Source organism: Pipistrellus kuhlii, unplaced genomic scaffold (genome assembly GCF_014108245.1).
Source record: "Pipistrellus kuhlii isolate mPipKuh1 unplaced genomic scaffold, mPipKuh1.p scaffold_m20_p_4, whole genome shotgun sequence".
Lineage (NCBI taxonomy): Eukaryota > Metazoa > Chordata > Mammalia > Chiroptera > Vespertilionidae > Pipistrellus > Pipistrellus kuhlii.
In genome coordinates this window covers 83,511,007-84,083,346 of record NW_023425540.1, presented here as the reverse complement: position 1 = coordinate 84,083,346, position 572,340 = coordinate 83,511,007, and the positions used below count along the sequence as shown (strand labels likewise).

Sequence of the window (572,340 nt, the reverse complement as noted above, 5' to 3'; positions counted from 1 at the left end):
TGACAGCTAAGCCCTGAAGCATCCCAGCCTGGATCTCTGGTCCAAGATCAGCCTGAGGTCAGTCAGCCCCGCCAGGGCCCCATCCTCTGGTCCCTCTCACCTCCTGGGAGTGCCCAGGGCAGAAATCCGGCCCTGCCCGCCCTGGCCTGTGCACTGATAACCTCCCCGCAGGGGAAGCCGCTTGTTTGGAAGGAAATGGTGCAGAAGGAAGCAGTGCCCACACTGAGAATAGGCTCGGGACCTGTCTCCAGGGCTCAGATCCCAGTGGTAGAGGAATGGGGGGGGGGGGGAGGCCTTCTCGGAGCTGAGGAAGTTTGATTCAGTTTGGAAAGCCTCCACCTTGCCCCGGGAAGCTTCCAAGAACTCGGGTTTAGCGCCATGTTTGGAGCCCTGTGCTAACCTGGCCTGGTCTAATCACACAGGTCACTCATTGGCTCTCAGCCCTCAGCCCTGAGAGGGGGCTCTTGAGAAAAGCAGCTGTGGGGCAGACCCATAGCTGCCTCCTTCAATCTAGCATTTTTTTATTTTTGTCCCCCTCCCACCCGGTGTCATAGGGAAGGACAGGATGTCAGGAATTGCAATCACCTAAATGGACAGGCAACCCCCCTGGTGAGCTTTAAAGAGATGCTGCTGCCAGGACCTCACCTCCACCCAATTCAGTGGGGGCTCTGAGGCGGGGCCAGGAACTGGCCTTTTAAAAAATCTCCCCAAGGGAAAGGGAGGGAGGAAGAGACTGAACATAAACTGTGCACCTATGGATGAGGACAATGGGGGAGGGGAAGGGGGCAGAGGGTGGGGTGGGAACCTGGTGGAGGGGGGAAGAAATGAGGAACCTTTGTAATAATATGAACAATAAAGATTGATAATATATATATATATATATATATATATATATATATCCCCAAGGGATCCTGATGTCAGCCAGGCAGAGAACCTCAGCTTTAGGAATTTTCCAATTCTGTGTTTCTCAGCCCTACTCATTGTCTGAATCTCCTGGGCAGATTTTTTAAAGAAATCCACCTCTGGGCCCCACCCTGGACCCAGTAAGCCAGGATCACCGAGGAGTGGGGGTGTAGGCACTATCATTTTTAAAAGCTCCCCCAGGAGACTTCAAAAGGCAGTCCCCCGGAGAACCTCTGATAGTCCAGTCTCCCCGGTGTACAGGTAGGGAGACTGTGGCCCAGAGAAAGGTGACTGGCCCAAGGTCACACAGCCAGCTAGTGGCAAAAGCAGAGCTTAAAACCAAGATTCCAGATTCCCAGGCTGGCACTATGCACCCTGATGGGGAGGTCTCAGATGGGGACACACAAGACCCCATCTGAGATCAGCTATTGGTAAGGTGGGAGGAGGGGGATTGAAAGAATGCCCATGGTGACCCTCACCCTTGTAAGGCCCCACTCCTTCAGGTATGGGGGAGCCTGTGAGGGTATGAGCTGTCACTCCTGGGGTTCTGTCACCTTACACAGGGAAAGGGATTTCTCAGTTGTCCTTGAGTCCCTCTAAAGTAAGGTGACCAGACATCCCGCTTTTGTGGGACAGTCCCAATTTTTAACAATTTGTCCCGTGTCCCTCGGCGTTCCAAAAATCAGGACTTTTTTAAAATGCTGCGGGACGCTGGACAAATTATTAAAAATTGGGACTGTCCAGCCAAAAGCGGGATGTCTGGTCCAGGGGGCCTAGTCTAATCACACAGGCAGGTGTTTGCTCTGGCAGGTGACAAGGAGGACTCTGCACCGTTGCTGGCCTTGAACATGGACGAACCATCTAAGAAGGAATGCAATGGCCCAGGAGCAAGGAGCAGCCCCACTGACAGCCAGCAACAGCGTGGGCACCTCAAACACCAGCCAAAAGGAACTGCATTCTCAACCAAACCAAGTGAGCCCGGGAGGAGCTTCTCCCCAGAGCCCCCAGTTATAAAGCGACAACCCAATTTCAGCCCAGAGCACAGAGCCCAGCCCTGCCTTGTCCGAGAGCTACAGGTGCATGTTGCTTTGTGAGGTGAAGTTTGTGGCAGTTCGTTTTGTACCCCAGAAAACCAATACACGTGCTCCAGCTGAGGAAGGAGCTCGGGGGTCCTGACCCTCAGCCACAGAATCAGGCTTTTCCCAAAGCCCCCGGGAAGGGAGGGACATCTCACAGGGAGAGCACCCCGGAGGCTCCGGAGGGAGGGGAAGGGCTATTGGTGAAGAGGGGGCGCCTTCCTGGACATCCTCTCTGCATGGCATCCTAGGCCCCAGGGCTCAGCTAGCAGGATCCCCCAGAGTTCAGGTGAGGTCGGAGGCCTGTTACCAAAGAGGCCAAGCAGACAGCCCAGCCAGGGCCATGGTCAGCGAACAGTGGCTCGAGAGCCACATGCGGCTCTTTGGCCCCTGGAGTGTGGCTCTTCCACAAAATACCACGGCCTGGGTGAGTCTATTTTGAAGAAGTGGCATTAGGAGAAGTTTAAGTTTAAAAAATTTGGCTTTCAAGAGTAATTTCAATCGTTGTACTGTTGATATTTGGCTCTGTTGACTAATGAGTTTGCCGACCACTGAGCCAGAGGATGGCTGCAAACAGGGGAGAAGGCCGCATGGCCAGCATCCCCTCTCAGCGCTTCTCAGAACTCTCATGGGCAGGGGCACAGAGGCCGTGGTCTGCAGGCAGAAGGAGATGCAAGGGCAGGGTTTGGGACACTTGACACAGACCAATACCCTTCCATAGCCCCCAACCAACACCTGTGTGAGATTTGGGGTTACTACGGTAGGATGGAAGCCCCCTGAAGGGGGCCTGCCTCCTCTTGCATTTGGGAGGTGGGATCTGGTCAGAGGGGGGCATCTCCGACCTTCTTGGTCTCCTCACAGCGGTGGCTGGACCCCTCCAGGGTGTGAGCAAGCAGAAGCCTGGCTGACCTTGAACGTGGGCAGGGCTGAGTCCCCTGCACAGAGTCTTCTCCTTTCTCTCCTCCTTTCTTTCTTTCTTTCTTTCTTTCTTTCTTTCTTTCTTTCTTTCTTTCTTTCTTTCTTTCTTTCTTTCTTTCTTTCTTTCTTTCTTCCCTCCCTCCCTCCCTCCCTCCCTCCCTCCCTCCCTCTTCTTTCTTTCTTTCTTTCTTTCTTTCTTTCTTTCTTTCTTTCTTTCTTTCTTTCTTTCTTTCTTCCCCCTAGGGTTTCTGGAAAGAATGCTTGTGCTTCATTACATTATCTAAAATAGCTTAATAAATAAATGGGGATGATATGCCACCACCGACTCCTGTGGGTGGCATATTGTCCCCACTTATTTATTTTTAAATATGTCTTTATTGATTTCAAAGAGAGGGAGAGAGTGAAACATTGATGAGGGTCGATCGGCTGCTTCTTGCATGCCCCCTACAGGGATTAAGCCAGCAACCTAGGCGTGTGCCCTGACCTGGAATCTAACTGGTGACCTCCTGTACACGGCACAACGCTCAACCAAATGAGGCACACCGGCCATGCTTATTGTCCCATTGAATACACTGCGCTCCCAAGCACACCCACCTGCTCCTTATCACGTCATCCTGTTCCATTCCCACCTGAGAGCACCTGACTCATTTGTTCATCTGCAGGGCCAGCCCCTCCCCCAGCCTTCAGAACCTAAGCTCCAGGAGGTCAGGAGCCATGGCAACCTGATGCCTAAAGCATAAGGTGACTAGATGTCCCAATTTTTAACAATTTGTCCCAATTTTCGGGACTTTTTTAAAACTTCCTGGGACGTGGGACAAATTGTTAAAAATCGGTTCTGTCCCGCCAAAAGCGGGACGTCTGGTCACCTTACTAAAGCAGCAACTGGGCAAACCCATGGGAATGAATGACAGTCACAGGAAGAGCATCCTGGAGACTCCAGAGGGAGGGGAAGGGGCTCCTGGTGAAGAAGGGGTGCTTTCCTGGAAGCCCTCTCTGCATGGCATCCTAGGCCCCAGGGCTCAGCTAAGAGGATCCCCCGTGTTCAGCAAGGCCATGCCCGTTCCCTGCCCTGGGAAGCTATGGAGGGCCCCCCAAAGCTCCCAGGGAAGGAGAGGGAGGCCGGTGACCCTGACAGCATCCTGGGACAACTTTCTCCTGCTCTGCAATTCGCAGAGCTCAGTGCTCGCCAACCCAGTTGCATAAAGGTCCGGTTTGTTTGCCTGTTCATCGGGAACCCGTATTTCTATATCATACAATAGAAGCCACCCTGTGCCTGCACGTCGCAGCAATGGCGTCCTGCTGCAGAGATTTCCAAACCCCAACTCCCGTCTGCTCAGCTCTCCTGGGCTGGTGGTGGCTGGCACACAGTCTGTGGGCTGCACCTTGAGTGATACACCTGATGGGAGGGCAGGTACTAGCTGCTAGCAGGCCCCAGGTACTCGCTCAGAGGCTGGATGTCCGAGGGATGGGGTAAGATCCTGAAGTATCCCAGTAGATAGGACAGGCAAGAGCCAGGAGAGGGAAGAGAGAGAACACAGTAAGAGCCAGGCCAGTGGGGCGGGGGTGGGGGGACTCCCCTAGCCCAGAATCCATCTCCTGGAGCCTCCCACAGTTCAGAGGAACTTTCTTCAGGGGAGGGAGCAGTCTTGCCCTACTCTGTGCTTGTCACCACCCACGCCACTCTGGCTTGGAGTTTCTTCTCTCAAGATGTTTGTCTTATCTCCTGGCTCAGATGCCAGCCCGAGAGGAATTTTTGTTCTAACGATATGAAAGCGGAGCCGCAGGACCCCGAGGCTCCGGGCCCAGCCCGGGGATGGTTCTCTGGGTGGCAGCCCTGCTGATACTGTCCCTGCCCAGTGTTCGCGGAGATGGCAGCTCAGATGGCATGGCTCTGCCCCGCCCTGAGCTCTCAAGGAGCCTGAGATGCAGAAGAGAGGCGAGAGCGAAACTCTCCCACTCCTTCCAAGGGTGCTGACCCCGCACCCTGCGGGCTGGCTGCCACAGTTTCTGGGCAGGGAGCTCAGGAATGCCTCTCCCTCCGTGTCTTGCACACAGTAGGCACCTGGAGTGTTTGCTGAGGCCAGGCTGTCTGCAGCTGGGCCTGGCTGGAACCCTGCCTGCCATCACTCCCCCCCACCCCTTGCCTTTCCTCCCCTTTTCCTCCCAGCCCTCAGCCCGCGGTGGCCACATTGTTCCAATTCCTGCAGGTTTGGAATGTCCCTGTTTCCCGTCAATGTCAACCTGACCAGGGAACCTCCAGCTCCCAGAGGCCTACTGGGGTCCACCAGGGGGCAGGGGGCTGAGTGATGGGAGCAGGCCACCTATGGAGCCCCCAACCCCCTTCACGATCCGCTATGTTGGGGGCCCCAACCCAGGTACAGGGCATACTGAGCACTGGAATTGAGTAACCAGGTAGGTGTCATACAGGGAGTTCTATGGGCCCTTGCCCCTCTGCCCAGGCTCCCAGCCCTCTCTTCCTGCCCTTCTCTTTAATAGGCTCTTAGGAACAGTGGGTCCTCCTCCCAGGAGCCACCCCTCCTTCTGGGCCTTTGATCATAGGTCTCTCCATTGCCATGACCTCTCCCACCTCCCATCCCTGCCTGCCCAAACCTTCCTTGTCCACATGTCTCAGCTCTGTAGTTGGACAGGCTGGATTTAAATCTAACTGCCACCACGTCTAGCTTTGTTTCCTTGGACAAGTCACCCAGCCTCTCTGTGCCTCTGTTTTCTCATCTGTAAAATGGTGTGTTGGGGGCGGGGTGCCCTATTTTGGTGAATAAAATAGGCAAATAGGGAGAAGTGGCATCATGGGCACAGCGCGAACATGGGCCCATGCCAGTTCTCTCACGGACCAATCCTGGGGCGCCCAGCTGTGCTGGGGTACCTCCCCATGAATGGAAACTTGGGAGACGAAATGCAGACATTAGGCTGGGACGACAAGGCAGTGGCTTCTAAGACGTGCCCTCCCCATGGCTTAACCATGGATGTGGGCTGAGTCGTTAACCAGCTGGGACTCAGGATCCGTAATTACTCTAGTGCCACTCATCACACCAAACTCTCCATGGGGACAGGCGCTGCGTTCAGCTACAGAGTCCCTGCAGCAAACAGGTCTTATTTCAATGCCAGACTCAGAGAACGGGGGTCCCGGGCACATGGGGCAGCCATCCTGGTTTTATCCCTGGGGGGGTGGGTATAACCTGATTTGAAACAGGGTCTTTGCAGTTGTAATTAAGCTGAGGCCTCACTGGATTAAGGTGACCCCCAATCCAATGACTGGTGGCCTTGTAAGAAAAATTTGGACACACACATAGCGGGGAAGGCCATGTGATGACAAAAGCAGAGATGGAAGTGAGGCAGCGGCAAGCCAAGGGACACCAAGAATCGCGGGCCGCCTCTGAAACCGAGGAGCACGCTCTCCCTCAGAGCCTCCGGAAGGAACCAGCCCTGCCCACACCTTGATTCCGGGCTCGTAGCCTCCAGAGCTGTGGAGAATCAATCGCTGTGGTTTTAAGCCACTAGATTGTGGCAACTTGTTATAGCAGCCCTAAGAGACTCATACGTGCTATTGTTTTAAAATTAGTAATGCACCACAAAGAGAAACTCAAGGAAAGGAGAAAGTGCTAATGATATAATTCTAACTTGGGCTTAGTAGGTAAGTGAAGTTCTCCATCTCTTCCTCCCTGCGATGTTTGTAGTTGAAAGACGGCTAGGACACATTGAGAAATTCTGTATAAGGAGCTGGGGACCTTCTGGGAAGGAAGGGATTGAGATGCTGTCCAATGGAAATAAAGTGGGAGTCACATAGAATTTAATGTTTTCTAGTAGCTACATTTATAAAATGGAGAAACAGCCTGGCTGGCATGGCTCAGTGGTTGAGTGTCGACCTATGAACCAGGAGGGCATGGCTCAATTCCTGGTCAGGGCACATGCCCGGGTTTCAGGCTCGCTCCCCAGTGTAGGGCTGCTGGGGGGCCATGCAGGAGGCAGCTGATCAACTGATGATTCTCTCTCATCATTGATGTTTCTACCTCTCTCTCCCTCTCCCTTCCTCTCTGAAATCAATAAAAATGTTTTTTTTTAAATAAACAAATAAATACATAAATAATAGAGAAATAGGTGAAATTGAGTTTTAATAATGTATTTTCTTTAACCTAATATATCCCAAATATTATTTTAGCGTGCAATCAAGATACAAATATCAATAAGATGTTTTACATCCCTTTTTTGTATGAATTCTTCAAAACGGCGAGTGCATGTTATACTTTGAGCAAATCTCAGTTTGCACTAGCCACATTTCGGGTGCTCAGTGCCAACATGTGGCTGTGGCCCCCAATCAGACAGTGCAGCTATCACCTTGGACAGGTAAGTCTTTCTAAGGTTCAAAGCTATCCTAGACCTGCTGGGACGTAGAGGATGGGTTAGCCAAGGCTAGGAATCAGAGAAGGAGCATGAGTCTTAAAAACACATGCACACACAAACCTCACTGAGCTCTCCTCCGAGCTTTGAGCCTCCATTTCCTCATCTGTGAGATGGGGCTTGTGGTACCGCTCACAGGATGTTTTTGTGAGGATTAGCATTAGTTGTGACTTGGGTAAGGGAGCCCTGAAGAGCAGAACGAAATGTACTTTGTTTGTAGTGGGATTTGCCTGAGCATAGAGAACAGCCAGAACCAGAGAAGGGTTAGAGCAAGCTGGCCCTATGATAATTCCCCAGCTGCGAGTGGTCCTTAGCAACAGAGGCTTTCTGCTGGTGACAGTGGTGACCACGTGTGGTAATGCTGATGTCGAGGACCTTCAAGAGGCACAGTGGGTCTGAGAGTCCTGCCTCACCTCTCAGAAAGCTTGCAGTGTGGAACTCCTCCATGCACACATGCAATCTGATTCCTCATTGTAAACGCAGTATGAATGGGACCTTTCCCTTTCCATGCCTCTCTACATGGTCACACCCCAGCTGCCAGTGGAGCAGGCTGGTCAGTCTGACCACTTACGAGAAAGCCTTTCTACGAGATCATAAACCAGCCCTCTGTGTCGTAAGGGGTTGGAGTAGGCAGGACTCAGGTTCCTTCCTCTAAAACCCATCCCACCTCAAAGCCTGTTTCATCCAAACCTGTACAACAGGTTCCACCCAGACCTGGCACCTTCAGCTCTGGGTGGGAGGTGGGGCAGGTAGAGAGGGTGAGGATGGGCAGGGACTGACGAGTCTTTAAAGCTTCAAGGCCCCATCATGCAGCTCTGTGAACCTTGGCTGGATGCTCTGGGAAGAAAAGCCTCATGTATGATCTTGATGTTGGCAGACACTAACATGGAGTAAGCTGAATATGGATTTACCATGGCCATTCAGGACCTAGGATAAAACCTGGGCCTTCGGACTCTGGTCCAAGGCTGTTTTTAGTGTGCTGCCCAGGTATTGAGTGCCCAGGGTCTAGACTCTAGAGTAGGGGTGTCGAACTCAATCAGAGAAGGGGCCAAAATCTAAAATCCAGCCTAAATCGCGGGCCGAATGGTTTACTGAACAGTTATAAACTGTCATTTTGATGGAAACGCAGCGGAGTGCAGTGATGACAGCGCGGTGCGGGCCACATTGCAAGGCCTGGCGGGACGGATTTGGCCCGCGGGCCTTGTGTTTGACACATGTGCTCTAGAGCAACGTTTCTCTATGTATAATCCCAGGACCACAAGTGAGGGGACCCCCTGAGGGCAGGAGGGAGCATGCTCCTTCCAACATAGTTTCTGGACCTCAGTGAAGACGTACTGAATCAGAATATGTGGGACGAGGGCCAGGGAATCTGTATTTTAACGACTTCCCCCAAGAGGTTTTTAGAGACAATGACATTTCACCTACGAAAATGCATAGATTTTGTGTAATCTGCAGTTGCCTTTCTGGGATTCAGTTTTCATGTATGTAAAGTAAAGGTGTCAAGTCAATTTCTCTTTTTTAAAAATATATTTTTATTGATTTCTTACCATCTCACACCTGTCAGAATGGCCAACATCAACAAATCAACAAACGACAAGTGTTGGCGAGGTTGCGGAGAAAAAGGAACCCTCGTGCACTGCTGGTGGGAATGCAGACTGGTGCAACCACTGTGGAGAACAGTGTGGAGTTTCCTCAAAAAACTGAAAATGGAACACCCATTTGACCCAGTAATCCCACTTCTAGGAATATATCCCAAGAAACTAGAAACACCAATCAGAAAGGATATATGCACCCCTATGTTCATTCATAGCAGCACAATCTACAATAGCCAGAATTTGGAAACAGCCTAGGTGCCCGTCAGCAGATGATTGGATCAGAAAATTATGGTACATCTACACAATGGAATACTATGCTGCCATAAAAAGAAGGAATTCTTATCATTTGCAGCAACCTGGATGGAATTGAAGAACATCATGCTGAATGAAATAAGCCAATCAATGAAAGAGAAACACCACATGACCTCACTCATTTGTGGATAATAAAGAGCATTATAAACTGATGAACCAAAAGATAGATATAGAGACAGTATATCAACAAGTAGACTGTCAAATTACAGCGGGGAGGAGAGGAAGATCTGGAGGAGATAATAGAGCAACCGAAGGACTTTTATACATGCATATAAGTACAACCAATGGACACAAAACTCTGGGGAGGGAGGGGATGTGTGGGAGGGAGGGGGGGGCCAAAAAAAATCAATAAAATATATTAAAAAATTGGCTCTCAAAAGAAAAATAAATAAATAAATAAATATATATATATATACATATATATATATATATTTTTTTTTTATTGATTTCAGAGAGGAAGGGAGAGAGAGAGATATATAGAAACATCAATGATGAGAGAGAATCACTGATCGGCTGCCTCCTGCACACCCCACACTGGGATTGAACCCGCAACCCAGGCATGTGCCCTGACCTGGAATCAAACCATGACCTTCTTGTTCTTAGATTGACATTATACCACTGAGCCATGCTGACCGGGCTCAAAGTCAATTTTTAAAGGACTTTCTAACACTGCTTTCTATGGCTACAACCATCCAGTGGGAGACAAACTCAGGGTCTCCGTCCCCAGGGCAGGCAGCCACCAGGAGTACAGGACCAGGGAGTGTGGCCAGGAGGACAGATGGACCTGCCAGCAGATCCGCCCCTGGGAATGTGGGCCCACAGCACCAATACCTCTAATTTTCCAACAGGGAGCAGGAGTCAGACTTTCCTATGCATCAACCCATTTAAACATGGCATCTAATCTCTACATGTTCTCGAGTTGTGTGGAAAACTGGAGAAGCCAGCATGTGCCCTCTCATTTTTGTGAAGCCTTTGGCCCAAAGTGGACAATGTAACTATTTCCAAGCCATAGGTAGCCTTCCTTGTCTTTACTCAGCAAAAAGCTCCCTTTCTTTATTTGAGCAGTTGAACCAATGAACTTGGGCAAGTGACTTAGCCACTTTATGCCTTTGTTTCCTCATCTGTAAAGTAGATAAAAATCATTTCTACCTCAGAGGGCAGCTGTGAAGATTCACAATTAATTTTGTAAAGTGTGCATGGAGTAAGTGCCTGCTAAATATTCACTCTTTTTATTATTGTTACTAGAGGCCCGGTGCATGAAATTCATGCACTCATGGGGGAGGGGGGTCCTCCAGCCCGGCCTGAGCCCTCTCACAGTCTGGGAGCCTTGTGATTGATCACCCCACAGCAGAGGGAGGCCATGCCCACCTTCACCACCTGAGTGGCCTGGGCCACTCTCTGCAGGGTGATAGTGGGGTGATGGCAGGGCCTCCCGACCAATAGCATCGCACTGGCATTGGCAGTGGCAGTCAGTGCTGGGTTGCTGCAGCACCTGTGACTGAGGAGGGACCGAAAAGTCAGCAGTTCAGCCCACTTGCTAGTTCCTGCCCACCTAAGCCTGTTGGGCATGCAGCCTGGTGTTTGGTTGCCCATTTGATCATTTTGGATGTTACAGACCCTGGCTCTTTATATATTAAGATTATTGTTCCTAGCCAAAGCAGCTTGGTTGGGGGGGGGGCGTTCTTTGTGTCACAGGATGTGCCCAATTTAGCCCACGCTGGGTCCCTGTGTTCTCCCCTCCCTCTTGGAGGCTCAGCCAGAGACACTGCTTCCTGATCAGTGGGTGGGAGCTCTGCAAGGCACACGCAGTCCTTATAACATGGAGATCACATCCTTTCAGTATGGTCAGGACAACTTTCCCAAACTGTGTCCAAAAGCTGAGTTTGCAAAGTGATTGTTAGAGACTAATGTTGGGAGGCAGAATGGCTCAGGGTTCTAGCTGGACAACAGATGAGAAGGGTCCCTGGTTTCCCAAGGGAATGAGAAGAAAGGGCTGTGAGTGAGCTGGAGGCATGGCAGGGTCTGGGGAACTAGAGAGAGGGGGTGGGGAGGAGCCAGCCTGGTCAGGAGCCCACATGCTACTGCGTGAACGTGGGGAAGTCATCCCTGCACTTTCCCCCAGACATCATTCAGTAAGCCCTGGAGCTCTGGTTCAGTCCACATTCCTTAGCACCAAGTCCTCCCAGGATGGCCCCTCCTATTTCCTTGTCCCCAGCTTTGAACTTGATGCTGCTGGAGCCCCCTTCCCAGGACACACTCTCTCTCCCAGCTTGCACTGCTGTTCCCTCTGCTCAGAAAGCTCTTCCTTCCCCTCTTACCTGACTAGGACTCATTCTCTTTCCAGTGCCTCCTCCTGACCCTCCCCAATGAGGTCAGCACGCTTCTGTGAGGAAAAGGCAATTTCAGTTCACTAGGCCTTTTCCCTCATCTAGGGCGTCAGCCACACATGGGGGCAAAGAGAAGGCTGAGGCTCCCCTCCCCCCACAGGGTTCTGTCAGGGTGGACCTAGAGAACCCTGAGGGAATACTTCTCACCCTCATATCCCCTTATTTTCTCCCCTTCCCATGCCCCCAATCTTGATTTTCAGCAAAGATCATCTGAGGACCTCTGCTCTGGGCCAGGCCTATGCAGGGTACAGGGGAAGAGTCTCTCCCTCCCTTTGAGGAATGTTATGAACTGAATTGTGTCTCCTTAGAACCGTATGTTGAAGTCCTAACCTCCAGTTCTTCAGAATGTGACTGTATTTGGGACAGGGTCTTTAAGGAGACAACTAAGTTAAAATGAGATCATTATGGTGGATCCTAATCCAATGGGACTGGTGCTTAGGACACAGTCACACACACAGGGGTAACCGTGTGAAGGAAGACACAGGAAGAAGACAATCATCTGCAAGCCGAGGAGAGAGGCCTCAGAAGGAGCCAATACACCCTCACCAGTTTGGCTCAGTGGATAGAGTGTCGGCCTGCAGACTGAAGAGTCTCAGGTTCCATTCCGGTCAAGGGCATGTACCTTGGTTGTAGGCACATCCCCAGTTGGAGGTGTGCAGGAGACAGCTAATCAGTGTTTCTAACTCTCTAACCCTTTCCCTTCCTCTCTGTAAAAAAATCAATAAAAATATATATTTAGCCAAAACCGGTTTGGCTCAATGGATAGAGCGTCGGCTTGGGGACTGAAAGGTCCCGGGTTCGATTCCGGTCAAGGGCATGTACCTTGGTTGCTGGCACATCTCCAGTAGGGGGTGTGCAAGAGGCAGCTGATCGATGACTCTCTCTCAACGATGTTTCTAACTCTCTATCTCTCTCCCTTCCTCTCTGTACAAAATCAATAAAATACATTAAAAAAAAAAAAATATATATATATATATATATATATATATATATATATATATATATATATATATTTAAAAGAAGAAGAAGGAGGAGGAGGAGCCAACACTGCCAGCACCTTGATTTTGGACTTCTAGCCTAAAGAAGTGTGGGAAAATCAATTTCTGTTAAGTTACCTGTCAGTGGCACTTTATTATGGCAGCCTGAGCAGACTAATACAAGGGCCTCACAGTTCTTGGGTTTCTGCCTTTGTAAAATGGACATAATACTGGTCCCTACCGCCTAAAGTGGTTGGGAGAATCGAATAAGTTTAATGCAAGTAAAACAGAAACCAACAAATGCTACCACGGTTTATTATTATTACCATCATCATTGTCATTGAACTGGGACAAATAAGACTCAACAATGAAAAATAAGAGGAACCTGGCCGGCGTGGCTCAGTGGTTGAGGGTCAATCCATGAACCAGGGGTTCACGGTTCAATTCCCGGTCAGGGCATATGCCCAGGTTGCGGGCTTGATCCACAATGTGGGGAGTGCAGAAGGCAGCCAATCAATGCTTCTCTCTCATCATTGGTGTTTTTATCTCTCTCTCTCTCTCTTTCTCTCTCTCTCTCTCTCCCCCCCTTCCTTCCTCTCTCATATATATATATATATATATATATATATATATATATATATATATACACACACACACACACACACACACACACACACACACACACAGGAGCTATGAGGAGCTGACATTGAGCAAACAAATGATCCTTGAATTTAAGAACTGGAAAGACCATTTGGGGTTCCCTCTCCTATTTGACGAATGAGGAAGCTGAGGCCAGAGAGAGGAGGAGACTTGCCTGAGGTCTCATGGTAACGGAGCAGACAAGGTTGGAACACAGACTTGGAGCCTCGGCCACGGCATCCTAGTTGTGGGTTTAAATTATTAAGCAGAATTCATGCTGGGTCTTGGTTGACCGGCTTACATCAGGCAAGCCCACACGGGTTACGGGGGATTGCTTCTTGGATGAGACACAGGCTGTGAGGAGGAAGCCGTCTGGGTGGAAGAAACAGCTGCTCTTACTTCACATCTGCTAAACTACTTGCTCTAAGGGATTCTCCGGACATCCAGGCAGACAAGAACTTCCCTTGTGGCAGCTTTGCCCAGGGTCCGGGCTGAGCAGAGAGCAATGGGGGACCTGCCTCTAGACACTGTCTGGGAGCAGGAGAGAATGGAGAACTCATGAAGCCACCCATAGACACTAAGAGACAAGGACGTAGAAGGCATGCAGTGCCGGGTCCGCCCTCTGGCCAGTGCCCCCTCCCCCCAGCCCCACCCCCTTCTCACTTCCCTGCCAGCCAACAGTGTATCATGCTGGAATCCTATTTAGAAGCGCTGAGTCCTGCTGCCTGGGAGTGAGTCCTGCTTTCTAGGCCACCTCCAGGCAGACGGTCAGCTGCCTTCCAGCCACACAATTAACTGCAAAGCCAGAGGTCTCTGCATGGCGAGAAAACCCAGACTGGAGAAACCCATGAATCCCCAATTCCAGCCATCATGTGCCATCCCTGCTTTCAGATCATCCATCCTCAGCTTGAATCACTCTCAGGACGGGGAACTCACTACTCAACAAAGCATGAGATCCCACCGTGGCAAAGTTCTCATTCCGTGCCACCCAACAGAACTATAATGCGGATGAAACCATGTTCTTTAAAATGAAAGAGGCAAAATTAATTTTAATATTTTCTTTAACCCAGCCCATCTAAAATGTGATCATTTCAGCATGTCATCAACATTAAACATTTTAGTGAGATGTTTTATGTTCCATTTTTTGTGCTACATCTTGGAAGTCTGCCTTCTCATTTGGGCCATTTCTCAATCACAGGGGGCCCCCCTGGCAGCAGCTGTAGTAGCTCTCAGTTGGGGGGTTCTGTTTCTTATGTTGAATGAAATCTAATGTCCTGCCATGTTTATGTATTATTGGTCTCTGTTTTGGCGCTGTGCTTACCGGCTGATCAGCTATTTGGTACTTATTATAACTACAAATAAACAACTGCTATGCTCTTAACTCTGGGTCACTGAGCTGGATGGTGATGTGGATTCCATTGAAGACCTCCACAGCTCGTTAGTGCCAGTTTTCAAATGCAGACCTGGAACATTATAAAGGTCACACAGCTAGCAAATGGGAAAGCCCATTACTGATTGAGAAATGGGAAAGCCTGGACCTGGCCAGCTCTGGAATCCACTAACAGTCAGGCTGCTCAAAATAGCCACTAACCATTGTCTGACACTCCAGCCCTTGAGACGTGGCTGGGCTAAACGGAGATGCGCCTTCCATCTAAGATCCACACCAGATTTCCAAGAGCGAGGACCTGAACCAAGAAATAATTTTCTGGTTGATTGCATGTGGAAATGACATTATTTTAGCTAAATCAAACGTTAAAATTCATCTCGCTGGTTTCTTTTTTGCTTTTTCTCTAAGCAGCTATTAGAAGCGTTTAAATTGTGTGCATGGCAGGCATTGTATTTTCCAGGACAGTTGCTGCTCTGATCTATTTCCTTCTGGGCTAAATATTCTCCATTCCTTCAACAGTTCCTACATGACCTCACTTCTAATTCTCCCCTCAAGCGCTCCTTTTGATGGGTGCTCTGGGAGTGAACAATGGTCTGGCTGACTCTTCCCTCATTTGCTTGTTCATGTCCTTTGCCCAATTAGGGTTTAAGTGGTTTTCCTTTTGTCCTATTGATGGCCCGACCTCTTTGTAATCAGAGGTGTTTACATCTGTCAGTTACAATAATCGGCCTTCCAACTTTTCCATGGTGTCTTTGGCCATCCACGTTTCTGTTGTGTGCGGCCAGTCTGAGAATAGATTCCTTTGTGGCTTCTGGATTTTGACCAGGAAGATTACATTTTGCCCACTCCCAAACTTATGGAAAAGTATTATCCTGCATTTCCTTCCAACCACATTCGCTTTTTAATCTTCTTTTTCTTTCATCCAACTGGAATCTATTTCTGTTTGTGACAGGAGGAAGGGATCTGACTTAATTTTCCCCTACTTGTGTAGCCGATTGTCCCACTTAGTAAATAATTCATTCTTTCCCCACTAATTTGAAATGCAATTTAAAAAATCGTCTTTAGGCTCAGCTTTCCTTCTGTTGGTAGGCAAGTCAGCTCCCACCAGCTCTCTCTCAGTTTACATCGGACCAGCTCAACAAGCTCGGCAGACCGAGGTCTTCTCTTCAGCAGTCCAAGCAAAGGTTCCAGAACTTAGTGAACCAACATGGCCACGGGAACTGGCCAGGCTTGACCTCCCAGAGGGGAGAGGTCACTTGAAAACGGAAAAGGGAAAGGGTGGTTCCTCAAAGGGCAATTGAGATGCTGGAGACAGAAGGAAGAACAGATGCTGGTCGGACAAAGAGGTGCCTACCCTAAACCTCCTGGCCTATCACTGGGTACCCCAGCTGCACAGGCATTTTAGGGGTGGGAAGTCCTCAGGTTTCCTCTGCTTTAGCCTGGCTTCCCCCTCAAAGATCCTCCAGGTCGTGTCTACCCCAGGAATTCAGATCTCACTCCAGATGCCCTTTCCCCGAGGATCCCCTCTGGCCTGGAAAATCGGCCCAGCAAGCTTGGGGAGAACTGTTCTGCCCACTCCTGTCCCAGGACCCTTGGCCAGGTTTTCTCTTCCTGCCAACGGGGCAGAGCGCAGGGAGGGCAGGAGGAAGGAAGGATGCCAGCAGGGTGTGGTCACTGTTTATAAACAGAAAGTGGCTCCTTCCTGTCCACCCCAGAGAACGGTGCTGCCCCGCGGGCTTAGGAAGTCAGACTCCTACAAGGAAAGTCCCCAGGATGCCTCTCCTGCCCTCTCTCCAAGGACCAAGGGGCTACCCCGGGGCCACCAGGGAACGACCTATGGTTCCAGAGCTCAGGTTCTTCTGCAGAGAGGTTGTGCAACAGAGGCCAGGGTGTCGACCTTGGGAGCAGACACCTGTTTCATTACAGAGGATGCCCAGCCGAGTTCTTCAGGCCACAGGGCAGGCACTGCCTGCTCCTCCCTCTCACTCTAAGTCTGTAGGGGACCAGGGCATGATGTGAGGAGGAGTCAACAGGTGAGACTAGAACCCAAATTCTTTTGTCAGTTCCCACCTCCACTGGCCCTCCCAAAACCCCCTTTATAATACATTGACCAGAACAATAGTAAATGAAAACACCGTAAAAATAAGAATAAAAGTCTTTTTTTTTTTAAACTTTGCTCCATTGGATGACATGGAATAGATCAACTAAACGGAAGCAGGCTGCCTGCCATGATGTGAGGCTGCCTGGGTTCAAAGCTCAGCTCTGCCGCTTGCTGGCTACAACCTGTAAAATGAGGTGAGGACAGCCCCGCCTCATCAGGTCTTTGTGAGGATTCGGGAAATGAATAACGCAATGATGACAGAGAACAGCAATTAGGTGTTCAAGAGAAATGAATTGCAGCCATATTGTAAGTGGACTTAGATTAGCTGCAAGTGTACATTTTGAAACCTATTGGTCAACCACTAAAAAAATTTTAGAAGTATAATTGATAGGCTCAGAGAGAATAAAAAACTGAATCACGTAAAATGATTAAAAACAGAGAAGGCAGAAAGAGAGGAGAGAATCTTTTTTTAAAAAGAACAAGTGTACTGACTACAGAACAGTTACAAACATAGTAGACATTGATTCAATTATATAATTATATTAAATGTGAATGGTGTTAATCCACTAATTAGAAAACAGAGACTGCCAAGAGTGGACAAAAAACAACAAAAAAAACAAACAAAAACAAAAACAAGCCTACAAGAAACCTACTTTAAATGTTCATGTGAAAGGGAGCGCTAGCAAAAGGCTGAGGAGCCAAACTGCCCAGGAATAATCTGGTCACTCTTTTAACCTCATTGAGCCTCAGTGTTCTCTTCTGTAAAATGGGGGTATAGTAGTTCTGAACATACACAGGAATCATGAGGATTAAGTGAGCAGATTCATATAAAGAACAGTGACCAACACATAGTAAATACCCTAAGACAGTGGTCGGCAAACTGTTGACTAATGAGAGGCTTAATCACAAGGAACAACAACAGCCTATAATTATTGGAATCGACAGTCTAAGTCAGTGGCTGGCAAGCTCATTAGTGAACAGAGCAGCAAACCGCAACTCACGAGCCACATGTGGCCTGCGAACCGCAGTTTGCCGACCACTTCCCTAAGAGTATGCTGTTTTGTTATTATTAACTATTATTATTATTCAAGTGTAGCTTCAGCACAAATTGTGCAGCTCTCACTTCCAACCAGCGTTTTACTTTGAAGCTTCCCCCAAATAGAAACTTGAGAGCCACCCCTTTTCCCTTGAGTTTTAAGGCCAGGATCAGCTATATCATCTACGTAATTATCAAGGTTCCCATGCAAAATGAAAACCCAGGGCCCCTTGTTCAACATTACTAAGAATTTCAAGATGGCGCTGGCAGACCATGAAATCACACGCAAGGCCCTTCTGAGCTGGGGTCCCTTTGTGACTGCACAGGCCACATGCCCACAAAAGCCAGCTCTGCTTCAGATCTACAGACCACAAGGGCAGAGTCAGAATCCAGGATGCCAGCCCTCGCTGCCCTCCCCTCCCCTGCCCAGCCTGCTCTCCGCCATCCTGGTCAGAACACCCTGACCTGGGTGTGAACACACCTCACTTCCCCGGACCCATGGAACCCCGGCACAGATGCGCTCCTCGCCAAAGAAATGCTTTGCTGCCCGTTTCCTTTTGAAATCCTGGACCCAGAATTTCCAGGGGGCTTCCTTTTCGGGGTCCCCTGGAGCTGGGGGCGGGGTTTGGAAAGGGGAAGGGTAGAGCTAAGACTTTCTGGGTGCCTCAGTCAAGAGCGGGCTCAGAGCTGCTGGTTTCAGGGGAGCCTGCTCCAGGGCGCCCCGGGCAGGAGCGAGTCCCAGCCTGTCCGCGCTCCCCACCCTTGCGTCACCCTGTTGGCCTCCCAGAGTCTGGAGAGACTTCAGAGCTCTGTACTTCTTCGGCCTGGCAACGCTAGGGGCTCCTGCTCACCCGGAAGCCCTTGCCCTGTGGGGCACTCTCAGAGCTGCCGGGGGACACAGATGCAGGCAGGGAAGGGGGAAGGGGGAAGGGGGCAGTCAACTGGCAGAGGCTCTGGCGTGAGTGGCAGCCCTGCGGTGCCCAGCCACACAGGCGATTCCTAGTGAGTGTGGGCAGCAGGCAAACAAGCCTTTAGTGTCAGCGCAGCCCACCCGGCCCTGAAACACGTCCCTTCTGTCTCCTGCGGGGTGGGGCCTGATAGTAACCCCTGGGGTCAATGATGCAGGGCCACCCGCCCCCAACTCCGGCTACCGCCCACCCATCCCTATTTTGCATCTTCATCTCTCCCTCCCTCCCCTGAGGGGAGGGGCACCCCACAGGCCTGGGTGTGGGCCAGCTGGGTTTTGATCTTAAAGATACTGGCCATCCCGGCTTGGGCGGGGCGTGGGGAAAGCCTCTGGCTCCTCCTACCCGGTCTCTCCATTCTCCGCCTCCTCAGAAACGAACCCAGAGGCATCCGGCCAAGTTCGAAATCCTGAAGTGCAAGCTGCAGCCTCTGTGGGTGCGGGCAGCTGGGTGGGAAGCCAGCGGGGAGGAGAGCTGGGGTGGGGCTGCACCCCATTCCCCCCTCCCCTCACCTCTACACTCTTGCATCAGAGAGCCCCTCCACACCCCATCCCCCAAGACTGGCGGGAAGGTGGGGCTGTTTGAAATCAGGACACAGCGGGGTGGAAGGAGGGCTAGAGCTGTTCCAATTCATTGCTCAACACTTGGCAGGAGTTGAGGGGGAGAGGAGGGAGAGGAAGGGGGAGCAGGGCAGGAGATCAAGGTACTGTCTCTGCCCAGAGAGCTGGTAGATTGCATGAGCTGACTTGTGTAATCTCAGGATAGGGCCTAGCATTATAGGAATGCCGAAAGTGACTTTCCTAATTACTATTGTTATTATTCCTGTTGCTGCCTAGCACTCTCTCTGAGTCCTCGGTTCCCCACAGGTGTAAACAGTTCCTCTGCTCCATCTGGGCCGAGAGGGGAGGGGGGGTTGCCTTCCAGAGAAGGGGCTGGGCTTAGCGACCTCAGGATGGTCTCCAGGACTCTCTGGGCTCACAGCACAGGCTGGGTCCCCATCTCCAACTCACTTCTCAGTCAGATCCCAGCTTGGGTTTATTAATATCCTGTTCACTTTCTCAGGTAGGGTCCGGGGACATGTCCATCATCTTGGATTCTGCTGGCCTTGTGTAGTCAGGGTGATAAATACACTCAGAATAGAATTGAAGTTGGTCACTGGAACTAATCCTGTTTATTCTATAGTCATCCATTTGTTCGACAAATATTTCTTAAACCCCATTATGTGCCAGCCCCTGTGTTGGTGGTAGGGTTGCAAGGAAAAAGAAAAAGGTGGGCCCGCCTCCTGGCACTCAGAGGAGTGGGGTGGGGGGTGTGGGGGAGAGGTGGCTGGGTACAATAATCTATCAGCCGCACTGCAGGGAGGGAGAGAGACACCTGAGGAGCTCCTTAAACAGTGCCCAGCCCCCTGTGAGGGAGTTTCTGCTTACAGGGCTGGGAAAGAGCCCAGGAATCTACAATTTAAAAAAGGGTTTCACATAATTCCTTTTGTTGTTGTTGTTGTTGTTGTTGTTGTTGTTGTTGAGAGAGAGAGAGAGAGAGAGAGAGAGAGAAAGAGAGAGAAACATTGATGTGAGAGAGAAACATTGATTGGTTGCCTCCTGCAAGCACCTGACTGGGGATCAAACCCACAACCTGGGTATGTGCCCTGACTGGGAATTGAACCTGAGACCTTTTGGGTAACAGGATGATGCTCCAACCAACTGAGCCACACCAGCCAGAGCTCATCTTTCTTATTATAAAGAGAGTTTGGGAACATATCCCCAAGGAACAGGAATGTATAAAAAGAGCTACTTACTGGGAAGGAAAGGAAGCCGAGAGGACCAGCCAGAGAGATCCGTGAGGCTCTCCTGGGAAACAGAGCTGGGAGATAAAGCACAAGGCTGTTCACTGGGTGAAGAGGGAGGGGCTCGTGCTCCTGGAGCGGGATCAGCACATGCAAAGGCCCTGGGGTGGGAAGGTGGAAGCCCAGTGTGGCTGGAGCTCAGGAGGGAGGGAGAGCGAAAGAGGTGGGTCAGAGTGAAAGCTGGGGCTAAGGGACCCTAAGAGCACTGGGGAGCCCTGGAAGGGTTTATATGTGAGAGGGGTTGACATGATTGGTGCTTTGAAAAGATTTTTCATTCGAAGAAACACACACCGAGCCTACCAGGCCCTGGGCCAGATTTTGGCAGAATCGGGCTTCTTTCCCAATGCCTCTTTCTGTGGGGCCTTGGCAGAGGCAGAGCAGGAGTCCAGGTAGCCTGGAGGCCCACCTTGGCAGACAGGAGGCTCTGGACTTGGTTTCTACTCCCACTGGCTGTGCCCACCTCCACATCCCCTCAGGCTCATCTGCAGGTGGGCAGCTCCAGAGAGAATCTTGTTTGCTAGTCCCATTGCCAAAATCCACCCCTGTTTCCCTTGCCCCTCAGACAGTGGTGCCAGGAGACCCCTCCTCACCCCCACCCCCACACACATTCCACCCACCTTCTCTGCCCTCTGGAGTCACCTGCCAAGAGGCTAACAGGCAGGGCAAGGGGAATGCAGAGAAGCAGACATTCAGCCCCTCGGGGGCTCTCCTCATCTCTCTACTGACGGAGCCCACGCTCCCACCACCACCAGCCACCGCACAGCAGTCTGGCTGACAGATGGTGGGCAGCCCCTCCGCAGTCCCGCAGAGGCTGGTGGGTGGGATGTGTCAGTGGGGGAAAGTGGGCATTACTGCCAAGAATGGGTTGGCACAGAGCTAGCCAGGTGCCCCACAGCACTCAGGAGCTTGGGGAGCAGGGCGGGGTGGGGCTCATGGGGGTGGGGCTACAGATTGCACCTCATTTGCATACAACCATGGGGGCGGGCAAGAGGGGCCTGGCCACCGCATAATTATTGATCTATGATCTCCCCACCTCCACAGTAGCCAGGACCACAGCCCCCATAACCCAGGGGAGCCTTCAGCACCCCCCTCTTTAGCCCCTCACCCCCAACATTTTAGCTCTTCTTTGAATAAATGTAAAGCTCCCCACCCAGTTCCTGGAGTCCAAGGATGTGAGCTGAAGAAAACTACTCCTGGAACCATTTCTGGAAAAACCAAGTCCACTGGGTTTATGGAAAATGAAGATGAGGAGGGAGTGGAGGAGAGGGCCATATTCCACCAGCGTTTTCTGCATCCTTCTATTTCTTCTTTTTAAAAAATATATTTTTATTGATTTCAGAGAGGATGGGAGAGGGAGAGAGAGATAGAAACATCAATGATGAGAATCATTGACTGCTGCCTCTTGCATGCCCCCCACCGGGGAACAAGCCTGCAGCCCAATCATGTGCCTTTGGTTAGAATCGAACCTGGGAGCCTTCAGTCTGCAGGCAGACTGAGCCACTGAGCCAAACCAGCTAGGGCTGCATCCTTCTATTTCAAGGTGGTTTGCTCCCTTCATTTCCCTCCTGGGGACCTCAGACTTTCTCCCCACCCCTTGTTCCGGGGGCAGCAGTAAGGACCTCCATCACCAAGTTCACTCTGCCTTTTTGCTAATTCTGTGTGGATCAGCGAGTCCTGGGTTGGCAAGGACCTTGTGATTGTGTGGCCTGTACTCACAGGTCTCTGAGCCCAAGGGTCCCCTACACTTGTGTGTGTTTCAATATGTTACATAAATTTTCAAGATACTTTCTAACATTGTGATCAGTATGTTCTCTAGTATCGAGTGGGAATGTGTCAGAGCCACACCGATGTTGACTTGGGCAGGAGGACAGGCTGGATGGAGGAAGGAGGGAATGGGTTGGGCGGCACCAGCCACAGCTGATTCTCTTTCTCCTTTTTTAACAATGGAAGTGAATTCACATGTGAACATTTCAAATTAACCGTTGAAACGGTACAAGTCAGTGGTGTTGAGTATATTCGTCATGTTGTGTGACCATCACCTTCCCTCAGTTCCAAAACCTTTTCCTCACACCTGCGAAGCAGTCACGCCCCATCCCTCATTGCCCTAGACTAGGGGTGTCGAACTCAATCAGAGAAGGGGCCAAAATCTAAAATCCAGCCTAAATCGCGGGCCGAATGGTTTACTGAACAGTCATAAACTGTCATTGTGATGGAAACGCAGCGGAGTGCAGTGATGACAGCGCCGTGCGGGCCACATTGCAAGGCCTGGCGGGACGGATTTGGCCCGCAGGCCTTGTGTTTGACACATGTGCCCTAGACCCTTAAAAGTGAGGGGAACCTGAGAAGGATCAGGTCCGTATAGCCCTTCCCTGCTAGGAAGAGAGGGTCCAGGGGCCTGCTTCTCAGCTCCCCATCAGGAGGACCCCTTATCCAGACAGGAGGCCACACATCCTTGGGAAAGCCATTCCTCTGACTCACATCCTCAGCTGGTGGGTCTCCCTTATCTTCTGAGACCACCAACAGCCCGGGGCTGCCCTGTGGGCAGCTGTGGGTGCCTCCTCCCAGGACACACACACACACACACAGACACACACACTGTCTCACACACACACACACACACACACACACACACACACACACACACACACACACACTCTCTGCTGGGCCCAAGCCCACAGGCATGTAGCAGGGGAGGGGCCAGGCCGGCAGCCCCCGGGAGGCCCCCGCTCAGGGTACCCTGAGCTCCGCTGCCCATGGGTGCCCACACCCGTGCCTGCCCCCAGAGGCCCGTCAGGAATCCCAAGCAGCATAGTTGGGTGGGGAGGAGGGAAGGACCGGCTGCTTTGGAGACACAGAGAATTCCAGCTGGGAGCCCTTCTGCGGTCACGTGGGACCCGAGAAGGTGCAGCGAGAGGCTTAGCGCCCAGCCCCCCAGCCTGAAATACAGACCAAGAATGTTCTGTGTGCTTTTAGGGGAGGAAGAGAAGGACTCCACATAGTTCTGGAGGAATTTTAATTGTGTGCTTTGAACCTGCTTCCCATTCCTGCCCCTCCCCCTCAGCCTGCGTGAGGGGACACTTGTCAGGAGCACCCCAGGAACCACAGGAGGGAACAGCCGGGACTTTGTGTGATGGTGACGCACTGACATTTCTGGGCAAGGCGAAAAATGCAGCCGCCTCCCTCCAAGCGCCTTGCGGTCTGACGCTGGCTGGTGTGGGTGGGTGTGGGGGGGTGGCAGCACCAGTGGGGAGCCACCTGGGGGCCAGTGCCAGCTCATCATAGCGGTGCCACCGTGGGCAAGTGGCCGAGCCTGTCGGTGCCATAGTTTCCTCGTCTGCCAAGTGGGGACAGGCACAGCAGCTACTTCAGAGGATCCCAGATAGAGGGTGGGGCACTGACTTCTTACAGCGCTCAAGATGTTCAGTCCAGTGATCATGGTTATTAAAGCTGTTTGTCAGCCGAGAAGGGAGAGACTGTTCCCCCAGGTCAGCTGCTGGAGAGTCAGGATGTGATCTCCTCTGTTTCTGGAGACCACCCTGCGGGGCTGGCCTTGGCCAGTGGCCTCGCCAGACTCCCCTTTGGACGCTAGATCCACCTTACGCAATAGTTTGTCCTGTATTGGGGAGGTTGCAGCCAGCGTTCAGACCTTGAGGTCACACAGCGGGGCTTCAGTCCTGCCTCAGCCATTCGCTGACTGTGTGACGACAGGCAAGTTACTTAACCTCTCTGGGCCCTGTTGCCACTTCATAAAATGGCATAATAAACAGAAGCTATGGACCAGGGCTGAAGGATCATAAAAGGCGATAGTACTTTTTGAAAACTGCCCGGCACACAGCAACTATTCAATAAATGTGAAGTGTTGTTTTAAAAATACTGCTTTTATGTGAAGGGCCATGCTAGCCTTAACAATCGCCCTTTAGAAGTGGATGAGAAAACTGAGGCTCAGAATGAGTCAGTGGCCCTCCTGAGAGCAACACAGCTGGTAGGAGTAGAAATTTAGAACCCAGGTGGAATCTGAAAGCTCTGCTTTTAGCCGTGACCTTCTATCGTCACCCTCTTATTTTTTTTTTAAATCTTTATTGAATAAGGTACACATATTTGTCCTCAACCCCCCCATTTCAATCCCCCATCTCTCCTCCACTCATGCTCCCACCCCCCTATTGTCCTTGACCACTGGTTAGGCTCATATGTGTGCACATAAGTCCTTTGGTTGATCTCTCCCTTTTATCCCCACCCTCCCTCTGAGGTCCAACAGTCTGACCCATGGCTCCTTATCTCTGAGTCTGTTCTTGTTCATCAGTCTATGTTTTGTCACTCTCTTAAAACACTGATTAAGAGGCCCTCTTCTCCACGTGCAAGAGTCCTGTTTTCAGAATTTGTCAAGAAAAATCTGTAAGAAGGCCAGTATCAACTCATAATGTACTGGTTGGACACATCTATAAACATTTTAAAAAAGCATGTTTTTATAGATAGATTTTAAAGAGCGAATGAGTGGGAGAGAGAGAAATGTTGATGAGAGAGAAACATGGATTGGCTGTCTCCTGCACACTCCCTACTGGGGATTCAAGCCCAAAACCTGGGCATATGCCTGGACCCGGGAATCCAACCGAGACCTTTTGGTTCATGGGTCGATGTTTAACCACTGAGCCACACCCGCCAGGCATATGAACATTTAAATAATAGTTTAAATATTGGTTGGGTTGTATTCTGCATTTTACTACTTGTGTCTTGTTGCTCACATGGGCTCAAGGACCCACTCCTGACAGTGCTGGGCTTCCCTAGGGACTCTCATGAAGGGAGAGACTGAAACTCACTGAAGTGCAGAAACCTTCCCGATTCAGGTCTGTGTGACCTCAAAGCTGATCTTCTTTTCTGAAAGATCACTGACCTCCATCTGCCTCACTGAATGTTAGTTGTATCCAGTGTTCAGATCCTTTCTCTCTTTGTGGCACCTGTAAATGCCCTCGGGGCTACAGACATCTTCATTCCCAACCGTACCTGTTGAGAGATGATGGGACTTGCCTAGGGTGGTAATGGAGAAGGTGAGCAGCAGTCAAGTTCAGAAGAGATTATAAAGGGAGAGCCACCAGGACTTGCTGAGGGGTTCAATGTGAGGGGTGAGAGGAGAGAGATCAGAGATGACTGCCAGGCTGGATGGAGTCAGGGAAGGACAAGTGAACCTGATGATGTTGCTGGCAGGGCATATAGGAGTCCGAGATTAGGAAGCAGAGATCTGGGGTTCAGTAGAGGATGCCTCAACTATTGTCCCATGCAACAACATGGACGAATCTCAGAACAATTACGGTAACTGCAAAAAGTGCAACAAAAACAGAAGATGGTATATGATTCCATGCATATAATCCCAGAAACCACAAAGAAGCCTATAGCAACATAAAGCAAATCAGTGATAGCTCAGGGGGAGGAATGACAAAGGGGCACAAAGACACGTTTGGGGGTGATGGATTCATGGTTTCTTGGGTGGACACACTATTCTCCTTTTACATATGTGTGGTTTGCAATATGTCGTTAACTCTTCAACAAGGCTGGAAGACTGCAGTGGGGAGCCTCTGGGGATTTCGGGGCTGAGGGATGGGGAGTGGGTTCAATGAGCAGACATGGGGCTGAGGCCTGAGTGCCAACAGGCCCCAGAGATGCTGCTCAGGAAGAACAAAAGAGAGATGGGTCCCCATGGGACAGGCTACGATCAGCTTCAGGGAACTGCAGACCCAGGTGCCTCTTCTAACCCAGGTGATGAGTCAAAGAAGGCTCTGCAAGTTCTCTTTGTCAAGAGATGAGTGCATACATTTGAAGCCCATTTTAAAAAATCTCATCTGACTCCTCAGTGAAACAGAATTGTTTTCCCCTGGGATGTCAGACAACCGCGGCTGGGAGTTCCATGGAGGCAGAACTTGGCCTCGTTCCCTGCTGGGGCTGCAATCAGTGCACAGCACAGGTGTTGGCATGTGCAGGTGCTTGGTGATTATCTCCAATGAAGATGTGAATGAATGAATGAATGAATGAATGAATGAATGAATGAAAACAACTTCATGTAGGGTAAGGCAGGTTCCAAAAACAGTCCTCCCGTGTATCCTAATTCATAGCCACCTTCATTCTCAGACCAGGTGATACAACTCCCAGGCCTTCAAGGTCATCCTCAGCAAAGGTAGACTCCACCTGACTCCTCAGCTCCTCTCCATGGGAGAAACCCTTCTGCAGGGTTTATCCCAGCAGACCTGGGAGTTCTGAGGAGGATGGAGTACTGGCTCTACCTCTAACTTGCCTTGTGACTGTGAGCAAGTCATGATGCCACTCTGCATGGGGCTTTCTCTTTAGAAAAGTGAGGGGTTGAGAGTATCGCCTCCTGAGGCCCTCACTAGCTCCATCGATTCATCCACCCATGCATGCCCTTAAGAAACAGCCTGTGATTCTCAAAGTTAAAACCAGAAAAGGTCTCACCTTTGTTAACCAGAAAATGAAATATCACCGGGACGTTTGCATTCCTAGAGCATTGCTGCTGCAATTTTACTGTACTTTTTCTAGACTGGGTTTTGCTGAATCAGTGAAGTGAAATTGGGGAAGAGGATACAATAGTGTTCAAATTAATAAGCATCCTGGCTTCTAATAGTTCCAGCCTTATGTCTTAGCCCCCATGCTCCCTCTTCTTCATAGGTACAGTATATATATATTTTAATTGATATCAGAGAGAGGAAGGGAGAGGGAGAGATTGAAACATCAATGATGAGAATCATTGATTGGTTGCCTCCTGCATGCCCCCTACTGGGAATCGTGATGGTAACCCGGCCCATGCCCCTTATTTTAAGTTGACTGCAGAGAGTCACTTTTGGTGCCTGGCACAATAATAAATTCTGAGCAATTCACATGGGCAGAAGCATGGTATCACAGGAAATCAATGGAACAGGGTCCCGGCTGCCTGAGGCCTACTCCAAATCTGCCTTCTATGTAGCTGTGTGACCCCACTTGAAGTCCCTTCTCCTCTCTATTCCCTAGGCCTCAATTTTCTAGGCTAAATCAAAGGGATTTACAGGGAGCCTCAACAAGGCAGAGGGACAAAATTATCTGCCTTTCGGGTCAGCAGGTAACATATGGGAGTGTGTGGCAATAGGAAGAGGTGGGGACTGTAGCAAAATGAATGTGGCAAGCTCAGTATATCAGCTACACAGGGGATTGTGGGTGCAGGGTAACCAGGTAATCCCATGTTTAAGAGAGTCCAAAACGTATGCAACATAAAATTTAATAATAAATATTGGCAATGCATTCAATATATTTTAAAAGACTTCTTACAAATTGAGACTCGGGTCCATGCCCATCAGCCTTGTCAGTCCCTGCATCTTTAACTCCATCTCCTTTCTATGATTTCTCACTTTGTTTCCAAAGCCTGCCAGCTTTCTAACCAAATTTGGTCTTCTGGAAACTGCTAAAATTCTGGGTTAGGTCAAGGAGGTAAAAAAGGCTAGAAGCATGAGCACATGTGTGTATACACACACACACACACACACACACACACACACACACACACACCCTGCTTAGAGAGGGCTGTGTTCCCTGAAGCCAGCTGGACAGCATCCTTCCTGAACCAACAGGGAAAGCAAGGCAGCTGGGAGGTCCTCCAAGTTCTCCCAATTTGTTCTAAGACCTGGCAGGGAGCCAATGAGTAGCGTTGTCTCTGGGATTTCCTGCCTGGGCTGCTGAGGGGGAGACACTGTGGGTGGCTGTGGTCAGCGTGCCAGCTCCTGGGAGCCATGGTGGGAGCCCACATCATTGGTCCCTAACTTGTAAACAGCAGCTGGGTTGGGAGGCTTACCTTCCCACATCCGAAGGCAACCACACCCCTTTTCTCCTAAAACTCAGAAAAAACTCACTGGTCCCAGATAGATATACGTGCATCATATATATTTGTTTAGCCATTTACTCTTCGCTTAGTAAAGTCTTTATGGGACACCCACTGTGTCCCAGGACTGAGGGTACAGAGGTGACTAAAATCTCAGGGCATGCCCACTTTCTCCACTTCATCTTCTGTCCCATCACTCAGCCTAAACCACTTCTTATAGCTCATACAAAGCCTCCTGGGAACCAAACTCAATGGCCTTTCTTCTTTTCTTATTAAAACAACTTGAACAATGAGCACACCTAACATCGCCAATCATAGGGAAATGCAAGTCAAAACTGCAATGGGGTACCACCTGATTAAAATGGCTACTATAAAAAACAAAACAAATAAAAAAACACACACATAGAGAGAGAAAATAACAAGTGTTGACCAGGATGTGGAGAAATTGGAACCCTTGTTAGTGGGAATAGCATGATGGCTCCTCAAAAAATTTAAAATAGAATTACCATGTGATCCAGCTAATCCCCTTCTAGACATATACTCTCAAAGAACTGAAAGCAGAGTTTCAAAGAGATATTTGTACGTCCACGTTCATAGTGGCATTATTCACAAGAGCTAAAATGACGTGGAGCAGCCAGAGTGTCCATTGACAGATGAATGGATAAGCAAAATGTGGTCTATCCGTACAGTGAAATATTATTCAGCCTTTAAAATGAAGGAGATTCTAACATATGCTACAATGTGGATGAACCTTGAGGACATTGTGCTAAGTGAAATAAGCCAGTCACAAAATGACAAACACCGTGTGATTCTGTGAATATGAGGTACTTAGCATAGTCAAACTCTTTAAAGACAGAAAATAGATGGTGGTTGTCAGGGGCTGCGGGAGGAGAGATTGGGGAACTATTGGTTTAAGGGTATAGACTTTCAGCTCCACAAGCTAAAGAGTCATGAAGATGGATAGTGGTGATGGCTGCACCACGCTATGGATGCATTTAATACCAATGAACTGCATACTTAAAAATGGTTAGGATGGTAATGTTTATGTGATGTGGATTTTACCACAATAAGAAAAATTTAAAAATATTCTTAACAATGAGCACATCCAGCACCCAGACCTTGATCTCTAAATATTGTGCTCCAATAAAAGAAACCAGGGCCCTTTGGAGAAATGGATGACTCTAGGCTGGAGCAGGAAAAAAAAAAAATTCCAGATGAGCCTGGAGCATCTTATAGTACCAGAAAGTAAGGAAGTGCTCAGCAGCACACCCACAAGGATGGGTGTGTGTCAAAGAGACACAGGAACCAGCTGTAAGATTCCCGATGGCCAGCGCTGGAACAATTTGAACTACGGAATAAGTAGTATATGCAGGGTGGGGCAAAAGTAGGTTTACCATTGTTTGTATGGAAAATAATACAACAATTAATAAATAACAATACAGGAACAAACTCTGTGTTCCATGCACTCACAACCATAAACCTACTTTTGCCCCACCCTTTCTGAATCAGTTTTGGATTATAACCCAAAGTGTAAACTAAATGTCCATGAGTGCATATAGATACACATAAATGACAGAATAAGTAAAGGTTTAGGGACATACTTTTATTAGAGAAGAATCACAAATAATATATGTAAATACTCCCCCTCCACGAGGTGAAGCTTAATCCGCTCTGCCCTTGAGTGTGGGCTGAGCGTAGCGACTCACTTCCAAAGGATGGAGAATGGGGAGGAAGGGCAGTACCTTCAGGTGGAGACACCTGGCAGACACCTTGACTCGGTGATCCGGGTAACATCACCAGGACACCAAGGGGAGATTGTGAATGCCCTGACATGAGGGATGACAAGGACACCACATCAGTGGTCTTCCAAAAAAACCTTATAAGCCCAGACTAATCATGAGAAAAACATCAGACAAACCCAAAACCAGGGGCATCTGGCAAATATCTACAAATACAAGTACTCTTCGAAACCGTCAAGGTCATGAAAACAAGAACAAATGGAGAACCAGTCACTGACAGAGGAGACGAATAACTCAGGGCACCGTGGCACCCTGCATCGGATCTTAGGACAGACAAATAAAGCCTGGGGTTTGAAATGCACTCATGTTCATTTCTCAGCTCGGACCAAGGCACATGGCAAACGGGGAAGATGGGTGAAGGGTAAGTGGGAAACGTGTCATCTTTGCAACTTCGCCATAAATAAATCAAAAGCTAATGACAAATAAAATGTCTATTTAGAAAAGCATTTCCTCCTGGTTCACGAAGGAACACATGTTTACCGTAGATAACTCACAGTATCAACAACGAGAGCCGAGTGGTAGCTCACAGGGACACTGTTGACATTCCGGGGCAGCCTTTCTTCCTGCGCACGTTCAGCCTCACAGGCCATTCCTTCAGTGTCCGAGCATGTGGCGTGCGTCATCTCTGCAGCCACTTAAAGCTCCGTGGCTTAGTTGTGCTAATACTTTGCTTAGCTGCTCCCTGCTGTTGAAGAACTTTCAAAGGTTGCCTGTAATAAATCTTTAACACATGCATCGGGGGCTGCATTTGGGACAGTTTTCTAATGACCAGTCTGGAGACATTCATAAGCTGAAGAATGTAGATACTTTTAAGCTCTTGATGCATATTGCCAATTTTCTTTTTAAAAAATGTATGCACCCATGGGTATCTGGGTCATTGGTCTTTTTAGAATGCCCGCTTCCAAAAGGCTTCCTTCCTTCCTTCCTCCCTTTCTTTCTTTCTTTCTTTCTTTCTTTCTTTCTTTCTTTCTTTCTTTCTTTCTTTCTTCTTTTAAATATATTTTATTGATTTTTTTACAGAGAGGAAGGGAGAGGGGCAGAGAGCTAGAAACATTGATGAGAGAGAAGCATCTATCAGCTGTCTCTTGCACACTTCCTATTGGGGATGTGCCTGCAACCAAGGTACATGCCCTTGACCAGAATCAAACCTGAGACCCTTCAGTCCACAAGCCAACACTCTATCCACTGAGCCAGACCAGTTTTCTTTCTTTCTTTCTTTCTTTCTTTCTTTCTTTCTTTCTTTCTTTCTTTCTTTCTTTCTTTCTTTCTTTCTTTCTCTCTCTCTCTCTCTCTCTCTCTCTCTCTCTCTCTCTCTCTCTCTCTCTCTCTCTCTCTCTCTCTCTCCCCTCACCTGAGGATATTTTCCCATTGATTTTTAGACAGTGGAAGTGAGAAGTGGAGAGGGAGAAACATCTATGTGAGAGATATACATTGATTGGTTGCCTTCCCACAGTGCCTGGGATTGAATCTGCAACCGAGGTACATGCCCTTGACCGGAATTGAACCCAGGACTCTTCAGTCCATAGAGTGATGCTCTTTCCACTGAGCCAAATAGGCTAGGGCCCAAAAGGCTTTCGTTCTTCATCTGCACATCCCCATTTTTGCAACTCTTCCTCCGATCCCCTTGCCATTGCTTCTTCTGGGCTGTTTGCATCTCACTGCTCTGGCTGTTCCCTCCTTGGACCCACCCACCCCAGCATCACATTCCACTGGGAACCTCTCTTTCATTCTTGAGGATCTCCCCACATCAGCCCCTCTGTTCCCGAGGCTTTAGCTCTCTCCCACATCCCCAGGCAGAGCGTCTCGCCTGAGTTCTAAGACCACATTTCCATTTGCCTTTCAGCCACTTACACCAGCACGTTCCTCTGGGCAGTGATTCAAACTCCTCGTGGGAAAGAGAAGTTAATCAGCTTCTCTATGTTTCTGCCACTCACTCACTCCCCTCCTTTGGGGTGCAGCACCCCAAGCACCGCTGCCTGCTGCCCGAGCCTGGCATCTTTGCCCTATCAGGGCTCCCACTTGCCCCTGACAACTCATCCCTCAAAGGGTTCTGGCTCCCACCTCATGAATATTTCTAAGCACCTGTCCTAATCCAGCCTCCCTGCAACTTTGCTTGAAATTCTAACAGCTTGGTCTCCCCACCTCCCTTCAACTTCCTCCTCCTCCTCCTCCTCCTCCTCCTCCTCCTCCTCCTCCTCCTCCTCCTCCTCATGAAGAGATTATTTCTAAAACACCAATCGGGTCATTTCACATCCCCATTTTAGGGATCCCTGCTCATTTGTAGCAAAGAGAGTCTCCACTGAACACTAAGTGGCCTTTAACTCCTTTAAGACTTGCTGGCTGCTGAAACCGGTTTGGCTCAATGGATGGAGTGTTGGCCTGTTGACTGAAGGGTCCCAGGTTTGATTCTGGGTATGTGCCTTGGTTGTGGGCACATCTCAGCAGGGATTGTGCAGGAGGCAGCTGATCGATGATTCTCTCTCATCGATGTTTCTAACTATCTTTATCTCTTCCTCTCTGTAAAAAATCAATTTTATATATATATATATATATATATATATATATATATATATATATATATATATTTAAGACTTGCTGGCTGACCTCCCTTTTGAATAAAAGCAAAGATCTCAGACAGTGTTACCTTAGACGGACAATATTCCCTAACCAGTCACCGTTAACAATACTTTGTTTTGTTCGAGATTGGGCCAGGCAGGTTTCCTGTCACAGTCACCCTAAAATTTTCTTTAAAATAAATGGATTTTCTCAAGCACACCAATTAAAAGAGTGAGTAATAGTAAAGGCAGTTCTTGGTTATGGCAAAAATTGAGGAGGTGTTATTTGCTGCTCAGTGTGTGGCCCCTGGGCTGTCAGCATCGTCTGAGGCTCGATTCAGTCTCAGACTCCATCACAGACCACACAACTCAGAATCTGCATGTTAGCAAGGTCTGCAGGTGAGTGTCACATGCACGTTAACACTGGAAAGCACTGATGTCAATAACAAAGTCTGGCAAACACTGACCTCAGGAAAAAGTAAAAGCAATTTGTCACTCATGATCTGGCCTCATGACCCTTCCAGAGGGTTCACGGGCCTCTCCGAAAGCTCCTCCAGCCAGCTCCCGCCTTTATCCAGGCTACTCCTCGCTCCAGAAATCCCACCCTCTTCTGCCTCAACCTCCTCATCACTCAAGACTCAGCTGCAACAGGACTTTTCTTCTCTTGCTTAATTGAGGCGAATTTCACATACGATAAAATAAACAACTTAAAGAGAACAATTCGATGGCATTTCAGCACGTTCACAATGTTGTGCCACCGCCTCTCTTCCTTCAACTTTTTTCTCCTCCTTTTCACCACTCCTTAACTACCCACGAGGCAGTTACTACTTCCCATGCCTCTCTCTCTCTCTCTCTCTCTCTCTCTCTCCCACAAACACACACACCATTTGTATGGATTTGCCTATTGAGGGCGTTTCATACACTGTAACTGGGACCATACAATGTGTGACCTTTGCTTCTTCCACTTAGCACCATGTCTTCAAGGTTCATCTGTGTTGTGCATGGGTCAGAGCTTCATTCTTTTTTTTTTTTCTTTGTGTGTATGTGTGTGTGTGGGGGGTTTCTTTTTGTGGGGGGAGAAAGGTGACATTGGTTAATAAGTTGGGTTTTATTCCTTTATTAAGGCGAATGGTATTTGTCATTCATTCCTTTATTAAGGCGAATGGTATTCCATTGTGTGGCTAGACCACATCTTGTTTTCCCACTTACCCATTCATGCATGGACATTTGGGCTGTTTCCACCTCCTGACTATTATGACTAGTGCTGCTATGAATATTCATGCGCTCATTTTTGTTTGTTTTCAATGCTGTTGCGTATATACCCAGGAGTAGAATTTCTGGGTCGTTTGGTAGTTCTACATTTAACCTTTTGAAGTGATCTTCTTCAAAGAGCTTTCTTTGAACCCTTACCTGCCTCTGCCTTCTCCCATATCAACATCTAAAACTTCCCACCTAGCAAAGCTGAGTTTCAGCCCTGGGACATCTGACCCAAACCCTATTTTTTGGCACCGCCTGGCACAGCTGAGTCACCTCCTCCGGGGACTGACCTCTCTAGCTGGATGAGGATGCTGAGGTTGGACGCTTGTTCAAGGCCCACAGCTCCTGATGGGTGGGCTGCGGACTCTCTGCTCCTATCCATTCTCTGGGCACAACAGCCTGTCTATACTGTGCTCCTAAGTGGACAATCAGGTTTTATGAAACACAGCCTCCTCCGTTGCTGGGGATGCTGGCAGCCTCACATTGCTCTGTCTGAGGGTCACAGCCTGTCTTCTCTCTGGACCCCCTGCCCCGAAGCCTGTTCTACGGCAAGGAACGAGCGCCAGGATCTTTGGTTTAGGGCACGTTTATTTGGGATACATATATTTTTTTTTCTATGATAGGAGGAAAGGGAGAAAACAACACTTTTGTTTATTTCATTTGTCTGCCTTTTCAAAGTTTATGTTGCATAAGGAACCGATGCGGAGCAGGCACCGCTGGCAGCGTCAGCTCACGAGTAGCCCACGAGGCGCGGGGTGCTGGGGAAGGTCCTGCGCATGCACATGCATTTGTCCTTGTCGATGCAGAGGGTGTTGGCCTTGATGGCCAGCTCGTGCTCCAGCCGGCACTTGGTCATGACCAGCAGCTGCAGCGTGTCCTGCGTCTCCCGCAGCCTCAGCCTGAGGGTCTGCAGCGTGTCATCGATGGTGAACACCTCGTTCACAAGCCTGGGGCGAGAGCAGAGAAGGCACAGTTCACTCAGTTGTTCAACACAGGTGCGCCTACTATGTGCCAGGAACCGCGCCAGGTGCTGGGAGACTGCGGTAAGCCAGACTGGGGAGGCTCAGCCCGCAGGGAAGACAGGGGTGGAAGAGGAAGGGAAATAAAGGCAGGACAGAGCTCCCAGGGGTGATAAGCCGAGAGGGAGAAACCGTCAGGAGGTTTAGGAAAACAATCTGGCTGCTGCTCAGGAAGTTAAATGTAGACTTGTCATGACCCAGTAATTCTGCTCCTGAGAGTCTCCCCATGAGAACTGAAAACAGACACTCAAATACTTGTACATGAATGCTCATAGCAGCACCAATCACGGGAGTCAAAAGGTGGAAACAACCCAGATATCCATCAACAGCTGAGTGGATAAGCCAAGGTGGTCTGTCCATACAGTATTATTCGGCCATAAAAAAAGGAATGAAGCAGGATACATGGGATGGCACAGAGGGACCTTAAGACATTGTGCCCAGTGAAAGAAACCAGTCATAAGAGGTTATATGTTGTACTAGTGGCCTGGTGCATGAAATTCATGCACAGCGCACGGTTGGGGGGTGGGGCTCAGCCCAGCCTTCACCCTCTCCAATCAGGAACCCCTTGGGAGATGTCTAACTGATGGTTTAGGCCCAATCTCTGTGGGCCTAAATCTGGGACCACTGGCTTCTAAATGCTCACCTGCCTGCCTGATCATCTCTAACTGCCTCTGCCTGATTGCCCCTAACCCCTCTGCCTGCCTGCCTGATTGCCCCTAACCTCTCTGCCTGCCTGATTGCTCCTAACTGCCCTCCCCTGCCGGCCTGATCTCAGCCCCACTACCCTCCCTTACCAGCCTGATCTCACCCCCAACTGCCTCAGTCCCCACCACTGTGGCTTTGTCCTGAAGGAAGACAGACTTCCAGAAGATGGCTGGTCGACCCAATCTAATTAGCATGTTACCCTTTTATTAGTATAGATGACTCCATTTGTCCAGTATAGGCAAATCCATAGAGACAGAAGGGAAATTAGTGGTGACCAAGGGTGGGAGGGAAGTGCATTGGGAGTGACTGCAAAAGGCCCACCTGAGGGAGAAGGGCTATGCAACTGTGATGCAGCCAAGAGGACGCGCTGGGGGGCCTTGAGCGGGTACCAGGGCCCGAGCTGCATTGTGATCGGAATGAGAGGGGTGGTGGGAGCAGCCGGACACCTTCTCTCCTTGGGGATCTCTAGACCAGCGCTGTCCAGCAGCACTTTCTGTGGTGACAGAAATGTCCTGTTCTGTGCTACCCGATACAGCAGCCACTGACCACTGACCACTTGAAATGTGGTTTGTGTGAATGAGGAACTGGATTTTAACTTTTACTTCATTTTAATTCATTCAAATTTAAATGTGCATTAATTCTGGGGACTGCACTCCGATGAAGTCTGAGTGATTAGAGGGTCTGAGGAAGAGGAGGGGCCACCTGGAGGAAGATGAGGAAGAAGGCCTGGCAGTGGTGAGAGGGAATGCAGGTAAGGAAGACAATGCACAAGTCGGGCACTTCAGCTGCTGGGGAAGGCAGACAGCTCGAGTCCTATCATCTGTTCAGCTTCCAACACACTGTGCACACACATTCATACACACATCACATACACATGCACACTGCATGCATACACACACACACACACATACACATACACATACATATACATATACATATACATATACATAGACATAGACATAGACATAGACATAGACATAGTATGCATATAAATACACACACACACACGCTGCCTGGGGCTCCCATTCGTGCTCCCTCTCTACCCCTGTGGGTGGTCCAGGTGGTGAGTGAGGGGCAGGAAGCTTGTCCAAGAGCAGTAGGTCCTCCGGGACATCTGGTCACCCCCTAAAGGCTGCTCTGTGTGAGCCCCTGGGTGGACAAGTGGGTTATCAGAGCCCCAGGAAGGGCAGGAGCCCAACCTGAGGGACTAAGAGGCTTGAACCACATGGAGGAAAAAAGATCAGGAGAGCCTCCCCCAGCCCTCTCCTGGGACCCAGACCCCTTGCAGCCCAGCAGGGTGGTGGGACCCTGGCCACACTGCTCCCACTTCCAGGCGTGGGAACTTTCCAGGCCAGCAGCAGGCTGAGCAGCAGCAGCTGGTCAGGCCGTCAAGTTCAAAGCCGCCCACCCCCACAGCACACATGCCCAGCTTTTGTTTCCTGAGTATCTCAGGCAGTCACTGGGGCCGAGCAAGCATCACCACAGGGGACCGCCTGCGTCTTCTCTCACTATGTCGCCCCCTCTCTTTCGTTCAGCTCTCTTCTCCACACCCAGCCCCGGAGTTGTGGGGGAATTTGTTACGCAGCAACAGAGACTGCGACAGTGCCCACAGCATGGGGGGCCTGGGCAGCCAGGAGGCCTGCGCCAGCTCCACAGCCTGTCATGGGGAAACAAGCCCCTGTGATGGTCCTCCCTCACCTGGCCGGCTTCACCTCCAAGCTCCTCCTCCAGCTCACAAACCCTGCTTCTGGGTTTTCACTGCCAGAAGCGCTTTTCACCCCTGCTCTGAGGAGGCCCTTTCCCAACAGAGGCTGCCCTTCCACCCCTAAGCAGGAAGCTGTTCCAGTGGCTCACAGGTGAGGACTGAACACAGACAGCAAGGGAGGAGTGAGGGAGAGGGAGTGAGGTGCCAGCTGGGAGCCTCGTGTGGGAGCCTGGGCGCAGAAGCCGTGGGCCAAAGGCCACATCTCTGATGGAGGGTAGCTCTCCTTAGCTTTCAGGGAAAGTGGGGGCTTCCCTGAGCACAGTGGGGATATGAAGCCATGCTTGGTTTTTCCCGTCCTTGGTTTAGGCCGGGGGGTGGGGATTGGGGGAGGTGGGGAAGAGTGGGGGAGAGACCTTTTTTCTGCTAAGGGCCGTTTGAATATTTATAACATCATTCCCGGGCCATACAAGATTATCAACTTAAAAACTAGCCTGCTATATGTGGTCAGACATTTAATGACCTCCCCGCTAATTCCTTGACAGGGCCAGGCCAAACTGTTTCGCAGGCCTTCAGCGGCCCTCGGGCCGGACGTTTCCCCACCTGGGTTCCCTGGCTTAGGCAGCTGGGAAGGCTTCAGTGCAGTGCAGAGCATCTGGCCTTCCCCATGATGGGTTTTTAAAGGGACCCCCCAGAATTTCACACACCACCCCCTGCCCAGGGCCCTGTTGACTTGTGAGACTAGATGCCCTGGTTGTTGGAAGATCCTTCTCAGACCCAGGTTTCCTGAGAGCTCCCCACCCCTTCCAGCCTCCCCGCTCACTTGAACTGTGGGATGTCCCTGCACATCTCCACGTTGGGGCGCCGGGACCTGCACTCCAGCCGCGTCTGTGCCACCTTCAGTGGGCACTCCTTGGCCATGATGGACCTCTCCAGCAGCGCGATGGTGTTCTCTGCCTGAAAGATCTCCTGCAGCGTCTGTGGGGAACATGTAATGTCACGGAGGGAGTGTGGGGCCGACCAGCTCAGCATCCACTCAGGTGTTTCAGTGGCCCCTTCCCCCAACTGGAGGGCCGGGGACTTCACTCCTCCTAGCACAGTCTTGGGAAATACCTTCAGCATCTCTCTCTACCCAGGCCACCGTGAATGCTGGGGAAGGGCAGGGGCCAAGGTCAGGTCTGTTTTCTATCTCCAATATCCACTGAAGTGGTCCAGCCAGTGTGGCTCAGTGTTTGAACATCGACCTAGGAACCGGGAGGTCACAGTATAATTCCTAGTCAGGGCACATGTCCACATTGTAGGCTTGATCCCCACTGTGGGGTGTGCAGGAGGCAGCCGATTAATGATTCTCTCTCATCATTGATGTTTCTCTCTCTCTCTCCCCTTCTCCCTTCCTCTCTGAAGTCAATAAAAATGTATTTTAAGAAATATATTTCCTCTGGAGCCAGCCCATTAATGTTCAGTGGGAGGGAGGCAAAGTAATTGGAGAAAGGGAGGTTTTTAAGATTAACACGTATAACCCCCAAATAGTAGCTAATTTCTAAATCTACTTTAATCTGAATTAATCTTGATTGTTCTATATCTTTTTACAGTCCAGAGTTTACTTTCCTAATAACTAGGTCAGTAAATAAACTAGGGGAAAAAAAGAAAAGAAAAAGCAAAGAAAAAGCAAAGGGAGAAGGATTCAAAGTTTTCTATTTATCTGAAATGTTTCCCCCACTGTAATACCACTAATGTGCACTACAATTGACCAAAGTATAGATGCCAGGAAGGCAGAGGAGGGTGTCAGCTGGGGATAAAAGTGGTATGTGTCTTGCTCTTAGGTGGAGGTTTCACAGGTGTAAACATGGGGTGAGGTGGAAGCAGCATTGAAGGTCATCAAGCTTTTATTATAAGACTGTGATACCTCAATAGCAAATAAAACTAAAATCAGAAAAAGGTCAACCACAGGAAAAGAGTGGCAACATGCTAATATTCATGTGGGGTATGTGGGGATCTTTTATATATCTCTGTATTCTGTGTGTTTAAAATTTTCCATAATAAAAGATAAAAGCAGGAGAGGGTGAATAAAGAAGGAAGCACAGCCCATTCCCCGGGGGAACCTGACCTTGCACTTGGCCAATGGTAAGCACATCCAGAACTGAGAGTACTAAACAGACGTCACCTTGCTGTGACCGAAACATCCCTTCTCCTCCCACCAGCAGCAGCCCCGGATCTGTGAGCAGTTCTCATTTTCATGCCCCTTTGCTAGGATAACTCTTAAAAAAATAAAAAAAATAAAATTATATATATATATATATATATATATATATATATATATATATATATTATTTTATAGAGAGGAAGAGAGAGGATTAGAGTGTTAGAAACATTGATAAGCGAGAAACATCGATCAGCTGCCTCCTGCACACTATCTACTGGGGATGTGCCCGCAACCAAGGTGCATGCCCTTGACCGGAATCGAATCTGGGACCCTTCAGTCTGCAGGCTCTATCCACTGAGCCAAACCAGTTAGGGCTAGGAGAACTCCTTTAGTGGGTGCCAACACCTCCCTCTAAGACTTGGCCAGCCCTAATAGCGAGGTTACATGTGCTCTGTTCCTGGCAAGCCTAGAAGTGGTTCCTGCCACCGTGCCCACAACATCCTTCCCTCAGCTGTTTGCTTGCCTCTCACGCTCACTGGCATGTAAGCGGCTAGAAGGCAGGGGCTTTGTGTCAGCCATGCTGTGTCCTGCTCACCGGGAGCAGTGCTTGGTGCAGAGTGAGGGCTGCTCAGTAAAACACAGATGCCCAGTTAAATGTGGATTTCAGATTGACAATAAAGCATTTTTTAGTATATGTCTCAACTACTGCATGACCTGGAATTCAAGTTTAACTGAGCATCCTGCATTTTTACTTGCTAAATCTGGCAACTCTATTCGTAGTAGGAACTCAATGATACTGAATGAACGAATGAATGAATGAATGACTGTGGGATCTGGAAGTCTTGATTTTTAGCTAGCTGCCCAACGGTCCCTCTGCACGCTAAGGTTTAGGAACTGTGTGGCCTAAAGTTTACATAGTCCTGTCTCTCTCAGACTTCGACATCAGGGAAAACTGCTTCCATATGAGTGCTCCTGACAGGTTGGCCCAAGTACCAGACCCAATCTCCACCTTCAAGGACTTTATAGTCATGTTTTTCCCCCTTTTTCATGAGTTATGAAATATTCACAAATCGTAGTAGCTAGTAGGATGACTACTTTAGCTGGGTTGGGCTCATATTTGATGGGCACCAAGAAATTGTTTAAAAGAATTTTTTCCAAAGAATTCAAGTCCAGGCTTTCCTATTAGCTTAGGACAAAAGCCTAGAAAGAGAGCATTTCGCTGCTTCAGGAATAAAACGATGCGCCTTTCCTGTTGGGGTGAGACACGGGCTGCAGAGCCATGGGAGGCAGGGCGCCTGCTGTGCCTCCTTCAGAGACCACAGTGGAGGAGGGCTGGCCCCTCCCCGGCCTCAGTGAGCTGCACAGACCAGCACGATGCTACTTCTTGCCGGTTAAACATTACCCCGCAGAAATGCTCTGGCCCAGCACACGAGCTGGCGTGGGAACACTCCAGTGGGAACATGCGGCTCTTTGATCCCTTGAGTGTGGCTCTTCCACAAAATACCACGGCCTGGGGGAGTCTATTTTGAAGAAGTGGCATTAGAAGAAGTTTAAGCTTAAAAAAAATTGGTTCTCAAAAGAAATTTCAATCATTGTACTGTTGGTATTTGGCTCTGTTGACCAATGAGTTTGCCGACCACTGTGCTAACCCAACCAGCTCAGTAAGGCCTGCATGGTGGTCTTGTGAACTCAAAGACCTAAAGTAGCAGCAAAGGATGGTCTGAAATTAAACCTTTAACTGAAAGCAATTATGGTGGGTAGTCACAGCCCAGGCCGGTATCTTCCCTGACAAAGGTCAATCTTTACCTTAATTGAGCCTATTGTCTTTTTGCTTCTACGATAACATATGGTTGGAATGTCAAAGTACTTTTCCTTTTTCCTCTCAAAGCACAGGCACTGCTCTGCGGAGGCCACAAATCCCCTCACTGTTATTGAGTTAATTGTTGGCTGTTAACTATCCTGCTCCCACCTATGTAAAAGAAGCATGTGTCTATCATTTTACTTTTTACCCAATCCCAGAGGTTTCCCCACTTTGCTTACTCCCGCCCTCCCCCCCCCCCCCCCCCATCTATCACCAATGGAGTTCATGTAACCCACCTACATCTCCTCTTTTTTTTTTTTTTAAGGACCAATTTTTTTGGGGGGGAAAAAAGCAAATATGAAAAGATCCTTGGTACATCTCCTCTTTTGATTGTAATGTATAGAACAAGGTAAAAAAACAAACAAACAAACAAAAATACCATCTTTCTCTGGAGCATTATACCAATACATTGATATTCTGCTTCCTGGCAATTGTCAACAGTTTGGTTCACATGAACTCACAATTCTTTACAGGTTTGAATGTTTTTTGTTTTTTTATGTTAACACTTTTATAGATGGAAAATGCTTCTTGGGACCACATTGCCAGTGTGGAAAACAGTCCCTCACTCTACTATTTAGATGACCCTAGTTGGGGTTGGGGAGGGCTATTGCTGAGGAGGGCATTACTGGGAGTTTAGCTGCTGGTCATACTGCCAGCCCTGCCCCAGCCCCAGCCCCAACCCATGGAAGGCAGCTGCCAGTAAGGATAGCGTCTAGGGGCACCTTCGGATTTTAACAGTGAAGCTGCCCTTATCTTGATTTTTTCTGTTTGCTCTTCCACCCCCTGGTTCCCAGCTCAAGGCTTGGCCAGCCTCACCGGGGTCTGCAACTTTACAAAGCCCTGTCTCTGGAGTGCTGGGCAGCGTGGGGTGGGGGTGGGGGTGGGGGGTGAAGGGGGAGAGAGTTGACAGTAATTTATGTGCTCAGTCATTTCTTCATCCACTCACTCATTCATTAATTTATGGATTTATTGATTCTCTCATTGACTCAACAAATGCTCACTGAGCATCTACTCTGTGAGCAGTGGACACAGCAGGGAACAGAACAGACAAAAAACCCTGTCCACGTGGAGTTTCCATTCTAGTGTAAATGCATGCATTTGCACCTTTATGCAACAACGTCTATTACTCACCACCAAGCCCTTACTATGATGTTGTCAGTGCTTTCTTTAGCATTACAGACACCTTTAGTGTGCAGGACATGGCTGGGGGATGTGGCCACATACAAGGCATCAACACATGTTCATTTTCACCTCGCCAGGAGCTCCCACTCGAGGACAGCAGAGTAACAGGGACCCAGCAGCACATGAATGGGAGCTCCCAGATGGAACTCCAGCGTGGTGCCAGTATTGGGCACAGCTCTCCAACACATGCTTGTGTCTCTTGATTGACAAAAGGAAGCTATGGATTCAAGTGGCTTCTTGCCTGGCTGGTGTGGCTCAGTGGTTGAGTGTCGACCCATGAGCCAGGAGGTCATAGCTGATTCCCAATAAAGGCACATGCCCGGATTCAGGGCTTGGCCTCCAGTAGGGGGAATGTAGATGTTCAATGACCACTTGCTCCCTAGCGGTTTGGTTAAAACAAGAGTACAGCCCTAACACCTCCACACTGCATGACCAAGTATCTGAAACTCTCTGAGCCTTTCCGGCAAAACAATAAATAGGAATCATAGTCATTATTCCCACTCCATAAAGTGGAAATGAGGCCATCAGTGCCCGGCCTGAGAGAAGGAGCCCTAGGACACCTTAGTGAGTGTCTAACCCCCTTCGCTGCTGGGACACAGCCGGGGAGAGGCAGGCACCCCTGTGGTCACACACAGGGCAGCATGTGGAGTCTGCTCTCCAAAAACCAAGTGTGTACTAGTATGTGCTGTGTGTGCACGCTTTCCCCACAAACCCACCCTGGAAAGGGCCACAAGGAAGTCATATGCCCCTTCTCCTGCCTTCCCTTGACCAGTTAAGAGTAATCCTTCCATCCTTCCTCCCTCTCTCTTCCATCCTTCCCTCTCTCTTCCTCTCTCTTCCAGATCTTGAGTTCTGAATGGCTGTCCTGAGCCCTAGCGGCCTCCCTCTCCTTGGTCTACTTTCTGTTCTCACAAAGCCAAAGAGCTAGAGGAAAGGCTGCTCGGGGCAGGGCCCAGCCTGCCAGGGCTCAGCAGCTGGGCAGGGCCGCTGGGAGATTGGCCCAGGGGGTCACCCCATGGGAGGAGCCTCTGCAGCCTCGGCGAGCAGGAACTCCGTTTGGAGCGGAGTTTCCCACCTCACTTCGCTCCCCAGGCCTCCACCCCTGCTCTGCCTGCTGCAGGCTGCCTGCCAGCCCAGGCTGCCAAACGGAGGGCAGGGAGGTGGGGGGAGGTCCCTAAGCCTCCTGCCTGCCTTGCAGAGGGGAGTGAGGAGGAGCTGGTCACGTCTGCTGACTGAACCCCTCTATAGTCACACAGCTCCAGGTTCAAATTCCAGCTCCTGCTCTTCCCTGCTGAGTGACCTCTTAGCTTCTCGGTGCCTCATGCAGCCATGAACTCAGCATCTCCTGAGCCCCCTAAAGCAGCAGCCCCTTCTGTTGAGAATAAGAGGGGGACACTCATTCTCTTATCTGTGAAACCCACATCATCATCATCACAGCTCACCCACGGGTTGCTGTGAGGATTAAATGAGATGTGTGTCAAGTGCTTGGTCTCGTGTCTGGCTTGTGCCACGAGACTGTCCTGCATCCTAAGCCACCCCCCGCCCTGTAATGTTTAGTTTGTTAGATTTTTCCTTTGGGACCATGGTCTTTTTTTTTTTTTTTTTTTTTTTTTTTTTTTTTTTTTTCTATATTTATGGAAGAGAATAGGAAACTCAGAGTCATTTGACAGACTTTATCTCTATAGGCAAATTTAATCCCCTCAGCCCTCCAGGCCAGGGCTTGGGCTTAAAATCCATCAACTTACTTGAATGTAGGGATGTATGGGAGAAGGGCAATTCTCCTTATGGTGGGCCCCCCCCCCCCCCCTCCCCCCCCAAAACCGAAGTTCTTTTTGTTAACCAGGCAGAATTCCCGCGGAAGGGGCCTCCACGCAGGGTGCTTGGAGGTAAAGCCCTGGGCAGGAAGTCAGGAGACCAGGGTTCCCATCCAAGCGCTAACACAAACCAGCTGAGGAACTCACAGGCCCACTCAGAGTCCTGGGCTGCACGAGCCCCTATTTCCTTGTCCAGAAAATGGAAGCTCAGGGCCTGTGCTTCCTCTTTGGTGGGCGTTGCAAGTGCTCCTGGGTGTGATTAAAGGCCCTATACCTGCTCCAGTCCATCATCAATCTCCCCTGCGCCCCCGAGCCTCATCCTGAGACCAGCCTGAGACCTGTCAGCTGCAGGTATGACTGTGGTGTGTGTGTGTGTGTGTGTGTGTGTGTGTGTGTGAGAGAGAGAGAGAGAGAGAGAGAGAGAGAGAGAGAGAGAACCTCCTTCAGATGGCCGCAGTCCCAATACACAACCTTGCAGAGCATCGTGAAGATGTGCTACACAATGTACACAATTTTCTGAAAAGGTCTGGGTGGTAGATGTTTTAGCCCAGTGGTCAGCAAACTCATTAGTCAATAAAGCAAAATATCAATAGTACGAAGATTGAAATTTCTTTTGAGAGCCAAATTTTTAAAGTAGGTACAATGTTATTAACTTAATCAGGGTACTCCTAAGCTGGCTTTTGCTAAAAACTCAAGGGGCCAAAGAGCCGCATGTGGCTCATGAGCCGCAGTTTGCCAACCACTGTTTTAGGCCATTGGGTCTCATACTACTCAACGTGGCCATTGTAGCACAAATGCAGCCACAGGCAATACAGAAATTAAGGGGGAGGGGAGGGCCTGTGTTCCAATAAACTTTATTTATAAAAACAGGTAGGGGGCCATTTAGCCCTGGGGCCAGTAATTTGAGACCCCTGAGGAAGCCAGATTCTCTTTATGCAGCCCATCTCAAGGCTGCACCTTGCCACTCACAGTGTGGCCCAGGGACCAACATCATGGGGTTCTGAGCCCTTGCTGGAAATGCAGACTCTCAGGCCCTATCCCAGTTGGGATCTACCAACGAAATCTGCATCTTAAAAGGTTTAAAATGCGTATCACTTGCACATTAAAGTTTTTTATTTTATTTTATTGATTTTGTACAGAGAGGAAGGGAGAGAGATAGAGAGTTAGAAACATCGATGAGGGAGAGTCATCGATCAGCTGCCTCCTGCACACCCCCTACTGGGGATGTGCCCGCAACCAAGGTACATGCCCTTGATCAGAATCGAACCCGGGACCCTTCAGTCCCCAAGCCAACGCTCTATCCACTGAGCCAAACCGGTTTCGGCAACATTAAAGTTTTAAGGCAGAGAAGGACCTGGTTGGATGTGCACTTGGAGGCTGATCCTTCCGGCTGCCATTCAGAGACTGAACAGAGTGGACAGTCAGGGAGCAGGAGGCCAGATAGCTGAGAGGCGGAAGGACGTACTCCTAGCAGAGGAGCGAGGTCACAGTGTGCACAGCAGGCAAAGCGGAGCGCATGTCACCCAGGGAGTGTCCCTTTCAGGAGGGGTCAGACCTCACAGACTTCAGCCGGCCCAGCCCCTGAATCAGGAGGACCCACCTAGAAGACAGGCTTGGAAGCTCCAGACCTCTTCGCACCTCAGTTTCCCCATCTGTGTAAGGGAGGTAATAACAGTCTCCACCTCCCTCAGAGGGTGACCGTGAGGATGACTTAGGTTCTCGCGCTACAGCCAGCAGGCATGGATCTGGGTTTCTCAGCCTCAGCACTTGCTCTCCATTCATCCATCCATCCCCCTATCCTCATGTCCATCTATCTATTTTTTGCCTTTTCTCCTTTCTTTCTAAAAAAAAAAAAAAAAAAAAATATATATATATATATATATATATATATATATATATATATATATATATATATTATATATATAATTGATTTTTTTACAAAAAAGAAGAGAGAAGGATAATTAGAAACATCAATGAGATAGAGAAACATCAATCAGCTGCCTTTTGCACTGCCTACTGGGGATGTGCCCGCAACCGAGGTATGTACATGCCCTTGACTGGAATCGAACCTGGGATCTTTCAGTCCACAGGCCGACACTCTATCCACTGAGCCAAATTGGTTTCAGCTCTCCTTTCTTTCCTTTTTAAAATCAAATCTTAATGCCAGAAGACCAGGGCTTCTCAGTGTGGGGACTACTGACATCTTGGACTGATAACTCTGTGGTGGGGCCGCCCTGCACACTGTAGGATGTTTAGCAGCCTCCCCGACTCTGTACAATAGATGCTAGTAATATCCTAGCAATAGTGTCTTTAGACATTGTCACATGTCCTTCTGGGGTGCAAAACTGTCCCATTCCAGAACCAGCCATCTGGATGTTGCCTATATATTGTCACTAGACCGTGCTGGCAGGAGTGGAAGAGAGGTTCGCATTAGCTGACAGCATGAACTCTGAAGCGAGACACCTAGATTCCAATCCTGGCTTCGCCACTGACTGGCTGGGCCCGGGTGAGAGTACGCTTGAGGCAAATCGCTTGTCCTTGGCTTCCTCGTCAGTGAAATGGGGCTAATCATGGCCCCTTCTTCAACAGGTTGTAGGAGGCAAAGAGGAGTTAACCAAAGAAAAGCATTTGGAACTCTGGCTGCACATAATAAGGTTAATATGTATTCTGTGGTTATGGGTGATTTTTCACTTTTTTTTCTCTTTCCATTCATAGAGGATGGCAAACTGGACCGTGACCATCCTCCCTCGGCCTTTGCTGGGGACCAGCTAAGGGCAAACCCCAGTCCCCAGTGTCGGGAAAGGCTGAGGTCTGCTCTGGAAATGGTCTCTGGCCACGTCTGGCAATTGCCAGGTCTGCCTAGGATGAAACCAAGCTCGGCTCAGCAGAAAAGTGCACGGATATTCCTGGCTGGGATGGAAATCCACCCCAAAATGCCTTTGAAAGGGGAGATGTGTTTGGCTGGGTGGTTTGCCATGTAAAACTATCTGCCTGCGCCTCATCTTGTGACAGCAGTGAGAATCCAAGGCCAGGAAATTATTTTTGATGTGGAGGGGAAAAATGGATTTAGCAGTCCCAGCCGGCTTTTCGGTTTCTGGATGCTTTGTGCAACCTTGCAGATTTATTATTTTCCAAATTGCACGGAGCCAAAGAGTTTCCAAGGAGATGCCTGGCTCAGCGCAGCCTCCCCGGCTCAGGAAGTGAGAAGGCAGCTTGGAATCCTTTTTCTGGTCAAATGGTGGGAGGTTTTGAGTGCCACCAAGCCTGGGGGCAAGAGAGCAATGAGGAGAGGGGTGCTCTGGAGAGACCTCACCTGGGAGGTTCCAGAGCAAGGTGTCCCAAACTTGGCACTCTCTTTTTAATATATATATATATATATATATAAAAATTTTATTTTATTTTATTTTATTTTTTTCAGAGAAGGGAGAGGGAGAAAGAGCTAGGAACATCAATGATGAGAAAATCATTGATCAGCTGTCTCCAGCACACCCTCCACTGGAAATCAAACCTTGACCTCCTAGTTCATAAGTCAATGTTCAACCACTGAGCCAAGCTGGCTGAGGCCACTCTTGACCTTTTGGGCCACACCTTCTTTGGGGGTTGTCCTGTGCCTTGTGTTCAGCTGCCTCTGCCCTCTCTCTGTAGCACATTGCCCCCCCCCCCCCAAAAAAAAAAATAAGTAAAAAAAACAACAACCCACCACTGCTGAGATGTGACAACCAAACTGTCTCAGACACTGGTGAACGCCACTGAGGAGTAAATTCACCCGGGGGGAAAGCGACTTTGGAGGACAGATGTGTAAGCCCTGCTCGCAGCTGTTTCTGTCCAGAGGTGGCCAGCTGCCTGTCAGTAAAATTCTCAGCTGCTTAGAGGCCGTCTGCGATCAGGGGTCCTGAAAGGCCTGGAGGGGGTTGGAAACGGGTGGGGCTCCGTGCTGGATAAGAGGTAACACCTGTAATCCACTATTGGGCCTTGGAGGGTCTCCTTAACGCATCACAATTTTTAATTGTGCACCTACTTATGTTTTAAAACCAGTCTTCGTCACTGGAACATAAGCCCCTTGAGGGCACAGACTCTTGTCCTATTTGTGACGTATCCCCAGCAACTAACGCAGAGTGGTACACAGGATGTACTAGTGAATATCTGCTTCAGGGAGGGAGGAAAGGAGGGAGGGAGGAAAGAAGGGAAAGAGGGAGGGAATTAACCAGCGTCTGTTGCATGCCCACAGCTGGGAGACACACCTGGAGGGCTGCTTACAACACAGATGGCTGGGCCCCAGAGTTTCTGATTCAGCAGGTCTGGGGCGGGGCCCAAGTTCCCAGGTGACGCTGCCACTGCTGGTCCCAGGACCACACAGCTTGAGAACCACAGGTCTGAATCCTGGACCTCTGGCTCTCACTCTCGGCTTGGGAGAGTTCAAAGGCTGGATGCCCGGACCACACCCCAACCAATGGAATCAGAATCCCTAGAGACAGGACCTGCATCTGGGTGACTCCGGTGTGTAGCCAAGCTCTGCCCTCTGCCTTATGCTCTAGAGACGAAGACCTTTTACCTTCTCATGCAACCCTCACAGCCCGTAGGAGCACTCCATTCTTAGAAATTAGGAAACTGAGATCCAGCTCTTCCCCAAGATCCTTTAGCTGTACCAGAATTCAACCCTGGACCTTCGATTCTAGGCCATGTCCTTTCAGTCACTTTGCTTGTCCCTCCCCTTCAGCAGCTCAAAAATCAGTCCTGGCTTCTCCCCATCTCTAGAGCTAATATTCATCGAACACTTACAAAGTGACGATGGCTGCTGTCCTTACTCTGACAATAAATATCTGCCTATCGTTATTATTCCCATTTGAAAGAGGGGGAAACTGAGGCACAGAGGTGGGGCAACCCGGCCTTGGTCACTTAGCCAGGAAGCACTAGAGCCGGAATTGAACCCAGCTGACTGCACTGCACCATGGGGCTCGTGCATGGGGGAGGAAGAATGCAGAGATGGAAGGGGAATCTGGACCAGCATTAGGCAAGCACATGCGGAAGCCAGGAGTGTGGGCAAAGGTGGGCTGCAGGTCCTGTGCAGGCAGCAACTATGGCCCCAAAGGAGGACAAGTCACAACTTAAAAGAAGCCAGGAGAGCGCTGGGACATACCTATACCCAGGAGATGCCCATGTAACCCTCTGCTTCGTCCATGCTGCAACTTATGTTCTTGTCTCAGCAATAACCAATTCCAATGATTACCCGGCCCAAGGTGTCCAATCAAAGCATATGATGGGCTAACACTAACTGTAGGGCGCAGTGGGAAGAGGGAAGTAATGGCTCCCTTGAGTAGCAGTGGTGTATGCACCCCAAATGAGCTAAACACAGCCTCATTTGTATGCCCCCCCACCCCACCTGTGCCATGTTGACCCTTGCTCCTCCCCATCCTGCCTGGTCCCTTCAACTTCCTGTATTTGTTGGACCTTGGCTCTGGACCTTAGCTCTGTTTCCCTGAGTCCAGCAGCTCCCCTCCCATTGGGCACAGTATCATTGTGAGCAAACATTGCTGATTCACCCTCTCCCCCCGCCCCAGCTCTCATGGACCCCCTCATGCTGAGTCTCCCCACACACATACCACCTGGGTACAGTGATGAGTCCTTAGCCCATGTGACACTGCAGAGCCTTTGATTCCTCTTGGCCCTCAGGTGAGCACCAAGCCTAAGAGACCTACCACATGGGGCCCCTCGGCTCTTCCTGAGAGTTAGCTTGCCAACCCACATACAACCTATACACTTAGCTAATATTTTTCTTCACATCATCTCCTGTTTCAGCCTTTGACAAATGTATTAGAAATGGAATGTTTATATGCAAGTGGAAAGCTAGCATCCCTTGCCATTAACAGAGTCCCTGTCACAACAGAGAAAATGGAAAAAAGAAGTAATTTTTAACGAGGTCCTGTTGTCTCTCAAAGTTTCAGAGCCTGCCTGAGGGGGGATGCCTTGCTGTTAGAAAGGGAGATCACCCGTGAGAGACAGAGATAACTGACAGATTGGATCAATCCCTCTTGCTCCTGGACATTCTCAGAAGGAAAGCTTCTGAAGAGAATGTTCTCACTGAGACACAAGGGTGTTTAAGGCCGGCCCCGGCCTTCCTCACCAGACTGCCCACGGGCCCCTGGGGCTCCGCTCCCCCTGGGCTGAGCCGGTTTTCGAAGCAGAGCCAGTCAGTAGCTTGGCTGCGGCACCGGCACTGGAAAGGATCAGGCTGCTTGCAAAGCACAAAAGCATTTCCCTCTCCACAATGGGTTCCAGACCTCCCTGGACAGAAAGAGGGGCTGGCGCAGGCACTGGGGCCCTCTCATCGCTGGCCCTCACCCCTCAGATACCACGCCCTCCTGCCCTGGCATTGCCTCCCGGGGCAGGGGTGGCTCTGCTGGTGTTAATGACCATTAGAAGTCAAAACACTAAAGAAACTTTGGCGTGAAGAGCTGAAGCCTTGCAAGGTGAAAACTCACAGCCCCTCGCTGTTCTGTTAGACTCTTTTCATGGCCGCTATCATACACCTGCTTTCCTGCATCTCCTCTGATGCCCAGAGCAGACAGTGCCAAAGAGACTCAGTGGCCACTCAACTCCTGCCTTCAGAACAGGAGGCCCTGGCTGATGTGGCTCCGTGGGTTGGAGCATCATCCTATAGGACATATACACTAAAATCAATTTTTTAAAAAGTTTACTACTAGAGCTACCACCTGCTTTCCACCAATTAGCTAACAAATCATCTAGAGATTCTGGAAATCTGTACACAAATGTTCACAGCAGCCCCAAACTCGCAAAAACTCTACTGTTCATCAGCAGGTGAATGGATAAACAAATGATGGCATATGGGCACCATACATACTATGGTATATCCATACAATACAATACCATACAATACTCCTCAGTAATTAGAAGGAATAAACTAGGAATTTCAATTACGATGACTGAAAGATGTCAAATCCTAACAACATAGACTGATGAACAAGAACAGACCCAGAGATAAGGAGCCATGGGTCAGACTGTTGGACCTCAAAAGGAGGGTGGGGATAAAAGGGAGAGATCAACCAAAGGACTTACATGCACACATATGAGCCTAACCAGTGGTCAAGAATAATAAGGAGGTGGGAGTATGGGGGTGGGTGGGAGATTGGAATGGGGGGTTGAGGACAAATATGTGATACCTTAATCAATAAAGAAATTAATTTAAAAAATAAAATAAAAGGTTAAAATGTAAATAGACTGAACAGCGGAACAATCGAACTGAACAACTGGTTGCTATGATGGGTATCAGCCGTGGAGGGATGGTGAAGCAGTTAAGTGGGGGTGCCAGACAAGGCAGGTGCCAGTTGCTCTCATTGGGGTGAGCCTCTGGTGGTTACTGGAAATTCTTTGCTCCTGCATGCTGTAGGCCCACCCAGTGCTCACAACTGCTGCTGGTACTGGCCCTGCTTGCACCTGCTGCCAGCATTCGGCGCTGGCCCTGGTCACTCAGTGCCTTCATCGGGGACCGAGCGGTGGCTGCTGGCCCCAATTGCCCCTCAGGGCTTCTCCACCTCCCCGTTCCTGAGATGCCATCAGGGCAGCAGCTGCCACTCACACCCACTGCTGGCGCCAGCTCCAATCACTGCGAGTTGTCAGCAGCTGCAAGAGGGGTCGGTGCCATCAGTGCGTGGGAGCAGTGGGGTGGGAGTGGGGCTGCTGGTAGACAGAGGACTGGGGGCTGTGGTTGGAGGGGGTGGGCAGGGTCGTGGAGATGAGCTGAGACCTGCTCCTGTGCCCATTGCAGCATCTCAGAGCCCACACAACATGCACGAATTCATGCACTGGGCCCCTAGTTAAAAAATAAAAGAGTGCACAGAATATTTCTCCTTTTGTAGAAAATTCTAGAAAATGCAAACCTATAGTGACAGATTAGGGCTGTGTGGGAATGGCAGAGGATAGGCAGGACAGGAGGGAGAGATGACAAAGGGGCACAAGGAAACCTTTCATCTGTTCATTACCTTGATTGATGCAATGACCTCATGACTAAAATGTCAAAACTCCTCAAGTTGTACACTTGAAATACATGCATCTAATTATGGGTCAAGGAAAAATAAAGCTGTTAAGAGAAAAAGCAAAGAGCCAAATAACATGTGGACTATCTGTGTTGACCCTCTAATTTAAACCACTCCACCATTTCCTTGGGATTCACTGTGCATTTCGGGAGGCACTGCGGTTGCAAAGGTGGGCGGTGCTTACGTTCTCATGACAGCAGTGGCACAAGCGACCTGGTCGGGATGAAGTTGGAGACCCACAGACACGGGCAGGCATGGCCCAGGGAGAGCCTGCTGCCCTCACCCTGCGGCTCAACTCTCGAGGTTTTATGAAGAACCTAAAGATTTGAATTTTCTTCCTCTGTGAACCTCGTTGGCCTGCTCAAGGACCGAATGCCCTGGGAACTAGCTGCCAGCTAATCATTGACAAAATCAAAAGCAAACAGAGCAGTTAGGAGACCAGAGCAATAATCCAGGCAAGAGGTGGTGGAGACCCAGCCAGCAGGGAGCAGGGGAGGGAGTGAGGAGTGATGACATTCAAGCGTGGAACCAATCGCATTTGCTGATGGAGTGGATGTGGGGTGGGAGGTGGAGAGGCATCTAAGTGGACTGCAAGGTTCGGGATGGAGCACCTGGAAGTTAAAGCCCCTGGAAGCCCCTAGAAGCATCTGGAAGTCGGAGCCACCAACTGAGATGAGAGGGCTCTAAGTGGAGTGGGTGGGAGGGTGAAAGTCTAAAGGTGGGAGCTGGCTCCTCCTGTTGGCTGCCGCTGAGAGAGCCTGCAAAAGGGGGTAGGGGGAACCTGTCCAGAGGAGGCAGAGAAATCCAGTTTATCTGATACACTGATAACCTAATCCAGGCGGTGCTCCTGGCTTGTCCTGATCCCCCGGCTAATAACGTCATTTGCTCCAACCACATTAACCACCAAGGTGGGAAAATGCAACGTGACTCAAGGGCACACATTGCAGAGGGTGTCAGGCACCACAGGGGGGCCTTTGCATCCTCACAAATTGGGCACCCTCTGGGCTGGCCCCGTGCAGGAGGAGTGACGGGACTTGACTCGGAAACTCGGAAGCAAAAATGCAATTAGAGAAAATCTGATGAGAATTAAGTGACCCAGGATTGCTTTTAAGGAGGATTTGGTTCTCTGAGGATTCTGAGCCTGGAAGGGAAGAAGAAAGAGGGAGGAGGAGGGAGAGGGAGAGAAGGGAAGAAGACAGCTGCTTACCCAGATGTTTGTCAAAGACAAAGCACTCTACAACCCATACTCCCGCTATTTCCTACCACCCAGTTCAAATGCAAGTTCTCAGGCCTGACCCCAGACTCGCTCAATCAGAGCCTGCATTGTGATTCGGTCCCCAGGTGACACTGGGGATTGCCATGCATGCAGTATTGTTTGAGACATGCAGGCCTACACTGCTATTTTCTAAATGTCAGGCATCCACCAACCATCTTTACCATGTTTGCCATATCCCCTCACACCGCTTGTAACATGATTAACAATCTTTAAGTCAATTCATTTTGCAAAAAGACTTAAATGTGTTTATTTAAAAATAACACTGAGGCTGGCCAAGGTGGCTCAGTGGTTGAGCATTGATTTATGAACCAAGAAGTCATGGGTTTGATTCCTGGTCAGGGCACATGCCCTGGCTCAATCCCTAGTAGGGGGCATGCAGGAGGCAGCCAATCAATGATTCTCTCTCATCATAGATGTTTATATCTTTCCCTCTCCCTTTCTCAATCAATAAAAATATATTTTAAAAAATAACACTTTATATCACTATCCCCAGCAGAAAATTGGCATCATCTGTCATAAGTGGAAATCACCATAAAAATGCACGAAACAAGATGCAAGTAAAGCAATTCTGTTTCAGCTCTGGCTGGCTACTGCTGCCTGCCCAGCCCTTAACCTGAGGTCCTCACTCTGTGTAAAAGGTAAATCAGCCCGTGTTAAAAGGATGAGGGAGGCATTGTAGCATCCAACCAAGACCATCCTCTTGATGAGGCAAGATAGTGAGAAGCTAGGACAATCTCTGGGCAGGTGGAATGGGGAAACTAAGACAAGAAAATGGAACAAGGCCAAACAATTTGAACTTTTTACAGCCAGTTGGTGAATTGAAAGTCCTTATCTTCCCCAACCAAGGACATTTGAGAGCCAATGGTTACTACCTCCTGCCCTAACCAGAGAATACACAGCTTAAATCACTCTGGCCTGGGAAAACAGAGAACAAAGCCCCTTTTAATGTCATTTGTACCAGCTTATCCCAAGGACAGATGAAGTTGAGGAATAAATAACAAAAAATTTATTAAAGCCAGACAGATCCAAGATAAAACAATAAAACAGACAAAAGAATAATCCCAAATTCCCCTACACACTCATTTTGCTGTGTCAACCTATTAAACTGCACCTGGAAAGCTGATGAATATTCTACTGAAACCCTCCCCTAAGGTTCTCACCTGCAGGAGAAAAGGGGATATAAAGCCCTCAGGACCAAGACTCAGTGCAGGCTTGCTCTAGCACACCCAGGCCCCTTCTCAGACGTGAACTTTTTATCTCTTCCTGAACTCTAAGGGTCCCCACAAGACTTGCAACTAGGGGAGTGGTGGGCAGCAGCAGTTGACCAAGGCTCACCTCCTGATCCTGCCTTCAAGGACCCCCATTCCTCTGACTTCCCCGTGAGAAAAAGCAGCCCCACCTTGCTCACTTCTATTACCGTGACCTTCACTGTCTTGGCTCACTTCTTTCCTACAACATTTCTAGGGAGTCAACTGTGGGGAGACCCACAGACACAGGCAGGCATGGCCCAGAGAGAGCCTGCTACCCTCACTCTGTGGCTAAACTCTTTAGATTTTTTGAAGAACCTAAAGATTTGAATTCTCTTCCTCTGTGAACCTAGTTGGTCTGCTCAAGGACTGAATGCCCTGGGAACTAGCTGCCAGCTAATCATTGACAACATCAAAAGCAAACAGAGCAGTTAGACCAGAGCAATAATCCAGGCAAGAGGTGGTGGAGACCCAGCCAGCGGGGAGCAGGGAAGAGAGTGAAGAGTGATGACATTCGAGCGTAGAACCGATCGCATTTGCCTAGACCAGTGGTCGACAAACAGCGGCTCGCGAGACACATGCGATTCTTTGGCCCCTTGAGTGTGGCTCTTGCACAAAATACCACGTGTGGGCGCGCACATACAGTGCAATTGAAACTTCATGGCCCACGTGCAGAAGCCGGTTTTCGGCCTGGGTGAGTCTATTTTGAAGAAGTTGCATTAGAACACTCAAGGGGCCAAAGAGCTGCATGTTGCTTGCGAGCCGCGAATTGCTGACCACTGGCCTAGGCTCGCCCTACTGTTTCTTCCACCCTAACTTCTTCCTTTGTTTCACTGTCACAAGCATTAATAAATAGACTCTCAAACCCACCTGGACTCAGGTTGTGAAATCTTTCCAACACCAAGTCAAGAACCCACACACTATAGCTGGCCTGAGGCAGCACCCTCTGGGCCTGTCCCTGTCCGGTAACATTGAGGTCATCACAATGATTGTAAAAGGACTGAAGAAGGAATAGCTTTCTCACAGTGTGATTCAATGATATCAACACTATGTCCATGCCACACACCTGCTGTCATTCCCCCTGTCAGGCGAGCTCCTATGCCTTTAGAATAAGCGCGGTCTATTGCAGTGTCCCTGCCCATACCTCCTCCCTGTAGGTCCTTGCATCTTTTCCCCTCGTCTAGAATCCTCCCCGTAAAAGGCACATTCAACCAGGTAAGTGGAAGCAAGTGGGGACTTACATTAATCTGGAGACGTCCCTGGACCCTGGCTCTCAGGACAGATCAGTCCTCAAGGGCAGTCTCCTGCTTGCTGGTCATCAACTGCTTCAGCCCAGAGAAGCCGCCAGCCCCTTTCCTAGCCATGGGCAACATGACCAAGACATACCCCCAGATACAAGGACAAAGTACAAGGATGAGGGGCCAGGACAAGTTGTAAGGTTTGGGGTGTGGCCTGGAGGATGGAACCCCAGGATCATGGTGAACAGCTAAGGCTGAGTATGCATCCTCAAATCACTGAGGGAAGGGTGGAGGGAGGTATGTGGTTCAATGTCCATGAGAAGCCGTGTAGACCGGCCTTTCAAGTGTGTTCCCATGACCACTTGGGCAGTGATTTAATTGCTTTCCAGCACAGGTGAGGATGAGGGTCTAGAATTTCCAGAAATGCCTCTTGCCAAGGCGATCAGACCAAGCTCAACAATAACAGTTAAAGTTTTCAGGGGAGCATTTCAAATCCTCCAGCTGAAACAAACCGTGAAAAGGTGAAATGGTTGCTATATATTTATCTTCATTACACCAACTCCTTCTTTTACCGTCTTAACAAAGCCAAAGTCAAGTTCTCGGTCAGGCAGTGTTGTCAGTAGTGTCGTGTTGGGATTTGATAGACCTCAAATGGGTGCTGGCTTGTTTACCAAGCAGCTGGTGGTTATATAATGCCTATTAATAAAACTCCATGCGGTTGCAAAAACTCTGATCAGCAGTGATGAGGCTGTTAGTAATCATTCAAAACTTCCCCAGAGAAATTTGGAAAGGGAAAAGGTTTTGCTCCCCACCTCCACCCAGAAGGTTCTTTTACTTTCCATGGGTAATAGTACTTATACTTGTTACCTTTTTATTGAGTGTTTACCATGTGCCAAATTCTGTTCTACAAACTCCACAGAGATCCACTCATTAATCCTCACAATAATGTCAAGTAGGAATTCTTCTTGTTATTTTTAAACCTCACCTGAGGATATGTTTTTTTATTGATTTTTAAGAGAGAAAGAAAGAAAGAAAGAAAGAGAGATGAGAAATATCCATCAGTTACTTCCTACACACACCCTGACCAGGGATGGGTATTGAACCTGCAACCCAGGTGCATGGCCTTGACCTGGAATCTAACCCACAACCCTTCTGTATGCAGGTCGATGCTCTAATCATTTAGTCACACTGGCTAGGGCGACAATAGCAAATTTTTATGTATATTTTACCACAATATAAAAATGATTTTTCCCTACAAAAAAGAGAAAGACAGAAATACTTAAAATTAAAAGCATTCACTCATTCATGCATCATTCTCTTAAAAACATCAGTTCAAAAATTATCATTGTAATTCCTTTCATTCGCCGCACAAAGATTTAAGGAGTGTCTACTGTGTGCCAGACAGTATGCTAAGCAGTGGGGGACCAGGAGCTGTCTAAATTTATATGGGGCAGGAGGGATAAATTCCACACAGAGACGACTTCCCCAGAGGTGTGGAAGAGCATGACACATTGGAGTAAGGGAGTAGCGAAAGGGGCATGTGAGTATGAGAGTGGCAGGAAATAGTGACAGAACTTGACAGTGCTGCCCACTCCTCAAATTCCAAAAGCACCTCACCCCTCAACACAGGGTCCTGATGCTGTTGAAGCCCTTGAAGGTCAAAGGTCAAAGGTCACATTTTTCAAAGAAGCTGATGTGAGGGGAGTAGATCTGCTCAGACCTGGTTCCTGAGACTCTGATATCCACACCCATCCTCATCCTCTTGGCCATCAGCAGACTTTGGGTGCTGTGGGGACAGCCCAGCTTCAACATCCACGGAGCAAGGGAGATTTACCCCTAGATGCTCAAATCCTCTGAGGAAGCTCACTGCCCCTGCCCCGCTCTGGGCTGGGCACACTCACAGACTGAGAGCATTCAGTGGCAGGGGTGGGTGGACAGCATGGCCAGATGCTGCTGGGACCACGGGAGGAAGGTGAGGGTGTGGCAGAGTGGATAATGGTCCTTAGGCGCCTCTCGCTTACTGACCTTAGCGAGCTGCATCTGCAGCTTATTCTTCACGTCGGTCACCTCGGAGATGCGGGCATTGAAAGCCAGGTTGGTGTTGGTGAACTGTTTCCACATCTGATCCGACAGGTTCTCAAAGAGGTTCTTGGCCTCCTCCTGCAGCCGGATGGAGTTGGCCCGCATGTTCTGCGAGTGCCTGATGTTGTCATTACTGAACTTGGCCCAGGTCTCAGGCACGGAGATCCTGCAAGAGGCACAAGGGAATTCAACACAGGTGAGGACCAGGGCTGTGTGGCAGGCCTTGGGGACCTCCGAATCCAGGGTTGCTGAGCCTCGGCTCTCCTGACCTGTGGTCGGGGTCAGGCTCTGTGGTGGGAGACTGTCCCATGTACTGTAAGATGTTTAGCTGCAGCCCTGGCCTCTGCCTACCAGGTGCCAGTAAAGCCCAGCAATCCCCCTCCAGTGTGACAAACAAAAAGGTCTCTAGACATTGCACAATGGTCCCCAGTTGGGAACCCCTGGGCTGATCCAACCCCCTCATTTCACAGGTGAGGCCACTGTGTGTAGAGAAGGCAGCTGTTTTCCAGGGTGAGTAATGGGAGAGGAGAGAGTTTCAAAGAGTCTCTTCTCCATAACACCCCTCCTCTCCAAAAAAACAACAAAAAACAACACAGAGATGGGGCACCATGCTGGCTGTGGGGTCCTTCCCTGCAGGGATATGCATGTGGCCTTGCTACTTGCACTGACTTACTTGCTCAACGAACGCTGACTACATGGCAAGCCTTGTTCTAGATGCTCGGGAGAACAGCAACAACCCTGACCTCAGGGCGATCGATACGTTCCGGTGAAGGGAGACAGACAATAAATAAAGATGCTTACACAGGGTGTTCGGGCTACGAAGGAATTCAGGAGCAAGGTGATGAAAGAGAGACAAAGGGAGCGGGGCCACCAGGTGTCAGGATCATACAAAGACAGAAATGGGATTTACACTCCGAGGGAGCTGAGGTGCTCATGGATTAGCTCTTGCACAAAGTTGTTACCACTCAGCTCTGAAGGGCAAGAGGAGAGGGACAGGCAGGAGAGGAGGAGGCTTGGAGAGAGGGAGGGGGAGCTCCAGGAGCAAGGGAGGATAAGTCCCCTCATCCTTCTCCTCCTTCCTCCCTCCGTCTCCTGCTGCTGTCCCTCCTCTTGGCTGAACTCAACAGGAAACCAGATGGCAAAGAGCCAGTCTGCAAAGCGCAGCCACCTCTACAGCTAAGGAATGATGGTAGGTAGGGGCGGAATGGAGACCCAGGCAGCCTTGGATAGGACGGGCAGGGAAGGCTTTTCAGAGGCAGCGACTCATCAGGGATTCAGTTTAGGCAACAGAAAGCCTATAGATACAGAAACCCCACAAGCAGCCACCGACGAGCGAGAGGGTTGTCCTCTGGGGGGCCTGTGAGCTGGCTTCAGTTCCTGCGTAAACCAGACGGGATATCTTTTCAAGGCCATTTCTAGCCAGGAGGTCTGTCCAGTTCTTAAATAAAGTCCCTTTCTATTCTCGGGCAGTAGGAAAAAGAGACTGAATTTTTCTGAAATAGAAGTCTCGTTCCAGACGTTTTCAAGTGCACTTGGATTGCATGGAGGGTAGGCTTCATAGGTGGTTGTTTTGTCCTGGAGGTCGCAGGTGTCAACGTCCAGCAATAGACAGGGGTCTCAGCTCCTGGGGATGGGAGAGGCACCGTGCCTGCAGAGCTGTCATCCAACGAAGATCTGAGGCTCAGAGAAGGGAAGAGTCCTTTCCAAGGTCACACAGCTCCTCGCCATCAGATGAGGGAGGAGGAGGCACAAGGACAGCAGAGGAGAGCAGCAGCTTCATCCGCTGCTGAACGGGGCACCGTCAATGTCAGCAGCGGCCACCTCGGAGCCCTCGCCCTCCTCAGGAGCAGGCAGCTGGGCTCCAGAGAAAATGACCTGCTAAGCACATTCTCCCTGGGGAGCTTTGCCAGGGGCAGCCCGTCTCCTGGCAGGTGGTATGCCCCGGTGGGAGGCGGGCCATGCTCTCTGTGGCCTGTGTCCTCTGAAGACCAAAGACACAGGCGGCAGGCTTTGCTGGGGAGGCAGAAAGGCGTCTGGGTAGCATACTGTGTGAGTTTCAGCCAGGAGCTTCCCCTCTCTGAGCCTTAGCTTCCTCATTGTCAATGACGATAATAATGGTGCCTAACCCCGTGGTTGTTGAGTGACTAAATGTGAAGCCCCCATCACAGCACCCGACAATAATAAACACTCTATAAGATATTTATTATTCATGAGACACTGTGTGTAAAGCTCCATCATTACCACCACCACCACCACCACCACCACCACCACTACCATCAGTTAACCTGTGGCAAAGAGAACGGAGGTGAACAGAGACAGCTGCAATTCAGTCTCCAAACAACCTTTAAGCTGCCCAGACACAGCCCTGCTTTCACCAAAGAACTTCTATGCATATGTGCATTGCCCATGGACACAGACAATAGGGGGTGAAAGACTGGGGTGGGGCGGGAACCAGGTGGAGGGGGTTACGGAGTGGGTGGGGGCAATGGGGACATCTGTAATACTCTCAACAACAAAGACTTTTTAAAAAAAAGAAACCCAAATGACAGTCCTGAGCTAGCACACCTGAGGAGCCATTAGTCACCACAAACAGCAGTGGAGGTGCTGGCTGAGGGACTTTGAATAGATGCCTGGAAGTCGAGTCTCCACCAGCCCAGCCCGCCTGGCTGCCCGGGATTCAGGGAGGCATCCATGTGGGAAGGCAGTCCTCCCACTCCCTGCCCTGATGGGCAGTTGTGGATGAGGGCACCAAGCCCCCTAAACCCTGCTCACCCTGCCACTGTGCCTTAGGGGAGCCACCTTGTCAGGAAAAGAGAGGCCCCCAGGAGCTGCCATCGCTGGAAACGCCAAAGGGTCCTCTCAACACGTATATTTTAAGATCCAGAAGGTGGTCCAGGAGACTGCCAACAAATGCCTTTGCTTCCTTCTTTCCTCCTCTCTCCCTTCCTTTCGTCCTTCTTTCCCTCTCTTCCCCCTTTCATTCATTCTTTCGTTCAACCAATATTTATTGCACACCTTCTATATGACAAGCACAAATCTACAGGCAAGAGATTTTTTTAAAGGGCCCAAGATGGATACCACCCCTGCCTGTACCCAGAGCCTCTCTCTCTCTCTGTAAGTGTGACTCTCTCTCCTGAGTGGGAAAGCATGCGTAAGTTCTACATGAAGTTCCCGGATGCTGTGACACGCCCACAACCGTGCCCAGCATGCAGAAGGCACCTACCTCATAGCTGCTGGGCTGAGACAGTGAGGTCATACAGCAAGCACTTCATAAATGTTGGCTGTTGGCATACACGAGGCTCTATGCTGAGCACTTCACATGCCCACCGTTTTATACTCATAGCAACTCTGGGCAGTGGCACTGTGATTAGCCCAGGGCTACAGATGAGGAAACAGGCCCAGAGGATTAGGTAATTCACCCCACATGCCAGTGTTAAGGCTGGGTTTGAGGCCGGGCAGCTGGGATCCACTCGTGACCACTACCATCACTGGTGGACATCAATTGGCTCCCAGCTGGGCTTAAATTCCTCTCCCTCTGGTTACAGCCATGCTGTTGTGGGGTTTGGTGGCATTGCCAATCAAGGTGCCCCAGCATGTCCTGGCCCCGCAGCAGTGGCCGGGTGACCCTCACTCAGCCGATCGCTTGCTCTGTCTTGCTGGAATTTGAATCTTGGGCAAAGAGGGGCAAGAATGTCAGGACGGTGGTGCTCTGATTAGCTCTCACTCCCTGGCTCGTTCAAGCTGCCAGAGCCTTCCTGTCCAGCCTTCCCCTTGAGTCTGTGGCTCTCCACAGCCTTCCAGTAAATTTCATCTTGTTTCAAGTTTTTTAGCCAGAATTGGATGCAATGGGTTGCAACCAAGAGTCTTCATTGAACTACACTGCCTCTCACTTGACTGATGCACGATCAATGCCCCTTTAAGGCTGCTTGGCGGGAGCAGACTCAGAGGCCTCCTCTCCCATTGGACAGGGCCAGATGGGGACCCAGAGCCCAGGACTTACGTGCCATCGACCTTCTCCACACCATGGAAGAAGCTGATGCAGTCGGATGTGTTCCTCAGGTTAAAACACTTTTCGTCAATAAACTGGGCTGAGTTTTTGTCCTCAAGGTCCCTCTCCAGAGCATGCTGAGCATCTCGGTTATCCCTGGGGTGGAGGGGAGGAAGGGAGGAAGGGGAGGTCAGGATTTATACTTGGACAGTGCCCTTATCCAGAGTCCCTCCCCCAGAGGTCTCACTGCTGAGCCACTGCTGAAAGTCAAGTCTCTGGACTCCCAGCAGCTTCTCAGGCCTCTTCCCACTTCGATGCCCCCACCACATACCTAAGACTTCCCTAAAGCCACTCAGCCTCCTCCCAATCCAAGCAAACCTGTTGCCATTAGAACAGGGATGAGCAAACATTTACTGTAAAGGATCAAATACTATTTATACTTTGTCAGTAGTTATATAGTCTCTGTAGCAACAACTCAGCTATGCAGAAGGCCATCATAAATAATATGTAAGTTATGGGTATGGCTGCTTTAAAACTTTATTTACAAAAACAAGTGGTAGGCCAGATTTGTCCCTCCAGCTATAGTTTGCTAACCTGATGGAGAAGCTACGAATTCACACTTTGGGCAAAGCCCGGTATCGCTTTAAACCATGTGTCTCAGCCTATGCCCGGCACAGAGGGAGAAGACAGGAATAAGACCCAGGCGCTTACCTCCACATTGCTCACAGATTTGTGTAAATAAATACAGTAAAACTACATATGGCACAGAGTGGCAAGGGCAGCAGTTCAGGTTTGTAAAGGATAGACAGTGACACTCAGGAGGAAGCCATCAGCTCAGGGTGCGGGGTAACCAGAGCAGGCTTCCCAGGGATGTGTCTGGGCTGGGATTTCATAATAACAGGAGCAGACATTATGGGCAAAGTTGGGTGGGGGTGAGAATGCCAAGCTGAGGACACCTTGTGTGCAAAAACAGAGGAGCTAAAGACCTGTAGGTGTTTATAAACCTAGAAGCAGCTCAGGAAGGTTGTCAGAACCAGGGGCCGGGCAGAGTCCAGGACTGGGTGGAGCCAGGGACTGGATGGTCAGGGACTGGCCACTCAGGGACTGGATGGTGAGGGACTGGGCTCTCAGAGACTGGGCACTCAGGGACTGGATGGTGAGGGACTGGGCACTCAGGGACTGGATGGTCAGGGACTGGATGGTGAGGGACTGGGCACTCAGGAACTGGATGGTGAGGGACTGGGCACTCAGGGACTGGATGGTCAGGGACTGGCCACTCAGGGACTGGGCACTCAGGAACTGGGCACTCAGGGACTGGATGGTCAGGGACTTGGCACTCAGGGACTGGATGGTCAGGGACTGGGCATTCAGGGACTGGGCTCTCAGAGACTGGACACTCAGGGACTGGGCACTCAGAGACTGGGCAGAGTCAGGGACTGGGCAGAGGTAAGAGAGGACAATAGGGAGGGCCCAGGACTTGAACCTCCAGGGCTGGTATCTTGGCTAAGAAGTTTAGACAAAGGCCACTATTTGCCAAACTCTGAACATAGAAGAACCACGTTCATGATTCTTGTCATATTCCCAACGTGTATATACTATTACTTACTTGCTACTTGTCTTTTTATTAAATAAATTTTAGAATATAAATAAATGTATTGTAAAAGGAAAACCTCCACCATGGTCTTTAAAGGAAAACCAATCAATCTTTCCATAGGTCACCTCAAACATAAACACTGACAGAATCCCAGGAGAATCCACATCTGTAGAAGGCTCCAGGCCTGGACCATTTGGTTTCTCCATTGATTGAAATGAGTGGATCGGTCAGTTAAAGGCACCTAAGCATCAACCGGGACTTTCGCCTTGAAGAACTGGGCGATAATAAGGGACCAACTCTGACTAGCAAGTTGAGATCCAGACACCAACTAAAGTGATGGGTGCACATCTTACATTGGTCTCTCCCCTTCTGCATCCTCCCATTCTCTCTTTCTCTCTCTCTTCCTCTGTCTCTCTATCTCCATATCTCTTTCTGACATCTTTTTCTCTTTCCCTCATTTTTCTTGCTTTCTCTATGTCTTTGGACCCCTTCCCCTCTCGTCCCCCTCCCCTTTCCTTTTCTCTTCCCTTCCCTCTCCCCCTCTCCCTTCCCTCTCTCTCTCCCCAGTCTGTCTGGTTTTTTTTTTTTTTTTTTTTTTTTGTCACTTTCTTTTTCTGCTACCGACACAGAGCTGGTGAGGGTTTCAAACAGGCCAGGAGCCAAAAAAAATGCGGGGGCCCTATCAGGATACTCGGGGGAAATGTTGGGCAGAAGGAACCATCCTGGAGCCTTCGGAATGGGCAGCACAGTGGAGAAAAAGAGCCCCATCTTATCTAATGAACTGGCATGTGAAGAAAGACCAGAATGTAGAAAGAACCTGCCAGAGTATTGGAGAGGCACCTGGGACCTCAGAATCCTTGGCCAGCTAGTCCAGACTCCTGGCCCACACTGGTGATGCCCAGGGAAGGATGGACAGTCCCTGTCTCCCTTCGTGGGCCCGTGACAAAGAGCCCAGCCCTTGTTGAGGCTCATCCAGCTATTAGTCCACCAGGAAAATCCGGAACTTGGCTCCGGCCCATCAGGAAGAGCCTTCTGCTTTGTTAGAGAGCTGGTGAACCGAGGACACAATCCTGCCCCGGTGGGGGCCTCGGCCTCACCCACTAAACTACAAGTCAGCAGGCAGCCCAGGCCTGCCCGTGCCAGATTGGCCACCCGAGGGTGTCAGCAGCAGGGCCTCCACAGGCGGCCAGCACACGCAGTGTTGAAGCTCTGACCAGTTCTGGGTGAATCAGGCTGCCCGGCAACATAGGTTGCCTTCCTGCAAGATGCCAGGCAGCCTCTGGTGAACGGCTGCTCCTTGAGGTCCAGTAGCCTCTATCCAGGTGGCCCGGCCTCTGGTGCTGCCAAGGGAATGTCCCATACACCTGTTCATTCCTTCTCACTTCCTCTGCCTCAGCTGCTTCATCTGTGTCCCTCCCAGCATCCTCCACTCTCTTCCTCTTTCTCTATGTCCCTCTCCATCTCAATTCTCTGTCTCTGATGCCCCTCCTGATTTCTCTTTTTGTCTGGCACATCTGTGTCTCTCTGTCCCATTGTCTCCCACACACACATACACATCGCTGTCCTTTGCTTCATGTCATTCTTGTTCTGTCTCTCTCCCTCAGACATCGGTGCCGGGAGCCAATTCCAGCGTGTCATAATTGCAAGAGTTTCATCAAAAGGTTGATGGAACGTGGGGACTCAACAAGTGCTGAGTCACATGTTATCACCTGTTGGAATGGCTAAGACATTTCCCCAAACCTGAAAAGGATGCATTAAATTGATTGTTTGCTATGGATAACTCAGGGCATCTTAATCTACATGTTATTGCCTCCTGTTGGCCAAACACCTGAACAGCCGTAGGCTATTCCCCATTCCGACAATAGACTCTGTAGTTGAAACCCTATTCTTTGAAGTGTATATCTCCACCTTGTCTTAGGACAATTTGTGTTAATAAAAAGCAAGGGTCCTGAGACAAAGAGAACTTGGTTTCTTTAGCCAGGCTCCTCTGCCTCCTCCAATATGCCTTTCAAAATTATCTTTTGTCACTTAACCTTTATTTAATATATGCACAGTCTCTTCTACAGATTGCTGAACCCTTCTAGATGCCGGATCAAGACCATCGGCGTTAAATATTGCCCAATGTCCGGCATTACGTTGGGCCCCTCTGTGTCTCCCAGTGGGTGGGACTGTCTTGGTCTGTTTCAGTCTCTCTGGTTCTCCCAATTCTCCCACCTCACTCTTCATTGCCTGGGGTTGGAAAGCAGCCCCCTACCCTAGTCTTGAAATCTCTCTTTCAGGGTCCAGCTCCCCTATTTTAAGTCTGGGCTTTTATTCACTCTGCTGGTTCCCTGCCCCAAACTTCAGCCCTCCTGTCACCCCAACACCGAGTTCTGTCACAGCCTTATATCAACACCAAACAGAAATCATCTCTCTTGCCAGAAATACATAATTGTAAAAATAAGAGCAACACAAATATAATAGAGATGTTTGCCTGCCCTAATGTTCCTGTTTAAATCCAAGGATTAAAGGTGTTTTAAAAAGTGGATTCATTTATACACAACATTAGGCACCCAGTGGTCCAAGTGGCGGCAGAATCATCAGAAATCAGGACGAGGCGTCAAAGACAGAACTTAACCCCGCCTCAGCCATTCAACGGGCCCTTCACTTACTGCTGAGTCTGCACCTCATTTCCAACCACCCTCCTCTGGCAGCTCCCTGAATCTGCCCCTGACCAATGCCCTCAAGTTCTGGGGGTAGCTTTTCAACACTGCCTGGGGTGCTTTTTGTCCTGGGTGATTCTCTCTAATCCCTGCCACCCAGTTCTCACTGCGGTGGGGATGAGGGGCTGCTGTAGGGAAGGTGTGTGTGTGTGTTGGAGGTTTACTGCTGTTCCTAGGGTGTTTGGTGCAAGCCAGGGCACCAAACCCCTGGAGCCTATCTGCAAGCTGCCTGGCCCCTTAGCAACTCGTCAGGCTGCCCCTGTGCCCTTCACAGCAGGAAGGGGTGCCCTGGAAAGGCTGCCATCCTGCCTCCTGCCACCTGGGTCTGAGGAAATGGAGAGAAGAAGTAAGCAGAGCAGCGTGCCCTGCGTGAGTTAACAGCAAGTGCCCTCGTTAAGGGCAGGGCGTGAAGGCTGCCTCTGGAAGAGCTGGGTGCCAAGAGCTTAGCTGTGGGTCCCAAGCCCCATAACACTCGAGCCTCCCTTTAATTATGGGGGAGCCTCTGGCTTGCCCGGAGATCAGTTACACAATCTTCCAAGAACGAAAAGCCGATTCCTTCTGAAGACACATGGCTCAGGGGTCCACCAGCTCCCCTCTGGAGATGCCCGGCCCCTCGCCTTGATGCCGACTGCCACCCACTCTGCCATCGCCCCAGGTTTAGGGCTCACAGGGATAGCCGCAGGTGAGAGGGGACCACCGTGAGAGCAGTTTCTTGTGCTGCAGAACTCATTGCCAACAGGAACCACCAGTGATGTGCTGACTCAGGGAAATCAATGTGCACATCTCAGTATTAGTAGCATGGAGTCTGCTACTGGGGCAGCATTTGTACATAGACATTGACAAATAATCCAAATCAGGATTTTTTTTTTTTTCTTTCCTAGGGAGCTGGTTGTTAAACACCCATACATCACTGACCAAAAGAACCACCGAAAGCTGGGGTCCATCTGGCTTGCCCCCCATGACCTAGGGAACCCAAACAAGCTGAAGAGGGAGAGAAATCAGCCCTTACCGCTGCTGGATTTCAATTCTTTGAGCAAGTTTTCTCATCTGTTCTTGGCAGCATTTCAGCAAATCCACCTCCTGGAATGCAAAGGTCAGAAACAGCGGTGCCCCTTAGAAATGCACAGCTACCTGGCCCCCAGGCCAGGGACCACCCCTCCCCTCTCATAGCCCACTCTCTGCCTCACAAGCTGAGACACAAGGGTGGGGCCCATGTCCTGCCTCACCCCACGTGATCCCTGGGCCAGACAGATAAGGGTCGATTGGGGAGCTTCAACATTCCTCATCCACTTTCTTCTCCTTTTATATACTTCCGGGCTAATAGGACATCTAGTACCTACTTGGTGCCAACTATTCCATCATAGATTGTTTGATCGTTAAATTAAATAAGGTATACCAAGTGGTACAATGCATAATAACATATAGTAGGTGCTCAATAAATGCTAGCTTTTTAAATTGTTTTACTGGTGTAACGATGATGATGCCCATTTTAGAGAAGAAAAGACTGAGGGTCCAATGATCTTTCTCCCTGTCTCTAACCTGCAACCTCGGCCCCCACCCTGGCTTTCTGAGCCCTGGCTTTGCCTGAGCTGACAGGTGGCTTCTGCTTAGAAAGCTCTCTGATCAGCTGGCCCTTCCTCCTCCCTCAGGGGGGACTGGGCTCACCAGGAGGCACCTTACCTGGATAAGGTTTTTCTCCACATTGTCATGGACCAAATCGATCCCGATCCTTTTCTCTCGATGGTACAGACACTCCAGTGCCACCTGTAGGAAGCAGTGGGAAATCATGTGTTCTCCCTGTCGTATTGGGATCCAGAGGAACTATGTTGACCATGATCTGATTTATTCCCGGGGAAACCCGGATGCTTCATGCAGCCTCACCATCGTGCGTCTGAGTGGGTTTCTGCCTCCTCGCCACAGTGGCGAGCTATCACGGCTGCAGGGGGTGCAATATTGGTGTGTATCTCACAGGATTGCTGTGCAGGTGAATGTGACTCTGAACATTAGCTGACCCTTGAACAATATGGGTTTCAACTACATGGGTCCACGTATATGAGGAGTTTTTCCCCAATAAATACTGTAGATGTGTTTTCTGGCCCTCATGATTTTCTTACTAACCTCTCTTTTCTCTAGCTTACTTTATTGTAACAATACAGTATATTATACATATAACATATAATTTATGTGTTCATTGACTCTTTATGTTATCAGTAAGGCCTCCAGTCAACAGTGCAACATCAGTAGTAAAGTTTTTGGGGAAAATTATACATGGATTTTTGGCTGCCTGGGCACCAGTGCTCCTCACCCCATCAGTGTCCGGGCCCAGCTGGATGTGGAGATCTCTACAAGGTGGGGAGCTTTGCAAGGTGACCAGGGCCGAGACCCAGGCAAGCCTGCCACACAGTGATGGACCTACAACTGTCGTGGGGACGTGAGCAGAGCGGAATGTAAGGCAGGACAAGTGGCAGCTCAGGGAGCCCCTGCAATGACACCGGGAAAGAACAGAGAGGGGCCACTGGCTGTGATGTCACAAAGGGCAGTGGGGAGCTCGACATCCTGGTGTGGGGGTGCCAAAGCACCCGGGTTCTCAGGAAGGTGAGGGATTCATGGATTCCACGAGGATTTCCTGAGCGCACGCGCACACACACACACACACACACACACACCCGTGTCCCCTTCAGGTATGGTACCAGGGACAGCTCAGTAAGCCGAACAAGCAGCCCCAGCTTAATGGAGTTCTCACAGAAGGAAGAGAACACATACACGTAAACACATAAATGCAATCATGTCTGACAGTAATGAGAGCTGTGATGAAAATAGGGTGATGTGTGGGTGGGGAGTCAGGGGATCAGGGTGATCAGGGAGGACTTCTCGGAGGTGACAAACCATGACCTGAATCATGAGAAGCAGCAGCAATGAATGGGGCCAATGTGCCAGGAAAAGGGAGCAGCAGGTGCAAAGGCCTGGGTCAGAGGAGAAAGAGGAGGAGGAGGAAGAGGAGGAGGAGGAAGAGGAGGAGGAGGAGGAGGAGGAAGAGGAGGAAAATGAGGAGGAGGAGGAGGAGGAGGAGGAGGAGGAGGAGGAGACAGAAAGCCACTGTGGCTGGAGTGGAGACAGTAAGGCTGGAAGGATGAGCAGAAGCTGGGGCATGCAACGCTAGAGGCTGTGACTAGGAATGTCGATGTTAATTCGGAAGCAGGGGGAAGCATTGAGGTGGCTTTAGCACGGGAGTGGGGAAATCCAGTTCAATATTGAAAATCACCCCTCCGGCTGCTGTCCTGGAAAGGGGTTAGAGGGGAGCAGGAGTGGGGAGGCAGTCATCACTGTCCAGTGAGAGAAGCCCGGACTGACTGAGGTGGTAACCATGGAGACGGAGAGAAGTGGACAGAACTGAGATGACTCTGGTGCCTGTGCCGCCGCGTGGCTGCCTGAGGCGACATATGTGATGGGCAGAGCTGGGCTTTGCACACGGGCCGGGGGTAGGAGACAGTGGGAGAGGAGAACACAGATGTGGGACGCTGCCCTGGGTCTCTGAGCAGCATCCCTGCCCACTCTCCTCCCGGGGGAGAAACTTAGGGGACTGGGGAGATAGTAGGACCCCGCCCCCACCCCACCAGAGTGGACAGACCCTGTGCCATGTCTCCCGAGGGGTCTGGAGACAAGACCTCTCCTACAGAAGTCCCCGCACCTGACGTGGTTTCCAGGTAGAAGGCTCCGAGTCCCCACACACCCCAGGAGCCCCAGAACACCATCTGGGTGGCCGAGATGAGCTCCCCAGCCTGAGGCAGACCCTGCCAGTTCCTTACCCAATGTCCACTGCAGGACCCTGAGAAAAACACTCACTCACCCGGACTCCTGTGAGCCAGGGAGCCCAGGTGAGTTCCAGCAAATGGGCTAAAAATGGAATCCCATGAGAGGCCTTCAGGAAAACGGATCTTCCCTATAAAAAAGGGACAGGCCCACTGGGCGCACTGCCCTACCCACAGCTCCCTGCCTGGAATGAGAATATCACAGAGCTCCTGGCAGGCGGGAGCTTGCAAGATGAGATAGGAAACCTCCTTGTCAGTGGTAGGACGGCAGCACATGTTAAGGGGGGCCGAGCATAGAGAGCAGAGCCTGGCTGCCTACTGGCACCAAGTGGATGCCTGCCGTGCTTCCCTCCAGAATTCTCACTATGACAGGCAAAGAAGCTCCTATTTGGTTGCGTCACTGTGGCCCCCTATTTGTTTACGTGCAGCCCAAAGCCATCCTCACCAATCCAGAATATGACGGGAGACTGGGAGGCCAAGGAAGTGTCGCAAGTGTCCACATTGAGATATTTATTCATTTGTTCAACAGATACTTATTGAGTACCTACTACGTGCCAAACACTGAGCTAGGCTGGGAAGACATTCCAGCCACTGGTCTAGTCAGGCATAGACACAGGAGTATGTCTGGAACACGCTGGTGACAAAGCAGACACAATTCCCTGCCCTCGTGGCACCTATGTTCTAGGGTGGAAAGAAATACAGTAAATAAATAAAGAGTGAATGTTCTGGAGTTTGTAAGAAGGTGTTAAGAGCTTTGGAGGAAAACAAATCGGTTATTTTAAGTGTGTCCATCCATCACACACATGCAGGCCCCCACATGCTTGTAGTATTTTGAGGAAACTCTTTAATGTTGATATAACCCCAAGGAGAAGAAGGCATTCTATCCAGTGCGAGGAACCCTGATTTGACTGGGATTGTCCTAAATTAACTATGATTACATATTTTAAAAATATTTTTATTGACTTCAGAGAGAAAGGGAGAGGGGGAGAGAGAAACATCAATGGTGGGAGAGAATCACTGATTGGCTGCCTCTTGCATGCCCCACACTGGGGATCAAGCCCTGACTGGGAATTGAACCATGGACTCCTCGTTCACAGGTCAACGCTCAACCACTGAGCCACACCTGCCGGGCTAAGATTATATATATTTTTATGTTTTACACAGATTACAGGTGATGCTGCAGCACAAACCAACCTGCAAGGTGCCTGTCACGTGATAGCGCAAGGGACGTGATGGGGCCGCATCGCAGTGGCCACGGCCCCTCTCCCCGCCCGCCCCACACTCACCTGCAATGGGCAGTTCACCTCGTCCGCTGCACACTCCAGCCGCTTCCTGAATGCGTCCAGGCCTCGGTTCTCGTTCAGAAGCCTCTCCAGCTCGTAGGTCAGCTCAGACTTCCAGAAACCGATGTCCGACAGCCTCTGGCCCAGGTTCCGGCAGGTCCCCTCCTGCATCTGCCTCGTCAGCTGGTCCTTGTCATGCACGAGCCGCCTGGAGTCGCCGATCAGCCGGCCGGCCCACAGCCGAGAGGCCTCCGCCCCGCGCATCTGCATCTCCTGGGACCTGTCCCAGTCGTGGGGGCTATAGCGACAGAAGAGCCCTGCGCGGAGGGAGGGCAGGATGGTGGGCGGCTTCTGGATGCCCTGGCATGTGGCCCCCTCCTCCGGGCAGATCTGGGTGGTGGAGATCTTGTGGAAGAGGCTGGGTCTCCATGTGTTGAGGTAGCGGTACCCCGGCAGGTAGTAGGGCTGGCAACATTCCTGCATCACCGGGAGCTGCACACCCAGACGCTCATTGAAGCTGCAGGTTTTCCTGGGGCCACAGTAACTGGCATTCTGGGTGGTTCCAAGATACTCCATAATTTCCCATCAGCCCACAAAGGCAAAAGTGTGCCCAGGATAGCCAAGGCCACAGCAAGGAGAACCAGTATCCCTTAGGGACCTGCAGGGCCTCTATGACTCGGCACTGTTGTCATAAAGCCCCAGGGGACAGGGCTTTCCTGGGGCCCTCGCTCCCTGTCAGGCCTGCGGAGCCACATTGTCCCGATCCAAACACACAAAATCAACAAAGTCGGGTGTGGGTTTCTCAATCCACAATTGGAGGTTCAAGAAGTGACATTTGTCTACTTTTCCGTAACAATCGAATTTACCTCTCTAGACCTGACTCTGCCTGTGGGAGGACATTTGATGTAGTCCATACTGGTGAACACAGTAGGCCAGTTAAGGATCAAAGTTACTCGTTTTCCTTCTGTCTTTGTCCCCGAGATGGAACCCATGCAGTACGTCCGCAGCAGAGACTATTCCTCGGCAGCCAGAGGAAGGGGCTCCTGGCACACAAAACAATTGCAAACCTCCAAGTACATCTCCCATGCAGTCAGCTAAGCCTTAGCTGCTCAGGGAAGCAGCTAGGCTCCAAAGGCACATCCAAAGGCAGTGTGGGCTCCACTTAGATGGCATTCTGGAGAAGGCAGGTCCATGTGGACAACAGACTGATCAGTGGTTACCAGGGGCTGGGGCTGGAAGGACAAGATATTTGGGGATGGTGATAGTACTGCTCTACATATTAATGGTGGTGGGGGTTACACAACCAAATGTATTTGTCAAAACCAGTTGAAAAGGTGAATCTTATGGCACCTAAGTTATACTTCAATAAACCTGATCTTGAGGGGAGTGGCTCTGAGCACCACAACTCCACAGAGACCATGTCTAATTGCTTCACCAGTAAGTCCCAGCAAACCATTGAATGGATGGACGGGCACCCAGGATGAGAGTTTTATCATTCAAGGTAAAATCAGTAATACAAGCATTAGCTAAGGGTAGAAAGTAAAATTTAGACTTTCTCATCGCTCCTAGCTAATTTTAGACTTCTCAGCTATAACTTCCATTCTCAGATTTTTTTTAATCTTTCCAGAAATACTTGATGCATATACAAGCACATATAAATCTATATCTTTTTATGTAAATGATAAATATGCATGCCATTTCCCACACAACCATAACTCTTGGACAGCACTTCGATCTTTTCCTGTTAGGAGCTGTGCGGCCCTGCATTCTATGAGTTACTGTTTGAAATATGGTAGCAATCATACTTGGGTAAAAACTGCTGTTTGAATTTTAAACCCTGCTAAGGCAATTTTCCTGTGCCTGGGACCATAACCTTTGGAGATTAACCACTGAGTTCTGCTTCTGCAAGATAGGGCCACATTCCAATGTCCAGCAGGATGTGACTGAAATGACCCTATGGCTGACCCCAGTTTTTAGAATATAGTCTTTAGGATTCAGAATTTAGAACAAAGGAAAATTCCTGTAGTTTGAACTGTTACAGAGTTCTCGAGCGGTCGGATAGTGCAAGGGAAGAATTTGAAGAGACTTGCTTTGTTCATGGCGCAATGGGCTTAGGGAGGATGAGTTCAAGTTCTGGGCAAGGTTACAGGCAGAACTTTCTTTTTCATTAAAGAGCCAGCCCTATGTACCTACACTTAGTGGTTATCTCAATGCTGGCCTCGAAAACAATGTTGTTCTATCCAATTAAAAAAATGCACCTGGCATGGTATTGAGACTGTGGGTATATCTGGTCTCTGGCCTGCAAGGTCAGACAGCTAAGTTTATCTTCATCATTCTTCAAATGGGCTAAAGCAAACTAGAAAGCAGCATTTTATCTAAGAAGAACAGCAGAAAATTCCAAACAACAGTTTGTTGTAGAATGGGGGTTTTCCTTCTCAGAACCTTTAAAAATAACTACCTGCCCCTAAAGCCTCGCAGTCGTGTAGGGTCCGCCTGCGTGTGGTACTCTTGCGGCTTGCCCTGGCCAGTTCAATAAATCCTTGTTTGCTTTTTTAATAAATTTTCAGCCTCCGGTGGTCTTATTTTGAACCCAGGGTTCGACCCCACAACACTGTTGTGTATTTGACCATTCTCTTTCCTGTTTCTTGCTGTTAAAGAAAAAGGGACTTCCATTTAAGCAGGTTAGTGGGGGTCCAGTTTACACCCAATGCACCGCTCCCTCTGTGCACGCTTGTCTCATGAGTTTGACAAGGCACACAAGCGCCCCACCACCAGGATGAGCACATTTCCATCGCCCAGGAAGAGGTCTGTGCTGTCCCTGTGCCCTTAGTCCCAGCAACCACGCCGCCCTCTGTTGCCTCTGCCCCCACAGAATGCCATATAAATGGGACCATGCAGCACTCAGTCCTTTGGGCAGGCCTCTCTTCCGAACCAGGATGCTAAATGCAATTTGTAACCTCCCGCATACATTTCTGGGCAAGTCTGAGCATAACTTCTGGAAGAAGTTACCAGATGGAAGCACATGTATATTTTTTACTTGGATATATACACTGAGTGGCCAGATCATTATGATCTCTGAACACATAATAATCTGGCCACTCAGTGTGTGTCTGTGTGTGTGTGTGTGTGTGTGTGTGTGTGTGTGTGTGTGTATTTTAGAGGCTCGGTGCATGAATTCGTGCATGGGTGGTTCCAGCCAGCCTGGCCAGAGGGAGGGGACATGGGCGGTTGGCCAGCCTGCCTGCTGGTCTAACTCCTGGTCTAGGGGACAATTTGCATATTAGCCTTTTGTTATATAGGATATACACTGAGTGGCCAGATTATTATGCGTTCAGAGATCATAGTAATCTGGCCGCTCAGTGTATATGCATGAAGGTTTCCCTTTCCTGGTGGCCCCTAGAAATATACTATATTACTAGATATATTTTTACTAGTATGTGCATGTATATCCTCCTGAAGGTTTTCCTGTCCTGTTGGCATTGGGGGGAGGGTGTGGAGGGGGGGAGCAGCCAGGGTTTTCCTTGAACCCTGGAAAGGGCTTCCAGTTCAGACACTGAGGGGCATTAGTCAGGGGTGGCTGCTCCTGCCTGTTTGCCTTGGCCACAAGCCCAGTGCGTAGGTGTGGGCGGCTCAGGCGTGAACACCAAGGCCCCCTGCCTGGCACCAGTTACAGGACTGCTGTGGAAGGGGAGTGGGGTCTTAGAAAAATCCAACATACCCACATTAGGACATGTACATCTTTGGGGGACATTTATCCTTTCTATCACCATAAGTCCCTTGCTGACCTCTAGTGTGGACAGCTCCAAGCAGGCCCGAAGGATCTGTGGCCTCACTCCCCTGAGCTCCAGGTGGCCTGCCTGCCTGATCTGGGAAATGTGGGAGGACAAACCCCGTTGAAAGTCAGCCCCCCACGGAGTTAAACTGCCACCAGAGAAGCCAGCCCATCTGCCTCTCAGCGCTTTGGGCTGGGGCTTGATTTTCCTAAGCGAGGCAGGACTCCTTGAAGAAAAGAGCGGATCTCCAAGTCCTGGCATTTGACTATTGTAGACATAAGCAATGTCCAAACTTGTAGAGAATTTTCATAAGATTTTATTTGTGCCAAATTGAGGAACATTGCTGGGAAGCAAGATCTCAGCTGTTCTGAAGAATAACAGCGTTGCTGTTTCCTTTGTGCATTTGGACTTAAGGAAGGAAGATGACCGGAGGGTGGGGGGAAGTAAGGCAGGGATCAGATCACGGAATAGTTAATGAGATTTTGTGCTCCCCTGAGGGTGGTGGTTCTGCAGAGGGGCCTGAAAAAGAGGATTGCTCTGGCTTCTCAAAGGTGTGTTAACCTAGATGCATAAGAATTATGGAAAGGGCTTGCTGAGGGCAAAAAATAAACCTTTTACTAAAAAGTTATAGGTCTGGGAGGTGACGACCTACCAGGACCTGCTCAGTTAGAAATTTATGATCAGATCACCCTATGAGGTCACTTTCAGTTAGATTTATTACTGTGCCTCTTTTTCAGCCATACTGTCTATACATTTTTAACATACATATTGTACACAAATATATATCTATTTATATATTGCACATGAATATATCTATATATCTTTATATATCTATATATATCTATATCTATCTATATCTATCTATATCTATCTATATCTATCTATATCTATCTATATCTATATCTATATCTATATCTATATCATCTATATCTATATCTATATCTATATCTATATCTATATCTATATCTATATCTATGACTTATGCATTTTTTTTCCTGCTGTAAAGAGAGAGAAGAATATGTCATGTTAGAAGTGGAAAGTTGGCAAGAGGTTTGACGCAAACAAATCTGTTTTCTCTGACTTGTTAAGTACTTGCTCTTCCACTTCCGCCTGTTTACAAAAACATCAGCCGCAGCAGTCAGTGGCCATGGGCAGAGGGCCTCGCTGGCTGGAAGGATGCGCACAGGGAAATCTGGTCCACGCTGTTCAGGTTGAGGTGGCCTTTCCTTCCAGTGGAATCCCAGCTCACCTCCTTTCCGCCTGTGTGCCGTGGACGGGAGCTGTGAGAACCAAGTAGGGCACAGCAAGGTACTTAGCACATAGAGGTGTTAGACAATTGTTGTTGGTGTTGTTATCATGACACCACAAGTTGCCACGTCTCTTTATTTTTATCTTTGAAAATGCTGGGAGTTGGGCATTATTCACTTCCTCATTTTACAGTGGGCAAAGTGAGGCTCAGAGAGGTGAATTTGTTTGCCCAGGGCCACACAGCCAGTCTCTGGAAATGGCTCGGGTAACACCCTCTCTGTTTCCCATGGGGAAAAGTTGAACCAGATAAAAATCCTGGATGTGCTTTCAGTGGGGCTGGCGGGGAGCTCAGAGAGCATCTCAGTGAAGTCAGGTCTCTATATCCCCAAGTTGCAAACAATTAAAAAAAACTCAGTGGCTTTCAAACACGTTCTCTGATGTGAAAGGTTGTCTTCCAATAAACTCCCACAGAAGCAGGGCATGTGGCACAAAGAGCTCTGAGGGGCTCTGGCTGGAGGGATGGGAGATGGGGGGCCTTACCCATGAGTCCTCATGGATAAGGAACTCCATGGAACTCAGCAGAAGCCCCTGATTTAGTCCACTCCCTGCCCCATTTCTGAAATGAAGCTCACCTACCCAGGAAGGGGGAAAGCCAGACTCCATTTCCAAATTTTTTAACGTCAGACTAATTGTTAGAGAAAGGATTTGATTGCTACAGTAACCAGAAAGCCTTCTGTTGAATTTGCAATCATGCTGTGGATGAGTGTGGCTGTTTTCGTTCCCCATGGCTCCTGTCACAAATCCTCAAAGAGTTTGTGGCTTAAAACAACACAAACGCATTCTAAAAAGAGCCTTGTGGGGCTCAAATCAAGATGTAGGCTGGCTGCTTCCTTCTGGAGGCTCCAAGGGTGAATCCACTTCCTTGCCTTTCCGGCTTCCAGAGGCTGCCTACATAATTTGGCTCAAGTCCCCTTCCTCCATCTTCAAACCCAGCAGTACAGCAACTTCTCTCTCCTCTGACCTCCTGCCTCCTTCTTATAAGACCCTTCTGATCACATCAGGTCCACCCAGATATTCCTGGATAATCTTCCCATCTGAAGATCTTTAACTTATTCACATCTGTCAAGTCCCCTTTGCCTGGTAAGGCGACATACCCACATTGGGACATTAGGACATGGACATCTTTGGGGAACATTTATCCTTTCCACCACCATACGCAATATGAAGCATGCTGGGTGATAAGTAGTCAGGCAGAAGTACTGTGAAGAGACTCAGGGGGTGGAGGGGCAAATTGAAGCATTTCCTAAACCACTGCCGTTCCCAAGGTCTCATTTATTTACGATGCATTTGTTTTAAGTCTTAAAAACTCTGGCTCATCCAAACTTAAGTTCCCATCTAGTCCTCCAGATCTGTGCTTCTCATATGTTAATATGAGCTTCTAGCCAAAACTGGTTTGGCTCAGTGGATAGAGCATCAGCCTGTGGACTGAAAGGTCCCGAGTTCAATTCCGGTCAAGGGCATGTACCTTGGTTGTGGGCACATCCCCAGTAGGGGGTGTGCAGGAGGCAGCTGATTGATGTTTCTAACTATCTATCCTCTCCCTTCCTCTCTGTAAAAAATCAATAAAATATATTTTTTAAAAATTAAAAAAAATATGAGCTTCTAATATGACCTTAGATCATGGACGGGGGGGGGGGGGGGGGGGGGAGGGAGGGGAGAGATACTAAAATGCAAATTCTGATTGAGTAGAGCTGGGCCTGACCAGAGATGTTGCATTTCTTACAAGCTCCCAGCTGAGACTGGTACTTGCCATCCTGGAATAGTGAGATCCTGACATAAGTTCTACCAGAGAAGGAACCTTGTTTGATTTCGCTCATCATTTACCCACAGCACAGAGTAGAGTATCTGGAACATAGAGGTGCACAGTTTTGGTTTGCTGAATGAATTAAAAAACGGAGAATGGATGGATTAGTCAGTGAGTATATAAGTGGGTGGATGAATGAATGAATAGATGAATGAATGAACGAATGAATAAAGCGATAGAACTTCAAATGCCATTAAATGAGAAAAACAAAGTGAAAGTAGTTGACCACAGTTCAACCAGAAAAGAACAGTAAAGCCTGACAACTCAGTCCAGAAGACTCAAGGAAATCAACATCTAAATATTTAGAAAATGAAAATACTAAAAGCAAGGCCCTTTGAGTATGTAATCTTTGTATTTGTCAAGTGTATCAAAACTAAAAAACTAACCAGGAGCACAATTATTCTGGACATATTATTGGATGTGTGTGTGTATGATAAAATCATCTACTCTGGGTGTCATCAGGTACATCACTGCTTAGAGTTCCCACTAGACAGTCATTTTTCAATCTCTTTTAACCCGGCTCATAGAAAACTCATTCTCTTTCTGAAACCTCCATGGGAGGTGGAGTAGGGGAGGCTGGGGTAATGAGAAATGGGAGAGCTGACTGGCACCCAGCCCCCCCTCCACCCCTCCAGTGGAGCTCCCAATCCTTCACAGCTCCGCCTCCCAACTTTTGGAGATTCCAGGCCCAGGACTGCACTGACTCTGTTTTATTGCAATCTCTGTCTGGAATCTGCTGTTTTGGCAGCCTGACTTCTGTGGTCTGTGACAGGAAGGCTCCCTGTCTGTGAATTTAATGCAAAAACCAATCTCTCTGCAGAAGAAGGGCGATGGCTGGAGTGCTGGCTGATAGAGCTTCCTGCAACCACCCAATCAACTCATCAAGGCTGCAAGCATTTCTTGGTGGCCCCCGGGGGAGGCAGGAATCTTTCACCTTCACCCACCTAGCAGACAGCATTTGTAACTAGAGGTGGCTCCAAGCGGTGCTTAGAAAACCAGCAAAATAAGGACACACACAGGAGAGACAGAGAAAAGCTGCTTCAGATTCAGCATCCGTGTCAATTTGTATCATTGAAAAACAAAATTGTTCTTTACAATAAAGCATTTATCTTTCACTTTGAATTTCCAAAAGTATCTTTTTGGTGCTTAGAGGACTGGCCCTGGCTGGCATCTAGCGACCCAGTAATGACTCTGGAAATGTCCCTGCGGACACACATGTGCACATGTGCTAACATACGTGTGTGTGTGTGTTTATTACCATATTGGTGGGAGCCATGGCCTCAGGCTGTGGAGGATGGTCATCCCTGAGAGATGGGAAATAAATTTGGTGAGTCCTAGGATTGCCCTAGCTCTCCACCTGGGCAGTTCCCAGGCTTTGGCATAGGGAGGAATCAGGAGGGGTCAGTCACTTCTTGAGTTAAGGAGACAGAGCCAGGAGGGCGGGACACCAATGCAGCTGGAGTCTGAAGGACAGAGCAGGGGAGAGGAGAGAGCTACCCAGAGAGAGCTCTGGAGGTTTGCAGAGGGGTCCCTTGGTTCCCAGCTGAGCAGGATCAGTGCCTGCATGTGAGGAAACCACCCAAAAGGATTAAAGGGAACAAGCCCCAGAGCTCCCATCCTGCCAACCACAGTAGAGAATTTCATCATTTGTGCAGCACCGAGTCTACAAATACCCGGAAGGGTTTTGCCTCAGGATTAGGCCAACAGAAGCCCCAGACCTAATACCAATCTTGTCCTACCTGACAAAGCTGAAAAGTAAGATCCCCAAAGATAAAAGCGTTTCTAGTCAATTAGCTCTGTCCCAGAAAACAATAATAAAGTATATTTGTAAAAATACAAAAAAAATGTAGTACTCAATTGGTAAAATCCACAATGTCTGGCATTCAATAATAAATGATCAGTCATGCAAAGGAGAAAAGAAAAAAAAAGAGAAAAAAAGACCTGCAATGCAGGGAGGAAGGAACCAATGAATTGAAACCAAACCAGGAATAACAGTGACAATAAAATTAGACAAAGTTGCATAACTGCATTCTACAAGTTCAAGAAGCTAAAGGAGAAATTGGACACTTTAAATGGAGACATGGAAGATATTAAAAAAATAATACACAATACCTGCAATGGATTTGCAAAGATGGAAACTATACAAGATGGGATTAGAGGCATGTTTTAGTCAGCCTAGTGTCTGACTAACAAAATACTTGTGTCTAATAAACAACAGAAATTTATTTCTCACAGTTTTGGAAACTGGAAGCCCAAGATCAAGTTCCCAGCATGGTTGGATCCTGATGAGGTCTGGCCTGCTGGCTTATAGATGAGCACCTTCTCTTTGTGTCCTCACCTGGCCTTTCTGAGTGTGGAGAGAGAGCAAGCTCTCTGCTATCCTTTCTTACAAAGCACTAATCCCATCATGAAACGCACCCTCGTGAAATCATCTAATCCTAACACCTCCAAAGGCCCCACTTCCTAATACCCCCACCGTGGGAGTTGGGGTTTCAACATAGGAATTTGGGATTGAGGGGACACAAACACTTGGTCTAAAACATGGCACACTAGACATTGCAAAAGAAAAAAGGCTGAACAAAATAATTATGAAATATTGCTGAAATAAATTTAAAAGTGTTAGTGGCAATGTAGGCTCTCGGTTCTTGAGTTCGGCAAAGAAAAACATCAGAGCCAAGAGGAAGTTAATCTATTTAGCTTTCAAAGAAAAAGTGCACTTGAAGAGACGATTTGAGTGGGCTTCTTGAGAGTTACCTGGGCCCTTTAGAAAGAAAGTCACAGAGGCAGAAGAAGTGAGCCAGCTGGGCTGGGTAGACTCAGGAAACAAGTCACAGAGGCAAACATAGGGCCCTTAGAGACAGATTCAGGGGGTTGACCTTTGGCGGGACAGTCCAGATTTTTAACAATTTGTCCTGCATCCCGCGGCGTTTTAAAAGAGTCCCGATTTTTGGAAAGATTCTGGTCACCTTAGGTTAGCCCCATACTAGCTATTGCTGCCTCCTGCTCCCCTGGTTGCAAGTATCTGGAAACCCTTAGAACTTAGGAGAAAAAAAGCAAAACTGTGTAGCTGAAGAAAGAAGAGGGAAGGCACAGGTGCACTCCAGAAAGAGCTCCTTTGTCTTAAGGATTTTTATGTTTTCTAAAGGTGGGAATTTAAGGGGGGTCTCAGGGGAGGATCTCAGAATACTCACCAGTGTGCCAGGAATGTCCTTTAATATGCCAATGCATCCAAATGAGTGTACAGAGTCAGGGTTGTGGTCTCTACTGATTGGTCAACACTAGGGTAGAGGGTCATTGGACGTTGCATCTGGTCCTGGTGCCAGCTGTGGTTTTGCTGATTTTCTAAGCTGGAGCTGAAACATAACTAAACCCTAGTTATCTCTACTTTGATCAAAACTCTGTCTCTGTGGTCAACAGACCTGAGGCTTTGTTCCTAAGATTATTTGACGTTGAATGGAACCTCTTTGTCCTAAGGGCTTAAGGAAGTAGCAGTGCAAGAGAGAAGGAGGCTGGTGAGGTGGGGTACTGGAAGAGGCCAATGTGAATCAGCTACCTGTCTCAGTTTCCCCATTTCTCTTGCCAAAGAATTTTCCTGGCTTCTTACTATTTTGCCTCAAAAGGACCTAAATAGAGAGATATGTCATATGTGTTGACTGGAAACCTCAATATTTTTTTAAGATGTCACTTTTTTCCAAATCAAAGGTTAGATTCAGGGCAAACTTAATCAAAATCCCAGCAGGCACTTTTTTTTTTTTTTTTGTAGAAATTAATAAACCAACTCTAATATTTACATAAAAATCCAAAGGGCCCGGAATAGCCAAAAACAACTTTGAAAAGGAAAATAAAGTTGTAGGATTTAGACTTTCTGATTTCAAGACTTATTCTAAAGCTACAGCATAGTATTGGCCTAAAGATAAACAATGATCAATGGAACAGAATAAAAACCCAGAAATAGAATATATCCATATAGTCGAGATCAATAGAGTTTCAGCAAAGGTACAAAGTTAATGCTATGGAGAAAAGATAGTCTTTTCAACAAAAGGTGCTGGGACAATTGGGTATCCATATGTAAAAAACGAATTTCAACCCAGACCTTGCACCGTATAAAAAAATTACATACAAAAATTAACTCCAAATGGGTCATAGACCTAAATGTAAGTCTAAAATTATAAATATTCTAGAAGGAAACGTAGGAGGAAATCTTTGTTAGGCAAAGATTTCTTTGTGTTCAGCAAAGATTTAGATATGATGTCAAACACACAACACATTTTTAAAAATTGGTATGCTGGACCTCATCAAAGAATAGCTCTTAAAAATACATTTTTAAGAGAAGGAAAAGATAAGCCACAGACTAGAAGAACATATTTGCCAAACATACAACTGATTGAGGACTTGTATCCAGAAAATATGTAATATTTTCAGAACTCAATAATAAAAAAAAAAGTTTTTTGATTGGCTTTAGATTTGAGGAGTCCTTCAGCAAAGAAGACATGCTGATGGTGAATGAACACATGGAAAGCTGGCGAATGGGGATCTGGGACTTAAACGCAGACACCTAGCATTCAACACAATTATTCACTTGAGCAGTGGCCAGTAAACTCATCAGTCAATGGAGCCAAATATCAACAATACAACAATTGAAATTTCTTTTGAAAGTCAAATTTTTTAAATTTAAACTTCTTCTAACGCCACTTCTTCAAAATAGACTCGCCCAGGCCGTGGTATTTTGTGGAAGAGCCACACTCGAGGGGCCAAAGAGCTGCATGTGGCTCGTGAGCTGCAGTTTGCTGACCACTGCACTAGAGAAATGCAAATTAAAACCACGGTTTAATATCACTACGCACATATTAAAGGGTCAAAAAGCCAAAATACTGGCCATTCCCTCTGTGGGTGGGAGTGTACAACCACTTTGGCAAAAAGTTTGATAGTTTCGTACCATTGCACCATTCCACTCTTAACGTGTTTACTCCAGAGAAAAGAAAGTATATGTCATTGCCAAGACTTTCACAACAATGTTCCTAGCAGCTTTATTAGTAACCTGCCCAAACTGGAAGCAATCCAAATATCCATCCACAGGTGAATGTATAAACAAGTTATGGTGTAATCTGATAATGAAATACTACATAGCAACCAGGAGAAATGAACTTCACACACAACAACAACAACATAGATGAACCTAAAATAAATATGCTAAGTGAAAGAAGCCAGATCAGAAAGAGCATATATAGTCTAGAAAACCCAGGCTAATCTATAGACACAATAAACAGATGAGTGATTGCCTGAAAATGGGGTGAGGAGAGGTTTGCAAAAGGTCATGAGGAAACGTTGGAAAATGACACATGTGTTCACTCTCTTAATTGTGATGGTTTTAATAAAGTTCAGAACTGAACTAATCACTGCAAGCACAAGCAGGCTCAAATGTGCCCTTTTAAAAACCATGTCCCTCATGTTAACTTATTTAATCCTCCCACCAATAACCCTTTGAGGTAGTTAATATTACTATTGCCATTTTACAGAGGAGGAAACTGAGGCACGAAGAAAAAATGAAAATCTGGTGAATAGGGATCTAGGACTTGAGCCCAGACAGCTGGCATTCAAGAACCCATGTTCTTAACCAACAGATGTTGGTTTCTCCATATATCTATCTATATAAAAGCCTAGCAACCATAGCAACCGAACCGATTACCGAACAGGCTGTGTGAGGCAACCAGGCCAACAGGGGGGGGTCAGTGAGGAGTGACCAAATGAGCGAACAGCAGGCTGCATGGGGCAACCAGGCCCACACAGGGTCAGTTGGGGGCAACCAGGCTGGCAGGGGGAGCAGTAAGGGCAATCAGGCCAGCTTGTGGGGGGAGAGAGTTAGGGGCGACCAGGCCAGCAAGGGGGGGGGGCAGTTAGGGGCGACTAGGCCTGCAGGTGGGGCAGTTAGGGGCAATCAGGCAGGCAGGCAGGCAGGTAAGCAGTTAAGAGCCAGTGGTCCTGGATTGTGAGAAAGATGTCCAACTGCCAGTTTAGGCCTAATCCCCAGGATAGGGCCTAAACTGGCAGTAGTACATTCCCTGAGGGGTCCTAGATTGGAGAGGGTTCAGGCTGGTCTGAGGGGACCCCCCACCCTCATGCACAAATTTCATGCACTGGGCCTCTAGTATATACTCTATATAAAAGGCTAATATGTAAAGTATCCCCTTGGGAATTCTACAGGGAGACTGGGAGTTCAATCACTTGCTATGATGTGTGCTGACCACCAGGGGGTGATGCAGAACAAAGGAAGGTTCCAGCTGGGCTGGCGGCTGGCAGCCAGGGAAGATCAATGCCCCATGCGGCCCTGAAAGCCTGCCAGGCCTAAGGACCCTACCCGTGGCACTGGGCCTCTAGTATAATAATAAAATGGAACTTCATTTCTCATCTCAGTTATCTATTAAGTACATGCGGTGTATAGCCCTTTGTTAGTTATTTTTGCTGGATAAGGGAAGAGGTAGAAAATTGTCTAATTTTTTGTGGTTGATTTCAGAAGGGAAGGGAGAGGGGGAGCTAGAAACATCAATGATGAGAATCATTGATTGGCTAGCTGCCTTCTGCACACCCCACACTGGGGATCAAGTCTGCAACACAGGCATGTGGTCTTGACTGGAATCAAACCTGGGACCTATCAGCTCACAGGCCAACGCTCTATCTACTGAACCAAACCAGCTAGGGCTCTAACATCTTTTTCTTCCCATTTCCTGACTACTTTCTTCATAGATAGGGGAACGGCGCCATCTAGTGGTGAAATGCAAAAGCTACAGATTTCTCCTGTGCACTTAGTTTTCACCACCTGTGTTAAAATGCTCCTGTCCTGCTGAACCAGCATCTAGTTTAACTATTGGTAGTTTGCCCCATGTGCTAGTCTTGTTTCCTCCACTAACCTGCCACGTGATCTGGGGCAACTTTCTCTGTGTAGGCTCAGTCCCCCAACTGTAAATAAGAGTGCAGGAAATCATTTCTGCAACAGTCACCCTACAAACTGCACCGGCAGACTTTGTTTTATTGCTCTTCACTTTATTGTGCTTGACAGGTGTTATGTTTTTTCTCCGATTGAAGACAAACAAGATTACAAGTCATTGTATTGCAATACTTGCTTTATTATGGTGTTCTGGAACTGAACCTGCAGTATCTCAGAGTTAGGCCTGTATTAGACCTTTGTTCTCTGGATGTTCTGTGCTTGGTGTTTTGTATGAGGTAAATTATTTTATCTCCACAGCAACTTCACAAGGCAAATGTTTTCATTATCCCATTTTTAAAGCAAAAAGAGTCTGGGGACATGAAGGGTCTTGCCAAGTGTTTTCAGCTTATAAGGGTTGGTTGGAGTCAAAATTTAAATACGAGTCATCTGATTTCAGAGCTCCATAAACTCCTATATAATCTACCCTCACCCATCTCACCCATCCCCACCATGTAAGTCTGCAAGTCTTTCGTTTTATACAGCTCCTCAGATCTCCTTTCTATCTGCTAGATCACGTGTCAAACACAAGGCCCGCGGGCCAAATCCGTCCCGCCAGGCCTTGCAATGTGGCCCGCACCGCGCTGTCATCACTGCACTCCGCTGCGTTTCCATCACAATGACAGTTTATGACTGTTCAGTAAACCATTCGGCCCGCGATTTAGGCTGGATTTTAGATTTTGGCCCCTTCTCTGATTGAGTTCGACACCCCTATGCTAGATGGGATGCTGCCTGATTAGCAAATCATTGAATAAAGCTGTGATCGAAGAGAAAGAAGACACCTACTAAGAAGGGCTCCGGGTGGCTAACTGGGTGTAAGGTTTCAGCTGAGAGGTTTGTGACACAGAAGCAAGACACGGAATCCAGGCCATTAAAAGGGGGGAAGGTTTTAATCTGTGCTCTCGGGGAAGCTCGCTGGTCCGAGGGTGGGCCAGGGAAGTTTGCGCCAAAAAGCGGCATAGGTACTTCTTTTATACAGCTGTTTAGTGAGGCGAGGGTGGAGGGTATGAGGGGTGTGGAATTCCTGCCTCGGGCCAGGGGTCTAGGAAGGCCCTAGGAAGCTGCCAGCTAGCCAGCTATCTTTGTTACCATCCACCTTGCAGATGCTTGCATCGGCTCTGGTCCCCCCTTCCCTCCCCTCGCCCCCTGCCTCGACCTAAAACTGGGCTCAAGTTTTAAGAAACAGCCATTTCTGCACAGGGGTCTCACACAAACTGCACTTCTGGGAGAAGCCTTGCATTGGTAGGCAAGCCAGGGGACTCTGCACTGGCTTGCCTACCTGCACTGTTTCTGCCATCAGAGTCAGCCCATATAAAGAAGCAATAGAACTGAGACTTTCCTCATCCCATTAGAGCTGAGAGTTCCAACCAATCAGAGTGGCTCTATTCTGACCAATCAAACTTTGAGGCTTTGGATCCCTCATTTGCAGAGGACTGACCAATCAGGGAGTAGGGATGGAGACTTCTGTCTATATAAGCCAGCTTCCCTCTGATTTTGGAATCCCAAAAATCACTTTTCTTTTTCACTATAGGCTGAGGTTTGCATTTCCCCAGTGGAGTTGAAACACTGGAGCTGTCTCTCACTGCAGCATAGCAGACTGGCACAGGCCAGAGCTGACTGCACTACACAGAACAGACCCCTGAGGAGCAGAGCAGAGCTCCCTAGGCAGGGAGGGACTTGTGTGCTGCTTTCAAAGCCTTGCTTTGTGTTAGAATTTACCTGTTTTGCATTGAATAAAGTTTGCTTCTTCACCACACCCCCAAACTGGGGATTCCCGTTGGTGTGAAGTTGGTGCCAAAGACCATTGGTTGACAAAGCCAATAAGATTTTTAAAGTTGACTCAGCTGACGTTTGTGGTTTTTTTTATACCAACAATGGGACCAAGTGGCATATGCCCCTCCTGCTGTGATACTTATTATACTAGTAGAGCATGTTAGTCTTCTGCCAAAAACTTTCAACCTGAATCTGATCACGAGGGGTGGGGGAATCAAATAACGATTATGGGATATTCTATAAAACAATTGGCCTGAACTGTTCAAATTTATTAACCTCACAAAGACAAAACATGTGGCCAGGGGAGGGGAGGGAATGGCAGGAAAGAGGGCTGTACTGGATTAAAGGAGACTAAAGACACATTGGCTAGTAATTTTTCACCAATGGCAAATTTCTTGGTTATCAAGGTGGTATGGAGGTCATGTAAGATCATGCCTTTGTTCCTGGGAGATACATGCTTAAGTATTTCATATTTGCAGCAGTTCCAATGCGCAGAGTAATAAATCAGCCCTAAGCTTCCCCGCACAAGGTTCGCGCGTGCGCACTGCTCTTTCCGATGCAGCGGGAGGCTGAGAGCCACGAGCCGGAAGTACGCAAAAGGGGTTCCGGCGTCGCGCAGGTTCCGGCGACTAAGGCGGCGAAATGGAGGAGACGCCGCACAGTGAGTGCGCGGGAGGGGCGCGGGTGGCGGGGCTGAAAGACAGGGGCCGCTCTAACTGTGATTCTGTCTCCGCGCAGACTGTCCCGGCACCGGCAGCGCCCAGGCCGGCCGAGGGGCGGCATGCCAAGGGTGCCCCAACCAGCGGCTGTGCGCGTCAGGCGCCGGCGAGACTCCGGACCCTGGTAAGGAAGGGGCAAGCTCTGCATGGAACGTAAAAGGCGTGAGCCGGAAGAGGCGGGCTTATGGCGAAACGGGGCGGGGTGTGTGGGCGTGGCCTAAGGGATGCATTGCAGATACGGGGCTGGAGGAGGCGGGACTTGGTGAAGTCTGGGGGTGGGGGGAAAGGGAAGGCCACGAGGGGCGGGACTTGAGGAATGAATGACAGAGGCGGGACCCGAGGGGCAGGGCCTTTAAAAGGCCAGGAGCGAGGAAAGGGGCCGGCTGCAGTGGAGCCTAAGGTTCCTTGACTTGCCTGAAGTCAGAAGGAGTCTTAAGGGCAGGACCTGGGGGAAGTTGGCTGGGTTGAGGGGTGTGGCCAGAAGTTTGAGTGACAGTGACTGGCCTGGAGGAGGCCACCTGCAATGGAATATAGGCTATAATCTCTGAAGTCAGGGAGTTTGGGTTTAAATCCTGGCACCCTCAGCTACTTTCTTTGGACAGAATTTCTTTTTTTGAGGAGCGATTCTTCCATTCATTCAACAGAAATATGTATTAATTGCCTCCTAGGCACAGTGCTCTGTGATGGGTGGCTGGTATAGCAGATTTTAGGTTTTAGTAGGGGAGACCCACAGTAACCAAGCAAGCAAGCAGTAAGTCATCACAGCGATAAGCACTAAGAGGGTCACATTGGAGAATGGGGAGGACTCTGGAACTTAAAAGGCAGGAAGCTGGGAGAAGAATTTTGAAGGAGCTCAGAGAGAGACTTGGGTTGATTTTTAGTTCCCTCAAAAACAGTATTGACCTTGAGTCTTAATCTTTCTGGGCCTCTATTTCCTCATCAGTAATGGGGGAGAAAATTAGTTACCTCACAGTGTTGTTTGAAGGGTTTGAAAGAAGGTGAAATCGTGAAAGCACAGCACATGTCTAATACGTGATAGTCGTCAGTGACAAGTAGTTACCAAGTGCCTGCTGTTTGTCAGTTTTCTCAACCCCGGCACTTACTGACTCTGGGAGCTGACAGTTCTGTGTGGTGAGGGCTGTCCTCAGCATTGTCGGGCATTTAGCAGTATTCCTGGCCTACTACATGCCAGGAGCACCCCTTCCTTGTGACAACTAAAAATGTCAGCATTGCCAGATGTCCCCTGGCAGATTTTGCCCCCAGTTTGAGAATCATTACTACACTCATGCACCAAATAATAATATTTGGATCAACCATAGACTGCATATGTGACAGTGGTCCCATGAGATTATAAGGGAGCTGAAAAATTCCTATCACCAGTTAGTCACTATCTTAACTTTATAGTGCAAAGTGTTCCTCAGATGTTTGTGGTGATGCTAGTGTGAATAAACCTGTCATATAAAAGTACAGCACATATAATTACATATGGCACATAATATGTGATAATAAACTATTACATTAATTAGCTTATATATTTACTACTTATATTATACTTATTTCTACTTAATAAGAGTTTGCTGTAAAATAGTATGCTGTGTTACACTGGCAGCTGCCTCCTACATCTCATGTTTATCCTTTGAATATATCATCTTCTCTTGTGCTTGATTTAATCTCGTGCTGTTTCATACAGTAACATGCTCTTTAGTCTTGTAACCTAGGAGCAGTGGGCCATATCGTATAGCCTAAGTTTATAATAGGCTCTGCCATCTAGGTTTGTGTGAGTGCACTCTACGATGATGGCGGGACAAAATCGCCTAATGACACGTTTCTCAGAACGTTTCCCTGTTGTTAAGTGGTGTATGACTGTATATTCATAGCTCTGGTATGAAGCCAGGAATAAAGTGGTGAACACTCCAGGACAGAGTCTCACCCTCGTGGAGCTTATATTCTAGTAAGCTATGATAACTAAGTAAATCAATAAGTAAGAAAATGTCAGATGTGATAATAGCCCTATTTTCTTTGTACCATATATTACTACCGTTGACTGGGTGGTATTTCACACTCATTCCCTCCTAGCCCATTGGAAGAGTGACATTTGGGATTTAGTTGGAGGATGTCATCACCTGAATTGCTCTCTTTGCAGCTATAGAGGAAATCAAAGAGAAAATGAAGACCGTGAAACACAAAATCTTGGTGTTGTCTGGGAAAGGCGGCGTTGGGAAAAGCACGTTCAGCGCCCACCTTGCTCACGCCCTAGCGGAGGATGAAAACACGCAGGTAGGGGAAAACTGGGGAGAGGCCCTGTCTGAGGGTTCATGATGGCTTGTGGAGAACTGGTTCCTTAGACCACATGTGTCAAACACAAGGCCCGCGGGCCAAATCCGTCCCGCCAGGCCTTGCAATGTGGCCCGCACCGCGCTGTCATCACTGCACTCCGCTGCGTTTCCATCACAATGACAGTTTATGACTGTTCAGTAAACCATTCGGCCCGCGATTTAGGCTGGATTTTAGATTTTGGCCCCTTCTCTGATTGAGTTCGACACCCCTACCTTAGACTAAGCCAAATTGGCTTCTTTGATACCTGCAGGGAAGATGAGGAACCACATAGCAGTCAAGCAATGAAAGCTTTGATTGGATGCTCTCCTTGTGAAAGGTTAACGGGTGTACATTTCTCTTGGCATGCTGGCTATTAATTATATCAAATTCAGAATTCTTTCTCATGATTAACCCCTTTCTGCCTTTTTCTAGGCCAGCGGTCTACAAACTATAGCTCATGGCCAAAACAAGCTGATCTCTTGTCTTTTTATGGCCTGTGAGTTAAGAATGATTTTTACATTTATAAATAGTTGCTTTTATTTTATTCTTTATTATTGTTATTGTTTTGTTATTTGGGGTTTATTTTGGATTGTTTTTATTATTACCTTTTAATCCTCACCTGAGGATATGTTGCTGTTGTTTTTCTTGATTTTTAGTGAGAGAGAGAGAGAGAGAGAGAGAGAGGGAGAGAGAAGGAGAGAGAGAAATATCAGTGTGTGAGAAAAACATCAATAGTTGCCTCCCCCACGTACGCCCCAACCAGAGATTAAACCCACAACCTAGGTATGTGCCCTGATTGGGAACTGAATCCACAACCTTTTGGTGTACCAGACAATGCTCCAATCAACCGAGCCACCTGGCCAGAGCTGTTTGTTTTTAAATGGTTGCTTTTAAATCTCTCTAAAAGCCTAAGAGATCATTACGACTGGTTGACCAAATGACTGGTTGCTATGATGTGCACTGACAACCAGGGGGAGCTGCCCCTTGGTGGTCAGTGTGCTCCCACAGCCAACCTCTCATGGTCCCTCCCCCTGGCCAGCTGCCCCGATGGCCCTGATCACCAGCCAGGCCAAGGAACCGCACCCATGCACGAATTCGTATACCAGGCCTCTAGTTGTTACATAAGTGCCTACATAATATCCTTAATTTTGCCCACAAAACTTAAAATGTTTTCTGTTTGGCCCTTGAAAATAAAACATTTGCCATGCTCTATATGTTTCACAAAACAAAAACTTCATCAAACCTCAAAAAAAAAAAAAATTGCCAACTCCTGTACTTGCCTCAAACATGTACCCTCTGCTGCTCTCTGGATTTCAGCCTTTATAAAAAGTACAGTGGGGCAAGGAATAAAAAAATACTTTTTACCAAAAGGTCAAATGGAAATTTGCAGTACCTGTGATTTTTAAAATACGTTAGGTTATTCATTGCTACTCATGGTCATTTTGCATTGACCTTAGAAAATGTCCCAATATTCACTTTATCATTTTATATCTAATAAAACCATAACAATTGTGTTTTTTTAGTTTAGTTTTGTTTTCTTTTAACACAGGTCACATTCTAAAATGGCCTGTTGTTTCCAAAATGAAATTTTGCCCAAAATCCCAGTGAAAGAGGCCTGCTAGAGTAGCATGGGTGACTCTAAAACCCAGCCTCCGCCGTGTTGACCCCGGAAATGAGAGACCTCGTGAGAGCTTGTGAATGGGCACTGTGTGCGCTCTGGGTTAGAGAACTTGCTGGTCACTATTTCAGTTGCGAATTAAAGGCTGCTTTCTCCATCAGAGCACTTTCCGGGCCTGCAAAAGAGCTCTGTAACGTAGAAACCATCTTACTTTGTTTGAAAGCTATTCCCCGCCATTTCAGTTCTTTCCATGGTCTTTGTGTGTACCTTCTTTCATGCATTGTTTTACTTCTGAACATTCCTTTTTTAACATTCTGAATATTGAAAGTTATTTTTATATACGAGGGTTAACACTTTCACTTCAATTTTCTTTTCTTGTTGACAAATGGCCCTTTACTTTCGTTTGACTTCTTTAGAAAGTAAGATAGTTCTAGAGGGACTGTAGAGGTATATTTATTGTTGACATTTCAAAACTGCCACATGTTGCTTATTATATTTTAAAACTCTAAAAGCTGGATAAATTTCACTACTTTCTATTTGTATGAAATAAACCATTCTACCTCAGAGAGCAATAGCACCCTAAGACCTTACTATAATAAAGGCTTTATTTCCTATACACACACACATACACATACACACACACACACACCAAAAAAAAAACCACAAAAAACCACCAATAAAGCCAGCTACAGTGGGCAAGGGGATCAAGCCACCATTCTGATATACCCTCAACGTACAAACACATACACACATGCAGTGGCCCCCAAGACACCTCACCAGTATCTAAGAACTCCAGAAATACATTTTTTTTAAGTCATTGGATTACAAAATTAGAGTTTGCTTCAGGAGTTGGCAAACATTTCATGTCAAGAGTAAGATGGCAAATATTTTAGGCTTTGCCAGCCATACAGTTTCTGTAGCCAACTATTCAATCTGCCCTTAAACATTAAAGCAGCCATCAACAACCTGTATACCACAAGCATGACTGTGTTCTAATAAAACTTTATTGTTACTGAAATTTGAATTTCACATAATTTTTACAACATGACAAAAGTATTCTTTTGATTTTGACTTTTCCAAACCTCTAAAAATGTGATAATCATTTTTAGCTTGCGGGCTGTATGAAAACAGGTGGCAGGCTGGATTTGGCCCCCAGGGTGCCGTTTGCTGGGCCCTGGCTTGTTTTTTACACCAGCAGCACCTGTGCTGGCTGGGGAAGAATTTCTTTGGAGGACTGGAACCTTGGGCAGGGCACAGCCTTCCTGGGGCAGTGAAGTGGCTGGACTACACGATCTGTGAAGCTCCGTGTTCCTGTCACTCATTAGGGCTCTGAATTCTGTCTTATCCCTCATTTCTGTTCCGATCATTTTGTATCCCAAGGAGCTGCTGTCACTGGCCTATGTACGTGGCTGACATGGGCTTCTCTAGAATCTGGTGTCTGCCATCAAGATGTTCTCTAGGGATTTGGGAAAAAGGATTGATGACTGGCTTGAGGAAGGTGGTTTCAGGACTATGATGGCGACTGCTGGATTGGGGAGGGGAAACCAAGGCACAGAGGTGGGGCCAGGGTAGACATGGAGAGGCAGGCAGTCTGGGGGACTGCTCCGGGGAAGGGGGCCAGGCTGAGGCTGAGCCAGACCTGTGCTTTAGGAACACCACGTGACAGCCAGCGAGTGTGTGATTGAGTACCATGAATGGGCAAAGCCATGTCTCCAAGAGGCCCCAAGGGTCCTAACTAGGGCAGAATTGGAGCAGACGGCAGGGAACAAATGAGGGCAAAGTTGGGGAGACAGAGCAGAACCTCCCAACTTTTGGAGGAGAGAGGAGTCAGAACTCTACTTGTAGTTGAGCATTTGGGGTGCATCTAGCGTGGTGGCCAAGAGCACAGGCCCTGGCGTCACCCAGCCCCACCCACACCACTACTGTGACCGAGGTAGGTAAAATGGACTCAGGCTGAGTGAGATGATACATGTAAACGTAAAGTGCTTAACAGGGTACCTGACATATAGTAAGTGCTCAGTGAGCATCCTTGATAGCAGTCATCATTATTACTTTATTCCACTAACTGAAATAGGGGTGGTGATGAAATTTTTCCTTCAGTGATAATGATTTATAGCTTACCCAAACAGTGCTGAGCAGATTCAAAACATATTTGTCAAGTCGTTCTTCTATCAGTCACCAATCTCTTGCAAATTTGTATGGTCCAGTTGGCTAGCCAAGAAGTCTGTTTTCTCACGGTCCAGGTTACCCAGAGTAATCGTGGCTTTTTGAAGCTGCCAGGCACATTCTTCTCAGCTCTCTGGAGGTGGGCTTTCGCCGGGCCAGTTACAAGTAACCACTTGTGACTCAACAGCTGTTTACATAGAATTGCACTTTCATATAATTATGTTCAGAAATCCCCACTGCACACATGCCTAGACTTTGCAGTATCCTGAAGGAAAGCACACCATCCGGTATGGAAATAGGGCTAGATAAGTGAATTTCTTTATGCAGCTGTGCTTTTTAAAAAACATTAGTTCTTGGGAAAGTGTATCACTTTGCAAAAGGTGCCCTGTGTGGGCATAGAGTAGATGCTCAGTGTGTCTCGTAGATCACACTCCAGCCACACACATTCCCCCCTGCCCTGAATTCAGCAGGATGGTGGGAAGCACCCTGAGCAAGGCTGTTCGTGTCTGCACTCTAGGCAGGCAGGTATCTGACAACTCCTTTGTAAAAGGCCTTGCATCAGGAGGCAGCAGAACTGGGAAGCTCCTGGCCAATCACAGACTGGGAAATGTGTAAGTTGTGGTGAAGGGAAGCGGGGGAGCCCAGCCTCTGACATCAAAAGCTCTCACGCCATCATTCCACCACAAGTCACCAACTTCCCTGAATCACCATTTCATCATCTTGCTTTGTGCTCTAAAAGAAAACCTTGACCATTAAAAGGTCCACGCTAGGTGCTTTAGGCCTGTTGAGTTTCTAGGCCCATCTGTGGGGTTTGTAGATTCTAAAGCTAGAAGGGCCCTAACAATCTCCCAAAACACTTGTTTCACAGATCAAGGTGTGTCATTCTTTTGCACTCCTTGCTTAGTCCAGCAGAGGGCGCCTGAGGCAAACGGCTGATCTAATGTAAGAAAAGCTTTCCTGCCGGGACCCGTTTGGCTCAGTGGATAGAGCGTCAGCCTGGGGACTGAAAGGTCCTGGGTTCGATTCCAGTCAAGGGCATGTACCTTGGTTGCGGGCGCATCCCCAGTAGGGGGTGTGCAAGAGGCAGCTGATCGATGATTCTCTCTCATCGATGTTCCTAACTCTCTATCCCTCTCTCTTCCTCTCTGTGAAAAATCAATAAAATATATTAAAAAAAAAAAAAAAAGCTTTCCTGCCCAGGGTCTGAGAGCAGGTGAGGAAGTAGGTTGTTGTTTGTTGAGAGCCTTGAAGAGGGAAGCAAGAAGCGAATCTAGGGCAAGTTAAAAGTTACCCTGAGATGCTGCACTTTGTATGCAACCCATTAGAGCTTTCAAGATGAATATTAGCTGGCGGGTTCAGACCTCTTATGCCTCAGGGAAAGCAGGGCGTTTGATGTGGAAGCAGTCATCCTGGCTGTGCTTACACTAGCAAAGAGGTGTCCTAGATTTCCTTCTTAATTTCAGTTTCTTTTCTGGAAGCTGAGGCTAGCACTAGCCTCGGAATCATAGGGAATCGGGGTTTGATCAGAGCTCAGCTCCTTGCCAGGCCCCCTGAGGTAGTGGAGAGAGCCTTGACCTTATTTAGGTCCCAGCTCTGTCCTGGCTCATTGAACAGGTCATGGGGCCCCCTGAACCTTAGTTTCCTCTTCTGTAAAGCAGAGTTAATGATCCCACCCCCAGGCACATGGTCCGGGCCAAGTAAACAGTGCCAAACCTGAATTTCCCCGTGACCTGACACCGGGTCCACAGGAGCACCTGGAGCCGGGCCAGTCTGGGCGGGAGGGAGGGAGTCCGTGCTGAGCACTTTGCCCAGTTCTCTTTGGGAGTCTTGAACTGTGTCTCCGTGGCTGGAAGGTAAGTGCTGTAACTCTTCCTTGTGAGATTCTCCTTGGTCCATGTTTGACTCAGTTTCTTTCCTCTCCTCCCCTCCCTCCTTTTCCTCTAACCCTGTCCCCTCCCAGCTGTGTGTGTCTGGAGGATTGTATTTTCAGTTATGTCACAGCTCTGGTCTCTCCTTGTCCCCAGGTTGCTCTTCTAGACATTGATATATGTGGGCCGTCCATTCCCAAGATTATGGGATTGGAAGGAGAGCAGGTAAGAGCTATGTTATAAAATGTAGCGGAGTGGTCTCTTACACAAACTCCTGTGCTGAGCGACTCAGCCTGAACGAAGGACTAGCACAGCCCACACAGGTTTCCGTGGACGTGGTAAAACCAGATAAACATTTGCTGATCCATCTTTCTACTTCAACAATAACTGTGAATTGAGCCGGGTGTGTGTGGGGGGGATTATTTATAAAGTTCATCTAAACCATTAAAGAAGTGTTGGTTTCCATGCCATCTCAGAGGGGAAGGGAAACAGCAAGTAAAATGTAGAAGTAAGACACAGAGATGTAGCTCACTGGGAAAGCCAGACCAGCGTTGGCTGGGGGCTTGTACCCTGGAAGTGAGGGAATGTTTCTGCCCTGTGGTTACCTCTGGGGAACTGAGACTGTGAAGTGGGAGAGTGATGTGGGGTGGGGGCGGGGCCGCAGTGGTCTGAGCAGGTGCTAGTCTCTCCCTTCGGAGCTGCAAGAAGCAATCCCAGGAGGGTTCCCTCCCCCGGGGCAGTGCTTTGATTCTGGGAGTGTCAAAAATGGTGCATTCGTACTTAAGTGCAGCACTGTTCTGTGTGCTGGGACCCAGGGTGAGCAAGGCAGATACAGACCGTGCCCTCGTGGGAAGGGACAGACAGACAGGCGATAGGTAATAGAAAACTAAAGCCGGGTGAGGAGGCAGGCAGCATGGAGCAGGGCAGGCGCGGGAGCTGCTCTTTAGGGAGGTTCTCTGTTTTTTTAATTGGATAAGTAGGAATGAATTTTTCTATTTATATATGAATAGTATACTACTATACTATTATATGTATCTGTCATATATATATATATATATATATATATATATATTACTTTTAGAGAGAGGGGGTGGAAGAGGGAAAGAGAGAGAGAGAGACAGACAGACAGACAGACATTGATGTGAGAGTGAAACATCAGTTGGCTGCCTCCTGCACACCCTCTTTCGGGGATCAAGCCTTCAACCCCTGTGTGTACCCTGACCAGGCATTGAACCAGCAGCTTTTCAGTGCACAGGATCACACTCCAACCGACAGAGCCACACCAGCCAGGGCACAAATGGTTTTGTTGTGTTGTTTTTAATGAGACTTCCAAGCTGGACACAAAGGACCACATGTTACATGATTGCACTTCTTTGACTGTCTGAAACAGGCAATGTGCAGAGACAGAGCAGATCTGTGGTCACCTAGTTCTGGAGGGGAGTGTCAGGACTGGGGGCGACAGGGGAGACGTGCAGGGTATCTTCTAAGGTTGATTGTGGTGGTGGATGTACGATCATGTGACTATCCTGAAAGCCAGTGAACTGTGCCCTTTCAGTAGGTGCATTGTATGCTATAGAGCTGTTTCAGAAAGGAAGTCTTCATTAAGAAAAGCAGACTTTCCGTTTTGGCTCCTGCGCTGCTCTAACGTCTAACATTGACATGTAATTGGGAGTTGCTTAAGTTCTAGCTTCTTAGCAGATGGTGCGAAGTTGAGCCCTGGCTATTGGTGAACTCCCATGATGGAGAGTCCATCTTGAAGTCCCCCGGGAGCGTCTCCCTGACACCCTCCTCCCAGTGCTTGCTCCCCGGGGACAGCAGGCCCCAGCGGATGCTCAGGCCATGCACAGGGCGGTGCTGTGTCACCTGGCTCACTCAGTACTTTCTTCACTTCCGGTCTTTGAGGGGCAACCCCACTGCTCTACAGTCACTGCATTTTCTCAGTAACCCACAAGCAATTTCTGTCAGTCTTTAAAAATACCTCAGACCCCAAATTGTGTTTGGCTTGGATAACCGATTCCCTGACCAGATGGCTACGCAGTTTCAAAACAGCCCAAGTTATTGGGGAAAAAGATATTGAATTATCGCTTTCATTAACCACCCTCCTCCCCTCTTGCCCCCCCCCCCCAAGTGTTCACTTGCTATTGAGCATTAAGTAGTGGCATTTTAGATTAATTCTATTTTGTAAAACTGTCTTCTTGCTGCGTAAAATGTGTCTGCATGACGTGTGACCAGGGTGCGGGATTTACAAGTGACTCATGCCCGTGTTCACACAGGTGCACCAGAGTGGCTCGGGCTGGTCTCCAGTGGTGAGTGCTCACGTTTTTGCCTTCTTTTCGACGGAGTGGGGATGGACCAGGTATACATAGTGGGTATGTGGTGGCTGGCGACACTGATCTCAGCCCGCCTGCGAATCAGTCAGCAAGCATTTCCCTGGGCACGTTTCTAGCGCAGGGCCTCCATTTAAGACCAGGGCTTGGCAGACCGCTTCTGTTGAGTCAGACAGTGAACATTTTCTATTTGAGGGCCACACACTCTCCATGATTGTAGCTCAGACGCAGTGATATGTAAATGAGTGACCATGGCTGTTTTCCAGTGAAAGTTCATGTACAAAAGCAGATGGTGGCCAGGTTTGGCCCAAGGGCCACAGCCTTAGCCAGTTGAGGACATGATGCTCATTATTTCAGCCAAGTCGCCTGTCATTGTGGCTGAGGGCCAGTGATACCTCTTTCAATCCCACCCATACGGTAACCTTCTCCCCCTCAAAACGATTTGAGGATTCAAAGAGTGAATGTACTCATAGATCACAGTAATATTACCCCCAAACGGTTTTTTTCAGCCAGACGAGACTTAGGGAAGTGTCTCGTGCTGTGGCTTTAAGGAAAATGTTTCTTGCCTCATCTTCTCCAGTTCCTGGAAGACAACCTGGGGGTGATGTCAGTGGGTTTCTTACTCAGCAGCCCCGACGACGCTGTCATCTGGCGAGGACCCAAGAAGAACGGTTAGTGCTCCGTTCCTGTCCGTCGCTCTCTCTGGCAGGACTGCTGGGGCTCCCTGCCCCCTGCAGGGGCCGCCGAGGCAGGGTGTCTAAGTGTTCAGTTGCCCCTGCCGTCACTGGTTGAAGAAATACCAGTTTTTGTTTTACAGTTTTTAATACCTATTGTGGGGGATTTTCCTCCTGGAAACCTATGTAACCCTGAATTTATCCATATTCATGTGGTGGTGTAGTGGCTTGTGTCAGAGAGAGAAGTGTCTGAACTGAAATCAGTACCAGCCTGAGTGGGCACTGAGGCTTAGGCAGAGTCCTCAGGCCCGGCCCTGGGCCATTTGGGGACGGGTGGGCAGTGCTCTGCCCCACGGATGCCAGGGGCAGCCTGGCCTCTGTGCTGGATGCCAGCGGCACCCCCTCCCTCGACGTGGCAGCCACCAATGTCTCCAGGCATTTCCACATGCCATGACTGAGGGTCTGCACGGGAGGGTCACAAACTGTTTCTGGGGAGCCCAGCCCAGCCTGGGGAAAGGGGGGCCTGGCCTCAGTGTGGTCCCTCCTTGCAGGCATGATCAAGCAGTTCCTCCGCGATGTGGACTGGGGAGAGGTCGACTACCTCATCGTGGACACCCCACCCGGGACGTCGGACGAGCACCTCTCGGTGGTCCAGTACCTGGCCGCCGCGCGCATCGATGGGGCCGTGATCATCACCACCCCCCAGGTGAGCGGTGCGGAGGAGCTGGGGGAGAGCTGCGCCGCCAGAGCTTTCTTCCTCGTAGGCCCTGAGACTTGCTCTACCAAGGGCCCTTCGGGACGAGCAGCCCTGCTTTGTCTCTGCAGAAACCCTGTTTATCTTTGGCCCAGGCATTTGCATCTGACAAATAAGCATTTTTTTTTTTTTTTTTTTTGTCCAGTAGAGGTTTAAAAATGCCTTTTTAATTTCCTCTCACAAAGCCAGCGAGAGCGATGGTGCTGTTACAATTCAGATTGTCCGCCATGGTCACCTCGCCCTTACCACTCATGCATCAAGTCCGCAGTCTGCAGGGCCCCCTCACTCACATTGCAGGACAGTTTGGAGCTCTCCCCAGTTTTCTGCAGCACCAGCCCTGGGTGTAGGCGGGGATTTTCTGGGGAAGCTGCTGTGGGCCTTGCCAGCTCCTCATGTACCAGTCACAGAGGCTGTGTCACGGGGCTGTGAGGAACCCACACTGGGTTAGTCCAGCAGGCAGCCGGCCCCATCCTTCTCCACGCCTTCGCTGAGCAGTCACTTCATGCAGGCCCTGGGCCAGGCACCCGGACAGTGAAACATACCGGCCCTTCCTCACGGCCCATGTGGTCACCGAGGAACATGGACGCTGTGCATATGGGCACACGCAGGCTGCTGTCAGTGGTGTGACAGGATTCATGTCTTCGGATCCCTCTGGTTCCCTGTGCAGGGAGATGTCGGGGCATGTGGAGGAGCAAGACACCGCTTGGATGGCTAGCGGCCACCTGGGCACTGGCCCGGGTGGAGGTGGAGAGAAGATGGATTGCTCCCAGTGTAATTACTAGAAGGAAACAGTCTGGATGGAATGCACCACCGGGATGTTGATGGTGGGGAAGGTTTTCCGTGTGTGGAGGCAAAGGGCCTATGAGAAGTCCCTGTACTTTCCGCTCAGGTTTGCTGTGAACATAAAGCTGCTCTAAAAGGAACTTATACTAGCAGAAGCCTAGTTGGCCCAAAGATGGCTTCTCCATGCCACATCTGTGTGAATGGAAACACGGAGTCCCTGAGGGTTCAAGAACAGGAGACACACCAACAGGTGCTGGCCCTTCCCCAGGAAGCCATGGGGAGCGGGCATGCATCACACCCGTGCCCTTTGTATAGAGCCTCTCTGGAGAATGTCACTTCGGGCTGTGGACACAATCTTTCTCAAAGCCCTTCACACCGGGACCGGCAGGCTTTGAATTACAGGACATCCCGGAGAGAACCAGAGGCACAATGAGATGCACAAAGTCAGAGCCAGTTTACGTTCTAGCTACATGCCTGCACCCCAGCCTCACAAAGGCCTAGAGCCAAATGTGTGCCTCTGGAGAATAGATGACTAGAGCTGTGATCCTTTGGGAGCCGTGACTGTTAGTCACACGTGCTAAGGAGTAGCCACACTTGACGACAGCGAGTGAAGACATGTGTCTGCAATAACATTAACCGGGGAACGGGGAGGATACTAAACAATGATCATACTCAGTATCCACATTGTGAAATATACATGCAGAGTTCAGAAATGAACTTTAAGGGATCCAAAGATCTTATTTTATTTCTGTCCGCAAAGTTCTTTGTGTTCATAATAATCTAGATCAGAGGTTAGCAAATGTTTTCTGCGAAGGCCCAGATAGTACATATGTTAGCCTTTAGGGATCATGTGGTCCTTGTCATAGCCACTCAGCTGTACCACGTAGGGTGGAAGCTACTGGAGACGGTATGTAAAGAATGGGCATGGCTGGGCTTCAGAAGAACTTGGCAAAAACAGGCAGCCAGCCAGATTTCGCCACAGGCCTAGTTCCCCATCCCCTGAACTAAAAAATAGCGCACACTTCGGCTCAGCATAGTATGTTGAAAAGAAAGTAAACATTGGGACATGCTAGTTGGGGAGGTGGAGCAGGGTGTAGGGGGATACGTGGTGATGGAAGGACACCTGACTGTGGTGGTGCTCACACAGTACAGTGTAGAGATGATGTGTTGTGGAATTGCACACCTGAACTTGTATAATTTTGTCACTTCAATAAATCCAATAAAAAGGGGGGAAAAAGAGATATGCTAAAAGGTCACTTTTCCGCAGATTCATTATATATTTGATGTTTGGCTGTTCGGGTTCATCCTTTCTGGGTTTTGTGGGAATGAAGAGAGCCTGAACAGGGCTTAGCATATGGTTGGCACTAAGTAAATACTCTTCGGATAAACGGCTCACATCCCTAAGCTTTCTGAGGGTGATCCACTGCATTGCAGCCGGCCCTCGACCTCACACATTCTCTTTCTTGTACCTGGACTTTGAAACAACTGGTCTTTTGAACCGTGGCAGGAGGTGTCCCTGCAGGATGTCCGGAAAGAAATCAGCTTCTGCCACAAGGTGAAGCTGCCCATCATCGGGGTGGTGGAGAACATGAGCGGCTTCGTCTGCCCCAAGTGCAAGGTGAGTGCTGACCAGCCCTGTGCGCGGGTCTCTGAAGCTGGGTGCTTTCCCCGTTGTCTCCAGAAGTGGGATCACAATGACCGTTCTGCACTGCTGGTTGAATGAAAAGTCTTTGGTAGTTAGTGTTTCATGTTAGAATGGATGTTTTTGAAAAGTTTCTTTAAAATGTGTTCCTGTGTTGTGATCCTGAAACAAAATTATGATTCTTCCCCATTTACTTGGCTCACAGAAGGAGTCTCAGATATTCCCGCCCACTACGGGGGGCGCAGAGGCCATGTGCCAGGACCTGAAGATCCCGCTCCTCGGCAAAGTGCCGCTGGACCCGCACATAGGTGGGTGAGTCTCCGCACCCAGTTCCATCGCTGAGTGGGGCCTTCATACACCGGGGCCCAGCCCCCGGACCACCTCCAGGAGCTCCGCCTGCAGCAAAGAGGGGCAGTGAACCAGGCGGGCGGGGGGCCAGGGGAGCAGGCAGACCTCAGGGAGGAGGGCTGGTTGAGGTGGGGCTGGAGGAGCGGAGGAGAGATTGGTCAGGGCGATGCCAGTGCAGGGAGGGCACTAGGAAATGAACAAAGGGACCCTTACGGGACAGTTCTGGAACCTGTGCTTCCCAGACCTGGTTCTGCTGTGGGAACTCCCAGCAGGCTTCCCGAACTGCTTCCATGTGTTCCCCCGGGAGCTCCACGTCTGTGGCTCCTCCCCTCGCTCGGGTTTCCCTGTCCTGTGGGGGAGTCGAGGAAATGACAGTTCCAGATTGGCCTCACTGGGTTCCACTGAGATTGGGGAGCAGCTGTGGGTGGGGAATTACTGAGCCTGCTTCTCCAGTGGTACTTAGCATCTGGGGGCAGGGCCAAAAACACCAACCACGGGGGTCTAGGCAGGAATGGGGGTGGGCAGACAGATGGAGGAGGCAAGAAGGCCTTGCAGGATATAGAAGCCACTGGGCAGGCCCTCTGTGTTTGCTCACCAGACACTGGGATGACATGAGGTCCTAGAGACAACCTGCGTGTCCGCAGGAGGACATCGGGTGGACAGCCTTATGAAAGATCAGCAGACAGGTGGAATGACCTTCAGGATACGAGTATCCATGGAAAAAGCAGTGGGCAGAACATGTGTGTCATAAGCTGCCATTCTTTTTTCTAAGTATATGGGTGTGTGTGCACATATGTGCCACATTTAGATGCACATACAGTTTCCAGAAAGACATCTGAAACACTGATAGCCTCCCCTTTTATGGTACATTTTGTATCCCATACTTTTTCTCCATGTGTATTCATGATCTTTTTACTGAGAAGAACTAAGTAATCTTTGAAAACTCAGTTCCTGGGCCCACCCAGGAGCTGCTGAATCTGTCCTGTGTGGGGCCCTGGAACCTGCATTGCCACACCACCCAGAGGAATTGTAGGCACTCATGGAACACCCTTGGTCCCTGTGGAAGGAGGGAGGCCCCCGCCATCTTTCTTGGCGTTGTTCATTACTAATGCAGCAGGTTCAGGAGCTTCCTACTGTCACAGGCACAGAACGAGCCCCAAAGCCATGTTACCACTTTGTTTACTTCAAGGATTTAATTCCCTTTCATTTGTTTCTTTCAGGGAAGAGTTGTGATGAAGGACGGTCTTTTTTGATTGACGCGCCAAATTCACCAGCTACGTTAGCCTACAGAAGTATAATTCAAAGTAAGTATTTATGTGAGCTTTGTGAATCCAGGTGGCTGTGGGGCCAGGAGGTGACATAAATGAGCAAACTGGGGTGGGTGTGAGGAGAACCCATGTAGGATCAGAAGTGATCACTGCCATGCAGCCTCGGCTGGGCATTCAGGCCAGGGGGTCTGGGATGACCCGGAGAGCGCCTCCCTCAACCCAGGGACCCGGAGTCTATGAGAAACCTTTCAGTACGTCAGTGTCTGGGCTGAGTCATAGTTTAAGAGACACAGTGAGGGGGATTTTATGGCAAAGGAAATGCATCTCAGTAAAGCTGTCAAAAGAAAATTAAGAAGAAAAGACACAAAGCCTAGTGAGCCACACCAAACTCACGTGCAGCTCCAGTTCCCAGCCGGGAGCCAAGGCGACAGCTGTCAAAGGCCCCCAGGCATGGTCTGTGCGGGAGCTTTCTGCCCGGTGCAGTGGTGTTGGGGGAAGTAACATCACTCCCGGGCTCTGAAGGAGGATGGACTTCCGAGGATGGGCCTCCCGTGTGGTTCTCACCACGCATGGGGAGTGTGTGGTGTTCAGGTCACGGAAGATTCGGGGCATCAACAGAAATGGGGCTTTTTAGGGAGTTCGGCATCTGGGAATTCCACCCCAACCTAGAAGCGCCCAGGCTGGCACAGGCAGGGCTGCCCGGGGCACTGAGGAGCTGCCAGTGTTTCTCTGCCTGCCGCCTTGTTTTCCAGGAATCCAGGAGTATTGTAGTCTCCAGCAGCCAAAAGAAGAAAGGACCTCGTTAGCTCCTGAAACACAGGGGGACATGGACGCGAGCAGCACGGCCAGTGTGTCCTGACCTCTCGGGCACAAGTGGGCTCAGGGAAAGAGGGACCAGACTCTGGTGTGAAGTCACTTTTGCGGACACTTTAATCACCTGATACTTGTACAGTTTTCTTTAGATCACATGGAAAAGGCGTTCTTTACAAATGTGCCGTTTAAAAAATAAAAGCGTCTCCTCAAACGTCCCTGCTTCATTGAAAACCCATGGCTTGTTGGTCGGGAATGCCTGCTTGAGCTTGCTTGACTGCAGAACCGCTCATTTCACTATTGCTGCCTCTGGAGATAAGCCTGAAAGGGAAGCAGAGGGGTGATGTATGGCTTCGGTGCAGAGCCCGCGGTCACGGTGTGAGTAGTAGTCCAGTTACTCTCCAGATTGGGGAAAAGGAACATCGATGAAGCTTCAAGCCAGGGCTTGTTCTGAGGTTAGCATCGATGCAGCTGCCTGTGGTCAGAACACCCCTGAGATCACCCACTAAACCAAACTGGGGTCTGTGTCTACCCTGTTTAGTCAGTCACCTGACATTACCCCCAGTAACTTCTGGTGCTATACAAGACATTTCACAGGAAAGACAGCTGTGAACTCGAGAATCATGGACAAGAGAGGCTCCCTTTGAAATGCACAGGAATGGAGACAGCCGAGGGATGAGTAAATTCCTGTTTTCCATCTTATCTGAGTGTAAGTGGTACCAGGGCAAATTCCCTTGTTCTTTCCCCTGCTCCCCTTCATGCATGCATATGGTTGGATTTGTACATGTCCAATGTGAGGAGAGCGGGACTCCAGTAAAGGGTGATGAAGTCACAAAGCCCAGGGATGTCCAGGGCACAGGCTGGCTCCCTTACCTGGCTGTGCCCCTGGCCGCTCAGGGCACTGGGATAGGCAGCCCAGGCCACGGGCACAGCCGAGCTTAGGGGAGCTGCACTTCCCACAAGCCTCCAGCCCCGGTCCAGACCCCTGCCTTGATCCCGCCTCTCACCTAACACTTGTGGATCTCCAGCCCCTCGAGGCCAGGCTTCTCAAAGTCACGTGGGCAGGCCTGCAAGGGAAAGGCAGCATGGCGTTCGGTCCCACCTGTGCTGGCCCGATTCCCACTTGAGCCCAGGGCAAACCCCCATGTGCCAAGAGCATACAGTAGCACTGTGAACATTTAACACGGTTCACACCACTTCAGGATGAGCCTGGTCACGTTTATTTCACTGCACTTATATGTGAGGTTAGAAAAATGTGTGTGCTTCTAAATTGTATCGTTTTTAAAATCATTGAAGACTAATGATGATAGTCACAGAAGGATAAATACTGTTTAAGGTCCCTGGAGTCGTCATATTCATAGGAACAGAAAGTAGAATAGTGATTTCCAGGGGCTGGGAGTCCGGCAACAGGGAGTTTCTGTTTAATGGGCAGAGTTTCAGTTTGGGAAGATGGAAGGTTCTGGATGGAGATGGATGGTGGTTGGGGATGGATGGTCACACAACAATGTAAATGTTCTAGATGACACTAAACTGTACACTTGAAAAGAGTTAAAATGGCCCTGACCAGCATTTCTCAGTGAGTGTCAGCCTGCTCACTGAAGGGTCACGGATTCGATTCCCGGTCAAGGGCACATACCTGGGTTGCTGTTCGGGAGTCGGTGGGAGGCAACCAGTCGATGTGTGTCTGTCTCTCTCCCCTTATCCCCCCTTCTTTTCCTCCCTCCCACTCTCTGAAAAAGCAATGAAAAAATACCCTCAGGTGAAGATTAAAAACAAATAACTGGTTAAAATGGTAAATTTTTATGTTGTGTATTTTCACCGCAATGTTAAAAACTAACACTGGCAGCAGGCCCCCCGCTTCTGAGCTTCAGTCACTCACCGTCTGGAACACTGTCTGGGACAGAAAGCTGGCTGCGGCTTTGCTGATGTCACTCTCGCCTCCCATCTTACAAAGGATGTAGCCATACAGGTTAGCGGCCTGGAGGGAGATCCCCGCTATCACGAGGGCCTGCGCTCAGACAAAGAAAGGTCAGGCTCCTGAGCTTACATGGAAATGTTCCTCCCACACCCTGCAGCGGTAGCTCTGGCTGCACCTAACGTTGCCACTGACCTTTTACCAGCACCTTCCTAGGCTCTTGGACACCTTTTAGTCAACGGCCTGAGAAGTCGGTGCCATTATCATCCCAGAGACACAAAAGTTGCCCAAATTCCAGGAGCTGATGTAAGGCCAGACCAGGACCCAAACTCCAGAGTCCACACCTCGAATCATGGTGTTGCTTGTATATGTATGGATATTTTGTTTTCTCAGCAAATGAAATGGGTCATGGCAACAAAATACAGTAACTCTGAAATAACACTTCAGAACTCGGAGGCTAGCTTATTCCCACATGGGGAGGGTTCCCTGTCCATGGTAGGATGTCATAGGTGTTTTCGGTAACTCCTCTATTAGCAGCATTATTCGTGCACCAAAGATGGAGGCAACCAAAATAGCCATCAATGGATGGAGGGATAAATAAAATGTGGCCTATCCATACAATGGAATACTATTCAGCTCCAGCATGGATAAACCTTGAAAATGCTACGTTACGTGAAAGAAGTCAGTCACAAAAGACCACATATTGCATGATTCCACTTACAGGAAATGTCCAGAATAGACAAACCTATAGAAACAAAGATGAGGGGGTGTCGGGCTGTGTGAACAGGGGCATTGGGAGGGAGTGACAGCTGAAGGCTGCAGGGTGTCTGCGGGTGATGAAAAACCCTGAAAGTGATTGTGGTGATGGTTGCACACCTGAATACATGGAAGCCATTGAATTATACACATTATATAGGTGGGCTGTATGGTGTGTGAATTATCTCAATACAGTGCTTTCAATCAATCTATCAATAAATAATCCACTCCTGGAACCCCTGGTTCTGTGCAGATGTCAAAGCAACATCAGGGTCAGGAGTTGCCTTACCAGCCACTTTAGCTTCAAGGAAAACAAGGTGCTGAAGAAGAACACAATCCAAATAATCGGGCAAATAATGAGGCCAAGCCAGAAGATCCGGGCTTCTGCTTCGGTGGCGGTGATATTATTAGGAGAGACCTGTGTGGGAAAGGGAGTCATGCCATCATTTTCACTGATTTTACATGTGCTTCTGCTACGCGCTGGGTAGGGCAGGGTTAGAGCTGCCCAGAGCCCGAAAGGAACCCACGGACACATCCCACAGCCGCTCTCCCCGTGCTGGTTCGCCTCGTCATGGAGAATACCTTTCTGGCTTCAAAGATCCAGTGGCTTTTCCCATCTTCATCGACCTGGTTCCACCAGCGGAGGCCCACCATGAGCCTCCCAGTTACGTTCTGAGGAAAAGGGACAAAATGATGATCAGCGCACCTTGGGCAAAGGGCAGGTCGTCACCTGTTTGTTGGCGAATAAAACAAAAGGTAAACTTGTACTGGGAGCAGAGAGGAGGGGAACTGGACTGTGGTGGTTTCTCAGTGTTCGAGGCTTCTAATTTTTAATTAAGCTTACCTTAAAAAGTGACAGGATCCCCAAATATATATACCCACAGTAGGTAGAACATTCAAATCTCTGTATATTATATGTAAACTTTATTAAAAATCAAAGCCATATGGAGTTGTCATCTCACATGGCACCTATTTGCAACAGTTGATATCCTGAAGCCCTTTACCCAACACTAAACAATGTGTTTTTCCCTCTGATTTTAAGTGAGGCTGGCTCCGTATTCTAAGAATGTATCAGCAGTTCCAGCCAGAGCATCTCTTCGCTCAAACGGGCCACCTGCATCAGGACAGTCACCATCCGGGCGCAGCCCACGTGTCCCGGGAGCAGCGGGAGCAGCGGCATCAGAGGGAGGCTCACCTTCACAGACCAGAAGTCGAAGGAGAGGAGGAGGAGCACAGTGACGAAGCAGCCCACAAAGCTCCTGCTGAACCAGTCGCAGCCCACGTAAGTGACGATGGCGCTCACTCGGAAAAACAGGTGGAAGAAGGTGGCCAGGGGGTGCCTAGGAAAGAACACGGGGGGCCCCTCACTCCATCGTGTCTGCCTTCCCACGCTCTCCCTGGCACGTTTCACACCAAATTCAGCCAGGCTGCAGCTCCAGGGGCGGCCAGCGCTATATTAGAAGGCCCGTACCAGTCAGCATTGTACGATTTTCCCCCTCTTGAAGAATCCTGTACTTTCCCCTCATTTGATAACAAACATAACTTGCCCTCTTTGAAACTGGGTCACCTTTGAAGTGAAATGTGACCATGGTCACTCACTGCCTCCCCACCTAGCAGCAGCAGGGACTAGTTCCCTAAAGCAAAGGTTGGGCTATTACCCAGGCGGGGAGCAGTGGGCCCACGTGCAGCTCATGGGTGCTGTCTCAAGTCATCGGGGAATACATGTTCCTGGACAGAGGGAAATGAGAATGACGTGCCAACGACAGGTCTAACCCGTGATGGCTCATGGTGAGTGGGACTTAAATGATGAAATGGTCTAGGGTGGGGGGCGGGTTTTGTTCACTGAGCCCCTGGGCACAAAAGAAGACACAGAGCCAAGGAGAATGTGCTCATCCTACATCCAATGCTTTAAAAATTAATCTGGAATATGAGAGATCTGAGGGTAATCAATAATGAGGGACACCCATTTGTCGGAGCAGATAACCAACACCTGTTGGGGTCAGGCAGGCGACAGCCGTGGTGACACGGGCCAGGTAGAAGAGAAGACATTCATGGCTTCCTATTTCTCTCTTTAGGAATCCACTTTTGATAGAGCTCAGGTAGAGAAAAACACTCAATCCAGATCAAGAAAGCAACAGGGCAGGGCCAGTGATGATGGCAATGGAAGCACCACCCATTGCTGGGGAGGTGGGGGGCAGGCCTCCCTCCAGGGCAGGGGAGTGTACTGGGCACATCTGTCCTTGTACTGCCAGATTCAACATTTCACAAGAAGCTAGAAATCCAGACTCGGATGGCAAATAGGATTTTAAGGGATGGTTACTTCTGTTAATAAAAGAATGCAGGCTGTGTACCACCACGGCCCACCAGCTGCCAGCCCACAACATCTGGGATGACAAAGAGGCAGCCAACACACCTGCACAGGACTTCCCAAAAAGAAGCAGGGTCAGAGTAAGTCAACTAGGGGTTCCTATAGAACGGTGTGGTTTCAGACTCCCAAGGGAACGTGGACTAAGATTCAGAAGCAGAATGTATGACTTCTGCATGCACTCCTGATGTTCCAAAGAAAGTTCCAGAGGAGCTGGGGGCCATGCCCAAACCCCAGCTATGCGCCAGAATGTTTCTCATCGGTGCCTTCCAGACGCTGAGCTCTCCTGGCAGTCTGGGGAAAGGCCGGCCTGGATAGAGTACCTGGCACTGAAGAATTAGATGTGATGCCCTGGCCAGGGTGGCTCAGTTGGTTGAAGTGTCATCCCATACACCAAAAGGTCGTAGGTTTGATTCCCAGTCAGTGCACATACCTAGGTTGCAGGTTTGATCCCTGGATGGGGCACATATGGGAGGCAACCTTTAATGTTTCTCTCAAAAAAAAAAAAAAAAAAAAAAATCCCCAGGTGAGAATTGAAAAAAAAAAAAAAAAAAAAAAAAAAAAAAAGAATTAGACATGATCACACAGAACTTCCAAATCTGGACTGTTCCAGAAGACAAGACTTTTGGGAATCTCTTAAACCCTTTTTTTGCCTTAAATTTTATTGAGGATTTTCAATAACTGTGTCTATACAATTTCCCCCTCACACTGAAGATAATGAATCATCTCACCATCTTGGAAAGTTCTTCGAAGGCAGAAACCATGTTTTGGATACTTCTTTTATATCCCCAACAGTACATGACTTTTAAAATTCTCAGCAAACATTTGTTGTGTTGAAACTTGTAATCAAGTCCTGTTAAGACCCACTGAGCCTCTTCCTCTGCCCTCTGTCCTCTTTGCAGGACAAATATAGACTTAAAAGATGGAAGAGAGACCCAACTGTGCAGTAAAACCTGGAAGTTGGTATATTTGAATAAATCCCCTGCCCACCACTTCTTTTTCTTTCTTTTTAGGCTGTGGTTTCCTGAGATAAAACACAAAAAAAATCCCAATTGTTGGAAAGTTCTGCTTAGTGGGGAGGTATTATTATTGTCATTCAATCAAACTATTATTATTCGCACAATGCCCAAAGAAAGTAGAAAATGATGCCTGTTGCACTTTCAAATATTGCTTTAATCCTGTCTTATGCAGGTTGCTCTCTGCACAGCCCTCCAAAGCCTCATGCAGTCTCTCTCTAGAATTTGCCCAGCCTTTGCTCCCAGCTAGCACTAATGTGGCCGCAGACCAGTTTTCTAGTTTTGAGAGTTTTGAAGGCTATGGCTTAAGCCTGTCCATTGTTTCATGCCATGGGGTCCTCCATTCTGCCAGCATTTTCTCCTGCCGCCTCCGAAGCTGCAGAGCAAGCACACACACTGACAGCACATCCACCTCTCACTGACACTGGCTTCCAATTCCACCCTCCCAGGCACCCACCTGGTCATCCCTTGAGAGATGCCCAACTGCCAGGGCTCCAGTCCTGGCTCCTACCTCAGAGTCACTCCATGGTCCTCCCTAAGCTACGTAACCCCTCAGCCTCAGTCTCTGCTTCTGTACAATGGGAGTGCGAGCAGCAGACACTTCCTAGGATCCTGAACAGATCAAGTGAGGCTGTTGAAGAAGTGCTAGAAACACAGGCCGTGCTTCATAACTGCAAGCAGCTGCCATTATCTCAGCCCCCGGAGTCACTCGAAACTGTTCCACCTCGAGGAGACGCACTGGAAAATTCCCCCTTTGACCACAACTTTCCCCCCTCCTTCCCCAGGGCACTTTTCATCTCAGGATTCCCCCAAGACTCCAGATCCCATATTCCCCTGCCCCGCTGCTTTTGCTGAAGAACGACCTTCACTCCTCAACTTTAATATGGAGAGTTTTCCACTGGGCTCCCAACGCCCCCTCTACCTGGCTTATAAAAGCCTGTTCCCTCAGTAGAGAAGGTGGAAGAATGACAGGTGGTGAAAGGGGAAATGAGACCTTCATCAAAGTGCTAAGGAGGGAAGAGGCTCAATGGGCTTTTGTTTACATTTAAATCTGTCTGTGGAGTTCTTGGTCCCAGGACACCTATTAGCTTCCTCCTTAGAAGGAAACACTGAGATTTCTCTACCTGGAAAGTGCATGAAAGTCTCCTGAGGAGCCTGCAAAGGTGCACAGCGTCTGTCCACCCCTGCGGGTGCAGGCTGAGCGCAGGGCCTGGACTGACTTCACAAAGCTTGGAAAGATCTGCTCTACCCGGGTTCGCAAACGCAGGCCCAGCGCCACATAGGGCTCATCTCCTATCTCTGTAACTAAACTTTCACTGGAGCGCAGTCATGCTCACTCATCCGCTGGCCTGCAAAGCTAAAATATTTACCCAGAAAGCGTGCCAACCCCTGGTCCAGACCAGCAGGAACAATTTGGTGATGAAATCGGGCTCCACTAAAAACAAACCAGAAAGGAAACAAACTGCTACTCATGGCCACTTTTCCCCTAAAAAAAAAAAACAATCTGCTTTCCATAGTGGCGGCGTGGGAGCTGCCTGACCAGCAGAACCAGCGATTATGCTGGGAGTCAGAGGAGCCACTTCCAGACGGTGGAGGGGCGGTGATGGGGAAGGTGTACAAAGAGCCTTCTGGGTGCTGAGATGGTCCACATCTCGATCATGTGTGTACACACACACAAATTCATCACACTGTATGCTTAAGATTCGTGTACTTGACTCTATGAACACTACACCTCATAAAAAAACATTTCTGATTGAAGCCACTGACCAAGGAAAAACATGTGCAAGTCACACTAAAAATTCTGTGATACAATCCAGCAAATGCACTCCTCAGGATTTACCCAGAAAGTGAAAATTATGTCCGCATACAGATATTTATTAGCACCTTTATTTATATTGTCCAAAACAAGAAGCAGCTAAGATGTCCTTTAATAGGTGAATGGGTAAACTGTGGCACATCTACACAAAGGAATGATTACTCAGCGCTCAAGAGAAATGAGCCATCAGGCCATGAGAAGTCATGGAGGAACCTAAGTGCCTATGAGTAAGCGAAGGAAGCCAGTCTGGAAAGACTACACACTGTTTGGTTCTGGCCACATGACCTTCTGGAAAAGACTGAACTATGGAGACTGTAAAAAGGTCAGTGGTCGCCAGGGGTTGGGGGAGGGAGGTTGACTAGGTGGGACACGAAGGATTTGGGGGGCAATGAAACTAGACTGTATGATACTGTAATGGTGGACGCATGTCATTATACATTCGTACACGCAGAGCGTGAACCCTGATGTAAACTATGGACGTTAGTTAGTTTATATATAGGTTCATCAATTGTAACAAATTATGACACTAATGCAAGATGTTCATAATAAGGGGAAATTTGGGGTGGGGAGGGGCTTGTGGGAACTGTATTTTTGCTCAATTTTTCTATAAACCTAAAACCACTCTAAAAAAATGGAAGTGGGTCAGGGAGGGGTGTTATGTCTAGGCAGTACGTGGTGTAAATCGGGGAAGATGATGTCCCATAGCCACATACCCCTTTCCCACAAACTTCTAAGTCACGACTAATTTGGGGACCAGGGGGGGGGGGCGGGGGGGAGAGCGGGGGAGGGGGGTCTGGCTGGTTAGATTAGCAGGGATCTAACAGTATCTTTAAAAGTTGCCTTTTATTTAAAAACTGGACTCAATTTGAAAACTGGACTCTGGTTTTCAAGACTGTCTCTGGCTTGCATTCCTCACCCAACATCCTATTTTAAATTCTTCATCATCTTCATCATCTTCATCATCAAAAGCTTTCTGCTTTTCCCTGCGGCAAAGGTCTGGGGTTTACTTTGCCACCACAAAAAGAGCATCTGCGATGACATCTAGCATCTGCTTCAGAGAAATTCGGGGCGGGAGTGGGAGGGTGAGGATGAAACAGGATGGCCGTGTGCTGATCACGACTGAACCCCGGCAACTGGCACACCACGTCATTGTTCTCTGTACTTTTATGTAAATTTGAATTAAAAAGTAGAAAAATAAATCATCAAGGCAGCCTCAACTTGCATTGAGGCCAAACGCCTTTCAGAATAAACCAAGCCCATGGGTTGATATTCTGGGGCTATGTGTGATTAAAGTAAATAAATAAATAAAAATTTTAATAAAGAAGAAGAAAAAGAAAATTTTTTAAAATCCAGACCTAAAATTCTCCAATTGAGTAATTGGCCACTACAGTTGGATGCATGAAGAAAATTCCAAAAAGAGGTCCTGTCTTCTGCACTTACCAGTCCCTCTGCAAAGAAAGGGCCACTGCTATATGGAGTACAAATGCCTACTTTCCCCCACAGCCCAGTCCCCACCTGGACAATGGGTACAGTGAAGGCCAGGGAGGCTAAATCCACATTTGAGCCCCATCCTTGCTGTGTTCCACCCTGGACAAGCTACTAAACTCAGAGCCTCAGTTTACTCACCCGTCAAATGGGAGACCAGGCTTCCAGAAGATAAAATACCCAGGATGCCAGACCACAGGGTGGTTGTGGCTAATAGTAATCTCCCTATTTGACTCATTAACAGTCAAGATTTTTGAGAGCAGAAGAAAATACGAAGAAGCCTTGACCAGTGATGTCAGACATGCTTTTCCCCATTGTTAAAAGTGAGGAGGTGCTACTACTTATTTCTTCAGCCCTGACACCCACTTGGAGTCAGGTGGCTCTTCTGCTAGCAGCAGTATGCCACCATGAAATGTGGGCAGAAGGGGACCCCAGTGTGAGAGGAAGAAAGCTAGGATGACATCTGCCTCCTTCAGCCATTCTCCATCTGCCAGCTTCTCATGTGCCCTGGAGCTTGTTAGGAATGCAGGACTGGTGACCCCACCCCAGACCTCCCGAGCCTAAATCTTCATTTTAACAAGACTCTAGGCGATTCCTATGCTCATTACAATAGATGAGCCTTCCTTGGTTCCCTTTTCAAGATAAACCAGTTCCAGGAACAAAGCAGAGAGGGACAGAAGGATCCCATGCCTGAAAAGGCAGCGACCCCTGCAAGCCTTCAGAAACCCCATGCTCCAAGGATGAAGCACCTGGGTGGAATCTGACTTTTCTTCTCTAGAATGCTCCACAGCAATGCTAGCACCATCATCCTTCAGACCCCGACTTCCCACTTCAAACAGCACATCCTCCTCCTCCCCAACATCTGAGCCAGAGACCGCCAAGTTTTCAGACTGTTGGGATGCCCGAGTCAATGCTGATTGCTAAGTCCTCACAGCTTTGATTCAGAGGTCAGCACAATAGAGGTTTGAGTGTGGAAATGAGTAAAAGAACAGACTTCTCTCTGGTCACTACCGTATTTCTTCTTTTTACAGAGACATTCCAACCTTAGAGGCTGAATATGCTCATGCTACAAAATGAAAGTGAACCTCAGGGACAGTCTGTGGACCCCTGGATGTGGCCCAGGCTGGGCCTTGTGTGGAACCCTCTCCCCTCTACCCGAAGCATCCGGTGATCCCCACCCAGGCCACACCCTCCTGCTGCTGCTGGACTCAGGGATCATATTCCTTAGCTAAAGACCCAGAGTTTTTGAGTACATGATCTGAGTAGCACTATTTACAGTCACCAAAAGGTAGAAACAGCCCAAATGTCATCCACAGGTGAGTGGATGAACAAAATATAGCACATCCATACCATGGAATAATATCCTATACTAGTGGCCCGGTGCACGAAATTCATGCACATTAAAAGGGAATTAGAGGAAATATTTTAATATTGCTATTTGCCCTTTATAGTAGAAGTGTCAGAGATGAAAGAAAATTAGTAAAATGTATATAAAATCTCCCTCCTGTCAGAGTCTGGGGCACGCAGGGGCCCACCACACGCATGCACTTTAAAAAAATGCAGGAGACTAAGACCCAGCCGGCCCCACCCACATTGGGTGAGCCTCAGACTCAGCCAGCCCCAACCCCATCAAGCTCCTCTGGGCAGGGGCACAGCCTCAGGTCCCCCAGCCTGGTGCTGGGTGGGGAGGCACAGTCTCAGGTCCTTCGTCCAGCCCTGCTGGGCGGGGGATGCAGACTGAGGTCCCCTGGCTATGAGAAAGAAAAAGCAATGAGTGCATGCTACAACATGAAGGAAGCTTGAAAACATTCTGCTAAGTGAACAAAGCCAGACACAAAGGTCACATCCTATAGTATTCCATTCATATGAAATATCCAGAATAGATAAATCCATAAAGACAGGAGGTGATTAGCGATTGCCAGGGCTGGGGGATGGGAAAGGAAGAGTGGAAACTGACTGCCTAATGGCCATGGGGTTTCCCTTTTTGGAAGACAAAATGTTCTGGAACTGACTGATGGTAATGGTTGCACAACATTGTGGATGTATTAAGTGCCACTGGAACTGTTCACTTTAAAAGGGTTAAAATGGTCAGTTTTACATTGTGTGTATTTTACCACATTTTAAGAGAGAAAAGAAAGGGGGGAGAACAAGAGACATGACCTTCACTGGCTCCCCTTTAGAAAGAAGGCAGCAGAGTAGGGGTGAGGTTGGGGGGCGAGGATGTCACTGAGGACCTGTGTGACTTGGGCAAGTGACTTAACCTCTGTTTGTTGAAAGATGAGACAGAGGCAAAAAACCAGGACTACAGGCTTTATTAGAGGAGAAGGAGCCCTGCTAGGCTGCCCCGCAAGGAGGAGTAGCAGCACATGCAGAGGGGGACACACCTTTTGAGGGGAGAAATGGGAAGATTGGGCTTATGGTGCTCAGCACATGCTGATTGGTAGTTTCATGTAAGGCACATGATTAGGCACTTAGGGACTCAGGGTATTTGGCAGGTGCTGATTGGTGGTTCAATGTACAGTCCATATAAGGTGCCTGGTTAGGTGCTCAGGAATGTCCAGGCCGCAGGTGCAGGTGTTGACATACTCCGCCCACCAGTTGGGGAAAGGGAGGATCTATCATGTGTGTGTCCCAGTTTCCTCATCTGCAAATGGGATAAGAGTCAGAGGTACTGCAATGCACAACCCGGGGGAGGGGGTGTGTGATGTGGTGTGGTGTGTGTGTGCGCCATTTGATCATGTTCCTTGGAGTCATGCAGTATATGCCTGCGCTGCCATATACACTGGTGACAGTACCGATGGTGTGGGCTTGCTGGGAAGATTTCATGAGAATGGGAGTGCATGCAAAAGGTCTTAGAAGACTGCCTGGTGGGCAGCATGGGTTCCGTTAGTGCCAGCTAATTAATGGGAGTGACCATCCCACTACCCTCCTTTTGTGTAAGGCAGTGCTCCACATGGGAATCACCTGGTTTAAGCACGTTAAACTTGCCGAATTTGACATGCTTGAGTCTTGTTGAAATGAAGCTTCTGATTCAGGAGCTTGGTGGGTGGGGAGGGGGCTAAGCGTCTGCATTTTAATGAGTCCTCAGGAGGTGCCAGTGCTGCTGGTCCAGAGACCACCCTCAGGGGAGAGAGAGAAGCTGTAGCAGGCTGTGTGAATTTCCCAGGCAGCAGTAACAAAGCACCACAAACTAGGTGACAGAACTTTTCCTCACCGTCTGGAGGCCAATAGTCCAAAATGACGTGTCAGTAGGGTTGGTTCCTTCTATGGGCTGTGAGGGACCCTCTGTCCCAAGCCTCCCTCCTGCCTTCCGGTGACAGCTGGCACCCTTTCAGTCCACAGCTTGTAGCCACATCATTCTGATCTCTACCCCCATAGTCAAATGGCCTTCTCCACCCGCCATGGCTGTCTTCACATGGCTGTCTTTTCATAAGAATGCCAGCCATATTGGATTAGGGGCCCACCCTACTGCAGCATGACCTCATCTTAACTAATTACATCGGCCAAGACCCTGTTCCAAGTAAGGTCCCATTTCAAGATACTGGAGGCTAGAACTTCAACATACCTTTTGAGGGAACGTGACCTTGAGGAAGGGACATCTTTTCTAGTCCGCAGGAAGTACAGACTAGTGGCTGCCCTGATAGCAGAATCAGCACCACAATCTGTCAACCTATAACACCTACCTTGGAACAAAGGCACCCAAAGAAAAGAACTGAACCAAGAGGGGGACAGAGAGCAGCTCTGCAGAGGACCGGGTGCTGGGAGAGGTGCTGTGAACTGCCGAGGGTTGGCACAGAGGCACTTACGCAGGTGATGTGCTGCTGGCATCAGACAGCTGCCCATCCTGGAGGGAACCGACTCCCTGAGGAAGGGTCATCTTTTCTGGGTCACAGGAAAGTATGGGCTCACAGCTGCTTAAATGGCAGAATCAGCACCAGAACCAAAGTCTTCACTCAGTCTCAGCCCAGAGTTTTCCGCAGATCAGCTTGGTGACGAGAGTGACTCCCCAGCATACAACGGGATGATACTCAGCCCTGCTTGATGCACTTCCTAGCCCTACAGCCTGAGAGCTGACACAGGAGATGAACCCCGGCTGGGGCTTCTACACTCCATTCTCCAAAGGACCCAGGGTTCCTTGGAGAAAAGGCGATTCCAGGGGCAGGTGGAGAAATGCATACGAGAAGGCTGGGACCTCGACACAGCCCAGGTAGCAAGGAAGCTGTCAAAGACACAAGAGTCGGGTCAGAAAGACTCAGAAGCCAACAGGAAGGGGCTCCCACTGGCCAGAGGTGCGACAATTTAAGCAGCAATAAGACTGTCTTATCCATGAGTCATGTGATTCTTTTTTAAATATCTTGAATTCAGAGAGGAAGGGAGAGGGAGAGAAAGAGAAACATCAATGGTGAAAGAGAATCATTGATTGGCTGCTTCCGGCACACCCCACACTGGGGGTCGAGCCAGCAACCATGGCCTGTGCCCTGACCAGGAATCAAACTGTGACCTCCTGGTTCATAAGTCACTCAACTACTGAGCCAGGCTGGCCAGCCAGTCATGTGATTCTTAAACTGAACCCTCAGTGGTCAGCTGTAGGGGATGTTGGGGACTGATCTCGTTACTTGAACAAAAAGGAAGAATAAGAATCGCGTTTCTGCCGAAACCAGTTTGGCTCAGTGGTAGAGCGTCGGTCTGCTGACTGAAAGGTCCCAGGTTCGATTCCGGTCAATGGCATATACATTGGTTGCGGGCACATCCCCGGTAGGGGGTGTGCAAGAGGCAGCTGGTCGATGTTTCTCTCTCATCGACGTTTCTAGCTCTTCATATCTCTCTCCTCCTCTCTGAAAAAAATCAATAAAATATGAAATAACTTACTTCCTTTAAAAAAAAAAGAATCAAGTATCTATTATGCTATTTTTCTATAAAGTATTTCTTGTAATGACTATATATTTGAAGAAGGAGGGTTTCTCTTTCTAGATTTCTTCGGCTCACTGATGAAGACCGAATGATAGAATTAGAATGCCCTCATCATGCACCCCCCAATGTTAAAGAGTAGCAGCTGAGGACGCCCAGGCATTAGGAGCTCCCTGATGAAAGAATACATTAGAGCCACCCCACCCAGCTGCTCCCAGACCCTGACCTTTAGGCTCAGTGTGAGGTAAGAAATACTTATTACCTTTTTAGGTTTGGGGGTAATTTGTTATGCAGCAGTAGCTAACTACTACAGGCTCTAGTGCTGAAAACTTTGAACTCTGTAAAACTCATGTTCTATTTTGTCAGGTGATTCCCAAGGGCGGGAAGGACAAGGCGATTGGGTTCCTCTAAGAATCAGGGTCATAAAATGAAGGCTTACTTAAAGACAGCTGATTGTCGGAGGAGAGCATGAGGCCAGCTGCGGTTACACTCACTGCTTTTAGACAGGAGACTTGGAGTTACTAACTGAGGGAGAGAAAGAGAGCAGAGCAGCCAAGGACTGACTTTCCAGAAAGCAGGACAGGAAGTCAGCCGACAGAAAGGTATATAGAGCAAGTGACACCCTGGAGAGGCTAGAGGTAAGCAACCTGGATTCCTGCTTGTTTTCACCCTTGTTGTGAGTAGGGTGCTGTTGGTTTGTTTGCACTGGAAGTAAAAAGTAGAATTCACACATTTATGTGCTTTTGTTTCTGAAGAGCTGCTAGATTCTTCTAGAAAGTGGATTTAAAGGCATAGAATATTAGCTCTCACGTGGGCTTGGGTCTATTACTTGGCTCTTGGGAGTTTCCGTTTTCTCATTTGCAAAGTGGAGAGAATCCTGCCTTAAATTGCATTTCTTTTTCTTTTCTTTTCTTTTCTTTTTTTTTTTTTAATATTTTAATATTCTGGGAATCAGGATACATCCACTAATGTTTGCAAATATTAATAAGGTATTTATTTTCTACATCCCAAAACTATAAAGGAACCAGTGTATTTTAAAACAATAGCACCTTAGGAGCAAAGAGCCCACTTATAAATTATTTAATGGGAGAACTGAGTGAACTCATTAATTCATTCAGCAAATACTGATCACTACCACAGCTTGGCCGTGGGGTCCCATTAAAATTCTGTCTTCATTCTTCATAACAGTCTGTGACATTTAAAAAAAAAATATATATATATATATTTTTATTGATTTTCTACAGAGAGGAAGGGAGAGAGATAGAGAGCTAGAAACGTCGATGAGAGAGAAACATCAACCAGCTGCCTCTTGCACACCCCCTACCGGGGATGTGCCCGCAACCAAGGTACATGCCCTTGACCGGAATCGAACCCGGGACCTTTCAGTCTACAGACCGACACTCTACCACTGAGCCAAACCGGTTTCGGTAGTCTGTGACATTTTAAGAAATAATTGTGCTTTCTGATAACAAAAGGATGTTTCAAATCCAGCCAACTAGTTTCTGCCCCAAAACTTGGAACTGATTCCTCTTTTTTTTTTTTTAATATATTTTATTGATTTTTTACAGAGAGGAAGAGAGAGGGATAGAGAGTTAGAAACATCGATGAGAGAGAATCATTGATCAGCTGCCTCTTGCACACCCCCTACTGTTATGTGCCCGCAACCAAGGTACATGCCCTTGACTGGAATCAAACCTGGGACCCTTGAGTCTACAGACCAACACTATCCACTGAGCCAAATCAGTTTCGGCCGGAACTGACTCCTCTTTAAGGAGTCGTGGATTCCTCAGGTGGTAAAGAGAACTAAAGACCAAAATCCAGCTCAGTTGGTTAGGTGACATCCCATGCATCAAAAGGTTGCTGTTTGATTCCTGGTCAGGGTATATGCCCAGGTTCCAGTAGGAGTGTGCAAGAGGCAGCTGAACAATGTTTCACTCTCACATCAGTGTTGAGAGAGAGAGAGAGATAGCAAAACCTGGGGGCTAAGATGCAGATAAGAAGTAGTGGAGGGGGGAAATGCCATTCCTGGGCTACATTTAGAGTGACAGAGTGGCAGATCTGGAAAACAAATGTTTTTTTAAGAACAGAACATCATTTGTACAGCGTTTCTGCCCCAAATCTTGACTTGGATCCAACCATGAGAAACATCAGACAGATCCAACTTCAGATACAATAGCTGGCAGCCACTCTTCAGAACTGTTCATGTCGTGAAAGATAAAGAAGAAAGGCTGATAGCTGTTCCAGAACAACTAATTGCAATGGGCAAGAACTGGGGAAGAAAGACATTGGACTATGAATTCTAGATTAGAATATTTCTCAGTTTCCATCATACTTTGCTTCTGTAAGAGAGTGCCTTGTCCTTGTAATACACAGTGAACTATTTAGGGGTCAGAAGCATGGTATGTGCAACTTACTTTTAAATGCTTCAAAAACACACACACACATACACCAAAGTGTTAACACTCATCAATTCTTTGTACTATTCTTCCTATTTTCTGGTAATAGCAATTTCGAAATTATTTCAAAGAAAAGAGGGTGTTGTTGTTTTTAAGTCTTTACAAAGACATTGATTCAAAATATTATTTTCCAACTTTGCATATTTTGTTGCTGTATTTTACAGTTCTTTCATCTGTGGGTCCATTAGCCACCAACACTCTCAAAACACAGAAAGCAGAACACTTTATAATTGCCGTGCATGCATACTTATTGTTTGCAGATGAATCTGGTAGTCAAAACAATGACTAAACTGCAATTGAAACTGCAGTTGACATTGTCTAAGGATATAGGATTTGTAATCAGCACATACATGTCTTCAGTTGATTTTCAAAATCGTTTTAGAAGTATGCAATTTTAATAAATGGAGCGTAAAGCAGCAGCACCACATTAAAAAACCCTAATATTTAGCCAGGCACCATGCTAGGTCCAAGTGCAGTAACATAATGGACCCCGTCCTGCCCTCACGGACATCTCTGGGGACGAAGGGGCAGAGAAGCAAACAGGCAATTTCAACTCAGTGTGAAAGGTGTCACTAATGGGGTAAGAAGAGTCACCATCAGAATGTTCAACAACTCACACAGCTTGGCCACTGTCCAATCAGAAAGGTGGTGCAGCATCCCACCAGCTGTCCATACTGTTCCTGGCACCAACCCTTCAGTATGGGTTTCAGGCAGGGCATCTACACAGTTCTTGGTCATTTAATGACATTTTAAGAAAACCCAAGATGTGGTCACAACAGTCAGTCATCAGGCCTGGGGTCAGACCCGGGGCTGCAGGGGCTGGGAGAAGGGGCCCATGGCTCGGGATAGGGGGTGCTTCTTAGCAGTGATGAGATCTAAAGGATATGGGATTCCTTTGGGAGGGAATGATTAAAATGTTCTGCAATTGGACAGTGACAATGGTTGCATAACCTTTTGAATGAACTAAAAACCACTGAGTTGTACACTTCAAAGGGGTGACATTTATGGTGTGAGGATTATATGTTAAAAACAAAGTTTTAAAGACATTTTAAGATCTAAAGGACAAATTTAGTCAGCAGAGAGCAAAGGGTATACAAAGACTGGGGGATGAGCAGGAACATGGGGGCTCAGGGTAGGTAAGTATCCTCCATGAGTGGCCAGGCACAGCCTGACCCCCAAGGTTGGGCCCTCACAGGCTGGCAGGGGGGGCAGTGAGGGTTGTGTAGGCTGGCAAAGGGGGCAGTTTGGGATGACCAGGCCAGCAGGGAGAGGGCAGTTGGGGATGACTGGCTGGCAGTGGGGGGCAGTGAGGGGCAATCAGGCTGGCACGCAGAGGCAGTGAGGGGCGATAAGGTTGTCAGGGAGGGGCCAGTTAGGGGCAACCAGGCAGGCAGGCAAGTGAGTGATTAGGAGCCAGTGGTCCAGGATTGTGAGACGGATGTCTGACTGCTGGTTTAGGTCCAATCTCTGGGATGTCCGGCAGTCGGACATCCCTCAAGAGGTTCCGGATTGGAGAGGGTGCAGGCTGGGCTGAGGGCACCCTATGCATGAATTTCATGCAGTGGGCCTCTAGTATACTATGTGATTCCAAATATATAGCATGCTGCAAAAGGCAAAAGGAAGGAGACAGTGGATCAGTAGTTGCTGGGGGTAGGAGGGGATAGTGAACAGGTGGAGTACAGAGGATTTGGGGGTAGGGGAATACAATGGAAATAGTTTATATGATACTGTAATGGTAGGTGCATATCATTACATTTGTCCAAACTCATAGAATGTACACCACCAAGGATGTACCCTAATGTAAACTATGAGCTTTGGGTAATTATGATGTGTCACTGTAGAATCATCAATTATAGTAAATGTTTCATCTGGTGCAGATGCTGATAATGGGGGAGGCTATGTGTGGGAAGAGGCAGGAAGGTATATGGGAAAATCTCTGTTCTTTCACCTTAATTTTCTGTGAACCCAAAACTACTTAGAAAAGAAAATTTAGAAAGTAAAATTAATACAACAAAAAATTTATTGAGGTGAAATTCACATCACATAAATTAACCATTTTAAGAGAACAACTCAGTGGCATTTAGAATTTCACAATGTTGTTCTAAAACATTTCCAGCAGTCCAGAGTAGAACCCCACTCAGCTGCACTTTCTCCTCATTCTTCTCTCTGCAACCCCTGAAAACCACCAGTCCGCCTTTTGTCTCTGTGCTGAGTCAGATTTCAAATGTGACCCATTCCAATTTTTAGATTTAAATTCACATTCAAATACTTCCCTAGACTAAGAGTATCTCTGAGGCTTAGAGGCAGTCAGCTGACAGTCCTTTCGCATTTTCTATTCCAAAGTATTTAAAATTCAGGGGACAGATACATCTGTATTGAGATGCGGGGAAAACGTGAGGCTCTATTAACCTATTTGTGGCTATTTCTGAGTCATTCTGGAAGCCTCCTTGCTCCTGTGATGAGTGAGGAATGAGTCACTGGCCATGGAACACTCCAGGCTGGGCCCCGGTGAGCATTTCCTTGGGGCTGGCAAAGGGCTTTTCCCCTTGGGTTCCAACCCGCATTCATTGAGTTGGTCTTTACTAAGGAAATGTCATTGGCATCAGCACTGGCCAGAATAGATGGCTAAACCTACCCCCACCCCAAAGTGAAACACACGCGCGCCAGTGTGAGCATCCCATACTAGTATTTACCCGGAAACAGGCAGCCTGGAAACGTGTTCCAGACCCTGAGTGCACAGCAGAATCTCACAACAGGAGCCTTTCACACTCAACGCCTGCTGAGTGAGTAAGCATGTTCCCATAGAGAAGTTCCGGCCCTTCCTTTATCTGAGTTCCCTGGGAATGCCAACCTGAGACCTGCATCTGGGACCCTGCCTTCCACCACCTCTCTCCAACCTCAGAAGCCCCAGACCGGCACCTGGAAGGATCTGGACAAAGGTCAGCACGAACCGAGTTCCCTTATGCATCCCTGGAACACAACCAGCCCCACCCACCAGCATCTTCCGCCCTTCAAGGGCCTTCTAACAGACCTCACTGCTTCCTTTCTTGCCCGACAGGCCACATGGCAGTCACAGGCAGCTTTCTCAAGTGTCAACCAGATCTGACTACCCCCTGCTCATCTACAAAGATTGTCCATCAAAAGCAGGCAAAATTCCAAGCCCCTCCAGGGACATCCTCAAAGCCCTCCACATCCTTTCCCCTAACAAACCTCCAACTATGCCCCTTTCTCCCACTCTCCCCCTGGCTGATTCCCACACTCCCTGGAATATGCCTCACCTCAGGGCCTTTGCACTTGCTGTTTCCTCTACCAGAACTCTCTTCCTGGGGCTCTTTTCCATGCCTGGCTCCTCCTTCACAATTAGGTCTCAGTCCAAAGGCACCTCCTCAGGCCTCCTCGGAGCCCTCCGTGACCTCAAGAAGCCCCCCTGGCCCAGGACCCCCTTTTCTCGCATTTCTCTTCATGGCACCTACCACTCTTTGATGTTCCTTTGTTTAGATCTTTACTTCCATGTTCACTGTCTTATCCCTAATTAAAATCTCATCTCCAGAAGGCCAGGGGCCTCCATGTCCCTTAGAACTGTGTTTGACACACAAAGGTCCTTGACCATTTTTGTTGATTCAGTGAGTAAATGGGTGGGAAAAAGAACAAACCAGTGGCTCTCAAAAGGCAGCTAAGTTGGGGCCTCCCCAGCAATGTTTGGAAACGCTCGTGGTTGTCACAGCTGGGAGGCTGCCCCTAACATTTAGGTGGAGGCCAGGGATGCTGCTAAGCATCTTACAGTGCACAGGACGGCCCTTTCAACAAAGGGTGGTCAGTCCCAAACGCCAGTAGCGTCAACACTGGAATGAATGAATGAATGAATGAATGAGTTAAATCTTCCAGGGGCATGCAGTCAAGCTGTCCAATATCAAACATTAAAAAACTTGACCAATGTCCCCTCTGATCACCAACTTCCTTTAATTGTGTAGGTCACAGTTCACCAGAAATCTCTCTTCAGTGATTTGATTGCTGGGACAGCATTCAATTTCATGTTAACAAAAAAAAAAAAAACCAAAAAACAAAAAAAAACATATAAATAAGAGGAAGCTAAGCAGCTGTAAATATAAGGAGTTAATTTCAAAATGTGTAATTCTGTGTCCTAATCAAAGAGAACTGAAATTTGTCTAGTTCCCTGATTTTATGGGTTCTTTTCCTTGGTAACCATAGACCTTCCTTAAAATTAAATAATCAGCTTTTGGTGAGACCTGCTTATGTCTCATATTTCTATATTTTTATAAAATACATTTTTAGAGTGGGAGAGGGGCAAGATGACTTGTTCCCCAAAGTCAGTGGGAACAGAGGTTATCCAGGGAGCAAGGGGTCCTCACGTATTGAGGCAAACAGACTTCCTGGAATAACAACAAAGAACAACCAAAATCTTCTCTTCGGTGTGTGGGAGCATGATGTCTGTGTGTGTGTGCCTGTGTGTATTCCTGTGTGTGTGTCTGCGTGTGTCTGTGTGCCTATGCTGATTTCTGAGAATGATGGGCAGCCATGAATGTAACATCTGTCCCCTCTCCTTCCTTGTCCCCCACCCCAGCAGCTTCCCTGGGTCAGTGTCAAACACAGAGGTGTCAGGAATGCAAGGAGTTCCTTTAAATGCAAATTTTACTTATCCAAACCCACACCCTAGAAAGAGATAATAACCTAAGTCAGGGTTCTCAACCAGGGTCCACTTTACCCCTAGGAATATATCTCACCTCACAACTCTGGGAAGGGGGGAAACGGTGCTGCTGGCACTTAGTGGATAGGGACCAGGGGCCCTGTGAAGCCCTGCAGTGCACAGGATGGCCCTACACAGAGGACTACCCAGCCCCAAAGAGAAACAGAGCCAAGGCGTAGAACCCTGTTCTAAAAGGGGAGGGGGTGAGTCATAAGTCTGAAGCCCTGGAATACTGTTACCACTGCAATGCTCACCCCTATGTCATTCCTAAGCACAGTGTAATATAAGGTCGGACTCCAGAGCAAGCATGTCAAACTTGTGGCCCACAACAAATATTTTTGCGGCCCAGCCAATGTAACGGTATGCAAGAAATGTTTTAATAAAAATTCGTAACTTAATTTTTACAATATCCTGTTATACATAATTACTAATACTGAACCTTCGATAATGACTGATTACTATAATTATGTTGCATTCATTTATCTTAAACACCTTATGTGCAGGCACACCATTTCTCTCCACTAATACTAGCAGTGAATATTTTAGCAGCCAATTGCCACATCATTTGTCTTGGACTGACTTGTTTGGTGTACGCAACAGGAAATATTTCGCTTTCGGAGAACAAGAAAAATAGGTTTATTTGCATTATGCTCATTAATTTGAGCAGTTATTCAGTGTCTGATAAGTTAATGTTCAAGAAAAAAATTAATTTTTATTAAAATGTTCTATTATTTTATGTTAAAGGTTGCTCATTTACTTTAATCCTTTGTATTCAGCATATCTCTATCAAAATAAACCTACATTTCTATGAAAATTGAAGCTTTTGATTTTTTTTTTTTTTAGCCCACATAAACTCAAACCTTGTTTATTTGGCCCCTGTTCACTTTGAGTTTGACATGCTTGCTCTAGAGCACATGTGTCAAACACAAGGCCCGCGGGCCAAATCCGTCCCGCCAGGCCTTGCAATGTGGCCCGCACCGCGCTGTCATCACTGCACTCCGCTGCGTTTCCATCACAATGACAGTTTATGACTGTTCAGTAAACCATTTGGCCCGCGATTTAGGCTGGATTTTAGATTTTGGCCCCTTCTCTGATTGAGTTCAACACCCCTACTCTAGAGCCTAACGCCCCACACTCCCACAGCTGTATGACGTTCAGCAAGTCACTCAACTCTTTCCTTCAATTTCTTTCATCCTGAAACCAATAACAACCATAGTATCTACCTCACAGGTTTGTAATACAGATTAAATAAATTATAATAAGCAAAACACCTAGAATAGCGCCTGCATATAAGTGCTAGGCAAGTGCTTGCTATTACTATTTTCATTCAAAAATCACTTCCCCTAAAACACAGCCAACAATTTCATCAGCAGCTCATTTTGAGGAACAGCTTTTGTATCCAACGTGAGAAAATAAATTGACATGCAAGACTGCTTGAAAGACAAAATGTTATTCTACTTGAGACGCTGGTTAGGGATTTGCAAAGGTAGTTTTGATTTCCTGTAAGTCTTGCCTAGGGACCTGGTCCCCACTAACATGTCACTCCCATGGCATTCTTTTCATTGGATGGCCCCTGGGCTGAATGAGGACCAACCACGAAACCCTGACCAAACCAACCCTAACAAAGTTAGGTCCAAGGAGCCTGTCTGAGGCAAGAGACCATCCTGCTTTGGGTGGGAATCCACTGAAATCCATGACCTTTGGGTCTAAATGAAATTGTGAAGCTAGTGCCTTCAAAGGATAAACAAACTTGCCACAGGAGGGACAGTCTCCCGCTCCAAGGACAACCCCAGGGCGACGTCCTGCTCCAGCTGAGGACGTGCCTCTGCCCCAAGGTCACAGAAGTCCCATTGGGGTCAGATAACGTATAAAGCCCACATGAGGTGTCAGGGCTCCCACTGGTCTTGTTACATACTTTGGTCACTTGATCTAGTCCTCTTTACACAACCCTATTTTACAAATAAGAAAATGGGGATCCGGAAGGTGCCCTGACTTGTTCAAGGTCACTGTAAACAAAGGGTAAGCACCAGGCTTGCCTGGGAGTGACCTGCATGGAACAGCCCCTGGGTTGGAGGAGCTGGGCTGGCAGGGAGCCGTGGTTCTCGGTGAACAGAATCATACAAAGGTTTTCAGGAAACAGAGGTTGAAGCTTCTAGGCTTCCAGGTGGCCCACAGCATCCTGGCCTTGGCCTCTGGCAGCCCAACCTGGCCCAGGTAGGTAACAGACACCAGGAATGTGTGTGGGGTGGTGGCTGGATCTCCCAAGGAGATGAAGATGCCGTGTCATGACCTTGTATCCTTTAGTTCCAGCTAAGATTCCAATCATGTCACTGCCCTGCACGAATTCCAGCTCTAGAACTACACTGTGCAATATGGTAGCCATATGTGGCTGTTTAATGTCAGATGCTAAAGCAAACAGCAGTTCGCATATGAATGCTAAAAGACCATTGGAAGGACTTGGTTACACCAGCCACAGATCAAGTGTCAGCAGCCACGTGTGTCTGATGGCTGCATATCTGACAGCACAGAGAGAGTAGATTCCCATTCTAATAGACATCACACATCCATAAATATAGGCCCTTCAGGGTGTGGCTCCCAATCTCTGCTCAGACTGCTCCCCAGTAAACCACTCTCAGCTCCCTAAACTCATCTTAACTCTAGGCCTGTGCATGTGACACCCCATCCTTTTCCCCTGCTTTAGCTAACTCCCCCCCCCCCCCCCCCCCCCGCCCTGCCCCATCCCCATTCCTCAGCTCAGCTGTCACTTCTTCCCCTGCCCAGGACAAGTGCCCAAGCATGAAACATTGTCGTAGCAGCCATGGGCATACCTACACCCTATACCCCCACACCACTGGTTTTCAACGAGGGCAAGTTTGCCTCCGGGGGGGACATTTGGCAGTGCCTGGAGACATTATTGATGGGTGCTTCTGGCATCTGGTGAGTAGAAGCATGAGATGCTACTAAACATCCTACAATGCCCAGGACAGCTTCTACAGCAAGAAGTGCCTGACCCAGAATGTTGGCAGTATTGAGGTTGACCATCTCTGCTCTCGACTGGGCATTCCATAAAGGCACACAGTCCCAGCCACCAGCCCAGAGTCTGGCCTACAGGAGGTGCTCAATAAAGTCTGAGCTTAGATGCTGTATAAGATTCTTGCCCCAGGAACCCAGTTCTTTCACAATGTCTTTCCTTAAAAACAATCTCTGGACATTATGGTCCAAAGATGCCCCCCAAAACATGCAGGTCCTACTCCCCGAAACCTGTGAGGGTTACCTCATATGGCGGAAGGGACTTTGCAGATGTGATTATTAGTAAGTTGGCTGAGATAGGAAAGTTATTCCAGATCGTTCAGCTGGCCCTTCAATGCACTACAAGTAACTCTATAAGAGAAGGCAAAGGGAGATTTGACACGGAGGAAGAAGGTAATGTGAAAATGGGGCAGCGTATTTGAAGTTGCTACACTGCTGGCCTTGAGGATGGGAGAAGGGACCCCAAGCTGGCAGCCCACCAGATCTGGGGAAGACAAAGAACAGGTTTTCCCCTGGGGCCTCTGGAGGGTGTGTGCCCTGCTGACACACTTTGGTTTTAGCCCCGAGAAGCTGATTTGGACTTCTGGCCTATAGAATTGTCAGCAAATACATTTCTGTTGGTTTAAGCCAACAAGTTTATGGTGATTTGTTACCCGGCCCTGGGAAACCAAGACTGTCCTATTCCGCTCTGAGCTTTGTCAGAGTTGGATCAGAGAATGTAAAAGGAATGGCATGCAGGTGCCAGGTCCCCTCGCTGGCTCTGATGGCTGGAAGGAGAGAGGAGGCGCAGGTGAGTGAGTGTGGCTGAGCTTTTGGTGTTTCTAATGTGGCAGCTGCTGAGTCATCAGCAATCACGTCTGTGGCTCATTTTTCACACCTTAGTCTTGCCATCTTCTGTGATGCTGAGCCTCAGGCAGGAAGTGATTTGACTCAGGACACTCTGGCTGGCTGGCTGGCTGGAACTACAGCAGGGATTAGAATACAAATCCAAGTTGTCCACCTCTCCCGCCCCCTCCCAACCCCCTTCTCCTCTCCCATCGCCCTCCAGACAGAGATGATTTTCTCTGACCTTCCAACACGGCCTTAGGGTCTTTGTACCTGCTGTTCCTTCCGGGTAGAACTCTTCTCATTCAGATCTCAGCTCAGATGTCACCTCTCCAGAGATGCCCTCCCTGACGGTGCTAAGGCAAGTGGTCTTGCCCAGTTACTTTCTCTTTCTTCAATCACACTGTTGACTTCCTCCCAAATATCTTCGTCTGCTATTCAATGTTAGGTTTTCCCCCTCTGCTCCCCTCCCAACCCCAGACTCCAGGCTCCAAGCCCTTGTCCACCTCTCCAGCCTCCTGCCTTATATCTGTCCAGGGTGTGTCTCTAGCCCGGCATACACTAGGTGCTCAATGCATTCTGAATGAATGAATGAATGAATGAGTGAGTGAATGAATGAATGAACGAACGTGGAATGAATTTGCAGCTTTGACAGGGATGCTTGTCCAAAGCCAGTCCAAACATACCTGATCTTGGCTTTCCGAAAGGCCAACTCCTCTTCGTTGCCAAAGTCCAAGGACACATCCTCAGTGTCGTCCACCAGGGCCTGGGATGAGGGAGGAAGTGAGGGAGGAGGGGGAGGGGGGGACACCAAAGGCGAGTGACAGACCCGCCCGAGGTGCAGAGCCCACCCTCATCCTTCCTGCAGACCTGGCCCCTCTTTTTCGGTTGCGACTCAAGGCCGTCTCCACCCCCATGCCCATCTGGGGTCCAACCCGGCTCAGGCCCCCGCCTCGCGCATCCTTCCTCCTCCTCCTAGTTTCCCTCGGCGCTCCCGCAGGCTCCTCCCATCCTCACCAGCATCCTTCCACGCCCAGCATCCCCGCGGCCCTACCTGCTTCATCCTCCCTGGAGCCCACCTGGAGCCCAGTCCCCAGGCTCCTGCTCCGCCTCTCGCCGCGGAAAAGCTGCGGTGCCCCTCCAGCCACTGGCAGCAGACCCGGTGGGGTCACAGCTGCGGCCGCCGGGCCGCCTGCGCGCAGATCTCCGTGGGGGCGGGGCGCGCGGCCCAGAGCGCAGTCGCAGGCTGGGAGGTGGGCGCCCCGCGCGGGATGGGCGGAGCCTGGAGGGCCCCTGGCCCGGGTACTCACTGGGGAGAGGAGAGATGGGGCGCATACACAGCGGTGGCAGGGAGGGAACGATTTGGACCCAGAGGGGGACTTGGGGACCTTGAACAGTGATCCTGGGAGGAACACAGGGACTGCATTAGTGAATGAGGTGGATGTTCCATAAGTTTCCAATGAGCGAGTGAATGAGTGCATGAATGAATGAATGAATGAATGTCAGTATTGGGCAGGCCCACTCAGTGTTTCCCAAAAGTCTCTGATCCCAAGATTTCCCAGGCTCCTTAGTAAAAGCAGATTCCCAGGCCTGGCCCTCGAGATTCAGAAGCCTGGAGTGAAGTCCTGGAATCTGCCTTTTACAGCAGACTCTGCTGCAGCCACAGCTGGGGAATCACTGCTGACCACAGTGATAGCTGCATGCATCCGTGCAGACACACACTGAGCACCCAGTCACTTATTGGCAGTAATAGCAGTGTTTCTGGGTGTAAGGCCTTCCCAGGCATCTCCCAGGAGAGAAGGCTTGCCACCTGAAAGTCTTTCCTGGCCCGGCTGAGAGTCCAGATGCCAACACCCTAGTCCTGCCCTTTGCCCTCTTGCCACAGGCAATAGGCCCCTTTCCCCCATCCCTGGTGACCCAGAGAGGGGGTGCCGGTCCAGGCATCTGACACATTCAACCTCTACTGTCCCCCTAGTGATCAGCCGGGGATGTGACTGGGAGGGAGGAGGAAGCAGAGCTGCCCAAGTTCTGATCTCTGATCAGGTTCCCCTTCATTCCCTCAACAGACCCACAAAAGGCCCGCAGGTATGGGGGGGGGGGCGCATGTGGGGTTAGAATGTCACCTTTAAGGGGCAGGGGGTCTGGGTGCGGCCTGGGTGCTGCAGCTCTAACGAGCTCTCAGGTGGTGCTGATGCCGCTGGCATCTGGACCACCCTTCGCCCTGTAAGGATTAAACTGCCAAAGCCTGGTTTCCTAGAAAGGCTGCTGGCTGACTAGCCCAAAGCTGGTATGAAGGAGTGTCATACTGAGAAGCTGGGCCCCCGCTGCCTGGGAGGAGCTGCGGGGGCAGGTGGAGGTGAGAAGCCGTTGCTGAACATTTAGGGGCTTTTTCTCCCCTCCTGAGAACCACCAGTTGTTGGTATCTGTTAAGTTGGGGCTCAGAGAGTCCCCAACGGGGTGAAGAGGCAGGAAAACCCCTTGGGAAGCCCCCTTTGGGGACCAACTGTCATTGTCAGCCATCGGGTTACTGTGCCTCGAGAAACACCCACAGCTGCCAGCACGTGGAGGTCACCCCACGGGCAATGGATCATGCCGTTCTCTCCAACCCCCAACCTGTCCACCCGGGGCACAGGCTGAGGATGCCGATGGCGGGGCCAGACCTGGGAGGCCCAGCAACCCCTCCCAGGAGAAAGCACCCTCCCTGCCCACACACCAGGATGGCCCTGGGAGTCTCTGCGGGGTTCGGGGTGTGGGCTGAGAGCCCGAGGTTCTCCAGGGAATTCACCGTTGACTCTGAAACCAGCTGCAGGGGATTCACCTGAGGCTGCTGGTTAGGAGGCAGATTCCAGGGCCCTGCTCCAGGCTTCAGAATCACTGGGACCAGGCCTGGGAATCTGCTTTTCATAGGGCCCCGGGGAATTCTTGGGATCAGAGGCTTTTTGAAATACCAAGGACTCCTCACACGGGTAACACTGAACGTGGCCGCTGGGATCCGGACACAAGCCACCCTCTGCTCATCTTGGCCCAGGAGGGGGTTGGGGAGCAGAGCTGTGAGGGGCAGCTCATCTCTGATCCCTGGCCCTGGAGCCAGAACCACTCAGGGGGAGGGGCTCCAGGCTTAGGCAGCCACTGGCCTCTGGAAGGCCCTTGAAGGTCAACATCTGGAGTTGGGCAGGCCTGGCTGGCAAAGTGGCTTCGCCATTCCCTGGTTGGGTGGCCTTGAGGAGGAGATTTCACCTCTCTGACCCCATCTCCACATCTGTAAAACGGGGCCTTATCTCCCCCCACCCAGCAGGGGTTTTGCCTCGACTAAAATACATGTAAAATGCCTCCTCCGAGTAGGGGCTCAGAGAACAGTGGCCTCGGTGACAGAGACTCGTGGTCATCAGCAGAGAGGCCTGGGGTCCTAGGAACCCCCATGGGCCTTGCAGAACAAGGGGGTGAGCCTCATGCCAGAGTCATGCCCACTGAAGGGCAGCTGTCTTCATAGAGGAATGGGCGCTGCACATCCAGCTTAGTTGGCTGTTTCCTGAGCACCGACCGTGGGCCCCATACTGCTTGTACCTGGGGCAAACACATTTGGGACTGGGGGCCGTGACTAGCCCTTCCCCCCAGGTGCGTCATCAGACGCCCTGGACCAGGAAGCAGGAGATTGAGTGTGAACTGATGTGGCTGAGTCCTGCAGCCCGGACCACGGCTGGGGAGGAAAGAGGTGTGGGCACGGCTGGCCCATGCCTGGGTCCAGGCCACACGAATGTTCTGCTCTTTATCCCGTTGGGGAAGGGGCACTTGGCACAGAGTTCAATAGTGAGAGCAGGACGTGTGTGTGATCAGACCTGGTGCTGGAAAAGGCCCTGAGCTACACCCATTCTCTTCTCAGGCAGGCTGGGTGTGGGACCCCCAGACCTGTCATTCCCAGACCAGCAGCCTCTCCACAGCCTCAGCCTTGCACTCTCTAAGTTCCTGCTGGTCCCTCAGATCTGCCCACCTGGCACCTGGCAATGGCCCTGCCAAACCCCCAATAGGGTTGCCGGATCGGGTAAGTAAAAAAAGGGGAGCCCAGAGAAATGGAACTTCAGATAAACAACAATAATTTTTAGTGTAGGTTTGTCCCATGAAATATTTGGGACACCCTTATTACTAAAAAATCATCAATTGTTTATCTCAAATTCACATTTACCTCTTTCAGAATTATCGCACAGGCCTGCCTACCACAGCAGAGTGCATAGCAGAGCCCGCCCCGCAAAGCCTTATGGGCCCGAGGGGAGTTAGGAGTCCACCTGGTGGGTGGGGCCAGGTCCAAGCACCTGACTGAGGACAGAGACTCAGGTTCCGCCCGCCCTCCCACACTGCACCAGGAAGGGCCCTGGCATGATGTGTGGGCCCAGTGGGAAGATACGGGCCTGTGTTGGGGACTTGTGGTCTCTGACAACCACCATCATCCATTCCGCAAACTTTTTGCAGGTAAGGCCCAGTCCTTCCCTTCCCCTGTGCGCTCGACCCAGCCCCAACCTGGATATGCCATTTCTTTGGTAAGTCGTCTGCCATCTCCTGCCAGCTGCCCCTGGGGGTGATGTGGGGTTCCCTGCAGGCTGAGAATGTGGGGTCCCCCACCCCAGGGTTGCAACAGTACGCAGCCTGTGGGAAGATGCAAGGACCCAGGTCCTCCCCTAAACATGTTGCAAGAAAATGGTTGGGGAGAGGAACCTTCTGGTTTAAAGAGATTTATCACACGCCGCATGTGGGCCTGGTTACGGTGTGCTTTGAACAAACGGGAAAGTAAAAATATGAGGGAATCGGGAATAGCCCCGATGAGGTGTTGGATAGCCCTGAGGATTATTATTCATTTTTAAGACATGATAATGACATTGTGGCTTTTAGAAATGGACATATACAGCAGGTTCTCAAAAGGCATTGTTTCATGCAGCATCGTTTTGTTATAATGTTGATGAGGGAGAAAAAATGGATTCCCAGCCCAGGCCACCGTCTGTGTGGAGTTGGCGTGTTCTCTGCATGCCTGTGGGTTTTCTCTGGGGACGCTGGTTTCCCCCACAGCCCGAAGATGTGCACCTGAGGTGAATGGCATGTCCACATTGTCCCCGTCTGAGCCCCTGTGGGTGTGTGAGTATCTGGCCCTTCAGTGGACATTGATTTTTAGAGAGAGTGAAAGGGAGGGAGAAGGAGAGAGAGAGAAACATCAACATGAGAGAGACACGTTGATTGGTTGCCTCCCAAATGCTTCCCAACCAGGACCCAGGATCAAACCTGCAACCGAGATACATGCCCTTGAATGGAAATTGAACCCAAGACCCTTTGGTCCATAGGCTGAGGCTCTAACCATTGAGAAAACTGGCCAGGGCCATTTTGGGTCTTTATTTAGAAGATTGACTTTTGTGACTAGAAATTTACCACAGGAACGTAACTCTTTTTTCTATCAACCTAGGGGAACTTTGCTTTCATGAGATGTTGTTTCACTTAAAGTCACAGTTGTCAGAAACCTATCAAAAGCATTAAGTGAGGACTTAATGTCATTTCGCATATAAAAAAATTTACCCCTTTAAAGTGTCACATAGAGTGGCTTTTAGTACATTCCCAAAGTTGGGCCATCATCACCACTATCTAATTCCAGAAATGCTTCTTCACCCTAAAAAAAGAAACTGTACTAATTAGCAATTAGTACAGGCTCTGGCAACCGCTAGTCTGCTTTCTGTCTCTATGGGTTTGCCTGTTTGGGACGTTTTATGTAAGTGGATTCAGATCATGTGTGGCTTTTTGCATCTGGCTACGTTTACTGGGCACAGCATGTGCAAGGTGCATCCATGTGGTAGCATGCATTGGTGTTTCATTCCTTCTTATTGCAGAGCGAAGTTCACCATACAGGTATAGCACATCTTGTTTAGCTCTTGGTTCGTTCATTTGGATTGTTTATACCTTTTGGCTACTATGAATCACGCTGCTGTGAACATTCCTGTGTAGGGTTTTGTGTTGGGTACCTGCCAGGAGTTGAATAGCTTATGGCTTTGTTTTTTTAAGAATCCATTTTTAGAGCCACATGCCTAAAAATTCAGGTGACATGATGTTAGAGTTTGCTTCGAAATCCTACAGGAGAGGGAAGTAGGGAATGTATTAATGTCAAGAAAGAGACTGCACAGGCTGAGAATGTTGAATTGGGATGAGTATGTGCGGCTTTATTATACTGGTTACCACTGTTCAAATTTGAGTACAATTTTTTTTTTTTTTTTTAAATGTTGAAGTTCACAGCGGTGTTGTTTTCCTTTTGATTCCCACCCGGCACTCCCTAGTAATGGAAATGTAATTTGAACCACATGTGTCATTTTAAATTGCCTAGGAACCACCGCTAGAAAAGTAAAAAGGAACAGGAGCAACTGATTATAATCATAATTTTCTTTAACACCCAGTACATCCAAAACATGATCGTTTTCACGTGTGAGCAGTTTACAAATTACGAAAAGGGCATTTTACATGACATTTTTCTACGAGGCCTTCCAGCCAGTGTGATTACACAGATAGCTCGCCGCATGTCCAGTTCCCACGGGGACGTGTGGCTCCCGGCTGCACAGCTCAGCGTTGTTTGAGGCATTGAGGGCTCGTTTCTAAAACCTCATGTGACTCCTTTTTTCACTTGGTTGCTTTAACTCACCTACAACTAGAACACCGGCCCTCTGCGGGCAGCACCTCACTGCGTGCTGCACTCCTGTGCCTGGACCAGTGTATCCGGCACAGAATCGGTGGGTGAGTGGGTGAGGGCCCCAGCCGGCCGGGGTGGACAGGGCAGCGACTTCCCACCTCACAGATGGGGACGTGGAGGCCCAGGCCCAGCTGAGGTCCATCGGGGTAGAATCCAGGGCTCACTCCATGTACCATCTGCTCCCAACAAGGTGAGCCGGGCCCTGAGGACAGTCCATGGGGGACTCCACCGTGCAGTGAGGACTTTCAGGTCAGGGAGACAGAGGCCTGGACACCCACCTGGGGCTCTGGTCTGGATCCAGGCCTTTCTAAGACACACTCGCAGCACAGACCCAGATTGGGATGGGCCAGGCAGGGGGGTGGCCAGGCAGCCCAGGCCCGGCCGGGGGCATGGAAGCCCTGGCCTCTCCTGGCTGCGGACCAGGACCAGGTGGGCCAGCCAGCAGCCAGGGAGCCACCACTTACGGGAAATGCTCGACTGAGGAGAAAGGGTGGCTGGCTGTTTTGCCTCATACTGGCCCCTGTCCAGACGGGCGAGGAAGCCTGTCCAACCACATCAACCTACGCTAGTTCCTCCTGGAGCAGCAGCTGCTGGCCAAGAGGCAGGGCCACCATGCATTCCTTCCTCCCCATTTATGAGAGGAGAGGGGAGGAAAAAGGAGGGGAGGAGAAGGAAGAGGAGGGGAGGGGAGGGAGAGGGAGGACTCCATTGGTAAAGGATGTTAATGCATCCTGAGAGACAGCCACGTGCCCTGGCTGAGAGCACCAATTCGGCAGGCAGCTTGCCTGGATCTGAACTCAGTTCCACCACCTGAGCTGGAGGCCTGGGCAAGTCAGCGAGCCCTCAGCCTCAGTTCTGTGTATGAGGCTGGGATGATTATGGTGGCTCCTTCTAAGGACCCGGTGGGGTCGGGGAGGAGGGGAGGGGAGGGGGGGGGCCGAAGGAAGCCCAAGACTTAGTAGTTGCCCACATGCTCAGTGCCCTGCTTGCACGTAGTGTTTGCTAAAGAAATATGATCACCTTCATGATCACCCCAGGAGTAAGCAAGCTCCAGGAGATGGTATCTATTTTACAGACAAATGCCTGAGGCTCAGGGAGCGTGTGTGTGTGTGTGTGTGTGTGTGTGTGTGTGTGTGTAAAGCAGGCACACTCGGCCAGCAGGTGGAAGACCCCTGAGTCTGTCTCGGGCCTTGGGCCTCTGGCTCAGAGCTCTTCTCGCCACACAAGGCAGGTATGCGCTCCCTGCCAAGCTCTTGACCCGAGGTCTGACCTCTAGACATGTTCGAGTTGGAGCTGAGCAATAGCTTAAAAGAACGAACAAATGGAGTTCATTGCCAATATTTAAAAACCAGATGTCGCTATTTTAAAAAATTTCACATTTGGGGTTTCTCTTAAGCAACTGGAAGTTCAGATCCAGGCAAGCTGTCTGCAGCCCCCACGGCAGGAGCTGAGCGGTGGCCGGCCCCTTCCGTCCACTCTCCCCGGCACCCAGCTCACTCACTTACGTTCTCCGCCTGCCCTTCGTAAGGTGCCATCGCTCCTAGGACCTGAGGTCTTACGCTAAGGTGACCAGACGTCCCGCTTTTGGCGGGACAGTCCCGATTTTTAACAATTTGTCCCGCATCCCGCGGCGTTTAAAAAGAAAAAAAAAAAAAAAAAAAGTCCCGGTTCTTTCCAAAAATCGGGTCTTTTTTTTAAAATGCCGTGGGACGCGGGACAAATTGTTAAAAATCGGAACTGTCCCGCCAAAAGCGGGATGACTGGTCACCTTATCTTAGGCGGAATTTCCCAGAAGCAGTTGGCACCTGTGGCAATGACTCAGGTGAGCGGGAGGCAGCACCCAGGAGGGTGGGGAGGTGTGCCAGGACGCAGCCACGGGCTGTTAGGTAAAGCCCCACAGCAGGTGCGTTAGCTGCCTAGGAACGCCGAAACACAAATGGAAGGCATTCAACATCAGAAACGGTGTGTCTCCTAGTCCTGGGGCCCGGAAGTCCAGGTCAGGGTGCTGGCAGCGCCGTGCCTTCTCCGACGGTATCAGGGAAGGAGCTGCTCCGCCTCTCCCCAGCCGCTGGTGGTGCCTGTTTCTGTGGCAGCATCACCCCCCTTCCCACGGCGTCTCCCTGTGTGTCTGTGCCTGCACTGCCCCTCCCATGAGGACGCCAGCCATGCCCACCCTCCTCCCCAGCCATGCCCATCCTCCTCCCCAGCCATGCCCACCCTCCTCCAGTGTTACCTCAGCGTAACCAGTTACACTGGCCACGACTTGTTTCCAGACAGTTGCGTTCTGAGATGTGAGGGGTTAGGGCTTTGACCTGCGAATTGGGGTCGGGGAGGACACGGTGCAGCCCCAAGCAGAAGGTCACCCTGGCTCCCTCAGAGTCGCTACTCGGGGGAGAGAGTGGGGGTATCATACGTCCTCACCATGGGCCCCTGTCCAGGGCTGTCCCCGCCAGGGACGGGAATTCCCAGTGCTTCCGGCTCCGGGGAACAGGCCGGGTGTGAGGTTTTCCTCACCATGGAGGCGCAGGTGGTGCGATGGAGGGAGTAGAGGGCTCCGGGCATGACGGTGGGAAAGGGGCCTGTGGGATGTTACCCACCATCCACTGGGTGCACCGAAGGCAGAGCCTTCACCCCACACTGCCACCCACTTGCTTGGTGAGGATTGACCCTAAATGAGTCCCTGGCCTCTTGGTCCCTTCCTTTCTCTCTGTACAGACTGGGACTGGAGCTGCCAGGCACCGGGGTGACCATACCCACTCACCCCAATCCACGTGTACCCTGACCCGCTGGCACTCGAGGACTGTGGGTGGGCAGGTGGAGGTGTGCAGAGACCTCACCCCCATGGACCTCACTTACAGAGGGCTGAGGAGCCCTGGGAGACACGGGGGCCCTGGCTCTGAAACCCCGCCCTGTGGGTGCTCAGGGATGTTCAAATGCAACTCGTGAAATGCAGCATCTGTACACGGGAAAGGGCGCCAGGACTGAGGGTGACAGGGAGGAAACGGGATCCTCTGGTGGGGAGTCTGTCTCAGCTGGCGCCTGGGGTCGGGAGGAGGAGGCTCCAGTCACCTGGCACTTAGTGCTGGCTGCAGGATCTGGGGGCCCAGGCAGCGTGGCGGTGGGGCACCTCCTGGGACAGGAGCATACCGTGGAGAGGGCAGGCTGCTCTCTGGGAGAGCACACAGACGTGCCCCCAGAGGGAGCGGGCAGCCTGGTGGCGATGGTAGTCTTGTCCCGCGAGAGCACCAGGCCTTGAGCTGGAAGTCCCAGCTTGCTAAGCAGCACGGCCAGGTGCCCTGTCCAGCTCCCTGATGGGGGCAGGTGAAATGGTCCTGGCTCCTCCCTCTGCAGAGCTGGGGGGCCAAGGGGAGAGGTGGCAGCAGTTCGGAACCCCTGACTCCAAACTCACCAGCAGCGGAGCGTGGCTGAGGCCAGCAGCACTGGCAAAATGAACCGCAGCTGGAAGCACTGGGCCCTGTGCTGTAGGACCATCCCCATGACCATGCACCGCAGCAAGTAGGAGCTGACCGACTCCTGGAGCCTGACAGCCCGCTCAGGCGCCGGCTCTGCCACACTGAGCGTTGAAAAGCCTGGTTGGCGGCTATAGCGTGCAGGCTTTGTTTTCCAGGCCTTCACAGAACAGCAGTGTGTCTCCTGCTCACTTAACAACCCCGGTTAGGGTTCAAGCGGGCAGGGCAGTTCTCCACGGGGAAGAGCTCAGGCTCTTTATTTCAGGGGGTCTGCTGTACCCCAAGGCCCTGTTGTCTTCCATCCCCAGAAAGTGGTGGAGGAAAGGAATTCAGAGGAGGTAGGCCCAGCTCTCTTAAGGGACCCAGAAAAGCCAGAGGTGCCACTGAAGAGAATGTGGGCACATGACCACACCTAAGTGCAAGGGAGGCTGGGAAATGTAGTCTCGTTGTGTGCCAGGCTATAATCCCATTTTTATAAAGGATGAAGATGATGGTTTCTACAATATTAGCATCTTCCACAGATGGCAGCTCAAGCGGTACTTCCTGGGGCAGCTGCAGCTGGGTCCCACCCGGACCTCTCAGCACTCCCGGTTCCCATGCCCGCAGCCACGCTCCATTCTCTGCTGGGGGCTTTCTCTGTCCTCCGGAACTCACTAGCCCAGCAGGGGATGGTAAAGCCCCAGGAGCTCCTCCCATGATGACTTGCAGCAGTTGGTGTCTGACTGCTTAGCACCCTGGTCACCCAGGGGGTGGGTAGCTCCAAGGCTCCTGCTCTATGAAAACTTCCAGAGGTCCCCGGCGGGACTGAGCCCCAGTTGCCCACAGTGGTCATCTGCTCAATAACACACCCCAAAGTCGCTCCCCCTGCCCTGTCTCCCAACAGAAATTATGTAACTAGACAACCAAGAGGTCCGTCCTGGTCACCTGTCACTACCTGAGCCAATTAAGCAGAGACAGGGTTGAATCATACATGAATGTTTATTCCCATACTGCCTTCAGGATGGGAGAGCAGCAGGTCACCCACAAAATCTGCTCTGTGCCCCACCCTTGTCATAAGCCAGCTGCTTATATTGGGGAGAAGGACAAAGATTTCGTGGGGAAGTAGGCCAAAGGGCATGCCAAATGGGCAGTTTACAGGCAATGCAGGCTGGAGATTTGCAAAGGCTTATGGGTATGCAAAGGGTGAGGGTCTTCAATGGGCTGCCAGCTCTGGCTTCTGCAACAAGCCTGCTAATGTTCCATGAGAATAGGCAGCTCCCGGATGGGGAGGAGTGTCCTCATTTCCAGGGGAGCTCCCAGGTCCCGTGTGCAACGCCCAGCCAGGTTAGAAAATGCCTTCTTCAATCAGAACAAAACAGCCGCAGTTCACAGAGCACGATTCTGATTTCTTATAATGATAGCTGGTCCCCAACATCCTACTTCTGCCCTGATCACCTTCTGCCGTCTCCGCACATCCTTGGAGTTGGCTTCTGGAAAGATTCACATCGAGTCTCGTCTTCAGGGTCCTTCCCTGCCCACCCTGTCTGTAGGGGGTTGATTGTACCCCCAGAGAAGCTGTGCCCACATCTTACCCCTGGAACCTGAGAATGGGGCCTCATTGGGAATAAAGTTTTTTTGCAGATGTCATTTAGGACCTAGCAACTGGTGTCCTCATAAGGAGAGGACACAGGCAGAGGGAGGGAGGCCATGCCAGGACCCGGGAGAACGCCGTGTGCAGACAGAGGCTGAGGTTGGAATGATGCCTCTGCAAGCCAGGGAATGTCAAGGACGGATGGTGGCCCCCAAAGTCAGGACAGACATGGGACAGATTCTGTCTCAGAGCCCCCCGAGAAACCAGCCCACCTGACCCCTTGGCTTTGGAAACCTGACCTCCAGAACCGCTGGAGAATGAATTCCTGTTGCGTTGGCAGCCCCGGGAAACAAATGCACATCTAAGCAGTTCCGCACATTGATGGAGCATCTTCCCCTGAAAGTATTGGGGTGGCATCTGCTGTGTCCCCCACCAGAACGAAAGAGGTCCTCCCTGTCTCCTTCCCTCCACCCCTATCTCCAGCCCAGGACTGTGCCGGATCCATGATAGGCTCTCTCTATGTAACTGATCCATGAACCCAAATGAACCCCGGTCCAGTGGTCCTTGCTCACTCCTGCTCAGCTCCCACCTCATCTAGAAGACAAAATGCCGCCCTAGCCAGTTTGCTCAGTGGATAGTGTATCAGTCAGCCTGCGGACCAAAGGGTCTCAAGTCCGATTCTGGTCCAGGGCACGTATCTCAGTTGCAAGCTCCTCCCCGGCCCCGGCCCCAGCCAGGTTGCATGCAGGAGGCAACCAATTGATGTGTTTCTGTCACATGGATGTTTCTCTGTCTTTCCCTCTCTCTCCCACTCTAAGAGATCAATGGAAAAATATCCTCGATGAGGATGAACAGAAACAGAAGGCAAAAAACCATCCCCAGCTGGTCTTGCACGGCTGGGCTCTCCAGACCTGGGAGCTCACCTGGAGCTCTCGACCGACTGGGCTGCATGTTAGAATCCCCTGCAGATTTTTTCACAAAACCCGGGTCCCAGCCCTGAGGCTCTGAGGGAAGTGGGCCGAGGTGGGACCCCAGCAGCATTTTCATTGGTTCTTCCAGGTGATGCCAATGTGCAGCCAGGCTTGAGAAGCACTAGTTTGATGGGAGGGGGGAGTAAGGGAACAAGACAGGGTCCGCGTTCCAGGGTGACCCACAATCCCAGTTTAACCAGTCTGGGTGGGATCCTAGATTTGTGGTCCTAAAACCAGGGCTGTCCCAGCAAACCAGGAGTCCGTCACCCTGTGCGTTCCCCGAGCCACCTGCGTGATATTCCACTCTGCCAGCCACACCCTTGGTCCTGGCCACTTTTAGAGGAAGGGGTGCCACTGCCTTCAGGAGAGACCCAGGGGTGCCTGCTGCAGGCCTGGTGTGTCAGAAAAGGGACAGGGCCACAGCTGGACCATGTGGAGGTGGGGTAGGGCCCTGGCATCTGGCCAGGCATTTCCCCTGCCAACCTCCCAGCAGGCATGATTTTAACAGAAGGGTTTTCCCAAGTGGCTTGTGGGCGCTGCAGACTCATTGTGAGAGTCTTACGGGGTCAGATTGGGTTTGTTTCCTTCTCAGAATCCTCTCCCTGGCCGGGCACTATGTAGTGTACATAGTGTAAGCGGGCTGAGTGTCAACACGCGAGTAGCTGACAGTCGTGTTGGCTGGAAACAACCAGGCCTTCCCACACCTCCTGCTCCTCACACCCAGCACCTGCTCTGGTTGTGTGCCACGTGGATACACTTTTGTGACACAAGAAAAGCAGGGAGAGGGTTCCCTAAGGCCCTTCGCCTCCCTCCAGCCAACTCCCCAGCTGGGGTTTGGGGGCCACTACTCACACCACCTGGGCTGAGGGTTCATCCAGCCGCACAAATAAAAGTTAAATGGTCTCTGTTCTTCTACTGTGAGATGTTGCAAAAACGTCTAGCTCAATAGTAGGCAAACTCCTTAGTCAACAGAGCCAAACATCAACAGTACAACGATTGAAATTTCTTTTGAGAGCCAAATTTTTTATTGTAAAATATATTTTATTGATTTTTTTTTACAGAGAAGAAGAAAGAGGGATAGAGAGTTAGAAACCTCGATGAGAGGGAATCATCAATCAGCTGCCTCTTACATACTCCCTACCGGGGATGTGCCCGCAACCAAGGCACATGCCCTTGACCAGAATCAAACCCGGGACCTTTTAGTCCATAGGCCGACGCTCTATCCACTGAGCCAAACTTGTTTTGGCGGAGAGAGCCAGATTTTTAAAACAACTTCTTCTAACGCCACTTCTTCAAAATAGACTCACCCAGGCCGTGGTATTTTGTGGAAGAGCCACACTCAAGGGGCCAAAGAGCCGCAGTTTGCTGACCATGGGTCTAGCTAACCCCAGTATCTTTTTACATTAAAATAGAATCTTTAGTTGGCTCATGCCCCCATCAGTGAAAAAAACCCTTTCCCAGCCTCCCCTGCAGTTAGAGAGGTCCTGTGATCCGCTTAGCAGCCGTTGGCTGTGCTGCTTTGGGGTTATGCCTTTCCCGCTGGTGGAACGCAGTTGTGATGACAGGAGCTGGAGCAGCCGTTTTGGACCACGAGGTGGAAGCTGTGAGAGAAGAGAGGGAAACCACTCCAGAGAGCGGGCCTGGGTTTCTGCGTTGGGGAGCTGCTTTCCTTGTTCCAAATGGCCTGTGTGCAGGCCGTTAGCGAGAGAGAAATACACTCCTTCGCTGGCCTTTGTTACAGTGTCCATCCCTGTATCTTTCCTCACACACTGCCTCACGTAGAAGCGGCTAGGTGGGTATGCATCCACTGCTAGCTTACGCTGGGATAGTTTGAGTTAAAAAGGTTGGCTCCTACTCTCCGGTAGGATAATCCTTACCTGTTCCTCCTTTTGGAGGGCAGATTGGAACACAATGATTGGAGAACACATGATTCGTGATTAATGTCTCTGCGTAATCAGGACTGGCAACACCCTAATCACATTAAAAAAAAAGGTTGGCTCCATGACCCAAGTCTGGGGGCACCTCTTAAAGAGACAGGCAGTCACCCAGGCTCCAGGGGAGCAGAACACGGCCATGCTGAGAGGGTCTCAGGGCTGCCAGGTGGAGAGAGGGGTCTTCAGGATTAAGATGCCAGCAGCAAAAAAAAACAACACATGGTTTCCATGAGTCCCCATCAAAAGCCCCAAACTCAGCTGCCTTACAGCCTCTCCCCCGGCCAGAGGCTGAGAACATGATGACTACGGTCCCATTGCTAAGGGGCAGAGTTGGAACTTGTAAGGTGACCAGATGTCCCGCTTTTGGCGAGACAGTCCCGATTTGTTAAAAATCAGGACTGTCCTGCCAAAATCGGGACGTCTGGTCACCTTAGGCTTGAGTCCAGGCATGTGTGATTCAAAGCCTGCACTTGCCTCTGAATCACACTGCCTCAAAGTCGGGGGCTCAGACTGAGGAGTGGGGGCCTCCAGGACCAGCTGCAGGCCCCAGCGAGGGTCCTTGCTCTGTCCTCATCTCTGGTATCATGGGAATAGGCGGGCAGGAAAGGTCTATGGCAGGGTTGGCGCAGGGAGCCCAGGGCCCTGGGATGACTGAGAGGACGGTCATTCCTGACTGGCGTGAGGTCAGCTCCTGTGGGTGACTCAGGGCTCTGCACGTTCAAGCTGGAGCCCACTCTTAGCTTTCCCAGCCCAGGTTTCCGTGCCGGCCTTGGGACACAGGCTGGGTAACCCTGCAGCAGGGTTCTGTTCTGTGTGTTGTGGAATGTTCGTCAGCATCCCTGGCCTCTCCGCACTAGATACCAGGAGCACCCACACCCGGCTGTGACAAGGAAAACTGTCTGCAGAGATGGCCAATGTCCCCCAAGGACACAGCATACCAAAGTGGAGAACGCTGCCCTCATCACCTTCTCTGTGTACTTTCTAGAAAGGGAAACTGAGGCCTACAGGACAGAGCTTACCCAGGGTTCCACACCCCTCAGCACCTACAAGTCTAGCACAGGCCCAGCGTCTCACTGCAGATACCAGCCACTCCTCGCTCATGGCTCTCAGCCCATGCGGCAGGGGGTGGGGGGGGGTGGGGTGTGTGTGTGTGTGTGTGTGTGTGTGTGTGTGAGGATGGGGGTAGAGGTTGAGGTGAGAGGTGAGGCAAGGGGAGGAAGGTGACAGTGAGGCTCCACAAGCACCCCTGGGGTGTAGGATAAATATGCCAGCTCCCTTGCTCTAAGTTGGAACCTAGTCTGTTACTCATCTCCTGTTTGGCTTCCTTCTGCCTTTGCTTCCTGTAGTTTCTTCCCAAAGAGACTGTTTCCACCCACATCCTAATCTCAGGTTCCCTTTCTAGAGAGCCCATGGATTGGGCCCGATTTGCTGCTTTCCCAGCATTCAGGGTTCTCAACCCCGTTTGCACTCCCCAGTGTTCCCAGGCTAAGAAGCCAACAGACTGCCCGTTCTTGCCCGATGGCTGGAGTCCCCTGGCCAGCGCAGGTGTGGCCATGAGGGTGTGTCCGGCTGGTGCTCACTCTGATGTCGGGTATCCTTTTTAGAACCACTTTACTGAGATGGAATTCCTACACCACACAATGCAGCCACTTACAGTGGACAATCCATGGTTTTCAGTACATACACAGAGTGGTCCCACCAGCACCACCATCAATTTTAGGGCGTTCCATTAGCCCAGGATACCCTGCACCCCTTCTTTGTTAATCCTAAAACTCCTCACTTCCCCCTCCCCTGGCCTCAGGCACCCACTGTTCCACTCTTTCTCCATGGATGTGCCACTCTGGACACTTCATATAAAAGTAATTACACAACACGTGGGCCTTTGTGTCTGGCTTCTCTCAGCGAGCATGTGTTCAAGGTTCATCCATGGGTTAGCCTGTCGGTACTTGTTCCTTTTTATCGCCAAACGACACTCCATTGCATGGATGGACCACACTTGCCTTATCCATTCATCCAATGACGGACATTTGTGCTGTGTCCACTTTTTGGCTCTTATGAATACGCTGCTATGAAAATACACTTTTCTTCAGTAAATACTTAGCAATGTAATCGCTGGATCAGGTGGTAACGCTGTGTGTCTTTTTCTTTTCTGCTTCAAATTTGCTTATTTATTTTTATTGACTTTATCGGGGTGACATTGGGTAATAAAATTATGTAGGTTTCAGGTGTACAATTCTATAATACATCATCTGTATATTGCACTGTGTGCTCCCCACCCTAGTCAAGTCTCCTTCCACCACTTTTTATTCCAACAGGGAGGAACTGCCAGACTGTTCTCCAGAGCCTTAGTAAATTAAAAAAAAAAAAAAAAAAAAAATTAATGGAAGCATAACATTGCATCCAAAAAAGTGCAAACTACAACTCCATGCGTTTTCACACACAGAGCGGTCCCATGTACCCACCCCCAGATCAAGACCCAGGCGGCTCCCAGCCTCCTGGGCCTCCTCAGGCCCCTCCCTCCAGGGGCACCTGCCTGCCTTCTAATGGCCCAGGCTTTGTTTTTCTTTTTGGATTTAAAATGTTCTTCACTCGATGAGGAGTGGCAGATCATTGTTCATAAACAACTTCCACCTCCTCTCCCACGGACCCCTTCTTCTTGTTTCCAAGCCCCAGGAAGGAGGTGGGAAAGCCAGGGAGGCTGAGTGGCTCAGGCTGGGAACATGCCAAGAGAGAAGCCACACCCCCACGTCTGGAGCATACAACCACCCGCTGGGAATTTTGGGGGATTTCCTCAGGTTGCAGAATCAGGAAACATTTCAAGTCCTTGGTCTTAGCTTGGCCTCAAGCTCCCACACTCAGCCTGAAACTGAAAGCAGGGGCTTGGACTGGACTGCTACGTCTCTTGGCTGGGATTTGGGCCTGGGCCGGACCCAAGAGCTTCCAAGGCGCAGCATGCCAGGCCAGAGAGGCACAGATGGTGCACCCTCATCCTTACATCGGAAGCCACCTGGAGAGCCCGGATGTCAGTGTGGCTGAGACACGGCTGAGTGGGAGTGGGAATCGGTCCCCGGGAGCACGCTCTTCAGAGGGAGGCCTTTCCAGGGCTGAGCCGAGGGAAAGCCATGGCAGGATGCTGTCAGACTGCAAGGAGGAGCCCCCAGAGGAAGCAGAGAGTGCCCTTTGCACCCCTCCCCACCTGCTCTCTGCACAGGGGGCTGGCCCGCATGGACCAATCAAAAGACTGGCTCCCAAGACCTCGGCTTCCATTGGCCAATGGGGATCCAGACAGGAGATGGGAAGGTGGATGAGACTGAGCTGGAGGTAGTTATTGATCTGGCTCCCTCCATTCATAATCAACAAATGAGGGACTAGTTAGTAAAGTGCTGAGGCCAGGTTTAATTCCGTGATGTTATTGCCCTCAGCCAGAGGGCCCAGGTGAACTGGACTCAACTTCCCTGCGATGCAAGGCTGGGTTCTGCTGAGGGAAAGGCACTGAGGGGTTGGGAGGGGGTTCGTCCATGTGACTGGGTCACTTGGATTTGCTAAATGACGCTTGTCTGGAGGAGAAACACTTCTGCTATCGTAATGACTGGAGGCGGTGTGCACGTTGAAGCTGGTGCCAAGATTAGACCCTTCTCCTCCTCCAGGGATGGAAAGGGAGTAATTCTCTCCTTGAATGTGTGCATTTCAAATAGACAACTCAAGTGCAGGAGGAGACCGTTTTGGGGCTGGAAATCTTTGCATCTCAAAAGGCAGAGAGAGGAGTTAGAAACTTTTCTCCAGCCTCAGTTGGAGCTCGGTGCCGCCCACAGCCCAGCTCTGAGCGATGAGCTCCAAGGCACTCACATCAGGCATCCCCTGTGGGAAATGCAGAATCTCAGGCCAGGCCCATGGAACTAGAACCTGCTTTCAGCAAGGTTCCTGCAAGATTTTTGTGGGGATACGATCCCCTTTCAACTCTCAATCAGTGGGTCTCACCTTGGCTGCTCCTTGGAGTCACCAGGTGCCTGGATCCCACTCCTGAGAGTGTGCTTAGTGGGTGGAGGTGTGTCCTGGGCATCAGACCTTTTAAAAACTCCCCAGGTGGGTGTCATATGCTTGCGGGTGAGAACCATTGCTCTGAGTCTGTTTCTCAGTCTTGGCACCATGACCATTGTTCAGAGTCATTTCATCCTTCCCCAGGGGCTGTCCTGTGCCTCGGAGGATGTTTAGCATCCATGGCCTCCACTCACTAGATACCAGGAGTGCCCCATTCTCCAGTTTTATTAACCAAAAAAGATCTCCAGACATTGCCAGTATCCTCGGGGGACCAAAGTCATCCCTGATGGAAAACCACTCTTCTGAATTCTCTCATAAACCTCCTACCAAAGCACAACCCAGTGGCTTTCCTGCTCGTTCCCTCTTTTTCTTCTCTTAGCTCTTCTTCATTTTTCTGGGGTTGACATTTTTCTAATGGGCCCTGCACTTGGATCCTCTGTAGCCGTGGTTCTCAACGTGAGTTCTGGGACCCACAGCATCAGTATCACCTAGAAATGTGTTTAGAATGCAGGTTCTCAGGCCCCATGCAAACCCACTGATCTGGAAAGTTTGGGGTTGGAGACCAGCAATCTGGGTTTCAAAAAACCCTCTGAGGAATCCGGTGGCATGCTAGAATCCAGCAACCCTGGGAGGGAATATTCTTGTCTCTCTTTCCATCTCGTGGAGGTGGGAACTAATGTATAAAAAAAAAAATAGCGTGAATTGCTCACGGTCCCACAAACTTTATTCTAGTTCTATCTTTAGCTCCAGTGCTGCCAAAGCAAATTCTGTAATAACAACAGTAATGTATTCTCTGTGGAGGTCAGAAGTTCAAAACCAAGGCCATGCCTCCTGTGATGGTTGTAGAAGAAAGTGTTTCCCTGCCCCCTTCAGTCCCAATGGCTGCTGAAATCCTTGGAATTCCTTGGCTTGTGGCACCGTAGCTCCAGTCTCTACTTCCATCTTTATATGGCCTTCTTCTCATGTTTCTGTGTTTCAGATCTTCCTGTTCTTTCTCTCATGGGGTACTAGCCCTTAGATTTAGGGCCCACTCCAAGTCTAGGCTGAGCTCAAGATTCTTCATTACATCTACAAAAATCCTATTTTCAAATAAAGTCAAATTTATAAGTACCAGAAGTTAGGATTTGAACATATCATGGGGGCATCTCTATTTTCCATCATTCAGCTTTCCATATAGAGCAAGAGCGAGACTGGGGCAGAAGCCTGAGCAGGTACATAAGACAGGTGGGCCTCTTTACTCATTTTTTCCTCTGTGTGAACATACTTTATCAGCATAACTTATATAGGAATGGACAGCAGAAAGAAAGAAAGAAAGAAAGAAAGAAAGAAAGAAAGAAAGAAAGAAAGAAAGAAAGAAAGAAAGAAAGAAAAGAAAGAGGAAGAAAAAAATAGAAAGGGGGCAAAAGAGAATGGAAGAGGAGATAAAAGCAGGCAAGAGAAATCAACACATTTTTGGAAGGTAAAAAGCTCATAGATGGTGATTGACTAGCAGGGGCCATCTGAGAACTGACCAGAAGGGATGCCACTGTTGGTGTTACCCTACCACCCAGTAAGCAGAAGAAATGAACAAAGATGCAGAAAACAGGAAGGAATGGGTAAAATGATGAGAGGAATGATTCAGGACGCCTGCCATCTGACTAAAAGGGGTTTCAGAAATTAAGAACTGAAAAAACAGAAGGGAGGAAATTACCAAAGAGATAATACAAGAAAATTTCCTGGAACCGAAGGAAACAGAGTAGTGGATGAACAGTGGTTCTTAAAACAGTGAATGTGGTGAGAAAGCACCCTGGTGATAGTGGGTTTGGCAGTCTTTCAGGTGGAGGATCAAAAGTAATTCTTCCACCCTGGCCGGGTGGCTCAGTCAGTTGGAGTGTCCATCCATTCACCAAAAAAGTTTCCGGTTTGATTCCCAGGCAGGGCACATACTCAAGTTGTGGGTTCGATCCCTAGTCAGGTATGTATAAGAGGCAACCAATCAAAGTTTCTCTCTCACATTGATGTTTCTCTCTCTCTCAAAATTAATAAAAATATATCATCAGATGAAGATTTTTTTTTTAAAGTAATTCTTATCAAAATTTTATAGGATGCAGTGAAAGCAGAGCTAACGGGGAGATTTATAGTTATAAACATTTATATTTTAAAAATCTCAAATCAATTGCCTAACTTTACAACTTAAGGATCTAGGAAAACTAAACCCAAAGCTAGACAAAGAAAGGAAATACTAAAATTATTTTTAATAGTAAATATTATAATAAATATTCTACATAATAAAGATGTAATATGCAAATTGATCCTCATACCCTCACACAAGATGGCCACCCCCATGTGGTCAAAGATGGCCACCACAGGATGCTCATCAGGGGAGGGCAGGTGGGGGCAATCAGGCTGGCGGGGAAGCAGTTAGGCGTCGATTAGCCTGGTAGGGAAGTAGTTAGGAGGTGATCAAGGTGGCAGGCAGGTGAGTGGTTGGGAGCTAGCAGTCCTGGATTGTGAGAGGAATGTCTGACTGCTGGTTTAGGCCCAATCCCAAACTGGCAGTCAGACATTCCCTGAGGGGTCCCAGATTGGAGAGTGTGCAGGCTGGGCTGAGGGACCTCTAATATTTTAGAGGTCCGTGCACCAGGCCTCTAGTATTTTAATAAATCATGAAAGTTGGAGCAGAGAGAGACAAAATAGGGAATAGAAATAAAATAGAAAAAAATCAATGAAACCAAATGTGTGTTTTTTTAAAATCAGCAAAATCAACAAACCATTAACTAGATGAACTAAGAAAAAAGGAGACTCAAATTACTAAGCTAGAAATTAAAATGGTGGCATTACTACCAATTCTACAGAAATAAAAGGTATAAGAGAGTACTATGAACAATTGTATGCCAATAAATTGGACAACCTACATAAAAAGGACAAATTTCTAGAAACACAAAATTACCAAGACTAAATAATAAATATAACTAACTAAAGGCCAGATGCATGAAGATTTGTGCAAGAATAGGCCTTCCTGCCCTGACTGGTTTGGCTCAGTGGATACAGCTTCGGCCTGTGGACTGAGAGGTCCCAGGTTTGATTCCGGTCAAGGGCACATCCCCAGTAGGAGGTGTGCAGGAGACAGCTGATTGATGTTTTTTTCTCATCAATGTTTCTAACTCTCTATCCTTCTCCCTTCCTCTCTGTAAAAAAAAATAAAAAAAAATAAATAAATAAAAATAGGCCTTTCTTCCCCTGGCTGCTGGCATTGGCTCCCTCTGGCACCTGGGACCCAGGCCTTCACTTCAGCCAGAGCTGCCTTCCACCTTTGCTCCAGCCTTGCTCCTCCCATAGCTCCTCCTCATAGCAGGTGTCCCGCCCTGTCCTGGCTGCTCTGCACCTGTGTGTGTGTGCACTGCCCAGAGGCCTGGAGAAGCTAGGGTGGGGAAGAATGCCTGTGTCATTGCCATGGTGACAACGCAAGTGTCCTGGCCCAGCCACTACCATCTTTGTTGCATCGACTTGCATATTCTCTCCTTATTGGCTATGGGTGCCACTATCTTTGTTGTGGAGTGACAGTCAATTTGCATATTACCCTTTTATTAGGATATGGAGATTAAATCATTAAACAAAAATTTTCCAACGAGGAAAAGTTCTGGACCTATATAATTAATTAATCTCTATAACTAATATAACATTTAAAGAACTACCACCCATCCTCCTCAATGTTTCTGAAAAAAATGGAAGAGGAGGAAATACTCCCAAACTCATTTCTTGAAGCCAGCATTACCCTGATACCAAAGCCAAAGAAACTTAAAAGTACAGACTCATATCCTTTATGAACATTGATGCAAAAATCCTCAACAAAACACTAGCAAAACAAATTCAGCGGCACATTATAAAGATTATATATCATTCCAAGGATTTATTCCTGGAATGTAAGGATGGTTCAGCATATAAAAATTGATCAATGTAATCACCATATTAGCAGAATGAAGGGGGGAAAAATCACATGATCATCTCATTTGATACAGAAAAGGCATTTGTCAAAGTTTAACAACCTTTATGATAAAGACACTTAACAAACTAGGAATAGAAGAAAATTTCTTCAAATTAATAACAATTATATATTAAAAACCCACAATGAACATCATATTCAGTGATAAAAGACTGAAGGATTTTCTTTTAAGATCAGAACAAGTCAAGAATGCTCTCTTCTACCACTTCTATTCAACATAGTGCTGGAAGTTCTGGCCCGGTCAGTCAGGCCAGGAAAAGAATAAAAGGCATCCAAACTGAAAAGGAAGAAGTAAACTTACTTCTGTTTACAGATGATATGGTCTTATATGTGAAAACCTCTAAAGATTCCACATAAAAATTGTTATTATTAATAAATGAATTCAGCAAAGTAGCAGGGTATAAAGTCAATACACATTAATCAGTTGCATTTTGATGCATTAATAATGAATGATTCTAAGAGGAAATTAAGAAAATAATTTCATTTATAATAGCATCAATAGGAATACAATACTTAGGAATTAATTTAACCAAGGGTTGAAGACTTTTATGCTGAAAGCTGCAAAATGTGGCTGAAAGAAATTAAAGAGAAAATAAATATTTGTGGGCTGGAAACTTAATATTATTAAGATGTCAGCATTCTCCAAAGCAATCTACAGATTCAATACAATCCTTATCAAAATTCCAATGACTTGTTTAGCAGAAATAGAAAAATTCATCCTAAAATTCATGTGGCATATCAAAGGACTTGAAGGAGCCAAATCAGTATTTAAAAGGAACAAATCACACTTACTGATTTTAAAACTTACTACAAAGCTACAGTAATCAAAAGCATGGTACTGGTATAAAGACAGACATATAGACCAAGGGAATAGAATAGACCACCCAAAAATAAATAAATAAATATATATATATATATATATATATATATATATATATATATATATATATAATGATTTTTGACAAGGGTGTCAAAACACTTGCTATTTAATGGGCAAAGGACAGTTCTGTGGGGGGGGGGGGGCGTTTAAACAAATTGTGCTGGGAAAACTAAGATATCCACATGCAAAAGAATGAAGTTGTAGTCTTACCTAATGCCATCTACAAAAGTTAACTCAAAATGGATAAAAGACCTGAATACAAGACCTGAATCTATAAACTATTAAAAGAAAACATAGGGCAAAAGCCTTACAGCACTGGATTTGGCGATGATTTCTTGAATATGACACCAAAGGCCCAGGCAACAAAAGAAAAAATAGGTACATTGTACTTCACACACAAAAATTGTGCATCAAAGATGCTGCCAGCAGTTTTAAAAGGCAACCCACAGAAGGGGAGAAAATATTTTCAAGTCATGTGTCTGATAACAGATTAATATTCAAATTCTATAGAAAACTCAACAACAAAATAACCTGATCCAAAAGAGCAAAGAGAAACAGCCATTTCTCCAGAGAGGGTGTGCCAATGGCCAATAAACACATGAACGGCACCCTACGTAACTCACCAGTGAGGAAATGCAAACTGAGATTGCAATGAGGTATCGCCTCATACCGTTAGGGTGGCTACTATAAAAAAAAAAAGAAAACAAGTGAAGCTGAGGACGTGGAGAAACTGGACCCCTTGTGCAGTGTTGGTGAGAATGTAAAATGGTACAGCCGCTGTGGAAAACAGTATGGCGGTTCCATAAGAAATGAATAACAGAATTACCCTATGATTCAGCAGTTTCACTTCTGTGCATATACCCAAAAGCACTGAAAGCAGGACCTCAAAGAGATATTTGTATACCCATGTTTATGGCAGCATTATTTTTTAAATGTTTTTATTGACTTGAGAGAGAGAAAGAGAGAGAGAGAGAGAGAGAGAGAGAGAGAGAGAGAGAGAGAGAGAGAGAGAGAGAAATGTACAAGAGAGAGAAGCATCAATGGGCTGCCTCCCACATGCACCATGACCTGGGATCGAACCTACATCCCGGGCGTATGCCCTGAGTAGGAATCGAACCAGTGACCTCTCAGTACATGGGACAGTGCTCAACCAACTGAGCCACAAAGCCATGGCAGCATTATTCACAAGAGCTAAAATGTGGAAGCAACCCGTGTCTGTCAATGAGTGAGTAAATGAGTAAAATAGTGTATTCATATAATGGATATTATTCAGCCTTTTTAAAAAAGGGGGAGAGGAATTCTGACATATCCTGCCACCTGGATGAACCTTAAGGACATTATACTCAGTGAAATAAACTAGTCACAAAAGGACAGACACTGTATGATTCCACTTTTATGAGTACTTGGAATAGTCAAGTTCATAGAGCTAGAAAGTGGGGTAGTGGTTGCCAGGGGCTGAGGGGAAGTGGTGAGCGGGACATTACTGCTTCATGGGTAATAGAGTTTCAGTTTTACAAGATGAAAAGAGATCTGGAGATGGATGGTAGTGATAGTAGCATGTATTATGAATGTATTTAGTATCACTTACAATGGTTATGATTCATTTTATATTAGGTGTATTTTACCACAATGAATGAAAAACTAGAAGGGGAAAAGTAGCTACCTTTTTAACTTTCCACAAGTCACCTTTTAGTAGGTAGGAACTCGCACACCATCAGGAGTAAAGAGGCAGTGTAAGTGAGTATAAGCAGATGTGTGTAAGGCAATGGAGAGTGGTGGTGATTGTGTCCAACTAAGGAGAGCATTGTCTCTCTGTTAGCTTGCTGGGGCTGCTCCAAGAAAGTACCAGAAACCGTGTGGCTTAAACAACAGAAATGGATTTTGTTTTCACAGTTCTGGGGCTACAAGTCCAAGGTCAAGGTGTCAGCAGGGTCGGTGGCTCCTGAGTCCCTTTTCCTTGGCCTGTGGACGGCCGTCTTCTCCCAGTGTCTTCACAGATTGTGTCCTAATCTCCTCTTCTCATAAGGATGCCTGTCGCATGGGATTAGGGTCCACACCAATGACCTCCTTTTAACTTAATTACCTCCTTAAAGACCCCCATTTAAAAATACAGGCCTATTCCGGGGTACTGGGGGCTAGCACTTCAATATATGAATTTGGGGAGTGGGCCCAATTCAGTCCATAACAGCCCCTCCCCTCCCCCAGAACATGGCCCTTCCCATGAAAACATTTCGCTTGGCATGTGAAGCACATGCAACCCCTGCATGTCCGCAGGCTCTGAGTTTGTTGATTAAAGGACAGTGAGCAACAAACCAGGCTGCTTCCTCGATGACAGGAGGAGCTGGACTCTGCTGGAAGTTGGGTGGATCTCTGTCCCAGGCTCAGGACAAATTTGGAGAAGCAGATTGATGAATTTACTTGGAAAGGAGAACTTAACCCTGTGGTTCCTCCCTCCTGGGAGGAAGTTCCACGGAAAGAACAAACAACCAGAACTCGTTTTGAAACACTTTCCCCCAAAAAATGTTGGATACTTAGAATTTCCCAGCTTCCCCTGTCCGGATGATGGTCAGAGGAGCCTGGGCCCAGCCTGGCAAGGGCCGGGAGAATTTCTAGGCTGAGTGAGTCTGAAGCACAGCTCACACCCACTTGCCTTTCTGGGGTTTTCCTCGGTGTCTCTGTAGATGGTCCTTGGCCTTGTGCACATTTATGGTCACTCACTCTCAGGTGGCACCTTTCAGTAATTACATGCCCGCTGAGGGAGAGGGGAAGAGACAAGGCATGAGTGTGTGGAGGGTGAATCTGGGATAGTTCTAACGATGGCTTTTCCACTTTTTTGCTGTAAGATCATGAACAAGGGGCCCTTCCCCTCTGAACCTCGGTTTTTCTGTCTGTGAAGTGAGGACTCCCCACCCACCCCCGCCCCTGTGTAGTGTAAATAACCTAGATGAGTGCTTTCAAAAGTCATGAAAGCCCGGGAAGCCCAGCATTGTCATCGGTGCTGGTGAAACCTGAAATCTGAGAATGACTCAGAATTCACACATGGGACAAACGACAGTGCGTGTAAAGTACAATGCGAGAAACAGACAGAATCCCTAAAAGGTGTGGGGAAGGAGAGCAAACAGCCAGAAATTGGGTTTGCAACATACATTGCTCCATCCCTTTGCTCCTCGAGTGCCTCTTCTATAAAATGAAGGTCTGAGGATCTATGTGGCAGCATTACTTTGAGATAATAATAATCCTATAGGATAAAAGTCTAATATACTAAGTGTCCTGTCATCTGGTTGTCCATTCAACCAATGAAAGCATAATATGCTAATGATGTGCTAAGGCCGTTCAACCATTTGCTATGATATGCACTGACCACCAGGGGACAGAGCTCCAAACAGTAAGTTAGCTTGCTGCTGGGGTCCGGCTGACTAGGACTCAGCGAGATGGGCCAGACATGCTCTAGAGCCCTCCTTTGATCCCTCCCATCTGGCCAACCTCCCACATCCCTCCCGGGCCCTGATCGTGCACCAGTGAGGTCCCTTGGCCTGACCTGCACCCTTTCACAATACAGGACCCCTTGGGGGATGCCAGAGAGCTGGTTTTGGCCCAGTCCCACAAGCCAGGCTGAGGGACCCCACTGCTGCACGAATTTGTGCACGGAGTCTCTAGTAATAAATAATAATCTGTATTGGACTCTTACTATGTGCTGGGCTCAGGTGTTTCATTTGCCACGTTTCATTTTAGCCCATGCAGCCCTAAGAGATAGTGACTTATTTCTACTACTATTTCACAGACAAAGCTCAGAGAAGTCAATTAACTTGCCCAAGGTCACAAAGCCTCAAGAGGTTTACCAGCATCCCCAGTGTGTGCTGTTTGATCTGTGAAAAACGTTTGTAAGATGTCAAGCTTCTTGAATTTGTGTATAAATATTTGTGTGTACATGTTTTCATTCCTCTAGGGTATATACCTAAGAGTGGAAATGCTGGGTCACATGGTAACTCTCCATGTAACTTTTTGAGGAATTGTCAAAATGTTTTCCAAAGTGGCTGCACCATATTCCATTCCCACTGGCCATGTATAAGGGTTCCAGTTTTTCCACACCTTCTATTCTTTCTCCTCTTGATTTTAGACATTCTAGTGCAAGCATGTCAAATTCAAAGGCTAACACAGGCCAAACAAGAACATTTTTCTTGTTCTTCGAAAGCACAATATTTCCTGTTGTGCACACCAAACAAGTCAGTCCAAGACTAATCAGCTGCTAAAATATTCACTGTTAGTATTAGTGGAGAGAAATAGTGCGCCTGCGCATAAGGCATATAAGGGAAATGAATGCAACACGGTTATAGTAATCAGTCACTAGCGAACGTTGTAGTGCATTATTGGTAATTATGTATAACAGGGTATTGTAAAAATTAAGTTACAAAATTTTTATTAAAATGTGTCTTACATACCGTTATATTGGCTGGGCCACAAAAATATTCTTGTGGGCCAAGAGTTTGACATGCTTGCTCTAGTGTGAAGTGGTTTGGGTTTGCTTTTCCCTGATGACTAGCATCCTGAGCATCTGTTCACAGGAGAGTGTGCTCTGTTAGAGATGTCTGCTGGACATCCAGATGGAGATGGTGCAGAGACTGTTGGACATGCATGTATGGAGCTCATGGTGGAGGTCTCAGATGGCAATGTAATATAGGAGTCCAGAGCATGTGCATGGTGTTTCAATCCATGGGACTGAATGTGATCACCCAGGGAGTGAATGCAGCTAGAGCAGAAAAGAGGTCTGAGCACAGAGCCTTGGGGTGCTCTGACTGTGATAGGTGGAGGGGATGAAGAGGAGATATGGGAGAAGAACAACCCCAAGTGGGGAAAGTGTTTTGACTGGTGGCTCAGTTAGTTGAAGCATCATTCCATGTAACAAAAGGTTGTAGATTTGATCCCAGGTCAGGGCATGTACAGAGGCAACTGGTCTATCTTTCTCTCTCACATCCATGCTTCTTTCTCTCTCTCCCTCTCTCTAAAAGAGCAATAAAACCATATCCTTGGGTGAGGATTTAAAAAAGAGAGAGACAGAGAAAGAATGATGGACTGTGCCAAATGCTGCTGGCCATTAAAGTCAGATGTGATCATGGTTCTTAAGAGCTCGGAGGCAACAGTGACCTTGACAAGAGCAATTTCCGTGGGTGGAAGGATGTGTGAAAGAGAATGGGAAAAGAGGAATGTGAGATGGAGGTGTTTAGATAATGCTTTCCAGGAGTCTGGCTTTAAGGGAAGTGAGACAGATGTGACCTCACACCTGTTAGACTGGCTATCATAAAACACAAGAGATAACAAGTTTTGGTGAGACTGTGCAGAAAAGGGGGCCCTTGTGGACTATTGGTAGGAATATAAATGTTGCAGCCACTATAGAAAACAGGATGGAGGTTCCTCAAAACAAAATTAAAAATAGAACTACCTCATGATCCAGCAATCTCACTTCTGGTATATATCTAAAGGAAATGAAAACAGGATCTCAGCGATAGCCTCACCCCCGTGTTTATTGCAGCATTATTCACAATAGCCAAGCGCCTGCAAACAGATAGTGTGTGGATAAAGAAATTGGTAAATAAGTACAATGGAGTGTTTTTCAGTCATGAAAAAGAATGAAATCTCGCCATTTGCAAGAACGTGGATGAAACTAGAGGGCATTATGCAGTGAAATAAGACAGACAGAGAAAGACAAATACTGTATGACCTCACATGTGGAGTCGAAACAGAGTTACAGAGACAGTAGATGGGTGGTTACCAGAAACTGGGGGTGTGGGAAATAGGGAGATGTTGGTCAAAGGGTAGACACTTCCAGTTATAAGACAAATCAGTTCTGGGGATCGGATGCACAGCATTGTGAATATCAATAACAATACTGTGCTGTATAGGTCTTAGATATTCTCTCCATAAAAGCAAATGGTAATTATGTCACTTGATGGAAGTGCTAGTTAGCACTACAGTGGAAATTATATTACAATATAAAGGCATCAAATCAACCCATTGTACACCTTAAATTTACACAACAAGGGCAGTTGTGGGAGGACCAGGCCAGCAGGGGAGGGCAGTTATGGGGGACCAGGCCTGCAGGGGATGGCAGTTGGGAGCCCTGAATTGTGAGAGGGATGTCCTGGATTGTGAGAGGGATGTCTGACTGCCCACTGGAATTGGGCCTAAACAAGCAGTCGGACATCCCTCAAGGAGTCCCAGATTGGAGAGGCTGCAGGCTGGGCTGAGAAACACCCCCCATGCACGAATCTCATACACCAGGCCTTTAGTCATTTTTATAATGCCCTTCTATATGTGCTACCACAGACGTGAAATTCCTGAATTTAACTTTGTTGAATATTATTACAGAGTATACTTATTATGATATAGTACAGCACATCTTTCTATTAGAAAAAAAATGTAAGGTCCTTTATTAGTCTCCTTAAGTTAAAGGTGTGTGACATCATAAAGGGTGTCAAATGGCTGGATGGATTTGTAGTGCACACATATGCTATGAAGTAAGTTCTTTACAAATCTGATGGTTATGTTACACAGCCCAGAGATGGCTGCTGGTATGACCCCAGTCCCCTTTCCCTACCAGGCGGCCTACGGGGGGGGGGGGGGGGGGGGGGGGGCACTGTGTCAGGTGAGGATAAAAGTCCTCCAAACCCCCAGACCTCTACTAAGCCTTGTCTCTCCTTTGCGCTCTCAGGGGTTGGAGACGCTGGCATCTTATCAATCACAGCTTCTGGGACAACATGGTTCTTCCCCAACCAAACAAGTCCACATCTTCTGGTGGTGCCCAGGCCTTGGCTTTTCTGTGGGTCTGCTGCCCAGCGTCTCCCTGGGACAGGCGTCTTCAAACTACGGCCCGCGGGCCACATGCGGCCGTCAGAGGAGTCTGATCCGGCCCGCCAGGTTTTTTGGGCAGTGAGCGCAGCCGAGGTGTTACAGTAGGAATTAGTAGTTCATATAGTCCGGCCCTCCAGCTCTCTGAGGGACCGTGATCTGGCCCCCACTTTAAAAAGTTTGAGGACCCCCTGGGAGATGTTCCAGCAAAGCCTGCAGAGTGTATTTAAAAAAAAAAAAATTCTTACTGATTTCAGAGGGAAGGAAGAGGGAGAGATAGAAACATCAATGATGAGAGAGTACCATTTATTGGCTGCCTCCTGCATGCCCCCACTGGGGACTGAGCCCGGAACCCAGGCATGTGCCCTGACCGGGAATCAAACGATAGATTGACATTCAACCGCTGAGCCACACCGGCAAGGACAGAACTATCTTTAAAAGCCCTCTTCTTTTCCCTTCTGACTCTGTAGGCAATGTTTTGGTCAGCTACTGCACATGTTTGTGTTTCAAAAACATGATAAAATTTATAACATTAAGAGCCAGAAATATGCACATTTTCTTTTAGGAGTTTTGGGGGTATATGTCTCTATAATCAGAATCTTGGGTAATTGCTATTTAACATGTTCCTTTGTATTAGGGGTCGGATGGCGAGGGGCACTTCATCCATATCATTGTCAATCATTATTGCATTCTCCTCTTCGTTTTCCTCACTTTCCTGGGATTCCATCTCTTAGAGTCCCAGTCAGGCTTTGTCACAAGCACTCGGTCTTATTCTGCAGCAGCTTACCCTCTCTTAGCTTTGCAAAACGGCACACTAAGGTTTTCTACTTACTTCCTGCTCTCCCACCTTGTCTGCCTGCCCTAAAGCTGGTAGAGCAGTGGACACACAGTTCCTTCTCTAATCTCAGCTGATCTTCCAGCTTTCTAAGTGGAGCTTTAGCCTCTAGCTGGGCACTGTTGACCAGCCTACCTGCCCACCGTGTTTCCCTTCTCCACTGCAAGGTGCTGGATGCAATTCTTCAAGCAGTTGCTTTAAAGCAGCCAGCATTTCCGGGGTATCTCCAGGCCACTCTTCCCCACATAGAAGTCATGGCCAGCTCGGGATTTCCCCCGGGGATGCCTCTTTCCCAAGGCCTATTTATTTATTTATTTATTTATTTTATTATTATTTATTTATTTATTTATTTATTTTTTTTTTGCAAATGCTGGGTTGCAGTCTCTTCAGGAGCTTCCTGGATATAATCTGAAACTGGCCCCCATACATGGAAGACAAGAAGAGACCAGAGAAAAAGGCAGACCTCTCCAGCTTGGTAGGTAGCAGGTTTACTAAGTAAGCTTGTCCTGGGCGGGCAGCCAGATGTATAGTTTTCTGCATTCACTTACTAACCTTAGAAGTTTATCTAGAAGCCCTAACTGGGTTCAGTCACATTCCCAGGGCACCTTAACTGGGTTACATTCCTAGTCCAGGTCATTTCATCACCACATTTCCATCTCTAGGCTGTGTCCTTGGAGCAGTTCTTCAACTTTCTGGACTCTCTTACTTTCTTGCTTCTGCGGAGGAGTGTCTTCTAGCTCTTTATGTTCCAAATCTTTTTTTTTTTTTTTTTTTTTTTTTTTTCCAAATCTTTGACTTGATTCTTGTGATCTTCCATTCTGTTTTTAGGACTCTGTATAATATTTTTTATTTCAGACAATGTATTCTTTATTTCTTGTTGATCCCTTATTATTTCTTATTGACCCCTTATTATTTCTTGTTGATTCCTTATTAATTCTGGTTGATCCCATTTCATATCCTCATAGGTCTTATCGACCTTTTCTAGGAAATTCTTGAAAAACCTTATAAGCGTAGATTTGAACTCTATATCCAGTTGCTTTTTGTCCTCCATTTCTTTTGTTTGTGATCTTTTTCCTTGTCTCTGCATTTTCACAGCTTCCCTGAGTTGGTAGCCTTAAAAGTCTCTGTGTTCTGTTTGGATGTAGTTTCAAGGTGGAGCCTACAGCCTTGGCTTCCGTCAGACCCGCCCTATGAGGCTACATAGTCTCAGTATTCTTTAGGGTCCTTCAGTACTCATTGTAAGCACCTCTGAGGGAAAGGTGCCCTTGATTTTCACCTGCTACCAAACAGTCTGTCTCTCCCTCAATGAGCCCAGAACTGGGGTTCAGTTCATTTGGAAGTGGAGTTGGAGGTGGCGTTCAGAGCAGTCTGGAGCTTGTCTCCTTCCCTCCAGGGCAGTCCCGCGGCACAGCCAACCATCCCTTCTCTGCACGTAATGTGCGCGCATCCGGGACCTTTCGCCACTCCCCCTGGGGTTCCGCCTTACAGCCCAGCTCCCTCTGTATGAGCCTGGGTCCCCGGGGTCTGGCCTAGAACTGGGGCTCAGCACAGACCAGAGCTTTTGTCTCCTTCCCCCTAAGGCAATCTGGCAGCAGAGTCAACAGTCCATCCTCTGCGCACAATGTGCGTGACTCCGGGAGCTCTGCCTTTCGCCCCTCCCCTGGGATTCCACCTCACCGCCCAGGCTCCCTCTGTTTGAGCCTGGGTCCCCAGGGTCTGGCCTAGAACTGGGGTTCAGTGCTGTCGGGTTTGGAGTTCAGCACAGTTCAGAGCTTTTATCTCCTTCCCGCTAGGGAACGCCAGCCAGGCACTAAGCCGCCCCCCTCCTCTCCGGCTCCGTCCTCTCCTCGAGCGCCGCTTGTCTCCGTACCTTGGGCTTTTACAGCTCCTCTGATTTTCTTTCTGGTTTTCTCCTTGCTTCTCATTATAGAATTTCCAGTCAGTCAACTTTCCTGTAGTTCTGGGTAATGTCCATTTTATATTTTAGTTGTATTTTATTGAAATTGTTGTGTGCGGCTGCAGTTAGGTATTTACCTGTGCAGCCATCTTGGATTCTCCTCTGGAAAAGAGATTTAAAGACCTTGTGTCCACCTCACGGGGGACTTAATAAAATTACTTCCTCTGTGGAGAGTTAAAAATAGGGAAACTGCCTCCTAAGTGTTTTTTGTGCGTTGCATGCTGACCAATTCCTGTTTGCCTGTCCCAGAACTGGGCTTTGGAAGTGGAGCAGGATTGTGGGAGGATGTTTTGTGTGCCCCTTACCTGTCCTCTAAACTATAAAGAATTAACAGAGGTCAAGAGGGTCATTGCACAATGATAAAAAGTTCAATTCAACAAGAAGATGTAACTATCTTAAATTTCAGTGCACCGAATAACACGGCCTCAAAAAATATAAAGTAAGCCAAAGCCGGTTTGGCTCACTGGTAGAGCATCGGTCTGCGGACTGAAAGGTCCCAGGTTCGATTCCAGTCAAGGGCATGTACATTGGTTGCAGACACATCCCCGGTAGGGGGTGTGCAAAAGGCAGCTGGTCGATGTTTCTCTCTCATGGACGTTTCTAGCTCTCTATCTCTCTCCCTTCCTTTCTGTAAAAAATCAATAAAATATATTTAAAATATATATAAAGTAAAAATTGACAGTGCTACAAGGAGAAAGTGACAACTCCACCATCATTTTGGGAAATTTTAAGATTTTCTTTTATTAATTGATAGATGGAATAGAGTCTAGAGCAGATAAATAAGGTATAAACATCATAATTAACTGACTCGATCTAAGGGGCATAGATAGAAAGTTACTTTCTAAAGTTGGATGAATACACATTCTTTTCAAGTATACATAGCACGTTTGCACAAATTGACCATAAGCTAGATAGTAAAACTGGCCTTAACAAATACCATGCAGACTTTTTTCTCAGATCACAATACTATTAAGTTAAAAATAAATAATAAAATGATAACTAGAAGAATTAAAAACAGACACTATATACATTCAAAGAACATTTATCTCTTTGGATCTTGTGGTAATGGGACTTCATAAGAAGAAACAAAATTCACTCTGACCTTTGAATTTAGCTTACTAAGTTCAACTAACCTACATTTATTATTCAACCTGAGCCCCATGAAAACTTCAGGGCAGAGTTAGCTTACTGCCCAGCACTGGGTGTCAAAAGTTCCAAATGATTGCTTCCTGGTTTTCCTTTAAAGTTGATTTTCCTCTTAAAAGGATACTTATAATTCCAGTCTTATATTTTTCCCTTCTCAGAGGAGAGGCTTCTCTCATTTAGTTTTTATAGCTGTGAAGATATCTTCGAGGTATTTTAGATTTAGCTTTAACTAACAAGATCATAAGTTCCATGAGGAATTTTTGTCCTTGTTGTTCACTGCTGTGTCCCCATGCCTAATATGTAATGTTACACTTGAGTGAGGCACTCAATAAATGTAGGAATTTGTTGGAAGCCTACGATGTGTCAATCCAGGTGTACGTGTTTTATGATGACTCAAACAGTTTAGACCTCAAAACAGCCCTGAAATGTTAGGATGATTAACACCGTTTCAGATGAGATTAAGGCATGAAAACACAGAGAAGTAGAAGGATGTGCTCAAACTCGTTCACTGTAGAATGGGGATTCAAATCCCTGTGCAGTGTTATGACACTGCAGTTGATTTATAACAGTTGTTTAGATGCTATAGGAAACAGTTATATTAGTATACACTCATGTCATAGGGCTAAAGAGTGTGTGTGCCTAAAGTCAAATCTTAAGGCTAGGAAAGAAAACAATTCCCTCTGCTATAATGATACAAACATATATTTGAGTCATTTGAGGTCTTATAGAAAGCAGATACCAAGGCAGCATTGGGGTACAAGATGTTTATAGGGGACTAGAGTCCTGGTGCACAAAATTTGTGCACTGGGTGGGGAGGGTGTCCCTCAACCTGGCCTGCACTGTCTCCAATCTGGAACCCCTTGGGAGGTGTCTGACTGCCCTAAACAGGGCCTAAACGGGCAGTTGGACATCCCTTTCACAATCCAGGACTACTGGCTCCTAACTGTTTGCCTGCCTGCCTGCCTAATTGCCTCTAACCACATCTGCCTGCCAGACTGATCATCCCATAACTGCTCCCCTGCTGGCCTGATTGATGCCTAACTACTCCCCTGCTGGCCCGATGACCCCCAATTGCCCTCCGCTGCTGGCCTGGTTGCCTACAAGTGCCCTTCCCGCCTAGCCTGATCTCACCCCCAACTGCACTTCCTTGCTGGCTTGATGGCCCCCAACTGCCATGCCCCTCTCTTCCCCCCCACCCCCACCCCGGTGGCCTGGTTGCCCCACGCAGCCTGCTGTTCAGTTGTTTGGTCATCCCTCACTAACCCCCTTGTGGCCTGGTCACCCCATGCAGCCTTCTATTTGGTCATTACGATTACTATGACAGCATCCTGGACAATTTGCATACCATATTTTCCGGCGTATAAGATGACGCCCTAATTTTACAGTTAAAACATAGGTTTAGGCCTATATTTGCTGTATAAAACTACCCCCCACTTCCGAGGCAACACCAGTTCTTTTTTTAATAGACCGCTTCTCTGACTCTGGCCAATGTGAGCAGGCTTTTTACTAGAACACAGTGTCATCTTATACGCCGGAAAATATGGTATTCCTCTATTATTAGTATGGATAATGCCTCAAAAAGATAGAGGGAAAAGAGAACAGAAATAAGCAGAGAGATATTAGCACTGGGGGGGTGGGGGGGAAGGAAAACAGGAGGACTCTGTAGGAAGAGCCTCAAACTTTGGTTCAGCTCTGAGAAGGTTCAGCCAGGTCAACAGGGAGCTTGGGTATATAGATTATCCATGGAAGAGTCACATAGTGCCCAGAAATGGTGAGTCCTGTGTCACTGCCATGCTCAGTCATTGCCCAGTCAAGCACCCATCATGAGCTCATGAACTGAGGCAGAGCCTGGAGGTATCCACAGCTAGACACACACCCTGTGGCAGGTTCTCTCTTGAAGACATCTGAATGGCACATCTCCGTGGCTGTCACAGCCTTTGCAAAGGATTTGTATCACCCCAGTTTTGTGACTAAGGCCACTTTAAGCTGGTGGTCCTGTGGGCTTTGAAGGCAGACACCCTCTGATTAAATTCTGGCAGTTAATGGCTATGTGACCTTGGTATCTCAGAGCCTCATATTCCTCTGATACACGAACTCCTTTGGTAAATGTTAACTCTCTTATAGAGAACCGCTTGATCCTCTCTGCATCTCCAGAATTGACCCACTGGGAGAAACAGATGGCATCTCCATATTGGGTCAAAGTTGATGTTAATACGTGACCCTAACACCTTTTTACTAAGTATATTAAAAGGAATAACATAGACCTTGTTTTGAATCTTCTTCAATCTTCATTGTATCTTGATGATAGTAAGAAGATCCACTTTATAGGATGGTGTAGAGATTTGTTCATTGCAGTAGATAATACATAGTACCAGAAGTAGTCATAATGTTGTGATGGGAACAGTGCTTATCATGATGGATGTGTAGAGCTGGTGGAGATGATGGTGATTGTGAAGGAGGTAGTGATAATAGTGGAGATGGTAGAAGTGGTGAAAGTAGTGGTGGGGAAGGTAGAAATGATAGAGATGGTAGGAATAATGATGATGAAGGTGTTGGAGGTGATGGTGACCATGAAAGTAATGGTGGGAATGATGGAAGTGGCAGAGGAGGAGGCGATAGTGGTGATAATAGAAGTGGTGGAGAAGATGAGGGTGGTAATGATGGAGGGGAGATGGTGGTGGTGATGATTCCATTGGTGGAGGTGGATGGTGAAGCTGACTCCACTTCCCCACTTGGCCCAGGTCTCCTGAATCCTATTCTGGCTCACATAAGCCACAGCGAGTTGTGCCCTAACCCTTGGACTATAACCCAGTCCCCACCAACTCTCCCCACTACCTCTATAGTCACAAGCCAGGAGTGAACTCCCCGTGCCTTGTGGGGAAACCCAAGAAGCAAAGGTAGCAGTCTGTATCCTGTGGTGATCAAGGTGACTCAGGCTGAGACACCGAAGCCTATTTGTGCTGGTCTGTGGGTAGACACATGGCAGCCACAGGGACCAGCCCTCCCATGCTCATGAGGCCTCCTGGGCCCAGGAAGTGTCTCCTTGGCCTCTCAGAAGGAAGCAACGAGGCCCTCTTCTCCTTTTGCAAACCCACAGTCCAACATTCTGCCTCAGGTTCCTGCTCAGATTCTGCAGCATCACCTCTTTGGGCCTCGTCTGTTCTTTGAGATAATTAATGCCTACCTTGTGGTGCAATTGATGATGAGGCCATGTACAGGAAGTGTCTAGTTCCTCACTACTCTCACTCAATAAATGATATTGTGCCTTAGCTGGTTTGGCTCAGTGGATAGAGCGTCAGCCTGAAGGGTCCTAGGTGCGATTCTAGTCAAGGGCACATGCCTGGGTTGCAGGTTCGACCCCCAGTAGGGGGTGTGTGGGAGACAGCTGAGCAATGATTCTCTCATCATTGCTGTTTCTATCTCTCTCCCCCTCTCCCTTCCTCTCTGAAATCAATAAAAAGAAGAGGGGGGGGGGGAAGAAATGTATTGCAATATTTCAATACATAAGCATTGGTCTCCAAATAGGAGGAGTGGAAGATACAGAGAAGGTTGTTGCCTCTCACTCAGCAGGTAGATGACCTCAAGAACTACCTGAGCCCTGACCTTGATCTAAGGGCCTGAGCATGAGCACTTTTACATGTGACCCAGTCATACTTCCTCCTCTCTGCAGACCCCTCAGCACCCTCCCTTTCCCCTGCTTCTAATCTCAGACCACAAATTTCTCATCCCCAAGGCCAGACCTCAGGTCTTGATTTGTGACAGAGCCATGACAACATTCACTAAATCAGTGTTGCCAGAGTGTGGCTCCTGCATCACCCTGCTGGTACCTAGAGAACTGGATAGGAAGGATTCACCAATAGGCTTTAAATAACAATGGACCACAGGGGAGGAAGGAGGGACCCCTTTCAATTCTTTGTCATCATCACCATTATTATTATATTTGCTCACATCATATGAAATGGCTATTTTTGTATATCAAAACAGACAAATATTAGCAATTTCATATGGCTCAGCCTAATAGGATATCTTAGACATACACAAATTAATAAGGAACAAGAATATGAAGAGCTTTGCAGTCACAACTCTCCTAATGAAATAAAACATTGAAGTTTTATTGAAGTCCCCTATGAATTTTTCCCTGATGCTATTCCCTTTACTCCTCCCACCTCAACAGCCCTTTGCTGTCTCCTGAAATGACAATTGGTAATTTTCATGTATATCCTCCCCTGTTACAAACCCCATCCCTAGATAATTCTTTGAAGAATACAGTTGGTTTTCTGCTCATTATGTTTTTTGAGTTCGGAATCTATAATAATAAAACATAATATGCTAATTAGACCAGACATCCTTCCGGACGAAGCCATGGCTGTGGTGAGGGCTGAGCCCTTTGCACGAATTTCATGCATCGGGCCTCTAGTGTTATTATATGCAGCTCTACTTTATGTGTTTTACCATTGTGTAGGATTCCATTTAGGAAAATATAGCAACATGTTACCTTTTCTACGATAGAAGGATAGGTAAGTTGTTTCTAGGGTCTTGAGATGATTTTTTAAAAGTCAATGAAATGACTATATTCTTTTATTTTTGTTTATATATGTTATGCTTCAACTTTCAATAATAAAATTTAATCTCTGATTCCTTAAAACTTTGCTTTACGTGTCATTTTCATGCTGCCAAAGTCAACTGCCATTTAAAATATCACAAGCTTAACTGACTCTACATGTTCTCTAAGAGGGAGCTAATCAAGTCACAACTATTGAAAGATGAAATTATAGATATGCACAGTGTGTTTGTCACTGTCCATAAGTATTATAATGCCTTCCTCTTGGAAACAGCCATTCTTAAGCCTATATGCAACATAGAGACATTTGCTTTTACCATAAAAACCATCCTACTTTATAACAAAAATCAAACAATTTTAAGAAACAGAGAATGTAATCAGAATTGGGAATGGAACTCAAACCTTCCAACATCTTGCTCTGCTCCAAAGAGCTGCCATCCACTAGACAGGTTTACCTTAGTCACTTGGGTCCTGTTGGATTGTCCAACAGAAACCACTTTAAGACACTAGCCTTCAATGCACAAAAGATTCACAGCCCCTTTTCATTTTTCATGGAAGTGCAGGCCGATAGCGCTAATGATACATAACTTATGATGATTCTGGAAGGAATTGCAGGTAGACAATCATGAATGACCAGTGCCACAGAAGGTGTGGAGAGTGTACTAGCTGGTAAGCTCAGGGGGAGAATGCCTGCAACTGAATTCAGAGCCCTTAGTAACCTGTTTTACTGATCTCTTCCTAGAAATACGACACTCTCATGGATTAAGCAGCTTATGGATTTAGGTTTATATTATGGTTGTAACCCTATTATGAAACAGAGGGAGAAAGAAAACCATTGAACCTTTAAAATGTGGGTTATATCCTAATGTGTTATTAACTTGACTAACTTCATTTTAAAAATCATTAAATTCCTTCTATTCAAGTGGGTTTATTCCATTTAATTCAATAAAGCCACACATACTCCAGAATATTTACCAAAAAAAACCCATTTATATCTATTCTTGTGTTGTTGCTTTTAAGGACTTTCCAGTCACTTAAGCAACAGGCTTTAAAAAGTGTTTTATTAAATTTAATGGGGTGACATTGCTTAATAGAATCATATAGGTTTCAAGTATACACTTCTTGAAAAATCTGAGTGCCCACAAATAATGCTGCTTCATGTGTCATGTGCATACGTGTAAGAATTTTCCTGGAATGTATACTGAAGAGTGGAAGTGCTGGATATATACAGTGGCGCCTCGCATAAAGAACGCCTCGCACAGCGAACGCTGCACACAACGAACTTCATTTCATGATTCATACAACGAACTTCGTTTCACACAACGAAGTCGCCCGAGCTTCCACGACCGCTTTGCCCGAGCTTCCACGACTGCTTCGCCCGAGCTTCCACGATCGCTGCCGATGTATTGCATCCTTCTGCGCAGGCACTGCAGGCAGTTGTTAGTCACTGCGCTTAACTTAAGCACGTATCGCGGCAATCGTTCTTCATTACGAATTAAATCACGCACGTATCACGGCAGTCGTCCTTTTAAGTTAAACTCAATATTTTTTTTATATCATGGCTTCTAAAAAAAGCAGGAAGGTGATTTCTGTTGAAATGAAACAGGAAATAATTAGAAGGAGTGAATGTGGGGTAAAACAGTGTGACCTCGTCAAAGAGTTTGGCCTCAGCAAGACCACCATTTTCACCATTTTGACAAATAAGGATGCAATCAAATCAGCCGAAGTAGCCAAAGGAGTATCAAAACTATTTCATGAAAAACATAGGTCTTCAATCCACGAGGAAATGGAGAGGCTATTAGCGATTTGGATTAAGGACAGGCAGGTGAAAGGTGATGTAACAACCCAAGATATTATCTGTCACAAAGCCAAGAGAATTTATGACGATCTAAAGAAAAACGTCCCTGGAAGTAGCAGCAATCAAGATAATGAAGAAGAATTCAAAGCCAGCAGGGGGTGGTTTTTTAGATTTAAGAAAAGGTGTGGAATCCACAGCGTTACTATGCATGGTGAGGCTGGCAGTGCTGACAAGAAAGAAGCAGAAAAGTTCTCTATTAACTTTCAAAACGTATTAAGGATGAAGGATACTGCCCACAACAAGTGTTCAATGCCGATGAAACGGGTCTTTTCTGGAAAAGAATGCCGAGCAGAACCTTCATTACAAAAGAGGAGAAGAAATTGCCAGGACACAAAGCCATGAAGGACAGACTTACCCTTATGTTTTCGTCTAATGCCAGTGGAGACCTCAAGATCAAACCTCTATTGGTTTATCACTCTGAAAATCCAAGAATTTTCAAGAAAAATAACGTTATTAAGTCCAAACTGCCCGTCCATTGGAAGTCCAATCAAAAAGCCTGGGTGACCCAAGTTATCATCAACGAATGGATTCTGGAAACCTTTGCTCCTGCCGTGAAGAAATTCTTGCTGGAAAAAGAACTGCCGCTCAAAGCCCTTCTGATACTTGACAATGCCCCTTCTCACCCAAAAGACCTAGAGGAAATATTGCAGGAAAATTATCCTTTTATCAAGGTGCAGTATTTGCCACCAAACACCACATCCATTCTTCAGCCAATGGATCAGCAAGTTATTGCGAACTTTAAAAAACTCTACACTAGAGCCCTCTTTAATAAGGTGTTTGAAGAATGCGAGTTTGGTGGAGACAATATGACTGTCCGAAAGTTTTGGAAGGAGAAATTTGATGTCCTTATGGCAATACGACTTATACAGAAGGCCTGGGAAGAAGTGTTACAAAGGACCCTCATTTCTGCTTGGAAGATGCTTGTGCCTTCGTGGACCCAGGAAGAAGCAGTAGTTGATGACACAGAAGTGGTGAAGGACATCATCACAGTGGCCCAAAGGTTGGAATTAGAGGTAGAGGAAGAGGATGTAGAGGAGCTTATTGAGGAACACGAAGAAGAGCTGACAACTGAAGAGCTCCAAGCACTTCTGGTCCAGCAACAGGACAATGCTCAAAGGGAAGCGTCATCTGATAACGAGGAGCAACAATCAAACAATCAACCAATCCCAACTGCTGACATCAAGAACATCCTGGTCAAATGGAAAGCAGTTCAGGAGTTTACCAATGCCCACTATCCGGATTCAGCTGAAGCAAACAGGATCAACGATCTTTATTCCGATACTCTTGTCCGTTATTTCCGGCAGATGTTGGAGAAAAGAGAAAAACAAACGACTTTGGACAGGTTTTTCATGAAACCATCGGCCAAAAAGCAGAAAATGGATGAAGATGTGCAAGATTCGGTAGACTCTACTTAGTCTGTCTTAAAATTAAAAAAATGTGTGTTTTTTTTTTTAAAAAAAAAATTATGTTTTTAGATGTATCTAAATAAAAATAATAACAAAAAATTTATCTTTTTTATGTCATCTTAGCATATTTTATGCTACAGAACGAATTATTTTTTTTAACATGTATTGTTATGGGAAAACGTGTTTCACATAACGAACTTTTCGCATAACAAACTTGCTCCTGGAACGAATTAAGTTCGTTGTGTGAGGCACCACTGTATGTCTCCCATCTTCATTGGTATTGCCAAATTGTTACACTAGGTCACTTCAGTGGTCGGCAAACTCATTAGTCAACAGAGCGGCAAATCGCGGCTCATGAGCTGCATGTGGCTCTCAAGCCACAGTTTGCCCACCACTGCACTAGATGATTGCACAGCACGATTCTCTATGGTCTCCAAGAGAGCAGGAGAGCCGAAACCGGTTTGGCTCAGTGGTAGAGCGTCGGTCTGCAGACTGAAAGGTCCCAGGTTTGATTCTGGTCAAGGGCATGTATGTTGGTTGCGGGCACATCCCCGGTAGGGGGTGTGCAAGAGGCGGCTGGTCGATGTTTCTCTCTCATCGACATTTCTAGCTCTCTATCTCTCTCCCTTCCTCTCTGTAAAAAATCAATAAAATATATTTTTTTTAAAAAAAGAGAGAGCAGGAGAGTTCTCATTTTTCTACATCCATACTTGTAGCTTTTATTTATTGTTTAAGTTATCTTTATTGTTCAAAGTGTTACAGATATTCCCCTTCTGTTCCCCACTGACCCTCTCCACTTAGCTCCCGCCTGTCCCCACTCCCCCAGGCCTTTACCGAAGTATTGTCTGTTTCCATGGGTTATGCATATATGCATATAAGTTCTTTGGTTAATCTCTTCCTGCTCTTCCCTCTGATATTTCTCAGTCTGTTGCATGCTTCCATGTCTCCGTATCTATTTTGTACATTAGACTGATTCCACATATCAGTGAGATCATGCAATACAGTCTTTCTCTGACTGGCTTATTTCACTTAATGTAATTTTTAGCAGTTTGCAGATGCAGACAGCTTCAGCTTGGTGCTAGTCTTTCTTTAACATCTAACACTTGCTAACCACACTTTGTCACAGAGAGAAAAGGAAAAGCTTCAAGCAGAAGATGAAAGTTTCATGTTAACATTTTACTTTCTATGTGTTTATCATAGTTGCCCACTAGTCTTGGGCAAATGATATGATGGATTTATGACATTTCCTTCTATGATAAATTAAACAAATGCACCAGATTAAATCAAAATATCTGGTAAATGATCGTACAGGTTCTCTGAGAAATTAAATTATGTGGAGGGCGGGGGGGGGGGAGGTCTGAATGACTGTCGAGGAGCGAAATGCTAATTCCTGACTAATCGCAGGAATGTCATGGAGCTCCAAAACCAGTGCTCCGGCAGCTGGATGACACGTCCCTGAAAATGGCAGAACAGAAAGAAACCTCGGGGGGTCATGTCGTCTAACGCAGTTGCTTCACGGGTGACGACATTGTGGTCCAGAGAGAGGAAATGCCTTGCCTGCAGTGACACAGTGAGTCAGTGGCGAGTGGAGGCTGGCATTCAGGTTTTCCTGAATAAACTCGTGACTGGGTAGTGGCTGGATTGACAGGAAAGAGGAAGGCACCTTTCACGGCACTAGGAGAATTATTCGCATCCCCGACTCTGTGCACCCAGTGACCCAGTGTTTGCTCTTTCATGTCCATCATTCCCACCTTGCATGCTTGGGGATGGCTTCTCTCTCTCAAGTGCCTCAGAGATATGGTACTTAAGAGTACAAGTTCCTTTTTTTTTCACTTACAGTTTACATTCAATATTACTTTGTATTAGTTTCAGGTATCAGATAGTGATTAATCATGTACTTTACAAAGTGATTCCCCCATAATTCCAGTACCCACAGGGCACCAGGCATAGTTGTTACATTATTATTCACTATATACCCTATGCTATATTTTACATCCTGGTGACTATTTTGTAACTACCAATATGTACTATGTTTTTAATAAAGAATATATTTGTATTAATTTCAGAGAGAAAGGGAGAGGGAGACAGGGATAGAAAAATCAATGATGAGAGAAAATCACTGATTGGCTGCCTCCTGCATGCCCCCCACTGGGAATTGAGACCCCAACCCAGGCATATGCCCTTGACTAGACTCAAACCGGGACTCTGCAGTCCACAGGCCGATACTCTATCCATTGAGCCACACCAGCTAGGGCAAATTTGTACTTCTTAATTCCTTCACCCTTTTCACCCAGCCTCCCAACTCTTCTCCCCTCTGGCAACCATAGTCTATTCTCTGTTTTATATTAGTTGAAACAACTTCTAAACAAAAATAGTAAAGCTATTGCTAATGTGAAAAATCAAATTATGTAAATGTGAAAGGATATAGTTACAAGGTTCTTTATTGCAGCAGAATTTGTAATGAACAAAATATCAAATGCAACCTACAAGACCAACAAGTATAGACTGGGATATTCCAAACAATGAAATACTGTCAACAATAATATTTTTCAAGTATATTGTTGACATGGTATATTACTTTTAGAAATCAAACACAAATACTGTATTTTCAATATGATCTCAGTATGATGAAAAAATATGTGTGGCAGGAGAATGTATTGAGATATAAAGTAATGGTTTTGTGTATTGTTCTTAGAAAAAAGAACACAGATTCCTTATTGCTCCCAGCAACCCCTGCCAACTCCTCCACAGCCTGGCTGAGGGTTCTATGCCAGGTATTCTATCTGTGAAAATTCTCTTTTGGCTTCTTCCCTAAATCCTACATTTTAAGCTCCTCAAGTCTCCTTTTTCTCTCGGATCTAATTGATGGGCATCACTGCCTTGTCCAAGAAACTGCACGGTCTTCTCACTGCGGGAAATAGAAATCTCAGAAAGAGGGGGCAGTGGTGAAAGTTTCCTCTTCTCCTGGAGCTGCAGTAAAGCAGACACTGCTTGGCATCGCAAGGAGGTGTTGATAAAGTGGAGGACAATGGTGCACGTAACCATCCCATTCTCCTATCATGAGAAAAGACCTGTGTCAAAATGCAAAGCTTCATTTGTGATTATAAAACTACTAGAGGCCTGGTGCACAAATTCATGCACTGGTAGTGTTCCTTGGCCTGGCCAGCTATCAGGCCGGCTGGCCAGGGAGAGAGACCATGGGAGGTTGGCTGTGGGAGTGCACTGACCACCAGGGAGCAGCTCCTGCTTTGAATATCTGCCCCCTAATGGTCAGTGCATGTCATAGCAACTGGTCGCTTAGTCATATATATATATATATATATATATATATATATATATATATATATATATATTCTTTTCTTCATTTTTGGTAGGTAGCATGTTTAGTAAACAGGAGAACTTATATACAAGGCTTTTCTTGGGTGGCTGAATGACATGTAGATTTCCACATCCTCCTGCCAGAATCTTAAAAGTTACAAAGAGGTCTTAGCTGGGCTCAGTCATGCACACCATCCAGATGGTCAACAAAGCTTTCTCAAGGTTGTGTCCTTGAAAATGGCTCTGGCTCTGGGAACACTTGGTAGGACGTATATTCCAAGGGCAGATGAGGTGGCAAAGAGTATTCAATTGCCCAAGTCCCGCTAAAAGGTCAACTAGTGGTCGGGTTCTCTTGATGACCTCCTCCAACAACAAGCTGTCAAAATCCTCCCCCCTTTACTTTCTCAGCTTGAAGTTATTCTTCCCCTAGTTTGTCTTTCTGTGCTCCCATCCATCACCTAAAATTGCTTTTGCCAATTTCACCAGTGACTTCCATGTTCACAAATTCTTGAAAGTGTTACTTGTACAAATGAGTCTTAAGATCCCAGCCTGCAAAAAAAATTATTGATTTTCCCTGTGAATTTGCTCTTTAATGCTTAAAATGTATGCAATTTCAATTATCTTTTTTTTTTTTTCAATTTCAGTTATCTTAGTTGATAATTTGTTGCCCTGGGAGTAATATTTACATTGACATCTCTGTTTGCTTAAAAGCATAAATACTTTGTTAGGTGAGAATAAGAACTTGGTAATTTCTCCTCTGCCTTTATGTGCAGAAAGCCACACACTGGCCATACTATCATGAGAGTGCATCAAAGAATGCGGAAGACATTCCTTGGGTGATAGCAGGACTAATACCAAGCACCATTGTTCTTTTGAGATAGTGGTGGCTTGAAGCAATTTCCTAATCTAATAACCCCACAGTAAATATTTACTGAACCTTACTAATTGTTACTGATCTTTATTGACCTTAATTGCTACCTGATTGCCATGTTTTATTGAGGGCAAGATGTATATCTAAAATAGAATAAAGCCAAAACTGGTGCGGCTCAGTGGATAGAGCATCAGCCTGCGGACTGAAGGGTCCCAGGTTCAATTCCGGTCAAGGTCATGTACCTTGGTTGCGGGCACATCCCCAGTGGGGAGTGTGCAAGAGGCAGCTGATCGATGGTTCTCTCATCGATGTTTCTAACTCTCTATCTTCCTTCCTCTCTGTAAAAAATCAATAATATATATATATATAAAATAAATAAAAATAAAATGGAATAAAAAGCAGACAAGGCCAGGTTTCAATGTGCCTCTCTAAGAGAGAGGTCTCCACCTGCCCCCCCATGCCTTCTAAATTCATATTTCTCATATAGTATTTTCAATTATGTATCGGCCCCTCCTTCACATCCTGAACCCCCACCCCAAAAGGTTGTGGCATTTGTGCACAAAGTTTGTATGTCATGATCTTGTTGACTGGTCATTCAAACCAAGAGTTGAGAGTTCATCCCATTTAAAAGTCTGTATTAATTTCTACTTGCAATTTAGCTATATCCTTTTACAATATGTTTTAGTGGTTGCAAAAGGGATTATATACATCTTCCATTTCTCCTACTTGATATAAAATATAGAAGCCTTGCAACTGTATAGTTCCAACCATCCTTTATGCTATAGATATCATATGTATTATATATACACTAGAGGCCCAGTGCACAAAATTCATTCACAGGCAGGAGTCCCCTCAGCCCAGCCTGCACCTCTCCAATCCAGGACCCCTTGGGGGATGTCCAACTGCCAGTCAGATATCTCTCTCATAATCCTGGACCACTGGCTCCTAATTGCTCCCCTGCCTGCCAGCCTGGTCACCTCCAACTGCCCCCCCCCCCAGCCTAGTTGCCCCTCACTATGCCCCCACCAGCCTAAGAGTCCCCAACTGCTCCCCCTGCCAACCTGGTCATCCCCAACTGCACCCCCACCAGCCCAGTCACCCCTAACTGCGTCCCCCCTTCCCCCACTGGCCTGGTTGCCTCTTGCCCCCCTGCCAACCTGGTTGCCCCCAACTGCCCCCTTCTGCTGGCTTAGTCACCTCTAACTGCCCCCCTGCCAGCTTTGTCACCCCTAACTGCCCAACCTGCTGACTTGGTCGCCCCTCACGGCATCCCTGCCAGCCTGGTCACCCTATGCAGCCTGCTGTTCAGTTATTTGTTTGTCCCTCACTAACCCCCCTGCCAGCCTGGTTGTAGGCAGCCATCTTGTGAGGGTATAAGGGTTAATTTGCATATTATCTCTTTATTATATAGTATATGTTTAAAAGTCACAAGACAATGCTATAACTTTTGCTTTATTTTTTTATATTTTAAAATAAGAGAAAAAAACCTTTTAAATATTTACCCAGAGATTACTATTTCTATTGCTCTTCAATCATCCCTGTAGATCTGAGTTTCTAACTGTTATTATTTACCTTCCACATAAAGAGCTTACTTTAGCTTTATTTAAATCCTCACCCCCAGGAGTGAGAATATTTTTCTCCATTGATTTTTAGAGAGTGTGGAAGGGAGGGGGGAGAGGGAGAGAGAAAAATACATCAATGTGAGAGAGACACATTGATTAGAAACCTGCAGCCAAGGTCCGTGCCCTTGACTGGGGAATCAAACTCTCGACCCTTCAGCCCATGGGCTAATGTTCTAGCATTGGGCCAAAATCACTAGGGCTACTTTAGAATTTTTGAAGTGCATGTTTGATGCAACACATTCTTTTAGGTTTTTGTTTTGTTTTGTTTTTTATCTGAAAATATCTCTCTTTTCTGCATTTTTAAAGAATATTTTCACTGGGTTTAGAAATCTAGATGGACAATTTCTTTTCCTCTCAGTTCTTCCACGATATAGTTCACTGTCTCTGGGATCGATGGTTTCTAATGCTCTCCTATATGTAACATGTTGTTTTGGCCTGTTTTTCAGCAGTTTAACTCCAATGTGTCAAGGTGTAGTTTTATTGCATTTATCCTGCAGGGCGTTTACTAAGCTTCACGGAATTTCTGGGCTTTATTTTATCTTCATAATTATTATTTGCCTTTATAACAGGAAATTTTATCATTAATTACTTACCTTAATAGTTTCAGAAAGAGGAACAGATCAGTTCAGTCCAACATGATTGGCCGTTGGCAAAATCTAGTAAAGCTAAAGATTTAATTTGAGTGCTTTTAATACTTAGCCATCTAACACTTCAAATATAGTCCGGAATAAAATGCATCGTCCCCCTCCCTTTCACTTTAATACCCCACCTACCTCACTTCAATATGGAAATTTCTCCATTAAATACGATTCCTAGGGGAACGAATTCTCCGGAGAGTGTAGCCATGAGGACAGTGTACAAAAAGAAAAACTGAAAATAAAACTCTGTATAACTTACCAGTCTAAGGAGACAAAAACCTTCCAATATATTAAGAAATCAATCCAGTTACAGATGCACTAATAGGTCTATGAGAAGAGGTTCTGGTATAGTAACTGAAAATGGCTGTCTATTTACCAAATACACAGGCACCTAGCCCAGCACTGGCGCCCAGAAGCCAAACGTGTTCTCTCCACTGTAGGTCTCTTTTTCCTGCTTCTTTATAGTCAAGTAATTTTGAATATATGCTGCACATCATGAATGATAGATTGTAAACACTCTGGATCATCTCTCTGTATAAAAAGCCAGCGACCGAAATGCCATAAAGACCAAAATGACTGGTCACTATGATGCTCACTGTGGCCAGCCAACAACCTGATTAGGGGGTGGGGCCAGCCAGCCAACCTCCCACAGTCCCTCCCCTTGGCTGGTCCTGCCCCTGATTGTCCCTCCTATCCCAGTAGGGGGCGGGGTTAGCAAGTAACTACCTGACGCTCCTCCCCCTGGCAGGCCCCACCCACATTGGGCTCTCACCACCCCAACTGGCCCACAGCCACTCTTCCCAGCTGGCCCCACCCCAGTGGGCTCCCACCACCCTGATAGGCCCATGGCCCCTCCCACAAGCCAGCTCCACCCCCAATTGCCCCCCCACACCAATTGGGGGTGCGGCTGGCTAGCTGACTTCCCACAGCCCCTCCCTCAGCTGCTGACCGCTGATCAATCCCCCTACCCCATTCAGGGGTGGGGCTGGTTGGCCCACCACCCACTGTCCCTCCCAATGGCCACAGCCCTGCCCCCTATAGCCCCCCCTCCCACCCCAGGTTGGGGCAGATCAGGTTGCCAACCAACCTCCCATTTTCTCCTCCTGACAGGCCTGGCCCTGATCTGCCCCAATTGGGGCCTGGCCAGCTGGACCCCACCCGTACGCGAATTTGTGCACTGGGCTTCTAGTGTTGTAATAGGAACAGTGTTATTTTTGTTTGTTTGCTTGTTATTTTAGCAGGTTCATAACTTGGCTAGCATCAAATGCGAAGTCTCCCAACCACTCTGCACCCCCATAGTAGGTTGCACTCAATTCTCAGTTCAGTTCCTTCAGCCTTAGCTGAGCTACTTGGAGGTCAACTAAATATTTGGGCAGTTTATACATAGAATTTGAAGCATCTTCTCTGTGTCTCTCTCCTTTCTCAAATTTCAACCTCCACTTTCCAGCAGGTATTATTCCCCCAAATTCTGTCCTCTGGTCATTTAGGGCAGTAACACTTTGTATGTTTCAGCAGTTTTATCTATCTGGCACAACAGTGATTGTGACCTGCCTTCATGTCACCAGACAAACAATGGGTCTGGGCTGCCTGTCATTACTCAAGCCAATTAAGCAGAGACAGGGTTGAATCGTATATGAGCATTTATTCCAATACTACTGGCTGTGTGGGAGAGCAGCAGGTCACCCACAGAAATCTGCTCTGCAGCTTACCATAAGCCAGCTTATACTGTAAAAGCACAAAGGAAAAGTAAGCAAAAGGGCAATTTGCACATATGCACAATGACTAAGGGGTCTTCAAAGGGCTTAGTGATATGCAAGGGCTGGGGTTACATGGGGAAACAGCCAAAGGGAGCGCCAGATGGGCAGTTAACAGGGAAGCAGGCTAGAGGTCTGCAAAGGCCTGCAGGTGTGCAAAAGGGCGAGGGTCTTCAAAGGGCTGGGATTCTGGCTTCTGCAGCACAGTGGTTACTCTTTCCATGATAACAGGCAGCTCCAAATGGGAAGGAAGGGCTGCATCTCCAGGTCAGCTCCAGCCAGGGTTAGAATGTGCCTTCTTTAATGTGCCTTCATAAAACAATCATGGTTAACAGAGTGTGATTCATGTTTTCTTACAATACTAGCTGGTACCCCAAATTCTATTGCTGCCCCCTTTCATTCAGACTAAACTTGTGAGCTGAGAATTCACCAGTGATAGTCTTGTCTTCCACAAGTTGACTCCCTTCTAGTATCGGCCATCTCTGGTTAGTCCCCAGTATCTCCAGGTAGTTATTTTTTATATTTTTCTTCAGAAGTTTATAGTTCTTATCTGTGGTAGAGTTGGTCAGATAGGAGTCACTCAACCATACTGGAAATGGCAATCTTTATATAGGAGTCACTCAACCATATTGGAAATGGTAATCTTTATTTGTCTCCTTTAAATGAGTGAATGCAAATGGTCTTATCTAAGAGATGGTAAAGCTGAGGCCAGGAGAGGAAACCAGGTCATGGTTTGTTTCAGAATGGGCAGTGAGAGCAGTCAGCTACAAAAATAAAGTTAAGTTGGGGATTTTTAGAGTAAAATCCTGAAAGAGACCTTTCCTGTGCAAAGCTTTTCTTTTGTGCATTGCTAAACTGGGGATAATATTAGTATACCAGATGCCCAAGGGGGGACCTTCCACCTGGCCTGCACCATCTCCAATCAGGGACCCCTTGGACATCCTTCTCTCAGTCCGGGACCACTGGCTCCTAAATGCTCACCTGCCTGCCTGCCTGACTGCCCCCAACCACTCTGCATGCTTGCCTGATCACCCCTAACCATTCTGCCTGCCTGTCTGATGCTCCTAACTATTCCCCTGGCAGCCTGATCCCCCTAACTGCTCTCCCCTGCTGGCCTGATTGCCCCTAGCCACCCTGGGAAGCTCCATGCTAACAGCCCCCACCCCATGAAGCTCCTTGGCCTCAGCAACCCCATGAAGCTCCATGCTCATAGTCCCCCCCCCCCCCCCCCCCCCCCCCCCCCCCCGCCTCATGAGGCTCCCTAACCTCTGCAGCCCTGCCCCACCACGCTGTGAGAGCCCGACCAGTCCTTTGGTCATTTGAGCCCACAGCTCCCTCCTCCCAACACTGTGTCTACAGCTCCCACTCCCTCAGCTCCCTAGCCTGATGTTTGGGCATCCATCCAGTCGTTTCAATCATGACAGCACCTGGCTTTTTATATATTAGGATAATGTTCATTACATGCTTATTAGGTCTAATGCTAAGCCCCTTAAATGCATTCACTATCTCTTTTAATCCTGAAGAAAACTAGATGAGATCGGATTACTTTTCATAGATTTTGCAGAGGAGGAAACTGAAGGATAAGTGAGGTTAAACCCAAGATGACAGAATTGTTTGCATGATTAACCAATAATAATGATGATGGCAATAAAAATTAAAATAATGGCTCATATTTATTGAACTATTATCATATTGTAGATAATGTGAGGTGTTCTATAAACATTGGAGGTAAGTACTATTATCACTTTACCTTTTCAGGCGGAAAAATAGAGGCTGGAAGAATGGAGGCTGAATAACTTGCTCAAGGGCACATGATTAGCAAACAGTGGACCTAGGATTTGAACTCAGGCTCCAAACCCAATTGCTTAAACTTTATGCCCCAATTGCCTTCCTGTAATGATAAAAGATCTTAAAAGGCCTTTCACCTTAGAGGTCCTGGAAGAGTCAGGCTCCCTTTCTCTCAGTAAATACCAGATCGAATGGAATCCACAGGCTGCGGGCTTCTCTGCACATGCACACTGGTGGTACTTGCAAATGCCAGTGAGGTCTGAATCTACCCACGAACCCTTCCAACCATTCACTAGGAACCCCAGCCTACAATGCAAATGAGGAACTCTTCCTAAGCAGGAATAAATTACAATAAGTTGCAGAGGTTCCCTCATCCTGTTTTTCACTTCATGTTTTGGATGCTGCAGGCTGGGTGAGCAGAAATCCCAGGCTCTGGCTCCGGGCAGCTGCCCTCCTCCGAGTGCTGCCATGAACCACTTCCAGACCATCCTGACTCAGGTCCGGATGCTGCTCTCCAGCCATCAGCCAAGCCAGGTGCAGGCCCTCCTGGACACCCTGCTGGAGGAGCAGCTTCTCTCCAGGGAGTACCATGGTGCCCTGCTCCAGGAGCCTGACGGTGAGGCTCTGGCCAGGAAGATCTCGTTGACCCTGCTGCAGAAAGGAGACCCAGAATTGGCCCTCTTGGGATGGGCCTGGAGTGGGCTGGAGGGCCCAGTGGTTGAGAGGGACCCCGGCTACAAGGACCATAGCGGTAAGTGACATCCCCTTTGCTCCAGGAGCAATGACTGACCCTTGGCACCTCAAGGATTTCCCTCCTTCTTTGAAAGGAAAGTCAATGTGATCATTCCTGTCCCAAGATGGGAAGGCAGACTTACACAGGAATCAGACCTTCTGGTGGAGTGGCAGGAGCCTCAAGGGCTTGGAGAACTCATTCTATGATGATGGGTGTACTGGAGGCATACAGCGCGCTTCCCACTCTGCTACGGAGGAAATCCTCCTGCCCTGACTGGTGTGGTTCGGTGGTTGGAGTGTGAGCCTTCGCACCGAAGGGTTGCAGGTTTGAACCCTGGCCTTGAAGGGGCATGTGTGGGAAGCATCCAATCCATGTGTCTCTCTACATGAATATTTCCCTCCCTTCCTTCCTCCCTCCCTCCCTTCCATCCTCTCTAATAAAAAAAAAATAAAAAAAAATCAATGGAAATATCCTCTGGTGAAGATTAGCAATAATCTTCCTGGAGGCATGCAGCCAAATGGCCACTTGATTTACTCTCTGAGCTGCCTTGATGTGTCAGGCACTGTAGCAGGCACTGGGAGCCACAGATAGACAGATCCGAGCTTGCATGCAGGGGGCTCACAGTCTAGTGGAAAAGACATATGGAGGCACAATCATGTGGTTCAATGAGGTGCCGCAGACAGGAGGGACCAAAGGGCTGGAGAGCAGAGAATGCTGTGTGTGCATATGTATACATGCACACATGTGAGTGTGCTTGTGCAATTATGTGTACACGTGTATGGGCATATATGTGCATGTACATGCATTTCTATATGTGCATGGATGTCACAGATAAAGACAGAAACCAAAGAACAGAGAGAGAAAGGAAAAGAGAGACAGAATAGAGACAGAGCCAGACAGAGATGGAGAGGAGGGAGGAAGGAAGGAAGGGAGAAAGGAAAAGGGAGAGAGAGGGTGGGGGAGAAAGAGTGAGAGAGAAAAAGAGACAGGCAATAGGAAGTAGATCAGAGGGAGAGAGTGTCTTATATTTAAAGAGCATTGACACTTGATGCGTCTTCAATCAGACAAAACAAGTCCACACCATACCGTGTCACTCACAGCCTTGGCTCCTCAAACACCTTAGGTCAGTGATTGGCAAACTCATTAGCAACAGAGCCACAGTTGCGGACCACTGCCTTAGGTCTTCTTTCCCCAGAATTACAAAGAGGTTCTCTTTGTTACAAACAACCTTCTTCCCAAAGACATGTGTTTATCCTTTCTCCTCTGTGCAAATCTGTGCCTTTCTAATTTTTTGAACTGGCGCCATAAATTCCTAGTCCTTCTTGGTCCCTTTCTGGCTTCAGAGTAACTTGGAAACTTGGGATTCACTTTGCGGGAGTATGTACTGTGCACCAGGGATAGCCTTGCCCAGTGGTCGGCAAACTGCAGCTCTCAAGCCACATTTGGCTCTTTGGCCCCTTGAGTGTGGCTCTTCCACAAAATACCACGGCCTGGGGGAGTCTATTTTGAAGAAGTAGCATTCGAAGAAGTTTAAGTTTAAAACATTTGGTTCTCAAAAGAAATTTCAGGCAAAACCGGTTTGGCTCAGTGGATAGAGCTTCAGCCTGCAGACTGAAAGGTCCCAGGTTCGATTCCGGTCAAGGGCATGTACCTTGGTTGCAGGCACATCCCCAGTAGGGGGTGTGCAAGAGGCAGCTGATCGATGACTCTCTCTCATCGATGTTTCTAGCTTTCTATCCCTCTCTCTTCCTATCTGTAAAAACTCGATAAAACATATTTAAAAAAAAAAAAGAAATTTCAATCATTGTACTGTTGATATTTGGCTCTGTTGACTACTGAGTTTGTCGACCACTGCCCTAGCCTATTCAAGCATCTCTTTAGATCACATGTGTCAAACACAAGGCCCACGGGCCAAATCCGTCACGCCAGGCCTTGAAATGTGGCACGCACAGCGCTGTCATCACTGCACTCTGCTGTGATCCATCACAGTGACAGTTTATGACTGTTCAGTAAACAATTTGGCCCGCGATTTAGGCTGGATTTTAAATTTTCTCCCCTTCTCTGATTGAGTTTGACAACCCTACTTTAGATGGTTCTCACATCCATCCTAAGCCCTTTGCTGGTCTCCAGCCTTATGTTACACTTAAAGAAGAAAGCAGACACTGCTCAGAGGTGACACAACTCTGGGTCCCCAGGTAGGAAGTGGTGGAGTCAGAGTTTAAAGACAGATAAGCTTTTTTCCTCAACCTGGCCTTGAGGGGAATAAGCCTTTTGATGGTCTTGCCTTTAGGCATCAGGGTGGTGTAATAATTTCTCCAACTCTTCTGCCAAGAGATAAGTCTACATGGGTTTGGCTCTCTGTGGTTAAATTCTCACCCAGGTGGTCTCCTGGACACATCTTTTACATCTGAATGATCTCCCTGACTTCTTACTGAGTGCCCTCATCCACTTGGTGGTCTGGGAGGGGGGTACTGGGCACTGCAGAGGCCAACCTTGGGGGAAGTCAAAGCCTTCCTCTCTTCTAGACAAGCCCCCAACCCCTGCAAACTGCATGTTCCTTCAGACACCTCCACTCAGACACGTTCGCTCCGCACCTCCCTCCTCCTCTCTCTGGTTCCTGTTATTAACTGTGTTTCCTCCCTGGGGATGTAGTATATTTATTTCTGACCCCACATGACTCTAGAAAGAGAACTGAGCTCAGGGCCCCATGGTCTTAAGGAGGCTGGGAGACAGAGAATGGCAAATCTCTTTGCTGCTTTCTGTTGTCAGCATAAGAAACATTCAAACCTGAAAAGAATTTTTATGAGTTTGAGCCAAACTGTGGACAATTGTCAGGAAGCAAAATCTCAATGTAGTGAGATAATGCTCTGGCAGAATGGTGCTTTTCACCTATTTTTAAAAATTACCATCAAAGGAAGAGATATAAGTGGGTTGCATGAAATCCATTGGCAATAGATTAGGGGGTGGGAGAAAGCAAAGGGGGAAAAGGCAGAGACCCTCTGGGATTGGTTAAAAAGTAAAATGATAGACACATGCTTCTTTTATGGAGGTGGGTACAGGATAGTTAGCAGTCAACAATTAATAGGATAACAATAACAATGAGGGGATTTGTAATCTCTGTCCTCGTACACCGATTGTGTCCTAAGGGTTCGAGAAAAAGAGAAGTTACAAGTTTACCCTGATATTGCAAAAACACAATAGGCTCAGTCCAGATCAAAGTTGATCTTTTGCAGGGAAGATACAGGACTAGGACATGCCTACCCACTATAAACTGCCTTTTATTTATTTTTTTAAAATATATATTTTATTGATATTTTACAGAGAGGAAGGGAGAGGGATAGAGAGTTAGAAACATCGATGAGAGAGAAACATCGATCAGCTGTCTCTTGCACACCCCCTACTGGGGATGTGCCTGCAACCAAGGTACATGCCCTTGACCAGAATCTAACCTGGGACCTTTCAGTCAACAGGCTGACACTCTATCCACTGAGCCAAACAGGTTTTGGCTAAACTGCCTTTTAATTAAAAAAAAAAATTATTTTAGACCATCCTTTGTGGTTACTTTAGGTCTGAGTTTGCAAGGCCACCATGCAGGCCTTCACTGAGCTGGTCAGGTTAGCGTGTGGTCCACACTGTCCCCAGGCCAGCTGTCCTCAGGGCTGGAGGCTTGGCCCAGGCCTAGTCAGGTGTGTGGCTGTGATGCACAGGAGAGGAAGGAGTCTTCAGGGGAGTGAAGAACGGGAAAGAGTGTGATTTATAAATAAATTGCACTCATTGTAGTTTCACTGAGGGTTCAGAAAAGGAAATCGTCATGTGAAGTTTTGTAACTCTCTCTACACCCCCATAATGATCTTCACCCTCCACTGCTCTAAACCCGGCACTGGCCCCGATGTTACTCAGAGGAGAAGCTAAATCGGGACAATGGCTACGAGAACTTTCCAGTTCCCGTCACCTCTCTGCTCTCATCACCTGCTTGTGCTTGCTCATACTCCAGCCATGCTGGCTCCGGCTGTTCCCGGGACAGGCCTGGCACCTCAGGGCAGTTCCCTCCACCTGTACACTCTACTCCAGATAGCCTCTTGGCCAACCACCTCACATCCTTCAGCTCTTTGCTCAGATGTCACCTTCTCAACCAGGCCTACCCTGCCATCTCACCTAGAATTGCAACTGCCCCTCTACACTCTGAGCCCCTCCCTAGACTGACAGTTCGCCTTCTATATATTTTACTTTTCTGTGCTTGTTGTTTACTGTCTGGTTCTCCTACTGGAAAATAAGTTCCACGTGGTCAGGGAATCTGTGTTTTGATCATAGATGCATCCCAACTGCCTGGTATGGGTGGGGGCAGGGTGGTGGTGGATGGAGAGATGGATGGATGGGTGAGTAGATGAGTGGGTGGATGAAGAGATGAGTGGGTGAGGGGGTAGGTGGATAGGTGATAAATAGGTAGATGGATGGGTGGATGAGTAATGGATGGGTGGATGGTGAATGGATGGGTAGATAGGTGGGTGGGTGGGTGGATGGGGAATGGATGGGTAGATAGGTGGGTGAATGGATGGATGGAGAATGGATGGGTGGATAGGTGGATGGGTGGAAAGTTCACTTATGGCCATCATTCTCACTTTACAAATGAGTAAACTGAGGCACAAAGAGCTTAAGTAATTTGCCTCAGGTCATGGCCTGCAGAGGAAAGCTATTGGATCTCTCAAGTCCAGAATTATGGCTGCACTTTCTGCTTGGCTGCCTCTCTTGAACACCCAAAGGAATAGCATTAAGTGCCCCAAACCAGTTAGCCAGCTTCAAAATGAAACTAGTCTGATGATTCAGAAGGCACCTTCTGACGCTACGGCAGTTGTGCAAAAAGCCCACTTCTGGTTGTGTGGCTTTGGGAGTCTGACTCTGCTACACAAATTAGCACGTGTGCATCCAGCCCCAGGCAGGCTCAGGGAGAGCCTGAATGCAGCAGCTTCACTGGGGAATCGGAGCACATGCGCAGGCATTCTTTGGTTGACAGTGGGTGACGACCCCTAGAGGGACAAGCCAGGGCCAGAAAAGAGAGACTTAGGAAGGCAGTGGTGGGGAAAGAATCAGGCTGGAAGCTGGACTGCTCTGGGTCTGAGGCCCAGTTCAGCTACTTACAACTGTGTGATCATTAAACCACTATGACCCTGTTTCTTCATCTCTATAACGGGAGTGATGATATTAACCTCCCAGGGCTATGGAGGGGCTTAAATGAAATGCAGCTGGGAAACTTTTCAAGGTAGCGCTTGGCTTTAGACAAATAATTCTAGGGGCGCATTCCCAGGAAGGAGAACTGGGCAAGGAAGTAATAAACCAGCAGTTTGAGGAGCTGAGAAAACAGTTGTGTCTGCAGTCTCATTGGGAGCCTCAGATAATGTCTAGACACTCATTTCATGCAAAAGCACACCGCTGAGTGCTTGGGCGCTGTGGACATCGGAGCCATGACCAGTGTGGCCCCTGCCCTCAGATTGGCACTTTGGTTAATTGGGCCGTGCCCTCAGGGCCTGAGTGCCAGTTATGACTCTCCGAATCCAAGGGGTATGACTGAGAGCACTTGCTGGGACCCCTCTGGGCCTCAGTTTCCCCATCTAAAAAGTGGAGGTAATAACAGTACCCTGAGTGGGGTTCTGAGGATTCAGTGACCTTAGCTAACATAAGGCACATGCATTTCTGGCAAGAGGAAAGTTGGTTCTATTCATCAGCCTTTGGGGGAAGTACAGACCGGAGGTAGAACAGAAAGGTAACTGTGGGTAAAGGTAAATGTCTCTGCTCTTGGGTGTGTGAACAGAGTGAGGGGCATCTGGGCACTTTTCCAATAGGCTGTAGGACACCTCTCACAACCAGGTGAGCACTAGGCAGTGGCAGCTTGTCCCAGGCTAACCCCCTGAACCTGTCTCCAAGGCCCTCCTTTTTTCTGACTTCTGAAAGCAGCCCAGCCGAGGCTCTCCTGTTGCTTCTTCTGTGCCCTTCCTTGTTTCACTTTCCTGAGTGTGTTTTTGCTGCAGCCAATAAGTTCTTGCTTGCTTTGCTCCACTTTGTCTCTTGACTGAAATCTGATTTTATATATTATTGTTTTCTTTGTCTTTCCTTTGTGTTTCGTTGCTCTCTGTTTTCATGAGAACTCTGTTCTAGGAACTGTAGAACAAAGCCCCCGGAGGATGCTGCCTGATTTATTGGAAAGGGAAGGACAGCCCAGGCTGCCCAGCCCTTCCTCCAGCTTCCTTCCCCTATTTGGCCTTTGGATGAGAGCCTCAAGGCTGGGGCTACCGAGGAGAGGAGCTGTGCCCTTCCATCTGCCTCCCTCCTCTCCCTGATCCACGTCTTGCTTCCACGGGGAGCCCCCCTTCCCTCCTGGAAGAAGACAAGTTGGCAAATGACTACTGTGACTACTGTCCTTTCACCTTCGGCAGCTTCTCAGCCAGTCAGACCCACTTCACCTTCACCCGAAGGAACCATAGAAGGAAAATCACCTGCACCAGGAAGTTGGCACTTCCCTATGGGTTTTCCCCAGGCTGACCAGCTGCCTATTACATACTCAGCTTGGCTCCATGCCTGATGCCTGGCCCAACCACAGACGGTTTCTATTCTCTGTTGTTACCTTGAACAGCACGCCTGTGTGTTTACTTACTGTTTATCCATCTCTCCAGCCACCTACTTGCCTGCCTTCTAACTTACTTGGTTTATCTATCCACCTACTATCTACTTATATCTATGTATCAATTTATCAATCTTTCTACTTATCTAGTTGCCTATATATTTATGTATCAACTTACCTGCCTTCTACCAACTAAGCCATTTGCATAATACCTACTAATAGGCTTATGTTCTCCTATACCTCCTTACTTGCCTAATTTGCATACAGTTTTATTATCTCTAGTACAAGCTTGTCAAACTCAAAGAGAACACTGGCCAAATAAACAAGGTCTGAGTTTATGTGGGTAGCAAAAAAAGAAAGCTTCAATTTTCATAGAAATGTGGGTTTATTTCAGTAGAGACATGCAGAATACAAAGGGTTGAAATAAGTGAGTAATCGTTAATATAAAATAATAGAACATTTTAATAAAAGTTAATATTTTTTCTTGAACATTAACTTACCAGACGCTGAATAACAGCACAAATTAATATGTGTAACGCAAATAAACCTATTTTTCTTGTTCTCCAAAATCAAAATATTTCCTATTGAACACAACAAACAAGTTGATCCAAGACTAATGTCATGGCAATTGGCTGCCAAAATATTCGCTGCTGTTATTAGTGGAGAGAAATGGTGCACCTGCGCATAAGACGCATAAGGGAAATGAATGCAACACCATGATAGTAACCAGTCATTAGTGAATGTTGTAGTTCGTTATTAATAATTACGTATAACGGGATATTGTAAAAAATGAGTTACAAAATTTTTATTAAAATGTTTCTTGCATACTGTTATATTGGCTGGGCCACAAAAATATTATTTGTGGACACATGTGGCCCTCAGGCCATGAGTTTGACATGCCTGATCTAGTACCTAGCCCTCTATTCACTGATTTCTTTCCTTCCTTTCTTACCTTCTTCCTTTCCTCCTCCTTAATCATTTATTTAGCACTATTACCAACAAGATGATGAGACCTTGGTTCTTGTCTTGAAGGAAAGATTTCAGTCAAGAGACAAAGTGGAGCAAAGCAAGCAAGAACTTATTGGCTGCAGCAAAAACACACTCAGGAAAGTGAAACAAGGAAGGGCACAGAAGAAGCAACAGGAGAGCCTCGGCTGGGCTGCTTTCAGAAGTCAGAAAAAAGGAGGGCCTTGGAGACAGGTTCAGGGGGTTAGCCTGGGACGAGCTGCCACTGCCTAGTGCTCACCTGGTTGCAAGTCTCCTGGGTCCCTTGGCATTAGGGAGATGCATGCCTATAGGGAAGGAGAGGTCTCTTTGTCATGCTAGATCCTGACTTAAGACAGAGACATTCAGATGCCCTGGGTAAGGCTGGCTTCAGTAGCAGTGAGAGGGCCCCTCAGCAGGAAGGAATGGAGCCCTGGGCTCAAGAGAATAGTTACCACCTCTGGGGGAGTTTTGAAGAGGAACATCAGCAGGAATATAGGATGCTGTATTCTCCCATTTAATAGGGAGAACATCAGGGCTTGGCTCAACCAGCAATCTGCCCACCCGCTCTTTGCCCTAGCCACTCAGTTCAGGAGGCTTGTCTTCTACTCTGCACCAGCCTGACCCTCTCCCCATCTCTCCACCATCAAGCAGCTGGAATTCAGACCCCATCAGCTCCTGGCCAGGCAGCACTGTGCCTCTCTCCTCCCAGGCCCTCCTTGTACTGATCTACAGGCTCTGCCATTAGCCAAACACACAGACTAGCACATGTCGCTGATCGGCTTAGAGACCTCCTGTGTTGACATAGACATGATCAGATTCTGGCCGGGAGCAGGGGGAGACGGGGGGTGGGGGTGGGTGGGGGTGGGAGGAGTATGTATGTGTGGAGAGACCAGGTGGCAGGCTGCTGCTATTGCCCATGTGAGAGATGATAGCCTCTAGGCAGGCGACTTCCAGGCCTGGCTGACTCTCACCACAAGCTCTGCCCTGCCATGAAGCTGACTCAGAACTGCGTTGGCCTTGGCCATTGGAATTGGCTGCCTCTGAGGACAGGAAGGGACTCCCATAGGTGGCCTCCAGACAGCTGATGGCCAGGGATGCCTCTCTTGGCACCAGGCCATGGGACCGTGAGACTTCTTGGGATTTCTAATATTCATCCCTTCTGTTTTGTTAGCCTATCAAAGCAGGACTCTGTTTCAGATTGACTCTTAGCATTTCTAAATTGACTCTTAGCATTTCTTTTTTGTCTGCCTACTTCCTCTCCTGGGACTTCTGAATGCAGTGACTGTTTCAAAATAACCACCAATACAAAAATAGAAATCATTATCTTCATTTCATATGGGGAAACTGAGGCCCACACGAGGGAAGTGAGAGGTCCAAGTGTTACTGGTGAGAGAATGAAACCTCGGTTCTTACCTTCTTAAAAGAAAGATTTCAGTGAAGAGACGAAGTGCAGCAAAGCAAGCAAGAGTTCATGGGCAACGGCAAAAACACACTTGGACGGTGAGGCAAGGAAGGGCATAGAAGAAGCTACAGGAGGTCCTCGGCTGGGCTGCTTTGGCTCACTGAGAAGTCAGAGAAGAGGGCCTTGGACACAGCTTCAGTGGGTTAGCGTGGGAGGAGCTACCCATTGCTCCCCTGGTTGTAAGTGCCCTGGGTCCCTTAGAGGTGAGGAGATGCTCACCTGTGGGGGAAGCAAAGAGAGAAGGGAATAGCGCAGTGTGCTCCCCAGAGGGAGAGAGCGGCCACTGAGTCTTCATCCTGAGGGTGTTTGTCTCTCTCTTGCAGGTGGGCATCTTAGGGGAGATCTGCTGATGTCTGTCTAACTGCCTATTACACAAGGTCACATAGCTGCTAGTGACAGCTCTTCACAATCCTAACCCGGTGCTCTTATTTTTTTAATGTTTTTTAATTGATTTTTTTAGAGCGAGAGGAAGGGAGAGGGATAAAGAGAAACATCGATGAAGGAGAAACAACATTGGTTGGCTGCCTCCAGCACAAGGGACTGAGCTATTTCCCCTGACCATGGGCCCCTTGGTTCTTTGGTCGATGCTCAACCACTGGGCTACACTGGCCAGGCCCAACCCAGTGCACTTTCAGTAAAAATGCATGAGACACTTAAGTGATTGTTTCCCAAACTTCTTTCATTTCAGTACCACCCTCATGATGCCTGCCTACCACCTATACTATTATTTACTTGACAGTTTCTTTCAAACCACTCACATTTTTTTTATTCAACTTTATTTCCTAAGGAAAATTTGTGTCTGTCATAAATGAAAAAGAATGCCACACAGGAGATAGGAAAACAGAACAAGGTCGTTAGATTCTAGACAAATACTGTTGTCTACCAAAGGCGTGAGGTTGGAGGCTGCTGTATGTGAAATGGGGACCTCCTACATTAGGTGCTAATGACAGAGCCCCAAACTGAGACTGTCTCCTTGATGCCCTCAGGAGCATGGGCAGGGACTTGAAAGGGCACTAACTTTCTCCTTGGGCGAGTCAATGCTATTTGCCACCACATCTGCATGTCACTCCAAACCAGCGAGCACATATAATTTATAACTTATGTTTCAGTTCAATGTCTCGGAACAAAAGGATGGGCAAACCACTCATGCTGTGCAGGAAGTTCAGGGTGATTTGGTGTAGGGGTAGTGGTTGTTGGGGGGGAGTGGAATCTAGGATATTTGGGGATCTCTAGTCTTGGCCCCATCCTGCAGAGTATGGCACATGTCGGCATCTGGCACCACTGTGGTCTCCACCATTTCAGAATGTTGGTGTGTTGAAAGGCCCCCCAGCAAACAACTTTACAACCTTCTCCAGTCACCCCATTTTAAGGAACTGAAATTCACAGAGCCCAGCTGGGGGGTGGCAGGAGTTGGGCTGTAAGGGAGTGTGGACAAATTAGGTGGTGTCTAGAACAGAGAGGTCTGAGAGCTTGAAGTCACCTTGGAGGGGGAGAGTTTTCTGCTGGTCCCTTGCTTGCTTTCTTTGCATGCTGGCTTAGTCTTGGCGGGCTCCTGTCCTGGCCTGACTTGTGTAGGGAAACAGGCGAGAGATGAGGCTGCCCGCTCCTGAGCTGAGCATCCGAAAGCACCACTGGGCAGGCTGAGGGTGCCAGGAGGGACTGCTGGACTCACTGCGTCTCCCACACCATGCGTTGCCTGGCTCCACGCCCTGCGGGGTCCTACCTGCCGGAGCCCCAAGGTAAAAAAGTGGGTGGAGGGGTTTGAGAATGCTTCTTAATTTAGGGTGGTCCCGGCTGGTCTTGCCATCCCAAATGAACAGACACACTCTGGAGTGGGGGTTTGGCGGTAAGAGAGGGGGCCCTTGTCCAGCTGTAGCTATTGGAAGAAGTGAGGTGGTTGGCCATTTCCTTCCACTTGAAGGGCACTTGGTCAGTCCAGATGCCTAAGACGTGAGAGGGTTTTATCAGCCCTTGAAGAGTTCTGAGGGCCCATTTCAGAGGGTGTGTTGTTAGCTCTCAGAATTGGTGGCCTGGCTCGGCCAATCACAAGGCCCTCCAGCTGCCAGGTAAACACTGAGGGGTGCCCTTGAAGGACTGGACTTCTGCCAGACCCCACCCCATCCTCGAGGAAGCAGGGAAACCAAAGCCAGAGTCAGCCCCTTGGTAGAGCTGTTGAGCCTCAGCCAGCTGGCCCCTGGTCAGACGCTGCCCTCTCCCCAACTTCCAAGCAGTGTTTTGGGGGAGAAGTGGGAGACAGGGGACAGATGGCGAGAGACAGGGTAGTACAGACAACTTGCACCTGCTCCGAAGTCAGAGCTCAGGTTTGAATCAGGGCTGGCTATGGTGTGACACTGAACCTGTCACCAGCCCTCTCTGAGGCCACTTTCCTGGGCTGTAAAAGGGGAGAGGGGGAAGTGTCTCCTGACAGGACAATGGCGGGGATTAAAGGGTCTAGCACAGAGCCTGGCACACGGTAGGAACTGACTGTCATCACAGGAGCCCAGTGTTATCGGTGTTGCCATTGTTGTGTGGTGGAGAGTGGTGGGACTCCTTTGCTCAGACACCATTGAAATGTGTGGCTTCCTCTGAAGCCCAGATGATGATGAGTTTGCCAGCTCTGTTGGATGCAGCCAGAGCTTGCTGGGAAAGTTTGTTTGCTTTTAAAATTTTTTATTTATTGATTTGAGATGGTGGGGAAGGGTTTGGTGTCCCACATATTTGCACATTCAGTGGTTGGTTCTTACAAGTTCCTGGAGTATCAGGTGGATGCTCTAACCAATTGAGCTATGGGCTAGTGCTGGGGAGTTTTTGATGAAGAGAGAGAGAGATCACTTTGACCCACCCCCTCAGTTCTAGGTGAGGAAATCCAAGGCTGGGAAGGGAAGTGACGTCACCCTCTCTCCCACCAAAGGTCTCAGGGTGGGCGGGGCAGAGGTCCAGGATTCTGGAGGAGGAAGGCAAGTCATACGGCAGGGGGTGTGGCATTGGAAATGCCAGGGCTGAACCTCCAGTGCAGATCCCTGAGGCGTGGTTCCTCCCCCCAGTCCCCCCTCCTTTCCCTACCCCCAAGGGCACCCAGCTTCCTGGAAGTGAACCTGAGAGCAAGCTCTGGTTCACATGCCCTGCAGGGTGGTTTGCTGCCTTCCCGGTGGTGAGCTAGACAGAAACCAAGGGGATGAGCTCCCTGCAAGCCAGGGAGTGCAGACCGCATGCCCATGGGCAGCTTGGCGCCCCTGCAGCAGGGGACGCCCTGGGAGCGCCCTGGGCTGTAGGGGTGCCACGGAGGTGCTTCTGAGAAGCCACGTGGTAGACGCCGCAGGGGGAGGCTTGGATGCCTGTTGACTCTCTAGCCCAAGCCTCGTGGAGCAGAATGAAAATGAAAGAGAAAAGGGGCCGCTGCCGGGGGTGGAGGCAAGGTGGCCAGGTGACTGGCCGTCCCAGGCTCTCAGGATCCCGGGAGCTGTCGGCGGGAGAGGCCGCCAGCAGCGCGGCACCGCGCGGGAGTCCGGGCAACAGCGGTAGGTGAGCGAGGTCGCATCTTGCAACCCCTCAAGTCGAACTGGGAATCCAGACTCAGTGGGGCAGCGATTTGCCGGGAGTCACACGGGAGCAAGGCTGGGAGCAGGGGAAGAGGATGGGCAGGACGTAGACCTGGGAAACTCTGGTTTCCAGCATCCGTTGAAGGACCGGGAGCTGGGAACCAGGGCTGGGCTGCAGCGCCCCAGAAGCTTGGGGCGGAGGGAGACTGCGGGGAGAGCCGGTTGGGAGGGGAGGGAGTGTCCGCAGAGGGACTGGGACGCGGAGCAAAAGCAGGTGGTGGGGTCCGCCCTAGGCTGATCCACTGCGCCTCCTTGAGTGCGTAGAGGCGCGCAGGTGAGCGCCGAAGACGCAAGCTCTTCCTCCGTGGGGGCCCTTGAAAAGGGGGCGTGGGGCTCAGTTTCCCTGTTGGATAATAGCCCTGCTCAGACTGTGGAGTCTGGGAAAGGCCCTCCTGGTGGGATCCCCTGCAGGGAGGGCTCTGGGCAGCCGAACTTGCGGAACTTTAGCCCCTAGATAAATCCGCTCCTCTCTGAGGACATTGGGAGGCGGGATCTTTTCTGGAATGTCTTGGAATGTTGGTATCTCTGCTTCACTTCGGGGTCCTGAGCCCCCGAAAAGGGGGCGTGCGTTCTCTAGGGCTCCAGAATGCTGGAATTGGAGCCACCATATCTAGCTTTGTCTGGGGGGCCCTTACCACCGCAGTTCTCTGAGCCCCACGGCCCCTCTCCACACCCGATACAGGGGAGGGGATACAGTCCTGAAGGCCACAGCACCCCGCTTCCAGTGGCAGCCAGGAGCTCTTTACTTGGGCAGAAAGTTTTCCATCTGTGCCCTGCTTCCTTTCCCCACCCAAGGAACTACTTCAGGTCAACCAAAAGGTTAAGAAAATCAGTACTGCTGATTTTTTTTTTTTTTTTTCCCCAGCCAAAGGCCATTTGGATATATATAATGTCACTATCACCTTAAAAATTATCCTGCTATATTTGGTCAAACATTTAAGTAACTCACCCCTAGTTCCTTGGCAGGCTGTATATAGTGTGCAGGTTCCAAGGCCCTGCCCCTAAACCCCATTGGCTAGGCCTGGGGTGGGCCTCCTAGTGGCAGGTTAACCATTTATCCCAGGCGATTCTTATGTCAGGGGTCCAATGGTCATACACACATTGAGAAGCATAGATGTGCCCCAACCCCTGTCCTCTCTCCATGTTACAGAAACTCTGGGAACTTCCCCAGGAGGTTTTGTCAAAGGCCATATAGCCGAGTGGTTGGTAGAGTCAGGATTTGAACTCAGGTCTCCAGAGCAGCAGGGAGGTATCTCAAAGACTTGGACACTTGTGTGGTGAGTGGCCCAAACACAGTTCTCCAAGAGGCTTTCATTGACACTGGTCTAACGGCTGTGTGGTACTAATTAGGTTACTTTTTAACAAACTGGTAAGGTAGCTGACATTATTTTGATAACCTTGTTTTGTTTTCAGTGGCAAGTGATACTGTGGTTTTGGGTGTGTGTGGTTTTTTTTTCTTTCATATGAAGTAGTTATAGAAAGTTTTCTTATTCTAAAGTAATAACAAACCTGACCAATGTAACCTTTTTAAATGTGCAATTTAGAGGCAGTAAGTACATTCATGATGTTGTGCAACTGTGACCACCATCCATCTCCAGAACTTTTTCATCTGCTTCAACTTAGTCTGTCTCTGTTAAACAATAACTCCTTATTCTCCTCTCCCCCCCCCTGGCAACCACCATTTAACTTTCTGTTTCTAAGAACTTGACTATTCTGGGTGCCTCGTATAAGTGGAATCATCTATTTGTCTTTCACTTAGCATAACACCTTCAATTCGCCTCCATGTTGTAACCTGGATCAGAACTTCGTTCCTTTTTATGGCTGATCGATATTGCAATGTATGGATAGACCATGTGTTGCTTATCTGTTTATCTGTCCATGGATACTTGAGTTGTTTCCACCTTTTGTCTAATGTGAATAGGGCTTTTATGAACATTCATGTGTATGCCTGTGCCCTTGCCTTCAACTCTAGAAAGTTTTCTTTCTTTTTTTAAGTACATATGTTTTTATTTATTTCAGAGAGGAAGGGAGAGGGAAATAGAAACATCTATGATGAGAGAGAGTCATCAACCATCAACTGGCTGCCTCCTGCGCGCCCCACATTGGGTATGGAGCCTGCAACCCGGGTGTGTTCCCTCACCAGGAATCGAACCATGACCTCCTGTTTCATAGGTTGATGCACAATCACTGAGCTATGCCAGCCAGGCTAGAAAGTTTTCTTTCAAAATAAATATATTTGTTTCTTTAAAAATTAACTTACAGAGCCGAAACTGGTTTGGCTCAGTGGTAGAGCGTCCGTCTGTGGACTGAGGGTTCTCAGGTTCGATTCTGATCAAGGGCATGTACATTAGTTGCGGGCACATCCCGGTAGGGGGTGTGCAAGAGGCAGCTGATCGATGACTCTCTCTCATCGATGTTTCTAGCTCTCTATCTCTCTCCTTTCCTCTCTGTAAAAATCAACTAAAAATATATATATATTTAAAAAAAATAATTAGTTCTTGCATGTGTTTTTTTAATTAACTTATAGAAAATGCTAAGATAAATTATAGAATAGGTGGAATGAAGGTATGATGAAAAATTGTAAAGGAGGCAGATGATTGGCTGAAGTTTGGGAGACTTGGGATTAGTAGAAAGACCTGGTAGCTATCATAACAATCTAGGCTGTGGGACTGATAGCACCTAGATCAAGGGCAGAGCAGCTGAGGGACTTTTGAAATGAAAACTAGAAGAATTGAAGTGTCCAGTGGTAGCAGAAACGGAGGCTCTAGAAAATGCCCTTGGAGGAAGGAGAATCATAGCCCTCCTGGTGTTCAAGGAAGGCCCTGCCAGGTGAGTCAGTGTCTTCCTGGTGAGTGGAAATAAAGCCTCTCTTAGTGCTCAGAATGTGTCAGGAAGGAGACACAAAAGGATGCTCATTCAACAATTCAGGTTCCCAGGCCCTGCCCCAGACCTACTGAATCAAAACTTAGGGGGGTGAGCCCAGGCTGCTATGTGGTTAGAAACTTTTTCAAGCAGGTTGCTTTGTTTTGCTTTGTTTTGTTTTTCTCTTTATTCTTTATAGGCAGTTTTCATTCATAGCCAAATCTGTCAACTGCTGAGCTCTGTAGACAGATCCTGGCAGGCAGGGCCAGCCTGTGATTCATCTCGGAGTCTCCAGCACCCAGCAGAGGGCTAAGCGCTGGCGTAGGTGCCATGTTAGGTAGAGCGAAGGGTCTGGACTGGAGTTGGGGGCCTGATCTGCAGCCTCGTTCTCCTCCCCTCCCCAGCATCTCGCTCAGGCTCTCATACCCCCAAAATGTGTTGACTTCTTTTTCCAGGTCACTGACTGCAGCTAGAAATGTTGGGATATGCAGAGGGAAGGCCACTGGAGAGTGGGGAGACCAGGTAGCTGGGAGGAGGATTACCTTCTGCACTAGCACTGCAGGCACCCCTCTGCCCCTGGCTGCATCTCTTATAGTATGTCTCCTCCCTTTTTGTCCCAGGCCCACCAGCCTCCCATCCCCAATAACTGTACCACTTACAGACACATGCACAAACCAAGGTGGTCTTGTTTGAGTTCTAAGATTCCCCAAGTTGTGATGAGGTGGATTCCTTCATTGGGGGTCGAGAGAGATAGGTGGCTTACCTGAGCTCTCAGTAGTGGTCTCTATGGGGCTATCTGTGAGGTTCTTTATATATAAAATTTTTTTAACTAATTTCAGAGAGAAAGGGAGAGGGAGAGAGAGAGAGAGAGAAACATCAGTGATGAGATAATCATCAATCAGCTGCCTCATGCACATCCCACACTGGGGATAAAGCCCAATTGACATTCAACCCCTGAACCATGCTAATTGGACCAATTGTGGGGTTCTTTATGATTTCCAGACTCCACTTGGGAAAAACCAGAGTGGAGTTGTCTTGGATGGGGCTCCCTGGGAAACAAACTAGGAGATGGAGATCTGCACGTGGGAGGTTTAATTTTAGAGAGATCATGGTTGGTGGGGGAGACCCGAGAGGAAAGGCAGGAAGCAGGACTGGGCAGCGGGAGGTGTTGGGTTACAATCCAGTTATAACAAAGGTCTCAGCCAATCCCAGGGGGAGTGCCGAATCTGGCACAGACTATAGGGTTATCTCACATTGAGGCAGAGACCAGATCTTTGCAGGCCACTGCCACCAATCATCACACGTGGGCTACCCCTAGAGAAGGGTGTGACTTTGGACTATTTTGAGAGAGCTTGAGCTGTGAGCTTGAACCACTTGCCCTCAGCAATCGTTACTGAGTTGTCACCACGGTATCCACCACACAAGTGTAAATTGTCAAGTCAGAGAGTATCCGGAGGCCAAGGCCTAAACCGTCCCTTGAAGTTGTGGTTTTAACTGTACCCTGCACAGCCCCCTTGTAGGAGGGGAGGTTCAGGGCCCCCCAACCCCTTGAACCAAACAGCTCCCTCATCACCTGTTCTGAGTTTCGGGCTCCTTTCAATTTCCTTTGAAAGCCACTGCTCTAAAGTGACATTCTTACTTAACAGATGAGGGCACTGGAGACCAGAGAGGGAAAGGGCTCACCTAGTGTCACCCAGCCCATTAGATGCAGAGCAGGGCCAAAATCCCAGGTCTCAGCAAGTCCCTACCTTGATGCCATCCTTAGTCTATTGTAAACTCGGCCATCTCTATGGCCATTCCTGTGTACTCCCTCCCCCGTCACTCCAACTGCTGAGAAGCCCTGTGAATAGGGCCTGGAGCCAATCATGCTTCCATTTTTGGCTTTCCTTCTCTGAGGCCCCTTTGTTCAGCGCACAGGGGCTGGGGAGCTGTGATTGAAATGCCAAGATACTTGAGGGTGCTGAAACTGGGGGAGGAAGGAGGGGAAGGGGGGTCCACTGAGATCCAATGGAACTCCATGCCTCACAGTTCCCAGACAGCTTATCTCTTAACCTCCTTTCAGTCCAAGCGGGCATCAGAGCTGGAAAGACACACCTACCATCCTAGATGCCGTAACTCCCATGCTTCCTGCTCCTCCCCTTTGTGGAATTGACTGTGTGGATGTGCAGGGCCAGTCGCCTCCAAAACCTTCTGTTGGAATAGACTTTCCTGTGCATCCCAGTTCCATTGTGGGGCAGAACAGAGTATAATCCTGCCTCTTCCTGCCCCAATCACCCACCATTCCACGCCATCATCTTTCTAGCAGGTCAGAGACAGAAGGAACCTTAGAGGGTCTCTAAAACAAGGGTTGCAGCTGAAACCAGTTTGGCTCAGTAGATAGAGCGTTGGCCTACAGACTGAAGGGACCCAGGTTCGATTTTGGTCAAGGGCATGTACCTTGGTTGTGGCACATCCCCAGTCAAGGGTATGCGGGAGGCAGCTGATAGATGTTTCTAGCTCTCTATCTCCCTCCCTTCCTCTCTGTAAAAAATCAATAAAATATATTTTTTTAAAAAACAAAAGACAAGAGTTGCAAAGCCAAATGCCTGAAGGACCATAATAGTGCAAAATGGGGTCAGGCAGATGGCAATAGGGAGTTGTGGGAACTTTGGCAACAATCGTGCACTCTATATGGAGACGTTGCAAGGGTAACTAAGATACCCATAAACATACTCAAATTGCCTTAGGCGACAAAATACCTAGGCTTATGGGCCTGACTCAGCCCTCATTTTTGAGTCATATTCCAAGTCAAGCTCCCTATGGCATAAGAGCCTGCAGTTAGAGTGGAGTGCCAGAGCTAACCAACAGCAGTTTTCCAGACCTCTCCTGTCCTGCTGTCCCCTAGTACATGCTCACACACATGCACACACTTGCATGCACACACCTCTTCTGATCTCCCCACCTGGAAAAGAAGAGACCAGAACCTCCAGCCCCATAATTCCCTCAGCATTGCCACATCACATATCAAAATTTCCCTTCTGTCTCTTGTGACTTCCTCAAGTTCCTCTAGGAAGTGAAAGTCTTGAGTGAGACCAAGTTTCTCATTTTTCTGCAGTGCCCACGCTGGGCTGGCAGACAGCAGGCCAGACTGCTGGGGATTTCGCCTCTGAAGGTGGCCCTGCCTTCCCCTGTCCTTCTCCATGTCCTGACCATTCTCATCTCCTCCCCCCCAGAATTGCAGGCTCTTGGGCCCAGATTGTCCCTAAGGGGTCTCAAGAGTGCAGGTGTTCCTTTTCCAGCATCTACAGGTGCCAGGCTCTGTTGGGGAGCCACACCCCATGAAGCTTCCATCGTATTTGACTTTGCTTTGTTTCTTGTAAACTTCAGGAGCCTTTCAACCTTGCTAACTGCCCACCTCACTTCATAGCAGTCTGTGCTCTTTGGTTCACATAAGGCAACTCTCAGTTTCCCTCTTCCCCTTCTGCCACCCATTCCAGCGCATTCAATGTGCACCCCTTTGTTTATATGTGTCCTTTCTTTTAAATTTATTAGGGTGGCATTGGTTAATAACATTATAGAATTTTCAAGTGTATAATTCTATAATGCATCATCTGCATACTGCATTGGAAACTCACTACCAAAAGTCTAGTCTCCTTCCATCACCATATATCAATATTTAACCCCCTTTACCTTCTTCATCCTCTTTGCATGTGTTCTTGTAAAATATGTGTTGTCATTCTGCATGTCTAGAACTGGGCTACCTGAGTTCATCCTGTGTTTTTTGTTTGTTTGTTTTTTAACTCTGTACTGTTTTATTACAGTCCACCCATGTTGCTCTGTGTGCATTTGGTCTGCTGCTTCTAATCACTGCACCATCCTCCATGGGTTGTGGTGGCTACTTTTTCCTGTCCCTCCCCCAGCAAGGGACGACAGGTGGCCTCCAACTGCCTGTCACCACTCATAGCACAGCGGTGAGTATCCTCAGATGTGTGTCCTTGTAGAGCTATGGGACTAGTTCTTGGAGCTGCACAGACCCAAGAACTGAATTGCTGGGTTGTGGGGTCTACACATTCTTAGATATGCTGTGTGGTCCAGGTTCTTCTCTGGGGTGGTCACACCAGCCTGTTTCCACCAACCCATTTGAAAGCACTGCCCAGCTTTCCGGTTTTTGCCAGTTGTACAGTGTCAAGTGACAACTTGCTGTTTTCACTGTGGAGCTTACATCCTAGTAGCACGTCCTGATGTATCACTATAGGCGAGTCACAGCAAACAGATGAGGTAGACACTTGATGCCAAGCCAGCACAGTAGACCTCACAACCTAGAGAAGCTAGGTAACACATGTGATCTCACACAGTTAATGTGGAACTGGGGTTTGAACCCAGAGCTCACCCTCTTAACCCCTGTACTACGGTATTAAGATCATATTTTGTCTCTCTTCTAAAATATTATCTGGGTCTGCATTACACCCTTCTAGGCAGGGACTATATTTTGAAAACTCTTTAGGGCCTCTAGAGATTCGAGCCAGTGATTTTCTTATAGGAAATGCTCAGTAAATCATTGTGTTACAGAAAGAAAAAAACATGCAAGAGGTTTCTTTGAGTTTATTTGAAGTGCAAGTATAAAGAGGAACTCATAACTCATTTGACCTGAAACCCACAAAGATGCTGATTGGATGCTGGCTGTGGTAGATAAGTATCTCTGGGAGCCTGCTTCCTATCACTGTCTCACCTCCGGAAGCAGCTTGTCATGAGGGTGCTTAGGGGGCCTTAGGGGAATAGAGAGGGGAAAGGCAATGAGAAATCTAGAATCCTAAAATGCTAAGGCATTATAGGATTCTAGATTTTAGGACTCCCACACCCAGTTGGTGAAACTTGGGTTCAGAGAGGTAAAGAAATGAACTCAAGATCAAAGATAGCCCAACTGGCATGGTTCAGTGGTTGAGCATCAAGCTATGAACCAGGAAGTCTCGATTTGATTCCAGGTGGTGTGAATGCCCAGGTTGCAGGCTTGGTCCCCATTGGGGGGCATTCAGAAGGCAGCCATTAAATGATTCTCTTTCATCATTGATGTTTCTATCTATCTATCTATCTATCTATCTATCTATCTATTTATCTCTCCCTTTCTCTTCCTCTCTGAAATCAACACACACACACACACACACACACACACACACACACACACATGTAATAATAATTATTATTTTTTTAAAGATCAAAGGTATAGCTGGAACTCAAACCCAAGTCTCTAGACACACAGTTCTGAGATTTTCTGTTCCTTCCTCCAGAGGAGAAATTCATAGTCAAGAAGTAGAGAAGTATCCCTTCTCATACTCTTTTTTTAAATTTTTTAATTAAATTATTATCTGTGTACATATACCATTGCACCCCCCCCCCATACCCCTTCTCATACTCTTGCACTGCAGTGCAGACTAGTGCTGAAGGTTTTGGGAGGGCAACAGAGAAGCCCCTTTCTCCCTCTCAATTTCTCCTCAGACCCTCAAAGATATATGCCCTCTTTCTGGGAGGATGTTATGTTGACACAAGAAGAGCTACATAAACTGAACATCAAATTGCTCGGGTCTGACTGATGACATTCTGGCCACAATTGATTTCCCAGGGAGGGGAGAGAGAAATGAATTTTTATTTCAGAAACCGTTTTTGGTGCATACACTCTTTCAAAACCTTCTTGGTGGTGGTGACAGGTGGTGGCAGCTGGGCAGTGATTACACTCTTCCTATGAGGTCTGTGAGGCCTCCTTAGGCAAAACAACAGAAATCTTGACTTGACAATGTGGAGAATCAGGCAGGAGTGGAAGAAAAAGAGTCCCTTAGTCAACCTCAGAGGTAAGAGGTAAATTATAATAAGATAGTAATAATAATAATATTGCACTCATCGTGTATATGTTGGATGCTGTTCTAAGCTTCCATTCATTAAGTGCTTTCTAAACACCAGTCACCTTCCAAGGGCAGGGAAGTCTTTCCTCACCATCATTGAGAAATGGTAGATTTCTTGGGGTCTCTCAGGCCAAGTGTTGGGAGAGATACAGCCCTGTCTCCCCGCCTCCCTGCCTCGGCCCAGGAAAAGGGCGGTAGCTCAGCCTTTCAGTTATGCTTCCTCTAGTCATGGCTGGCTGGGCCTGATGCAAACCTGTTGTTTGGGTTCCTGTAACCACTGCCTAACCCATTATAAACAGGCAATTCTAGCCAGGGCCCTCTGTTGGATTGGAAAGTCCATTCTCTGTGACTTCTGGGTCTGTGCTGAGATCTCCACCCCCAACCCCCACACCTCCCCATCTGTAGTGAGAGTTGTTGAGTGAAAGGAAAAGAGCACGTGGAAATGATGAGCTGTGTGTATTTTCTCACAATATTACCCTCCCTCTGTCCTTCCCCACTTCAACTCTGCTTTCTTCTGGGTCAGGTGGGGGTTCTCAGAAGGCTCTCAAGGCCAGCTCTTCTCTCACCTCCTCCAAGAAGCTTCTTCTTCTGATTCCTTCCAACATGTATCTGTGTCCCATGTGGGTTGAATGGTGGCACCCAAAAGGATATCAACACATCAAATCCCTAGAACCTGAGAATGTGACCTTGGTTTGGATAAGGGTCTTTGCAGATGTAATTAGGTTAAGAATCTTGAAAGGAGATCATCTTGGATTATCTGGGTGGGCCCGACATCCAATGGCAAATATCCTTGTAAGAAAAAGGCAAAAAATTTGAGACACAAAGAGGTGATGTGACCACAGAGGCAGAGATTAGAGTGGCTTGGCCAAAAGGTTACATGCCAAGGAATGCCATCAGTTCCCAGAAGCTAGAAGAGGCAAGGAAGGATTCTCCTCCAGAGCCTCCAGAGGGACCAGCGCCCTGTCTGCACCTTGATTTTGGAGTTCTGGCTTACAGAACCGTGAGATAAGAAGTCTGTATTGTTTTAAGGTGCTCATTTTGTAGTGGTTTGTTGTAGTAGTAGACTACCTGAACTTGGGACCAGGTGGGGGTATTGGAGCCACGCAGGTGAGGCTTCAAATTGGTTTTAGCTGGCCAGAGCTAGCCTACCTTCCAGGATTAGTGTTTTGCCCTGCTGGTGTTTCTCAGTTGTTAGAGCGTCAGCCTCACACCAAAGAGTCGCAGGTTAGATTCCTGGTCATGGGCATATACTTGGATTGAAGACAACCAATCAATATCTCTCTCTAACATAGATGTTTCTTTCTCTCTCTCTCTCTCTCTCTCTCTCTCTCTCTCTCTCTCTCTCTCTCCACCCTTCTCCCATCTCTAAAAAAATTAAATTAGTAGAAAAAAATAAAAACTTTATTGGGATATAATTCACCCATTTAAATCCAATGGACTTTTTAGTATATATGCACAGTTGTGCAATACTCTGCACAGTCAATTTTAGAACATTTTCATCATCCTCCCCAAAAGAAACCCTGTACCATTAACAGTTGCTCCCCATCCACCCACACACACACAACTCTACCCCAATCCTAGCCACTAATCTACTATCTGCCTCTAAAGATTTATCTCATTGGCATATTTCATATAAATGGAGTCATATGATATGCGGACCTTTCTGTTTGACTTCTTTTACTTAGCATGATTGTTTTCAAGTTTCATCCATGTTGTAACATATGTTAATATTTATTTCTTTTTATGGCTGAATAACATTCCACTGTATGGATTTACCACATCCTGTTTACCCATTCACCCATTGATGGACATTTAAGTTGCTTCTGTTATTTTGGCTGTTATGCATTGTACACAAGTTTTTGTGTGGACACGTCCAAGGTTGCCTTAAAGATTAAATGAAGTAGGACCTAAGGTACTTTCTATGGCCTTTAACAAATGATAATGAAAGATCTTACAGAAAATCTGCCCACTGCTTCAATTTACAGATTAGGAAACTGAGGTACAGAGAGGATCAGAGAATTGTTCAAGGTCACCCACAGCAGTAGAGCATTACAGCTAGATGTAGGTCCTTGAGTCAGTCTGCCCAGACCAAATCCTGGTTCCACTTGGATATGGGTTACCATATGTAAGTCACTTCATTTCTTGGAGACTTAGTTTACTAGAAGAGTCAAGGAAGGATTCTCCCCTAGAGCCACAGTATAAGATCAGGATAGTGATAAAACCCACCTCGTATGGTTACTGATGTGAGGAATAAATGTGCTAGCCTATGGGTCTTGCACATAGTAGGTGCTCTCTGTCCTAGCTGTCATCATTTATGGCAGTGCAAGATGTGGAACTCGGTCTCCTGGCTTACCAGGTGTAAGGTGTCTTGACCATACACTTTTCCAGTTTCCTCTCCTGTATCATGAGCATCTTCCTAGTGTAATTGTAAGTTTTTTGAAGGAAGGAACTATGGCTTCCTCTTCCCATGCCCTGAGTATAGAAGAGGAGCTGAATGAGCTCTTTTGCATACTTTCTTTGGCTACCCCAACCCTGGCCTTTACCAGGTAACTCAGCTGGTAACTATGTTAATTCCCTGCATCTTTTCAACATCTGGGATAAGATGACCAAGTGTGTCTCCCTTCCAGGCAGTGGACAGTGTAGCACCATGGAGTTGGGGTCTCTGGAAGGAGGGTACCTGGAGCTTCTCAACAGCAATGCCGACCCTTTGGAGCTCTACCACCTCTATGACCAGATGGACCTGGCTGGCGAGGAAGAGATCGAGCTCTGCTCAGGTGCGAGGTCCCTTCCTCCCATCCCTCCCAAGCCTCTCCCCACCCTCAGCCTGCAGTGGAGATTAACAGCAACCAGTGTAAGCGCTGGCCACGGAGCTCTGGTCAGCACCGCGGACAGCTCCTGTCCCTGGCGCGAGGCTGGCTCTAGCACTGAGAATGTTTCCTAGTCTCCCAGCCCAGCCCTGCTCGCTCCTCCCTTCCGCCTCCCCAACCAGCCCTCTTCCCAGATCTCTCTTATTTCCCTGCAGAACCTGACTCGGATACTATCAACTGCGAGCAATTCAGCAGGCTGTTGTACGACATAGAAGGTGATGAAGAGACCAGGGAAGCTTATGCCAATATCGGTGAGAAATATTCTGGCCCAGAAAACAGAGTTAAGGGGAAAGGTTTTTTCCTCTTTTGTTAGTCTCCCCCATTCACCATGAGCCACAGCCCCTCTCTCACAAATCAGAGCAAAAGGGGATGTGAGGCAAGGGCTAAAGAACAGACTCCAGGGCGGACTCCAAGAAGATGGAGAGAAGTGAGGGAGACTGGCCCCTCCACTAATGACCCACAGGCAAACAAAACCTCACTTTTACATCCTTTGCCGCCACTTCTCTACCCTTTTCTATTTCTTGTTCTTTCCTCCCATTCTCCCCAGCTCCTAAGCCCAAACTACTCTAACCCCCCAATGTGCTGCATCCTTACAACAGAGGAAGTAGGCAATATTACTATCTCTATTTTACAGATAATGAAATGGAGTTCAGAGGTGAAGCAATCTACCCAAACCTGCATTAGAGATAGTTATGGGCAGGTCTGAAATGCTAACCTACGTCTTTCTTGTTTCAGAGTCCTACTCTTAACCACGAAAAGGGAAGTATCTGGGGTGGGAAGGTTTGCTAAGGCATAAGCTCAGAGGCTGGGTTGCAGCTTTAAAAAGAGCTAGGCTTTCAGAAAGGCGGAAGTCTAGGGAGAGGTGTTTGCATTGTTGATGTTCAGGGGCTGGTTGGGGTAAGGATCCCTCCTCACTGGAGCCACGACTATCCCACAAAGAGACTTTGTTGAGGTAGAAAAAGGCAGCCTTTCTTTTGGAAGACACAGCCCCTACCGGAAAGTAACCACTTGGCTATTACAGTGCAGGCTGAGCCCTGGCCGTGTCCTCAGCTGGCTGTAGCTCAGCTGGTTGTAGTGTCGTGTCTCATACACCCAAAGATGGCAGGTTCGATTCCTGGTCAGGGCACTTGCCCAGGTTGTGGGTTGGATCCCTGGTTGGGGTGTGTAAAGGAGGCAATCAATCGGTATTTCTCACATCGATGTTTCTCTCTCTCCCTTCCTCTTCCTAAAATCAATTTTAAACAATGTAAAGTGCTGGCTGAATTTCCTGCCTCCCATTTGTCCTCTTAGCTGGGCACCTTGTATGCTGAACAACCTGCACAGCTGGTCTTAGTTGCCCTTTTTCTGGCAACCCCAGGAGCACGTCACTCAGGGGGCCTGTGCTCAACACAAATGTGGCTGGTCTTTCCCAGGGCACAGTCCAGTGTCACGCCAGGGTAGAAGACGGAGAGAGGTTTCAAATTACAGAACCGAGAGCCTGCCTGCTTCCTTTCTTCCTGGGAATTTACTCGCAGGAAGCAGAAGTGTTTTGGGCTGAGAGCACTGACACTTCCTCACAACCGGAGGCAGTAGCAAAGAACCTGGGCATCACCATGATTTGGGGGTTTCTTCCTGAGAGGCATCTACACAGGAAGTGGAACTGCCTGAGCTCCTCAAGGCTGTGGGTTTGCTCCTAGAGGGCCACACCCTGGCGTGGACACGCAATCATTTGAGACATCCTGAAATATTATGTTGGCTTCCATATGTGTAAAAAAAATGGGAATGATAATCACACTTTCCCCCATGGAATGGCTGGGGAGAATTGAATGCATACACATATGTGTGTAAAGTAGTTAGAAAAGGAATTTGCAAAGAGTACGCATTCAATAAGTATTAGGTACCACCCCACCCTAATAGTCATCATCTCTGTTACAATCATCATCATCATCATGTTTGCCCTTCCTCCATTCCTCAGCTCAGAAGCCTTTATGACTCCCTGTTATCTATAAAATTAAGTCCTAAATTTCCCAACATGAAATTTCTCCTGCAGATACCTGTCTCTCAGAGTCTCCCATACATACCCCAAATATCCAGAAAGCCCCTATTCTCCACCTCTCAGGCTCTGCCCCATCTTTCAAGGCCTGCCACCAGGATCCCTTTCTCTCGGAAGCCCTCTCTGACTGCCTCATCCCACTCTCTCCTCAGACCTCCTGCCATGATCGTTGTCTTCCTACTGGTTCCAAACCACATTCTCCTTTGTATAATTAGCCAGGCTCTCAGTCTCTAATGCAGAGCCTCTAATTCTCACCATCAGTTCCTAGGTTGTAGGCATGATTTATTCTCATGACACGGATGATGAAGTGAGGGTCCCCTGAGAGATTAAGTAACTGGCCCAAGATTGCATAGTCGGGGAGACAGAGCTGGAATTGAAACTCAAGCCCCCCTGACACCTCATCCACACTGTGCTGCACTCCTTTATAGCAGTAGATACATTTTTGTGGATACATACCCCAGCCCTTCTGTTAGATTAAGAGCCCACAAAGGCTCAGTGTTCCTTCATGAATGTGATCATTCATCCGGCAAACATTATTGGGAACTCACTGACTGCACTTCTCCTTGTCTGGGCAGCGGAACTGGACCAGTATGTGTTCCAGGACTCCCAGTTCGAGGGCCTGAGCAAAGACATTTTCAGTAAGTTGGGGGCTCTTGGCTCAGCCCACATGTCCTTCCTTGTTCCTTGGGGAGCACTCTAATGCCCGAAGACCAGTCTTTCATGGGTGGTCAGATCCCTTCCCAACAGAGGGACAGCACGGGTTCAGCTGGGGTGTCCATTGACTGTGCTTGTTGGCGTCTGGTTTTCTTCCGAAGTCGAGCACATAGGATTAGAAGATGTGATCAGCGAGAGTGTGGAGATGCTGGAGGAAGCTGGACAAAAGAGTCAGAAAAGACGTGAGTGAGCCCCACCCTGGCCCTACCCAGTCTCGCTTGACTCCTGGCCCTGCCTCCGCCCACAGCCTGTTGAGGCTTTCAGTGGCTTCCCTCATTCAGACCTGTCGAATCCTCCTGGGTGTGGGTGTTCCACCTGCCTCTCCCCTCACCACGGCCCCCTGAGGAGCCCTGGAGGAACCAGAAGCCCCGGTGCGGTGCGAGTGGCTACTCTCCTGGTGGGTCTCTGTCACTGGCTGTGTTGACTGCTATGTCTGAAGGACCTTTTGGCTCTGGCTTCCCTTTTGTCTTTAGCTGACACCCCTGTATGTGGGGGAGGTTTTGGAGTCAGCAAGGCCTGGGCTTTAATCCTGGATCTGCTACTTATGCTCCCTGTGAGCTTGGCAAGTACCTGCACCTTTTTGAACTTCCTACTCAGTCTCCCTGCCTCCTCAATCTGGCAGCCAACAGGAGCTTTCTAACTACAAACCAAATCATTCCGCTTCCCTGTTAACATTCCAATGGCTGCAAAATACATCCCACAGGGCCTGCAGGATCAGGCCATTTCCACCTCTCCAAACTCCCCATAAGCCACCCTGCCCCAGCCACACTGGCTTCTTTCCATTCCTGTAACCCACGGACCCTTCCTGGCCTCAGGGCCTTGGCACTTGCTGTTCTCTTTATCTGTAATGTCCTTCCCCTACTTCTTTCCATGGCCAGCTCCTTCAGATCTTTTAGGTCTTGGCTAACATGTCACCTCCGCCAGGAGGCTTTCCTTGACCACAATTTTCACGTGATTACCTCGTTTACTTTCACCTTGTTGTGTCTCTCCTAGCACCTTAGTACTGTCATAGTCTGAACTAATTTTATTTATTGCCTTTTGCCTAGTTCTCCCTCTTGTCTTTCTTGCTCGTCACCACATCCCCAGCATCTACCAAAGTGCCTGGCATGCAGTAGTACCTCAATAAATACCCATTGGATGAAAATTATCTGTAAAATGGGCATAACAGTGAATGACGTGCATACTATTTGCCAGACCAACTGTAAGCCCTGTACCAATTTCTTTATGTTCAAACAGGTTTTTTTTAGTTTAATTCTCTCGGTTCCCCTCTCTGAAGACAACCTATGCTGTCACTTTCCTCTTTGCCTTGTTAGACATGTTATTTATCTAGAACCCAACTCAAAGTTGTGTGGTTTTTTTCTTTTTTAATTTTCTACACAAATGGCCACATTTTTTACCTATGCTATCTGCATCTGGCTTTCTTCATTTAACAGTCTGGTGGTGGCAGGGGGAGGAAGAGCGGTCACTTCTACATTACTGATAGAGAATTGTCTTGCCTCTAGGAAACTCTTCCTTCCTCCCATCTTTCATTTCTCTCTCTCTCTCTCTCTCTCTCTCTCTCTCTCTCTCTCTCTCTCTCTCTTTCTCTCTCTCTCCATCCCTACCTTCCTCCCTCTTGTTTTCATTTTATGAATGTTTTCCCCAACATTTTTTATGAGGATTGGCCACATACAATAAAGGTGGAAGAATTGTGCTTCAAACCACAGAGCTACCAAATGTTTGGCTGTATTTGCCTGAACGCATTTCTATCCATTTGTCCATCCCTCTATCCATCCACCCATTCATTCATGTTACATTTGGGAAATTTAAAGTGAATTGCAGATGATAGCACACTTCCCTGTACATCTTTCAGCGTCCTTCCGTGTTCATTTTCAGGGCTGCACAGTATTTCATTGGTGGATGAATTGTGGTTTGTTTACCCCTTGCTAAGGGACACCATTGGTGTGCTAAGTATTTGATTCTTACTCACCAATTTTTGAGGAGTACTCACAGGTGTACTCCTGTGAGGTAGGATCCCCCTCCCACACTTCCAGTTCACAGATGAGAGCTCATAGGCTCAGAGAGGCTGTGTTGCAAAGACACACAGCTAGGAAGGGATCAAAAGCAGGTGTTTCATATTTTTTTAAATTCAAACTTGTCTTTGTGTGTCCCCTCTGTGCTTGTGCCACTTCCTGTACCTCACTGTCCTGGGAGCTTCGAGGTGGGGTTTGGTTATAAGCAAACAGATGAGGTCAGGGGGTGGGAGTTGGACCCCCAAGGCCACCTCTTTAGCCTGTGGGGGCCCAGGAGCCCCTCCTGGCTGGGAACACCCCTCCCCTGGGCCTGCTGACCCCGGTGTTCTCTCTGCAGCCTTCCCAGAGGAGCTGCCTGCAGACCTGAAGCACAGGAAGCTGGGTGAGCAGGTGGTGGGCCCGAGGGCGGGGTGGGGTGGGGTGGAGTGGGGGGTGGGGGGGGGGGGCGCGCTGGTGTTAGAGGGACTGCAAGGCGGGCCAGCCAGGGCTCCTCAACTATTGTACATACAGAAATTGGCATTTGAGAGCCAGGGATCAGAGAGGCAAAGCCACGTGTCCCAGATCACACAACCAGTGAACAAGTTTAGGATCCCAAAGCTGTGTAGTCTGAGGGCTACCAGGAAACAGCTTCTCCCACAGAGCTTCCTCCCTAACATCCCTCCCTCCTCTTTATGCTGAGTCAGAGCTGAGATCTCGCTCCCTCTCAAGCAGATCCTCACCTTGCTCCACTGCTTCTTTCAGAGTGCAGCCCGTCACCCATGCCTGCCCTCCCAACATCAAGCTTCAGTGAACCTCTTCCTCCTAGCTCACCATCTTCCCCACCAGATGCTTCCTCTCCCCCCTCCTCCCACCCAGTTGTTATTGCAAAGGTGGAAAGACCAGCCCCTGGGGAACAGACTGAGGAATAAGAGGCTTGTGGTCTGATGGAGGAAGCCTAGTCCCTGACCTCAGGGAGGTAGGGGTCCTGCCCCTGAAGACCCCAGGATAATGGGGGAGCAGTCCCTGTCTTCAGGGAGCACCCAGTCGAATGAGGGAAGCAGGTCTCTACCCTCTTAGTCTCCCCATTACACCCTTGCCCCAGTCTGATGGGGGCGCCACCACTCTTCTTTGGGAAGTGCCTGGGTCTCCTTGGGAACTCTGTGACTGGCTGTAGGAAGTAGAAGGGCCCTGGGCCAGCAGCCTACGTCAGGTGTGTCCTGCCTCAGTGGCTTAATGGGACCACCACGAGTCTCCACCTCAGGAAGCTCTTAGGGCCCAGGCACAGAGAGGGCTGGGGACAGGGGCTTGGCTGCCCGGCACAGAGTAGTTGCTGATCAAACCAGCTTTGCCCAGGGCTGAGAAGCAGATGGGAGTTTCCTCCAACTGCCAGGAGAGAGATGTACCCTTCTTCCAGAGCGCTCCCACCCCAGGAAGACCCCTCCAGGCAGCCTCTTAGGTCCCATGCAGCCTCTAACATGGCCTTCCATACAGCCGAGCCCCTGACTGCGCCCGTGATGACTGACACGTTCCTGGTGGGGCCAGTGATTGACTCCTCAGCTCTGCCCTGCCCATCACCCCCTGCTCTGTTCAACAAGGAGCCCACATCCGTCCAGACTGGGCTGGAGGAAACCGTCCTGACGCCTGGTAGGTGAGGGGCTGGGAGAAGGAGGGCTTCCCCCTCCCTGTGCCAGAGGAGTGACAAAGACAGGGCCCACCAGGGACAGAATCCTGACCCCCAACCAGTGTCACCCGCTCCCGTCCCAGCCAGTCCCATCCTGGGTTCCCATCCACTCGGTCTGTGCCAGAAAACATGTCCCTGGAGGCACAGCATGGAATCGCCACCAATTAGAGAATTTGCCCGCCAGCCAGTGCCATCCACTGTGGAGGGAGCACTTCTCTGTGTCAGCCACTCTGCCAGGCTCCAGGGACACTGCCTTGGGAAGGCAGACACCGCTGCTGCTCCCTTTAGGATGAGAGCCAGATAATAATCAGATAATCACAAAACAGGATTACAAACGCAGGTGCTTTGGAGGATCCCACCTCACTGCCTTGGTCTCTTGCAGCGCCCCCCTCCGGTTCCTTGCTGAGCTGCCTGAGTCTCCCTGCTGGGCCCATCCACATCATCCCCACCCTCCCTGCTCTGCCCCAGGGGCTCTGGCAAATCTCAGGAGCCGGAACAGAGGTGTCCAGTATACTCATCTACCAAGGTGAGTGAGGGAGGCCTGGCCCCACCCCTCTCCTGCTACCTAACTCCTCCCCCCTCCCCAGGCATTTGGCAGGTGCAACCTAGTACCCTTCTATGATCCTCTCTCCTCTCTGTCTCCACTTCCCAAGAATCAAAGTAGAGGAGCAGAGCTCCCCTAGGGGATCTGGGTGAGCGACCCACTGAGTGGCTGTGTGGCCTTCAAGTGTCACTTTTCCCCACTAAGCCTTCATTTTTTCCTTCTTTTCCCCACATTATTAGACACTGTTATATTTTTAAACTACAACAACAATACATATGCATTAAAAAGTCAAACAATAAGAGATGCTTATAAGGATCACCGAGTCTCTCCCTCACTCTTTTAGTAAAACCTTGTGAGTAGTTTGGTGTGCATCCTTGCACAGCTTTCTCTGAATTACCTTGTTTTATGATTAGTAAAATGATCCGTTCTGATGGTCACAATGATGGGCTGTGAATTGCCCAGGGGAAGGCATGTTTGGCTCTCAGAGATGGGAGAGAGAATGAGGCCAGGCTATACTTCCACTCCATTGAAGAGCATCCTTTGAAGGTGGCATTGCCAATTTATGTATAAGTCACAGGTGTCCCAGAAGCAGGGGGACATTTTGGGCATCTAGGAAAATGAACACTGACCTAAGTTCTCTATGAGTGAATGTGTTCATTTCACAGGTAGGGAAACCAAGGTTTCAGGAGCTAGATGTAACTCCAGAGCTTTTTCTTCAACTATGAAATTTTCTTCCATTATGAAATGTTGTCCATTGGAAGTTCTCTTTTCCTCTCCCCAGACTCTCCAAGCCCCACAGGCTGATTTGAGTGTCTCAACTAGGTGACTCAACTAGGTTCCTGGCTGGGCATCCAGTTGTTCTTATATTCCCTTTCCACACAATTTAGGTGAGATGCCCCAAGCACCCCCTTCTAGCAACCCAGCTGTCCCCAGCCTCCCGAAGTCCCCAGACAGACCTGGCTCCACCAGCCCCTTCGCCCCGGCTGCCGCTGACCTTCCCAGCATGCCAGAGCCAGCCCTGACCTCCCGTGCAAATGTAACAGGTAAGGGGCTCAGGGTCTGTGAGAGGCACTGGAAGCAGGATTCAGGTCCTGGGGAAAGAATTGCTGCTGCAGAAGATCAGGTCCACACTCAGCTGCCTGCAGGGACAAGCAGGTTGTGTTTATGTAAACAGGGCAGGGCAGAGGGGGGGTGTCCAGGGAGTGGAGGGCCTGGGAGGGTGGGTGAGGGGGACAGCTGGAGAATCCAGGTCCCACCTAAACCAGGCCACCAGCCTTTATCAGCTTGTCACCAGGCAGGAAAGCCCAGTGTGGCCAGAAATTCTGAATTGTCAGCAGAATCTGGGAATCTTGACATTTTACATATTGTGATTTTTAAAAACATTGGTGAAAATGTTTAAAAGTAAAGCTGGCCAAAGAAAGAGATCTTTGAGTAGGATATAATCTTAAGTCCCCACCTTGTGACACCCCCTTTCCCCCCAGCCCTTGTGGGCTCTACCTTCTGCATACTTCTGCATACTCAGAGAACTGAATGCCTCAGAGGGAGGGAAGACCCTAGGGTACTCTTCACCTTAATTCTGACACTGTCTTCTTCATCTCCAGAGGATGAGATGTCCCCCACCCAATGTCGGGAAGCCGGCAAGGCCTCCAGGAAGCCTCCAAAATATCCTGGTGAGTGGTAGCAGGGTCCCTCTGCCCTGGGTGTTGGAGGCAGGAGCCCAAGTCTAGCTTTACTTCACTCATTCACTCAACATTTGTTCAACTGCTTATTTTGGCATACTCATTCATTCATTCACTCATTTGATCCTGCCATCATATCACATTCATTCTAGCACTCAAACTCCAGTACATTTATTAAAGACCTACCTTTCAATAAGCCCACACTAGTGCTGTATCTTGTTTGCAAGGTTGAGAGAATGAATGAAAGAAGAGTGGGTGACTGAGTAAGGGGATGGAAGAAGTTACAGTCGATTTGCATCTTACTCTTTTATTAGTGTATATCATTAACATCACAAACAACCCTCATATTACCCCCATTTTACAGATGAGGAAACTGAGGCATAATGGATATATAACATGCTCAAGATACACTAATAAGTGGTGGAGCTAAGATTTGAACCAGACACATGGATTTCACAATCTTAACTATTTTTAAAAAATATATTTTACTGATTTTTTACAGAGAAGAAGAGAGAGGGATAGAGAGTTAGAAACATCTACAAGAGAGAATCATCTCGATCAGCTGCCTCTTGCACACCCCCTACTGGGGATGTGCCCGCAACCAAGGTACATGCCCTTGACCGGAATCGAACCCGGGACCTTTCAGTCCGCAGGCCAATGCTCTATCCACTGAGCCAAACCAGTTTTGGCCACAATCTTAACTATTAACACCCCACCAAAGTCCTCCCTATTGTGAGTGAGTAAAGAAGAAGGTTAGTAAGTACATGAAGAAGTGGAAAGGTAAATGAGAAGATGAGGGAATGGTGGGTGTGGGAATGAATGAGTATTTGGGTAACAATGAGGCAGTTGATAAAGAAGGTGGTTGGTAAAGATCGTGTGGTGAATGAATGAAGAAGCTCGTGATGGTGGCCTCTTGGCTGCCCTCATGGTGGCCAGTCCTGCCACTAGCATCCTCCCCTCACCCCACACATCCCTTGTCTTGGCAGAGAGGGTGGAGCAGTTTTGCCGTTCACTACGGGACAAGTACCAGGCCACGCCCGCAGGCCCGGAAGACATCCTGGTGGAGGTGGACCTGATGAGGGCCCGGCTGGGGAGGAGCAGCAGCAAGAGCCTGGAGAGGGAACTGGTCACCCTGGACTGGGCAGAGCAGCAGCCAGCCTCTGGAGGTCTGCCTGGGGTGCTGCTTGCTGCTAGCGATGGCCGGCGGCCGCGTGAGACACAGGTGATCGCTGTGCTGGGCAAGGCAGGACAGGGGAAGAGCCGCTGGGCCCGGGCAGTGAGCCGGGCCTGGGCCTGCGGCCAGCTGCCACAGTACGACTTTGTCTTCTACCTGCCCTGCCACTGTTTGGACCGATCAGGGGACACCTACCGCCTGCAGGATCTGCTCTTCTCCCTGGGCCCGCAGCCACTGCCGGGGGACAGTGAGGTCTTTGGTCATATCCTGAAGAGGCCTGACCGCCTTCTGCTCATCCTGGACGCCTTTGAGGAGCTCGAAGCCCAAGATGGCCTCTTGCCCGGTGCAAGTGGACCCATGTCAGCAGCGGCGGAGCCCAGCTCCCTCCGGGGGCTGCTGGCTGGCCTCCTCCAGCGCAAGTTGCTGCGAGGCTGTACCCTGCTGGTCACGGTCCGGTCCCGGGGCCGCCTGGCGCAGAGCCTGAGCAAGGCAGACGCCCTGTTCCAGATGGCCGGCTTCTCGGCCCAGCAGGCTGAGACCTATGTGGAATGCTACTTTGAACACGTGGGGGCTGCTCACCATCGGGAAAGAGCCCTGGCACTTCTCCGGGGCCAGCCCCTGCTTCTCAGTCACAGCCACAGCCCTACCGTGTGCCGGGCCGTGTGCCAGCTCTCGCAGGCCCTCCTGGAGCAGGAGGAGGCAGCCGAGCTGCCTTCCACACTGACAGGACTCTACGTTGGCCTCCTAGGCCCGGCGGTCCATGACAGCCCCCCCGGGGCCCTGGAGGCGGTGGCCAGGCTGGCCTGGGAGCTGGGCCGCGGACACCACAGTGCCATGCGGGAGGACCGGCTCCCAGAGAAGGTGAGGGCCTGGGCTGTGGCCAAAGGCTTGGTGCAGCCCTGCCCTGGGGCTCCAGAGACCGAGCTGGCCTTCCCCAGCTTCCTCCTGCAGTGCTTCCTGGGGGCCCTCTGGCTGGCTCTGAGCGGTGAGATCAAGGACAAGGAGCTGCCGCAGTACTTGGCATTGACCCCGAGGAAGAAGAGGCCCTATGACAACTGGCTGGAGGGCATGCCGCGCTTTCTGGCCGGGCTGATCTTCCAGCCTCACGCCTGCTGCCTGGGAGCCCTGGCCGGGCCGGCGGTGGCCAGCGTGGTGGACAGGAAGCAGAAGGTGCTCACCAAGTACCTGAAGCGGCTGCAGCCAGGGTTGCTGCAGGCGGGGCGGCTGCTGGAGCTGCTGCACTGTGCCCACGAGGCGTCGGACGCTGGCCTTTGGCGGCATGTGGTGCAGGGGCTCCCCGCCCACCTCTCCTTTGTGGGCACCCGGCTCACACCTCCGGACACCCACATCCTGGGCAGGACCTTGGAGACAGCGGGCCGTGACTTTTCCCTGGACCTCCGCAGCACGGGCATTGACCCCTCTGGACTCAGGAGTCTCGTGGGACTCAGCTGCGTCACCCGGTTCAGGTGGGGTCAGGGGATAGGAGAGGGGCTTCTTTACATGAGCACCTGCTGTGGTCTTGCTACCATGCTGAGTTCATTCTGTGGGGTCGCACGTATATGCACAGCAGCCAGGGGCGGGCGGGGGTGGGGGGCAGAAGTGATTCCCTCGTTTTTAAGATGAGGCTGAAGTTCAGAGAGGGCCAGCAGCTTGCCAAGATCATACATACACCCGAGACAGCTTCATTCTTTCAACCAGTATTTGAAGGTGCCCATATGCCAGGCACTGGGCCATGTCTAGAATCTAAGACTGATTGAGGTTCAGATTTGTTTTCTCTCCACCCCCGATCAGGCCACCATTCTGTCATGATTGGAGTAAAGCTACAGCCTTCCCTCCACCTCCCTACTTCCATTCATTCTCTCCTGTTCCACGTCACTATATTTAACCATCAGAGCAGTCTTCCCGGAACTTGAATCTGGCCATACTTACAACCCTTTAGAAGTCTCCCAATCCGAAGGGAATGAATGACACTTAAATTTCCAATTTGGCTCACTTAAATCCTTCTGTTTTAAACACTTCAGCCTAATCTCTAGAGAATCTCTCCCGCCTTTCCCATAGATACACTTTACCTAAGCTGTAAGGTCCTACGTCATTGTAGTGGTTCAATCCAAGAATTTAGCACTGAGCTTCCTAGTAGTCAAAGCAAAAAGGGAAACCAAACCACTCAGGGATTTGGGGGGGCGGGGAATCAATAAGGGCTGACATGGTCTCTGAGGCTTTCGGGAGGAGGTGAGCGTTCAGCTGAGAGAGGGAAGTCTCTGAATACGTAGGAGGTCCCTTCAGGAAGCTGCCCCTTCATTAGGGTCTAGCCCTGTCACCGTGCAGGGGTCTGAGGCCCTCCCTCCACAGGGCCGCTTTGAGTGACACGGTGGGGCTGTGGGAGTCCCTACAACAGCATGGGGAGGCCAAGCTACTCCAGGCGGTGGAAGAGAAGTTCACTATTGAGCCTTTCAAAGCCGAGTCCATGAAGGATGTGGAAGACCTGGGCAACCTTGTGCAGATCCAGAGGTGAGGGGGACGGGGGTGGGAGGTGGTCCAGGCCAGGCAAGTTGAAGGCCTAGAGGACCTAAGATCAAGTTTTCCCTTAGCACTTCCAAGGCATCCTCTCCTTTGGGACATCCCATGCCCTCGCCCTGGGCCATGGCTACCCAGAATCTCTCAATGCAGTTACCACCCAGGCAGAGCCCCCAGAACTTCCATTTTGTCCCGTTCAAAACTTGCCATCATGTACCTAAGTCTTTCCCAGCTAAAGCCAGGGATGCGCGTACTCTTCTTTGCTAAGAGATTTTAATGAGCTGCCTTCTGCAGCAAATAACAGAAGGGAAACATACAGCAACTTTTCAAGGCAGCCAGGACCAGTATGGTACCCATTTTATAGAAAGCAGAGCTCGAAAGTCCAGAGAGTAGAGGAAACTTGACCACAGGACAACTGTCTTTCAGTCATGCCATCATCATGCATTGTCTGAGCACATACTCTGTGCTGTCTGCATGGGTCTGGCTTTGCCATGAAACACACAGTAATGCCTTAATAACGTCCTGTCTCAAGGTTTTTCTTTTTAATAGGGGGCATCTGTAGCCACAAGAAAGGCAATCTTTGGGGGGGATTTTGGGCCCTGGGGCAGGTATCTTAGGACACCTAAGTAGGGGCTCAGCATCAGGCAAAGAGCCTGCTCCTGCCTAACATTGTCCCTTCTCTCCAGGACAAGAAGCTCCTCGGAAGACATAGCCAGGGAACTCCCCGCCATCCGGGACCTAAAGAAGCTCGAGTTTGCGTAAGCAAAGGGGCGATTGTCTTGGGTCCCTGTGAGGTTTCTTCTCCAGCATTCGCTGGGCTTGTGCCACCAGAAGGAAGATGGGTCCCCAGAATTATTCTTACCCTCTCACCCCACCCCTCTGGGAACTAGCTTCTAACAGCTGGGGCTTGGCCCTTCTGGGCTAGCAAGATATTGTAGTTGGCTCATTGACTGGCAAGCATGCTTATTTGAATTCATTCATTCAACAGACCTACTCAGGTGGACAACGCCATTGTCCTCAATGAGCTCACAGCCTTGTGTAAAGAGACAGTTGCCACCTGCTGAGATAAGTGGCAGGAAACTCAAGGATTGTGAGAGTGCAGAGGTGAGGGAGATCAGGGGACTTCCTGGAGGAGGTGATGAAAGCAATAAACCTTGAGCGAGGAGTGGGAATGAGCAGGTGGGGAGGCCACACAGGGCAGAGGTATTACTATCCTCTCCCCATCGTACAGGTGCAGACACGGAGGCCTGGAGAATGTAAATTGTTTGCGCAGTCACAAAAGTCAGTGCAGCCTGGCTCTTGTTCCAACAAAGAGAAAAGCTAAATTCGTGTTTGGTCCTTGTAAGGGAATCTAAAATCATCTAACGATTAGGAAGGCCTTATTAAACGCCTACAGTGTACTCAGTCCATCTGATATATAACTTCACTAATTTCAAGAGCTGCTCTGGGGAGAGAGTCATTATCTTTCCCATTTTACAGATGAGGAAACTGAGACCCACTGAGGTTAAGTAACTTGCCCAAGGTTCCCAGCTGGCCACCCACAAGCTGTCTGCTTCTCCTGGTCACTGCTGCCCCTGCTCCCAGAAAAAAAGGGGGGGGGGGGAAAGAAGGAAAAAAAAAGAGTTTCTTGTTTCAAACAGAGACAAGTTGCCAAATTTGTGCAGAGATAAAAATATTGCTGAAAAGAGGAAATGTATGAAAACAATCACCAAGGGCTCCTCTAGCTTAGAATTATTTTCAGCTTAAAAAGCCCCTGGTTCAAGATCGGAACTGTGCTCTGGGGAATAGCAACCGTGAGGTGGAACAGCCCAGAACCAGGACACAGGCCACCTGGCAGCCGGAAGCCCCGAGACAGTTCTGAGGAAAGAAGGAAGGAAGGAAAGACTATTCTGGTGCATGACTGGCAGCCACTGTTCCAGGCACACTGTAGGCCTCATCTACCCACGTAGGTCAGATTGCTCGGCTGCTGAAAACCCTCGGGCTCTGTCTTGTAGACAGCGTTCTTCTCTGATTCAGTGCTCACTTACTTCTTCACCTGACCTCCTACACTCCCTCCCTTGCTCCCTCTACTCCGGTCACATGGGCTCCTTGCTGGTTTTCAACCTTACTAAGCATGGCCGGGCCTCTGGGTCTTTGTATGTCCTGGGCAGAAAGTGTCCTTCTGCCCAGAACACTTTCCCTCACTCTCTTCTAGTTCTCACTGAGCAAGGCCTTTTCTGACCCCCATTTTTTTTTTTTTTCTTTACTGATTACTGACCCCATTTTTTAAAGTAAAATTTCACCCCACACCATGTATTTTCCCCCACATCAGATAGTATATAATATTTTTTTTTAAATACATATTTTCATTGATTTCAGAGAGGAAGGGAGAGGGAAATAGAAACATTAACGATGAATCATTGATTGGCTTCCTCCAGCACGCCCCCTACTGGGGACTTGAGCCATGACCTCCTGGTTCATAGGTCAACACTCAACCACTGAGCCACTCCTGCTAGGCATACCAATATCTTTGATTACTTGTCTTACCCTCTGGAATTTCAGCTCCACAAGGGCAAGGATATTTGCCTGTTTTGCTCACAGCTGTCTCCGTGACGGGTTCTATGGGCCTGGCACCCAGGAGGCAAATAATCAATATTTGATGAATGAATTCCTTAATCCTAGCACCGTATGAGGTTAGAGCTAACTTTTAGGAAACTGAGGTGCAGAAGTGAAAGGATTTGCCCAAAAGGCCCCAGGGAAGGGAAGTGTCATGTCCTTGATTAAAAACAGATTATGGACTCCTATCTCGTGGTCTTTCTCGAGGCTAGTGGTTCCCAAACTTTAGGGTTTCAAAGACACAATATTTCAGAGTGAATTTGAGTGAGTATGTGCAGTTACCATCTTAATTTTTATCAAGTATAAATTCATCCAAACAAGCAAAATAACCCCTGCTTGCACCATCATTTTATCAAAGAATGAACATTTTAACAGCAAAGAAGTCCATTAAGGAATATAATTTCAGAATAAAGGACTGTTCTATGTTTACCATATTTTAAAAACAAAACAGCCCTCCATTGTCTTTATTTTTCTCATTCTCTCAAAGTCTAGTCTAAATGACAGTCCAGGCTGTGTGGCCTTGTGTGAGTTAGCTAACCTCTCTGTGCCTCCAGTTCCCCACCTGTGAAATAGGGACAAGAATTGCTCTTAGCTCAGAGTTATTGTGACTAATTAAATGAGATCTAGTCCCAGTGAAAGACACGCTGTGTTCCTGGCACATAATAAGTGCTCAAGAAACTCTTCTATTTGTTATTAAAATGCAAATAAGCAAACCATCTTTTTGGGGGTTGGGGTGCTCAAGCCAGTATTTGGGAGCCAGACCAAGGCAGGAGAAGGGTGCATGTCGATGTAAGCAGGAGTGAGAACCCACCCAGATGACAGCTGGGGAGCTGCCAGCCGGCCACTGGGGGGCTTTGAAATCTTCTCAGAGCAGATTTGGGGTCCCACTTGGTGGGACTGGGGGGGGGAGGGGGAAGTTAGGGTAGAGGAGGAGGCCTCAGACGGGCCTGCCTTCTGTGCCCTGTCTGTACCCCACCCACCCTGAGGCTGAATTGAGGGACCATGACTGTCTCAGGGTCTTACCTCTGTTCTTTGCTTCCTAGGCTGGGCCCTGTCTCGGGCCCCCAGGCTTTCCCCAAACTGGTGAGGATCCTGGAGGCCTTCTCCTCCCTCCAGCACCTGGAGTGAGTACAGAGCCTTCCGTGACTCCCCAAACCCTGCCCCTGTTTGTGTAAGTTTGTGTGAGTTTGTCTCTCTGTCCTAAAGCTTCCTTTATGGGGCTGGCCCGATGACCCCACTGACCAGATGTGACTGACCAGATGACCCCACTACAGGGAAGCAACAACAGATGGGAATTCTACCCCCTTCTCCTTTTTATTTTTAAGTCTAATCCTTTTGTGACCTTTGAAACTCTTCCCCTCACATGTTGCTTCCAGCAGTCCACAGAGCAGCAGGGTCAGAGAGCAGAATCCCATGGTACAGTCGAGGCTCAAGAGGTTGCCAGGAAGTTTCCCAAACTTGTGAGGGCGCCCAGGGAGCAAAATAGGGGTTCAGGCCCTTGGAGAGCTAGAACCTTGTGGCCTGGCTGTCCAGTTGGTGCCCTTGGGTGATGAAGACTCCCTCTCAAAAGCTCAGGAGCAGATAGAGATCTGCTATGGGATGTCCAGGGCTGGGGGATGGAATGGGGCCCCAGGTGGGTCGGAGGGAGGGGAAACGTCAGGTGACTTCCAAGGTACTGGCTAATGGCCTCCCCATGTGATTTCACCTGCAGCCTGGACTCCTCGCTGAGCGAGAACAAGATCGGGGACGAGGGTGTCGCACAGCTCTCGGCCACCTTCCCTCGGCTAAAGGCTCTGGAGACTCTCAAGTAAGTGGGCTGGGCCTGCCCTTCTTGCTCCATTTTCCCTCAAGGTGGGCTGGCTTTTTCATTCTTTCCTTCACTTGTCCATTCAATCATTCATCCATCCATTCCTTCATTCGTCCTTTCACTCATTCATTCCTTTATGAAATCTTCATGCACCCAATCACTTCTTAATTTAATCAACAAATACTTAAGGAGCACTTAATGTGTGCAGGCTCCATTCTAGGCCCTAGAGATCCAGCTTTAAACAAAACAAGCAACATCCCTGACCTCAGGAATCTTCTAGAGGACAACACAATAAACAGGCAAACAGATAAAGCCATAATTATAAAGTATCTTACCTAATAATTGACAAACCTATAAATTGACCATACCTCTGCTACGCCCACCAGCCAATGAGGAGTGATATGCAAATTAACCAAACAAAGATGGTGGTTAATTTGCATACACAGGTGCCAAGCAACCTGGGGCAGGTGGGACTGCTTGCGTCATTGCCATGACGACACAGGCATTCCGCCCCCCCCTCCCCCCTCCCCCCTTGTCTCTCAGGGCCTCTGGGCAGAGTGGGAAGTCGGGGCCAGAGTGGAAAGAGGTGGCTTCCGGGATGGAATAGAAAGGTGGTGCTGACAGCCAGGGAAAGGAAGGCCATTCAGACATGAATCTTTGTGCATCGGGCTTCTAGTATAGTAATAAAAGTAAACAGTGTTTAGTGACAGAAAATTACCCAGGAGGTGAAATAGGAAAGATAGATTAGGATTTATCAGTAAAAACATTATCAAAATAGTATATATATAAAACTATTCTGGGCCCTAGTCAAAATAGTTCTGGGTTCAGTTCCAGTCAAGGGTACGTACCTTGGTTGCAGGCTCCTCCCTGGCCGGGTCCCTGGTCAAGGCTCTTGCAGGAGGAAACCAATTGATGTGTCTCTGTGTTTTTCCCTTTCTCTTCCACTCTCCCTAAGAATCAATGGAAAAAATAACCTCAGGTGATTAACAACAAAAGCTATTCTGTGCTTTGGGAAGTAGGAGATGGATATGATGCAAGAAGATCAATATGATCTTTTTCTTTTTACTGAACATATGATCAAAATTTATCCACACCCCACTTCACAGCCATGATTAGGATGGCCACAGAATTCACCAGAATTCGCTTAAGGCATTTCCTTGATTGTACGACACTGAGGCTTCTCAAGTAATTTATAGTGTTCTAGGTAACACTGTGAGTAAGCCAGATTTCCCTTTTAGTCCTTCCTTCCTCTTTTTCTCCTTCCTTCCTTCTTTCTCCTTCCCTTTCCCTCTCTTTCCTTCATTTCACTGCCCTACTTAACTGTTCATTGAGCACCTACTATGTGCTTGGCATTACTCTAAGCACAGCAGGAATGCAGGAATGCAGGAATGAACAAAGAACAGAGCAGGCCCCTTGCCTGGTGGAGCCCACAACCATCAGACAAATAACATGAACACTTACTTAGGTACAGAGCTGAAAAGTCATCCCAAGGGGTCCCAGCTGGTTTGGTTCAGTGAACAGAGTGTAGGCCTGTGGATTGAAGGGGCCCGGGTTCGATTCTGGCCAGGGCCTGGGTTGCTGTCTTGATCTCCAGTGAGGGGCCTGCAGGAGGCAGCCGATTAAATGGTTCTCTTTCATCAGTGATGTTTCTGTCTTTCTCTACCTCTTCTTTCCTTTCTGAAATCAATAAAGGTATACTTAAAAAAAAAAGCCATTCAAAGGGGATGCTATGCTATATAATAAAGATGTAATATGCCAATGGTCATTACACTGTGAAGCATAACAACCAACAGAGTAACGACCGAATCATGAATCAGCAGGAGGGTGGGGTAGCCAGCTACAAGCAGGCGGTGGAGAGCTACAGGAGGGGTCAGGGCAGCAAGCTATGGGGGGTGGAGGGGCAGCTACAGGAGGGCAGCAGTGAGCTACTGGCGAGCCACTGGTGCACAGATTCGTGCGCAGGGCTACTAGTAAAATCATAAAACAGGTATGGGCGGGAAAGCACTCTCTCTTGTGCATCCTCACCCTCCATCATCCCACTCAGCAGCAGGGCCTAACAGTGTCCTTTTATTTATTAACAGTCACCACCAGTCTCCCACTGTGCCATCCACAGTTGATTACCCACAGCTCTCCTTAAGGTCCTTGTCCTGTCTTAGCTGCTCTGGGCCACCCTGTGCAGAAGCGAGAGTTCCTCAGTCTGTCCCAGGGAAGGCAGGTAGGGGGAAGGGTGTACAAGGTTGGCCTTCTTGCTGTTTCCCTGCAGCTTGTCCCAGAACAGCATCACTGACGTGGGCGCCTGCAAGCTCGCCAAGGCCCTGCCCTCACTGGCTGCATCCCTCCTCAGGCTGAGGTGAGTGGGGTCCTGCTGAGCTGGCGGGCGGGGGGAGGGCAGAGAGCCCCCTTTGTACCAGCTGCATAGTCCCACATTGGGACCCTGGAGGCAGTCACTACAGGCTGTTCTGCTGTGCCAGAGTTGCACAACTTGGGGGTGGGGGGGTGGAACTCATCTAAAATCAATATGAACACAAACCTCTGGTTGGTCATTGCCTCTGTTTCTTCATCTGGAAAATGGGTACCATCCCAATGCCCTATGGAAAGCCCTTGGTGCAATGCTGGGCCCTGGGGCACAGTAAATATTGGTTCTCTTCTCCCAGGAGATGGAGGACTAAGCTTTTTCTAGAGTCTTTTTATTTTTATTTTTATTTCAGAGAGAGAGGGAGAGAGAGATAGAAACATCAGTGATGAGAGAGAATCCTTGATCAGCTGCCTCCTGCATGACTCCTACTAGGGATCAAGCCCGAAACCCAGGAACGTGACCTGATCAGGAATCGAACTGTGACCTCCTGGTTCATGGGTACACACTCAACCACTGAGCCACAGGGGCAAGAGGAGTGTTGATTTCTAGAAGGCTGTCCACCCTCAGCCTTGGCTGGCTCTTGTCACTCATACACCAGTCAGTGCCTATACTGCCACCTTCTGGTGGACTTTGGCACAGCACCTCTTGCTCTTGATTTCTTCCAGCCTGGACCCTGGTGAGGGAACTGAGAGCTTGCTCCAGAGCCCCAGTCATTCAGCTCAGCATTGCCAGCTCTCCTCCCTCCCCAGGCTGGGAGGAACTTCCCTCTCTTTCCCCAATCCTCATCCCATGCCAAGGGCAGCCAGAATCAAATTCCCAGGGGAGATGGCATCTGGTTGGTCGAATTATCGATGTATCCATTCTTTATCCTTCCATTCAGGACCTCTGGGTTCAGCTGTATAGATTTTGTCCTGTACAACTCCTAGCCTTTGTGACTGGCACCCTATAGAGTTGTGCAGGGCATCTAATATTCTCTAACATCAACCATGGGCCAGCCTATGCTAGAACCTAGAGATACAACTACGAGCAAAGGAGATGTGGTTCTTGCTTTCATGTTTCTTACATAAGCAAGTAAGCATATGCACAAATAAGATATTTTAAAATAAAGTAGTGATTTATGCTAGGAAGGAAACTGACTGAGGCCCAGGCATTGCAACAGGGAGTAATGAATTCACCAGAGAGGACAGGGAACCTGTGAGGAGGTGACCATTCCCCTTCCACGAGCTGCTTTAGGAGAAAAGCATTCCAAGAAGAGGGAGTGGCAGATCCAAAGGCCCTGAGGTAGGAAAGAGGTTGGGTCTTGGAGCGCCAGGAGGGCCACTATGGTTGGATACAGTGAATGAGGGACAGAGGGGTAAGGGGAGAGAGGTAAGTGGAGATCATGCAAAGAAACTCTTGTAGGTGAGGCGGGGGTTTGTAAATGAAGAAGCAGATGGGGCCTATGGAGGTGACACCTGATGCGACTGCTGCTGAAAGAAACCTCATGTCATGGAATCGAAGATGCTATTTGCCGTGGGACACCTTTCAGAGGACAAAACACTGCAGATTATGACACCCCACTGATGATTAGACCCTGATCTCAGTAATATTCAAATATGTGAACAGGTGCTTCTTGGCATGAATGAAATATGGGCCTCCTGGGTTCTAAGACCTACCCCAGACGCAGATTGCAGAGCCCCTTGCCTGGCGCCTGTCCTGGCAGCAGCCAAATCATGACATCAGGGGATGCTGGAGTTCAGCCTGAATCCACTTTGCTGCAGTGTAGACCTGCTGCTTTTACGTGCAGCCCTGCAGTGTAGCTGTCATGGCAAAGTCATGGCCTTGAGATTAGAACCACAGCAGTAGCTGGCTTGTGGAAAGGATGCTCAGGGATGAGTGTTCAGCTTAAGTCAGCATCAGTGACATCCGTCGTGCTATTTTCAACACTGCAGATGGTGACGGTGAATACACCACAGAAACCCGAGCCAGCCCAGCGCCTGGGCTTTTCTCGCCCCTGGATCCTCAGTGCTGGTCATACCTTCTATAGTGACTCATTTAACCCTCACTAACCATCCCGGGAGGTGAAATAACCACAGTTAACACTTAGTTCATTCCACATGCTGTTCTTTTTTTAAAATAATATTTCTATTTTACAAAATACAGAGAGGAAGCGAGAGGGCCAGAGAGCTAGAAACATCGATGAGAGAGAAGCATCGATCAGCTGCCTCTCGCACACCCCCTTACTGGGGATGTGCCCGCAACCAAGGTACATGCCCTTGACCAGAATCGAACCTGGGACCCTTCAGTCCCCAGGCTGATATTCTATCCAGTAAGCCAAACCGGCTAGGGCCTGTTCTGTGTTTTAGCAGCATTAACTCATTTACTCCTCCTCACAATGACTCTATCATGCCTATATTATGGAGGAGCAAACTGAGCCACAGGGGAGTTAATTTGCCAAAGGTCACATAGGCAGCAGCAGGTGGCAGAGTTGGGATTTGAACTCCTGAAGTCTCAGCACGGAAGCTACCACTTCTCAGTCCTGCTGCTTCCCGGACTCACTGTATGAGCGTGGAGAAGTGGCCTCATCTCTCTGGGCCTCAGTTTGCCCCCTGTAAAGTGGGGCAGTAATCCCAGCTGGATGTGGATCCCCCTAGGCCCTGAACTCCTGCACCCAGCCTGGTCCGTCTTCTGTTTCTGGCAGCTTGTACAATAACTGCATCTGTGACGTGGGAGCCAAGAGCCTGGCTCACGTGCTTCCGGACATGGTGTCCCTGCGGGTGCTGGAGTGAGTATGGGAACCTGGGCAGTGGGCGGCCGCTGCTGCGGGGGCCTGCGGAGACGGGGCTCCCTCTGGCATCACTGAGAGGACTGGGCTGCGGTCTGGTTGTCGAGAGTGTGGTGGTGGCCCTGGGCTCGGGTGGGATGGTCCTGAGAGCCAGGCCCCAGGACGGGTTTCTCTCCCCAGTGTCCAGTACAACAAGTTCACAGCCGTCGGGGCCCAGCAACTGGCGGCCAGCCTGAGGAAGTGCCCTGATGTGGAGACACTGGCGTAAGTCTAAGTGGCCCCGCTGGGTGGTCCCGTGAGTCCTGAGCGCAGATCCTGCTCTGCCTGCCACCAACGGGTGGCCTTGGGCAAGCAGGACCCTACTACACCCCTCTGGCCTCAGCTTCTTCATCTGCAAAAGGGCGGTGGTGATAACATTTGCCCCCAAGCAGTTTGGGGAGGCTTAAATTAGTCAAGACTGATACAGCAGCTAGAACTCTATTGGGTAAATGAAAATGCTTAATGTGTTGGGTTGAATAATACAAAATTGCCTGTATAAACCATGTTCACCTACAAAATTGGCAATTTCATATGGCTCAAACTTTTTATTATGTCACCATGATGTCTAATGTCCAATACTAGTACTTTATATATGTTCAAAGCACGTTCATGTACATAAGCACACATATCTTCTAAGAGGGATAAGGTGTATCATATACACTACATGGTTAGATTATTATGATCTCTAAATGCATAATAATCTGGCTACTCAATTTATATAGCCTGGTGCATGAATTCTTGCATGGGTAGGGTCTGGTCAGCCTGGCCAGGTGGAGGGGACATGGGCGGTTGGCTGGCCTGCCTGCTGGTCAAACTCCTGGTCGAGGGAATAATTTGCAAATTAGCCTTTTATTACATAGGATATACACTGAGTGGCCAGATTATTATGCGTTCAGAGATCATAATAATCTGGCCACTCAGTGTAGACTCATTTTACAGCTGAGAAGAATAAGGCACAGAGTTTAACCAATGATTTTGAGGTCATACAGCCAGTCAGTGTCAGAACCAGAGAGGGGCTTTGGGGTTCCTGGGCCTCTGCTGCCCCCATACCCCCAATCTGGTTTTGCCAACTGGGAAGTCCCCAAAGTGCCAGACTGATGAGAGGAGAGATTTGGGAGCAGCTGTGTTGGGGGCTCCAGGTCACACTTTCTCCTCTAACCTGGCCTCTGTGTCCCATGCCCCGTTGCAGGATGTGGACACCCACCATCCCTTTTGGTGTCCAGGAACACCTGCAGCAGCTGGACTCCCGGATCAGCCTGCGATGACCCCACTGTGCCTGGGACAAGGTAACTGGGGAGGGTTTGTGAGGGGAACACCACCGGGCCCCTGGGGTCAGCACCTGGGAAGGCAGAACCCATAAAGGGTGGACAGGACAGCAGGTGGGATGTGGGCGACCGCCCCTGGACCATACACCATCTAGGGCCTCCCCGTCTCTGCGCTGGGCTCGGTGGAGGCGTCCTAAAGGCTTTGTAGCTTGAGCCCTGAGGACCCTCCCAGTGGTCAGGCTCAGAGACTGGGGCCGTCCACACCCCACAGCGTTAGCCCTGGGAAGATGTTCCTTTGGGGACTCCCAGGCCCTGTGTGCTGCTGTGTCAGCCTGTTGGCGGCCCCACGTCTCGGGGATTGTCCTGATCGGAACTTGCTCCGTGCATTTCCTGCCTCTCTTGGCAGGTGACTGTCCTCCCACCTCCCTGCTCCTCGGACCTGTGAGGTTCCCCTCCATACCCTCCGTCTCGTCCTCCCTTCCCACCATCCCTTCCCTCCCCAATTTCAACAACACTCCCTCCGTGTGTCCTAAAGCTTCCTGACCCACCCCTTCTCCAGACCTCCCACGGACCCTTCTCCGAGGACACGGGCCACGCTGGACCTTGAACCGGTTATCTGTGGACACGGCTCTTCTCGGGTCATATCCTAAGAGCCTCAGGGTCCCAGGATCCAACCCTGCCGGCTACGGAAAGGACCCATGACCTGCCACCTGGACAGACCCAGGCCCACCTCCAGGCTTCCTTCGGGGCCCAGGTTGATGCCAGCCCTACACAGCCGCTGCAGCCCTGGCAGACAGCAGATGGGTGCCTGGTGGCAGCTGCCATCCACCCAGGAGCCCTGGCACGTTTTCTAGGGGACACTCCAGAAGTCGTAGCCAGGCCAGAGAGAGGAACTGAGGCAGCACAGCTCCGCCTCCGCACGTCCCCGCCAGGCCGGGGAGAAAGCTCTGCTCCGGGCTGCTGACCTAGCCGGACACGCTTGGCACTTGGAGGGCACCAGAGGGGAGCCGGATCCAAACTGCGACAGACTCTGAGGCAGCCGCTCTCTGTCTGTAGACTCACCGTTTGCACAACACTTGTTGGCCAAGGCCCAGGCCAGCCCAGGCCAGATGCACTGGACCTCAGCTAGAAACTATGGATGGCACACTAATGGAGGGGCAGGGGCCACTGGAGCCAGACCTGCCTTTTTGCCTTCGTTTGTGTCTCTTCACTACATTATAAACAACTCATTCAGGCTCAGTGTTTTGAGTTTATCGCATGATTCCCCTGTTGGTGTGCCTACGGATCTAATGCATCACAAACTGCCCCGGAATGTACTGGCTGAAAACAGCACACACTCATTCTGCTCCCACGCCTGTCGCTGGGCAGGGCTCATCTCTGCCCCACTCAGTGTCAGCAGGGGTCTTCTGGAGGGTCGTTCACTCGGTGCTGGCTGGTGGCTGGGGACCTGGGTTCCTCTAAGGGGGACCCTCTCCATGGGGGCTAGTTTGGGTCTCCTCATAGTGAGGTGGCTGGGTTGTAGGGTGGTCACCCGAAAAGGAAGAGGGTCAGGGGGAAAGAGAGAAAGAGAGGAGAGAGAAGTTGAATCCTTTTTATAACCCAGCCTTAGCAGTCACACTGCATCTCTTCTGTCACATTCTCTGTGCAGTCTGATAGGGCTGTCACTCTCTTCCCCTCCCACATTGTGCACAGGTGCACACACACACACACACACACACACAAGCACCCCACACACCTCCCTGAGTCTGCCTTGGCTCAAGTCCTGTCTCTTCAGAAAAGATTTTCTGTGTGGCGTCCTAAGATTCAGTGGAAAATTCATTATTAGGGGAGCAGCACCGTGAGCCTCGCAGAGGGGGTGCTTCCCTCTGCCCTTTGACCCCCCTGCATCCTGGGAGCCATTCCCAGCCCAGCTGGATTCCGCTTCGGCCAAGGCAAGCTCGGAAGGGCCTTGGCAGCTTTGCTTTTTACCCAGAGAGCTGCCAGCTCGCCTGTCGTTGTTGTCACTGGGGCATGGCCTGCTCGGTCAGAAGCCTGGTTTGGGGTGATTTGGCTCTGGCAGTAGTGGGAGCTGTCTGTTCTGCTCTAGTGCACAGCCCTGACACCCGAGCCCAAAACCATCTCTGCCCAGCAACTAGGAGTCTGGGGAGTGGGATGTGGGGGGTGTGGGAGGCAAGGGGTTGAGACCCAGCTGCCTGGTTGGCACTCCTTCAATCCTTGCAGAGAGACAGGTGCCTTCCGCCTTGGCGAAGCTGCAGAGGGCATCAGGTGTCCTGACCTGGGTTTGGGCTTTAAATAGCTCAGCACTGCCCCTCGGGTTTCCCTGAATTTATGGACTTTGTGGTGTTCACAAGACACTTCCATTGGTGCAGACACAGGGGTGAGCACCGAGCCAGTACCCCACACCCTTGGCCAGACAGGGAGGGCACTACTGTACTGCTCAGCTAACAAAATGAGGTCAGAGGCTGTAATTATTCGTAGTAATAATTTTAAATGACAGCTACCCTTTATTAAATGAGTTGATACATGTAAAGCACTTAGCACAGTGGGAGGGACATACCAAGTGCTCCATAAATATTAGAATTGATTCTCATTCTGTGTCAGGCGCCTTCCTAACCAGGAGGGACCATCACTGGGATCAGCAGCACGGATTCTAGAGGTAGACCGCTTGGACTCAATGCCCAGCTCACCACCTGTACAGATTACTACTGTGCCTCAGTTTCCCCACGTGTAAAATTCTCACAGTACTGTCTTCATTTTGTGGTTATGGGAGAGTCAGTGAGCTAGCACATTGAAAGCGAGAGCTTGGCATGCAGTGCAATCCATGTTTGTTCTCCTTGTTACGTATGGATGTGTTTCACTCCAGCCTTTGCCTGGAATGTTATTTCTAGTTGCTCACATGGCAGCTTCATCTCATCCTCAGGACTAGGTTTGAAGGACAGCTCCCTAGGAAGGTGTGCCAGATCACTCCACTAAGCAGGCACACACACACCCGTCCCCCACCTCCACCCTCCACTCACACACTCTCCAACCTCATCACCAGTTTATCTTTCCCCCACTTACTTGTTGTGCTATCTGCTCTTATCCTAGGATGTGAGCTCCAGGAGGGCAGGCAATTTGTCTGCTTTGTTCATTGCTGTGCCCTCTGCCCCCAGCAAAGTGCCAGCACATAGTAAGTGCTCGATAAACATTCGTGGCATGAACCAATAAGCCTCGCCACAACTTTGCTTTATTCATTCTACCAATATGTACCGAGTACACAGTGGTGAATAAGATGCTCCGGTAAGTCTTGCATTTTAGTAAAATTGTAAAAGTCTCTGGGCAGGGCTGCCAGGTATAGTTGGACATGGGGATAAATAGAGGTTGCAACCCAGTCTGCTTGCCAGGCAGTGAGTCCTGGCGTGGAGCTATCTCAGCCCAGAGGGACACCTTTGTTAATGCAAAACCAGCTTAGGAAGTGGGACTTTCACAGGAGACATACTTGCCTAAGGCCACACCCTTGCAAAGGGGGCAGTCAAGATGCAAGACTGCCTTCTGACTTCTCTGGAGGGTCTCTCGGTGGCCACGGGCACAGTGTGCTGGAGTGCTCCTCAAGCCCCACCTGTCGGAGGGGAGGTGGTGCTCACAGAAACCTGGGCACGTGCTGTCTGAACTCATGCTATATGTTGATGGCACAATCTCATGTTTAGTGGATTTCAAGTGCATGCATTTTTTTTAAATATTTTTATCAGTTTTAGAGAGTTAGGGAAAGGGAGAGATGGAAACATGAATGAGAATCATTGTGTGCCCTGACTGGGAATCGAACTGTGACCGCCTGGTTCATAGGTTGATGCTCAACCACTGAGCCACAATGGTCAGGCCTCAAGGGCTTGCATCTAAAACCCTCATTTCCCTCCAGGCCTCTCCCGATGTCTTCTTTCTCACGCTCACCCTGGGCGTTCCCAAGTCTTCTGTGCACGTTCCTTAGCACGCCTTTCTTAGAATCACATGAAGATAAGTGGTGCTGCAGCTGTCTTTTCTCCTGGCTTCGGGCCAGTCCCACGTGACTCTGGGGCTGAGGGGACTGGGGGACTCTGGAGACAGGCGCGCGGCAAGGCCGGACCCTTTGCCCCCCACACCTCAGTCTGCTCCCCTGTAAGAGGGAGCTATCAACTGTAACTGGTTTAACGGGGGTCACAGGTGAAGGTGCTTTGAAAAGCAGCAGGTGCTCTGCCAACTGGAGAGAATGATGTTACTTGTTTTCATGAATCTGGAGGCAAGTGGGCGCCATTTCACTCCTTTCTCTCTCCCTTTTCTTCACTGTGTGCCCAGCGAATACCACACCTCTGATGCTTGGGGATTTGGGCCCAATTTCCAGCTTGGCAACCAGGCCTGTGCCAACACACCCCAAAGGTCAGCCCTGGTATGACAGGCTGTGGAAGCAGGGAGGGGGCTGGTCTGGGCCTCCCACGCCAGCCCAGTTTGGGCAGATGCCACACCTGGCTGGATCTCCAACTTGGGAGGCCCGAACTCTCTTGCCCTTTGTCAAATATGAGGTTTTCTGCTTATGAATTCCTTTCCCAAATCTCAAAGAAAAAACAAACGAAAGGCAGGTCTGCAAGGATTGATGTTGCATACATTTTTTTAATTGAAAGAAGTCAGCCTCCTAAGTATTGCTTTTACAGGTTTATCGAAGTCCAGTATTCAAACCACTCACATTTTCTAAAAATAATTCTGGCCAGAGAAGCAACATGGCCCCACCAGGCGTGATGGATCAGTTTTGGCAACTTGATGAAGAAGCAACTTCAAATGAATAAGTCAAAGCCATGCCCTCAGCCCCGACACTGTTCCTGTCTCTTCTCCTTCGGAGTCATTCCCTGAAACAGTCGCTGCCGCTGAGATCAACCTGGGCCAAACCTAGTTGGGCTCAGGGCTCCACGGGCATCAGCCAGAGTTGCCTGTCGCTTCTGTGTGTGTGTGTCCGCGGTTTGAAGTGTCCTCTTGAAAGTTAAGTGTGGGCAGCAGGTGCAGTCGGGGATAAAGAGCAGGGAGGCATACTCTGGCTGGGTTCCTGTAAACATCCATCGCGATGTGGAAGGCCGAAAGCCAAGGCAAGGCCGTGTGTGCAGTGCTGCAGGAGGGAGAGGTCTCCGAACATGCCCGCCTTCTCCCTTTGGGGAGGGGGACAGATGCCTTCCCGGCCTCGGCACTCAGTCTCCACCTCTCCATCCCACGGTCCTGGGTCTGGACGGGAACCTCTCTGTTGGCACAGAACTTTTGAAGGGAGCAGGCCTAACAAGAGAGAAAAAAGGGTATTACCAACATGGAAGCACCAACTGCCACCCGTTCGATGGGGCTCTGGACCCATCCACCAGGCCTCAGGGGTTCCTGGCGGGCCGGGGAAGTCTGCCTTCTAGTCCTCGCTCTCAGGGAACTATCAGAAGCCCCAGAGGTCAGCCCTGGTACACCAGGCTTGTGGAAGCAGGGAGGGAACTGGGCTGGGAGTGTTTTCCGGTAACTTATTTAAAACTTTTAATGAATTTGCCTGATTTCTAAGGACCCTGGGCTGAAGAACCAGTGCAATTTTACGTGGAGGAGGAAGACTGTCCGTTACTGGGAAGGAGGGAGGGAATCCTGGTCCCTGAAAGAGGGCAGCCCAAGAGTCTGCCAGCTGACCTGAGCTCCAGGGCAGCTGAGCAAGCTCTGGGTAGTGGGCAGGGCTTGGCAGCACCTCCCACCTTGCCCATAAATGCTTCACAGCCTACAGGAAGGCTGGCCAGGGCCAAGGCACTCAGCAGCCCCACTTAGCTCTTTCCCCCAGGACACAGCATCACCCCCACTGCCAGGCCCCTCGAAGGTCCCCACTTCCCTTGCCCTTCTCTCTGTCCGGCTGGCGCCAGTGTGTCTGCAGTGTCATACTCCCGTGCCCATCCTCCACCCCAGTTCTGAGGCTCATCTCTGCCAGTTCAGACTGTTCCTTCTGCAAACATCATTCAGCATCATATAAAACTTGGTTAAATACCAACATGTCTTGTTATTCAGGGCACTGTTGACATTTGGGACAGATGATTCTCCAATGTTGGAGGGCGGTTCTGGGCATCGCAGGATGTCAGAAGCATCTCTGGCCGCTAACTGCCAGCAGCATCCCCAGGTACAGTAACAACAAAAATGTGCCCTCGCTCCATTTCCAAAGACCGCCCAAGGGGGCAGAACTGCTTCCACTGAGAACCAAGCATCTCCTGCAGGTGGAGGCCGCCAGCAAGTGCTAGGATCCCTCCCAAACAGAGGACTTGCACTTGAATCTTCACCCCTGTCTGCTCACAGGAGAGCACACCTGCGATGGAGCCTTACACAGGTGACTTCACTCCACCCTCCTAACAACCCCAGGAGTTAGATAGCTGACGATTCCACTTCACAGGTAGAGACACTGAGAGAGGGTGTAAGGATGCCCACCTCTCCAGGGCTTTGACCCACAGACCTCAAAGACTACCAAACCTGTACCACCCGGGTGCCAGGTCCTGAGCTGGGTGCCAGGGACCCCATGAGGAGTGCAGCTCCTGCCTTAGACACAATATAGTGAACCATTTCAGACCAAGGTCATATACCCGACAACAGGAGGCTGCACGGGGGATCACGGGAAAGGCTGTGCACAGAAGGCATGCCAGGTGGAGGGCGGGTGACAGAGCACAGCAGGTCTTGGAACCCCTGTAGTTTGGCCTGGGGTGGGGGAGGGGTAGAAGGCAGGCCCATGGGGAGACAAAGGCTGGAGAGGGTAGCAGGGGCCAACCTGTTCAAATTTCTTGTGTTCTCTGCCAGATTCACCCCCTAGAGGCCGGCTGGGGACACATCCTTCCACGGCTCGGAGACCTTCCCTGCTTACACTGATGACACTGGTAAGTCTTTGAGTCCTCGGGCCCCAGCCCACCTCCCCACTAGACCTGACAGGTGGGAAGGGGAACCGGGGCCACAGCCAGAGCATCAGCATCAGAGCTCTTGGCCCTGTAGAGAGGTGTTAGCAGGGCCCCCCTGCCCTCACCAGCCTGCCAGGAGTCCACCTCCTTTTGCCCTCCCTCTTCTAAGTAACCTCTGGGTTCCTATGGGGGTGCTCCTGAGAACCTAGTGCCCATGAACCTGGAGCAGGACTCTTCCTTCAGATTCCCTTACTGGGCTCACTGCGGCCACCTCCAAGGCAGGGGATCATGCTTGAGCCCATTTCAGACTTGGGATGGGGTGTTAAGAGAACACAGAACCCCATGGAACAGACTCACTCCTTTCCCGGTCCTTGTGACCACAAGCTGTCCAGTCCCAGAGCCTGTCAGGCAGGCTGGAGCACCTCTCTCCTGGGCTAATATAGGGCCTTGCAGGAGCTGGCTGGGCAGGAACTCACTAGCTCTTCCGTTTCCATGGTGTTTATCTATAGGGTCACTTTCTATTTATGGCAAGTGATGCCAATTTTCCATTTCTGATAGTAATATCAAGTTCCTCTTTACCCAGCACATTAATTTCACTTTAAAAATGTAGGGAGCCAGTTTAAAGAAAACAACTACATAAATAGTAGTTCAGGCAACGGGACAAAGTGTTGAAGGTGTCATGTGAGGTTTGGGAGATACTGATCCAAGTTAGTTCCGCTCAGTCCACAGAGAATGAAGGGGCCCAGAGAGGGTGGTGACCTGCCCTAAGTCACACAGCAAGTCAAGCACAGAGACATTGTCTCAGGCCTCTGTATCCATGGCTGGGATGTCCTGGGACCTCTCATCTGGGCCACCACTGTAGCTCTTAAAGACCAATCCCCTGCTCCTCTGACTCGCAAGTCTGGTCTTACAGCAAAACTCAGAATGAGCACAGCTGACCTTGATCAAGTGCTTTACACTCACCTTGTACTATCTGCTTTGACTCGTGTCTTAACTTATTCCTCAAAATAGCCTTAGGAGGTCCATCATTCCTGAATTTCAGATGGGGCTCAGAGAGGCTAAGGAAATTGTGCAAGGCCATACAGTAGAGCCAGGATTTGAACCTCCTTGGTATGACCTCAAAGTCTTAATTCCTCTCAGCATCTTTGGTCCATCTCTTTCCTCCAAGCCTTGTGTCAAACACAAGGCCCGCAGGCCAAATCCGTCCCGCCAGGCCTTGCAATGTGGCCCGCACCGCGCTGTCATCACTGCACTCCGCTGTGTTTCCATCACAATGACAGTTTATGACTGTTCAGTAAACCATTCGGCCCGCGATTTAGGCTGGATTTTAGATTTTGGCCCCTTCTCTGATTGAGTTCGACACCCCTACTCCAAGGCATCAGAAGCCCTAGCTGAGCCCTGGCCAGTGTTGCTCAGTGGTCAGAGTGTCAGCCCATACACTGAAGGGTCTGGTCAAGGACATGTACCTGAGTTTCAGGTTTGCTCCCTGCCCTCCCTCCACCATCAGGGTGCATGCAAAAGCAACTAATCCATGTCTCTCTTCTCCTCCATCCCTCCCTTTCTCTCTGAAAACCAATGGAAAAAATATCCTCAATTGAGGATTTAAAAAACCCAAACTGCAGCTGAAAACCATCCCAGGCTGCAGCTTAGAGCAGTGTTTCCCAACCTTCTCTCATGATGAGAATCACCTGGTGGAGTTGTTAAAACACAGATTCCCGGATCCCAACTAAGAAGTGCTAAACTAGAATTTTTGAGAACATATAGGTAAAATTGCATACCTAACTTAGTGCTCTGTATATAAAATCTGTCTTAGAGCACTAGTTAAGTATACAATTTTACCTATATGTTCCCAAAAATTCTAGTTTAGCACTTCTTAGTTGGGATCCGGGAATCTGTGTTTTAACAACTCCACCAGGTGATTCTCATCATGAGAGAAGGTTGGGAAACACTGGCTTAGAGAATCCAAGCAATGGCTAACATCATTAGAATATGAGACAATTCATTAGCCATTGGCTGTTTTTCTTTCTTTCTGTAACTATAACCTCATTCCAGGCCACTCCCGAGGAAGACAGAGGGAGTGAATGGCTGACTCGCTTTTCATTAGAATGATAGTTGGGCACTTAATCCATTTTAAGCACCAATATCCCAGCTTGAGGATAGGGCTTAGTAAGTAAGTAAATGGCCTGTGTGTCTTAAGGGTGCTGGTGGAAGATCTCTGGACATACTGAAAGGGGATTCTTTTTTGTAGTTCTCCCTACCGGGTAATTCTGGTTTCCCTTTTTAGCTGTGTGGCCTCAGGCAAATTTCTCTAAGCCTATTTCCTCTTAGTGCCTACCTCTTTGGGCTGTTTGTAGTGAGGATCACATGAATTCGGGTGGGTGGGATCCCTACCCAACACACGGGAGGCCAGATGTGTGCTGGTTCCTCTCCTTGTCTCCACCTGTTCCCAGCTAGAAACCACCAGGAGGGGCCTCCTCAACGCTGGGGCCTTCTGAAAGCAGCTCCTCTCCTCCTCCTCCAAAGACCTTGCCTGTTGGAAACCCATTACTCGTTGCTTTTTAAAATTTTTTATTGATTTCAGAGAGGAAGAGGGAGAGATAGAAACATCCATGATGAAAGAGAATCATTGATTGGCTGCCTCCTGCATATCCCCTACTGGGGATCAAGCCCACAACCCAGGCATGTGCCCTTGACCGGAATCGAACTCGGGACATTTTAATCTGCAGGCCAACACTCTATGCACTGAGCCAAACCTGCTAGAGCTATTCATTACTCTTTGTCCATGTATCAACCAACCAATCAAAGTGATGGTGTCACAAAGAGGTCATCCAAGTGTGATTTTCCCAGTGTCTCCGCTGCGGTCTCTGGGACGAGCTGTGCAGCGGGAGGGCCTCCGCCTTGTCTAATTGGGAAGTGTGTGGCCAGAAGGGGACGGGAAAGAAGCAGCTACCTGGCTGCCTGGCTCATGTCTCCGATGGAAGTCAGCTTTTCAAATGTGGACTCTGGCTCATATGTCAGCTATTGATGCTCACCAGCCATGGGGCTTGTGAAGATTCTTTGTCCACAACGTGTTTCCTTTTGGCCAGTGTCCAAGATTCCGTGAGGCCTTCTGTAGGGCGGTGTCTGCCCAACCCAAGAACCACCCGGACTGCTTTTTATTTAATATTTTCAATCAATATACCTCTTTTCTTTGGTTAATCCTCACCCGAGGATATTTTTCCATTGATTTTTAGAAAGAGTGGGAGGGAGAAGGAAAGACAGAAACATTGATGTGAAAGAGACACACTGGTTGCCTCCTGCACGGACCCTGACCAGGGCTGGGGAACCTGCAACCAAGGTAGGAATTGGCAGGAATCGAAGCCGGGCTGATGCTCCATCCGCTGAGCCAAACCAGCCAGCGCAGCGCACCTCTTTTCTTAACTACAGAAGCTTAAAAGGAATCTTTATGCCATTATCATGAATAAAAATTGGTATCATTTGTCATAAACATGAGGCGATGCTAAAAGTAAACATAATGGAAATGAAACTATGAATTCTAGCTAGATACCCCTGACCTGCAAAGGCAAGCCTGGGCCTGGCTTCTCTGGTCCCAAGGGAGAAGTAGTAGGTGCCATAGAGGTGGCAGAGCGCTGAGAGGCAGATGGCACTCTGCTTCAGTGTACTTCCTGCCTCCAGGGACGCCTGACAGGCGACCTCACTGGGGAGCACCGGAAGTGTGGCTGGGAGGCTCCCCTTAGCCACCTGATGGCTTGGCATCTGGGGTGAGTCACTGAACCTTCCTAAGCCCCAGTGTCCTTCCTGCAGAATGAGTTAATGAGCCCTGCCCTGCCTGCTTCACGAGTGATGCTCTGGGGAAGCTACGGATGTGGGAGGGGTGGTTATTTTTACCACCCCACCACCAAGTCCATGCCAGGAAGGAATTCCGGGATTCCTATCCCTTCTGGAGGTAAGGGACTGGAATTAGCTCCTGGCCACTCCAAGATGAGGGCTTGAAGGGTATCAGTTATCATCATCCTTGGGCTGCTTCAAAGGTTGCCCATACTGACGTACCCTCCTTGGTAACTGGCCCCCAAGAGTAATAGAGCCGAGAAAAGGGGAAAGCTTCCTGGGCCAAGCCCCCTCTGGGTGTGCCACACCATCAACACTGACAGCATCATTTATTAAGAACTGACTATGAGTCCTTCCTTCCCCATCTCATCTACTGTGCACAAGCCCTGCAGCAGATGCTGTCATCATCTCCAGTTCACAGGGAAGGAAACTGAGGCCCGAGGAAGTGAATCACTTGTCCAAGGTGTTGGTGGAGCTGGGATTTAAACCCCAATCCAACTGCAAAGCCTCTAAGCCACAGTTTTAGGGGGCACATGGAGATGGCCTTAAGTAACACGGGCACATGAGGTGAGTGAGCGGTTCACTTTGGTTCTAGATCGGCCCTTGATTACTCTGAGGAGAAAGTTCCACTCTGGAGCTGGAGTATCTTATCACCTGACTGTTGCAAACCTGCCTCTTTAACAAAGAGCAGGCCAGAGATCCTGCACCTTTAGCTGGCCTTACTATCTGGGACAGAAGTTAATGACTTTGGCACTTCCTGTTTTTATCCATGCCAAGAGATGCTGGTTTTCTCTTTTCAGTGATATAAACTTTCTTCTTTAAAAATTCTTATGGAAATACTTTTTAAAAACGAAGCACTAAAACTAGTAGACTTAATCACAAACTACAAATTATAAAGGGAGAAATAGTAACTTTATAGTGGAAAGAACTGGCAGACACCAGCTTGGCCAAGTGACCAAGGTTCCCCTCACCAGTGTTACATGTCTTCTCATATGCTGCAATCAGAAAAACACACTCTCACTTCTCTGTTGTATTCCTGCCAACAATTCATCATCTGAATCTAATCTCAAGAAAAGCATTGGACCCAAAATGAGACATTCTACAAAATACCAGACTGGTATTTTTCTCAGATGTCAATGTCATGAGAGAGAGCCTGAGGAGATGTCCCAGACTGAAGAAGGCACAAGAGACACAATTAATGCAAAGGGCTGATCTGGGATTGGATCCTGGGCCTCAATTGCCCCCACTCCCAATCTTTTTATTGTGAAAAAACACTATTGGGTCAATTGATGAAATTTGAATAAAGGCATAAATTAGATTGGTCCTAGGACTGTATCAATGTTAAATTAGCTGATGTTGACCATTGTACTGTGGTTCTATAAGTGTCCTTATTTTCAGAAAATTCACACTGAAAGATAACATTTGCAATCTATTTTCAGAAAAATAATTATACGCATATACAGGTACACTCACCTAGAGAGTGCATGAGCAAATGTTGCAAAACGTTAATGGGTACAATTGGTGAATTTGGGTGGAGGATATGGAAATTCTTTGTACTCTTCCTATGACTTTTATATAATTGTAAATCTAAAAAGTTTTATTTAAAAGAAAACACTCAAAAAGGAATGAGTACATAGGCAGGTCTGGCAGAGTCCAGAGAAGTGCTATAAGGATAAGGGTCAGAAGTCAGAGCCCTCCCTGGAGGCCCTGCACCCCTCACCCCCACAGCACTGGGTAGAGAGGCTCAGCTCGTACTCAGCTTTGTTCCCCTAGCCCTTATTTCCTTTCTGGACCTCTGTTTCTTCATTTCTGTGATGGGGATAATGATGCCTATCTCTTTTATTGTGATCTTGGTTCCCCAAAAGCAAACTAACCTCCCTTGGTGGGGTGGGGGAGTCAGCAGATTAACTAGGAAAATGAGTGGTCAAGAGGAGCCCTTAAATTTCTTAGTTCAACAGAGCAGACACAAGGCCTGTGAGAGTGTTCCTTGGACGAAATCTAGTTTGTGTAACACAGAGTCAAGGGAGCAGGACCTCTGACATCTCAGCTATCTTGAAACAGATACTGGGAGTTTTCTAGGTCCAAAGGTTCAGCCAAAACCAATGTATCTTGCCCTAGCCGGTTTGGCTCAGCAGACAGAACATCAGCCTGTTGACTAAGGAGTCCCAGGTTCAATTCTGGCCAAGGGTATGCACCTTGGTTGCAGGCCTCTGGCCCTGGTCAGTCAGGGGCGGGCAGGAGGCAATCAATCGATGTGCCTCTCTCACATCGGTGTTTGTCTCTCCCTCTCCCTTCCACACTCTCTAAAAATCAATGGAAAAATATCTTTGGGTGAGAATTATAAAAAACAAAACAAAACCAAGCATCCTGTGAACAGCACCCTTCCAGATAAGCATCGTGTCAGGACAGAGTTGGAGAGTCAGCAGGCCTACGGATACACGTGCCTTCCCTCATCATCATTGCCTCTCTTGTCTGGGTAACAGTCACAACTTCCCACCTAGTTTCCTGTCAGACCAGACCCCTGCCTGGAGCTCCTCCAGCTGTCTGGGGGATCTCCTAGGACATGACGCTATCATGCCCATGCCCCCCAAAATGTTTGGCTTTCTGAGCAGAGCAGTGGTATGCCAGCTGCCTGTGTCTTTTGCTGATGGCACAGGCCACAGATTGGCATGAGGAAGCAGGGCAGGTAGATCAGGAAAGAGTAGTTGCAGCACCCAGTTGGGACACTGAAGCTGAGAAACCCTGTAATAAGCTGACCGCTGGGTCTGATTACCCTCAGCTCCAAATCTGAGTTCCGCCAGGCACGTGACTGGCAGCTGCATTCTCAAGTCTATTCCCAGTGCAGAGAGGCTCCTTTCCCTCAGCCTTTCCCGTGTGCCGAGAGGGCTGCAGCACTGTGAGCTTTCATCAAGAATCAGGACAAATAAGTCCAGCTGAGCTGCCTCCACACCAGAACTGCGAGGACGCTAGGACTCTCCTCAGCTCCCAGGCCAGCCACTGTGGCCCTTTCTCCTGGGACTGACTCCCTATTCCCCCTGCTCCTGGACAATGATGAACATTCCAGGAAAACCACAGAGCTGTGGCTCTCCAGGCTCCAGATCTGGTGGCCATTGGAGGGCACAGCACAATGGGCAAGGACTCTTGAGGGTCTCAGACCTAGAAGGCGGAGTAAGAAGTCTATCCCTGTAGTCTAATCCTGGACCTGTCCATCGCTCAGCTAGCCAGTCCGCCACTGCTCATCAGGGAATCTGTATTACCAGTGGGTATAAGTGCAGGTTTATATATTCAAGGACCTGAGTATACACACTCTACATTATATGATAGTGTTTACTTTTAATATATCAAAGGAAGATTTAAGAGCTTAACATATATCTCATTTAATCTTCACAAGGAAGTCAATTTTCATTATCTCTGCTTTGCAGGAGAGGAACCTGACATGCAAGGAGGTATGTAGCATGCCCAGTCACAAAGAGGGTTTGGATTTGAGCCCAGGGCATCTGAATCTGGGGTGTTTGACATAATACAGCCGCCTCCTTAATAAGCTCTCCACAAATGTTTGAGGACCTGAATTATGCAGGTACTCACAAAGAGAAGAAAGAGGGAGCAAAAGTGGGTGAATCTTTTCATCTGGAGATCCACCCATTCCCCCCTCTGCTTGGTATGCCCCTCACCCGTAGACATTGTTTCATGAGAATGAATCCAGTGAGAATGAGTGAGAAGAGTAAGACTTGACCACTGGTGTTCCTCTGCTTACGGAAAGGAGCCTGGAGATGGGGTGCTGTCAGATCATCTTTATCTTCCCCAAAGGCTTTTCCTTCTTCTAGCCACCCCTCACCCACCCAGGTCTGGGCTTCCCCAGTCCTTGGGGCCAAGACTACCTTGGTTTGGATTTGGGAGTGGAGAAGGAGGAATAATGTGTGTGACTTCCACCATTTCTCCAGGCATAGGTATTTCCCACTGCCCCTGGCCTCCCTATTTCCCGGGCCCAGCTGTCACTTTGAAAGCTTTGCAAGGGTGTCCTTGAGACACACTTCCTGTGTTTTTGCTCAAACAGGGTTAGCTAAAAAGTATGTCAAAGCATTTGGGCTTTGGTTTTTGGTTCAGAGTATGCCAATGTTTTCATTTGCAAGGGGAAGTGTTTCTGTTGATGTGCTGAAGAGATAAAATAAGACAGTGTTCTCCAAATTACACTGTCTGAAAGTCAAGCACTTGGCTTGGAGGCAGGGATGCATCTTGGGATCCTGGAGCCTCGCAGAAGAGGCAGGGTTAACATGTGCTGAATGACTCTATCGGTGAATACACAAAGGGTGTGGAACCAGTATAGATGATCAATACTCAGTATAGGCTTTGAATGGGTTCCATAGTTCTACCTTTCAAAGGTGGTGTTGGTCTATTTGTGTTTCTCCATCTTTACTAACCTTGCCTTATCCTTGCCTTGGTCACCTCTGGCCCAAGCAACTGAACAGCTTCTAACTGGCTATCCGGTTTCCACACTTGCCCCTATAATTCATTTTGCTCACAAGAGCCTAAACACATGGTCAGCAAACTGTGGCTTGTGAGCCACATTGCGGCTCTTTGGCCCCTTGAGTGTGGCTCTTCCACAAAATAACACGGCCTGGGCGAGTGTATTTTGAAGAAGTGGCATTAGAAGTTTAAGTTTAAAAAATTTGGCTCTCAAAAGAAATTTCAATCGTTGTACTGTTGACATTTGGCTCTGTTGACTAATGAGTTTGCTGACCACTGGCCTAAGCCACCTTTGCAGAATGTGAAGTGGAATTGTGTCATCCCTACTGGTAGCTTCCCATTGCTCATGGCTGTGGCTTGCAAGTCCCACACAGTCTGGCTACCGCCCACCCCACTGACCTCTCCTGCCACAACAGCCTCCTTTTAGCTGTTGGAACAACCAACTCTCTCCGCCCAACAGCCTTGGCATTGGCAGTTTCTCTGCCCGGATAGCTCTTCTCCAGGTCTTCATGTCTGGCTCCTATCAATTTAGAGCTCAGAGGGCCTTCTGTGACCTCCATCTGAAGCAGCCCATCTCTATTCTGTGTCACTGACTCGATAGACATTTATTGGGCACCTACTAAATGCTAGGTGCTATTCTAAGTGCTGAGGAAACAGCTGTGAACACAATGCGGATGCTCAAGTACTTACCTGCCTTCATAGCGCTAAAAAAAATCTGATTATCTTGTTTGGGAACCTGCTTGTCCTTCTTACCAAGCGACATGAGGGCTGGGGCTAAGTCTGTCTTGTTCATCGTGTTCATCCACCAGGCACAGTAGATACTCAGTTTGTTCAATAAAAGAACGGATGGAAGGATGGAAGGAAGGCAGGCAGACTGGGTAGTGACAGAGAGTAGCTCAAAAAAAAGCTTTCTTCAAAAAAAATTCACTCTTAGCCCCTCAGAGAACTCCTGCTTTCCCTCCCCCCATTATTGGCAGTAGATTCTGCCCCACCCTAAGTCACCTGACTAAGGTATCTTATCTTAGGAAGACCACAGAGCAGAGGTGTTAATCCAGCCAGCTTGGAGTGAGTGGCATTAGTGTGTTTTCCAAAAGCCCTTGCCCAATGTCTCAGTATGCCTCTTCCTTTGCCACTCAGACCCTGTGCCCTGTGACACTCAGCACTGGCCAGCTGAGGGGCTCCAGCCAAGGAGTCCCCACGTGCCCTGTGAACCCTCAGCACACCCAACAGTCTGCCTGTCTCTCCCATCTAGTCCAGCTGCCTATCTTCCTTTTGTGTGTGTGTGGTTTTGTTTGTGTCTTTTCTTTTTATTTATCTGCCTCTCTTCCTTGATGTATTACTTTGGCCAAGATTTTCTCCTTTCTGGATTTTCATTTCTCTCCCACCAGCAAGCATGTGGGGCTGGACACAGATACCTGGTTGCAGCCCCGAGGCAGGACTTGAACACCTTAGTGCAATGATCCTGTGGTTTCTTCTGCATGCCCAATAGCCCCCTGAGATCTTGCAAACACACAGGCAAAGTCGCCACTCCTTCCCCATCCTGTCCCTGTCCCCAGTCTCTCCCTCCTCCCTCCCCCCCATGAAGGCAGCTTGTGAAACTGGCAGCCCTTGCAGTTTCACCCTGAAACCTGACTCCAAGTCAGCAGCAAACCCAAGGCCAAAAATATAAGGTTCTTTGCTAAAGGAGGTTTCTCCTCTTAAAACCCCAGCCAGAAGTCCTTGCTCTCAGGCTCCAAGAGGCCACAAGACAAAGGTGACCAGTGCCTGGATTCCTATCTTTTGGGACACTCCAGCTCTTTATCCTTCCAGGACTAGTGAGAATTCCTACACGCCCTCTCTCCCCCCCCCCCCCCCCCCCCCGCCAAAAAAAAAATAAAAAAATCAAGGTCATCTTCAAGCTAGACTGAGGATAGGGGGAGGAGCTGACAGCTCTGCCTCCAATGGATTTGGGTGCAAAGGTTTTTTTCCCCATAAGCTGTGGCAATTGGCAGCATGGCTAACCCAAACACTTCTTTGGCCCTGCCTCCTTTCCCTCTTCAACAGCTGTCACCTTCCTTAGGGGAAATCTTCCAACCCCCAACCAAGGGCCTAAGGAGTCCAGCCATTCCTGGCATCCCAAAAGACCTGGAGGAGACGGTGGATGGAGGAATGAATCAGGAGCCTGGGGGAGGGGTGTGTGTCCGGCTTGGGGAGGCCTCCCCCTTCCTCCCCAGGTCCCCGATCCGTCCTCATCCCGCACAGAGGGCACTTACAAGCCTCGGAGGAGGCCGGAGAGGACCTCGTCCTAGAGGTCCCGTCCCCGGCCAAACGGTGCCCTCAACCAGCAGCAGCAGCAGCGGCGGCATGTTGTGGGCGGCTGGTCCCGGCGGAAGGTTGCGGGTTGAGGTGGGGGGAGGTAAGCGGGGAGGAGCGAGGCCTACTCCAAGTAACCATCGAAGACGTCGAGTTCTGAGTCGGCATCGTAGAGGCCCAAGCCCGGGTCGGAGAGCACGCCGAGGTCCACGAGCGCCTGGTCCATGTCCTCGGGCAGGAAGACGAGGCCCACGTTGAGGACGATGTACTCCATGAGGAAGGCGTAGTACAGGATCAGCACGTTGACGAAGAAGAGGCCCACGTAGAACATAGAGGGCAGCAGCGGCGGGGGCACGTAGGGGCTCAGGGGGCCCAGCACGTCCAGGTGGGCCGCGACCCGGGCACTGGGCATGCAGGGGACGGCGAGGGCGGCAGCGGCCCGGAGATCCCGGCGAGCTCAGCCGCTGTGGCGCCCGGGCGGCCGGCGAGGGGGCAGCTCAGCCATTCAGGGACGCCCTGCGGCTCGACCGAGGCGGCGCTGGTTTCCGGCGGTGAAACGTGCCTCCGAAACGTGCGTGGAGGGATCCCCGGACCCCCAGAGGTGCCCACACAGCCCTCTCGATTCGCTCCGCGGCCAGGCGGGTCCCCCCTCCGAGTGTCCGGTGGCTATCTGGCTCCTCCGATGAGCCCTCCTCGCAACCACGGACCCTCTCAAAGCCGGCCAGGAGCCCACCGCGGCTCAGCGTCGAGGGCCAGTCCCGGAGGCAGCCTCTCCAGGTCGGCCCGGCAGTTCCTCGAGCCCCATTTGTGCCTCCTCCGGCTCGGCGCCCATGGCTGCAGCCGCCGCGTCGCCCTGCTGGTCCCGTTCCGAGCTCCGCCTCCTGAGAGAACCCGTGCTCATTGGCCGGCCGCCCCCTGTCCGCACTCATTGGCCGGCCGCCCCCCGAACGCGCTCATTGGCCCAAGCTGTCTGGGGGCGGGTACTTGTCAGCCTAGTGCCTGGGGGCGGCGCTGGCCTCTGAGTTGCTTTCCTGGTTCTGGACTCCGCCTGCACCTCAAATCCAATTCGCTTCTTTAAACGCCTCTCGGAGTAGGGGGACTGGAAAGAAACCCGACACAATTCAAACTTAGAGGCGACGAAAGCTGAAGGAAACCGCGAGCTCTCTCTGCACCCTGCTGGACTTGAATATGACGCCACGTCTTTCTGTGACTCAGTTTACCAGATGAAAAAGGAGGCGGGGTAGGGGAGGGGTGGTGGACTTTTAAATAGTGAAAATCTTGAACTTTCTCAAAGGCCCAGTTTTGTTTGTTTGTTTGTTTTTTAATGGTGGTGATAAGCAACCAATGTCCCCTTGGTTTCCAAATTCTGGCTGCAGGAAGGTCTGCCTACTGTGGAGAGTTCTGCATCGTCGTGTTCAGGGACACCTGAGTAAAGAGATGTCCAGCAGGTCGGACCTTTAGTCAGTAGGGTTGCATTATTGTTTTAAAACTTGGCTTACAAAGTACAAAGAAATAAGAAGCAACCCAAGAAGTACACAAAAACTGAACCCCCTTCTCATGGAGAACCCTTATACATCGTTCAGGAGGCTGATTTTGCCCACAGGGCCTTCCAAAGCTGTTCCATGAACTACTAAATCTCAGGCCACTGAGCTGGGTGCTTTACATGCATTACTTATTAGACAGGGCAGTGTAGTAAGTTACACTTTTTTACAGATGAGGAAACCAAGACCCAGAGAAATGGTGGGGCCCTAGAAGCTGATTAGCCTGCCTGTGTCCAGAGGCCAGAACCTGCCCCCTCCCACCCTTTTCCCCTCCATGACTGTTTCTTTAGATGTAAATCTCCTTTAGATGAATTACACAGCAAAACCATTAATCCTTCACTAGTCTCCATTTCTCCAACTGCAGAAGGTGAAACAAACTTTCATTTATTCATTCACTCTGTCAATATTTGCTGAACACCAATTAGCACCAAGCTTTGTGCTGGGCATTGGGAAGAACATTGGCTCCCGCTCCAATTCTGTCCTGAACAAAGTAGATTGTACACAATAGGCGTTGGTAAGTGTGAGGTATAGGAATATGTGAATAAATGGTGAACAGGGTCATTTTATCTCCTTGGAGCTTCTCACTTTTTATAGAAACATCTTTTTGGCTCATATAGGAAGTTGATGTCTCTATTTTCAAAAACATGTTAGTTTGGGAAATGGCATGGATTTTGGGTGAAGACCAGAGAAATCCTCTCAAAAAGTACAGGATGTTCAGTTTTGGTACATTGTTGCTTAAAGGTCTAAATATAAATTGTAGTAGCAAAAGAAAAAGGCTGTGAGGACAAACAAGACATTACCGATTTGATACAGTTTAGTTTGTTTTTTACTGGGGGATAAAAATAAGGGTGCCTGGGTTTGAATCCTAATTCTATCACTTCCTAGCTGCATTACCTTGGGCAAGTCAACCTCACTGTGATTCAATTTCCTTGACAGTAAATGGGAATAATAATAGAACCACCTCATGGGGTTGTTAGAATAATTATATGTAAGCGCATAGGCACGTGGTATAGCAATAGCTACGCTTATTCTTATCATAAAGCTACTAATTGTTAATACTGCCATTACTTATAATCACTCTGCTCCCCCAACTTCCTTCTAAGGTTCTGCGCACAAGTTTCCTATTCCCGCCCACCGGGACCGGGACGCGCCTTCTCCTCCTCTCGCTCCGCCTCTTCTCCCAGGTCACAGGCCCGCAGTTGCGTGGTGCATGCCGGGCCTTGTAGTTGGTTCGCAGAGTCCTGTCTGTTGCGGCCTCGCGGGTGTACTGCATTTCCCAGCATTCGTCGTGATGGCGGCCGTAAAACGCGACGGTCGAACGGCCGGTTCCGGCTGAATGTCAGTGCCGGGCTGTGGGCCGGGGAGGAAGGTGGTTGGCGGTCTCTTCACCACCTCCGCCGTTTGTGCTGCCGCCGCGGGCTCCCAGCCGCTGGGCCGCTGGGGCATGAGACCGTGAGGCGAGCGACGGGCCGGGGCAGCCGACATGTTTGGCCGCTCGCGGAGCTGGGTGGGCGGGGGCCATGGCAAGTCTTCCCGCAACATCCACTCCTTGGACCACCTCAAGTGAGTATGTTGGGGGCGGAGGTGGGAGGCCTGGGGCTGGAAACGGAGATGGGGGCGCGGAGCCCCGGGCTCGGGTCGCTGGGAGGTGGCAGAGCTGAGGTCGATGGAGGGTGGAGGAGAGGTGCTCGGGAAAGGCTGTATGGTGGCTAAGAGCGAGAGCTCTGGAGTCGGGGCGCCTTGGTTCGAACCCTGACCCTGTCTCTCCTTGCTGTGTGACCTTGGGCAAGTCGCTTAGCTTCTCGGAGCCTCAGTATCCCCGTCTTTTTAAAGTCAGGGGATGCGATTTCAAGTTTACGGACACCGACTTCGTTCTTGCCGGAGCAGATCTTGCGCACCTAGCTTCCCGAGGCGGCACTTCTTAGGCTGGACTGAGGACAGAGGTCTGGATCCCGGTGTCAGACAGATCTGGGTTGCAATCTTAAGTATGTGGAGTTCGGCCTTAGTTTCCTTAGTTGTAAAACGGATACTTGTGACAGCACCTGCTTCCCAAGATTGTCTTGATTGGGTAAAAGAATGCACGGAAAGCTGGGAGCACATACAGGTGCTCATTCAAGGGCAGTAATTAACTAAAAGCAGACTATTTTCTAGGCAGAGTCTAAAGAGGGATTATCAGAACTAGAGCTCTAGGGGAGGACAAGTTGCAAACGGGATCCTGGGACGCTGGAGTGCAGCAGGCAGACCTGCTTTCAAATCCTGATTTCACCACTTAATGGCAGTGTGACCTTGGCCAAATTACTTCACCTCTTTGAGCCTCGGGTTCCCCATCTGCAAATGAGTATTGTGAACATTGTGCAAGGATTTAGTAATGTCATGCATGGAAAGAGATTGACCCAGTGCGTGTCACACAGTAGGTGGCCAGCAGTGGTAGCTGTGTTTATTAGCCAGACCAGGCCTTCCCAGACCACACTACCTTAAGGGCTTCCCCCACCCCAATTCCTGTCCATCTTTATCTTGATTTCATTCAGTGCACCTCCACTAGCTGCAGTTATCCTGCTTGTTTTTACTACCTTTTTGCCTGCTACTGGCACTTCTGGGCCAACAGAGCCTGCTTGTTTTGCTCACAATTGTATCCCAGAATCTAGTGCTGTGCCTGACACACAGTAGGAGCTCAATGGATGCTTATTAAATGCGGGGGGGGGGGGGGGGGAGAGAAGAAAATGAACTGGGGAGAACATGCAGACAAGAATCTAGAATTTTTTTGGGGGGGCAGGGCTGGTGATGATGGAAAACAGAGACCTTTGAGGAGGGAATAACTTCAGGGAGGAAAATATTTGGGGGAGTTGGAGTAGGCAAACTTTAGAGGTAAGAAGCAGGCTGGTTTCCAGAGGAACTTCCCAAGATTATTGATGGAAGGAACAAGGATGGAGGGAGGAGGGGGAAACAGTAGGAAAAGACGGGAAGGGATTGTTGGGGAGGGACATTCGATGGGGGCTTCTCATTTGGCCAGGGGTCAGGGTACAGTGATTCTCAGCTATGTCCTTTCTAGCACGGAGCATGCATTTAGTCAATGTTTGTGGGTCTCAGAGGGGAGGGGAGGGGGGAGCAGGAGGGCTTATTTTGTGGTGAGGAATGGTGGTAAGAGAAAACATGGGGAGCCGAGAGGCCCAGGACAAGAAGTGGGGTATGTAGGGAAGTGGGAATCTTAAGTGGGAGGGCAGCTGCAGGGGAAAGGGAGAGGCTGAAGGATTTCAGGAATGTAGAGTGTGGGTGGATGTGGCTGAGAAGAGCAGAATGGTTGGGCCTCCTGCCAGTACCCAGTTACCTGCAGGCTTTCACCTCACTGCCTGACTCTAGGCCTTATATATTGCCGTAACATTTATTAAATGTGTTTTCTGTGTCAGGTACTTGCTAAGGCCTTCCTGTGTGTTATTTCCATTAGTCTATTTTACAGAAATGGAAACCAAGGTTGAAAGAGGTTCAGTCACTCGCCCAGGATAACAACAGCTGAAAAGTGTCAAAGCCAAGATTTGACTTTAGTGCTTGTACGCATTCCACTGTCTTTTTGAATAAAACTTCCTAAATAAGTCAGATTGGGGAGTCTTTCCACTTGGTTGAGTCTCACTGCCAGTGGGTCATCTTCACTCTCCCGCCAGCCAGGGAATGGTAAAGGTTCTCGGGTTCCTTTGAAGTATCCTGGAACTGCCCAGGTACATTGCTTAGGTTGCATGGCCATTGGGTGCTTTTTTGGAAACCTGAGCTGCCTGCCCTGGATCAGGCAGATCAGCTTAATCCATATTACAGCCTGCCGGAGTAACCTGGTGATTTGCTTACTGCTGTGGGGCTTAGAAGATCCTAGAGTGACTTGGGTAAGAGTGCCATCAACAGCTCGTACCCGCCCCAGTGCTTGTGATGATCTTCGTTTGGCTCTGATAGTAAACAACTTGGGTTTGGGATGTGGAACAGCTTACAAAGGGAAAAAGAGACCACCATAGAGCCAGTGACTGTACAGAGTGACAAGCAGTAGGACCACTGTAGGCCCAGGGTTCTGTGGAAACCTTGTGAGCTTACTGGAGGAGGCAACACCAGAGTGCAGTCCTCAAGGACAAGTAGGAATCACTGTACAGGGGAGCAGGATGCGGGAGGGGGGCCCTGGAGTGTGTGGAGCATCAGTGTGGGGCCGGTAGTTGTGGGAAACAAGTCTGGAGGTAGAAGGAGGCTTGGGTTTCACCTGACACAGGGTGACCAGCCGTCCAGGTGTGCCTGGGACTGGAGGGTTTCGCAGGACACGGAACTTTCAGTGCTAACACTGGGAAAGTCCTGGGTAGCTGGTAAGAATTGGTCACCCTCCCAGTGACAAGTGACAGTTCCTAATTCACTCTTACCCGGACAGAGGACACAGTGTGGATGGAAAGGAGAGATTAAGTTACTTAAAGTAATTTAGAATTGGTCATTTGGGGGTGGAGGGGGCAGACAAACATCTTGGAACCTTCCTTCTCCCCCCTTTTAATGGACTTTTTAAGAACAGTTTGAGATTTACAGAAGAATTGAGAGGACAGTCCAGAGGGCTGGAAACCCTTTTTGAACTACCGGTACACTATTCTTCATAACATTCCCAGCTTTCAAAGTGGAAAGGGATTTCACTCTTGGAATATACAGGGTTTTACTCTTGGAAAATTGTGTACCTGTGGTTTTTGTCTATTCAGTCAAGTTGTGATTTAGTTGAGGCAGATTGAAATAGTAAGAGTTTGCTTGCTGCACATTATGGGTGATTTATTGCCCAGACTAGTGGCGAGACTGACTAACAGATGTTCACCACTAAGAAAAACCTTTACTGATGGAGTTGTGTGGTTGCTACTCTAACATCACCTGTACTGGGAACTATGCATCTACAATGATGGAGTTTTTTTTTTCTTGTGTTGTGTGGTTGTCTTAATTCTGATCACCTTTTTGTGTGGCTCAAGATTCTTGGTTGCACATGACAGAAATCTGGATGGAATTGGCTCCTGTCACTGAGCAGTCATACCTGGCTAAGCCATGGCTGAGTCCAGGTGTTGAGATAGAGCTATCACTATCTTCCTCTTTACAGTTCTTGTCTCTGCTTTCTGCTGTATTGGTGTAATCCTCAGCAGGCTCCAGGCTTACATTGCGGTAGTTTAGCAGTCCCTGGGAAAAAGAACTTCTTAGTATTACTAGCAGAAGTCCAGAATTGAATAGTGTTAGACCAACTGGGGTCTCATGCCCATCCCTGACCTAGTGACTGTAGCAGGGGATGCTCTAATTGGTCTTTCTTTGGAGCTGGGATGCCATCAGCTCCACACAAGCTACTGGACAGAGAATGAGATAAAGGGAAAATCAGGGGTTTTACCCGAAGGAGACGGCGAATGTATACCCAGCAGGTAGAAACTCCTCTACACTTGGTATTTTCCACTTTTGCCTAAGATAGCATTGCTACTTTTAGAACTAGAGGTACAATATTGCTAGATTTATTTTCTTAGCATACACTACTTAACGTATCACACATAGTGAATCCAAGGTATCTGCAATGTCAAATCTAAGATCTTTCAGACCTTCATAGCACTCTAGACTCTGTTCCTACCAATCTAGTTTGAGAGCACAGAGGAGGGCCCTGTAACCCAGGCCAGGGAATAAGGAGCATCCTTGGTGGTCAGACACCCACTTAAATGGAGACCCTAAACAGCAGTTTGCTAGCAGGGTCGCCTAAGACCATCGAAAAACACAGGTAGTTACATTACGATTCATAAACAGTAGCAAAATTACAGTTATGAAGTAACAACAAAAATAATTTTATGGTTGGGGGTCACCGCAACATGAGGAACTGTATTAAAGGGTCGCGGCATTAAAAAGGTCGAGAACCACTGCCCTAAAGGATGAGTGGTTGTTACCAAGTTGGGGATAGGGCAAGGCAGAGTTAATGGGAGGATGCTCAGGCAGAGGAAACAGCATTTGAGAGGTTGGGAGGAGAGAATCTGGGGTCCTTCAGTAAGGGGATGTGTATGCATATGTGGTGGAGGGAGGTGGAAGGCTCTAAAGCAGAACAGTGAGGCTGGAGAAGTCAGAAGCCAGGTCCTGCTGGGCCTTGTAAGTCATGTTAAGAAATTTGGACATTAGGCGGAGAACAGTGGGAGCCATTGAAAGTTTATAACCAGAGGGTTGCTGTGGTCCCTCCAAAGTTCAGAGAATGGATTGGGGGAGGGCCAAACTGGAGGAGGTGAGCTTCTACTCCGGACTGTTGCTGTCTTCTGGTAAGTTAGGATAGCAGCCTATCGATTCTCATCTAAGAATATTTCTTTTGCCATTTCACACTGATGGTCCTTTCTCATTCACTGTTCACATACCTCATATACCCAACTCTCTGCACCTTTGTTTCCACCACTTGAGCTCCCTTCTTCTTCTTGCTTGCCCAAAGGCCAGTCCTATATAATAAAAGGGTAATATGCAAATCAACCGAACAGCAGAATGACTGGTCACTATGACACACACTACCAGGGGGCAGACGCTCAATGCATGAGCTGCCCCCTAGTGGTCAGAGCACTCCCACAGGGGGAGCACTGCTCAGCCAGAAGCCCTGAGCTGGGCTTACAGCTGGCTAACTAAAAATGTTGCAGGCCAAGCTGAGGGATGCCCCCCTCCATGAATGCATGAATGTCATGCACTGGGCTTCTAGTTCTTCCGTAAGAATTGCCCTTGTGACTTCAGCCAAGAAGTTTTATCATGTTCTCTAGCTTCACTTGTTCATGTTCTTGCTGTTACACTCAGTTAACATGTTATTGTATACAGTCTTCTCATCGCCAAAGAGTTAGACCAGCTGTCAGGTGCTCTGAGTTCTTCCAGTTTTATCCCAGCCTTGGGGTTAGATCCCCTGGAAACTGGCCAGGGTTCCTCAGGCATGTCCATTTGCCATCATAAATGTTTTTACTTGGTTATTTATTTGTTTTTCTGTCTCCCAATTTGAACATTAGGAGGACAGGGACCTGTGTGGCTTGTTTACCTGGCATTGTCAGATGCTAGGACAGGGTCCCACACATACTAAGTGGTCAACAATTATTTGTCACAGGATGAACAAAAGAGGCAAGTTCTGGCCAGGCTTTTCTTAACAACAGCTTGCTCTTGCCACATTGGTCATAGCATCTGTGCTGGAGCTGTGACTCGTTTTAGGGCTGAAAGCCCTTCCTACACACCTGCCATGATTGCTGACTCCCTGGCATTCTAGATGCAGTCTCACTGGCCCGCCCAGTTTAACACCTTTTGGGGAAATTCATCAGGAGAAGCACCGCCTGTGATAAACTTTCTCTAATCCTCTAGTCTGACTTCACTCTGTATGGACCTTTTCCTCGTCCTGCCAGCCAGAAGGCTGGATGCTGTCCTAATGGGACTTTTCAAAGCACAGAGTGGGATGCTTTGGAGAATGTCTGGTGAGTCTCTGCCTTGGTGCTGAGCAGGCCGGACCGACACAGGCTCTGTGTGCCCCTCTCTCTTCCCCTCCGACATTGTTAATTTTTTTGGGGGGGGGGGGTGGTTTTGGGAGTGATTGGGGGGATGCTTTGTGGGAGTGGATTTCTAGACCCCCTAGCTCCACCTACCCTTTCTTGCACTTTATCTTACAGATAAGTTTCAGGACCTTTCAATAGGAGCATCCTAAATGGCATATTATGATGCATATCATAAAACTTGTATGAAACTTGAACTTGGTAGGTCTGTCTCTGAAGCGAACATAATCATTATTAACAGTAATGGCTTAACTTGAAATAAGTGACTGTCTTGAGAAGGAAGGGTCTGTGGAAGTGGGATTTGTTTGCAGGGCATAGTTCTCAGTGATGAACCTCTAGTTGTTGGTTGCATGTTGGCAGTAGGCTGCAGTTTTCTAGTTTCCAGGCATTTCAGACTCCTACACTCGTCTCGCAGGTCGAGTTCGTTAATGTGCAAAAGTCTGAGATTGGGAGTCTTCATTCTGCAGACCTTCCTTTGGAGATATGGTAATGCTGGCTCTATTCCAAAGAAACGGAGTAAGTGCAGTTAGAAGGACTTGCCTTAAGCTCTAACACTTATTTTCTTGCTTTTTTTAGTTTGTTGTTTATCTATTTGATTTTCTTGTAATGCTGGGCATTCATAACTTCTTGTAAGTACTTGGCTACTAAAAGTGTTGTTTACTCCATTGTTTGTATTTTTTGTACTATAATGCTTATAAGCCTGGGGCTTGGAGCCAGTCTACTTGGGTTCTCTGTGGGGCCTCTGGGCAGGTTCTAGTCTTCTGGAGCCTCAGCTCCAGAGTGCCAACCCACAGGGTTGTTGTGAGGGTCGAACGAGTGATTACATCTGAGGCACTCAGAACAGGGCCTGGCCGTAGGAGGCTGTAACAGTTTTTATCACGATGATAAAAATATCCACACACAGAATTTGAGAGGAAATGTTACATAACAGTTGTTATCATTGTAAGAGAAAAATCTTAATTTTCTATGAGTTAAATGTCCAAGGTAATCATTCTGTCCTTGGAAACTTATCCGAGGGACACAGCTTTGCACACAAAGTTGACCATCCTAACTGTTTGATCATGTAAACACTTAGACCTAACAGAAACCTAACTGCTGTGCTTGTGCTTTCGTGGCTTACTATGTAGCCATATGGGTGTCTGCAACACTTGACAATGGCAAAAATGCTTTTATTTTAGCCAGAGGTGAGAAAAAAGATGGGCATGGAAATGGATATCCATCGTGAGCTCAACTATATAAATACCCATAAGCAAAGGAAAAGACCCAAGGAAATACATTGCCGCTTCAGCAGTGGCCATCTCTGGCAGCAGCATGCTTGAGAATTGCCATTTCTCTTTTGTTGCTGAAGTTTCTAACTTTTCTAAAATGAGTGTTCCGTTTCTAACACTCAGAATGGTATTAAACTGTTAATATCTCTGAGGAGGTTGGATTAGTTGGTCTTCCAAAGCTCTGGGATTAGATACAGCATTAAAATATTAAATCTTTATATCTATCTTTTGGTTCTTCAATCTATAATGTTCTTTATCATCCATAAATAAGTGAGGTCATGTGGTGTTTCTCTTTCATTGACTGGCTTATTTCAATCAGCATGATGTTCTCCAATTCCATCCAGGATACTGCAAATGATGAAAATTTCTTCTTTTTTCATGGCAGCATAATATTCCATTTTGTAGATAACCAAAAGATAGATACAGAGACAGTAAAGCAACAGGCAGACTGTCAAATTACAGTGGGGAGGTTAGGGAGATCTGGGGGAGATACGAGATCAACCGAAGGACTTGTATACATGCATATAAGTACAACCAATGGACACAAAACTCTGGGGAGGGAGGGCATGTATGGGAGGGGGAGGCAATGGTACATGTACAAAGATAATAATTTAATAAAAAAGAATTTTAAAAATCAATAAAATATATTAAAAAAATATTAAATCTTAACCCATTCAGCTTTCTTTTCTTTTCCAGTACATTTAAACAAACGTATAGTGAGGGTCTCTTCTACAACAGTATCTAAAACAGTATGTGCTAGAGCATCGTGGGGAGAAAAGAACAAAGTGCAGGTATAATATCATAGAGCTTAAGAGCTTGAGATCTAGTGGGTATTTTTGTTTTGCTTTGTTAATCCTCATCCGAGGACATTTTTTCATTGATTTTTAGAGAGAGTGGAAGGGAGTGGAGAGACAGAAAAACATCGATGTGAGAGAGATATATCAATTGATTGCCTCTAGCATGCACCCCAACCAGGGCCAGGGATCGAGCCTGCAACCAAGGTACATTCCCTTGATCAGAATCTAACCCTCGACCCTTCAGTTTGTGGCCAATGCTCCATCCACTGAGCCAAACCAACTATGGCTTTAGTGGGAATTTCTGTTTACAAACAATAAACATTTTTTAAATGAATGTTTCAAAGATTACTGTTTTCAATAGCATTAAAAACATCAACTGGCCGAAACCGGTTGGGCTCAGTGGTAGAGCGTCGGTCTGCAGACTGAAAGGTCCCGGGTTCGATTCCGGAAAGGGGCATGTACGTTGGTTGCAGGCACATCCCTGGTAGGGGGTGTGTAAGAGGCAGCTGGTCGATGTTTCTCTCTCATCGATGTCTCTCCCTTCCTCTCTGTAAAAAATCAATAAAATACATTTAAAAAAAAAACAAAAAAAATCTACTGCCTAGAAATAAGTCTAACAAAAGATGCATAAGACCCCTATCCAAACATTGAGAGAAATGTAAATGTCATACTGTTACACTATGGTAAAGATGTCAGTTCTCTATTTATAGATTTTGGTAGTCTTAAAGGAAATATTAACAAATATTTCTGTGGAAATTGAGAAGGTGGATTTTTAAATTTATGTGGAAATACGAAGGGCCAAGAATTAGCCAATGCCATAATGAAAAAAAAAAAAAAAAACACAGAAGGAAAGAAGTTTGGATGACTCACGTTGTCACATAACAAGATTTGTTATAAAGCTGCAGTAATTGGACAGCATGGTATTGGCACAGAAGTAAACAAAAAGATCAGTGGACCTACAGCTCCAGAAAGAGTCCCGCATCGGGGACTTATTAATGACAAAAGTGACATTGCAGTGCATTGAAGAAATGAGAACCTTTTCTGTAAATGATGATGCGTCGACTAGATATCCACGTGGATAGTGAACTTTGGCCAATGTCTCATGCCATACACAAGGATCAGTTTCAGATGTAATGTAAGTTTAAATGTGAAAGGGAAAAACTAGCTTTTTTGGGGAAGAAAACATCATTTCTTCATAACCTCTGGGGTAGGTAAGGATTTCTTGAGCTTGACTAAAAAACCTTATCCAAGGGAATGACTTTTACATTAAAATTAAGAATCTTTGCCCATCAAAAGACAACTATAAAGAAAGTGAAAAGGCAAGTTACATTTAGAGAAAATATTTATTTGCAACATGTATATCCAATATAGGATTTGTGCTCAGAATATATAAAGAATTCCGGCGGGTCAGCTGTGGAGGGTGTAGTAGGGGCGTTCTTCTTGCAGAGCCAACCGGGGCCCCTGGCAGCCGAACTTGGCGTGAGGCGTGTTCGCCGGTGAATTCCGCCGCAGCTCTTCTGGGGTGGCCGCGAGGAGGCGGGTTGCTCTGCTGTCCTCCATCACCTTCTCCTAAAGATGCATCCTGACTTATCTCCACACTTGCACACTGAAGAATGCAACGCCTTGATTAACTTACTTAAGGAATGTCACAAAAATCACAGCATTCTGAAATTTTTTGGTCATTGCAATGACCTTGATCGGGAGATGAGAAAATGCTTGAAGAATGAGTACATGGAAAAGAGGACCAAGAGCAGGGAGCTTGGCAATGCGATGCGAAAGAGACTTTCAAATCCTCCAGAGGAATCTGAAACATAAATTATATTATCACTGGATACCTTGCCTGAGAGAAGATCTGAAGACTCTTGGTTGATAAACCAAAAGAATCCTATCTCATTTGGTCTCCTGAATCTTTTGAATTGCAAGTGACCCATGAGAAATCGAGACATGGAGAAATACAGAAACACTGGATTCAGAATATTTGTTGGGCAGAGCCTTTAGTACTCTGATTCCTTTACCAACACACCTGACTTTTAATGTGTTTCTTTACTTTGCCTACAGCCATTTAACATTTGAGTAATTTATCACGCTCAATAAAATAATTGACTTTAAATATATATATATATATATATATATATATATATATATATATATATATATAAAGAATTCCATCAAATAAATAAGAAAAAAGGTATTCTACCTAATTTTAAAAATGGGCCAGAGGAAGACTTGCACAGATTCTTTGCAAAAGATATTCAAATAGCCATGAATATGTGAAAAGGCATTCAACTTTAATTATTATACAACTAAGGGCCCCGTGCACAAATTCCTGCACCTTGAAAGGAACTGTGGGCTTCGAGGCTACCCCATCCTCCATGCCCCTGCCCAACCCCTCCCACCGGTGCTGATGGTGCAGGCACCACTCACAACCGCTGATGCCAGCAACAGGTGTGAGTGGGGCTGGTGCCATTAGCAGCTTCTGGCCCACTTCCCCCTCAGGAGCAGGGGTAAGTGGAGAAGCCCTCAGGTGATCAGGGCTGGCAGCCGCCACTCGCACCTGCTAATGTCACTGAGTGATCTGGACCAGCGCAGTGCACCAGCAGCGCAGTGCACCAGCAGCACATGTGCGAGCTGCTTGACGCCATCTGCGGGTGCGAGTAGGGCCGGCAGGTCTGAGCGCCAGGTGGGACTTCGGCATGCAGGAGCAAAGAATTTTCAGTAACCACCAGATGTTCACCCCAATGACAGCGACCAGCGCCCCTCCTTGGTCTGGAGCGCTGCTCATCTGCTCCACCATCCTGCCACGGTTAACACCTGCCATATTCCACACATGCCCCCTGGTGGTCAGCACACTTCATAGTGACCAGTTGTTCAGTTGTTCCGCCGTTTGGTCTATTTGCATATTGACCTTTTATTATTTAGGATAAAACCCCAGTACAGCATCACTATATTCCAGCAGAATAGCTCCACTGAAAAAGACTAAGAACAGCAGGTGTTCTTATGGAATAGCTAGAACTCTCACACTGTGCCTCCTGGCCATTGGCTGCAGGCGAGCTCCAAAATGTCCCTCCGTTGCCAACTCGGCCTGCGCAGTGGTGGTCACAATTTTCGTGTCCCCAGTTACTATGAGTATGAGGGTCACATGAAGCCCTTCACAGGTTTGTAGGCCATGCAGCACATGTGGGAGCTTCTAGAATCTTCCTCTTTCTCCTAGGTTTGTCTGTAAGGGCCTCCTTGCAGTTACTAAAATTTTTTTCATAGATTATTTAACGAAGGCAATGATGGAAATAATAATAGTATCATGTGTAGAAACTGCCATTTTATAATGTCTTTTTACTTGTTTATTTCTTCTAACAACACCATAATAGGTAGGTACTAAAGCATTAAGGTTCAATTGCTGCTCCATTTTTATGGTTGATAAAACTGAGGTGAACAGAGATTAACTAACTTGCTTAAGATTACCCAGCTAAGCCTAGACTTTCCACATCCTGCTCTGGCTTCGCTGGATGGTTCCATAATTCGTCCCAAGAAGTCTTCTTTTCATGAATGGATCCAGCATGAACTCTCCTTCCTAGGTTCTGAAATATTCCATGTATAATATAGTAATGTTGATTATGGCCCCAATCATAATGACCACAACATAATAATAGTAGTAGCAGCCAATTCTGCATCTGTTGAATGCTTACTGTGTGCCAGATGCCAAGCTTGGCTCTTTCTGTGCGTTATCATGTCCAATACCTGGAACAGCTCAGTGAAGAGGCCTTGAGTGTTACTGGTGCCTTATGGAGCTGACTCTGATCTCCATAGTTGGGAAGTGTCATAGTCAAAGGTCAAGCCCAAGTCTGTCTGTTACACTTCCAAAGCCTGAGCTCTCCACTGCCTCTCTGTGCTGCCACTTGCTGTGTTTGGCTTTGGACCTTTAACTATGTTCAGTCTTTTTTTTTTTTTTTTTTTTTTTTTAATCAATCTTTATTGTTCATATTATTACAAAGGTTCCTCATTTCTTCCCCCGTCCACCAGGTTCCCACCCCACCCTCCGCCATTGTCCTCATCCCCCATTGTCCTCATCCATAGGTGCACAGTTTGTGTTCAGTCTCTTCCTCCCTCCCTTTACCCGATAGTAAATCCCTTTTCAGATAGTAAATCAGTTACTTAGCATTTTCTCATATCAATAATACCTCCACATGCCCAATGATACACTTCACACAAAAAACATTTCCAAATAGGTCAACCAGCCTCATCCAGGCCCCACCCAAGGCACTCACAGATCAACACCCTAGCACTATACTAACTCAACACATCCAGATCTAAGCCTTCATCACTTGATTCAGCAGACCTTCAAGTTCTCGCAAAAGTTTCCAGCCATGTCTGAGAGGCAGCTGTGGGGCAGGGACAGGCGAGGAGCAAGCTGTTCCGGGCCTGGCTGCTTCGGGCCTGGCCTCTGTTGCTCTGGTTCGTTCCACAACCAGCTGCTCCGGGTCTGGTCACTGCCACTCCCGACCTAGTTGCTCTGGACTTGGCTGCTACTACTCCGGGCCTGGCCGCACCAGACCCGGCTGCTCCGGGCCTGGCTGCTCCCAGCCTGGCAGCTGCTGCTCCGGGCCTGGCCACACCAGACCCGGCTGCTCCGGGCCTGGCCACTCCCAGCCTGGCAGCTGCTGCTCCGGGCCTGGCCGCACCCGACCCGGCTGCTCCGGGCCTGGCAGTTCCCAGCCTGGCAGCCACTGCTCCGGGCCTGGCCGCTCCCAGCCTGGCAGCCGCTGCTCCGGGCCTGGCCACACCAGACCCGGCTGCTCCGGGCCTGGTCGCTCCCAGCCTGGCAGCTGCTGCTCTGGGCCTGGCCGCACCTGACCCGGCTGCTCCGAGCCTGGCTGCTCCCGGCCTGGATGCTCCGGGCTTGGCTACTGCTGTTCTGGGTCTGGATGCTCCGGGCCCGGCCACTCCGGGTCTGGGTGTTCCTGGACTGGCCACCCTGGTCTTGGCCGCCTCCGCCTCAGGCCTGGCTGCCATTGCCCCGGGTCTGGCTGCTCCAGTGCTGGCTGTTGATGCTCTGGTTCTGGCTGCTGCTGCTCTGGGGCCTGGCCGTTGCTGCTCCGGGCCCGGCTGCCACTGCCTTGTGCCTGGCCACTCTAGGCCTGGCTGCCGCTGTTCCAACATTCTGTCCTTTTTTTTTTTAAACGCATTTATGTTGCAATGTTGGCTGGTGAGTTGAGTTCTGACTTAGTCTTCGATTTTTCAAGATCTTCTTTGTATTCTTTCTTAGGTAATTTTACTATCTTTTGCTCTCACTTGATTTCTTCACATTGAGAACTTCTTTGGTTTCTTCCTCCTTGTCCTGGGAGCTCAGCAGGTTGGCCTGTGGCACCCCTTTGTTCTCCGTGGGCTCCTGCGCTGCTTCAGCCTGTTGCCGGGGTTGGCGCCGCCCAGGAAGCAGCCCCCGGCCTTGGCTCTGTTGCCTGCACTCAGCGATTGAAGGCTCAGGGGTTTCCCCCCCCGCCCTGGGGGCCCGTCACCTGGCTCCTTGCTGGTGCCCGGCTGACCGGTGTCCGGCAGTTGCTCCTGCTCCTCGTCACGCTCCTCCAGTCTGGAGCTTTTTTTCTCCTTCCCGCTAGGGGAGTCTAGGATCAGAGTCAACAGACTGTCCTCTGCATGCAGTGTGCGCAACTCCGGGGGCTCCGCTTTTCGCAGCTCCCCCAGGACTCCACCTCATAGCCCCGTCTCCCTCTGCTTGAGCCTGAGTCCCCAGGGATTGGCCTAGAACTGGAGTTCAGGGCAGTCGGGAGTGGGGCTCAGCACCGCCGGAAAAAAAAAAAGGGCAATACAGCATCAGAGTCAACATTCTGTCCTCTGCATGCATTGTGCGCGTCGCAGTGTGCGCGACTCTGGGGGCTCCACTTTTCGCCGCTCCCCTGGGATTCCGCCTCACAGCCCCGTCTCCCCCTGCCTGAGCCTGGGTCCCCAGGGTCTGGCCTAGGACTGGGGTTCAGAGCAGTCGAAACTGGGGCCCAACACGGCCGGGGCTCCTGTTTCCTTCCCTCCAGGGCAATCCCGCATCAGAGTCAACATTCCTTCCCTTGCAAGCAATGTGCGCGACTCCGGGGCTCAGCTTTTCACTGCTCCCCTGGGATTCCGCCTCACAGCCCCGTCTCCCCCTGCCGGAGCCTGGGTCCCCAGGGTCTGGCCCATAACTGCGGCTCGGCGCTGCCGGTTCGGGGGTTCAGCCCAGGCTGGGGGTTTTATTTCCTTCCTGCTAGGGAATGCCAGGCAGCACCCAGCCCTCTCCTCCTCTCCGGCTGCAACTTTTCCGCGCGCGCGTGCGTGCGGGTGCGCAGCATGTCTCTGTACCTTAGGCTTTTTTTCAGCTCCTCTGATTTTCTCTTTCCTTCTTGTTGTAGAATTTTCAGTCAGTCTACTACCTGTAGCTCTGGGCAATGGCCACTCTACATTTTAGTTGTATTCCATTGAAATTGTTGTGTGCTGCTGCGGTTAGATGTCTACCCGAGCAGCCATCTTGGATCCTCTCTCTATGTTCAGTCTTTACATGCTCTGATGTAACATGTTCATGAAGACAGTCCCCTACCTTCCCACCATTCAGAATTTATTGATTATCTACTGTGAACCAGGCATTTTGGAGTCACCAAGATCAATAAGATGATGTTTCTGATCTTGAGGAACTCATGTCTAGAAAGGGAGGCGGATCATTGCAAATGAGGGTGATCTGTGCAGCAGCAAATACCTATGGGTACAGAGGCACTAGAGAGGAGGGACTAACTGTGCACCTATGAATGAGGACAATGGGGGATGGGGAAAGGACAGAGGGTGGGGCTGGAACCTGGTGGAGGGGAGCAATTGAGGGGTGGGGAATGGGGGGAAAGAGGAACACATTTGTAATAATCTGAACAATAAAGATTTATTTAAAAAAATGAAATTAAAAAAAAAGAGAGAGGAGGGACTAATCAAATCCCCCAGGGCAGGTGGGTAGGGAGGTTCTTTAAAAAAGGCTTTACCAAGAGGTGTCTGAGGTAGGTTTTGAAATAGTAGTAAGAGTTTATTGATTGATTAGGGCAGCAAGGGCATTCCAGGCACAGTGAATATAAGTCAGAGCTGGCTCTAAAGATTTTACTATCTGATCTTTAATGGATGTCATCTTCTATACACAAGGAAACACCAGAGTGGGAGAATCTGCCTCTCCCCTGCCACCAATAGCGCCTGTCACAGCAGGGAGTGGGTAAGCTGTGGGCTGCATGGAAAGTGCCATTGATGGCCATCGTATGAGTGATGTGATGACTCTGTAAGCTCATTCAAAATACAGATTTGGTGTTCTCCACTTGGGAGTCTGTGGGTTGTTCTGAAAGAAACAGGTGTGCCTTAGCATTTGGTTGTCCTGATGTGTAACCTGCATTGTGGGCAGGAAGCCATTGTCAGGACAGAGTAGAGAGAGACAGAATAGTTTTCTATAGGCAAAGGTGACAGATTGGGTGAATTTTATCTCCCTGTTTAATCTGTACATAGAACATATCATACTAAAAACTGGGCTAGACTCAGAGGAAGGAAGAATGAAAATTGGTGGAAGAATTAGCAGCAACTTCAGATATGCAGATGACACCATCTTATGGCAGAAAGTAGCAATGGCTTGAAATGATTTCTGATGAAAGTGAGCAGAAAGTGCCAAAGCAGGACTTGCATTTGAACATCAAGAAGACAAAACTCATGACAACAGAAGAAATACACAACTTTAACATAAAATCATGACTATGGAAGTAATACACAACTTTAACATAGTGAAGATATTGAAATTGTTAAAGATTTTGCTTACTTTGTTCAAATATCAATTAAAATGGGGACTGTAGCCAAGAATTCAAGAAAGCTGAGACTCAGAAGGGCAGCAATGGGAGGATCACTACAAAGATATGTCATTAGAGACCAAGGTTAAGATCCACACCCTCATATTCCCAATTACTAGGTACCGATGTGAAAGTTGGACAGTGAAGAAGGCTGATAGGAAAATGACTGATTGGAAATATGGTGTTGAGAGTTCTACCCTGGACCTCCAGAAAGATGAACAAGTGGATCCTGGAGCACATTAAGCCTGAAACGTTGCTAGAGGCAAAAAAAAAAAAAAAAAAAAAAAAAAAAGGCCAAAACTGGAGCTCTTCTACCGCAGAGACATCATGAGAAAGCAGGGTTCTTTGGAAAAGACAATAGTGCTGGGAAAAATAGAAGGCAGCAGGAAAAGAAAAAGACTAAAGAGACACATTGACTCCATAAAAGAAGCTGTAGGCATGAGTCTATAGTTGCCGAGCAGGGCTGATGAGGACAGGACATTGTGAACATCACTTATTCAGAGTCACCAGGACTCAGAACTGACTCAGCGTCATGTACCACACCCAGGAGTCAGTTCTGTGGATCTGGGATGGGGAACTAGAATCTGCAACTTAGGTATTCTGATGCAGGAGGCCTGTGAACCACAATTTGAAAAACTCTGCTCTTTGACTTGGAGAAGATGAGTCAAGGCGACAGGAAGATAAGAGATTCACGAGTGCCCTTGTGACTCATCCCAGGCTGAAACAGTGCTGTGGAGTTACCTTATCCCCGAGGAGAACTAGCTTCTGCTCCCATCTGTAGCCTTACCTATAGATTTGGACATGGGTGGTGAAGATTTCTGTTTTCCAAGGGCTATTTTGGTTACTGCATAGAAGTTGCATGTGATTTTAAATTAAAACCCAGACCCTTAAGTAGTAGATTGCTCCTTATTGTTCCTTCCGAAAGAATCTGTCTTTTATATCTTACATTTTTAGAGATTTTTTTGATGGGACGATTCTATTTAATCTTTTCCTGTCTTGCTCTCACTAGCCCCCACCACTAACTGAAGGGGCCATAAAAGAAACCAAGAGGTGACTCTAGGTATTCCCTTTGCCTTCCCAAGTATGTCTGAGACTCCCATAGCAGCTCAAGTTACCTCAGTCTGTGGGTCCTAAAGATGCCATCTCTTAAAAGTTGTGTCAGGTGGCAGTCCCAGGGCATCTGACCAGGCTTCTGGGTCCAACACTGCTTGGCACTGGCCTCAGTGATTCAGTTGCCCTCGCTACCAGCAGAGGGCATCGAGGATGGGCCTGGGCCTTCTGTCTCTGCCCCAGTAGCTGGCATAGGTCTGGAGCAGCGTGGGCCTTCCAGGACCATTTAGGACCATTTGGGTGGGTGAAATATAGTGCCATAGTCTCAAGCCCACTTGACTTTGTGAATTCCAACAATCTGCACTCAGCACATAATAAGATCAGTGTCCTGCAAGTAACCCACTTTATATGAGCCACCAATTCTGATGGCGATCTGAACTTTAAGGGAATTGTGAGCAATCCAAGGGTAATCTTGTGTTTGCACATGATTTTTACCCAGGCACTGGCTTTGGGATCCACCCCACCCTAAGCTATGACAACACCTCATGCAGGTCTTATGTTAAGCAGTCAGACCTGAGCCATGTGTCTCCACTTGCTCCACTAGCATCAGAATGACCTGGGGAGTGTGTGAAAAAGGCCAGGGCCTGATCTTCCCTAGGTCCCCCTGAATCTGAATCTCTGGGTGGGCTTCCATACCCCCGTTTTATCCAATTCTCCAGGAATTATCTTACACACTCAAGTTTGAGATGGCTGTCTTCAAGGACTTGACAATTCTCTTACCTCAGTTGGGGTTGGTGTGTCCTTGGTTACTTAATGCTTCAAAGAAGTATCTGCCATTTTTCCTGAATGGTAAGTTCTGTCTCATCTGAATGGCAGTTGTGCTAAGTGGATGTGAAAAGGCACAGCGATGTTGTCTCCCAAATGTCACTAAGGGTCATTGAGCCTGGCTTTCATTTCAGTTGGTAATCTTTACTATTCTTTCCTTTCAGGTATTTGTACCACGTTTTGACCAAAAACACCACAGTCACAGAACAGAACCGGAACCTGCTAGTGGAGACCATCCGTTCCATCACTGAGATCCTGATATGGGGAGATCAGAATGACAGCTCTGTGTTTGAGTAAGGGTTTCTAATGTTTTAAAAATGTTTCCGTCTTCCTTTGAATATGTTTCTGAATGCGTATCATGAGTCATTCTGATGATGTCAGAATTTGAAGCCAATTTGGTCTTGCACGGATATCTATTCCTCTATCTATATAAAATGTCCTGAAACACCACAGCTGAAAATGGGGAAGTATGGAAATGAGTCTCTAGAAAATCTGAAAATATCATGGGTAATTTTTCCAATAGTGTCTGATTATCACCCCCAAGGAAGGAGACAATGTCCTGGGTAATTAGTCTCTGAGTGAACGGGGGGGAGACACTAAAGGCAAACATTTTTTGTGTTTACTGATGGCCAGGCACAGTGCTGAGCTCTTGATGAGATAATCCCCCTATGTCTCCCAGTGACTCCAGGGTAATGGCCTTGTTCCATTTATGTGTTCGGTCATACAGCTGGTAAGCATTGAAGCAGTGCCTCCTGCCAGAGCCCATGGAGGGGTTTGTCCCTTATTCTCATACTTTCTAGATGAGCAACCTTAGGCCAGCCTCAGTTTCCTCATCTTTAAACGAGAGAGAGTTCCCTGTCTAGTGCCTGGTATAGCCTAGGCATTAAGAAATGTTAGCAGTTCATAATAAAATAAAATAAAGGTGTTCCTATTGGATGGTCATTCTCATTTGTAGAATATAATGAACAACATAAACTGATGAACAAAAATAGATAGAGACATAGAAGCATCAAATAGCCCGGCAAACCTCAGAGGGAAGGCAGGGGAAGGTTGGGTAGGGTGGCTAAGAGATCAACCAAAGGACTTGTATGTATGTATATAAGCATAACCAATGGCCACAGACTACAGAGGGGTGAAGGCATGTGCTGGGGGGCCAGAGTGGGCAGGGAGAGGTCAGTGAGGGGGGAAAGGAGACATATGTAACACTTTCAACAATAAAGAATTTAAATAAAAATAAACAAAAGCAAAGGCTATTTCCCCAATAGATTTGTCTCAGTGTCTGAGTGCAGAAGAGTTTGGATTTTGATAACTATCAATAGAATTTATTTTTATATAAAAATAATCTCAATTATAAGCATTGAGGCCATTTTTAAGACCATTAAAAAAAAAAAAAGGTATTCCATTTCTAACATGGCTTCTTAATAGATATCCTGATTTTCTGGATAGCTCTGTTTTCATTGGTAAGATTATTTAAATAAAGCTACATGTGAAAATGCAAAACCTGTGACACTGGCCATAATCCCCAAAGGATAATCGGAGTAATAAAGTGAAGTGTTGCTTATAAATGGGACTAGCTTTCTTTAAAGTTCCATGGAGAATTGGTTGGTTGGTATTTGGAAATGAGAGAGACCCTTGGATTAAAGCTTAGAAACTGTCCTCCTTAGTCCATTTGTCAGTTTAGAAAATTCCCTGAGGCCCAGGGATTCTTAGGTGGCTGCCTAACGGAGTCCCCAAGAGAATTGTTTTTAATACATTTTTTTATTTTTTATTTTGGAGTAGTTTTAGATTTACAGAAAAGTTATAAAGATAGTACAGAAAGTTCCCATCTGCCACCCCGCTATCCCCGTCCTGTATCCTCCATTGTTAACATCTTAGATTACCACCGTGCATTTATCAAACCTGAGTAGTTGACATTGGTACCTAACTATTAAATAAACTACAAACTTGATTTGGATTTTGCCAGATTTTTCCATTAATATTCTCTTTTTGCTCTAGAATCCCAGTCCAGACTCCCAACCGAGGCTCCCACAGTGCATTCAGTTGTTACATTTCCCCACTGTCCTCTGCTCTGTGACAGTTTCTTAGTCTTCCTTGGTTTTTTATGACCTTGACAGTTTTAGGTGTATCTATTCTGTCTAGGAGCATGGGAATTAAGCTCCACTTTCTGCGAGGGGTTAATATTTGAAGTTCTGCATGGAAGATTTGTTTCTTCCCATTTATGTATTTATTCAATAATTTATTTATATCATGGATATTTACTTTATATATACTTTGGATTATAATCCAATACAGTGTTATTTGTTATGTTGCTGAATTGATTCCAGCTTTGGAAGCTCCTTTAGGTTGGTTCCTGTGTCCTTTGACACGCCCTATCCTTTTGTTTTTGAGCACTTCCTTTCTTTCTGGTACTTTAAGATGCTCCGGGTTCATTTTTTCTTTTTTTCTGCCCCAGCCCTAGAATTAGTTATTTTTCCAAGGAGCCCCCTCTGTACTCCTCCAGGGTGTTTTTAAAAATCCAGGCCCTTGGACTTTATGTTAGTTTTAGGGGATAGATCTTTGGGCAAAGTCTACAGGCATTTTCATAAGTTCCCAGCTTGGTTATCATTATGCTGTAGTGGGCTTTTTGGGTGATCCTTGGTAGACCAGATAAACAAAATAGGTCAAATGTTAAGAATATTCTGGGGTCCATGTGAATGGCTCCCAGAATCAGAGATGGAAAAGATTTTAGAGGTCTTTTTTTAAAGTAATTTTTTCATTCATTTACCCTTTCATGGATTCAAACAGAAGTTATGTGGCCCACAGTCCTGCTGCTGTGGAACTGACAGTGGAGGGGAAAGAGTTACTAAAACTAAGTCAACCAGCAGACACATGTTACTGCAGCCATTTATTTGGAATACCCCAAATGAGAGTTATCTGCTCTTAGCTTGAACTCAGAGAACACATAACTAGAAACATCACTTTCTTTCTTTTTTTTTAAAATATATTTTATTGATTTTTTACAGAGAGGAAAGGAGACGGATAGAGAGCTAGAAACATCAATGAGAGAGAAACATCGATCAGCTGCCTCCTGCACCCCCCCCACCGGAAATGTGCCCGCAACCAAAGCCCATGCCCCCGATCGGAATCAAACCTGGGACCCTTCAGTCCGCAGGCCGATGCTCTATCCACTGAGCCAAACCGGTCTCGGCACTTTGTTTCTTTAAAGAAAAGCATTAGGGGGTTCTGTCTCCTTTTCAAGATTAAACAAACCAACACGTACTCCTAACTGTTAGTGTCCCAGGCTGCGTACAAACCAAGTCCTGTCCAGAACAAGAAAGACAAATGTGGACTTGGGGCCTGGCTAGGGTCCTACCACCATGGTAGCATCTTCTATTTCCTTCCCATTCTTTCCCCCCAGCATGGAAACGACAAACCTGACAATTTGGAAACCAAAACCCTTTATATCCTATTGTTGTTTAACTCTCAAAGACATGGGGAGCAAAAGAAAGAGGCTTAATAAGAAGGAAGGATATCAAATATTTCCTTACTAAATTCCAAACACAGATCACTATGTAATCATTTAGTAGGTAAAGATCTTTATCATTCTGTCAGAAATTTAGTAGTTCACTGCTTCCAGAATCAGCACTGTTCTTGCCTTCTGAGAAGATTGCTGTGAAGGTTGCATTTGCCTGGAAGCTGAGGCTGTGCAGATGGCATGGTCTGGCTGCTCTGCAAATGCCTTTGGGGGCTTGGGAGTGTACGTGTGCTAAGCATGGAACCAGAGGATGATTTGTATTTCTTTCTGTGGAAACAAACCACTGACGCTTTCCCATTCTCTCCCCAGCTTCTTCCTGGAGAAGAATATGTTTGTTTTCTTCCTGAACATCCTGCGGCAGAAATCAGGCCGCTATGTGTGCGTTCAGCTGTTGCAGACCTTGAACATCCTCTTTGAGAATATCAGTCACGAGACCTCACTTTGTAAGGACAATCCTTGACACCTGCCTCTGCACTGCTGAGTGTTGGCAGTGTGTGATTTGGCATGGTTTTTGTGTTGTTTCTCAAATGTCTATGTTTGCCATATATCTTAGTGTGCTTGGGCTGCTGTGACAAAGTACCCCAGACTGGGTGGCTTAGACAACAGAAATTTGTTTTCTGGAGGCTGGAAATCCAAGATGTGCCTTCAGTGATGTTTTCTGGTGAGGCCTGTTTTCCCATTTTGCAGATGGCTGCCTTCTAATTGTGTCCTCATATGATCTTCTGTGTGCATATACCGAAAGTTCTGGTGTCTCTTCCTTTTCTTTCCTTTTTTTTAATCCTCATCTGAGGATTTTTTTCCATTGATTTTTTAGAAAGAGTAGTAGGCAAGTGGAGGGAGGGAGGGAGAGAGGGAGGGAGAGAGACATCGAGAAACATCGATGTTTCTCACACACTGAGCTTGGGCCAGGGATTGAACCCAGGTATGGGCCCTTGATCAGGAATAGAACCTTCGATCCTTCAGTGTGTGTGGCCAACACTCTAACTCTGTACAACACCGGCCAGGGCTGTCTATTTTCTTTTAAGGATGCCAGTCTTATTGGATTAGGGCCCTATCCTATGACCTCCTTTAGCCTTAATCACCTCTTTAAGGCCCTGTATCCGATACAGTCACATTGGGGGTTAGGGCTTCAACATAGGGATTTTGAGGACACATTTCAGTCCATACCATCATGTTTATCCCTGCTTGGTGGTGCTTTGAATAGCTAAGGGAGAGTCTCTACTGCTGAGTGATTCTGGGGCATTGGCATTTCTTGTTTATAATTTATTACTAAGGAGTTGGAGTCAAACCAGCCAATAGAATAAGCATTGGAAGCAGCCAGCGAGGAAGAACTCAGCCACGGAGCATGCAGGGTGTGGGCTTTGGCACCTGCCCAACTGGCACCTGTGTGACTCAGAGCTTATTCCCTGCCCCTAAGCCCCTGGTTCTTCATCTAAACAACCTTCCCTGAGAGGCAGGAGCTGTTGCTGCCCTCATTTGATGCTCAGAGAGTTTGAGTCACTGGCCCAGGTGACAGCTCTAGGAAGGCCAAAATCGAGAAGGGGTTTAATCTAGGTAAGTTAGCTCCATGGTTCTTAATTGAGGTTGATTGTGCTACCAGCAGGCATTTGTCAATGTCCAGAAACACTCTTGGTTGTAAAGATGGTGGAGGTTGGGGGAGAGCATGCTGCTACTGGTCTCTCATGGGTGGAGACAGGAATTCAATTAAACATCTTACAATGCACAGGACAGCCCCACAGCAAAAGAATTTTATAGCCCTATTCCAAGGTGACCACACCAAGCTCAAGGCCCTGCCCGTAGTAAATAAGGAGAAGAAGACTAGTGATTGAATGTCTACAACTGAGGCAGGCTCCAGGTCCCCAAGATAGGTTTGAAAATATTTTCTGTTGGGTAGAAGGGGGTAGTGATGGTGTCGTTGGCATTACTTTGGGGAAGGAGGAAGATGTAAGGAAGAGCAATTGAATGGTGACTCTCAGAAGCGACCACTAGATGGTGCTATTGCTTCAAAATGAATGTGAGTTGGCTCTTCCCTAAGTGGTTTCTCTTGTTATCAGCTTTTGTTACACTGGATATGAATTGTGTGGTTTCTGAGAATTCCGAGAGGGCAAGGCCCAGCTCGGTGGTGCAGACCGGGACTTAGACCCATCTAGGCTCAGGCTGGTTCTGCCACATGTTCATTCCTCCAGTGTGCTCCAGGGAGTGAACTCTCCAAGCTTCAGTGGAGATAATCCTAGTACCTGGGAAATGGAGTGGTTTGAGGATTAAGTGTGATAGTTTGTTTGCAGAGCATAGTATGGGTCTGGCAGATAGATGGAAGTGTCCAGAAGAGTTGGTTTTATTATGAAATCTAGCATTTCCTCCAAATGTCTGTTCTGTGGTGACCCTTTCTAAGCCTAGGCTACTCGTTAAAGATAGGAGTTGGGACAATTAAAATTCTGGGGTTCCTGGATTAGATGACTCTTCATGTACTGTGTCTAAAAAGAGTGCCCTGCTATAAGAAACCCAGGCAGATGGCTCTAGCTTTATGGGAATTTCACCAGAGTACTTTTAAAAGCCTGCCAAAGTGGAGAAGTCACTTTCTTTGTATAGAACTTGGATTTATGGGTAAAGCAACAACCAAAATAATAATAATAATTAAAAAAATCAAATATTACATCCTAGCCTGTGTGGCTAAGTGGTTGAGCGTTGACCCATGAACCAGGAGATCACAGTTCAGTTCCTGGTCAGGTCACATGCCCAAGTTGCAGGCTCAATCCCCAGTGGGAGACATGCAGGAGGCAGCCAGCCAATCGATGATCCTCTCTCATTATTGATGTTTCTATCTCTCTCCCTCTCCCTTCCTCTCTCTGAAATCAATAAAAACATATATTTTTTTAAAAAATCAAACATTACAAAATATAGAAAGCAATAATTCTGCAGAATCTCACCCTACTGTTCAGTCAGATACCATTTTGCTGTTTTATTTTTCCCCAACCTACCAGTGTATCTTAAACCTTCTGATTGCCTATTCATGCAACCTTATATAGTTCAGTTCAAGAGCTGCATTCACTGGGCCATAACTTATTTAACTTGACCATAGGCATTTAGGTGGTTTCCATATTTTCACTATTACAAGCCGCCGTATCACAGGGGCACCTGTTGGCTGTTGATTTTGGTGACCTAAGTGACAGAAGGCCGAGAGACTGAGATTACTTATAGACTCCTGGGTTTATTATAAAAGGATACCACAGAAAGTCAGCCACACAGTGAGGGGGTAGGAGAAAAATTCCAGCCGAATAATAGAGGCCCCTCCGCTGCCCCCATGCTGGTCCCCACCACCCACAGAGTCATTTTGTGGAGGCCCTGGAAAAGTCCCTGCTGTAATGATTGGAGCATGTGGCTTTTCCACCTCGAGAGTGTAGCCCAGAGGCTCATGTTGCAAATCTGAAGCTACCAGCATTGGCGTCTGCACCTCTGGTGGCCCGGAAGCCACTAACCAGTCACAACGAAGCTCACCATGACATCTCAACTGTCCCTTCTGCCAGCTCATTTGTCCCCATCCATAGCCAGAATGACAGAATGAAAAAGTTTCCTCGCCATTGGTATCACCTGGGCTGCTTGCCAAGGTTCTAGGGGGGTAGATTGCTAACTGTTCAAAGCATGGAATACTTTGCAAAAGGAAAAAAAGGAATGAACTCTTACCACTTGGTGCAGCAACATGGCTAATTCTCAGATATGATGAAAGACGCCAGACAAGAAGCACGTCTATGAAGTTCAAGAAAAGGCAAAGCCAGTTAATGATGGAAGTCAGACTAGGGGTTGTCTTTGGAGAGGGGATGACTGGGCAAGGTCATGGGACCTTTGGGGAGCTGGACATTTGCTACACCTGTCTGGGTGGTGCTTATGGTCTATATTTGCAAAAATTCATCAAGCTAGACACCTAAGATTTGTGAAGTGTGTATATATCAGTTCACCGGTATATGTACTTACCATTCCTATATATATGCATTTCCACATATATCAAGTTGTACAGTCAAGATTTGTGGAATGTGTACCTCATTTTTAAACATAGCCAGACACACTGCCTCCTCTATTGGAGCGCCAATATCTTCCTCAGTTATTGTTTGATCAAGAAATTTTGACAACTGTTATAAGATTACAGACTTCATGGCCTGTCTGTGCAGCCAGAACACCCAATGTGCGTTGAATACAGTGGCTTCTCTGGAGAGCTGGCTTCTGAGGAGGACCCAGCTGTGGCCCCTGCCATGGCCTCTCATGGCTCTGGGCTCCTGGCTGGCTCTTTATATTGTGTTTGGTGATTCCAAATAGCCTTTTCAGTAATACTTTGGCCTAAGTTCGGTACCTCTTTGCCACCAAATAGCTTAGTGGTTTATTTTCGATTCACCTAAGAGCAACTGTGTTCAGTTCTAGGAATATGGTGGTGGAGACTATGAATCTCCAAATGAGAGTAATAAGTAATGGCAGCTAACATTATTGAGAGCTTACTTTGTGTCTCTTACTGTTCTTAGTGCTTCTTGTGTGTTATCTTTAGTTCTCAGAACAGCCTCGTGAGGAGGGTATTGTTATTTTAGTTTTCAAACAAGAAGACTGGGGAGTGTTGAGTGTAAGCGGTTTGCTCAAGGTCACCCAGCTCGGATGTGGCAGAGACAGTGTGGATCCAAGTCCACACGAGGTGGTGGGAAGCCTGTAGGGTTTCTTAGCACAGAGTCCCAGGCCTACCCCCAGACATATGAGTGGGGTCAGGAATGGGCCCAGGATCCAGCGTGACTGACTAGCTCCGGGTGATGCCATGCTGCTACTCGGAGGACCACACTCTGAGCCACTCCACTCTCATGCCTTGTGTGTCTGCCTGTAGGTGCAGGTTTTGATCGTGTTCTGCCTTTAACCATTTTGGGGAAGCCGCTGGGGTGGTGCAGAGCTCACAAGCTGACAGCCCAGAGGACAGACAGGATACAGCAGAGCCTGCTTTGAAGGGTGGCTGGTGAGGACTTAGAGGAGGGCCCAATGCCAAGGCCATGAACCATAGAGGCCCATGGGCCACAGCTGGTCTACAGACTTTGTGCTTGCAGGCCAGCACAGCTTTAAAAACTAGCCAATCTAGTGGCTAACATTGCACATTCAGGAGATGCAGCATTAACATCTGTGTTGCCCGGCTTCCTTTGCATAATTGGGAGCTCTCACCACGCTGATCCTGCGTTCCTGAAGGGGCCATGAATTGGGGGCTTCGAGGGGGTAGCTGTTCTTCAGTTGGCCCAGTGCCTCGAGGCCCTCATCATTGTTGACTCCCATTCGTGATGATATTAACACAGGCTTTGACATGGGACCTTGGTTCGAGTTCCACCTCTGCAACTTTCTGTTTCTTGGGGCAAATTAATCAGCCTCTCTGAGCTTTTTTTTACTCATCTGCAAAATGGGAAGAATGGGACCTCCTCTGCAGTATCGCTGTGACAGTTACAGTGTGAGGCATTCAGCCTGATGCTGGGCATGTAGTGGAGGGTCAGCATAAAGTGGCTTTTCTGAAAAGCTATAAAAGCTACATAGGGATAAAAAAGCCATGTGCGCTAGGCCTTTTGTGGCATTCAGGATGATGGGTGACTTTTGAGGGCAAAATGGGGAAGCTTTTTATAGAAGACAGTGCTTTTTACCCTCATCCGTAGGCTGTTGTGAAATGCCCACGCACCAACTCATTTGTCCCACTCCCAGCTCTGTGTTGAATTGTGCCGGCAGTGAAGAAAACGTTCTGCTTGGTGTGGGAGGGGAGGGTGCCCCGGGCTTTTCTCTGACATTGCTTTTGAACTTTCTGGTGACTACACTGGCTGATTTCTTTGATGGCTAAAGGTTAAGCTGCTCTCTGTTAGCTTGATAACCCCACCCACCCAGAAGGTTGACTGGTTTGTGTATATTCATATGGTCATCTGCTTTGTTACCTGATTTTTTCTACTTGTCTATCCTCTAGCACGAATTAACCTGTTTTGTTTTTTTTTGTTTTGTTTTGTTTTTCTCCCTCTAGATTATTTGCTCTCTAATAATTATGTAAATTCTATCATTGTCCATAAGTTTGACTTTTCCGATGAAGAGATTATGGCATATTATATATCATTCCTGAAAACACTTTCGTTAAAACTCAACAACCACACTGTCCATTTTTTTTACAATGAGGTAAGTGACTGCCGGGGAGGTGTGTTTGGATGCAGAGCCAGCTGGTCAGAGCAGCACCTCTGTCCAGGAGGCCTCCTGCCTGTTTACAAAGCACTTATGTGCTTGTTCTTCCTCATTCCCATAGCAACACTGCTTGGCCTTGGCATGCTTACATTTTTTAATTTAATAAGTTACCTTTTCATTTCTTATGTAAAATTCAATTATTGCACACTGAGAGCGGTATACTTGGCAGGGAGGAGTGCGTGGAAGTTGACTCGGGGGTCGTGTTATTCTGTGGGGAAAACAGGAAGTCCATTCAGACCCAGTTTTGCCACTTCCCTGCTGTGTGACCTTAGAGAAGTCTCAGTCCTCTAAGCCTCCAGTTCTTCCCTGAGAGATGGGGATGATAATATATACCTTGTAGGGTTTTTTACAGGGATTGAATTAAATGAGATGATACCTGCAAAGTACCTATTATGTACCTGGCTCCCTAAAGTTATAGCTATTCTTATAAAAGTATATAGATTTTTTTTTTTATTGATTTCAGAGAGAGAAAAAAAAACAACAACCATCAATATGAGAGAGAATCATCAACTGGCTGCCTCCTGCACACTCCCCACTGGGGATCGATCCCGCAACCCAGGCATGTACCCTGACTGGGAATCTAACCACCATCTCCTGGTTTGTTTGTTGATGCTCAACCATTGAGCCACACCAGCCTTGTGTTTTTGCTGTTCTTTAGAAGTTAACATCCCTAGTAATCCTTGGGGAGAATTACTAAAAATTTAAATAAATAAATTGCTATTGTTCTCACAATTAAAAGTAGCTTGAACAATAAAGTCAGTTTATCTCATACCAAAAGGTACAGATGCCAGCTGTCCTGGAGCTGGTTCATCCTGTGGCTAACCCCTTCATCAAGGACCAAGCTTTTCCATCTTCCTGCTCCGCTGACCATACAGTTGGCATCTTTCCTCAGGCGCGACCCTCATGACCTCAGAACGGCTGCAGCAGCTCCAAACTTCACATGCTCACATGCCACTGCCGAAAAGCCTGATGAGATCACTTTCCTTTTAGGTCTCTTTAACTCCCCCAAACCTTCCTTTCCAGAAGCTTCCCAGCAGACTTCCTCTCCTGTCTTTCTGGTCAGATTTGTGTCGCATTTATCACACAATATGTCTAGAATTTGGGAGTGGCCTGGCAGAGCATTTCTGGCTTGATTGAAGGCTGGAATTAGGGTTGGGGTTTCTGTTTCCAGGTTGGCTTGCTCATATGGCTGGCCATTTGGTGCTGGCTTCCTCTAGAATGAATGACCCAAGAGAGCAAGACAAGCTGGAGTACAGTTTATGACCCAACCTCAGAAGTCACACACCATCACTTTTGCCATATTCTTTGGGCCGTAAAGAGAGCCTGATTCAGTGTAGGAGAGGATGACATAAATATGTGAATACGGGAGATCAGGATCATTGGGCAGTTATAAAGTGGGAATTATTTTTTTTTTTAATTTTATTTTATTGATTTTTTTTACAGAGAGGAAGGGAGAGGAGAGAGATAGAGAGCTAGAAACATCGATGAAAGAGAGACATCGACCAGCTGCCTCCTGCACACCCCACACCAGGGATGTGCCCGCAACCAATGTACATGCCCCTTGATCAGAATCGAACCTGGGACCTTCCAGTCCTCAGACCGACACTCTATCCACTGAGCCAAACTGGTTTTGGCTGAAGTGGGAATTATTATCCCCATTTTCTAGATGAAGAAATAGAGGCTTAGAAATATTACATCACATAGCTAAGAAGTGGTAGAACAATTCATTAGCCTGGGTCTGGACCATTTTCCATTCCATGATCTCCCTTCTCCATTCCTTCCCACATTCCCACACTCCCATTGGGAGTGAACCACTGGCTTAACGTCCATGTTGGTAATATTTTGGGGGGCCTTTGACTGATGTCTGTGATAGGATTCAGGAAGCTGGGGTGGGGGCAGGCCTTTCTTATGGGTTTGTAACTCCTTTTTGGTACTTCTTTGTTTTAGCACACTAATGACTTTGCCCTGTACACAGAAGCCATCAAATTTTTCAATCACCCTGAAAGCATGGTTAGAATTGCTGTCAGAACCATCACGTTGAATGTCTACAAAGGTAAGTTTTCCTTATGAATTCTGCTTTGGCAGCTAGTGCTCCCTCTCGGGTTCATTTACTATAGCTGTGGTTGCTTGTCTCACAAAGGGCTTGTAGGCATTGAACATTTAGCTGGTCCCTTAAAGAAATTCTGTACCCCTATATTTTCCCTACATACTCAGTTTTGTTCCTTATTCCAGTGTCATGTAAGTTATCTTAGTGCTAACACAGAAGTCATAGTGTCCTAAGAGAGGCACACAGTGTCCTAAGAGAGTGGTCATGTGATAATTAGATAAAGCAGAGTTATTTTAAATACTACTTTAAATTTTTGTTTTGGCCTGTAAGATATACTTCTAGGGGTATGCTATCTTTAAATCATGTATAAAAGCATTTCACATCATGAACAGCAGGGGGCAGTATTGTATTCTCAGCCTGCTGCAAAGTCCTCCTTTCTTTCTAGATGAACTTAATACCCAAATCATTACCTCCAGGAGAAAGGCTTTCACAGCTCCCTTCCCAAACCGGCACAAAGGCTGCTGCACACAATTCCTCTACCTGGAATTGACCCTCTGGATAATGCCTTCTTGTTTTTTTTTTTTTCTCCCTGTAATCACCACACTGATGCTGGGACTGTTTATCAGGAACCAAAGAGCTTTGACCTTCATAAATTAGGATGTTGTTCCTTGAGATGATCCTAATTGGGAGGGGCGAGAGCTCCTCCAGGACTCACTCCAGCCTAGCTCTGGGATTGTGTTAAATTGAAGAGCCTTTCTAAGAGCTCAGTGGGGCCTATCCATCCAGAGGTCAAAATAGGAGGGTCTGGTTAGATGAATCCAGCTCTCAGACAGGTTTTACTTTTTTAATTAAAAAAAATATACTATTGATTTTTTACAGAGAAAAAGAAAGAGGGATAGAGAGTAAGAAACATCGATCAGCTGCCTCTTGCACACCCCTTACTGGGGACGTGCCCTCATCCAAGGTACATGCCCTTGCCCAGAATCGAACCTGGGACCTTGCAATCCGCAGGCGGACACTCTATCCACTGAGCCAAACTGGCTTCGGCTCTCAGGTTTTAATTGGCTTAGATATTTTTTGAAAAATTATATAGTTGTTAGTACTTTTTTTAAAATCCTCACCCAAGGATATTTTTTTCCATTGATTTTCAGATGCTGTAGAACAGAGGAGAGGATGGAGAGGGGAGGAGAGGGAGAGAGAGAAAATTAATGTGAGAGAGACAGATTGATTGGTTGCCTCCTGCATGAACCTTGATGGGGGGCCGGGAATCAAACCTGCAATCCAGATACATGCCCTGTGACCCTTTGGTGCATATTGAACCTGTGACCCTTCAGTGCATAGGCCGACACTAACCACTGAGCGACACTAGCCAGGACTATACAGTTGTCAGTAATTAAACATTAAGAAGATCTTGGATAATAATCTGGACTTTTGACTTGAAAATGTAGGTTTGGCTAATCTGGGCTCAGTACTGCAGGGTGGTGGTGAACCTGTGCTGATCAAGCTCCCCAGTTCACTGGCCAGGCCTGCTGGCTTCTGTACCCCTATATTTTCCCTACATACTGAGTCATCTGCCAGCCTGGCTTCTGAGTTTGCAACCTGCTCCAGGCTATAATTCTGCTGCCTCCTGTTACCTGTTTTCTCTTGTTCTCTTCTAACCTGTGTCTTTCAGTTTAGATGCCTCCTGTCCTAGCTCTCTCCCTCTGAGCAGCTGTCTCAGTTCCTAACCCTGCTAACCGTTGTCTGTTTTTTGCCTTTCCTTCAATGACGAGTCCCGTGTTCCTTATTCCAGTGTCATGTAAGTTATTAACCTCTGGTTTTTCGCTTTCTTAATTTATCATTACATGTATACTCAGGAAACTTGCTTAAGAATGTAGCTTTCATTGTAGTCTAGCTAAACACACTGCTGATAAGTAGGCTTTCTAATGCACTATTAAAGTTGAACTGAGTTAATTTTATTAATCATAAAAATAGCGTAAGAACTGCCTTGACAAGTATAGTTTTATGAATAAAATAACCATTTTTCAAGTATTTTCAGGGAAAACAGAAAAGATTCAGATAATAGTAACTGACCTTTTCATTATGGTTTCTTTCTTTTTTTTTCTTTTTTTTCTTTTTTTAATCTCCCCCAAGTTATTTTTGGTAGCTTGACTCTTTTTCTCTCTTCTTTTGTGAATTTTCCCAGTGGATAACCAGGCCATGCTACATTATATCAGAGATAAAACTGCTGTCCCTTACTTCTCCAATTTGGTCTGGTTCATCGGGAGCCACGTGATCGAACTTGATAACTGTGTGCAGACTGATGAGGAGTAAGTGACCTTGTGGGGTACTTGTTAGGTAGACAGAGTGATTAAGGGAGAATTTCCTTTTCACCGAGGAAAAATAAACATCAGAACAAAACTTACTTGCTTCTGTATAGGCATAATATGGACTTCCATACTCTGAAAGGTTCCACCCACCTGTCTACTTTTTATAATAGTGGAAAACTGGAGACAACTCAGATACCTTCCAGAGAGGATGAGGGTTACTAAATTCAGTACACCTGAAGATGGGTGATAGGCAGCTGGTAAAAAGATGAAAGTGATCTGTCAGCTGGTAAATGAATAAACAACATGAATTTGCATACAATGGAATAGTATTCAGCAATCAAAAGGAATGAAGCACATATACATGCTGCACCATGGATGAACCTGGAATGCATTATGCTCAGTGAAAGAAACCAGACACAAAGGACCACGTATAATTGCATTTATATGAAATGTCCAAAATAGGCAAATCCAAGGAGATAGTAGATTAGTGTTTTGTAGGAATGGAGGAAAGAGGTTTATGGGGGAATTGGGAAGTAACTGGCTATGAGTATAGGTCTTTTTTGAGGGGAGGGGATAAAAAAAATGTTCTAAAATTGATTGTGATGATGCTTGGATAACTCTTCAAATACACTAAACCCATTAAATTTTGTGATTAAAATGGGCAAATTTTATGGTATATGAATTATATCTCAATGTATCTGTTTTTGTTTGTGTGTGGTTTTTTGTTGTTGTTTGTTTGTTTGTTTTAAGATGAAGATGGTAATTTGGGCCCTAGAGTAATGAATAGAAATTCCAGACAAAGATTTCTCCAAACCGGCACTCTCGGTCTCTTGAACTAGCTATTTTCTGTTGTGGGGCTGTCCTGTGCGTTGTAAACTGTTTAGCAGCATCCATGGCCTCTACCCACTAGATGCCAGTAGCACTCCTTTTGCAGTTGTGACAACCAAACATGTCTCCAGGCATTGCCAAATGTCTCCTGATTGCTGTCAGTTGAGAACCACTGTCCCAGAGTGACAGCTTTGCACAGACTAGTGAGAAGCACACCCAGAAGGGGTCAGGGCGATAGGACTCTGGAAAGAGATCCTCCAGGGGGAGGGGACTAGAGAGAGTGCGTAGTAGTAGATCTCTTGTTGACAAAGAAGCAAAGGGGTGGGAGTGGTTGGGCAGAGGTCAATGGGGGGAAAAGGTGACATATGTAATACTTAAAACAATAATGAATTTAAATTAAAACTTAAAAAAAAGCAAGGGAAGGTGGATGGCAAATCTGATGGGGCAATTTCATATGGATATGAGCAGGTGTAGATATGAAACATAAGGAGGCAGTTAACTCCAGAGAGAAAACAGGTTATACAAGGAAGGAAATGAACCCCTCGTCCTCTGTCTCTGCAGTGAATGGCTCTGCTAATGTCAACATCAATTGCCAATGTCTATTGGGGGGAAGGAGCGGAGGGAGCACAAAGGGTTCTGTCATAACATAATGCATAACATCATGCATAGAGGCTCAGTCAGAACATAGAGGTTCTCTCAGATTTTTAGGAGGAATTCTCTACAGAAACAACTAAAAGTTAAAAGGCACTTCCTGTGGAGAGTAGGCAGGGGTGGGGGAAGTTGGACCGGGAGCTGCTACTTTTTTCTTTTTTTTTTAATCAGCTTATCAGTACTGTTTGATTTTTAAACCCATCTGCATATATTGCTTTGATAAGAGTTTTTAAAAGTAAAGGTTTAAAAAGTAAAGGGCATTAAATATCCTACAGAAGAAAAATTTCCAGTGTCTTAAGTGGGGTAAAGCTTAAATGTTCTAGGTCTCAGGTGGGCTGTGGGTCCTTAGGTATTCATTATACGATTATGCTTTACAACATGTATTTGGCATAAATACTTACTGCATATCTTCTTAAAGTATAATAAAGGATGATTATCCAAAGATATATAAAAGAAGCAAAATTGATCTTGATTTTAAAGTAGAGATGGTTAGAAGGATAGAATACAACACCTGCATTTTACGTGCGACTATGGAGAGACAGAAATGTGGAGAAACAGAATATAGGGACACAAGTCCAAAAACATCATCTGTTAGTGGTGGAGCTAGAGGGGACTTTGCTTTTGTTTTTTGCTTTTATTTTCTTTCTTCTAAAATGGCCATCTATTACTTGAGGAATAACCATAATACAAACAAAGTGTCTTACCCTATCTAGATTACTTTTTGCAACAGAGACCACTTTAGGGGTGGGAAAATGAGCCCACCAGCTATGTTAGGAGCTCTGCCATCCTTTGTGAGGTTGAGACTGGCTCACCCATGGGGCCAACCAGCATGCTATTGCTTCACTGCAAGGAGATAGAGACCTGGTGGGGCCTGCGGTGGCATGTCATGTCCTTACGCTCCTGTCCCACATCAGCTCAGGGCCAGTGGGTCCCACGCAGCTGCTGAGGCCTGCTTTTTTCTTCGAACTCCTAGAGCATTTTAATTAGCAAGGATTTATTGCTCCATTAATATTGCTTATCGTGGGAGTGAGGGGATCTTGCTATATTAGCTAGTGGCTACTCTTGTGAAATGGCTTGCCAAGAGCTTAGCTGTTTATTTGCTGTTTATTCATCTTTTTTTTGTGGTTGTGGTGGTGGTGGTGGGGGTGAGTTATGCTGGGGCCCCCAGAGGGTGAGGTACCCCAGGAGTCCGATAAAATCCCCTTTCCCCTCTGTGTACCCCATAGTAGGGCAGGATAGATGTTTCTTGAAACTGATTCAGTTATTTGCTGTATGAATGAGTGCACTCGTGACCTAAGTCTCAGGCCATTGATCTAGGCCCAAGGGCTCTGAGCTTCGAATTCCAGACTGAGGTGGTCATTTTTATTGGCAGGCACCGGAATCGAGGAAAACTGAGTGACCTGGTGGCTGAGCACCTGGACCACCTGCACTATCTTAATGACATCCTGATCATCAACTGTGAGTTCCTCAATGACGTGCTCACGGACCACCTGCTCAACAGACTCTTCCTACCCCTCTACGTGTACTCACTGGAGAACCAGGACAAGGTGAGCTCTTGCGGGCTGAAGGTCTTCAGAAGGAGGGAAGGACAGTCACCTTGAATAGGGCTGAGCTTTGCAAGGGGCCATACCTTTGAGCCTGCGAGAGATTCCTTTCAAAGCACACTGGTTTTCTTTTCATTTCCTCTTATTTCCTGGAAGTAGGGGGAGGAGGGAGGGAGAAGAAAAAAGGAGGGGGGAGGAATATGTGTGTGAAGGGGGTAGGTTGTAAAAACTGTAAAAGTGAATGAGAAAAGAATACTGACATCAGAATGAAACAGGAAACCTCTATGAATTTAGGTTTTTGGCTTCTGTGCATCCTTCTCTTGTGGTGTTCTCATCCTTGGTAACTTTTTCTGGTAGTTGCCAGGGTTCATCAACTTGGAGAAGATCCAGCCAGCCACAAAACTTGCACAGAATGGACATGAAGGGATGGAACGCACTTAGGAAGAGCTCCCAGGGCAATGGCTGTTCCCAGTTAGCAGGCTCAGAGTCCCTTGTGGGGAGAATGCCTATTAAAAGTGCACATCCTCCGGTGTCTTCCCTTTTCAGGGATGCTAGTCCAGTGAGTCTGGGATGGACCAGAAATCTCCATATTTGCCGAAGCCAGTTTGGCTCAGTAGATAGAGCATCGGCCTGCGGACTAAAAGGTCCCAGGTTTGATTCCGGTCAAGGACATATACCTTGGTTGCAGGCAGATCCCCAGTAGGGGGTGTGCAAGAGGCAGCTGATTGATGTTTCTCTCTCATCAATGTTTCTAGCTTTCTATCCCTCTCTCTTCCTCTCTGTAAAAACTCAATAAAATATATATTAAAAAAGAAAGAAAGAAAGAAAGAAAGAAAGAAAGAAAGAAAGAAAGAAAGAAAAAAGAAAAAGAAAGAAATCTCCATATTTAACCTGCCCCCTCCTGCCCCAGCAAAGTCTGAGCTGATAGTTCTCTGCTTCTCCCATGAGCAATGCTGCTTCAGGGAGTGGAGGCATTCTGCCCAGTCCCTCCCTGAGTTGAGGGGCAGAGGCCTCAGCAGGACATGGGACAGAGCCAGATGTGTCTCACAGGGGTGCAGCTTTCTTTTTGGAAGTAGAAGATTATTACTAAAAATAAGTAATTGGAAGGAAATTGCAAACCTAACCAAGTCTAGCAGAGGCAGCTCCGGGAGGCAGAGAGAAAGCATGGGAAGAGGTTTTTTTAAACCTGGGTTTAAATTCTATCTCTTCCCTTTCCTTACTCTGTGACCTGGGACAAGGCAGTCAACCTTCTTGAGCAAAATGAGGGTTCTGAAGATCCTCTCAGGGTTGGTGGAGCTCAGTGAGGCTCAGTGCAAAGGAGAGGCTTTTTAGAGGCTGTAGTATCCCAGTCTTCCTGCCCCATTTTCAAAGCTCTTCCTGAGAATAGGGCCCTGGGGAGGGAGCGGAGGGGGTTTGAGGGCTTTCCTGGCAGATGGGACTTGGGCTTTCCATGTCCCAGCTGGGAAAAATTAACATTCTTGGTAATTTAAGGAGCCAATTCTTCTTTTGGGTCCAACCTCTAATCCATGACTAATGATGAAAGACTTCTCAGGTGGAAAAATCATAGTCTTGCAAATGATACCGAATGGGATTTGGTTGTGAATTTCTTTTGCAGAGTGGACTTTTGACTAGCTAGCGCCAGGCCAGAATAACTCAGGGTCCTGGAGAAAATTAGGGGACAGGATGCCTCTTCTCCAGACAGATATATTTTGTGCCACTCACTTGTATGACATGGATTTCTCTCTCTTTTCCCTCAATATTCAAGGGTGGAGAACAACGGCCCAAAATCAGCTTGCCGGTGTCTCTCTATCTTCTGTCACAGGTATGTTTGATCATTTGCCTATTTCCCCACCACATGTAGGGGACCTTGGAATGCTGCTGCCCCTCAGAAATTTCCCAGATCACATTGCCCTATCTTCTCTTTCTGCGTCCCCCATCTTGAAATAAGATAATAAAATAAATGGGAGTTCTGTTTCTAGACACTGAGTAGAGGTGCCAGTATCTTCTTCATGGTAGTGGATGGAAATTTAACAAGAAATGAAAAACAAATCTAACCTGGCACTTAGGTAGTTGAGTTTTACTATGAGGATCGAGGTTTCCAAAACAACCAAGGAGTGTTCTAAATACCTTGGAAATGTGGACTGTCTGGGTTTTATTCATGACATTTTGAAATAAGCCCCAAACTGCAAGACTATTGTGTGCATACACACAGCGACCCTGGTTTAAAAGACTTCCACTAACAAGGCTGTTTTTAAAGGCTTTTGTCATGGTTCTAGTTCCCAGATTACCTTCTGGAAGGTATCTTGTAGCAGTTCCCAGATTTCCATCTTAAGCCAATTTGTCTGCCTCCCCCCCTAAGTGTGTTTCCTTCTTGTAATTATGTAATATTTACAAGAAGGGAAAAACTCCATGGTGACCCAGTTACATAACTTTAAAAATATTTTTATTACAAGCAGTCCAGACTTTCAGGCCATCTCATTAGACTGTCAAGTAGTCAAACGTTTGACCAGAGCTCTGTTCTCACTTCTGCAAATGGCACAGGCATTTATTTGCTTTGCTGAGAGAATGTCCTTCTAACTTGGTCCCTGGGCCATTTTGAGTTTGAGGTGGGGCTGTGTCCCATTGGCCTGAGGAGAAAGATGCAGACCGGGACTCTTCCCAACGACTCAGCCAGTTGGGCTCTGCAGTGGCCTGCTCACTGTTCACTCCTAGTGTCTTGTTCGGGGACTCTGTTTGCTTGGAGCTCTGCACTGCTGCTCACTCCTTCTGAATGCCCCTCTGTGAAACAGAGCTCAGTGCAAACCCCAGTCTCTCCTGGCAGCTTTTTCCACCACCTCATTACAAATCCGCCAGCATCTCCGCTTGGGATTCTGGGAGTCTGGCAGGACCTGAGCAGGCCAGATGCTCAGCCACAGGAATCTCACGGAACACACCCTCAGGATGCTTCAGCTGTTGGAGCCTTGCACGGGCAGGGTCTCCTCCAAGGAGTGAGGGGTCAGACCACTCCTTTACACTGAGAATCCCTTTCCTCCTTTTTCTTAGTGAAGGACCAGCAACTCAGACACCCGATTACTTGTTTCAGTAACACACAAAAAGCACAGCTTATAATCTGGTGTACCTTAACCTGAGTAACAGAGTCCTTCCTTCCCTGTGTTTTCATTTAGCCTTATTGCAATGTTGCCCAAGTGTGTGAAAACCTTGAAGCAGGTATAAACCCCATGTTCTTAAGCCTTACGTCAGATCATCCTTACCAATTATTTTACAAGCACAGACACAAAACCAAGAAAATTCACATTGACAACATTGATTTAGTATGACAGGATTCTGTCCTGCTGAAACTATACTGTCCCTGGTAGGAGAGTGTGGTGCAGGTAGTCTGGCCCGCAAACGCTTCCACACACCATGCAGTGACTGGCTCCCGCTTACATGTTTTTCTTCATCCAGAGAGCAGGAAGGAATGAGCCCTGGGTGGGTCCATAGGTGGGAATCAGGCGACTTTTGTCCAGTGGGCTCTTAGTTTGGCACTCACTGAATGTGGACTGACTAAAAGAATAACTAAATAATCATTAAGGTCACGTCCACATAAGGTGCACAGTAGGTATTTGTGGAAAGAATGAACTCAGTGATTGAGATTTGTTTTGTAGTTAAGTGTGACAATAATTTGGCCATGTGAAGGTGAGAAAATTTACCTATCTCATCATCATCATTGCTAATAGTTGAATGCCTGCCAGAGCCCCGGACATGGATAAATTCATATGTAATTTCTATGATAGTAAACATGTTTTGTATATATATGTGTGTGTGTGTGTGTTTTTAGGTAAGTAGGTAGGTCTACATTTGGTTATTCTGCCTGTACCTTTAATTTAAATTGTATTTATTTTATTTAACAGTATATTCACCCTATTCAAACAATACAAAGTGACATGTAGGGAGGGGTCTCCCTCTGAACCCTAACCCTACAGGCACCCAGTTCCACTGCCCAGAGGCAGATGGTGTTTCCGTTTCTGCCTTTAATGTGTGTGTGTGTGTGTGTGTGTGTGTGTGTGTGTGTGTTCACTTAAAAAAAATTTTTTTTTTAAGTTAAAAAGTTCAGATAGGTAAAAACCAAGTTTCTTTTCTAATTTTGTTCAGCCCCCTGATTTTTATCCCTGGAGACAACTGTAGTTACAGGGTTTTCCTCTGTCCTTCCAGAAATGTTCTCTACCAGGAGTTCTCAACTGGGAGTGATTTCAAAACCTTTCTCCCCACAGGGGATGTTTGGCAATGTCGAGATGTTTCTGGTTGTCATAACTGGGGTGGGGAGTGCTACTGGCATTTAGTGGGTAGAAACCAGAGATGCCACCAGATATCCTACAATGCGCAGGACAGCCCCACAATATAGGATTATGATCAGTAATGCCAAGGTGTGAAACCTTGTTCCATGTATATACATAAAAATAAATACATAGGTGTGTGCGCACACACCCTTTTTATATGTAAATAGTAGATAACCCTACACTGTGCTACACCGGTTTGCCTTTCCATTTTAAAGCAAAGTAGCAGGTGTGTCTGAACGAGCTTTGTGAGGCGGTTTTGAATACTCTGATTCCTAAAGCTGTTCCTCTGAATATTGGGCAACAGGGTGGGGTGGTGGGGCCACCCCTGATGGCCCCGTGCCTTCTGATTTTGCATCCTGGCACAATTCAGGCTATCTCCGGCTCGTGTGGCTTTTCTTCCCCCCAGTTTCCACACCTACCCATACTGCCATGGAATTCTGGTGTGCCGAAGCCCACCGCAGGGGTCAGCACTCATTCCAGTGGTGGATCTCTGTGCAGCCGATCCTTTGCCAAGTCCTTGATTGGAACAAGACTCACCAGCTCCTTCTTCCCGTATAACTAAAGTATTGGGCCGGTGCCTTCTAATCTTTTCATAATCGAATTTGACACTGAAATGCCTGTGGAGAGGAAAGAGTGTGCTGGTTTGGCTGCTCCTTCCCCACTGTGCTTTACTTCAGCTGGATTTGGCCTCACCCAGCCATGAGGGACAGTCTTGCTTTTAATGCATTTCCTTCCGCTGAAGAAGAGCAGCCAGCCAAATAGGCAACAGTCTGAATGAAGGGGCGGAAGGGGGTGGGGGAGAGGGCGCAACCCTAGAAGGAGAAACGTGTAACTCATTTTTCCTGAATGTCACCCATTCTTTGGATTTTGCATCACAGAGATTACTACTTAATATGGGGCTTGTGTAGCCCAGTATCATTGCAGATCAAGAAAGCAAGAGGTTGAAAGACTGCACACTTTAATACAAATCCCATTTCTTCTTTCTCACCAGGTCTTCCTCATTATACATCATGCACCCCTGGTGAACTCGTTAGCTGAAGTCATTCTGAATGGTGATCTGTCTGAGATGTACGCTAAGACTGAACAGGATGTTCAGAGAAGTTGTGTAAGTCATTAGTGTTACGACTGTTTCTAGACCCTGATAAGAAGCCATGGCTCATTTTGTTAACTTGTGTGTTTCTCTAAAACCGGAAACCAACTTTCTGCTTACAGCAACAGTGACGTCTAAACTACTATGGGATTCAGGGAACCTAATCAGAGTCTTGAAATGAATACCCAGGAAAAGCTGGGGGTCTATACCAAGAATAGACTCAGTGAATGTATGTTATTATTACTTATTTTATTTTCAAGAAAAATGATTTAAAATATAATGTTACATGCAATAAACATTAATACTTCAAGAAAAACTATTTAAATATATTGTTACATGCTGTGTGTTATTGAACATGGAATTGTCTCAGGTTGTATATTTATTTAGACACTGTTATGGGGACAAAATGAGAGAATACCTTGCCTGAGACACCAATAGCTATAGAGGCTGGTTATGGGACATCTATGTAGAGATAGGCCCCACCTGAGGGCAGTAGGGAGTGTTGGGGACTGGAGCAAATTGGAGTGTATGCGTCCTTTATGAGCAGCTGCTGTTCCACCCCAGACTGCAGTCATTCTGCAGGAATATGGATGCAATATTGCTAGGTTTTCTCATATTTCCAGAGAAGCTGGAAATCTGCATTTTGATACAAAATCTCCCAGGATTTAAATTATCACTCAACTGTGGCCTAAACAGGACATAATGTGGTTTGTGCACCTTTGTGCATTTTGTGCTCTGCCAAAGGAAAACACTGGCTGACCAGTATAATGATTTCTGAGGCTTTCCCAGCTTGGCTCCTGTGTATCTTGCCTGCCTTCACTTCTCCCCTCCTGCTCATATGTAATGAGCTCCAGGCTACCTTAGTACTGGTCCAGTTTGCTTTTCCCCAGTGTGCCCATGTTTCTGCTGTTGTACCTGTGTCCTTACCAAACCCCAAATTTGGAAGGTCCTTGCTGCTGGTTCCCCCTTAGCAAAGATCTTACCAGCTTTAAGCAGCTTATGGCAGGCATCTTGTTTGTCCGTTGTGTCTGCTGCAGTGTGGACTGAGCAGACATGTCTGAAATGAGCCCTGAGTGTAGGCACACAGGTAAAAGGCTGGCCTTGCCCTTGGGCAGTCAGTTTTATTTCCATATCTAAAGAAGTGGGTGGAGGGGGATCCTGTTGCATGAAAGGCCAGAACTGTACAGTGTACCATTTATTATGAGAGTCCCCTGTCCTTCTTGTTTTTTTGGTGTAGAATAGCTAAGCCTGGCCATTTTTCTTTAAGGGAGCATTTGAGCCTCTTAAAAGGTTCCCAGAAACTTTCTGTCCTTATTGGTGGTGGCATTAGTTCAACTGTATTGAATGGGGCCTTTTCATGGCCCCTGTGTGGCCCGTCCTCTCTTTGATTCATTCAACGAGTGTTTCTTAAGTCCTTTCTTTGCACCTGGCATCATGCTACTTCTGGGGATATAGAAAATTCTAATAGCCTCTGTCACATTGGAGCTTTACAGTACAGTAGGAGAGACAAATGTTGATCAATATACAAATAACTGTACTATCTCGAATCTTCTAAGTGCTCTAAAGAGAAGGTGTAGTGCTTGGTGAGAGGATTTAACCTAGAGATGGTGGGGGTGACAGTGTGGAGCAGAAAACACTCCCTAAATGGCCCTAATGGTCCTTGTCATGACACATGGTCTAGAAAATGTGGAGCTGACTTAGTGTTTATGACTTGGTGTTTAATGAATGCAAGTAATGGCGACAGAATCAACAGGGCTGCTGAGGACCCTGCCAGCCAGTTGGTTACTGTGGGCAAGTTGTTTCAGCCCAGATAGAAAACAGGAAGAGCAAGCCCTACTCCAAAGGGCTCCTGGTGAGGATAGGAAGAAAATACACTTAAAGTGCTATCAATTCTGCACGTTGCAACCCAGTCCTCAAAGTTGTTTGGTTTGGTCTTCATGTGGATAAAAAAAAATTTTATGAATTAAGAAGTTTCACTGAAAATTGATTTCAGGATTGTCTTGAACAGTCAGAAAATCTGGTCCCGTTGTGCATATGTTTCTGCAGGAAGCATCTCAGAGGCTGCCCCATCACATGAGGCATATGTTTGCCTTTTAGTTTCCCTAATCCCCACCCAGCCCGCACTAATTCATACTATGTTTACATGAAAAACAAGTTAGAATGTATTGGGTCCCTTTGGACTTACTTTCGTCTTGTGATTTCCAGAACCCAAGATAACTGCTAAGGCTTCATCAGAGAATGACTTCCTATGTGACACTGCTGAGGTTAGACTTGGTTTTCCAAGATAGACCCCAGAAATGGTTGGGGGTGCTAGGATTTGCAGGTGTGTGTGTGTGTGTGTGTGTGTGTGTGTGTGTGTGTGTTTAAATTGATTTTAAAGAGAGGATGGGAGAGAGAGAGAAGCATTTGATGTGAGAGAGAAACATCAATTGGTTGCCTCCAACACTCCCTGTTGTCTGGGGGATTGAATCTACAACCTGGGCATGTGCCCTGACTGGGAATTGAACCTACCACCTTTTGGTGTACTTGATGATGCTCCAAACTACTGAACCTCACTGGCTAGTACAGCAGGGTTTCTTTTTAAATTGAAATTGATTGGCATGCCCTTGTAAGAAATAATAATATTCTTTCCCTAGCTTTTCTCCATTGATAACATTTTGCAAAACTTTAAGTACCGCAAGCAGGATATTGACATTGAGATATGGGGTTTACCATTTGAGCAAAAGCTAATTGCAGAAAATTACTGGTGACTTCTCAGCTTCGGATACCCACGTTAGTCAAACCATCTAATCAAAGGGAGAATGTAGGAGATTTGTTCTTTTTCCCTATGGCCTCTGCTTGGGATGAAGGTTGTTCCACCAATGTGATAGAGGCACAGTGCTCACTGTGGTGGATTTCTGAACTGAAAATGAGATTTTTCTGAGCGTGGAATCAATTGCCATCCCAAGTGAAAGTGTCAGCTTTCTACTTCCGGTTTTTGCCTTTCCCTTGGTGTGAAATCAAAGTTTGTTGTATTCTGATGACATTTGGGAAAAGTGCAGGTAAATCTCATTTATGACTTGTTTGACAATAGTCCTGGTAAGATTTACCTTCCTTCCCTCAGAGCAAGAACAGTCTCCTATTGTTTCCTGCCTAACTCGGATGTGGTTTGGTCATACTTGTTTTAAGTTTCTTGGTCTTTTTTAACCTACTTTCTCCTTCCCGTAATTTGTAGATAAGTTACTGGTATTGCTTCATTTTTACCAGCAGACCTTTCACAAAACCAAACCAAAATTGAAGAGAGAGAAGCAGAGGGAAGAGCAGAGTTATTTGAAAAGTCTGTAATTTAGGGTTAAATTTAAAATACATCAGCATGGTTAGATAAATGTCGAATTGAAATTCATCTGTGCATTAAAATACTATGGTTCCTGCTAAGGGATAATTTCTTGCTATAATTCTAATGCAGAGCAGGTAGTATGTTTGTTTCTTGTCAGGGAAATAGAATAAGAGAACACTAATTCTGAAACTGCTAACATCTCATTATTCTTGCAATATGAACATATAGATTAGATTATGGGATATGCCTCATGACCTATAGGTATTTTTTTTTTTTTTAAGTAGGGACTTTTTTCATCCTGGGTTTCTGTGGATAGATTCCTTAGTTCTTGTATTCATTTATTCATTCATTCCTCATCAGAGACTCAATGGTGCACAAAAACAAACACACACAAAAAAATGACCCCTGCCCCCATTGGGCTTCCTATCCCCCATGGGATGACTTGGAGATGCCTGCATCACTTATGCCAACATGGGGCTTGCCAGAGAAGCTCAGTGGGCACTCACTGTAGGAATGAATGACTCAATGGGTGAACTGGTGATGGGGTCATAAGGGCCCTCGTGATGCTCTTAATGACTCTCAGAACAGAAATAGCCTCGGGGCCTACCCCTCATATGCCACCTTCTCTTTGCTCACAGGAAGGCTTTGGGGAAGGAGTGTGAGAGAGGGTTGCTGTCAGTGCTGTTCCACATTCCACCATAAGAGGCAGTCTGGTGGAGTGAGTTCTGGGCTCCTCAGATGCCAGCACCTCATTAAGCTAGTTGATCCTTAGGGCAAGTTAGTCCGCTTCTCCCAGTGTCAGTTTCCTCACCTCTGCAATTAGAATAACAAACATGGATTTTTTAGAGAGGATTAAATGCAGCATAAAATGGTTATTCCAAAACCTGGCACACATCAAGACATACATGTTAGATGGTATCATTATCATGGTTTCTTAGTTTCTAAGGCTGAAATACAACCCTGTGTCCCCTACTTGGGACCTTTCTTCTGGATATGATTAACAGAGACTACTCAGTGCACCTTTAGGGAGGTGCCTTATGACCAGACACAAAGACACGGAGGGCCAAATGTTAGCAACAATGACAACATGATGACAGCACTAATAGTAAATGTGGCCATTTAGTGGCAGTGGTCTGAGCCCTCAGTGTGCATATGATCTCTGGAAAGTACAAATACTTAACCAATTAATGTGCATTGGCTGGCTATGAATTCAGAAAGAGGAAGAATTCGGGCAAAATAGTCTTGCTTGCCGAAACTGGTTTGGCTCAATGGATAGAGCATCAGCTTGGGGACTGACGGGTCCCGGGTTCGATTCTGGTCAAGGGCATGTACCTTGATTGTGGGCATATCCCCAGTAGGGGGTGTGCAAGAGGCGGCTGATCGATGACTCTCTCTCATCAATGTTTCTAACTCTATCTCTCTCCCTTCCTCTCTGTACAAAATCAATAAAATATATTTTTTTAAAAATAGTCTTGCTTGTCCCAAAATGAATATGCTGACTGACTGTAGACATCAATTCAACCAGTTGTGTTGGTCACCAACTGACTCTCTGGGGATCCTAAGGGTTGAGCTTATACCTAGAACGTTAGCTGCCTGTTCTCTGCGTGACCCCCATCCTTCCTGGGAGCTGGGCCCTCTGCTGGCAGAACACTTTGCCAGGGCATGGCCTGCGGAGCTGGCAGCTGAGAAAGTAGCAGCCTAGCTTCTCTGGCCTGTGTTTTTGCAGAAGCAGCATCAGGGCCTTGGGGCTGTGGCTTCAGGGCTCCTTCCACACCAGGCTTGAGTCAGACAGCAGCAGAGCAGAATAGACCCCCGGAATGGAGTTCCCCCAAATCTTTCAGTGATCCTGACCATCTTTGTGAGCCCTAGTTAGTCAGTGCTGGTTCTAAAGGACAGACCTTCTTCTTCCTGAGAGTGTAATAGGCTTCAGGGAGATGGTTGATTGTGAACACTGAAGGGAACAAAAAAATAGGCTTCTATAAACCAAGGGCTTTATTTGCCACAATTGCAAACATTACCGCAAAAAGAATTAGAATTCATGTTTATTCTAGCTTTTTGCAGGGGCCGTTGTGGTCTATCCATAATCCCTCAATGGAATTACCGCTCCCAGGCACCATTGTTGCCTGCAGGGATGTTGAGTGTGGCAGCTCTGGTTCACATGTAAGATCAAAGAGAATTTCAGGTGCAGCATCTTCCACATATCAAGTAGGGCAGCATTGTAGATAAAAGACCTTCTACAAAAAGTCGCCTCTCCCTTCCTCCTGTGCAGAAAGTGTGGGGCTGGACAACTAATAAAAGTCCCATAGTATAGAGGTTCACTGAGGGACAGCTTTTATTTAACCAGGGCTACAGGTGACTGGACCTGAGGGCCCAGGGATGCTGCTTCTGGTTCATTGAGCCAGAGAAGGGCTAAGGGTTCTCGGATGGACTGGTCACATCCTGGAGAAGCCAACAGGGAAGAACAGAATGGGCGAAGTGGGGTGGGGTGGAGAAGGTTCTGTGACTCAGGTTGTAGCTGGCTTTTCTGTGTCTGCCTGGAAGCATGACACAGAATGGGCTAGGGTGGCCACAAGGCTGGAGAAGGATGTGAGGTAGTATCATGCCCCCTGCTGAATGAGTCTGCACTGAGAATAGTCTACATTCAGCCATTGATGAGTTCTTGAAGGTTTCTGCTAAAATCAGGAAAATCCAGGGTGAGGACAGAAAAAGCAGGCATCCACCACTTCTGGTGTCTCTACTCTGGGGCTTTGTCAGTTTTCATCAGCAACCTGGCTCTTTTGGGCATTTGAGGTTTTTTTTAAACTAGACTTTGAGTACCTTGAAGCCGGGTTAGCATTATTCATTTATCTAGTCAACTAATTATTGAGCATGTACCAATAATGAAAACAAAGACCTCTGACCTCCAGGAGCATCTGTTGTAGTGGAAAGAGTGAGGGGAACAGTAACACTTTAGTAATAAAATATCAGCATGCAGGAGGTACTCTAGAAAAGCGGCAGTGGTGAAGCAGCTAGAGGAGGGGCAGTGCTAGGATGCAGTTCTCCCTAGGGTGGCCAGGCCAGGCCTCACTGAGAAGGTGACATTTGAGCAAAGACTTGAAGGAAGTGAGGGACCACATCATGTAGATATCTGGAGGAAGAGCATTTCAGCCAGAAAGAACAGCAAAGACCAGGGCCTGGTGTGTTGGAGCAACAAAAAGGAGCAGAGCGTTGAGACAGAGCGAGTAGTAGGGAGGGGAATGAGGGTCCAAAGTATATGGCACCTTGTAAGTCATTGGAGGAATTGGAAGTTTTTACTGCGAGAACATCATAACTTTTGTGTCTCCAGTGTTTAGCATGGTTCCTGTAGTAGGTATCGATTGTCTTGAAATAACAATCTCATTGAGGGAATCAAGCACCTTGTCTCTAATGAGCCAAGGAAATACAGTCTTGGTCAGTACAAAGTCCTCCGCCAGGAAACTTGACTTTGCTTGGGGCGCTTTGCCTGATAGGAGGCTGAGGGACTGCACATGGGCCATTCCATTCACTTTTCTCTCTGGGTGCTCCTGTGATTTAATGCCAGTGCACTGGGAGGTGAGTGGTGTGAGTCACTCATTGCCCAACTGACAGTAGACATGGCAGGTGGGTAAAACGCATCCCCGGAGATGGTTAGTGGGGTTTCCCCTGTGAGTTCTGAGACCCTGGCTGGCCCGAGTGACTGCCCACTGCCCACTCACCTCAGTGCTCATAATCTTACTTTAGGGGCCTTCCTGGTAACCTCCAGCCAGGCATGGGGACCGGTTCTCAAAACCTTCATGAGCAAAGGTGAGAAAAAGTACGTTAATTAACTCAAAACAGTATTATTCTGGGTGACACTTAAACTCTGGATGGGCCATTCCTTAGTAAGAGCAGTGCTCATTTGTTGAGCATTTACTGTGTGCCAGGCTGGCTAGCTTGCTCCCCTTCTCTCCCTCCCACAAGGATTTTTGGAGCACCCACACATTCCCTGCCTCAGGGAATACAGGATGAACAAGGTAGATGAGGTTCCTGTTCCAACATTCTGGTTGGAGGAAGCAATAAACAAATGTGTCAACACAGATTTTAAGATTGGATCTAGGAAGAAATAAAAAACAGGTTTGGTTGGAACCACAGAAGATCGCAAATAGCCATAGTAATCTTGAGGAAGAAGAGCAGAGGCTCATCATAATCCAGAGGGAGGTGGTCTTATCTCACATTCTGCATGAGGAAGCGGACACCCCCAGAGGTTAAGTGGCCATTAGTTGCAGGGAGTACAGGTGTCCAGCCCCAAATCTTCATGCCCTTTCTATTTTGTGTCCTATGTCACCATCTACAACGATAGTCACTTCCAATTTAGCATGAGACCAAATGTTTTGGGTACCTGAGAGTCACCAATATTTCACAGTCCATTGTCTCTTTTTAGAGAACAAGACAAGGAAATACCGAATAAGTGCTTGGCATGTCATTGTTTAATGAAAGAGTACATTTTATTTTGCATGAGGGTTGAACATGCCTCTTCAGTCATAAATATCTTGCAGTTAATTAGCTCTTGATTGGATGCTTGATGTGGCATTGAGGAGAACAGAGAAGATGACCTTGAGTGGGACAGGCTAGCGGGATGAGGCTGGTCCCTTGCAGACCCAGCAGCACCTCAGAGGTTGCTTTCTAGGAAGTCACAGCACTGTCTTGATGTTACCTGATTTCTCACAAGGAGTGCTGAGCAAGTGTGCAGTGCGAGTCTCCTGAGCTCTGAGATTCTTTTGATTCCAGATAAATAGACATTTCTTTGGTTTATGCCTCTGCTGCTGCAATGCTTCCTGATAATTGGCCAATTCATGGAAAAGAATGCCATGCTCCTCTTGTTAATGGAAGTGGCCTGTTACCTCTTCATGTTTTCCCCCTTGCTGCATTTTATTTTCCCCATTAAATTTGGCAGCGTTGCCCAGACGCCTCGCTGATGTGGTTGCGATTGTGCATTCTGGACACGTGCTTGGGCTTTGGTTCAGCAGCCCCACATTACTCAGGGTTTGGCATGTAGCGCTCCCACCCATACATCACGCTGGAGTTTATTCTGTCTGATGTGTGCTTGCTGATCACCTCATTCTGGAATGAGAAGAGGCTCACTCTGCTGCAATTATCAGCCCATTTCCTTCTGAGCCAGTTGCAAAGCCGGGCTGCAGTGCCATTGGTTACGATTGGTGTAAACCTGGGTCACCGTGACCCCCATGACATTGGAAGCTCTGTGTATTTGAGACAAAAATGGGAAACAGTTATACATTGTGGTCTGTCATAATGATAGTCAGCGGATCACCTAATGAGTGGTACGTAAACCATCTCTGAGCTCTGGCTGCCTGCTCCTCTGATTTGTGTGACCCAGTGTTATGCCTTTTACACCAGTCCTTTGGGGGCTGGCCCACCTGGGAAGCTCAGCAAGCCCTTGTTGCAGGGGATGAGTGTTTGAGCAGTGCGACAGAGGGTTTGAACACAGGGTGCCTAAAGCTGCACTTTCTGGGTTCTAATCCCAACTATGCTCTCACTAGCTGGTGACCCGGGCTGACAAGTTCCACGCTGTCTGCAGCTCCTTGCCCCAGTCAATTGGAGGAGGCAGTGTATGTGCTGGGCACATTTCAGATGCTCACTAGGTATTACTGATCATTGTTATTTCAAAAAATAACAAGAAAGTGTGCTACCACTTGCCACTACACAGCAGCTCTAGATGGGAGAACGCTAATTGAGGCCCTTTTGATGCACATGGAAACTGAGGCCCATAGAGGAGAAAGTAGTGAGCAGCACAGCCAGGACTCAAATCAGGTGAGTGGGGCACAAAGCCCAGGCTCCAGCTTCCATGTCCCTGACAATCCCATGCCGTGTGTGCTGTACACCCCACCAGTCCCAGCCCCAAGGCTGGAGATTGGGAAGGTTGGCCAGTGCCCGAGAGCACTTGGGGAGTCTAGGCTGCTAACAAACCAGAAAACTGGTGAACAGTAAGTTGGTAGGGAGTCAAGTTTAAAACAGAGAGTGTGATTGTTTTTTAAAGGTTAGCCCTCCCCTCCATGTCTTCCATCCTAGTGATCTGTTTGCCAAGGGTGGAAGGTAAATGACTATTTCTAGTGTGCCCCTTCATGGCAGGCAGTATGCCAGGCATTTTTGCATTCAGGATCTCATTTCAGCCTCACGGCATCATGCGATGGAGTTGCTCTTGTCCCTGTTTTACACATGAGGAAAGTGAGGCTGATTTGATCAGGATCACTTGGCCAGTAAGCAGGTCTGAGGTCTAGTCTCAGATCTGCCCTTATGTTTGGTATTTTTTTTTTTTTTTTGTTAGTCAATATGGCTGCCTCTTTTTTTTTTTTTTTTTTTTAATTGATTATGGTCTCACATAATTGTCCTTATTCCCCCATTCCCATCCCAAACCCCTCCCTAGATATGCCCCCTCCCCCCAACTCCCGTTGTCCATGGCCACTGGCTAGGCCCATATGTATGCACACAAATCCTTTGGTTGATCTCTTCCCCTTACCCTCATCCTCCCTTACTTTCTCTCTGAGGTTTGAGAGTCTGATCGCTGCTTCTCTTTCTCTGGGTCTGTTTATGTTGTTCATTATTTCCTCTAGATGTGTGAGATCATGTGATCCAAGAAATACCCTTGTAAGAACCTAAACTGCAACAAGCCATAATGGTTATGCTGAGAGGCAAATGAATCAGTCTGTAGTGAGTTCCTTTCTGGGCCAACAGTTCTTTTGAGTTCCAATTTCAATGCCAGATAGTTTCTTATGTGTACATGTCAGCCATGATATTTCAGATCTGGTTGGTGGACAAATGATGGTAATGCAGATCCGCCTGTCTCTGGTTTGGTCCTGGGCATCCTTCAGCAACCCGCAGCTGCTGTCTGCTGGTATGCTGAGGCATCGTCAGCATCTTCCATCTCTGAATTGTGTCTCTTCTGTCTTCATGGCTGAAGCGCTTCTGTCTATTCCTCTCTGTTACAGGATTCCAGATGGTCTCGAAGTTGTTTTCTGAAAATATACAAACATATTCTCGACCAAAAGTTAATAAAGGGATATTTTCTTTAAATTTGATTTGGGATTCTTTTCCATTCCCTCCCTCCCCCCCCCCCCCAAAAAAAAAAAATGATTCCCCCCTGGCTTGTTTTGTCACCATGTGTGTATTTTCATGGGTATCTTGCTATTAGCTTTTCGAATGAAGGTTAATTTTTCTAAAGCACAAATTTTTTAGATGTAAATTATTCTCAGGATATTTTTCCTTACATGATATTCTTCCACTATCACCTCCTTTTTTACTTTAATAAGAAACTTTTGGAAATTTTATACTGTAGTCTTGATAGCTTTTACATTTTAACTTATTTGCGCTACACTATGACTGCTTTAGGTTCATAACATGTCGTACAATTTTACGGTGGGACGCTCTGCCAATAAGAATTTTTGTTAACCCTTTAGTTACAGCTTTTTGAACAGTACAATCAGGTTTTTTTAGAATATTCATTTATTTCCATTAGCCACATTACTTTCCTCTGAGAAATTGGCTACCATTCATCTTAGTTCTAATCCCTTAACAAAGCTGTTTGAACAAAAAGGCTTTCGTTGCTTTTTCAGAAGGTGAGTGAGCTAAGCCTGGGAGAGCCTGGAAGGTGAGCTCCCTTCGCATCATCATTGTGGCCACTCCTATAGATCCAGACAGGATTCTGGGACAGGATTCACCTGTCCTTTCCCTAACTGCCCCCTCTAGCTACCAATCTCTTTTCCCCTCTTTTTCTCCTCTCCATCGCACCACTGAGTAGGCACAAAGAAACACACCCAGCACTATCTGCCAGGTGCCGAGGCAGGAGCACCCCAGCATCACATCCCAGGCCATGTGCAGCACGAGTTCCTTCACGAACAGCTGGCTGGAGAGGCTGCCCAGATGGCCCAGCACCACCTCCTGACTTCCCATGTGCATGCCGCCATCTGGGGAGCTGGCCAAGCACATTGTGTCCCAGGATATGGCAGCTGTCACCAAGCACACCCGTTCCGGGTGACTGGCCTAGACAAATACAGGCTGGAACTCTGAGCTGTCCTTCCTCGCATTCTCTTCTGTTCCTGAGTGTTCTGGTGAACTGTTAATATGCAAGACTCCATCAGTCATTTCCTTCTCTGTGAAGCCCTTTTAACTGTCCCCTCTCCCCTTCCTTCCTGGGACAGTTCCCACTCCTTCCTTTGTGCCCCAATGACCTTTCCCACCTAGTTTCCACCTAGGATGCATGACGTTACATTGCCTGCTCCTGGCTGGATTGTGAGCGCTACGAAGGCGTGATCTTGGCTTCTTTGCTCTCAGCCCAGCACTTGGTATCTAGTCTGGGCTCAGGGAGTGACTAGGTCCGCCCCTGGTGCCTGCAGTGAATCCAGCCTCCCAAGTTGTTTGATTGGCTCCTAGCTTGTATTTAGGGCATTACGATAATCTGACTTTATTGAAAATCCTTTAGGTAAATGTTGTTTTAATTGAGGGATAATATAATAAAAGTGCAGTATCTTATGTGTACTGCTTGATGGCGTTGTAATATGATCACATTTGTGTGTAATTCAGGTCAAGCTAGGAAATATTCTGTCATCCATGCAGCTCCTTCTCAGTCTGTAACCAACACCTCCCCTCCCCCAGCTAATCACCAGTCTGATTTCCAAGGTGGTTTTATTGTAAAGGCATTTGAATATATTTTTTTAATTGATTTTTTTTACAGAGACGAAGGGAAAGGGATAGAGAGTTAGAAACATCGATGAGAGAGAAACATCGTTCAGCTGCCTCTTGCACATTCCCTACTGGGGTTGTGCCCGCAACCAAGAACCTGGGACCCTTCAGTCCGCAGGCCAATGGTCTATCCACTGAGCCAAACCAGTCAGGGCTATTATAAAGGCATTATTAAAAATTGTGGTGAAATATATATAACAAATACCATTTATAATGGATAAGTATTCAGTTCAGTGGCATTTAGGTACATTCCTTCAAAATATTTTTTACATTTAAATGGCACCGGTCATACTTTCTTGTGGTAAAACAACTGAATGAAACAGAAGCAACTAGAGTAGAAAGTGAAAGTTCCCCCAACATCAGTATCATCCTCAGAAGGAACTGCTATTTTCAGTTTGTATATCCTTTTAGACTTTGCTTGGTGTAATGATATCTATCCACACAGGAAAACATGAGATATATGTGCATATTTTAAATCTATAATTTTGTTTAGAATCCTTGATTCACTGATTGTACCAAGCTTGATCACGTGCAGTCAGAGCAACTCCATCACCTGCTGCCATGGGGCTGAAATGAGGTCCTGAGTGCAAAAATGCCTGGTAGGGGGCAGGCCCAGGCCTAGTGGAGGGCGTTCTGTTTGACATCTGGGCATCAGCTGCCTCTCCTCATTCACTCGGATACCTGGGCCATGCATGCTTCCATCCTTCCTACTGACTTCTTGCTCCTGACCCCTCCTGCTATCCTTGCAGGACCTGCTCTCAAATCCTGCAGTACCTGAAAGGCCTTAGTTATCTCTGACCTCTAGGAAGTCACTGCAAGTATTCAACTTTAAACAAGGACCAAAGCCTTAGGTTGGCGGATGAAGGCTGGTGGAAGGCAGGCAGGAGCAGACACTGTAGGGAGCAGTTTAGCCCTTAGGCCACCCCTGAAATCACATTGTTGGCTTTCAGCTGGCCCTGACCCCAGAAACCAGCCTAAATTCCAGCCAGAATCCAAGGCTTCCCTCCTGCACCCCCCAATTGGGCACTGGCCCAATCCGTGGTGAGCAAGCAGGGCCCAGGATCTCAATGCTCCTCCCACAGCTCAGGCTCCTGGTCCCTATGAGGTGAGCCTTAGGTGAAACCCCACCTGCGGCCTCTGGGAAATACCTTATTTCAGAACATTTTTCTCTGAGGAATGTATGGTATGCTTTCTTTCTTTCTTTCTTTCTTTCTTTCTTTCTTTTTTTTTTTTTTAAATATATTTTATTGATTTTACACAGAGAGAGGAATTGAGAGGGACAGAGAGTTAGAAACGTCGATGAGAGAGAAACATCGACCAGCTGCCTCTTGTACACCCCCCACTGGGGATGTGCCGGCAACCAAGGTACATGCCCTTGACCAGAATCGAACCCGGGACCTTTCAGTCCGCAGGCTGACGCTCTATCCACTGAGCCAAACCGGTCCCAGCATGTGCTTTCTTTATGGGAAGAAAATCTCAAGCCTTCTGATTTTTTTTACTTATAAGTGGGCTTTGCCACTTTCGGTTAGTTTCATCACACCTGCTTTTCCTCTGAGCGAAGTTCAGCTCCTGAGGATGTCGGGCAACTTTTTTCTTTCCTTCCGCCCTCTTTTTTTTGTTTTGTTTTCTCCTGCACTTTGAATACAGTATAGTACAGGCAGCCACAAATTCACTCAACAGCCCATCCCATCGAGGCCCTGCCCTGTTCCAGGCACCTGGTTTAGTGTTGAGAGCACAGTGGGAGTAGGCTGGACCAAGACCCCTACCCTGAGAGCTTTCCATCTGTAACATCGGGAATTATCCAATGCAACAAGGAGATTCCTAGGAGGCTGGCAGCCACAACATCTTGAACAGAGCAGCAGAAATTATCTCGAATCTCTGCCTGTTTCACAGCCAAGCCCTATCAGCTTCTCCATGGTAACTGGGTTTTGATGTTGTTAATACTAAGGGGGGGGGGGGGGGAGAGATCAGGTTTCTACGTTTTTTATTTTTTTAAATATATTTTTTATTGATTTCAAAGAGGAAGGGAGAGGGAAAGATAGAAACATCAATGATGAGAAAGAATCATTGATTGGCTGCCTCCTGCCCATCCTCTTCTGGGAATTGAGCCTGAGACCCTGGCATGTGCCCTTGACTGGAATTGAATCCGGGACCCTTCAGTCCATAGGACGACACTTTATCCACTGAGTCAAACTAGCTAGGGCAAAAAATTAGACTTTTTAAAATAGAAGAGGAAGAGGGAAAATAATTCCATAATTCCAATATCCAGATGATCCTTGTTGAACTTTTTAAAAAGTTAACATGCATGCGTGATTAGAAATTTCAGGAGAGAGAACCAAGATGACGGCCTTGGTAAGCACCTAAGCTGCCGGCTCGCACAACAATTTCAAAAGAACAACTAAAATTAGAATGGACATCATCCAAAATCACAGGAAAGTTGGCGGAGTAGGAAATCTAGAAAGAAGAAGAGAGGCACACAGATCGGATTGGGAGCCGCGGAGCACTGAGGTAGGGTGATGCGCATGCAGAGAGGAAGTTCGGCTGAATGCCTGGCTGGCGGGAGGGGAAAGGAAGTCCCGATTGCACTGAACCCTTTCCAACTGCACTGAACCCCAACCTTGGCCGAAACCCTGTGGACCCAGGCTCATACGGGTGGAGTCTGGACTGTAGAGAAAGGCAACCAGAGACTCAGAGACTGGGAGACTGGGGGAGCCGGGAGCCGCAGCAGGCAGGGTCTACAGTTGCACGCAAGTGAGTGTGCACAGAGAAGTCTGGCCGCTCAAGTTGCCGCGGCCTCTCCATAGCAGGAGTCAGAAGCTCCAGACTACAGAGACCAACCCAATTCCAGGTGAGCCCCTCGGGCACCCACGCCCTTGGGGAATCTGGGATGGTCAGGCGGAAACTCAGGGGAGCCTCAGAAGGCAGAGGTCAGGCGGAAACTCAGGCGAGCACACAAGGGCAGGGCTGACGGGAAGCCAAGACTGTTAGCTCAGCCCTGAGACTCTGCCCCATCCAACCTGAGCACAGAGGCTTTTGCAATTTTGCAAGTCTGATCCTATAAAACTGTCTCCAATACAGAAGGTATCTCAGAGTAGACACAGCTGATACTCACATTCAGTTGGCCTGAAGATCAATTCCTCCCAGGGATACCAACAACAATCAAGACTTAACTACAACAAGGCTGTACACGGAGTCCACAAAGGGGAGCACCAAGAGTGTCTACCTCAGGTAACTGGAAAGGCTAACCCCCTGGGCCATATAGGACACCAAACACACAAAGCCATCCTACCAACTCTGGGAAGCAGTGAAAATGCTGAGACAAGGAAATAGATCTCAAACGAAAGAGATGGAGGATATAGAATTCAAAACCACAGTTATAAGGTTTCTCAAGAATTTCCTAGAAAAGGCCGATAAATTTAATGAGACCCAACTAAAAATTAAGCATAAACTGACTGAAATGGAAAATATTATGCAGAGATCCAACAGCAGAATGGAGGAACACAAGAATCAGGTCAAAGATTTGGAAAACAAAGGGCCAAAAGACACTCTTCTGGAGAAGCAAGAAGAAAAGAGAATCCAGAAAGTTGAAGATAGTGTAAGGAGCCTCTGGGACAACTTCAAGCATACCAACATCAGAATTATGGGGGTGCCAGAAGAAGAGAGAGTGCAAAATACTGAAAACCTATTTGAAGAAATAATGTTAGAAAATTTCCCCCACATGGTGAAAGAAATAGACTTACAAGTACAGGAAACGTATAGAACCCCAAACAAGAGGAATCCAAAGAGGACAATACTAAGACACATCATAATTAAAATGCCAAGGGCAAAAGACAAAAAGAGGATCTTACAAGCAACAAGAGAAAAGCAGTTCGTTACCTATAAGGGAGCACCCATTGGATTATCCAACTATCCGGTGATTTCTCAACAGAAACTATGCAAGCCAGAAGGGAGTGGCAAGAAATATTCAAAGTGATGAATAGCGAGAACCTACAACCAAGATTACTGTATCCAGCAAAATTATCATTCAAAATTGAAAGGCAGATAAAGAGCTTCACAGATAAGAAAAAGCCAAAGGAGTTCATCAGCAAACCACTATTATATGAAATGCTGAAAGGTATTATTTAAGAAGAGGAAGAAGAAAACAAGATAAAAATTATGATCAACAAATATATATATATAAACAAGTGAATCTAAAAATCAAGTGAATTAAAAATTTGAGGAACGGAAAAAACTGGTGAATGTAATAGAATCAGGGGCAAAGAAAGGGAGTGGATGGATAATTATCAGAGGGAAAGAGGTGTGGGAGTGCAGGAAGAGACTGGATTAAAATCGTACACCTTTGGATGAGGACAATGGCAGGGGGGAGGTAAGGGCAGAGGGTGGGGCGGGAACCGGGTGAAAGGGAGCTATGGGCGGGGGGGGGGGGGGGGGGGGGGGGGGGGGGGGGGGGGGGGAAGGAACATTTGTAATAATATGAACAATAAAGATTTATTTAAAAAAAAAAAAGAAATTTCAAACCTAATGAAAGGTTCAGAAAAGAAAAATTTAAGTGCACTTGTGTGGCTGGACGCAAACAGTCCTGCCTCCTCCTTTCTTCCCTCAAAGATGAAATTTTAATATTTCTACATTCTTAATGCAGCTTTCCAAGAAAATTGTGTTTCCAACTGGAGCCTTTGAAAAGCTTTACCTGAAAGGGGTCGCAATGTGTCCCTCGTTCTTGCCTTTTCATCCTAGTGCTGTTTCTGTATCAGTTCACCACACTATGGGCAGACCGTAATTACCTAACCACTCCTTGTTGATGGACATTTAGGTTATTTCCAGCAGTTTACTAGGTAGGTTACATTTTAAAGGTTTGAAATTCCCCCAGCAAGCATGCCTTCCCTTCTTCCACTCCCCAATGCCCGGTCACCGAGAAAAGCAGATCCCTTTGGAAAGTTTTAAAATTCATTCTCATAGTTGATTTTTTTTTTTTTTTTAATGTAGACAGGGAAAAGAAGGTAACTTATTCTTATGTTGGATGCTTACTGTATTGACAGGCTCTGAAAAGAACTTTATGTCCATGATTTCATTAGTAATGTTTTAGACCAGGAACCTGAAGGTCAGGGAGGACTCATAGCCAAAGTGAAGTTCAGCTATGGTTCACACATGGATCAGTCTGCGCTTTGTGCACCACCTCACTTCCCTTAGTTCTGTCCATTGTTCTGTGCCTCTGCATCCACACAGAGCTAAGGGCCAGTTTTCTACATCCATCCTTGTGAATTTCTGCTTGGAACTTCCAACTGGGTGGTGTTTTGCCCCGTGCTTGATCTTGGTTTTCTGTTTCTGAGAGCTTTGGTTATGATGGCATGCTCTAATATTCACTGGGAGTAAGCAGTGATCAGAGGAAGCTGTACTTCATCTCAGGGCCCTAACTTACCGGGTACAGGTCCTTCATGAGAGAATGGGGGCATCTGGGGCTGCATTCGATCACTCGGCATCCCAAGTGGGCTCTGATGGATGCTGTCTGTCAAGCGGTGCACGCTCACTCGGAATGCCCTGGGCTCTTGGTGGGTGGTGTCTCTAATTCGCTCTCTGGATTTCCTAGAATCATGTCTCGATTTATCATTTTTATGGATGAATAATCCTAAGTGGGTAAATAAAAATTAATGTTTGTATTTGGATGCTAATTTAGCTTTCAATTACGTTTTGTTTTGAGTGTTATTGAAATTAATTTGTGTTCCTTGAGCACATTCTACTTATTGGCTAGATACAATGGCCCCCAGAATACAGCTGGTCATTGTTGGGGATAAATTCAGAAGATGGATAAACCATATCAAGATAATGGAAAAGTTTACTTGAAAACTTTCCTCTTTCTAAATGACAGAATGATGTCTGACCATTATCCAGATCCTGAAAAGAGAAAAACACTTCCATGAGAATCCTGCCCCAAACAAATCAGGCTGTTTTCCTTTGTCTTTGCCCTTTTCTAATCCTGGTCCATTTGCAGGTAAATACTTTTGAGGGAGTACTAAATGGAACGGAGTCTGAGCTCCAGGTGAAGCACTGCTATTTTAGGAAGAGCTTGGGGTTGGGATTGGGCAAACTTCTATCAAAATTCTGACTCTGCTGCTCAGTAGCTGTGTGACACTGGGCAAGTCACTTCACACTTCTGAGCCTCTATTTTCTCATCTATGAAGTGGGACTGATAATCCCTATATCTCCTGGTTGTTGTAAGGACTGAGATAAACCATGTTTTCCAGAATATGGGACATGAACCACTGGTGTCACAACAGGCCTTCATTTCTCTTAGAAGCCTTCTGACTTTCTAGGGAAAAGTTCTTTGGAGTAAACTTCCTTTGGGTATGGAGCTTTAATGCCTCACCAATACCTGCTCCCCTTCTAAAGAAAGCCAATGTTTGGCTCATTCAGTTACCTTGCTTTTCTTTTCTGTTATTTTTATAACTTTTATAATAGCAAGGTACACTGGTGTTTCATTTCCTTTAGTGACACACCAATTTATTTCTTTTAAAACAAAGTACAGACAGTCCTCGGGCTACGTCAGACGTACGTCATTGCGTGGTTACGTCGCCGTCTCCCATTTATTTATATATTAAAAAAAGTTTCATCATTTCGACATATGTACATATATGCTTTATGGTTTTTTTATTATTTACTAGAGGCCCGGTACACAAAATTCGTGCACGGGTTGGGGGTGTCCTCAGCCCAGCCTGCACCCTCTCCAATCTGGGACCCCTCAAGGGGTCCCCTGCCAGCCTGTTTGTCCCCAACTTCCCTCCTCTGCCGGCCTGGTCACCCCTAACTGCCCTCCCCTGCAGGGTTGATTGCCTTCAACTGCATCATGTGGTGGCCATCTTGTGTCCACTTGGGGGCAGGATCTTTAAAAACATGGGGGCCTCCATCTTGTGTATTAGAGTGATGGTCAATCTGCATATTATTCTTTTATTAGATAGGATACAGGCCTGGTGCACAGGTGGGGCCAGCTGGTTTGCCCTGAAAGGTGTCTCGGATCAGGGTGGGGGTTCCCTTGGGGCATGGGGTGGCCTGAGTAAGGGGCCTGTGGTGGTTTACAGGCTGGCCACACCCCCTGGCAACCCAAGCGGAGGCCTTGGTATCTGGAATTTATTTACCTTCTACTATTGAAACTTTGTAGCCTGGAGTTGAGCCAAGCCCCCTGCTTGCTCCATGGCTGCCACCATTTCTGTTTGGATTTGTTTACCTTCTGTAATTGAAACTTGGTAGCCTTGAGTGGAGGCCTAGGCCCGTCAGGGCTGCAGAAGCTTGGCTTCCTCTATTGCCTGGGAATCCTAAGCTTCTCTCCTACTCTTTGTGGCTGTAGCCATCTTGGTTGGGGGTAATTTGCATACTTGCTCTGATTGGCTGGTAGGCATGGCTGGTGGGCGTGGCTTGTGGGTATAGCAGAGTGATGCTTAATTTGCACATTACTTTTTTATTAGGTAGGATTTACCACAAGTAAAGGCCAGGAATTGTTACTTTCTTTAAATTTTTTTTTTTTTTTTTTTTTACTGTTTCACTTCATTACTGCTGTGTATGTGCTCCATGTGCTACAATGCAACATAATGAGAAATCGCTGTAATTCGGAATCCACCTATATGAGGGGCACTGAGCTCTTTCCCCTTAGTTTGCCAAGTAAAAAAAATAATAATAGCCAACACAACAAACAGCTGTCTAGTGTAGATGAATCAAATATTATACCTATTTGTTACTTTGCTCATATAGGTGGATTCCGAATTACAGCGATTTCTCATTATGTTGCATTGTAGGAACGGATCTCTGACATAACTTGATGGCCTACTGTACTTAAATAAGAGTTAATAACAATAACAATATGCTGTAGTTAGACAAATTGTGCAGGTGGCATGTCGGTTTGAATTCCAGTTCTTCTTCCTCCTGGCTGTGCAGCCTTGGGTGGGTCACTTAACGTCTCTGGCCCTCAATTTCCTTATCTGTAAAATGAGAATAACTAGTACTACCTCAAGGGGTTGTAACGTTTAAATGAGGTAATATTGTCAGAGCCCTTAGAACACATCTGGCACCGTAGAGTGTTCGCAGAAGTTTTTAATGCAAATGACTTACCTTTGGGCACTTTGGAGATGGTGTTGGTGAAGTGCAGTTTCCAACTTAGCCCTGTGGAATGCTAACTGGTGTTATTGTGTTGATTATTTAATAATGATGATATTAATAATAGTCATAAAAACAACTAAGAGGTAGCACTCATCTTGGAAATGAATTTCTTGGAGCAGAAACTCTCAGAAAGCTTGATAGATTCCAGTGAGATGCAAAGGTTCAAATCCGTCTTTTGTCTTGGTTCTACTTTTCTAGGCCAAGCCCAACATTCGGTGCTTTGTTAAGCCCACCGAAACACTCGAGCGGTCCCTTGAAATGAACAAGCACAAAGGCAAGCGGCGGGTACAAAAGAGACCTAACTACAAAAATGTCGGAGAGGAAGAAGACGAGGAGAAAGGGCCCACTGAGGATGCCCAAGATGACGCCGAGAAGGCTAAAGGTACAGAGGGTGGTTCAAAAGGCATCAAGACGAGTGGGGAGAATGAAGGTGAGTGTGCCCATGAACTCTGCCCTGCTGCCCGCTGCGAGCCAGGCTGTCATTTGTGTCAGGTCCCCCCGTGTGTCAGTGGGTGCTTCTCTTTATTCCTGAAACCAGTCTACCACACTCTAAACCAGTGATTTTCAACCGTTTTCATCTCATGGTACATATAAACTAATTACTAAAATTCTGCAGCACATCAATAAATATATTTTTTGCCCATCTGACCAAAAAAATAAATAAATAAAATAGGTATAATATTTGATTCATCTACACTAGACAGCTGTTAGTTGTGTTGGCTATTGTTATTTTTTTACTTGGCAAACTAAGGGGAAAGAGCTCAGTGCCCCTGATTAATCAGGTATTGCATGTTTTAAAAATTCTTGCAGCACTCCGTTTAAAAATTGCTGCTGTAAACAACCTAGCTCGTTGGAGGTAGATCTGGTATTAGGCCTGCCCTCACTGGATGGGTAACCTGGAGCAGGGTTCTTTTTTCTTTCTTTTTACATTCTATTTATTTTTAGAGAGAGAAGAAGGGAAAGGAAGAGAGAGATAGAAACAACAATGAGAGAGAAATATTGATCTGCTGTCTCCTGCATGCTTCTTACTGGGGATCAAGCCTGCAACCCAGGCACATACCCTGATCGGGAATTGAACCAGTGACCTCTTGGTGCATGGGATGGCACTCAACCAACTGAGCCACACCGGCTGGGCAGGGTTCTGTACCCTTAATCTGTGTTTCAGTTTCCCCATCCGTAAAAAGAAGGTAACAAATAGCATTTAGTTTTCTACAAGAATTAAATGCTTTAATACATGTAAAATGCACAGAACAGTGCTTGGCCCGTGTCATAAATACTTGCTGCTACTACTATTACTACTACTGTTGTTATCATCATCATTTTTATCATAATTGCTGTTCTTATTATTCATGATAACCTGGTTATTATTTTTTGACAGAAGTCATTATTTTTAACAGAAGTCATTCTTCCTTACACTGCAGGAAGAAAAGTGGGGAGCATTTAATGAACTTACATGCTTTTAATAAGATTTGTTTCTTGGAGTCAAATCATGAAATATAAATCCCTGGGATTCTTGCATTAGGTGTTTTTTTTTAAAGTTCCATATGTTTAGAGTGAGGTACACTTGTTTTAGCTGCTTATGTGTTAAGTAAGCAAAATAGTTCAGTCCTCTTTTTTGCCTTTGTCAGGAATGATTCGGTTGTTTTTCACCTCCATCTTATAGATGTTAAGACCTTTTTAATATGGAGAGCATGGTCTAATCTGTGATTAAGCAACTTTAAACTGTCCAGTTCCTTGTGTCATGGGCCGGGCACATAAACAGCCACACAGACGGGGTCCCTAGCCATAGCCCTGACATTCAGGGTGAAAAAGGTGGTGGGGTGGAAGTGGACTGGGGGCTTTGGTCACTGAACCCCCACTGCACACCCTAGGACAAGCTCTGGCTCTCCTTGGCTCTCAGCTGTGGTCTGCTGGGGGTGTGAAGATTAGTTCCTGCAAGCCATCCTCCCAGGTCCTGCCGAGCAGTGGCTGCTCTTAAGCCCACCTGCCTGGACTTTGTGAGCCTCCTAGTCCCAGGCATCTGAAGCTGGGAAGCAGAGTGGCTCAGTAAATCAGTGACTGGGAACTCATTTGTTTGGGGAAGTTTACTGCAATTATGCAGCCAAAACCCACCCCCACCCCCGCCCCCACGCCACTGGCCCCATTCTGATTTTCTTGGCAGTTCTCATTGAATGCCACGATCACATTTTGATAAGTATCTCCAAAATATTTCTCTGGTGCCACCTGGCCCTCTTTTTAAGGCTTAGAGTTCCAGTATGCTTTTATTTCCGTTCAGAGTGTGCAGTAAGCATTTTGGTTTAGAAATTCTCATTTGGCTCGGAAAACATATATCGCTTCACAAGGGAGAGGGGCAAACACAAGGGAAGCCATACTTGTTTGCTTATTTGGATAATTCGGATTTTATTTTTTTTAACTTGGGAGCAAATTGCCAGCTTAAACACTAGATTTAGCTGTCCTGTAGCCACATCAGGGGGCAAGGGATGACTTTACCCCATTTTGTACTTTGTGTTCTCGTCAATTTTGTTTTGGAAAGATGCTACCCTCTTTCATTCCAGTCCTTTTAAGGGCTGCTCTCTAACCAGGGCTGGGCTGTGACTAAACGTGGTGTGGACAGGGCAGTCTTGGCCTCAAGCACAGAACCAAGTGAGTCAGCCTCGAGGCCCCATCCTCATGCACAGGCGCTTCAGCGGCTCTGCAGACTGCAGTTCCAGCTTTCTGTTGCGCTGGGGTAAGGACTCCTGCACCCCAAGCCCGCCTGCCCTGTGCAAGGGGACATGGTGAGAATGCTCATCAGTTTCCAAAAACCTATTTTCCAGGCAGTCACTTGGCCGGGTTGTGCCAGACAGGGCCCAGGAATTTCTCCAGAGGTTTGGCTTATTCATAATGCTGACTTCAGAGCTCAGTTGAGCATGGCTCTCAATGAGCCCCTCAGCATTTTGGTACCTTCTTATTTTCTTGACCGTGGTGCATCCAGCTCACCATAAATAAATACAATTTCCACAAGCCCGTCCATCAGACACCGAACTGGGCAGCAGGAGTTGTATTCTGGAGCATTTTGAACCACATATTTGATCTCTTAGTTATTCTCATGTTTGAAGGTGTGGCTGGTGGGTGTTCTCTTCCCTAGACTGTATTTGTGTTTGGATGAAAGCACACAGCTGTTAATTCCTGTGACTTGGAAGGGCATCAAGCACTTCCTCTGGCTTGAAACTGAATTAGTTTCAAGCCAGAGGACAGTAGATGGGGAGGTGCCTGGGAGAGGGAGACCTGACTTTTGCAGACTTACAGGTTTACTGTGGGCCTTGGATGGTCTTATCAAGCTTGAGGCCTTTCTTTTCTTCTGGAAATCATGAGTACAGAAAATATGATTCATGTGACAATTTTTGTGTGGTTGTTGTTAATCCTCACCAAAGGATATTTTTTCCATTGCTCTTCAGAGAGAGAGAGAAAGAGAGAGAGAGAGAGAGAGAGAGAGAGAGAGAGAGAGAGAGAGAGAGAGAGAGAGAGAGAGAGATTGATGTAAGAGAGATACATCGACTGGTTGCCGCCCACATGCGCCCCGACCAGTGGTAGGGAGCGATCCTGGGCCAGTGCTCTAACCACCGAGCAACATGGGACGGGGGATAACTTTTTAAATGAAGATATGTTGGTATTCTTCAGTTTGCAAGATTTAGAAATTCAACTCTGGTTGGCTTAAACAAAAGGGGTGATTATGTCTGTGTAATTAGGAGGCCAGGCAGAGATGACCACTGGTAGCGCCAGGCTCACATCCTGCCAACTTACCACTAAGTGGAGAGGGAGCTGCTTCTCCCCACTGGCTGCAGCTGAATCCTGGGGGCTGGTGCCTGTAGGTGCTGATGGACCTGGCTTGTCCACCAGTGCAAAGGGATGTTCTGTGCTGATTGGTCAGGCCTGGGTCACGTGTCTCCCTACAGTGACTCTCTCAGTAAAAATGAGGAGTGTTCATCAGAAGAAGGGGGCATAGATGCTAGGCCAGCACAAACAGCAGATCCTCCTCTAGAAAGCCACGGTATTCAGTGTCCTCATCCCCCGAGGGCCACCTTCTCCCTTCCTGTTTTGAGGTGGATAGGTGGCTTTCCTCTCCAAATGATCTCTTTAGCAAACGTCTTACATTGTCTCTGGGTCTAGGGGCTTATTGACAGCCTGGCTGTAACAGATGGGCACAGGTGACTCTTCAGTAAAGAGATGCTGACAGCAGTTTCCCCCTGCCTACCCTGCCATCCCCATGTTGGTAGTGAAATCTTTACTTTAAAAGGTGGCTTAAAGCATAGGAGTAAAAAGGCAGGTGGTTGCAAGTCACAATTTTGCCATGACCTGATTTGAATATGGCATTAACATGTGTGCCTTTTTTTTTTTTCTTCTATCAATGCATCACCCAAAATTCACACCTCCTCCACATTTAAGTCCAGATAAGGATATTGTGTGAAATGAATGTGCTCCCCTGGACCCTCCACTCATATCCCCGGTTTGCAAAGAATTTGCTCTGCCTCAGTGTGATGGGTGACTCATTCTGAAACCAAGAAAATCACAGGGCCCCTAAATTTTCAGAGGTTGAACACTGAAAGGAAGACGAAGGAGCCCTTGTCCCTGTAGCTGAAGGCGTGCTCACTCGGACGTGTGCTCGTGTTTTAGCTTGCTCTGCAGTCTGAAAGGGCAGTCATCTCCTTCCACATTCACTTAGAGCAGTAACTTATGAACATGCCTGAGGCAAGAGAATGAATCATTTGAACTTCTTGCTTGAAAAATAGGATTTGATTTCTGTCTCTTTGCCTGTGGGAACGATGGGCATCAGTTTCACAGCCTGACTTTCAGAGCCTTCCCTTGTCTTGGAATTCCAGCAAGGACCTGGCATGCAGGTGACAGCACCGACTTTGAACTTGCCAGCTCAGCTGGGACTTGAAGTGTGCTGGGAACTTGCAGCCCCAACTTGCCTTTTTTTTTTTTTTTTTTTTTTTTTTTTTTAAGTCTTTCCTGACATGAAGTGGAGCCTGGCCTCATTTCTGACTCCTCTTGTAAAGCCAGAGTCAACCCCAGACTCAGCAGTTTTCTGATTGGGATGAGCCAGGGACTAGCTGTCAGGCGTTTAGAGTCTGAATCTCAGACCTGCCGTCTGTTCCTGAGCAGCTGTGTGACCCTGGGAAAGTCATCGCCCTTTCTGTGCTTGTCTGTCAATAGAGGGGGCTTCCTAATGCCCTGTCCTCAGGGATCAGAAATGAGAACATCAGTGCCTCGGCATTTAGCATGGGACACATGAGCACTGAATAGGAGGAATCCTGGTAGAGAGTAGAGTGAGGAGCTTAGAAGTGGTATTTGAGATTTAAGGGGGGATTTTATTTGTGTGCACCTGGCAAGTTTCTGGGGGGCCCTTTCCCTGTTAATCTCTATAGGGAATAGAGAGTTGGCTGGGTGGGTGTGTGTCTAGAGGGAAGAGAAGGATTGGTGGGCTGGACACTGTTGTAGAGAGCGGATGGAAGTGTGCACTTCTCCACCGGGCTTAATTAGTATAAGGAGAAGGACTGAGGTCAGTTTAGACAAATCCCCTAAAAGCAACTTCCCAGAAAAACATTCTGAATTCAAGCTTGTGCTACTCAGTAAAATATTAAAAATAATAATAAAATAAAAAAAATCAAGAAAAGGGAAGCTCTAAATACTCTGCACACACACACACCCTGTTGTTGCCAGTTCCCGTTTGCCTCTTGAAATTCTGCTGTAAAGCCAGCCAGTAGCATGCACTGCTTCCCTTATATCCTAGGTAACCAGCAAGAGCATCTTTCTCCTCCTTCCCTTAACCTTCTCTCAGAGGACTTCTTATTCTCCCCTCCCCCTCTGTTTGTTGTCTGTCCTTGCTGTGATTGCTGGAATGGAGAACTCAGAGGGCAACGGAGAAAATCCTGGAATTTGTGAAGTCAAAGACTATTGGGAGGTCATGCCTGCCATTTCCCTGAAAAGCACTTCATTTACCAAATATTAATCAGATTAGAATGTACATCATCCCAGGCAAGTTGATGAATTGTTGCTGTTATTTTAAAAAGTCAGAGTGTTGGGGAAGCTCATGGATTTGACCAGTTGTCATAACGAGAGGCAGCAGTTGACATCCTTGCGTCCTCAGGCCTCTGTACATTCACACTGCTGTGCAACCATCACCACCATCCAGCCTCAGAACTCTTCTCATCTTCCCAAACTGAAACTCTGTCCTCATTAAACAACTCCATTCTCCCTCCCCCCAGCCCTTGGCAGCCACTGTTTCACTTTCTGTCTCTCTGAATTTGACTGCCCGAGGTTCCTCATAAAGGGAATCGTATGGCGTTTCTCCTTTTGTGACTGTCTTCTTTCACTTAGCATAATGTCCTCGGGGTTCATCCAGATTGTAGCAAGTGGCACGATCTCCTTCCTATTTAAAATTGAACGATAGTCTGTTTTTTGGGATAGACCACATTTTGCTTATCCATCCAATGGACGCGGGCTTGTCTTCACTTTTTGGCTCTCGTGAATACTGCTACAGGCACGGGTGTGCAAATCCTCTTCTACTCTGGAGCCTTTGGGGGAAATGATATTGTAGAAATGTTAGTGCCGAGGAGGGCCTGGCAGAGCCTGCTGAAGCCAGAGGAGCTGGAGATTTGGGTTTCTTCTCCCAGCATCATAGCCTTCAAGCATGCTCCTCCACTCCCAGAGGCTCAAGACTCTAGTAGTGTAATGGATTGCTGGAGCCTTCAACATTTTGCGCCATGGTGCTTGGCCCAGAAACCAACACCACACAGATGCGCATTCACACAGCACAGCCAGTGGGCAGTGCGGAAGAGGAGCCCACAGCAGCTGGGAGTGGGGACAGAGGCTCATCACCTAAAAAAAAAGAAAAAGAAATTCCTCTGTGCCACAGTTTCCCCTTCATTAAAATGCAGAGATTATGTTAGAACTGCGTTGTCCCAACTGAGGGGTATGGAGATTTGTTTTAGGTGGGACAGAGTGGGCCTTAAAGACTGGAGAGAGGGTTCTTATGTGATGAGCTCCAGGAGATCCTGAGGTTTTCAGTGTCATGTCTTTCACACCTCTCTCCCATTCCTAAATCTCTCCTTTCCCATGGGCACAACCAGCCTGGGTACCTTTTTTTGTGTGTATGTTAATCCTCAGTCAACAATATTTCCCCCCCATTGATTCTTAGAGAAAGTGAAAGGGAAGGAGGAAGGGAGGAAAAGAGAGAGAAAGGGAGGGAGGAAGGGAGAGGAGACAAGTCAATTGGTTGCCTCCTGCATGCATCCTGGTCAGGTCTAGGGATCGAACTTGCAACACATGTATGTGCCCTTGACTGGGAATCGAACCCTTGACCTTTTGTTTGTTGAGCCATTGCTGTAACCACTGAGGAATACCGGCCATGGCAGCCTGGGTGCCTTTTTATTTATTCTTCATGTATATTACTTTCACAATTGCTTTTTATTTTTATTGGTTTTATGCTTACCATAGTATTGCAGATATATAAAAAGTTAAAAATAGGATAAAGAATTCCCATTTACCCTATACCCACTTTCACCTTCCAATATTATATACCCCATTTGCTTTCTTATTTGTGTTTTCTCTGTCTCTCTCTACACACATGCATACACACACACACACACACACACACACACACACACACACACATTTGCTCACAAACATTTCCATCCTGCCCCTTCCCTTCTTAATTCCTCGGCGTGCATTTGCTAATAGGGTTTGCTCTTTCATGACCACAGTACGGTTACCAGCTTCATACTAGTTTTCTACTGTCCATGTTGCAGTCTACCCACTGGCTCATTAATAATGTCCTATGTAGCCTATTTCCTTCCTCTACTACAGAATTCAGTCTAGAATCAGGTCGTGTCTTTCATCATTGTGTCTCTGTAGCCTTCTCTACTCTGGAACATTTCCACAACCTTTCTTTCTCTTTTACAACATTGACCAATTTGAGGAGTACAGAACCTCCTCCTCCTTTGTTTTCATAAAATATTGCTCATTCTGTCTTTGATGTTTCTCTGTGATTAGGTTGAGGTTATGCATTCTTGACTGGAATATGGCATAGGTGACGGCATGTCTTTCTTGTGTCAAATCTGGATATCCTCCTGTCCCTCAAGGGGGACGTTAATTTTGGTCGCCTGCTTAAGGTATTGCCCAGTTTCTCCACCATACAGTTTATTTTTTTCTCTGCAACTAGTCAGCAATCTTTGGGGATACCCTCTGATTATGCAGATATCCTGTGCCTCATTAAAATTCCCCCTTAGACTTGGCATTCATTGATGATTCTTGCCTGATTCAGCCTTTACCAGGATGGGAGCAAACAACAGTCTTTCCAACACTAACACCCTCTCCATGTTTAAAAGTCAGCCCTCAGCATTCCACTGTAAATAGGCTTCCTTCTTTCTGTCCATTTACTCATTTATTTCTCTACTCTTGGCATGGATTCATGGATTTCAGTTTTTTAATGGTTTATATTTCATTACTATATTTAAATTAATTTGATCCTGAAATTGTCCCATATTTAGCCATTAGGAATCCTTTCTTTTTTTTTTTTCTTTTTCTTTTTTCTTTTTTTTTTTAGGAATCCTTTCAAGCTGGCTGCTATGTCCTTGTGATAAGCCCCCACCATTTTTTTCAACCACTCCTTATACTTTCTGGCATAACAAGGTATTCCAGGTTGATCTGGGTCTGCGCTGCCCATCCCTGGGATTAGGCATTTCTCTGAAAAGCTGTGGTTCCTCTCAGTGGTCAGTGGTATGAGAAGCCAAGATCTGGACACTATTATAGATGTGCTCATTTCTGCCGGGTTGTCTGGCTTTTTGGCCCTTTTAAGGGACAGAGCTAGAAAATCTGTGCATGTATTAATATATGCACAAAATACGCTTATTCACTTTGTGCACATATACATATTTTAGAGATCATAAGTTCATACCAATACCTCCAGTTCTGATCAATTCCCAGAGGGCTGTTTCCTGCCTTCCTCCATTTCAGATTTGTATCTCTACCTCCACAGTGAGAATCCTGGCTCCCAACAACACTACAAGGTCACTCAATCCTCTAAACACATCTAAAATTTTTTCAGAATTAAGTATTGTGTTTATAGAGTTAAGTATTATGTTTATAAACTACTTGGATTAGTCTATCCTCCTTCATTTCCCCCTTCAGGGAGGTGTGATATTCATTTAAAATAAATGTGGGTATTTCAAATTCTTTTTCTGTTTAGGGTTTTCCCTTCACATTGATTAATTTTTTAAAATATATGGAATATTAACAAACTCAAAACTCTGTCAAAAGGTATGTTTAAAAATGTGTCTCTCCCCCCCCCCCCCCCCCCCCCCCAATTCCTTTCATCCATTCCCTCCACCTCTTATTTATAAGCTCCTTGATTGTTTTCTGGAATATTTTCCTGTGTTTCTTTTTGTAAAAAGAAGTGTGTGTATGTATGTTTCCCCTTCTTTCTTACACACAGAGTAGCACTTGGATCTCTTCGGTGAGCAGTATCTCCGGAACTCACTCTGTATCAGTTCACGGAGTTCTTCCTCATTTCTTTCTACAGCTGCCCTGTGTGCATGCACCATCGTTTATTCAGCCAGTCCTTATGCTTGGACATTTAGGTAGTTTCCAATATTTTGCAATTACAGATAATACTGCAGTGAATACCCTTGTGGGTGTGCATTTTTCTATTGCAGGAGGTGTATCTTCCAGATAAATTCCTGCAAGTGGGATTGTTGAAGGATAGAGTACTTATTTAATTTCCTTTTATTTTTTTTTAATGTTTCTTTAAAAAAGTTTTTTTATTCATAAAAACTTTTAAATGTATTTAAGTAAACAAAGTGAGTTCGAACAAAATGATTAAATAAATAGCAAATAGTTCAGGTAAAACAGAGACATGGAAAATTGTAAAGGCAAGCAGATGACTAAAGTGTGAACAGATCTGGGCCAGGTTATTGTTCAGTTCTTTCAGACCCCCCATAAAGAAACCTGGTTTGGGTGGAGGCTCTTGGTTTTATAACAGAGGCTCAGATGGAACCCCCCTGGGAATTTGTCATCAGAGGCCGAGTTTTTAGTGACTACCAGTGGAAATCTGAGTTCAAATGAGCCCACTGATCTGTTTTTCCCAGTGGCGGTAGCATGGCATGCACGCCCCAGGAGGCATGATACCAATGCAGGTGTAGGGAGAGGGGGCAGAAGGCTAAGCAGAACCATGCCACATGTCCTGGTGTGGCATAAAGAGGGGTTCACATTGACCCTGAATCACCAGGAAAAGTCAAACCCTATTTTAAAGATGGCTATAGAATTTATTTTATAGCAGTGACAATCTTCCCTCTCTTGCCTATGTAGCCTTTTGCATACAGGGAGTTGGCAGACACTAGGTAAGAATCATTCATTTTAAAAGTTGTTTGGATAAAATTGTTTAAAAGACACTGGGGAGAAGTGTCTTTTGGCATTGGAAGAAGTGTTCTACATTCATCTAGAAAATTAATCTAAGTTAATCTAATAGCTTACTCCCAGCTATGCTGGTTGGGTCAGGAGTATAGGGGAGGGATAGCAGTGCAGCTGTCAGAACCAGGGCGACCCAGCCGAGATTTGGACACCTTGTTCTATGTGGGCCTGGACCTGTACCAGGACGTGTCAGTGGAGGTGAGGAGGGGGAGCGGTCCTGGCTTTCACTCTTACTTTTAGCTATATTAAGAGGCACTGCTTTTTTGGGTTTCCGTTTCCTCAAATACAGTACCCAGGACCAAACCAGTGGTTTTCAGAATTCCACAAAGGAGCTTCAGGGGGCTCTGTGCACCGCTTGAGGGAACCTGTGGTTCAGAGACATTTGGGATGCACCACCTATTACCTGGAGCAGCTGTACTCTCATCGGTTTACCGGGTGGTGTACCACAGGAAAGTGTCCAAAATTAATATCCTACTGCTTATCTTTAACCCCTCTCTCCTCTGCTCCAGAATCCTGATAGTGTCCAGGGAGGAGATTAGAAATTGAAAAGGACCAACCATATCACAGCAGGCTTATTCTTCAGGCCCAGGCGCTAGGCTGAATTCCTGCCAGGGCGGCCAGGAGGAAGGGGAGCTTGCAGTAGGGCAGTTGGCAGGTCAAAGGTTACAGGACAGAAACCAGAGTGGGAGACCTTGGTAGTATTCAGATGTCCTTGCTGGCACACCCTATCAGTAAACAAAAACAAAAAGAATCAAACTTCAATTTTCCACCTGACAACCTTTTCACACTGATACCCCAGCATGACAAAACTTGTCTCTCAGGCAACAAAGGAGAGAATGTTTTTGTTGCTGGGAATTAGCACAATTTTAAAACATAATGAGGCCATTAAGATTGCTAATGTTGGTAAGGGTGTGAGAGTGCTCAGAAGAAAACCAATCACTATTGAAGAGGTAGAAAAATTGTTGGTTAGATAAAGGAAAAACAGCTAGCTAGTGATAGTATTTCAGAAGCAAAGCTGCATGAAAAAACAAAGACATTGCACACCATCTCCTTAAAGACACCCCTGTAGCTGGGTAAAGATCCCAGGTGCTTTAAGTGATGCATTTAAGACTAGTAAGGGACCAGAATCGGTTTGGCTCAGTGGATAGAGCGTCGACCTTTGGACTGAAGGGTTCCAAGGTTCGATTCCACTCAAGGGCATGTGCCTTGGCTGCGGGCACATCCCCAGTAGGGGGTGTGCAAGAGGCTGCTAGTTGATATTTCTCTCTCATCAACGTTTTTAGCTCTCTATCCCTCTTTCTGCCTCTCTGTAAAAATCAATAAAATATATATTTTTTAAAACTAGTAAGGGGTGTTCAATAAATTTAAGAAGAGTTATAGATTAAGCATTACAGTAGATGTGTCCTGTATATAAAAAGGTTAAAACAGGGAATCATTTGTGGGTTTGGAATGGATTAATTCAATTTACATTATTGAATTTGCATGATCGGTTTTCGAACAAATTGCTTCTCGAACAGCCTGCTGGAACAAATTAAATTCGAGAATCAAGGTTCCATTGTAAATACATAATTTTGGAATCAGCATCTCCCAAAAATATATACACTTATTTACTATAAATTATACATTTGATGTTATTATGCTAATGTTTTCTATGCTAATAAAAGGGTAATATGCTAATTAGAGCGGACGTCTTCCAGATGTCCATCTGGTCATCTATTTGGACAAAGCCACAGAGGCTGCAAGGCCGGGGCTCAGACCTTGCAGCTGTGGTGGCCAGCAGTGCCAGCAGTGGCAGCAGCAGCAGGGTGATGGGATCAGTGCCTTCCCCTGATCATCCCGGTCGCCTCCTGCAAAGGGAGGCCAGACTGTGGCTTAGGCCTGCGTGGGCCTAAGCTGTCAGTAGGACATTCTCCGAGGGTTCCCAGACTGTGAGAGGGGGCAGGTCAGACTGTGGGACACCGCCCCCCTCTCCCCCAAGTGCACCAGGCCTCTAGTGTACATTATAAAACCACAACAATTGATTTTTGATTTTTTTTTAAAGATGAGAATAATTAAGAGGTACTATCCATTGAATCATCTTGCATACCCACTGAGGTATTTGTACCCCACTGTGGAGAAGATGGGAGTAGCTGGGGAGGGGGCCAGCTGAAGGTGGTTGGTGGAGGTGAAGGTGCAAGGACAGGAAAGATTGATGGTTCCCAGTCAGCACCACCTCCTGCTCACTGCCCCATCCATGTGCTACTTGCACTACTGTTTGCTCAGTAGTTCTCTGAATCCACTAGTTTTTTCCCCCTTAAATTTAGCCTCATCCTAAGCAGTAACACCCCCAAAAGAAAAGAACAGATTTTCTGTGCAGTTAGAATTTTCTTCTAATACACATTAAAATAAATGCAAAACTGTGCAAAGAAAACATTTGCCCACATACCACGTAAAACTCATGTCAGCCCCACTTGTGTAGTGGGGGACAGCCCTGTGGGAGATTCTAGTCAGTGGCATCTGACTCCAGACCACAGTGTTGAGGTAGAGGCTAGTGAGAGCAAGGACCGGCCGCCGTCCCCTGCCAGGGTCTGGGCCCATGTGAACCTGTGAGGGGTGCACTCCTCCACGCCACAGGATAGTCACAAACAGTCATTCCTGAGAGTCCCAGAAGGGTGGTGGGGGTGTGACACCTCCCTATGAGAATACTGCACAAATTGGATACAGGATGGTGGGGCTGTGGATCACCCCAACATACGTTGCAGCTGCCAGAACCTTGCACGTTGGGATAGACCAGTCATTCATTTGTCCATTCCAGAGATCTCTATTGAGCACCTTCCATGTGCCAGGAGTAGTAGTGGAGAGCAAGGCAGCTAAGGCAGCCACTCTTAGGAAACCCACATAATAGGGGAAAGCAGGCAGGCAACAAGCAAATCAATAAATAGAAAGTATAAAATCCAGGGAGTTATAATGCAATGAGTGAAATAAAGATAAGCATGGAGGGGACAAATCTATCCAGAAGAATTTCAAATGATTTATGTAGCTATTACCCTTTTAAGAAGAAAGAACCTAACTCCCCACTTCTTAAGTGTGAGCTGTGCATCATGCTTGCTTTCAAAGATTATGGGATGAAAAGTACCTTTCCAGTGGAGAAACTTAAGCTGCACACGCTTGGCCAAGTGATGCAGATAACATCCGCAGTCATGAGTCATGTTGATACCCTGTACCTTTGATATGATGTGATGAGAAGGGCACTTCCCCTCTGTGGTCTTCCTCCCAGGAACCCCTAACCCCAGTCTAATTATCAGAAAAGCATCAGTCAAACCAAACCCAGATTGAGGGACGTTCTGCAAAGTACCTGACCAGTTCTCTTCAAACCATAAGGTCATCAGAAGCAAGGAAAGTCTGAGAAACTCATGGCCGAGAGGAGCCTAAGGAGACATGATGTAACACGGTATCCTGGATGGAATCCTAGAACAAAAAAGGGCATTGGGAGGAAACTAGGGGAATCTGAATTCTGAACGATGCAGTTTAATTAATCATTTGAAGAAGTAAAGGAAAAACGGGTGGAGATGGTCTCCGAGAGGTCTCTGAGGTGGTGACATCTGAGCCTGACATGATGGGGTTGAGTCGTGCCTGGGTAGGGAAACCTGGGTAAGAGCACGCCAGGCAGAGGAAATAGCCGGGTAAAGATCCCAGGGCAGAAACATGCTTGGGCCAGTCAAAGAAGAGTGAGAAAAGCTTAGCACAGCTGGAGTGGTGCTGGTGGGGAGGGCCAGGAGGTGAGGTCAGAGGTGGACGGGTGCCAGGCCGTGCAAGGCCTTGACGCCATGGAGGCATTTGGGTTTCGTGCTGAACGTGAAGTGAAGGCAGTGCGGAGTTTTGAACAGAAGGATGACATGAGCTCATTTCCACTTAAAATCACCTGGGTCTGTGTGAGAGAACAAGCTAGGCAAGCAAGCAGAGAAGCAGTGGCCGAGAGGGGGCTCCTGTGTGAGGCCAGGGACGGCGATGGCAGAGGTCATGTCAGAACCAGGGTGCTCCCACCTTTCTGGAAACAGAAACCAGGTTTACATTTCAGTCATCTTCCCAACCCCCATTTTGTCTCCCGAAGATACGGGAAATGAACCCAAGTCTAGGTTCCAAGAACTATTTGAAGGTCTATACCTGTATGTCAAAGAACTCTTAATAAAGCACCTTACAGCGCAACAACCATCATCTCTCATGCAGGATGTTTTCCTTCATTGGTTCATACCTCTTTCTGAAAACTAAAATGTGCCCCATGCTTAAGTCGGTTGCTACTTATTGCCCCTCTTTAATTGGGAAAAATAAAACATGGTTCCTAACCTCTCTGCGCCTAGAAATTGTAAATAGAACGGGAAAACAAAAGGCTTCAGACAGATCAAAGCTTTTTCTAACCTATAAACCGTTTCAGAGTGTTTCCAGGGAATTTGGTGAATGTCTTATTAACCACATGTTTCCTTGCTGCCTCAACTCTTTGGGGAAGGAAGTGTGGTATCAATAAAGTAAAATAAATTACTATTTTTTTTAAAAACACACCTTGAAATAAACAAAATTGTAATTTGTTTTCTAGTCACCATCAGGGCCCTGGTTCTTGGTGATGCCCTATGAAAGGAAAGAGAGGTTCTGGCCTTTGTCTTATATTCCCCCAGCATGTTGCTGGTGCTCCTGTCACTGATGTTGAATATTTTTGCTTGATGTGTCAGGAACAGTTTCTGGGGCTTTGTCTTCAACCATGAGTATGTCTATAAACGAGGTCTGGGAAGCTATCTGGGCTCATCCCAGTCTCTGTGTTTGCTTGCAGAGATAGAGATGGTGATCATGGAGCGCAGCAAGCTCCCAGAGCTGGCGGCCAGCACCTCCATGCAGGAGCAGAACACCACAGATGAGGAGAAGAGCGCCGCCACGGGCTTGGAGAGTGTGCAGTGGAACAGGTGGGAGGCCCAGCCTGGCAGGTGGGGTACACTCGTGCTGATGCTAGGGAGGGCCACCCACAAGCCAGCCTGCGGGTACTGCTCAGCCTCTGGGATAAGGATCGGTGCTTTGGCTAGGGTGCCCCCTAAGGATAACTCTGGGCCTCTTCCCACCACCCAAATGGTCTCGTCTGCTTCTCAACCAAGCCACCTTGCTTCCTGCCTTTCCCTCTACTTCAGTCCTTGGCCACCAGAGATCCAGCTCTTCTCGAGAGGCACAGGGATGAAGCTGACACTCAGCACTCCAGCACAGCGGTTACCAACCTATCGGATCTCACGGACCACCAGTGGTCCGCAGACCACCGGTTGGTGACCACTGCTCCAAAAGGTTCCTTAAACCAGCGGTCACCAACCTTTTGGGCCTCATGGACCACTGGTTGGCCACTGCTGCTCTAGCACACTCACCGCTTGGAAAGAGAATGAGCAAGACATGTCTCCATTGCCTCCCTCCCTCCCCCCCATTTCCCAAGCACTGTCATTCTGGGCCCTGTTTTAAAAGGTATGGGAGGCCCCAAACCTTGTACTGGCCATTCCTGGAAGACCCTGGGAGCAGTGTTCGGGTCTCCCTGTCTCATTCGTTCTCTGCCACGCACATGGCTATCCACAGGGCCTGCCCTCATGACTCTGCCAGTATGACTTAATGCTGCTGTCCACCTTTGACTTGGTGCCTGACTTTATTTCAGTGATGGCCCGCCAAAGCTACATGCACTTAAACCTTTGAGATGTCACATTTCCTGGAACCTTGCTATAGCACCACCCCTTTTGGAATAGACTTGGCTAGAAGACTGCTCCCAGGGTGTGCAGTGAAATGTTAGGAGGGCTCCATGTCTACTGACCCCACTGCACAGACCCCTGTAATCTCCTAATCCCTCTTTGGTGTTAATAAACGCACAGCAACATGGCTCCCATGTCAGCCTACAGGGAATTCATTTCCTGAGCCCTGAGGGTGGGGTGGTTGAAATTCACACAAACCCCCACCCAGTTTATTAATCCTCCTGGAAGCGTAGAGCTGCAGCACACTGTTTTCCCTCCGTGTCTGACTTATCTCTTTTCCTGGCAGATGTTTCAGTTACCTAACAGGATTAATTTTTATCAGATGCACAAGGGAGCCATTTTTAGTTTTGGTTAAATGGAACACACTGGAGTGCAGTGTGAGCGATTGGTTGTTGTAACTTACAAAGACCTTTTTGATTTTGCTTGGCAGCAAAATATGTAACTTCTGGGTGCCTTGCCTGGGGTGCCCCCTAAGGATAACCCTGGGCCTCTTCCCATCACCCAAATGGGATGGGAATTAAGGAAATCATTCTAAACACAGAAAGAAAGGGGAAGCAACCTTTAGATGCTTGGCACAGCATTAGTTAGACTATGACTAATTGGAAAAACCACAAATGACTAGAAGTGGGGGATGCTCAAGCAAATGAAGGTACGTCTGCTTAATAGATTATTGGCTCTTGCTTTTAAGTGAATACTGTCATTATGTGTTCAGTTTCTTAGGATCCAGTAAATGGAAACAGAACGCATAATAGTATTTTACATACTATGGCAAAACTATAGCTTTGCTAAAGGAAGAAAAATATCCAGTGTTGTCTAAAAAGAAAAGGTGAACAGACCAAAATGTTATGTTTGAATGTTGGGGTTAACACTTCTTTTTCCCTCTGAATTTTAGTGAAGAAAGGGTTTTTCTTAGAGTTGATTGAGATTGTTCCTTAACATTTGGTGACTTTAACGGGCATATTCTACCACGTGGTTTACAATGGAAGCTAATCCTGGTGCCTGAGATGGGCTGTGGTCCCAGGAATTTTTGGTTTCTAACCCTGCTCTGTCCTGAGACTGAATGCCAAGGAGAGTGGCCCAGGTGGGAGTTGTCTTATCTTCTCTTTGAAAAGGTATTGAGTTGTTAGTTGTCAGAAATGCCGCCAAGGACTTCTGTCCTCCCAGTTCCCGGCACTGAGCAGGGAGGGGGGCAGTTTGTTCTTGACATGAATTGGATCTTGACATTGGTACACTTGTTTGAAAAAAACAGCATAATACAAAGTTCTTGCATATGGGCTATATCTGTATTCAGGGTTAGATATATGCCAAGAAACTAAAAGCCATTCAAAGTATTTTCTTTAAAATAAAAAAATAAATAAAAAGTCTTAAAATGTGTAAAGAAGGAAAATAAGATTTCCGGTTTGTCAGCATTCAAAGGCAGCTGTTACTAACATTGTGATTATTTCTTGCCAGTTTTTTTTCAATGCCAATTCTGTGGGAATTCTTTCCTCCTTCCTCCCAATAACTTCTACCATGCCATATTTGTAATTTTCTTCTTTTTTTCTGCCTAATCAAACCCCAGACTCTTTTTCATTTGTTGTACTCTTAGTAAACAAAATGCTAATGGCTTCATAATACTTCATTTCATAAGAGATGATACATCTTCCCAGCCCTCCCTCTGCTCCTGGGCATTTGGTTATTCACATTATTCCCAAATGAAAATACAATCCAAACTCCAAGCAGCTGGTTTATAAGAAAGCATTTTCTACTTTATCCCACTTTTAATTTGAAAGTGCTATGCTGTGGACTTAGAAAAACCCAAATGCACACATTGCAAAGCTATTCACGCATCTGAAAGGTGATGCTCAATCTGGGACCCAGGGAAACAGCCCAAACATAAACATTCCCTTTAAAGTTCTTCCTTTCATTTCTGTGTGTCCCATGTTGGTTTGAAATGTATGACAAGTACATTTTCACTACTTTCTCTTTGGCATTTTTCAGTGTATATTTATGGCATTCAGAATTCCAAAAAAAAGTAAAACAGGTTATGTGGTGTTTCTCTGTCACAATTTCACTCCCTCAGACAACCGGTGTTGACAGTAGCTGTGTGTCCTTCCAGGGATCTAGTGTGCCTTTGGTCACTCATTGAGGCGCTCTGCTCTCCTGGCTTAAGCCTGGCATCCAGAGGGGCAGCCGCAGACGGTCACGGGATCAGAGCCTCTGGCCTCAGAGCCAGAACTGCATATTCTATTTCCCTTGTGTGGAGTCTTTCCCAGCCAGGCCCTCACCTGGAAGGGCAGCATTCAGGGTGTGCGGTTTGTGATATTCGCAGCCACTCCATAGATCTTACCCACAAAGCATCAGAGGTGGGAGACCTCATCGATTCTCACCAGCCAGGGAAAGTCAGTCCAAGAAATTGCTGGGCCAGGACCTGCTGAAGTGAGATCATGGAGAAATGCCCTTGAAATATTCAAAGTAGAAATCAAACCGCAATTCCCGTGTACCAGCACTTTCTACTGTGTACCTGAACCTGTGTTAAATGCCTTTCAGTTTCATTTCAATTGAATCCTCATAATAACCTTGTATGGATTTAATCCCTCTCTTACGGGTAGGGAAATAGAGAGGTTTTAGGTAACTTACCCAGGGTGTGCAGCTAAGAAGAGGCAGAATCAGAATTTGAGGCCAGGTGGCCTGGCTCCAAGACCCACATTCTGAAATTGTTCTCTCTTGGTGTCTTGTCTGGTATGGTTAGTCTGTCCCATTGCCCTGTTTTCTTCATTATCTTGTCACTCTTTGAAGTGATAATGTGGTTTGTCTGCTCTGTCTCTGCACACTGGCATGGGAGTGCCACAGAGCAAGGACTTTGTATCACTTATCCCCAGGGTCTGGGACAGCTGGTGAACGACTGCGGAGTAATTAAGTGGTCTGTTCCTCAGTCTCCTTCCCTTCGAGATAGCAGCTACCCTGGTCTTGTGTCTTCAGTGCCTGGTCCTGGCCTGGGCACATGGTGGGCTCCTGCATGCTGGTGGCAGAACTGTAAGAGGCAAAGACTAGCAGGTGGGAGAGGAGAAGTGTTCATCTGTGCCACGAAGCTCATGAGTGTCCCTCTTCTTTTCCAGGCCCTTCTTAGACATGGTGTACCATGCCCTGGATAGCCCAGACGATGATTACCACGCGCTTTTTGTGCTCTGCCTCCTCTACGCCATGTCTCACAACAAAGGTAAGCCCACTCACTTCTCTGCCTTTCTGCCATCCCTGCCCTCTGCTGTCTGGAGGGAAGGAGGAAAGCTCCTTTTCTTGAGGAATTCATTCATGGTTTTGATGGACTCCCTCCCTCAAAACTTCTCTTCAATCTTATTAGAATTTCTCAGGTGTTTTTCTACAAACTAAAGCCACAGGAAATGGTTACTTACTCAATATGGGGGCGGGGGGGGGGGGGGGGGGGGGGATGATTCAGGTGTATCTGTCTGACCCAGGCTTTGTATTCACACCGTGGTTTTCTTTCGACCCCTTGCTTTACAATTGCCTTAGTGTCCGACCTCTTTCCTAACATCAGAACTGAAATTAGTCAAAGTGTAATCTTGGTTTTGCTATTTATAATAGCTGATGTTCTCATTCTGGGTTCTGAGCAAAAATAGATTCTAGGTGGATTGTGTGGAAGTGTAGGTTTCCTTTCTGAAGAAAGGTGTGGTTCTCCTGCTTCCCTTGTTGAGGCTGAGTGGTCAGGATCAGACTCCCGCAGAGCTGACAGATTTGATTAGGGTTCATTCATTCACTTCCTCCCTGGGAACAGCCTGGTGAGTGCCCATCTGGCTTGACAGCAAGTTCTGAAACCTCCACATCGGAACCTTTTCCAAGAAAAAAAATCAAGGATATTCCTCTGGCTCCTGCCACGACTGGGCTTGGCATAGAGGAGACCTTGCGTTAAGGGATGTTTTAGTAGGTTTTTCTTGAGCTTATTGGGAGGTAAGTGGAGGTGGGTTTTACTAAGCCTATGGCAAGAGACATTTAAAAAGCACTCAACATAACGTGCATCAGCACATATTTCACCTCCCTATAGAATTGCTCTGTTCTTTTTAATCACATGTTTGTGCCACCATTTATTCTGCCATTCCCTAATTGAATGGCACTGAAACTATTTCCAGCCTTTTCCCTCCGTAGACAGGACTGACCAATGATGCTCCTCTCCCTCCACAGTCTTATTCACTCCCATGGCTTTGCGATCTCCATTAGCTCCTGGCGTGGTGCCTGGCACACAGAAGCCCTCAGTTACTGGAGTTACTGGAGGTAAATAGACCTCCAAGAGACTGAAATCCTGCCAGTTGCATCCTGGACACTCTACCTAGGTGTTTTAGCAGCACCTTGAAACAGTCCGTCTGTCCAGTATTCATCCTCATAAATATACCCTCACCTCATCATACATTCTGGTTTAGTTGAAATTGCCAACCAAGGTTGAGACTGCCATGACCTTTTTAGCACCTTCCCTCCTTGGATCCCAGTACTTAGCCATCAAGTTTTGTCCATGCTTTCTTCAGACTGTCTGACCAGCAGAGTTTAACTCAGTGTAACTCAGAATGTGGCTCTAAGCTAGATGCTGGAAGTGAAAGCCAAAGACAAAGAGCAAGAGAGATCTGGGCACATCATTCCAGTGGCTGTTATCACAGCCTTCCCAAGGGGTCATGCGTTTTTTTATAATCCATTTTCCATGGCACTGCAAGGTAATCCTCTATAAGACTGTTGACCATGTCCTTCCCCTTGTCAGAAACCTTTAGTGCCTTCTTCTTTCCCTTAAACTTCACCCTCCTGTACCTGACATTTATAGTATCCATACTCACCTGTCATTCCATCTTGATGTGATTCCCCTGACTTCCCTTCACAGACCCCCAGCTCTGGCCTAGAAGTTAACATTTTTATGTAGTACTGTAACTCTTTCATACAGATAAACTTACTGTTGTGCTCATTGAACTCTTGAATGTTCTTTTGGTTATAAGCAACAGAAGCCATATCTCATTAATCTAACTAAAAGGGTAAGTTTATAGGAATGCTCCAGGGACAGCTCATAAGGTCCAAGAAGTTGCTGAAAAGCTGAGGGAAGGGCAGGAACTGACCTGCTCTGAGGACTTTTCTCAAGATAGATCCTGATGTGGCCCCAGCAAATCCCAGGCTGAGAGTTTGCTTCCATTCAAGCTCCAGATTCTTGGATCCAAGAGTCTGATTGTTCCAGCAAGGTAGTATCTAACTGGCTCAGTCAGATATGGCCAGGAGGCAGGCTAACAACGCAAGAGTTATTAACCCCATGAGCTAAGCCCTGTTCTGGGACTGTTCCCTGAGAAAGGAGCTCTTTGAAAGCCTGGCAGCCACCCCAGTCAGTGCCAGCATGCCTACCTGTTTCTGGCTAGTTGGCCACCTTCTTGTATTTCTTTGTGTTTTTTTCCTACCATTTTCTCTATCCCATCACCACCACCTATTAACATTTTGCCTGTCAAACATCCTCTCAGAAGTCACCTTCTCCAGGAGGTTTTTGTATGATCCCGTCAAGTGATGTGCACTCTGGGTTAGTACCAGCTAATGTGGCAGGCACATTTTTCACATTACTGGATTCAATTTGCTAAAAGTTGGCTTAGGATTTTTGCATCAATGTGCATGAGTGATATTGGTCTGTGGTCTTCTTATAATTCTCTTGTTTACTCTCAGAGATATGCTCATTTTGTGGAATAATTTGGAAGTATTCTCTCCTTCTGAATTTTCTAGAGGAGTTTTTGTAGAAGTGGTATTATTTCTTCCTTAACTGTTCAGTAGAATTCAGCAGTGAAGCCCTCTGGGCCTGGAGTTTCCTTTGAGGGAAAGTTTTTAACTACTCAGTTTCTTTAGTAGATATAGAGCTATTGAAGCTTATCTGTTTCTTCTTGGTGAGTTTCATCTACACTGTCGAGTTTGTTGACATACACTTGTTCATTGTATTTTTTTATTATCCCATTAATGTCTGTAGGATCTGTAATGATAGCCCCTTTCTGATGCATGGTATTAATAATTTAGGTCTTGCCGAAACTGGTTTGGCTCAGTGGTAGAGCGTTGGTCTGCGGACTGAAAGGTCCCAGGTTCGATTCCGGTCAAGGGCATGTACATTGGTTGCGGGCACATCCCCGGTAAGGGGTGTGCAAGAGGCAGCTGGTCGATATTTCTCTCTCATCGACGTTTCTAGCTCTCTATCACTCTCTCCTCCTCTCTGTAAAAAATCAATAAAATATATAATAATAATAAAAAATAATAATTTAGGTCTTTATTTTTTCTTTCTGGTCATTTTGACTACAGATTTATCAGTTTTATATTAATTTTATTGAATTTTTAAAATAACTTTCTTTGGGTTTTATTGATTTTTCTGTATTTTTTTCTGTTTCGTATTGCACTAATTCCTGTTCTTATATTTGTTTTTTACCTTCAGGTACTTACTTCAGATTTAATTTGCTCTTTGTTGTTTCTTAAACTTGAAGGTTAATCATTGATTTTTAAGCTAATTTATTTTATTTTACTTTTTAAATTAACATACAGTAAAATTAACTTTCTGTGTGTAGTTTTATGAATTTTAGTACATGTATAGATTTGTGTGAGCACCACTATAATAAGTGTGTGTTATAATGTCATCAACCAAAAACTCTCTCAAGTTATTCCTATTCAGTCATACCCTCCCATACCAGTCATTGATTTTTAAACTTTTCTTTCATAAAATGAGTTTAATGCTCTAAATTTCCCTTTAAGCACTGCTTTAGCTGCATGGAATAAATTTGATATATGTGATTTTATTTTTATGTGTTTTAAAATATGTTGTAATTTTCTTTTTTCCCCCTTATCTTTGCTATTATCTATGTCATTTCTAGCTATGTTTCTATTATTGATTTTTCTCCTGGTTGGCTTTGGAGTGTGTGTGTGTGTGTGTGTGTATGTGTGTGTGTATACCATGCATAAAGTTTCATGCTTGGTGCATGAAACTTTATGCATGGATAGGGGGGTGGTTCCTCAGCCCGACTTGCCCCCTCTCAAAATCTGGGAGCCCTCACGGGCAGTAGGTGACCCAGCAATCAGGGGAAAGCGACATCTCCATCACACCTCTGCTGCTGCCACTGCCAGCAGCGCAAGCCTCAGTTGGCCCTGGTTACCTGAGCCTTGGATGGTCCTAGGCGGCTGGGCAGCCGCCATCTGAGTCTTGCCTGCACCTTGGGCGTTGGCTGCCATCCGAGGCTTGCCTGCACCTCGGTCCAGCCCTAGGCAGCTAGGCAGCCAACATACGAGGCTTGCCTGTGCCTCGGGCTGGCCCTGGGCAGCTGGGGGGCTGAGGGCGTGTCTGGCCACACCATGCGTCTGCCACTCCCCTGGCTGGGCTGAAAGGACTGTGGGACTCCAGCAGGGCTGAGGGGACTGGGCGTTGCCATCTTGTGGCTATGGGTGCTGCCATCTTTGTCATGGCATGATGGTCAATTTGCATATTCCCTCTTTATTAGATAGAATATACTAATAAAAGGGTAATGTGAAAATTGGTCAGGATGCCCTCATGGTAATGATGAAACAGCAAGGTCGGCAGGGGGGTTAGTGAGGGACAACCAAACAACTGAACAACAGGCTGTGTGGGACAACCAGGCTGGCATGGAGGGCAGTTGGGAGCGACCAGGCCGGTGAGGGGGCATTTGGGGGTGACCAGGCCAGCAGGGGGGGTGGGTAGGGGAAGGGAGTTGGGGGCAATCAGGCCAGAGGGGTGTGCAGTGAGGAGCAGCCAGGCCAGTGGTGGCGGGGCAGTTGGAGTTGACCAGGCCAGCTGGGCGGGGGGGCAGGCAGAGGCAGTTAGGGGTGATCAGGCTGGGGTGGGGGGGGCAGTTAGGAGTGGTCAGGCAGGCAGGCAGATGAGCAGTTAAAAGCCAGTGGTCACAGATTGTGGGAGTGGTCCCAGATTGGAGAGGGTGCAGGTTGGGCTTAAGGGACCACCCCCCCCATGCATGAATTTTGTGTACTGGGCCTCCAGTGTGTGTGTGTGTGTGTGTGTGTGTGTGTGTGTGTGTGTGTATGTGTGTGTGTACAGTTGTAAATATTATAGTGATTACAGTGTAGGATGCTGAAGTCTTTCTCCCTTTTGATATTTTTTGGCTTTGTTCTAGGACATGGATAAGTTTCTTGGAATCAGTTTGCTCCTTTTTAAAGCTCACTTTTAAGTTTTATTGGTGTGATTCCAAAACAGCCTTTAGCTTCTGGTTCACTTGGCCCCACTCCTGAGGCAATTTCCTTCTGAGGACTCCGCTCCTCGAGGCACCAGCCTCCGTTAGGAGGTTAATCCATGGAGACTGGTGGGCACATGGACTCTTCTCAGGCCTGGGTGAGCTCCAGGGGTCGTTCACCTGCTGCATGCCAGGAGGTCTTCTTTTTTCCTTGCATGCGTGCACATAGCAGAACTTAGCTGCCGCCTCAAAAGGAACCCTCTGCAGACCTTCAGCTCCCTCTCCTCCAGTACTTTCTCCCTTCACGTCTATCAATCTTGACTCCTTCATCTCCAAACTCTGCTGTCTCATCTCAGAAAAACCAAAGGCTTTTCTTGGGCTTTCTCTCTGTGTGCTGAGGCCTGGAAAATCTTTCTGTAAAGCACTGGGCACACTGCCTTCATTTCCTCTCCCTGAAGCTCACTCTCCTATGCTGTCTGTTGTCCTGTCCAGTGTCTCATAACCATTTTTTATATATTTGCTTAGCTTTTTAGTTGCTTGAATCAGAAGAGTAAATCCAATCCATCTTTGCTGGAAGCCATGGCATTTTAAAAAACATTTTATTGAGGTATAGTTGATATACAATAAACTGCACATATTTGAGGTGCACAGTTTGATAAATTTTGGCATATGTACACACCTATGAACCATCACTACAATTTACATAGCCATCACCCCAAATGTTTCTTCCTGTCCCTTTATCACCCTTCTCTCCTCCTCTTTCACCCTCTCCTCAGGCAACACTAAACTGCATCCTATCACTGTAGATTAGTTTGCATTTTCTAGAATTTCATATAAATAAAATCATACAATATGACTTTTTTCAATCTATTGTACATAATTGTTTTGAAATTCAACCATGTTATTGTGTGTACTGCTAGTCATTTCTTCTTGTTGTTGAATACTATTCCACTGAATGAATGTACCACAATTTGTTTATCCATTCATCTGTCAGTTTGGATTGTTTCTAGTTTTTTATTATTACAAATAAAGCTGCTATGAGCATTTACATACAAGTCTTCTATGGACACGTATTTCTCTTTGTTTGGGGTAAATACATACCAAGAAATGAGATAGGTGAATTTTTATGACAGGTGTAGGTTGATTTGTTCTTAAAAAACTGTTTTCCAAAGTGGCTATAGCATTTTCCTCTTCATGTTTTCTCTTCCATTCTGGATTGTCTGGCTTCTGAAAGTAGAAAGAGATCATGTCCCTCCCAATGGCCCCTTGCAGCATCCAACTTAGCACCTGCATTCAGCCAAAGTTGGCTGATTGAATGTCTCTCAGCCATGCAGCTGCTCCCCTGGGCTGATGCCTTCCTCACAGCCTATACTCAGGACCTCATAGGGAAGGTACTATCTGGAGGGTGAAGGTGCCCGACTCCGGAGGGTCAAGGGGCACCTGGGTGACCTCATCTAGTGGGTAGCTGGCTTTCCCTATGGGCCTTCTTTCTGGAGCCCCGCCTTGGGTGGAGAGGAGAGAAGTCATGGTTTGCACACTCGCTGCAGTACTCTTTGTTCAGTGCTGTGGCCTGGAGAGACCACCCCCAAGGTCCTATCTGGGGATCCTACCTTTTTTCTTGGGGATTTCTTCTTAAAAGAGTGGGATTATGTATTTGAGGACATTTAATTTCTTCTTTTGTTTCCTACTAACACTATTCATTTATTTATTCATTTGCTCTTCTAAAAGCTAATTGTGAAGCCCTTATTAAATGCCAGGCACTGTAATTAGTATTGAGAATACAATGGTGGAACAAACAAGTAATTTTTATGGAAATGAGTGTGACTGCTTTAAGGGAGCATGGTGAGAATGGTGGGAGGGGACGGCAGCATGACGGGTGAGTGGAAACTCATCATGGCAGACAGGTGTTTAGATTGTATTCTGATGCTGGAAGCTCTGAAGGTTGTTCAAGGAAAGCATTATGTAATCTGTGTGGCTTATATGGATTTGCTTTCTCTTGAAAGTGACCATCTGTTTTCTCTGAAATCTCCTTTGGATCCAAAAGACCATGTAATCAGGTAGATCATGATGAGTTTATTCATGTAGTTATTCAGCAAATGAATGTGGGCCCCAGCTGCATGTTAGGCAATGCGCTCAGCATGGGGCTACAAATTCCAGGCCAACTGAGACCCTTGCCCAAAAAAGTGTCGGTCTGGTACAAAAGATTTGTAAGGAGACTGTGGCACAGTGGAGGCTGATGTACCTAGTAGAGGGTATGGGCCAGGCCCATGGAAGTCAGGGAACATTTCCCAAAGATACCTGGGCCAAAGGTTCAGGGGGCTGGGTTCAGAGTGGCCAGAAAGTTGAAAGGGTAACTGGCAGAGGGCAGAGCAAAAGGGGGCATAAGAGCCTGTGATGATGCATCATCAGACAGATGCAACATGCGTATGGTGGGCAGGTTTTCTGAGAGAGGGCAGCCTGGAGCCAGACTATAGGGAATGAGGTAGAGTGGGCAGCAACTGTGAACTACCCTATAGCTGGGTGTGGGGGATGTTGAAGGATGGTTCAGCCAGGAACTGATCTGATCCTCTCTGCATCCATCAGGATGAGTTTAGGGTAGTTCAGCCAGAGGAGGGCGGGATGAAGATGTGGTTAGTGTTGAGGAGGTGAAACTTAAGGCTTTCTCATTGTTTGACAGACATCTGCTGAGTACTTGCTACATGCTAGGCACTGTTGTGAGCCCTAGAACAAGTTTGATGAGTCTTTTTTTTTTTTAATATATTTTATTTCTTTTTTACAGAGAGGAAGGGAGAGAGAGATAGAGAGTTAGAAACATCGATGAGAAAGAGTCATCGATCAGCTGCCTCTTGCACGCCTCCTACGGGGATGTGCCCGCAATCCAGGTACATGCCCCTGACCGGAATCGAACCCGGGACCCTTCAGTCCGCAGGCCGATGCTCTATCCACTGAGCCAAACCGGTTTCGGCTGATGAGTCTTTTAAAAAAAAAAAAAAAAAAAAAAAAAAAAAATATATATATATATATATATATATATATATATATATATATATTTTTTTTTTTTATTATTATTAATTTTTTACAGAGAGTGATAGTTAGAAACATCGATGAGAGAGAAACATCAATCAGCTGCCTTTTGCACACCGCCTACTGGGGATGTGCCTGCAACCAAGGTACATGCCCTTGACCGGAATCAAACCTGGGACCCTTCAGTCTGCAGGCCGACGCTCTATCCACTGAGCAAAACTGGTTTCAGCATGTTTAATGAGTCTTGTTCAAATGAACAAGAAGGTAAATTGTGATTGTGTAGTAAACTGATGGTGATGATGGTGCAAGGTGGTCAGGGAAAGCTGCTATGATGAAGGAACATCTGAACTAAGGCCCAAAGAGTGAGTAAGAGTCAGCTCTGCAGAGATCTGGGGCAAGAGTGTATTAACAGCATGTGCAAAGGCCCTGAGGTGAAAAAGAGCTGGTTTGAGGATCTGAAAGCAAGCCAAAGTGAGGCTGACCAGGGGGCCAGGACAAGATTGTGAAGGGCATAGAAGGCTGTGAAAAGGAATTTAGATTTTATTCTGAGTTCAGTGGGAAACGCCTAAAGGATTTTTAATTAGAAGAGTGGCACAATGGACATTTTTGAAAGACCCCTCTGGCTGTTGGATTAATTGGATTAATTAATTAGTTGGAGGATCTACCGTCTGGTTTGTGCTCTAGTCCTGGCCTGTGGGCACAGGGTCTGCATTTGGGGAGGGGAGGTTGCAGTGTGTTATTGGTGGTGGTGGTGGTGGTGGTTAGTTGGTTGGTTTTTGGTTATGCAGCAGGCAGTTAACTGCACTTTACTTTCAACCTCTCTTTTCCAGATCCATACTCTCCAAGCAGGTCCCCTAAGTAGATTAATTGGGATCGGGGAGTGAGTTACAAGAGGGAAGGCTGGGAGGCTTGTTAGGAAGCTGTTGTAGTGGTCCAGGCACGGTCTAATGTGGATTGAATTAGCATGTTGGCTATAGAGATGGGGAAAAGTGGAAGGTTTTATGATATATTTTGGAGTTAGAGCCAAGTGAACTGATGGATTGGATGTGGGGGTTGAATGAAAAGGACACTTGAGCAACTATGTGGGGCTGTTTACTAAGATGGGAAGACAAGGAGAGGAGCAGGACCGAGGGAGGAGGAGTTCTGCTTGATTTGTAAGGAAGGCTGCCTGGCTCAGTGGTTGAGCATCAACCCATGAACCGGGATGACAGGGTTCAATTCCAGGTCAGGGCTCATGCCTGGGTCTCAGGCTAGATCCCCAGTAGCGGGCCTGGAGGAGGCATCCTATTGATGGTTCTCTCTCATCATTGATCTTTCTCCCTCTCCCTTCCTCTGTCTGAAACAAATAAAAACATTAAAAAAAATCTTTTTTAATGCAGGCTGTTAAAAAGGTAGGGGGAAAAAAAAGTCTGGCTGATGCCAAGATCCTTGACCCACTGCTACTATGTGGCTGGTGGTGCCATTTCTAGAACCAATGAGCATGGGCCATGGAGCAGTTTGGGGAGGAAGCTGGAGGGTTCAAGTTTGATAAACAGGCCCAGGAGCCTGGGGGACCCACAGGGCAAATTGCCTAGAACAGCAGCTACCACCTGGTTTGTGCTCTCGTCCTGGCCTGTGGGCACAGGGTCTGCATTTGGGGAGGGGAGGTTGCGGTTTGTCATTGGTGGTGGTGGTGGTGGTTAGTTGGTTGGTTTTTGGTTAGGCAGCAGGCAGTTAACTGCACTTTACTTTCAACCTCTCTTTTCCAGATCCATACCCTCCGAGCAGGCCCCCTAATGAAATGGTCTCTTTCTGATAGATTTTTCATCATAAGACAATTTTAACATAAAAGCAACGTTAATAAAAACCAAATGTTAGCTCAGGCCTTCCAGTAAATCATAATAGATTAGATGCTGTACCGAAATGAATATCCCACAGTGGAAAGGGTTGACCGGTTGGAGGAAGGCGCTCGTTGTGATTCAATTGGGCCACATAATGAATTCTGGTTCATATCTGTAATAGAAAATGCAGCCTGCTCTCTTTTGTCAGGTCTGCAGAGCCCTGGCCCACGGAGGGGGGGTGAGGTTTGCAGCTTTTGTATTCTTAAAGGTTCCCCCACTTCACCCTCCACCCTTCTGCTCCTACCCCTCCATTTATTATTGTTTAACCAAGAGGAATCGGGCTTGTTTTGCTTTGCCGAGAAGTTACTGGAACATAGATGAGAGGTATGGGAAAGGTTGAAAGGTAATAGGATAAAGGGAGGCTTTCGCCATGCAGAGAGCTGGCAAAACAACATTTTGGATCTCGACTGACACATAATCAGAACTGGAAGTACATTGGAAATCAGCCCAACATCTGGTTAGCTTTTGAAATAGTTGGTCTATAGTTTTCCAAAGCTGGCAGTGCTTGCGTGACTATAGCAAAGGAGACTTTGCGTGGTCAAAAGAAAAAAAAAAATATTTTGACCATTATTTTACCTAGCATTATTGTGGTTTCTTTATCCAGGTTTGATTGTTTACTTCTTTTTCTGTAACTTTGGTCTGGGTCTTTCCCACCCTTTGCTGGGGGCTACTGTTCAGGAGGAAGAATCCAGAAATCAGAACTTAGTGGGGAAAGCTTAGTACTAACACTTGAGAGTTACACCCTTCCCTTCCTTTAGGATTCTTTGAATTAGTTAGTTGGGAACCTCACCCCGCCCCCTCCCCTAACCCTAGGGCTGTTGGGTGGAAGCAATGGAAAGGAAAGTCCTATTCTGACTCATTCTGCAGAGCAGCATCTGACCCCGGCAGGAAGAACTTGCTGGTGTGTCTTCCCGGGCCATGGAAAGTGCATCTGGGTTTCTTTAGAATTAGTCTGTCACTCGGCACTTAAAGGTTGAAGCAAATAGAACGATATATTTTCCAGTGTTTATTTTAGTCAGAGGGAAATGGCTAGCAAGGAAACTCAATAAAGTTGGCAACAAAACCTGCCTTTTAGCGACTGGACACCAATGAGTGTGTGTCCTCTCATACACACATGTACCATTTCCCCTTTCATATGCAGATCATTGTCATATGTGGCATTGGCCTTATTCACAACTGTCAGCTGTCAACTTGTTTGGATCCAAAAAAATGTCTGGAGCTTTGGAATTGCTGCGCAGGCCTCGAAATCTAGTTGCTAGCTAGGTGTGGGATAATTCAGAGTAGCCAGAGGGGTTTTAGAGGCCATGGTGGAGAGAGAGACGGGGAAAGAAATGAGGTACCTGGCCCAGGAGGAGAAAGAATGGAGAAGACAGAATTTTGCCATATGATGTATGGAATGGATCCTGCTCTGTTTCCCCATGGCTGGTGATGAAATCCAACTCACATGGAATGTGTTACAATACCAGGTTTGTTTGGAGGAAAATGCTGGAAGCATGATTACCTTGAATGGCTGAGGTAATGGAGACCCTTCAAAGTCAGGCAGAGCACATTCAGATCATGTCACCTCCTCTGTCTGCCCTCCAGGGGTCCTGGCATTGAAGCCTTGCCTGTTGTCACTCTCCCCCCAACATCTGCCTCATCACTTCCTCCCAAAGCTTCATCCCCACCCTCCCTAAGCTCTACCACAGCTCTGTAGAATCCTCTTGGCCTGGCAAGTTCTGGTTGTCCATGTGCAGCTCAAGGTGAATCCAATTTGAGCAGCTCATCCCCTCAGCTGGCCCTCACAGAGCATAGGGTGCCTTCTTCTAGCTTGGTTTTTAGCTTTTGTTAGCTGGTTTTCCTTTTTTGTCCTTTTGTTCTCTTATTCTTTCTTTCCTCTTGGAATACAAATGATACAGGAGTACATTAAGCCATGCTCAAAGTAAAAATTCCCATCAGTGCATGTTAACGACAGACTGTAGTTATTGAACCATGTCTTCATACTTTTGACTGGATGCTGACAACAGCCCTGGGACGGGGTTACTGTAATTACCCCATTGCACAGGGGGGTTGGAGAGGTTAAGTAGCAAAACAAAATTCCTTCTGCAACCTGAACACAGTGCTCTCCACCTCCACCTGGCCACAGTGTGGAGTATACCCTGGGGAGACTGAACCCCAGAGTACTGTGAGGCCTTCGAGGTGATGGCTGTTGTCAGCAGAGAGGGAAGGCCCCTTGCGTGCCGCTTGCTGTGGTTGGCTCAACATGCAGGTGAGAGTCTGCACTCCCCATCTGCATCCTTTCCATCTTTGTAATCTCACCCTGGTTCTAACTGTGTAATCTCATTCTGCCTCTAACTTGCCCTGTGACCTTGGGGATGTGACATAACATCTCTTGTCTTTAATTTCCTCACTAGAGGAAGAGGTTACACTGGAACCTGGCCCTGCGAAGTTCTGGAAGGTTTTCAAGTCCCCCAGGGCCCCCTGTCCCCTTCACAGAGCTGCCAGTTGAGGAAAGTCAGAATAACCTTGGAGTGTTTCTCTTCCTGTCGAGAGAAGATTTTGCCACAGATTTTTATCGTTTTTGATAAATTCTAAGAAATTAGGGGCAATAATAGGAAAGAGACAAAATGGAGCTCACCATAGAAATTCAAGCCCTGAGCCGAGTATTCTCTCCCTGCTTTTGCCGGCCACCACCACAGTCCCGAGGGAGCCAGCAGCAGGGCTCTGTTGAAGTGGAATGATGGATGGTTCAGCCATAAAGTTGGGCGGTGCTCTGGGCAGGCCGAAGAGCCATTTTTTTCCCAGAACCACTGACTGACAATTCCCAAAAGGGCCAGAAACGAAAAGATAGAGAGATGTTAAGATGGTGTTGACATCTCTGGGGAAAAAAAAAAAAAAAAAAAAAAATGCCAAAAAGGTTTAGACATTTGTGGCACTTAATATACCAGAATGCTTCGGAGTTAGACATTTCACATCAAAATGGAATATAGAATCCACAAATTAAATTTCCATTGCAGTCAGACTTTTTGACAGAAGCCATGGTGATGGGGCGTGAGAGAGAGAACTATCCAACTCAAGCCCTCCAGCCGTCCCTCACCCATGTCATCTCCTTGGCATGACTTAGCCTCAGGTTCAGAGCTGGAAGGAACTCAATAAAACAAGATATATTGTTATGGTTTCTTACGTCAATGCTATGGGGGGAGTTATTTAGAATCCAGACAATCAGCTCTTCAATGCTATCCTCTACTATTTTGTCAATGTTCTAAATGAAGCGTCATCTGGTACTCAAGGGACTGTATTTCAAGAGTTCCCAGAAGTGCCACCTTCCCCCCTTTTGTAGGGTAACAGGAAGAGACGTGCTTCGAGCACAAACAATCTGTTCAGCTTTCCAGGCTTGGATCAGAAGAAATGTTTGTTTAGAAATGTTAGTTGGGAAGTGTGTTTTTCCAGAGCTTTCCTAGATGCAAGTGTGTTTTTCCAGCGCTTTCTTAGATGAGAGGATAAGGACTTGGAATGCCTCTCATCCCACATTTGGCCTGTTGAAGTAGCTCTAACAGGTCTTCCTGTTGCCCCAGCTTTTGGGTCTGTTTTAGGGGAAATGTCGCTCTATTCACAATGAGACTGCGTGTTCCTCCCTCCTCCACCTCTCCCATCTTGTCTTTTCAAAGCTATTAGTTTGCACTGGAGAAAACATGTGCCACTCTGGATTTCATGGTATGTGTAGCTTTCTGTCATAAGGTCTAGCCTAGTCTCTCTGCAGTACCACCCCCTGACCCAGCATGGCACCTGCTGCTACAGCCTGTGGGTGTGTTTAGTGGTGGGCTCAGCTCTTTTGAGTTCCGTGTTAAGAGCTTGAGGTGTAATTGTTGGGTATGACTGTCCTTTCCTTTCTGTCAGGTCTCTGTTTCTCTAGGTCTGTGTCCCCCACTGTGGCTTGTGTCTCATACAGGAGTGGCACCCAGACCTGGCACAAAATGGCAGCGAAGCACACTGTGTGAAAGTTACTCCATTCCATTTCCATTCCCTCTGATTTCATCCAGAAGTGTGTCCTCTCTTCCTCTCCCACCATGATATTGTTGCCAGATCCTGTCTTTCCATACCTTTTAAGCACCCGCCAAGCTCCCTGTTTAACAGACAGAGTAGGCCTTAGGCCACAAGTAGCCAGTCAGTGGTCTTTGGCTAAAATGTAAAAACATTTTATTTTTATTTTGTTGTTGTTATAGTTACGGTCAATATTGCAGCATCCTGATTTCCTATTGACATATAGTGATCGAAAATGTATGTTTTATTTTTTTTAAAGGTAAATTTGCTTTATATTATTACTAATAATAATAATATATATTATTAATTTCAGTGAGGAAGGGAGAGGGAGAGAGAGAAACAATCAATGATGAGAGAGAATCATTGATCAGCTACCACCTGCGTGCCTCACTCTGGGGATCTGGCAGCAACCTGGGCATGTGCTCTGACCAGGAATTGAATCATGAATGAACTCCTGGCTCATAGGTTGATGCTCAACCACTGAGGGACTGGGCAGAAAATGTATCCTATATAATAAAAGGGTGATATGCAAATCGACCAAACAGCAGAACAACCAGTTGCTATGATGCTCACTGACCACAAGGGGACAGATGCTCAACGCAGGAGCTGCCCATAGCCTACAGGCCCCGATCACCTCCCAGTCCCTTCCCCTGGCCTGGCAGGCTCTGATCGCCTGGCGGGTGTTAGTGGGGGCAGGCCAGCTGCCGGCAGCTAGAGAAGATGGCCCTGATCGCAGGCCAGGCCTAGGGACCAAAACCATGCATAAATTTTGTGCACCAGGCCTCTAGTGTTTTAATATTTACCTAAGTTTCATTTACAGACAATTTGAAGGTTAGTTATAGCAGTGTTTCCCAACCTTCTCTCATGATGAGAATCACCTGGTGGAGTTGTTAAAACACAGATTCCTGAATCCCAACTAAGAAGTGCTAAACTAGAATTTTTGAGAACATATAGGTAAAATTGCATACCTAACTTAGTGCTCTGTATATAAAATCTGTCTTAGAGCACTAGTTAAGTATACAATTTTACCTATATGTTCCCAAAAATTCTAGTTTAGTACTTCTTAGTTGGGATTCAGGAATCTGTGTTTTAACAACTCCACCAGGTGATTCTCATCATGAGAGAAGGTTGGGAAACACTGAGTTATAGTATGGACAGCACACAGTCGTGGCAGAAATCATGAGGATGCCCCGTGGATGGCCAAGGATGGGGAAGCCCTGCTGTAATTGCCTTTTAGTATGCAGAGGGCTTGTGATTCCACTTACTTACAGCTTGTTCCTTTCTCCATTTCAGGCATGGATCCTGAAAAACTAGAGCGAATCCAGCTCCCAGAGCCCAGTGCTGCTGAGAAGACCGTCTACAACCACCTACTGGCCGAAAGACTCATCAGGATCATGAACAGCGCTGCCCAGCCAGGTGCCTGGAGCAAGTTGGCTGTTCACAGGGGTGGCGGAGTTAGAGGGATCAGGCCTCCACACCTGATCTTAGCAGATCCAGGCAGATCTCAGCCACTCCCTCTGGCATGCACATCCGTGACCTGGGTCTCCTCTCTTCCTCTCCCACCATGATGTTGTTGCCAGATCCTGTCTTTCTGTCTCCTTTCCTACCCTTCTTTGGCCAGTTTTGCCAATGTCTGTAGCCCTCATCTGGGGGTAGCCTAAGGCTGTGTTTGAGCTTGTGAGTGAATGGGGAAAAAGATTTGGGTCAGATGCTTTTGATAATACAAGATGTGCCCAATGTCTGGCCGTGTCAGCCTAGTTCTGGATTTTAGTCAACACTGACCTGCCACAGAAGGGCTACAAATAGCAGGCAGAAGGATCTAGCACAGTGATTCTCAATTGGAGTCAACCTTGCCTCCCAAGGGACATTTGGCAGAGTCCAGAGATAGTTTTGGTTGTCACAGCTTGAGAAGGTGGTACAATTGGCATGGAGTGAGAGAGGCCAGGGGTGCTGCTAAACATACCACAATGCACAGGGCAGCCCCACACAAAGGATTGTCTGACCCACGATGCCAACAGTGTCAGGGCTGGGAAACTCTGATTGCAAGGCAGATTCTCTGCAAAGGCAGAGAGAGGCTAGCAGGTTGGAGTGAATGCATGGGAAGGGGCTCGACTGAGATGCGGCCCGAATGAGAGAACTGAGCTAAGCCGTCAGGAGCAATCCAGGGAGTAGGCCCAGTTCAGGCTCAGGGAGGGGGTTGTGATTGCAGACAAAAACTTGAAGAACACAGGGGAGTTGTTCCAACTAGTGGCAGAAGCACAGAGGAGTGCCCGGGAGGGAGTGCAGGTCTTGAAGAGCCAAGTCTATGGCCTAAACTTTAGGCCCTAAAGAATGTCAGCAGGGGATCAGTAAACTCAACAAAGTATTTATTGAACTTTCCTGCATGCCACCACTGTGTGCGTGACGGGGGCACTGGAAGTGTCCTTTGGAGCCACCGCTCATGGTCTGGAAGTCCCAGTGGTCTGGGGCTCCTTGTGAAGATGGAATCTGGAACTCAAGGTGGGTCAGGGCTAGAACAAACACTATGGGGCTCACAGGCATGTGGGTGTTTTTAAAGCCATAGAGAGAAGAGAGGCATGTGTAGGACGGAGCCCTGGGCCACTACCGATATCTGGAGGTGACAGGGTGGGCGAGCACAGGAGCCTGAACCAGGCCCCACATGGGAAGAAGTGGAGCAGGAGGGGGTGTCTTGGGTGGCAAAAAAGATGTGTGTAGCTCAGGACCACGGGGCACTCGGCAGGGTCAGTTTCTGCTGAGAAGACTGGTCAGGAAGGCAGAGTGTGACCCTGAGGATGGTGGTCAAGAGGCAGTTGGCAGGAGCTGTGTGAACAAACGTGACTTCATGGTGGAGAAAGGTAGACTGGCCTGGATGTTGGGAGAGGAACCTCCAGGGTAGGCAGGGACAGCGGGCCTCTTGAGGGCCGGGGTGTGGAACAGCCTGCATTTCTGAAGAGAAGAGGTTGGGGCAGCTGAGAGGGACAGTCTGGAAGCTGTGTTGACGACTAAGGAGCTCACTGCTCCCTGTTTCCCTCATGAGATAAGCCCAGTGGGAGGAAGTCAGCTCACTGCGGCAGGAGCTTGCAAAGGGAGACGGGTCTCGGTGGAATATCCCATTCCATTTCCCTGAAGGCAGCAGAAGGGGTGTTTCTGACCTGCCAACTGTGCGGCTCAGTGGAGGTGCAGGCAGGAGTGACACTGGGCTCCAGAAAAACTACTGAACTCTGATGAAGATGGGTGTGGGTGCCATGTGGGCAGGGCAGTGGCACAGAAGGGCTCGTTCTGGGGCAGTGGGGCTGTGGCAAGGAGAATGACTAAGCTGAGACTACCAGCTTTTTCCCACACAGCCCTGGGCTTGGATCATGCTGAGGAAGGCCTGTTTCTGCTTGCATAGAGGCTGCTCATTTTTGAGCAAACAATGCCTTCTTCTCACCTGTTTCCCATCTGACATGAGGCATCAAAGGATGGGTGGGGAGGTATGTCATGGTATATTTGCATTGATTTTTACTAGTGACGCTCCTGGTCCCTGTTAATACAAACCAAACTCATTCTGGCTGAAACAATAAAAACAAAAACAAACTGTTGGCTTATGTAATTTCAGGTTGTTGGGCACTAGCTTCAGGCACAGCTGGATCCAGGGGCTCAAGCACTCTTTTCAAGGCAGTCTTTGGCCTCTGCAGCTTCTGTGTCGGCAAGTTAACTGCCAGCAGCTTCAGCCATCCCTTTCTCTGCTGGGGCCTTAGACATGCTCTGGAGAGACACTTGGGTAATCTGGTGGAAAGAGGGGCTTGGGACTCAATTTGCAGAACACTTAACCAAAAATTGCAAACATTGGTAAGAATGGGGAAGTGGCCACTGTGGATTAAAATGCTTGTGCCACTCAGGGCCACACCACTATTCCTGTCCTCTCTGCAGCCCAAATGGTTCCAGCAAGTTGTGGAATTGAGCCTTACTAGCTCTGACTGACTCCCTTGTCAGTTCCCTACCCAATTACTACAATATGTTCCAGGATAGAGCACCCTGACCAGCCTGGGTGACGTGCCCACCCCTAAGATGTCGGAAGGGGGACCAGCTCCACTCAAATCACATGTACAATAGTGGGGCTGGTGCTTTCCAAAGGAAAGTGGGGGTGCTCATTCCTGAAGAAGGGAAAGGAGTGCTGGGCAAGCAAAGTAAGCACAGAGGCCACTTCCTAGACCTTCAGTACTAATTAATTAGTGCCTTCTTTTCCCTGTGTCCCCTCTCCCGATGAAGAGACTAAAGGGGAGTATTAGGTCTAAGCAGTTTTACTGGGAGCATTTAATTATAATTGATTGGGAAAAGGGTTGGAAAAGGTTGTCCCCGCTGGAAGTTAGGAGCCTTGAACAGTCAGCTGATCAGCTGACCTGTTAACCTCAAAGCTGGAAGGCAAGAAGCTATGATTAAGGGCATGTAGCCCAGGGTTTGCAACGCTGACCCCGGTGTGCTCTGCAGATGGGAAGATCCGGTTGACGACACTGGAGCTGAGCTGCCTACTCCTAAAGCAGCAAGTGGTGACCAGCACGGGCTGCATCATCAAGGATGTGCACCTGGCCTGTCTGGAAGTAAGGGACCTCCACACGCCCAGTGCCCGTGAGCCACTGCCACCGGGGGGAGAGGGAGGGAACCCGGGTCTGTGTGGCCCAGCAAGAAGCTGGGCCCACTGGCACCAATGCCCTGCGGCAGCCCTGTTCCCACAGAATATCCCTATAATTTAGTAGTTCTGTTATAAATCATCTCCAGGAATAGAAATTCTTTTCGTATTACAAAAGCTTTATACATAGATGAACATATACATGTATTTATAGTTTATTGTGCTAATATCTATATTGGTTGTTTTAAATAGCTTACATGGTTTTCCCTTTATTTTCCATGTTTATTTTAGAAATTTAGAAGGTACAGTTGTTAAAAGTAACTATAGTTGACATTTTGGTGTGTGTGTCTTTCTAGATACACAGATACTCAGATTTAAAAAAAATAAAAATAGAGTCATGACCTTATTTTATAACCCATTTCCCCTTAGCTGTATATTAACAGCTTTCCATGTCACAATGAATCACCTATCCTCTGCTCATTTCTATTTTGAACTCTCTCTCTTTCTCTTTCTCCTTTCTCATTAAAAACCACTTATACTAGTAGATTAAGGATATTAGCCCCATATCTGTCTTATATCCACTCAGATTTTAGAATCAGTAATTTACCCAGTTCACTTGCCTCCATGACACCTGCCTCCACATCTTCCCTCTTTTACAGGGTGCGAGAGAAGAAAGCGTTCACCTACTGCGGCACTTTTATAAGGTAAACTGGCAGCGCACTGGGCTCGGCAGGGTGGTATGTGTTGTATAAACAGGGTTGTGGAGTCTGCCTTGTACACACAAAGGTTGCATGTCTTCAGTTGTTTTGCTACCTGTGTTTCCTGAGTCAAAATGCTCAATTTCATAATCTCCAGAGCAGTGGTCTCTCAACTTTTCTGCCCAGGCGCTCTTATCACAGCTTTTGAAGACTCACCCCTAGTGTGTGACAATTTGTTTATCAACTCCGTATGAATTTGTTTATGGATGGATTCATATGTAAATTATGAATTATATCTATACATGCACACATGACTAAATTATTCATATGAATTTACATATTCATAAATTATATTTGCTTATACATATAAAATTACTTATGAATTACATATGAACTTATGAATTATATACATGTATATTATTTATATACATTTTTGCTGAGAAACTTCATACAGGCTTCCAAACATTTGTCATTAAGTTTAGTGAGATTTTGTCAAGACAAGGACCATCATGACTTGACAGTATCTGAAAAATTTATAGATTTGCGTTGAGGTTCTAGGTGATTACTTTTTAAATATCTCATTGTGATGGTTTTGATTACTTGGCAAAGCTCATCATTTGTCAGCAAGAGTGGATTAATCTGTGTGTCAAACTGTCTAGTAGATTTCTGTTTTTTTGGCCTCCACATCAGATCTCTCCAGATCCAGTTAATGATGGTTCCCCCAGTAATTTAACCGATGAAGAGATCCTCTTAGGAGATGGTGTCAATACTGCTGTTTCGTGCCTCTGTGCTTCATTTTTTGTATTCTTTCTAAACTTCTGTGGATTATATACATACTAGAGGCCCGTTGCACAAAGATTCATGCAATAGGCCTTCCTTCCCCTGGCTGCTGACACCCAGGATCCAGGCCTTCGCTCTGACTGCTGCCTTCTGTCTTTGCTCCGGCCAGAGCCTTCAGTCTTCACTCTGCCTGGAGCGCCACTCCTGGAGCTCCCTCTGCCCCCTGCCCTCCCCCTCATAGCAGGCTCCACACCTGCATGCGTGCTTCCCAGAGGCCTGGAACGTCGGGGGTGGAGCTGCTGCCATCTTTGTTGTGTTAATTTTCATATGCACCCCTGATTGGCTGGTGGGCATTGCAGAGTGACAGTTAATTTGCATATTTCTCTTTTATTAGTGTAAATATACAAGAATCTTTCTTTGCAAGATACTCTTTTCTTTTAATTTACATGTAATCTTTTTAAAAAAATAACAACATTTATTTTGATTTCAGAGAGGGAGAGAGAGACAGAAAATCATCAATTGGCTGCCTCCTACATGTCCCCCACTGGGTATGGAGCCCACAACTTGGGCATGTGCCCTTGACTGGAATCGAACCCGGGACCCTTCAGTCCATAGGCCGACTCGCTCTATCCACCAGCCAGGGCTGCAGGACACTTTTTAAGCCACTGTCTATTATTGTCCATGTTCACTGAAATAAAGCCACTTCATGTAATCTGGAAATCCATCTCCCCAGTGTCTGATGACCCCCTGCAACTGCAACACCATGGGCATGCTCAGATGAATGTGGCTCCCTTGTGGCCCCCAAACACTGGGGAGGAAATCCCAGTCTCCCCTTAGACCAGTGGTCGGCAAACTATGGCTCGCGAGCCACATGTAGCTCTTTGGCCCCTTGAGTGTGGCTCTTCCACAAAATACTACAGTCTGGGCGAGTCTGTTTTGAAGAAGTGGCGTTAGAAGAAGTTTAAGTTTTAAAAATTTGGCTCTTAAAAGAAATTTCAATCATTGTACTGTTTTGTTTTGTTTTTTTAAATATATTTTATTGATCTTTTACAGAGAGGAAGGGAGAGAGATAGAGAGCTAGAAACATCAATGAGAGAGAAACATCGACCAGCTGCCTCTTGCACACCCCTTACCGGGGATGTGCCCGCAACCAACGTACATGCCCCTGACCGGAATTGAACCTGGGACCTTTCAGTCTGCAGACCGACGCTCTACCACTGAGCCAAACTGGTTTCGGCGCAATTGTTGTACTGTTGATATTTGGCTCTGTTGACTAATGAGTTTGCCGACCACTGCCTTAGATCATCCTAAGTGAGAATGTGTGTCCTCTAGCAAAGCTTTAAAGAAGGCAGAGACCTCATGCTTGTATCTGTCATCTTTAAGTCTCCAATGTAACTTGTATTTAGTGTATTTATCCCCTAGAAAGCTTCTGGATTGCAAAAATAGAAAAGACACGTTAGTAAGCATTTTCTCCAAAGGTTTTTTGTTTGTTTGTTTGTTTTGTTTGTGTTTTGTGTTTCTTTGTGTGTGTTTTTTTTACCATTGACAAAAGTGTTAGAGCTGAAACCGATTTGGCTCAGTGGTAGAGTGTCGGTCTGCAGACTGAAAGGTCCCAGGTTCGATCCGGTCAGGGGCATGTATGTTGGTTGCGGGCACATCCCCGGTAGAGGGTGTGCAAGAGGCAGCTGGTCGATGTTTCTCTCTCATCGACATTTCTAGCTCTCTATCTCTCTTCCTTCCTCTCTGTAAAAAATCAATAAAATATATTAATAAAAAAAAAAAGTGTTAGAGGCACCTCTCACTGACAACAGAGTGGTGTTACCAGACAGCCCCCTGAGTCAGTGGGAGAGGGCTGTTTCCAACCTCAATCCTGTCATCTGATATAAATAAATTTATACTAGAGACCGTGATGTATTGTGGTAAAGCCAATTTATTAAAGCAATTAAAGCAAGCAAATTTATTAAAGAAGCATGGCAAGCAAATCTGTCATCCAGCCTAACACACACAGATGGGCTCTCAGCTAATCTGAAGAGCGAGTTGGGTGAGGGTCCTGTAGACCCTCCTGTCTACAGGCTTCAGAATTCCTTTGCTGAATATTTTGGTACAGGTTAATTCTCAAGGTCCCTTTTTACTTTGTTGTGGCCTTCCCAGAATTCTGGAGAAGCACCTGGCAACTTGATCTCGCCGAGCTTCAAGACTGCTAGCTTTTCTGCTTAGGGAATAAAACGGCCTTTCCCCCCATTTTCTCCTCCTTCCTCCATCTCTTATTAAGGAGGTTTTTAACCATTTGCTCTCAAGGGTCCTTGGCTGGGAAAGATAATGGCTTATTTACAAGCTGGCTGCAAATTGTCAACATTGTTTGGCCTTGTTTTGACTTTCCTGTCTCAGTTTCCCTATTTTTCCTGGCCTGGAATCCTATAACAAAAGGAGAGCTTATACTGCAGATTCTCTAATAGCATTTTGTTCAGTGTCACTTTTTTATAATGTTGAGGGGAAGAAATCGATTCCTAGCCTGGGCCACCTGTGGAGTTTGCATGTTCTCCCCATGTCTGCAGAGGTTTTCTCTAGGGACTCCAGTTTCTCTCACATCTCAGAGATGTGCATGTGGGGAGAATGAGTGTCTGCATTGTCCCAGTCTGACTGCGTGTGGCTGTGTGAGTGGCCTGGGAAGAGCATTCTGTCCTGACCTGCCAGGGCAGGCAGCCACCTGTGACCCTGACCCAGAATAAGTGTGTTAGAAAAGAATGATCTGCCTGATTTTTATTCATGTTTCTTAAATGTTTAATATTAGAAGTGTTTTTAGGTTTTTATTTAGAAATGTGTGATGTTTCTGTGACCAGAGATATGCTATAGGAACTTAACTCTTGTATATATCAATTGAGCCATAGTAAAATTGGTTTCATTTTATGTCATCTCACTGAAAGTCAGTTTCCTAGAACCTTTCGACAATGGTAAGTAAGAACTTGTATTTGAATTGCAGCTCCCTTCTCCCAACCCTGCTTTCTCTGTCTTTCATCCTAACTATAATATCTGAGAAGCTTTTGGGTTTTCAGGGGCTGTTATTTCTGTGGTTATTACCTGGTATTTACACCATACAAGAATATTCAAATTTATCTGTAGATCTGATAACTGGAAAAAAATATATGAAGGACCTATTGCTTTTCCCATATTGACTGTGTGTGGGATGTGTGTGCCAGAGAGAGAAAGGCGGGAGGGAAGGAGGGAGAGGTATTCAGGACTTATGAGAGAGACAGGACAGTTCTAATAGTCGTAATACATTCAGCTGGACCTCCCAGCCCCTCCCTAGCTGTGGTCCCATCCAGTAGTGACCATAATGACTGTGGGCACTAACACTTAGCCCTGATTGAGTGGCAGGCTCAGCTTTTTATGTGTGCTTACTCATTTCATCTTCACAAAGACCCACACAGACAGGGGCTGCCATCTCAGGCTCTCAGGGAAACAGAGAGAGTCTCGATGAAGTAAAGTTGGGACTTGGCCCCTGGTTTATGTGTTGGAGTCAAGTTCACATACCAGCCTGTTTTGAGAGGGACTTCCTAGACAGTCCTCAAGGCTGCAGGAATACAGAACCTCAAAGGCATGGCTCAAAAACAAACGGAGCAGGCCTATAATTTTAGTGTTAAGCATATTTAATTATACTCTTCCTTTCAGAGGTGTGGAGCCTCATGGTTTTAACATGGCAAGTTGACCAGGGTTCCCCTTTCCTCAACCATGCTCCACAAATAGAGGATGATAAACATTTGAAACGTTAACCATTTTAATATTTTAATTATCTATGGTGTTTTTTTGGTTTGTATTTTTAACTAACTGCCTTGACAGAATAAATCTAGCTACATATGCTTAAGCAAGAGAGAAAACCGTTGAGAGGTGCAATTTGATATCTAGGCTTTCATTGGAGCATGTGTTCATGTTCACGTGTGCATTTTACTTGCTGGTGATTTACGAGAACCCTCTAATGAGAAACAGATGGTCTCAGAAGCCGTGAACTAAAGTTCATAATACTTAGTTGTTTATGGGGAGAAATATGCATAATTTTCTCTTCCCTCTTTTAGGGAGAAGAAATATTTTTGGATATGTTTGAAGACGAGTACAGGAGCATGACAGTAAGTGAGGGGCCAGAAGCACCTGTGTTCCCACAAAGCTTGCCCAGCCAAACCAAGAGAGGGATGGAAGGAAGGAGGCATGGAAGGAGAGAGGAAGGGAGAGAGAAGAGAGGAAAGGAAAGGAGAGAGGAGGGAGCACTTACTTGGGGCTTTTTGCCCAGATTGCAGAGGTTGGTAGGGAGGTAAACTGGAAATGGTGATCCCCGGCACTGAGGAAATTTCAGATGACATTCACTCTCCCTGAGCTGGGCTGTGTCCTAAGACAGGTCAGGAAGGTTCACTTTGATATGAGTAGTATTTGATTAAGGACTTACTCTGTGACAGGTGTGGAAAGCCTGTGACACATGTTAAATCTCTCATCCCCCTGCCGACCCAGCGACCCAGCGGAGTAGCTATCATTAGCCTCTTTTTACTGATAAGGAAAGGAGAGTCAGCTTAACCCTTTGCACTCCGAACCATTCTGGACATTGGCTACCAGCTACTCGACGCTACTTTGCGGCAGACACGTGCGTTGAATTAACTCAATTCCCCGTGATCACTAATAAACTGCCATGTCCCCCCTGAGAGGGGACATCCGAGTGATATGCTAGAATTCCGATGTCCCCTGAGAGGGGACAGCGGAGTACAAAGGGTTAAATGAGATGCCCACATGTGCCAGCCAGAGAGGGGCAGAGCAACTCGCCCCTCAGCCCCAGCCCTTCTCTCTACATTATGCCACCTCTTTTGCCGTGCCACCAGAATGTTCTGAAATGTTCCTTGAGTTGCAATGCCAGCCCAAAGCCTTCCTTTTTTGCATCCAGCAGGCAGAATTGTGGGAAAAGATAGGTTTAGCAGATTGCAGCTTTCTCAGGTTTGCTCCTTTCTCTCTGCATCCCCAGCACCTGCCCCTTAGTTGGCTCTCAATAAATAGATGATAAATGATTTTTTCCGTGGAAATTACTCACCGAAAAGTGAAGTGATTCGGGAAGTTTATAATAAGCCTAAGTGTTTAAAGTGTCCAAAAGAAAAAGGCAGGCAGCATGCACTAAGTGGCTCCCTGGCCCATTCACCAGGTTTCCAGACAGCTGGGCCTTCACCACAGCCTTGCCCTGCTTAGTTAGCTCTGGTTAGGAGGGACAAAAAAATGTGACTGAAGCCCACATTCTAAAAGACACAAAAATAAGCTTGTGGTGCTTTAAGGAGTAAAATGAATTCTATAGAAAATGTACCTTTGTGAAATGTCATTCCTTTATGATGCCAGGCATAAATGAAGTGTCACTGTCCAACTTGTGTATAGTAAAGGGTCAGTACTGATGCAACAGTTTCAGGAGGGGAGGTGACGTTACAGTGTCTTAGTAATCAGAGACGGTGGTGTGGAAGGAGGAGACAGCTCTGCCCCTGACCGGCCCAGTGGCTATGGACATCTGCCCTTCCTCTGAGCTCAGTATCCCCCTCTGTGATAGGGGACCACACCAGCACCCACCATCCAGTAGGAAGTGAGCCTTGTGGTGCCTGCCACTTAGCAGATGCTCAATAAGTGGCTTTGTTCTGTTACCCCAGGTAAGATGCTAAGGGGGCAAGGAAGATAGGGGGGGATGTTGGTGCAAATCATAGGAGGTCTAGAGCCAGGTAAGCCTGCGTCTGTGTCTTGGTTCCGCCACCAGCCCACTGAGTGGGCCCAGATCCATTCCTCAACTTCTCTGAATCTATTTTCTCATTCGCAGATTGGGAAACATTCCCTCTGCAGTTGTTGGGGAGGGTTAAACAGGATCCTACATGCAAAGCCTTTAGCTTGTTGCCTGCCCCGTAGTCCGCTCTCCTTAAATAGAAGCTGCAGTCACTGTAACTGTCATCATAGCTGAAGTACTGAGAGGAGGAGGTGGACAGCAGTCACGTGGGCCAGACCACCCTGAAGGGACCACAGTAACAGGACCAGCCTCCTTCCTGAGGACCCCCTCCCTTCTGGGTGGAGGGGAATGAGGATGAGAAAGCAAAGCTTTTCAGAGCAGGGAGGCCATTTCTCAAGAGCGCCAGAGCTGTCACTTCAAACAAAGGGGAAATCTGTACCTTAGAAACCAAAAAAAGGCCATCTCACACACCTGCCTGCCTCCAGGCTTTTCCTAGGTCTTAATCCAGGGTTCAGGTGCTGAACTACCTGTGTGACTTGCCCTACCCCCTTCTCCTTCCAGTGAGGTCTCTGTGATGTCTCTCTTCCAGATGAAGCCCATGAACGTGGAATATCTCATGATGGACGTCTCCATCCTGCTGCCCCCCACGGGCACGCCACTGACGGGCATTGACTTTGTGAAGCGGCTGCCATGTGGTGACGTGGAGAGGACGCGGCGGGTGAGTGGGCACTGGATCTGGCCTCTCCTGGCAGCTGTCTGCCAGAACCACTCAGGGCAGGGGAGAAAGGTCTCTGATCAGGTCATGAGTCTGCCTTCCCACACAAGTGCAGATAGTAGGGAGACAGACAACACCTGCTACACCCCGCAAGAGGAGAAACTTCCCCAAGCAGCTGCCCTCTGCTAAAGCAGGGATTGGAATCCCATTGCATTTGGCACCGGGGTGGGTTGCAGGCAGGCTGCCTTCCTGGTGCAGCCCTCTCCCCTCCCCCCGAGCTTGGGAGAGGAAGCCAGAGGCCGGGTCTGCAGAGGACGTGGGGGAGTGAGCAGAGCTAACAGTGCAGGTGGGGCTGGCGTGGAATCAGCCCAGAGAGGCTCAGGATACCCCACGATGGTGTGATGTTAAGGTATCTGAGTGATCTCGGGGTGAGGCACAACAATTGAAATGGTGGTTCTTGCCGGCCTGCGGGAGAGACCTGTGTGAAGGGTGGACTAGTTCTCAGAACCCAGCTGGAGTGTGTGCTTCCGTTATCAGCGTTTTTTTCTGAAGCAGTCTCGCGGGGCTGTTCATGGTATTTTATCTCCCTCGTAAGATTACACTTTCTTTCTTAGAAAGCACCAAAACCTTTTCCTAGAAAATCATTCTCTGGAGACGTGAATGCTAGTGGATAAATTAGTGGAATTCATTGCACTCAACTCTCGTTATCGGCCTGTATCTTTCTGTGAGTTAATCCTCTTGTAACCAGAGCAGCTGAGGTGTTTTAGGTTTTGGATTATGAGAAGCAGGCGGGACCTGCTAGATCTGCCTCAGACCAGAGGTTCTGTGGCCTTCCTCTACCCCTCTGGCAATTTTGCCACAGAGGCCTGGGGGGGGGGGGGGGGGCGGGAAGCAGAGGAAGTGGGACCCATGTGTCTTAAGTCAGTCCACGTTCTTTGCAGTCTGACCAAACCCACAGGCCTCACCACAGAACACGCCCTGTCCGAGCCAGTGACGCCTGCCTTCCCTGTGCTCCCAGCCAGCGCTGCAGGCCCTGCAGCAGGCACACGATTGTGTTTGTGGGTGGTGGTGTTTGCAATGGGCATTCTTGGCATCAGCTTTTACAAGAGACTGGTTCTGACAGGTGTGAGTCATAGCCTTCATGGTGCAGGCACGCTCACCCTTAGCCTTGGGTTGTTCTAAGACAGTGGTCTGCAAGCTCATTAGTCAACAGAGCTAAATATCAACAGTACAACGATTGAAATTTTTTTTTGAGAGCTAAAAACCGACTTCTGTGCATGGGCAACGAAGTTTCAGCCGCACTGTACGTGCACACCCACAGGTGGTATTTTGTAGAAGAACCACACTCAAGGGGCCAAAGAGCCACTGTTTGCCGACCACTGGTCTAAGGGGTGCTCCCCAGCAAGGTGACAGTGAAGCTGCCCACCCGGTTGGGCTGCATGTCTCTGAGGTTCTCTAGTCTTTTGAGCCAGAAGGTGCAGAAGGCTGCCACTCTGGGCTGCATCCTGCCTCCTTTCTGGGACATGGTCCATCAGGCATTGTTAACACTCACACGAGTTCCCATTCTTTATTATAAAGTGGATTGTTCATAGCAGTTCTTTAAATGAATTTTCTCACATCATTCTACAACTGTCCTAAGAGGTTGTCATTACTATTATTTTCATCTTACTGAGGAAGAAACTGGGGCACCAAGAGGTTAAGTTATTTGCTCAAGGTCACCCAGCTATTAAGTAGCAGAGCCAGGCCCAGCTGGTGTGGCTCAGTGGTTGAGCATTGGCCTATGAACCAGGAGGTCACAGTTCAATTCTTAGCACATGCCCCCCCAGTTGCAGACTTGACCCCTGTAGGAGAGTGCAGGAGGCAGCCAATTAATGATTCTCTCTTACCATTAATGGTTTTTTAAAAATATATTTTTATTGATTTTTTACAGAAAGAAAGAGAGAGGGATAGAGAGTTAGAAACATCGATTAGCTGCCTCTTGCACACCCCCTAATGGGGATATGTCCGCAACCAAGGTACATGCCCTTGACCGGAATCGAACCTGGGACCCTTGAGTCTGTAGGTCGACGTTCTACCCACTGAGCCAATCTGGTTTCAGCTCACTATTAATGTTTTTATTTCTCTCTCCCTCTCCCTTTCTCTATGAAATCAATAAAAATATATTTTTTTAAAAGTAGCAGAGCCAAGATTCAGCTCAGTTGGGGTGGCATCAGAGCCACTCTGACTCACTGCTCCCTTCATTGTATATATTAGTGCTACTCAGCACTGGACACCAGGGATATAAGAAACAAGGAATCAGAATCTAGAGGGTGAGGGTGGGAAGAGCAGCATCAACCCATGTGGCTGGGGCTGTTAGGAACGGAACATGGGGTCAGGCCCCTAATCTATCTGGGGAGAGGCAGGGAGCAGACACAAGAGGGATGTGGAACATTCCAGCACCAAGCAGGGACTGTGGCTGGAGCGAGAGTGAGGGAGGCTACATAGGAAGTGATGAGTCGAGGGGCTGGAGGAACAGGGTTCTCCTGAGACCCTTGGCCCTGTTAGCAGATTCCTGACACCGTGCTCTGCTGGCTTAGGGCAGACAGTCCCGATCCACAGGAGAAATGAGAGAAACTCGAGGCTGAGGCATATGGCAGAGGAAGGGTTGCCTGGGCTTTGGAGTTCCTGCTCCCTGGTAAGCCACTCTATCGATCTAGAAAGCAACATGTGCCCGCCTTGCCAGAGATGTGAGGACTCAGTGAGAGGCAGAAACACTGGAAACCAGTGACAGTTCCTGATGACAGGGGTTTGCTTCTTCTCATTGCCCTTTACTTAGCTGCAAGTTCCCGGGGCTGTGCTGCCCACCTCCCTTGCCCCAGATATGTTACATAGTCCTAACTAATACCTGAAGCATGGACAGAACCTCTGGGCACATCTGGGCTTCCCTATGGCCTTTGATCGGCTTTGTCTATCTGACAAGTTTATATTGAATAAAAGCAAATCCAGGGCCCATGGATTAGAGCCAGGGAGAAGGTTGGTATTAAAATAGGTTGGCCACCCGCAAGCACAGCCATCCAAGAAACTTCCCTTGTTTACTTCAAGAATCAATTTCTGTTTTTAGTCTAAGTATAGTTGGCATACAATATTATATTAGTTTCAGGTGTACAATATAGTGAAGAATTGGTTTCTGAATGGGAATTTCCACCACTTACCTCAGTCCAGTTCCTATTGCAAGGTAGCTAGCTATTTGGAATCCTCCAGAAGCTTAGCTCCTCAGCCTGTTTCAGACATGAGAGCGCAGCGGTGTGCTTTGAATTTGAACTTAAGGAAGTGTATGGTTTAGCAAGCAATTGAGGGCTTATGTGGTTTGTTTCAAGTTCTTTGCTTGTATCCAAAGAACATTCCATTTCATCTTTTGGATTCAAAGGCTTTTTTTTTTTTTTTTTTTTTTTTCCTACTAACTAGACTTTTCTAACTCTAGGATGCTGAGCGTTTCAGAAATCCCACCCTTTATTTTCCTTAGGGACTTGTGAGAGAAGTTCAAACAACCAGACTAGTGAATCATTGCTAACTTGTACACTGTTCCTTCATACATTCATCAAAGAACCACTAGATTCCTGTGCCAAATGCTGGGGACCAGGGAAAATGTCGCTGCTTCTGAACCTCCCATGAAATCGGGAGAGGTAAAGTTTATTAGCAAGTAAGCAAATGGCAAGTGTGTTGTCACTCTGCAGTAAAGGCTCTGAAGGAAAGGGGGCTGGCACTATGTTAGATATATAGCCATATTTCATAGGAGGAAGGCTCCTCCGACAAGGTTGAGACCTGAGCTGAAACTGAAGAGCGAGAAGGAGGCAGCCATGCAAAGACTGAAAGGAGGCACTTCCCAGATGAAGGCAACAGTGAGTGCAGAGTTTCTGATGGGGCAGAGCACAGCGTGTTCAAGGAGCAGGGTAACTGGAGCAGAGTGAGTGAAGGGGCCAGGAAGAGGGGGAGGGGCTACCAGAGGAGGGATGCAAGGACTCACAGGCCATGGAGAGGCACCTGGCAATAAAGTCATATTTTCCTCATGCATTTTGCAAATTACACTTTTTATTCTTTCATTTGACATCTTTATTAAGCATTTTCTAGATGCTAGGCACTATAAGATGTAAGACTAGGCACTACTAGATGTAAGACTAGTGAACAGATAATATAAGAAAGATCAAAACAGCAAGATTGTTGCTTGGTCATGACAGCTGAGAAGGGAAATTCATGTTGAAATGAGGGTCACAAGAACTACTGGGGTCTGATGAGAACACGAAAGCAGAACCTAAGACTTGGACTGGACTTCCCCCTGTGCCAGGGGTATTTGAGAGAAAGCTCGTCAATTAATCCCAACTCTAGCTGTGTGACCTCAATCAAGTTACTTAATTTCTCTGTGCCTGAACTTCCTTGTGTGTCCTGCCTGTCAGCCCTTGCTCAAAGTAGATGAGAGAGTGACTGTGAGGTGGCAGAGCCCAGTGCCTAGCAGGCAGTAAGCACTCAGGGAATGTTGGCTGAACACTGGTGGAGCATTCCAGCACCTTAGGTGGGAAAGGAATAGTCTTTATTGATCTAAATCTACCAAAGTTTAATGCTAAGGAAAAGAGCTTGGGAGACAATTTTTTGGTGGATATCAAACTCTGAATGTAAGACACTAGCCATTTTTATGTTAATAATCTTGGAAAACATTATGAAGTAGATTATTTGCATAAAGTTTTATTTGTCCCTGCATTCTATTTCCCTGTTCTCTTGTGAAACCACAAACAATTCTTGTTTATCACTACTGGCCTTGAGGAAATAGGATATTTTGCTTTACTTCTTGGATATTTATTATGCATTAAAGAAAATACAGTAGCACCTCATAAAGAGGGGAAAATTTCCCATGATTTCATCAGCCTACACAATCAACACTTAGACATATTTTTGGTCTCCTCCCTATCTTTGCAAACACATCTTAACATGCTTTCAGGGAGCATGTACCATGATTTATCCTCACACCCCTTTCTCTTTCCTTTGTAGAGCAAGAAATTTGTCATGTGTTAATACAATTTTAATAAGTCTACTTTCTTACTGGTGCATAAAAGTCTATCTGGTGGCTTCTGCCATAATTTACTTAGACATTTTTCTGTTGGTAGACATTTTGGTTGCTTGCAGTCTTACATTATTTTCAACTGAACTGTAATGAGCAGCTTCACAGTGTTTTCTTTCTTTTGGCTTATTTCTTTAGGATAAGTTCCCAGAAGTGGAATTTCTGGTTCAAAGGGTATGAATATTTGTGTGTGTGTGTGACTCTCTACATATTGCCAGATTGCTTTCCCAATGGGCTGTGCCCACTCTAAACTGCTTCAGCACACTTAAGAAATGACTGACTTTCACAGCCACGTCCACGGTCTTGGTGGGCTGCTAACCTGAGTGACTGTCGCCTAAACTCAGCAGCTTGCAAATGCAGCAAGGGAAGCAGGGGAAAGGCTCCAGCAGAGCCTTTGATCCAGGACCAGCCCAGGGCTCAGTGTGTCACCTGCACTTGGTCATTGCATGTTTGTAGTGGCCCCATGATCTCAGGGTGGTGGGTCCCCATTTCCAGAGCTTGAGCCTGGGCTTGAGGAATTCATGTTACTTGCCTGAGCCCAAGTTGAGTCAAGGTTTGCCTGACTGAACCCATCCTTCTGCCCTACTCATCCCGAGGACTCTCCTTGCCAGAGTTTGCTCCCCGTGCATTGAAGCCAACTGGAGGAGTTCTTTCTATCTGAGTTTAGTCAGCTGTCACCCTTCCCAATTTTAATCTGCTCTTCCAGAGTCAGTCTTCCTGGCATTCTGTGGAAGCACCTCAAAGAATAATTCTTTTTCAGTATTACTTTTAAATTTGCATGTTTATTTAGCAAAGTAAAGTACTCAGTAAAAGGCTGGATCCCAAGCTTAAATCCATTAAAGGCAAAGGCATGTGGTTGGAAGAACATAGACTTTGGGAGTCTGATTGTTAATTGAGTTACCTTGAGAAGCTGCCTAACATATCTGGGCTGTACAATGAGAAACAAGCAGGTCCTTAAAAGGCTAGAATGAGATGACACAGTATAAGGCCCTCCCCTACCTGGCAGGCAGTGGGTAGCAGATGGCATGGGTATTGTTTTAGGGGGTGGTGGGATGAATTTTATGTCTTCTCCTGGTGTCTTAACTTTAGCAAATTCTCGGGAGTTGTGTCGATGGTCAAGTGCCTGCCAGACGCAATAGCCCCCAATGGAAGCCCAGCTTTCCCCCAAGTGGAGCCCCGGGCCCCGTGGGAACCTGCCTCCTCTCACGTTCATGGGCGTGGGCTTCTCATGCACTCTTCCTGCTCTTAGCAGTTGGAGCAGAAACCAGGAAAAATATTATTGGGAGTTCTACTTTATATATTCATATTCTTCGTATTTTTATTATTTTATTATTTTGTATTCCTGGAAATATCTCCCATCTGTTGCTTGAAGAGCAAAAGCAGATGTTTTACCAAAAAGGTCCACATTAGGAGCCAAGTTTCAAACTCCTTTTACATTGGAAGGCTCTGGTTTTCAGAGTGATGGGTGTAAGCTGCACACATTTGTCTTTCCTCATCCCTGTTCAGGGTCCTCTTGATTTCTCTGCCTTCAGAGCCCCAAGAGGAATGGGTTGTTGACAGTGAAATGAAGCGTCCGCGTAACTCGGACCTGACTGCCATGGGTCTTTTTCTTCTTTCTCCCTCATCTCAAAGCCGTGACTCCCTATTTTCTCAAACTACCACATAGGTTAGGTGCCCAACCACATCTTGGGCTTTCTGCACTTAGGCTGGAGTGAGCATTGGAATGTCTTCTCCTCATGTGCTTGGTTAAGTGACACAAGTGTCATACATTCCTGCGTTCCACCCCAGATCAGCCACTCAGCAGCTGCATAAACTTAGATTTCTTTGCCCCTCCACGGTGTTTCTTCCTGCATAAAATCTTTGCATTCCAGGCGAGTACCACATTGCCTGGCACACAATAGGAGTGCTATAAATAAAAGCTGTTTTAATTTTTTTTTAAATGAAAGCATACCTCTTATTGTTGCAGATGTCTTTATGAAAACTGTACTTTAAAAACTAAGATCAGATCAGTACTAAATGCCACTACCATCACCATCTATAATAATCTATAATAAAAGCATAATATGCTAATTATACCAGACATCCTTCCGGATGACCTTCTGGATGAAGCCAGGGCTGCAAGGGAAGCCTGGGTCCTGGGTGCCTGCCAGCTGCTGGAGGGAAGCCTGGGTCCCAGGTGCCAGCGGTAAGCTGGTGCTGGCAACCAGGGGAAGGAAGGCCTACTCTTGCACAAATTTTGTGCATCGGGCCTCTAGTTATAATATAAAAACTTATCTTTTTCTACTCATGGTTGACAGTAGGTCCAGGAAGTAGGATTGTTCTTCTAGTTTTCTACATTAGGTTAAGTGATTGTCCCAAGGTCTCCTGCTGGTTCCAGGCCAAGGCAGGATTAGTGTTAGGCCTGCCATCGGGCATCTTTACTGCATGGATTATCAGGACTCCTTATTTTGGGAGACACCTTGTCACATAAAGGGCAGCCTCTTCTCTCAGTAGGCCAAGCCTGTAGTCCTCAGAACTGTAAACAAGAGGACCCAAAAGGGGGCTGGAATTCATTTTCCTGTGGCTCACCAGTGGCGACAGTGGTTTGTCCCATGCCTGCCCCCGTGCCTAGCTGGCAACTGACTAGAGTAAAGGATAGCTGTCCCTTTACAGAATACATGTTGGCTGCTTCCTGCCCCACCCCCCAGCTCTATTTAATTTTTTTTCCTTTTAAAAAAATATATATTTTATTGATTTTTTACAGAGAGGAAAGGAGAGAGATAGAGAGCTAGAAGCATCAATGAAAGAGAAACATTGACCACCTGTCTTTTGCACACCCCCCACTGGGGATGTGTCCACAACCAATGTACATGCCCTTGTCCAGAATCGAACCTGGGACCTTTCAGTCCACAGACCGACGCTCTGTCCACTGAGCCAAACCAGTTTCTGCCCAGCTCTATTTCGAGGTAGGGACTACCATCCCCGTTTCACAGATGAGGCCATTGAAACTCACAGATGTGAGAGACCTCATCCAGTTTGGTGCAGCTGGGAGTCCAACATAGATCTCATATGTCTGACTCGGGAGCTGTGGCCATCAGCTAAAGTCAGGGACAGTGGTCCGGAGGAGGCCTCTCCTGTGGGCCGCCCTTCTGCTTCCTGGTTTCGGGTTGGTGGGCAAGTCAGCCCCAATTAAGACACAGGGAGCAAGCTGGCTCGGTGAGGGCTGCTTTCTTCACAAACTTCTCTGGCTTCAGGGGCCTGGGCTTCTGCTTCCCCCCCCCCCCCCCCCCCCCCCCGGAAATGCCTAATGGCCGCACAGGTTTCTTTCATACACCTCTTCCAGGGGCCAAGAATCCCAGGGCTAATGGAGCTGCCTCTGCCCTCAGAGAGCTGGCAGGGGAGGCCTGAGGGGTGCTCAGGGCACTAACATCACTGCACATCTGCCAGGCGCCAGGTGTGCTGCCCTGTCAGGAACACACCTGGTGGAAGGCCAAGAGATCAAGGCTCCAAGGTGAAGGGGCTCATCCAGGGAGGGGGCAGGGCCTTAATGGGGTCTGGCTGGCTCTGAGCCCCATAAACATCGCCTCTCTTCTGCCGCCCCTGCCCCTACGTTCAGTCGGTGGGACCTTGAAATACTTTCACTCATGATTTGGATTTCCAAATTCCGTGCTGGTTTAGTTGAAAGAGGCCTGGTTCTAGCCCACCCTAGAAGTGTGCCTGGGCAGATCATGTCACCTCCTTGGATATCATCAAGGTCTCGTGGCATGAGGGTAAATGTCCTAGCAAATGACAGGTGCTCAGTTGAGGGAAAGTGTCCCACACCTGAACCCGTGGACATGGATAACTGAAAAGAGGCTGTGCCTTTGGCGGTGTTTTGTTTTTTTTTGTCTTGCTCTGAAAGCACCAGAGCCATGATACTGGGAGAGGGGGAGAGGCGGGCTTTGTTTTGTTTTTAATCCAGTATCACGGTGTGATTTCTCCATGTGGAGCATTTCACCAAAGTGACTGCAATCTCACCTTCCTCTGCTCTCTGCACTGTCCATGCAGGCCATCCGGGTGTTCTTCATGCTCCGTTCGCTGTCACTGCAACTGCGAGGGGAGCCGGAGACCCAGTTGCCACTGACTCGGGAGGAAGATCTGATTAAAACCGATGACGTCCTAGATCTCAGTGAGTTGGTCTCTGAGTCACAGCAGGGGGGGCACTGTGGTGCTGACTCACACGTCACTGCAAGGGTCGGTGCGTGACCTGCATGTGTACTGGGGTTGATCTGTGACCTTGAGGTAATGGAGTGTGCATGTCCCATAAAACTTTTGAAGAAGGGGACCCAGATTCTAGCCACTTTGATTCTGGGCTTGTGGGTTCTGCTCTCTGGAGGTTAGGCGGAGCTGTGCAGGTGGTTTGCCAAAGAACTGTGCCAGGGCTTTGGGATCTCTGTCCTCCATGCAATCATAGCAGCATCAATTTGATTGGTTTTGTCTATTAAGGGTTTTCTGTATGAATCCAACAATTAAAGGGTTCTGCTGCTTTAAGAAAGAAAAAAAAAGGCTTTCAAAAATGCAAATCACACCCTGATCAGGTCTCAGTTGATTGTAGCATCATCCCATACACCAAAAGGTTACGGTTCAATTTCTGGTCAAGGCGTATACCTGGTTTGCAGGTTCAATCCCCAGTTGGGGCATGCATGGGGGAGGCAACATATAAATCTTTCTTTCTCTCTCTCCTACCTCCCTCCCCCAAACATATTCTTGGGTGAAGATTAAAAAACAAAAGGAAGAAAATCACCAGTATTTAGACATGATAAAAGCTTTGGAGGCCAGAGAACTGTGCTCAACCTGGATCCTTGGGTTATTTATTTAATACATTGCAGCATGAGGGTGAGATTTAAAGGAGACAAAAGGTATAAAGCCTGGTTATTTTACCATAACCCTCCTCGTGTGTCTTGTGTCTATGTAGCTCTCTCTTTCCTCGATTTACTAGGGGGCAGACAAGATGGTTTTCTGATTCTTAAAGGCATTGTAGTATATTCGGACTCTAGTAATAATGGACAGAAAACCCAACTTGACCAAATGTGCCTAGTATATAACTATTCTCAGGAAATTGTTTTCAGTATCACTCATGAATTAAATGAGGTGAAGCATATGAAGAGCAGAGTAAGTGATTATTGTGAGTTTACCTGGCTGTCTAGCTTCTTTTTCTGTATCTTTGTTTATGTTCTTTTCTCCTTTTTCTTGGAAGAACAAAGAAGCTATGTTCTCTCTGTGCTCTGTGCCCATCTCTTTTGGCTTTTCACTTTTGAGAAATGGCCATAGTGGATTCTGTAAGCATTTAAATTGATGGAGTTTTCTAGAGAACTACAAACCAGTCTTTTTTCTGATTTGATCCAAAGAAAGAAAGGGAAACAGCTTGTTTTAAAGGGCTACTGTATTCTGTTTGAAAATGGAATTAAATTTTATGCTGGGAACTCACATTTCCTCCCTCTCCCGCCAAGAATAGCCTGCTGAAATAAAGGTTAAAAGTATTTCACTTATCAATTTTAATTGATTAGATTGCTAGTTGAGATCACTTAACTGAGCCTTTTGGGGTGATTGGCCATTAAGAAAGTAATGGCTTTCTATCTTTAACCAGTCTAGTTGCAAATTACGTCTTTTTTAAAGAGGATGCTACCCAGAAAATATTAGGAATTACGGATTTTGCAAGTACCTGGCACAGAATAAGATCTACATGTGTTGTTGACTTGTGTTTGGGGGTGTGTGTGTGATTATTTTTAAATGCTGGAGCCTCTCACTTTCCACTGGGGAAAAATTAGCAAGCTTTGCATTTCACAAAATGTCCTCTGTGTATACAAAATGAAGGAAGCATCATAACGTAGGTGAAAGCATTTGTATTTACTAAATGATTGGAAGCTGGGTACACTTCTTCTGAGCTTAGTGTTTTGTTTCCCTAACAACAACAACAACAACAACAAAAAGGAAGCTGACTCAGGGAGAAATGTTTGGGGTTGGTCAGCTTTTGTCTAAGGTGATTTGGCCTGACACACTTAAAGAAATGCTCACTCTGCACTGCAGGAAGAGGTGACAGAAGAGTGTACTTACTAAGCTTGTCACACTTTGATAAGAAACCAAGTATAAGAGTACTCTGGAGCCATCCACGTGCCTGCTGACCAGCAGCAGGCCTCTAGGCCTAGTACGGCAGGTGAGCTCTGGTGGGGTGACTTCTGACAGGGATCATCAAAGATGCATCAACCTGTTATCAGTCCTCAAGAAACTGCTTAAAACCTGTCTTGTTTTTCACTGTAGAGAGTGGTGGGGGTAGAGGTTGAAAACTGGCCACCAAGGAGGGAGGGATAGAGGAAAGGAGGGGAAAGAAAGGAGAAAGAGAGGGAAGGAAAAAAGAAAGGGGAAAGGGAAGAGAAGATAGACTAGATAAAGTAGATTAGATTTCTTTAGAGAGAACAATATGAATCTCCATAAACCCAGGCTTCAGCTTTAAGTTATTACCTGTTTGCACAATCTCATTATATTTGCCCCACATTTCTCAAATTATAATATGCCCCCAACAGTGTATAAAAGCTAATAATAGATATCATATTATTGCATCATATTATTTCATAAATACTTATAATAGATAGGGACTTTGGTTAATCTTTTCATTGAATTGGTTGCCAACATTGCAAATTGCGAGCTTCTCCAGCCCCTCTGCTCCTCTGGGTGGAGTCAGACCTGGGGCCTGTGCTCTCCTGTGTTCTGCCACCCGGGTACCATTGACATTTGTTTGCAGTTTCTGGTATAGTTGCAAGTAATCAGCTTAGTGACCTTGCTTGGGATCTTCATGCTTGTGAGGCCCAGTGGCCTTGCCTTTAAGATGATTCTAAAGACTTTGCAAAGGTTGTTGAAGATCAAATGAGAACATGCATATAAAGCACATACTGTGCTTGGCACATAGTAGATGCTCAGTTAATGAGAGCTGGCTGTCGTAGCTGCTAAGAATCGAGATGTAACTCATACTGTGGGGCACCAAGGGGTGATGTGCCTTTTCTGCTTTAACAATGTTTTAGGAACATATCCTGAAATATTCAAACCAGTACATCGCTTGTATGATGGCAGTGCTTTCCGGGCAAGAAAGGCATTCTGGCTGCTTGGGCTGAGATGAAGAGAGCTGCACCTCCTGTCTAGGCAAGGCACACTGTACGTTCACCAATAGGCCTGCTGACCAGCAGTCCTGGGAGTGCTCTGAGGACAAGCAGGCTTCAAGGAGATGCCAGCTTCCTGCCTGGCTTGGTATTGGAGCCTTTCAAAAGAGTGTTGGCTTTTCACATAACATGGGAAATCATGGTAGGGGAAGTTCCCCCATAATCCAGACATTCTAGGGAGTTACCAGGCAACCGGCATCCACAGGAACCATCTGGTTTCCTTCCCAGCCTTATCCACGTGGGCACTCACTTTTATTTTTTATTTTTAAAAATATATATTTTATTGATTTTCTACAGAGAGGAAGAGAGAGGGATAGAGAGCTAGAAATATCGATGAGAGAGAAACATCCATCAGCTGCCTACTGCACTCCCCTCACTAGGGATGTGCCCGCAACCAAGGTACATGTCCTTGACCAGAATCAAACCCGGGACTCTTCACTCTGCAGGCTGACACTCTATCCACTGAGCCAAATTGATTTCAGCTGCACTCACTTTTACATAGTTTAGCCTTGCCTTGTGCTGCATGCTCCTGATTGTATTCTGATTTTTTTTTTAATTATTTTTTAAAATATATTTTATTGATTTTTACAGAGAGGAAGGGAGAGAGAGAGAGAGCTAGAAATGTCGATGAGAGAGAAACATCGACCCACCCTCTACCGGGGATGTGCCTGCAACCAACGTACATGCCCCTGACTGGAATCGACCCGGGACCTTTCAGTCCGCAGACTGACGCTCTACCACTGAGCCAAACCGGTTTCGGCTGTATTCTGATTTTTAAAACCCACTTATGAAATCCATTCAGTGAAATTCATCCATTTGTTCAATTACATTGAGTGCCTGCTGTATGCCAGGCACAGTGCTGGGAGCTGGGCTGTGGCAGGGAGCTAAAGCCAGACTTGGTCTCTGCTCTTATGATATTATATTTCTAGTTTGACTGGGGAGAGGGGAGCTAAGAGAAGAGCAGGAGAAAAGGAGCACGACTTTTCAGGTGGTTCTGTGGAAGAAATGAACAGGGTCCTGTGCTAGGGAGTAACTAGGAGGAAAGACCTGATAGGTTGGTTAAGGAGAGGTGCTGTATAGGAGGGACCAGGAGATTTATTTATTTTTTTTTTTGACCAGGAGATTCTATCGGAAAATGCAAGATGAGGCCCACCAGTTAGAGGTGATAGAGAGGTGAGGCTGAAAGGTGGGACAAAGCTTGGTGAGTCCTAAGATCCTAAAGGAGGAAAGGAGCAGGGCAGGGAAGGCCTAAGATGAGCCAGATCTTAATTCCAGTGTAGAGGGAAGCCATTAGCCCTAGATGGTTTGGTTCAGTGGATAGTGTCAGCCCACGGATTGAAGAGTCCCAGCTTCAATTCTGGTCAAGGGCACATGCCCGGGTTGCAGGCTCAATCCCCAGTAAGGGGCGTGCAGGAAGCAGCCAATCAATGATTCTTTCGCATCATTGATGTTTCAACCTCTCTCTCCCTCTCCCTCTTTCTAAAATAATAAAATATATGTATTTTAAATCTCCAGCCCTGGTCAGGGTACATGAGGGAGGCAACCAATCGATGTCTCTCTCTCATACCAATGTTTCTCTCTCTGTCTCTCCCTAAACTCAACAGAAAAAACAAACAAAAATTATAGGGAAGCCATCAGAGGGTTCCTGCAGGGACACTTGTCCTACAAGTGCACTTCTAGTACTGTAACTGCCAGGTCAGGCGGTGCCAACGGGGGCCTGTGAACCATGCCAGGGCTAGAGAGGCCCCAGAGTTTAGGGTTATGAGCATGAACTTGGGAGCCAGACTGTGTCCAGGATGAAATCCCAGCTTTGCCCTTTGCCACTTGCCAATGTGTGACCTTTGACCAGTAATTTAATCTCTTGATGCTTCAGTTTCCTCATCTGTAAGATGGGAGTTGTTGGGAGGAATAAATGAGTTAGTATTTATGAAGTGCCTAGAACACTGCCTGGCACAATTGCAGGGGGGTCATTTCGGAGGCGGTGGCAGGTTCCCGTAGGCTGATGATAGTGGAAAGAGGGATGGGGACACAGTTTGGGGGAAGCATTTTGTGACTAATGCACCATGAGGATGCTGGAGAGTTAGCTCAACTCTGGGTTCTGAGCTGGGGAGCAATCAGACAGCAAAGGATGAGGGGATGGTGATTATGTAATCAGAGGCCCAGTTCTGGGGAAAGAGATGGTTCCAAACAGAAGATGAGAGGTGAGTTGGTGGCCAGGTAAGAGGTGCCAGAAGGCCACTCGGCCACGATGTCCAGGGAGTGAGTTAGAAACCTCTTCTCCATCCTCCACGTTATTTCAGATTTCAGAATTGCCGTGTTTAGTAACTTGGGTAATATTCCACTCATGTTACCCTGTGAAATGGTCTCATGTAACCATCCCACAGCTGTTGGCACTTCCACTTCTGCTGTGTTGTAACCAAGGGGGCTGTTCCTCAAAGGCCTTGCAGCAGCTTGTTAGAATCCTAGGTCCAGCAGTCTGTGAGAAAGCCCAGCCCTCCAGACAGATGTGCTCAGAGAAGCAGGTCTTCATGCTCTAGATCTGATTCCTCACTGGACACATTTGCCAGGGCTGTGGGCCTAAGAATATGCAGCATAGTATGGAAGGGGTTCCCAGACCTTGGGACTTCACAGCCCAGGGAAATGCCCAAACAAAAGTAAAACCCAGCAAACCTCTGGGGATGGGATTGCCAACTCTTTATTTCACCAAGTAGTCATACTTGGAAAACAGCATTCATGCACTATCATTTCATAAAAGAAAGTACAAAACATCATTTCAGAATGAGGGACAGTCTTTCCAAGAAACAGCAATGGAACTAACTATAGGCCCATGCACTGGGTTTTAATGGGTGTCTGTTAAAAATCAAGTGCAGATCAATGACAAGAGCAAAAGCCAATGTCTGTTTTTTCTGATTCATTTTCTTCTGAGGGAGGCAAGTGCTGATCACAGCATTGCACAGACCAAAGTCAGATGCCACTGTGCTGAGCTCTGTAGGAGCATGACCTGCCCAGAGGTCAGAGAGACTTCTGAGGAAGAGAGACCCATCTGAGGGCAGGGTGTGGATGTGGGTGCGAGGAGGAGACTTTGGGAAACCAAAGGCCCTGGGGCTAATGGGGAGTTGAGGAAAAAGAGAAATAGCAGTGTGGCCAGAGGGCAGGGAGGAGATAAATAAAATGGGGAGGAGATCTCCAAGTGTGCAGGCCTTGCAGATCAAGCATGTCAAACTCAAAGAATATTTTTGCAGCCCAGCCAATATAATGGTATGTAAGAAGTGTTTTAATAAAAAGTTTGTAACTTAATTTTTACAATATCCTGTTATACATTATTACTAATAACGAGCTACAACATTCGATAATGATTGATTACTATAATCTGTTGCATTCATTTCCCTTAACGTGCCTTATGCACAGGCACACCATTTCTCTCCACCAATACTAGCAGCGAATATTTTACCACCCAATTGCCATGTCAGTAGTCTTGGACTGACTTGTTTGGTGTGAGCAACAGGAAATATTTTGCTTTCGGAGAACAAGAAAAATAGGTTTATTTGCATTATGCATATTAATATATGGAGTTATTCAGTGTCTAATAAGTTAATGTTCAAGAAAAGATATTAATTTTTATTAAAATGTTCTATTATTGTATGTTAAAGCTTACTCATTTATTTCAGTTCTTTGTATTTATCGAAATAGATAGATACGTCTCTATTGAAATAAACATATGTTTCTCTGAAAATTGAAGCTTTTTTTTTTTTTTTTTTTTTTTTTGCAGTCACATAAACTCAAATCTTGTTTATTTGGCCTTTGAGTTTGACATGCTTGTTGGAGATGTATCAAAGATTTGATTTTATCCTAAATACAGTGAGAGGAGTTTTTAACCGAGTGACATAATCAGATTTGCGCCTCAGAGCCCCTTGGGCCTCAGTGTGAAGAGTAGATTTATGGACCTGGTGGGAGCAGATGGTTGCAGCAGAGAGCTCCCTTGGGATGTCAAGCATGCAAGAACCATCTTATAGAAGTGTCCCAAAGGTGGTACCCATGTGTTTCTCACATACCCATGGCGAATTGTGCTTGGGCGCTGCTGTGTTCTGCTCTATGGCCTAGCGCAGGGATTCTGTTTCAAGGGGGCCCATCCTGTTTGATCTAGTTTGTTCCCTGGAACCCAAGCCATCATGCCTTTGAAGCTAATTATTAACAACAGTAACACTATTTCAGTTGTGCTTGTCCCTTGGCAAGGCAGGCTGCTGTGGACCTTCCATCTGCTCTCCTTCTGGCTGTTTCTAGCCCGGACCTGCCTCGTGAAGGGTATGGTGGAACATTGGGTCCTAGAAAAATACAGACTTAAGAGAGGACAGAACTGGCATCTGATCCTAGCTCTGCCTCTTCCTTGCTGTGTGACCTTGGACAAATTGATTAGCCTCTCTGAGCCTAGGTTCCCTCATTGACAAAATGAGAGCAGCAACGCCCATCTTTGCAGGATTATTCTAAGGCAGATCAATAAGCTGTGTATAGTGGTTATAAACTACTGGCACTCAGGCAGATAGGACCACAGTTGTAGGCTGATGGAGCTCTTGTCATTAAATTTTATATTAGTTGCCAACATTTTAAAATCAGGATATTTTATTGTACAAACACGGGTATCTGTCACTTTGAAAATTGGATAGTCTTATCCATGGAGCCTCCACACCCACAGGCAGCAGTTGGCTGCCTCTCTTCCTGGGCATGCGCCCTTCTCACTATCTCACTCTGTCTCCAGCCATGAGCCTCCACTTAACCCCAGAACTGAGGACCCAGCTGCCTGCTTACCATGAACCCAGCACCTCACGCTTACCATGAACCCAGTGGAACTTGATCTTCTCACAAACCTGCCTCCCACAGCCTTTCCACCGCCCAGTTGCTGGAACTCCATCCTGGGGCTCATAGTTGACTCTTTTCTTTCTCTTAAACTTAACTTTCAGGATACCTATTGGCTCTCCCTTCCAAATACATCCAGGTTCTGACCATCTCTTCCAACTCCAGCCCTGAACACCTGGTTTTGCCCCCAACATCATTTACCTGGATTGTTAGAATAGCCTGTCAGCCAGTCATGGCTTCAGCCTTGTCCCCTATAGTTAATTCTCTACACTGTAGAGACACTGTATAGGGGACACTGTAATACAGTGTCCAATGTTATCCTCTTAAAATATGTCAGATCATGTCCTGCCTATACTCGAAGTAGTCTCCAGTCATTCAGACTTGTTTATTAGATGGTCAGAGATCTTTACAGCTATCTACAGGCTTAGTACTATCTGGCACCACCTGGCTTTCCTCTGCTTCCTCGCTGTTCTTCAGACACACCAGGCATGTTCCCACCTCAGTGCCTTTGCTCTGTCTGTGCCCACCTGCAAACTGCTCCTTCTGCTGGGGACTCTTACTAGGCTTATAGAAGCCCCGTGTGGCAGCCATACTTCAAATTCTCCCTCCATGTTTGAATTCTGGACCAAGTTCCTTTCTTTATTATTCCTTTGTTTGTGGATAAACATGAATGTGAATGTCATGAATGACTGCAGTATTTCCTCACTACCCTAGTTCCTGTCACCCTTCATGCTTTGTCCTGGTGCCCTTGCAGGCCAGAGCTCTTAGACCATGTGGAAGTCCCTGGCTGTCTCATCTGGCTACCTAGAGATTTGTTTCCAGCAAGAGTGTTATGAAGCTCCCCAAGCCAGTTATGTGGTTTGAGTGTAAGTCCCTGAAAATGTGAGCGCATTGATTTTCTTCTCTTGTGGTCCTGTCTGTCAGTTCTCTGTTGCCTTCTTTTGCTGATGTTCCAGTCGTTGTCACGTGCCTCATCTTGGCGAAAATTAGAAAATAGCATATAAATAATGCAGTCTGTGAAAGACATATCCAGAACTTTTTATAAGTGTGAATGCCATGGAAGATCAGAAATATGGGGGGAGAGGGCCGGGGTGCTATCCTAGATGATTAAAAGGAAAGGAGACATGACAGCTGTCTACTCGGATTGGGTCTTGGATTGAGAATTGTGTCTTTAAAGGACATTTTTCTTTTTTTGTAAAATTGAAAAGATTTACATATAGCTGTGATTAGGTAATAAAATTGAGGTTGGTATTATACTTTTTGGGTATGATACTGCTGCTGTGGTTCTGTGAGAGATGTCGTTAGGAAATGTGGGTTGAAGTGTTTAGGGGTAAAATGTCATGCTGCCTACAGCTTTGGAATGATTCACAAAATAAAAATGTGTAAGTGTGTGGGGAAAATGAGAGAGGACTCAAATCCAGCTAAATATTAATTATGAATCCAGGTGAAGGGCATATGTATTATTCTTGAAACTTTTCTGGAAGTTTGAAAGTTTTCAAAATAAAATCCAAAGGAAGTATAGCAAGAGGGAAATCAACATTCGAAAATCAACATTCTTGAAAATCCAACATTTAATGAATGAGGAATGTAATGTTTAAGAACTAGGATGTAATGTTGAGGGCCCTGGATTCAGAAAAACCTGGGTTTGAATTCCAGCTTTGTGACCTTGAGCAAACTAGCTAACCTCTGAGCTTTTTTCACATCTGTAAAGTGGGGGTGATTGTGCTTGCTTCAGGATTTTTCTGTAGATTAAAGGAGAGAATCCATCAAAAAATGCTCAGTAGCATGTGGGGCATTTGTAATAGTGTGAACAACAACAAAAAGTTGCAAAGAAAATTTTAAATTAAAAAAAAAAAAAACTCAGCAGCATCTTCCATGTGCGGAAGGAAGCTTTCCTAGTAAAAACAGTCACCAGCTTTTGTCATCTGGACTACACTCATTTCTTATTAGACTCTTTTCTCTGTAGGAGTTCTGACAAAGCCAAGCCTCCTCCTCTGTCCATGGGATTCACAGGCTTGCTAATTAGATGGTCAGTTTCTTGGAAAGATGACTTTTAGGAAAGTGGGTACTGGCTGACTGGGGAAGAACTGAAACCTCAGGGAAGGCTTGATTCAGACCCAGATGGCTCCTTGGGGGCAATTTAGTTCAAGTGTTCAGGCCTGGAGCTCCTAAGAAGTGGTTTGTGTAGTGCTGACGCTGAAGTGGACCAATGTTGTTAACATGAAACCCCAGAGGCAAGGATGGAGATGGCATTTGAAGCCCACTCTCCAGGCAAGTGTGGTTTGTGGCTCTTCGGCCTACACTTTCCCACTGTGTTTTGTCTTTAAAAGTAATGCAGTCCTTGCTGGTGTAGCTCAGTGGATAGAGCATCAGCCCGCTCACTGAAGAGCTCGTGCAGGAGGCAACCAATAGATGTGTCTCTCTCACATTGATGTTTCTCACTCTCTTCCTCCCTGCCCTCCTCCGCCTCCCATCTTCCCTTCCCCTCTCTAAAATTAATGGTAAAAGCACCCGTGGGTGAGGATTGACAATAACCACAAAGGAAGTGCAGTCTACACTGGGTCTCCTCACATGTAGACATGTGGCAGAGCACCATGGTGGGCACCCCACCTGCCTGTCACCTGGCCCGCCAACTCCTGAACCCGCTTTACTCCACATCTAGGAAGTCACTAGGCATTCCACCTCTGCAGCTCTGACCCCTCCCCACTTCAGACTCTTCATACCCAGTGTCTCCCTTGTGGGGTTCCAGCCCATGGTGTTGCCCCACTGGTCTACCTACCCTGCTGTCTGTGTCTAAAAGACACAGTTATCCCACCATCTCTTCCCTGCTGTAAACTTCCTGCCTTCTGTCTCACTGTATCTGAACCCCCTGGCTGTGATGCTGCCTACATGCCCTTGGACACAGCCTGCCTGCTGCTTCCCACCTGTAGCCCTTTTGCCCCGGCTGTGCCCTTTGCCTGGCTTACCCTCCCATACCTCATTCCCAACCTCCACCCTCTTCACTGCAGAATTTGGTACCTCCCTTCTCCTCCTCCTTCTCTTCCCAAGCACCTCACACATGCACTGAACACTTTGTTTTCTAGCCCTAGTGCAAGGCACAGGGCCTGGCACACAGTGCGCATTCGAAGAGGGCTTGTTGGATTGAACTGATGAAACTGTAGCAGTCACTTTATTCATAAACACTTAAGGCATTTTCATTAACACAAAAAATGATGTTTCTAAATGTTGAGTAATTTGGGGCAGTCAGATATGCGTTGAGAATGACATTTGCTTATCATTCCCATACATTTGAATGAGCAATTTCCTAATTCAGACCTTTCCCCACCAATGAAATATACCAAGACTCTTAAACCCGCCTTGGTGTTTTCTAAAAATATAGACTGTCTCATTTCAGTGTTGCACTATCCCAAATCATTTTACCTAAGGGCTAAAATACTTCCCGGCCCCCCCCCCCCCCCTTCCACCCACATCTCTTTGAGACTAGGACCTGAACTAGACTCATCAGAAAAAGAGCACGTCTGAATTAAACCACCAATTCTCTAAGGGAACGGAAAACGTGGAATTAACAGCATCCCCCCCCCCTGTGATTAGGCTCCTTCCCCGTGTGCTTGATGAATAATGTTGCTGGCCCCTTTTCAGAAATGAAGTAGAAATATGGAGAAATGAAATTTGTATCTTATAAAGTGACTGGAAATGTGATTATAATACAGCTGTCAGTTTTGTTCAAGTGGAAAATTTTTAAGTAAATCCAATTGCAACATTATTTGGTTCTTTTAAAGCAGGGTAATGTAGCTGTTTCCTGCGTATTGATTATTTGATTGGTACCTGTCTGTTGAACCTATTTTTTTTCTCAGTAGCGCTCATTGATGTGGTTTAATGTATATTCCTGTAATCTTTCCCTGTTTTATAAACTTACAATCATAATTGAGCTGCATTAGAGAGACATGTTCTGCTGAAATCACAAGGTCACCTAATGGCTGTGCCCTCTTGTTGGTTATGTATTGAAGCAGTCTTAGGACAGTTCTTCTGAAAAAGACAGAAGTCATTATTTTTTTTTCCTCTACAAAGCAGAATTTCTAGATTCCATTTTAAGTACCGGGGAAGTGAGGCATTTGAGTAGTAGAGACTGGATTTCGAGCTTTTTCTTTCTCGGCCTATTAAAATGATAATTTCTGCTGAAGGTAATCTACAATTTAAGTATTTTTCCCCAAATCCCAGTCCTTCCCACACATTTGGAAATGGGGCCGCAGTTTTGATTTCTCCCAAACAAGGGACCTGGTGGCTTAGATTTGCTCAAGGAGCAGTATCTTCTGAGGCACATACAGCCCTCAGGAAGTGGGTGGATTCTGGATGGGGTGGCCAGGGAGCAGATGGGGCTCCAGTAGGTGGTGGAGTCCCGCCTTGGCACTCAGGCTGTGTAGCCTTGGCATTCCGCCTACCTCACCCATCTCTGTCATACCTCAGGGGGCTGTCAGGAGGTAGAGGTGCTGCCTGGTGTGCTGAGCTCAGTGCCCAGAGTGGCTTTAGAGGGCCCAGCCAGCAAAGCCAACAGAGAAGCTCCTCACCCTTGGGTCTTCCCAGCTAATAAACAGGAATTCCGGCCTTCTAGTTGCTCAAGCCAAAGCCTTGGAGTGTATTACCATCTTTCTCCCATTCTTACCGCAAAGCTGAATGCAAATGCTACCAATTCAGGCTTTAGATAGATCCAGATCCCCCCTGCTTCCCGCCTACATCGCCTCCACCCTGGTTTTGACTCTGGAAACCACCCTCTGACTGGGAAGCCAGCTTCCTCCACAGCCCTTTCTCCACCATCAGCCATTGCAGCCTTTTAAACTGTCCATCAGAACCCTCCGGAGACCCTGGTTGCTCACGTCAGGGGCAGCTCCAAGTCTCCTGCCTGTGATCTGCAGGGCCTGTAGAATGAGTGCCTCTTCCATCTCCTCCCCTCTCTCCCCACCCATGCTACTCCAGCCATAGGAACATGGAAGATTCCCACCTGGACTGCTGGCTTCAGAGGGGCTCCCAAGGCCCCACTCCCTTGAGGTACTACTGAAGTCAGCCTCCTTAACCTCGTCTGGCTGGCGGGGGTGGGCAATGAGCTGCCACAGGAAATAGTAATTCGTGGGGGGAATGGGGTTGAGGGTTAACGTTGAGTTTCAAGACATCCCTCACTCCAACCCACTCTATGAGTCTGTCTGGGGCTCTGCCTACACAGGGTTCCTCACCCCAAAGCCAACAGTTTCCGGGCCTCCTGCACTACCCTGCCCAGCCACAGGGACAGTACAGGACTGCTCTGGCCTCAGGAGATGAGGATTGGCTTCTGGCCCTGATACCTCATCAACCACAGAACACCCCAAACAAATCTCTGGGGAGACTGAAGCAGCAACAGACAGCGTGACCTTTAGCAAAGGTCCATGACAGGAACAGGCCATCTGGCTTGTGCTGTCCCCGCCTCCAGGCCAGGATGCCAGTGCCACTTTCCCCAGCACCTGTCCTGCTAGCAAGCCCACTCTGCTGTCAGCCCACCCTCACCAGCAGCCCAGCCCAGTTCCCACTAGAAAAACAGGAATGAGGAAAGGGACCAGTACCTTTCTCCCTCCCTCTCTTAGGAGAGGAGATATATTGCATTCAGGTTAGTGTTCCATCTAGAATCCTAAGAAAGGGTCAAAGTGGAGGCCTAGGAAGCGCCTGGAATAACATGGAATGACATTGAATCTCTGAGTTAAGAGGATGTCCTGATTTAAGACTTCAGGACTCCTGTGACAAAGGTGTGGTATTCCCAGTGTCCAGCATGCTTTGGGCTCAGTAGGATGTCTGGACTGATTTTTCAAATGAATGTCAAATGTTGTTTGCTCTGCTGAGCCTTTAAAAAATGTACAGACTACTGATCTTGGGACATTTAAAAGCTTACATTGTCATTTCACTTTGACCTGCCTGGAAATAAAAGTGAAAATTGGTTTGCCATGCTGCCCTCGTGTGCTGCCACATGGCAGGGGAACTGCTCTCATGGTGCTAACTTGCCTCTGTCTCCGTAGGACAAGACAGGGCCTGGGCAATGGGTGGGTAGTGGGAAGGCTGGTGGTCTGGCTATTTATAGCCTGGGGCTCTCTGTGTCAGGAAGAAAGAGATAGTGGAAATACACAACCCAAGTTGTGCTTTGAAATCATTACAGCATCACTAGCAACTGTCTGTTCCCAGGCGCCACTCCGGAAGGTTCTGATTCACATGTTTCAGGGATGGGATCCTGGCATCTCTATTTTCAGATGCTCCCTAGAGGATTCCACTGTTGGTAATCACTGGGTTAGACAGAATGAACACTTAGTCTGTACTTGTTGCTCTCCATGCATTCCAGTCCTTCTAGGACCTCTCTTTGCCCATCTCCTAGTCAACCAAATGTTGTCAGAGAGGCCACCGTTGCTGGCATGATATGATGGCCACATCTCTCTCTAGATTCTGATGTCTGCTTCCCAGGTGGAAACCTGTGCCGTCCAAGTCACCCTTACAAATCCCTCAGAAAGGTGACCTGTAGGAGAGTGACATCTCTCAAGGTGTCTGACACAGCTGGTCTTCACAGCAGGGCTGGAACAGACCTGTCTTGTTCACCAGCAGGGGGAGGCTGCATTGTCTGAGAGCATGCATCCACCTGGGAGACTCCCACTGGGCCCTGGAGGGATGCTCAGAAGAGAGGCAGGAGGGGCTCACAGGGAGGCACAGAGTTCCACCTGCCCCTCAGGCTTAATCCTTCAGTGGGGGGGTAGCCAGAGCGGCCTATGTAGTATATACGCTGTTATGTTCTTCTCCCCTCTACCTTCCTAAATATGCACAGTTGAGTTTAAGTTAACTCTGCATGTAGCATGCTTTCATCTTATTTGAAGACAAATGACTTTACCTATTAAACCTGGGGCACCTTGTTGGACAGAAGAAGGGCCTGGGTAAGGGATTGGGCCTCCTGACCTCTTCCCCCCCGCAGCCCTGCAGCCCCATCTCCCTCTCCCCCAGCTACACGTGCTCAGGCAGCCATTGTGCTTGGCCTTGTTTATGATTGACGTGGGCTGGGCGAGGGGAACCCTTGCAGAGCTGGCAATCTCTACAGCACTGAAACCCCAGCCTATCTCTAACTCTGGTTGTCTTGAACCACACCAGTTCTGAAAGCAGTCTACTCTGCTTCAGGCTGAGTTGTAAAAATGCCTAAGAGCAGACAGGCAGACCAGGAGGCTAGGAAGTCAGTTGCCTATTATAATTAGGAGCTAAAAGTTCTCATCCCATCTCCCCCTCTTTCCTCCCCGGTCTGGTGGGGTCACCATTTTTATACCAGGTTCAATATGCAATAGACCTCTCATCTCCCTGCCAAATCCTTATGCAAAAATGTCCCATGCAAATTCCTGGTTTTCAACTTGGCACATCCAAATTATCTTTTGCATTCATCATTGCCCATACCCAGGCCTTTGAGTTGTTGTATATGCTTTGTGTTTTTGTAAATGCAATTGGGGTTTTCCAGCGCTGTGCAAAGCCAGGAAATATGCATGTCATTTAAATGACTCCAGTTAACCTTTAGCCTTTAACTGGTTGCTCATAAAGCTTGCCTCTCTCCCAGTGATGGGCTGGTTGCATTTTCTACAGCAGCAAAATTGATGAAGATCTACAGCTTTTTTTGTTCCATGCTGAGCCTCCTTTCCTCTGCTGCATCCACCCCATGAGGCCCAGAACCAGATTCTAGCAGAGCAACCTGGAGGTGGAAATGTGAGTCCCGGGTAGTATCTAGTGAAGGTTCTAGGCTAGATTTGTGCAGCCCTGTTGCCACTCCCTTGGCCCTGGCTTCAGCTGCTTCCCTTCCCATTCTGTGTCCTCTGCTGGATCACACAGTCATGATAGGAGATAGGATCTTTTGATCCATTTACTTGGGTCAGGCAGTGTTGCAAGCATTTTACTCAGGTTAACTCATTTAACCCTGACAACCTGGCCAAGTAGATGCTGTTATTATCCCCACTTTACAGATGAGAAAGCCAAAGTACAGAGGTGAAAATACCAGGATCACACTGCCAAGTAGTGCAGGAGCCAGGATTCAAATGCAAGATTCAGATGCAGAGCTTGTACACTTGACTCTGGGCTAGAACACCTCTGCCCATGTCTAACATGTCCTCCTGTCCATCCATTATTTACTGAGTGGTGGGCACTGTGCAAGGTGCCAGAAATACCCAGAGGAATAAGACAGCCTGCATTTTCAGCCAGCTGCTGGCATCCTGGCAGGAGTTACATCAACAGATGAATGTAGGTGCTTGAATGGAAACTGTTGGGAGCAGCAAGGACAATAGAGAGTTGTTGCATCTTTGCTCGTGATGGGGGATAAATAGGGATAGGCATTGCTACTGGGAGCCCCACCTATTGAGCGGAGTGTTGTTGTAAGTGGATATTTAGCAGGCAGACAAGCTGGGCAAGAGTGTTCCAGGCAGGGAGCATCCTAAGTGAAGTCACAAAGTTGTGTGTGGTGACTCTAGTCAGTACCCTGTGTCTAGAACATCACATGGTGTGTCATTTCCTATGGCTGCTATAACAAATGTCTACCCATTTTGTGACTTAAAACAACATACACTTACCATCTTATGGTTCTATAGGTCAGAAGTCTAGCTAGCATGGGTCTCAATGGGCTCAAATCAAGATGTCAGCAGGCCTGCTGTTCTTTCTGGAAGCTCTAAGGAAGAATCCGCAGGCTAGATTTATGCAGGCTTTCCAGCTTCCGGAGACTACCTGCATCCTTTGGCTCATGCCCCTCTTCCCTTTGAAAACCAGCAGTTTCTCATATCACATCACCCTGACCTCTTCTGCTTCCCTCTTCCACTTTCAAGGACCCCTTCTAATTAGATGGAGGCACCCAGATAATTCAGATAACCCATCTCCCCATTGCAAGGCATTTCATTAAATCATATCTGTGAATATCGTCTTGTAACATTTTCACAGGTTTCAGGGGTTGGTTAGAGCATGGACATATTTGAGGGCCGTTGTTCTATCTACCATGGTGGAATGTAAAATCTGGCAAAGTGGGGGGTAGAAAGATGAGCTGAGGCCCAGCATGACTTCCTGCAGTTATGGGGTCCCCAAGAACCAGTGGCAGATGCACAGGCTAGGATGTAACCCTTGAGATGCTCTTGGCTTATGTGACTGGAACCACCCCCAGCCACATCCTTGGCAGATCCTTCTGACCTTTCAGCCCCATGCAGGGCCGAGGCCTCTTTCAGCAGGCCTCCTCTTTGGTGGTACAGTTTACGGCTCTTTTCTCCATGCCTCACCCCTTCCTGCCACCGTCCCCAGGATGTCCCTGGTGTCTTCCCACTGACATTCCCCAACTTGCCTCCCCCAGTTCCGGACACCCAGCCACTTCCTGCCTTTCTTGCCAGTCTTCTCCATCCTTCCCCTGGGTTCCTGCCGTAGGCCCTTCCTGTGATTGGTGTTCTCCCCAGCAGTTTAGGCTCACTTCTCCCCAACACTCCTTTTTCCCCTAAAAGGCTCAAATGTCACCCTCCATGGCATGCCGACCACCTCCCACACACAAACATGAGGCACCCCTCCCTTGGGTCCTCAAACCACAGAGGCCCTTCTTGTTTCTTTCTTCTCCTAGTCATTAGTCTAGGACAGTGGGGCTGAGAAGGCGGGTTCTCTCCAGCCGATTTTAATCCGGAGGAATTTTAATCAAAAGCCCCAATTTGGTTGTTAGAGGGACATTTCTCCAGGAAAGGATTAGAGTTCCAGTCATTAAATGGTCTATTGTGGAATGTTAGTCCTTGACTAAAGTGGTTGGATTTAAAAATGAAACAAAATAAATGTTTTTGGTTGTGTGTGTGTGTGTGTGTGTGTGTGTGTGTGTTTAAGAAATGAGAACATTGTTGACCATGATGGTAAAACATTCTGATTCAGGCCTTAAGTATATATATGAGAATTGAGGTTCTGCAAATGCCTTCCTGGATTTTGATGGCTCTTGTTAAAAAAAAAAAATAAACCCACAGTAACCTTAGATACTGTGTGTGCATGAGGGTATGTGTGTTTATGTGTATGCACGTATGCATATGTGTGTATGTAATGGGAAAGCATAGTAATTTGCTTTATGGGAATCCAAATTCACTCATTTCCAGTCATCCTTTTGGGCCCAGGACCATGGCTCATGAGAAGTCCCACTTCCCCATCTGGGCTTCTCTTCCTCAAGACTCAGGTCCAGTCTTTCACTTCTCTTCCTGCTATGAAGAAAAGTGTTTCTCTTGAAAACAAGTGACAGCACTCCCACTCCCTAAATGATATACAGTGACACTAAAGACAGGAACTCATTTGGGTGAAAACTTGAGGGTTAAAAGTGAGAGTTGATAGAGCTTAAGCCCTGATGGGTTTACTGGTGAACTGGGAGCCAGTAGTGTGTGTAGGAAGCCAAAGGGGCTCTGTGTTTGTTCAGCAGCCATTTACTGAGGCCTCCTGTATGCTGGGGCAGGGTAGGGCACTGGAAATAAAGATAAGGGGTCTCCCACCTCTTGTATCTTTCTATTCAACCTTCTTCTCCTGAAAAGAAAGAGGCTCATTCACAGATGAGTCCAGGATAACAGGCTCGTCCCGCTTTGGATATACATTTTTAAAACTTCCATATTTGGTGAATCTATCCTGGTTTTGTTGTTTGGTGTGTGGCTGTGAGATTATATTTAGCTCTTAAAAAAATGTGGGAGGTGGAGAACTAGCACATCGAAATCTCTGCCCAGTGGGATTTCCCCATCAGGGTTCAAGCTTGCAGTTTCTCCTCCAGTTGGTCTCTGAGTTTACCCTTCTGGCTCCTACCCCTGCAAAACAGTGACCCCTGGAGAGCCTAGTCAAAGGCTCTGAGAAGTCCTGCAGACCCAAAGCCACTGAGCAGGCAGGATTAGTAGGAATTGCCCCTCATTGGCAGCTAATCCTTGTCAGGCACTGTCTGAGGATTTACATGACCCCAGGTCCATTCAGCTCCAGTGGCCATGCTCTCATCCACCGAGCTCCACCCTGTCTCATCCCATCCTAGCATGGCCCAGCCATTCCAACCCTGCAGCCTAATTCTTCTCAGCACATGTAATAATATCTTGTTTCCCCAGTACTGATTTTGATCATAGGTGGGGCCAGGAACCCAGGATAAACACACTGAGCCCCAGCCCTCTCTCATGACCTGGGGAGCCCTCTCCTCCCACCCTCCTCCTGCCTGTGGAGCTGCTCTGTCAGCCGGAAGGGCCTGGCAGGCTGTCTACAGGAGCCTGTCATGGAGTTTGTTGACTGTGGGAGAAGGCGACGGCTCTGATCTGCTGTTTCATGGGTTTAATCTGCCAGGGATGGAAGCCAGCAGTGGGCTTATTCACCTGGTCAAGGAGGAGGGAGCAGCGGTCACATCCATGTTCAGCTCCCCCTGGCTGGTTCTTCTGTGCACCAGTAGGTTCAAGGCCTAAGCCCCCAAGGGCCACCAGGGCCTGTGCAGTCTGACCCTCAGCCCCCTCTCCAGCCACATTGCCCATTCTGGGTCCCAGACACACCACCGCTTTTATTGTAGTTCTCTGGCCTGCCTTACATCCTCTCCTCTACTTCTGACCCTCACGCGGGCCAGCCCCTCTGCCTGGGACACTCTCCTGCCACCAAGGTCCTCTTTGCTTGGCTAACTCCCTTACATCCTTCAGATCTCTCCAGATGGCTCACGTTCCAGAAGAACGTTTTCTGACTGCCAGGTCTCTCTCTCTTCACAGCATTGGCTACTGTTTTTTATTTTCTATTTTTGTTGCTGTTATTTGATTCATGTGGGTAGCAAGCTCTTGGGGGCAGTAACCCCGACTCTTTTGCTCACAGTAGAATCCTGGTGCTGACAGCGTGGTAGGTACTTGGTGAAGATTTGCCAGATGTGAACGAATGGAAACAAGAAAGCGGCTTAGGAACTGAGTCCATAAATGAGGACATTGTCCTTATTTTCAGAAATCAGACTGTGATTCCAGGACCCAGGGGCTTACTTGGAAACCTCGCTGACTTAACAAACTCTGACATTCATCCTCACTTTGGGTTGGTCTCTTCTTACTGGGAAGTTGGAATGAGATCAAGACTAGATCCGAGGGTCCAGTGTTAGTCTTCTGAACTCGCCCGGCTGTGTGAGTCATCGCCATGGTGGAGGGAGGCTGTCTGAAGCTCGAAAGGTCAATCAATGCGTCAAAATATGCAATAAATCACATTGCGCCTAGAGGGCTCCTTCCAGTTCCTTGAAACGCCTGCCCCTGTGCCGCTCCCCAAAGATGCTGCCGAGGAAGCAGCAGCCCAGGCGCGGATGGTGATTACCTCGAGGAAAATTAATACCATGCCATCAATTCTGGAGGCAGAAAGGGCCCACAGCCAGATGGCTGTGCATTGGCTGGAATAACTCACAGCCTGGGCCCTGCAGATAAATCAGCAGGTCTTCCCCGAGAGCCAGCAGGTGCCTTTGTCACGGGTGGGGGAAGGGAGCCGGCACCACAGCCCCTCTTCCCCAGGGTCTGTCTCGTCTGAGGGGTTGAAAGGCACCTCTCCAGCACCTGTTCTCCGCGGGGGCCACGCGGTGAGCTGGTTTGTGGACGGGGCTGTGGTGCCCGCGTCCTTGTCCCCAGTAGCATCATGGGAAGGGGCTTTCAGCCCGGCTGTCAGAGCAAACGTGACAGACCCATTTTCACACTGCAAGCCTTAATTGGATGGTCAGAGGGCACATCTGTGGCTTATAAAAAACAAATGGCCCGACGATTGTCGAGAAGGAGAGAGAAACTGGCCTCAGATTGAGTCCCCAGGGATGGAGATGCTGGAGGCAGCAGCAGACTTGAGCCCTTCCTGCTCTGTCACTCACTCTGGGGCTGCGGTTGCTCTCTTTGTCTTTACAAGTCTCTGTTTCTCCCTCTGAAAAAATGAGAGTAATGAGGCCCAACAGAATGTAAGGCTGTAAGGGGGAGTTAGTGAGAAAGCGCATTTAAAACCAGTCATTATTGCCCTGCTGTGGTCTTAGATGGCCAGATCCAAGAACAGCCTCGTGTTTTAGTTTTAAGTGCCTTCATCAAAGTGTTACATGCTGTATTCTTCAGAGCAGGCCAGACTGTCTGCAGGAACAGGTTCACCTTAGCACCATGGAGATTTATTTCCATTCACTCTCCTTGTCCCTCATGGTCAGTGGGGTGCCCTGTTCCCATGTCACTCAGAGCCTAGGCTGACAGAGGGACCACCATCCCACAACTGTGCTGCCTGGCACACACCCCCCTCCTCAGCATGAAGGGCAGGGACGAGTGAAAGATCATGCCCCTGCTCTTAAATGCTTCTACCCAGAAGGGACACACTTTTCCCTCACTGTCCCTGTGGCCTCACTGAACTGTTGGGGTGGGAGGTGGGGGAGCGGGAGGCGAGAAGAAAGAGACATGGCTTTTGTCTCAGCCATGGTAGTGATTATGCAGCCTCCGTCCCCTGGAAATCTTAGTTCAGTAGCTAGGATTTAGAGGATCAAGTGTACCCAGACCCTTCCTGCACTAAGCCAGGAAAAAATCTGAGGAACTAAGAATGAGGAAAGAACAAAGACTAAAACTGAAGGGGAGAGGGAAGAACCCAGTGAGTTAAGGCTGATTTCAAGACAGTAGGCAAATTCTGGGGTGGGCTGGACTGAGATGAGGCTGGCCCTATTGGGGGTGGGGTGAGGGTGCTTTGCAAATTGTCGGGTTCTTAAATCATCACAGTTGCTGACTGAACGTCAGGCACCAAAAGAAGCTCCAGAATTACCCCAGCACCCCAGACCACCGCCAGAAAAGAGGGGAACTGGGAGGGTGATAGCACTGCTTGGCCATTGTGGTTGGATGTCCTTCAGGGTTTCAGAGCTGGTTTGGCCTGAGAGAGCTAGTACCATGCGTAGCACAGGTCAAGCCTGCATGGCAGAGGAGGCTGAGGAGTGTAGCAGGCATGAGCAGGAGCTCTGGGGGCTGGCTGGCTGGGTCCCAATCCCCACTCTGCCACGTGGTGGCTGTGTGCCATGAGAAGTGACCTCACCTCTCAGGTCCTGTCTCCTCAGTGAAGTAGGGGGAATAATAAATAATGGCTATTCAGCGGGATGTCACGGGATGAAATAAGATAATGTGTGTAAAGCACTGAGCCACTGCTAAAAGTGCACTGTTATTGCCATTGTTGTCATTGGGCTTGCTTTTAATGAAGATTTTTTTTTTTTTCTGGGGTGTGTATACACTAGCACCAAGCCAAGGATAAGGCTCAGGTGAGGGCTCCTAGACTCACATCCTGGCCTGCAGGTGGGGGCCGGGGTGTGTAATGGTTAGCATGGTCTGGTTAGATAGCTCCACTGATATTTCTGAGCCCTGAGCAGGTTACTAAACCTCACCTGTAAGTGAGATCATAACTGATCCCCCCTTCCGGGGCTTATGAGGATTCAGTGAGACGTTCCATGTTGTTTTCACTGTGCTTTGCTGTCCTAGGTATCTGAATAGTAACTCCAGTAACGGGATTCCCTGTTAAAGGTATAGCCAAGATGTCATTTGAGGTGATGGCAGCAGGGCAGATGGCGGCAGAAGCGGAGTCACTGTATACCACTGCTCAAAAGGGACAGGCAAGACTGCCTGAGGGCCTGGACGCGGCCCGGTTCTTCCCTTTCTGGAGTGTCATTTTTTAAATCAGAGCTACACTAGCTCTTCCATTCACTTTATCCTACCCCCACTCGGCAGAGGCAGCTCTGTGCCCAGTACCAGTACTCCCTAGTCAGGAGGCACTTGGGGACCACCTTGTTACAGAACTAAATGTACTGTCATCTATTTCACGTTTTCCTTTGAATCTACTCACAAGTTCTCCTGCTCAGAGCCAGAGGGAGGAGTGGGTTGAGCTAATTCTAACCTATACCCATGAATCTTGGGATCCATGAGCTAAGAATATATTTTTCTCAACATGTGAAGATAAATATAGAATGACCCAAATAAAAGTAACCATTCACACATGTGCCACCTACAACCATCTCCCGTCCCCTGAGGTCTGCACATAAGTGTCCTTGTTGGTCACCTCTGCGCCCCTACCTGCCCTCAGAGCAGCTGGTCCCAGGGTTTCCAGGAAAAAGCACTCCCTCTCTAGGGGTTGGGCTGTGATTTTCACTCTGCAGCAGTGGGCTGTGAGGCAGTTTGTAAAACCACACTTAATATTCGGCATTGTCATTTCTAATTTACAAAATTAACCTAAACTACTACTCGGTTTTTTATGGCCACCTACAGATGTTAAATGTGGACAGAATTTGCCTGAGTGAACATTGCTTTAAAAGGCTGGGTTTGAATAATACCGTTAGGATTCAACCCCAGGGTCTTTTGGGCCCAGGCAAGAAACTTTTATTTCTATCTTATCAGCACTTCTTCCAGGGAGGCAGGCAACCCACACAAACCAATTATGTATCAAAATCACTAGCGATAGGTATTTAAAAATGCTGATTTCTTGACCCACTGCTTGCGGGGGCGGGGGGTGCCCATATCACCAGCCAGGGAAGGTAGTGCTGCCATGTGAGGTGTCTGGGAGGGAAGGCCCTGCCAGTTTGTAGCAGGAAAGGTCCAACATGCTGACCAGAGCTCCTGCATGTGCACAGCTGTCCCGGAAGCCTCCGTCACCTCAGACACGGCATGAGCATGAGCCCCCGTGCCCTTTGGGCAGTCCAGTGGCCTCAGGGCTCAAGCTGTCCCTGCACCAAGACCCCTTCATCCCTCAGTATTGGTAACATACATAGCCCTACTCTGCATCAGGCACTCCATGGAGTATTTTATGTGTTAGTGGAAGGAATCTTCCTGCACTTATGAAGCAGGTAATGTCTTCATTTTACATTTTTAAGGACCGAGTCTCCCGGAGGTGATCAGCCCAAAAGTACATAGCTAGGATGTGGCAAAACCAGTGTCGGAGCCCCAGCTGCCTGGCCCCCAAGGCCCCTTGCTCTTCTCTCCATGTGCAGACCTCTGCCCTCAGCCTCGCCCACGTGGAGTGAGTGACATGTTTCCTGTTCAGGTGCTGTTACTGATGCTCATAGGTCATTCTCTGTGTACCACTTGCAGTTGGGATAGGTGGAGCCTTGATGAGGAATAGGATGGACCTCTGGCTGTTCTCTCACACCCAGAGAGAGCTGCTGGAGAAGGCCCACAGGTGCACCTGGCTGGGCAGCTGAGCATGCTCAGTGGGCTTGGCGTTTTTTCTGCCCTCTGACACACAATCTCAGGCTCGAGAGGGTGCCCCGAACCCAGCCATGGGCCGAGACCTGCTCTAAAGTAGCCTCATGGGCTGCAGAAGTCTGTGCTCTGCGAGCCTTCTTACTAAGGGCCTGAAAATGATGCAAAACCAGCCCCCGGCATTGGGTGGAACATGAGCCCCTACTTAGTTCTGTCTCTGCCCCTCATGCACCTGTCCTGGGTCATTCAGGTTGAGGTCCTGCCATAAAGTCAATACTTTCATGTTTTCCTTGTGCTGTTTAAAGGTGACCAGATAACATAGACGCATATTCACATTTTAAAAGCTCAGACAACTCAGTCTGAAAAAGTGAAAGTGTACCCTTTCCAGCCACCCTGTTCCCGTCCCCACGCCCTCCAGCCCCTCCAGCAGGAACACTCAGCTTGGTCTGGGTGAATCTCCTTCCAGACTCTGCTCTCAGCATATGCACACCCCTAAGTTTGTACTCGTAGGCAAGGACTTTATCCTGTTCACCATGTCACTCCGGGCACAGAGCCTGGCACTTAGTAGGAATGTGATAAATATTTATCGACTAGCATGACTATTCCTGTTGTCTTTACACAAATGGGACAATGTCTGTTTTGGCCTACAACTTGGCTTTTCCAATTAAAAGCAGGGTTTTCCTGTGTCAGGACTTGTGGGTGGAGCTTATTTGCACATCATCGCATTAAGTGGCAGTGCTCCAGGTGCCATCCTCGTGCATGACCCCCATCCAGTGGGCACTGGACAGCTTCCAAAGAACCCAGGAGAGCCGGGCCTCATGAGCAGCTCTGGTGGGAGGGAGGCCTCGCTGGGAAATCTCTGGGTCAGAGTTGGGTGTCTTGATATGCAGGACAGCTGTCGTCAAATTGCCCTTCACAAAAGCAGCTCGACCCCTCGGGCCTCCTGCTGGAAGTGTAGGGAGTTCCCATTCCCTCAACCCTTACCCACGGCCTTTTAAATTGGTGCCAGCATGTAGTCAACCTGGTTAAAGAGGCAAAGGGGACTGCAGGAATTCAGCCTCCCAGACCCCAGGTGCCTGGGTTAAGGGATCCAGTTCAGGAAACAGGTTGATGCGAACAGCGGGGCACCTTGCTAAGAAGCTTCAGGCTTGGCTTGCAGCTTGGGCCCAGCGCCCCAAGGCACCATCCAAACCAGCCAGCCCCGTGTCCTGCCTCTGTTTTTCCCAACCCTGTCTTTGCTCATCAGAAACGACTTCCTGCAGTTGGAATTCCTGGCCCCGTGCGTGTTTAGAGCACACGCAGCTGTGTTCTCTCAAACCCCCGCCATCCTTTACACTCAGGATATCTGCTTTGACATTCCCAACCCTCTGCTTGGTAGTTGCTTATTTTAAAATAGTGCCAGAAATGTGCTTGCTTAGTTATTTGGTTCTCTTCCAAATCCCCATCATGTGAAATAGTACATCCCCTGCGTGGTTCTTCAGAACCACAGGAGGGGGACCTGCCTCATAAGGCTAACACTTCCTCAGGTGACACGTAGGGGCCGGTCAGAACAGGGACCTGGGAGACCTGAACTGGAAATCTTACATGACAGATGTCCTCGGGGAGCAGAGTGGATGACGGTGGGCAGCAGAAATAGCGCCGTGGAGCCTCTACGACTCCTCAGTGGGCCATTTTATTACTATATCCTTCCAGTAACACCCCCCGCTCCCGCCATCCTGCCCCATCACCATGGAATTGCAGTCGTGTGTTTTAAGAGGCGCTCCTGGATTTTGCTTTTGAAGCTCCCAACCCCCTTTCTCAGTAAAGGCCTTAGGTAAGCAGTTTTCCCTCCCATGTTATATCCACCCCAACTCACACCATAGACTGCTTCTATTAAAAGAAGCAGGAGATTGATAACTGGTGTAGAGAAAGATATCGCTTATTCCAGAGGGTGAACGGGAAGTTGTGTGTGGCTTTCAGTAAAAGCTCCCTGGCCTTTTCAGTGTCAGCCACTCAACAAAGAGGGCCCCTCAGTGGGGTATTCACTCCAGGGTCTGAGAGCAGGGCCAAGAGAGCATAGCTCCGGAGGCTGAACTTCTGGCCCGGCCACTTGGGCTGGCAGGACTGTGTGACTAGGCAGTTCCTGAAGCCCCGAGCACCCTGTCATGAGATGCAGGCACAGCATCATAAGATGCAGGAACAGCATAAGGAGGAGTCCTGGTGCAGCGGCAAGAAGGGGTAGAGGACAGGATAACTGTGCACAGCAGACCAGCGGCCCTCAAGCCAGCTCTGCTGCTCACCAGCCGGTGGCTTTGGCCTGAGGTTTCCTTGTCTGGAAAACACGGAGCATTGTCGGGAAAGCCCTGAGCACCATGCCTGAAACATAGCAAGCCTCTAGGAGGCGTGAACCAGTTTTATGACTGAGGCTGTAAAGTGACCTGCAAGGCTTCTGATAACAGCTATCGGCTGTCTGGGGCCTGAGCTCTCCCTTCTAAAGCATCTCCTTTTCTTGGCAGGAAAGGCATGTGTTTATACCTGGTCCCGAGCAGGAGTGCTCCGACCCCCTGGGCACAATTCTGCTATGGGTTGGCTTGGTTAGGTTTCTCCACCATCCGGCCCAGCTCTAGGGACTGCTTGGGCTCAATGTGCAGGAGCCCTACATACTCCACGGGAAATGAGTTCTTAAAATCCACTTAATCCATCCCCTGGCTGGCAGACATTTCCAACATTTCCTTGAAAGTTGGCTTGCAAATACAAATTTGAACATATTTAATTCTTATCCCCAAAACTTTCGGTTCAGTTTCTTTGTCTTCCTTTCGTTCTTTTGTTCTGGGCACAGTGGTGCTCTGTAGTCAGAATTCATAAGGGTTTGATCACCAAGTCAGTTGTCTGTTCACTGTGTGATCTCGAGTTTCTAAAACTCCGTGGGCTTCAGTTTTCTCATCTTTAAAACAGGGTTGTTGTGAGAATTAAGTCACTTAGTATTAGCAGAAAGTGCCCGGTCCAGTGCCTGGCCCATAATAGAATGCTCAGTACATGTCAGTTGTCACTACCCTAATTGTCATGACCATCCCCAGTCTGGTGGGAAACAGGCCAGTAAGTAGGTACACCGCAGGGAGAAGCCATCTTCACCTGGACCATCTCTGGTTACCCATGCCAGGAACCTTCCTCTCCACCCCACCCCCTGGAGCTTTCAGGGCTGTGCCTTGAGCAAAGGTGTGCTGCAATAGGATGTGTGCCCCAGAAAGGTCACTGCCACAGTCAGCGTGATAGTGAAGGAGCAGGCTGGAGGCAGGGGACTGCTGAAAGGTGCCTCTCATTGGACCTTGAGCAAGAGGATGATGACATGAGCCAGGAGGTCTGAAGGGTGGAAGTTTGGAGGAAGGGTCCACTGTCTTCATGACCTATTGGAGGGGAAGTGGGTGAGGGTGAGTGCCTTTGAACAATAGGCAGTTTTCCTCCATCTGTGCAGCTGTCATGGCAGTTTAGTTCTATCTTGTGTTGTTTGTGTGTGTGTGTGTGTGTGTATATATATATATATATACACACACACACACACACACACACACACACATATATGTATTATTTTATTGATTTCAGAGAGGAAGGGAGAGGGAAAGAGAGAATAGAAACATCAGTGATGAAAGTGAATCATTGGTCAGCTTCCTCCTGCATGCCCCACACTGGGGATCAAGCCCACAACCCCATCATGTGCCATGACTGGGAATCAAACTGTGCCCCATGGTTCATAGGTGAACACTCAACCACTAAGCCATGCTGGCTGGGCTAATTCTATCTTATTTTGTAACAGTGGCCTTAGGAATCAGGACTGACCCCATTCTTCTAAGTGATGCCCCTGTCTCACCCTTTTTTTCTGGGTACTTGCTGGCCCAGCCTATGTCCTAATAAGCCATGTTGTAACAGGTCCTACTGCTGTGTCACCTTTGGGTGACAGAAGACGCAGGCTCAAGGGGCTCAAAGGGAAACTGAAAGGTGATATGAGTCAGGGATTCCAGAGGCTTAACCCTGAACCTCTGAACCAGTCCCAGTCTGGCCTTGCCTGAGAAGTTTCCAGCCATCTTATGTGATTACAGTAAACTGCCTGGTGGGCGGGCTATTCAGTCCCAAAGCTAGGCTTCCCCTACAGGTGCAAGGGTTGTGGGAGGAGACAGACTGTGCTCTTGTGGCTTAACGGGCCCTCGGGGCACCAGCTGCTCAGAAAGGGACAGCTGCATCTCACAGGAGGCCTCCCCTTCTGAAGTTTGAGGCATCTGTAGCACCTCCCCCCCCACAACCACCCAATCCAAGCCTTGGTTGCCACAGCTAACCACATACACCAAACTTTTTCCTTCTTGAGAACTGGCCTCATGTATCTCTTTTGCATCTGGGTTCTTTAGAAAGAATCCCTCTCTTTTTCCCTCTGGGGCCTTGCCTGCCTGCCTGGGCCCCCCACTGCCCAAATATGCCTTCTCTCATTTCCCTACCGCCTCTTCTGTGTAGTTCATAATATAACTCAAATGTGAAAAATTAGCTTTGCATGGTCGCCATAAATTTTACATGAATATTATTTAAATCAATAAAGTCTGTAGAAGGAACCATGTTATTATCCTTATTGTGAAGAAGTGGGGGCCAGTTTAAAGGGGTCGTGAGTCTTTAAGCACTCCACCTCTTGTCGGAGGTGGAAAAAGTTGTCCACCAGTGGATCAGCCAATGAAATAACAAGCAACCTTTCACTGGTCTGGGCTCCCTGGGTACCCGGATGCCTTTGAAGTCTCTGCTTTCTTCTTGGTAGGTGTGATCAAGCAGAACCAGAATGAAAGTCAGATTTTCCATGACTTGTTTCTTCTTTGAACAGTTGCTAATCTTTTTTTTTTTTTTAAGTCGGTAATCTTTTAAATGACATTTGGTTTCAAATGTGTGAGCTTGGGATCTTTGATGTAAATAGCAGGAAAAAGTGGGCGGTAATGTTATGGAACGTGGAAAGGCTGCTTTTCTAGGCCAGGCTTTAAGAGCAAAAACCAGAGAGAAGAAAGACAAGAAGGGCAATGAGCAGAAGAGAGTGGAGAATGAATAAGAAAAAGCCCCCGTGAGGGGTTGAGGCTGTGTAGGCCCTAATCCCAGGCTGGCCACCTCAGATTCTACTCCCGGGTCCTGCCTGCCTTCCTCTTTCCGGGACCTGCCATTCTCTCCATTCTCTCCACGGCCAGCTCTGTGCTGGGGGAGCGAGTGAGCTGAGTGCCAGGCAGGAGGAGCAGAGCCTGGCAGTTGGCCATGACTGGATGTTTCAGGGAGAAGGGAGCTAAAAGTTTGGCACTAAACGAGCCTTCACTTTGGAATTTAATGTTTTTTCATTAAATTATAATTTGTACAAATTCATTTTCTTTGTAAAATAACAAAACTAGGTTATTCCTGCCTCTCCCCTCTCCCCCTCCCACCCACCTTCCTGGAGATAACCACATTACAGTCACCTGTGTGTTCTTCCAGGTCTGTTTCTAAGAATGGGGACCCACAGAAATACAGGACCACGAAAATTTTTATAAACTTACGTTTTTATTATAAAAGGGTTAGCGATTCACTGTAGAAAATGTAGAAACTGGAGATAAGCATTTTTTAAAAATTTCAAAGATAAGCTCATGAGTTATTGTTGTGTTGTTTTTTTAAAATATAGAACGAGGTCATTCTGTGCATTCAGTTAGTAGTGTTCATTCTTCACACCCGCCCTAGGGGCACGTGTTCCCAGGTCATCAGCTGTTCTCTGCCGGGCTTTTCAGGAGGTGGTACCTGAGACAGTGTTTGGTGGGACACGTGTGAATATTTTGTCCATATAAATGGTTATATCCTCTGTAGACAGAGGGTGTTAATTTTGCTCTTACATAAATGACAATAGTTTCCCATTAAAATAAATTTAAAAGGCCGGGACACAACTTAAGGAAAATATCAAGTAAATCATGCAGAGGCTACAATTATGGAAAAATCCTTAGGGTAGTAAAGAAATGACTGAGGTTTAGGAAACACCATTTTAAAAGCATTTTAAAAAGCTGGCTATATGTACTGGGTGGGTGCAGAGTGGAGGGGGGAATGAGAGAAAATGAGCACATCTGTAATACTTTTAACAATAAAGATAAATTAAAAAAAAAAAAACTGGCTATATAACACCCTATTGTGATAGTCTGCCAAGATTTAGTTTCCCCGTATCTGTGAGTTTTACCTGTTTAAGTCCCCTCCTCCCATAACACACACACACACACACACACACACACACACACACACACTTGAACTGTCATGCAGTTGAATCTCTGTGAGCTGAAGCATACAGTTCTAGAAGTGGACTTGCTGGTTCAAGGGCAAGCCCAGTTGGAAAGTCTTTACCTATTGCCAAGTTGCCCTCCAGGAAGGCGATACCAGTGTGGGCAGCAGGGTGGGTAATCAGGGGCTGTTTTCCTGATTTAAATTCACAGCTGTGAGTGCATCATGACCCCTCCTTTATCTGAAAGATTTACTCCATTCCCTCACCCTTGACGGATACCATGCTCTCCCTGTGTTCTGGGGGCCTTTGTAAGTGCCTTTTAATATTTCCATTGCGTGTGTTAATCTTTAATTAGAATTTGATGTATCAGAAATATTTTTAAAAGGCTTACCTCAATTAATTTCATTCCCTGCCCTATTATTTTCCATCTTCCTTTACCTGAATCATTAATGGCAAAGAGTGCTGACTTAGAGGACTGAGTTCAGGGCTGCTCCAGTGAACTCCCAAGGATGCCGTAAGCAATCCATCAGACCTGGATGGCACGGCAGCGTCGTGTGTTTACTGGCGTTTTCTCCTCCAGCCCTCCCTGTACAGGAGAACCTCACCAGTTCCGGCCCTGTTAGACGTCTAGGCCCTAGAAACATCAGGCCCTTAGGTCTCGGAGTAAGATGAGGGGAAGGGCGTTGTGTTGTGTTGTGTTGTGTTGTGTTGTGTTTGAATTAATGGCGGGCTGCGAGTTCCTTGCACTTTAATAGGGGATCACAACCTCTTCACCAAGGCTAGGTTCACTCCTGGGCAGGCGTTGGCCTTGGCCAAGTCTGCCTCCTCGGGTGATGCTGTAGGCAGGGGTCTGCAAACTTGGCTGCAGAGTAGTCACCTGGAGAGCTCTTAAGACTCCCAGTGCCCAGGTCACAACCCATATCAGTGAAGTCAGACTGTCCAGGGTGGGAGCTGAGTGACCCTACATGCAACAAAGTTTGGGAGCCACTGCTGTAAGTTTCACTGAGACCTTTAAGGGACTAATAGAAGGGTGCTTAGTGCCTACCCCTCAAAAAAAAAAAAAAAAATGAGTTGGTTTGGGGAGGAGGAGTATCAGAAGTCAGATCCTGCTCAGTCCCTCTCTTAGGAAGGGCTGGGTGAATGCCTCTGGGGGAGGTTGCCTGTGCATGGCTTGGCCCCAGCAAGAGAAAGGCGGACCAAGAGGTGGTCAGCTCTTATTCTAAGTTGCCACCAGATAGCTCTACATCCTGGCCTGTGTAATGTCATTGCTGAGTCCCCTCTGCTTGGGAGAATCATTCGCTCCTGCGTAAGGGAAGCCAGGCCCAGCCCGGCTGTGGCTTCTTCATGAAGAGTTGTGAATCCTGGGCCTCAGTGTGACCTGTAACTTCATTTAGGCTCCAACAGGTCTCCGTAGCACATGTTCACAGACTCTCCCAGACCCCACCTGCGTAGTCTGGAGTCCTGAGATCTGCACTGCCCAGGTGCCCAGGCTGTCAGTGGCCCTCCCTGTGGGAAAGTCTGGATCTCTCTCAATCCGTGTGTCTGAGCAATAGCCTCTTCTGTTGTCCCCTTCCAAGTGCTAAGTGTGAGGGAGTAACTTTCCATTTCACTCATTCCATGGCCTTTCCTGCCCTGCCCTGACACTGTGCCCAACCCCGTGTGGAGGCCAGGACATAAGGAAAACTGGGCAGTGGACACACCACACCCTGCTTTGCCTCAGGGGTCAAGCTGGAGAGAAGCAGGCAGCCCGTGAGTACCGTATTTTTCGGACCATAAGACGCTCCGGACCATAAGACGCACCAGTTTTTAGAGAAGGGAAATGAAGAAAAAAAGATTCTGAAACAAATAGTGTCCTAAAATATTTTATGTGCATTAAAACCCAACATCACAGTCATAAACACATGTAATCAACCCTGTAAAGTAAACAGCAGCATTTAGAACCATTTTAGAGCCGGGCAAGCACACAGAGACCACACAGAGCCGGGCAAGTAAAAAAACTTTTTTTTTTAAGTATATGTGTAGGCTATATTTGGACCATAAGACGCAGGGACTTTTTCCCCCCACTTCTGGGGGGAAAAAGTGCGTCTTATGGTCCGAAAAATACGGTAATCCCCACCCAGAAGTGAGACAGGAGGGCAGCACTTGCCGGCCTTATTATTGTCCCGAGTGCTCCAGAGAGCCGTGTGGGATGTGTTCCTCAGTAGGATCTGCAGGGCCACAGCAGCATCAGGACCCAAGACTGGCTGCCCCAAAATGCCCCACAATGGCATATTGATTACTTTGAATTAAAGTTGCTTGACAAGCAGCCAGTTCCAGAAAGGCACCTTGACCCTCCCTTGTCTCCTTGGATACAGGAAATAAATCTCACTGTGAAAGTTGTCCTGTGCACTGGGAGGAGGCACTTCTCATCACCAGAGTTAGACATCTATATCATCAAGTCTTATTGCCTCTTTTCTAGTTTACTACTTTGTTTATATTCCTTATCAGTGAACACCCAAACCTTGCCTAGAGTCCTTTCTAATGAGCACTAACGTTCTTTTTTTGTCATTTTCTCACAAACGTATTGGTGCTTTTTTTGTCTGAAAAGTTTTTGCTTCTTTGTTTGTTTTTTAATCCTCATACAAGTATATTTTTCCATTGATTTTCAGAGAGAGTGAAAGACAGAAATATCGATGTGAGAGAAACATTGGTTGCCTCCTGCACGCACCCTGACCAGGGCCAGGGCCAGCAAGGAGCTTGCAACCAAGGTACATGCCCTTGACCAGAATCGAACCCTTTGATTCTCAGGCCAAGGCTCTATCCACTGAGCGAACCCAGTTAGGGCTGTCTAAAAAGTTTTCAAAGATGTCTGGTCCAGTCATTCCTTTGAGCCCTATTTCATGATCATATTGTGATTCTCCCATGCACACGTATTAAATTGGATTTTCTCCTGTTAATGTAGTCTTGTGCCCATTTGATGGTTGTATTAGTCCACCCATAAGAACTAAAACAGAGTTGGGAGAATTCTCCCTCCCGACAGCAGCTAAGGTTACACATGGGCACTAAGGCTCCCACATCAAGTGAGCCAAGACCCAGAGCACCTGTGGCCAGAGTGCCCCATTCCTTCCGGTCAGGGAGCTCTCAGCCCTGGGTCACGCTGCCTTGTGTCGCCAAGATTTCCTGAGACAGGTCATTCGCCTGCGAGCTGCTAACCAGAGATGGAGCAGGGCCGGTTCCCACAGTCTCCCACAGCGGTCAGCGTCTCTTCTTTCCTGGTTTCCTCTAGCCACGAGCCACATGTGATTATCTAAATAGCGATTAATGAAAATAACATTAAGCCTAAATTAAACTAAAGAGTCTGCCCCTCAGTCACATTGGCCTCATTTCGGATGCTCAGTTGCCATATGCAGCTAACATGAAAGAGGATGACATTTTCACTTAACTAGCCACATGTGGCTGTGGCTCCTGGACTAGACAGTGCAGACATAGAACATTTCCATTAACACAGAAAGTCCTGCTGGGAGCATTGTCTCGCAGGTGAGATGAAGTGGGGAACCAGGAAAAGCACAACTTTGGGGTCTTTCAGAATATTGCCTCCATGGTTTTTGTTTTAATCCTCACCTGAGGATATGTTTTTATTGAGAGAGAAACATCTATTGGTTGCCTCCCACATGCATCCCGACGAGTGATCAAATCCAAAGATGTAATCAAATCAGCAGCCAAATATATATATATTTATATTTGTGTGTGTACAGGATTTGTGTGTGTGTGTGTGTGTGTGTGTGTGTGTGTGTCTGTACGTATGTACGTGTGTGTACAGGATGACACTTCAGCCAACCGAGCCACTTGGCCAGGACACTGGCTCTGTGTTTTTAACGCTGCTGTCCCTCACCTGTGACCTGGTGGTAGCTGAGGAAATGATGATAAGAACACTAGTGTTTCCTGGGCATTGACTCTCTACTTGTTTATTGTTTAGTGCCTGGGAGCTAAGTGCTGTTATTACCCCTATTTAAAGATGGGAAAGTAGAGGCCTAGAGCCTGTATTGTGGGTATGCACCCAGCACGTGGCAGGAAGCAGAAACAGTGGGGCTTGTGGTTCTTGTCCAGCCAGAATTGTACCTGAGGGTTAGCACATGGTCGCCCCGAGCTGCCTCTGCCTTATGCTATTTACTAGTGAACAAACCTGACTAACTCTCGCATAAAAGAAAGCAGTGCTTGCCTTTTTCTTTTCTTTCCTTTCTTTTTGCCTAAGAAATATGAATCTGTGACACCCTAGCTTGCAAACATGTTTTGTGCTCAAGGAGGCACAGGGTTTTCAGTGCCAGCCACGCCATAGTAAGGAGATAGGTGTGCAGGGCTCCCAGCTTCTTGGAGCCTGGGCTTTCTTACTACCTGTTATTTCCTCCTGCCGTCCTGCCAACATCTCAGTCTCTGATCTTTCTCCTCTCTCCCTGTTGGTGGATTTCCTCTGCCAAGAACTCAGCAAAGCAGTGATGTTCATGAGCCCCACCAAAATGAAGTCACCCCGCTCTTGCTCTAAAAGCAGCTGTGTCTTAACACAGGCAAACATTTCCCAGCCAGCCTGGATCCTAACGTACTGTGCAGTATGACCCACAAGAATCTATCTGTAGGATTGGGGTTTGGTTTCAAGTGTATGGGAGAACTTGGACTTGCCTTAGTTTGGGTATTTCCTGCCTGGGGTCCTGGGAATTGACCTTACTGAAAAGTCACAGCAGCACAACCTCAGGCAAGTTACTGACTCTGTCAGGGTCCCTGCAGACAATAATAGTACCTTCTTTGCTGGGTTGATTTGAATGCTTAGCACAGAGCCAGGTGCTTGTTAACATACTCACTAAACTGTAACTTATCATTTGAAATGAGCATAGATATGCATTTGCAAGCAGAACTTTTGAAAGGTCTATTTGTAGGATTTGTAAATGGAACTTTCGAAACCAGTCCTTTTATTTTCAGGATTTGCAAATGAGCTTTTTAAAAGAGTTTCTTTATAAGCAGATTTAGCATTGCCTTCTGCTGGTGTTAGCAAAATTTGTACAAACAGACTTAAGTTATTTCTAATTTCTCTGCATCCTCCACACTGTAAGCTTCATGAGTGTAAGAACCTTCTTTTTCACCCCTGCATTTTTTGTTGAATTAATAAATAAAGGAATGATTGAGAAATGTTCATTTTTTTTCATATCCTTTGTAGCCCTTTTTAAAATGTATAACTTCCCAGGTTAATTATAAATTTTCAATTAAAGACCTGAATTAAATTTTAATTTAAAAAACACACAGGCAAAATCTTTAGTTGCCATGACAACCTTCCCTTGGTCACCAGTTCCTGGGCCTCTGTTTGCACTCCTTAGCGAGGCTTTAATAAATAGCTCTAACTGGCAGTTTTCCAGCCTCCGCAGCCTCACCCCCTACCTGCCCGTGCTTCCTTGTTCCACAGACTTCCGCCCCACGGAACTACTGAAGTTTCCCCGACTCACATCCCCCGTGTCTCTTCCTCTGCTGGCTGCAGCACATGCTCAGAAGGCTGGGTGAGGACCCACCACCTGGGATGTCTAAAGTAAAAGGAATGAATGAATAAAGTTCTCTTTCTCGTTTTGTTCTTCATGAACTCAATGGAGGATTTTACGTTCAAGTTCATTTTTAAAAGAAGAAAAAACTTGAAGGGAAAAATAGTTGCGATTCTTGATTTTTATCTTGTTTGAAACAGTTTAAAAATTTAAAGAAGACCTTCTGATTGGGTGTGTAGGATGTACAGAGCTAGGCTGATAAGATTTAGTTTCATATTAACCATATCACTTTAAATCACATACTTTGGAAGCGTCGTTTTAGTGCTAAGCATTTATGGACACTTCGCTTGAGCACTAGAGATTAGAAACATAAAGCAGGCAATTTGGTGTGAGAAGTATACAGCTTTTGTTTAAGCCCAAAGGTATGGCTTGTCTCCACCAGAGGTCTCCCATATTTTACTGCTAATGTTTGAAGTATACTGAATTCCCACAAGCTAATTAAAAATCAGACTGCTATGCCGGTAAGCATTCACTCTGTGAAACTAATTTCTGCCAAACAGCCGTAAATGTGTCCCCTGGTATGAAATTTAGACGTACTTTCTCGTCAGAGAAGAGGCATGTGGTTTAGTCCCAGCCTCTTCGTTTGAGAGAGAAGGAAACTGAGGCCCACCCAGAAAGGTCAGTTGCCTTGATAAAGGCCTTGCAGCCTCATAAGCGCCCACTTGGGATTCAAACCCAGGCCCCTTCTCGCTCTCAGCCCCCTCTTCTCACCGAACCCTGCTTGTTCTTGCTTAGCTGAATTCAGAGAATCTGTTATTCCTGAGTGCCAAGCATGGTTTTAGCCCTTTACAAATATCACTTAGTTTTCAGAGCAGCCTTAGAGGGAAAAGTTCTATTACAGTCACCCCATTTGCTGGATAAGGTACCTGAGAGCCAGGCTAAGTGGTGGTGTGCCGAGGGCCCACCCTGCAGAGTCTGTCCCCTCCCCCATACTCAGGAGGTATGGCTCAGAAGGGGCAGGCATGGAGGGAAGACCTATGCAATGGGCATGGAAGAGCATGTGGGCATCCCTTCAGCCTTCCCAGTAAAAATGAAGAAAACCCAAAGGGTTGGTGGAAAAATGGGAGGCTTGTGCTGGTCCAGGAAGGGTCAGTGCAGGAGTATATTGGAGAGGAGCCCGTGAGCCCTCTGGGAGACAGACAACAGCTTTATTTGGACTAAAGTGCCGCTTTCCTCCCCTGCTTGACCAATTTCTGGGCATCTTTCAGGATTCAGTTACAACTTCACCTCCTCCCTAGCCTGTTTGGCTCAGAGGATAGAGTGTTGGCCTGCAGACTGAAGGGTCCGGGGTTTGATTCCAGTCAAGGGCACATGCCCAAGTTGTGGGCTCCATCTCCAGTAGGGGGCGTGCAGGAGGCAGCCAATCAATGATTCTCTCTCATCATTGATGTTTCTGTCTCTCCCTCTCCCTTCCTCCCTGAAATCAATAAAAATGTATTTCAAACAAACAAACAAACAAACAAACAAAAAACATCACCTCCAGCCAAAACCGGTTTGGCTCGGTGGATAGAGCGTCAGCCTGTGGACTGAAAGGTCCCAGGTTCGATTCCGGTCAAAGGCATGTACCTTGGTTGCGGGCACATCCCCGGTGGGGGGTGTACAGGAGGCAGCTGGTTGATGTTTCTTTCTCATTTATGTTTCTGGCTCTCTATCCCTCTCCCTTCCTCTCTGTAAGAAATCAATAGAATATATATATATTTTAAATCACCTCCTGCAGGAAGCCTTCCCTGACCCCAGGGCTATTGGTAGCCCTTCTTCTAGCCTTCTACAGCCCCCTTGTCTTCTTCTGCAGCGGCCTTGTCACCAATTACAAATGTAATGGCCACTTGTTTGGTCTCCCCCACTAAACAGGAGCTGCTCGTGAATCTTTCCCATCTCTGTAGTCTCCTTTGCCAAGCACGTGGTTTAGTGTGGAGGAAGATGCCACAGGAATGCTTGAATAAAAAGTCTGAGACAGCAAGGAGGACAGTGGGCGTAAAGGGTTCTATCTACAAAGCTGTTTTCTTCCACTCGCTGGCCTATCTCAAGGGGAGGGATCAAATTGGATATTAGCAGAGAGAATATTTCCCATCCAAGAAGGGCCTTGAAGGCCAAGCTCAGAGCCTCTGACCAGAAGAGCTCCCTGAAGTTTAGCCAGCATCCGGGGATGCCTGTGTGGCACCCACATATGCCTTCTCTAGTGGCATTAGCAATATGAAAGCCCAGGGGTTTTAACGCTTGAGGAAAACTCTCTAGTTGATGTTCTCTCCCAGGTGGAACCCCCCTTCCACTCCTCCCCTTTCCCAAGAAGGAAGAATTTCCTAGGCCAAGATTTGCTCTCTAGAATACCCACATGCACTTTTCTGATGAAGTATCTTAAAGAGGAAATCCAAGGGAAGATTTGGCCTTGCCTTCTAGAACTTCTATTCAGAGGAAGAAAGGAGACATGTGCCTACACGACCCATGCAGAGAAAAATCACCTCATTTGCTCCTCACAGGAGGCCTGTGAAGTAAGTGCTGTGTCCATTTTTCAGATAAGGAGACTGAGGCTCAGAAAGGTCTCCCAGAGCAGGGATAGCTCTACCCTCTTCATGCCCATAGCCCAGTACCTGGCGTCTAGCCAGCAGGCAAATACTGGCTGGAAAGACACTTGGAAGAATAAAAAGAAGGAAGGGAAAGACAGGACCTTGATCTAAGCCCAGATCAGTTGACCACATCCTGTGGAGGGGCCCAGAGCAGAGAAATTATGGGGGGGGGGGGGGGGGGGGGAGTGGGGACACATGGGCTCCTCGGGACCAGGATATCTCCACCTTCTGCGGCTGAGCTGTGGGAAGGAGGGAGCTGTGCTGAAAGTCATTCCGTGTTAGACTATCTTGCATAGTGAAGAGCTTAGGTATTCAAATCTTTTCTTGGAAATCTCAAGTATTCCATTCGGCTGCCACAGAGTTAGGTAACTTTATTTACTCATGCTAAACAGGGCCATTTTCAGAGAGGAAATTATGCAATGTACTATGCAAATGTGGCATTCCGGGGAGAGTGAGTGTAGAGATAAGTGTGGTCACCAATGCATTATAAAGATCAGATCGCTGTACCTCTGGTGGCAGGCTGTGTGTGTCACTTGATAAGGGGATATGCAAGGCTCTACTTGGAATTGCTGCTCATTTGGATTCTGTTTCTGGTAATTGTGTTTTCACCGAGTTGTCTATCTGTGAACTTTGTTTAGTGTGAAGAAGGAACAAGGAATAGAGACTTTGCAAGTTGCCCATCCTTATGCAGATGTGAGCTGTCAGAGGGAGGCACCCCACACAGGTCTGGACGTGTGGCAATAAGAAAAGTCAAATTCTCATTCTTAGTTCTCCCAAGAAGAGAATTTCTTGAAATTTTCCAAGAGGGAAAAATGAAGACATGTGATGGGTTTTCTTGGTTGCTTTGTGAAAATTGGTCACACTATTTTACCAGTCAGAGTGCCTCGTGCAAGAGGAAGGAAATAGTTGTGGAAAACCCCTCCTGGGAGCAGGTGGCACTGAGCCGAAGCTCAGCACTGTCCCCAAGCCTTGGACTCCTGGCCTGAAAATCATTCCCTCACATGTATCAACCCATCCCTTCCCCCCGCCCCCTGCCCCCCACCCATCTCTCTCTGTTTCTCTTTTTGGTGCATTGCAAAGTAAATTGCAGACATCAGTACCCTTATGCCTAAATACCTCAGCATGGGAATCATGAAATAGAGCCATAAAGTCATTTGCCTTTTTATTACCCTGGCCCACAGATGAGACAACCTAAAGAAGTCAACACAACTAGAGAGCAATGAGCTACAGCTCAGCCCCAGGCGGCCAGCACTCAGGCCTGGTGGGCGACTGTTCCCTGCATGGCTCCCTGCGTTTAGAGCTGTGATTGCAGGTGGGGCGGTGGAGTTGGAAAGTGTTAGGAGAGCATCGAGCTCTGGGCAGGTGGACAGGAGGCTGAGGAGAGGAGTGGCAGCTGTTGAGGTAGCCTGGTGATCTGGTTGAAATCTTGGGACTGAGCACTAGGTCATTTTCCCTGGGTGACTGCATTTCAGCCCCTAGCCTAATATCTGTATCCCCACTTGCTACTCCCCTTGCAAATCCTAGGAACAACACTGGCACATTTTTTTAATCTTTATTCTTGGAGAGACTGGACTCTGTGCCTGGCAGTAGAAGTGTGGCAAAACCCTCCATCCAGGAAATATTTCACTTTACACCTGCCCTGGTGCTGTGCTGGGAAAGAAGGCTTTAGGGAGCTTCAAAGAAGACAAAGTAATTGATTGCTACTTGCAGCAAATAACCCATAAGCTGTTGCTGGGTTGATGGAGAAATGGTTACTTAATTTTCTTCAAAGGATTGATTTGACACTCAGGAGAAGCAGCCACCCTAATTGAGTGCATGATTCACACCCTGAGTGGGAACAAACGGATCTCTTCGTCGTTTTCACTTCTGAATGTTCTGGGCCGTACGTGGAGTCTCCCCCATTAGTCAGGCCAGGGGGAGATCTGGGAATCACTCATACAAGCCTATTCTCCTGTGCTGGATCTGTAGCATTTACCTGGTTCCCTGTCACCCGGCTCCACTGGGTTGCATTTGAATCAGCACGAGACTTCCAGGCACAGGGTAACGTTCGTAACTTTCTTACGCCCTGAAGGGCTATCATTTCATTCTTGCAGCGGCTATTGATAGAGCAGTGACGTTTGGGAGATGGATTGCACTTTCCCACTGGGCTTCTGATTGACTGCCTTGTACTGATGTGCCTGCCTCTCCCTCTCCACGCCCCACCCCCACCTCCACCCCAGAGAGCCAATGGGTGCCGACGCATCATCAGTCACTTCCCATCTTTGCATCACTGGCTAGTTAAGGCCGCTCCCCTCACCTGTGTTCTGTCATCGGGGAGCCATGCCAGGTCTGGAGTCTTGGAACTGAGCACAAGGCCACAGAGCACCTTCTCTGTCTCCCAGCTAATTTCCGGTGTTGGGCAGCTCCAAAGCACCGCCACCACCTGTGCACTGGTCTGAAAGCTCTGTGCAGGCTGCCCGGTCCATATGTGCTCTGGAGGGGACACCAAGTGCCCGGCGAAAGGGGAACCTTGCCAAGGGCAGCCCAGGAGCAGTCAGGTGGCTTCACACCACCAGCCACCATGAGATCAAGACCTCTTGTGCCTGCCTGTTGAGAGCTTGTTTCATGTGACTGTCCCCCTACCAGAACCAGCCAACCGGGGTCGAGGGTGTCCCTGTCTGAGGTAAACAAGGGCCAGCCCTCTCTCTGGCCCCATCCACAGGACTAGAACCCAGGTTACAATGGGCTTTCTCAGGATGGTGTGAAGGTTACACGTTCGCTATCAGTTGTGTGTCCCTGGGGAAGCTGCTTGCTGCAGCCTGTGTCCTCTGGAACCAGTGCATCCACCTCATAAGATCCCGGAACCTGTCTGGTGGGAGCTCAGCACCTGGCACACAGGAGCATTCAGTAAAGGTCGGCGTGGTGTTAGCAGCAGTCATAAACTGCGGGGGTCAGGGCAGGGGGCCCCTTTCCAAAACCCCAATCCTGACAGTCTTTGAATAGGTTGGTTTCAGAGAACCAAAGCCCTGGATGGCTCTGAGTCCCCGCAGCACAGGGCCACCAACTCCAGCAAAGTCAGAGATCCCATTGCCTTAGGTCACCCTGGGAGGGCCCGCAGGCCACTGCAGTCTCACTAGTGCCTGGCACACGTGCAGGTGCTGGAGTAGGAACTCAACCTGCTCTTGGTTGGAAGAAGGGGTGAGGTCCACGCGTTCCTTGCCAGTAGAGCCACGTGCCTTTTTGCTTCCTGGTCTCCTATCAGCTGTAAAGTCTCCTGTGTTCTTGGAACCCCACCCACAATGAGCCTGCTTTTCTCAAGGAATCAGTGCGCCCTGTTCCTGGACCCACCTGACCTCTGATTAACAACTCGTGCCTGAAGGACAAGGTCCACTGTGGTGGTATTCTAAGAATTTGGCCCTAAGACCCACGGTATTGGATTTCAAAGCGCTGGAACTCTCCTGGCCTTGAAACCTCACTGTCGGGATAAAGACTTCAATTCTAGTGTGCCGAGCCACCAATGCCAAGAATTAAATTATGCTATTGGCACCCATATTTTATTACGAAGGGATCATTTAAATGCAGCAAGAGTCAATCAGCCCCAGTTATTGCTCAGTAATGAGCTGCACTGTCAGAAGGAGCTGTGGGGGAAGGCTGCAGCCGGGGGGGCTGTAAGGACAGCTGGTGGAGAAGTCCTTTGCCTCACAGCCAGAGGACCAGAAGATACTATCATCCCTTCCTCCAGTGACAGTACTTCTACCCCTGCCACTGCCCAGGCCCCCTCCTGGGGTCACCGCAGTGAAGAAGACAGGTCAGGGCACTGCCTTCTGGGGGCTTGCATTAGGCAGAGAGCAGGCCTCAACCAGGAAGGAGGGAGTGAATGGGATCATGAAACTGGTTGGCACTGGGTGCAGTAGGGCTGAGATGGGTGCATGAGGTGGAGAGTAACTGTGTGGGTAGAGCAGCCACAGATGAAAGGTTGGGGGGGGTGGGGGGAACTGTATAGCTTAGCTCACTGTCCATGACCCACAGGAGTTCTGAGGAACAACCCAACACCATGATTCACTTTCTCCCTCCTTGCTTAGTCTAGAGCCTGCATTCAGAAAGCATGACTTCACCTCAGCAGAACCGTCTGACTAGAGTCCTGGCTCCTGAGAGTCAGGGCATTCCGAGCAGTCACCACTGCCCATGAAGACCACAGGGCTTTTTGTGGTCATGCCCATTGGCATTCCTCCGGGCAAAACCCCAGGCCTCTCTCAAATTCCCTCAACGGTCCTGCAGGGGTTAGGTATTAGTGTTACATGTGTGAAGACCCTGAGTCTCAGAGGGATCACGCTGTTTTTAATGGCACAGCTGAGTTTTGGACCCAGATCTCCATGGCCCCAAAGCCCCAAGAAACTTTTGCCAGGTCAAGTTGCTCTGATTCTACACTGCATAGTAACGTGGCCCTTTTGTGCTTTTTGCTTTTCTCCTCCTCTTTCCCAACATCTTAAACTTTGATTGGGAAATGGCTATCCTCTTTTTCCTTCATTCTGCTAAACCATGAAGGACCTTTTGCATATCCGAAATCGCCAGCTCTGGGCTGTTTGTCCAGGCCCATCTTCCACACTGTGGTATGCAGCCCCTGGTGGTGCTGAAAGAATTTCAGGATTTTATGCCTGGGTAAGCAGTAAACTGCATTAAATTATAGTAAATCACTGTTGAAACTCTCTATTTCTAAGTAACAAATCATCTTAAAATTGAGTGACTTAAAACAACTACAGTCATTCATTTTGCTCACAGTTCTAATAATTTACCCAGGGCTCAGTGGGATTAGGTCCTCTCTGCTCCTCATGCGTCTTCTGGAGTGGCCCAGCTGGGGCTGAGAGGATCACTCGCTGGGAGCTGCCGGTTGAGCTGGCTGTCGGGCTGGGGCCTTGGCTTTTCTTGGGGTGCTCCCTAGCTGCTTGAGCTCCTCACAGCATGGCAGATAGGTCCTAAGAGCATTTTTTATGGCCTTGCCCCAGAATACGTAGGATCACTTCCACTGTACTCTGTTGGTCTATAGGCAATGCTAGAGACCCACTCAGGTTCACAGAGAAAAGACATAGACCCCACCACTTGATGGGAAGGGGTCAAGGTCCCACTGTAAGAAGGGTTTGTAAGGTGGGAGACTTTGCTGTGGCCATCTTTGGGAAGTGTAATCCATTTCAGTGCCCCTCTTTCTGTTACATTCAGAAGAAAGTCTCAGATTGGTACTGGTTTGTCTTAGAACTTCCCTAGCTCACGGATCTCCCTTTTTATCCAAAGAATGTTCTTTAGGCTAAAAGTTAATCTCATATTTCATTCTGTTTTCATGGTCACCCTATCATAAAGACTTCTGGTTTTTCATCCAATACAGTGATATGAAGTTTCCTTTCATTTTAAGAGAAAAACTAAGTGCGAGTTCTTTGCTGGTATAGAATTACTCTCACATCACAGATGAATAAGAATGTTCCATCAGCTAGGGAGCTGTTGAATCACCTCGTTATCCCGATAGTGGGAGAGGGTGTGGCTCTGGAAAAGAGTGAGGAGGGTCTCTGTGTGCTGATGGGTCACCAAGACTCGAGGCCAAGTGGCAGAAGCATAATGCAGAGGGAGTGACATTCCACCAATATGGAAAGGCAAGGCGGAGAGAATGTAGCTACATGTACACTCGATACATAGTGGATGGAAGACTTGACATCCACTGTAAAAAAACAAAAACAAAAAAAATGCATTCTTTTTTAAATGGAAACATATGAATGTATTACCTATTCAAAGAAATTGGTAAGCTTAATATTTTCAAATAAAATAAAATGGAGGCCCAGCCGTCATGGCTCAATGGTTGAGCGTTGATCTATGAACCGGGAGGTCACAGTTCAATTCCAGGCTGGACCATATACTCAGGTTTTGGACCCAATTCCCAGTGTGGGGCATGCAGGAGGCAGGCCATCGATGATTCTCTCTCATCACTGATGTTTATCTCTCTCCCCCTCCTCTCTGAAATTAATAAAAATATTTTAAAAAATAAATAAAATGGCAAAATCTTGCCTTTTAAATAAAAGAAAAGCAGTGCTTAGAAGTAGGAGAGACATGTCACCTCTCCCTGGACTGTGACGGAAACATTGCCATCCCACCTGCTCTGTCCCCAGGGAACCCAGATGGAGCCTTGGTCTACATGGTGTTTTGTGATGTCTAGTTCCAGTGTCCACCAGCCCTGACTGAGTCCCGTGTGGCAGGGTCAAGCCTCATTCTTCGGAGCCTGCTTTCCTAGTGCAGCACCTGACACCCACGTGTTTGTTGAAATGGGTGCCAGAGTTCTTAGCTTGCATGCCTGGCCAGATTGAAAACATGCACACCTGTGTACCAAGAGGTGCTGTGGGAAAGCTGTCGGCTTGCCATCACCCTTTCGGGATGATTGTCACCACCGTGGGGATCAGGCAGAGCCGGCTGGCCGACAGCGTGGCCTGCTGCCCCCGCCCCCACTTGGCTGGGCCCCACGTGGAACTGAGCCCTTTGTGTCTGAGTCTGGAAAGAGATGAACTTTTCTCTTTATTTAATCTTAAATACACAAATAACATACCTCTTTTCCCTTCAAGACATCAGAACATTGTGTTTACCGAAATGACCTTGACCCTGCACGCTGAATCCCACCTCCCCCACTCCAATAGGTATCACTGTGTACCCGCCAGACATTTTCTTACATTTTCCTTTTACATCTGTATGCCTGAACCCCCAGAAAATATTCAATTTCTTTTTGTGTGGTTTAATTTTACACGAATTGTGTCACACTGCATGTGTCAGGCTGCAAATTGCTTTTTCCACTCAACAGTATGTTCTTGAAATACCTAGAGATCTAACTCGTTCCTTGCTGTTGCCATCTGGTTTTGCACTGAATGACTGAATGTACACTTTTTTTTAAAGCTTTCCTCTATTACTGGATATTACACACTCAAATCCTGCCATCAGCATTCTTGTTCGTGTCTCTTGGCCCACAAGTGTGTTTCTCTTGGGAACTTACCAATTGGAGGGTCATATTGTGTGAAACTTTCAGTTTTAATAAATAATGCTAATTTGCCCTTCAAAGCGATTATGTTAATTGATTCTCATACCAGCAGCGTTTGAGAATCTCAGTTTTTCTTTGTCCTCACCAGTACTTGATGTCATCAGACATTTTTGTTTTTGCCAATCTTATGGGTAGAAGATGGTATCTTGTTTGAATGTTTCCTGACTTCTCATGAGGGTGAGCACCTTTGTGTGAGTGATGGCTGTCCCTATTCTCTCATCTGTGCATTGCCTATGGGAGCCCTCATAGTACCTGCTTTATTCATGTTTTGCCTCTCAGAGGTAATTTGCATATATTTCCCATGGTCTGTTATGCATAAAATCATAAATTCATTTGCTATACATGAGTTAAATTTTCATTTTGATGGAGTTAGTTTACCAGTCTTACATTTATTTATTTGTATGTATTGATTCTTATTTCTTTATAAAGAAATTATTTCCTTCCCCTCAGGTCATATGGCTAGTCTCCTGTATTGTCTTCTGACAGTTCTCTGTAATTTCCTTTCCAATAGAGTCCTAGGGCTGTGCCCTTTTTTATTTTTTATTTTTTTATTTTTATTGATTTCGGAGAGAGATAGAAGCACCAATGATGGGAGAGAATCATTGATTAGCTGCCTCCTGCACACCCCCCACTGGGGATTGAGCTCGCAACCCAGGCCTATGTCCTTGACTGGAATTGAACCTGAGACCCTTCAGTCCATAGGCCAATGCTCTATCCACTGAGCCACATCAGCCAGGGCACCTGTTCCCTTTTGAAGTGGGGTTGGTGGGAGAAGGACCCAGAGATTCAGTATGCAGTGCTGGTGTATGGAGGACCTGCCACTTGCACTGGCCTCTCTGGCCACCGGCCACTCCTGAGAAGCAGGCCCGTGAGGCCACTGTGCATCCTGACAGAGTTGCCTATCTCCTGGTGCCTCAGCCACGGCATGGCTCCCTGGCTCAGAGCACCATTCACAGGTGCCTGCATGAAGGCTGCCGGCAAAGGGCAGATTCTGGGCAGAATTGGGTTCTATTTAGCACCTCTCTCCTGGGTCCTCCTTTGCCCAAGACATCATGGCCACCCAAAGGTGACCAGACAGCCCCAGACCCCCAGGTCAGAGCAGCGAGGGCCAGGGTGGTGAAGGTGTTCCCTAAAATGACACCGCAGAGGACCACAAGCCCATCCCCAACCAGCATCCCCTTTCTTCTGAAGATCGGACCCCTTCTCTTTAGTCCTCGGAAGCCACTGCATTTCTCTTTAACTGCCCCACAGGTTCTGAAAAGCCAGAGTTCCCTCCCACTTCGAGCGGTCCTGTCTCATGGTGACATTGCTTTTAGTTTTCTTATGAAATTTCTCACAGGGCTTTGATGCCTCAATTGCATTGCTGAAAGTTGTTCCGCTTTGGGGTTTAGTTCTTCCTTTTTTTGTTCTTTGTGGCAGAGGTGGTAGGTCTTTTTCCCCTGAAGCCCCTGAGGCTTCTGGGCTTTATGAGGGGGTTGCCTGCTGACAACCCACACTGTCATCGCGCCTCACTGATAAAAGAGGGCAGTTGTCCTGTTTAGAGGGGAGAGAAGGGAGAGAAAAAGGGGAAAAAGGAAAGGAAAAGCATGCTCTATTCATTTAGTTTTGTTTCCTATTTTTAAAAAGTAAAAGATTCCCATTGAAGAACATGACTTAAGTATTTAGTAAAGAAAATAATCTCTACTTACCACAAAGAATCTATATAATAAAAGCCTAAGTGATTCTTACAGCAGAACAAGAACAACAGATTGCTATGATGCGCATTGACCATCAGGGGGTAGACAGTCAATGCAGGAGCTACCCCCTGGTGGTCAGTGCACTCCCACAAGGGGAGCACCAATTTGTCAGAAGCTGGGCTCATGGCTGGTGAGCACAATGGCGGTGGCAGGAGTAAGGAGCAGGGAGCAGGAAAGCGGTAAGGAGCGAGGGGTCCCTGACTATGAGAGGGCACAGGCTGGGCTAAGAGATGTGCCTCCTCCAACCCCCCAATGCACGAATTTTGTGCACTGGGCCTCTAGTATGTTTATAAGAATGAAAATGATGGCTTACACTTCTGATAATATAGATGTCTTCCAATGTGGAACCAGAAATCCTGGATAAAAAAATTTTTAGAAATCTTTTAAAATACTTGGCTGGACTGTGGGAAAGGAAGGAAAATTCTTCCCCTAGATAGAAAGGAAGTGCAGCCCAGAGAGCTAAGCCTGTATGGTGCTGGTGTTTGCCATGGGAGCCTCTGGCATATGCTGGGAAGAATAGACAGAAACTCAAGGCCTGGAAAAGCCGAGAAGGTGGATTGGAAGACATTCATCCCCATGAATTCACAATCCCAGATAGATTATGCTCTCAGAGGATTAAACTGAAGTGTGCATGGGGGTGAGGGAGGTGCCTGAGAGAGAGGAGAAATTTATCTGCCATCCCTTAGACCAGTGGTCAGCAAACTGTGGCTCCTGAGCCACATTCGGCTCTTTGACCCCTTGAGTGTGGCTCTTTTACAAAATACCACAGCCTGGGTGAGTCTATTTTGAAGAAGTGGTGTTAGAAGAAGGTTAAGTTGAAAAAATTGGGCTCTCAAAAGAAATTTTAATCGTTGTACTGTTTATATTTGGCTCTGTTGACCACTGCCTTAGACCAAAATGGAAAGTAAACCTTGGTGAATACCTGAGCCCAAGTTTGTTATCACATGTGTTTGGGGCCAGAATTTATACCCCACTCCTCTGCCACCACTAAATTTAAGCTGAATATTAGGTTACAGTGCTCCTGATAGAAATTATCAAGGTAGGGGTCTACAATTGGAATGTCGTTATACACAATTGTAAATTTACTAAAATGCAAACTGAGTGCTTAAAATGAGTAAATTGTATGATATAAAATTTTACCTCAAAGCTGTGTGTGAAAACACCACCTACCAGTCTTCTAATCAGAGAGTTCTTTTAACATTTTAGTATATTTCTCTGCACTTGTATTTTTTTGTAGGGATATCTTTTTTTAATATATCAAAATCATAGTAAGAATATTTTCACCGTCTTTTTCATTTACAATTTTAATGTCTTTTCCAGTGTCACTGAAAGTATTTGTAAAGAGGGTATTTTACTTGGATTCTTAATATGTATTACAAATGTGTATCTTGAATACTTTCTTACTTTAAGATAATTTCAAGCAAAACAGTTATGTCTGAAGCAAAAATTAAAGTTCTTTCATTGATATTTCCCCTCCCCTACCAATCACACACACACACTCCTACCTCCAGTTCTCACTTCCCTCCCCTTAGGTAACCACTGCTCACAGTTTGGTTAAACATACTTTTTAAATGGGTGTATAATTTTCCATGTGATGGGAAAAAGTCATACTCAAAATGTTCCCCTATTTGGGGACATTTAGGTTGTTTCCTTGTTTGGCTGTTTCTTTTTAGACATGTAGCAGAGGATTCCAATGGGGGGAACTCGAGCAGGCCAGAGATTGAATGGTCCTGGTGATTTCATTGTCATCAGAATAGGCACTAAATTAGACATCGAATTTGGAGATAACTTTCAAGTAAGAGAAGGGACCCTACATACACTGAGGACCCCGTTCTAAGTTTTTTACCTGCTTTTTGCACCAAACATCTCATAAGAGGGGACATGGTTTTCATCGTCCGGATGTGTGTGTATTTTTTATAGTGTCACATTGAATGGAGTCTAGACTTTGCTTTTTTTCACTTAACATATATTTTGGTTCAGAGGGGCCAAGTGCCTTGCTCAGGATCACACACCATCTAGTGCGGAGGGCTTGGTGGTCCTGTAACCGAGCAGGGGACTCTTCCTTTGCTTCTTCACTTAATTTAGGCAAACACCATCGCAGTGGTCCACGAGGAAGCGCTGAAATGTTCCCGAGATTTTCGGTTTATTTCTTCAGCTGCAGTCTGCAGTCTGCACACCTAAAGTGTAGTAAACATTGCAGGAGTGCTGTGTGTATTTTATATCCGGCCTCACAGATAGTGCCCTGAGAGAGATGGACATTATTCCCATTTCCAGACAAGGATCTGAAGCTCAGACAGGTGAAGAAAGTTGCCCAGTATGACTCAGAGGAAGGACTCAGACCCAGGAGTGTGATTTCAAGCCTGGACTCTGACCACTGAACCCTGCTGTCCTGCAGAGCGTGAGTCAGCTTGAGTCTCCATCAGACTGGGAAGCCAGACTGCGCCTCATTCTGCTCTCTCTTTTCCCAGACAACAGTGACCTGATTGCGTGCACGGTGATCACCAAGGATGGCGGCATGGTCCAGCGGTTCCTGGCTGTTGATATTTACCAGATGAGTTTGGTGGAGCCCGACGTGTCCAGGCTTGGCTGGGGAGTGGTCAAGTTCGCGGGCCTCCTGCAGGTAGGATGCTGAGAACTGCAGAAGCTCTTCTCCGTTGACTGTACAAACACACACGAGTATCATCTTTACAGTTAATTTCTAATGGCACAAGGACCACATGAACAGGCTGTCATTGAAAAAAATTACAATATCTTACAGATACAGGTCAAGTCCCAAACCCAAATCTTACTCTTCCCTCCTCCCATTACCAGTAATCCTTCCAGATCTGGTCTCTGCCAAATGTATATATAAATATAACTCCATGTATTTTTAAAAATTGTGTACATATACTTGAGAGGGGGGATGTGTGTGTATTTTTTATAGTGTCACATTGAATGGAGTCTAGACTTTGCTTTTTTTTCACTTAACATATATTTTGGAGATCTAACAGTAAATTCAGACTTACTGGAATTCTTTTCATTGCCACCTGGCGATACCAAGGCATGGTTACCAGTGCCCGGTGGCCGTTCCTGGCCTTTTACCTGTACAGGGTTGCCATGAACAGAATTGATCTTCCTTCCTTGTGCACTGGGGCAGGGGTTTCCCTAGGCAGACTCCAAGAAGTTCATAGACACCGCCACATTTTTGTCTGAAATGATTGTTTACACTGGCAGTGTGTAACGGTTCCTTTCTCCCCACCCCTGTCCAGCAGAGCTAGGCCCAGATTGCCAAAAGCCAAGTTGGGGCTTGGGTTTCCTCCATGTTTGTCTCTATGATAGGTTACCAATGCCAGCTGGTTCACTGAGTGAGACGTAGAGCTGGCAGAGTCGAAAACAGCCTCCTGGCTCACATCCCCTTCAGACCCCAATCCCTGAATGCCCAGTGCCCTCTGACAGGCCTGGGGCTTGCCCTGCTCTGTGGCAGGTCGTTTTCTTGCTGGACAAGCCTGGCTGCTGGCATGGCTTCGCTCGGGCTGACCCACATCCGCCTCTCCACAAATGTGACCTGCTGGCAGCGTGCCACTCTCCAAGAGAACCACCCACGTGCCTTAAGACGCTGTTGCAACCTTTTTCCCAACCTCCCCTTTTTCAAGATCTTTCTATTTTAAAAAAATGTCTGTTGCCAAGGGTGATGTGAGAAAGAACTATATGAAGAATCTTTTATTTATAAAAAGACTTCCATGTAAGTGGTTGTCCATTAGGTGACTTAGTGCTTCTTATTTATCCAGGCTTGTGATCAATTTCCTCTAGAATTTAGTGTTAGGAAAGTGTTTTTCTCCCTCGAAGGATTAATACGTGTCCTCCATCAGACAATGAAAGCCACATAAACCTTTTCTTTTGGTCATCTTCCAACAGCCACTATTTGTCAGGCCGTTACTGCGTGCCAAACTCTCCGTCTCAAATGTGTAATATCTCATCTAATCCCACAGCAACATTTCCATGTAGGTATTATTTCCAAAGAGCCCTCACCAGCTTTAATGCTATGGACAGCAACCATCTTAATGAGCCTTTTCCAGCACTTTCCCGCCTCCTGTAGCATGTCTGGCATTCCTGTCTAGCTCTTAACTCAGGCTTTTATCTTAAATCACCTCAAACCTTTGTGGGAAGCAGATTCTTTACACAGAATCCATCCTGAGGTTTTAGATTGGGTTTATCCTTAATTACACGTGCTATGTGTGAGTTCCTCCTCCAGCTTTCAAACACAGTATTCTTCAGATGCCTGCTAAGTGACCCTCCCTTCTTTCTCCGAGTTAGTTTTTCCTTTAGGAACCAGAGATTCTCCAGAGACATACAAATGGGTGCCAATGATGCCCCCGTTTTAAGAGAAACCAGGAAGAAATTGGTGTGTAGATGAATCGACAAATCTAATGTCGTGCCAGACGGCATAGAAAATTTGGGTTGTTATCACTGGCTTCTCAGAAGTAAAAATTTTAGAGTCTGACTCAAGTCTTCTTGTGGATGGAACCACCCCACAAGCAGCATCGCTCCCGGTGAATGCTCTGTGCTTCCCACGCTGTCTTCTCTTGCTAGGCTGATCTGGTTTGTGTCCTTCCTTGACTTGTCTTAGACTTGGGATGGTCTCCTTCAGGGCAAAAGCAAAGTTGACATTGGGGGCGGGGGCCACTTGCCGATGAGTCAGGGATCCCCCAGCTTCTGAGCAGTCACCCTCCTGAACCTAAAGAACCGTTTTCTTTCACCTCCTCCTCCTGCAGGACATGCAGGTGACTGGCGTGGAAGATGACAGCCGTGCCCTAAATATCACCATCCATAAACCTGCCTCCAGCCCCCACTCCAAGCCCTTCCCCATCCTCCAGGCCACCTTTGTCTTCTCGGACCACATCCGCTGCATCATCGCCAAGCAGCGCTTGGCCAAGGGCCGCATCCAGGCGAGGCGCATGAAGATGCAGAGGATAGCTGGTGAGTGCTTGGTCCTGGGGCAAAGTCCTCTGAGCTGTCAGAGTGGTTCTCACATTGACCTTGAGAACCCCCATAACTCCTCCAGAAAAGGACACAGGGTTCAGGAATTAATTGTGTTTTGGTGAGAGCATGGAGAATCTGCTCAGAATTTCCCATTTCCTACGGACTTGATTTCTAGAGCATTTCTAGGGCTTTATGGAAGAGAAGGAGAGCTCTCCGACCAGGGCAGAGGCCATGAACAGGCGGGTGTCAGTGGGTCAACTGTTCTCACTCCTGCATGTGGATATTCTCTAGCTTGCATTAATAAAGTGCTTCAGCGTTCCTGTACCACATTTTATTCTTAAAGCAGCCCTTGAGATTAGTAGGGCCTGTTCTGCCCATTTTATGGATGAGCAAACTGAGGCTCGGTGACTTGCCCAACATCACACAGGCAACTATTTGGAAGAACCCAAGCACAGAACTTCTTACTCTATTGCCCATCCTTTCCCAGCTCTCATGAGAGTTCTCCCTGCTTAGTGAGGGGCCAGGACCCAGTTCTGAAATCAGAAGTCCTTTTACATTTCACAGGGATATGGAGAATTTGTAAGAGACCCCCTGTGAGATTCCCAGTGTTGGGAATGCCCCAGCTTAGATGTAAAAGCACTGAGACGAGGGCGGTCCAGTTGTCAGGGTGGAAGGCATGTGTTTTCCTTGGGGAAGAGGAGTGCTATCAGTTACTAAAATTATAAAGTCTTTCTCAAGACACTAGCGCCTTTCTGTTCAAGTGCTGATGTTCATTCTGTTGTGGTCTCTGGGAGGCTTTCCAGTCCACGGGGGGAGGAAGAGAGCTTTCTTTACCTAAAAATAAAGACGCAGAGGGCGGGGTTTCTGGCCCTTGTGGATTGTTATTTCCTGCACATGCCTCGTTGATTTGTGCAAGTCTGCATCCCATATAGTCCCCATCTTATTTCTCACTTAGCTGAAACTTGGCCTGCAAAATCATTACAGAAGCATTTGTAATGTGCAAAGTGACTTAAATCACTCAGTCCTTTCTTTTAAGATTTATTTCCAGAGAGTTGTTTTTTTTTTTAAATGTAAAGCAGTTTCTCACAGCTGCCATGAAGGCTTAATATTTCATTTGAAAATTGAGAATTATCCCGTAAAGTGGCTGTGAGAACTAACACCTTGAGTATTTCTTCAATTGATTTTTAAAAGCCCCTCCAAATTGCTATATCATGAGATTTGTTTATGGAAGGGAGGAAGCAACTGTGGCAGATAAACACACACTCATAAATACACACATACACATGTGTGTATCTTCTCTCACACACATTCTTCCCCGTGTGCACTCATATGTGAACTTTTAGGGCAGAATTGGCCCCATTTGCTGTAGGATCTGAAACCACCTCTGGCTAAGGTTTGGCCTGTGTGGGTGGAAACCAGGAAACCTAGGTGGGACCTGGCCCTGCGTCCATTCTTGAACCCCTCGCCAGCCGAGTTTTGAGGTTCAGGCTGGACCTGTGGTTATCACACTGGATTCCCCAGCTTGAGGCTATCAGTTGCCTGCTTGCATCGCCCAAGGGCCTGGCAGGGCCTGGCCACTCCAGCTACAACCGCCCCACCCAAAGCCTCCTCACCTAGACTTCCGTCCCGTGCACTGAGCGTGACCATGGGTTTGTTTGAACGTAGCCCTCCTGGACCTTCCGATCCAGCCAACCACTGAAGTCCTGGGATTCGGACTCGGCTCCTCTTCCTCCCAGCACCTGCCTTTCCGATTCTACGACCAGTGCCGCCGAGGCAGCAGTGACCCCACAGTGCAGCGCTCTGTGTTCGCGTCCGTGGACAAGGTACCAGGTGAGCCGGCCCCACCCCGTGCCACCACGTGTCCCCCTCCTGGGGGTCCAGGGCTTTCCCTCTATTGAGCCTTTGTACGCTGCTTCTCCCTTCTTAGAAACCCAGCTAGTTGGAAGCACCAGATAAATTTCTTAGAATTTACCAGAGTGTAGCACAATATTAAACACAAGCCACAGAAAGAAATCTTGGCTCTCTCTTCGGTGTTCCGCCCGGCTTTGGTTTTCCAGAGCTTTGTTGGGGATGTGGAAGGACTTCTCAGAATTAAGAAAGAGGTTTCTTGAAAATTCTTGGAAATACTTAGATGATTAGTAATGAGGTTGTGGCAGAGTAATTTCCTTCCATGTAGGGTGACTAGAAAGAGATAGTGTATGGATCCCTGCTACAAACCCCCTAAAGAAGTGAGACTTGAGAAGAGGACCCCGCCCGCCAGTGTCTCCTATCCGGAGCCTCTCTAACCACTTTCACCAAAGCTCATCCCCTCTCCCAAAAAGGAAGCATGAATAGAAAGTTCAAGGTCGTCTTGGTGGAGCAGGAAGAACTGCTTCTCCAGAAGGGCAGGCCCTCCCTTTTCTGTTCTGACACTTCTGACTTAACTAATTCCCTATGCACCCCCATCCCTCAGAGGAGAGCTTTGCTCTTCATTGTAAAACCTCAGAAAATGGGCCAGGTAGCTACTGCAACTTAACCTCCCCACATTTAGGTTTTGAACTTCAGTCACAAACGTTGAAAAACTTTTTCAAAAGCAGTTATTGATTTAAGAAAAAACTCAACCATTAGGACCTGTCCAAAGTCAGGGTCCTTGTTTCCCTTCTACCCCATTCTGTTTTCATTCTTTCATTCTTTAATAGTGTGCTATTTGCTTGATTCATTTTGAAAATATATATACTGTAAGCTTATGATATTTGAAAATCCAAACAGGACATGATAAAATTAAAAATAAGCCTACTTGGCCCTAGAAACTTTTAACACTTTTAACAACTTCTTTACATATCCTTTCAGAAATGTTTCTTTATATGTCATATGTATCTGTTTTCACACCGGGATTATATCGTATATGTGATTGTGCCTGGCAGTTTTACTTTTAATAAGACAGCGTTACATGTTAGCACATATAAACCGACTTCATATCCTTAACTGTTAGTATTTTTTATGCAGAGGGACCGAAAACATCTTTTATAACATTTGGTATTGGTGGCATTTGGGTCATCTCCAGTATTGAGCTCTTGCAATGAGTGTCACCTTGGATCTGCTCGGGGTATCTGTGCAATTGTGCAAACGTCACGTGTCTGTGGGATACATTCCCGCAATGGACCTGCCATCAATGGGGAGGCTTTTCACCCTGATATATATAGTTGCAGTGTGCATTCTGGGGGGGAAAAGTACACCAATTTACACTTCCACCCAACCCAGGGCTGTTTTCATTCTTAAAACCGGTCTTAGGCTACGAGGCAGTTGGTAACACTGGCTGCTTTCAGTTGTGAAACGGCAGATGATTTTGCTGCTCTGGGGTCTGAAGGATTCTTTTTACTCATTCTCCAGGTTGCTTCATGTTTCTTAGAGGTATTCGCTAATCAAATATAAATGATGACCATGATAACTAAGTATAGATTAGCCTGGTTAAAAAAAAAAATTATTTCTTCCTTCCTCTCTCGCTCTCCTTTTTACACACAACTGTCATTTTATTATAAATTTATATGCAGCACTTTGTAACTTTTTATTGAGATATAGTTGATATATAACATTTTATTAGTTAAAAAATCATTTTTTTAGGGTCATTGAAGTGTCTTTCAGCTCAGGCTCTAATGGGTTAAGGAAAATTCCCTGGGCTTATTTCTGCTCCTTCCTTTCTGAAACAGGGGAGTGTAAGTAAATAAATAGAGGCAAATGTCACATTCTTCAGCATCTGCATAATCATCTCTCTGTTTGCAGCAGGCTTTACATGACTTATTGCTTGCTTCTCCCACCCTGCCGGAGCCCAGGGTTACTGTAGGGTCATCCGGTGCTGGGGTGTGGCCAGGTCTATAATGGCCTGCCTGGCAGTGGGGTCGGCACAGTGTCCCAGGTTTGGGTATGTGAAGTTGGGCCAGGGGAATTGGCAAATCAAAGGTAGTTGCTCAAAGCAGCCATCCATCCCTTGGCTGTGAATCTCCCCTGGAAGTGCCACTCAGGTATGGGCTGGGGTAGGGACATGCTCAGACATGTGCTTTCCAGGTCGATTATTCTGGGCCTTTGGTTACAGAGGCCTCGCATCCCTCTTGCCTTGGCCTGGCCTAGAGTTGTGACCTAAATAGCAAATCGAAACCATTGAGACTCAGAGAAGGTGTGGAGCTCTCCCTGGCTCCCACCCTCCTCATCATCTGCTGTCTCAGTAGTCAGCCCAGCATCGCAGAATCATCTGAATCCTTCTCTTCCCTCTCCCACACCCACTGGCCTCCTCTGCTTACAGAATATGCCACACTTTCTCCTCCCCTCCCAGCCACCAGCATCTCTCCCTAGATCATGGTAACAGCATCCTCAGTATCTCTGGCTTTCGATCTCATCCCCTTCCCATTCAGCTGGAGGGATTTTTCTAGAACAGAAATCAATTCCAAGCCCCTGCCTGCAACCCTCCAGTGGCTTCCAGTTAGTTGCACTTAGAACAAAATCCAGTTCTCTCACTCTGATCCTATGATCACTGAGCGGTTGGCTCCAGCTGGCCCCTCACAGACGCAGCTCCTCCTCCCTGTGGTCAAATGCCATCCCCACTGCTCCTCTAAATCAGCACTTGCCAAAATTTCAGCCTCCACAGGACCCCTTATACTCTTAAAAAATATTGAGGAATCCATAGAGCTTTGGATTATATCTACTGGTATTTTAAGATTAGAAATTAAAACTGAAATTCTTTTTAAGTATTTATCTGGCTTTCTAGAAGACAGTTGGAATCTCGTGTCTGCTCCTGCTTTCTGTGCATGCATTATGTGGCCTCTGGAAAACTCCTCTGTGTACTCCTAGGAATATGAAAACAAAAGGAAAATGCTGTCTTTTATTTTTATGAAAGTAGTTCTGACCCTGGGAGGCACCCCCCGCCTCCAATGTTTCCCAGACCACACTCTGAGAACCACTACTCTATTAAGTCACTGAACTCTCTCCTGCTCAGGGCCTTTGCATTGGATAGCCTTCTCCAGATCGGTGTGGCTGCCTCCAACTAGTTACTCGGGCCTCAGTCTCCTCAGAGAGGCCTTACTGATCATACCCTCCCCTAGAAAGGTTTTTCCATCACATTAGCCTGGCCTGTTTTCTCTGTGACCCTGGGTTCCTTATCTGGCTGACGTATCTGCGTAACTGTCTATGGTCTTTCTCCCCCATGGAAAATGTCACTGCCAAGGGGACCGGATCTGTCCTGCCCCCCACTGTATCTCAGCACCTAGCACTGAGCCTGCGTTCACTAGTTGTTGAATGAAGAATGAGCACAATCTTGGCACAGTTCCCACATAATGCCTTCTTCCTGTGTCAACACCCGGAAGATGAGGAAGTTCGTTCTGGGACCCTAGACATTGGGTGGTTTACTCTGTGGCACTTTGACGAGGAAACCAAGATTTCAGAAGATTGTAAGAGGATCCCTCTGCTTAATTTCGATCAAACAAAGTGAATGAGATGTGCATCCCGAGAGGGCCGATACACTGAAGGGTAGATTTGGGTCAGTTGCACATCAACTGAATTTCACTGCCCTCACCTTTGTCAGAGGTTTGCAGAAGCCAAAGAGTGGGCTGGAGGGAGGCATCAGAAGCACAGCCCAGATTAGCCTCCGAAGCTGTGGCCCGTGAGCCCAGCACTTTGCTGGGTCCCTTGCCACAGGCTGTGCTGTTGCAGACTCCCAGGCTGGGCGGTGTCCTCACTCTGGCCACCTGCCTCAAGGTGACTGCTAGACAGGCCATTGCTGTGATGACGCATCTTCCAGTTCTATCTGCAGGCCCAAGTAATTGTCACAGAGCAGTTTGTCTCCCCTTCAGAAGCTATAAATGATGATATTTGATGAAAATATGCCTTTCATTTCCTTAGAAGAGATATTAGAGTAGAATATAAATCAGGTCTAATAGACAACTAGCCACTTTGGTATATTTTTCTTCTTCCATTTGGCTTTGAAAGAAATCACAATTTCTGTTTATTAGCTGGTTTTATGTTGATGGCTCTCGCCCCACAGAATGGTTGACTTTACAAGTACAGAGGCCTGTGTGTGTGCCTGGCCTGGGAGGTGGGGGGATAGTGGTGACCCAGGTATTGGGGTGGCAGGCAGGACTGGTTCTGGAGTCTGGCTTTGAGGTGCAGGGCTCCATGGTTAGTGCCTCAAGGACCCATCCCACTGACCCACCGTGACAGCTGATGGCCAGGAGCTGTCACTGGGGGTAGGGAGAGGAGTGAATTTCCAAATGAGCCCCCAGGGCAGTCTCTCCATGAACACCGAGCGGACCAGCAGACCCAGAGCAGAAGCCCAGTCAGAGGGCCAGGGCCCTGGCTTCCCACTCCTGGGCTCCTTCTGGCCAAGAGGCTCTTCCAGGTGTTCCCTGGTGGCAGAGTGGCAAGCAGAACATCACAGTCTCTCTCGTTCGGGTCCTTCCTGGACCCTTTCTAATTCTTATCTAAATAGAAGGGCTCTGCAGCCCAGAGGGCATTGTGGGATTTGAGAGGGACATTTAGGCAGGTTGACACCCACGGGTCCTCACTGATAAGGACTTAATGACATGACCTTGTTTATCGTGAGCCATGCCACACCAGCCTTTTAGCTCCAGTGACAGTGCTTAAAATCCCCAGCACCTCCTGTCCCCAGCCCCTCTCCATGGCCCATTGGCCCTCTTTCCACTCTCAGAACCTCTCTCCCCTCCTCCCCTCTCCGCTCTCTCTGCATAATACAGTCCAGCATTTCAGCTGCATCAGCGTTCTGTCTGCGCCTCATAGGGGCCAAGCACATCGACTTCTGTCCTCACACTTCCCTGAGACTGGTTCCTTCTCGGCATTCAGGGCTCTGCTCAGATACCTCGTCAGAGGCTTTTCCTGGGGCCCCAACCCACCCCAGGCCTCCCTATGCAGCAGCTGGTTTTTATCTTTTAAATTGAGATGAAATTCACATAACCTAACTGTTTGAAAGTATGCAATTCAGTGCCATTTAGTGCCTCACAATCTTGTGCCACCATCACCTCTGCTAGTTCCTAAACATTTTTATCGCCCCCCCCAAAAAACCCGTACCATTGAACAGTCACCCTTATTCCCTCTTTTCCCTAGCCTCTGGCACCCACTAATCTGCTTTCTGTGTCTGTGGATTTACCTATTCTGGATATTTCATATAAGTCATACAGTAGGTAGCTCTTTGTGTCTAGCTTCTTTCACTTAGTATTGTCTTTTTAAGGTTTATTTATGTTGTAGCAGGTATCATTCCTTCATTCCTTTTCATGGCTAACTATTATTCCATTGTGTGGATGTACCACTTAAGTTCATCCAGCCCTTCACCCACTGATGGGCATTGGGTTGTTTCTACCTTTTAGCAAGTGTTGTTAGTGCTGCTATGAGTGTGTGTACAGGCTTTTGTTTGAGCATCTGTTTTCATTTCTTTGGGGTATCTACCTAGGAGTGGAATTGCATGGGTCAGATGGTAATACAACTGTTTGAGGAACTATTTTCTCAAGGTCTTCCGAGCCCTTATCATGAGTGAAGCTGTCCCATTTGTCTTCCCATCTGCGTCACAGTCCTGCACTACGTCACAGTCCCTCTGCCCTTGATTGTTGATAGTGAGTGAGCAGTGCTGAGTACTAGCCATGGCGGGTGGAGATGAGGATTGGCGGAAGGAGGCTGGGCTGGATGAATTGCTCTGTGTCTCAGACTGTAAACCCCTGCAGTAGGGGTGGCACCATCTTGTTCATGCCTGGTCTGGCACCTGTACCAGGTGGTGGTGGCTCAGGGTGCCATCTGCAGAGTCAAACTTAACCACTTCTTGTCCCAGCTTCTTGTCCTACTGAGTCTCTGGGCCAATATGTAAATTGGTGAGCACAGAGGAGAGCCGTGCCTTCCACAGGTGTTACTTTCTCAAAGGTGAGCCACCCACCCTATACGTCACTGACCCAGAACACTTAATGTTTCTGTGGAAAGGCAGTGGCAGTCCCAGCACCAGCCTTGACACTTGAGTAACTAAGGAAGAATGCAAAGATTACAGTGTGCCTGGAGCCAGCCGAGCTGACCACAAAGCCTTGGACTGACATCTAAAAAAGAGCAAAGAAAATCAATGTTTAATTCATAGACCTCAGTTCTGACTTCACCCCTGGGCATAACGCACTAGGTGCTGATGCCATCTCATGGCAGCGTTTCCCAGAAACTCATTTTTTAGGCTTATTCTTTTTCTTGTTTCCAGTTATAAAATTGGTGCCAAAGCTCTCATTTCAGCTCCCCAAGGCAAAAAGATGCCCTTTCTTTAGTCACAGGGGAAGGAGAGCTTGCCTGCACCTTCCTCCAGTCTCCCCACTCCCTGGTAATCCCTCCCAGCCTCTGCTCCCTGGTTAGAAACTCCGCCCACTGGGGGTGGGGTGGGAGAAAGGTGAGTTACAGAAACTTTTTTTTTTTTTTTTAGTAAAATGTATTGAGCTGGGGAGAAGGGTATTTGACATCTGCTCCTTCTTCACATACAAAAACAGAAAATCGTAAAATTTTTCTTCTGAGTGAGGCTTTGAACTCTTCAGACCCTGATCCCTTACCAACATGCCTTTTAATTCCTGCTCACTTTTGATGCATCTGAAGTGAGTTCTTACCACCTGAGGCCTCACTGGTATGAGGCAAAACCATGTCATTGGCTCTGCCCCTAGACATATTTTGGCTAGAAAAGTCATGTATTTCTGTGTGTGTGCGGTGTAGTTGACCAGAAAAAGTAGCTGTGCCAGGTGCTTTGTATGCATTCATGCTTCTCTGAACAGTGCTGACAGCTGGTATCAGCTGCTCCACTCAACAAATAAGAAACTGAGGCTCAGACCAAGGCCACAGGGCCAAAGCGAGGCCGGCTGAGATCTGTGCCTCCACTTCCTGCCTCTAAATCCCATTTGTTCCAAGATCGGTATTGGTAATGGGTGAGCAGCTTCATGGGACGGTTCTGCCACCTGCCTCTGCATGTCAGAGGTAGAGAGAGGACACTCAGGGAAGCCCTGTCATAGAGCGTTTCCCTTTTCTGTCCTCTATATGATATACTCACACATTCCCAAGTCCTCGTTCTCCAAGCCCACCTCCATTGGATCAGGGACAAACCTCCAAGCAGTGATGCAGAAATTCTGACTCACTTTTGATGCATCTGAAGTGAGTTTTTATCACCTGAGGCCTCACTGGTATGATGCAAAACCATGTCATGGGCTCTGCCCCTCATTTCCCACAGCCACCACTTCCCAACCAGGCTAAAGGTCACGGTCACAGAAAGACCGATCCCCATGTTCCTGGCTTATCATGAACAAAAAGCAGAAATGAGACTTCAGAGTCCTGCCTGTGCAAAAGCAGCAGGATTTAAGCTTCTTCCCAAGCTTTCTGGCAATTGTCTCTAAGAGATCAGCCTTCAGGTGGTTAGGTCGGGGGTGTGGAGACCAATCCCACTCAGAAGTCAGTCCTGAGCTGATTCCGTGGGTCCCTGCTTGCCAGACCTCTTATCAGAGCACCCAGGGCAGCCTTGAAGAGAGGGCCTGAGGACATTGAGCGCACTGCCCGGCAGGAGCCTCCTCCTGAATCAGGGTCCACAAGGTTTCCTCACTTGGAACATGTCCCCAAAGACACTTTCCCAGTAGAGACGCTAGCACTTGTTGTCTGAGGAGCCATCCCTTGCGAAACAGCACACAGCAGGCAGAGCCAGACATCGTGCCCCAAACAACTTTTCCTGGGAGGTGGAGTCAGGGAGGAAAGAACAGAGTTCCTAGGAATTGAATGTTGCCTCATTCTCAGGGTCATTACCCACTTAGACCATTGAAGTGACTGCATGCCCAGGGGCCTTACAGTGCATCAGGGAACACTCCCGGATTCCTCATGGAGAGGAGCATGGACAGCTGTGCAGGAGGTTGTGGGAAGAGATCAAAACCCCAGCTTCACTCTTGCCTTTGGGCCTCGGTTATGCCTTGGGATGCTCTGTAGGCTCGGGCGGGCCCCTGCAGGGCAGCCTCCCTGGCGCACTGCACAGGCAGAGATGTGCGAGGGCGAGTGTGCACGCCTGTCCCTGCCTCCGAGAAGCAGTGTCTGTCAGCTCTCATCTCTGAATTTCGTAGTCCCACTTAGGCACATTTACTGCAGAACAATTGGTAAAGATAGAAAAGCACCAAGGAGAGCGAAAGCACTGGATCTCACACCCTGCGGTACCCATAAAGTAAATTCAGGCGTCCTTGGTCACTGTGCTGCCTGTTCATCCTTTGTGGGGCTTCCTTTCTCAGCAGCAGGGTGTTGCCCAGGTGAGAGCTGGCAGAGGGAGATGGCTTAGCACAGCCCTGTAGTGCACAGCCCAGTTCAGGTCCTGGCCCCACCTTTACTTGTCCCATGGCCTTGGGCCAGATGGTTTATCCCTCTGGGCCTGTTTATTTAGTAGGAAATAAATAAAGGGTGAGGACAGTGCATAGCAGTGCCAATGTATTTAAAACTATTGAATTATATACTAAAATATTATTAATATGGTAAATATTATGTGTATTTTACCACAATTTGAAAAAAGTGAGGATGAATATGTCACCTGCCTCATTAGGCTGCTCAAGTTAATTCACGTAAATGACTTTACACATGTGCAGCAGGCAATAAAGGTTGGCAGCCCTCCGTCTTTTTATTGTCGTTACTAGTCAGGGCTGGCCCAGGAACCCCAAATTATAGGTTCCCTTTCTACACATTAAATAAGTTTGCACAGAGTTAATAATCCAAAAGGCCTGTCTGCTGTAACTAACAGAGACCCTGGGGTTGTACAGATTCGATCATTTCGGAATGCTTTCTCCAGAAGCTGATAAAACAGGGCAGAATCTGCCTCCTGCACATGGGCCATGAGAATTGTGATGAATGATTTGCCTGAGGGTCCACAGCTCCTAGAGGCAGAGCCAGGGTCAGAGAAGAGCAGAGATCTGTCCCCTACAGCCCCAGCCCACCATACACCCAATCACCTGCAATATTGACTTCCTTCTGCACACCCGCCTGAGCTAGGTGCTTTCCACTGAACCTTACAATAGTCCTGAGAGGCCAGCGCCATTCCTTAGTCTGCAGTCCAGGAAACTTGAGCTCAGAAAGGGGGAGCCCCTGGCCCAGTGCCACACAGGTGGCCAGCCTGGGATTTGCACCAGGCCACATCTTCCGCTTGCCGTTCCACAAGCCACAGTGTCCTCAGTCCTGCAGAGAGAGCATTTGGTGGCAGGACGCCGCAAATGACTGCTATATCCCCTTCATTGTATGAACCAGGAGCACGGAAACCAGCAGAGAACATGGCTGTGTTTTGTGGATGCAAGTCTCTACATCCAAAGAAAAAGTCCATAATGTTATTTGAAGAAACATGAGCCTTTTTCCATTGATATTTATTTTTTTGTTGCTGAGTCATTTGTTTTATCAACTGTTAAGTTCTCATTAGCAAATACGTGTTAACAAATGCCAAGGATTGATGACTCATTTGTGGGATAAAACCCAGAAACAGAAAATAGGAGCCCTTAATTTTATCTGTGAGTTAGAAAAAGACCGCCTTGGTTTAATTTTTGTCTTAAAATAACTCGGACTACCTCAAGGAACCCCAGCGCCCCCCCTCCCCCGCCCCCGAAAAAAACTTGACAATCATTTTATCACTTCACAAGAACCAGTCATACTGCCTACCTTGGCATCCAAGAGAAGGAGACACAAGTGGCATGGCTAAGTGTGAGGACACTAGTGTTGTTAATCATGAGACCCGCTGAGAGTGAGGAGAAGCAAAGCAGTAAAGGAGGGACACAATAATAGTGCTGATGGTTCACAGAGAGACATAAGCCATTGAGTCCTCCAGATGGCCCTTTTCTTTATGCCCTACATGGCCTCTTTAAGCATGGCAGCTTCTAGGACCCACTGTAAGCGACTTTTTCTTTTCTCAAGAAGAGAAAAAGCTGAAACCAGTTTGGCTCAGTGGATAGAGCGTCGGCCTGCAGACTGGAAGGTCCAGGGTTTGATTCTGGTCATGGGCATGTACCTTGGTTGCAGACACATCCCCGGTGGGGGGTGTGCAAGGGGCAGCTGATCGATGATTCTCTCTTATTGATGTTTCTGACTGTCCCTCTTTCTTCCTCTCTGTGAAAAATCAATAAAATATATATTTTTTTAAAAGGTAGAGAAGAAAAGGGCTGCGGGGGGGAGAGGGAGGGGGAGAACTGACAGTTTTAAAAACAACTGTAAGAATTCCAGGTAGTTACATGACAAATAATTAGAGTCAGAAAGGTGAGGATGCATTTAGCAAGTATTTGCTGGGGTCTCTTGTGAGTCAAGTAAATGCCCTGCCAAGCATACAGAGAGCACTGGACAAGGTTATGGGCCTATAAGCTGGTCATGCAGAGCAATGAGGCAGACATGGTGGGGACAGCATGTGCAAAGGCATGAGGGATGGGTATATTTGGTGACATGGCCATGGGTTGGGAAAATGATAAGTGGCTGGAACACTAGGGTAGGGTCAGATGGCGAAGGACTTCAGGCCTGCTGAAGGATTAGAATTACCCTGGAAGGAAATCATTGAAGGGTCTAAGGCAGAGGAGTGATGAGTCAGGGCTTGGGTTGACAGGAGTCGGGAAGGGCAGAGGAGGGGATTGGAAGACCCAAGACACACTCAGCTTTCCCCTGGCGCTCACCACCTGTGCAGTAGGTGGTGCTGTGCCCATGTTACAGATGAGAAAAAGTCTTTCCACAGAGGGACCCCCTTCCTCAGCCTGATATATATCCTATACCTTTTTCTCCACATTTACATAGTGTACTTGTACTGTACTATTATATTGTTGTTGTTTTTTACGTAGAGGAATGTTGTTTTCACTGAGCAATATGTCTTGGATTTTTTTTTTTATGTTCATAAGAGCACCCTCATTCATTGTTGACTGCTGCAGGACAGTCCATCACGTGGGCAACCCACTTGTTTATTTAGCCAATCCCCCATGGATGGATGTGTAGGTTGTGGCCAACTTTTTGTCCTTAACGGGCGCCTCCGTGCACTCTTGCACAAGAATTTCCCTGAGGTAAGTAACTATGAAGTGAGTCCAGAAATATTTAGGCTGTGGAACTAACAGGATTTGGTGACCAATGAAGTATGTGGTTGAAGGGAATGGGACACCACAGGGCTAGTTCAAGGCATAATATCAAAGAGCCTTGCTCTCTGAATGCTCTTTGTGAATAGAGCTAACAAGGGCATTTTGATGACTCCCAAATTCTGCCCCAGCAGCATCCTCATTCCTTGTGGACCCTGTTCTGTCCAGGATCAGTGCCTTCAGTAGCTGCGATGATGGAAAAGCTTTGCAGGGGCTCGCAGGGGTCTGCAGGCACTGCGTGGCTTGAGTTGTCATCCCAGACAGAACGTCAGAGCTTGGCGCAGTGGGGCCACCAATGGCTTCTGCTGCTGCCGCCTGGCATCTTTGCTGAGGTTATGACTTTCTGTGATTCGTTTCTCTTCAGCCAGCATCCCACGATGAAAATACAGCTTCCTTTATTTGTGGTGGCCCATCACGGCATTTTGTATAAATGAGCTTTTCTCCAAAAACACGGTGCTATTTTTTTAACATCTGCAATTCCCCAAGGACAGAAAGTCAATATTATCCCAGTGTGACTGGAAGGGCTATTTTGTGACAGCTCTTCACACTTAAGCAGCCTGCTTCCTTCAGCACAGAGTAATCGCAGAAGCATTCTGAAGCCCATCACATTGGGGCTGGCGACTTGTTTTTCTCTGTCTGCAGAGTTCCAGTCCAACATGATTTCGGGAATAAATGCTTCAACCATGTGAATGCTGAATTTGGACTGTGATTGCAATGGCTCCTTCCAAAATACTTGCGAGTTAGTACAAATTCAGGTGCATCGTATCTGTGGCGTATTTCTAGCCTCACAGATTTTGTCAAGACCCCAGGATAAAAGTCCCATTTATTGAATGTTAACTATGTGCTAGGCACCGGCTAATTGCTTCATGTAAAATAAGGAGCTAAATATTAAAAAACTGTCATGTTACTAATCCACTTCATAGCTGGGACTAGTAAGACTCAGAAAGCAAAGTCACTTGTACACAGTCCTGGAGTTCACACACACACACACACACACACACACACACACACAAAGAGAAACTTGTTTCAGACACCTGCTTTTTTGAATGCCGCTTCTACCTGCTTCCTGAGAAAAAGGTTATCTCCTGTTCAGTGTTCTTTCCTTTCCTGTTAAGTTGACATAAGGGCTCTGTGGAGCTTCTGAGTTAAAGCCGCCCTTTGTTGTGGCTTTCTGAGCATGTTGACTTCACAGGCGTCAGATGCTGGCTCCCTCCCACGCTCTAGCCTCTTGGATTGAGCTGGTCCTCATAAGTCTTCGGGGTGGCCAGATGGCAGGAAGAGTCAGTGTGGAGTGGCCGACTGTCTGCAAACACCCCGCCACTACCCTTAGTAAACTGGAGAGTGTTCTGAAATAGTTGACATTTATAAATTTGGGGGCATTTTGGAAAAATGCACCTTTTGGGGGGGGGGGGCAAATTTCCATCCTAACACCCCAGGGAAATGTCCACCAGCTCAGAGCAGCTTTCTTGCTTAAAACAATGCCCAGGCCTGATGGAGGCCATAGCCTTCTCATAGTCCCCTCTCTCTGACCTCTTCACTCCACCCTCAGCAGAGAGCGAATGCAGAAACTACCCCACACGAACTGCTATCTCCGCTGGGTCACAGAAGGGCCCTTTGTGCTGGCTGAGACACCCACAGGAAGCTGTTGGCCTCGAGCAGCTTAAAAGCTACTAGCTCTTGGGTACCTACTGTGTGTCAGAAGTACCACCATTCTGCCACATCCCTGCCAGGGAACCATTGCCATGAGGTTAGAGGCACCTGCCCTAGAGTCGGTCCAGCTACCTATTGACAGCTGTGTGATGTCAGGAAGTTTTCTAAAGCCTCTGAGCCTCAGTTTCCTCTTCTATAAAATGGGTTGATGATAAGAGCTGTCTCACAGGCACTTAGCCCTGGACCAATGCTCTATAGGTGCCTCCTGCTGGCATGGCATTATCGTAGTCACTGCTATTGATGAAGGCGAGCCAGGGAGCTAGATTGCCTGCCCAGGGCCACTGGCTTGGGGTGGCCAACCATGTGTTCATGGCTCAGGCCCCTTGCAGAGCAGCTGGCCCAGCTCCTGCAGGCAGCTCCACAGAGCCCTCACTGGTATTCTCAAGCTCTGACAAGCAAAGGACTGCTGCCCTGCCAAAGCCGCTAGAGAAGGCGCCATCACAGGTACTGTGCATCCTTCCAGCAAGTGTGCATGGAGCCCCTTCTGTAGGCCCGTGCCAGGCCCTCGTGCAGCCAGTAGCCACGTGGGGCAGGCAGACATTGAAATGGGGTGGCCACTGTGCCAGAGATGATGTGGGGGCAATCCCTAATAGGGCTGTCACCTAGAGGATCCATGCACCTAGAACGCAGGGAGTGGGAGGTGGAGATAGGGGAGAAAGTCACCAGGTGGGAGTGAGGTAGGCCTAGGTGTAAGGGTGTGAATTTTATCCTGAGAGCTCTGGGGAGCCTTAGAGGGCTTTAAGCAGGGGAGTGCTGGACCTGATTCATGTTTGAGCTCATTGTGGCTACTGGGTGATAGGTGGATTGGAGATAGCAGTGCAGGGGCCATTGGGGTCCCTCAGAAGCCAAGAGCAATTGGGCAGGGCTACATGTTGGCTAATGTGGTCAGTGACAGGTCGGGTACAACTTGCCTGGTCATGGCAGATCCGCTCCTGTGGATGGTGCTGTTCCCATGCGTCGTGTAGCACCTCGTGGTTGGCAAAGCATTTCCCATTTGTGATCTCGACAGAGCCATGGGGAAACTGACGCTCAAGTGATGAGGTGACCCCCCAGGTCCCACCTCCAGGAAGTGGTGATGTGCTTTGCATTCTGCCCTGCTGAGCCATTCTAAGGTTGAAATGTCTAAATGGCACCCCTGAGGAGGAGTATTTTCTGGACCTTGTGCATTGCCAGCGCCAGGCCAAATGTCTCCACAAACAGCGACCTGGGGAGGAAGGCCCTCTTACTGTCCACGTAACACAGGGGTGAGGAACCTTGTTTCTGCCAAGGGCCATTTAGATATTTATAGCATCATTCGTGGGCCATACAGAATTATCAGTTACAAGATTAGCCTGCTCTTTTTGGTCAAACATTTAACTCACCCTTAATGCCTTGGCAGGGCTTGACCAAATGATTTCACAGGCCTTACACAGTCCACGGTCAGATGTTACCCACCTCTGACATAACAGGTAAGAAGGCTGAGACTCCGAGAGGTTAAGTAACTTGCCCCAGGTCACATTGTAGGTAAATGGTGTTGCTAAAACCCACTCGTAGGCTGTCTTACCCCGCAGTCTGCTTAGTTCAGGGGAGAGGGGTCCTCAGGGTCTAGGGACCTTAAGAAATTCCTGGCCCTGTCCTGGGGAAGCCTGAGTTGGAAGCTGGGACACCGTGATCTCAACTGTAGCCCTTTACAAGTGGCTCCTGAGCTCCTCTCTTCACTACTGGCCAAGGGCTTCTGAGCATGTCTGTCAGGGCTCGCTGATAAATCAGGCCAAGATGCCTGTGCTTGGCAGCAGCACTAAGTGGTTGTCTAGGCTTCCCCAAGCCAAGTGACATTTGCCCAGTTGGTGTGATGTATCAACAGCTTTTTCTTCTACTTTTTGCAGCCTGGGCTGGCTCTCAGCCAGAACGCTTTTAAAAAAAATAAGGCACTGACCTGCCGTGGAAAATGCTGGTGGGCCCACTGAGCACAGGAGCTTCTGCAGTGGGGATTTGAGGACTGCTGGTTAGGGATGAATTGAGAAACGTTCTGGAAGGTGCAGAGTATAGCTAAGCCCTTCAGTGATACAAGTTTGGGGGTTTCTTCAGCTCATTGCCTTCCTAGATCTACAAAGGTGGGCTTCAGTGGAAAGCTGTGGAGTTCATCTTCTCATTCAGTCCTTTGTTCAGCACACTGTTATTGAGCATCTGCTAGGCGCCAGGTACTGTACTTGGGTTTGGGGTGGCAGCCATGTTCAAACCAGACATGCATGGCCCTGTCACATGGAGCATGTAGTCTTTTAAGAGTGATAGGCACTATTCAAGTAGCCATAGCAGTGGATACTTAGTTGATAACGGGAGGCCTGGCCTTCTCTAGTGGGGATCAGGGAAGGCTTCCCTGAGTAGGTGGTGTGGGCTGATAGTGGAAGGATTCATTGGCACAAACTGGGTGGGGAGGTGAGAAAGTCTTAGGCAGGGGACAGCATGTGCAAGGTCCCTGAGGCAGGGAGGTACAGGGGCTCCTCCTCTCTGACAGGGACAGGATCCCTGGCTCCCCATCATTCTGTGCTTCAAGCTGTACCAACCATGTTACTTGGATTAATTACCTCACCTTTAGAACTTCTCTGGGGAGAGGCAGGTTTGTGCTTATTTTACAGTTGAGGTTTTCTGAGGTTCAGGGCGGTTTAGTGACTTGCCTGGACCTGCACATTGAGTCAGCAACACCAGCGTTCCATCCCACCTCTGCCTTACTCTAGCCCATGCTCTTGCCAGCCTTCCTCTCTATGTTGTCATTTGTACTCTTATCCCCTAACCTGTGTTATTACTGATAGGGCTCAGAGGCCTGCCAGAGGTATCAGGACCCTATAACTAACAAGCCCATGGGAGGACAACTGCTTCTAAGTTACTGACCTCAAATCCACAAACAGCTGAAAGCCCAAGACCATGCCTTGCAAGTGTCTCCTGTCCCTGGCATGCAGCACTTTCTCAGCAAACCACTTGGTCCATTGGCTCCCAGCTTCAATTCATCCATCTTAGAGTAAGCATACCCCTCAATCTTGGTCAGAACTGCACCCAAATGAGGCAGAGCGGTGCCATTCACAAGGAGCAGAGGGATCTCATTCTCCCATTGCAGGGGTGATGGGGCCTGCTCAGCTCAGCACACCCTTCAGGTCAGCTCCTGGCTTCTCCCAGTAGGCAGACTTGTCCTTCCATGGCTCCCTGGCTTTCATGGCTTTTGTGGAACAGCCACCTAGGTGATCAGGAAGCCAGTCAATCAGAACCTCTACTCTCAGCAGACAAGCCCATAGGACCTGCCCTCACAGTGCCGGGGGCAAAGGAAGCATGGAGCCCCAGGCCATGCAGGATCTTCAGTTTAGAGGCCCTAGGCTGAACCAGCCTAACCCTGTGGCCCTCGTATTTCTAGACACCCGAGAGCATTTGAAAAACCCCACTGCCCAGGCCCAGTGCAGCCCAGTTAGGAGAGGATCACTGGTGTTTTTGAAGCTCCCTGAATTATTCTGTTGTTCATCCAGTCTTGACAACACTGGTAGAGTTGGAAAGATCTCACGGAATTTCCCCTAGGTGGTTTTTCAAGAGGGTAACCATTGGGGTCAAATGCCATGGCCTGATTATCATTTCTTTAATCCCCAAATATTCACTGAGTACTTCCCATGCTCTTGTGTGGCATGCGGTCCAGCACAACTGAACAGATGTATTTGGTTGCCCTGGGCCCAGTTTCAGGAGGCACTAGTTCTTCAAAGCTTGTCATGCTTACAGGAAACCCATATGGGCACTGCTCTGCTTCATGCTCTGCCCAGAACTGGAGAATTGAAAGTTTTGGATGGGCCCTTCCCTCAAGGAGTTCACAGAGTGCTGGGTGACACCTAACCCTCTTGCTGCATAGTCTGATCTGCACTGTGATGGAGTGGAAGCCCAGGACAGGAGCACCAGCCCTCCCAAAAATGGAGGGCAAAGTAGGCACTGGAAGGAGTATTGATGGGTGGGTCAGATTAAATATGGGGCATCCCAGGCTATGGAAGCACAGTGTGCACCTGGGTCCTGCAAGCAGCTGGGCTGTGTGGGGTGGGGGTAGCAGGAGGTGAGACCATGTGGGGATGACCTCCTGTGACTTTATCAGGGGGCTTAGGGGTGCACTAAAGGCTGTCCTGTAAACTGACCACACAGCCCTCGGAGCAGAAAAACAGTCATTTCTAAGTGAAGTCAGTCAATCAGAAAAAGCTAAGAACCATATGGTTTCATTCATATGTGGGATATAAAACTGAAACTCGTGGACATAAACAGCAGTGTGGTGGTTGCCAGAGGGAAGGGGGTGGGGAGAGAAGGAGGTCCTAATATAAGGTGAGAGGAGAAGATTTGGCTTTGGGGGGTGGCCACACAATGCAATATACAGAACTTGTAACATAGAACCCCACACATGAAACCTATATGTTCATGTTGACCAATGTTAACCCAATCAATTCAATAAATAAATATAAAAAAACCAAACAGACAAACAGGAAAAGAAAATATCATTCACAAGGGCTGGGCCCAGGCTGGGCTGCCCCTGAGATCCCATGACCCACACTTAGGAGGAGGAGGCGGCTGGAAACATGTCCTCCCAGCTGGAAACCAAATCACTGGTCTGTCCACTCCAGGACCAGAGCTTATTTACTCAGGCTGTCAGTGTTGCTACCTGGGAAATATGGTCAGAATCCAGTCCCCTCCCACCCTGTGTCCCATCTCCTAGGCCAGAAATTGGCAAACTTTTCTTCAAGGGCCAAATATTTAAGACTCTGCGGGCCATGTGGTCTCCGTCACAGTCTGTCTCTACCATAGCAGCCAAGAATCTATGGACAATATATAAATGAGTGGGCATGGCTGCAGGCCAGTAACATTTTACTTCCAAAAACAGGACCATTGCTGGGTTTGGGGATTTGGCCTGCAGGATAGTGTTTATGGACTCCTGATCTTGGCCTTCAAAATCTTGGCCTCTTTGGTCTGTTCTGAGCACCGTAGCTAGAAAGATCCTTTTCAGGTGTAAATCAGATCATGTGTCCTCTGTTTAAATCTGTCACCGGCTCCCATTTCACTCCCAATGCAAGCCAGATTCCACATAGTCCGGTCCCTCTGCTCCTTCTAAAACTGACCTCACCTCTCCCCACTGTCCCTCTGATCCCCTCCAAGGCAGCCACGGGGGCCTCCGTTAGAAGCATGGCCATGCCAGGCTTGCCCTGCTTGCAGTCCTTGCACTGGGAGGCCTCTGTTTGGAACACTCTCATCCCAAGTACTTGGTGGTCTATCCTCACTGCCTTCAGAGTCTTCCCTGACCATCTTGTGTAAATCATAACCCTGCCCCACTCCTAGCACTCTAGCCCTCCCACGTCCTGCTTAATTATCTTTGTAACACTCTTCTCCCAACATGTTCTGTTTTTTCATCATCTACCCACCCCACCTCTCCTCCCTCCCCATCCCATTATTGAATTGTAAGCTCCAAGATAGAAGACACTGTGCTTTGTTTACTGCTAAGTGACCAGCTCTTGGAGCTGCACTGAAAGCATATAGGTAGGTAGTGCTTGGGAAGTATTGGATGGTTTGTGGATGGAAGAACAAGCCAACAAGTCTTCAATGTCCTCTTTATGTGCTTGGCATCATTCACTGTAGACTCGGGTGAACCAAAGCAATCAGTCCATTTGGAGCTCCCATAGTCCAGAACTGACAGCCATGATCAGGGCCCTGGAGGAATGGACTGAGAGCTGGGATAGTGTGCAACAATGGTATCTGACCTGGGCAGGAATCTGGAAGGCTTCTATGAGGAAGGGGTGTTGTTGACCTAGGAGGAGATGGAGGAGCAAAGCTGGCAGGAATCCATCCCACACAGGAGCCCACACGGACGGGAGAGCCTTGATGCCTTAACCCACGGGCTGCCCACACTCCCAAGGCATGAACACATGGCTGTCCACGTGTCACCTGCCACTGGGTTAGCTGAGCTCACTCCCAGCATCAGCACAGGAGGAGGAATTGGGCCCAGGGCATTTTTCTGGTGAATTCTATTGGAATGGAAAGTTCTTGGGCTCAGGCCTGATGTGAAGAATGGAAAGTTTTATGCCCCATACAAGAGAACCATGACAGAATCCGGAGTGGGAGATCTTTGAAGGCTCATTCGGCAGAGTCAGGGATAAATGTGTTTGGAACCTCCTGCTACAGGTTCTAATCACAACTAGTTCTAAAATGAATTATAATGATGGCTGCATAACTCAGAATAGCCTAAGGATCATTGGATTGTCCCTTTTAAATGGGTAGATTATACAGTCTGTGAATTATATCTTCATAAAGCTATTAGTTTTTAAAAAACAGTTCCAAAACTACTCAGACTGTCACAAAGTTGTCGCCTTTTTCTCAAGACCAGGTTATCTTACTTGTGTCCCATTTTGATCATAAAATAGTCTAATTTATGCAACATTTTCCTTAAAGCAGTCCAAATGTGGGGAGAGGGGAAGGGGGGGGGGCGGATTGGAACCCGCAACGCATTCCAGAATAATTTGGAAACCTTGATGCAATCCAGACTCACCTGGCACTCTTCCTCTTCCCTAAAATTTTCCTTTTTCCATTTCTTTTTGACTTTGAAGAAAAAGACTATGTTTTTACTGGTAAAATAGCCTCTTGTTCCCTTTTCTTTCCTGTAAATTATGAGATAAGTTTGCACTTCGTACCTTTCCAGAAATCTCTCTTGCTTGTGGTCTGACCTCAGAATCATGACTTCTGGGAAAGAAAGTAGGTATTAGAATCACTGCTGTGAGCATTTGTTGAAAACCTCTGAAGTGGCAAGCAGGCTGTGTGGTAGAATTGAGAAAACAGGTGAACAATATCTGCTTGTTGCCATGGAAGTCGCCTCCTGGTGCTGGTAGATGATACATAGCCACTCTGTCCAACTCACTGCAATAATTTCTTAAGAGTATGATCCCTGATGCTCTGTGTTATTTCTTGGAGGGATCAGGGCTAGTTGTGCGCCTCCTTTTGTGTGGGAGACACTCAGAAAGGGTGTCTGGAGAGAAATGCTCAGAGCTGTGCCTGGAGCTACAACTTAATAATGCCAGCTACTGCCTGGCCAGTGTTGCTCAGTGGTCGACCTGTGAACCAGGAGATCACTGTTCCATTCCAGGTCAGGGCATATGCCCAGGTTGTAGGCTCGATCCCCATTGTGGGCATGCAGCCGGCAGTCAGCAGCCAATCAATGATTCTCTCTCATCATTGATGTTTCTTTCTCCCTCTCCCTTCCTCTCTGAAACCAATAATAATAATAATGATAATAATAATAATAATGCCAGCTACTGTTTATTGAACAGTTAGTACATATCAGCCCCTATGCTAGATGTGATTGGGGTATTCTTCTCACTCCTCATGACAATGCATGAGGTAGGGATTCTTTCCTCCATATTGTACCCAGAGAAACGGGCTCAAGGCTACCCAGGCAGTCATCTTTGAGCTAGGAGTTGAACCAGTCTCTGTCTCCCAAGCCCTCATTTGACCTCTTATGCTCTACCTTTGTTTCCCTGCCCAAAGCTGGCACTTAGACCCCCAGGCCAGTGCTCCATCCTGCCAGTCCCCTCTCCGGAGGACGGCTGTGAAAGCACAGCAGTCTTGTGGGATAGAGGGCACCTCGCGTTGTGAGAACCCCCATGGCACCCGTTCCTCCAAGCGCAGATGGACCAAAATGCTCTCCCTCTGGTGACAGGTGACTGTTTGTCCTTCATGGTCCCAGAAAAGCCCCAAAGAGGCGCTCCAGCAGTTCTTTTTAGGAGGCAGGATGTGCTTCTTCCAAAGAAGTGCTCTCACGATTATTTATTAATTGTGAAAGGGAAGAAAAAAAGAATAGGGTTTCCTGGAAAGGGATAAAAGTTCAATATGATAAACTCCCCAAAAGCAATCAAAGGCCAAAGAGGGCAGAAAAATAAAGGACGGAGATAGTAAGAGAGATGATGAATCAAAGCTGCGAGTGTGTGTGCGGCGCCCCGGGAAGGGGCCATATTTCATGGCGATGGAGGTGAGGCGGCTGCCAGGCTGAGCCGCCGGAGCAGGAGCACATGTGGGGCGGCGGCGGCAGCGAGTCCGAGAGCACAGGACTTCGTCCTGCAAAGTCCCTAAGGCCCTGGGAATGGGCTGATGGCAGAAATGGATGGACCCTCTGAGCTGTTCTTTGTTCCTGCAGGCCCCTTATATTCACTGTGTGTTCATTAACCCACGAATATAGAAAATTATCGGTGAAAACTAAAGCACCAGGAAGGAGAAATCGGCACATTCCACCACCACCCCGGGGAAAAAGCATCGTTAGTATTTCAGTTTACTTTTCATCTATGTCTTCTCTGTTTTTTTCCTTTCTTTTTGCCTCCTAATTTTTAGTTATTCAAGAAATAAATGAGTTGGTTCTTCATTTTGTAAGAAATTAAAATGATACAAATGGGACTTAGATTCCCTTTGACTATTCCTCTCAATTCCCACCCATCCCCAGACATCCCTATTGGGTTTATCTCCTTCCAGACCCTTCTCTTTACAATCACATCCCCTATGTGTGCCCATATCCAAGGGACAGGAATGGGCCACAGTCCCTTCTCTGCAATTCTTAAATCCAAATAATACTGAACTCCACAAGGTTTTTCGTAACTCGCTGTTTAGCACAACCTGCCCTGAACTATCAATAGGCTATTTATAAGAGTTGCATGTGCCATTTATTGTGAATATTCATGCTATCTTCCTGCAGAATTTTAATGTTTGGTTTTACTGCCTGAGACCCAGCTGAGGGTGTGACCTAATATTTATGTATGCACCTCATGGCCTTGCAGCCCTCGGGGATTCTAAATTCCAGAATACACCTACCTTCAAGGGTTTGTAGAATAAGGGATTATAGATCTGTAATTGTCTTATAAGTTGAGCTGCCTTTTTTTTTTTCTTTAACCTAAACAGAATGATAATTCTGTATACCTTTTTGTAGCTTGATTTTTCAGACACCGCTGTGAATTGAAAATCTTTCTGTGGTAGTGCAGATTTCACTCATGTCTTTTAATGGCTGTGTGTTCCAATGTGGGGTGCATGTGTTTCTTTATTTCTGGGTTTTCATTATTCCAGACAGCATTGCAGTGGGCATCCTTGGACATCCCACTCTGCACAGGAGCAGCCCAAGATCAGTAGTTCTGGGGTGTGGGGGTTTTGTTTTTAACAACTTTACTATTATGTCAGGAGCATTTCCCTATGCTGCAAAGTTCCTCTTCCTAAGCTCCCTTTATTTATTTATTTGTTTGTTTGTTTGTTTATTTATTTATTCTTTCATTCATCCTTTTTTTTTTTTAATATATTTTATTGATTTTTTACAGAGAGGAAGGGAGAGAGATAGAGAGCTAGAAACGTCGATGAGAGAGAAACATTAACCAGCCGCCTCCTGCACATCCCCTACTGGGGATGTGCCCACAGCCAACGTACATGCCCTTAACAGGAATCAAACCCAGGACCTTTCAGTACGCAGACTGATGCTCTACCACTGAGCCAAACCGGTTTCGGCTCATTCATCCTTTTTAAAGTAATTTGAGAGAGAGAGAAAAACTTCAATGTGAGAGAGAAACATTGATTGACTGCCTTCAACACCTGACCAGAGGCTGAACTCACAATCTTTTTACTGTGCATCTTGATAGTCCAACCAACTGAGTCACCCAGCCAGTCCCTGGGAAGTCTAGCAGCAGGAGCTTAATCTAAGCTTCCTCTTTAATGGCTGCATAAGACTCCGTTGGCTGTTGGCATCTTCCGGCTACCGTAACAAAGGGCCATAACGTGGGTGGCTTAAACAACAGACATTATCCCACTGGTCTGAAGCAAGAAGTCTGAACTCAGGACTCTGCAGGGCTGGTGCCTTCTGAAGTGACGAGAGGAAGCATGCCTCTCCCCTCACTCCTCTTAGTTGGCTGACAATCGTGTTGTTCCTTGGCTACAAGCATCACCCAACCTCTGCCTATCCTCACATGGTGTCCCTGCATACACCTCTGTGTCCAAATTTCCTCTTTTTTATAAGAACACTACTCCTATTGGATTAGGACCCACCCTATTGACCTCATCTCAACTAATTACATCTGCAGGACGACCTTATTTTTCATTAAAGTCATTCGGAGCTGCTGCAGATAAGGGTTTCAACATAAGAATTGAGGCAGGGGGATAGAATTCAACGGGTAACAGTTTGAATTAGCCAAATTTATTTAACTAGTCCACTTACATTGGCTAGTTAAGTTATTTCTACTGCACCTGCGATGACTGTCCTCATACAGAAATTTTTGCCTATGCTTCCAGTTATTTCTTTAGAAACTATTCCTTAGGGTCCCTGGGAATGCCTGTGTTTAAGGCTCTCGACAGCGCTTTGCCAGGGTGCTTTCCAGAAAGCAGAATGGGGGTGCCAACTGGCTGTGCCCAGGCCCCGACTTTTCATTCAGTGAGGCTCTGGAGATGTGGGCTGCTGGGTGCTTCGGGAACAGTCCTCTTCAGCGTGTGTGCACGTGCCTGCCAGCATGGGCACGTGCATTCTTCCTGTCAAGTATTTGATTGCTTGATTTTTGATTTGATTACTTGTATTTGATTGCTTATTCCTGCCACGGGTTAACAGCAAAATAGAAACCGAAGCTCAAAATGTCTGTTTAGGGCATGTTTCCCTTGCAACCGCATATACGAATAAAGATTTCAGAAATATTGGGCTCTCTGGGCATCAGACATTAAATCAATCGGGGCAATTTCACTCACAGGGCAGCTTGCCAAATGAGAGAGAAGTAAGTTCTCCGCTTTGGTTCAGTTTGTAAAGCCCACGGTAGCCTACATCTTCCCACTCCTTCGAAAAGCAATCATATAATAAGCATCAGCCGCTTTGGGGGGGGTAGGGAGGATGTTCTCAAGAGCCACTCAGAGAGAGCCAACTTGAAGGCGTTTCAGGGTAGAACTGGAGAGCTGGGACCAGAGAGGGAAGTCTTAATTTACGGGACCTCAGAGCAGGAGGCAGCACGGCCTCCTGCAGAGAACTGGGGGTGCTGTGCACACGAGGAGCCAGAGCGCGGGGCCGGGTGCTGGCGTGCTCCAGGCCCGGCCCACACGGCGTGGGAAGACAGACGCTTCACTCAGCAGGGCAAGGGCCAGCGCTGCGCGCCGGAGAGCAGGATGCAGGGAAGGATAAATTTAGCTGGCGTTTCAGGGGAAAACATCGATCTGAACTGTAGTGCTGTCTTTTAAAGGAAAGTGAGAGCTGCAGGCCAGTCATTTGGGACAGTTTCACGTGAACAGATAAAAGCCCAGGAAAAACGAATGCTTGTCACCAGCCTATCCCGCGGGCAGCTCCCAAGGATCTGTGGGCGGGAGGGCAGCTGGCTTCTGCGTGGGGATGATGGATGGTGTGTGTCCCCCCGACCCCCCACCCCGCTTTCCTTTATTTTTCCCAAGAAAAAGATGCTGCCACGCTTTCTGGAAAGATTTCAGGTTTATATTTCCACGCTCAAGTGTTCGTCTGCACAGGGAGTGATGCCGGCCCAGGCTGAGTTCGCTTGGCCCGGCTGCTGACATCTGATGGGCTTCATGTGTCAGAGCAGGTCCAGTCCAGCCCCACCCCGTTGTCTCATACTAAGCAAAGGACATCTGGTGGGTGGAGACGGATTTCTTTTTAACCTGACACTTCTGATGGCCACATGGCATCGTGGTCACATTGTTTCTACCTGGGTGAAGCGGGGGCATTTGTGCACCCCACACAACAGAGCTCCTGTCCCAGGGTCGTTGCCCCAGCCTCCCCCGTCGGGTGGTGACAGCATCTTCCGCGCAGCCTCCCTCCACACTGCTCCCTTTTGGGAAGGGAAGTCTGTCAATATTTGGGGCACTAATCATCTGCTTTCGGGCACCAGGGGTCACTGAGAGGCTGAGGCGTTTCCAGGAATTCATGGCTCTGAAAACGTGGGGCTGACGGTAAAGGGTTCCCAGGGAGCGTAAGAGAGAAAGGAGCCCAAATCTCAGCCCACCCCCGCCCGGCAGCCCAGAGCAGTGTCCATTGTTCTTGGATTCTTGGGAAGAAACGAAACGGTCAATGTGCCCGGTGATGTGGGTCCAAGTTAATAATGAATGTGGAGGAAGGAGAAAGGATGTTCAATATTTAAACATTTCAGAGCGCTTCGTTTGCGTTGCCAGTTACTGCCCTCCGCCCGCTTCCTGGATGGGTTCTGTGAAACCAGGCATTCTTTCCCTAACTCTGCCGCTGACATCTGACGCAGGCACTTCAGACCTGGAGGGAAATAGAGCGTCTTCTAGGCAGCCTCACACCGGCAGTATTTCTTCTCGTGTCCTGTTCGTATTCTCAAAGGAGGGAAGAGACACGATAGTGTGCAAATAGGGTTTTATGAATCCTGCAGCTTGTGTGGAGTTTCTGAGCTCTGGCTTCATGTCTAGAGATGTCTTAATTTTCCCATGTTACTTTCTCTTGGAGTTATCTTATATTTTAATACAAATCTTGTACTTTGTTTCTTTTTTTAAAAATATATTTTATTGATTTTTTTTATTTTTTAACAAAGAGAGGAAGGGAGAAGGGTAGAGAGTTAGAAACATTGATGAGAAAGAAACATCAATCAGCTGCCTCCTGCACACCCCCTACTGTGGATGTGCCCACAGCCAAGGTTCATGCCCTTGACTGGAATCAAACCCTGGGACCTTTCAGGCCGATGCTCTATCCACTGAGCCAAACCGGTCAGGGCTGTCCTTCGGTTTTTACCTCTTACATCTTAACAATGAGACACTGCGGTCACATTTAGGAAACCTCTATCCACCATGCCTACTAGATGTGCTCCTTAAAAGTTGCCTATAATGCAGAATTCTGCAAATCAATTCCTTTTTCTTCTTGACACACATTATATGAAAGGAAAAGCATTCCTTTTGGGGGAGGGATAACATTTGGCCCCAAGACATAATAAAATCATGCTTAAGGATGCAGCAAACTTTAAAGTCTCTTCGTTAAAGGAAATCAATACTTTTATGATGAAATATTAATAATACAAGAAAAAAAAAGTCAAAACTACAAATGCAGAATGGCCAGGGTGATTTTAATGTCGAACGCATTAGCTTAGCATCTGCAAAGAGGCACCGAGGGAAAACGGAGGCTGCTGGAGACCGCCGAGGGCCCCTTTGAGTCCTGTGAGCCCCTTCCCCGGCTTTTCCATAGGAAGACACGCTTCCTTAAGTGTTTTGGTGAAGCTGCTGCCCTTTGGAAATGAAAAGATGAATCCGGGCTGGAGAGAGGATCACACATGTGTACAGGCGCACACACTGGGAGGGAGAGATGGAAACCAAAAAGGGAGAACCTGGGAAAGCTGCTGGTTTGAATGTACAGTTGGTTGTTCCTCCTCTCCTCCCTCCATGAATTATTTCCAGGGGAGATCTTTAAGGGGAACAAATTCCAATTAGGTTGAACTGTATGAAACCGCCACTTTCCTGGTCATGTTGGTGAATATGGGCAATTTCATACAGTTCCACCTAATACGTTCAACTCTCCAGCAAAGAAACACCAGCAAACGAACACAGTCACATGTGTCTTGAACCCAGGCATAAAAGAGATGAAAATAACAACCATTTTTCTCACCTATTTGGATAGAAAGCCTTTAAACTTCAATATTTAAAATTAGTTTAGAAAAGCTCTCTTTGTTAACTTTTCAAACCTTAAGTCATGACAGCCTGAGGAAGAATTTTGCTTTGTATTGTGTTGTTTTCTCTAAAAAGCTGAGCCTTTCCTTCTGCCAATCCCCCCATGGGCAATGATATTTATGATTATGAAAATTCCAGTTCTTACCTCATTGGGCCCAAATTCCAGGGACCATAAACGCCAGTTAAGTAATCAGAACAGCTCATGCTCACTGAACGTTTAGACTGTATCAACTCGCTTAGCCCTCATAGGCCCCTGAGCTGTGTTTTTGTCACCCCACTTTACACATGAGAGCCACAGGCTATGGGAACATGGTTCCCTGGCAGTCACATGCCCACACAGGTGGCCACACCCCAGCATCTTCACCTGGGAACTATGGGCCCACACCCAACTATTTGTTTTTCTCAAGGCTCCTCCCCTGCAGACATCAGAGCCATGTGTACAGCTGCCTGCTTGTCCCACAGGTTTGCCAAAGCAGAAGCTGACAGAGTCCTATCTGCTTGAGACCTCAGTGATGGCTTTTGAAGCTAGTTTTGGGCCCATATCCATCACGGTCTCTGTGTGGCCCTGCACACACTCTCTGATTCTGTCTCCCCCAAGTAGGACCCAGATAGAATTTCCAGTGCTTTTTGTTGACAGTGTGTGATAGAACGTCACCCGCTGTTGGTCTGGCCTAACCCCAGTCTGTTAAAACATGGTGGGAGAAGCCCCGCTGCAGAAGGTAACCCTCCACTCTGCAGAACCCAAGTCCTGGCAACCCACACGGTGGAACCAAGGACCGGGTGTACTGGTTCTGCTTTGGGGATGTATTACATATGTGTGCCTTTCAGAAGATCTAATTCCTTGGCTCCTTTGCACACAGAACACAGGAAGATGGGCATTCATGTGAGTGTGAGGTGTGCACCATGTGGCCTCCTTCCTCCGGCCTGAGGGACAGAGCAGGCTGATGAAATGAGAGACTTGCCAAAAAGAATCAGGCAATCCTTGGGCCATGAGAACCTCAGGAAGCTGTCCTTTGCAAACAGGGCTGTAGCTGCTCCACCCCAGCCCTGACCAGTGATTCCAGGCACAGAATCCCTGGGGTCATAGGATTCCTGGGTTTGGCCTCCTCCCTGCATCTGGAAGCACACCCTAATTACTGTCTAACCCACCTCCCTCATTGCTCTTTCCACCCTGTTCTCTGCCTCAATAGGGAGGCAGCCAAGACCGCCACTGACAGGCTTCCTTGTGTCTTTGCTGAGAGGCTATTGCGAGCTCTTTGCTCACTACTGTACAGACAGTAATGCCATTGGAAGAGAGCAGGACTGGGGCAGGTGGGGGCCTGGTCCGTGGGAATAAAGCCCACTTCCTGGCAACCTTCAGTTATAAAAAGCCAGAGCAAGGTTTGCCACTGTAAGAGATCTAGCCCACCCGAGTCCACATACCAGCCAGCTATGTATGGCCTGGAGGATGCTCCTGTCTGAGGCTGTGAAGGAATGCCAGCCCAGACGAGCACAGCCAGGGGCTGGCATTCACACCACCCAGGAGCCTCTCAGCAGCCAAGGGCATTGAGACCTTGAATCCCTCCCCTGAGTGAAGCCCACTCAGGCAGGCTTCACCCTGGACACAGACACTTTGAAAGATGACAATGCAACACTGGAAGACCATTTTTCCTTTTCTGCAGGTTTTCAAGTATAGTCCTTAAAATCCTAGAAGATTTATCCATGGGTAAAGAGCTATAAGCTAAAAGATTCTGCAAGTTCCCAGCAATTTAATTTTTTATTGTTTAAAATGTTACATGTCTCCTTCTCTCCCCCCCCCCCCCATTAGCCCCTTCCCACAGCCAACCCCACCCCCGAGGGCAAGCTCCCACCACCCCAGTGTCTGTGCCCATTGGCCATGCTAATATGCATGCATACAAAGTCCTTTGGTTGATCTGTAACCCCCCCACCCCCACCTTCTCCCCAAGGATAGATGGTCTGTTCAGTGCCACCTTGTCTCTGAATCCATTTTTGTTCATCAGATTATGTTGATCATTATATCCCACATATCACTGAGATCATGTGATATTTATCTTTCTCCAACTGGCTTATTTCGCTTAGCATAATGCTCTCCAGTTCCATCCATGCTGTTGCAAATGGTAAAAAAATCCTTCTTTTTTATAGCAGCGTAGTATTCCATTGTGTAGATGGAACCACAATTTTTTAATCCATTCATCTGCTGATGGGCACTTAGGCTGTTTCCAAATCTTAGCTATTGTAAATTGTGCTGCTATGAACATAGGAGTGCATATATCCTTTCTGATTGGTGTTTCTGATTTCTTGGGATATAGTCCTAGAAATGGGATTACTGCGCCAAATGGGAGTTCCATTTTTAACTTTGTGAGGAAACTCCATACTGTTCTCCACAGTGGCTGCACCAGTCTGTATTTCCACCAACAGTGAAGGAGGGTTCCTTTTTCTCCGCATCCCCTCCAGCACTTGTCATTTGTTGATTTGTTGATGATAGCCATTCTAACAGTTGTGAGATAGTACCTCATTGTTGTTTTGATCTGTATCTCTCGGATGATTAGTGACTTTGAGCACTTTTTCATGTCTCTGTCTTCTGTATGTCCTCTTTCAAAAAGTGTCTACTTAAGTCCTTTGCTCATTTTTTGATTGGATTGTTTATCTTCCTTTTGTTAAGGAAGTTCCCTGTACTCCGATATTTTTAAATATTGGACATGATATCCCTTTAAAAGCAACCAGAAACGAAAGTCTTTAAGCATTTTGAGGTGCAGGCAGTCAGTGATCTAGGGGGGCACCTGTGGTGAGGTTGCTCAGGCTTGGCGGAGGAGGCCGTAGAAATGCCATCTTCCCAGACTCCTGATTTGCAAATATGCCCCTGAGCTGGACAGGAAGTACACACAAAGAAAATCAGAAATCACTTAGGGTGACCACTGGGGGTGTGGGGATGCTCATAGATGGCTCCTAAAGCCCAGAGTTTGTCCACACAGCCCTGAAGCTCTAACTGAGGTGTGGCTCACTGAGGGGAGACAAAGGACTGCCTCCACGCAGGAAGCTGAGTCTTCTATCTTCCCTCAAGCCTCAGAGTCCGAGCAGTGAGTAAGGGGATTGTGGGTAACCTGAGGGTCCTGCTGGCCTGGCAGGGTTGCTGCCATTCGGACGGAACTTGCCCTATGTTGGTAGATGCCTTTGTCATGTGTGAATTTCAAAAGGAGTCTGGGAAAGCACACAAGCCTTCCCTGGCCCCGTGGTGCACAGTTAGATTTGACCCCTGCGTCCAGCTGGCATAGCTCAGTGGTTGAGCATTGATCTATGAACCAAGAGGTCTTGGTTCGATTCCCAGTCAGGGCACATGCCCAGTTTGCAAACTCGGTCCCTGGTGTGAGGTGTGCAGGGGGCAGCTGCTCAACGGCTCTCTCTCATCATTGATGTTTCCATCTCTGAAATCAATAATAATAATAAAAATAATAAAAATAAATAAAAAATATTTGACCCCTGCTTCCTTAGCACCCCTCCTCATACACATGATCTTGGAACAGATTCAGGAAGTTTGGCTTTTCTGGGATGACCCCCACGCAATGCCCCTTTCTCTCCCCCCCCCCCCCCCCCTTTACCGCTTCCAGCATCATTCTCATCTTCCCAGGGGTAGGGAGGAACCAGCCTTTTGAGTCAGAGGTGTGGATGCGAAGCTCTGTGTTGCCAGTAGACCAATAGGCAGTCTGTCCAGAGCCACCAGCGGCTAAAGTCCCAGACTCAGTCCCACCCCAGCCTTCTCTATTGCCCCAGGGGCCTGGCTGACTGCACTGTGGGGTGAGAGGGCAGAGCTGAGGAAGGAGCCAGCGAGGGAGAAATAAGGCCATGGCCGCACTTGCTGTCTTCGGTTCTGTGCGCGAGGTCAAGGGGCCGATTGATTTTTTACTGTTTCCCAGCATCAGGGCTGGTGAGAAAATGTGAACACTACATGGCAGAAACCTGAGCTGAGGCCGAGCGGAATGAATTTGCTAATGGAAGGCAAGCTCAGGGCACCCTTGCCCACCCCACCGTCCTCATTCAAGTGGAGACCATCCAAAATGCATAGGCTGCCTCTCGTGAATCAACTCTTGGTGGGTTTTATTTTATTCTTTTGAGTATGGATCAAGCATAAATAAATACCATTTTTTGTTAGGTCAGACAACTGTTATCCCATAATCTTAGAGCTTTACCCCAAAAGAAGTCTCTTGAAAACTGGACTTCTGGAAGCACAGCTGTTTGAGACTTAAAAGGCTCGGGGTCATGCACCTCAGACTCAGAAGACCTCATATCAGGAGTTTTGTTCTCAAGTTTGCCGCCCGTGGGCTCAAGCCTTTCGGGTACCCACTTGCCATGTCTGTTATTTTCATAGGTAGGATCTGCAGAGGTATCTGGGAATAACGGGGGAATCCACCCTTGGCAAGGCTCCTGTAGCCAGAGTGGTTCCATTTTTATCTCATGTATAATTTGGACTTTCACTGTTGAGGGGAAAAGTTTGCAGAGCCTTGTGATGTGGGGGCATCTTCCCAAAACTAGGCCCCATCTCCAGCCAGGCACTGTCTCTTCCAGGAAGCTGCCTCTGGGAACATCGTCTGGGGGTGTGTGATGGGATGGGAGTGTCTCCAGAGCCAGGTCACCTGGCCTATCCTTGAGATCTTGCTCCCAGGAAGCTCAGAGCCAAGTGCTGACATCAGCTCCCCACAGCTGGAAGTCCTTTCACTCTTGGACTCTCGTCATTTAGTTTGTGTCGTAGTGTCTTTCAGTATTTAGTATGGATGGCATTTTGGGTTTGGGTTTTTATTTATTTTTATTTATTTTTAAAATATATTTTATTGATTTTTTACAGAGAGGAAGGGAGAGAGATAGAAATGTCGATGAGAGAGAAACATCAACCAGCTGCCTCTTGCACCTCCCTACCAGGGATGTGCCTGCAACCAACGTACATGCCTTTGACCGGAATCGAACCTGGGACCTTTCAGTCCGCAGACCAAAGCTCTACCGCTGAGCCAAACCGGTTTCGGCTGGGTTTGGGTTTTTAAATATAAACCACCTCAAGTCCCTCCTGGAAGTAGGTGCTATCTATGTAGGAGCATCTGTAGGAAATGAGGCTGTGGGTGAGGTGCCTGCCATTTAGTAGAGTAAGAATCCTTGAGATGAATTCTAGGCCAACTGGGTTCCTTCCACATCAGCTCTCTAAAAAGGTCGCTCACGCACTTAGGTAGTTTTCACAACCTCCAGTTTTTAACCTGAAGTACCACTTCAGTCACACAACCAGTGTCCTTGGAGGAATTACAGTCTGCCACACAGCACAAACACTGAGCAGACCACAGATATTAGCTGGAAATTTAGAAAACCTTGGGCTCATACCCAGTTCTCTAGCCCTTGCACAAATGGGCCTTTCCGCCCTCTAGTCTCTTGTGCTCTCCCATTTCCAGGTCTTGGCCTTCGTGTGTAATCTCTGTGTGGCCTGATGTGAACCCAGATGAAACTCAGTTCCTTTCATTGGTTTCCACCAAGAAAGTCCACTTGTGCCACGCAAGGAGAGAGTTGAAGGAGCATTTCCTAAAGATCTGGGGGGTTGCAGAAAGTCTCCTCCCCCATCTCCGTTGCCCCTTCCCCTCTTCCTCCTCACTCCTCACTCTCAGATTTCCCCCAGGAAGTGCAGGGCAGCTTTCCCTACACTGGAAACTGGGGGCCAGCCAGTCCCGTGTCCTGTGGAGCACAGCTCACGTCCCTGCATTGACAGTGATTTTTCACAAATGTCAGTTGAGGTTCAACTACATAGTAAAGCAAAACCCAGAAGAAGTGTATCTCCTTTTAAGTAGAGGAAACCTGGATGAAGGCAGTCAAGGGCTCCAAATAGGCATCAGGGACCCAAGCGCCTTCCTGCTTAGTGCTCTCCCATCGCCATGCTCCCGAGTATGTCATTCATTCTCATGATCCAAGATACTGCTGGGGTTCCAGCCATGTTTCCGTAGCCATCCTGAAATCCAACATGTCTCTTTCATGTCTATCTCTTCTCCTACAATTTAGTCACGTGGCCATGCCTAGCTGCCAAGTTCTGTAACTTATATGAAGATGAGAATTGATTGTGGGAGACATCTCACCATATCAGAAACGCTCTTGATCCCACTAGTTTCCAGGTGCTAGCTATGCAGGTAATGATAACCATTGCACAAAATAGAAAAGCATCTTGGAGGTCCAGTTCCTTGTGCCCTACTTAAGGAAGGCCAACTCCTTTGTGGCTGATCAGGCCCCAAGGTGGACAGGGCAGGCTATGGGAGCACAGGGGCAAGAACTCTTAAAGCCACCACTGCAGCTGGGCTGAGCTGGCCCTGAACGAGTGAACCTCAGATGATGGGGAAGGGAACCCTGGCTGGGTGATTCAATTGGCTGGAGCATCGTCCAGTACACCAAATGGTTCCAGGTTCAATTTCCAGTTAGGGCATATACTTAATTAAGCTGTGGGTTTGATCCCCAGTTGGGGTGTGTACTGAAGGAACCACCCAATGTTTCTCTCTCACATCACTCTCTCTCTCTCTCTCTCTCATCAATAAAAACATATCCTGGGGTGAGAATTTTAAAAAAGGATGAGGTGCCTAAACAGGTTTGGCTCAGTAGATAGAGCATCGGCCTGAGTACTGAAAAGGTCCCGGGTTCGATTCCGGTCAAGGGCATGTACCCTGGTTGCAGGCACATCCCCAGTAGGGGGTATGCAGGAGGCATCTGATCGTTGTTTCATTCTTGTTGATGTTTCTAACTCTCTGTCCCTCTCTCTCCTCTCTGTAAAAAATCAATAAAATATATTTAAAAAAAAAAAAAAAAAAAAAAAAAGGATGGGGAAGGGATTTGTGAGAACTTAAAAGAGGCAATAGGGAATTCCAAACTGAAGGAACAGCCCAGCTGAGGAGAGAGAAAGTGGTTCTTGTCACGCACTGTGAGGGCCCGCCTAGGCTGCTAAGGCAGGCGGCCCCATCTCAATGTCGCCCAGTGGTTCTGAGGGGTGGGTAGGGTTTGAGGAGAGAGCGGGCACAAATGGTCTCTAGGAATTGGAACTTCTCAAGTCCTGTGGATTTGACCAAGCATCTAAGGATAAAGAGCAGAGATTAACAACTGAAATTCCAGACAAGACAGGTGTGGAGGGGAGGAACCAGCTCCCTCCCTCTTTCCCTCCAGCTGTTGTCATGGGGGAAGGGGGCCAGATCTTTCTATTTCGTATGAAGCCAGAAATTCAGATTTGTGTGTAAAATCTTCCAGCTTATAAAGGTGGTACCTGAAATAAACTGACACAAACATGATGTGAGCCAAGCATATCACACCTACAAGCCCCCGGACTCGCACAGCAGTCTGGCTCTCCGTGGGGAACGCGGTGGTGTGCTCTCCGCAGAGAAAAGGTGTGGCAGCTATGTTCAAGGCGCATATTCCAGCGTCTCCTCATAGAGTTCAACTCAGATTCAGATTTATAGGTAAAAAGAAAACTATTGGCCATCTAAGCCAAGAGATCCTCACTAATAGAGGAGAGGGGGCTTGCCCAAGGTCTCAAAGCCATTTGGGCAGCGTTAGGACTTGAACTTGGGGTTCTGACTCCCAGCCCAATGCTCCTTCTACCAGTGGACCTCAAATAGAAGGCTGACCTTTTTGTTGTATTTTTGTACTTGACAAATGTCAGAGACTTACTTGTGAGTTCATCTTCCCAGAATAACTGGCAGAACAGGGCCAGAGTGCAGCAGGAAGACCTGGCGCACCCCTGGGAAACCCGGGCTCCTGGAAAGTGTGGGGGGAGGGGTGCTCCACTGGCACAGGTCCACCTGCTTCTGGAGCATCGTGCCTGACCTATCCTGGCTGGGGAGGATTTTGGTGGGGATGGGGGGAAAGCTTTGGAGGCCAGAACAGATCCCAGGGGTGTGTTAGAGATCTGAGAGCTCGAGCCTGGCCCACTCCCAGGCAGCTATGTCCCCTCCTAAATGCGTCATCTAGATGTGTTAGCATCTACTTGGCCTTCCCCCAGCTATTGGATCCTCCGTTTGTCTCCAGTTCCGTCACACACACCAGTGCTTTGCTCATCCACGTAGTTCTGTATGGGGATCCCTTCCACAGCACAGATTCTAGGTGTGGAATCGGTCAGATGGTGTGAAAATCCACCCGGCCTTTGATACACATTTCGCAGGCTGTTCTTGTGACATACTCGGGAAGAGCCAAGATGTTTATCTTCTGGAGATCTCAGGAAGGCCTGTTTGCCTGTGCCCTTGTCCTATGACCTCTGGCTTGTCTGAGTGTGTGCAAGTTCCAGGTGATGATTTTGACTCGCGGCCAGAAAGCCCCTGGCCTCTTGCGCCAAAGCCAAGTCAGCAAGAGCTGCCTTGCCTGGATGAAGCAGGTACAGGGCAGGCCTCTGCAGTCACAGGCCTTCTCCAGGGCCCTTTTGTCCCTCTGACATGTCAAACTGATTCAGGTTGACACTAGCACTGGCCAGTGTGGCTCAGTGATTAGAACATCAGCCCATACATCAAAGGATCTCGGCACATAGTCAAGGGCACATAGCTGGGTTGCAGGTTCAGTCTCAGTCCCAGTGGGGTACGTGTGGGAAGCAACCAATTAATATGTTTCTCTCTCATCCATCTTTCTCTCTCTCTCTCTCCTCCTCCCTCTTCTCCTCCCACTCTCTCTAAAAATTAATGGAAAAATATTCTCAGGCCCAGCTGGCATGACTCAGTGGTTGAGGGTTGACCTATTAACCATGAGATCACAGTTTGATTCCTGATCAGAGCACATGCCTGGGTTGTGGGCTCAATCCCCAGGGTGGGGCACACAGAAGGCAGCCAATCAATGATTCTCTCTCATCACTGATGTTTCTATCTCTCTCTTCCTTTCTGAAATATGTGTATGCACACATACATACATACATACATACATACATACTAGAGGCCCGGTGCACAGGGGGCGGGGGAGGTGTCCCTCAGCCCAGCCTGCACTCTCTCCAATCTGGGACCCCTCAAGGGATGTCCGACTGCCAGTTTAGGCCTAATCCCCGTGTGATCAGGCCTAAACTGGCAGTTGGACGTCCCTCTCGCAATCCAGGATTGCTGACCCCTCACCACTCACCTACCTGCCTGCCTGATCACCCCTAACCACTTTGCCTGCCTGCTCACCCCCAACTGCCCCTCCTGCCTGCCGACCTGCTTGCCCCCAGCTGTCCCCCTGCTGGCCTGATCACCCTCAACTGCCCACCCCCCACCAGCCTGATCTCCCCCAACTGCCCCTCCTGCCGGCCTGCTCGCCCCCAACTGCCTTCCCCCGCCCCTGGCCTAATCACCCCACTGCCCTCGCCTCCTGGCCTGATCTCCCATAACCATTTCTGCCTTGGCCCCACCACCATGGCTTTGTCAGGAAGGACATCTAGTAGATCTCCTGTTCTAATTAGCATATTACCCTTTTATTAGTATAGAATAGAGGCTTGATGCACAGGTGTGGGCTGGTTGGTCTGCCCTGACGGGGGTCCCAGATCAGGGAAGAGCTGGTCTGAGTAAGGGGCTGATAGCTGTTTGCAGCTTGGCCATACCCCCATTGAGGTGAGGGTCCTGCTGAGGGTCCTGACTGGCCTGGGCAAGGGACTGATGACCGTTTTCAGGCTGGCCACACCCCCTTCAGGGTGGGGGTCTCCGCCGGGGGGCCATGGCCGACCTTGGCGAGGGCTGAGGGCCCTTTGGGGGTGGTTTGCAGGCTGGCCAAGCCCCCGATTTTGGCCAGAAGGATGTCCGGAAAGTCTCCAGAAAGTCTCCCAGTCTAATTAGCATATTATATATCAGTGTATATCCTATATAATAAAAGGTTAATATGCAAATTGACCCCTCGACCAGGAGCTCGATCAGCAAGCAGGCCAGCCAACCACCCATGTCCCCTCCCCCTGGCCAGGCTGGCCAGACCCCACCCATGCATGAATACACACACACACACACACACATATGCTGAGTAGCCAGATTATTATGCATTCAGAAATCATACTAATCTGGCCACTCAGTGTGTGTGTGTGTGTGTGTGTGTGTGTGTAATATATATGCATTTTAATATCTTCTGGTGAGGATAACAACAACAAAAGTGTTTAATATCTCAATTTGGGAAATAGCAGGGGGAGTCTGGCTTCCAGGAAAAAAAAAAAAAAAATCACATTACCAAGCCTTTCTGGGTTCCCAGTGCCATGGGGGAGGAAGGAAGAGATAAAAAAGGTGAGGAAAGAAGGGAAGGTGGGCTTTTAGCAGTAGCAGATGGGAGAGAGATGCACTCAGTCACCTCTGCCCAGCTAGACCCTGCAAATGGGTGGTATCAGAGGTCAGTGACTTTTTTTCTTTCTCTCAGCACATACAACAGATGTGCAGTGTTTATTGCCAGTTAATGACTTGACCCGCAATCCATTCCCAAAACGAAGGAACTTTAGTAATCTGACTGCAGCTTCAGCACCTTGCCTACTGCGCTCCCCCCAGGCTCCACCCAATATGTCTTAGGGCAATAAACCAGGGCTTTAAAGAGCTTGGGAGAGAGGGGTGAGTGTCACCTTGGTGACAGCCTCATCATTCATCCATTCGGGCCAAGGTGTTGGAGGGTGAAACTCTTAGTCCTAACTCTGTTCCCACACTCGCAGGCCCCTCTGCTCACAGGTCTGACAAATCCACGGCTCAGGAAAAGCCATCTTGACATTTTGATTTGTTGAGGGGCAACTCATTTTTGAGGCAAGGAAGCAGCTTGTGAATTTGGGGGTTTACCGCTGGGAGTGATTCAAAAGTAAGCAGCTCCAAAGCTGGTTCTGCAGGGCTGTGGCTCATTGCCACTGGGATCTTCCTGGCTGTGTTTGGATCTGTTTCTAGGTTTGTCATAGTTCACCCCCCACTACACATGCAGAATACCGCTCAGGGCCTTTCCTGAGAACTCCAGCAGGCACACCTCTGCCCATTGGTGGGGTGGGAGCATCGTCCTCTACAGAAGAGGGTGCGGTGATTTACGTCCCACGCTCCCACCAGGCCTTGCATCTGCCTGCCATTACATCACCCCAAACCAGGAGGACTGGGATATAAATAGATGTATGGCTTTTAAGGAGCTGATCCTTAGATAAAAATAACTTCACACAAACCTTAGTACAAAATAGCCCCTCCGAGGGGTCCCGTTAAGTCCTAATAGGGGATAGAGCTGCAGGTCCCCTTGCACACACACACACCCCCCACTGGCCCTGTGTCCACCCACTGGTGGGTGCAGGGAAGGCTCAGGGAAGTGCAGACTTGCCCAGGCCCCGTCACTGGTAAGGGGCAGATCAGGAATAGAACCCCTGCTCCATCCTCTATCAGACTCTGTTGAGGGCCAGAGAGTGAAATATTTCAGGCCATGTAGTTTCTATGGCAACTATTTAGCACCGCTGATATAGCTCAAAAGCAGTCACAGACAATATGTAAGCAAAGGACGATGGCTGTGCCAATAAAACTTTACTAACCAGTCACCGGGCCGTAGTTTGTTGACCCCTGCTCAGTACCCTGCTACCTTCCTGGGTTCTGAGAAAGATGAGGTCAGGGCCTGGAGAACCTTCTGGAATAAGTGTCCATAGGAGCTAGACGATGTGAGGCTCGGGCAGTGCAGGTGAGTGAGTGAGGCCTAGGGCTGGCCGGGGTGAGTGTACCCAGGGGTCAAAGGAGAGGTTTGATGTGATCGGCCAGGAGGACCAGACCCCACTCTCAGCTGGAAGGAGGGCTTGCCCCTTCCTTGCCCCTTCCCTTCAGTGCTGCTCCTGAGTCACTGAGGAAAGCAGCGGGGCCTGCACCTGTGTGTTGTTCCTGTCCAGCTCCCAGGGCCAAGCAGGGCTGCCCAGGCGCCTGGGATCACTGAAGAGGCCTTTGCTCCATGGGAGCGTTTGTGGATTTAGTGGATAAAATCGGAAGCAATGGCCCTTTAGAAAAGCAGGCTGTGAAAAGGACAAAAAGTACGCATCCCCTGGAGGAGGGGCTCCTGGCGGGCTCACACAGAAGGGCCTCCTTCGTCGTAAAGAGCACGCTGCACTCACACGCACCATGCCTGCAGGAGTTTGATGGCGCTCTCTCATTGCACCCCCCGCAGTGGGGTGATGGGAAGTTGGCGAGACACCCAGCTAGCGATTGGGAAATAACACTGGGCACATGTTCTGGGATTTCTGGGTGGTGAAGCAGGGTTTGCCTAAGACTCCAAAACATGGGGCTTATCTATTCCCCTGTTCTAGGAAGGCCCCAGGCCCTAAAAATGGGTGATCCTGTCACCGAACCCAGAGTTGCTGAGGGCTGTGTGAAACTGGACAGTTACATGCCACCTAACAATGGGTCTGTTTTGGGAAATGTGTCGTTAGGCAGTTTCATCACTGGACAAGCACCTAGAGTGCACATGCTACACAGCTGGGCTGCCAGGTACTGCCTGTGGTGCCCAGGCTGCAAGCCCAAACAGCGTGTTACTGCACAAAACAGCAGGAAATTCCATCGAGCACGAGAAGAGGATGCAGTCAGGAAGCAAGGTCAGCACAGCTACTGCAGACGTTTTACAAGTAGAAAGACTACTCTCTAAAATAAGGCTAAAAAGTATAGTAAATCCAAAATACCACATGACCTCACTCATTTATGGATATTAAAGAACATTATAAACTGATGAACCAAAAGTCAGATATAAAGATAGTAAAGCAACAAGCAGACTGTCAAATTACAGCAGGGAGGGTAGGGAGATCTGGGGGAAATAAGAGATCAACCAAAGGACTTGTATACATGCATATAAGTACAACCAATGGACACAAAACTCTGGGGAGGGAGGGTATGTATCGGGGGAGGGGGGGCAATGTTAAACTATGTACACAGATAATAATTTAATTTAAAATTTTTTTAAAAAGTATAGTAAATCCATCAACCAGTAGTATAGGTGTCTGTTATCAATATGAGTCATATATTATACCTAGTTTACACGGCTGGCAGTCCAGGAGGTTTGTTTACACTAGGGTCACCACAAATCACACATAATGAACACATTGTACTATGAAGGCTATGATATCAGTAGGTGACAGGAGTTTCTCAGCTTCTTATATTCTTCATATATATATATATATATATATATATATATATATATATATATATATATATATATTAGAGGCCCAGTGCATGAAATTCGTGCATTGGGGTGGTTGTCTCTCAGTACAGCCTGCACCCTCTAATCCAGGACTCCTGGCTCCCAACAGCTCACCTGTCTGATTACCCCTAACTATTTCTGCCTGCCAACCTGATCACCCCCTAACCATTCCCCTGCCAGCCTGATTCATTCCTAACTGGTCCCCTGCTCACACAAATGCCCCCAACTGCCCTCCCCTACAGGCCTGGTCACCCCCAACTGCCCTCTCCTGCTGACCCAGTCACCCCTAATTTCCCTCCCTTGCCAGCCTGGTCGCCCCTAACTGCCCTCCCCTGCTGGCCTGGTTGACCCCAACTGCCCTCCCCTGAAGGCGTGGTCCCCCCACAACTGCCCTCCCCTATAGGCCTGGTCACTCCAGCTGCCCTCCCCTGCTGGCCTGGTCACTCCTAACTTCCCTCCTCCGCTGGCCTGGTCACCCCTAACTGCCCTCCCCTGCTGGCCTGGTGTCCCCTAACTGTCCTCCCCTGCAGGCCTGGTCAACCCTAACTGCCCTCTCCTCCTGGCCTGGATGCCCCCAACTGCCCTCCCCTGCAGGCCCAGTCCCCCCTCCAACTGCCCTCCACTGCAGGCCCGATCACCATCAACTGCCCTCCCTTGCAGGCCTAGTCCCTCCCAAGTGCCCTCCACTGCAGGCCTGATCGCCCACAACTGCCCTCCCCTGATGGTCATCTTGTGGTGACCATCTTGTGTGTTGGAATGATGTTCAAATTGCATATTACCCTTTTATTATATAGGATGGATATATACCGTATTTTTCGGACCATAAGACGCTCCGGACCATAAGACGCACCAGTTTTTAGAGAAGGGAAATGAAGAAAAAAAGATTCTGAAACAAATAGTGTCCTAAAATATTTTATGTGCATTAAAACCCAACATCACAGTCATAAACACATGTAATCAACCCTGTAAAGTAAACAGCAGCATTTAGAACCATTTTAGAGCCGGGCAAGCACACAGAGACCACACAGAGCCGGGCAAGTAAAAAAACTTTTTTTTTAAAGTATATGTGTAGGCTATATTTGGACCATAAGACGCAGGGACTTTTTCCCCCCACTTCTGGGGGAAGAAAAATGCGTCTTATGGTCCGAAAAATACGGTATATATATTTCAGAGAGGAAGGGAAAAAGAGAAGCATCAATGATGCCTCCTGCACACCCCACACTGGGGATCAAGCCCACAACCCAGGCATGTGCCTTGACCAGGAATCAGACCATGACCTCTTGGTTCATAGGTCACCGCTCAGCCGCTGTCTAGGCGCTACTTATACTCTTATGGGACTGTCATTGTTGACCAAAACGTCCTTTTGCGGTGCATGACTGTAATTGGTGGCTTGTCACCAGGGCTTTCATAGCTCCCACATCCAATCCATTAGACCTGCTAGAGCAGAGCCACTTCTATGGCATGGGTGTGTTGGGGGCTCTCCCCTCCCATCCAGTGTGGCATCTGAGTTTGGGTCTGGTGCCCTGCCTTTGGTAGCACTGGCGCATTAGCAAAGGTCCACATCCCTGTGTGACCTCCTCCAGGATGCCGCTGAACCAGGTCAAGCTCTTCGAGTTACAGCTCACAGCCCTGCTCCAGCTGGGGAGCTGACCCGGACCTTCAAGGAGCTGGGTTTGGATTGGTTAGCGAGGCCTTCACATAAAGGCCCTGCCCCACCTTTGAGGGGGGGGCTTGCCCTAGAGCAGTGGTTGGCAAACTCATTAGTCAACAGAGCCAAATATCAACAGTACGATGGAAATTTCTTTTGAGATTTTTTTAATTTAACTTCTTCTAATGCCACTTCTTCAAAATAGACTCGCCCAGGCCGTGGTATTTTGAGGAAGAGCCACACTCAAAGGGCCAAAGAGCCTCAGTTTGCAGACTATGGCCCTAGAGCACATGTGTCAAACACAAGGCCCGCGGGCCAAATCCGTCCCGCCAGGCCTTGCAATGTGGCATCGCTGCACTCCGCTGCGTTTCCATCACAATGACAGTTTATGACTGTTCAGTAAACCATTCAGCCCGCGATTTAGGCTGGATTTTAGATTTTGGCCCCTTCTCTGATTGAGTTCGACACCCCTACCCTAGAGAGTCCCACACATAGTTGGGACCCCTCCCACTAGGTCGGCTGGTTTCCTCCTGCTTGATCACGTCACCCTCCCTTGTCTTACAGGCTTTGCCGTGGCCCAGTGCATAAACCAGCACAGCTCACCATCCCTGTCGTCGCCCTCACCATCTGCCAGCGGGAGCCCCAGCGGCAGCGGGAGCACCAGCCACTGCGACTCAGGAGGTGCCAGCTCCTCGTCCACCTCCTCTGTTGCCCAGAGCCCATCAGGTATTGGCCCAGTGACGCAGTGCGGGGGTGTTCGGGGAACCTGTGATTCCTCAACGCAAGACCATGACACCCAGCGCCTCACCACCTTGTTTGGGTCCCTATCACTTAGGGGTTCCGTGCTCTCTAACAGCGCTGCCCACGGGCTGGCTGATTGCGCTCCCTGCAGGGTAGGGTTCACCCCCTTTGCAGGCTGGTCCACTGAAAGGCTGTCCCTGACCACAGAGCTGCAGGAGAAGGACCAGAGGCAGGCCGAGCCTAAACCCATTCCTCATTGCCTCCAAAATCGTGGGGGTCACAGGAGGGGCCTTCCAGACACAGTTGTTTGAAGGCTGGCAAAAGAATCACGTCCCTCCTAATTGCTTTTCCTTTATGACATACCTGTTTCCTCTTTGAGTGTTTGGTGTAGTGCAGTCATCTGAGACCATGGGTGCACCTGCTGCCCGTTTGAGAGTCAGTCAGGATGTCCCAGTCATATCTCACCTCCTGTCACTTACACAAGTGTCACAGTCAGACCTCGTGAGCAGGGAGCCCAGAAAGGGACATGGGAGTGGGTGTGCCCCCAACCCGTGTTTTCAGTTGCCCTGAGCCCTCACACATGAGCGCCTCCCTGCACTGTGTGTGAACCCAGGCTTGTTTCTTAAACAGTATGGCCTCAAAATGCAGCCGGAGGACAGGGCCCACGCTGGGGTGGCAGCGATGGCCTTGAGAGTGTGTGTGCTCCACACCCCATTTGGGGACCCTTGGTGTCCTTGCCTGTTCCTGCAAGGTCCCATCTAGAGCCCTCACCTTCCTACTTCAGGGGCCCCTGATGTAACTCTTGCTAAACTGTAGATTAACGGGTCAGGGCAAAGCGATGTGCAGGTGTGAGCCTCTGTTGCCTCCACTCCAGGGGCAGAGGTCTCCGTGGGTGTCCATACCTCTCTCTAGGCTATTTAGCTCTTGCGGCCCCTAGCAAAGGGATAAGCCAGCATGGCCTTTGTGCCTGTGACTCAGGAACACCTGTATCCCTACCCTCCTCCCACGAGCATCCATTACCTCCATCTCCTTAATATTCATGAGGCCTATGTCCAGCTGGTGTTGCTCAGTGGTTGGGCATCAACCTATGAACCAGGAAGTCATGTTTGATTCCCCGTCAGGGCACATGCGCAGGTTGCAGGCTAGATCCCCAGTGTGGGGCGTGCAGAGGCAGCTGATCAGTGATTCTCTCTCATCATTGATGTTTCTCTCTCCCTCTCCCTTCCTCTCTGAAATCAATAAAATATATATATTTAAAAAACATTCATGAGGCCCAGGCAGCAAGGTCACCCTCAAGCCACCTCACTCAGACCCTCTTCTGCTCAGCACCTCCCCTCTCTGTGCCCCAGCTGGGGAGATGACAGCTCTTTGAGCTATTTCTGAGCCCGTTTAAGACTGGCTGCACATCCGAGCAGGGAAATTCAGACAGAGCTTCCTCCAGAAGCCAAGAGCACCCCAGCCCATCTGAAGCCTGGCCTCATGCTGGCTCTGGGGCCGAGGTGCAGGGTTGTGCATCTGTGTGCTTGTGTTGCACCCACGTGCTGCCCGCCTGTGTGTGTTTCTGTCTGTGTTGTGTGCACCCAAACACATGCATACCTAATGTTACATTTAGGATGAAAGGTCTCATCCTGGTGTAGGTAGGTCCACCTCTCTTTCATTTTTAAGGAGGCACAGCCAACAGTGAAGCTAACAAATGAGCCTTACACTTCTCTGCCTAAAACTGAAACCAGCAAGGAGACACATTATCAAAATTGGGCCATGTATGCAGATGTTTCCTTGAACAGGCCCGGGGCTTCAGCTCAGCGCCTTCCCCCTCCTCCCCTACCGAGGCTCAGGTCCACGGTGCACACATTCATTTTTTTGGTCTCCCTCAGCCCCTCCATCCCTACCCCCATTATCCCCTGCATGGTGCCAACAACATGTCTTTTTGTCTCAGAAATGCAGGGGCCGTTAGCCTGGCTGTCGGGTAGCCAGGCAGTTCCAGTCAATAACTGATTGTCAGACCCTCCTGGGTGTCTGCTCCTGTTTGGGGCATCCCCAGCAGGCCTGCGGGGCCGGTGTGTGAGTCCCTATTTGTTATGCTGCCTGACAGTGAAAGCTAAGGCCAGCCTGCCTGTCCCCATCTCTGCAGACACTGAAATAGCTCCCCTCTTGGTGAGGGGCCAGCCCACTGGGCAGCTTGTGCTTCACTCTCACTCCAGGACCCACCTGTTGGTCCCTGGAAAGAGAGCGTCAGAGCATAAGATCCACTGCCTATCACAGTTGCCAGCCACAGGTGTCAGCTCTGTCCCAGGCCATGAGCCAGGGCGGCAGGTTCGGGAGGACCACCGTTCCCTTGCCTCGCAATGCCAAACTTCCAGGCCAGCCCACCGCCTCCCAGATCCTTCCAGAGGACAGCACCTGGGTTCCCATGTCCCTACAGGGCCAGGTCTGTCCAGAGGGTCCCTGCATCTGCCTGGTACCTTACTGAGCCATGTTTTACCGAGCCGCGCTGGATGGGGAGCCAAGGACGGAAGAGGGGAGAAGGTTCTGGTGGGGCGGGTGCTCTTTGGCCAGTTTCCTCATTTGAAGTCAGCCTGGAATGGTGGCCAGTGTTGAGGCGTCTGATTTGGAAAGGCTGGGCCTGTGTTGCCTGCTCAGCAGACTCTACACCCACAGGGCCTGGCCACAGTCTAGCAGAGGCCGCATCCTTCGGGGGCCAGTGGGCAGGGGTGGGCCAGGGTTTCCCCGCAGCCCAGCCAAGAGGCCACTAGTCCTCAAAGTGGCTTTTGAGGGCACAGTGCTGAATTAGAAGCATTCCTAGCCCTGTTTTCAGAGCACCCGAGTCCAGGAAGTCCCCAGTGTGGAGAGCAGCGGCCAAGTCCCCTGCAGCCGAATCAGCAACTCCAGTGGCTCCTCTGCTCCTGGAGCCACGCCTTGCTCGGTCAGGTGTTTGGTTGGGGAAGCACATGAGAGATGCTGGCCACCAGGGAATGAGACAGGCCCAGCTCCCCGTGTCTCTGCTCCATGGTTTTGAAATCTGGAATTGTGCAAGGAGACCCATAAAGCCAGGGTGAGCCTCACACCATCTCAGCCACCGACATGGCCCAGCCTTCTCTGTGTACGCTGCTGCATGGTGTCCACAGCAGCCCCTCGTGGCAGGCCCTTGCTCAGAAGTGCTTCACAGACAACCCCGCATCGAATCCCACCTCTCATTGCACAGCTGAAAACACAGGGCTCAGAAAGGCCGTGCAGCTTGGTCTAGATGCCGCTGCAAGTGAGCTGGGGAGCCCTCGCCTTGGCAACTCCCAACTCACGCTCTACCTTCTAACACAGCCCGGCAGAGTCAGGGTTCCTTGGTCGGTCTCGGGTATACCTTTAAGGGTGTTGCAGAGACTCGGGACCTAGGTTTGGGTCCTGGTTGAGGACAGCCCATGAGGTGCACACACCTCTCCTTCCAGTGTGCACAGAGCCAAATGAAAAGTACAGCCCGTCCACAGGGAGCCAGGAAACTGCGCCCCAGTCAGCAGAGGCTGGGTTATGCGACCCTTGTTGGGAAAAGCCTGGTGGTCCCCCAAATCAGCAGCAAAGTAGACCCCAGATAGCCATATCTCTGTCAGCCCAAATGGCTTTGTCCTTAAATGAGGGCATGAAACCATCCTGATACCCGATTGTGTTTCTGCCTCTGTCCTGTGTCCAGGCCAGGGGACCTTATGTTTCCTGTCTGAGTGTGAAAGAGAACAGGTTTATCCCAAATGCAGATTTTTCTCTGCTTCCCCGGGGCCTTCAGTACCACTCCCTCTGCATCTTTTCTGCCTCTGCCATGGCTCCCCACCTCCATTGTATTAACTTTCTCTAAACAGACAGATTTGTTGAGTCCCTCCTACTGCAGGCACAGGGATACAGGATAACAAAGGGTGGCATGCACAGGCTAGCCCGGGAGCCGACAGTCCATCGGACAACCACACAGATAAGTGTCCAGTTACAAGCTACAACAAACAAAGGAAACGTGCAGGGAGCTCCGAAAGCTGAGCAGCTGTAGGAGGGCCAGAGGCTCCTGGAGGAGGCCGCACTGGAGCGGAAAGCCAAAGGGTGAGGGCTCACCGGGCCGGGGCTCCGTGTGGAAGGTGGCCTGCATCTCACACACAAAGAGCCCAGAATCTGCCAGGAGACAGGTTAATTCCTGTCCCCATCTCCCTGCCTGTAAATTCTGCCCTCCTAAACTCAGGCTGGGGGGGCCTGGTTTTGAGGAACAGTCCCCATGCCCATCATGGCTGAAGCCTATGGCCCAGCACTGGCAGAGGGCTCCTCCCAAGGGACCCAGTTGCCCAGAAGCCATTGCACACCAGAGACTGGGTGGGTGTGATTGGCTCTAGCAAATACTGACCCTCAAATCACGGCCAAGAGACACTCCAGATCGAAGGCATAATCAAAGCTGAATTCCCTAGTAACTAAAGTAGCCAACCAGAAAGAGTTGGGGCGAGGGATTTTATTTCCATCTTCAATTATGTGCCTGTTAAAGGTCTGCAGAGGGGACTTTACTGTCCGGTTTTACTATCTCACACAGGAGTTGGCCTGTTCCCACTGTTTTTAAAGTGCTTTGAGATCTTCAGGTCTTTCTGGGGAGAGCTGGCGCCCTGCACAGGGGAGCATCCAGGAACCCAGCCTCTTGTCGCCCACTCGTCCCCAAGAGCTGGCCTGATAGGCCTCCGCTCATTCCCCAGTGAGAAAATTACAGGGTTGGAGTCAGCACATTTTTTCCTTAAACATTTATGGTTTTGAGAAACTGAAATTGCAGAGAACATATGGCAGGAAAGAGAAAATAGACCCAATTTTGGAACCAAATGTAAGACCAGTAGGAATTCTGTAGAAATATTTGCTGAGCCTGGCGGTATGGCTCAGTGGTTGAATGTAGACCTATGAACCAGAAAGTCACCCTTTGATTCCTGGTTGGAGCATATGGCCGGGTTGCTGGCTTGATCCTCAGTGGGGAGTGTACAGGAGGCAGCCAATCAATGATTCTCTCATCAATGATGTTTCTATCTCTTCCTCTCTGAAATCAATAAAAATAAATTTTAAAAAAAAAATATTTGCTGAGTTACACCTGTACATACACATGATGATAGATACACTACATGTATACACATACACACAAATGCACACATAATCTTTCACATGTTTTCTGAGTGAGCTACTTTGAGGAGGAAGGAAAATCATTTGTTAAAAAAATTAAGTCAGGCCGAAACCGATTTGGCTCAGTGGATAGAGCATTGGCCTGCAGACTGAAGGGTCCCAGGTTCAACTCCGGTCAAGGGCATGTACCTTGGTTGCAGGCACATCCCCAGTGGGGGGTGTGCAGTAGGGAGCTGATCGATGTTCCTCTCTCATTGATGTTTCTAACTCTCTATCTCTCTCCCTTCCTCTCTGCAAAAAAAAAAAAAAAAAAATCAATAATATATAAATTTTTTAATTAAGTCAGAGCTAAGACCAACCTGCTCTTTTCTTTAAAAAAAAAAAAATATATATATATATATATATAATTTATTTCAGAGAGGAAGGGGAATGAGCGAGAGATAAGAACATTAATGGTGAGAGAGAATTATCTATCAACTGCCTCCTGCATACCCGCCACTGGGGATTAAGCAGGAAACCCAGGCATGTGCCCTGACCAGGAATCAAACCATGACCTCTTGATTCATAGGTCTATGCTCAACCACTGAGCCCCACAGGCTGGGTCAGCCTGCTCTTCTGATGTCCATTCCTAAGGCCCACAGAATTATGAGTTGTGGCCACTATGACGTTTCCCCAAGGTTTACAGAAAGAAAGATAATTTGGTTCCTGTCTGGAGCTTGACAGGGGCAGGGTACTGCGCTGCTGGGCCTCCCTCCCCATCCTCACCTCTCCCTAGGGTGATTGTACAAACATACGACCTTCACCCCAGGACATAGTCCCATTTGGCCCAACTTAGAGCCAGACAGCCCAAGACTGACCTGCATGTCACTGCCCTGCATGTCACTGAGCTCAGTCAGGCAGAACTTTTACAGACAGAAACCTGAATCAAAGATATTGTCTTTTCTCCCCAGTTTTCTCCACGACATTTTTTAAAAATTGGGATAAGATATAAGTAACATAAAATGTACCATTTTAACCATTTTAAGCTTATATTTTAGTGGCATTAGGTACCTTCGCCTTGTGTTCTGTGGTCTTGATTTCAAGCTTTGCCGTAATCCCAAGTTTGTCTCAAATGACGGTTCCTTCCTTCCCAATGAGATGCTCCTAACATTTTTGTTTCAGCCGGTTAGAACCAACCCTCGGGCCTCTTGGCACCAGGTCTCAGATCTTCCTGCCATGGTTCAGTCCTGGTTTCCAAAGGTTCGTCACTAGAGCGTTGCCTGGAGAGTGTCACCGAGGCCGGGGAGGATGTCTCGGAGCACCTTGCCCCGAGGCCTTTCTAGGACTCACAGAGCGGCTATCGGCTCTCGGGTGCTGACACTGAGGGCCATCGGCCTCATCAGTGGGTCAGAAATCTGCTTGTTTCACCAGCTGGTTTGGCTCCGATCCTCCAACCACACAGCCTTCCCTCCTCAGAGCCTCCCTCGGATGCAGGGGTCACCTCTTACCTGCTGGTTTGCATTGAAACTGACGGGCCCCTGGCCTCTCACCAAGACCAGATGACGCCGATGGCCCCACTCTCTCCATCCCAACAGGACAGAACCTTCGCTGTCCTTACCCCGATTGAGCCCCTACACCACCTCGTCCTGGAGGGACAGAGTGGGGCTGTCTTACCTGCATGGGGGGCTGCGCCCCACGCCCCAGCTGTCACAGCACCCCTGGGCACTGCCCCGCCCCTTGCACACTCATCGATGCTCAGTGTTCGTCTCTGCTCTGCGCCCCTCTCCGTGTCACCTTTCTGTCCTGTTGTTAAAGGCTTTCAATGATCTGTTGCTGTGTTTCCCTCTAGTCAGGAGTGGCAGGAAAGGACGCCGGCGAGTGTTCAGCCTGTCGGAGGCCGACAGTCACGGCGGCCACTGGGTTTAGTGCTTCGAACGGCAGCTGTCACGGCAACTCTGGCACAGTCCATGCAGGCAGGTCTCCTCCGCTAGCCTCCGCGGCCCACGACGCCCCTCGCCCGCCGCATTTGCAGTCAGCGGGCTCTGCTCGGCAAGCGAGCCAGCCTGGGCTCCCAGGACAAGTGGGGACCTGGAGCTCCTTCAGAGTGGGCATTTCCTCACCTTCCCTGGAGCCCCCTCCCTTTGTGGCCTCATCTCACCTGAGGATCAAATTCCCTGGCTCTTTCCCCTTCCGCACCAGACCCCGCAGCCTGGAAACAACGCCCTGCCAGGCAACACCACGCAGGCCAGGCCAGGTGTGGCACAGGCCCGGCCTTCCCAGGGCAGCCCCAGTTGAGGCCACAGGGTTGGTGGTAGATTTTGCAATAAGCAAGCAGTAAGTCAGCTTTTTTTTCCTTTTCATTTTATCCTGGTCTTGCTCAAACCTAAGTGATGGTTTCCATCACATTCCAGTCAAAGGCCGGAAGTTACAAACACACCAATGGTTGTAACTCCAACATCCCCCTCTTACAGTTCCGCTCTGGATAGTGGCGAGGGTGGTCTGGGGGCCTTCTCCCTCGGTGCTTCCTCGGGGTTTCCCACATGCGCCCTCCCTCTTGGCAGCTGCGCCTGCCAGTCAGGAGCCTCCTGCCTTCTTTTGTGTTTAAAAGCTGCTTCCCCTGAGCTTTGCCCTCTGGCTTGCTGTGCTGCTCTTTTCTCCCCCGCCTCACTCAGGGCCACCTATTCCAGACGAGCACATCAAACCCACGTTCTTACTGGGAACTGTAACACACTCGGCAAGGGTCAGCCAGGCCCCTGCCCCAACGCCGGAGACCAGCTTCTGGGGGTGCCGGCCAGGGATGTGATGGTCAGCTTGGGGCAGAGCCACGGGGAGGCCAAGCATCACTCATGGAAGCCTGGACATCCGGGATTTCCCACTCCGGCCTCCAGTCGTCTCCCCTGCCGCCGGCCAGGAAGCCAGAATGTCCTCCAGATCCCACACTTCCTGGGCCAGGTCCCAACCTGTGGCCTTAAACCTCATAAACCCCAACTCAGTAACCTCTGCAGCTCAGCACTTGACCAGAAAACATGTCCTCGCTGGGCTGTGTTCCCCTGGTGAAGCCTGCAAAGTCCCCTTCCCAGTGGATAAGTGTGAAGGTCACATTAAGAAGCAGTTCTTAGTTTAACAATAACAGTAAAGTAGGGAAAAAAAAAAAAAAACAGGCTAATTTATGTGACCCTGGAAACATGTTTTACATGGAAAATACAGTTAAACAGCCATGGCAATGAAGGTCATTGTCCTCCTCTTACTGATGAGGAACTGTAGCTCCAAAAAACTGAAAGCTTTTTTTAGGGTCCCAATATAGATTGATGGTGGCCCCTAAAATACACACCCATGTTCTAATCCCTGGAACCTGTAAATATTACCATAGAGGGCAAAAAGTGTGGTTAAGGATCCTGAGAGGAGGAGTTTATTCTGGGTTAGTCAGGTGGGCCCTGAATAATTTAATAATGTAATGAAGACATGTTTCAGATCTTACTCAAAACAAAAAACAAGCAGGCTATTTTTATGGGGGAAACCCATCTCTTTAATGAAAGTGTGAGTTCTTTTCCTAAAGAAGTGACCAGGGTTATGTACAGGATGCTGTTTGTCGGTTGGTTTGTTTTCTAACATATCTGATGGCAACTCTCGCAAATCCTTGATTTTTCTCATCACCAAAAACCCCATTAGGGATCAAGGAGAGAGCATTGCCAGCTTTTTTGAATACCTGCCTGCAAATGTGGACGGGCAGAGAGGAAACTCTGACATAGAAGTTTTGAGAAAAATGAAGGAAATGCTTTGCAGCTCTGTCTCCAGATGACACAAAAGTGCTACTTGGAGAATTAGTCGTTTCTCAGCTGTCCTATCAGCAGCTCGACTTGCATGTGTACCCACGTGCACGAGGCTCACGGACACGCACCCACTCATGTGAAACCAGGTGTGGCCACGGGGCAGGTGAGCCCCCTCTCAGCCACACGTCCTGGTGAGTGACAGGCAGGTCGTGCCGGGTCAGCCCATCACCACCTCCGTTCTTAACGGGATGAAGCGAAGTCGCAGAAATTCAGAGAAACCAGAATGTGTGTGGGGTGTTCACCATTCTGTCTCAGGTCACCCCTGCTCGAGTCACTTTTTCCACTAATGCCCACAGTGCCACCCTCCAGGAGTGAGGACAGGCCCAAAGTCCCACGCAGTGGCTTTCTCTGGCCTTATTTTGCTTTAAAAAAAAGGGGGGGGGGGGGGCCTGTAAAGAAATTTAACTGGGACCTGTAGTGCTCATCTTGCCTGAGAGTCTCGTGGGAAGAAACCCTGGCGTGTGCTGTGGAGGCTCAATCTGTTGCTTGCACTTCCTCTCCCAATGGGGCTCCTCATCCTCTCTCTCCTTTACCCATGCTGTGTGCCCTGTGGTTTTATTTTGCTCTTGGTTTTTCCATTCTGTTGCTCAGTGTTGGCAATTCTCTTTTGTTTTGGCTTAACTTATAAGAAAAAAAAAACCAAACTAGAATCGCATTGGACAAAAGAATGTCTACCACCATTCCCAGGGCCCAGACCCATGGCCCACACACTGTCACCAGCACCTCCAGCCAATGGCTCCTCAGCCCCACGGTCCATACACATAGCAATTTGCTTTCCAAGCGAGATGCTCACAGCCTTCTTACCAACGCTTTCCAATGACGGGCATGTGACATCCTAGAAGATGTTTTCCACCATGTCCTCCAGTCACAACCGGCGTGTCTGTCCAGGCAGGTCTGTCATGGAAAGCAAATGAGGCCATCTGTCTGTGACCTAAGCCAGTGTTTTGAAAAGCACCCAGAAAAGAAATTGCCGCTCTGAAAATAACTGTATGGGCAGATCCTCCCCTTCCTTCTGATTTGGTTTCTCTCTGTGGGGACCTGTATGGCCCGGGCGATCACAGTCCCTTTGTGAGTGCTAACTCAGCACTTCAAGAAGGAACAGGAGACAGCAGTCCCAGCTTTGCAAGTTAAAACATTCGATAGAATTCCCTTCTCTCTAGTCTACGGCCATACCACCCTGAACGCGCCCGATCTCGTCTGATCTCGGAAGCTAAGCAGGGTCGGGCCTGGTTAGTACTTGGATGGGAGAATTCCCTTCTCTGTCCCCCCCCCCCCCCTTTTTTTTTTTAAATATTGCAGTGAGTTTCCTTTTTTGGTAAAAGTCACCAAATTAGACTCTAGAAATAGCATGCAGTGATAAGCACCCCAAGTCCATTTCCTCCCTTCACGTATGTTTATCATCAGGCAGGTGGGCCAAGCCTGGTGCATCCATACAGCCCCCGGGCCATTCCCTGGGCATCCAGGAACTGGGCTCCCACCATCCACCCCTTGGTTTTTGCACAAGTCCCTCACTTTTCCTTTGCATCACTAGTGAGGGTAGCCCTGGGCCCTTACAGATTCCCCCGGGCCTGGGTCAGACTGGATTCACCAGCTTCTGTGCCCCCAGGAGGAGCAGCGGAGCAAGCTGTTCCCTCCACACCACCGTCTCCCGCCCAGATCCCCCTGGGCCTTTGTCCAGGACGGGGGCAGAGGGTGCCTGCAGAGCAGAAGGTCTCGGAGCTAAGTGTCCCTATGTTTCCCCCCACCCAGATGACGCCGTGACTCTGGAACAGCCGCAGCCTAACCTTCCCGACCAGTTGGTGATCGTCAACGAAATGGAAGCAGACGCCAGGCCCTGCAAGAGCCTGGCCAAGAGCGTGGATGTGGAGACGGTCAGCCTGTCCCCCAGCCTCACCCCGGCCCAGCAGCCCGCCATCTCCCTGCTCTGCGAGGACACGGCCGACGCGCTGAGCGTGGAGTCGCTGACCCTCGTCCCGCCTGTGGACCCCGACAGCCTCCATACCCTGGCAGGCATCCCCCCACCACCCACACTCGCCGCCGAGGGCACGGGGACCCCAGGTGAGGAGACTGCGCATCCGGAGCCAGCAGGCCCCGCTGAGCACTAGTCTGAGCCGCGCAGCCTCCCTGTGTGGGTGTGGCTCCGCCGATGGGGACCCAGGCCACTGACTCCAAAGACACACTGGGAGCATCGTCGCTGTGACCATCTCCACCACCCCCTGTGCTCCTTGACTCCATTTGAATTCCTCTTTCACTTTCCACTTCGAGAGCAGCTGGGACCCATGGAGACGCCCCAGCAGACCTAGAGGGCTGAGGCGGCGCCTCGGGAAGTGGCTGGTTTCCTGGTCTCCGCGCCCCCAGCCTGGGTGGCAGGACCCACCACCATCACCCCTCCCATCAGCCGGCCCTGCGCAGCTCACAGCTCTTCCGTGCATCCCAGTGTGCACAGAAGAAGCGGACGAGGTCACCATAGGTAGAAATTTGCAGAAAAGCGAACTTCGATAAACATCTCCTTTGGGTATTTATTTCCACTTTTGGCAGCAGGTGGAAAGCATTTATTTTAAAAGCACCTATTTTGTTGAAAAGTCCAAAAAAATCCTCAGTGCTAAGGTTTAATGTCATGTAAAAAGTGTAAGATTACTGTTAAGTTTTCACTTTTGTTTTCCCCTGAACTTCCCAGTGTTTTGGTTTAGAGTTCTCAGTCTGGCGTTCTTCATTTTCTTAAGTGATTCTTATTTCTTTATTACTCACTAACTCTGCAGGCCTGTGGGATGATAAGTACCTTCCTGGAAAGTTTAGAGTATTTTTTAAACAAAATAAGGGAGATACGTGTATTCTCGGGTACACAGGGAGAAGAGAGGGAGGGGTTTCCCTGCCAGCAGCCCAGGGGCCTCACGTTACCTGCAGTCAGCTCCTGGCTCGCCACCCGTTCCTGGTCTCTGGCCCAAAAGCAAGCAGGACAGTTACCCAGCATCCCCTTCAGCTGTCCCATCTGTTTGCCTAAGAAAGAACCACTGGGGACCGCGAAGCCCCCACTGGCTGTGATGAGAGCAAAGGCGTGGCAGCAGCACCTACATCGCCTGCTGGACCCTGTGTACCCTTCCTCTGCTGCCACCGCCAAAACACAGCTTGTTTGTAAATGAACGCCCGCCCTTTGGGCCAGGGGTGCGAGGGCCAGTTCTCCCCGATCCAGTAAAGCAGCCAAAGTTCCTGCTTGGCACAGCTAAGCAACCCTCCCCACTCTGCGTGCTGGGACCTTCCGCAGCTTGCCTCCCGGTGTTGGGCCCCCCCCCCCCCCGTGGCCTCCAGATACTCAGCCTGCTCACCACCCACCTGTTAGAGGATGGGGTCCTCTCCGCCTCCCTCAAATCCAGCCACCACAGCAGGGTCTGGAGGAGACAGTTCTGCTGGGGACGGGAGTGGTGCCAGTCAGAAGCCCTCCAGGCAGCTGTGCCCACCAATCTTCAACAAAGAAAGGACTCATTTAGGCTGAAGTTCGGGGCCCTGGCAAGAGGGACAAGCCACGGCCACCCGCAGAGCCAGGTGGACGGGAGGAGAAGACAGTCCGCGGGGAGCAGGGCCGGTGGTACGCCTTCTCCAGCAGCCAGCCACGGGTCCTGCGTGAGCTGCTTGTGCATAGGAACATCCCATCCCAGGCCGTGCACTTCTGGTTTTCCAATGACTCAGGCAGTAGAACTGAAACCAAGTGACTTCCCAGGTGGAGCTGGGACCACCGCCTGCTGTCCGGAATCCAGGGGTTCCTGGTGGTTTCGTGGCCTCTGGCACTGACGGAGAAGGTCTCGGCAGGGGAGGAGCAGGGGACCATCCCAGAGCCACAGTGAGAAGGTGGGACAGATGCCCCATCCCAGGGAGAGGCGGGCAGGAGGGTCCTCCCGCCCCAACAGTCCTCCGCTCTCAGCCCCCTCCGCCAGGCCTGCCCTGCCCTGTGCTCTGCAGGAGGCAGCTTCCCACCCAAGCACCTGCCCCGCGTCTGAGGGCGAATGAAGAAACGCACCCTTCGCGGACACGAGCGATCTCCAAGATCTAAGGCACGGGCTGAACGGATCCTCATCTTTTCTAGATGCAATAAATGAGAAATATTTCAGTCACGTTGACACTGGGCATAAACTGTAAGGGTTCCTAATGTTCCTCCGAACTGAAAATATGTAAATAAGTTTGTCCCAAGGAGGAGCAGGGTCAGGAAACACTCACGCTTCTGGGCTGAGGGACCCTTTCAGGGAAGTACCTGCTCACCAGGGTGACTCATGCTTCTTGGGCACCGCACAGCAGGGTGGAAATGAAAACTGGAACTTCCTTGTAAATTGTTACTTGGCAATAAACGCGAAAGAGCTACCAGAACGTGGCTGCTGCTTCGTGTCTGTGGCCGGGCGGCCACGCAGGCAAAAGGCAGGTTCTCTGCTGACTGACCCTCAGCCTGTCACAGCTGTCAGAGGGCTGAGCAGCCCCACTCTGGCCAGGTGGCCCTCCAGTTCCTAAAAGAGGGGCAGGGCCGTTCCTGCCCAGAGCTGGGGAAACGCAGGTGCATCAGGTTCCATGCAGAAAGTACCACCTCCCCCGCTCCCCGCCGGGGCAGTGAGCCTGGTCCACACTGTGACCCTCACCTGCGGGCCATCGCGCCTCAGGGGTGCACCTGTGGGAAGGTGCTGCTAACAGCCGACCTCCCCAGGCAGGTGCAGGCAGCCTCCGCGTGTGGCTTCCACGTGCTGCTGGGCGGGGGAAGCCCAGGGCCAGGCATCGGGAAGTTCGTGCGGAGGCGGGCTCCTTCCAGAGCCAGGACCTGCTCCAGCGTGAGCTCTGGAGCTTCCTGGAAATGGGTTCTCACGGCAACTCCTGACGCTGCAGCTGAAACCTTGCCCAGAAACGCCGGGCCTTCTGGGCCTTGAGGTACACCCTGAATTGAGTCCAAAGTGAACGGGGCACCACCCACCTGCCCACCTCATACCACAGGCTGAGGCAGAGGCTGCTTCAGGAGGGCAGGGGGCCCTGGGGTTCAGTCTCCCATTTGCCCCCAGCGGGGTTCCCTTCCTCTCCCAGCCCAGGGCCTTAAAGGGGCTGGAGCCCCTGGGTTGAGGCTGGATTCTGCTCTGCACCAGGGCCTGCTGGGGACCCAGTGCTGGGCCAGTCTGGCTGCAGCCTTGCCCGTCCCGGCGGCAGCCATGCCTGGCGGGGACATGGCACTCCTATGTCACGGTGGCTTTAGTGTAGAAAACTGAAGAGTACCGTGGAGAAGGTGGGAGGCAGCCCGGACCAGGGGCCTCAGCTGTGAGGAGACAGCCCCAGGGCTGAGGGGCTGCTGGGCCGCGTGTGCCCAGGCTGTTTGCAGGAAGAAGGAGGTGAGGTGGGATTGGTGTCAGAACCATGCGCTCCCCGGACCCGGGCAGCGAGACCCTGAGCTGGAGCCAGGTGGAAGTTCCTGCCCAGTGTGGACACATGTGCTCGGCAAGCACTGGCTTTTCCTCTTCTGCCTCCAGCTCTTGGGTAATGCCGGCTTTCTTCAGGGGCGTCCAGAGCGTGGAAGCAGCCCAGGGCTTCCCCAGGGACCCATCCAGTGACTGGCAAGCGTTCGGGGTTCTGTCCTGGAGGGAGGGGCCAGCACGCCTGTCCAGGCATCCTCTGGTGGCACCCGGAGGTGGGGGCCAGGGGAGGGTGGGCAGCGTCCCTCCTGCAAGTGACCCTGAGTCCTGCACAGGGAAGATGTCTTTCCCACTGGCCGTCTGCTGGGAACCCCCTTCCCTCTCCTCCCCGCACTTCAGGGCGGTGGGAAAAAACCTCCCTGTCAAGTGCTCTTCCCCAAAGGAAGGCGGATCTGAATCACTGGCTGGGAACACTCGGGCTTTCCTGCAAATGTGCTCAAGTGTCTGGTCGGGGACAGCGTGGGGCCTCCCAGCCTGCCACAGGCCACAGGCTCTGCCACCCGAGTGGCCTTCACACCCCCGGCCCTCCACCGTTCCCCCTCTGGCCACACGCCGCAGCTCAGCCTGACTTCCCTCCGGACAGTTGGATGTGCCACCTACACACCCAGGAAGGTCACTTCCTCGATGCCTGACTGCCTTACACATTCAGGGTGCAAGGGATCCTGGAAGAGCAGTGGGTCTGGGTACCCTGACCCCCAGAGAGTTGAACACCCGAGTATCACTTTCACTCCCCAAAAATGTGGCCGACAGACAGCCTGCTGTTGACTGGAAGCCTGCCTGCCGATAGCAATCAGTTGATGAACACATCGTTCGTATGTGTATGTTACATACTGTCTGCTTACAGTAAATCAGCTAGAAGGGAAGTGTGATTAAGAAAATCTTAAGAGGAAATATAGGATAGGGCAAAAGGAGGTCTACATGTTCTATAGAAAACATTAATGATGTAATTAATAATAATACAAGAAGAAATTCTGTGTTTCGCTTACTCGTCACTGTAAGCCTGCCTTGGCCCCCCACCCTGTGCATTTACGGTGTTTATTCCCTAAAATCCTTGTGTAGTTGGACGTGCAGTTTGAACCCGTGTTGTCCGAGGATCAGTTGCATCTAAAAGGGACACTTTCCCTCTGGAAACTGAAAGCTGGTGGCGCTTGCTGTGGAGAACAACAGGAAGCTGTTCTCCCTCAGTTCTGGGGACCAGAGGTCTGAATTCCAGGGGCCAGATAGACCGTTTCCTAGTTCCCTCTGGGCTCCCAGGGAGACTGACTTTCCTTGGCTTGTGGCTGCACCGCTCCGCTCTCTGCCTCTGTCTTTCGTGGCCTCCATCCCTCTGTGCCTCTGTGCCAAGCTCCCTTTCCCTTACAAGGACACCGGCCATTGCATTAGGACCCCTCTGTCTTGAGATCCTTCACTTCATCACGTCGGCAAAGACCCTGCTCCGGGCACTGAGGGTCGGATGTGGACCTGTCTTTGTGAAGGAGAGGTCACCAGTGATTCCACCCTCTCTCCTTGGCCAGAAACTAAAGACACCAAAAAGTAAATACAGTAACAGCAAATCTCATTACCTGCATGGGCTCGGGGCCAAGGCCTGCCCCCGCCCTGTCCAAAGGCAGACCAGCCGGTGTTGGCACCCACCCAGGCTTTCTCTCAGCCAGGGGCGGGGGGGGGGGGTGCGGGGGGGGGCTGGGCAGAGAGCAATAGCAGCTCACTCTGGGACTCAGTATTCCAGTCTGTGTCCTTGCACCCCATCAGCTCACCCCAGGACCACCAGTGGGAGGAGCCTGCTACAGGAGAGGCGGCTCTGCCATCAGCTTTTTCCTACTTTTTTCAATTGGGATAAAATTCACATACCAAAGTTAATTATTTTTATTTATTTATTTATTTTTAAAATATCTTTTATTGATTTTTCACAGAGAGGAAGGGAGAGAGATAGCCAGAAACATCAATGAGAGAGAAACATTGACCAGCTGCCTCCTGCACACTCCCCTCCAGTACAAGGTACAAACCCTTGACCGGAATGGAACCCGGGACCCCTGAGTCCACAGAACGCTCTATCCACTGAGCCAAACCGGTTTCAGCTGAAGTTAATTATTTTTAAAGTGTCTTCAGGTTCATTCATCGGGTTGTATCTATCTGGTTTCAGGATATCCTTGTCTCCCCAAGAGGCAATCCCGGGCCCACTGAGCAGCCTTCCCCGCTCACTCACCCCCATCTCTCTGTCTTGGGTCTGCCTGTGACATCGCCTGTAGGTGGGCTCACGCAGTATGTGGCTTGGTGACCAGCTCATTTCACGCCGCATCAAGTTTTCAGGGTGCGTCCCTGTGGTGGCCTGTGCTAGCACCTCATCCCTGGGTAAGGCCAGACCACGTTTCGTCTGCTCCTTCACGCAGGCAGGCTCCTCGCCAACCCAGCTGCTCCAGCAGGGCACCCGGCCTCCGCCCACCCCTCCCCCGCCCAGCAAATTCGCAGGAACTGCGTGGGGCTCGCCCTGTCTCCAGACTTCTCTTGAACCTGCTTATCTCCCGCACCTTATTGACGCTGAGCTTCCTGCCAACCCACCTGGGCACGACAGTCACTGTCAGAATACCTTGGGAATTGCACCCTTTGCCCACCTGAGGTAACGTCTGCCTCTGAGAAAAGGTGGCTGCAAAGCCCCTGAGAGGCCCCAAGCAGGGGAGAGAACTCGCTTCTCTCATCATTTGCACGTTATTCCACATGGAGCACCAACCGTAAAGCAGGCATGGGGGACTGTGGGGGGGAGGCAGCAGTGAGCAGTCAAACCAAGCTCTGTGCCCCCTGGAGCCAAACTCCCAGCAGGGGAGGCAGGCGACAAACAAACAAATCCAGAAACCCTGCAGTGACTAAGAAGTGCTGTGTGCACAGGAAATACACACAGAGCCCAGAGAGGAGAGGAGAAAGGGGCTGCTGTTCTAAGCAAGGAGGTCATGGGAAGTCGGAAGTCCTGCTTAGAAAGGGCATTCGAGCAAAGATGGAAGGAGGCGAGGGAGGGAGCCCCGTGGATACCTGGGGAACTGTCCCGTGCAAAGGGAACAGCAGGTACCAAGGCCCGGGCACATGGAGGGACTGAGGTCTTGAATGCCATTTAAGCATTTGCTGATCTTTCATTTTTTTGCAAAAAAAAAAAAAAAAAAACACCTCCCCCACACCCTCCCAACTCCCCCTTCTTCAACAGGCAACCTCTGGAGCCAGAATTGACGCTTGATTTTATCTTCGTGGCACTTGTTTGTTACCTGCTATTTGTGGCAAACCAGGCTGTGTTTCACTTGTGGCAACATTGTGAAATGTCCTTTGCAATTAAAATTCGCTTTTCCAAGTATTAGTCACAGTGAAATGTCACCTCACACCTATTAGAATGGTTGTCAAAAAAAAAAAAAAAAGACAACAAACAGCAAGTGCTGGTGAGGATGTGGAGAGAATGGAGCCCTTGTGCACTGTTGATGGGAAGATGAATGGTGCAGCCGCTACAGAAAACAGAATGGAGGTTCCTGGTAAAATTAAAACTAGAACTGCCAGGCGATCCACCAATTCCATTTCTGGACATTTATCCGAAGAAACCCAAGACAGCATTCACAACAATGTACCCCAAAAGTCTTCAACCGGTGATGGATAAAGACCTGGTGCATACACACAAGGGATGTTATTCAGCCCTAAAAAGAAGACCTTCCTGCCATGTGCAACAATGAACCCTTTGCACGCCGAACCATTCTGGACATTGGCTACCAGCTACTCGACGCTACTTTGCGGTGGACACGTGCGTTGAATTAACTCAATTCCCCGTGATCACTAATAAACTGCCATGTCCCCTGAGAGGGGACATCCGAGTGATATGCTAGAATTCCGATGTCCCCTGAGAGGGGACAGCGGAGTGCAAAGGGTGAAATAAACCCGGAGGGCATTGTGCTAAGTAAAATAAGCCAGACAGAAAGAGAAATACTGCTGATCCCACTTATATGTAGAACCTTTAAAAGAAATCATGAGAAGAGATCAGATTTGTGGTCACCAGAGACACATGGAGCCCTGCCTCAGCCCAGGAAGAGAGGGTGGGTGTGGGGCTCTGGAAGCACAGAGTGGACGGAGGGGGCGCCCCTGAGAGCAGCCGAGCCCGGACCCTGCTTCTCCGTGAGCAGCGAGCTGTGCAGGCCAAGCGGAGCCTGAGACGGTGCCACCCCAAGGCCCCCAGCCTGCGAAGGGCCCGCAGCAAAGCCAGAGGTGTCGCATGTCCCAGACCCACGAATCCCAGAATCCAGCCAGAGGCCTGGGGACCGTGTCCAGGTTGTGCTGCAGTAACAGCAGGGTCAGCGCTCACTCCTCAGGGCCCAGCTTTGGGTGCGGGGGCTCTGCCTGCCACAGTCACCCCGTTCCCTTCGGAGGGAGGCCCACGCATCTCAGGACAGGACGACAGAGGAGAAGAGCAGGGGATCCCGCCAGGCCTGGAGGGTCTCAGCTCCCAGGTACACCATCCCCTCTGCTCAGGCTCACCAGGCCTGGGGCACACCCACCTGCTAGGAGAGGGGAACCGGGCATCGGGGGGCCCAGCGATGTCTCCCTCACCCAAGGGGACCCAGACCTGAGCAGCCCACTGCCCAGAATAAGCACCGCCGCTGGGCAGAAGCCAGGGGCCACCAGAGCTGGGAAGACCTCTCTCCCGACAGGATGTCACCCCTGGGAAAGGGGATGGCGTGAGGAGGAATTGAAATGCTAGAGTCCTGAATCAGAGCGGTGATGTGTGAGAGACTACGTTCAGCCCTGAGTAAGGAGGATGACAGTGCCGCGGTGTGCACATCTGGCTGGTTATCATCGTCTTATCACCAACACAGCCCTGCCGCCGCCCGCCCGCTCCGGGCACTGTGTATGCATCGGCTCCTTTCGTCTGCCCGTCCTCACCCATTTCACAGAGGAGGAAGCTGAGGCCCAGAGAGGTTGGCCTAGGCCAGTGGTCGGCAAACTCATCAGTCAACAGAGCCAAATATCAACAGTATGATTGAAATTTCTTTTGAGAACCGAAAACTGACTTCTGCGCATGAACCATGAAGTTTCAATCGCACTGTACGTGCATGCCTACACGTGGTATTTTGTGGAAGAGCCACACTTAGGGGCCAAAGAGCCGCATGTGGCTTGCAAGCCACAGTTTGCCAACCACTGACCTAAGATATGTCCATGCTCAATGGAGTGGGTCTCTCCCTCCAGCCATGCTTTATCATAACCCACTGTACAGGTGGGCAAACTGAGGACCGGAAAGGGAGAGCAGCCTGCCTGAGGTCACAGGGCAGAGGAGGGACCAGGACCCGGTCCCTCTGACCTAGACCCCAGGCTCTCAGCTCCAGCTAGGGAGCCCCGTGGAGCATTGGCCAAAGCAAACTCACGGGGCCCCGTGGAACTTTCCATCTGGAGGCCGGTGTAGCCTGGCCCTCGGAGTGAGTCCACAACAGAGTTCTTGGCTCAACCTCAGGGCGGCCTGATAGGGCCTTGCCCACTTCTTTGAAGGAAACCTCCAGTCAGCCTGTTCCTAGAAGGAAGGGCCACACCCAGGACTGTCTTGCAGGCACATGTGCCAGAGGCCTCGTGTCTGCTTCCTCAGGAGGGAGGGAGTGGTCAGGCAGCCTCAGGCAGGCACCCCATCCCCTCCGCCCCTACACCGGGCACCCATCCCCTCCCCCCCACACCGGTCACCCCATACCCTCCCCCCCACACCGGGCACCCCATACCCTCCCCCACACACCGGGCACCCCATCCCCTCCCCCACATACCAGGCACCCCATCCCCTCCCCCCCACACCGGGCACCCATCCCCTCCCCCCCACACCGGGCACCCCATCCCCTCCACCCCCTCATACCGGGCACCCCATCCCCTCCCCCCCACAGCGGGCACCCCATCCCCTCCCCCCCACACCGGGCACCCCATCCCCTTCGCCCCATCCCCTCCACCCCCACACTGGGCACCCCATCCCCTCCCCCCCACACCAGGCACCCCATCCCCTCCCCCCCACACCAGGCACCCCATCCCCTTCGCCCCATCCCCTCCACCCCCACACTGGGCACCCCATCCCCTTCGCCCCATCCCCTCCATCCCCCAAACCGGGCACCTATCCCCTCTGCCTCCACACCGGGCACCCCATCCCCTCCACCCCCACGCCGGGCACCCCATTCCCTCCGCCCCTCACGCCGGGCACCCCATCCCATCCGCCCCCACACTGGGCACCCCATCCCCTCCACCCCCACACCGAGCACCCCATTCCCTCCGCCCCTCACGCTGGGCACCCCATCCCATCCGCCCCCGCACTGGTGCCCCCATCCCCTGAACCCCCATGCCATGCACCCGTCCCCTCCATCCCCACACCGGACAGGGTTCCTTCCACTCCCATCTGTGCCTCAGTTTCTCATCTGGTTGGTGGACACACTGATTCTTACCGGAGCTGTGCAAACTGAGCCACGTGTGGGACTGGCGGGGCTGTTTCCAGGAGCCCAGTTGTTATCCTAAGGGCCATGGGAAGCTCTGGTGGGGAATATTATAAAATACAATAAATAGAATTAATTTTAAAATATATATTGATAACTCAAAAAAAGAAAGGAAGGAAGAAGAGGAAGAAAGGAAGGAAGGAAGGAAGGAAGAAAGAAGGGAAGAAAGGAAGAAGAGAAAGAAGAGAAAAAAGAGAAAGAAGAAAAAGAAGAGAAAGAGAAAGAAGATAAAGAAAGAAAAGGAAGGAAGGAAGAAAAGTAAATTGCAGGGGCCAGCAATGAAGAGGGAAGCCCAGGCTGATGGGACATGACCTCAGGTGGGGCCGGGAGACTTGGCCTTGGGCCTGAACATGAGAAGGACCAGAGAACCAGTATGAAGGCAGGACCCTGAAGGGCCATCCCCTCCATGAAAGGGGGCTGCACTCTGCCTCCCAACCCAGGCCGCATCCTGGGACCAGGGCGGGTGAGGAAGTCTCTCGAGAGAACCTGAAAGTCCAGGAAAGAACTAAAGAACTGGGAGCCGGGCTGGGCAGGGTCTGGGGTCCCCGCCTCCTGGGTTGCTGCCACCTCCAGCGGAGACATCCGTGTGAAAACTGGCCTCCAGCTGGTGAGCCCTTGGAGCATCGGCCAAAGCAAACTCACGGGGCCCCATGGAACCTTCCTGGTGAGACGTCCGGCCGGCCACAGTCACAGGCACACACGCCACATTGCCCCACCAGCGATGAGCTCACAACCGACCTTGGGACCCACCCAAGAAGTCCCACCTTTGGGGAGGACGCACACCTGAGTGGCCTCTGCCAGAAACTGCTGCTCCCAGCCTGCCGTGGATGCTGGCCTGAAGTCACGGGCACGACCCCTACCAAACCCCCTCCCGCTTCCAAATCTGGGTAGCCCTGTCCATCTCAAATTTCTCCTGGGAGTGCGGTGTACTCTGAGGACTTCATGGGGGGCTGAGTTTTTCACTGGGATCCACAAGGGGAGGAACGGAGACCCCATGTGCCGGGACGGCAGTGGGGACCGTGGAAGCCAGGGAATTCTTCGAGAACCGAGGGAAGGCGCTGGCCGGCAGCAGGGCTTGGAATGTGGGTTTGGGGACCTTGTGTGGCCTCCAAGGACAGGTGGCTTCACGAGGCAGTTCTTCAGGAGCTGAGAGTGAAGGCACCTGTGCTGAGAGAGGGACACAGGTAGACACCAAGGTCCCCGCCCTCACAGTCTGGGCAGGAGGCTGATGTAGTCGCCGTTACCTTTGCACCTGGCGCAGGAGCTGCCTTGGGGTGCCCCCGGGCTGTTACGGAGCACGGAAGGGGGGTCCCCAACCCAGCAAGGGAGGCGCAGCTGGGATAGAAGGGACGGTGACATTTTGCCTAGAAATAGGCCTGATCCAAATCCTGATCCAAATCCTCCTGTGCCTCAGTGTCCCCCTCCATCTAACGGGGGTAACGGCCCTCTCCCTGGGCGCGGGGAGGGCTTCAGAACAAGCCGCACTTGGCAGGGCAGCAGCTGCAAGACAGGCCACAGAGGATGGCTGGACTTATTACTAATGAATGAAGGGCCGGACCAGCTCATGAGTCACCCAAATGAGCCACCGTGATCGATCTAGTGCAATGAATGGACGAGTGAGAGAAATGAATCAATGAATGAAACACTCGGTACCTGCCGCCCAGCGCCAGGGCGCAGGGGCCTGGCCCCCGGGGAGGGGAGGAGGGGCTGCCCCTGAGTCAGAACAAGGTCAAGGGTGAGGGAATGGCGCCCCACCATGCAAAGTGCACGCCCGTGACACCCACTTAGTCATTCTCCAATGAGAATGTGCCAAGGAGCCTCACAGAATCCCTGAGTCATGTTTCCTGCTCCCAGGCCTGCAACACACACTGTCTCTCCCCCCCTCCCTTACCCCCCAGGCCTGCAGACAATGAATCAGGGCTTTTGGGGGGAAGTAAGACTGAAACACTCAGCAAGGGGTGTCTGGGCAAGTCTGGGGCTGGGGCAGGACAAGGAGGGGCTTCTGGCACCTAGAGACCTTGGGGTTGGGGTTGAGGTGTCCTGGACTGATCTTTGGGGTGCTCAGGTATCACCTCACAATCAGCTGCACCCCCACCCCCACCCCCAATAAGTAATGGTAACGACAATGAGCATCTAGGGGGCCAAGCACGATGCCAAGGCCGTTTCCTCATTTGGTCCCCATCCCATCTGAGGGAACCCTACGCCATCGCCCTCATCCCACCTGCATTGACCCTCAGAGGCGCCAGTCTCCTGTGCGGTGCCCTCTAGCCCTCTCAGTGGCCCCATTCTGCAGGAAGCTGAGGCTCAGGGCTGAGCAGCCTGGGGAGGAGAGTGGGCTTGGGAGATCCTTGGGGAGCGCGTGGGAACTGAGGGGCAGAGGAAGGAGCCTGTGGTGAGGACTCTGGGGAGCGGGGCTGCTGGCGATTCCCACGAGGTGAGTTGATACTGGGATGTGAGCAGCTGGAGGGCCTGGGCTGAGCCTCCTGGCTCTCCTTCTGGAGTGGGGCCTGCGCCTCCATCCTGGGTCCATGGATGGCCCTCACCAGGCAGTCTACACGGCCTCCCTGAGGCATTGATTTGCATATGAAAAGGGAGTGCAGGGAGAGGCAATGCCAGCCCAGAGGAAGGGGGGGAGGGGTCACAGGGAGGGGAGATTAGATGGTGGTGCTTCAGGGTGGCAAGAGTACGGTTTGCCCAATGCAGCAATTCTGGGGCCAGGGCACCAGGTCCTCGGTGCCTGAAGCCCCTCCTGGCCCCATCCTAGATGGTTCTGAGAATTGGAGACAATCAAGCTTGATGCTTTCTCTGCAGGAGGGCAGGGAGGGAAGGAGGCAGCCACCGTGCCTCCCCCCTCCTCCCCTTTCTCTGCCTCAAACTGTGGTCACGTGAGAACCCTCCACTTCCAAGGCTGGTTCAAACAACACAACTGCCACCCCTTGCCCCAGAGTCCCTGTCTGTCTAAGGGGCACTGTGCTTAGCTCCGTGCTGTACACACAGGATCTCCAGGAAGTCTCCCCATGAAGGGAGCAGAGGCAGCTCTTCCAAGAAGCCGGAGCAAACAGGTGGGTTTGTTAACCTGTCCAGTCACACAGCTCTAGTGGAGCCAGCATCAGAACGCAGAGCCTTGTTCTTTTGGCTGTTCACACCTCAGCTGCCTCGAGAAATGTTTGCTGAAATGACAGACTTGGTTAAGTTCATTGTGGTCTGTGCACCACGGACCCTCCCCTGGCCATTGAGATGGTGATTTGGAATATCACTTGCTCTGGGGAAATGCCTGCGATACATCATTAAAGGGGAAAGCAAGTTGCAGGCGTTGGAAAACTAAATCCTGTGTTTTGTTCATTTAGAAATTGTTTGCATAGAAAATTGGCCGGCAGGCTGCTGTGTTGCAGGCCGTCAGCAGTGACACTGAAGGAGGGAGAGCGGGACCCTACAGGGAAAGAGGGCCCAGCCCATCAGGCCCCGTGCCCCCAAGCTGTCCTGCCTGAATGTGGCAGAGGCTCCCACGCCCTGGGAAAGGGGGTGTCCCCATTGAAGGGAGTCTGAAGACACCAGAGTAAGGGAGAGGGTGGCCATCCTGGTCCAAGTGGGCAGGCTCGGGGCCCTGTGGGGAGAGGGGAGGAGACACAGTGGGTGGGTGGGCTCATTCTCCTGCCTGGAATGCCTCCCCTTCCACCCTCACTGTCCAACCTGTCAGTCCTGGAGACCAGTTCAGGCACCCCCCTCCCCCCTCTCCCCAGAAGCCTTCCTGGATGTTCCCACCAGGCACAGGTCTTCCTGGGCCCTTCGCCGGATCCCCTGTGTGGGACTTAGTCCTCTAACCCCTTCCCCTTGACTCTGACTTCTCTGAGGGTCACGGTCACTAGCACTTTTATGGCACCTTCACAGCCACATGGGCCTCATTTCTGTAACCCAGAACCTCCTACAAGGGGCGCTGCTGAGTTGAGCTTAACACCCCCTGGGTGGGCTCATGGCTGCCTTACGTTCTACTTCTCTCACTGGGCCCTTTTCACACCTATCCCTAGTCTACATCCCAGCCCGTGGGTACCACTGTTCATTTTAGAAACTGTTTGCATAGAAAATTGGCGGGCAGGCTGCTGTGTCACAGGCCTGTTGCAGATGCAGAACGGAGCCTCAGAGAAGCCAAGGGGCTTGCCCCACATCACATGGCTAGCAAGTGGCAGAGCCAGGACCCAGACCCGCCCGGGCGGTGTCTGCAGGGGATCCCGAGGTGCTTCACAAACTGACAAAATCCGGCTTCTCTTTCAGCTGGCACGAAGCGGCCTGAAGCACTTGGACCTGAAGGCAGGTGTGAGCCCTGGCATTGCCGTAACTAGCACTTTTATGGCACCTTCACTTGCAGTTCTCCTTCTTACCAACCCCGAGAGGTGGGCATGTGTATCCCCATTGCAGAGATGGGAAGACCAAGCCCAGGAGGTCCAAGTCTCCAAGGCCACCCGGCTCTGATTCAGCTAAGCCCCAGCGTGTCCCCAAACTCCTGGCTTCTGAGCCCAGCTCAGCACATGGAGGTGTCGATCTCTGCCTGGACCTGCTGTGGGGTGCAGGGAGGAGGGGGCGGCGGGCATATGAGAAGTCAGCTTCCCGCTCTGAGGCTGGCTGGCCTTACAGGAAAGGAGTGGGGAAGCGAGGAAGGGAAGGAGAGGGGCCAGGTTGCAGACAGGCGCACCTCCCGCGGTGGAAAGTCTGCCCATCACTTCTGGGAACCGGAGGGCTCAGGGAGAGCATGGCGTACTTTGACCCCAGCGGAGCACCCAGCTGTCACTGCTCACTGCCCCCACTTCCTCCTGCCTTGGAGTCTCCATGTCTGGCATCCAGGAGTGCCTATCCGGCCACCTGTCCGGCCATGAGACAGGACACCCAGCTGGGGCTTCGGCCAGCTGTCCGGGGCCAGGCTGGGTGGGCAGCCCGGGCTGGGTCATCCATTGAGCTGAGCCCTGAGCTGGCCTGGCCGGGCTCAGCCGTGTGGATGAGGCAATGTGAGTCCTGTTTCCTGTTACTGTCTATGCAAATGGGGGGAAATCAGGGCCTCTCCTGGGGCAGGCTTCCTGGAATGATGGCATTGATTGTCCGGAGAAACCTGGCCCAGGGGCCCCCACGGGAGAGGGGTGGGGGAAGGCTGAGATCCCTCTCCCTCTTGGTGCAGCTCTTGGTGTGGGAGCCTGTCTGCTGGGCTATTAGTCACCTGTCCAGCCCACCTGGACTGGGCGCCCCCAAGAGCCGGGAGGCAGCTTCCACAGCTCATCATGGCGGCCCCAGCTCACAAGGTGGGAAGCAGGAAGCAGAGATGGCTCACTGGCTCTCTGTCCATGCCCAACCCTCTATTTACTAATGAGGAAACTGAGGCCACCAGGCTGTGCAAGGACTTGCCCAGGTCCTGCCTCTCTCCCACGCACACCAGCACGCCTTGGCATCAGTAGCAAACGTCTGCTTGCTGCCAGAAGCCTCCTGAGCCCCCCAATCCCTCTTCTGGCCCCTACTGCCTCACCAGCCTGAGTACCAGGCCAAACCTGGCCGGCCGCGATTCTTTTCACACACCGACTGGCCTCCCCCTGCCTCCCTGCCCCAGTCACGCTGTCCAAAGGATCATTCTCAAGCTCACGTCCGACCATGCATGTCACTCACCGCCCTGCTATCGGATGCTTGCTCAAAGCTGGGGCCCACAGATGACCCACAATCAGGCCACTTCCACTCCATGTAGCCTCATCTCTTGGCCCCCCTGCCTCACTGAAACCCGGTCCCGGGTGACCCCAGAACTCCTCCCCATTCCCTCTTATATCTCTGTGGCTTTGCTATAGCTCCTATTCATCCTTTAGGACAGCACTGTCACTTCCAGGAAGCCTTCCCAGATGCCCCCAGTAGACCAGGTACCTCCTCAGGGCTCCCCTGCTCCCTGCGTGTCCCTCCATTAACTGCATGTGCCACACTTAGCTGTCATTGCTCCTCCTCGAAAAGCTGGCACAGACAAGGCAGGGTAGACGGGGAAATACAGACAGATTTAAAGTACACTTGGGACGTTCAGCCTATGGGGTTGATGATGGATCTGACATGGGTTGAGGTGGAGAGGGGTGTCTAGGAGTGCCCACTGTGCCCGCCCCATGATCGGGAATGCTGGCGGTAATCTTTGAGCCCTTCCCACATTTAGGGATCTCACCCCCTGCCCATCGTGGGCCTTCAGGCGAGGTAGAGCTGTTCTCTCACTGAAGGAGCCCAAATAGCCACACCCATTTGCCACCCTCCCTTGCTGCTAGGGTGCCCCTGGCCATGTGACCTGAGCTCAGCCAATCAGAGGTGCTCACTCTGGATGGCTATTGAATTGGGAGCTGGTCTTACAAAGAAAGGGTCTTTCTGGAGGGAGCCTGGGCACGTCAAGTTCCCGAGGGACCCCGAGGCTGCGTGGGCACCACCAGGCTGGCTCCGTGGCAGACCCAGAGCCTTCCCTTCCCACCCCTGCCTTCCCTTCCATGTGGGCCTCCTGCCTTCCTGGGGGCTCTGAGCACCCAAACGTTTGATCCGTGTGTTCCTTTTCTGTTTAGATGATCCACAGCTGGTTCACTAAGAACCCTGAAAGCTCCTCTGAGGGACACCCTAGAATCCACCTCGAAGGAGGAGACAGCATTGTCCGGAAGGACAGGAAGTGTATTCGAGAGCAGGGAACGGCTGCCAATGTCAAGGTCAGGGATAGTACCGGGAACCACACATCTGGGTTTGGAGTATGGGCTTCGGGATGCAGGATGAGGTCAGACATCCTGGCAGGGGTCAGATCCAGGACAGCCTCGAGCCCCAGGTCAAGAGCAAGCGTGGGCTCTGTCTTGCAGGAAGTGGGGACCGAATGACGTGCTTTAACAGGAGGTGTGACTTGGTCAGATCCGTGTGCTGGAAAGCTCACCCTGCTGCTACGGGGAAACCAGACCAGGACAGGCGAAAGGCTGCTGCAGGGGTCCTCGCAGATCCTCCCGGGAGCCACAGAGGCCCGAGGCAGAGGCGGTCGGCAAGGCGAGAGCTGTGGCTCAGTGAGGCTGGCCGTGGGAGCCGTTGAAGGTTAGAGCGACCTGACGTGACCATAAGAAAGCGGAGTTTGAACACATGGCTTCCTGAGCACAGGCTGCAAATACTGCCTGGTCCTCAAACAGCCCTCGTAGCTTCTCAGGGTTTCCTCCCGAGGGAGGAGGTGCTGGGTGCCCCTACCCCCCCTCCCCCCGCCCCCGCCAAGCTGATACCGACCTTCAGACGTGATTTAGGAATGGAAAGCAGATCTGTGAACTCCATATCAGGGACGTGATTCCCAGGGGAGGGGCAGACAGAGGGGGCCACCTCTGCCCAGAGAGGGCGGTCAGGGTCCGAGAACGTGTGAGGAAAAGCCAAAGGGTTGGGAAATGGGGGGAGGGGACACGGGACCCCAGCTGCTTCCTGCCAGCTCAGGGGAGGTGGGCAGAGGAGGGAGCGTTGTGAGCTAACAAAATCTCCGGGTCCGGGGGCAGCGGCAGATGGATCTCAAGTCCAACTTTCACCTCCCTTCACCCCAAATCGCACTGGCCTTGTCCCTGGGATGGAGAATAATAAGTATATGGGCTTATGTTCCCATTTTGTGGGTGAAAGCTTAGAACCCGGAGTCGTATAAGGAACTTATTTTTTTTTTCTCCTGCCCCAAATTACATATTTAAAAGCAAAAAGGGCGCTGGGATCCTAATGGGCCCTCTCTCTGTGCCAGTGCCTCACTGTGACTCAGTTTCCTCCTCTGGAAAATGGGGGCACGTGCAGCCTTCAGCCAAATGCCTGGAGAATGGTAAGTACATCCTGGGGGTGCCCCCTCCACATCCCCTCCTCTACCGCTGTCCACAGCAGCTTTGCTGGGGGGCCCTGACCCCTTTGAGGTACACACACACGCAAGCAATTCCCCTTCGACAACCAGTGTCAAGTCTGCAAGACCAGGAGAGACCCACCCAGGGGCAGGTCCCACCCTGGGCAGGGCTGACAGAGGCCAGGGTAGGGAGGCTGGTCCTGCTGGGGGGAAGGGGATCGCCACGCCCTCTCCTCCTGGCGGGGTGGTCCTTCCCCTCTCTGAGTCTTAGCTGTATAATGGGGGGGCGGGGCATCCCCCCACCTTGCCTGACTCCCTCTCCCACTGTCCAGGTTGGAGGCCACCTGGGTGTCCCTGAGGGCAGCTGTGGAGACAGCAAGATGCAAACACTTCCTAGGAATAGTGAGAGGTCGAGTCTAAAGCATTCAGCAGCTGCCACGGGGCTGTGGGTGGCCTGCCCCGGTCCCGCATCCCTGCACTGTCTCCTCCTGGAACTGTCTCTGCAGCAGCAGCACCTGCCCTCCTTGTCACAGCACAATTTGCTGCTGACACTTCACGCCGCCCCCCCAGGGGGGGATGTAAAGAGGACATGAGGGCATCAGATTCCAGCTCATGCACCCGGATCAGTCAGCCTCCCTGCCCCCCCCCCCCTCTCCCTGCCCTTCCCCCTCCAGCTCTATTCTTGGCTGAGCTCCCTCCTGGCCCCACCTCCCCACGCCCTTCCTGGGAATACAGGAGCCCTCCTCCCAGTCCACTTCTGGGGAACCCACATGAGGGGAGGTGCTGATGAGTTCTAGAAGAAAGCAGAGGCGGAGTCCGACCCCGCTGGTGCAGGGTGCCCGCCAAATACGGGGCCAGGAGCTCTGGGGGCCGGGGGAGGGGTGCTGCACTGGCCACGTTGCCAAAAGCGCTCCAGGCAGGTCACCACGCAGAGAAAGGGCGACCCCCTCCGAGCCAGGCTTCCTCCGGGCGGGCAGGGCTGACCCGCTTTTTCCTGGCTGGGCCGGGTGCAGCTGGGCTTGGAGGTCTATGTGCACGGGATGGAGGGCGCCAGATGGGGCCCTTTCTGGAAAGTGCCTCCCAGGGGCAAGGCTGGTCCCAGAAAGCATGAGTCACCAGCAGAGCAACCCAATCGAGCCTCGCTCCCCGGCCAGGCCGGGCGCCTCCCAGGCGCTGCCCCGCAGGGACACGGCCTCCTGTCCTCAGAGTCAGGACAGGCCACCCGCAAGCTGCCAGGACCCGGAGGATGCATGCGTGCCTTTGGCAGATGGGGGAGCAGAGCCTCAGGACTTCCCCTGCTTCCCAACACCTTTCTGCTCTACCAGGCCAGTGCCCAGGTTTCCCATGTGGGAATTCCCCCCCCCCCCCCAACACACACACCCTACAATGTCACCACAGAGCTCCGGTGCCAGCCATTCAATACCCTTCCTGGCACAGGAGGGAGAGAACCAAGCTCTGGATGGACTGAGCCCAACCTCGGAACCCCTCAGCCCCTCCCAGCACCTCTAGATCCTCCGACTCCTCTAGGTGATGCCTCCTGGTGGGTGGGCCCCTGCCCTGCCCCTCCCAGCTGGCAGTCCTGGGGCAAGGCCAGAATCCAAGTAACATGCCCTGGGCACAGTGCCTCCTTCTGGAGCCAGAACTACCTGCTGCCCAGCACTGCCCACCAGGCCCTTGGAGGGAGCGGGCGGCAGCAGACATGATGTTTTGTATAGTTCCACAGGCATACAGCTGTGTCAAAGCCTCAGAATCAGGGCTGTCCCACCTACTGGTCTTGCACAGAGAAGGATGGGGGCTGTGATTCTGCAATGGCCTCCTCTCTCCCCTCTGGTCTCCCCTAGCCACCATAACCCTCTCACTCACCCAGTTTCTACTCTGGGAGGCCGGCTCAGCTGTCCCCTGTGGGCTACTTACCCCAGGGGTGAGGACAAGGGGCTCAGTAGGTTTCTCCCTTCTGGCCCAGAGCAAGATCCTTAAACCTTATTAATAACTAGAGGCCCAGTGCTCAAAATCTGTGCAGTCAGGGGGCGTCCCTCAGCCCTACCTATTGCCTCTCACAGTCTGGGAGCCCTCGGGGGGTGTCTGACTGCTGGCTCAGGCCTGCTCCCTGGGACCTAAGCCCTCAGTTGAACATCCTTAATGCCGTAGCAGAGATGGGAGAGGCTCCCACCACTGCCTCTGCGCTTGCCAGCCATGAGCCCGGCTCCTGGCTGAACACGCTCCCCCTGTGAGAGCACACTGACCTTGTACAGGGGCACGTCATAGCCACTGGTTGTCCCGCCGTTTGGTTGATTTGCATATTACCCTTTTATTATTTAGTATAACAGCCAAATCCACTTTTACCCCATGCCTGGCCTTTGGCTGATCACTTGGCCCCAGTCGTCATTCTGATAATCCCCATTTTTCTGATAAGGAAACTGAAGCTCAGAGAGGTGAAGGAATCTACCCCGAGACACACAGCTAGTGCATGCTGGGACTCCTATATGTCTGTCAACCCCAGGCCTTTCCTGTTCTTCATAAACCCATGTTGTAGATTCAGCCACACATACCTAAAGGGGACTTCCAGCAGTTGGAGAAATATTTGTGGAATGAAAACTCACAGCAGCTCTCCACCGAGGGCTGCTGGAGCCTTTATTTACTTATTTGACATTCAGTTGATCTTCTCGAAAGATAGTTCAAAATCCCAAAGGGACAAACAGGTCCCCTTCTCAGTTCCTGAGCTGCTGGGCTCCCTCCCTGATACCATCCATGTCTTGTTTTGAGAGAGCATTAATGCATCGACTTCAATGTTAGGATACTACACATACTATATTAGTCATCTACTGCTATGTAATAAATTATCCACAAACTTAGCAGCTTTGCCTGGCTGGTGTGGCTCAGTGGTTGAGTGTTGACCCAGGAGGTCACAGTTCAATTCCAGTCAGGGCACATGCATGGGTTTCTGACTTGATCCCCAATATAGGTGAAGGGGGGCGAGGGGGAAGGAGCATGCAGAAAGCAGCTGATCAATGATTCTTTCTCATTATTGATGTTTCTATCTCTCTCTCCCTCTCCTTTCCCCTCTGTGAAATCAACTAAAAAATATTTGTTTTAAATACACACAAAAAGCTTAGCAGCTTAAAGTGTCAAAACACCTGCATTATCTCCCAGTTTCAGGAATTAGGGAGCAACTCAGCCAGGTGGTTCTGGCTCAGTGTTGCAGGAAGTCGTAGTTAATTTGTCAGCTGGGGCTCTACTCATCTGAAGGCTCAACTGGGGTTGAAGGACTGACTCACTTCCAAGACAGCTCCCTCATGTGACTGTTGGCAGGAGAGGCCTAAGTTCCTCACACATGGCAGCCGGCTTCTCCAGGGCAAGTGATCAAAAAGGGGACAAGGTAGAAGCCACACACACACACATCTTCTATGACCAGCCCTCAGAAGACACACATTTCCACCATCTCCTACTAATTACATTGTTCACTAGTTAATGTGAGAAAGGGACACACAAAAGTGTGAAGACTAGGAGGTACGTAAGAGCTGTTGAGTCACCTGCAGGCTGCCTGCCACACATCTCGTTCTGCACCTTGCTTTTTTCTGTCACTGAGCAATGGTCTACATAATAGTTCTGTATCAATATGCAAAAATGACTTTCTTTTTCTTGACTACATAGTATTCCATGTGGGTGCAACATGATTTATATACCCAGTCCTCTATTGAGTCCTCTGGGTTGTTCCTAATCTTTTGCTGTTATAGTCAGGGCTGCAATGAGTGTTCTTGTATAGGAATTATTTGTAGTATATCTGGAGGAGTAGTACTAAGGGATGGTAGGGAGGAGGGGCAGGGCAGCCTGAAGGAACCTTCTCAAGTGCTAGGAATGTTCTAGATCTTGACCCATGTGGTAGTTCCATGAGCATAAACCTATGTCAGAATATACTTTTGATTGTATGTTTTACCTCAAGAAATACTTTTACAAATAATTTTTAAAAGTAACTGATGGATCATAGGACTTGTAGCAAAGTACTGACACATGCCACAACATGGATGAGCCGAGAAACATGATGTTCAGTGAAAGAAGCCAGACACACAGTGTATGATCCCATTTATATAAAATGTCCAAAACAAGCAAATCCGTAGAGGAGAGAAATAGACCTGTGGTTGTCAGGGGTTTGGGGAGGGGGTGGGGCGCTGGGAGTGATGCTGAAGGGCATGGAGGTTTGTTTGGGGTGATGAAAATGTTCTGGAACTAGATAGGGATGATGGCTGCACAACAATGTGAATGCACAAAATGCCACTAATCTGTACAATAATAAATGGTGTATTTTACTGCACTTTTCAAAAAGTAATTGATGGGACCTCGCTGGTTTGGCTCAGGGGATAGAGCATCAGCCTGTGAACTAGGGATCCCAGGTTCATTCCGGTCAAGGGCACATACCTGGGTTGCAGGCTACATCCCTAGTGGGGTGTGTGTCTGTGTGTGTGTGTGTGTGTGTGTGTGCAGGAGGCAGCCGATCAACAATTCTTTTTCATCATTGATGTTTCTATCTCCCTCTCCCTCTCCCTCTCCCTTCCTCTCTGAAATCAATAAAAAAATATATTTTTTAAAAAATAGTAATTGATGGTAAAACAAAATATTCAAACTTCACTCTTAATCCTGCGCAGGATGTGCTGTTTTCTCTGTTTTGTACGTAAGAACGCGGAGGCCCAGACAGGTGAGCAACATGGACATGTCCAAGGTCACACAGCCTCCCAGACGTTGGCCGTGAGCCATTGCCACCGGCGCAGGAAGTGTTCTTGGAAAGCAAGCCAGCCGTGACTTCCTCGTAGAGATCAGAGGAGCCGCAAGCTCCCCAGGCCAGGGCAGAGGTCCCCACCCTGGACGCTGGTGACACTTCCCCTAGGCGGTCTCAGCCCCGAACAGCGCGTCCTCTCGCCTCGCAGTTCTTGGTAGACTGGGAACAGTCTGTCCTGTAGAATTTCCTGTCACTTCTTCTCGCTGCCTCAGGGTTGCCACCGCCAGCCCGACCCCGCAGAGGCTGGTCTCTGAAGCTCCCTGCAGGGGGTGGGGGGGGCGGGCGGTCTTGGGGCATCCTGAGCTGAAAGGCCTGCACAGTTTACAAGCCACCTCTCCCTGGATTGGCTTCCCCTATAAACTATTTTTTTTTAAATCAGCTCAAATGGTGCATGGCGGCGTGATAGAAGCATCAAATACAGAGAAACAGATGAGTGTTCCCACACCTGGAAATAGCTCTCCTCTCCTCTCCTCTCCTTTCTCCTCTCCCCTCCCTCCTCCTCTCCCCTCACTTCCTTTCTCCCTCTTTCCTTCTTCCCACAGACATTTGTTGGGCACCGCTCCATGCCAGCCACTCACAGCTCCCTCCGGGCGCTGGGAACACACCGGTGAATAAAATCAGGTCCCCGCTGTTGGGCCATTTACATGCCGAGGGACTTTCTGCCTGTGGGTGTGGGTGTGTGTTGTTTGCCACAGATGTGGTTGGTGGAGAAGACGAGCTAAGCTGTTTTCTGAGCTCCTCGGGACACCCCCATGGGGCAGACAGAGGCCCAAGAGCCGGGAGCCGGGATGGAACCCAGGCCGCTTCACTGCGCAGAGCTGCTGCTGGAGGCTAGATCGCTTTCTCTCTGCAGCCCCGGCTCCTGGCTCCCCGGCTGCTTTTTCTTGACGGGTTTCCTCAGTCTGCAACCCCTCTAAGCTCGCTGCTAACAGATGCCAGCAATGTTGAGAGCTGTATCGTCAGCCCCTTCACCCCCAGTGTTGTTCCCCAGTTTGGGGCAGCTGGGGTCAGCAGGAGCCACGCCCCCTCCTCCGGCTCCCTAGGCCCTCCCTGGGGCCCAGCCCGGTTTCTCTCTCTGGTGGCATCTGCAGTCCCCAACTCTGTCACCCGCAGCTATTCTCGGCCACTGTCCCCTTTCACTTTCTGCTCTGCCTCTTCCTGCCTCGGTGGTTCCCCGACATCCCCTGCTCCCCCTCGCCGCCCCAGCTTTCTCTCTGGGTCCCTCCCTCACTATGGCTGGCCCTGGCTCAGCCCGAAAGCCATGGCAGAGGCCCGATGCGGGGCGCTGTGAGGCCTGCGTTCGAGTCCCCACTCTGTCCCTTTCTGGCCAGGCGACGTTGGCGAGCCTCTTCCTTCATGTCTCCTGGGAAGGATGGAGGCTCCCAGGAGAACCTCCAGGAATCTCATCCCGGCACAGGGCCTGGCACATAGTAGGAGCACAGGTTTCTTCACCCTCCCCTTCACCCCCCACCTTCATTGGACACCATGTCTGTCCCCTGTGGGCTGGAGTGCCAAGGAGAGGAAAACAGCACAGACGCGGGTGGGGTGGGGAGATGCCCTGGGCTGGGCTCCTGCTCTGCTCCGCCTCCAGCAAGACACTTTCCCTTTCTGGGCCTCAGTTTCCACATCGGTGACGTGAGGCAGCTGCACTGAAGGGTGAAGAGTCACTATGCAGTGATGAAGGCAGTTTAGAGGAAGCCCAGAGGATTGTGGGGCTCCAAGGGGGCTCTTGATTTGGGTGGAAGTGGTTCTGAGAAGGCTCCTGGGAGAGGGAGAAACAGCAGGTGCAGAGGCCCAGGGGCAGAGAAGGCGGGGCTTGGGGAAGGGCAGAGGGGTGGGGATGGGGAAGGAATGAGGCTGGTCTGCAGGGAGAGAACACACAACCTGCTAAACCTCGGTGAGACCCTGTCCCCGGGCAGCGGAGAGCCACGGGAGGGTGACCAGCTTCAGTGGACAAATCTGTCTCCCAGCCAGACTGGGGGCTTCCTGAGGCAGGGGCCACGCCGTATCAGGCTTTGAGTGTCCTACGTCTATTACATAAGCGGCAGGGAGTGGGCAGGAAGATGTAGACAATGAATGAGTGGCATTTCCTGGTCTGAAAGGCCCAGACTCCAATGAGTAATTAACGGGGCAATGTGGTCAAGCCCCCGTGTCAGGTAGCTACTGTTGGAATGAGTGACTTAAAACAATAAGCAGTTAGTGTTGCTCTGAAGGCTGTGGGGCGGCTGGGTGGTTCTGGTCCAAGCAGGGCTGGGCTGATCTGGGTGGGTGCAGGCCAGCGGATGGGTCAGCTGGGGCTGGCTGGTCTTGGGTGGCCTTGAGCTAGGATGTTTCCTCTCCTCTGTGTGTCCTCTCGTTGTGCAGCAGGTCAGCTCAGGCTTGTTCTCACGGTGGTTGCAGAGTCTCAAAAAGGGAAGCAGAAGCCAGAAGGCATCCTGAGGCTTAGGTAGGAAGCAATACAGTTCCTGCATCGCTTTCTATTGGCCAAGGCAGCCCCCAAGTTCTTGGGATGAGGCACAGACTTCTCGATGAGAAAGGCAGTAAAGTCTTGCTGTCAAGGGTGTGGATACAGGGAGGGAGAGAGAATTGGGGCCAAATGTTTCGGTCCATCTGACACCCTCTCTAACACTCATTCCATGTCCATTAAGGAAGTTCTTGTCCCCAGTGAGCAATGGTTTCAGCCATGGGCAGGCAACCCAAGTCTAGCCAAGGAGACAGGAGGACAGCTGCAGGGTTAGGAGAGGATTCTGGGAAATGTGTTCTTATTCCTAAGGGGTTGCCCTGGGGAGAGATGGTTCCCGGTTTTCTTCTGGATGTGACATCAGCTACCCCAGAACCAGCCTCAGGTGAAACCAAATGGTGAAATGTCAGAGCGGAGCGGTGGCAGGAGCCTGGGCCCAGGATGGCCCGCAGGAGAGCTGAAGCAACCAGCCCAGACACCCCCTGCCTCTGGACTTCCTGCTGAACAAGATGTGAAGACAGTCCATTTCCATCTGCTTTAAGGCACCTCACATCAGGCTTCTGGTACGTGGACCAGAGGCACCCCCTCCACGGTGCCCCAGTGCCTTCTCATCTCTGTGCACCTCCTCCGGGCCGGATCAGAGCTGGGCGCTCCCCACTCTTCTCTAAGGGCGCCGGAGGGTCCCAACTACAGTCCCAGCCTTAGTATGCCTTTTTGCTTTACACGAGGACCTCGCCTGCCCACTGCACCAAGGACTCAGGCCCTCTCCACCTGGGCTCCGGAGAGTTGGGACCTGCCCTGGTTCACTGCGCAGCACCAGGCCAGTCTCCTCCTCTCTCTGAGCCTTAGGTCACTCCCTCTGTAAAAATCAAGACACAAAGCCTATCTTTTGCATGGTTAATGCTCAATGGTGGCAAGTTGCAAACATTTGAAAGGCTCTTTCAGGCAATGAACATTTGCATCTGTATGTCTTTTTAGTTTCCAGTTTGCTTCCTAGTACCTAAACAACGATAAACAGCCGTGGTTCTAGCAAGCCAGCAATGATGGACTCCCTGCTCCGTCCCACCGAAACTGTGTGAGGTCAGTGTGAGTTGTTCTCAGCAGCTGTGAGGGTGTTCTGCTGCTGCCTAACGCATTGCCATGATTTTAAAGCTTAAAACTATGCAAATGTATTAACTCACAGCTTTCCCAGGTCAGCCTAGCTGGATTCTCTGCTCTGGGTCCCATGGGGCTGAAACTAAGGGTCAGCCGAGGTTTCAGTTCCCAATCTGGAGGCTCTGGGGGGAAAAAATCCACTTCCTAGCTCGTTCTTGATTTTTGGCAAAATTCAGTTTCTGTGATTGGAGGACTGATGTTCCCAGATACGAGCCTCAGTAGAGGTGACCCACATTCCTTGCTTGGGCGGGCCCCTCCCCCTCCACTCCAGCATCTGTGTGTCAAATCTCTCTTGTGCTTTAAATCTCTGACTTCCTTTTCTGGCACCAGGCAGAGAGAACGCTCTGCTGTGAACGGGTTCCTGTTATTAAGTTAGGCCCCTGGACAGCCTCCCTGTGGGAGGTCAATCGTGCCATGTAGCATCCCCTAACCACAGGAGCGGAATCCATCAGATACAGGCCCCGGTGGTGAGAATCCTGCCCATCACAGCCGCTACACGTTGGGGTGACTTTTTTTTTTACACAGAAAGCTAAAATGTATGCTGTCGTTGATGCACTTTTCATAGGGAACCTCATGTCCCTCCGTTTCAGGAAAAAAAAAAAAAATTCCCCTCCCTTTGCTCTGTCCTCTCTGTAACTGCCACGGGTGGGATGTGCTGTCTTGCACAATCGTCTCATTTTCCTAACTCCTCTCTCGCATTTTCTTTCTGTCTTCCTGCGAGATTTCCTAACCTTCCCTTCCAGCGGATGACCTTGTTGTTTCTGCTGTCATCCCTCTAGTTCTTTCTTGGTCTCCGATGCCCGTTGACACAGTCTCTTGTTCTTGGTTTGCCGATGCAGCCTCTCCTGTGTCTCCGAGGGAATGTGGTGGTCTTGAAGGGGCTCCCTGCACCGGCTCTGTTTCCCAGGAGTTCTTTTCCTCTGCGGATGCTGCTCTCTGCCTCGCATGTCCCAGGCCCGCCTGACGTGCCTGGTGATCTTGGCTGTGAGTTCATAATGAAGAGCAGGAAACTGAAAACAGATCATGGGTGCTTCATGCCCGTGGGCAGGGCATGAGGACAGGAGAGTCTCGTCGGGTGACTGGGCAGGACCTGGTTGTCATTGTCGCACCCCAGAGTCAGCATCTGATTGGTTTCTCTTAGGCAGGTCAGGGACCCTAAAGACACCCCCCCCCCCCCCAGCCTCCTGCCTGCGGAAAGCAAGGCTGCCAGCTTCCAGGGATCAAACAGGGAGAGGGGAGAAGGGGCACCATGCTGATGGGCATGTGGCCTTTCCCTTACTCCTTGCCTCTGGCCTGACTCCACCATTCAGCCCGCTGTCCTCAAGTTCAAGGCCTGCAGCACAGGTGTTTGGTTTTTATTTAGATTTTGTGTTTATTTGGGGTGCAGGGTGAGAGGCTGATAAAGATTGGACGGCTGCCCTAGCCAGGTGGCTCAGTTAGAACATTATCCGGATACACCAAGCTTGTGAGTTTGATCCCTGGTCAGGGCACATACAAGAATCAACCAATGAATGCATAAATAAATGGAACAACAAATCAACCTCTCTCTCTCCCTCCCCCTTTTCTTCCTCTTTCTCACTCAAATCAATCAATAAAACTTTATATATATATATATATATATATATATATATATATATATATATATATATATATATTTGAGAGCTAAGGGCCTCCCACAGTATTCCTTAGCACCTCCATGCTGCCTGGTGATGGGGTATAAAATGCACCAGACATGTTCTGTCAAGGTTGAGGCCCTACTAATTTCTGAGCACCTACTATGTGTGAAGCACTGAATTTAGATTCGGGTTTTGCCTCTCAGGGAACACTTGGCCATGTCTGGGAACGTTTTTGGTGTCACACCTGGGGCGGGGGGTTACTGCTGATGTCTAGCGAGTGGAGGCTGGGGATGCTGCTGACCATCCCTGCCTCCTGCACAGTAAACAGGCCGGGAGCCCCTGTCCAGAACGGCAAAGACGCGTCCCCCGACTTCACGGGGGAGGAGCAAAGTTCCTGTTTCCTCAGCACCTGCTGTCTATTTTCACAGCAACCCGACAAGCCCAGGGATCCTCAGCCTTGTCTGCCAAAAGGAGAATCCGACGCCGAACCTGCCACAGTGGCCCCCGAGGATGCTGGCCTGTGCCAGGTGCGTGTGTTTGGGGTGGAAGGGTGGGGGGGAGGTGGCACCACTGCCTACCTTCCTGCCCAGCCCCCTCCTCCCCCTCCAGCCTCTGGGGAGAGCAGAGGGTGGCAGCAGCTGCTGGGGTGTGAGCCTGCCCAGACCTGTGGCCCTGCCTGACGTTGGTCCCCCACCGAGCCATGTGACGAGACCAGGCCACAAGAAAGAGGTTTCAACAAGCGTTATCGCTTCCTGGAACTCCGACTCGGCGACTTCCCCGAAGACCGGCTGTGCCTGGCGGGCGGGCTGTGAGCAGCGGGGACCAGGCTGCCCCTCTCCTCCTCCGCTGTCTCCGCAGCTGCCACCCTCTATCTCAGTCTGACTACCTGGAAACGCTCTCCTCCCCCCCCCCCCCCCCCCCCCCAGCACAGAGTCCCTTAGCATCATCCCCAAGAACAGAGGGGGCAGGGCTGGTCCAGATGCTCCTTCCAAAGGCCTCCGGGCTGCTCTGGCCGGGCTGGACCAGGCTGGACCAAGCTGGGACCCGGGGTACCCAGGAACCCACCCCTCTCCTCACTGCCCCTGACAAAGGCAATTGCCAATCAGGCTGAGTACGGATTTCCTGGCAGCAAAATGGACACAGATCTCCCATCCATCGCATCTGCCCACCAGAGTGGACACCTGGCAGGCCTGCAATGTTGGTTCCTGTCCTGCTGGTTGGATAACCCAGGGTGGGGGGAAAATCCCACTTTGGTAGGGCAAGGAGGTCGGTCAGAAACTTCAAGTTCTTGGGTGCCTTTATCTCTGGGCGGCTGCGATGACTCTGGAATAAGTCACTTCCTCAACTCCCCAGTTCACAGAAAACCTGGGCTATAAATATAGACCTGGCCACAATGGGCGGGGCGAGAGGGGGAGTTGGGGGCCTGCCGCACGGTACCCAGAATGGGAGGTGGATGAAGAGAGGAAACCAAGGACATAATCTGAATCTTGTGAGCAGAAGCCTCCGGGCCCTGCCGATGTGAAGATGGTATTCAATTGAACCGTGTGAAATTGCCTGCTCTTGTGTTTTGGACCTACAAAAACAGCAATCTCATCTGCTTCAGCCTGGCTTGATCTACCCAGAAGATTATTTTAAGAATTAAACAAGATCTTGGGAAGTCCTTAGTACAGTGCCTATATGTAACAAGTGCTAAACAAAAATATCCCGTATGTTATATTGTAACTAGAGGCTCAATGTACGAAGACTCACTCAAGAATGGGCTTTCCTTCCCCTGGCTGTCAGCACCCCCTTTGCTCCAGTCAGAGCCACCTTTTGCCTTCCTACGCTGCCCACATATGCAAATTAACCTGTTAATTTGCATGCTCACTCCTGATTGGCTGGTGGGCTTCACAAAGGTATGGCCAATTTGCATCTTTCTCTGTTATTAGTGTAGATGCATACTTTGTATCTCCTACCTAATAATACAGACCAGTGATAATGAGGTCTGTGTTACCAGTTCCTTCACCCATGCTCTCCTTGTCCAACCGATAGGAACTTCCATTTACTGAGCATGTGCCCAGTGTGGGTATAAGCATTCTTCATTGTCACCGACACCCAATGTCACCCATGATTCCTGGGCATGAGCCACGTGCAGGCATAACACGAGGGCATAAGCCAACACTGTCACTATGGGTCACTTCGTTCTAAGCATCCTTGTGGGAAGGTCTGAATGGCAGATTAACTTGTGCAAACCGCCCGTGGTTAATTTTGAACTTACACTCAACTATAATCTTAAGGCCAGAAGTCAGCCTGTATTGGGGCAGCTGATTTTTTAATCCAATACTTCATGTGAATTTCACTTTGGCACACACTCAGCTTATTTGGGACCCTGACCTTCGCCCAGGGGGCTCACTGTCCTTTCCATAAGCAGGTTGTCTGGATTCTCATGAAGGAATCTAGGAAGATGAAAGGTAGGTCATAGCGGAAGCCAGAGTTCTGTGACACACCACTCAAGCCAGCTGGCGGGTGCGTGCGTGTGTGTGTGTGTGTGTGTGTGTGTGTGTGTGTGTAGTTGACAGTTGACAAAGTCAGAGACCCAATGCTTCTGTGTGGATTCAGACCTCATGAGGTCCAATTTTGGTTTTATCACAGGTTAGTTGTGTGAGCCTGGGCAAGTCATTTCACTTCTCTGGGCCTCAGCTTCCTCATCTGAGAAATGGGGATGATAATAATAGGCTTAGCCCTCTAGGGTGGTTTGAATAATGAACTGAGACGGTGTGTGTGTGTGTGTGTGTGTGTGTGTGTGTGTGTGTGTGTCTCCCAGCAGGGTGCAGCACACAATAGCAACTTAGCAGAAGCCCATCATCTCCTAGGGCTCCTCCCATAGCCAGGCTCCCTGTTCCCATGACAAAGCTCCCAGAGCCCCTGCTGTGCCGGGCTCATGGCTGCTGCCCAGCAGCCCCTCCCCTCCCCACCCAGGGCCCCCCAACCGGAGTGATCTCCCCTCTCTCAACAGCAATTTTCCCACCCATGAAAGGAACCTAATGTCAGTGGGCAATGGAGAGCATTGGATGAAATGTGCTTCACAAGGCCAACCCTGGGCTCCCTCACTGGTCCTGCTGGCCCTCAGCTTCCTCCATGATCAGGTGGGCACACCCATCCCCACCTGTCGCCAGTGAGCTGGAAGGCTGCTCATGAAATGCTATGTAGAAAAAAGTAGGTTATAATATAGGTCATAAAGGATGGAGTCCTTTTTTTTTTTTTTAAAGAAAAATATATGTTATCCGTAGAAACCAAGAAGATATATGTTTGATAATAACATTATCGGTAGATTCTTGTAAAAAATTAAAAACAAATGAAGACATTAAGAAACCATGTGGACAGGTAGGAGATGTTGATAGTGGGGGAGGCTGTGCATTGTGGGACAGTGGGTATACGGAAAGTCTGGGCTTTCCATTCAATTTTGATATGAACCTAAAACTACTCTAAAAATAGATCTTTTTTTTAAAATGGGAAGGAAATTTTGTTTTCATGTGGTTTTTTTGTTTCCTAAGTGAAAAAAGTGAGTTATTAAATCAGGAAGTGCGAAAGTATCTGCATTCCAGCTTTCCTCAAAGGCAGACATCAGTAAGGCCCCTGCGGCCTTCCTTGTAACTTCCAGATATTTTCTCTTTCTAGGATGCATTGCTCCACTCCACTTACTCACCCTGTGTTCCAGCCAGACCTGACCCCCTGACCCCTGACCCTTACTGCTCTTCGAACTCTGACTACCCAGGACTCAGGGTTGCAAGAGAGAGAAACATCACTCAGACAAGCATAAGCAAAAAAAGGAAACGTGTGGTATGTGTAAGAGGTAAGTCCAGAGGTGGAGTTCAGGCACGGCTGGATGCAGGCGCTCATGCAATGCATCAGGTTCTGTCTTGTGCTCCTTCTCTACAACGTTTCTTGACACGTTGGGCACAGTGGTTGCCAGCAGGCCCCAGTTTAAAGGAAATAGTTCCTTTTTATTTCAGCAGAGAAGTCCCAGGAGCATCTCTGACTGGTCCAACTTAGACCTGAATTTGGGCCTGGAAACCTCTGATGGGCCACGTCTGGTCCATGTCCACTTGTGGCTGAGGGTCCGTGATCGACAGCCTCCTCAGGACCATACAGCACCGGGTGGGCAGTTCCTTGAGAGCAAAGCTCTAGCTCACAGCACACATGTGTGGACCCTGCCTTCCAGCCTCAGCGGCTGTGTACTTGCTGTTCATTTCGCCCCTTTAAATTGTGGAGGCAGAGCCCTGGCTGGGTAGCGCAGTTGGTTAGAGCATCATCACAATGTGCCAAGGGTGCAGGTTCCATTGCTGGTCAGGGCACATACAAGAATCAACTAAGGAGCCAGCCGTTGTGGCTCAGTGGTTGAGCATCAACCTACGAACCAGGAGGTCACAGTTCAAATCCCGGTGAGGACACATGCCTGGATTGTGGGCTTGGTCCCCAGTATGGGATGTACCAGAGGCGGCTGATTAAAGATTCTCTCCCCTCGTTGATGTTTTTTTTTTTTTCTCTCTCTCTCTCTCCCTTCCTCTTTGAATATATATAAGTGGAATAACAAAATCTTTTGCTAAAAAAATCAATTAAAAAATAAATAAAATGTGGAGTCAGAGACTGTCAGCTCAGGCCTGTGTTCTGTGAGGGCCCGATGCCTCATATAGAAGAAGGAGGGGGCGATTTGGGGACCCACACACCCGGGTGAGAATCCCAGCTCTTCCCCAGCAGGCGGTGTGACCTAGGCGGTCACTTTGCCTCTCAGTCTTATTTTTCCTCCCAACCAGAGTGGTGCCCAGGGTTTAAGTGAGTGTGTGGGAGTCCAAAGCCTGGGGCAGAAAAGCGTGCTCCCATTGGGTGAGGCAGCCAGGATGAGGGATCCGGGGCTACTTGGCTGCACCTGATCTCCAACACGGCAAAAAACGGGGAAACCTGCTGCTCCGGGGCAGTTATATGGATTGTGGGAGGTGACACAGGTCACTTGTCCGTGTGCTGTTCCCTCTGCCTGAGATGCCCTCTGCCACCGAGGCTGCCCCATGAGCTCCTTCCCATTCACGCCAGAAGACTCAGACAGCCTTCCCGGGGCCTCCACATCTGCACATCTCCCATACTTCCTAGGCCTAATTAGTGTTCTTCCCCCCCCCCCCCCGCCCCCATCCTCCGCCCCCCAACCCTCCAGCCACGTTCCTGTTGGGGCCTGGATAGGGCAATACTGAAAGCATGCCTTAGGTCCTTCCCTCCTCACTCTCTGAGCAGCTCAGATTCATCTGCTCCCGGCACATCTGGCCCGGGGGGTGGGGGGTGGGGCATGAATAAATGCTTGTGGGATGGATGCACCATCCCCACGCTGTATGGTCCCCAACTCCACCCCATCACTGCTGGCAGCGCACACCTCCAGGCCCGGGCGCTCGGGAGAGGGAGGAAGGCCTGGCTGCAGCTGGAATGAAGCCAGTGGCTCATTTCAAAGAAACCAGCTGAGGGACAGGAAGGCCTGGGCAAAGCTCAGGACGTTTCACTTTCGGTTTTCTGGGGCCAGCGTGGAGTCGGTGCCCAAGGTACTTGGCTGGGAGGGGAGAGGGTGGTAAGCATGGCTTCGTGGGATCTAGTGGTGGCACTGCCACTCTTCAGGACAGGGACCAGGCTTGGAGCCCAGAGAGGGCCTGTGAAGCCTGGCACACATACCGAGTGCCAGCAGTGGCTGCCAGGGCTAAGGCCAGGCACTGGGCACGGCCACCAGTGCTTCTCCATCATTCATTTGCCCTTTAGCTTATACATGCCTTGAGGCATTTATTCCTTCACCCATCATTCATTCATTCATTCACTCATTCATTCATTCATTCACCCATCCATCTCTGTGCCTTTTTTTAAAAAAATCTTTAGCACTCTATTTTCTCTTTCTTTTTTCTTTTTTTCCATCTTGTTTTTTTTATCCCCTTTTCTACTCTCCCCTTTCTCTTTTTTTCCAACTCTCTGCCCCCCCACCTCACATCCTCTCTTTTTACATTAATCCAGCATTTCTCCAGCCTCATCATTCACCTAAGACAAAATTTTCCCACATTTTCTAATCAAATGTCCCTCCCCCAACTTAAAAAAAAAAAATCTATATACTTACTTTTGTCTTGTCTCAGGGTATAAGAGCCAGAACCTCTCAGGGTTGAGGGGATTCATTTCCCGCCCTCCCCCCACCACCCCCCAATACACATGAAAACAAACATGTAGGAGAATTTCTGCCAGCGTCATGCCCACATATCTGGTGTGGGGTGATGCTGGGGTGGCACACCTGCGCTTCAGAAAAGGGCTGTGTTAGAGACTCCCTTACCCGGTGCCCTGGTCCATCCGCCCTCCAGTGCTCCTGTCCTCCTGCCCTCCTGCCACTGTGGATTGCTATCTCGTTTCTAGGGATCGTTGTTCATATAGCTCGCTTCTAAGCACTTACAGATGTTAAAGTATTTCCTCTCCCTGGCAGTCCTGGGAGATGGCAGGGACATGAATGGGGAAACGAAGGCACAGAGAGGCTAAGGGACTTGCTTGTATCACATAGCTAACCAGAGGGTCCCTGCTCTCCCGCCACTCACAAGTCTCAGAGACGGAGCAAACCTTTTAGCGCTCTGGTGTGGGCTTTAGCAGAGGCAGGCACAGAGGCAGGGGGGCCCGGTAGAGTCCAGGAGGGATGCCTGGGTGAGGTGATGGCTGAGCTGGGCTTTGAAGGTTGAGCAAGAGTTTACCAAGAGAAGCAGAGCAAGGGAAACATCCCAGGCTTTCCCCCGGCTGCTCAAAAGGCCCAGGTGATGATGAGAAATCGGGGATGACGGAAGCGGACGGGGCGTGTGAAAAGAACGGTCTGCTGGAAATGGACGTTGGGGCCAGGTGGTGACGAAACCTCAGATCCCTTGGGAACTTTCATATCTAGCAGTTGGGAGCCATTAGAATGCTCTGGCATCACTTTGCTCAGTTCAAATACTGCTTCTATTGCTTTTACCAGCTGTGAGGTCACAGACAAGGACTCCTGGCCCCCGTTGCCTTGAGTGTGAAATGAGGCAATAATGGTGCCAGCCTAGAAAGTGCTACAGGGAGCTAACAGCACACTCCCGTGCAGCGGGAGCTAAGGCGTGTGAAGTGATCAAATTTGCAAATCTGACCTAATTTCCTCCTAGTACCCACGTCTCCGAGCCTCTGTTTCCCAATCCTGCGTAGGGGAGGCCCACCTTAAGGGTCAAGTGGGTATTCCCCCACCCCTTCCTTCCCTTCTCCTCCACCCCTGCTCACCTGCTGGGGGAGCCTCGCAGGTCCCTCCCAGCCGGACCAGAGGTAGTTTCACTTTGACCTGCCTTCCCAAAAAACGGTGGCCCTGCCTGTCAAGAGGCCGGCACAGAGTGGACTTGGCGAACGGTGAGGTGAATGGCACCGAGGAGCCCCGGGCTGGGCACGGCAGGGTTTCATTTCCAGCCTCTCGGGTTGGCAATGAGGACAGGGCCCCCACCACAGCACCCGGCCTGCCCTGCCCACATCGTGCCTCTCACACAACACGAACCCCGTGCTCGCTCAGCAGTGTGTAATTGCTTCCTTTCACTGCTCTGCCCCCTGTGAGGTTTGGATGCTTGTACCGTTTCACAGGTACAAGGAGTCTCAGAGTCAGGGGAGGGGCTGCTTGCCCTCAGCACACAGCCAGCAGCCAGCGGGGCAGCGTTCCCCAGGCGGGGGATGGGTGCCATAGAGGGTTTCTGGGTGATGGTTTTGGTGGGACACGGGGGTAGTTTTATAAAACATGGAGCCCTGCCCCTGATGGGAAGCAGCGATTTGTTGTCTTAATTCTTTTGTAGCCTTTATGCTTGAGTCAAGGGGAAAGACTCTTGTCTTTAACGCGGGACACCTGACACCTCTCTCTCTCCCAGCCCCCTGCCTGCCACCCTCCCTCCCTGCTTTCAACCAAACACAGAGCAGCCTTATTCCAAAGCAGAGCAAGACCCCAAGAGCCAGCTGGAATTCGCAAAGATTGTTGGGATTTCATTGCGTTTTGTAAGGCTTTCTCTCTTTGTGGCAGGTGACTCTGGCTTCCTGTGTATGGTAGGGATGTTTCCCTTTAAAGAAAACGTACAAATAACTTGAAGAAAATAACAATTGAGCAGCAGAACAGCTGGAACTTGGAGAGATCTGGCAAAAATAATAAAAATAAAGCTGTAATGGCCAGTGGTTTGACAGACTCAACTTAGAGCTTAAAATTAGGGGGTGGCTGTAAAACTGGGCTCCTGGATCAGCACCCCCTGGGTTCTGCCACCTCTCTCTGTGAGTGGCCCTGGGAACTTTAGCCTCTCCGTGCCTCAGTTTCCTCATCTGCAAAATGAGGATAATAATAATTGTACCCGCCTCATATGGTTCTTGTGAGGATTAGATGAGATATTGTGCATGAATGACATAGAATGATGATGCCTAATGCCTAGTGAGCATTGGACGTGGGTGAGCTGGTAGCCATGGCAGTTCTGAGTAATTGGTGAGCTGGGACTAGGACCAGGTCTGTCTGACTTTATGGGCTTTGCTGATTCAAATATATCTGGGCAACCTGTGTGCTACAAAATAATAGTAATTATTATTATAATTCTATATTTGGGTGGTAGGTCATTTTGTTTCCACTCGTATTAAATCATTTGACCCGTATGGCCCCTTTGAAACAGAGCAGTGGGTCTATCTGAGTCTAATTCTTATTTTATGGATGAGGCCATGACAGTCATACAGTTGACAGGGTCAGGACTTAAGCCCAGGTCCTGGGTCCCAGCTCTTCCTGCTCCTTCATTCACCCAGAGGAAAATGTTGGTGAAGAGGGGCCCTCCAAGGCTTAGCCAGGCCATGCCCCCTTCTCTCCTTCACCAGGCCTCTCTGCTGCCCCTCCCAGCTGCACCCTGGTGTAGGAGTATGTGCGTCACCACACAGGCCCCTGCAGGCCCCGAGGTGAGGCCAGCCTTGAGTGTCACCTTCCCAGCACAGGCTCCAGCTCACTGGCTCATACCTTGCGCATCCTCATTTGCATCCATGGCCCCTCCCGAGGCTGTCCCAGGACCCCTCCTCAGGACCCCTCTGACCAATCAGCCCTGGCCACTCTCCTAGGCTAAAATCAGACATAGCCTTGCAGTTAAGTTGTCAGTCCACTGCCTCTCCTGATTTGCCAGCCTGTGCTGCAAAGAAAGGGTTAGTATGATTGAGTGTTGATCTATGAACCAGGAGGTCACAGATCAATTCCTGATCAGGACACATGCCTGGGTTGCGAGCTCGATTCCACGTGGGATGTGCAGGAGATAGCCAATCAATGGTTCTCTCCTATCATTGATGTTCCTGTATATCTCCCTTTCTGAAATCAATAAAAACATTTTTTTAAAAAGAAAAGAAAAGAAAAGAAAGAAAGGGGGTAGTGAGTGAGATGCTCTGAGCCCTGGCTGATTCTGAACATTCTCCAGGGTGGTCCTGGGTGTTAGAAATAAGCATAAATTCATGAACGCTTGACCTCTGTAGTGGATAAAACCATGAGCTTGGGCATCAGGCACCTGGTGTCAGACTCTGGCTCTGCATGAGGGCAACTCCTTCACCTTTCTTTCTTTCTTTCTTTCTTTCTTTCTTTCTTTCTTTCTTTCTTTCTTTCTTTATTTTTAAATATATTTTATTGATTTTTTTTATTTTTTTTTTTACAGAGAGGAAGGGAGAGAGATAGAGAGCTAGAAACGTTGATGAGAGAGAAACATTGACCAGTTGCCTCTTACACACCCCCTACCGGGGATGTGCCCGCAACCAATGTACATGACCTTGACCGGAATCGAACCTGGGACCTTTCAGTCCGCAGACTAATGCTCTACCACTGAGCCAAACCGGTTTCGGCTCCTTCACCTTTCTGAGCCTGTCTCCTCACGATACAGCCTGGATGAAGTATCAGCACTCATTAGGTGCTCAATAAATGCCATTGTTTTAAAACAGCAGCAATGCCATAGTCAAGAAACAGAGGGCCAGTCCCAATGATTGGATTAGCCTATCATATGTTAAGCACTTTTCAGGCAACCTTTTATTTAATTTTACCCATGGGTGGGTACCGTTATCAATCTCATATCCAAGTGTGAAAAAGAGGGTTTGAAAAAGAAAAAGAGAGAAAATCCGAGACCTGAGGTTGTGGACTGGGATGACGTGGAAGCGTTTTTTTGTTTGTTTGTTTCTGTAGACTCGAGGGGGTGGGGGAGGCCCTATATTATGGCCTTGACCTGGCATGTCCTTAGCATATGCGCTCTCGGAGTCCAGAAAGCCCACAGATGTCCAGCGGGCAGAATGCATAGGTCAGCGTTAGGACCGCGCGGAGGCAAAAGGGGCCAGAAGCCCAGAGGCTCAGAGGCCGAGGCAGGGTGGGCTGGGGGGCTGCGTGCGGAGGGGCGCGGTGACGTCATCACGTGCAGCACGTGGCGGGCACCCGGGAGCAGGAGAGTCGTGCGGGGCCTCGGACTTCGGTGAAGCTGCCTTCTATTTGTCTAAGCTCTTTACCCCGGAACCGGCTGGGAAACACCCACGGCGCACGAGGTGAGGGGACAGTGTGTGCGAAGGCCCAGGAACAGGAGGGAACGTGGGGGAACCGAGGCCGGAGGCGTGGGGAAGGGCCGCCCGCAGGCCTCCGGGGCCCTCGTGGGAGGCGGGCCTTCTCCGGAGCGGAGCGCGGCCGGGAGTCCTGGGGGGGCTGGGGGCTTGGCGATGGCAGATCCCCTGCTCTTGGTGTGTGTGTACTGCTTGGTAGGGTTCCTATTGGGGCTGAACAGTCATTGTAGAGGAGGGAACCCACGTGTCCCTCAGGGCGGTCTGGCAGGGGCCAGGGCCAGGACCAGGGTCGGGTGGCGCAGTTGGAGCGTCCTCCTGGAGCACCATTGTCCCTGTGTGAATTTGCCTTGCTGAAAACTTCATCCCTCCTCTGAGGGATTCTGAGACACCGTCATCCTCCTCCCCACCACCCAATCCCCCAAATCAGGCCAAGCCTGTTATTATTTGGAAGCTCGAGCCCTAGAGAGTCTGGGTGGTGATGGTGGAGGCCAGGTGAGGGGGATGCAAAGCAAGCCTCCAGGTAGCGCTGGCCACACCGACCCTGTGTCTGCCAGCCCGTCCGCCTTCTCGCAGGGCTTTTGCTTCCTTCCCAAAGTAGAGGCCAGCTCTGCGCTGCAGGGGTGAACACTGCCCCAAGAAGCCCCTCATTGGAGCCTGGGCGCCATGCCTGAGGCTCTCTGTTCAGACCCAGGCTTGGGGTCTGGTCATACTTGTGGTTTCTGATTGATGCCTGCCCCAGGGCTGGCCACTCCAGGCCTAGCCCGCACTCCATCCCAGCATTCAGCCTCATCCCAGCATTCCTGTGGCTGGATCTTCCTTGCTGTTGGCCTGATTGGCTGGAGCTGAGGGTCAGGCCAGGAAGAAACACCCCTCACCCCCACAAGTACACACATAAGACAAGAAGCCTAACGCCCTCTCACTGGTCCTCCCTGCTTCCATCCATCTCTAGCTAGAAGTCAGAGGTTAAATCAGGTCACCCCCAAGTTCCCCTACCACACCTCAAATCCATACGTTTTACCATGGTCTGCAGGACTCCGGCCCCTGCCCATGGCTCACCACCCACCCAGTCCAACTCAGCTCCAGCCACTCACCTTCATTCAGTCCCCTCCAGCTTGGCCAGCCTTCTGGAATGCACTGAACTAATCCCAACTGGTAGCCTTTGCACCTGCTGTTTTTCTGCCTGGAATGCCTGCCTCCCAGGCTGGCTCAGTCCTGGCATTCCACACACCATTTCAGTGTCCCCTTAGAGGAACCTTCCTGACCTTCCTATCTAAAACATGCCACTTCCCACCACATACCCCTCATCCAACCACTTGCTGAGTCTTCATGTGAGCACTATCCCTACTTGGAATGTTCTTATTTCTTTAGTTTCATGTTTAGTGATTTACTGTGTGAGGCGGTGAATGGGAACTCCATAACAGGGACAGGACTCTTTTGATTTTGTTCCCTCAAGTACCCTTTGGGCTTAGTCATTCCTGGAACACAGCAAGTGCCCAGGGAATGTGGGCTGTATGGACCCCACTGTCATTTATTAAGCACTGTGCCAGGTTGCATGCTAAGTGCTTTATGTGCATCGCCTCAGGAAGAGGCTCAGTGCTCCACTTCCTGGCTTTGGGACAAGAGCAGATCTACTCCTCTGCTTAGGAGGATCAAGCAGGCTGAGGTGAGGCCTAGGAACCTGCATGGATCCAGGATTCCTCCCTCCCCTCCCCCACTCTTTAAGAAACCAGTTGTCTGTAGAGAGGGATGGACCTGGTACAGGTCTTGGCTATCCTGTTTGAGTTGTGTGACCTTGAGCAGGTGACTGTACTTCTCTGTACCTCCATTTTCTCATCTCTGAAATGGGGATCAGCATCCCAGGCTCAGGGTGGCTTTGATGTGGCTTGAAGCATGTTCCTGTACCTGCAGGCAGTCCCCATTATGGTAAAACCTGCCCCTTTCCCATTCTGTATGCCCCGGGCTGCCCAGCTCACCCCCTCTCATTGCGGAGGGTACCTCAGCGGTACCTGAGCCCCCAATGCATCCTCCCCCGTGCACACACACACACACACACTCTCCTCTCACTTTTCATTTTTGTAAATTGACATCAGCATTGCTGAATCATAAAGCTGAGGTTGGAGAGAATCTGTACTGCTGGGGAAGCCACGTGGTACACACTGCACCACCCCCAGTCCCTTTCCTCTGCCTAGTGTCTGACAGGGTCTCAGTCACCAGGGGCCTGGAGTACAGCTGCTGGGGACTTTTAGGTCATTTTATGCCGCTGTTCCTATGTTAACATAGATTTTTTTTTTTTTTTCATGACTTACAAAGAGAAGGGGCCAGCTCTGGGGAGTGTGGTCAGAGGGGGTTTTTATTCTTAGCTGTTTTGCTCCAAGTTTTATAGGGAGAATGGGTGTGTGTAACCTTTTTTTGAGTAGGAAAAAAATCCTGAAAGTATTGTCAACTACCTTCTAATCCATCCCTCTTTAGATGAGCATCTGTTTCCTCATCTGTAAAATGTTAGTAAATCATAAGGCCGGGGTGAAGGCTGAATAGGGGCTTGGAATGGTGACTGCACAGTAACGCTCTATGTAAATGTGAGCAGCTGCTGCTGTTATTATTATTATCACGACCGTTAGGCCTCGTGGGAGGCTGTTACCTAGTGGTACCCAGCCTCTGAGGCAATACCGTCTTAACTTTGAACATCTGGCTCCACCACTTGCTGTGTGTCCTGTGCCTCTCTGAGCCTGTTTTCCCACCTATAAAAAGGGGGAGAGGCTTCTAACTCACAGGCCAGTTATGAGGATTGGACAAGGTCGCTCAGGGGCCTACACACACTAAGTTCTCACTAAGTGTCTGTGGTCTGCCCAGGCACTGCCTTCTTGGATCTCTGTGTTGTTTTTTTCCAGGCACTGCCCAAACTGGGTATGAGACAGGGAAAGTCAGAACAAAGACAGAACTTGATCCACACAGTAGAGAACAAAGGGCAGGGAAGTAGGTAAGAGAAAGCAGTGATTCTTTGGAGCCAGAGACCTCACAGCACCCCTTTCCCTCCCACCCCATCTTGTTAAAGGATGAAATTGCCAAAGCTCTCCGAGATCCTGACTCTCTCCTGGCTATCCTTCACCTTGAGGTCTGGAGCCTATTTAATCCCAAGACAAGCCTGGGCAGCTCCAAATTTCAAGTTAATTTTATGCTGCACTTTGGAGTCTGAAAGGTATTATTAAACACTAGGACACTCCATTATAAGCATGTCCAAGGCTGCAGAGGCCCATTCTAGCTTCTAAAAATGAAGTGCGATGTCTGCTTAACCCTATACCTGAAAATGGCTCAATTCACCGGGTGCAGCAACACAGCCCTGAGTTGCCAGCATGGCTTATCTGTCAAGCCGGTCAGATGCCAGGAGTAGCCATAAAGCCCATATCAGGGGGACTTTCTGGTGATGCAGGCCAACCCAGAAAATCATCCTGGAGCAGCTCTTCCCTCCCCTGGCTCTTGAAAACATCACTTTGTGATGCCTAGACACTTGCTGCTGAGGGTTCCACCTCCTCTAACAAGCCCATTTTTGAAGCCTGTGCTGAGGCCCCAAGAGGCAAAGGGAATTGCCACCAGCAGGGCCCTCCAGCCACCACAGACCACAAAGCCTCGTCTGACTCCAAGTTATGTGTTCACCAAAAAGTACACCAGACAAAACAGGGCAGGAAGAAGGAAGTCAGGCCCAACCCTGTATCCTCCGTCCCATCTAAAACGTTTCCCTTGATGCTGAATTTCAGAATGTACCACTCCTCCTTCCAAAAATCAAGCCCCCCGCTCCCTCATTCCTTCCTGGAAGTTACTGCGGTCACAATGAAGTTTTCTCTCTGTCATCCATTTCAGACAGAGTCTCTATGTACAGCCAAGAAAAACCCAAGTGTCTTCTTTGACACAGGAATGACCAAAGTCAGATCGGCCCCCGTGCTGGTTTTCTCTTCTGTAAAACGGGCAAAGAGCCCCGCTTCATAGGAGTGTCTTGATAGGATTAAGTATGTGGAAGCAGGGAAAGCTCCGCTTAGGATCTGGTGCACATTAAGTGCTCAAACGTGAGCTGCCATTTAACCAGACATACAATACCAAAACTAGACCACCGGTTCCTCTACCCCCCAGCTGCGGGGGGAACTGAGCAGAGTTCATAGCCACAGAGTAGGGACCACACACCACCTCCAGCCAAACTGGTCAGTCTTAGGATCCCTTTCCTCTGACCCGTTCAGAACCAAGGAAAACCTTTGACCAAAGCAAACGCTCTAGAAACCATTTTTCTTTAAAAAAAAAAAAAACTTTCATAATAAAGTTTATTACCTAAACTGGTTGTAAAAAATATAAAATAGGATTCTGCACAGCAGAAAAATAAAAGCCAGAGACCCTCCCCCAACCCCTGGTTTGTGCAAAGTTACTGGGTATATGTAAACATGAAGAGGTAGGAAGTACAAGTTCAGGTCCTGGCCCTAGATATAGATAAATTAAGCTGCTATTAAAACCAGGGGGACCCAGAGGGAGCACCAGGAGGGGAGCACGCCCCCAAGAGTTGGGTAGGGGTCTGTAGCCTTGTCTCCAGCCAAGATGGGGAGGGGACCTCGCCCTCCACACCGGCTCCCTCCAAACCCAGGCGGGGAGGGCACCCACGTGGTTTCAAGGAAATAATAATTAATAACAAATAATAAGGCGCCCCAGTTAATGCTTCCTGCGCAGCCAGTCAGATCTGGAACGGGAAAGAGCTCAAGTAGTCTCGGAGAACAGGGTTGAGGGGGATGCGCCCCAGGTTCTCCCGGCCCACGGTGGCCACGATGCGCTGGCGACACAGCTCCTGCAGCGGCCGCACGCGGAGCTGGCGCAGCGGGGCCCCCAGCATGCGGCGCGGCGCCGCCACGTAGTGCTCCAGCAGCTCGAAGAGGCAGTCGAAGCTCTCGCGGCTGCCGTCCAGGTGGAAGCGGCCGGCCTGAAAGTGCACGCGGATGCTCGTGGGGCCCGAGGACATCTTCACGCTGAGGGCGAAGAAGCAGTTCCGCTGGCGACTGTCCCGCACCAGGAAGGTGCCGACAGGCTCGGCGCGGAGCCGCTCGTGCGCCCCGTGTACGCTCAGGGGCCCCCAGTAGAAGCCGCAGGCGTCCAGGAGCGCGCTGGTGTGCGTGATGCGCCGGTACTCGGCGTGGGAGCGGAACGTGCGGAAGTGTGTGTCGCCCGGGGCCGGAGCCGGGGCCGCGGGGCAGGGCCGCGGGCGCACCAGGGCCGCGGGCGCGGAGGAGGAGGAGGAAGGCTCGGGCCGCCGTCGGGGCTCTGCTGCCGTGGAGATTGCATTGTCGGCTGCCACCTGGTTGTGTGCTACCATCCTACACGCGGGGCCAGCCGGAGGGGTGGGCCATAGCGTCCGGGGGTGCGCTGATGGGGGGAGACAGGCAGTGAGCGGAGTCTGGGTCAGGTAGGACTGGTAGGGGCCGCGAGGCAACGGAGGGCGGGGGGGGCTGACGGGGAGAAGGCTTAAAGCCGAGTGGCTGACACTACAGGACCTAGACCGCTCGCCCCTTTGAGCCTCAGTGGGCTTTATCTTGAAAATGGACTTTCAGGTGCTCGGAGCACTTCCAGGCGATGGGGGCTCACTGGGGGTAGGGGCCAGCCTCCTGCAGGCTCTCAGAGTTTAGGTAAACGGAGGGGGCGTGGAGAGAGGTGCCAGGGAAGCCTGTCCCATCTGCGGGATGGTCCTCGGCTCGCCGCCTGCTGGCCAGGCCAGGTATCGGCGCCTGGTCTGGGCGATTTGGGCAAAGGCCGGAGAAAAGCTGCGCTACGGGAACCTTACGCGCGGGGGGCTGCCAGGGTGGGGCCGGCGGGAACGGGGGCTGTGGCGGCCGCAACCCCACAATGCAGTCCTCGAGGCCAGCCTGACTCCAGGCCGCCTTTTTCTTTCCGTTCACTCCCTCTCCCTCCCGCCTCCTTGCCCAGTGCCCGGCTCACCTGGCGGCTGGGCGCGGGGCGCCGCAGGAGGGGCGGCGGGGGGCTCCGGGGGGCTCCGGGGCGGCTCTCGCGCATGCTCCGGGGCCGGGAGCCGTGCAGCTGCCACGGCCGCAGCTCGCTCTGCTCCGCGCCCGCCCCTGCACCAGTCTTAAATCGGATTGGGGCGGGGCCCCGCGCTATCGCTCCGCCCCCCAGACTCCACCCCTTGCAGGCCCCAATCTTCCGCCACTTTCGGTTTCTTTTTCTTAGCGGGAGGCTTCTCCGGCTTCTCCGGCTCGACCTTTCGTACACTCGGGAGACCTCCCCTCGGAGGACCTTTGCCCTGACCTAACCTCGCACCTTTCCCAGGAACCCCACCATCAAGATCCTTGGCCTCTTCCCGGAACTCCTTGGCCACTTCTGGGACGCCCCTTTCGGAACTAGTGCCCCTATTTTGTCCCCCTGCCTTCAGCCGCAGATTTCTGCAGCCAAACCTTTTAGGATACTTTGGACTAGCCCTGACTCGCCCTTTCCTCGTCAGGTGCCTCAGTCCCCATCGCGGCAGGTCTCTATCTTCTGCTCTGCTCCAGCCAGACCTCCCCACCCTACCTGGAGGTCTGGCCTCGGACCTCTCGGGACTAATCCAGCCGCGTCCTTCCCCTGTAGTCCGGGAGCCTCGCAGCCTCCCCCGCACTCCCCGCCTGCAGCTGGTCTGGTCTCGGGCTTCCCAGGAAGTGGCGGCCTGACCACAGGCTTCGGAGGAACCCGTTGGTAGCGCAGGAGGAGCATCTCCAATGCCGATCGAGTTCCTCAGAAACCGGGCGGGGCCGGCGAGGTCCCCCGAGGCCTTGGCTCAGCCTCCTACGCCGGAGAAACTGAGGCTGGGGAGGGGCTCTGATTTGCAGTGACTGTCAGATGGAAAACTCCGGAGGAGGCATGCCTTCCACACTTTTATTTAGGGGAGAGAGCAGCTGGGGACCTCCAAAAGCACTTTGGAAAGATGAAAAGATGGTTTGCGTGGTGATTCTTAAAACCCACTGTTTTATACTGGCAGCCTTTCTCTCCCCCTTTCCCCCCCTCCTTCCCATTGCTCAGTCAAGCATCTGCCTCCACCAGCACTCACACTTGGGATGATAGGGGCATGGTGGTGTCGGCTATAATTGGTTCATTTATGTGTGATCCAGTGATCCTGTCTGGTAGAAAGGCATGGAGTAGGTGCCTGACTGGAACATGTATTTTTGAAGGGAAGAAAGAACAAATGAGGGTTTGGGGCTGGGGGGAGTGGGGTAGTCCGAGTCTGGAGGGGGTTACACAGCAGACAGGACAGGCTGAGGGCATGGTGGCTGGCCTCACGCTGGCATGCACTGCCCTCTACAGGCAACTCTCAGTGACCGACTAGCCAGCTCCTCTCCTTGAAGCCCTGGTGCAGCGTTTTCCTGCCTGCCTTTTGCCGGCAGGCAAAACCCAGGCCCCTGTGTTTCCTCCTGAACAAGGAAGGTAGCCCCAGGACAAATCTTGCTTAGGATCCCAACAGCTCCCCGAGTCTTGTGTGACAGCAGCTAGTGTTGGTTGTTGGTGTGGTGGTCCTGGGACAGGTGCATGTACATGCGTGCGCTTGTGTGCAGGGGGTGACAAGATGCAGAGCCATGCATGTGCCAGTGGCCAGGTGCTGTGGCCATTCCAGAGGTGGACTGTGGACCCAAACTACCTGACTTTCTAGCCCTGTGCCTTTAAGCATGACATGAACCCTTGGCTTCTTCACCTGTGAGACAGGTGGCAATAGCACCTCCCTCCTAGCAGTGGGGATTAAATAAGTGATCATAGGTTGTTCAAGTGCTTAGAATAGTCCCTGGCATGTAATAAGCATTCTATAGGTGTTTGCTGCTGCTGCTGTTGTGGTTCACCCAGGGGCACCTGTGGGCGTGCAGCATGTTGAAGCCTGCAAACACTTGGCACCCTTCCTTATGCCCATCTGAGAAGCCCCGGGCTAGGGAGCACAGGTTACAGGAGGCGCAGGCAGAGTAGGAGGAGGAGAATTTCACCAGGGCAAACCAGGCCCCCGGGTGCTGGCCATGGGGAGGAGCAACACCACCTCTTCTCATTTGAGCTGAGGAAGGGTGGTCCAAGCCCAAAGAAAGCAACCAGGCTGGTCTGGCCCTTGCAGGACTTTTCTTCCTGCCAACATGTCTCCTTGGGCAGAGGGAAATCTATAAATAGCTGATGGCCCATGTGCCCCCAACTCCCATTGACAGTCTCTTAGGAAAGCCACCCCTTTTCCCTGGGGACCAGTTCCTCTGTCTCTTACTCTCCACCCTCCATCTTGCTGATAGCCTCCAGCCCATTCCTGTGGAGCCCCCTCCTTCATTTAATTTACTTATCCTGGACATATTGGCCTAAGCTGACTGTGTGTAAATGCCTTAATAGCCTTAGACTATTGGATTCGTGTACAACAATCCAACCTGCCCATTTTATAGAAAAACTAAGGCTAAGAGGGGAGTCACTTGTCCAGGGGCATACAGCTTAGAAGGGGCGGAGCCAAGACTCATACACAGGGGGTTGGACCACTCCATCTTCTGGAAAAAACAGTAGTTGCCAAAGAAATCAGAGATTCATTTGGATCCTGAGCCTGCCTAGGGAGGAGGGGTAGAGGGCTGCCAGCTTCCCTCTCATTTATAAGCTCTTGGCATCCAAGCCTCTGTCTTGCCCTTTGTGGCTCTGGGCCACTTTGAGTCTCAGTTTCCTGGCCTGCACAACAAGTGGCCCTTCCTCAAATCCGTCCAGATCCTGGTTGTGAAAGCATAGTGAGTCAGGCCCCACTTGCTAAATCCGCATGTGTTCTCTTCAATGCCAACATTGATGGTTACTATAGCTTTGTTTTAAAAATGAAACCAAATCTAGATGCCAAAAGGAAAAAGAAACGCGCTGATTGACAAACATCTGGGTCATTCTTTCTGGAGGCCTGGTGCTAGGCTCACAGGAAGTTAGGCAGCCTGGGAACCTCAGAATCTACAGCAAGCCTGGGCTGCGTTTGGACTCCAGGCCTACTGCTCTCCAGATGTGTGATCTTGGACATGCAACTGCCCTCTCCAGACCACATTTGGCCCACATGCAAAGTGGGCTCTGGAACTTTATACCTCATAGATAGAGCATCAATGCATGTAAAACCTGAAGCAAAGTGCCAAGCACAGAGAACATTCTCAGCACAAGTGACTTCTTATAACAGTGTCAGCCCTGTGTCCACAGCTTGCTGGGCCACAGCCAGACATGTGGGAGGGTTCTCCTCCCCCACTTGGCAGGCCCCGGAAACCCAGAAATAAGGGACCCGGCCCTTGGAGCTCAGTTTTGCAGTTTTTCTTCCCAGCAAAGTCCTTCTGGGAAAAGGAGCCCCTGGTTAGGATGTGTCATCTTGAAACTGCTCTTTGCTCCAGTGCTCCCCAGTCCTCCTTCTCTTCTAATATGTGGGACAGACAAGGTTCCCATGGGAGTCTGAACTGTGGGGTTTAGAGCATGGATTCTATTATCAGATGGCCTGGGTTTAAATCTGTCACTTAACCCTAACTGGTTTGGCTCAGTGGATAGGGCATTGGCCTGCGGACTGAAGGGTCTCAGGTTTAATTCTGGGCCAAGAGCACATGTTCTGGTTGCAGGTTGGATCCCTAGCCCTGGTTGGCGCACTTAGAGGAGGCAATCAATTGATGTGTCTCTCTCACATTGGTGTGGTGTTTCTCTCTCTGTTTGTCTCTTCCCCTCCCTTTCACTCTAATAAATCGATGGGAAAAATCCTTGGGTGAGGATTAACATCAACAACAAATCTGTCACTTAATGAGCATGTGGCCTGGGGCAAGCTTTAGATTTCCTGTGCCTCAGTTTCCTTATCTATTTCACTTATTTGGTATTTATTGAGTGTCTACCGTCTGCTAGGCACTGGATACTCAGGTCTTCCAGCAGGAAGTAGGGGAGACAGTGAATTCACAGGATTTTTTTCAGATCACAAGTGCTATGGGGGAAATAAACAGGGAAAAAGGGAGCCACAAGATGTTTATGGGGTGGAGGAGGAGTGAGAGAAAGCAGTGAGGGAAGCTGTTTGGAGGTGGTGACGTGGGAGTTGAGGTCTTTCTAAAAGTGGTTAATGAAAATAAATAAATAAATAAATAAATAAATAAATAAAATAAAATAAAAGTGGGTAATGAAGAGTTCAAGTAGAAAAAAGAGGCAGTGCCGAGGTCCCGAGGTGGAGTGAGGGAATGCTGAAGGATCACAAAGGAGACGTATGTCAAAGCAAGGGTGAGGCTTGGCCAGTCTATGGGGCAGGGTCTTGCTGAGAGTTGAGAGGGGTTTGGATTTCACCCTGTCTACAGGCAACAACCCTAAAAGCACAGGAAATACTGCAGGATTGAGTGTAGAAAGAGAGAAAGAGCCCTCTGGCTGCTGACCTTTTAGACAGCTAGGGCTTTAGCCATAATGACCTTCAATATGGACCTTGGGATATACCTCATGACTGTCCATGACCATCCCCTAACTGGCCTGGAATGTCACCACACTAGCCCCTGAAATGGGTGTAAAACCCCCTAAGGGAGAGCTGGACACTCATGCTTTGTAGGTGAGAGCACTGCTCTGGGAGTCCAAGAGCCGAGTTCTGGGGTCAGTCACTATTCCCCAGGAGACCTTGGGAAGGGAATCACCATTTGCCGAAGACATCTTTTTGGTATGTTGTCTTATTTCCTTTTCCTCAGGGTTCTGGAAATTATGTGGCACCATTTACCAGATGAGAAAAGCATGGCTCAGAGCCGATGGAACTTGGTGAATGTGTTTCGGTGAGCCTTGCTTCACTGTGTGTAGTAGACCCTAGTCCTAGCCCCTCCCACAGCAGGAAGATCCTGTGTTCCAGTGGAGGAAGGGCTGTGCAGCTGGGACACTTGAGTCCAAGGGGAATGTTCTCCTCTTCGGACAGAGGAAGCCCAAGGCCAGGGAGTGATGACATGAGCTGGTGGCTGAACTCCAGCGTGATGACAGAATGGCTCCTTGGCAATCCTGGGGAGACTTGATGAGAACCGAGTAGCAGGCTATTCATTCCCATGTGACAGGTGAAGAAAAGAGATTGGTCGGAGGTCATGTGAAGTAGCTGGTACTAACCAGCTTTCAGAAAGTAGTCACTATTCTTGTGTTAATAACTCCAAAATAGGAGGGGCTAGGAAGAAGATTTCTGAGAACACTGGTTGTGGAGTCCAGACACCTGGTTTCAGTCCCTGCTCCCACCCCCACCTCATCAGCCTGTGCCTTCAGGCACATTGACTTAAGCCAGAGGCTCAAAGAACTGTCACAAAGCCCTGGCTGGCAGGCCTTTTCATCAGCAAATCCCTCAGAACCTTGCGTGAGCCTATTTATTCTATTTTTACATACTATTCTATTAAGCTGCTCTGGTTCCCACCCTACCCCATCCCAAAAGTGGCAAATTAGGTGTCCGCAGCTAACAGCAAGAAGCAGTAGCAGTTACCTTTGGCAGCTGACATTAGGGGAAAAAGAATTTACCCAGGCTATGAGATGAGACGCAAGAAGAGACACAGCAGGCTAGGGATATTGAGAGTGGGGGGCAGGAACTCTCTTCAGCTCAGGGGCCCCTCACTGTGAGAAAGCTGTTGGGAGTGGCAGGTGCCATGGCGAGAGGTTGAAGTCAGCCTGGTTCTCTCAGTTTGAGGAGCTATCTCGTTTCAGGGCACAATGGCCAGCAGCAGGCCTGACCCTGGCCCATGACGTGGCGAAGCCCAGTGTCTGCTGGTGCAAGAGGAGGCACCTGGCCAAGCCGGCAGGCCCTGAGCAGGACCCGGAGGAAGTGATCCTTGGCCTGAATGTTAAAGAACAAGTGGGACTTAGCCCAAGGAAGAGAAGGGAGCGCACTCCTGGCAGAGCACACATAGGCACAGGCCCGGAGACAGAAAATTGAGGATAAGCAGGAGAGACACTCAGTGCCACCATACTGGTTTATAGGCAGAGGCTTGACGGGAAAGGCAACGGGCTGGCCCTGGGGCATGAGTCCCTCTGGGGAGAGCTTTCTGAGTCACTTTGCCAAGACCTTCAAACTCAGAAAGTGACCGATGCCATTGGCTTGAGAGAAGATAGCACTTTACAGTCAGATTTTATTCAACATTCTTGAATTATCTCTTTTCAGTGTCAACTAAGCTTTGCTGAGTAAGCACCTACTAGATGCTTCATTGATACTCTCCCATCCCCCAACTCCTCAATTTACTTTTTTATTTCCTTGTGTAAAACAATGAAAGCATTTCCCTTCCCCAGATGTAACCTCAGACACCAGTTGGTCTGTGTCCTTCCAGGTCTTTTTCTATGCATTCACATGCCTGCATTTCCCCCCATAGGAATATAATGTTGCTTTGCATATAATTTTTTCCTCTATAAATGTTATATATTTCTCCATCTGCCCTTTTAACCCAATAACATATCATGGCAATCTGGATAGACTACATATATAGATCAACTTCATTCTTTAAAAAAAAACAAAACAAAACTGCATGATATTAGAAAAAGGCATCCTCAGTGTTCACCCCTGTGGATGGGCACATAAATTGTTTCTAGTTTTTTGTTCTTACGAACAATGTAGCCTTGCACCTCTCTGTACAAGGTCTTGGCACACAAAGTGTGAGAAACACTTTGTATACTTTAAACACCAATAGACACTGTCAGTTGCCCGCCAATATGCCTGTTCCTGTTACCCTCTCCACAGTGGCATTTGGCCACGTCCGCTTCCCTATGCCTGCACTAGTACTTGTCATTATCAAGCCTTTGCCATTTTTGTCCATTCAATAGGTACACAAGTGGCATCTCACGTTGCTTTAATGTCCGCTCTTTCATTTATTCAACAAATATTTACTGAGCTCCTAATATGTGCAGGACTGGGCTAAGGACTAGGGAGGCAGCGATCAAGAACAGCCTGGCCCCTTGGAGCCCTTCACAGAACATGAGATGCAGATTCGGCTCAGAGAGAGTAAGAGACAGGCCTGGGATTAGATGGAGAAGGAATGAGGGAACAGGGAGTGACTCTGGGTCTGGGTGGCTACAGAGTTTCAGGTGTTTTTCCTCCTGAATTGTACCTCAAATGGGCATCTCAACCCAGATTCTGCAGCCTCTTCCAGGACTGCTCCCTCCTCCCCAGGCCGGCTGGGGCTTCCAGTGACATCTAGGACCTGCAGGCGTGACAGCGCCCAGGCAGCTGAGCAGACAGTCCTACCACAGACAGGGCTGTGTCTGTTTCCCAGGCTTCACCTCACACTAAGCCCGCTGAACTAACCATCTGAAAGGCAGATAGGTCGTCTTCAGAATCTGCATAGCCTCAGTGGCTGAGTTGGGCGTCTGTTTCCTGAATTTGGGTTTCTAGCAGGCCTGCCCCCAAACTACTGTCACCCCACCCCAAACCAAGTAAGTGAAAGAATGAATCTGTGGTTTGACTTTTTCCTCTTGTCATCAAGTGTCTGACTGTAAGAGGGTGGATATATGTCTGCGAGTGCTCACTTGAGTGTGCTTCAGTGAGAGGGGAGGCGTGAGAAAGCGTGCCTGTCGGTATGGGGTGGGAGAGGGCGGTATTTGGGAGTCCGCTTGTGAACCTAGGTCACTGTGTCTGAGTGGATTTGAATGGCAGTTTCTTGGTACAAGTAGTAACTGGATATCTGTGTGTTTGCGCTACCATCTATTCTGCATGTTGATTTTAGGGAAATGTGGGGTTAAAGATGGGTTTATAAACCGCACAAGTGATCCAGTCTGTCTGCTTCCCAGTCCACTTCCTCTGTTATATAGATCATGTCTCTATAATAGAAGCTCTTCTGCTTTCAGTGACATATTGTAAAAGGACACTGTTCAGGGAATAGGGAGGTCCTTTGGTGACTGGAGCTCAAATTCCCTGACCTTATCCTCTGACCCTCTCTCTCTATCTCCTCAAACATGCTCCCTAGAAGTACTTACCAAATTCCTTTTCACTGTGATGTGAAAGACTATCATGGGATTATATAGCTTTACATTTTTAAATGGGAACCAGGAGGTTTGGGGTAAGGATGAATCTCTGATCTTAGAATGTTCTCTTGGAGACTTTGATAAAATCATTTCACCTGAATCTCACCTCATTCATTTACAAAATGGGAACAGTAATGCCTACTGCTGAGGGGATGTGGATTCAGTGGAAATACTTTATGTCAAAGCATCTGGCATCGCCCAGCCAGCATGGCTCAGTGGCTAAACATAATGTTTGGTTCCCAGGCAGGGCACACACCCGGGTTGCAGACTTAGTCCCCCGTGTGGGGCATGCAAGGAGGCGGCCAATAAATGATTCTCTCTCATCAGTGATATTTCTCTCTCCCTTTCCTTTCTGAAATAAATAAAAAATGTACTTTTTAAAAGCAGCATCTGGTACTATGAGCTCAGTAAATGGTAATTTCTCCAGCCTGTTTCGGTCCTACCCCACTCTCTCAGAGGGAAGTGGTATCAACCTGGAACATTGCCCTTCTGTGAGGGGTCAAGGGACACAGTGCAGACTGTATCACAGGCCCTCTGCAGATGCTTGCATGGTCATCATCTCAGCGAACCCCAATGACCCCTCCAGGGAGACACTTTAGTGTTCCATTTTATAGAGGAGGAGACTGAGGCACAGAGAGAGGAAATGACTTGCTAAGGCCACACAGCTGAGCTCTCAAAGAGGACCTTCTACTGTATGTCACTGCCTGCCCTGCAAAACTCACTCTCTTTTTTTATTGAGCTTTAATTGACATATTATTGCTTATAATGAAATATTATGTATCTGTTATGAAATAACCACCACAATAACGCCCCCTTTCAGTCCCTCTCCCTCCACTGCAGCCACCCCCCTCATTTCCACATCTGTCCCATCTTTCACCTCCACATGTTCCCCCTCATTCCTTCCGCCCAAATGAAACACAGAAGGGAATAAGAGCAACCGTGTGCCGGCACTGGGCTAGGTGCTCTTACATGCCTTGGGTTGCTGATATCCTGAGGTTGGAGCCATTACCCTGCTAGACAGATGTGACAAGTAAATCTCAGAGCAAATGTGAGTAGTCTGAGGTCCCCCAGCTAGAACTGTGGGAGCCAGTGTAAAATCAAGGCTTGTGAGTTTTGAAGATAATTTACAAGGGACTCTGACGATTCCTTTAGTCCTTGTTTCTGGCAACTAGCATTTTTTTTTTAAATGTTGTCTTTTATATGCTCTATTAATAATAGCAAAGCGCCATTGAGTACCTACTATGTGCTGAGCCTAGAGACTACTCACACATGATCTCAGTGAACCTTCCAGCCACCCAGCAAGAGACCCATTTTATAGATGAGAAGGCCAAAGTTTTCTCTTGGTAATTGATCTAATCATCTAATGACACAGCATTCCATCTCCTAATTCATTTGGAAGCTATGTGCCTGTAGGGCTCTCTTCACCTTTGTCTTCCCCCCAGCACTTACCCCATGCCTGTATAAGAAGGTGCCCAATAAATGTTTGCTGAACTTGACCAGTGGCTCAGTGGTTAGACCATTGACCCAGTCACCAAAGGGTTTCCTGTTTGATTCTCAGTCAAGGACACATACCTGGGTTGCAGTTCAATTTCCAGCCCCTGTCAGAGTGAGTTTGGGAGGCAACCAATCAATGTGTCTCTCTTACATTGATGTTTCTCTCTCTCTCTCTCTCTTTCCCCCTTCCTCTCCCCGTTACACTCTAAAAATCAACAGGAAAAAATATCCTCAGGTGAGGGCTCACAACAACAAATGTTTGCTGGAGGAGGAACTCCTCCCTCCGCCCATGGTAGTACCCTCTCCATCACTGTTGGAGATGATGACCATTGGAGTGTCACCCTCCAGTTCCTTTGGCCACACTCTACCAATGGTTCTTCCTCTGTCCCATCTGTTCTCTATAATCCAGCCTCTACACAGCAGCCAACACCATCCTTAAATACTGTACATATTAGGCCTTGTCCAAGTTCTCCAGCCTGCAAGCCCCTGCAAAACCTGGTCCTTCCTGGCACTCCCACCTCCTTTCCTGTCAGCTGAGTCCCCTGTATCAGCCTCCCCAGTCTTTGGAAGACCCCAGGTTGTTTACACGTGCTTTTTCCTTGGCCTGGAACCCCACTAGAGTTGCTCTCCTTTATGTTGCCTTGTCCCCTTGATACAGCTTATTGTGACCGACAATGTGTGTTCTTTCTCTGGACAGAGAAAGGGCTTGTGTGTCCTCACCAGGCCCTCAACACACTTGGTCCCCTATTGAAAGTTGAAACAAGTGAGGCACACAGCAGGGACATGTGAGCTAGGATAAACCAGGATTCAAACTGGACCAAGATGCACATTTCTAACCCCTCTTCCCACCTGTCTCCTATGCTCCTGGGCTGCCTACTACATGCGGTTTACATGAACAATGTGTGGGCCCAGGTCACCCCGTGTGTGAGCATGTAGGGCTAAAGAAGGCTCTGCACAAACAGAGTGTTGTCTACTTCAAAGGCTTCTTGGTGTCTCCACCTCCCCCCCTTCATTTCTGCCTCTGTGCTGGCATGGCTCCTTACATTCCATGAGGTTTCATCACAAGGCATGTCCCTGCTCCCTCTGAAACCTTTCTGCTTTGTGCTACCAAACCAGGCCCCCAAACACAGGACACCTTTAGTGAAATGAAAATGCCAACACAAAGTCATCCAGTGGACAAGCTTTAATCATTGTTGCGTAGAAATCACTTGTAGTAACACGTTCCTGCAAAAAGTTTGACTTCCTTCTGGCATTCCATGCACGATGGTGTTTCTCATTTGGGTGAAACTGACACAGGAACAAGCCATGGAGTGCGATCTCAGTTGCATCTCCGCCCTAAGTGATAGGAATAGGAAAAGGACCTTTTAGAAGTTGTGCTTCATGAAGTCACTAACCCTCTCCTTCGAGTCTTAGGACTTTTCATTTATAATCAAATGTGGGCATGGATAGAGCATAAACTATATAGGTCAAGTTACCTTTGACCCATGTGAATCCATCCATCCCATACACTTAAAAAGACTGTGTGAAAAAATAAAGACTGGGTGACTCATGACCCATCCATGAATCACCCAGTCTTTTCATCTAACATTCATTTAATTCTTTCAACTATATCCAGGCTACCCATCTTTTGAAACTTCCATTTGTTCATTAAATCCATCCATCCAATTAACCATCCATCAGTTCACCTGCACATTTATTTATCCACAATGATTTAATCATTCACACACCTAGTCAATCAGTTCACCATCCATATCCTTCCAACCATATCTAAACTTTCCACTCATTCAACTGCATTCTATCCATCTATCAATCCACTTAACTATTTAACCCTCTTATCACTTATATCTCTACTAACCACACTTCTAATGAATTTATCCACCAAGCTCCCACCCCCCATCCATCCTTCTATCCAGTTAACCTGTCACCTATCTATTTTTCTAATCAACCCATCCAACTTATTGGAAGAACTAGTCCAGCAATGTACCACATACACAACTGCCATGGTTTCTTCTCCTTCTTGGCTTGGAGGTTGCAGCCTTTGCCTCACTGTCCCCCCATCATCCAGCTGGACAGCCCCTCTCACCCCTCCCCACCTGCGTGGATAGTACCTGAGTTTCGCCTCTTTGTTTTGTACACCTGCTGTCTCCTATTGACCACCTTCTTCTTCCTCACTTTTCCTTCCAAGTTCTTTCTGTTGTTGGTGTTGCTGCAGGAGTGGGTGGTGGGCCTCACGGGGCAGTGGTGGGAGTTCGTGGTGCGTTTGTGATGCCTTGGTGGTGGGCTGGGGCTTGGAGTCTGGATTTGGTGGCCGGTCGGGCTTTGGCTGGAGATCCGGCTTCGGCTGCAACTCTGGCTCCGGGAGCAGCCATGGCTGCAGTTCTGGCAGTGGTGGCTGCAATTGCAGGTGTGGCTTTGGGGCCGAGAGTTGCTATGGGGCTGGGTGTGGGTGGTGGGAGGGTTCTGTGACTTGGTGTCCATGGGAGGCCACTTGTGGGGGCAGAGGCCGCCTCCTCCTCCTCCTCTTCTTCCAGCACACCCAGCTTTGCAGGGGCCCTGGCACCCCCCCAGTTATATAGTTGGGCCCAATTGTGATGGCACAGGCATGGAGGTGTAACAGATGTGGCCTGGTTGGGACAAAGGCCCCTAACTCTTACACTAACCCCTAGGGTGGAGCAATTTTCAGGGGCCCTCTAGGGTAATCCCATCTGTTGGTTAAGAGTAGGGACCTTTGAGTTACATTGAGCTGGACCCACATCCCAGATCTACCTTTTTTTTTTCTTATGGGTCACTCACCTGGGTTTTCATCCCTCCAAATCCCAGTTCCCCTGTTTTTGTAGAGTGGGGACAATAAGAATACCTACCTCTCTGGGATGCCAGACAAATTAAGTGAGAGAATCAGTGTACAGCAATTGGCTCAGTGACAGCCCACAGTAAGAGCTCAATAAACATTGCTAAACATTCCAGCTCTTTTCTTATTCCTCCCATCGGCTTAGAGGCGAGGGCACAGTCTGACCTCAGTGATACTTGGCTGGGGACGGTTGGTTGATAAGATAGAGCAAGGATAGCTGGGTGGGTAGATGGATGGTGAACGGATTGGATGGCTTATTGGATGGATGAATGATAAGAGTAATGGGATGAACTGATCTGTGGTCAAGGGGGCTGCGTGGCAAGCCCACTTCCCAGTCAAGATTTAAATTTGGGAGATTTAGAGCAAGGTTCAATCCCAGTGTATGCTGATTTCTATCTAGGGTAGGTCACTTTGGTTTTTGAGACTTCCTTATCTGACAAAGGGATGTCATTCCTTCCTTCCGGGTATTCTTGTGAACCTGAAATGCCTGTCCAGCCACAGGAGGCACTTGAAAGCCCTCTTCCTCCTTCAGATTCCTGCCTCCCATCTCCCTCCCTACTAATGAAGCCTCACCTTCAGTAGGAATCAGGCCCACCCTACTCAGATCTCTGGGCGCCTACGGAAAAAAGCCCGATCTGTTAGCATGGAGACCATACCAGCACATAGCAGCTCAATCCTTGCCAGGCCTTGGCCAACACCCTTGGGCTTAGCTCCTGGCCACTCTCAGCCTGCACTTTCCCCCTCTTCCCCGTGAAACTCCTTCTGTGTCCATCTCCCCTCCCCTGGCAGCCCCCCCAGCCCACATCTACGTCTCCTCCTCTATCCTCATCAACACTTTCCTCTTGCTATGAGACTTTACTATCATTTGCTTTTATTACAGTTTATTTCTTAACAAGATGGTCACATCATTCAAGCGACAACCACCCTCATTAATGGGCACCCCTCCCCCCTTCTAGGCAGTTTTGTCCTTGAGGCTCACGGGAGCCTTTGCAGTGGGTTGAAATGGTGGCCCCCAAAAGGTATGTCCAGGTCCTGACCCCAGAACCTGTCAACATGACTGTATTTTGAAAAAGCATTTTTTGTATATGTAAGTTAAGGAGAGTGTATCTTGGTTATCAAGTGGGCCCTAATCCAATCACAAATGTTCTTTTTTTTTTTTCATTAATCTCCTCACCTGAGGATATTCCCCCTCCCCCCCCCAAAAAATGGAATTTTAGAGAGAGTGGAAGGGAAGGGGAGGGGGTGGGAGAGAGAAACATGGATTGGTTGCCTCCTGCACATGCCCTGACCCAGAGCGGATGGAGCTCAAGACCCTTCAGTCTGCAGCCAATGCTGTAACCATTGAGTCAAACTGGCCAGAGCACAAGTGTTCTTATAAAACAGAAGAGAAGACACACATCCTCTTTATGAGAATAGACCACATGAAGTCAGAGGCAAAGATTAGAGTTATGCAGCCACAAGCCAAGGACCTTGAGCTGCCATGAGCTGCACAAGGCAAGGAAGGATTCTCCCCTGGGACCTCAGGGGGAGGGGGCTATGGCTCAGTTGACTTCTTGATTTCAGACTTTGGCTTCCAGAACGAGAGAGGATAGATTTCTGTTGTTTTAAGCCACGAAGTTTGTGAGCATTTGTCCCAGCAATCCTAAATGAACCCTATGAGGCCAGCATGACTGTTTCATTTTATAAAGAGGGAGCAGGCTCAGAGTCACAGATAGTCAGTGGCAGAGCCAGGATCCCAACCCAGGTCTGCCCCCCCCCCCCTTGTCCACCCTTATGGTCCATAGGGGTCAGAGGGGATTATAGAGGGCACATGGGCTCTATTCTAATGGCCTTGCCTTGTGTGGGCTCAGTGGGCTGGTTGGCCATGCTGTGAAGATTCTTTCTGGGTCCTTTCTCCTCTCACCCCCCCCCCCCCCCCTGCTGATTCCCTATTTCCATATGCCGGAGTGTGTAGAAGGATGGAGACTTGTGTTTTGTTCATCTTAGAGCCCATAGTGACTATAGAGGGGGCTTGACAAATATTTGACTGAATGGGCAGGTGGATCTCTGGGACTTCGATAAAAGCAGCTGGTTGACTGAGGTACTGGGTCAGGGGTATGGGTAGGAATCCGTTAAGACAGACAGTGGGGCCTCCTGCTTTGGACATCACTTGCCCTTTTCCATCTGCAAGTTTTAATGGTGGCCTCCCCTCTGAGTAACCCAAGGCCTCTTTAACCCTAACACTTCCCCCTCCCCCCAAGTAGCTGAGGGTTCCAGGAAAAACTGCCACTCCCTCCCCCAACAGCCGTCAGGATTCTACTCAGCCAAGTGGCTGGTGCTTGGCGGCCTACTGAGGGCCGAGGGTGGAGATCATGTGTCATTTCTTCAGGAACAGGATGGACCGCAGAGTGGCCAGAGTAAGTAAGTGGCCAGAGGGCCTGGGTTTTGTGTCTGTGTCTGGCGGCTTCTCTGGGCTCCCTTTGCCTGTTGCTTTCATGAGGACATGGGTTCTGCTCCCACAGCCAGACCCTTGATAAAGGCAGACATGAGCCTCTGTGAGCACGGGTGTCAGCAGAAGAATCACAGGCTGAGGACCAAGACCCACCGCATCCTCTGACCCCAGAACCAGGGCCAATGAGCCACCTCATTCCACAATACCATCTTCATTCAGGTGTGCCTGGCCTGGGCCCACTCAGCGCTTCCACTGACCTAGAGGGCACTACTAATCTCACCCTGACCCAGGGAGGGGCAGGCCAAGGCTCCAAGACAGACAGTGACTTGCTCAAGGTCACAACTAACAGAAAGAGGTTTGATTCCTGGTGTGCTGAACTCACAAGCCAGTACTCCTTAGCAAAACTGATGGCTAGAGTATCCGGATGGGAGCTTTGCTGAGGGAGAGTACACTGTCCCCTCAGGTGCCCTCAGCCTGCGTACTCACCTGCTCCCCCTCTGTCCCATTATGTGTACACCCCCAGAGAAAGGACTGGCTGAGATGACTTTCCTTCCCAGGCCACCACATTTTTGTCCCCTAAAACAGGGGAGGGTGGAAAAGTCACAGAGAGTGGACCTTGTGAGAACTTCTGGTTGGATGTCAGGAGCAGGATAGATTTCTGCTCTTCAGTCTCCCTGAATACACACACACACACACACACACACACACACACACACACACACACGGGCATGCACACACGCACACATGTACAGGGGCACACACATGATACCACAGGCACAGGATTGAGGAGACCAGAAAGGAGGAGTAGAGTTTCTTTGGAGATTTTATTGGCTCTTTTCTGAAAGTTCTTCTCGCTGGAATAGCAGTAGGCAGCTCTTCCTGGGTCCTCATCAGGGGTCAGGAGTGCGTCTGCTTGGGCTCGGGGCTCTGCTGGGCCACAGGGTCATCTTCGGCGCCCTCCTCCTGCCTCTCAGGCTCCATCAGCAGCAGCTTGCCCTGTACTGGGAGCTCCTCTTCCTCCTCATCTTCCTCCTCCTCCTCCTCTTCTTCTCCCTCCTCTTCTTCCTCACCCTCTGAGGACAAGGAGAAGTTATCTTGACTCACGCAGGCCACGAGCTTCTTCATGGAGGATTCATGGCCCCGGCTGTGGCCTGTGCCTAGCTTGGCACAGTGGGAACCCATGTCTGCTTTGGCTGCCTCTCCAGACTGTGCGGGAAGGCCTCTGGGGGGAAGTGGAGGGGCTTTGAGGGCTGTAGGCAGGGTGCTGACATCACAAAGGTGCCTCTGGAGCTCCCCACCCTCGGATACCTGAGTCTTGACACCTGCCTCAAACCTCAGCCATGAGCAGCCCCACTGAGCTCTCGCCACCTACAGAGCAGGGCAGAGGCAGAACACCAGGCCAGTGCCGATGCCGCCTCCCCTGCCAGGTTGCCTCCTCCATCTGGCCTCATTTGCTCTTATAAAAGTTCCCTTTGAGTTGGGATGGCAGTTAGGGATAGAATTTCCAGAAGCAGTAGAGCGCCCATCCCCCCCCCCCCCCCCCCCCATCCCAGAAACACCCAGCCTAGGAGAAGACACACAGAAGGTGACAATAGATCAGACAGTGGCTCCCTTTGGGGGCTGGAGACACAGAGAAGCCTTGTGGTGGGAAGGGCTGGAAATGTACACTTTCTTGACCTGGGTGGTACCTACGCAGGTGTACTTAAAATCTGTGTCCTCGGTGTCAGCTACATTTCCGTCAATCTAAAGAAAACCCTTACTTCCTGTCCCCGAAAATCACCCTTTGAAGGCAGCGCTCCTAAGCTTTTGGGGTCACAGGCCTCTTTAGCTACACATCCCCACAGGTCACAATTTCAGCAAAGGAGGGCTGAGTTAAGTTCCCTTGGTATCCATTTTCCAACATGTAAATCAAAGTTTGCCATTTTTCTGCCCTAAACCCTTGGTGGCTATGATAAACTGAATAATGACTCTTTGGGTATCTTTGAAAAAACAAAAACAAAAGTAATTTCAGAAAAGAAGGGAGAGGAAGAGAGAGGGAAACATCAATGTTGAGAATCATTGATCAGCTGCCTCCTGCACACCCTCTATGGAGGATTGAGTCCGAAACCTGGGCATCTAACTGTGGCCTCCCAGTTGATGGGTTGGTGCTCAATCACTGAGCCCCACTGTCCCCCTTCTCCCCCCGCCAGGGATCTCGAATGGGAAGATTATCCTGGGTTAGCTGGGTGAGCCCTAAATGCAGTCACAAGGGTCCCCGTGAGCAGGCAGACATTTCACAGAGGAGGCCTTGTGACCACAGAAGCAGAGACTAGAGTGATGTGGTCACAGCCAAGGAACTCCAGGATGACAAAACCACCAGAAACTAGGAAGGGATGAGAACGGGTTCTGCCCGGAGCCCCCAGAGTGCAGCCCTGTTGACTGGTACACAGAGTCCCATCTCAATCTAGTGGCCCACACAGGCCTCACATTAATTTACCCCTTTCTTTTGTTTCCTCTATGCCAGGCCTTCCTATCTCAGCATACTTTCCCAAGCTACCCAACACATCCTAAGGTTCAAGACCCCTGCAGATGGGGATGACAAGGAACTGGGAAGGTCAGGGTGGAATAGTGTGTCTTTTAGCATCATAAAAGGCAAACCTGGCTCAGGGGATGTCACAGGTAATTCAACGTGCCTATCTCCCAGGAGCACTCTACTGAACTCCCTGCCCTAGTCCTTACCTCCCCAAAGAAGGGAAGCCATGTTCGTATGATTTGCATAAAGGAGACCCTGACAAGCCAGCAAGTTTCTTATCTCAAGCTTTATTTGGCAGATGACTTGCTCATTTTACTCAAGAACTTATGGGCTCAGGGTTTGGGCATCCAGCATGGAGGGATTGCTGTGGTCATGTGAGGTGGTTCCTTGTCAGGTGACTTTTCCTTGATTTCCAACCAGGTGTGTGATGGATGGGCCCAGGAAGGTCTAACGACACCTTCTGTATCTTCTCCTCCTGCATCTTCTGCGACCTTTTGGAAAAGAAAGTTCTGATCATAGGGCAATCCAGACAACCTGGGTGGGGCTGGGGATTGGGGACTGTCAAATGGGGTAGGATCCCAGGGTATCATGAGCCTCCCACTGCCCTTCTGGGCATGGTCTGGAGGTGTCGGGTGCCCAGAGCGTGAGTAAATAGGACTAGACCAACATCTACGGTGCCTCCTGTGCCTACAGCAACGTCTCCTGCGTCTCCGGCATGAGCGGCGCCGCCTTCTGTGGATCCTGTACAGCCGCCTTCGGGAGCAGCGCCTGCGTCTGTAGTGACAGCGGCCTCTGAGCGTCCTCCCGTCCTGGCTGTCGTCTGCATTCGGATCCTGCTCTTGTTCCTGGCTTTGTTGATGTGGGCGTTCGCTCAGGCTCCTGGCGCTGTGTCGGACCATTGTGATTGCAGGCTGAGGCTGTCGCTGGCTTTGGGGGCAGGGAGGAGGGCTGAGGCCTGCCCACCTGCTCTTGCTGTTAATGTTGGTCTGGTCTGCCGGCAGCTTTTCGAGCACTTGTATATAAAGGGGCCCCCCACTATGACTTGGCAGCCCCACCCCACCATTGTCCTCACCCTGGCCAGCTCCTCTGAGAAGAAAACAGAGCCAGGGTCCACGGCCAGCAGGGCCTGGAAGGGCAAGCCACCCCTTCCCGATCCCTGTAGCAGGTGGGACTTTGCCAACCTTTTCTTGTCCACATCTAAGCCCTTCTCTCATCCAGCTGGTGGCAGCCCCCACATAGCAGTTCCTGAAGTTCTCTCACCACCTGAGAAGCTGCACCATGCGTGGGCCTTCATTATTGCTTTTCTATCCAACAGTTATCTAGTGGTTACTGTATGCCAAGCATTTCATTCACTTTCATACATTTACTCATTTACTCCTCACTGTTATAATCCCCATTTCCAACAGGGAAACTGAGCCACAAAGCAATTAAATAAATGACTTGTTCAAGGTCACTGCAAATAAGGGGCAAGAGAGCCTGAGCCCTTGGCCCCTCCTTCCCACCCCTCTCACTGTACTGAGATGATCCCATTAAAGCAGAATCAGAATCTTAGCAACTGGTTTCCCTTTCTGAGCTTTCTGGGTGAGTTAAGGATCTGGAGATAGGAACTCATCCTGGGTTATCCCAGGTGAGTTCAAATGTAGGGACATGGGTCGTTGAAAGTTGGAAGAAGGAGGCAGCAGGAGAGTCACAGGAAGAGCTTTAAAGATTCTAGCCACTGGCTTTGAAGATGGAGGTGGGGCCTCTCGGAGCTGACGAGAACATGGCCCTGCCCACACCTTGACTCTAGCCCTGTGAGACCCGTTGTGGAATTCTGTAAGATAATAAATTTGAGTTGTAAGCTATGAAGTGTGTTGAATTTGTTACAGTACCACAGGAAACTAATACAGAAGCTTAATTTCACCCGGTGTTCATATGCATTAAGGTGGCCAGGGAGGTCTGTGTCCAGTTATCAGCGATATTGTCTGACTGGGTATAGGAAGCCATCCAGCGACCCCCATCTAACACCCTCACTTGTATAGACAGGGTTGTCCATGCCTGTGTGGCAAGGCCAGTATGGGGCCTAAAAGTGAATGCCAAACACCTGTACACCATGATGCCGAAACATGCAGGTCATGGTCATGTTTCGGAGGTTCTGATGGCCCTGTCACTTTAGGGATCGAGCCTGAGCCGTGGGCTTTGCTCCGCCGCCATGAGGTTGTGAAATGAGCCAAATAGGCCGATGTCCAAAGTGTTTTGTGAACCATCTCCACATCATCCCGGGGTTTCAAGCCCTCAGTGAATCATGTGGGTCGAGTGGATAGACAAGATGGTCACGTTAAATGTGAAAGCTTAGTTCAGCCACCACCTGGGCATCCCTGTACCCAGACCTAGGGGAGCTTTGAGCCGAAAACTGTGGGCACGTGGGGATGGGTGGGATATAGTGATGAGCTGGAGCTGGTAAATGTTTACCTGGCTCTCTGTGACAGGGGCAGGGGAGAGCAAGTCCTGATTTGTAGCCTTTGCACGAATTTCTGTGGTCCGTTTCAAGCTGCCAGCAGGTGTCATAGAGCTCAGTGTTGGCGGGAGGTGGGCTCAGGAACAGCATGGCTCGGCTCCTGTCCCCACTGGGGGAATCTCTAAGCGGGGGTTGGGAGGCAGCTTTTGATTGACTTAGTAGTCAGGAGTTTGGACCAAGATTTAATGTGACAACTTTCACTCATGTCCCCTCTTCCCGGCATCCTCAACCCCTTTTATTTTTCTTTAAATATAAACATCCATGATGAGCAGCATTGATCCGCTACCTCCTTCACACCCCCTCTGGGGATCAAGCCAGCAACCCACGTATGTGCCCTGACTGAGAATCAGACCTTGACCATCTGGCTCATGGGTAGAAGCTCAAACACTGAGCCACACTGGCTGGGCATTTCCCACTTTTAATCCCCAGCCCTCCTCTCCCCTGAACTCCCTTCTCAAGGCAAAGACATAAGAGAGGAGTTATTTTTTCAACATTTATTGACAGGCGGCGTTGTTCGTTAGCAGGCTCCTGTTCCATGTTCACTTCATTGAGATGATGCCATGTTCAAGGTGTAGCAAGAGGGTGTTGTAGCTGGTAAAACTCAGGCAGAGCGTGTGGACTTGCTAGCTTGTGCCTTCAGCATCTTAAGGCATCTTATCTTCTTCTACACCTGTAGCGGCGGCAGCACGCTAGGAAGCAAAACGGGGAGAGAGAACATTTTAGTGTGGCAGAACCCTCAGTTCTGCCCAGCTCTTTGTGGCTTCTGTACCCAGATAGGGACCCCTTTTACCTCTTCTCCTCCTCCTCCTCCGGCAGCAGCGCCTCCTTCGCCTATGACATCTTCTTCTCCGGCGGCGGCACCTGCTCCGGCTGCGGCAGCGTCTGTATCTGGCCATGGTGCTGGGTGGAACTGGCCTAGATGTTCAGAGCAGGGAAACCACCTTGGCTGAGCCAGCCAACCTGTGAGCAGGTGGAACTTGGTGGGCTGTGAACCAGGGGCTGGTCCTGTGCCTCTTATAGACGCTGGGGAGGGGCCTGGGCATTGTGAGGTCGCAGAGGCCTGCACCTCCGACCCTGGCATGTCCATATATGGGCATGTGCGAGCCCCTTGGGGAGGACAGGGCGGGGCTACCCGGCTCACCAGCCACTGATAATCACTCATTCAGTCAATTCACAAAGTATTATTGAGCGCCTTACTATGTGTCAGATTCTGGACGAGGTGTCAACATACAGTGATAAAAAAGGCAGACATGTCCCTGCCTGATACACTTTCTGACTACAAGAAACACAAATGAAATAGCCTCGTAGAATAAATGTAGTTGTGAGAAAAGCTGACAAGAGAAACTTCAGATTTTTATGGGGGCATGTGTTGGGGGGACTTGTGGCCCTAGGAGAGCTGCTTCATGAAGTGCTGGTGAAGTGAATTCCTAAAGGACCAGTTGGAGTTGGAGCAGGGAAAAGCCTCTGGGAGAAGGAAACAGCTGGTGCGAAGTTCTGAGGCAGCGTGGGGTGTGTGATTCCAGTTATATGAAGTGTCCCAAAGGGAAATCCGTAGACAAGTCAGTTGGTGGTTGTGGGAAAAGGGGCCTGGGGACTGACTGCTTAGTGGGTACAGGTTTCCCTCTGGGGTGATGAAAATGTTTTGGAATTAGAGAAAGGTGATGGTCACACAACATTATGCGTGTACTAACTGCCGCCGAATTGCTCACCGTGACCTGATTCTGTGTTACCTGAACTTTACCTCCACTGAAAAGTTCTGAGGCTGAAAGGGGCGTGGCAGCTATAAGGAGTCCAAGGGGGCCCGGCCCACAGGGTGGCCGGAGAGGAAGGCAAGATGAGGCCTGAAACTCTCAGCTTCCCATGATTGTTCCCGTTTCCCCCAGGAATTTTAGGGACCCAGAGGGTATTAGATTTGGTTAGTTTTATTTTTTTTTTCTTGTGTTTTTTTCATTTTTAAAATTATTTCTTTTTATTGAATTCATCAGGATGACATTGTAGATGTGGTTACTTTTTTAAAAAAAATATATTTTATTGATTTTTACACAGAGAGGAATTGAGAGGGATAGAGAGTTAGAAACGTCAATGAGAAAGATACATTGACCAGCTGCCTCTTGAATGTGGGTGACACTGGGGATGTGCCCGCAACCAAGGTACGTGCCCTTGACCAGAATCGAACCTGGGACCTTTCAGTCCGCAGGCCGATGCTCTATCCACTGAGCCAAACCGGTTTCGGCTAGATGTGGTTAATTTTAACAGCAAGCCAAAAGAAGTGATTTTTGGATAGAAGTTTTACATTTCACTTGAGCAGTCAGAGGCGGCTTGGGCAGTCAGTGTTCTAGTTCGGGCATCCATACCGGAGTGCTTAGGGATGATGGGCATCGTGACTGCCCGGTGCGCTCAAGTGATTCAGAAGAGGAGGAGGAGCAGTGGGTCCAGATCTACGCAGAGAAAGAGGGAGAGGGCGGCGGCGAGGAGAGGGCAGCGGAGTAAATGGAACCGAATGTTAACTGACCAGTCTGCATGAAGGGGATTACTTTGAATAGTTCTTGTAACTTTTCTGTCACTTTGACATTATTTCAAAATAAATCATTAAACTAAAAACAAAAAACAAACGAAAGGAAAAGGAGAGAGCCTTCCAGGGCTGGTGTGGCGGGTCCTTTTATCTTTCAGCTCTGCCCTTAGCAAACTCTTTTCACCCTCGATTGTCCCACAGTCCAAAGCCAGGGCTCTGTGGATGGTTTTGCGGTTGGTGTACTGCTCGGAGCTCTCAGCCGAGGGTTGGGTGGTTCAGAAATGCAGGCCCAGCTCCCAGAGGCACGTGTCTGCCCATAGGAAATGTCTTTTCCCCCTTCGAATGCTCGCATGTAAGTTTTTTTCTAACTGGAACAAAAGCACACTAAGGGCTAGTCTTGGAAATGCACCCATATTTACTGTGGAAGGAAGAAGGGGAGGGCGTAAAAGGTGTCATTACCCTGCAAAGAGTTTCCCAGACACCCCTCCCGGCAGCTTCACCTTCTGACCGTTTATTTACCTTACTGTGGCAACAACTGGCCCTCAGAATAAAGCTGGGGCTCTTAGGAAGGAGAAAGGGGTCAGTGGATAGTTAGATCATTTGTACTCTTTGTCCCAGAGCGGGGTGCAGCCAGAAACTTCCAGAACCTTACCTCCACACCCACAACAAGGGAGGAAAACCATGGATTTGAAGCTAAAGTCCACTGAGTTACTAAGAGGGCTGTACCAATCACATAGTAGGTTAGCAACACATTTTCTTTGTTGATTCCTGTCTAGATCGACTATAAATTATCACCCCAAATCCTATAACACTTAGCACTTTTCAAAGTTAACCTACATGGTCCCGGAGGAGCCCCAAGAAGTGGTAGCGTTTGGTATTTACCCTGTATTACAGATGAGGTATGTGAAACATATGTGCTGTATCACTCATCCGTTCACATTTTTATTGAGCTCCTATTATGTGCCAGGCACTATTCTAGGCAGTGGGAATACAGCATGAGCAAGAGAGATGAGAGTGTTTGTCCCACAGGAAGCTTGCATTCTAGTTGGGACAGACAGTATTCAAGTGAACAAATAAATGAACAGAAGACTCTGAAGTTTATCACAACTACATGCAGAATCAGTTGATGAGCCAGAGAATGCCTGGAGGGTGTTGGGAGAGGTCTTACTGACATTGGAGCTGAGAGCTGATGGATGAGAAGGAGCCAGCTGTGCCAACTTCTGTTGAATGTGGGTGACCCTGTCAGGGAGAGAGCCAATGGCTCTGCCCCACGCAGTCACTCAGGGACTCGGACACATAGCTTCCAGCATGGCCTGGATGTTCCCATCCAGCCACTGGACGGAGGGAGGGAGGGTTTATTTACTGCCTCCGCCCAAAGCGGAACACTCCACTTCTATTCCTGCATCCTTGGTGAGCTAGTCATATGACCCTGTGGGACACAAGGAAAGCCTGGAGGTCAAGTCTGTGGACTGCAGCTTCCCAGAAATGTCGTCTGTGGAAAGGGGAGTGAGAATTTGTTGTGCTTCTCTCCCTCTGCCATAGAGCGGAAGGGACAGGAGCTGGCGGGGGGCAGAGTGGCTGGCGGGACATAGCACCACGAGGAGGCCTGGGAAGGCCACTCTGTGGAGGGGACTTGTGAGCTGAAGACGTGGCTGATGGGAGTGGTTTGTTGGTTTGAAGACTATGCAAGGGGACAGGAGAAAACTTGGAATGAGAGATGTGGCTTCAGAGGAAAAAACAAGTCTTGGCCTTCCAGTTTAGGTGGGGGGACAGGCATTAATAAGATCAGCACAGAAATCGTTGTAATTTTTGGGAGAAGAGGCCCTTGGAGCCATGAGGTGGGGCATTTGGCCTAGTCTGGAGTGGAGAGGACTGAAATGTTGGGGGTTATTTGTTCTAGCACCTGACACCCTAAATAATCCAGCACTTGTCACTGATACTTATTGTGTTCATTGTCTCCAAGTAGAATATAAATTCCGTGATATCAGGAACTTGTGTTCACTGTGGCAATCCTGTAACAGAGTAATCAGTACATAAACCAAATATTTATTGAAGAACTGAATGATAAATGGATGCTTTGTATGAGATTTTGTTGTCACTTTTCAAATATTAAATCAAGATACCGTATTTGATTTTTGAAATGTTACACACCCTATCCCTTCCCTCTGCCCTGGTTCTTTTGAGTCCGGCCCCAAGCTGAGAAATGCTGCTAATCACTAAGACTTCAGTCATCTCAAACATATGCAGAAATTCCAACAAGCATGTCAGGAGGGTGGGTGATGCTGTCCCCTGAGGTCCTGGTTGGTCAGTCACCTGGTGTGTATTCTCCACACCCCACATCTGTGATATCACAGTGGCCCCCCCACAGCCATCAGGATCAAGGGGAGATGCCACCAAAGAAGTGAAGGCAGAGGCTGGAGCCAGGCAATTAATTCTCAGTTTAATGAGAGGACAATTTAGCAGTAAGATGACAGTGTTTTAAATGTGCCGTCACACCCTCAATTCCACCGCCAGGGATCTGTCTTGCAGAAATTCTCACATGTGTTCATGAAGGTGTGTAGGAGGGTGTTCAGTGGAACATTGTGGGAAGGAAATGGGCAGTAACAGTGTTTAACTTAAGGAAATGGTCAGTCAGTTGTTACGTCCATATTTGAAAAATTTTTCCCTTTTGAAAATTCTTTATTGTGTAAAGTATTACATATGTCTCCTTTCCCCCCATTGACTAGCCATTCCCACCCCCAGGAATTTTTTTGATTAAAAAAAAGTATGTGTGTGTGTGTGTGTGTGTGTGTGTGTGTGTGTGTGTTTCAGAGAGGAAGGGAGAGGGAGAGAGAGAGAAACATAAATGATGAGAATCATTGATCCTCTGCCTCCTGCATGTGCTCCACTGGGGATCGAGCCCACAATCTACACATGTGCCCTGACTGGGAATTGAACTGTGACCACCTGGTTCAGTTTATATGTTGACCCTCAACTACTGAGCCATGCTGGCCGGGTGGGTATTATTTTTTTCATTCATTTTTTTTTTTTTCTAATCATGGAAATAACAATATTCAGCAATGCTTTGACCCTTATGTAAAAAAAATTCAAGCAGCCCAGCTGTTGTCCTATGAACCTGGAGGTCATGGTTGGATTCCCGGTCAGGGCACATGCCCAGGTTGTGGGCTCAATCCCCATTGTGGGGCATGCTGGAGGCAGTTGGTTGATGATTCTGTCTCTCCCTCTTCCTTCCTCTCTAAAATCAATAAAAATATATTAAAAAAGAAAAATGAAAATAATAATACCCATTACTGCATTATCTGAATATTACTTTTTCTTTAATAAAAATTTGGTTACAGAGAGTTCTCATATTTCTCACCCACTTTCCCCCACTGTTAACATTTTACATCACCATGGCTACTTTGTTACAACTAAGAAACATAACCAGGTGTGTATGCTTTGGGAGGAAGGTGACAGAGGGAAGGGCCATTCTCACTTTCTATCAAGGGCACATGCTCTCAAGATGACTTATCACATTGATGTTGACCTTGATCCCCTGGCTGAGGTGTGTTTACCAGGTTTCTCTACTGTAAAATTACTCCTTTCTTCCCCCATTTTACATAGTAGTCTTTGGGACAGTCGCTTTGTGCAGCCTACACTTCAGGGATGAGAAGCTATGTCCCACCTCCTTGAGAGCAGGGTATGTACATAAATTATTTGAAATTCTTCGTGGTGGATATTTGTCTCTTCTCCCTAATTTATTTATTTAATCATATATCAACACACACTCGTGGAAATTTCATACTTTGGGTTATACTACTATGTTTTATTGCTCAAGTTGTTTCAGTTTTGGCCATCGGGAGCTCTCTTAGTTGACTCCTGTGTCCCTTTGCCCCCCTCTCCCCAATCATGTGAGTTGTGAGCACTTCCTTATTCCTATCCTAGACTTAGAATCAGCCATTTCTCCAAGGAGCCCTGTGTCCTTTCATTGGAGAATGGTGTTAGAAACCCAGATCTGGGACCTGATGTGCTTGTTGCTATGGGGTGATGTTGCTTCTAGGCCTTCTCTGTGACAGAGCAAGGAAATATGTGTGCATATATTAACCATATACATATTTATACACAACTATCTGTATGACTGTTAAACATGAGTTCATTCTGATGTCTCCACTTCCATATGGGTCATCTGGCCTCCCCCTCGCTTAGCTGTAACTTCCTATCCCAACAGGGGATCCCTGGCAACTGCCTTTCATCATCCATTTACTTAATTGTTCCAGCTCAGTATGCATGTGGTAGTCATAGAATTATTCACCTTTACCCCTGGTACCTTTCCATTCATGAATTAATTCCAATAAAGGTTTGATGAATGCCCTTTGTGCTGAGCACTGTAAACAAAAACATCCCTGCTCTCTTGCAGTTTATAGTCTACAGCAGGAGATAGAGCAATAAGCATGACAAATAAGTAAATTGTGTTGTATGTTAAAAGGAAATCAGAAAAAGTAGAGAAGATGAGGATGGCTGGGCTTCCTGGGGGTGGTTGGGACAAGTGGCAATTCAGGTCATCAGGGCAGGCCTTGATGACATTTGAGCAAATCCTGAAGGCAATGAGGGATTCAATCATGTGAACATCTTAGAAGAGTATAGCAGGCAGAGGGAATGGCCAGTGCAAAGGCCCTGCGGTAGGGATGTATCTGCTGTGTTCAAGGAACAATAAGGAGGCTCCTGTGATGAGTAAAGAGAGATGAGGAGTCAATGGGAGATGAGGTCATAGAGGTGGGGGCACCAAATTATGATGGCTTTGTCAGTCACTCTAAGGATCGGCTTTTATTTTGAATGAAATGGGGACCACAGGAGTGACATTCTCTGCTGCTGTGTTGAGAAGGATATAAGGGAAGGGGAGGAAGTGAGGAACCCACTTAGGAAGCAATAGCCATTTAAAGTATCCCTGCTGCGAATTCACCCAAGAGCTAGCAACATGGCAGACACTGGCCGCCTTCAGAACAGTCTGTGACATGATGGAGCTAGGCGTGCTAATGGGAGTGGGTTTAGGGAGAGGAGAGGAACTGGAGAGCCAGACTGACAGGTTTTTCAGGACTCCTACTGCCAGGGAAGCAGGAGAACAGGAATGCAGTTGGCAGGGGAAATGGGCCGCAGAGAGGTTTGCTTGGGCTTGGTGTTGAGATGGGGAAATAGAGCATAGCTGTTTCCTGGTGGGAACAATCATGCTCATTTTTTTTGAGAACAAAAAGTGATGAGACTGAGCAGACTGTCCTGGAGCAGGTGGAAGGGGACGAGGTGCAGTGGACACAGTGGTGGGCCTGGCTTTAGAGAGGAGAGGGGTGGCCCTCCAGATGTCTGGCAGGAAGGGAGGGGATGTGGAGCAGGTACCGCAGGGCAGGCGAATGTGGGCTGGCATGGCGGAAGTTCCAGCTGAGGGCTTCCACTTTCCCAGTGACAGCCAGAGCTCAAGTCTATTATGCTCACTGCCAGGCTTCTCTCGAGTTTTCTGCTCATTGGTTGATTGCAGCTTTGTGCAGTCAGGAAGGATTTGCTCATTTTACAGAAGGGGAATGAGGCTCAAAGGTTGAGGGACCTGTCCAGGGTCTCACAGAGTCAGGATTCCAACTCCTCCCCTTGGTCCAACCCATCATCCCTCCACCCACCAGGACAGAGATGCCAGCCTAGAGCCAAGTCCTGCTTCAGAGCCACATGGGCCTCCACTCAGAGAATCAGTACCCGAAACTGGGAGCTCGGCCACACTTCTGCATGTGTGTGTCTTTCCAAGATGATTGTTACCCTATTTCCCCGAAAATAAGAGTGTCTTATATTAATTTTTGCTCCCAAAGATGCTTTAGGTCTTATTTTCAGGGGATGTCTTATTTTTCCATGAAGAAGAATACGGTACACATTTATTGTTAAATGAAAATAAAGGAAATCTATTACCTGTATATGGTACGGTGGTACGGTAGTACAGTAGTTGTCAACACAAACTAGACAAACTGTGAATCCTACAGTACCAAGAATTTACTCATTTATTCAATGACAATCATGTCATCACCTTCTGGAACATCATCATAACAATCCAATTCCTGAATTTCCTGGTGAATTTCTTGTGACTCCATTTCTTTCAGAATCAGTGGACCAAATCTCTCATGTTTAGCCTAGGGGGGCCTTATTTTGGGGGATGCCTTATATTTCGCTCAGAAGGAAACCTGTAAGTAGGTCTTATTTTCGGAGGATGTCTTATTTTCGGGGAAACACGGTAGTAAGTAAGGGCCTCCTTATCAAAAAGAATTGATACCACTACGGAGGAACTAGAATAAAGAGTAGTGGCCCCTCTTACCAGCCTCTCCAACTGGGGAGCCAGGAAAATAGTTTGGTGGATCCTTCCAAAATTTTGCTGGTGTATACACACACACACACACACACACACAAAGTTGTTTGTCTTTAAAAGAACAAATAGAAGATACCACTACATTTCTGCAACTTTTATTCACTTTACATATTAGCAACATCTCTGCAGGCTTTGGACTGATCGGTTTCACTTGCATGAGTCTCCCCCTTGATCAGGGCCATCGATAGAAATAGAATGCAAGGCACAAATACAGGGTATATGTCATTTAAAAAAGTCATTTTAAGGTAGCCACCTTAAAAATAGTAAAAAGAGCCCAGCCAGTGTGGCTTAGTGGTTGAGCATCAACCTGTGAATCAGGAGGTCCTGGTTTGATTTCTGTCAGGGCACAGGCCCAGGCTATGGGCTCAATCCCCAGTGTGGGATGTGCAGGAGGCAGCCGATCTATGATTCTTTCTCATTATTTATATTTTTATCTATCTCTTCCTCTCTCTTCCTCTGAAATGAATAAAAAATATATATTTTAAAAAAGTAAAAAGAAATAAGTGAAATTCATTTTAATGTTTTATTTAACACATTTCCACAATATCATTTTGAGATGCCTTTAATATAGAAATGAGATGCTGCATTTTTCTGTGTATAAGATGCTATTTTTTTTCTAAAATTGTTAGGCTGAAAATTGAGGGGCATCTTATACACAGAAGTCAGCCAAGGAGGGAGCCGCGTGGGTGCGTAGCTGCCCAAACCTTGTCAAACAGGCTCCCTCCAGTCACCAGCCTTATTGTTACTGATGTCAGCTGATACCATAATTGGAGGTGAAGGTGGAAAATGTGCAGAAGGAGCAGGGACCTGAGCGTTCTGAGCCCATAAGGATGTCAAAAAATAACAAGATAAATACCAGTAAAGGATAGTCTTACTCTGCAAGATTCCACCCTTAGAGCACCTCTCATTTCAGACAAGCCACAGTTCAGGTTTTCAGAAGCCGTATGGAGCTCGTGGCTCCTGTATTGGAAAGTGTTGGCCCAGAGATGAGGAAAGCATGCACCTGTGACCAATCCGCCACAGCCCTGCTGGTGACAGCCCCAGAGTTGGAGGCAAACACAGTGTCCATCAGCCAGTAACTTCTAGCTGGTTTGTTGGAATCCAGTGGGAAGTCTGAATTAAAGGACAACTCTGAGAATTTTCACAGGTGGTCTCCATGTGTGATTGAGAGCCATTCTTCATTTAAACACACACACACACACAAACACACACACACACACAAACAAAATACACTAAAGAAAACGTTTTAAAAAGAGAAAAGTAAACATTCATTTGGGGTTAATTTATTTAAATTAATAGAGTTATTTTTTAGAGCAGTTTTAGGTTTACAGATAATTGAGCAAAAAGTAGAGTTCTCATAACCCCTTCCCCTCCCTCCACCTCAGTTTCTCCTATTATTAACATTCTGCATTAGTTTGGTACATTTTTTATAATCGATGAGCAGCCAAAACTATTGTAGTTTGGCTCAGTGGATAGAGCGTCAGCCTGAGGACTGAAGGGTCCCGGGTTCGATCCAGTCAAGGGCATGTACCTTGGTTGCAGGCACATCCCCGGTGGGGGGTGTGCAGGAGGCAGCTGATGTATGTTTCTAACTCTCTAACCCTCTCCCCTCCTCTCTGTAAAAAATCAATAAAATATATATTTAAATATAATCAATGAGCCAATATTGATACATCACTATTAACTAAAAGCCTGGTGTACATTGGGGTTCACATTGTTGCATGGTCTGTGAGTTTTGACAAATGTATAACCATATGTGTCCACCGCTACGGAATCATACAGACTAGTTTGACTACCTTAAAGGTTTTAGTGCTCTGCCTGTTCATCCTTTCTCCCCTCCCCCACCCCTGGCAACCACTGCTGATTTCTTTACTGTCTTTTCCAGAAGATCACATTCATTATTTTTTAAAGAATGAACAGACCCAACTTTGCAAGTATATTCACCAAATATTCAGAGTAGATGTGAGGTTAAAATGACGGGCCCTCAGTTTAAACTTTACCTGTGTTTCTATAAAATATTTTTATTCTTTTGTTGTTGTTTTTGTTTTTTGTTTTTTTTTGTTACTCCTCACCTGAGGATATTTTTTTCCATTGATTTTGAGAGAGAGAGAGACAGAGAGACAGATTGCTTTCTACACACGCCCCAACAAGAGCCAGGGTTTGACCCTCAACCGAAGTATGTGCCCTCGACTGGAATCAAACACTTCAGTCAGTGGGCTGACTCTCTAACCACTGAGCCAAACTCGCTAAAGCTCTATGAATCATTTTAAAACAGCATGTATCCATTAAAATTACTTTAATGAAGCTTCTCAGGCATGGAATGCACCTATCCCCATCTCTGGGGATTAAGAACATAAAACATTTTAGGTAGGTCTGAATTCCCCCTTTTGTTCCCTCCTTCCCCATCTCATTCCCTTTTCTCTCCTCAAATAACAGTATTTATCATTATAGTCAGACCTATGTGTCCCCAATCAGAACACTCCTGGGTCCTGAAACCTTTGCTGACATCACGCTATATGTGTAATGTACTTTGCTTTGTTTGCTGGATATTGTGTGTGTGAGATTCATCCCTGTGGTCACAGGTGGGTGAGGATGAGTGGGGCTGAGCTGCCATTTGCACCGTGGGTACTGCATCCTAACTGATGTCTTCATTTCCTCTCCACGGGCACGTAGGCTGTTTCCAATTCTCTGCCTTTGTGAACAGCACTGCAGTGGCCGAGTTCATGCCCATGGTCAAAGATTACCGAGAGCACATTCAGCAGACCAGCAGTTCCCAAGTTTCAGCAGGCATCAGAATCACCGGGAGGGCCGGTGAAAACACCATTGCTGGCTCCCAACCCAGAGGCGTGTGGTTTGTTTTTGTTTTCCCAGTTTGTCTGAGGAGGAACCTGAGAAACTGTATTTCTAACAAGCTCGGTGCTGCTGATGCTGGGGGTCTGAGAGCCCCACTCTGAGAGCCCCTGAAGTAGAGGAACGTGGGGCTGCTGGATATGCTGTTTTGAACTTGACCCAAGGATGTTTATAACATATCACGCACCCCTCCTCCTCTCTTCCCCGCCCTTTCTCTGTGTCCTCACTGACACCTGACATGGTCAGGTTTTACCTTTTATTTATTTTTTTAATAGTACAGTATCACTTTATTTAAATATCAAAACAAACACACCATCAAATGACTTGTTTCTCTACAAAGGAGGGAGATGAGATTGGAGGATAAAAAAAACCAATGTGGAGTTTCATTTTAATCCTTTTGCTATTTCACAATGAGGATATTCTCATGTATCATTTATGTGTTTAAAAATTTTTGGAATGATGCCCAGCTGGCATGACTCAGTGGTTGAGCATCCTGGTCACTGTTGGAATCCTGGTCAGGGCACATGCCCAGGTTGCCAGCTCGATACCCAGTGGGGATCAATGATTCTCTCTCATCATTGATGTTTCTATCTCTCCCCTCCCCCCCTTTCTCTCTGAAATCAATAAAAATATATTTAAAAAACGTTTTTGGAATGAGAACTTTTAGAATGCTGATGGCTGTAGCTGACAGCATCTCTAATTTTCCTGTCATGTTAAAGCAAAGCTAAACTCCTACTTTTCTTACCCAAAGTTCAGCAATTTTCACTAAATAAATGCTCCTCCATTTGTTACATGCCTTTGGTCTATTCCAAAGCTCTGAAATAATTGTTGTTTTCTAGTAAGCATTTCGCCCATTTTCATAGTTGTCTTGTGGGGAGAGGATTTGCCAGGCCTTTCACCCACCAATGCTGGAACTCAGTCATTTAATTTTCACTTAAGTTTTTTCCTAAGCCAGTGTTTTCATTTTTATGCAATTTGTATTATCTTCCCAGGGTTATCATAACAACAGAAAGCTGTTTTCTCACCGGTATGGGAGCCAGAAGACTACAGTAAGGTGTCAGCTGTGCCCTGCTGCCCTGGAGGCTCAGCCAGGGTCTGTGGGCCTTTCTCTTAGATTCTCTCAGTGCCCTTGGCAGCCAGGCCGTTGCTCCAGGCTCTCCCTCTGGTCACGTGGGGTTCTCCCTGTGTGCCTCCAAACCGCCTTCCTGTGTGCTTCAGGTTTTTCCTCTTTTACTAATCTGTCGGGTGGCTCACATTCCTCTTCTTATCTTTTCATTTATTTTGAAACTAAACACGTTGGAATAATTTTAGATTTACAGAAAAGTTGCAAGATTAGTTCAGGGAGTGTTCATCTACTCATCACCCAGTTCCCCATTTTAGTATGAAAACTAGAAACACAACATTGGAACGTGGCCACAGGGTGGGCAAAGTAGGTTACAGCTGTTTGGGTGGGAAAAGACATGCAGTTGTGATTTACTGAGGTTGTATTAATTCTGTGTTTCACGTACTCTCAACTGGGACCTACTTTTGCCTACCCCTGTATTATAATACAGACTTTATTAAGATTTCAAGGTTTACTTTTTAAAAATATATTGTTATTGATTTCAGAGAGGAAGGGAGAGGGAGAAGAAGCGAGATAGAAACATCAGTGATGAGAGAGAATCATCGATCTGCTGCCTCCTGCATGCCTCCCCTCTGGGGATCGAGCCTGCAACCTGGGGGTGTGCCCTGACCAGAAATCAAACTGTGACCTCCTGGCTCACCCTCTGAGCTACATTGGCAGAGCTAGATTTCAAGTTTTTCCACTAATGTCCTTTTTCTGTTCCAGGATCCAAACTAGAATCCCACATTGCACTTAGTGTATTCCTTTTTAAATTAATATAATTAATTTCTCAGGGAAACCCCAAGAGTGCAGATGTGGTCAGTGAGAGTGGGGGAGGGGCGGGGCAGTGCTGGAGGGCCAGCGTCTGGGCTCCATGTGGAGGGTCTCCTCTCCAGCCCGGCAGCTCCTTCCATGGCTGACTCGGTGGGGTGGGGCTTTGTCAAACCTGCAGGCCCTGGGGTGGGTAGGCTCTCATTGCGGCCACTGTAAGTATGGGGACCAGGGATGGCCTGGGCTTTTACATCTTAGGGACCTAGCAGAGAGTGGGGAAGGGGATTTGGGGTCCCCAGTGTGGAAGAGGCTGGGATGGAGGGAGGAGTTTCTGAGGGGGCTGGACTCAGAATCCAGGTCTTTCACTCAGATAGTCAAGGTTGTGAGGAAGAGAGGAAAGTGGGTATCTGGTTTAAATTGGGGGTATTTATCTGAGACCGGTAGGAGTTGGTTGAGAGGAGCATGGGGAAATGCATTCTGGGAGAGAGTTTAGGGAGTCAGAGGACCAGTGAGAGTCCCCATCCTCCTCCCTTGCACCCGCCCATCTTCACCTCCTCCACCCTGCGTGCTGCAGAAACCTGGGATCCCTGGGTCTCCTGGCTAGTCTCCCACCACAGCCAGGGTCCCAGCCTCAGGGCCGTGGACTGGTGTTCGCTCTGGAACACTGGCCCCAGAGCTTCGCTTGGCTGACTGCTTCTTGTCATGCTGGTCTGTGACTCCTCAGAGAGGCCCTCCCTGGCCTCCCTGTCTGATGTTCCTCTTCCTCCTACTGTTTATCACATTCCCCGTTTCGTTCATCATAACCCTGGTCATGATCTGACGTCATCTTCATGTGTTAACTACCCCTATCCCTGAATGTCGTGTTCCCCGTCACAGCCCAAAGCTCAGTGCACGGGGCAAAGGGGTATTGTATTGTACATACTTCCTGGATGAATTCTGTGTCCCCTCTCTTGCCCGCATGGTTGTAAGTAACTCGTGTCCTTGCCCAGGAAACATTCCTTCCAGGGCCATCAAAGATTCTCCTCAACTCTTTGGGGGCGGGGAGGTCATAGATAACTTCTTTGAGAATGGGAGAAAAACAAGGCCCTTGCCCCTAGCACTCAGTGCATTGCATTCACATTCAAGGTGGTCTCAGCTTCTCTGCCACTCAGCCCTGCAGTTCTGGGTGGGACAGCTGCTACACAAATAATTCTAGAAAAATCTGGTCAACAGACATGTGCAGGTGTCCAGTATAGGCTAGGCACACGGGGAGGTTTGAGTCAGGCCCTGCTCCAGACACAGGCTCCTCAGGTGCACTAACTGAGACAATACCCAGAGCCGCCTCCAAGGGGTTGTGACATTGGGGTCACACATAGGTTCTGGTCTTGGTGAGGGGTTTGGGGAGGCTGCAGTTCCCTGTAACTAGAGGTCTTTGTGGAGGTGTGGACTTCGGGGTTTTGAGGGGTGAATAAGAGTTCACAAAGACATTTAGTTAGGTGCTAAAAGTATTATTCATAAAAATTTCATGCTAGCTCTGGCCAGGTAGCTCAACTGGTTGGAGCATCATCCTGATGTTCCAGGGTTTGGGATTTCATCCCTGGTTGGGGCGCATGCAGAGATCAACCAATGAATGCGTGAATGTATGGAGCATCAGGTCGATGTTTCTCTCCCCCCTCCTCCCTCCTTTACTCTCTCTTCTGTCTCTAAAAATCAATCAATAAAATTTTTTTAAAATCTCACCCCAATTGGAAAAACAGTTTGGGTGTTCAGCTTTCCCCATTGTCAGACTGCCCAAATCTGACTGCTGAGAAACTCCAGCAGATCCACAGAGCAAATGCTCTGGGGCCAAATAATTTCAAAAAGCAAAATTAGAAAAGCCTCCGAAAAAGAGTATTTTTACACTAAAAAAAAAAGATGTTTCATGTGGCTCCCAGGTCGTTTTGTAGGTTTGCTGTGATGTGGAGTGGGGCCGCTGAGGTCTTAAAGCAGCTCTGTGCAGCCAGGAGGAAAGCTGTTTGGCAGTTTCTTATAAACATACACCTACCCTGTGACCCAGCAGTCCCGCTTCTAGGTATTAATCCAAGAGGAAAAAAAAACAACAACGTATTTCCACACACAGACTTGTTCACAGCAACTTTGTCCCTAATAGCCCCAAGCTGGAACATCACAGGAGATCAGATACAAACTGAGACACACTACACAAGAGAGCCCGGCCAGCAAGAGTGCAGACCCTCACACTCGTCACGTTGTGCGAAGGAAACTAGACAAGAAAGGGTCACCCCCTGTGGCTGTTTGCTTTGTGTGCAGGCAACGCGATGATATTTACAGAAGGCAGAGCAGAGGTTGCAAAGGAACCTTTGGGAGGCTGGGAAAGCCCTTGATCATTAATTTAAAAAAAAAAAGGAATTGAGTTGGACCTATAAGGTTGATACAGTTCATACACTTTATTATGTCAATTTTAGCCCTCAAGAAAATGAAAAGCAGTTTGGAGTCCTGGATAATACACACACAGCCATCCGGGTCCGATAAGGCACTTGTTTGACAAGAAAGAGAAACTCAGCTGCTTGCCAGGTTTTGTTTTCACTTTCCTGCGGGGCCTGCAGTTGGGCTGTGCAGGGAACCGCCCACCTAGCAGAGCTGGCTGCAAGAGGCTGAGGCTACCGCAGCCGCACAGCCAGCTCCTGGCTTGTGGCCCCCAGGGAGGGCTGCGCGCCACCCAGGGGGCCCAGTGCCTGAGACCTCCTCCTCAGCGGCAGCCCCTGTGCTTGGGCTCACTCCAGGCCGGGGCCTCAGGTTCCCTGTCTGCCGAAGGGAATCAGTGCCCCAGCTTAGCGACAGAGGTGTTTACAGCATGTGTTTGCGCTCTGTGTTTTGATGTTGGGGCTATCAAAAAAAAAAAAAAAAAAAAATTAAAAAAAAAATGCAGGCAACATGAATGGTTATGAGCCCCTATTTTTTAAATTAAAATAAAACTAACAGAAGAAAATTCAAAAACTATGTCCAAATCTGTGTAGCTGAAAAGAGTGTGAAATTTGTATTATATCAAACAGTTAATTAACATGGTTTCCCCCTGAAGGTTGGATTAAAGAAAGGGCGAAAATTAGCATGTTAGCTCACCTTCGTTTGTCCTGGGTGATGTGTTTCAGCATGCAGGAGTAGTAGTTTTATGGTTAAAAAAAAGAAAGTTAATGAAATGAGAGAAAAAAGTGCTTTGAGAACTCTTTGTGGTCCCCAGACCCGGTGGTGAGAACCACTGGGACATCTGTTGTAAGCAGGGGCCTGCGTGTCTAGGAAACGCCAACCCCTTCTCCCACCGAGGGCGGCTGTGCTGAGGTCTCTCTCTCAGTTTCTCTATCTGCCAAGTAGGACTCACGTTCCTCATAGGTTGTTGGGAGAATTAAATGCCCTTTCACCTGGGAAGCCTGAGAGCAGAGCCTGGATAGGGAGTGCTTGGCTTGCTGTTGGAGCAGGGGCCCTCCCAGGACGCTGGCTGCATGACCAGTAGGGCAGGGAGCGTGGGCTTGGCCGGCCCTGCTATCCAGATTGAGCCTCTGCTCCTTTGCTGGCCTGGATTTTGAAACTCCTTGCTGTTCCTCAGCTTTGGTCTCTCTCCTTTGGGGAGGGAAACTACAGGGTCCCCCAGGCCTTGCCGAAGCCATGAGACTCTGAGACCACAGCCATGACAATGGAAATCCCAGAGGCTGGCTCTGATGGAGGCCTACTGTGTGCCTACCTAGCCCTTCTACCCTCACATTCAGTATTTCATTTAATCCATTGGCCTCTTCAACAGATGAAGAAACTGAAGTCAGAGAAACCACAGAACTTGTCCAAGGTTACACAGTGAGTGGTGCATTCAAAACCAGGCAGGCTAAGTGAGGAGTCCCCAAAAGTGTTTGATCTTCTTCCTCATATCAATATAGAATATCAGCAAGAGCCTTAGCCGGTGTTGCTAAGTGGTTAGAGTATTAACCTGCACACCAAAAGGTCTCAGGCTTGATTCATGGTCAAAGGTAGATACCTAGGTTGCAGGTTCACTCCCCTCCCCATCGGGGTGCATGTGGGAGGCAACCAATCAGAGACAATCAGTCGATGTGTCTCTCTCACATCGATGTTTCTCTCTCCCCCTCCTTCCCTCCCTTCCACTCTCTAAAAAGGAATGGAAAAAATAACCTCTAGTGAGGCTTAAACAAATATATATATATATATATATATATATATATATATATATATATATATATATTTTATAGGCCCTATGCATGAAATTCGTGCAAGAGGCTTGGCCCTCACAGCCTGGCTTCGACCAGAAGGTCCTCTGGATGGTCATTCTGCTGTTCAGTCTAATTATCATATGTATTAGCAAGAAACCGCATGTATACAACCTTGTTAATAAATTATATCCATCATATTCATTTCCTAGGGTAGCTGTAACAAATGTCCACAAACTTGGTGGCTTAAACAATATAAGTTTATTCTCTCAGAGTTCTGGAGCCAGAAGTTTGATTCCTCCTGGAGGCTCTAGGAGAGGACCGTTACCTGCCCCTCTCCCAACTCCTGGGGGCTGTCCGCATCCTTGGTGCTCCTTGCATCATGGACACGGCATTCCAGTCTCTGCCTCCATCTTCACTCTGCCTTCTCTTCTAAAGACGCTTGGCATTGGCCTTCTAAAGAGTCTCTGCCTCCACTTCACTCAGCCTTCTTTTATAAAGACACTTGGCATTGGCCTTAGGGCCCACCTAGACAATACGAGGCGATCTCACCTTGAGATCCTTAACTTAATTACGTCTACAAAGACCCTATTTCCAAATAAAGTCACCTTCGCAGGTTTCGGGTTAGGACTTGGATGTATCTTTTTAGGAGCACTGTTCACCCACTACAACAAAATACAGATAATTTCTGGAAGGAATCAGAGGAAGCTGTCTGAAAAATGCCAATAGGGATATAAATGATAGTAAGATCTTAGCATATGGCCCAGTGCCAGGCACATAGGGGGTGCTCAAAATATGTACATACAGGGTAGGCAAAAGTAGGTCTACAGTTGTGAGTATGCAAAAGACCAAGTTTATTCTTGTATTTTTTATTAATTATTGTTTTATCTACTTGTATTGCAACTGTAAGCCTCCTTTTGCCCACCACTGTATATTTACATGGATTGTGTTCAGTCAGCTGTTCAGATGCTCCCTTTAGCCTGGTTTAGAAGTTTCAGCAAATGCCAGCAGGTTTGGCTACAACTGGGGCCCCTTCATTGAAAACACCTTAAGTCTAGTTTTTCTGTTTGGCAAAAAGCCACTGTTCCCGCAGCTGCTTCAGGTTGGTGCAAGTCCCAGGGGAGACACTTTCCCTGCAAAGGAGGCCCCTTGTTTCCCCAGACTCGGGCTTTCCTCCTGCCTGCCTTCGCTGGACGCCTCTGCCTCCAGGCTGTTGAGATGTATTTTGTAAAAGTGCTCACTCTCTCATTGGATTAGGATTTAAAAAAAAACAAACCAAAACACACACCTCTAAAGGACCCGTATTAACTCAGTTCCTTGTCAGAGGCCCTTCACCCTACTGAACACGGTTAGATTCTAGAATTGAAAGCCACTTGCCTTTGGGAGAAGCAGGAAACTTACATTGTGGATCATTTTTGGATTCCTTGGGATCCTCCTGGCTACTACCCTACTCTGTGGGAAGATTGCACTCAGGAGGTCAAAATCTGCTCTGGGATTTAGGGTCTGAGTGCAGAGGCTGTGTGGGGAGTGAGGATGATGAGAAGAACAATAGCTAATGTTGATAGAATGCCTCCTGTGTGCCAGGTCTAGGCTAAGTGCTCTCCATTATTCACACCATACAGACAAGGACATGGGGCTCAAACAGAAAGTGTCTGGCCCAAGGTCATACAGCTAGTCAGTGCCCAGTCCAGTGTGTGTGTGTGTGTGTGAAAGAGTAAAACAAAATTGTGCATTTGCAGACTCATGTTCATAGCAACATTAATAGCCAAAAGTGGAAGCAGATCAGTGTCCTTCAACAGATGAATGCATAAAGAAAGTGTAGAACAGTAGACCCCACTTAACCAAGGTTTCACTTTCTGTGGTTTCAGTTGCCTGCAGTTAACACATCAGAAGAAAGGTGAATACAGCCCTAGCGGTTTGGCTCAGTGGATAGAGCATCAGCCTACTAACTGAAGGGTCCCAGGTTTGATTCCAGTCAAGGGCACATGCCTGAGTTGTGGGCTTGGTCCCTAGTAGGGGATAGGTGTGCAGGAGGCAGGCTATCAGTGATTCTCTCTCATCATTGATGTTTCTATCTTTCTATTTCTCTCTGAAATCAATAAAAAATATATTTTTAAAAAGGATGAGTACAGCCGGGACTGGTTTGGCTCAATGGATAGAGCGTCGGCTTAGGGACTGAAAGGTCCCGGGTTCGATTCCGGTCAAGGGCATGTACCTTGGTTGCGGGCATACTCGCAGTAGGGGGTGTGCAAGAGGCAGCTGATCGATGACTCTCTTTCATCGATGTTTCTAACTTTCTATCTCTCTCCCTTCCTCTCTGTACAAAAAAAACAATAAAATATATTTTAAAAAAAAAAGGATGAGTACAGTACAGGAAGATATTTTGAGAGAGACCATAGTCACATGACTTTTATTATAGTATCCTATATAATAAAAGCCTCATATGCTAACTGTCTGGTAGTCTGGTTGGCCATTCAACCAATCAAAGTATAATATGCTAATGATATGCTAAAGCCACTCAACTGCTCACTATGATGTGCACTGACCACCAGGGGGAAAACACTTTGACTGGTACGTTAGCTTGCTGTTGGGGTCCAGTCGATGGGGACTGAGCGAGACAAGCTGGACACACCCTGGAGCCCTCCCACAGTTCAACCTGGGCTGGCCAATCTCCTGCTCCCTTCCCGGTTCCCTATCATGCACTGGTGGGGTCCCTCAGCCTGGCCTGCACCCTCTCACAATCTGGGACCACTCATGGAATGTCAGAGAGCCAGTTTCAGCTGGACAACAGAACAACCAGTCACTATGACACGCACTGACCACCAGGGGGCCGACAGTCAGTGCAGGAACTGCCCCCTGGTGGTCAGTGCATTCCCACAGGGGGAGCGCCCCTCAGCCAGAAGCTGGGCTCAAGCTGGCAAGCACTGCAGCAGCAGCAGGAGCCTCTCCCACCTCTGCAGCAGTGCTAAGGATGTCCAACTGTTGGACATCCCTTGAGGGCTCCCAGACTGCAAGAGGGCGCAGGCCATGTTTAGGGATGCCCTGAGTGCATGAATTTTGTGCACTGGACCTCTAGTATTGTTATAATTGTTTATTTTATTATTAGTTATTGTTGTTAATCTCTTACTGTGCCTAATTTATAAATTAAACTTTATTTTTTAATCCTCACCTGAGGACATGCTTTTATTGATTTTTTTGTTTTTAATTGAGAGAGGAAGAGAGAGAGAGGGAGAGAGAAAGTAAAACATCAATTGGTTGCCTCCCTCATGTGCCCTGTCCAGGTTTGAACCTGAGACCATTCATTATACAGGACAATTTTCCAGCCAACTGAGCCATACTGGCCAAGGCTGTAAATTAAATATTATCATAGGTATATATGTATGTGTAGAAAAAAACATAGTATACATAAGGTTTGGTGCAATCTGTGGTTTTAGGTATCCCCTAGCGATACAAGGTGGGAAACTATTATATATTCCATACAATGGAATATTATTCAGCTTTAAAAAGAAATGAAATTCTGCCCTGATCTGTGTGGCTCAGTTGGTTGAAGGTTGTTCCATGAACCAAGAGGTCACCAGTTCAATTCCCGGTCAGGACATATGCCCAGCTTGCAGGGTCAATCCCCAGTGAGAGACATGCAGTAGGCAGCCAATTGATGCTTCTCTCTCTCTTTCTCTCTTCCTCTCAATCAATAGAAACATATTTTAAAAAAATAAAAAGGAAGGATATTCTGACACATGCTACAACATGGATGAACGTCAAGGACATTATGCTAAATGAAACAGGACAGTCACAAAAGGCCAAATATCATATGAGTCCATTTGCATGAGGTACCTAGAATAACCAAGTTCATAGAGACAGAAAGAACGGTGGGTGCCAGGGGTTGGGTGAGGGGAAAGGGGAGTTAATGATACAGTTTCAGGTTTACACGATGGAAAGAGTTCTGGAGACTCTTTCAACATGAATGCACTTAGTACTGAATTGTGCACTTAAAAATGGTTAAATGCGAGGAGGATCCAAGATGGCTGCTCGGGTAGACATCTAACCGCAGCAGCACACAACAATTTCAATGGAATACAACTAAAATGTAGAGTGGACATCGCCCAGAGCTACAGGTAGTCGACTGACTGAAAATTCTACAACAAGAAGGAAAGAGAAAACCAGAAGGAAAAATCAGAGGAGCTGAAAAAAAGCCTAAGGTACGGAGACATGTTGCGAGCTCGCATGCACGCACGCGCGCGTGGAGAGGTCGCAGCCGGAGAGGAGGAGAGGGCTGGGTGCTGCCTGGCATTCCCTAGCAGGAAGGAAATAAAACCCCCAGCCTGGGCTGAACCCTCGAACCGGCAGTGCCGAGCCGCAGTTATGGGCCAGACCCTGGGGACCCAGGCTCCGGCGGGGGAGACGGGGCTGTGAGACGGAATCCCAAGCGAGCAGCGAAAAGCAGGGCCCCCGGAGTCGCGCACACATTGTGCGCAGAGGACTGAATGTTGACTCTGATGCTGGATTACCCTAGTGTGAAGAAACAAAGCCTCCTGCGGCGCTGAGCCTCAGTCTGGACTGCTCTGAACCCCAGTCCTGGACCAGACCCTGGGGACCCAGGCTCGGGCAGGGGGAGACGGGGCTGTGAGGCGGAATCCCAGGGGAGTGGCAAAAAGCGGAGCCCCCAGAGTCGCGTGCACTGCGTGCAGAGGACAGGTTGTTGACTCTGATCCTGGACTCCCCTAGCGGGAAAGAGGAGAAAAAAAGCTCCAGACTGGAGGAATGCAACAGGGAGCAGGAGCCCCTGCCGGACACCAGCCAACCGGGCGCCGGCAGGGAGCCGGGCGATGGGGCCCTCAGGGTGGGGGGTGCCCCTGAGCCATCGACCTCTGAGCGCGGGCAACGGAGCCAAGGCCCAGGGCTGCTTCCTGGGCGGCGCCGACCCCGGCAACAGGCTGGAGCAACGCGGGAGCCCGCGGAGAACAAAGGGGTGCCACAAGCCAACCTGCTGAGTTCCCAGGACAAGGAGGAAGAAACCAAAGTTCTCAATGTGAAGAAATCAAGTGAGAGCAAAAGATAGTAAAATTACTTAAGAAAGAATACAAAGAAGATCTTGAAAATTCAAAGACTAAGTCAGAACTCAACTCACCAGCCAACATTGCAACATAAATGCGTTTAAAAAAAAAAAGACAGAATGTTGGAACAGCGGCGGCCAGGCCTAGAGTGCCCAGGCACAAAGCAATGGCAACCGGGCTCGGAGCAGCAACGGCCAGGCCCCAGAGCAGCAGCAGCCAGAACCAGAGCAACAACAGCCAGCACTGGAGCAGCCAGACCTGGGGCAGTGGCAGCCAGGCCTGAGGCGGAGGCAGCCAAGCCCAGGGAGGCCAATCCAGGAACACCCAGACCCGGAGTGGCCGGGCCCAGAGCAGCCGGGTTAGGAGCAGCCAGGTCCAGAACAGTAGTAGCCAAGCCCGGAGCATCCAAGCTGGGAGCGGCCAGGCCCTGAGCAGCCGGGTCTGGTGCGGCCAGGCCCAGAGCAGCAGCTGCCAGGCTGGGAGCAGCCAGGCCCGGAGCAGCCGGGTCGAGTGCGGCCAGGCCCGGAGCAGCCGGGTCTGGTGTGGCCAGGCCCGGAGCAGCGGCTGCCAGGCTGGGAGCGGCCAGGCCCAGAGCAGCCGGGTCTGGTGCGGCCAGGCCTGGAACAGCAGCTGCCAGGCTGGGAGCGGCCAGGCCCAGAGCAGCCAGGTCTTGTGCGGCCAGGCCCGGAGTAGCAGCAGCCAGGTCCAGAGCAACTAGGTCGGGAGCGGTGGTGACCAGACCCGGAGCAGCTGGTTGTGGAATGAACCAGAGCAACAGAGGCCAGGCCCGTAGCAGCTAGGCCCGGAACAGCTCGCTCCTCGCCTGCCCCTGCCCCATGGCTGCCTCTCAGACATGGCTGGAAACTTTTTTGGGAACTTGAGGGTCTGCTGAATCAAGTGATGAAGGCTTAGATCTGGATGCATAGGGCTGGGGTGTTGATCTGTGAGTGCCTTGGGTGGGGCCTGGATGAGGCTGGTTGACCTATTTGGAAATGTCTTTTGTGTGAAATGTATCTTTGGGCATGTGGTGGTATTATTGATATGAGAAAATGCTAAGTAACTGATTTAGTATCTAAAAAGGGATTTACTATTGGGGAAAGGAAGGGAGGAAGAGACTGAACATAAACTGCACCTATGGATGAGGACAATGGGGGATGGGGAGGGGGCAGAGGGTGGGGTGGGAACCTGGTGGAGGGGGGAAGAAATGAGGAAACTTTGTAACAATATGAACAATAAAGATTGATTAAAAAAATGGTTAAATGCATTTTACTACAATTAAAAATAAAAAAAAAATAAGAGAAATTATTGTGTAATAACATGTAAGTAGCAGAGTGCCTAAATCTCTGATGGAATTTTACATGTGAACACACTCGTGTGGTGACCACCCAGACTGAGAGAGGAAATGCAGCTCCCAGGGGCAGGCCATGCCCCATCAACACCTCTCGCCCACCAGGTCCTGTTGACCAGACTGTCACCAGCCCGGCCCCGTTCTCCAATGTCATACTGCAGTCATGCAGCGTGTCCCCTTTCGTGTCTGGCCTCCTTGTCTGAGGGCTGCATCTGCGCGCTCACTCTGGCTCCGTGTGCTGCCACAGTCATCCGTTCTCATCCCTGTGTGATTCTGTTGGGTGAACAGAGCGCACTTGTTTATCTGTTCTGTTACTGAGTTCCCTGCTCCCAGTTTGGGTTGTTAGGGATAGTGCTGATCTGAGCATTCTTGTGTCTGTTTTGGCGACCATGCAGCCGAATTCCTCTTGGGCACATACTCAGAAGGGGGATTGCAGGACCCTAGGCCGTGTGCATGTCCAGCTTCAGGAAACTCACACTCCCAGCATCAGCTCCCAGGGGCCCGGCAGTGCCCCGCACCAGCTCTGTCTTTCTCATTATGCGCCTCTGGTGGGGGCGCTGCGTGAGACGCTTTGTGAAGAATTGTGGTCTGAGGCCTTGATGACCAGCTCTTATCCAGGAAAGGCCCTGATGGTGTATAGAGAGATGTTCTAGATGGCTAATGGCAGTGGTTCTGACAGTGTGGTCCCTGACCCGTAGCATAGCATCACCTGGACCTTGTTAGACTTGCGGCATCTGGGGTCCCGCCTCACACCTACAGGGTCAGGAAGTCTGAGGGTGGACCCAGCACAGTGTGTTCTAACCAGCCCTCCAGGATGCGGGAGCCAGTGCTCGTAGCTCAGTGTTCATATGGGCTTTGTCCCTCCCTAGCTACACGTAGTCCTTAACCTCTCTGGCCTCCGGTCCTCGTCTGTGGTATGAGCGTGAAAACCATACCCCCTCACAGTAGTTTTCAAGGATTAAGTTAACTAATGTCTGTACTGTGCTTGAAACAGTCCTTGACACCCAGCCGGCACCCTGTGAGTAGCTGTAAGGTTAACAGAGAAAGCTCTGCCTGGCCCAAGGGAGGTTGGCACCAACATGGCCGGACACCTTGGTGCCACACAACTGCTGGTTAAGTGAGTGCCCAGAAAGGCTGCCACTGCCTTCCAGGCCCTGGTCTAAGGCAAAGCTCAAGTCTGGCTTCGAGGCACGTGAGTTCCTGTACCGGTGGGATGTTCAGGGAAAGGGAAGCTCCCAGCCCTTTTCCTGGAGAAGCAGCTGCACAGCTGGGTCCTCACTCTCCAGGCGCCCTTGGTCTTGCTGACACCTCTCTCTGCTTCCACTTTCAGCTTCTTGGAAAGCCTAATCTTCCCTTCCCTGGGCCCCTCCTCTCAGCCCCCACCCAGGATCCAGGCACAAGAGGCGCCAGAAATATTGAGTCCCACCCAAGACCGGCAGATAAGAAATGCCCCTTGTATCTGCCAAGGTCAAAACCATACACACCAGGGCTGGGTGGTTCTGCCTCTGGGAGGCGTCTGTCAGAAACGCTCACAGGCGTTTTCACCTTGCGCCGAAGAACCTGAGCTCAAGGTGACTTGGCACGGCATGCTGTGGCTGTAAAAGACTGGAAAGAACCTGTGTGCCCGGCAGTCTGAAAGTGAAAAGCAGGTTATAGTAAATCCACACGATAACCCAGCCTTTATGTGCTGATAGGGAGACAAAGTGCAGGTGATAAAGCCAGGCAGGTCTGGGTGTGGACCATTTATTTGTCTGAGTGAAAACAACTGGTGTGCTTCCTATATGCTGGGACATACAAAGAGGCCCTCAAGCCATGGATCCCAGCTATCGCCTCCAGGAGGACAACCAGAGGCTGGGGTGGGGTGGGAGGGAAGCTGACACTATTTCCTGTAAAGCCTTTGGATGCTTTGGATTTTTGTTTAAATCAGATGCACGCGGGTTTTGTGTGTATGTGTGCACGTGCTTTTTAAGGAAGAAGAAAAAGGAAGAGGCTTTCTTTCCTAGACTAGCTCGCTGGAGGGACATCCTATGTTGCTCACTTTCTGAGAGATTTAGGTTAGTCAGTCAGGGCTTTGGACTCAGACAGTCTGGGTCCAAATCTGGACTGTCTCACATTGAAGTTATCCCAGGCAACCTCTCTGGGCCGTAATTTTTCTCTTCCGTAATGGCACATTATTAATATTCATATTCATATTGACACGATGATATTAATTGATGCTGATATTAATATAATAATAATTCCTGCCTTATGAGCTTGTTGTGTGGCTTAAATGAAGCTGTGTACAGACAGGCCCCAGAAAGTGTCAGGTGCTCACAAGCCCCCCTGTATTCAAAGGTTCCCACTGCAATGGCAGACCGGGGGGCAGAGTTCCTGTACCTATTTCCTGATGGGTAAGTTGAGGCACAAAGTAGCAAAGTCCAGGGCGAGGACCTGGTTGGGGCATCTGGTCACCTTCGATGTGACCCCCCTCCCCTCTCCTGAATTGCACAGGCTCCCTGGGGAGTTGTAAAATGCTGGTCTGGGTGACAGGGCTGCTTCTAGGCCTCAGGACACAGATCCTCTGGAGTCTGTTCAACCCACCGCTGGTGGGGCCTGCAGTTCTGCGTGTCCAACAAGCTCCCTGGAGAGACGGGTGGGTGCTGCTGGCCTGAGGAGTAGCCAGGGCTTTGGTCAGGGTTTCAGCTTACCTGTGTAAGAATTCACTGAAGTGCACATTTCAGGTGAGTGCACTTCACTGCATGGGGTTATACCCAGTGAAAAAGATTGCACACACATGGTTTCAGATGCTACATGGGCAGGGAATTAAACAACATTAAATAACAGTGAGAAAGAAATCAAGAATGGTCTCAAGAGGAACTCGGGATGGTTAATGAACTATCATTGCCTGGGCCTGGCCACACACAGTGCCCCTCAGTCTTCCTCTCCCGCCCTGCCCTCTGTATTCTCCGATCCCCCCCCAAACTCCCCTCCCATCCACCCTTCCCACCAGGTGCTGGGGGATTGGAGGGCACCAGCCAATCTCCCTTTCTCAGGAAATGCGTGTGGTCCCTGGGCCTAGAGACAAAGCCACCTCCTCTGTGGTTTGGCCCCAGGAAAATCCTTAGGAGAAGTTCCAAGAAGTAGGATTACTGCTTCCCAGGGAGTGCCCCGTTCAGGCGCCTGCTTTCCGGAAGAGCCCCGGACACTCCCTCCTTTGCAGGAATCTGCAGCAGGGCCACCCTCCTGCTGTCCCTCCTCTTACTGTTGGTGATGCCTGGGCCCTTCTGTGAGTAGCCTCTGCCCTTCTGACCCCCCACCCCCTGCCACTGCTGTGCCCTTTCCTGGCTCCTTCTCCCTCCGGCCCCTCCTGCCTCACTCTGTTCTTTCATTTCCTCAGAGTCCCTGGTGCCCCAGGGCTGGAGAGCTATGTGGTGCAGTGCGGGCTCTGGCTCTGGAACCAGAGTGTGAGGTCAGAGTCTGCTCCACGCCGACTTGCTGTGTGTCTGTGGGTGGCTGCTCAACCTCTCTGTGCCTTGGCTTCCTTGCCTGTGAACATACTGGGGCTGTGGGTCATTTGTGCAGATGAAATACACAAATACAAGCAGAGCCCTTAGGAGTCCCCAAGGAAGTAAGTGCTGAGTATCGCCCAGCTGGTCTGGGTGTCCTGCCTGGGAATCAAGTGGGGGCTCAGGGGCCCCCTAATCCCTCTGAGACAGGGAGCCTCAGTTTACCCACTTGTGAAAGAGCTTCAGTGACTCTGACCTTAAAGCACTGGTTACTTGATTTTAGGATTTCAAGGGTCAGCAGACTTGATTGGGGGAGTTAACCAGCAGCATAAAATTAAAAAAAAAAAAAATACAGAGTTTTGAAGACACTTTTATCCCCTCCTAAAAAGAAGGATATTTAGGGTGCACATGTGTGTGTACCCATGTGCATATGTGTGCACGCACACGAGTTCACACTGTCAGATGAAAGCTAGCCCCAAAATGGAATGATTTCCGTGTCGGCACTTGCACAGGGCCAGGCGTGAGCTCATCGAGGCCTTGGTGCAGCCTCCTGGGAGGTTCTTCTCTTTCCAGCTGGGAAGGGGGTGCCTGGGGACAGGAGTGATGTGCCCAAGGACTCTACCCTGGGGGGTGGGAGTGGCTCCCTTGGCCAGTGGTCCTCAAAGGTCAGCATGCATCAGTGACACCCAGAGAGCTGCCCAGCGCTCTGTGACTCGGGGGCGGCCTGAGAATGTGCATTCCTCACAGGCCTCGTGACACTGAGAACCTCTGCTCTTTGTCAGACTAATCCCCAGATTCGCTTTCGCTTTAGCTGATGGAGCACCTCCTGACTTGTCCTGCTTTTCTCTCTGTGCTTGGAAGATATGAGTTTAGAGTCCAAAAGCCAGCACATGGGACCCTCAGCTGGGCCTAGGACACCAACTTTGGGGCTGTCCCCACAAGGGCCTCAGTGTTCCCATTGTGACCTCCTCTGCCTTTTGGGGAGCGGGGTGTAGGGGAATAAGGAGGAGAACCCAGGTTGTCACTGGTGAGCAATCCTTTTCACTAGACAGTAGTTACTGATCATTCAGTGTGTCAGACATGATTTTGTGTATCAAATATTTATTGTGAGTTTCCTAGGTTTCAGGCAAGCACTGTTCTGAGGCTTTATATCTGTCAGTGCATTTAGTTCCCATTATGTGCTAAGAACTGTCTTATCTTCCTTTTATAGGTGAAGAAACCGAGGCACAGAGAGAGTGAGTTATTTGCCTGAGGTTTCACAGCAAATAAGAGGTAAGATCAAGATACCAGGCAAGGCTGGGAAGCCCCACAGTCTTATCTCTGTCTGGTCCCAACCCTCGTCTTGCTTGTGATAGCCCAGAGCAGGGCTGGGGTATGGGAAGGACTCTGCCTGGTACTACCCCTGGCTTACCCATACAATGGGTTCATCAGTGGCCCCCCAAAAGATGGGTTACTTTCTAACCCCAGGACCTGTGTATGTAGCCTAATTTGGAAAAACAGGTCTTTGCAGATGTAATTAAGTTAAGGATCTCCAGATGAGAACATCTGGACTTAGGGAGAGCCCTAAACCCATTGGCAGATGTCCTTATAACAAGGCAGAGGAGATTTTAGACACAGAGACATGGGGGTAGAGGCCAGTGAGGGCGGAGGCAGGGACTGGAATCAGGCCGCTCCAAGCCAAAGAATGCCTGAACCAGCAGAAACGGGAAGAGTCAGGGGGGACTCTCCCCTGGCCTCTCCAGAGGGAGTGGGATCCCGCTGACACCTTGATTTCTCACTCCTGGCCTCCTGAGCTGCGAGAGAGGCAGTTTGGGTTGTTGTAAGCCACCCAGTGTGTGGTAATGTGTTACAGCGGTCCGGTCCGAGGAAGCTGGTGTGCTGGGTGATCCTGAGCTAGTCCCCTCCCCTCTCTGGGCTTCTGTGTCCTCACCTCAGCCCCACCATTCAGCCCCTGGCTCCCTGCTCACTGGCCCTAACACCAGCTGGCCAGGGACCTTTCCCGGGCCTGTGGGGCATGGTGGGCCCTGGAGCCTCCCCCGGGACGTGCTGGCTGGGCTGGGGTCGGGAGATAGGGTCCCCACTGTAGATATTGGTGACTCAGACAAGATGCTGCTACCCTGAGGGCCTCAGTTTCCTCTTCTGCTGTGAGCATTCCTGGGGTCCTGCCTGCAAACACGGCAGCCCTCAATCTGTGGTGAGTTCGTTTCATTCCTTTAACGAGCTTTTACTGCGCTCTTACTGTGTGCTTGGCTGGCCATGCTATCTTTCTCAAGGAAGCTGGTTGTTAGTATTATAATCATAATTATCTCCTCTTTAGGAACAAGGGCGAACAAGGTTCAGAGAGGCTAAATCCTTTATAGAGGGCGCCAAGCCAGCAGAGCCAGAACCAGAACCCCAGCCCAGCTCTCCCTCCCTCTGATCAGCTTGACTGCTGGGGGCTGGTGGGGATGGTGAGAGCTGGCCACTTGGGAAGGGGGTTGCAAGGAGAGGGTCCTGTGTGCCTTGTGAGTGCATGTGTGTGCCCGTGGGCATCTCTGTATGTGCCTATGTGCATATACATGTGCGTACACACACACACGTGTACATCTGCGAGTGTTCAAGTAAGTTTTGTTTTCACATTCAGTGCTGCTCAGGAGCCCTGATTCCTGTAAACCTCATGGTTTAGTTTCCACCAGACACTGCGTAGCCGTGGTGTGGGCATGATGACCAGGCTAGTCTGCCTGTGGCTTCCCCTTCGCGCTCCTCTGCTCCTCCGTGGCTGCGGGGTGTGGAGGGATGTAAATGAAGGCAGGACACCTGGCCCCACGGCCAGCTGCAGGGCTGTGGCTCTGTGACATGCAGCCCACCACAGGAGCCCGAGGAAAGTCATGCACCACTGGGGCCGGTGAGGGCAGAGTGTCCTCAGGAAATGGGGGTGCGTCTTGGGGACCTGTCTTGGGTCACCAGGGCCCAAGTGGTGAGAAAGGCTGATGAAGGCATCTACCCACAGCATATCCAGCTGTGTGGGCTGGGGGCCCTGTGTCCCCTCCCATAAGATGGGGATGGGCGGGTGGGCGTCCTCCATGAGGAGCACGGGCAGGGATGAACTGCACCAGGCAGTCACTCACGGGCTTATCAGGCAGATCTGGAGACTGGACTGTGAACGGGACCATCCCATGGGGGCCCAGCCTGTTCATACACGGGAGCTGGTTCTTTCCAGCTTCCCCAACCCCCTGTCCACATGCCTGGGCACAGGACTCTCCTGTGGACTCCCTGGCCAGCCCCTCTAAGTGGCCTCTGCACACAGGTCCCTGAGAACAGCAAGGCCAACTGCAAGTTCTGTCTCCAGCCCAGCCCCTTGTGGCACCCGAATGCAGCCTTGTTGTTTTTTTGTTTGTTTGTTTTAATTCTCACCTGAGAATTTATTTTTATTGATTTGAGAGAGAAAGAAAGAGAGGTAGAGAGAGAGAGAGAGATCGGTTACATCTGGCATGCACCCTTACCAGGGATTGAATCTGCAACCTAGGCATATGCCCTGACCAGGAATTGAGCCCGCAATCATCTTCTTCTTCTTCTTCTTCTTCTTATTATTATTATTATTATTATTATTATTAGTGTATGGGACAGTGCTTCAACCAACCCAACCACCTGCCCAGGGTTGACTGACACTTCCTTTGTCCCCAGCTGGGTTCACGCTAGTGTCTTTGTTTTGCAAGGCTGAGGTTTCTGAGTCCCCAGACACAGTGCTGCATGCCTCAGTGAATCCACCATGAGGGTCATGCTCCCTCACCCCCAGACAAACTCAGCTCCGCACAGCTAAGAAAGGAGCTCTTCCTGGCAGTGGGGGCATTCTGGTTTGGAGAAACAGCTTTGGGCTTTGATGAGTGGTCATCATGTCCATCCCTCTGCCTCCCAGCCTAAGCCCTCCTGAAACCCACCAGAAGAATGCACCTGCTGCCTTTGGGGGAGCCATTTCAATGCTTTGTGTTCCCATGAAATAAGGCATTCCCGTTCACTGCCTTGCTCAGAGGATTTGTGTGTGTGTGTGTGTGTGTGTGTGTGTGTGTGTTTCGATGCAAACATGGATGGTGATGTTCACTCAGTCTCAGTTTTCTACAACAGTTCCACTTTCTCAGAACTGCCATCATTTCAAGAAAAGGGGTCCATTACAGATACAATATATTGCCCCAGTTTTATGGCTTATATCCCTGAAAGATACTAAGGAATGCTGGACTGGACTCTGTTTATTAGTTGTGTTTATTATATATATGTATATACATACACACATGTATGTATATAGATACACATATATACAGTATATGTGTATTTAGATATATTTTTTATTGGTTTCAGAGAGGAAGGGAGAGGGAGAGAAAGAAAGTGAAGAGAGAAAACCATTGATTGGCTGCCTCCTGCACGCTCTCTACTGGAGATTGAGCTTACAACCCGGGCACGTGCCCTGACCAGGACTCAAACTGCGACCTCCTGGTTCATAGGTCTGTGCTCAACCACTGAGCCATGCTGGCCAGGCCTAAGTTGTGTGTTTTTTTATAGAACCTGTATTTTTTTTTTTAATTCTACAGGGTATTCTTCCCTGGTGATGACCCAGGATAGTGGGTAAGAGCCCCCTTCACCTGGGGGCTTAATTATTGAAAGATACCTGGGAGGGACCCTTGTTCCAGGTAAGGATCAGAATCACTGGCTCCACCTCTTACCAGTTGTGTGGTCCTGGGCAGGTCACATCACCTCTCCAAGCTTCAATTTCTTCAGCTAAACAGTGGGCTTAAGGAAAGCTCTTTCTCCTTAGGATTGTCATAAGACTCTGCACATGAAGCACCTGGCAAGGTGCTTAGCACACAGTACCATGGTAAAAGCTCAGCTAACTGCTGCTATTTTGAAGATGCCATTGCATATATATCCTTCCAGAACAAACCCCTACTCTTTGGGTGGTAGGGTTTGGTCTTTGTCCCAGGCAATCTGAGCGTTTTAGATCTTATCTGTCCAGGGGAACGGGTTGGTTGAATGTGAGACCACGGCCTAGAATTCCCCTTGCCTTACCTTTGTCGTCAGGTGGAAGGAAATCCCCTTTCCAGAAGGCTTTGATCGCATTTGGAAGCTGGGGCCAAGGGGGTTGTTTGAGGTCCAAAGTGAGAGTAGTGGGTAGAGAGGGAGATAATCTTCCATAGAGGTGAGTCTCCCAGCATGTGTCAGTACACCCCAGTTTTCTGCTCACAACAATAATCTGAGATTCCAATTTCACAACTTCAGGAGCTAGTGAAACTCTGCTAGCAAGCTCTTGGATATTTTTTTTAAAAGGAGATTCCAAGGAGCTGCACGTCAGTTTACACATAAGCTGCCCAGACAACAGAATAGCTTGCATTCTAGGGATGTGAGTGCAGACAGTATGTTTTAGCTGCTTTTTAAAAACCAAGTTTTTGCTGAATACCCTTTGTATGCCCAGCACTGCAGGAACCCCTGGGAGTACAGAGTCTCCTAAGGACTGGTCTTATGATTTTAAGGGTTGGTTAGGTTTTGTGGATTTTGCTGATTGGGGACATCTAATTTTTAGGGAGCAATTCCATTTCTAGGAATTTATCTGAAACATGTGCACAAATATTTAGCTCTAAGTCAGTTCACAGTAGCGATTTTAAGTAACAAATTGGAAATGGCCTTGATGTCCAACTCTAGCATATTGGTTAGATGGGAGATGAGACAAATAGAATATTATGCAGGCATTCAAGAGAAAGCATGGAAAGATGTTTATTATTAAGTGAAAATAATACACACAACACTGGCTGGTGTGGCTCAGTTGGCTGAACATCATCCCGTGCACTGAAAGGTTGCCCATTCTATTCCCAATCAGTGCACATACCCAGGTTGCAGGTTCAATCCCCAGTTGGGGTGTGTGCAGGAGACAGCCAATCAATGTTTCTCTCTCACATCGATGTTTCTCTCCTCCCTTCCTCTCTCTCTTTCAAAAAAGTGTACATATATATGTATACGAAACAGTATTTTAATATCAAAATTATATAATTATATGTATTTTTTAAAACCTGGATGCCAATATACCCAAATGTTAACAGTGGATATATACAGTATCTCAGTACTTTTTATAATTTTCTTCTTAGTTTATATTTAATTTTCTGAATTTTCCATAATGAATGTGCATTTCTTTTTAAAGAAATATAGTAATATATGTATTAATTAACTTTTAATTCATTTTATGTTATTAAAATATAATAAATAGCCCTGGCTGGTTTGCTCAGTGGTTAAAGTGTCAGCCACAGATTGAAGGGTCTGGGTTCAGTTTCTGGTCAATGGCACATACCTCCATAGCAGGTTCAATCCCTGCCCCTGGTTGGGGCTCCAGCAGGAGGCAACCAATCCATTTGTCTCTCTTTTCTCTCTCTCCCCCTACCTTCTACTCTCTCTAAAAATCAATGGAAAAAATGTCCTCACTCACAGGGGGAGGATATTTTATATATACAATAAAAGAAAGGGTAATTTTACCAGCAGTCCTTGTCCCTCTTCTCAGCCTTCTCTCTTGGCCCATTTTTTTTTTTTTTAACAATGTCATCTTTTTGAAAATATTTTTTCAGAGAGAGGAAAAGAGAGTAACATCAATGAGAGGGGAGACATTGATCAGCTGCCTCTCAACCCAGGCATGTGCCCTGATGGGTGAAATCCAATCTGCAACCTCTAAGTGCATGAGTTACCACTCAACCACTTAGCCACACCATTTGGCTTGACTTAATTCTTTTTTTGTCACTGTTGTTATATTAATCCTCCTCCTAGGATATTTTTCCATTGTTTTTAATGGAGTGGAAGGGAGCAGGATGGGGAGAAAGAGAGATATCAACTGGTTGCCTCCAGCATTGACCAAAAATCGAACCTGGGACCTTTTGGTGTGCTGGCTGACAATCCAACTGCTGAGCCACACTGGCCAGGATTTGACTCAACTCTTGATCACTCCCAATAAACACAAGCTCATAATGGTACTATTTCTTTCAGTATTTACTATTTATGAACCTCAAAGTACTCTCTTATGCAAGGAGATGTAAAGATATACGTTCTCCAGGTGATATTCATGCACACCAAATTTTAAGATGTGTTAAATAGGTTCTTTATCTCCCTACATTTATTATTTTAGAAAATATATATTTTTATTGATTACAGAGGAAGGGAGGAGGGAGGAAAAGGAAGGAGAGAGGAAGAGAGGGAGGGAGGAAGGGAGGAAAGAAGGAAGGAAGAGATAGGAACATCAATGATGAGAATCATTGATAGGCTGCCTCCCTGCCTCCTACACGCCCCCCACTAGGGATTGAGCCCACAACCCGGGGAATGTGCCCTGACCTGGAATCTAACA

At 48.5% G+C, this 572,340-nt stretch overlaps 10 protein-coding genes, 2 long non-coding RNA genes and 1 other non-coding gene across 32 annotated transcripts; 6 read left to right on the top strand and 7 right to left on the bottom strand.

Moving 5' to 3' along the window:
• Positions 1-34,603: 34,603 nt before the first annotated feature.
• Positions 34,604-72,309, bottom strand: TEKT5 (tektin 5). Its single transcript, XM_036409946.2, has 7 exons — positions 71,715-72,309; positions 68,300-68,383; positions 67,629-67,699; positions 62,336-62,479; positions 58,279-58,501; positions 38,265-38,419; positions 34,604-34,962 (listed from the first exon to the last, which is right to left on the bottom strand). The coding sequence occupies exons 1-7, from the start codon at positions 72,285-72,287 to the stop codon at positions 34,746-34,748; spliced, it is 1,467 nt and encodes a 488-aa protein (XP_036265839.1). The 5' UTR covers positions 72,288-72,309; the 3' UTR covers positions 34,604-34,745.
• Positions 72,310-87,858: 15,549 nt separating this feature from the next.
• NUBP1 (NUBP iron-sulfur cluster assembly factor 1, cytosolic) lies at positions 87,859-108,672 on the top strand. 3 transcript variants are annotated; one of them, XM_045571288.1, is made up of 11 exons: positions 87,859-88,009; positions 88,087-88,191; positions 90,211-90,344; positions 96,192-96,260; positions 98,309-98,341; positions 98,943-99,033; positions 99,588-99,742; positions 102,081-102,191; positions 102,421-102,523; positions 103,784-103,867; positions 108,355-108,672. In XM_045571288.1, exons 1-11 carry the CDS (start codon positions 87,991-87,993, stop codon positions 108,549-108,551), a joined length of 1,101 nt encoding a protein of 366 aa, XP_045427244.1. In that variant the 5' UTR covers positions 87,859-87,990; the 3' UTR covers positions 108,552-108,672. The 3 variants fall into 3 exon arrangements, 2 of the variants coding, with proteins under 2 accessions (XP_045427244.1, XP_036265840.1); XR_004982956.2 differs by lacking the exon at positions 108,355-108,672 and adding an exon at positions 104,584-104,855 and having other exon boundaries at positions 87,860-88,009; positions 102,421-102,527; XM_036409947.2 differs by lacking the exon at positions 108,355-108,672 and adding an exon at positions 104,584-104,855 and having other exon boundaries at positions 87,860-88,009.
• On the bottom strand, positions 104,739-131,159 carry TVP23A (trans-golgi network vesicle protein 23 homolog A). 3 transcript variants are annotated; one of them, XM_036409949.2, is made up of 8 exons: positions 130,973-131,152; positions 130,605-130,684; positions 108,508-108,652; positions 107,895-107,984; positions 107,602-107,730; positions 106,521-106,649; positions 105,649-105,708; positions 104,739-104,962 (listed from the first exon to the last, which is right to left on the bottom strand). In XM_036409949.2, exons 1-7 carry the CDS (start codon positions 130,979-130,981, stop codon positions 105,649-105,651), a joined length of 642 nt encoding a protein of 213 aa, XP_036265842.1. In that variant the 5' UTR covers positions 130,982-131,152; the 3' UTR covers positions 104,739-104,962. The 3 variants fall into 3 exon arrangements, with proteins under 3 accessions (XP_036265842.1, XP_036265843.1, XP_045427245.1); XM_036409950.2 differs by lacking the exon at positions 105,649-105,708 and having other exon boundaries at positions 130,973-131,159; XM_045571289.1 differs by lacking the exons at positions 104,739-104,962; positions 105,649-105,708 and adding an exon at positions 105,835-106,058 and having other exon boundaries at positions 130,973-131,067.
• LOC118703211 lies at positions 118,885-119,630 on the top strand. Its single transcript, XR_004982958.2, has 2 exons — positions 118,885-119,146; positions 119,410-119,630. It is a non-coding gene; the product is annotated as an uncharacterized LOC118703211 (long non-coding RNA).
• A 13,333-nt stretch (positions 131,160-144,492) lies between the features above and the next one.
• LOC118703989 lies at positions 144,493-144,628 on the top strand. The gene has a single exon (XR_004983228.1). It is a non-coding gene; the product is annotated as a U8 small nucleolar RNA (small nucleolar RNA).
• Positions 144,629-182,454: 37,826 nt separating this feature from the next.
• On the top strand, positions 182,455-231,459 carry CIITA (class II major histocompatibility complex transactivator). Of its 5 annotated transcripts, none has more exons than XM_045571287.1 (20): positions 182,456-182,820; positions 206,826-206,972; positions 207,221-207,316; positions 209,673-209,735; positions 209,913-209,993; positions 212,161-212,205; positions 213,294-213,446; positions 213,866-214,009; positions 214,915-215,070; positions 215,629-215,697; positions 216,693-218,346; positions 219,230-219,388; positions 220,081-220,152; positions 223,033-223,113; positions 223,701-223,796; positions 226,060-226,146; positions 228,833-228,916; positions 229,097-229,180; positions 230,145-230,241; positions 230,756-231,459. In XM_045571287.1, the coding sequence occupies exons 1-19, from the start codon at positions 182,538-182,540 to the stop codon at positions 230,218-230,220; spliced, it is 3,630 nt and encodes a 1,209-aa protein (XP_045427243.1). In that variant the 5' UTR covers positions 182,456-182,537; the 3' UTR covers positions 230,221-230,241; positions 230,756-231,459. The 5 variants fall into 5 exon arrangements, with proteins under 5 accessions (XP_036266263.1, XP_045427243.1, XP_036266260.1 ...); XM_036410367.2 differs by having other exon boundaries at positions 182,457-182,820; positions 230,780-231,459; XM_036410369.2 differs by lacking the exon at positions 182,456-182,820 and adding an exon at positions 193,328-193,603 and having other exon boundaries at positions 230,780-231,459.
• Positions 231,460-234,820: 3,361 nt separating this feature from the next.
• DEXI (Dexi homolog) lies at positions 234,821-248,576 on the bottom strand. The gene is made up of 2 exons (XM_036411127.2): positions 247,652-248,576; positions 234,821-235,488 (listed from the first exon to the last, which is right to left on the bottom strand). The coding sequence occupies exon 1, from the start codon at positions 248,101-248,103 to the stop codon at positions 247,816-247,818; it is 288 nt and encodes a 95-aa protein (XP_036267020.1). The 5' UTR covers positions 248,104-248,576; the 3' UTR covers positions 234,821-235,488; positions 247,652-247,815.
• Positions 248,577-250,531: 1,955 nt separating this feature from the next.
• On the top strand, positions 250,532-475,644 carry CLEC16A (C-type lectin domain containing 16A). Of its 12 annotated transcripts, XM_036411086.2 has the most exons (26): positions 250,532-250,795; positions 268,689-268,817; positions 272,348-272,481; positions 278,049-278,197; positions 280,208-280,313; positions 280,493-280,498; positions 282,493-282,616; positions 285,468-285,642; positions 287,405-287,461; positions 290,947-291,060; positions 311,432-311,663; positions 326,484-326,613; positions 330,525-330,625; positions 345,824-345,946; positions 349,001-349,110; positions 349,799-349,843; positions 354,688-354,738; positions 356,935-357,063; positions 362,288-362,323; positions 366,176-366,296; positions 415,933-416,084; positions 418,216-418,420; positions 420,089-420,253; positions 462,191-462,352; positions 469,308-469,431; positions 473,038-473,171. In XM_036411086.2, exons 1-25 carry the CDS (start codon positions 250,716-250,718, stop codon positions 469,382-469,384), a joined length of 2,913 nt encoding a protein of 970 aa, XP_036266979.1. In that variant the 5' UTR covers positions 250,532-250,715; the 3' UTR covers positions 469,385-469,431; positions 473,038-473,171. The 12 variants fall into 12 exon arrangements, with proteins under 12 accessions (XP_036266979.1, XP_036266973.1, XP_036266969.1 ...); XM_036411080.2 differs by lacking the exon at positions 469,308-469,431 and having other exon boundaries at positions 311,432-311,615; positions 473,038-475,644; XM_036411076.2 differs by lacking the exon at positions 469,308-469,431 and having other exon boundaries at positions 473,038-475,644.
• On the top strand, positions 260,215-260,915 carry LOC118703845 (COX assembly mitochondrial protein 2 homolog). Its single transcript, XM_036411129.2, has one exon. The coding sequence runs from the start codon at positions 260,384-260,386 to the stop codon at positions 260,621-260,623; it is 240 nt and encodes a 79-aa protein (XP_036267022.1). The 5' UTR covers positions 260,215-260,383; the 3' UTR covers positions 260,624-260,915.
• Positions 475,645-515,860: 40,216 nt separating the features above from the next.
• SOCS1 (suppressor of cytokine signaling 1) lies at positions 515,861-518,232 on the bottom strand. Its single transcript, XM_036411121.2, has 2 exons — positions 517,540-518,232; positions 515,861-516,969 (listed from the first exon to the last, which is right to left on the bottom strand). Exon 2 carries the CDS (start codon positions 516,917-516,919, stop codon positions 516,287-516,289), a length of 633 nt encoding a protein of 210 aa, XP_036267014.1. The 5' UTR covers positions 516,920-516,969; positions 517,540-518,232; the 3' UTR covers positions 515,861-516,286.
• Positions 518,233-529,107: 10,875 nt separating this feature from the next.
• On the bottom strand, positions 529,108-529,506 carry TNP2 (transition protein 2). Its single transcript, XM_036410788.1, has one exon. The coding sequence runs from the start codon at positions 529,504-529,506 to the stop codon at positions 529,108-529,110; it is 399 nt and encodes a 132-aa protein (XP_036266681.1).
• Positions 529,507-533,204: 3,698 nt separating this feature from the next.
• On the bottom strand, positions 533,205-533,578 carry PRM3 (protamine 3). Its single transcript, XM_036411126.1, is given in 2 exon segments — positions 533,205-533,491; positions 533,494-533,578. Coding segments are annotated over 2 exon segments (372 nt in total).
• Positions 533,579-534,311: 733 nt separating this feature from the next.
• LOC118703858 lies at positions 534,312-542,782 on the bottom strand. The gene is made up of 2 exons (XR_004983166.1): positions 542,742-542,782; positions 534,312-534,422 (listed from the first exon to the last, which is right to left on the bottom strand). It is a non-coding gene; the product is annotated as an uncharacterized LOC118703858 (long non-coding RNA).
• Between the last annotated feature and the right edge of the window lie 29,558 nt (positions 542,783-572,340).

What these genes read in the sequence shown, in the direction of transcription:
- NUBP1 (XM_045571288.1), top strand. An exon ending in TGATCATCACCACCCCCCAG is followed by an intron (nt 99,743 to 102,080) that starts GTGAGCGGTGCG and finishes GAACCGTGGCAG; the next exon opens with GAGGTGTCCCTGCAGGATGT. An exon ending in CTACAGAAGTATAATTCAAA is followed by an intron (nt 103,868 to 108,354) that starts GTAAGTATTTAT and finishes TCTGATTTTAAG; the next exon opens with TGAGGCTGGCTCCGTATTCT.
- CLEC16A (XM_036411076.2), top strand. Translation starts at nt 250,716, where the DNA reads ATGTTTGGCCGCTCGCGGAGCTGGGTGGGCGGGGGCCATGGCAAGTCT. An exon ending in AGGATGTTCAGAGAAGTTGT is followed by an intron (nt 291,061 to 311,431) that starts GTAAGTCATTAG and finishes CTACTTTTCTAG; the next exon opens with GCCAAGCCCAACATTCGGTG. An exon ending in ACGAGTACAGGAGCATGACA is followed by an intron (nt 354,739 to 356,934) that starts GTAAGTGAGGGG and finishes TCTCTCTTCCAG; the next exon opens with ATGAAGCCCATGAACGTGGA.
- TVP23A (XM_045571289.1), bottom strand. An exon ending in CCTTGAAGCTAAAGTGGCTG is followed by an intron (nt 106,650 to 107,601) that starts GTAAGGCAACTC and finishes GTCTGAGCGCAG; the next exon opens with GCCCTCGTGATAGCGGGGAT. An exon ending in CCCAGACAGTGTTCCAGACG is followed by an intron (nt 106,059 to 106,520) that starts GTGAGTGACTGA and finishes CCCATTAAACAG; the next exon opens with AAACTCCCTGTTGCCGGACT.
- DEXI (XM_036411127.2), bottom strand. Translation starts at nt 248,103, where the DNA reads ATGCCCAGTGCCCGGGTCGCGGCCCACCTGGACGTGCTGGGCCCCCTG.
- SOCS1 (XM_036411121.2), bottom strand. Translation starts at nt 516,919, where the DNA reads ATGGTAGCACACAACCAGGTGGCAGCCGACAATGCAATCTCCACGGCA.
- TNP2 (XM_036410788.1), bottom strand. Translation starts at nt 529,506, where the DNA reads ATGGACACCAAGTCACAGAACCCTCCCACCACCCACACCCAGCCCCAT.
- LOC118703845 (XM_036411129.2), top strand. Translation starts at nt 260,384, where the DNA reads ATGCATCCTGACTTATCTCCACACTTGCACACTGAAGAATGCAACGCC.
- TEKT5 (XM_036409946.2), bottom strand. Translation starts at nt 72,287, where the DNA reads ATGGAGTATCTTGGAACCACCCAGAATGCCAGTTACTGTGGCCCCAGG. An exon ending in AGGTGAACTGCCCATTGCAG is followed by an intron (nt 68,384 to 71,714) that starts GTGAGTGTGGGG and finishes TGCTTCCTACAG; the next exon opens with GTGGCACTGGAGTGTCTGTA. An exon ending in TGGAGAAAAACCTTATCCAG is followed by an intron (nt 67,700 to 68,299) that starts GTAAGGTGCCTC and finishes TTTGCATTCCAG; the next exon opens with GAGGTGGATTTGCTGAAATG.
- CIITA (XM_045571287.1), top strand. Translation starts at nt 182,538, where the DNA reads ATGAACCACTTCCAGACCATCCTGACTCAGGTCCGGATGCTGCTCTCC. An exon ending in CAGTATACTCATCTACCAAG is followed by an intron (nt 214,010 to 214,914) that starts GTGAGTGAGGGA and finishes CACACAATTTAG; the next exon opens with GTGAGATGCCCCAAGCACCC. An exon ending in GCATCCCTCCTCAGGCTGAG is followed by an intron (nt 226,147 to 228,832) that starts GTGAGTGGGGTC and finishes TGTTTCTGGCAG; the next exon opens with CTTGTACAATAACTGCATCT.